General features: G+C 34.3%; 2 protein-coding genes across 24 annotated transcripts; both read left to right on the top strand.

The window, feature by feature from the left end:
* Nucleotides 1-27,457: 27,457 nt before the first annotated feature.
* Nucleotides 27,458-141,259, top strand: FNIP1 (folliculin interacting protein 1). Of its 2 annotated transcripts, XM_031953088.1 has the most exons (18): nt 27,458-27,804; nt 78,717-78,843; nt 96,918-97,049; nt 99,283-99,383; nt 100,984-101,058; nt 102,347-102,438; nt 106,023-106,106; nt 107,158-107,229; nt 109,009-109,144; nt 112,394-112,595; nt 114,913-114,998; nt 124,781-124,927; nt 128,472-128,641; nt 131,255-132,674; nt 133,920-134,088; nt 136,391-136,588; nt 136,696-136,811; nt 138,544-141,259. In XM_031953088.1, exons 1-18 carry the CDS (start codon nt 27,713-27,715, stop codon nt 138,620-138,622), a joined length of 3,498 nt encoding a protein of 1,165 aa, XP_031808948.1. In that variant the 5' UTR covers nt 27,458-27,712; the 3' UTR covers nt 138,623-141,259. The 2 variants fall into 2 exon arrangements, with proteins under 2 accessions (XP_031808948.1, XP_031808949.1); XM_031953089.1 differs by lacking the exon at nt 106,023-106,106 and having other exon boundaries at nt 27,460-27,804.
* A 70,941-nt stretch (nt 141,260-212,200) lies between these two features.
* Nucleotides 212,201-454,246, top strand: RAPGEF6 (Rap guanine nucleotide exchange factor 6). Of its 22 annotated transcripts, none has more exons than XM_031953071.1 (32): nt 212,201-212,289; nt 252,533-252,603; nt 262,986-263,042; nt 263,912-263,995; nt 271,661-271,730; nt 293,550-293,690; nt 326,299-326,430; nt 343,679-343,859; nt 345,742-345,878; nt 348,875-349,033; nt 349,518-349,670; nt 352,511-352,675; nt 353,364-353,471; nt 359,236-359,436; nt 360,737-360,845; nt 370,212-370,455; nt 378,392-378,403; nt 382,353-382,510; nt 390,303-390,317; nt 393,381-393,621; nt 395,311-395,694; nt 399,458-399,669; nt 400,883-401,006; nt 403,250-403,273; nt 409,242-409,462; nt 417,341-417,532; nt 419,255-419,389; nt 421,562-421,672; nt 434,796-434,910; nt 435,701-436,203; nt 441,008-441,328; nt 442,473-446,225. In XM_031953071.1, exons 1-32 carry the CDS (start codon nt 212,221-212,223, stop codon nt 442,496-442,498), a joined length of 4,875 nt encoding a protein of 1,624 aa, XP_031808931.1. In that variant the 5' UTR covers nt 212,201-212,220; the 3' UTR covers nt 442,499-446,225. The 22 variants fall into 22 exon arrangements, with proteins under 22 accessions (XP_031808931.1, XP_031808924.1, XP_031808935.1 ...); XM_031953064.1 differs by having other exon boundaries at nt 434,682-434,910; XM_031953075.1 differs by lacking the exons at nt 441,008-441,328; nt 442,473-446,225 and adding an exon at nt 453,366-454,246 and having other exon boundaries at nt 434,682-434,910.
* The last annotated feature ends 62,864 nt before the right edge of the window (nt 454,247-517,110 follow it).

Raw genomic sequence — 517,110 nt, 5'->3', positions numbered from 1 at the left:
TGAAGAAAAGGTACCCTTCTTTCTGGTCCCTTTCAGTTCTCTCTCCAGATAGCTATCATATCTAGCTTATCTAAGATTCTATTCACCTCCTCAACTTGTTTCTTATTTATTTTTGGTAGGTTTATCTAATTCTGAGAGGGGGAAAGGTCTGCTATTATAGTATTACTGTCTATTTCTACCTGTAATTCATTTAACTTTTACATTGAAAATGTAGAAGCTATAGTATATGGTGCATATATATTCAGTATTGCTATTACTCCATTTTCTATGGGATCTTTTAATCATAAGGTAGTTTTCCTTATCTCTTTTTAATTAAATCTATTTTAGCTTTAATTTAAGGCCATGATAGTTAAACCTGTTCCATTTTAACCTCAGCTGAAACATAATAAATTCTGTCCCAGCTTCTTATTTTAATTGCTTATTTCTCTTTTTTTCCTCTATGCTCTCCAGGTTTTTTTTTATTTTTACAAAACAAAATAAAACAAACCAAAAAAGAACATTAGCATGTGCCCAGAAGAGCATCGAGGAGGATTTAAAATATGTAATAGTGAATTACCAGTTGAAGATAAATAAATAAATAAATAAACATATATATATATATATATATATATATATATATATATATATATATATATACATAGATTTAGTAGAAGAAATTATATTCATGAGTGTCCATCTTTTCTTTACTTCTTTATAAATTGTTCTTTTGTGCTCTGCTGTGCACCTTTTTTTACTTTATTTCCCCCCCTTTCATCCTCCCTACTTCTCCTCAACAAACAATAGTTAAAAAGGATATATTTATATATATATAATGTGTATAGATAAACACATCCAATCACACACACACACACACACACACACACACATACACACCTTTGTTAACCCCTTAAACTCCTTGTTTTGATTCTGCTCCTTAACTCACATTACTCTTTGGAATAGAAAAGGTTTTTTTTTTTTTTTTACTTCAGTGTTCTTCTCTGAAGATTAACCCCAGTTTTCTCTATTCCCATAGCAAGTTTCTATGGTTGGGTTCTTTTTTCTTTGCCAGTTCATTTTTTTTTAATAAGAAGTATTAGTGTAAGCATTTCTAATCATGGGGGGAGGATGTTGCCTCTGCCTTCACTTCAGCTTTCTGCTCTGACCTGGAACCCCAAACCAAAAGCTCCACCCTCCTGAAGTGTCTGCTATGGACAGCATCCCTGCCCCATGGCTTCTGCACTCATCAGGTATGGTTTCTTCTCACCCAGGGCAGTTTTTGTGCAGCACTACCAGGCCTAGTATTTCTAATCAGCTGAGGTTCACTCAGTCTTCCCAGACTTAGGCCCTGACTCCTCAAGCTGTCTGGGTGGTGAAAGTTTCTGTGGTTCCTCCTGAGGCTCTAGCCAAACCCAGCTAGCCCCAAGGCTCCTCACTTGATGTTTCTGCAGAGCTAGCCCAGAGGTATTTGTGCTTCACACAGGTTAATTCAGTCCAGAGTTCTTTCTTTAGATCTTCTTGGGTTATACCAGGAAAACCCTTGTTCTGCCCCAAGTCCTCTTTATTTTTCACCAGTCTATGTTTGTTTTAGGGTACAAATTTGTTCTATTTGTAAGGGGGGGAAAAAGCTTGAAATTTATCAACATAATCTACCATCTTACCAGAATCTTCCTCTCTCTCTCATTTTTAAAGTTCTTTCTTTTAACAACATTTTTGTTATTTTTTAACAACATTTTGTTATTACTGCATCCCTCCTCATAAGTCTAGTTTTACTTTTAACCACTACTTCCCTAATCTGTACCCTTTTAAAAGACTCCTTCCATTATCATCTTCCCTTATCCTCCTATTCTTTCTGTTTGTTGAAGAGGTAGCTTTTTTAACTTTGCTGTCTTTTTCTGAGTTTGAACCTAGATATTCTCTGTCTTGAAAGTAGCTGTTTGTGTTTGGGGATTTTTTCCTTTGCTTACTCATTTTGTTTTTTATAGCTTATTATTATAGTCAGGTTGTAGTCCCAAGGTGTGGGGGGAGATGCCTCAATCCTTAAATTTGTCATATTGTTATTTTCTAAGCACTGTCTGGAAGCCTGATCCAAGGTATTTTTCTTTGCTCCTGAACCCTGAGTAGGACTCTCAGCCACACTATAGCCACAAATGTTCTTGCTCCCTGCAGTCCCTCTTACAGCTACAAATTCAGCTTACTCCTCCGCCAAAGAAACAAAGCCAGGGCCTCCACTATCCTGCAAATACCATAGTTAACAGGGTCCCTGCCCCTTTGCTACTGTACCCACCAGGTATGAACTCACTCCTTTTTTGGCAAAAAGGTTTTCCCCCATTTACCTATTTACCTTCTAATTTTAGGTGTCTTGATTTTGTCTAAAAAAATTTTTTTTTAATTATGTTATCAAAATTTTCCATTTTATCTTCTATGATAATTTTTATGCCTTGTTTGGGTCTCGGTTTATTCCTCAGTTGATAGATCTGAAATGCAACTTCTTTTTTGCTTTTCTCATTGTTTGTGATGTCACTCTTAATTTCGGTCATGAAACAATTTACTTCTTTTAGCACACAATGTGAAATATTAGTCTATGTCTAGTTTCTGCTAGAAGGCTTTATAGTTTTCCTATCAGTTTTTGTTGAAAAGGTCGTTCTTATCCTAGTAGCTGAGGTTTGGGAATTTATCAAACACTAGACAACTAAGTTTATTTGCTTTGTGTATTGTATTCCATGGATTAACCTCTCTACTTTTTAACCAATATCAAATGTTTTGAAGATATCTGCTTTATAATATAATTTGAGATCTGATAACTCTAGGTCTCCATTTTCCCCAATTTTTTTTCTTTTTTTTTTTTTTTGTGATTATTGAACTTTTGTCCCTCCAGCTGAATTTTACTATTTTTTTTTCCTAGCTCTCTAAATTAATTTTTGGTAGTTTGATTAATATATCAATGAATAAGTAAGACAATTAGATAATGTTGACTTTTTCTATTACATTGGTCCTACCCATTTATGAACAAGTAATATTTCCCTACTTGTTTAGTTCTGTTTTATAGTTGTATTCATATAATTCCTAATTTGTCTTGGCAGGTAGATCTATTAAATGTTTGCATATTTCATCTTTTAGAAATATAGATTTAGAATAAGAAGAGACTTTGGAGGTCATAAAATCCAACTCCTTTATTTTACAAGTCAGGAAATTGAGGCCAGGACAAATTGGTTGACTAGTCCAAGGTTACAAGAGTATTAAATGGCAGGACCAAGATACTTGGTCTTCTTGGTTTTAAATCTAGCCCTCCTTCCACCAGCCACTGGCAAAAGGTCTTCATTTCTGCAGTAGTAAGAAAAGAAGAACATGGCATAGTGGACTGGATTGTCTTCATGGATAAATAAAGAGACTTTTTAACAAATTGCCTCTTTTCTTCCTACGTCATTTTATCCTCTACTCAGCTGCCCAAGTTATTTTTTCTAAAACATAGATCTGACCATGTCACAACCATGCTCAGTGAGCTCCTGTGGCTCTCTATTCTCCAAGATCAAATGTAAATTCCTTTGATTGCCTTCAAAGGTCTTTATAAACTGACAGTTTCCTACCTTTCTAAATTTCGCACATCTTATTAATAACATTGGCCTACTTGCAATTCCTCAACACAATAATATTCCACCTCCTATTGCATTAGTTGTCCCCTATACCTGAAATATTCTGACCCTTTACCTCCCCCTGAATTTTCTTAACTTCCCTGAAGATTCAGCTGAGATCACACCTTCTGCAGGAGGGTATGTCTACATACGTACCTACATACATAACATTGTATACTAAAATAAGGTCAAAATGGGTTCATGATCTAGACATAAAGAATGATATTGGGAAATTAGAAGAATTTAGGATAATTTACCTCTCAAATCTGTGGAGCAGGAAGGATTTTGTGACCAAAGAAGAACTGGAACTCATTATTGAACACCAAATAGGAACTATGCCCAAAGAGTTATCAAACCTTTTTCCCCAGTCTGCTCAACTACTTTTAGAGTGCCTTTCCTCTAACTCTTAAAAAAAAAAAAAAGTACTATAGAGCTTAGTTGTTTCCATGCAGTTCTTTCACTCCTCCCCATCCCCCTTTATAATGTAAATTCCTTGGGGTCAGAGCCAAGATGGTGGAGAGTAGACACTGCTGTATCTGACCTCTCAAACCAACAGCAGATTAAGCCTCTAAACTGGTTTTGGAGTGACATCAGCATTTTTATATATTACCAACAAAGTCCAGCAGCAAGAGATACAAAGAGAAATTCCATTTAAAATAATTGTCGACAGTATAAAATATTTGGAAATCTATCTGCCAAGGGAAAGTCAGGAACTATATGAACACAACTACAAAATACATTCCACACAAATAAAATCAGATCTAATCAGCTGGAAAAATATCAAATGCTCATGGGTAGGCTGAGCAAATATAATAAAAATGACAATATTACCTACATCAATCTACTTATTTAGTACCATGCCAATCAAACTCCAAAGAAATTATTTTACAGACCTGGAAAAAATAACAACAGTTCATCTGGAAGAATAAAAGGTCAAGAATTTCAAGGGAATTAATGAAAGAAAAATGCCAGTGAAAGTGGCCTAGCTGTGACAGACCTAAAAGTATATTATAAAACAGGGATCATCAAAACCATTTGGTACTGGCTCAAGAAATAGAATAGTTGATCAGTGGAATAAGGTAAATACAAAGGACAAAATAGTCAGTGACTATAGCAATATAGGGTTTGACAAACCCAAAGACCCCAGCTTTCAGGATAAGAACTGACAAAATTTGACAAATTTGACAAAAACTGCTGGGAAAATTAAAAACTACTATGGCAGAAACTAGGCAATGAACCACATCTAACACTGTATACTAAAATAAGGTCAAAATGGATTCATGATCTAGACATAAAGAATGATATTATTGGGAAATTAGAAGAACTTAGGATAATTTGCCTCTCAGATCTGTGGAGCAGGAAGGATTTTGTGATCAAAGAAGAACTGGAACTCATTATTGAACACCAAATAGTAACTATGCCCAAAGAGTTATCAAACCTTTTGACCCAGCTGTATTTCTACTGGGCTTATATACCAAGGAGACCTTAAAGGAGGGAAAGGGATCCACATGTACTTTTTGTAATGGCAAGAAACTGGAAACTGAGTGGATGCCCATCAATTGGAGAATGGCTGAATAAGTTATGGTACATGAATGTTATGGAATATTATTGTTCTGTAAGATACGATCAGCAGGATGATTTCAGAGAGGTCTGGAGAGAGTCAAATGAACTAATGCTAAGTGAAAGAGCAGAACCAGGATTTCATTATACTAGGCAACAATAAGATTATATGATGATCAATTCTGATGGATGTGGTTCTTCTCAACAATGAGGTAATACAGGCCAGTTCCAATGATGTTGTGATGAAGAGAGCCATCTATACCCAGAGAGAGGAGTGTAGGAACTAAGTGTGGCTCACAACATAACATCTTCACTTTTTTTGTTGTTTGCTTGCATTTTATTTTCTTTTTCATTTTTTTCCTGTTTGATTTAATTTTTCTTGTACAGCAAGATAATTGTATAATTATTTATGCATGTATGATTTAGCATGTATTTCCACCATGTTTAACATATATTTGGATTATTTGCCAACTAGGGAAAGGGGTGGGAGAAGGGGAGAAAAAATTGGAATACAGGGTTTTGCAAGGGTTAATGTTGAAAAATTATCCATGCAGATGTTTTGAAAATAAAACGATTTAATAAAAAAAAACTCCTGCCTCAGACCCTTGCTACCTGTGTGACTCTGAGCACTGAGAACAGCAACAAAAAACCCAGTTGTTTCCATGCTGCAAAAAACATAAACAATGAAAAAACCTAAAATCAACCTAGCAATACTTCATTTGCTCACTATTATTTATGACATTATTTTTTATTTTATAATTTTTAAAAACATAAATTGAATGAAATAAATTATGATTTCAAAGACATTTAACATAACATAATAATCTTATACAATCTTATTTTTGATTTTTCTCTTTAAAATTTTGGGAAAAGGTTCACAATATTTAGCATACTACCAGACAGAAATATTATTAAATTTGGTTCTACATCACTTATTTCTGTATTTTAATTAATAAAAGAATAAAATAAAAATGCTCACATACAAATTTATGGTAAGGTAATTTTACAAGCTCTCTGTCTGAGAGATGGAAATTCATTTTTTATTTGTGTATACTCAACTAGTGGATAAAATGAATAGCTATAAGGTAAAATGTTGCTTTTCTACTAGCTAATGGCAAATGTTGTATTAAATGAGAAATATATCCAAATTCTATTACTAAGAAAAAAAGAATGTAAGTTCCTTGAGAGCAAGGTCTCTTTCTTTTTTAATATTGCTAGGACCTGGCTTAATAGAAAATGCTTAATAAATGCTTGTTGACTTGACTTTTTGATTAAACTCAATGACCTAATTTAATATATTTGAACATGTTAGTATTCATTCAAAAGAATCTAATGATTCCTTTTTTTGTAAATTAAGAAATTATTTCCCAATGTGCATTTTTAAAGTTTGGATGTTCACACTTGGGATATGCTCAAAGTAGGATCTAAATTAGTATGAATCAGTTTTGTATTAATAAAAATTGTAACCTATAAGAACAAAAAAAAAGTAGCTTGAGTCAGAATACAACTTATTGTAATCAGTTTATATATGCTAAACACTGCCAAAACAAACATAAAGTGCCCTTAAATATAGTTTCATTAAACAAGGACATCATAAAAAGTAAATAAGGTAGATAATGTGCTACATGTTGCTATTTGATCTCTCCAAGTTTTGCAGCCACAACTATTTCTAGGCCTGAAAATACTGTTGGAATTAGAGAACTGTAAATATTTAAGTAAATAATCTTCACCATCTACTTTTTTCTGGGCAACATGCACAAGTTTATCAAGTAATTTATTCTCATTTTTAGAATAGAATTATATCAATATTACAAGCACATTATATTCAGAATATGAGAATAAAAATTTCAAGGTCTCTAACATCAGGAAGCTTATATTTTTAATCTGAGTAGTATCACACTTATATAACTGTACTTTCTGGTTTGGTTTTAGGATTGATTCAACCGTGGTACCAGGTAGCACCCAGGCAGTTTAATCAGGATAGGACAATCTTACATGTCCCATTTGTGACATTTTACTCATGGACAATAGGATAATGTTATATTGTTCTATAGCTGAAGATGTAGAAGCCAGGGCATGACAACCCAGCTAATTCACTTGATTATTAATAATGTATTTTATGTATTTAACATCTACTGGTCATCCTGCCATCTAGGGGAGGGGGTGGGGGGGTAAGAGGTGAAAAATTGGAACAAGAGATTCGGCAATTGTTAATGCTGTAGAGTTACCCATGCATATAACCTGTAAATAAAAGGCTATTAAATAAAAAAAAAAAGAAGAAGAAGAAAAAAGAAAAGAGTCACTTCCGGAAAAAAATAATGTATTTTAACTTTTCATCATTTTTGTTTCTTTAAGAATTATGCAGATAAATGTATATATTTTAAAACCTGAACAAAATTTCTACCTTCTCCCAGTGACTTAAATTCTGTTCTTACTTGGATAAAATGGAAGAAAGTATTCCAAATATTTTTTATTTTAAATGCTTTAATTAGCATTTTCTCTAAGGCAGAAAACAATTTATTATTACTATTAATTATATATATATATATATATGTGTGTGTGTGTGTGTATATATATATATATATATTGCTGAGGCAATTGGGGTTAAGTGACTTACCCAGGGTCACACAGCTAGGAAGTGTTAAGTGTCTGAGACCAGATTTCAATTCACATCATCCTGACTTCAGGGCTGGTGCTCAATCCACTGAGCCACCTAGCTGCCCCTAGTAATTTATATTTTGGGGAAAGGTTCCCCAAAGAATTTGTTTCTTCCCATGGCTCTGTTCATCAGCATTGACTTTGATTTGGTGTGTTCTGAACCTCAGGTCTGTAAGTCTTTTTTATGTTTCAACAATAATATTTCAAAATAACTGGTTTTCTTTGTACTTCTGTGCATTCTAATGCTATACTTTTAATAATATTATTCCAGGAAGAAGTCCATTGGCTTCGAGAGGTTCCTCAAACTTTTTAAATAGGGGGCCAGTTCACTGTCCCTCAGACTGTTGGAGGGCCAGACTGCAGTAAAAACAAAAACTTTGTTTTGTGGGCCTTTAAATAAAGAAACTTCATAGCCCTGGGGGAGGGGGATAAACATCCTCAGCTGCTGCATCTGGCCCTAGGTGGTAGTTTGAGGACCCCTGCTGGGCTTGAAGTCTAACCAAACAAAATGGCTAAGAAATCCTGCTTTAAAGTAGTTAATATAATATCAACAACAGTGTAAGGTTTACACTAACCTACAAAAGATAACTGCTTAATTTAGTAAGAAAATATACTGTACTTCTGTGTACTGTAATTCAATTACTGTCATTCAAATCCATTTTCCCAATTTTTTCATATGATTAGATGGAAATGCCTTATCATCTAACAAATGATGCAAAAATGAAGCTATTATTTTTATTATGCTAAAGATTTTTAAAAGCAACATACGAATGTTTGAAAAAGGCAGGGATGTTCTTATCATTGCTATTAATATCTATAAATATCCATGAAGTAATTTTCCCAAGGTATAAGGCTACCCAACCTCAACACATTAAGAGATTTCTTCCTGTGGGAACTTAGAACTCTTCTGTGCTGATGACGTAGTAGAGTTACTTAGTCAAGACAACATAGTCACATTTTCATTTGTGAATCATCACCAATGCAGTTTTTCATTTCACTGCTTCCTTGACTTCCAATTATGAAATTTTTTCAGGCAGAGGTTCACGCTGTAGGGCCCCGTGGCCGCAGGGTGACGCGGGTACCGGCTTGTTAGAGAGAGAGCTAGAATGACCCAGCGTGGGTTACCCCAACCCGAGCAAAGGATATTTGGGAACTTGTAGCTGCGGGGACGAGCCCTACGGCGTGAACCTCTGCCCGCTGGATCCTTTAGCAACAGATGACACTGCACTTTAGAGTTCTACTGCCTGCACACAAAAGAGAAGATGAGGAGAGGCGAGCTGGCAAAGAAAATATGGAGTCTTTGATGATGATTATGACTACCTGCAGCACCTAAAGGAACCATCTGGGCCCTCTGAGCTGATTCCCTCATGCTTTCAGAGTGATGTGCAAGAACAAACATCATTGATTGCAACTCCTGGAACTTCACTATTTCCTAAGCTTTTAATTGTGAAAGGGAAAAAAAAATCTATGAGACAACTGTTTGTTTTGTTTGTTTATGGGATGAGGGGAAAAGCTTCAAAACCAGTTTAGATAGTTTTCCATTTTTCAATTGGTTGGTTGTTGATATAGAAACAAAGTTAATTCCCTCTTTTCCTTACAAAGTGCCATTCCAAGGAACAAGATTTTGTGAGAAAATTAATATATTCTTGGTAGTGCTATGCAAGCCTTCGCAAGGTTGGTACTGAGCTATTCTGTAGCTCTTCAGAAACTTTGCTGGTATATGATTAAGTCAGGATATAAGCAGGTAAGTATCTTGTATTAATTTTTGTAATTTGGGAAATCTTCAAGAACAAAACTAAAACCCAACAATTCATAATTTTATTTATAATAGTAACAATTATCACGTATATGGTGATATTTAAGATTTTTGAAGTGCTTTACATTCTGGGAGTTGATTGCTATTGTAATTTTTCCCATTTTACACATGACAAAACTGAGGCAGACAGAGGTTACTTGTCTGAGGTCACATTGAACTTGTGTTCTTCTGACTCCAGGTGCAACAGTTTCTCCACTGTACTTCCTGACATTATACTGCCATTGTAGTTGCTAGTTTCTCTATTAATAAACACATATATGTATACGTGCATTATATATATATATATATATATAAAATCCTATAAATTTAAAAAACCTAGGTGCATTCAACAAATAAAGCTTTGTGTCCTCTTGGTTCAAGTCAGAGCAGCTAGGTGGCGCCATAGTGCCATGTCCTGGCATTAATCCTGGAGTCAGAAATACTCGTCTTCCCGAGTTCAAATTTGGCCTCAGACATTTATCAGCTGTGTGACTCTGGGCAAGTCATTTAACCCTGTTTGCCTCAGTTTCCTCATCTGTGAAATGAACTAGAAAAGGAAATAGCAAATCACTCCAATATCTTTACCAAGAAAATCCCAAATAGGATTGCAAAGAGTCAATCCCCAAAGGTGGGAAGTAAGGATTCAAAGACCAAAAAATGTAGCACATCCTGCCCTCAAGGAACTTACTTTCAAATGGGAGGCTATCATATGTACAGAAATAATTATGGTACAAGTAAAAACTGAGGAGAGAGCCTATCATAACAAATGGGGGAAATCTGGAAAGTTTTCACTCTAATGAAGAAGGTACCTGAGTTAGATTTTGGAGAAGATAAGGATTCTGAGAAGCTGAAATTTTTTTTGAAAAAAATGCATCTCATGCAGAAGTAATAGATGCATGAGATGTAGTATCACATTCAGGAAATAGCTAGTAGTTTAATTTTTCTGGAATGTACATTTTGTGAAGGGAAACAAGCTTGGAAATAATAAGCATGTGATATAAGTTTGAAAAATTAATAGCTATAATCATAGCTAATATTTGTGAGCTTACTATGTGACAGGCACTATGCTAAGCCTTTTACAAATATTTCCTCATTATCAATAACAAATAATAATATCATAATAAACATAATAAAATTGGGAGGCAAGTACTATTATTATCCCTATTTTATAGATAAGGAAATTGAGACAAACAGAGGGTCACATAACTAACAAATGTCTGAGGTAGAATTTGGATGGAACCAAAATGTTGAGAGCCTTAAATGCTAGGCTAAGGAGATTGTATGTTATCCTAGAGTTAATGGGGAACCACTTATGTTTTTGAACAAGGAAATTACATGGTGAAACCTGTATATTATGGAAATTGAATTGATAGCTGTTTGGAGAATCACAATAAAACTTTTTAATGGTTTTATTCCAATAACTTTTGTACCATAAAGATGGCCTTGATTCTCAAAGGCTTTCTCCTAGCAGATTCTTCCATGTTGAAAAATCTTTTAGTATGCTCCCAGCCATAGATTATGTTCCCACCTAGCAAAAAACAGAGAATCTCATAACTGGTAGGCTGTCTGAGAGCTGTAACTAGAAACTATCCTTAGTCATTGGAGAGGATTCTGGAACACAGGTATGATGGCCAAAGGGCAAAAGCTCTTCGTGCTAGATTATCTCGTGCCTTCCAATCCAATCCAACAAGAATTTATAAGCATATATTAAGTGCCTACAATATATAATGCACTGTACTCATCACCTGGAATCATTCTTTGTCTGGACACTTCATTAATATCCAAAATTCCTAGGGAAAAGATTCTTTTTACAATGCAGATCAGCAATTATTCTGGAACTTAAAATATCAAATAGTTTCCAGCAGCACTAAATGTAAAGAATAAATTTTCTTGATTATAAAGGCAATTCTTTATGCACTGTGGCATTATTACCTGCTTAGTCACTAAGGATACAAAACTAAATTAAGATCAGAAAAATCCCTGCCCTTAGAAATTTTCATTCTACTAGGTGTTACAACATGTAATAAAACAAATAAATACAATTTGAAGAAATAGAGAACACAATAAATGGATCAGGAAAAACATCCTTTTGATGAGCTGAATTTAAAATAAGCCAGAGATTAGAAGATGCTTGTTCCAGTCATAGGGGATAGCATGTTCAAAGGCAGAGGGGTAGAAGAGGGAAAGCCATCTTCCAAGAAGGGCAAATAGACTAGTTTAGCTGGAATGTAGATCCTGTGAACAGGAATAATTTGAAATGAGCCTGGAAAGCAGACTGTATTTAGATTGTAAAGGATATTAAATACTAAGGTGAGAGTTTATGTTTTATCCTATATAAAATGAGGAGTCACTGAAGATTTTTTTCAGTTGTGAGCTTAAGAAATAAAACAAGCTTTACCATAACAAAATAGATTTTTTTAAAAAGAGGATTGCACATGAAACTGTACATCTATTATGTACAACTTGCTTTTCCTTTTAAATATATAATGAAGTTATCATGTTGTATTCTTTTTTATCACATTCTCCCATTCCCACCTTGAGATGGCTACCATTAAACACAAGTATGTACATTTCTAAATATCAATTAGAATATTTCTCTGAATGAAGATAGTATTTTCCTTCCTAAGTCCTTTGTAGTTGATTAATCATTTGTAATAGTTAAAATTACTTAGTCATTCACAATTGTTATTAAAGTAATATTGCTGTTAGTATATACAATGTTCTCTTGGTTCTGCTCATTTCTTATTTCATTATTTAATGCAAGTCTTTTCATATTGTTCTAAAATCATTGAGCTCATGATTTCTTATATCACAGTAGTATTCCATCACAATCATATACCAAAACTTATTTAGCCATGCCCCTATTGATGTATAACCCCTCAATTTCCAATTCTTTGCCACAAAAAAGAAAACTGCTACAAATATTTTAGAACATGTAGATTATTTTCCTTTTCCCCTAATCATCTTGAGAAATAGATGGAATTGTTAGATCAAAGAATATATAAAGTTTAATAACTCTTTGAGCACAATTCTAAATTGCTCTCTAATAATCAGTGTCTCAATTTTTCCACATTTATTCCAATTTTGTCACTTCCCACTTCTAACATTTTAGCCAATATGATAGGCATAAAACACCATGTCAAGTTTGTTTTTGTGTTTCTGTAATTAATAGTGATTTAGAGTATTTTTTCAAATGACCACATTGTTCTGATTTCATCGTGAAACTGCTTGTTTGGGGAATGACTTATATTCTTATATATTTGGCAAGTTTTTTATATATGAAATATGAAATCTTTATCTGAGAAATTGTCTACAACATTTTTATTCTGATTTTCTGATTTCCTTCCAATTTTGACATTGGCTTTATTTGTGCAAATCCTTTTAATTTAATGTAATTGAAATTATCTATTTTATACTTCACAATGTTATCTCTTATTTATTCATAAATTGTTCATCTATCCATAAGTCTAAAAAGTAATATGTTCTATGTTCTTCACATTTTTTATAATATCTCCCTTTGTCATGTCCCTTTTCTAAGTCATGTATTCATTTTGACCTTATATTGGTAAATAGTGTACATATTAGTCTATGCCCAATTTCTGTCAAACTGCTTTCCCAACAATTTTTACCAAATAATTCTTAGACCCCAAAAATTAGTCTTTATATTTGTCAAACACAAAGTTACTACAATCATTAGCTGCTTTAAAGTGTAAATCTACTCTTTTCCATTGATATACCTTTCTATTTCTTAGCCCTACCAGATAATTTTGATAATTACTGTTTTGTATATATAATTTAAAATGTGGTATTAACTTCTCCTTTCTTTATAGTTTTTCCTCCATTTATTTCTTTGATACTATTGACCTTTTAGTCTTCCAAATAAATTTTATTATTTTTTTCTAACTCAGTAATATAATGAACATTTCTCTAGTAATTTGATTGTGATATTATTTGTATAAAACTTTTTTTTATAATTTTGTTCATAGAATTTCTGGGTTTGTTTTGGCAGGTGTACTTCCATTATTTTATACTGTCTAGAGTTATTTTAAATGAGGTATCTCTAACTATCTCTTCTCGCAGGATTTTGTTGGTGATATATTGGAATATTGGTTATTTTTGAGGTTCTTTCTTTTTCTTCTCCTATTGCTAGGATTTCCAATGCAATATTGAATAAAATTGGTGACAGTGGACATCCTTGTTTCATACCTGCTTATCCTTTTAAATTAAATCTATGTTAGCTTTAATTCTGAGGTCATAATTGCTATAGCTGCTTTAAAAAAAAAAAAAAAAAAAAAAAAAACCTCAGCTGAAACAAAACAAATTCTACTACAGCCCTTTATTTAACTCTGTGTATCTCTTATTTTAAAATTTGTTTCTTGTAATCAAGATATTGTCAGATTCTGATTTTTAATTTATTCTGCTATTCATTTCCATTTAATGGGTAAGTTTAACCCATTCATTTTCAAAATTATACTTAATATTTGCATATTTCCTTCCATGCTATTTTTCTTTACTATTATTCTTCTCAGCCTCTCATTTTACCAAATCCTTCCTCACAAGTTTTGTTTACTTCTAACCACTACCTCCCTAATATAAACACTTTAAAAGTATTCTTCCTTATCCTCTCCCCTTACTCTCCTATTCCTTATTTTACCCACCCCTCTAAAAGTATCTCCTTTATAAAACCTTTCTCTCCACCCTCCCAATTCTTAATCTACACACCATTCAAAAAGTCCTTCCATTATCCTGTCTCTGCTTGTTTAATTATAAGTTGAAAAGACATTTATACACTTCTAGATATATATGTTGTTCTCTCTTTAACTCATATATGCTGAGAATAAGGTTCCAGCCTTACAATTCTTATATATCCTCTATCTTATATCTTACATATCCTTTATCTGTTCACATCAGTTGTTTTTTTTTCCTAATGAGATGTTAAACGTTCTTCCCTATTTTTTTCATTTTCTTGATTTTCTTTTAGAATTTCTCAGTGTCTTCTCCATCATCTTCCTCTAATCCTTCCCCATCACTGAATGTTCTTAAACAAGGTAGTGACTAGGTCAGATTTTAGCTTTAGAAATATTATTTTGCCAGCATTGAAGAAGATAGATTGGTAAAGAGGGCACTGGAAGCCAGGAGTTCATTTAAGAGACTATACTGATAGTCTAAATGAAAGTCACTGAGGGCCTGAACCAAGATAATCACTAATATATATATATATATATATATATATATATATATATATTGAAAAGAGTCAGATGGGAAACATTGTAGAAGCAGAATTTAGAAAATGATTTGATATGGCAGGTGAGAGGGAGGAAATAGTTAAAGGTGATACTGACGTAACAAACCTGGGTAAATGAAAGTAGCATCTTTAGCAGCAACAGGGAGATTTGCCCATAAGGATAGGAAAAAAAAGAATCCTAACCCTAATTTTTCTGACATATTAAATATTAAAATGCTTATGGGAATTCTTGATGGAGATGGCCAATAGGAAGTTTGTAATTTGAGACTCAAACTCAGGACAGAAATTATAGTTCGATATATAGATCTGAGAGGCATCTACAAAAAGCTAATTGTACCTATTAGATCATCAAGGTGGCCTAAGGGGATTCTTATCATTTGGAGTAAAGAGCAGGACCAGAAGGGACATAGAATATGATACTGAGAAAGAATTATTAGATTGTGTAGGAGAACTTAATGAACATGGTATCAAAGAAGTTGAAGGAGATTAAGTTTTCACAGATGTGCGAGTCATTTGTCAAGTCAACTTTATAAATTTAGCCAACTCCAATGCAATTTATTTGAGACAAATAATTTTGATATGGTTTTGCTACAATGAAAAGAGTGTTGGATTTGGAGTGAAAAAAAAAAACCAACAAAAACAAAAACAAGTTCCAAAACTACCTCAGTCATTTACACTGGGGAATCTGAACAAGACATTTAACCTCTCTCAGCCTCATTTTCCTCATTTGTAAAATGGGGATTGTTGATGTTTTTCTCTTCTTTAAAATAATAATGGTTCTTTCTGGAAGAAAACAGGTTTCTCAGGGAGGTTTTCTGGAGGCAGCCTTAGTCTCAGTTACAAGTAAATAATCACCCAAAAATAGCAGCCAGGTAGTAAAAGTTCAGATCTTTTATTGTGTCCTTCAATATAGCCCGGTTAGCTCAGAGGCCTATCTCTCCGCTTGGTTCTAAGAGCTCTTACAGCTTTGTCCTTTGCTCCTGCCTCTGCTTTCTTCAGCCTCCAGCCAGCACCAAGGTGAAAGTTGTAATGAATCTCTCTTGCCTCGGACAGAGGGCTTGTGGGCTTCCTAGCTTCCTCACAGAGTGCTCCTCTCCAACCCCTGGGAATGTTCCCAAGTAACTCTCTTGAGTGGCTCACTGGAGCTGTATTTATGTTGCTTCTCCGAGAGTGGGATTGTGGGATATTTCCCAGCGTGCTCTCTCGCCCTAAGAGCTTTAAGGGAGGTGTGAATTCAGATATCTCTTTCTAAACCCTGAAATCTCCCAAACATGTGAACTCCAATGAGTACTTAAATATTTCTTGCTTCTATGAGCTCTCTAAAGGTGTGAACACAAGCATCATTTCTATCAGTTGTACTTAGTACCTTGTTTCACATTCTGGCCCAAAATATCTCCTTCTAAGATCAAATCAATCATATTGAACCATGCTAAATTAGATAATTATTGTCTCTATCAACTCTAATGGCTTAACAATTTGTAAAGATTCCAACAGGGGATAATAATAACATCAAGGTCACAGAGTAGTTGTGAAGAACAAATGAGATAATATATATAAAAAGCTGTGCCAATCTCAAAATATTCTATAAAGGTTAGCTTTTATTATCATAATTAATTTTTATAACATCGATCAGTCATTCACATGTGCTTCCTGCCCTATGCTGATATAAAATATCTGTTGTTGACCAGATAAAACTGGCTTCAGCTGATTTTCCCACCTTTGGGTTAGTTCTTGGTTAACTGAGAGATGAACTTTTTCCATTCATGTCTCATCATTCTCTTTTGGTATTTTTTTAATTCTGATTTTCAAGAATTGTTATTACTCCAAGAAAACAGGCAAAAGCTTTTAAAGAGCACACTTCAGTGATAGATATAGCAACTATTGGTATAGTGAAGTCAAGCTTTTAAAGGAACATTCAAATCTACAATGCAACATTCAAATCTACAATGCAACAGGATTAGTCACATTGTAGAAAGTATAGTCAAAATGAAAGATAAAAATCAAAAATTGAGAAACTGTTGGTGCAAAACAACTTGATTTACTTTAAAATAAGCAAAGACTTCTGGAGGGAATGAAATAGGTTGTTATTAGACAGCATAAGATTGTTTTTTAATTCAAACAATAAGGAGATAAGATTTTTTTTTAAAGCAATACCATCCCTCCCAAAAAACTTCAAAATCAAATTAATTGCCAATCAATGCTGTGAAGAAAAAATGCTTTTGAGCAAAACAATACAAAGACTAAAGTACTGAAGATTGGGAAAAGGTAACTTTTACTGATGAAATTCACTTTATCATTCAAAACTTTACAAAAACTATTGTCTGAAGTCCATGTGATCCTGTAAAATCTGTGTATTTTATCATACCAGTGACCACAGATTATAACCTTTTTTATTAAAGCTTTTTTATTTTCAAAACATATGCATGGATAATTCTTCAACATTAAACTTTTGCAAAACCTTGTGTTCCAATTTCTCCCCTTCCTCTACCCCCTCCCCAGATGGCAAGTAGTCCAATATATGTTAAACATAGTAGAAATATATGTTAAATCCAATATATACATACACAGTTACATAATTATCTTGCTGCACAAGAAAAATCAAATCAAACCAGAAAAAAATGAGAAAGAAAATAAAATGCAAGCAAATAACAAAAAGAGTGAAAATGCTATGTTATGAACCATACTCAGTTCCCACAGTCCTCTCTCTGAGTACAGATGGCTCTCTTCATCACAAGAGCATTGGAAGTGGTCTGAATCATCTCATTGTTGAAGAGAACCATGTCCATCAAAATTGATCATGATATAATCACAAATTATAATCTTGATGTCTTTCTTAATTTTCCTGTCTCCTTTATCTTCTCCTTATCAGTTTTGTTACTTCTATTTTACATGTCTTGCATCCCTTTTCTGGATATGCACACAGTCATCAATCTATTCAATCCTTATCATCTCTTACGTTTATTCATGTAATGTAATAGCCTCATAACTGACCTCTTCCATTTTTTTCTCTTTTCTAATCCAAATTCCATACTTGAATATTTTAATGGATCTGTGATTTCATCAATGTAGGTACTTCCTCCATCTGGTACTGAGCACTACATATTTTCTGTGGCATTCTCATTTAGAAGACATCATAAATCTTTTATATCTAGTTTTTATAGTAATTTGTTATATATTTTTCCTTTCACTTCTCTTTCTGTCAAACTTATCTAAAACTAAAAGAGAGCATTGACATTTGTCAGTACTATGTTATTCTCTCTGTTTTCTTATTGTTCAGTTAACATCTTCTTTATAAGTTTAGATTAATAAGGCAATTTGGAACATTTAATATTGATCTAAATTTATTGTCAACAGAGTTTCCTTAGTTACTTCTTTTTATATTGCAAACTTTTGTTTTGTTTTCTGATTTCATGATAGCTACTACTGCTCTTTGTTTACCTGATATATAGAAAATTTTGTTCCAATCCCTTATTTTTCCATGTATGTCTTTGTGGGTTTTGGTTTTGATTTTTCTATGTAAGCAGCAAATTGGAAAGAGGCAATTAATCTGTCAATTTTTGTTTTATTGTGTGGTTTAATCTATTCTCATTTAAAGTTTTGTGAAAGGGAGAGCAAAAACAGAGAAAGAAAATTGTAGACTAATCTGCCTAATGAATATTAATGTGAAAATTTTAAATAAAATACTAGCAAGGAGCTCATACCATTACATCAAAAAATACATACTTTATGACCAGGATTAATCTACACCAGGAACATAGGACTCCAAATTAGAAAACTTACAAACATAATTAAACATATATATAATAAAAACAACAAAATAATTTTTCAATAGTTGCAGAAAAATCTTTTGAAAAATACAGCACTCAGAAACACTAGAAACACTAGAAAACAGAAATAAATGGAACAAAATGATCATAAGCTTAAACTAGAAGCCTTTCCAATAAGATGAAGGGTGAAGCAAGGATGTTCATTATCATCATTATTAAATCATGATCTAGAAATGCTAGCTATAGTAATAAGAAAAGAAAAGGAATTCAAGCAATAATCATAGGCAGAGAGGAAACAAATCTATTTTTACAGATGATATGATGACATACTTAGAGAACTCTAGAAAATTAACTAAAAAAACTAGTAAAACAAATAACAACTTTAGCAAAGGTGTAGGATAGAAAATAAGCCCACATAAATCATTATCATTTCTACATAAAACCAAGAAGGAAGAGATAAAAAGAGGTTTTCCACTTAAAATAAATTTGCAGATGGCATAAAATACTTGCAAATCCACCTACCAAGACACACACAAAACACTCTTAAATATAGATCTAAATAATTGAAGAAATGTTAATTACTTAGGGATAGGCCAAGTTAATATGATAAAAATGATAATAATGTCTAAATTAACTTATTTATTCAGTGCCATACCTATCAAATTACTAAGAACTGCTTTACATAGCAAGAAAAAATAGTAACTAAATTCATCTGGAAAAACTAAAAATCAAGAATATCAAGGGAATCAATGAAAAAAAATTAGGAAAAAAAGAGAGCCTAGATCTCAAACTATACCATAAAACTATCATCATCAAAAAATTTGCTATTCATTGTTGATTACTGATGTTGTTGATCATTGGAACATATTAGGTATAAAATATACAAAAAAGAAATTAACACAGTAACCTAATGTTTTATTAACCCAAAGAGCCTAGCTATTGGGGTAAGAACTCATTATTTAACAAAAACTGTTGGGAAAATTGGAAAGTGTTCTAACAGAAACTAGTCATAGACTAACACTTCACACTATATTCCAAGATAAGTTTAAAATAGGTAAAGGATTTTGATATAAAGGGTGATAGCAAATTAGTGGAACATGGCAGAAATCATTTCTTAGGTTTATGTTAGGGAAAGAGATCATGACCACACAAGAGATAAAGAGTATCACAAGATGTAAAATTAACAAATAAATGAGAAAGATTTTGCACAAAGCCAGTGCAGCCCAAATTAGAAGAAAAGCAGGAAATGGTAGGGGTGGTAGGGGGGATTTGCAGCAAGTTTTTCTGATACAGGTCTCATTTCTCAAATGTAGAGGGATTTGAGACAAATTTGTAATGAACCATTTCTCAATTGATACATGGTTAAAGGATTAAAAATAGGCACAAAAAAATAAAAGCTATCAATTGCTATATAAAAATGGTCAAAGTCATTAACAATTAGAGGAATACAAATTAAAACAACTCTGAGTTGCCACCTCATATTCATTAGATTGGCTTAAATGATAGAAAAAAGATGACAAATGTAGGAGAAGATAGTGGGGAAGTAGCATTAATATTACTATACACTAATATAGTAAAATTGGACAGGTCGATCACACCATTGTGTGATAAAGTGCTGGAGTTAGAAAGACTCATCTTCCTGAATTCAAATTTGACCTCAGACAAGTATTTGCTGAGTAACCCTGGACAAGTCACTTAACCCTGTTTGCTTCAGTTCCCCATCTGTAAAATGATCTGGAGAAGGAAATGATAAACCACTCTAGTATCTTTGTTAAGAAAACCCAAATGGGGTCACAAAGTCAAACAAGACTGAAATAATTGAACAACAATAAATATACTAAAATTAACATACACAAAGATACTATAAGTGGAATTGTATACGCCTTTATTTTGGAAAGCAATTTAGATCTAAGTCTAAAAATGTCAAAAAATTTGACCCATCAATACCACTATTATATCTATATTCAGAGAAACAAGAAAAAAAGGAAAGGACCTATATGTACAAAAGTACTTAGAGCAATTTTTTGTGATGGCAAAGAATTGAAAACTGAGAAAATGTCCATCAGTTGGAGAATAGCTAACCAAATTATGATATATGAATATAATGGAATAATATTGTACTGTAAGAAATGATAAAAGAAATGATTTCAAAAATATCTCTAAAGACTTATGATGAACTGATGAAAAGTGAAGTGAAAGGAATTAGGAAAACAATCATTGCAATATCATAAAAATTGTGAAAGAGTAATTTTGATCAATATAATGATTCACCACAATCCAAAACCACCTCCAAAAATAGAAATGATAGACTGAATGCAGGATGAAACATTCTCTCTCTCTCTCTCTTTCTCTCTTTTTCTGTGTGTGTGTGTGTTTATTTCTCTCTCTGTGAATATGACTGATGTAAAAACATGTTTTACATGACTTCATATGTATAATATATATTATATTTCTTGCTATGTCAGTGGGTAAGAGAAGGAGAGAGGAAAAAAATTTGAGGTGAAAATAATTTTTTTAAATTGTAAGAAAAATAGGAATAAAAATATAACATTTTGTGAGTTTGTTTTAAATTTTCCTCTATATGTCTAATATTGGGGTCTTTTCTGTCCTCTTCCTCTGTAAATGTAGTATTTCATCTCTTCAGTTATTTTTACTAATCTGAATAGAACAACTCAGTTTCTACTACTTCTCTTCCCCTCATCCTCAAGTACCCCTTTGCTCCCATTTGTCACTGCTTTTCCTCTTTTAGAGTTTTGGTTAATTAATTTTTCCTTTCATCTATTTAATTCTTCCATTTTCTTTTCTTAATGAAGTAAAAGACATTTTTTCTGTCTTCTCCCTCATCTTGTATGTTAGAATTTTTTTTTCATTTTCAACACCCTTTTCTAAAAATAGATTTCTTCCCCTCATTGTCTTTATTACTACTGTTCTCTTCTCTTTCATTCTACTCTAGGCTTTATTCTTTGATTCATAGCCCTTATAGGTGATACAGATGATAAAGCACTGGGGGAAGAGCCGGGAGGAAGGGTCAGAAAGACCTAAATTCAAATCTAACCTTAGACATACTATGAGCAAGTCACTTAACCTCTGATTTGCTCAGTTTCCTTAACTGTAAAATGAGGATAATAAGAGTATTAAATAAAGTGCCTGGAATATAGTAGGCTATATAAATACTTATTCTTTTTCCACCCCTCTTGGACTTTTTAAATTCCTTCTTTAGTTTCATGACAGTACTCTTTCCTGTTTCTCTTCCTACCTATCTGACCATTCTTTCTTAGTCTCCTTTGCTGACTATTCATTCAGGTCATACCTACTAAGTAGACTATTCTGTCTGGGCCTCTCCCTTCTTATATTCTCACTTGGTGATCACTATACTAATGATTTTTCAGATCTACTTATCCAGCCCTAACTTATTAACCTCTAGATTCACATCCACAATTACTTATTAAACATCTCAGACTAGATGTAGACATATTAAACTCAACATATCCAAAACTGAGTTCATATTCTTTTTCCCCATACTTTTACTTTTTCCTAACTTTCGTATTATTGTCGAAATTACCACCATCCTCCCAGTCACCTAGGCTTAAAACCTAAGTATCATCCTTGATTCTTCACTATCTCTCAACTTCCCTATCTAATCTGCTGCCAATCTTGGTACTTCCATAATATCATATGACCCATTCTCTCCTTTGATACTGTCACCATCTTGATCCAGATCTTCATTACTCTATGCTTATACTATTGCAATAGTGTAATGATTGGTCTTCCTGCCACAAGTCTTTCCCCATTCCAACCTATTACCCACTTGGCGACCAAAGTGATCTTCCTACAGTATAGGTTTCTCTCTCTCTGTCACACACACACACACACACACACACACACACACACACACTCATAGATAGTCCTCCATGTTTTGTTTCCCTGTCATCTCAGGATCAAATATAAAAGCCTGTTTAATATTCAAAGCACATTAAAATCTGTTCCCACCTCTCCCTCCTGTCTTCTTACTCTTGATATCATACCAACCAAATGCCCTGCTCCCTTCTACCATATATATCCTGTGATCTAATGATACTGAATTCCTTACTGTTCTTTGAACAAAAAATTCTATGTCATGATTCCAGTCAGCTTTAATGGCATATAGTAGGCATTTAAATGCTTTTTTGACTGACATTGGGCAGGTCTTAAATTCTGCTTTCATTTTCTCTCTTGAACCACTGTGAATGATTGAATAGGTGTTCTGTTGTGAATCCACCTGAACATGTTAGGTGTTCTTTAGTTTGCATTTGGGATATTTGGGCTCGTTTATATGATCTGGAGACAATTTTCCCTTCTACCCCATCAATTTATTTACTTGGGCTCAAAGGTTTAAACTATGGGATCATTGGTAATTTCAATCATTTGGTTTATGTTTCCTAAGGTTCACTTTGTCTTCTTCCCTTTTGATGGTGGATCTCCTGGGGGCAGAACCTCCAAGCTTTCTCTGCTTCCTCTCAAGCTAAGGACTTTACTTTTCCGTGGTCTCAGACTCAGATTTCTTTAGAGACACAACAAGTCTCCTTTTCCCTTGGCTTAAAGTAGTCACACACACACACACACACACACACACACACACACACACACACAAAACCCTAACCCTGTTCCCTCTGTCTCTTGGTTCTCTTGAGCACTGCCATTGCTTCAATACATTGCATGGTCACACATGCCCCAGATTAAGTAATTTTCCCAGCTTTTGTGTACCTCTCCTCCTCCAGAGTTGAAATCATTTGTCTTTTTGTTGCCTTAGAAGGAATGGGTTTAGCAGGCAGGGGACTACAGCAGCAGGGAAACTGTTAAGTGAATCCCATAGCTCAAACCTGTGAGTCTGGTTGTGCTGCCCTAAAGATATGTATAGGTTAGAGGGGGAGGGATTATAGGGGCTTAGTCTTCTCTGATCCATTTCTCACATCCTTAGGGTTCTTGATGTCTAGGACCAGGAGACAGTTGCAATTGCGTTATCTCTTGTACATATTTAAAAGTTTAAGAGGTTATGAGTATTGGAGAAAATGTCAGTCCTTTTATCTTGTTGATCATGTAACTTGGACCTTCTCTTCCTACCTCCTAGCAGTTTTTGTGGAAGTGACACCTTTTCTTGAAGAGTGGCCTTTGTTTCCTAATTTGAAATTATCTCTTAACTCACCTCATACCACAACATCTAAAGTAACAATAAACATTTATTAAGCTTACTATGGGGTAATATGTTAAGTAGATGAGAATAAAAAGACAAAAACAAGGTCCTTGACCTCAAGAACCATACTTTCCAATGAGAGAGATAACATGCAAATCACTTCCCTCCTCCCTGAAGTGAGTATATATAAGATAAAATATATACAGTGTAAATGGGAGGCAATCCCACAGGGATGGTCCAAGTGAAGGATTTGCTAGGACCGAGGAAGTTCTTCTGCAGGAATTCTAGATTTGAATTAAGTCAAAGTTAGCAGGTGGAGGTATAACACACACACACACATACACACACACAAACATACACAGTGTAATTTACCCAATCCTGTTTGTTTTTAATCTTGGCAAACATAAAGACATAAATATTGATGTTGAAAGTATCAGTGTCAATTTGTGTTTCTTAAGGTCTTATGGCACAAACTTTTTTTTTTATTTTTTATTTTTTTTTTATTTAATAGCCTTTTATTTACAGGTTATATGTATGGGTAACTTTACAGCATTGACAATTGCCAAACCTCTTGTTTCAGTTTTTCTCCTCTTTCCCCCACCCCCTCCCCCAGATGGCAAGATGACCAGTAGATGTTAAATATATTAAAATATAAATTAGATACACAATAAGTATACATGACCAAACCGTTATTTTGCTGTCGTACAATTAGCCTGTGAAGGAAATAAAAAATGCAGGTGGGCAAAAATATAGGGATTGGGAATTCAATGTAATGGTTTTTAGTCATCTCCCAGAGTTCTTTCTCTGGGCGTAGCTAGTTCGGTTCATTACTGCTCCATTGGAAGTGATTTGGTTGATATGACACAAACTTGTAGTTTTTTCTTTCTATGTTTTATTACATTTAATCAATAGGATTTAAAGTGTTAGTAGCTGGGAGGAAGATATTGGAGGGTAAGGAAAAGAAGACAGAGACTTTATTTAAAAGGCAGAATCACTTTACTGAAGCTGAACAAGATCAAGAGGTTGCAAGTTGCGGTCAATTTAGACCCTCCCCCCCCCCAAAAAAAAAAAAAAAAAAAAAAAAAGATTGCCCTGCACTGTCCTAGTAATTGTGGAGATTAAAATAAAAAAAAATATATCTTGGGAACCTGGAGACCTACTTCCTGAAAAACACTATTTTCTTCTCACTTTTTCTACACATTATACACATAGTACATGATATTTATATAATAGTTTATATAAAATTATCATACATAAAGTTTATATATAACATAGTACATATATATGAATAAAGTGTATGTAACTTTACATGTTACTTGATGGTAAACTACTTGAAGGGAGTGTTCTTCATATAACTAGAATTTAATAAACTTGTGATTTGAATTTCAGTAGACTGAGATTTAGTGCCACTTTTGTAGTCTCTATACCATACCACCTGTTCTTCAGCCATCAGAATCTTGGACTCTGCCCCTGGATCCCTGGATTCTGATAAAAAACCTTTGGCCTTATCTTGTCTTGGACCAGGTTTTCCCGACACTTTTTCCTGCAATCTCTCTCTGTATGACATTGCATTTTCACTCCTGTTTTCCAGAACACTTTTATATGTTGTCTTCCCCCAATATATGTAAACTACTATAATGCATTTGGAATGATTGGAATTGGCAGGGAAATAATCGGTATATAGGGTCTTGTTTGCTTGTATTTGTAAGCTAGAGGATTTATAGCATGTGGATGAGAATTACACAGGATGAAAAAGCATATGTGGGTATATACACACATATAGCACATTGCTATACTAACTATATACAATATAGTACTATATAGGTATATACTATATGTAGTATATATATTATACTCTATACTCTAAGATGCTTTAGGGATACAGAGAAGGCAAAAATGCCTTCCTTTAGAAATCTGAGACATGTTCCCAAATCATTCTAATACAACATATAATTGTCTAAGTATAATGAATGAAATATACTACGGATGGTGGTTTTGAAATATGGACTGGAAAAATCACACTAAGTTACCTTTAGCCTAGGTGTCTGGAGAGGACATGACAGTAGATTTGGGATTTTTTGGTATTCTTAGTCCTTGGTTACCAAATCCTATCAGTTTAATCTATGATATATCCATCCCTTTCTTTAATAATAATTTAATATTAAATTATTTAATATTTAAAATTTAATAAATGTTAAAACATTAAAAATCAGTATTTATTTAATGATATTAATAACTTACATCATGCTTACTATATACCAGGTACTTTACAGATATGATCTCATTTGATTCTCACAACATTCCTGCTGCTATAGGTGCTGCTATTACCCTCATTTTACAGATAAAAAAACTGAGGCAAAGAGACTTAGCTAGCACCACAAAGATAATGTTTTTGAGCTGCACTTTAATTCAGGTCTAATTCCAGACCCAGTACTTTATCCAATTCAGGCCTAGTACAAGCTTTAGTTAAGCCTTTCTTAGATTAGTGTTGCGCTCTAATTTGCTCTTCTGCCTTCAATCTTCTTCCCAGTTAATCTTTCTATGTATACTGTCTTTTCCCATATGTGTGTGTGTGTGTATATACATGTTATGCGTAGATAGATCCATTAGATAGCCCAACTATATCTGCCAGATTAATCCTATTAATCCTCCTGGATCTAATGTCACTTCTCTGCCTAAAAAAATCTTCCGACGGTTCCTCTCCCATCTAGGAATACGCGAATACTCTGGTCTCCCATCTGATTATCGCGCCAGCTTTATTTCCCGTTACTGCCCACGCTCTCCACGATCCAGCCAGACTCTCCATCTCGATCCCCAAAGACTTCCTAATCCCGGTTCCCTACACCCAGAAAACCTTTCTCCTCCCCCCGCCCCAGTTTTGCCTTGGAATTGTTGCATCCCTGAATTCTCTCCGGAAAAAAAAAAGGCACCTTTTCCAGGAAGTTTCCCCCTGGTCGGCCTCGATCTTTCCCCTAGCGCTCACGTAACATCTTGCTTTGTCCCCCTCTCCGCGAAGTGAACAAGGCATATGACCCAGTGTCTGCACACGTGCACGCTAGAACTCGAGCGAGCTCCACTAGGGCAAAGGGGATGCGTCCACACTTCCCCCTCCCCCTCCCCCTCCCCCCACGGGTCTAAGTAAATCCGGGCGGAATTTAGCGGAGGAGCCGCAAAGCCCGGGGTTGCTTTTTGTTTAAATTTGGGGTCGCCCCTTCTCTCTGCGGACTAACGGGAGGAAGTAGGTTTGAGGGTATGAAAGCTAAGGGGGGTGTGGAGGCTCTGTGGTAAGGCTGCACACATGCGTGTTTACTCTCCCTCCCTGGCCATTTCGCTCCTTCCCCTCCCGCCTGGGCTGTCTCCCCCCAGAAGCCTCCGGCGGCACCTTTAGCGCCTGCACGCTTGCCCCGCCAGGCTTCAGGACAGGCGCTTTCCTCCCCCGCGGCTGCGCAGAGCGCGCAAGCTCGGGAGACGAAGCCTGAAGGATTCCCGCAGATCTCGAGGCGCGCCCCGCCCCAACTTCACGCGCGGCCCCGAAGGCGCGCGCCCGGATGCCCTTCCCCCCACTCCCTTCGCGCGTACCCGGCCACCCCCTTGGCTGCCATGTGAGGGGTCCCGCCAGCCAATGACAGCTCTCGTCAGGCGGGCTCGCCCCGCCCCTCTCCCCTCCGCCTCCTGTGGCAGTTTGAAGTGACTAATTTCTGTCATATGACTGTGACACCAATGGGGGCGGCGGCCGCTGGGCGGAACTAGATGCTCCGCGGCTGCTCTCCCTGCTCTCCGAAGGGGCCCAGGTCCCCGCAGCCCCCTTCCCCGTACACATCTTGCCACTCGTGAGGCCGCTCGGAAAGGGCCAGTGCCCCGTGGTCCCGCAGCTCTGAGCTTGGCGCGGCCAGATCTGACCCAGCCAAGATGCCCCCGACCCTCTTCCAGAAGCTGTTCAACAAAAGGAGCGGGCTGGGCTCTCCCGGCCGGGACACCCGGGACCCCGACTGTGTGTGCAGGTAAGGGCGGCGTCCCCGGCTTGCTCGTCCCTGCCCCCCCTCGCCCCCCCCGTGTGTCCTCCCCGTCCTCGGCGTGGGAGCGCAAAGTTGAACACCCGTGACTGTCCCGCCTCTGGCCCTCTGCCGCTTCCCTCCCGGAGCCGGAACTTGGTCTGCTCCGGTCGGTCGCTTTGTCCCCGCGGGGACGCGAGGCTGTGGGGGTCCCCCTCCCCCTTTCAACTTAGGCATTCGCTGAGGTAGGTTGTCCGGGTGGGTGGCCGGGAGGGAGGATGCTCTGCCCGCGGGTCAGCCCTCTGGCCCCACCCCCACCGCCACCTCCGCCTCCACCCCCACGGCCCAGTCCCCGATGGTTTGTTTAGGTCCCCCACCCCCTCCACGAGGTGCCTGCAATGGCTGAGGTACTGGGCAGTGGTATTTTCATCACCTTCCTGTTTGCAAAAAAAGTTGAATGATTGCCGAAGCAGAAGGAGTCTTGCAGTTACTTCTACAACAAGCCCTGCTTCCTTTGAACCTGCCTGTTTACATCTATACTCCTTTCGGTGTAGGAAGTTCTCTCTCCTTCTCCCTCACTCTTCCCTTGCTTGCTAACTGGTGTTTTCCTATTAAAGATTTGGAAAACACCAGTTTTCCACCTATTAAAGATTTGGGGTAAATTTCAATAAAATTAAGGAGGGAGTGATCAAAGAGGAAGCGGGGAGGTGAGAGATGGAACCCAGATACTCTTCTCTTGTCTTGCTTGGAAATCGAAGTTGCGAGGATGTTATTTTGACTGAGCGACCTTAACGTTATAGAAGGAGAAATGTAAAATGCATAAGTTGCCAATAGCAGTCTAAGGTTACTACCAATTCTGTCATGATCTAACCACAACAGAATTGAATCTAGTAATCCAAACACAATACTGTTAAAAAGAATTTTTGCTTCAGAACTCGCTGATCAAGAAGTTCTGTAAAGCTGGTTGAGAAAGCCAGTTTTTAAAAAAACCCAACCACCCAACTTTAGAATGGTTAGTACTAGTTTAGAACAGGGGAAGGGCATAAGGAGGAAGAGAATAAATGTTTATTAAGCACCTAGTATGTGTTAAGCGCTTTATAAATATTATCTGTCTTAGAAATGAGTTTTTATTCTGAGCAAAAAATAAAGGACAATTTTATATATCTTAACGTTTAGGAATATTAATAGGTAGCATTTGTTGTGTCGCATTTTAAGAAAATAGAGTTCTAAACATCTTGAAAGTATGTATCGACATAATACAATTTTCTGTCATTGTTTTTCCCATTTGCCAACAAATCTCTTGCCTTACTCAAAGTTACTCTTAAAAGTTTCTATAGTACTTTCCCTTTAAAATAAAACAAAAAGTATTAAAAAAAAATTTACACTTGCAACATCCATTGACACAAAGTTGAAAATGGGAAGCAGGCTAAAAAGTAATCTAGATGGACATATTAGTATCAGGCAACTGTCACAAACCTTTTTTTATATAGATGCTTTAAAAATCACATTTATGTATGAAAAAACACCTGCATGATATTTAGCAATGGCTAATAAATGTCTATTTAATTTAATCGAATCATAATGTTGGTACAGATTTTTATTTAGGACCTATTGCTCAAAGTTTTTTATGGCTGCTAAGAATTCTTACCCCCCCCCCCCATTTTCTTTCAAGAATTCTTTTTCCCATATAATCTGAATTTTCTTACTATATTGAAATTTTTAAAAGCATGAGCTTCAGTTAAGGCTCAGATTGTAACTTTCAGCCAAAAGCTACAGGCACTTCTATCTCAAGTTCATTTTTTTTCCTGAGCTATTTTCAGGCTTAACCATAGCAAACTCACTGGAGGTAAGATAAGACATTATAAAAGTTATATAAAATTTTACAAAACCAAAACTTCATGATGCCTTCTGTGAGCACCTTATCTAAAGTGATCTCTACCTTTTATTATACTGTTCCAAATGCTGTTTTATAATAGATGTTTCTTTGAGGTTCTCAAATGACTGCCAGGCCGGCCACAGGGAGATCCCGCTTATATTTCAGCATTTTTCTTTACCTAAATCATATATTCACCAAAAACCTGAAGGAAATCTCCATTACCAGCCCAAAAGTTTTCTTCTCTAGCCCATTGGACCATGTATAATACACCTACAATGGGGGGAAGGGGGAAGAAACAACTTTTATCCACTTAACATGATTAAAAAACAGTCTCAGTGAAGTATCTGCCAGAGTCATAGTCCTACCATTGAAACTAAGGACCAAGCTCCATTCCATCGAGTAAGACCTTGGCTATCTTCTATACTAGGATGTAATACTTCCTTACCTCTGGTGCATCAAAATGCTTGTTGACTGTTGACTAACCTCTGCCTCTTAGAATCTCTATTTCCTTTAGAATTTAGCTTAAGCACTATCTTCTATATGAACTCTTTCCTTATCTCCCCAGTTGCTAGTGCCTTTTTCTTCAAAATTACTTTATGTGTATGTTTATATATGTAAATATCTTTTCTATACTAAGTTCCTTAAGAGAGGAACAGTTTCACTTGTGTCTTTGTATCTCTCTCCTAGCTTAATCTCTGGCATTAGTAGCCACCTAATAAATGGTTGTTGATTGTTTGAGGTCTCTTATAGGCTGTCCTGATCAAGAGCCTGATTTTCTTCCCCACAGTACCAGCCTTTGGCTGGTCTCTGTTTGAAATCTCTCCTTTAGTCTTTTTGTTCCTTCCTCACTTCATTCTTTTCTATCACTCTCCCCTCAGATTTTGTTTTGTTTAGTGTACCTGTGATGTTACCTAACCTTTAAATCATAAATTATTCTCTAATTTTCCTTCTTTTCCCAGATGTTAATGGGCATCTTGCTGGGTAAAGATCATGTATATTTCAATTAAGGTAATGTGTCTTTTATTCCCCAGTCCAAAGTTTGTGTCCTTGTCAGTGACCATACCATAGGTGTCTAGGAACAGTCTGGCTACTTCTGTGAAATTCAAGTTTACTCCTGTAGAGATACTAGTTATATCATTTACTTGATTTTCATGGTTCTAATAGCTACTTTGGGTTACATTTCTTATCTCCTATCTACCTCTGTCCAGTGATAAACAACTTTGTATTGTGAACAAAACTTTATATGTGGGTAAGTGTTCAATAAATAAATTTAAAGTGTTAAGTAGATGAAAAATAATTCTGCTCAAAAATCTTCAGTGGTCTACTGAGCAAATAAACTCCTTGATAACCTTCTATAGGGCTTAGCACAGTACTTTTGTAGATTAGTAAATGCTTAATACTACCAAATAAGTGAATGTTAGCCCTTCCAAAATAAAAATATGTTTTAAGTCTTCTTAGTAGATAAGAGAAATGTGAGAAACTCAAATGGTGTGGAAACAAGGGCAATGGGGAAGGTAATTTAGGGTCAAGAAGGACTTTCGGCAGCTCAAATTGAATCACATAAGATACATTTCTGTTCAGCTTTATGCGTATAAGGCCAGCTCTTCATCCCAGCTTGCCAGTCAGTTTTATCATAAATACTTGTGGCATCACAAAAAGATCTTTGTGAAGAGATGTGGAGGCTTATGTGCTTGGAATTATGTGTGTTATATGTGTGTGTGTGTGTGTGTGTATTTAATAAAATCACTGAAGGGACTAGAAATTGAATTAGAATTATAAAATTATTGAGAAGTTAAAGATATAAATAAACACATTCACATGGCGACTTCCTGAACCTCACACTTAGTCTGTGTAAATGTATCTTTGTCTTTATAATACTAATATTTTGTAAATTGTAGCTACTTGGTTTTTTTAATTTAATACCATAAAGAATTGGACATAATTTTTAGAAGAAAGATAAAGTATTTTTTTTAAGAATTTGGAAAATGACTATGGTGATTTCTAGTTATGATCTTCATTTCTGGAAACTGCCAATTTCCAGAAGAAATAGGATTTGAGTACACTACATCTGTAGGATATATATAAAGGGGCATAAAGAAACTTAAAAATTAAATTCTTCAGTTTAAAATCTTAACTGAAAAGAAAAAAGAAAATATGCTAAATTTTTAGCAAAAAAGAATTGTCTTCCAAAATTGAATATAAATACAAATTATCTTACATGTAAACATATCATAATTCATTATTTATGCAAAAGATCATTTGCATTTTTATCATAACGCATTGTCCTTATTTCATCATACAGATTGTAGTTTTTTTAAGAACCGACAATTTTCTTTTGAAATAAATATTTCTTTAATTGCTTCAACAACAATGGGTAGGAAAATTACACATTAAAAAAAGAAGAAAATGATATTGTTACAAAAATATTGACTTTTAGAAGGGTAGTTGTTGTTTCTTCTTATGCCCCATGTTCAGGCGCCATATGTTGTGATACCAGAGCCACCTGCCAATGGCTGCTGGAGGTCTAACTCAGACCTGTGTAGAATAGATTTCTTCATGTGAGAAGATGATGATAATGATACAAGGAGAGTGAGAGGCAGTTGCGTTGTCTGACCTCTCTCCTCTTCCCTATGCTTCCAATTTATTTCATTCCTAGTCCACAAGCAAGACATGTGTCAGTAAAGGCTGCCCTGCAAAGCTTTCAGATATTATGATCCACAGCTGTGGAGGCTCTAGGAGAATTGATCTGCCCCTTCACTTAGGCATACTTAACAGGTGGTATTTATTGACTGTCAAATATTTATTAAATATCCAGTGTAGAATAAACATCCACATCTAGATTTCAGATCCCTACTCTGAGACATTGCTATTATAAACGTGATATTAAGAAGTTTTCCTAATCTGTGGTTAATTAACTTGTTTCTAAAAATATTTTGATAACTATGTTTCAATATAATCTTCCTTTATAATCTTATCTATTTTATTTTATTCATTTATTGTGAAAAGAGGTTCATAGGTTTAATCCAGATTACTAAAAGGGATCCATGACACAAAAAGGTTAAAAATCCCTACTTTACAATAATGCCTAATTCCATAAAGAAAACACTGCCTCAGTATTCCATGGTCACACATTATAAGTATCTAAGAATACTTTAATATAAGTCTTCTTTAATATAAGCAAGAGAGAATTTTTCAATATAGTTCTTGGATCTCTAACATGTTTAGCTAGTTTGAAGTAATAAAAAAAGACACATTCTAGGCTATCTGCTTTATTGTGAGAGAGAAGCACTGAGTCTCTTTGTAAAAAGGAGACATCATGGTTTTCTGTTGACTGAAATGAGTGAAGTACTTTGTAATATTTATTAAGAATGTTGAATTTGGGGCAGCTAGGTGGTGCAGTGATTAGAGCACCAGCCCTGAAGTCAGGAGGACCTGAGTTCAAATCTGGCCTCAAACACTTAATACTTCCTAGCTGTGTGACTGTAGGCAAGTCACTTAACCCCAATTGCCCCAACCATGAACAATGAATATTCCTCTAGTTATTTAAGTCCACCTTTGTTTATGTAAAAATTAATTTATTATTTCACTTAAATATTTTGAGTTTTCTTTGGTGGATTGGCTTCTTAGATATTTTAATAGATTCTGAATTCCTTTGAATAGGATTTTTATTTTTACTATTTCTAAGGGATTTTGACTATTAACATTTAGAGTGTTAATAATTTATATGAATTTATTTTGTATTTTGTGGAAATGATTGATCATCAGTTTTCTGATTCTCTTAAGATTTTCTAAATCATCATATTACTTATAAATAGGAATAATTTTGTTTCCTTGTTTCTCTTTTTTTAACATTATTTCTACTTCATTGGTAATGAATTCACCCTTTTCATTTTTGATAATGATATTTTGGTTTTTTTCTTTATTTAAAAAAATCAAATTCATCAATGGTTTATTTTATTGTTTTCTGCCCCCCCCCAAAAAAAACAGCTTCCAGTTTTATATATTAGTTCAATTTTATTATGATATCTTTTGAGATTTAGGACTTCCAATATGGTATATAGTTGTGGACTTAAAATTTTTTTCTATTTTTTTTTTTTTTACAATTGAATGTCCAGTTCATTGATCTGCTTTTTTTCTTTCATTAATGTAAGTGTTTAGTAATATAAAATTTCCCCTAAGTTCTGCTTTGCTGCATTCCATAAATATTGGTATGTTGTCTCATTGTTGTCATTTTCTTTTATGGAGTTATTGTTTCTATAATTTATTCTTTAATCTACTTATTCTTTAGGATTATATTATTTAGTTTCCAGTTAATTTTGTTTTATCTTTCCAAGGCCTTCATTGACAGTAATTTTTATTGCATGATTTGAAAAGGATGACTTTAGTATTTTTGCTTTTCTGTGTTTGATTATGAAGTTTTTATATCTTTTTACATGGTCAATTTTTGTGTAGATGCCATGTACCATGAGGGCAAAAATAAAGGTATATTCTTTTCTGTTCCCATTCAACTTTCTACAGATGTCTATCATAACTAACTTTTCTAAAAATTCCATTCACCTCCTTAACTTCTTTATTTTTTTTTTAAATCTAGTCCTAAAAGAATAAAGTTGAGAATCCCTTACTAGTTTAGTTTATTATTTCCTCCTGTAACTCATTTAACTTCTTTAAAATTTTGGATGATCTTTTTAGTGCAAGATACAGTTTCTTTCTCTCTTTTACTTAAATTTATTTTTGCTTTGTCTGAGATCATGATTGCTTTTTTCACTTCAACTGAAGCATAATAGAGTCTGCTCTAGCCCCTTAACTTTTACTCAGTATATGTATGTTTATGTTTCTTGTAAACAGTATAAAGTAGTATTCTGATTTTTGATCCACTCTGCTCTTTGTTTGCATTTTATGGGTGAGTTCATACCATTCACATTCATAGTAATGATTAGTAACTATGTATTTCTTTGTATTCCATTCATTCCCCCACCTCATTCTCTCCCTTCCTTCCTCCTTCCCTTTTTTTTTTTCTCTGTGTGCATATATCTCTGCTCATCTCTCCTTGTTCATCTTGTCCCACCTCACAAGTGTTTTGCTTCTGATCACAGCCTCCCCCATCCTTCTTTTACCCCTCTCCTTTTCTACTTCCTTATAGAGTAAGATACATTTCTATACCCAGATCATTATGTTATTCTATTCTGTCTTTGAATCAGTTCTGAAAAGATTAAGTTTCAAGTGTTTTCTGACATGTCCCCCATCTTTCCTTCTACTGTAATAGTCCTTTGTACCTCTTCATGTGAGATAACCTACCTCATTGTTTCCCCTTTCCTTCTTCTCACAATGCAGTCCTCTTTCTCACTTCTTAATTTTGTTTGTTTATTTGGGGGGGAGGGAGATATTATCCCATCATAATCAATTTATACCGATGTCTGCTCTTTATGTATATTCCTTCTGACTGCCCTAATGATAAAAGTTCTTTATAGAATTACAAGTATCATCTTCTTATTCAGGAATATAAACAGTTTAACCTTATTGAATCCCTTGTTTTCTTTTTATGATTTACCTTTTTGTGCTTCTCTTGAGTCTTATATTTGACATTAATATTTTCTGTTCAGCTCTGGCATTTTCATCAGGAATGTTTGAGAGTCCATCATGATATTAAATGTCTGTTTTTCTCCCTGAGGATTATATTCAATTTTCCAAGCCCTCTGATTCTTTAATGTAGAAGCTGCTAAATCTTGCGTAATCCTTACTGTGGTTCCACAATATCTGCATAGTTTCTTTCTATCTGCCTGAAGTATTTTCTTCTTGAATTAGAATCTCTGGAACTTGACTGTAATATTCCTGGAAATTTTCATTTTGGGATCTCTTTCAAGAGATTATTAGTAGATTCTTTCAACTTATATTTTATCCTCTGGTTCCTAGATATGAGAGTAGTGTTCCTTGATAATTTCTTGAAATAGGATCCCCAGAGTATGTCTCTCTATCTGTCTCTCTCTCATTATGACTTTTAGGTAGTCTTAATAATTCTTAAATGATATCTCCTCGACCTATTTTCTAGGTCAGTTTTTTTTTTTCAGTGATACGGTTCACATTTACTTCTATTTTTCCCCCATTCTTTTGATTCTGTTTTATTGTTAATTGATGTCTCATGGAGTCATTAGCTTCTACTAGCCTAACTCCAATTTTTAAGGAATTATTTTCTTTATTGAGCTTCTTTTTCCAATTGGCCAGTTCCACTTTGTAATGAGTTGATTTTTTTCAGTGAATTTTTGTACATTTTTTCCCAATTTTTTAGTGCTACCTTTGCCAAGCTTTGACTCTCCCTTCCCGTGATTCGCTTGTCTTTTTCCATTCTTTTCTTTTACCTCTCTTATTTGATTTTTAAAATCAAAATTTTAAATTTTAAAATTTGAGCTCTTCCCAGGAGTTCTTTTTAGGGCTGCAATCAAGTCACATTTTTCTTTGAAGCTTTATATATAGACATTTTGACATTATTGTCTTCTTTTTGAATTTATGTTTTGATCTTCCCTGTTCCATTTTTGCTTTTGCTCATTTTTCCAGACTATTTCATGACTTTTAACTTTATGTTAAAATTGATTTCTGCTCCTGTGATGTCCAGAGATTGTGCTAGGGACATGGGACCTTGTTGCTTGCTTGCATCAGGATCAGCATGCCTCACTTGTGGTTTATTTACACCAGGGCTACAGAGTCTCATCAGAGGAAATTGGACCTTGCTTCTGGCTTACCTAGATGCTACCTGTTCTGGACTGTGACTCCCATTTATTGCAGTGAATCACAACTTCTCTGTCAACTTTCTAAGTTGTTTTTTCTTGTTCTTTTGTTGGTTCTTCTGCTCTAGAATTCATTTTGAGGTATTATTTAATAGCTTTTTGAAGATGAATTGGGGAGCATTCACACAAGTTCCTGCCTTACGCTGCCATCTTGGTTCCTTTTTCTTACTATTATTACAAATATGTTTAAAATTATTTCAAGTAATGGTGGAGAGAAGGGGCATTCCTCATGTACACTGTGGACCATTACCTGCTCTTCTTGATGTTGCTTAAACAAATGGTTTATCCTTTTGCCTGCCTTTGTATAGGCTTGTTCCCCACATCTGATATGTACTACCTGTTTATCTGTACCTGTTGAGCATCCCTATTTTCCTTTGAAGCTCAACTCAGATGCTACCTTTTTTATGAGACCTTTCTAATTCCATCAGCTACTAATGTTCCTCTCCCACCAATTACTTTGTTAAAATTATGCTTGTTTTATATGTATTGATAAAATACTTGGTACTTCCCTAACAACATGTAAAATCCTTGAGAGCAGGGGCTGTTTTTGGATTTTATTTTGTATCTCTAGCTTTTGCCAAGAGTACCTAGCCCAGGGCAGATATTGAGTAAATGATTATTAATTTATTTGATCCTTATTTTATTTCTGTGTATTTTTAAGGAAAGATTTTAATATTTCTCCACTGAAAGTAATGTTGGTTTTTGGTTGTTAATGTATGGGTTTTTTAAATCAACTTTATAAAGGTTCTGCCTATTTTTTAATTTTTTTTTGCATTAAACAATGCTCTATTTTGTCAAAACCTTTTTTTTAGGCATCTATTGATATAATAGGAATTTTGGAGATGATTAATTATGGTGATTGTTAATAAATGATCCTTGTAATCATGATATAACCTTGGTATAACTTCAACTTAGAGTATTTTAATGACTATTTTTGTAACTTTTCTGTTAACTTTGCCTTCTTTTTCCATCATATATCATTCTGTTTTAGAAAGGAATGAGATTATACAACATAATTAACTAAACATATCATCTAAATCTTATATACAATATTCCAGACCTATAGTCTTCCACTTTACAAAGAAGGCATGGAGATGTAATCTCATTATGTTTTCTTCGGATCAAGTTTAGTATGGACTTGTTTTATGGGGGCTTTTTGGCTTACTTGCTATTTATTTAGTATGAAATGTCAAACCTATAGGAAGTTAATTCAGAAGTTTTAGCAGAATTGCCACTATTTTACAGTGAAGATTTTTCTGACCTAGGCAGCCAATTGCTGAAGTGAATTAGGTTTCCATTTTTTTTTTTTGTTTTTTTAAAAAAGCAGCAATTTAAATACATTGGTATGTATAGATTCTGTCTTTTTGTCAATACCTCCTTTATGTTGAGATTTGTCAATGAAACCTCTCAGTCAAAGTGTATGGATATTTCAGTCTCTTTCCTTGAATAATTCCAAATTGATTTCCAGCAAGGGTATACAAATTCACAGTTCCATCAGCTTTACCTATCTTCCACAGTCCTTTGACAAGGAACAAAAAATAAAGAAGTTTCTTTCATTTGGTTAATTGCTGGAAAACATGTAAGTGACATAGTAAATACAAGCACTGAGCAGGAAGACCTAAATTAAAATATGGTCTCAGACATTTACCAATTGTATGACCTATATGACCCTGGGCAAATCATTTAATCTGTTTACCTCAGTTTCCTCATCCATAATATATGGATAGTAATAGCTTCCACCTCCTAGGGTTGTTTCAAGGATTAAATGAGATTTTAATTATAAAGCACTTAGTGCTATGCCTGGTACATAGTAAGCACTACATAAAAGTTATTTTTATGAATTTGAAATTCTGGTATATGAATGCAAGATAATATTATTATGCTCTAAGAAGTGCTAAGGACAGCTAAGTGGTGCAGTGGTTAGAGCGGGTGGAGTATCAGTCCTGGAGTCAAGAATACTCATCTTTCTGAGTTCAAATCCAGCCTTGCTAACTGTGTGACCTTGGGCAAATTGCTTAACCTGAAAGGAACAGTTTCCTCATTTATAAAATGACTTTGAGATGGAAATGCCCAATTACTACAATATCTTTTCCAAGAAAACCCCAATTGGGTTTGCAAAGAGTTAGACACTATTGAACCACAACCATAAAATTATAAAAGAAATGATGTCAGAATTCTGGGTATTAACTGTGATTCTGTGAGTAAAGTTTAGCACAACCAGAAAAATAATTTATACACAGATAATAATATTGTAAAGAAAAATAATTTTGAAATTCTTAGGAATTTTGATCAATGCAGTGATCAAACATACCTCTAGAGGACCAATGAAATATATTGCCAACTTCCTGTAAGAAAAGTGATAGAATCAGAGTACAGAAAGAGACATACATTTTTCAAAATGTATTTGAAAATTAGAAACATGGCTGATGCATTTATTCATTTTGTCTTACTCATCAATAAGCAAGAAGTCAGGCATATATTGAATACTAACATGTGCCAATCCCTTGCTAGACACTTGGAAATCCATAAAAAAAAAGCAAAAGACAATCTCTGCTCCCAAGAACCTAGATATCAGTCTATGAGGAGACTACCCTCCTATGAGACTTAAAAGGAACAACAAGGAAGTCTATATCACTAGATCACAAAATATCAAGGGGAGGGGAGGAGAATTTTAAAGCATAAGAAAACTTGAAAGATAGGAAAGGGCTAGATTATAAAAGCCTTAAATGCCAAACAAGATTTTGTAGTAAATTCTGGAAGTAATATATTAGATTACTTACTCTCTATAGGAAGGGAGAGGGAGGGAGGGAGGTAGAAAATTAAGGAACATGAGGTTTTGCAAGGGTGAATATTAAAAACTATTTTGCATGTGTTTTGAAAAATAAAAAGTTATTATTAAAAAAATAAAAACTATTCATATCTTTAAAAAAAAATCCTGGAGGTGATAGGGAACCACTAGAGTTTATTGAATAAGGGAGAATAACATGGTTAAACATTTGTTTTGGGAAAGTGACTTTGGTAGCCAAGTGTAACTTTTTTCTCTGCTTTATCTGTACTAGGTCTGGAGTTTTGGGGGTTTTTTCTCATAAAAGGAATTTAGTAGAGTTCTCATTATTAAGGATTATTATTAATCAAGAATTATTACATTTTTTATATTTTAATTATCATTTAATTATTGTTAAATAAGTAATAATTATTAAGAATAATTTCCATAACTTAAGCTACTGTTCCTTAAACATTTAATAGCATTCACTTGTAAATATGTCTGGACTTTATTTTCCTTTCATTTATGGCTTGTTTAATTTTTTTTTTCTTTTTGAGATTATATATTTTTTTATATCCTTAGTTCTTTTATTAATTTAAGTATTTTATATTTTTGTAAGTAAACATCATTTTGGCTACATTTTCAATTTTTAGTTATAGTCTCAGATGGTAGATGGTAGATGTTCAGGAAGACAATTGATTCTAAAGTTCTTTTTTTTATTATATTTTATTATATTTTTATTATAGCTTCTAACGTTCTTAAAAGATACTTTGAAACTGTCTTTTTATCACTTTTTCTGACCACCTTGTGAGCACTTGCCCTGTGTGAATTCTCCATAAAATAAATTTTTTAGCAAGCATACATTTAGCATTTGAACAATGTGCCTAGCCCAACAGACTTGTGCTCTCTAGAGTTGGAATGCTTGGCAGTTTACTTTGAAAAAGGATATTATCTTGCCAGGTGATATTCAGAACCTTCTTAAGACGATTCAAATGTAAGCAAAGAAACCCTATGTGGAAAAACAAAAATGACATAAGCAGCATTCCATTATACAGTGCTATTGATCTGTTAAGTCTATTGCTGTTCAATTTCTCTTTCTTTTTATATATAATGATTAAACTCAGATAACCAGTTAATATCTATGTGATAGAAATCACTGCTTTTCTGGGTATTAATAAATACCATTTTTATACATCATATTTCTTTGATGGCAACACCTGATTTTAATATAAATAAACCATTGGTTTGGAAATAAAATAGGTTGGCACAGGTTAGCCTTATCCTGGTTTGATAATCACTGTCAGATATTATTGGTACCAATTCTAAAATTTAGATAGCTAGCATTTTAAGGTATGAGTTGAAAGGAGAGGATAGATATGACAAGTTGTGAAAGGAGATAAATGAAACTTTGATCTGATTTTAGAGTTAAAATAGAAGAAAGAACCAAAATAACTTTGTGTAATCTTCAACTTAAGTTCTTTAAAGACTATAGTGGGTTTTTTTTTTTTGTTGTTTTTTTTTTTTTTTGTTTTTTTGCTGAGGCAATTGGGATTAAGTGACTTGTCCAGAGTCATTCAACCAGGAAGTGTTAAGTATCTGAAGCCAAATTTGAACCCGGGTCCTTCTGACTTCAGGGGTGGTGCTCTATCCACTACACCAACTACCTGCCCCAGATTATAGTGTTCTATGAAACTATATCATTGCATCAGAAGAGGTTTTGAAAGTATTAGTATTCCTTCTGGGGGAAATGATGTTAAAAAATGGAAAGAAATAGTATTGTTGGATTTCAGTTAATGTACTAGCATTATACTTTGGTGAACATAGATAAGAGAATATAAACCCATTGCTCTAAAGGAGTTGGGAAGTGGCCTGGGTTTCTTTGTTCTAATTAGTACCTCCTAAAGTAAGACTGATCTAAGGCATAGCATGATGGGTTTAGAGCCAGAAAGATCTGTGTTCAAAATGCTTATTTTAATTCTGTCCTCTTCATGTGACCTTGGGGAAATAGCTGAAACTCCTGGTGCAATTAACTACTTCCTAGGGTTATTCTATTAAGTTACAGATAATAAAATCTGTAAACTTCTAAGATCCTAAAGCCATCATATAGACTTTTCTTACAAAATAAAACATCAGATCATATTGATTTGCTGGCTGTTTTGGGGATAGTTCTAAATTAATTGAATGATAGTAGTTGCTTATGTTTTATTTAAAAATTTGCCTGTTGCTAATAACTAATAGTGTGATGTGGCCAAATTACTGAAGTTCTTTGAGATCTCACTTTCCTGATTTTTGGAAATTAGAGGAGTGACTTAGATAATCTCACATTTTCTAGAATTCTGTAGCTAGTATGTATAAATAAATATTCTTTTATAAAAAGATAAAAAAATTTTTTAGCAAACCTCTTTTACTTTATCTAAACCATTTCAAGCATCTTTGCAAAACAAAACAAAAAGCCAAAAGGAGTCATAGAGTCAGACACAGCTGAAAACTATTGAACAAGAAAAAGAAGTTATTTTCATTTGAATCTATTCTGTATTTTGTCATTAAATGATCTTATATGAAAAAAGTTGATATGATAGCTTCAGCATTTCAAAATTTAAATAGAACAGATCTCATGCATCTAAATTTAGTAGATAATCCCTAGGGAATAGTTTGTGACACAAAAAGATTAGGTAACTTGTCCAGGGTCACGTTTACATAATGATTTAAGGTTTATATTGTGCTTTTTTCACAACAATGGAAAAGTTAAATGACTTGATCTAGAAAGAGCCAGAGCTAGTACTGATATTCTTTAAATTTATAGCATATTCCTTTATCTGGCAGCATTAGAAATTATGTTATCTGAGTATCCTAATAAACATTGTTACTGTTGTTACACTTAAGTTTGTAGCAATTTTTATTAAAACATAATGGCATAATACTGAACTAGTCACAAGTCCTAAAGCAACTTTGCTCATTTCAATAATAATATTTTAAGTCACTGATCTCAAAATTTGTTTATTTTATCTTTTTGTAGTATGAATTTATTTTATTTTTTTAATTTAATTTTGTTTTATTCTCAGTTCCCAATTTTCCCCTTTTCAACCAATCACTGAGAAGGAAAAAAAAAACAACAACATTACCAATATGTAGAGCTACACAAAATACGTTTCCTCATTGCTGTATTTCCTACTCACCCTTATTTTCTATTCTATCTTCAGAGAAAAAGAAAGAAATAGTAGAAAATATGCTTGAGGAATGGACTGATTTATACAAAAAGTATTTTTAGCAGCTCTTTTTGTGATGGCAAAGAATTGGAAATTAAAGGGGTATTTATCAATTGGGGAGCGATTGAACAAATTGTGGTATATGATTATAATGAACTGTTACCATGCTGTTAAGAAATGACTAGCAGGCTGATTTCAGAAAAACTTGAAAAGACTTACATGAACTCATGCAGAAATGAAGAGAGCAGAATCAGGAGAATACGATATATATATATATAGTAATAGGATGAAGTAATTTACCCAGATCATACAGCTAATGTCTTAGTGTCTAAGGTCAAATTTGAACTCAGGTTTTCCTGACTCCAAGCTTAACACTCTTTATCTACTTTGCCACATTATTGCTCATGTTATTATGATAGGTGACCAGGTAATCATGAAGAAATCTCTTATATTAATATACTTGTGGTGGAAAATGCCATCTGCATCCAGAAAGAGAGAGAGAGAGAACTATGAAGTTTGAATGTGGATCAAAATACAGTATTGTTACTTTTTCTCCTTTCTTTTCTCAGTTTTTTGCTTTTAGCCTGATTTTTCTTGTATAATATGACAAATATGGAAATATGTTTTAAAGTATTGTATATATATAATCTATATCAAATTGCTTGCTGTCTTGAAGAGGCAGTAGGTAATGGAGAGAGGTAAGAAAAAAAGTTGGAACACAAAAATCTTACAAAAATAATGTTAAAAACGATGCTTATATGTATTTGAAAAAATTAAATACTATTAAGAAAAAAAAATGTCCTGGTTTTAATTATTTCATTGTGTTTACTTATTTTACCTTTTATTATATAAGGAGATTTCATTTTTAGATAGCATAACAATGTATAGGTTATATACAACTTGAGGAATTCATATTGGAAGAAATATATTTTGTCATTAATTAATGTGTCTAAAACGACTTTGCAGTTTTCAGTAGTGTTTTTGGTACTTCTACTCTACAGCAGCCTTCAGAATTTTCCTTTGAAAAGTTTTTAAGGTAATAACTGCATTTTACAAGTCCTTAAGAGTATGTTTGGAATTCATTTGCCTATTAGTTAGATATTCACTTAATTTTGTAGTGATTGATATTGAGATTGGGTTTGGAATAGTATTGTGATACAGTGGAAAGAGCATTGGCTTTAGTCAGAAGAAGTCATATCAGTTCTTATTTAGGTGATTTTTGGGTAAAGGACCTAACCAATCATTAAACATTTATTAAATAGTTACTATGTGCCAGGAACTATGCTAGGTGATAGAGACAAAAGCAAAAAATGGAGTTTGTGTTCTTTTAAGAGAAACAACATTTACATATATACATAAGTACAAAATAAATACAAAGTAATTTTGGGAGGAGGAAAGACACTAGTATCTTGGAAAAGGTGAAAAGGCATTGTAGAATGTAATCTGTGAGCTGAATTTTGAAAGCAATAAGGAATTCTCAGGGATTCTCATTGAGGAAGGAGTCTATTCCAGCCATGGGAGACACCCCCCCCCCAACCTCCTAAGTATAAAGGAATAGATATAAAAGATGAAATTCTATGTATGGGGAACAAAAAGATCAATTTAACTTGAGCATAGTGTATATGAAAGGGAATAATATATACTAAGGCTGGAAAAGTTAATTTCTCTGGGCCTTAATTTCCTTATCTGTGAAATATATGATGTAGAAACCTTTCATGCTAAAAACATTTCTTATTTTCATCCTTATCTTGGTAGAGGGCATGTTGCTTTGAAAAAAAAATATTTTTATTTACTTGTCAAATTTAATTTTACCATTATTAAATAATAAAATAGCTCAAAAAATAGCTTCAAAAATAGCTCCTCAAGTACAAGGATTATCTTTTATCTTTCATTGTATATTTATTGTTTAACATGATGCCTGGCACTTAATAAATGTTTATTGACTTGACCACTGGGACTTTTTAAAGAATTTGTTTAATCCCCTCATAAATTTTGCTTTGAATTTCAAAAGTGTGATTGCAAGATGAGATAATATTGGTCTATTTCTATACTGGTAAACTGTGAACTTTATAGCAAAAGTCAATAATATTTGAAGGTGGAATCAAGATGCTCCAAATTCCTTCAAATAATGACTCAGAAAAATTTTGGAGCATCAAAACACCCAAAAAGACAGAATAGAACATTTTCCAGCAGAAGACAACTTAGAAGGTCAGCAGAAAAGATCTGTGACACCAGAGTGGGAGCCTAGTTGTGCAGTGCTGGTGTAGGCTGTACCAGCCCAGCTCTGGCCTTAGTCAGCAGGCCTGGCCCCACAACAGTAAAACAGGAACTGGTCTTCAGACCATTCAATCAGTGGCAGTACTGATGGCTTCCAGATCTCTCAGTCCAGAGACACCAAGGAGGACTTGGAAAGACAGCAGAAGGGATCTGGGGCAACAGAGTGGGAGTCCATTGTACAATCTCAGTGTAGGCCATACCAGCGCATCCTCAGTTCTAGCCTCTGAGACAGCAAAAGAAGATTCTTTTCCTTTAGTACACCAGATCTTATAGCTACAGTAAGGTGGTGATATTCCTAACAGTTTCAGAGCAGAAAAGAGGACTTGTGGTCATGTCTCTAGAAGAAGATCTCTGAAAACAATTGCACAAAACTCTGAAGCACTCTTGGGACAGTGTACTTTCCACTCTGGAAACAGAATCCTACTTTAACAAATAATTAAAAGTTGAGTAGGCTAGAAAAATGAGCAGACAACGGAAAAAGTTTCTCAACATAGTTTACTGTGGTGACAAGGAAGATCAAAACACACAATCAGAAGATAACAGAATCAAAGTTCTTACACCCAAAGCCTCCAAGAAAAAGAAGAATTGGTCTCAAGTTGAATTCAAAAGGAATTTTGAAAATCAACAGAAAAAAATAGGAAAAGAATTGAAGATGGTACAAAAAGAAATGTAGAAAATCAATGAGGAGGAAAATGCCCTAAAAAAGCAAAATCGACCAAATGGGAAAGCGAAGTACAAAAATTCACTGAGGAAAATAATCAATAAAAATTAGAATTGAACAGATGGAAGCTTATGATTTATGGTTAATCAAGATACAAGAAAGCAAAACCAAAAATTTAAAAACAGGGGAAAAAGTGAAATATCTAATTGGAAAAAACAGCTGACCTGGAAAACAGATCTAGGAGAGATAATTTTAATTTTTTTTTATTTAATAGCTTTTTATTTACAGGTTATATGTATGGGTAACTTTACAGCATTGACAATTGCCAAACTTCTTGTTCCAATTTTTCCCCTCTTTCCCCCACTCCCTCCCCCAGGATGGCAAGATGACCAGTAGATGTTAAATATATTAAAATATAGATAATTTTAAATTATTGATATTTTAAAAATCATTGGTCAACCTGAAAATGATTAAAAATAGCCTGTGCATCATCTTTCAAGAAATTATCAAGGAAAACTGCCCTGATACTCTGGAACCAGAGAATAAAATGGAAAGTGAAAGAATATACTGATCACCTCCAGAAAGAGATCTCAAAATGAAAACTCCCAGGAACATTATAGCCAAATTATGGAACTCTCAGGTCATCCAGAAAGAAACAATAGAAGTACAGTGGAGCCACGGTCAGGATAGCACAAAATCTAACTGTTTTTATATTACAGCACCAGAGGGCTTGGAATATGATATTCTAGAAAGCAATGGAACTAGTATTACAACCAAAAATCACCTGTTCAACAAAACTGAATGTAGTTCTTCTGGGGAAAATATGGTAATTCAATGAAATAGAGGATTTTCAAGCATTCATGATGAAAAGACCAGAACTCCATAGAAAATTTGTTTTTCAAATACAGGATTTAGAAGAAGCATAAGGAAATAATCAGGAAGGGGATACCATAAGGGATTTCATAAAGTTTACCTGTTTATTTATATTCCTCATGGGAAGATGATAATTGTAAGTCATTAGAACTTTTTCATTATTCTGGTAGTTAGAAGGAATATATATATATACACATGTGTGTGTGTGTATAGATGGAAGGCACAGGTGTGGATTGAATATGAAGCAATAATATCTAAAAAAAAATTAAGGTTTGAGAGAGGAATGTTCTGGGAGAAAGGAAAAGGGAGAAGTGGAATGGTATAAATTATCTGCCACAAAAAAAAGACAAGAAAAAACTTTTACAGTGGAAGGGAAGATGGAGAGTAGAGGGTGAGTAAGTGAACTTTATTCTTATCAGAATTGGCTCAAAGAGGAAATAACATACACAATCAGTATGGATTTAAAAATCTATCTTAGGGGCAGCTAGGTGGTGTAGTGGATAGAGCGCTAGCTAGCCCTGAAGTCTGGAGGAACCAAGTTCAAATGTGGCCTCAGATACTTAACACTTCCTGGCTTAACCCCAATTGCCTCAGCCAAAAAAAAAAAAAAAAAAAAAAATCTATCTTGCCCTCTAGAAAAGAAGGAGGGGAATAGGTATGGGCATGGTGGAAGGTGATAAAAGAGATATTGGGGAGGGGAGTGGTCAGTAGCAAAACATTTTTTCAGGTTGGAAAGAGAGAAGGAATTGTATAATTTGGGGGGATACAGTTAACAATCACATTGTAAGAAGAATTTTGCTGCAAATTTCTCTGATAAAGCTTCATTTCTCAAACAGAGGGAACTGAGTCAAATTTATAAAAAATAAGAGCCATGCATGCTTCAGTTGAAAAATAATCAAAAGATATGATCTGTACCTAAAGGCTATAAATTTATGTTTATCCTTTGACCAAATATTACCACTTTTAGGCATGAATCCCAAAAGAGATTTTTAAAAAAGGAAAATGACCTATATGTACAAAAATATTTATAGCAGCTTTCTTCTCAGAGCAAACAATTGGAAATTGAGGGGATAACCATCAGCTGAGAAATGACTGAGTAAATTGTGGTATATGATTATGATAGAATGTTATTTTTTTTATGGGAAATGATGGGCAGATACTAAAAACAAACAAACAAAAAAAAAAAAAACAAACCTAGAAAGTCCTCCATGAACTCAAGGGAAGTAAAATGTACTGTATACGAAGTAATAGCAATATTCTGGGATGATCAGCTGTAAGTGACATGCTATTCTCAGGAGTACAATGGTCCATGACTATTTTGAATGACTTGTGATGAAAAATCTTATCTGTACTCAGAAGAGGAACTGATTGTGTTGAATTTTTTTTAATAATAATTGAAATATTCTAAATATATATGTTTATGTTTGCATGTATTCTAACCTTGTATTATGGGATATGTTTCACCAGTTTGAAGTATTTTATTCACTTCATGTGTTGTTAATTTGTTAATTTTTCAATGTACTTCAGGCCAAAACTGATTACTACTTCCTTAATTCATTTTTTTCAATTCAATAAACATGTATTAAATACCTACTATGTGCCAGACACTGTGCTAAGTGCTGTTTAATCAATTAATACTTCATTTACTAGGATGAAAAATGTTAAAGGGGATGATTAAACTCCCTAAATATTCATATTTAATCTTTACTTGAGATAGTAAACTTCATGAACAAGCACAGATCTTGTTATATACCACTATCATCTGCTTGTTAGCAAAAATATATAAAATCACTCTTAATTAAAAATGTCAGACTTTTAGATAACCAAGAGTTAACATACTACTCATAATATGCAAAGCATCATTTGAATATTAGTGCTTTGGTAGCAACATTTCTTAACATAGATAATAGATATTTCATATATTCAAATTATACTTCTCTAATTTCTCCATATTACAATATTTCATTACATTCTTATATTGCAACTTATTTTTATCTTGGACATTGGAGTTATACTCAGCAGTGGGATATTTGGGTCAAAAAGTATTAACATTTTAGTTACTTTTCTTAGCATAAATATACGCTGCCTTTCAGAATAGTTGTATCAATCCTTAGCTCCAACAAGAAGGAATTACTGTGTCTGTCTTTCTGCCGTCCCTTTTGCCCTGGCTGATTCCAATTTTTTGTAATTTCACCAATTTGCTGAGTGTAAGGCAAAATCTCTGAGTTGTTTTGATTTATACCTAATTAATAATTTGGAGCATTCATTTAATTTTTAGCTTTTTGTCATCTTTTAAGAACTGTTGGTTTTATCTTTGACCACTTATCTAAATAGTCAGTAAGCATTTTAAGTGCTTACTGTATTCCAGGATTGTGCTAAGCATGGTGAACACTAAGAAAGACAAAATTACATTCTCTTTCCTCAAATGGTTCACATTCTAATAAAGAAGACAGCATCAAACTACCATGTACGACAGAGGATATATACAGAGTAGGTTTAAAGTAATTTCATGTGGAAGGTATTAGGAAGAGGATGAGGGGATGGGACAAAGATGGGACTGGAAAAGTCCTGCAGAAGGTAGAATTTTTACTGAATCTTCAGAAGCCATGTGGCAATAGCCAATAAAAAGACAGTATAGAAGATGGAGTTCTTTTGCGGGGATTTGCAAGAAGGCAAGGTTTTGCTGGATAGTAAGAGGGGAATAAAGTATAAGAAGTCTGGAAAGTAGGAAAGAGCAAGGTTGTGAAGAGCTCTAAATGCCAAACAGAATATTTTATATTTGATTGTGGAGGTAATTTGGAGTAAGATAATAGACAATTCATTGGGGATTAGCTTTTGGTTACATATTAATGTTAATTCCTGGTATATCTTGCATATTAATGGGATAGCAGTCCCTGTTTTATAATGAATAGCCTCCTTATCCTAGTGTTGCAGTGATTCTGTTCATTCAAAAATTTTTCAATTTCTTATAAGCAAAATTCTTTTATGACTTAACTATTCTTTTTTGGTTCTTTCTTTCCTTTTTGTCCCTCAGCTGTGAAAGGTACTGAATCTGATTGTCTTGTAATTTTTTTATAACCTAACCTTCATGATTCAAGTCTAAATTAGGGCCATTTCCTACAGTAGTTGGAATAAGGACTCAGAATTAGAGAAATTTTTTAAATGAGGAGACTTAATAAGTTTCTTTGACGCATTTAAATTCCTAAATTTGGCAGCAAATGCCTCTCCAAATGAATGATATGTAGTAACCTAACATCTATATTCAAGAAAGGGAAAGGAATAGTCTACACACAAGATTTTTATATCCAACAAAGATTTGTTTAAGGATGTTTTGTATAGTCTTCTGAAAATGGAAGGGAAATGCTGTGATCCTCCAAACCTTATCCATATTGGGATAATGTGATGTTCTGGCAAGTCATCCAAAGATTACTTTCCTGCATTCACCTTTGTATAGGAAAAGTACCACCTCTGATACATGTATTCAACATATTTTTTCCTTTTCTGAGATTTCTAGGGTGGCAATTGATGAGGAGCAAGATATTATCTGCTGGACAATTACAACGGTGTAGATATATCCTTGTTTATTGATGTCAGGATATTTTACTTAAATTGTCATAAAGAATTAGTAAAGAAACTAATTTTAGATAGGAACTTCAGGAAAATAGTAGACTACAAAATAAACTGATAAAAAAGCAAGTGTTTCCATGAGGCCAAAATCCATAAGGAAATAAGAGAAAAGTCCCATTCAGAGTAGTTAAAATATGCATCAAGTTACTGGGAATCAAATATAAAAAGCACACTCAATTCTGATATTAATTTAGTTATAAAATTCTCCTGAAGGAATAGCACAGGCCAATTTAAATAATTAGATATTTGATATTTATGATTTGGTCATGTCATAATTAAAATGACAATACTATCAATCAAATTACTAATTTGTACATACAGAGTACATTTGTATATACAGAGTACAATACAATACATACATTGTATGTACAAATGTACATACATACAGTACTATGTACTAATTTGTACATACAGTACATACAGAATAATTTGAAGAGCATAAATACAAATATACATAAAGGAGTAAAATACAAGGTAGTGTGAGAAGGACACTAGCAGTTGGATGAATTTGGATGAAAAACTTTGTGTAGGAAGTAATGTTCAAGTTTCAATTTGAAGAATGAGGAATTTGGTAATGAAGGGAGCCAAATTGAAGGTGATGGCTATTACAGAAACACAAATAAGGGAGCTATAGGTCCTTGGAGGAGCAAAGAGTAGACTAGTTTAGTAAGAAAAGTACCCAATTGAAGCTGAAAAAATAGGTTTGGGCCAGGTTATAATAGGTTTTAAAAGATGAACACAGGAGTTTATATTCTATACTAGTGGCAAGAGGGAGCCACTGAAGTTTATTTAAAAAGATGTCACATGGTTAGATTTACCCTTAAGGAAATCATTTCAGCAACATGGAGAATTGGACTAAAATGGGGAGAGACTTGAGTCAGGAAGCCCAAATAAGAGATTGTAATAATCTAGGTTAGAGATGATGAAGGTCTTACCTAAGGTGGTAGCTTTATAAGTGGAATAAAAGGATTAGATACAAGAGATGTTGTTTAAAAAAAAAAAAGGCAAGTTTGGAAGAAGGAAGAGTTTATGAAAACAGTTGTGTTTTAGAAATGCTGTCTCTAAGATATCCAGTAGACAATTAATGATGCAGGATTCCCAGGGAAGAGACTGGAACTGAATATATAGTTCTAGAACTCCTCAATATAGAAATGATAATTAAACTTGTGGGAGCAAGAGAATGTGGAATGAGAGTAAGAAGTTTATTATAGAGCCTTTGGAATGAGCCAGAGAAAAGGATTAAGAACGAATGATTTCAAAGGTAGGAAGGGAATCAAGTATCATGAGAGCAGAGAGGAGAGTTTTTAAAAGAAGATCCACATAGTCAGATACAGCAAACAACTCAAGAAGGTTGAAAGCTGAAAAAAAGATAATCAGATAGGACAATTAAGAAATCATTAGATCAGCTACATAGTGCAATAGATAGAACACTAACTCTGAAGTCAGGATGACCTGAGTTCAAATGTGGCTTCAGACACTTAATACTTCTTCTCTGTGTGACCCTAGATAAGTCATTTAACCCCATTTGCCTCTCAAAACAAAAGAAAATAAGTTTAAAAATTTTTTTTAAGTAAAATAAAAATGTAATTTTTTTTCCATCCAGTTTCATAGATCCTTTGAAATCTTTCCTCAGGCTCTTCCATGAACCCTATGTAAAACAAAACAAAACAAAATAAAAAAAACCTTTTTTACACAAAACCCTTCTTATATTTTTCAAAATTATTAGTGCTCACTTCTACCTCAAAATAATTTTAAATTTATTTTTGTACATTTTTGAATCTCTCTGGTTGAATCTAAGCTTCTTTAGAGCAATGACTACTTCATCTTCTATATTTTGTCTCTTTGTGTTTGATAGGTCCATAATAAATGTTTGTTTAATTTAACTGCATTTAATTTTTTTTTTTTTTTTTTTTTTTGCTGAGGCAATTGGAGTTAAGATCTAGGAAGTATTAAGTGTCTTGAGGCCAGATTTGAACTCAGATTCTCCTTACTTCAGAGCTGGTGCTCTATCCACTGCATCACCTAGCTGCCCTAACTGCATTTTTAAATTTTATATTCCATTAGTGACATAATTGCATATTTTTAATTTTAAAAATTAATTCTTTTTGTTTTTATGTCAATCATTTCTGATAATTAGAAACTACATTTCTGAAAGCATGCATATCATTTTGCATTCATATCTTCTATTTTAAGCTGAGTTTGATTCTGACCTGTTTAATGTTTCAGGTTTAAGATTAGTACAAAATAAGATAATCATAGACCATTTAACAATTAACCGAAAGAAATTTACTTAATAATAGTATGGAAAGAATATTCAAGTTTAATAGTATGTGTGTTCAACAGAGAGAAACTTCTGATTCATGTGTTGACTTTTATACTTAGACCATTAGGAGGATGTGTCAGAGATTTGAGCCTTAATTCCCTGGATCATTTAAGTTTAAAAAAGGCTTTCAGTACCTTGCAAGAAAGACTCTTCTATGCTTTTATGGTGTAGAGATTTCTACCATATGCCATGCTTTGGTGACCAGGCTCAAAGATGTTCTAGACGATGTACCAGTGATATTAGAAGCATAACTGAGGAACTTTGACTCTTAGGGATATAGGGAACCTCATATAGATAGCACCAGAAGAACCAGTTAGAACAAGTGAATAGACAGCAAAAAGTCAAAGCAATGTGGTATTCCCCTAAAGTAGTGACCAAATGAAGAAATGAAGACAGGCTTTGCCTCCCCACTTTGGAAGGAGGTTCAGGTTCTCTATCTTTTTTTTTTTTTTTTTTTTTGCTAGGTCATTTAGGGTTGAGTGACTTGCCCAGGGACAAACAGCTAGGAAGTGTTAAGTGTCTGAGGCCAGATTTGAACTGACTTCAGGGCCAGTATTCTATCCACTGCACCACCTAGCTGCCCCTCAGATCCTCTATCTTAATGACCAGGTCCACATGGTAGGTAAAGTCAAGTTTATATATCTTCCCAGATCTCCTCAGATAAAATAATTGACATTGAGCAGGAGTAGCACTAGGAACATCAAGACCAAAGAACACATCATGTATTAAGGTCTTCTATCTGTAAAATGGTAGGCAAGAGGTTATTATCTTTTTGCATGTAATCTGTCCCAGGGTCAGGATCAATACTGGGAACTGTGCCACCTTTCAATGCTCTGAAGTCTATCAGCCAGGATCTCTTTCTTTCTAGAATCTTTTTGAAAAGAGAGAGGAAAAGAATACCAGAATTTTGTGTCTGTAGAGGCTTCTGCTGAGTGATTGCCTCCCTTATTCCATGGAGTCTTAGGTAAACAGTTTTTACTCACTGCTGCCGCCAAAAAAAAGTAAGCCATCTCCCAACAACATCACTCCTTGGACTGCCAAGTCTTCTGTGGGTAAGGACTTATCCAGTGAAGACCACTAGTAACAATGAGACCCTTAGTTATTTTCAGATTACAATAAAGAAAGGGCTATGTTGGACCTGCCTTTGCTGCTGCCTATGCCAGTATCTAATTTACTGTGACTGGGGTCTGTGCCACTGAATGAATGGACGAATGAGTGAAAAAACATGTGTTACTTACTAGATCCTAAGAACTTTGGTTTCCCTCCACTACCATTGGGGCCAAATATTACCCCAAACACATAATGCCAAAAGTTGACTGCCACCCACTCCTGCTGCCTTTCTATAAAAGAAGAAAATTATAGTTCACAAAAACAAGAGCAGAATCTGTCTCCTTTTGATTTTTTTTTATATTGACATAGCATGCCCCATCCTCACCCTTTGTCAAATTAACTTCTTGCTGAGTTGAAATAGTTCTGCTATAATATGACATTTTCTTCCTAAAAATCACGTGAAATCAAACAATAAAAACCATAGGGCTTATGAGAAAAATGGGATTAAGACTATAATGATTCATAAACTTCATTAGTGAAATATATATACATACATATGTACATATATATCATATATATATACACACACATACAAACACACACACACATACCCCTCTAATAAAATAGAAGCAGTTACATGTTAAATGTTTAATAAATAAATAGGAGCAGTGTCTGTAGCTTAGAACTGCTGTACATGCCTGTACTCCATTTCTTTCAAAACTCTGGACAGGCAAAATTGAGACAGAAGATGTCTCAACAGGTCAGGGCCAAGATATTAACCCTGTTAGAAGGTAGGGGAGGAGGTGGGGATGAACCAACCCCCTCTGCCCACGACTCTCCCTGCACCAGAAGATATACAAAAATCTGGAAATTTGCCTGAGAAAAGACCTGAAGTTTAATGACAGAATTGATCAACAGAAGTTTTGCAGCTTGTGAGTTACTGTGAAGTGGTAGGTTGTTTTTTTTTTTCTTATGGAAAAAAACTACATACAGGGAAATATAAAATTCATGTTATGCTCAAATAAAACTTACATAATATCAGTTGCATTGGAATGAATTTGCATTTTTAAACACGTAATGTAGTATTTACTACATTAGTACTGACTGTCCATAGTACTACATTTATAGTTAATATAACCTAAGAGAGGATTTTCTAGAAGAGCCTGTAATATCCTCTTTTTCTCATATTATTTGTACTTGCCTTAGCTCACTCAGTGGAAAAAAAACTGAAAAAAGATAGCATGTTGAATAGAATTGCATATTTAAATAACCTTTAATTTTATTTTTGTAGGTATATTCTTCATTAAGTCTTTTTTCCTTTTCGCATTTTAGTAGATCTTCCAGTTACTATAACCAAAAATTGCATTACTCTAAAGATAACCTAGTCTCCCCAAGCTTGGGTAAGCTGGTCTTCAGAAGGTAGATGGAGTTGGTGAAACTTTTCAAATTGTTGAAAGTAGTTGCTCTGAGAGCTTGTATTTCACTTGTCTAGAGGGGTGTTCCAGCTCAGAAGCTGATTGTTAAAATTTTAATATAAGCATTTATGACTCAGAAATGGGCAAATGCTGCAAATCCAGACTTGAAATATTGTTTTGCTGATTGTCTCGCCTTAAAAAAAAGTTGGAGAAAATGTTAATCAAAATTAATGTTAAAAGTGTGTCACAAGTAAGTTTTTTTCCCCCAAAGAGCTAATTATTAAGCATTTCACATCCCTGCCTACATACCATTTGAGAATGCACCATAATGAGGCTATAGAATGGGTCTTTCATGAAGGACATAATGGATATTATGCTATATATATAGACTAGCAACTAGTGTACCATTATTTGAATTCTGTACTATATTTTCAGAAAAACTCCAATAAAACCTTATGTTCAGGCCCCATTGTAACCTTAAGACATTTTAAAGTCTGTGCCAGCAGATTACATATTCTAGCAAGCCCTCCCATCCTAGAAAGCCTTCAGGTGTATAGATCATTTCATGTTTGTTGCCCAAGAATCCATTTAAGTTCAGAGAATCTGATAATCAGTAGGTTGACAGAAGAGGAAATTTTTGAAGATTGTTAATTTATAGCTAAAGTTTTGTATCTATGGCGAAAATCCCCATACTGATAAAAATCAGAGGCTTAAAATATTGAGGTATTTATCTTATGGGAAAAATGAAGGTAAAGTATATATATGCAATAGTTTTTATTATTAAGCATTAATATCCATAATCCTGTTTTTTATTTTTTGCTGAGGCAATTGGGGTTAAGTAACTTGCCCAAGGTCACACAGCTAGGAAATGTTGAGTGTCTGAGGCCAGATTTGAACTCAGGTCCTCCTGACTTCAGGGCTGGTGCTTTATCCACTGTGCCACTTAGCTGCCCCGATCCTGTTTTTTAAAAAAAATATCTAAAAATGGTTAATTATTAGTAACATAGATAATGAATGGAAGTCAAGCTAATGACATCATAATCTAATTTATTTGCAATTTTTTAGTTAAAGAATAATGCTTAAAATATAACTTGTTTACATTTGCTTTATAATTTTCAAAATATCTTACTTTCAAAAGACATTATATAGTACTCATCTAAGTTTTTTTATCCTTACTTTATACATAAGAAAAATCAGTCTTCTGAAGCAGAAATGACTCCCCAAAGTCACTACTAAGAAATGGAGGTAAATCTCATATTTTTCTTTGATTGAACATATATACCATTTTTTTGTGATATAAAATGACATAAAAATGTAGCTAAGTATTTGTTAACCTTAAAGTTTCTGCTTCTTATACTCTAAATTTTGGGGTTCCAATTATATTACAGTCTCAGAGAAGAAGTAGAACGAATACAAAACATTTGTAAGAACAAAGATTTGTAGTAGGATGTGTTTAGGTCCAAATGAAGTTTTTTCAAAGAAATATGTTCTTTGTTGACATAGAAACAGGAAGGGCCAGGCCATTATTGGCTTTGAAGTTGTCCTTCAATTTGCTCCTCTCATTTGGGTCCTGTGATTAAATGAGTCAACATATAATTAAGGTACATGAATGAGAGATCTATTTAAAATGTTGTTCACAGATTTTTGAATGGTAAGTATTTGTAATATTACTGTTAAGATTGTTGCCTCAATATGAAGTACCAATCTACTCTCTTACTGCTAAAATGTTAACATTTTGCCTTTCTTTTTTGGATAAAGCCCTCTCTGCTGTGTGCACATACTCACATTCTTTTTGAAAAGGGATTTTCCTAAACTCTCACTGGCCGGAAATGCAGCATTTATGACCTTATCTCATTTCACCAGAGTTTTGACCTGCTTTGTTTCTAACTTGAGCTAATGTGCTTCTCTAAACATTCTGGTGGCTCTTGATCCTAGTTTTACCGTATTTGTTCTAGACTTAATGCTGACCTGATCACTTAGTGTCCTGCAGATCACAAATCCCAAACTCAGGGATTCAGGTGCTAAGGACTATAGAAGTATATTGCCATTGCCCAGTTTCTTAAAAAATTTCTGTAGTTGATTTTTGATTTGTGTTGTGTTTATTTTTGTTTTTATGAACAGTAGAGAAAGATTCAAATATGATTCCTATATTGTCCTTGAGAATACTCACTAATATGGGTGGGAATTATTTGAAATGAGAAATTAAAAATTAGTACCAGAATACTTCTTTCAGCCTTTTAGTTTTGGTATTCCCTTGTCTAGAAAGGATAATGAGTTCTTAAAATTCATTACTCTTATCTGCATGAATCCAAAAGTGAAGAATTCCTTGCCTATCTTTCCAGGTTTCTTATACTTTAATTCTTTGATCCATTGACACCAAATCTCCTTGCTATTCCATGAACAAGATCCTCCATCTCATGACTCCAAACATTTTCTCTGTGTCCCCCATGCTCTTTCCCTTATCATCTCTTGGCTTCCCTGGCCAAGTCTTTAAATCCCAAATAAAACCCTATCTTCAATAGGAAGCTTTACCCAATCTCCTTTACTTCTCAATCATTTATTTTTTATCATGTAGGATAAAATTAATTGCTTCTTGTCTTCCCATTATATTGTGAACTTCTCGAAGGCAAACTGTCTTATGCCTCTATTTCCCCAGTGCAGTAAATGTTTTTTGACTGACTGATAGATTGTGTATAAATGCATTTTTATTGTGGAAAAGGAAGCCATAGCTGTGTATTAGATTATATGAATGCAAATATACTTTATAAGAGTAATATTTGCCAGTATAATTTTTAAAATTATTAATTTACAATGGAAGCATTATATATATATATATATATATATATATATATATATATATATATATATGATACAGTACTATTATTTAGGCCAGAAAGACACAGGATCTAGTTCTATTTCTGATATTTATTAGGCACATCCTGACTTAAGTCACTTAATCTTTTTGTGCTTGAGGTTTTAACAGACTTAATTACTGGGATTAACTACTAGGCAAACTGATTGTCATGGAATTCTCTATCTTGCAGAAATCACAATGCCATATGTAATAATTGCGTATTTATTTACTATGGAAAATCTTAAGTATATGATGTATCACTTCTAAAAATAAAAACATTGGTGGTAGTGGATATAGGATATAGATATAGGATCAGAATATCAGTTTTATTTATAAAGAATATTGATGTGTGTATATATAAAATCTGTTTTGAAACTTTGTATGATTGATTTAAACAAGTTGTTAATGTTAACTAAGTGGAATTTATAGGACAATGGTTATCTAGTTTAGCATAGTGATTAATAGTTCTCTAGTTCAGTATGATTGAATTAATCTTACAACAAATAATGGTTCCCTAATGATATAATGATTGGCTTATACTCAGTATGATGAATGGATTTAATTGTAATAGAGTATTTAAGAAGGTCCGAGTCAGACTTAGAGAGGGACCGAGGGGACTAGAACAGATTCAGAGAAGACAGAGGACTGGAGGCTGGAGATCAGGGTCTGAGAGCCAAGGAGAGACATTCATTCCATCTCACACCATCGTGGTGGCTTTCCTCCTTCACATCTTCACTGAAAGCAAGACTCCCAGGGGACTGGAACAGACTCAGGGAAGACAGAGGACTGGAGGCTGGAGCACAAGCTCCCAGACTCAGGGAGACTTAAAGACAGAGACCATTGTGGAAGTCCTCCTGCCTTCCCCACAGAAACCAAGATACATCCTGTCCAGAAAGCTGGCCCGGGAGACAAGACTGTGAAAAAGACAATAAAGACTTTTGGAATTTATCTCTGGCTATTCTTGTGGTGATTTCTCAGCTGAAATGAAGGCTGGTCCAGAGACCTCCAAAAAACTAACACTACATTTAAATATATCTATAAATATATATACATACATACATATGTAGTTCAGCCACTGTCATATTGTAATCAGACTGTGAAAATACAAATTAAACAAATTGGTACAAGTTTAATATTTCTTTTGGTCAAAGCTAACATAATTCTTAAATAATTTAAACTTTCAGCATTAAATTACCTGAACATAGTTGAATTATAGACAGATTTTTTTTCTTTGAAGGTTAAGTAAATTGCAGTACTAATTATCATGTTTAATACAAAAGGTTCTTTGGCCTGGTAAAGACTGAAAAAATTTATCTGATTAAATACTAATCTGAATATATTTTATATTTAATTGCTTAAAAGAAAGATTATTCAGCTCCCTGGTTTCTCAGAGTGCACAATAAAATAACTGTTTGCCAGAAAAAAAATGCTCTGTTGTCTTGCAGTACCAGTTGGTATTACGTAGGTTTGTTTGGTGTCTCATGTCTTATTTATAGTAGATTGCAATTGGAAACTGGATACAAAACAAACACCAGTGTTCCACTGTAGCTTAAGTATGCGTTAGACTCTTTCTTTGATCATATTTATTTTTACTTCAACATATCTTACTTTAAATTGTTGGTATAGCTTTGTAAGGAAACTCGAAGCCTTTATACACTTGATGTATTTAGTTTTCTTTTTACAGCAGTTTATATAGTATGCTTTTTTATATACTTAGTTCTACATAAAAGAAATGGTACCATTATTTAGAAGTTGCAAATAAATGTTAGTTGTTTAATGAAACCAAAGAAAACTTTGTTAGTACTGTATATTTGAATGTGGAAGTTACCAAGAATCTTATCTTTCTTTCAAGGAAGGAAACTTTAAGGCAAGGACACTGAACAAGATAGTGTTCTTTCAAATAAATATTGGCTAGATGAAATTTAATGAAGAGTAAAGAATTTATAAGCATCAAAAGTAACATTGTTGTAGATGTCCATCTTTTCTTCTAGATATCAGCACTATCTAGACAAAACTTTCTCTTAAAATTTTTTTTTGATAATAGGTTTGTATCTTCAAAATATACACAAAGATAATTTTTAACATTCACCCTTGTAAAATTTTGTATTCCAAATTTTTCTCCCTCCTTTCCCCCTACTCCTCTCCTCTAAACAGCAAGTAATCCAATATAGGTTAAACATAGACATATCTTTTTCAACAGACAAACTTTTGTTAAAATGCCTTCATTTGATATTTAAAAAGACCTTTTTTTCAAATAATTGTACACTTATCTGAATCTTAAAAAAAAATCTGTAATATAAAACAATGTACCTTTTGAATTACAAAAAATAATTGATTTTTGACTGTTAATTTGCCTAGTGTCATTTAATGACTCTGTTTTTACTTATCTTTAATTTTGGCTTAAATGTATATAATGGAAACTACATCTTAAAGTTTTGTTTTGCTTTGTTTTTGCTTTGGGTAGAGTGCTTAATCTATTTCTACCCTAAATAGAGCAATGTATTATTAACAAAAGTGTTATTACACTAAAAAGGAACCTTATTTATTAAGTAATATAATTATTGTTACCTAACCATCTTTTTAGTATTTTTTAATTTACCCATATTTAGTAGTCATATCTTGTTTTGAGTATAACCTTTTGACCTTTTATCAGAATCCTAGTCTCATATTTCATCTATTTATAGGACAACTTGAATGAGATGTGAAACTTAGCTCCAAAATCAAGCTCATTATTCCTTTTCTATCTTTTTTTTAATTAAGGACTGTTTAATTTCCTCCCCTCTTCCCCATAGTGGTGGGGGGGGGAGGGAAGGAGAGAAAGGGGGACAGAAACACCTAATAAATATGCATAATCAAGCAAAACAAATACCAATTAAGTTTGCGCCTTGAGAACATCACTTTGCTTTTATTAGATGAGTTGAATTCTTTTTCATTAGTCTTCAGGAATCAAGGCTAATCATTGCATTGATCTTCTAAAGTCTTTCAAAATGTTTTGTTTTTACAATGTTTCTATTATATTCTATTGTATTATTTTCCTTTTGTCACTCATATCTCTCTGTGTCAATTCATGTAAGTTTTTCCAGGTTTTTCTGAAACTATCCCTTTCATCATTTCTTATAGTACAATTATGATCCACTAAATGTACAATTTATTTAGCTATTTCTCAATTGATGGATACCCACTCAGTTTCCAGTTCTTTGCAACTACAAAAAGTTGAGGTTGTTTGTGTGTGTGTGTGTGTGTGTGTGTGTGTATTGCCTTTATCTCTTTCTTTGATCTCTTTGAGGTAAAAGCATAGCAATGCCATTATTGGGTAAAAAGAGTGGGCTTGTTTAGTAACTTTTTTGTAAATAGTTCCAAATTGCTTTTCAGAATGTTTGAACCAATTCATGATTCCATTGGTAGTGCATCAGTATGTCTATTTCCCCACAGAAATTTTTTGTTATTTTTGTTGTTTTCTTTTTTGTTGATTTTGTTTGAAGGACAACATCAGAGTTGTATTTAATTTGAATTTCTCTGATTATAGTGATTTTGAGCATTTTTTTCACGTCATTATTGATAGATTCGATTTCTTCCTTTGAAAACTTACTATTCATAACCTTTGACTACTTAACAGTTGGGAAATGGCTTTTATTATAGTTATCGCTTCACATCACGACTTTTCCCCATCATGGTTCTGATAAATCATGACTTGGCATAAGAAGTTAAATATGAATCTTTTGGAAGTTTTGTGGAAATCATAGACAACCTACAAAGGACAATAGATGACACAGAGTTCTAAGTTTAGAAACTCTAAAATGGATGTATAGTATTGCACAATACCAATATATTTTATTTTTAATGCTATAATAATTCAGACTTTTTAGTATGAAGATAGAGCCAAAAATCATATGCAGATTTTCCATATTGTAGGAATACTGCACTCATAACCCCAGGATGTAGACGGCAAGACAGCATAAATTTGAATTAGATCCTTATATGTCTTGGAAGTGAGACTTTTTTTCAAGAAATTTGCTTTTAAAGATTTTTTCCCCCAGATATCTGTTTCCCTTCTAATTTTAGTTGTTATATATTAATTCAACATATATCTTCTTCTTTAAGCCTAATTTTAGTCAACAGAAATCTACCTTCTCTCCCTCCTATATGCCTCTACTTCTCAATGAATATGAAAGAAACAAAACTTTTTAATGTATATGCATGGTCAAGCAAAACAAAATTCTCACTTTGACTATATCAGGAAAAAAAATCTGTCTGTACTGACTCTTATCTCCTCTGTCAGGAAATAAGTATCATGTTTTGTTTTGCGTTTTCTAGAATCATGGTTAATTATTGTGATGCTCAGTTTCTTACTCTTTATAAAAAAAAAAAAAAAGATGGTGGTAAGTGAAGGAATAGGGTTTACACTATTGCTCTAATCTAGGAACAGTATCTGTTATTCTGGTTCTTTGTTAAAAGATTTTGATAGTGCCCTTGAGACTTAATTGTATTGTCTAAGGTTCAGGATGTTGACTTACCTTCCTTGTTCCAAAAGTATTAGAGTCAGGCCATAAGTCAGATAGTTGCTCTTCATCTGACCAGACTGGTATGTTAGTATGGCTAATGAGAGGCAGATAAACCACTCCATTGAGTCAATTCTGTATCTTTGTATTGTATCCTTTGAATGATATGAACTATGTGAATTTCCTTTATAAACCAGCTACTAGATGATCTATGAGTATTACATTTTATTCCATGTTTGACCCTGAAGTACCAGATCTGAATCAAGCATAGGTTACCAGAAAGTTAAAGAAAGAAAAATAGTAGATGAAAATGTATATTGTTTAGATTATTATACAGAATTAGCGAGCAGCACACCAAACTATGCCATCATATCTTTCCATACATATTCCATTCATTATACATATCTTTAATATTAATAATAGTTCCTTGATGATGCTACTTGGCCAAAAATCATAGAACATTATAATCCCAGAAACCTCAAAATTTGTAGGTGACCCAAATGGCAAAAGAAAAATGTGTAGTGGACTTAAGTAGGCTGTTGTATATTTCTAGCAGTGACTTGGATATAGGAAGTATAGCAAAGGATATCATTAAGGACATGTATGACCAAAAAGGTTATTGCTCAGATAGAATTGGCAAAGGGTAACAGATGTACAGCATAAGAGCTGCATCAATATATAGACGTTCCAAACAGTGACAAGTCATCTAGTATATTGCATTCATTTTCTATAGAGGATCCATACAAACACATGAGTGAATATGGGATGAGAGAGTATGAAGAGGCTGATCCAGGGAAGGGCAGTGACTATGTTGGGAGCACAGATACCTTAAGCACCTTCATCAAATCATTCTGGGTTTCTCTGAATCAGCTTTTTGTCATTTCTTATGACACAATCATATTTTATTGTATTCATGTATCAGAATTTGTTCAGGCATTTTTCAATTGACAATCACACATTTTTCTCCTGGGTTTTTTTTTTTTTTTTTTTTTTTTTGCTACAATACAAATTACTGCGATTTGTATATTTTTAAAATATGTGGGTCTTTTCCATTTGCCTTTGAACTTAATTGGTTTATAAGCCTACTAGCAGAATGCTGGATCATAAAGTATGCAACTTTAGTGCCTTTTTGAATATAGTTTCAAATACTTAATTAGAATGGTTAGACTAGTTCACAGGTCCTCCAACAGTACATTGGTATAACTTTTCTCTTAAGCCCTTCTAACAATTTAATTTTTTCTTTTTGTTAGTTTGCCAATCTTATAGATGTAAGATAGACTCTAGTTATTTTAATTTGCATTTCTCTAACAATTTTGAGTACTTTTTCATATTATTGTTAATAACTTGGATTTCTTTGCTTGAGAATTGCCTATTCATATGTTGGGGAATAAGTCTTTTTACATATTCAAATAAATTGTGCGTGTGTGCGTGTGTGTGTGTGTGTGTGTGTATACATATATTTTGTATGTAAGACCTTTATCAAAAAAAAGTTCAAAAACATTTCTCTTTTCATTTGACTTTTTCCCTCCTAATTTTAAAAGTATTGGCTTTTTTTTTTTTGTTCAAATCCTTGTCCATTTTCTGTAATAAAATTTTTCTGTTTTATTTCCTATTATCCTTATTACCTTTTGTTTGGTTAAGAACTCTCCCCAAGCCATTCTTATAAAAAACATCTCCTATTCTTCTATAATTTGTTTCTTATATAAATTTTGATATCTATGCCATGTATATCTTTCAGAGCTTATTGTACAATATGATGTGAGAATATTTCCCAGTTTCCTCAGAGCTTTTTGTGAAAAAATGAATAAACCCAGTACTTTATTTTGAAGGGTTTGTTGAAAATTGTACCATTGTATATATTCTTATTGCTGTTGTTTGTCCTTGGTTCTTGAAGAAGGCCATGACAACAGGAAGGTGATGCTATGATTTGCGAATGAATTGGATTTAAGTGAGGGAGGGCTGTGCAAAGAAATCAGCCTCACTTTCTTCTTCAGAGTTATCTGGGTTCTTGGCAACTGGAGCTGGCCCACCATAGTACATGGTTGCATCTGAAGTATATATACTTAATCTATTCCATTGATCAACTTAAAAAATTAAAGAGAAACTATTTAGTATACTGCAGTTTAAGACCCAATATTTGAAATTCTCTGTCTTATATGGATGTGGTTTCTGGCACCCTTAAACAAAACAATGGTAATAATATCAATGAAGTATATCTGTATGTACAAAAGAAATGCAAAGCATCTGAAGAGGGACTCCAAAAGGGGAAGAAACTAAAAATGAGCTGATCTTTGAAGGAAATAGGAAGCTTAAGAGGGAGAAAGCATCAGCAACTTGAGGGATCATAGAAAACTTTAAAGAGGAGGCAGCATTTGAAGGAAGATGAGGATTTTACATATGGAGCTGAAAAAGGGACATTTCCCAAGCGTGAAAGCAGCTTCCAAGTTTGTACATGTAGAAGGCAAAACTGAGGTTTTTTCCATTACATTGAATTCCCAATCCCTATATTTATGCACACCTGCATTTTTGATTTCCTTCACAAGCTAATTGTACAATATTTCAGAGTCTGATTCTTTTTCTACAGCAAAATAACGTTTTGGTCAGGTATACTTATTGTGTATCTAATTTATAATTTAATATATTTACCATCTACTGGTCATCCTGCCATCTAGGGGAGGTTTGGCAATTGTTAATGCTGTAAAGTTACCCATGTATATATCCTGTAAATAAAAGGCTATTAAATAAAAAAAAATAAAATAAAAATAAAAAAATAAAACATAAAAAAAAAGACCCAATATTTGTAAGTCTCTTTTCATTCCCACCTTTTTTCATTGTTTCCCTTTAGATTAATTTTGTACCTCCAGACAAATTTTAGAATAATTTTATGTAGTTTTACAAAGGAATCATTTGGTAATTTGATGATACTTCAACCTATAAATTAATTGATGTAGTATTTTAATTATATTTTTTATATTATTATTGTCCAAAAATAAGCAATTAATTTCTCCCCAGTTTATTAAGACTTTATTTCTGTAAAGAGTGTTTTGTATTTGTTTTTATATGATTTTGTACATGCCTTGATAAGTAGATCTCCCAATATTTTATATATTCTATAACAAGTTTAAATGGAGTTTATTTTTCTACATCTACTGAATTTTGTTGGGAATATACAGAAAGGCTAGTTTTTTGGATTTTATTACATTCTGTTCCTTTTCTGAATTTGTGTTTCTATTAATTCTTAGCTGACTCTGTCATATCTAAATAAAACATCATACTTGCTAAAAAGCAATAGTTTAATTGCTTTTTTGGCCTATACTTCCATCTTCAGAGTTTTTTTTTCTTTTTATTGCTATAGCTAACTTTTCTAGAATATATCAAATAACAATGATGAAACTGGTCATCCTTCCTTTGTCCCTTAGTTCAAGGATTGGTAAACTATAGTTTATAGGCCAAATCTGGTCTGACAGCTGTTGTTGTACAACCTAGGAGCAAAAAAATGGTTTTTACATTTTAAAATACCTAATTTTATATTTATTAAATGTCTTAATTATTCTTAGCTCATGGGCCATACAAAAAACCTCTAATCTATTTTAAATTATAAAAACAATTCTTAGTTTGCAGCCTAAACAACAACAATTAAAAAAAAACCCTGCAACTTTGTCTTAGCTTATTGAAAAGACCTCCAGTGTTTCTTCATTACAAATAATGCCAGAGATCTAGGCTTTAGATAGATACTGTTTGCCATTATTAAGGAAAACATCCATTTTTGGATTTATAGTATTCTTCTTTTTGCTTCATAGTATTCTCAATATAAAAGGATATTGCATTTCCTTATCTAATGATATATTGTGATTGTTATTAATATTTTCTGTGATGTTTATGATTTTCCTAATAGTCAGCTAACCCTTCATTTCTTGTATAAACTTAACCTAATAAAAATAAATCTTTTAAATACACTGCTGCAGCTTCTTTGTTAAGAATTTACTCTGTAATTTTACCTTTATGTTTATTTAGTGACGTTAATTCATAGTTTTCTTAATCTAACTTATCCTCCCCTAAGTTGAGGTATTAGTACCAAATTTTGACTGATAGAAAGATTTTTGTAGAATGCCATCTTTTACACCTTTTTGCAAATAAGTCTTTCAGTATTTGATAGAACTCATTTGTAAATCCATTTTCTCCTGGATTTTGTTTTATTTGTTTATAACTTGCTCACTTCCCTTTTATGGATTCTTTAGGTTTAAAGTATTTTTAATTTATATTTGAATTCTTTTTTATTGTTTTATTATACCTTTATTTACAAGATATATGCATGGGTAATTTTTCAGCATTGACAGTTGCAAAACCTTTGTTCCAATTTTTCCCCTCCTTCCCTGCCACCCTCTCCCCCAGATGGCAGGTAGACCAATACATGGTAAATATGTTAAAGTATATGTTAAATATACATGTTCATACAATTATTTTGCTGCACAAAAAGAATCGGACTTTGAAATAGTATACAATTAACCTGTGAAGGAAATCAAAAATGCAGGCGGACAAAAATAGAGGGATTGGGAATTCTATGTAGTGGTTCACACTCATTCCCAGAGTTCTTTCGCTGGGTGTAGTTGATTCAATTCATGTTGAAAAGGACCATGTCCATCAGAATTGATCATCATATAGTATTGTTGTTGAAGTATGTAATGATCTCCTGGTCCTGTTCATTTCACTCAACATTAGTTCATGTAAGTCTCTCCAGGCCTTTCTGAGATCATCCTGCTGATCATTTCTTACAGAACAATATATTTGAATTCTTTCATAAAATAAATCTTGGTTATATTTTTGTTGTATTATAATTAGTAAATAATATGTTTGATATTTCCACTTTTCTACATTTGTTTATGAGGCTTTTATGATGTCAGACATTGTTGAATTTTACAAAAGTGGTTTTCATTGTGATTGCTTGGTAGTTAAAACTTTTTCTGACTGCTTGCAGTGCTTATTTTTCAGGATCTCCAGATTTGGATTGTGACATTACTGTGAGTTTATATCTGGGAGCTTCTTTCAGGATATTTTAGATGGATTTTTTTATTTTTATTTTTACTTTGCCCTCTACTTCTGGTAGAATTGGAGAATTTTCTTTTATGATTTATTAAAATATGGCATCTAAGTCATTTGTTTGGTTATGATTTTTCAGAAAGTGTGATGAGTCTTAAATATGCCTCTTTTTTTTTCCAGAGACCTTAGATTTTTTTCCCCAGTTTTTTTTTTTTAACATTTTCTAATATATTTGCCTCATTAAACCTTTGAATTCTGCTTTGAATTAGCTATATTCTGGTGCGGTTTTTTTTTCAGTTGAGTTTCTTATATGTGTGGGCCCTCGTAGACCCTACTATAGAAATCTTGGAGTTATTCTCTCTCTCTCTTTTTTTTTTAATGGTTTTTTTTATATGGGCTTATTTTTTTAAAGTACCAACCGTGGGATAAGCATTATTGAAATTAATTATCTCACACACAAAAATTTTTAAAAATAAGAACTGGCCAATATTTTGGCACACTAAGAAAATATATTAAAATAAATTGGAGTTATTCTCAGGTCTTCATCTTTCCCTCCCCATAGTCAGTCATTTTTAAGGCTTCTACAATCACTTCTTCTGTCTCATCTGCCTACTTTTCTACCTAACTAGTAAGGTCTTTATCACCTCTCCTTTAGATTATTGCAGAAGGTTCCTAACTTGTCTCCTTGCCTCAAATCTATCCCCTTTTAATTCCACACTTCTTATAGCTACCAAATCATAATCTCTAAAAACAGGTTTGATGTTATCATTGTCTTGCTCAGTAAGTTCCAGTGATTCCCTTTTATCTTCAGGATTAAATATAAACTATTTTATTTCACTTTAAATACCTTCATAGTTTTGTTCCCACTTACTTTTTCAAACTTATTACATATTACTCACCTTCATTTACTTTACAGTCCAGCCAAATTGACCTTGTTATCTCTCACATAGCAACCAATCTCTTATCTTCATTCTTTTGTACAGGAAGTCCCCCGTACCTAGAACATATTCCCTTCATACCTTTAGCTTTTAGAAGCTCTGGTTTCCTTCAAAGCTCAGTTAATTTGACATCTATGTCAGACTTTTCTTGATTTCCCCAGAAGCTAGTGCCTTCTTAAGCCCCCAAATTACCTTGCATTTACTATGTTTGTATTTTTCATTTTCCATATTTATCTCTTTCCCATCAATCCTCCTTTCTTCATCTCCCCCCCCCCACCGAAAAAAACAAAAAACTAACATATGCTCCTTCTGCACAAGGACTATCTAATTTTTGTCTTTTTATCCACATTGTCTAGTATAGTGCTTGATATATATAGTAAACTATTAATAATGTTTATGGGTATATTGAGTGATTTCTTTAAAAATATTATTTACCCATTTGAGAACTTTTTTTCTGATATTTTGAATGGTTTCTTTTTCTCTTTGCTTCTGATAGTTTTCTTGTTGCAGTTGCTCTACAGCATTTAAAATTTTATTTTTATTATAACAAACACCTTGCTCATTTTAAAATTTCAGTTGCTTTTATTTTGTCATGGTTTTTAAAACATTGGTCTTTCCTTTGATGTTTGATGTTTGCTGGTTGGTATGTGTGTGTATTGTATGTGTGCGTGTGTGTGTGTGTGTGAGAGAGAGAGAGAGAGAGAGAGAGAGAGAGAGAGAGAGAGAGATACTTATAACTTCTAGTTCCTTTCTACCTTTACACTCCGCCCTTATGGATTGATTTACTCAAGTAAAACATTCTATCCTTGCTGAAACTGAGCAAGATTTTCATCTAAATGTGTTCTGAAAACTTTCTGCGATTTCCTTATTGAACCAAACAAGCAATATATTATTATAGCTTTTACTGCACTTTTCAAACTTGTAAGCTTTATTTAGTAATGAAATTTGTTTGTATGAATGCAGCACAAACTGGTATTAATTGTCTATCTCTTCACAGATCCAGGTGGCATACAGTGCCATTTAGGGTCACATGATGGCTTTGTGCTTGTTTTTCTGCTTTTCTGAGGGCTCTGCTTATCAGCAAAGTTGAACGTTAGTATCTTTCAATTTCCAAGAATTTAAGAATCAAAGGGTAAGAGAATCAGAGTGGAGTACGCTTTTTATTCCTCCTCTTTCCTGATTAGTTTGAATTCTCTACAGATTTGGGTTTTAAAATGCATACACAGTTACCAGGGCATTTTTAATAGATACAATCTATGTCATATTCACTTGAAAAAAGATGGCAAATAAAACTGATATGTATAGTCTTTGATGATTACCTAACACCTTGCAGATGAATTAAATTTATCTTTTCAGTAATAAATTTGAAGAGACAGTAGTATTGAAAAATAGATAGTGATAACTTACCTGAAAAAAACTTGAACTTTACAAGGAAACAAAAGAATCATATATTGGTTATAATATTGTGAGGGATAATAAGAGAATTTTGTATAAAAACATAAATTTTGCCTTAGTTAAGCGATCTTTTTTTCCCCCAAAGATTTCCCATCCCCCAGTCCCATCCTGTTGCTAGGATTAAGCGTTTTACATTGCAGCATGGAGAGTCTTTTGTTTGAGTTAAATTCAGACTTCTCAGTATGTCACCTGACAGTCTTGTGGTTTGGATGAATGTGGTTCATTGCTATTATTAACCTGGGCTGGCAGCCACGCATAACTGGAGTTTTTAGGGATTTCAGAAAGTAAAACTGCTGTAGGGACAAAGATGCTACTAAAGTACAACCTAGCTATGGAAATAAATTTGACATTGAAAAAAAGTCAGTAAAATAGTACAGTATTAGTAATAATGATAATAACTACTGCTTATAAAAGTATCTATAAAAAGGAAGTATTTTATTTCAGTTCCTGATAAGATATACATGGATTTGTGACATTTTGATGGCTGGAAAATGTATGAAATAAATTATTTCAAGCTAGGGATTTTGATGATATCCTTTCATGGAATGATTCACATTATGCTGGTGATAATTTTGTTTTGTTTAAATTTTATTACATTTTAGTATTGCAGACTCTTCTTTACTATGTTCCTAAGTTTAGAATTATTCTCTGTCAGCAGATATATATGTATATATAATATCTATACATACAGACATATGTATATGTATTAACAAAGAATTCTTCTGAAACAAAATAAATATTTTATAAAGACTTTTTATTATTTTTAATTATATTATGGATAGCCTACGTGTATTTGAGATTATTTTGAGTTTAATGTCTTTAATGCACATATTTTAGTTTCTTAGTTCTATATTATATGTTATTTTAATAGCATTCTAGTTTTTCAGATTAGATTAAAGATAGTTCTCAACATTCATTTTAAAATTTTGAGTTTCAAATTTTTTGCTCTCTCTCCCCTCGCAATCTAATACAGGATATTATTAACTAAACTTCATCTTGTCATTTATATATCTCTTATACTAATGAAAAATCTAGATGGATTGTCCCAGAACATTTTTTTGGTCTAGATTTTCAACACTATATGGAACTCTTAAGTATGAAAAATTTTTCCAACAATAGATTGACAATTAGTATGATAGAATCATAAATTTAGAACTGGCAGGGATCTTAAAAGTCTTTTGGTCTAATCCACATACTTTATATATATAAAGAATTAAGTTCAGAGAAAACAAGTAACTTGACCAAAGAGTTTGAATTTGGGCCCTCTGACTATTTAATAGTCTCAGACTTCAAGTCTTTCAGTAGCAGCTTTATAAGGTAAGAGAGAATGACAAAATGAAAAGAGCACTCATTGAATCCTCCACACAACTGCAAAAGTGATTTTGCTGAAGCATGGATCTGTCACTTTCCTATTCAATAAAGTCTACTAGCTCCTTATTACCAGTAGGATCTACTAATTACCAGTAGGATTGCCAATAGCCAAATTCCTCATTTCAAAGTCATTCATAACTTGGCTCCAAACTACCTTGCCAACTTTATAATACATTACACCCCCTTCATATATTCTGTAGTATATAGCCGATCTGTTCTTGTTTTCTGTTTCTTACATACAACCATCACTCTCTCACATCTCTGTTTTTTTATATGAGCTGTCATCATATCTGGAACATATTCTCTCTTTTTGGACTCTGATCATCAACTTGAAATCTTTTCTGATTCTTCTCTCCCTAGCTACTAGTACTTCTGCTCTCCTCCCTACCCAGTTAACTTGTATTTGTTTTGTGTATACTTACATACATGTTTTCTCCCTCAATAGAACATAAATTCTTTGAAGGCAAAAACTTTCATCTCTATATTTGAATCCCCAGTGCCTAACATAGTACCTATATTATAGCAAGCTTTAATAAATGTTTCTGGATTGATAATTAATTTTAAATTATAATGATTAAAGAATAAGTACATAATTGTCATGATTTGTTTGAAAATAAATCAAGTATTTACATTTACTAAGTGCCTACCTTATGTCAGGCACTCTGCTAGAAGATGCTGATCTTTCAAGCACAGAGAATGAAATAATCCTACTTGTAAGGAATCTACATTCTAGTGAGGAAAACAAGTATGCATAAGAATGTGTGTGAGATAAATATAAGGTAAATAAATCCAAATATGTACAAAATAGCTAAAATTCAAGATACTTTGAGAAGACTAACCCCAATTGCCTCAGCAAAAAAAGAAAAGAATTCAGTCTTCAGATAATTTTATTATACTTTGAAACAAATATTTTGCCCTTTTTAGTTATGTTCTTTATATTTGCAGAATTGTTTCATGTAATTGTTTCTCTCTTTTGTTAAGCTGCTTTATCCATAGGTACTTTAATATTCAAGTTGTCACTCCTATTGGGAGGTTGAAGTAAAATATATAAAATACTTTCAACCCTTAAAAGCATTATTTAAATGTTAATAATTGTTATCATTTGAGAGGTTGAGACAAGGAGATCAACCTCCAAGCTATTGCAGTAATCCAGGTTAAGGTGATAAGGACCTCATTCCTATGGGTGTACCTCAAACTGTGTTCTGGGCATGCTTTTTTTTTTTTTTTTTTGATACTCATCCTTGATGACCTCATTAGCTCACAGATATATATTTATTATTTCTATGCTGATGAATGCATAGCATATGTTTTCAGCCCTAATTTTTCTCCTGACTCTATCTGCTTCACTATACTGTACATTTCATATGAGGTATCCTATAGACACATGACATCTAATTGGTTCAGTGGATAAGAGGCCTAGAATCAGGTAGACCTGATTTCAAATGCAGTCTGTAGACACTTATTAGCTAGTGTGGCCCTAGGCAAGTTGCCCTAAGGCAAAATGTTTGCCTTAATTCACTAAATATGGAAATGAGAAATCACTCAAATATCTTTTTCAAGAAAACCCCTTGGACAGCATTAATATGCTATGATCCATGAGCTATGAATAGTTGAATACAATTGAACAACAGTATAGTAATTTCAACTCAATTTGTCCAAAACTGAACTAGTTATCTGTACTACTGACAGAAGTTTTTACTTTTTATGCGTGTCATGGACCTCTTTGCAAGTCTGGTAAATTCTGTACCCTTTCTCACAATAATATTTTGAAATGCATAAAATAAAAAAGTATCACAAAGGAAATCAGTTATTTTGAAATAGTTATCAAAGATGTTTTAAACAAGTTAAACTTTAATGTGAAAACAAGTTAAAGTTAAACTTTAAATGAGTTAAAATCTATTGAACTAGATGGTGGAGAGAAAGTGGTACAGGTTCAAAAGTTGTTATATAGATATAAATTTTGACATTTTCATTTAATATGGGAAATGAAGAGAACCAGAAATGACAATGAAGTTGTCATTATTGGGGACTAGAAGAATAGTGATGATGCCCTTAATATGGCAGTTTATAGAATGTAGAAAATAATGAATTTTGTTTTAGATTCTTGAGTCTGAGATACCTATGGAATATCCAGGTGGGAGTAATTTAAAAGTAGTTGGTTATAAAGAAGTAGATCTGATGCAGGAAGATTTCAGAAAGGCCTGGAGAGACTTACATGAACTGATGCTGAGTGAAATGAGTAAGACCAGGAGATCATTATATACTTCAATAACAATACTATATGATGATCAATTCTGATGGACGTGGCCCTCTTCAACAATGAGATGAAACAAATCAGTTCTATTTGTTCAATAATGAAGAGAACCAGCTACATCCAGCGAAAGAACTCTGGGAAATGAGTGTGAACCACTACCTGGCATTTCCAATCCCTCTGTTTTTGTCTGCTTGCATTTTTGATTTCCTTCTCAGGTTAATTTAACATTATTTCAAAGTTCGATTCTTCTTGTACAGCAAAATAACTATGGATATGTATACATATATTGTATTTAACATATATACTTTAACATATTTAACATGTTTTGGTCTACCTGCCATCTGGGGGAGGGAGTGAAGGGAATGAGGGGAAAAGTTGGAACAGAGGGTTCTCATTTTGTACCTCTCTATCAGCGTGCTTGTCAATATGATGGTTTAGTCATTTTTTAGTCCATGCCCCCTCATGCAGCATGATTCTCAGACTTGCTGAGTAAGTTTTTCTTGGCTTTAAGGCTTCTAGAATATTATATTCGAAGTTCTCTGCCCCTTTATAATATTGGCTGCTAAATTGTGTATAAATAATCCTGGCTGTAATTCTTTCTTTCCAGCTGTTTGCACTAATTTTTCTAAGAGCTAGAAGCTCTAAATTTTGGATATTTTATACCTCAGGTCTTTCATTTGGAGTTTCTTTTAGAAGATGACTGCCAAATTCTTAATAATTTCTACTTTATTCTCTGGTTCTAAGAAATTTGATCAAGTTTTATTTGAATGTGATATTTAGATTCTTTTTAGTTATGACATTCAGATAATCTAATGATTCTTAAATTTTTTCCTCTTTAAATGTTCTAGATCAGTTTTTGTTTTGTGATAATCTTACATTTTCTCCAATTTTTTAGTCTTTTTTAAACTTTGTTTTAGTATTTCTTATTTTATCATGAAGTCATTTGCTTCTGTTTGATTCGTTCTAATTTTCAGGACTTTTGATTTTGGGGCAGTTTTTGGTTTTTGTTTTTTTTTTTTTTTTTTTAAATTTAATAGCCTTTTATTTACAGGATTTATACATGGGTAACTTTACAGCATTAACAATTGCCAAACCTCTTGTTCCAATTTTTCACCTCTTACCACCCCCCCTCCCCTAGATGGCAGGATGACCAGTAGATGTTAAATATATTAAAATATAACTTAGATACACAATAAGTATACATGACCAAAACATTATTTTGCTGTACAAAAAGAATCAGACTCTGAATTATTGTACAATTAGCTTGTGAAGGAAATCAAAAATGCAGGTGTGCATAAATATAGGGATTGGGAATTCAATGTAATGGTTTTTAGTCATCTCCCAGAGTTCTTTTTCTGGGCATAGCTAGTTCAGTTCATTACTGCTCCATTAGAAATGATTTGGTTGATCTCGTTGCTGAGGATGGCCTGATCCATCAGAACTGGTCATCATCTAGTATTGTTGTTGAAGTATATAATGATCTCCTGGTCCTGCTCATTTCACTCAGCATCAGTTCGTGTAAGTCTCTCCAGGCCTTTCTGAAATCATCCTGTTGGTCATTTCTTACAGAACAGTAATATTCCATAATTTTCATATACCACAATTTATTCAGCCATTCTCCAACTGATGGACATCCATTCAGTTTCCAGTTTCTAGCCACTACAAAAAGGGCTGCCACAAACATTCGTGCACATACAGGTCCCTTTCCCTTCTTTATAATCTCTTTGGGATATAATCCCAGTAGTAACACTGCTGGATCAAAGGGTATGCACAGTTTGATAACTTTTTGAGCATAGTTCCAAGCTACTCTCCAAAATGTTTGGACCCGTTCACAACTCCACCAACAATGCATCAATGTCCCAGTTTTCCCGCATCTTGGGGCAGTTTTTGTAACAATCCCTTGTACCAAGCTATTGATTCCTTTTCCAGTTATTTCTTCCAAAATTCTTAGGTTTTTTTTTTTTTTCATTTTTTTTCCTTTAAGTGCTCCTATTATATAAATATGCTTTTAAACTTTACTTCATCTCTTTTAGGAATTCTAGTTGGTGGGAAACATTTTACATCCAAGGGTTGTGATAAAGGCCTCATTTCTAAAATATATAGAGAATTGACTCAAATTTATAGGAATACAAGCCATTCTCCAGTTGATAAATGATCAAAGGATATGAACAGACAATTTTCAGATGAAGAAATTAAAACCATTTCTAGTCATATGAAAATCACTATTGACCAGAGAAATGCAAATTAACTCTTGAGGTATCGTTACACACCTCTCAGATTGGCTAAAATATCAGAAAGAAACAACGACAAATATTGGAGGGGGTGTGGGAAAACTGGGACACTAATACATTGTTGGTGGAGTTGTGACATGATCCAACCATTCTGGAGAGCAATTTGGAACTATGCTCAAAAGGCTGTCAAACTGCATACTCTTTGATCCAGCAGTGTTACTACTGGGCTTATATCCCAAGGAGATCTTAAAGGATGGAAAGGGACCTACATATGCAAAAATGTGGCAGCCCTTTTTGTTGTGGCAAGAAACTGGAAACTGAGTGGATACCCATTAGTTGGGGAATGGTTAAATAAGTTATGGTATGTAAATGTCATGGGATATTATTGTTCTATAAGAAACGATTAGCAGGATGATTTCAGAAAGGCCTGGAGAGAGGCTTACGTGAACTGATAAATAAATGAATAAATAAATAAATAAAATGTAAAGTGAGTAGAGCCATGAGAACATTATACATAGCAACAGCAAGAATTATACAATGATCAATTCTGATGGATGGGGCTCTTTTTAACAATGAAGTGATTCAGGCCATTTTTAATGGATAAGTAATGGGGACAGAATTATCTACACCCAGAGAGAGGACTGTGGGGAGTAAGGGTGGATAACATCATAATATTTTCACTTTTTTGTTGTGTTGTTTGCTGGCTTTTTGTTTTCTTTCTCATTGTTTTCTCTTTTTTAATCTGATTTTTCTTATACAGCATGATAATTGTGGAAATAATGAATAGAATTGCACGTTTTTAAAAAAAAAAACAATTCTGAGGTACTAACTCATGGCTATCAGATTGGCTAATATGACAAAAAAAGGAAACTGACAAATATTGGACAGGATATGGAAAAAGTGAGATACTAATGCATTATTGATAGAGTTGTGAAATGATCCAATCATTCTGGAGAACAATTTGGAATTGTACCCAGTGGCCAACCAAACTGTGCATACCCTACATATATTACCACTACTAGGTCTGTATTCCAGAGAGATCATAAAAAGGAAAAAATGCTTACATGTGAAAAAATATTTATAGGAGCCCTTTTTGCAGTGGCAAAATATTAGAGATTGAGGGGCTGCACATCAGTTGGGGAATAGCTGACTAAATTGTGGTATATGAATATAATGGAATGTTACTGTGAAATAAGAAATAATTAAAAAGGAAGAGTTCAGACAAAGCTGGAAGGACTTGTAAAAATTGATTCAAAGTAAAATGAGCAGAACCAGGTAAACATTGTACACAATATCAGCAACCTTGTGTGATAATCAAGTATAAATAACTCTGCTCGTCAGCAGCGCAGCGATTCAAGACAAGTACAAAGAACCCAAAGGAAAATGCTGTCCACATCCAGATAAAGAAATCTGGATGCAGAGTTGAATGCAGATTGAAGCATTTTTTTTTTCACTTTATTCTTTTTTGTGTGTTTTTTCCTTTTGCTCTGTTTCTTCTTTCTGTACTGTGACTAATATGGAAATTTGTTCTACATGATAGTATATGTATAACATATCAAATTGCCTACTATTTTAAGAAGAAGAGAGGGAGAAAAATTTGGAACTCAAAATCCTTAAAAAAAAAAAATGCTAAAAACTGTCGACAGGTAACGAGGAAAAAAAAATGCTACTAAAAAAAGGAAATAAAATTTCCCCTCCCCTCAAAAAAGGGAATGCTAGTTGAATTTGTGTCTGTATTGTATTTTTTTCCTTCAAGCTTTACTTTACAGATGTTTTGTAGTTATTCTCTTCTTCTAGGTTTGTGGCTTGAGTGCCCCAATCACCTTAACAGCTTTTTTTCATGAAAGAGATTCACAATGCATTGTGTTCAGAATTTTTTTTAATGTATTATTCAGTTTTTCTGATTTTTACCCCCCCAAAAAAGATTTGTTTATGGGATGGCTCTCTAGGAGAAGGGTTAGGTAAAATTGGATGATTGAATTTTGGTGACTAAAAAAATCTAAAGATGCCAGTACAATTACATCTAGAAGGAAGCAGAGAAATAGGACAGTTTTGAAAGCCATGTCTCATTTATTATATAATTATCAAAATAAGTTCTATATGACAGTGATTCACTATTTCATATAGTCTTCTTTTTCTGTTCTACTTTGTGCAAATGCTCATTTTATTTGGTATTTAAATTCAGAATTAATGTTTTTAAAAGAAATATAGTTGATTTTATCAATGGAAGAGACATTAAGGAAGCATAACTATCTGCTTTGCATCTGTAGTAGTCCTTTCTATATGATTTGCAGCTAAAATCTTCTTTTATTTCTCCCTATCAAAATGTAAATTCCTTGAATACCATGTTACTTTTCTATTGTATTCTGAGTATTTAAGACAGTGCTTTATATATATTGAATACTTAATAAATGCTTTTTCTTTCATTTCTTCTTGCTTGTAGTCTGCAAATATAGTCTCCCTAAATTTTCATCTCTTCTCTAGGTTAAACATCTTCATTACTTCAGTTCTTGATAGATTGTTATAAGTAATAACAGATTGTCATAGTTATATTTATAATTGTAATAATAATAATTATAGATGATTTTAATGAATGTAGTTTTAGTGATACTTCATTATACATTTTGCGCAAGTGTTATGTTAATAGTATTGATTGATTCCTTCATAGTTATATTTGGTTTTAAGCTCATGATAGATAATACATAATAATAGCTACCATTTACACTGCACTTTAAAGTTTGCAAAGTGATTTATAAATAGCTCATTTTATCTTTACAACTATCCCAGGAAATAGGTGCTTTCATTATTCCCATTTTATAGATGAGAGAACTGGTAGAGAAAGCAAATGACTAGGATCATGTAGTAGTAGCAGCAGCAGTAGTAGCAGTTATAGTAGTAGTAGTTATAGTAGTTGTAGTTGTTGGTGTTACAGTAGTAGTAGTTATAGTTGTAGTAGTAGAGTGGTATTAGTAATAGTAGTATTAGTGAATAAATTTGTGAATAAATGAATAGTAAATAAAATTTGAAGTCATGTTTTACTGCTTCTGAATCCAGTGCTTTAGCTACTTTACTACATACCTGTAATCTAAAACTTGTATACCAATTGCTTGCTTTTTCAATGATAAGGGAAAAGGGGAAGGGAAAGAATTTGGAACTCCAAATTAAAAAAAAAAACAAAATGTTAAAAAAAATTTTCATGTAATTAGAAAACAAAATAGTTTTAAACATTAAAAAAAATTATTTATGCAATTATTAAATGTATTCTTGTTAAAATGGTACTAATCTTGCACTAAACTATGTAGCTGAAGAGAGACACTTTTTATAAATAGCCAAAGAATTTGAGTTGTCTAATTTAGAATTCATTTTGAAAATAGTTTTATAGAGTACTTGATAAAATATAAGACCTGATGGATTTCTATTTTTCATTGAAGTTGGCCTTTGTCGGAGTTTGATCCAAGCCAGATTCGACTAATCGTGTATCAAGATTGTGAAAGAAGAGGGAGGAATGTCTTGTTCGACTCTAGTACTAAAAGAAAAACTGAGGATGTATCTGTGTCGGTGAGCATGTTAATTATTTAATTGTTAAATATAGGATAGCCATTATAGTACAGATCACTGAAATGTGATGGTACTTATGCTTTGTTTTAAAATTTAAAATTTAAAAATGCAAAATTCTGTATGCTAGAACTTAAAACCAGTGGTAAAACACTTTGGGATATTAAATTAATGTGTATTATCTGCATGGTAGAACGTAAAATCAGTGGTAACATACTGCGGGACATTAATTTTAATTAAATTAAAATTTTTAAAGTTAACATCCTATTTTCTCCTTTATCTCTCTTTTTGTGTTTTTTTGGGGGGGTGATAGGTTTAAGTGACTTGTCCAAGGTAACAGATATTATGTGTCTGAAGCTGGATTTAAACTCACTTCCTTCTGTCTCCTGGACTTGTGTGCTATCCACTTTGCCCCACCTAGTTGCTTCTCTCCTTTATCTTTCAAAAATTTTCTCATTTATAGTCAAGTCATTCTATAAGTATTTATTAAATACTCGTTATGTGCTAAGCACCATGATAATTACTAAGGATGTGAAGAAAAGCTCAGTCTAATGGAGGAAACAACATACAAACAAATATGTACAAATAAGCTGCATATGAGATAAATAATAAAAATCAATAGAAAAAGCCCTACAATTAGGAGGGATTAGGGGAAAAGCTTCCTATTGAAGATGGGATTTTACCTGGAACTGGAAAGAAGCTAAGGAAGCCAGAAAGGAGATGAGAAGGCAGACCATTGAAAGCATACAGGACAGTCTGAGAAAATGCCTGAAACTGTTCCATGGAATAGTCAGGAACCCAGTGTCACTGAACCAAAGATTATATGGTGAAGTATAATGTCTAGGCAGGAGAGAACATCTTTTTAAATTTCTTTTTCTTGTTATTATTGGAACACCTAGGTTATTGGAAATATCAAAGGTGATAATGTCATTTGATGAGGGTCGTCTAGCTGTGCACATAATATGGAATGAAACTAGTTACCATTTATATAAGGCTTTAAGGTTTATAAAGCTGTGTGAGGATGTGTATGTAGATTTTCATTTTATCTTCTCAACAATCCTCTTAAGAAGGTGCTATTTTTTATGCCCATTTTATAGATAAATTGAGTCTAAGAGGGATTAAATGGCTTGCCCACAAATATTAAATACCTAAGGCAAAATAAGGAACCCTCCTGACTCCAAATCCTAACACATTTTTCATTACACCACCTAGCTTCGTCTATTCAAATATCCAGTAGTTTTCCAAATGAAAATATTTTAAAAAAAAATTCTACTTTGTCTGTTTTATATACCAGTGTGATGTTTGATTTGGAAGGGCTGGCCCTTGAATTCTATCTTTTGAAAATAATTTTCCCCCTAAATTTTAAATAAGTATTGTTCTTAATATTAAGTGGAAAACTAAGTGTCATAATTTATTTTTCTTGTCACATTTTTCCATCCCTCCTATACTAAAACAAAAGACTAAACAATTTGACTCATAGAAAGTAGTAGTAATAGGAGGTCTTAAGAATTTTTTATGACAATCTTAAATGTGACTCATAAAAGCTTTTAATTATTATACCTACTTTCTCTTTCACATGTGTGATATTTATATAAAAACAACTAAGTACTATTCTAAATTGTAAGTTCATCTGTGTCAAATACAGCATCTTATTTACTTCTCTTCTGAGTTTTTAAGACATATTAGGCAGCTAAAAAATGCTTTCTGAATGGGTAAATGAATATAATAAGTTGAGAAGATAATTGCACTGAACAATACCACATATAAAATACCAGTTTATTCTGAAGCCATGCTACCTTGTGAATGAACAGAATAATTTTTAAATGACTGAGCCAGGACTAGATTCTTCATCTCCTAGAGATAGTGATTTTTAAAAATACAGCTTTGTCTTTACCACAGAGAGTATTTTGTTTGCATTATAAATGAGAATTATCATTAATAGGTCCACAAATTATGAAAAATCAATCTCAAGAAACATAAAAAAGCATGGAAGATGATTCTTGGAATAAAAGGAACACCTTTTGCACTTTGTGTAAATAATGAAATTCTATGAAGAGTGACATTTTATTGAAATGTAGCTAAAGCTTTCAGGATTTATTTAAACCAGAGAGTAGTCTCTGAATAGCATTGCAGCAGCTCTCTTGATTAAGCAGACAAATTTTTTAAAAGAAATGCCTTTAGTATTTAAGCTGAAAGAAGGCTATTATAAAAATTCATTATTTTAATGAACTTGTGAAATAATGATATTTGTATGTTTTTGATGTATTTTTAAGTTTTTATATTGTAACCTATATCTTTTAAATTTTGTATTGTAGTATATGTTAAGTTTTTCCATTATTGTAGGGACAGTTAAAAAAAGTATTCACAGAATATAAAATTTTTCAGAACTTAGTACCTTTTGAAGCTAGACTTTAAAAATGCTTCCAATTACATTTGTGTCTCATGTGATTTGATTGTTGTGAACTTATAAGTGAAATTTTAATAAAGGAACTTGCCACATTTGATACTGAAAATGTTGAGTTGTTGTTTCTCTGAAAACTATCATAACTAAATAGATTTAGTGTAGTATCATCACATGATGCTTTACAATTCCCAAGACATTGTTTTTGTGTCAAACATAAAATGCAAAGCTAGTTTGTGAGTTTCTTGTGTAATCATGTGATCATTCATGTGTTCTATCCATTGTATGCTATATGCAAGCACACAAAGCTTTGCAAATTTATCATAAAAATTCAGCAAATATCCATATTTCAAGACAACCACTCTATCTTTTAAAAATTGAACATTTTCAGTGTGAGGCAAGCTTAAATTTGTAGGTCTTGATTCACATTATCTAAAACATGAAATGTTTTAATGTTTCATGTTTAATACATGAAAGTCTCTTTCTTAAGTCTGAAAAATGTACGATGCTGTTTCCTTATATTCCAGAGGGCAAATGAACTAGGATTATAACCAGGAATCATCTACCCAGCCAAACTGAGTATACTCCTTCAGGAGGGAAAAAAATTTTATATATATATAATTTAATGAAACAGAGGAATTTTAAGTTTTCCTAATGAAAAGACCAGAACTGAATAATTTGACTTTCAAATACAAAATTGAAGAGAGATATGAAAAGGTAAACATGAAAGAGAAATTATAAGGAATTTAATAAGGTTAAACTGTTTACATTTCAACATGGTAAAATGGTATTTGTATATCCAAGAACTTTATTATTATTAAGCAGAAGTCTACATAGACAGAGGGCAAGGGAATGAATTGATTATGATGGGATGATTTTTTTATAAAATCAAGGCATGAGAAAGAGGAATACTCTGAAAGGAAGAAGAAAGGAGAGATAAGATGTCATAAATTACCTGATTAAAAAAAGCTCAAAAGGGAAAAAAACAGAGGTGGGGAATAGCAGGTAATACTCAAATCTTACTTTCATTGGAATTGGCTCAATGAGTGAAAAACAAAGATATTCAGATGAGTTAAAAATTTTTATCTTTTTCTATTGGAAAATAAGAAGAGAGGGACAAAAAGGACATAGTAGGAGGGGAGGAGAAAAGAGACAGAAGAGGAAAGTAGAACAGAATGGAGGGAAATTTACAGTTAGGAATCAAAATAATCAATGTGTGAATGGGATGAACTGATTTGTAAAGTGGAAGCAAATATAGATCAAAACCCCAAATCTAACAATATTGTCTTGTCTGTTTTGAAGCAGAGATACCCACAGAGGAAAGAGAATGGAATGGTGGACCAGTGGTTGGGTTGGGGGGGGGGGGGGTAAGACAAAATCAAAAGCAGGGGTAACAGTCATGATTTCAAACAAAGCAGAAGTAAAGATAGACCTACTCAAAAGAGATAAACAGGGAAGTTGGTTGACTGTTGTCCTTCATTCTCTAAGTAGACCAAAATAGCATTAAGCTCTAGTGTCTCAATATGGCTGATTAAATCAATATGAACTTTTCAGAAGACTCTATTGCAGGTTGGACACATATAGTCAGAATGAATATTTTGAGTAGAAAATGGCTCTAAATTTGCACATTTCATGTTTAGAGGTTTTTGGGTTTTTTTTTGTTTTTTTGTTTTTTTCTGAGCCTCTGCTATTCTACTTTTCTCACAGAACATAGCACTTTCTTTGATGTGGGCACACCATGTCCTTCACTGTCCTATTACTGTCTTCTGTGTCTCACAAATTATTCCAAAGTCTTCAGAGAGACTTTGAAGGTATCCTTATATTGCATCCTCTGACCTCCATGTTAACACTTGCCTTGTGTCAGTTTTCCAGTTCTGAAGATGACCTGGCAGTATCCCAGGCACTGAGATCCTTTCTTAAGCTTAACTGCCATGTATATAGAGAGCACAACTCCAGTGGGTGGGTCACATTATTTAAATGCCAAATGCCTTTGTCTAAAAAAACAGGAAAATTTCACCTTAAACAATGAAGTAATATCAATATTAAATATATGCATCCAAATTCATAAAGGAAAAGTTAAATAAATTATGGGAAGAAATAGATAGTAAAACTATACTAGTAGGAAACCTCAACTTTCCCCTCTTGGAACAAGAAAAATTCAATCATAAAAAATTTAGAAAGAAATTAAGTAGATAAATAGAATTTTAGAAAAGTTAGATATGAGAGACCTTTAGAGAAAATTGAATGGAAAGAGAAAAGAATACACCATTTCCTTAGCTGTACAGGGTATCTTCAGAAAAATTAACATTTTATGAGGGACTAAAAACCTTACAATCAAATGCAGAAAAGCAGAAATATTAAATCTGTCCTTTGCAAATCATAATATAATAATTACATCAATAAAGGGTCATGTAAACAAATTAAAAATTAATTGTAAACTTAATGAATTGACTAATATGAAGATATGTTTTGCATAACTGCACATATATAACTGAAATCAAATTATTTGCCTTCTCAATGAAGTGGGGAGACAAGGGAGGAAGGGAGACAAAATAATGAAACTGAAAAACAATTTTAATTTTAAAAAATTAAAAAAATATAGTTTGAAAATTGTTTTACATGTAGTTGGGGGAAAATATTAAATTATAAAGAAAAAAGAAACTAAATGAATTCATCTTAAAGAATGAGTGTGTCACAAAACCAATCAGAAAGTCAATAATTTAAAGAGAATGACAATAATTTAGTATGTTGAGACAACATACTAAAATTTATAAGATGTAGCCAAAGTAGTACTTATAGGAAAATTTATATCTCTAAATTTTTATATCATTAATAATAGAGAAAGAACAGATCAGTGTTTTCGACATGGAATTAAACTAACTAGAAAAGAAAAATTAAAAATCCCCAATTAAACATTAATTTGTAAAACCTGAAAATAAAAGGAGAGATTAATAAAACTGAAAATTAGAAAACTATTGTACCTAGGAGCTGGTTTTTATGTAAAAAAACACACACACACACACAAAATAAAATAGATAAACCATTGGTTAATTTGTGAATTCACCATCAAGTAAGAGGAAACTAAAACAATTATTAGAAACTATTTTGCCCCATTACATGCCAATAAATTTTACAATCTAAATGAAATGGATAGATATTTACAGAAATATACCTTGCCAGATTTACAGAGAACAAAAGAATGCTTAAAATAACCCTCTCAGGAAAAAAAAAAATTGAACAAGCCATAAATGAGCTCCCAAGGAAGAAATCCCCAGGACCAGATGGATTCACAAGTGAATTCTATAAAACATTTAAAGAACAATTGATTCCAAACACTATATAAACTATTATGAAAAATAGTCAAAGAAAGAGTTCTGCTAAATTTCATTTGAGACACAAATCTGGCGCTAATAGTTAAAACACGAAGACTAAAAAAACTACAGAAAAAGACTAAAGAAAATGACAAACCAATTTCCCTAATAAATATTGATGCAAAAATGTTTATAAAATACTAGCCAGGAGATTACAGCAACATATCACAAAAATAATACACTCTGGTGGGATTTATGCCAGGACTCCAAGATTGGTCAATATTAGGAAAACTATCAATATAATTAACCATATTAATAACCAAACTCATAAAAATCAGGATTATTTCAGCAGTTGCAGAAAAATCTTTTGATAAAATACAACACTCATTCCTTTTTAAAAAAAAAAGGCATAAATGGATCTTTCCTCAAAAGTAATATTTATCTATCTAAATTGTATCTCTCTAACATCATCAGCAAACATTATTTATAATGGGTATAAGCTAGAGGTCTTCCCAATAAGATCAGGGATAAAGCAAGGATGGCCATTATTATCACTATTATTCAATATTGTATTAGAGATACTAATTATAGCTAACTGCCTCCAGAGAAAGAACTAATATTCTGAAGACAGAAGAAAGCATTCTGTTTTTTACTTTTTTTTGCATTTTCTTCCACAAAATGACTCATGTGGAAAATATGTTTTATATGATAATACATGTATAATCTAAATCAGATTACATACCAGCTTAGGGAGAGAGGGAAGAAAGGGAGATAACTTATAATAATAAAAATATAATACTACTTAAATTAATTTACTTATTCAATACCATACCAATGAAACTGCCAAAAATATTTTTCAGAGCTAGGAGAATTAACAGTATTTATCTGGCAAAATTAATATTCAAGAATATTAAAGGATTCAATGGAAAAAAATATGAAAGGAGGATGGCCTAGCCCTATCAGATCTCAAACTGCATTACAAACCAATAATCATCAAAACAAACTGGTACTGACTAAGAAATAGAGTGGTGGACCCAGTGGAACTAATTACAGTAGTAAAATACCATAATAATTAGTGTCTGATAAATGCAAAGATCCAAACTTTTGTGGTAAGGACTCACCATTTCAGAAACATTGCTGGGAAAACTGGAAAGCAGAAACGTGGAATAGACCAATACCTTACACCACATCCAAGATAATATTCAAATGGGTATATGATTTAGACATAAAGGATGATATAAACAAATTAAAGGAGCATGCATTATCTTACTTGCCAGATCTGTAGTCAGAGAAAGAATCTATGACTAAATATGAAGTTTCCTATTATGGAAACATTATGGAAAGTAAATGGATAATTTTGATTACATTAAATTGAAAAGGTTTTGCACAGATAAAACCAGTATAGCCAAAATAAGAAGGAATGCAAAAAGCTGGGGAGGAAGAGGAAAATTTGAAGCAAGTTTTTCTGATAGAAGCTTGATTTCTCAACTATAGAGAGCTAAGTCAAATTTATAAGTTATTCCCAATGAATGAATAATGGTCAAACAATAGAAACAGGGAGTTTTCAGATAAAGTAATCAAAGCTATCTATATATTCATATGAAAAAGATTCTCTAAATAAATCACTATTGATTTAAAGAAATGTAAATTAAAACAACTCTGAGATACCAACTCACATCTGTAAGATAAGTGTTGAAACAGATGTGGGAAAATTGAGACACTAATGCACTATTGGTAGAGATGTGAATTGGTTCAGTGATTCTGAAAAACAAATTGGGACTATGATCAAGGGACTATAAAACCATGTATATCTTTTGGTCTGGCAATAAAAAAAATATATATGTACAACAACATTTTTAGCAGCTCTTTTTGGGGTGTCAGTGAATTGGAGACTGAAAGGTTGCCCATCTATTGGAAAATGGGTGAATAAATTGTAATCTATAATTGGGTTAGAATATTGTTGTGTTATAAGAAATGACAAGCTATGCATTTTGTTTTCTTTGTCAGTTTTTTTTCCTTCTTGCTCCAATCTTTCTTGTGCTGCAAGTTAACTATATAAATATCCATACATATATTGGATTTAACATATATTTTAACATATTTAACATGTATTAGATTACCTGCCATCTAGGCGAGGGGATGGGGGGAAGGAAGGGAAAATTTGAAGCAGAGGTTTTGCAAGAGTCAATGTTGAAAAATTACCCATACATATGTTTTGTAAGTAAAAAGCTTTAAATAAATGAATATTATGGATGAATGAATGAATGAAATGACAAGCTATATAGTTCCAGAAAAACTGGGGAAGACTTATATGAACTGATACAAAGTGAAGTGAGCAGAACTAGGAGAGCACTGAATACAGTAAAGCAAAATTGTTTGAGATCAACTTTGAATGACTTGGCTATTCTCAGCAATACAGTGATCCAAGTCATTGTCAAAGAATCTATGCTGCAAAACATGGTCTGCCTCCAGAGAAAAAATTGATGTCTGAATGCATATTGAAGAATCCTTTTTTTTTACTTTATTTTACTTGGTTTGGAGTTTTTCCTTTCTCTTTTGTGGTAATTTTTTATTTTCTGATCTGTGTTTTCTTTCACAACATAGCTAATATGGAAATGTTTTGTATTACTACACATGTATAATCTATATCAAATTGTTTTCCTTCTCAAGGAGGAAAAAAAGAAGAGAGGAAGAGAACTTGAAACTCAAAATTTAAAAAACAACAATAACAGCACGTTTAAAATTATTTTTATACACATTGAAAAAATGAAATATTAAAAAAAATTTAAATGCTTGTTCCTTCCATCTCTCCTCTGATTATAAGCTGTTTCCCTATCCATAGAACAACAATTTTATCAACAGTGATTCCTTACTCCAATAACTAGGATCTTTATGTTTATCAAATACTACACTACTGTTCATTTGTGTTTATGTTATATACTTATTTTGTTCCATTGGTTCATCTCTCTTGTTTCTTAACCAGTACAAAATTGTTTCAGTATGTTGTAGTACAGTTTGGACTTTGGTTCTGCTAGCCCCACTTCCTTCTTAATGGTTTTTATTATTTTCCTTTGGATTTGTATCCTCTAGATTAATTTCGTTATTTTATAGCTTTGTAAAAGTTATACTTTGTAGTTTGGTTGGTATGATACTGAATAAATAATTAGGTAATATTGTCATTGTTATTGTGTTGGTTCAGTATATTTGTGAGCAATTGATATTTTCCAATCATTTAAGTCTGCCTTTATTTGTGTAAAAAAAAAAAAAAAGGTTTTATAGTTGTATTCATATAGTTCTTGTAAGTTAATCTTGGTAGACAAATGCCCCAATTTTTTTTTATAGTTGCTTAAATAGCATTTTCTTTTCTAACTCTCCCTGCTCGGTTTTAATAGTAATATACAGAAGTGTTAATGATTTTATTTGGATTTCTATTATTTCTCTTTTCTAAAATTTTATTTATTTCAAATAAATTTTAATTGGCTCTCTAAGGTTTTCCAAGTATATCATCATATCATCTGCTAAAATTGGTTGTTTTTATTCTTCTTTGTTTATGCTTATATCCTCAATTTCTTTTTTCTTGTCTTATAACTATTGCTATTATTTTTAGCACCATATTAAATAATAGTAGTGGCAGTCCATGTCCTTAATTTACTCTTGATCTTACTGGAAAGACCTTTTTAAGTTCATTCTTACTAGAAAGACCTTTTAAGTTCATTCTCCTAACTTATAATACTATTTATTTGTAGGCTTTGCATATATATAAAACATATCATATTAAAGAAGGATCCATATATCCCTCTGATTTTTATTGTTTCACATAGAAATGGGTGTTTTGTTTAAAAAAAAAAACCGTTTTCCCACATCTATTGATATAATTACACATTTTTAAAAATTTCTATTATTCCTATGACTGATTATGTTTATAATTCTCCTATTAATAAAGCAACAGTGGATTCCTGGTAAATCCAACCTGATCATAATGTATAATTTAGTGATATGTTGATAATCTCTTTGCTAATATTTTATCTAAAATTGTTATATCAGTGTTCAGAAGAGATTGATTTATAGTTTTCTTTCTCTCTTGTGATTCTTCCAACTTAAATTATCAAGAGTATATTTGTACCATAAAGGAATTTGATAAGATCTCTTCTTAGGGTTTTTCTGCAAAAGTTTGTCTGATATTGATGGAAATTGTTCTTTGAATGTTTGATAGAATTCACGTGTAAATTCATTTATTCCCAGGATTTTTTCCTTTGAAATTTCATTCATGGTTTGTTCAATTTCTTTTTCTAAAATTATTATAATATTAATCTGTTTCTATTTTAATCTGGGTGTTTTTTATTTTGGTTATATTCATACATTTCATGTAAGTTGCCAGTTATACTGGAATCTGTTGGGCAAATAGTTTCTCAAATAAACCTTTATTTCTTCCTTGGTTATGAAGTCTCTTCATTTTTAATGTTTTTATTTTACTTTTAATCAAATTAGTTAATTGTTTGTTTTTTTATCCTCCTTCCCTCTCCCTCCCTCCCCCCCCAAAAAAAACCAGTTTCTAGTCTTAATTATTAATTTATTTTGTTTATATTACTTATTTAACTTCCACAGAGTTACAGATATAGTAAATAGCCAAGCCAAGATTCAGAATTTTTCCTCGGCCTCTAAAGTCAGCATTCTTTCTTTTGTATCATTCTTCTTTTTCATCTGACTTTTGTTATTGATTTTGATATTTTTTACTTAGAAATCACTGTTCTGATCATGCACAGACATCTGATTCTGGAATGATTCCTACAATAATAGATAATCATTACCTCTCAAAATATAATCACTTTTTTTTATGATTTTGTTTGAAGTTTGCAATTGGTGGTATTGTTGTTTTGTTTTGGCTTTTTTTTTTTTGCAGAAAATTTCATATAGGTATTGAATTTTTCTACAGTTTATTTAAAATAGTATTAGCTAGCATTTATATAGTTTGAAAGCTCTTTTATAAACATTATTCCATTTGATTCTCACATCAGCTGTAGAAGATAGATGCTATTATTATTACCCCTGTTTTACAGAGGAGGAAACTGAAGCAAATAAAGCATGTGTCTTATGGTTAGTAAGCATCTGAGGTACATTTGAACTCAGGTTTTCCTAACTCAAACTTCAATGCCTAGCTGTTAACAGTATGATAATGGCTACCTATCTATAAGGTGTATTGTCTCAATATCATCGTCTCTGATTGTTTCATTGACTTGTACTTTGAGTCCTTTATGTCAGATAATTTTCATACCTTTTCTGTTTGGTTGTTCTCTATTATTTTCCTTTATTAATAAAAGAAACGATTTGGTTGTCCAGTTAATTTCCCAGGGATCTTTAGTTTTAAAAAGATACATAACTAAAGATAAAAGCATGGAGAAATAATAGTCTGACTGGAAAAACATAACATAATACTATAAAAAGAATGTCAGGAGTGCCATAGTATGGAGGCTGATGGGAAAAGCTAAGGACAATGAAATGATGCCATTCTGTTGGCAATGGTATTGGGGAGGAAGAGGACTCAGAGACAATACTATTGCTTAAAGTAGAAAGGATGACAGAGAGACAGAATTGTTCAATTCTTACCTTATTTTTCTTTTTTCTTTCTGGGGAACTGACGTTTAGAGAGGGAAAAAAAAAAACAATAGAGATGTTTGCTAGGGGTGTGATATCCAAAATAAGGCAGGAAGTAAAGTCCTAGGAAGAAGGCACCTAGCTTTCCTTTAGTGACTTGATCCAAATGGACTAAATGATCAAGTATTTGAGTTTTATAAATTTGTACAGCTTCTGTCACTGATATTTGAAAGACCAAGAAGAAAAGAATCATAGAATCATAGACTTGGACTAGAAGAAACCTTAACATGTAAATGACAAGAAAAGTGAGATTCAGCTAGATTACTTGTCTTAAGTAGGTGTCAGGTTGGGGTTAAGATTAAGTGACTTGACCAGAGTCACATAGCTAGAAAGTGTCTGAGGCTGAATTTTAACTCAGGTCCTCCTCACTACAGGACCAGTGCTCTGTCTACTGCACCATCTAACTGCCCTCACATTTTGCTTTTCTACAAGAACTGTGAAGGACAGGAGAAAAATAAATGCCTCTACTTCTAAAAGAAAAAAAAGTGGGGCAAAGACAAAAGAATGTTCATACTATATATTTAAGATTGACTTTAATTTTTGCTTAATAAATTCTCATTGATTTTTGGAGAAATTCTAGAATCTTTTATTAGAAAGATGTCTCTGTCGACCTGTTTGTGACTTTGTATGGACACAAGGGATGGAAAGGGAGGAGTAATATACAATGAAGTTAAAAGATATGTTGTGGCCAGTTTATAAGAAGTTTTAAATGCTTTTAAAAAATTTGATGCTAGAGGCAACAAGGAATTAGAGAAATGATTTGAGTAGAGTGACAGGGTCAAGAGTTGTACTTAAGGAAAATCACTCTGATAACAGAGTAAAAGATGGACTGAAGTAGGCCAAGACTTTAGGTAGGGAACCTCATTAGGAGATCAATAATAGTCTAGACAAGAGATGAGGGCCTGAATTTATGTAGTAATAACTATATGAAGAAAGAAAGGATTGTCAGATGCGATGGAGTTAGAAACAGCGAAATTTGGCAAGTGATTGGATATGTAGGGTGGGGAGTTGAGGATAATGATGAGATTATAAACCTGGAAGATGAGAAAAATGACAGTGACTTAACAGAAATGGGAAGGTCTGAAATTTGGTTCAAGCTCGAAATTTCCTTTTTCTTCATCGTCTTATTGAAATTATCAAACTATGACAGAAAAATATTAAGCTCACCAAAAATTAATGTGTTTCTATTTGGGTCTTTAAAATTTTTAAGTTAAACTTTTTCTTTAAGAATTTAGAGACTATAAGACAGAACCAAGATGGGGAGATGGGGGAAGGAAGTAACTCAGTTGGATTCTCTCAACATTCCTCTCTAAACAACTTTAAAATAGTGCCTCAAATCAAATTATGGAGTGGCAGAATTAACAGTAAGTTGGGGTACAACTGTACAAACATTAGCTACCTCCACTTCCCATATCAAACATGGGTGAAACTTCTTACTTTGTAATAATCCAACATATAATAACATACATATCAGAAACCTCTAAAATTTTTCTTTTATTGCAAAAATATTTATTTTGGGTTTCTGTTTTTCAGGTATGCCAAATAAGATAATCTGTTTTAAGATTCAACTTTTCTCCTCCAATTCCTACTTCCTTCTTTGATTAGCCTTCACTTGTAGCACCCAAATTCAGAAAACATAATTTCATTTCTCTCAGCCCTCTTAAGCTAATTTAGTTCAGTCTATTCCTTTTTCAGGGAATTCTTTTCTCATATTTCTTCTCCCTTATTCTTTTACAGACATTTTTCTAGGTGCAACTTAAAATCCACAGAATACTTAACATTTCTTTGAAAGATGTTAATATTGTACCACCTTTATTTCCAACTTGCTTACCATTCTAGATTATCTTGTTTATTTATTTGATCAATTTGCACATTAAAATTTTTTCTCAGTTTTGGATTTCTCTTCAAGAAGGAATATAATTTTCTCTTCTTCATTGAGGAACAATTTTTTTCCATGATAAAGTAAAGTACATTTGTTTTTGCAGATTAGATGTACATGGAATATATCTCAATTTTCCTTTTTTTTTTTTTAATGAAATCTTCCACCCTTTTTCATTTCTTATCATCATTGAATAGTTTCTGTTATTTGAATTGGTATTTGATGCTTTATAAATGACTTTTTTTCTTGATCATAAAGCTTTGAAACTTGGTGGCTGCATTTTTGCTTGAGCATTTAGGGTCAGCATTCTATGAATTCTGTTAATTTTCAATTTTCACTGTGGTAAATTCTCTCCAGTAAATTTTAAGTGATTTCATGAAATTCAGATTATTTGCATTTTGACATTTTTCTGCATTGTAATTCTCAGACACTCTTGAGAACTTACTTACAGTTCTATTTCTTTGATTTGCAGGGATTAGAGATCTTTTCTAGTTTTTCTATTTTTTTTTTAATCACGGGATCTTTTTTTGTTTATTTTCCTTTATGCATTTTTTTGTTCTTCCTGAGCCAGTCTACTCCTTAGAGAATCCATTATTTCCCTGAGATTTTTCCGTCTTTTCAACTTTGTCAATTCTTGTTTTCCAATTTTTATTTCAATGACTTTACTTCTACTATGAGAGGTTCTATACTTTCTATTATACCTTCTTTGTTCTTAGACCATTCTGTAGGTTGTTTGACACATTTTTTTCTCTAGAGTTAAAATTGTTTGAATTTTTGTTCACTTTTCACCTCATAATATTTACTAATTATTTTGGAGATTTTTTTAATGCTTATTACTTTATTTTTTTGTTATAGTCTCAGGAATCTTTCCCCTGTTTTATTTGGTGTATCCATCATTATTTTTAAGTGTGGTACATGAGAGCTAAGATTAGGAACAGTCAATTTCTCTTTGATTTTGCCCAAAGTCATCTCAGAAATCTTTATTAAAACAATGTACTTACAGGCAGACTGAAAATTCATTTTAGAATAAAAAATAATAATAATACAAAGTAGTGAAATCTTTAAAGAGCACAGTTTTCAAAAGTCTAAGATGAACCCTTTTTTTGGGGGGGGGGGTGTGAAAACAACAAAAATATTTGTTGTTTTTGAGTGTAGTACTTGTCATAAACATATCCGCTTTTAAAAATGGAAGCCAAAGTTCAAATTAAAGTCAACAAAAATGAGACCTTTATGGTAAATTTGTTCCAATTGATAGTGAAAGCAACTAGGGATTATTTATCATGGTGTGCAAAGATCAAATGTCAATTGATACATGTTAAATCATGTTTCAAGTGTCATTTGTTATTGTCACCATCAATCAAATACATTCATAATACAGAAAAATTATGCCATTGCCCTGCTTATTAAATTTCAGATGTGAAATATATAAATCTAAAGTTGACCTTTGTGTGAAAATTAAATGTACCATGGTATCATTCTTCATTCATTTCTGCCTTCAAAAATAAGCAGCTTTTAAAAATTTGAAATAACTTGAAATATTCAACCATTAAATTCAAAATTTTATCTAATCTTTAAAATAACATCCCTTTTGAAGAGATAATACACTAGAGCAATTTTAGAAGCTTAAATCAGTAAAAAGCAAAAATTCAGAAAATACAGAGTATGGTACTTATTAATAGAATTTTTAAGTGTAGTAACTGATATAAAACAGCTTTTTGCTTTTGCTTTGTTATGAGTGCTTTAGCTGCAGATAACATGAAGTTTAGTAAGTTGAAACAACATCTTAAAAATGTATATGACAGTGCATTAGCAAGACAGAATATTTTTGGGAAAAAAAATAGATAGTAATAGTAAGTATCAATTTTTAAAGCCATGACTTTGACATGAAAAGGTTTGCTCATATTGTATAGAGTTGCTTAGAGAATTGCTAAATATAAAAAGCCATCTTTAGTAGGAAAAAGAGATATTGGCCACTACTGATATGATCAAAACAGCCATGAAATTAAAAAATACTTGCTCCTTGGAAGGAAACTATAGTAAATCTGGAAAGTATGTTAAAATCAGAGACATCACCCTAATGAAAAAAGTCCACATAGTCAAAGCTATGGATTTTCTAGTAACAACATATGGCTGTGGGAATTGAGGAAAAATAAAAAATAATAATAATAAATAAAATAATAAAAAATAAGGAAAGCTTAGTGCTGCTAAATTTACATTCTTGAATTGTGACACTGGAGAAGACTTTTGAGAGATTCTTGGATAGAAAGGAAATTAAATCAGTCATTTCTTAAAAACATAATTCATTTAAAGAAAATTTCACTAGATCAAATACTGAAGCTTAAATACTTTGACCTCATAATGAAAAGGTAGAATTCATTGGAAAACACCCTGATGTTGGGAAAGATTAAAAGGAAAAGGAAAAGAGGATGGCAAAAAATGAGATGGGTAGTATTATGGAAACAATATCATAGTTATATGACTATGAATTGAATAGACTGAAAAATAGTGGAAGGGGGGGGGAGCAGTGGATAGAACATTGACCTGGGAATCAGCAGGCCCTAAGACACTTAACTATGTGACCCTGGAGAAGTGATTTAATCCCAAGTGCCTTGCAGCAATCAATCAATAAGTAAATGAATGAATGAATATAAAAATAAAATAATAATAAAAAAGTCAGGCCAAGCTTGCTATGTATGGTCCATGTGATCATGAAGAGTCAGGCATGACTTGAACTACTGGAAAACATTAACAGCATAAGCAATGCTTGGAGAATTTTATGCAAAGTTGCTTTAATTGGCTCTACTTACACATGATAAGTGGGAAGGGGAATTGTCTGTGTAGCTTAAGACATTTCAGAAACAAAAGTTTTCCCATTTCATTTTGTTGGTAGGTGAAGCAGTAGTTGTGGGTAAACATGGTACATGGTCAATTGATTTCAAATGTATAATGTACTATTGAAACTAGTAGAAAGAAAGATATTTTACATTGAGGTAATGCCACATCAAAAGGACTTTTCTTATTTTATTTTATTTTTTTTATTATAGCTTTTTATTTATAAGACATATGCATGGGTAATTTTTCAGCATTGACAATTCCAAAACCTATCAAAAGGACTTTTCAATGAGCATTATATAATATGGAAGAGTTATACTGAACCTTATTAATAGACCACTCAATATCAGTGTATATAAGTAGCAGGTATATAAGAACTAGTTTAAAATGTGTCTTCTCATGCAACTTGGGCACATTGCATTCTTTATTTGAATCAAGAAATGTAAGAAATGTGTTTAGTTGTTTACTTGTTTTTCAGTAGTGTCTAATTCTTTGTGATCCTATTTGGAATTTTCTTGGCAAAGATACTGAAGTAGTTTGCCATTTCCTTCTCTGGCTCATTTTACAGATGAGCAACGAAAGCAAACCAGGTTAAATGACTTTCACGGGCCACACAGTTGTTAAGTGTCAGAGACAGACAGACAGACAGAGATATAGCTCGCTAGCTAGCTAGATAGATAAATAAATAGCAAGCATCAAGCAGAAGTAGGATAATGAAATCTTTTTGGATTTTAATGTTAATTTATTTTATTGTAAGTAATAATTGTTTTATTGTTTTGTTCATTATTTTTTCACTTATGTCCAACTCTTCCTGATCCCATTTTGGGTTTTCTTGGCAGAAATACTGGAGTAGTTTGTCATTTCTTTTTCCAGCTGATTTTAAAGATGAGGAAACTGGAGCAGAAAGAATTAATCAACTTGCCAAGGATTATACAATTAATGACTAAGACAAAATTTGACTCCTAGAAAATGAGTTTTCCTGATTCCAGGCCTGGCACTCTATCCTTTGCATCACCTGGGTACCCAATATAAGAATTATGAATGAACAACTTTATTCAATTTTTTTTTTGTTACAAGAGTAAACCAACTTTATAAACAGCTCCTTTTAAAGGAAGTTACTACAAATAACATTGTGGATATAACTGGCAACTTCCTTTTTAAATTACAAAATAGATTTACTTGCTAAAATATTTGAAAGAGTGTTTGAGCTAAAAAAAAATTTTGACAATTTGATGGTAATATAGGTGAAACAAATTTATTTCATAGCTATTTTCTCTTGATATTTGTGTGTGTCTATTAAGAGGACAATTTTGTACCTATCGTAAAGATCAAATGAGATAACATTTGAAATGAGATTTGCAAACTTTAAAGTACTATGTAAATAGTATCTGTTATTTATAACATCTTCATTGGATGGAATTTTCTTTATAATTAATATAAAGAAAAATATTGAGAGTTTGATAGTAATTCTTAATAGTAGTGCTGAAAAACATGCCTGTCATATATTTATATTTTTTAGTTTTATGTATTATAAATTTAAGTTATCCAGCATTTTATCAGTTAAATATTTACATGATAGGTTGTTTTTCTTACATATTTAAGATTTGCATTTTAGTTAGAAGAGTAATAAATTCTTAATTTTGCATGAATAAAATAAATTACTTGCACAAATTGTTTTATGAAAAGTATGGAGTCACTTATAATTTTTTATAAAGAATAAATGAGAATGTTCTAGCTGTGTGGCCCTGGGCAAGTCACTTAAACCCAATTGCCTCAGCAAAAAGAGAGAGAGAGAGAGAGAATATAAAAGGCGAGATTTAAATCCCCCAGATTTAAAAATAATTGAATTTGTAGTATCTTGGCAGGTTATACAAAGTATCATTTTCTCAGAAATATAATTTTAAGCAAAAACATGTATATTTTACAAGTATCTAATATGAATTTTGCACAACTTCATGAATTTTATGGTGCAGATAACTGTAATGGTAATAATGTATTTCAGAAACTTTGCAGTGATGCTCAAGTAAAAGTCTTTGGAAAATGCTGCCAGTTGAAACCTGGAGGAGACAGTTCTTCTTCCCTGGATAGTTCTATCAATTCTTCAGATACAAAAGAGCAGTGTCCTAAATATCAGGTGAGAACACTCTGCCCTATCCTCATTTTACTCTGTTGTCATATTATTGGGTTACCAGGATATTTCGTTCTTTAAAACATCTTTTAATTATTGAAGTTTTAATTATTTGATTATTGAGCTCTCAGCTAAGGAAACTTCCTTCAACAATGCAGATTATCATCTCCTCTGCAACTTAAAATCTTAAAGAGTTTTCTAGAGTTTTGAGAGAGTAAAGGACTTAAATAGGTTACACAGCCTGTATGTTTCGAAGGTAGGATTCAAATCTAGGCCTTCCTGGCTGTGTACAAGGCCAGTATTCCATCCTCTGTTCTATACTGCCTCTGTATTGAAATGTGATGATCTATAAAATTGTAATGTGTTTCAGTTGTATCAGTAAAATAAAGTTTCTTAATTTCCTAACATAAATGCAAAAAAAGACAAGTTGTATTTCTATACATGAAAAATATATTGAAATTCATTTTAATATGTGCTGCTATGTAGAGGCTATGAATATATTGATAAGTTTTTTCCCCCAGAAGTTGTCAGAAAAATGACCAAAGGATATGAACAATTTATCAAAAACAAAGAATGAAAGAAAAGAAGGAAGAAAGAAAAAAGGAAAGAAACAAACTCATATTTTAAGTTTTTTAACAATACTCAGCTTAATCATGTGAGCTACTTCTTCATAATCATCAAACTTGAAAAAATAAAGTGAAAAAAATGTTAGTGAGATTGCAGTAAAGTAGGTATATTCATTCATTATTGATAAAATCACAAATTGTTGGAATTCCTATAGTAATTAGAATATATTATTTTTAATCCCATAATCATACCCTTTGATTCAATAATGCCACTGTTGATAAAAATATCTTGTGAGTATTAGAAAGAAGAAAGCTATCTTTTAAAGAGATTTATGGCAGTGTTATTTATAAATTCATACATGCTAGGAACAACTTTTAAAAATGAAGAACAGTAGGCAAATTAGTAATAAGTGTGGTATATTAGTGACAGGATTATCTTCAATTTTTGTACAAGTAATATAAAAAAATCTTGAAAGAATTTAATAAAACAAAGGGAGGGAGTAAGCAGAGCCTGAAAAAGAATATACATTGAACACAATTGTAAAATAATGTATTAAAGCTCTTTGCAAATTTTAAAGTCCTATATAAGTGAAAGTAAATATTCATTTTTATTATTTCTAATATTTTATTATTATCATAAACCAGTAAGTCCATAGTAACAAATGGATAAAGAAGAAATATTATGAGGACTCAGTTGAATTGAATAAGTAATTACTATCAATTTGTATATTGAAATTCTTTTACCAAGCTAAAAGAGTTGCAAAGTAAATTCATTTGGCTTTATTGATGCTAAATGTATAACATCATCAGAAAGAGGGAAGTAATTTATTTCATCTCATATTGAATTAGAGAATGCTATTTGAAACTTGGAAACACAAAAAAATTGTATAGGTACAGATACAGGGATAGGGTGGGCTGGGAACAAGTTATATAGATTTGGTGATAGACATTAGAACTTGTTGTTTTCAAGATGTGGGAACGCCGTTCTCATGTACTTCTTAATAATTCTCATAAATCCAAAAGCAGAAAGTGTTTGGTTGTTGTTTTTTTTTTTTTTAAATACAATTGTTTTGACTAAGCTTAACTCTTTTTACATTTTAGCTTTTGCCTTTCCTTTTAAAAGTGTTAAATATTATTATGCCAGTGTAATAGGAGCCATGGAGTGTATGCAGAGCTGTCCTGTATGCTTCTGGCTAGCCAATTCCCCTAGAAACCACTGATTTGGTGGATCTTTAGAAGAGATTATCTTGCCCTTCATCCCTCTTTTCTCTTCCCGATTGCAAATCATGTAGATTAATCAAGTTTCTTCCATGAGGAATTAGGGTGGGGCTAGCAGCAAGGCAGTTGTCCACATATGGTAGTCATGTAGCAGGAAGTTCAGTGTCCCTCTGCTTTCCCTCTACAGTCTTTCCCATAGTTCTGACAGGATAGCTGGAAAGAAAAGCCAATGACCAAGGGTGGATCATTCCCTTTAAATATCCACTGAGTCAGCAGCTCTTCCTGCTTAACATTGCTTTGTCATCCCTAGAGAATCCTTTAGCACTATGGCCTGCCCAGAGCAGGAAAGTCAACTCTGTACATGCTCAATGATCCCAGTTACACTGATGTGAGTATTTTAATAGTCACATAAATATTCTTTTTTTAAAAAAAATACTTTTTTTTTGCTTTTTTAGGGTTCTCGGTGTTCTTCTGATGCCAATATGCTTGGAGAGATGATGTTTGGCTCAGTGGCCATGAGTTATAAGGGTTCTACCCTAAAAATTCATCAAATTCGGTAAGACTACATCAAATTTTACTTGTCTTTAGGGAAATATAAATAATTTATATGATTACTAGTAATAGACTATTTCAGGCACTTTGGAACTAGGTTGTTATTAATCTTCAGAAATCTTTGTTTAGCTTTATTTGGGGTTGATTCTTTGCTTTCAGTGGCAGAAGCTCTGAACCTACCAATTTAGAAAGACTTTAAGTTCAAGTATGATCCTAGTTTACAGCCTGTGCCTGTTATCTTAGGTTCAGCTTTACTGAATTTAGAGAAGCTTAGCAGCAGTACTTTGGCCACTGGGTGACAAATTATTTAGCCAAGCAACTAATGTAACCAATAAAAATACAAAAGGAATTTCTGCCCATTATAGCCACTTCTATAATGGCAGAGTGAATAAATTAGCCAAAGAATATTAAGAGTCACTGGTTTTTAGAATATCTACAAATAATGTATGTTATAGTATTGCTATTTTAAATGTAATTTTTTTTTTGTCCAGTAATTTCACGTAGTATTGGAGGAGTTAGGCTCGATCAGTATTTCTATCCATGTTCTTACCTTTATCACCTCTCATCTGGATTTTTATAATAGCCTACTATTTCCTTGACTCTCATCTTTCTTCCTACAATCTATTCTTCACTCATCTGCCAAAATTTTTCTTAAGCGGGTCTGACCTGTTCAGAAACCTTCAGTAGCTCCCTGTTAACTCTAAAATAACATGCAGACTAATTTGTATGCCTTTTAAGGCCAATCATAACCTAACCAGACTGCCTTTCTAGATCTGTTTCACTTTACTCTCATTATCTTGATCCAAACTCTATATTTTCTTCTGTGCTTTTAAACAGTAAACTCCCATGTGGAATACTCTTTCTCTTCATTTCTACACTTATGAATCTGTATCTTCCTTCAAAATCAGTTCAAGTTTCTATTTCCTTTATTGAAAGTTTTTTCTGCTTCCTGGCCCAGTCACAACTAATAGTTCTAGACCACTTCATTTAAATTGCTCCTCTGCCTCATTATTTCCTGCTATATATTATAATATACTTGTACATTTTTTATAACTTCTATTCAGTAAAATATGACATACCTGTTTTTCTTTTTTATACCCAGGTCCCATCATAATGTCTTGCACATAGTTCATACTTAGTAAATGTTTTTTGTTGATGGTGGTGATGATGGTTGATATCACACGGAATATTAAAATAATCATTTTAAAGCTAAATTTTATAATCCAGTGAAGATATTTTTTTTTCCATTTCGTTTATTCCATTTTACAGACTAGGACCATTAGAGAGATTAGAAGATTTACCTAGTAAAATGTTAGAGGTAAGATTTAAGTCTAGGTATCTCCTGATTCAAGGTCTAAGCTTATTTCTGCTATCTTGAGCTTCTTTATAAAGACTTAGATTAGAAGGTGTCTTAATTTGCCAAGGAATTCTCCTCTGGTGAATGTAGACAAAGATTACATAGATTGAGTATAACCAGTAGTGATTTGTATTTGTGGAGGAATAATTGATTTCATCACATTTGTCAATATGGAGTAAGCATAATCAGATATCTGATACTGTTATAGTTTGCCTTTGGTACTTATTTTCTCTTTTTTTCCTCATAGTTCTCCTCCCCAGCTTATGCTTAGCAAAGTTTTTACTGCACGTACTGGAAGTAGCATCTACGGAAGTCTAAACACGTGAGTATATATAGATTCAGTAAGAAACCAAGATGAAGAATGTAAGAAATGATCTGAGATATCTACAGAACCAGGAATGAGTATTAACAATATTATTCAGAATCAGCAATATTTAGTCAGATTTCTTTGTTTTTTTCCTATATGTACTTGAAGAGAAATTAAGGTAATAAAGACCAGATTTTCTCTAGTTGAGTCTCGTTGGGGCAAAAGATGTTGGTTATGTCTTCCTGACTTAGTGAAAGGAAAATCTGGAAGTATACAAAATATACATTATTGAAATATATGTTTATTGCTATACATGCCACATGTACAAAGATAAACAGATCAGGACTAAGCTCATGATTCGAGTCTGTGAAGTTGGAACTCTGGGGTCATCTGGTATGATACCCATGGTTGATAAATGAAGAAGATGAGTTTCAGAGGTAAAGTTACTTGCCCTGTGTCACACAGGTGGTAAGTAGCCAGGCTCAGATTCAAATTCAGATTTTCTAGCTTCATATTCATTAAATTCATGCTAATTACTCTCACATGCCAAATTCATTTTTTGTGTTTTACTTTGCCATATTACTATTATCAGTATTGGCTTCTATGTGTGTTCCCCTTCCACCTTTAAGCTTTTTTCTACTATTGACCTTCACTACCCCAGTATTGAGGACTTGAGTGTTAATTTTAAAAGCCTTTATTTTCAGATTTTGTGTTCCTTAGTCCAAGTTCAAGATAACTATATAGCTATATCTTTTAGGTGAAGGAAAAGACAAAAGAGTCCTTTAATATTTATTTTTCATAACTAAAGGACAAAATTTCTCATACCATAAGGTTTTTTTAAGTAGAAATTGTTGAGGTCCTTCTGATAATTACTTAGTAAATCGAAGTAGAAATGAGTGAACTAAAGTTAAATGATTTGATGTTTGGCTCGATGTTGAAATTTTCTTTCCTGAGAATGACCTTCAAAAGCCTTAGCAGAAAGGAAGGAATAGGAAATTAGCTCAAATAAGAACTTCAACCATATGAAGTATTTTTTGGCCAATATCCCAGTGATTTAGTTTTGAAGAGTTTTTAAGACAGGAAGATTAGGCAGATTTTAAAGACCGATTTTAGACAGATTTTCATCTTCATTTCTTGCCTAATGATTAGAAAACATTTCAAAACCATTTTTTATTGTGATTGTTCCTTGGATTTATGAGGATGTTGACTCTTTTCTCCCTAATTGAAGAGTAACGTATCTGTAATGTGTTTTGAAATTTTTCTTAAGAGAATAAAGTTGATCAACTTATTTCCCTCTCCTCAGGCTCCAAGACAGTCTTGAATTCATTAATCAGGACAATAATACATTAAAGGCAGATAATAATACGATTATCAATGGGCTTCTTGGAAACATAGGTAACTAATTTCTTTGTATTATTTGTAGATTCTTTAATCTTTTTGACAAAAGTAGTTCTGAAGTAATTCTAAATTATAACAGTTGTATTATAAAATAGAATGCTTCCAAATGTTAAAAATACTTTTCAGTATAACAGTGTACAGCATTGTTATCCTTTCTATGTTGGAAAATTAAATACTTAATTGATATTTTTTTCTCAAGTGTTTAAAAAAATAGCATATAACATTGTGTACTTATTAAAATGTACTTTACTACAGGCATATAGGCAAAATATCTTAAAGGACTTAATTCTTTCATGATTTCCTAAACAAATAACTATCTCTTACTCATTTCCACTAAAAGTGACTAAATTACTGAAAGACATAAAAATAATTGTCCAATAATAGCATTAATAATGGTAATTATAGTAATAACAATAGCATTTATATAGTGCTTTAAAATTTGCAAAGTGCTTTTACAAATATTTCTCTATCCTCACAAACCCCCTTGGTAGGTAGGTGCTATTATCCCCATTTTAAAGATGATAAATAGACTTAAAAGAAATTAAGTGACTTGTTCAGAGTCACATAGCTTATAAGCAGTTTGAAACTGGATTTGAACTCAGGTTTTCCTGACTGCAAATTTCTGCATCCTATCTACTGTATCTTTCCATATTAATGGATGGTTGATATAGATGGTTTGATATATGAAAAATCCATTTTCATGTTACTAAAAAAAAATTCTTAGTAATACCAAATACACTTTGTTTTGTTTTTGTTACCCTGGCTCTTTTTTGTTAAATATTTCTCTAAGTAATAACAGCATAACTTCTTTTGTGGGACATTTTATTTAATTTGAAAATAATTTCAATTATGCTTGGTGCTCATTGCAGTTCTAGTATTTTTAAGAGCACTATTGCTGCGAGGAATATAAAACCAGAAGAATGTGAATAAATACTTTTCTGATTTTTCTATTTGAAAATATTTCATTTTAAAAAATTACATTGTACTAAAAGAATAGAATTATATATTTTGCCTAATTTTCCTAAGTAGAACAGTACATTTTTTCCTCAATTCCCTAACTTTTCAACATTATTTACTTAATATAACTTTATAAAAATTAGAATTTGCTCTTTTAATTTAGCAGTTACTTTATGATGAAACAGATTTTACTTTTGAACTTAATGGGTTTTTATTAAGTAAAATGAATATTAATAATGAGAGCTTTTATGTGTATAATCCATTCAGATTTTCCAAAATGTTTTGCATATATTATCTTATCATAATAACTTTTTGAGGCAGGTGATGTTAATATTCCTATTCTATAGATGACAAAGCTGAGTCTTAGTAAACTTTTGTAATTTGTCCAAAGTCACACAGCTAGTAAATATCTGAGGGTGGATTTGAAAAAGAGTCTTCTGATTTCTAGAGAATTTTATACCTTTGAAAACTGAAGGATTCATTAATTTCCATCTGTACAGTTTACTTTGCACAGAATTCTTCTTGATGTAAAAATACTATTTATCCATTTAGCACTACATTCAACAACAGTGTTTCCAAAAAAGGAATGTATTTCTTCTTTTACTATAGTTTGTTTCTTGTTGAAAGTATGTCATTGAAATATTTTGCTGGAAACATAAAAATAACATCTCAGAAGAGGAGCAATTTTCTAACCATTACAATGGTGATTTTGGACTTCTTTAGCAAAGCATTTTTAATGTCCATTTGAAAACAAAGGAAATAGTTCTTCAATGTAGAGTAAATTCAGAGTTCTTTAACAAATTAAAAAAAAAAAACACCACCACCAAAACCCTGTAGATTATATTATGATTTTAATTTGAAAATTTGTGGAGATTTTTCCTTATTCTTTACAGTTTTCTTGGAGTACACTAAAATCAATTTATTAAATTACTCCACAGAATGTGGAAGAAAGTTTTGTCAAACCCCATTCTAAGGTTGGAGTGATTTTTTAAAAAACATTTTTTTTTTTAATTTTAAATTTAAATACAAAATAGGGGGGGAAATCACCATATGTACAGCAGCACATAAGAAAGAAGTAAAAATATAAAGCAATAAATTTCCATTTCAAGAAAGCCTATATAATAAATACTATACATTATGTTCAGAGCTGTATTTTTTTTCTTTGTTTCCTACTAGATTTTCTTTTGTTCTCTACTGTGAACTTTTACTTTATTTTTTTCCCTCCATTTCCCCCCCAAGAAGCATGGATATACACTCACTCTCTCTCTCTCTCTCTCTCTCTCTCTCTCTCTCTCTCTCTCTCTCTCTTTCTCTCTCTCATGCATTCATGCCCACTCATACATAGATAACTATAATCACATACACACATATATACATTCATATAAATAAAAATCTATGTAAAACTTTGTGTGTTTATCTGTCATCTGTTTCTCTGAACATAGATAACATCTTCCTTTATTAGTTCAAGTCTTTCCTTATTTTTTTTTAACTCCAATTCATCATTTCCTGTACCCTAACATTTCAACCTCATAGTGTCTAGTTATTTTATGTAGTCTAAAATAATATTGATTAATATGGCTGACCTCAAAGTGTAGTTTTCCTGTTTTTCTCTTTTGATTAAATCTATTTTAGCTTTAACTTTGAGATCATGATTGCTATCTCTAATCTCTTTATTTCCTATCCCTCTTGACTCCTTTGAGAACCGTCCCTCTTTAATCCATTCCTGATGAGAATAAGGTTCCAGAACTATGAGCCATCGTTGCCCATATAATTCCTGTGTTTCCTAAACAGTTTTACTCTTCAAATCACATCATATTCAGTTCTGCCCCAATCTTTCTTTCCAGCTACCTAGTTATTAATTACAGTCATAGACATGCAAATTACATTTCCACGTGCAAAATGTAAAAGTTTGTCCTTATTGAGTCTCTTGTAATTAGTCTTTGATTTGGAGAGATTTTAAAGATAGAGAAATTAGAGGCAGCTAACTGTTGGCCCAGGGACTTGTTAGCTTATAAAATGACCTTTATTCAACCTCTAGAGAAATTCTTTGGTTATAATTCAAAAACTTCCTGCCATCATTACAACCAAGAACTCTTTTATTCTCCTACAGTTTATTATGGCTGTACTGTTCCCTTGGATAACTAGGAATCTGACTTCATGAAGTGCATTTGTAATCCTGATCTTTACAATCTCCATCTCCCTGTTTTGAATTTTATTTCCATTTCTTCTTTTGTTTCTAATTATAATTTAGCATGGGTAAACTCTATGTTTTAAAGTTTGTGTTTGTTACTATTTCTTTTCTGTACTTGTTATGTGATATATTCTGTTTTCCTTGACATCCATATGATGCTTTCTTCTTTTTCTAAAAGTGGAGTCGCTGTACATATTTTCCACTGATACTGTGAAATTTTTATTATTTAAACAAACCATAACCAACCAAAAGCATCTCAATTTAACAAGGGTACTTACTACAGCTTGAATTTCAATTCTTTTTTATGTAAAATTTGTTTTCCTCCATATCTGTTAGTCTGCTCCTATGTTGCTTTATCTTCCTTTTGAAACCAGGTGCCATTCAGCTTTACTAACTTCATTCTTTCATATGTATTTTACATTTTGCCATGTAGGTCTTTCACAGCTTTGCAGCCCTAGGCGGGCATTCTCTGAGCAAGGCCCGCTCCGCCTGATCAGGAGCGCCTCTTTCTTTGCAGGTTTGCAATGTGCTGTGTGGGTAGACTAGTTGGTGTGACCAAGCTACTAGAATTTTATAGTTTAGCTTTGGAAATAAGACACCAGTTGAAAGTTGATTTCGCGTATATAAGGAAAAAATACCATTAGGATAATAAGATCCATTCCCTAATTATGGAATTTGATTTTACTACTCCTGGAATTCATATTTTCTTTGGGAATGAGTATTTTGGAAATAATTTTTTCATAAATTACAGTATGTTTTCCAGTATTTCTTTGAGCTTTGGAAATGCCAAACCCAATTTCACTTAGCTCTTTACTGCTTGATATGAAAAAATAATAGAAATTAATAGAAAGTATAAATTCTTATGTGCCACTCAAGTTTCCTCTGAAGAGGTCTTATTTCCATGGCCAAATAGCTTTTGTCTCAAAGTTCACCAATCTCAAAAAATAAATAAATAAATCACACTCTTCATTTTCTGGAAAAATTTCTATCCACACTTTGATATGAGAAATTTTATTTTTATAACACTCGGTTGAACAAGTACCATTCTAAGAATACACATCTCTGTCTTTATATCACAGAACAAATGATAATTGAAAAAGCATAGAATATATGCTTGTACTCGTCTTAGGCAATTATTACTGCAGCAATAATTGGCTAAGACGAGTACAAGCATATATTCTATGCTTTTTCAATTATCTGAGAACTGCTGTTCTCAGTTTCCCAAATATATTTTTGTGTGTAATATAAGATTACATTTGCCAGCATGAAGACTTTGTGAGACTGGAATAAATTTACCTGCTATTTTTATTCACAAAAAAGTATGAATTTGGCCTTTGTTTTTTTCTTACTAAAGCGTATTTAGTATGTGCTATAGATGATCTTCAAATAAATATCTGGACTTGTTCAGCTTAGCAGCACTTGGTGTTGGGGGTGTGCCATGCTGTCAAAAAATAAAAGATAAATGAATGCAATGACATGAGCATGTTTTAGTTTTGATAATTAAAAGGACAGCCACCAGTCTGAATAAAAGTTGATTTTATGCTTGACAGACTTGCCTTTCTTTACAGTTCACAGCAATCCAATGGACATGCCTGGAAGAGAACAAAATGAAGACAGGGACAGTGGCATAGCACGCTCTGGTAATGCATTACATTAGTTTAATAAAGGGGCATAGATGTTTGGTATTGTATCCTTGCTATTTGATGTAGTTTTTCAAACTCGGCTCTTTAGAATTTGTATATAAAAAAGAATAAAGGTAGAAATTATTTTTAAATAGTATTTTATTTTTCCAAATACATGCCTAGATGGTTTTCAACATTAACCTTTGCAAAACCTTGTGTTCCAAATTTTTCTCCTCTTTACCTTTACCCACTCCTCAAATAGCAGGCAATCTGATGGAGATTAAACATGTGCAATTTTTCTTTTTTTTTTTAATAGCTTTTTATTTACGTAATTTTACAGCATTGACAATTGCCAAACCTTTTGTTCCAATTTTTCCTCTCTTTCGCCCCACCCTCTCCCCAAGATGGCAGGATGACCAGTAGATGTTAAATATATTAAAATATAAATTAGATACACAATAAGTATACATGACCAAACTGTTATTTTGCTGTACAAAAAGAATCAGACTCTGAAATATTGTACAGTTAGCCTGTGAAGGAAATCAAAAATGCAGGCAGGCAAAAATATAGGGATTGGGAATTCAATGTAATGGTTCTTAGTCATCTTCCAGAGTTCTTTCACTGGGTGTAGCTGGTTCAGTTCATTACTGCTCCATTGGAATTGATTTGGTTCATCTCATTGCTGAAGATGGCCAGGTCCATCAGAATTGATCATCATATAGTATTGTTGTTGAAGTATATAATGATCTCCTGGTCCTGCTCATTTCACTCAGCATCAGTTCGTGTAAGTTTCTCCAGGCCTTTCTGAAATCATCCTGTGGTCATTTCTTACCGAACAATAATATACCACAATTTATTCAGCCATTCTCCAATTGATGGGCCATCTACTCAGTTTCCTGTTTCTGGCCACTAAAAAGAGGGCTTCCTATGTGCAATTTTTCTAAACATATTTCCATATTCATCATGCTACACACACACACAATCAGATCTAAAAGAAAAAACACCACAAGAAAGGAAAAACAACAATAACAACAAATAGATGGACAACAACAACAAAAAAGGTGAAAATATTATACTTTGGTTTCCCAGTCTCCATAGTTCTCTCTCTTGATGGGGTTGGCACTTTATCTTAAATGTATTAGAATTACCTTGAATTACCTAATTGTTGAAAAGAGCCAAGTCCATCATAATTGATCATCACATAATCTTTTTGTTATTGTTTACAATGTTCTCTTAGTTCTGCTTATTTCACTCAGCATTAGATCATATAAGTCTTTACAGGAAAGACAGAAATTATTTAACTATATTTACTCAATAATACATATTTGATAAGTAGCTTTTCATATTTTTCATGTCAGTGCTTAGTAGAAAGGTGAGTCCAACTGAACCAGACTCAGACAATTATTAACTTATTAATAACCTATGCAATGTAGTTTTAAAAATGTTTAGTTGAAAAAAATAAAAAAATGTAAAAAATAAGGTCATAGTCAAATCTCTAATTTTTAATTATGTCAGTGGTGTACTAATTATTTAACACTTTTAACTTTTCTTACTTAAAGCCCTGAAACTTAAAACCTGCTTTATGATTTTTTTTTTGCCTCTCAGTAATGCATTTTTAAAAATAATATTGTGTTCCAACTGAAAGGTCAAAAGTTGAAGGTTTGATAAAGTCAATATTTTGTGCTTCCCTTTTATTATTCCACTCATCAATTAAGATGAAATTTTTTAAATTCATGAACTATTAAATTTCAAATCATGGATTAAAATGATTCTTTTTTGTTTTTATTGTCCTAACAGCTTCTCTTAGCAGTTTGCTTATTACTCCATTTCCCTCTCCAAACTCTTCACTTACTAGAAGTTGTGCTAGCAGTTACCAACGACGCTGGCGTCGCAGTCAGACAACCAGTTTGGAAAATGGTGTCTTTCCTAGATGGTGAGTGAATTAACAAATAAAGGGAAAAAATGTTCATATCCCATGGCTTTTTAATCAATCTCACTTAAGTTTTCCTATCTTTGTCTTTATCTTTTAAAACACATAGTTGTCAGTGTATATATGCAGTTCTAGTTTTACTGACTCACTTTGCAGAGGTCTTTCCATATTTTCTTTAGTGTTATAATTTTAATATTTTTTATAATTTTATTTGAAAAATTATATTTTATTACTATACCATAACTTATTTAGCTATCCTCAACTATATAACATGTATATTTCATTTCTTAACAGTAAAACTAAGTAGTAAAAGAGTAAAACTAAATAAGGATATGTTAACAACTCTTTATACTTAAAAATTAATTTCTGTATGCAGTATTCCCATAACATATTGATAGTGCCTACTGTATGGTTTCATTCTTCATTCATTTCTGTTATCTATTTGTTTTTCTTTGATCATACTTGTGGTCAATATATATTCCATTCCTCTTAATTCTGTTTTCTGTGCTACTTAAATATTTCCAAATTTCTTAATATTCCTTATTTAGCATTGTAATGACTTTTTACAAATATTCTTTTGAATTGATATATCATAATCAATTCAGCCATTTACCAATTGTTGGACTTATAAGTTGTTTCCAGTACTTTTAGGGTATATTCCCCAAAATAGGTTAATTAAGTCATAGGATATAATTGTTTTTGTAACTTGTCTATTACTGCATAACTCTTCAAAGAGATTCTATTAATGTCATCAGTAATATACATGTGCCCATTCCATAATCCTAGTAGTTTATATTTTTAACTATTTTAACCAGTTTTGGTAGTCACAAAGTAGAAGCTTGAAGTTGTTTCAGTTTGTATTTACCTGATAATTAGTAAGATTGAAATGTTTTAAAATAATTATTTAAATACGTATATGCTCATTTGTGAATTGCTTTTTCATGTATTTTGACTATTTGTTCAGTGGTAAACTTGGTATTGCCCTTGAATGTTTGTATCAGTTCCCTATAAAATTTAGGTGTTAAGATTTTATGTTCCATTTGTGACCAGTAGTTTCCCCATATGATTTTTTTCCTAATTACATTATTTTTGTAGTATAGAATTTTCTTATTTTATGCATTCAAATCCTTTTATTAAAAAATCAAATTCTTATCCTCTGTTATTTCTTGATTAGTAATCAATTGTCTGTTTTCTGTATGCTCAGGAAGTTTGAGCATAATCTCCTCAAAGAGCTACCACATTTATTTAGGTCCCTCATATCTTTTTCCTTAGACCAGAGTTGTCAAACTAATTGCCCATGGACCATAAAACTCCCAAGTATAGCTTAAATGAGATTAAAATGGATTGGAAACTGTTTAGCAAAATCAATAAAATATAATAAAGCATAGATATTATTGATTTGTGGTCTTCTAAGTTAGTACATAGCCAGCAGGGATCCATTGCTATTCAAGTATAATGCCACTGATCTAAATTATCACAGTGGCCTACCAGTTGTCCTTTAATTCTCTTCTCATTCCAGTCCATAATGCTGTCATAAGCAATTCTATTTAAGTGCAGATCTGATCGTGTTACTCTCCTCATCAGTAAATTCCATTGGCTCTCTATTATCACTAAAATAAAATATAAATTCCTCTGTTTAACTCTCAAAGTTCTTTACAATCTGGTCCCAATCTGTAGATTCATAGTGATTGAAATAGTACTCCTGTTATCCAACCAAACTGACTCTCTCTTTGTTCTTCAGACATGATTCATCTCTCTCTCTCTAAGCATTGGTTATTTCCCTTGTGTAAATGCACTCATTTCCTCTTTTCTGCCTCATAGAAGCCTTGTATTATAAGAGAGTGAGGTAGAATAATTTAGAACACAAAATTTTACAAAAATGTTTGTTGAAAACTATCTTTACATGTATTTGGAAAAATAAAATACTATTAAAAAATTTTTTAAGTAAATGAAGATTATTTACATTAGAGAAGAAAGAACACTCCTTATCTTCTTTCGAAATGTAGTTGGAACACCAGGTTTCCTGATGCTCCTCAACTGCTAACACCCTCCCTAACTGATCTACATTGTGTATCGTTATTTTATTTATAGTTATCTTTATTATTCTCTTTGCTTATCCTGTATATCTTTATATATGCCCTTACTGTCTTCCCAGTTAGAATGTGTACTCCTTTTGGTTAGGAACTGTTTCATTTATTTTATTTGTATTCCTAACATAGTATAATGGCTGTCCTTTAAAACTTATTGAATAGTTGCTTTTATTGCAAACTGGATATTTGGTATGAGTTAAAGTTAATTTTTTTTTCTTTTTTCATATTACTGTCCAATTTTCCAATTTTCTAACATTTAAGTGATAAATCTTTATCCTAGATTTTTAGTTTCTTACTTTCTATTTTTAACTATTACTTTCTCTATGTTTTCTTTATATGTTTTTTTAGTTCTGTTTCTGAGATTTTTCAGCAAAGTTCCTGACAACATCATTGGTGTTTAGTAAAGACTTTTTGATTAGTTACTGGTCTGTTTCATGGATTTTTTTTTTAATTTTGGCTCAATATAAAAAATATATATAACAAAAATTTAAACATCTTCAAGGGCAAATTCTACTGTCACTTGTTTTTCTTTCTCCAAACTGACTCCAAGATGCCTTTTGTATTCTGTTTTAACTTTTGTTATGATTAAATTCATCTTTACTTAGGAAACTTGGTATTTTCATTAGCATCATAATTAAATATTTTAATTAAATTTAGGGAATAGTATAATTTTTATTGAATTAATTAGACTTCTTATGAATTTCTCTCAAAGTATTTAGCTCCTCTATTCTGTCACAGTGTTATAGTTCTCCTTGTAAAAAGGTCATATAAGATATAAATTGTTATTTTTAGATGCAGAGATATCCATAATATATGACAACTGATATGTAATTGGCAGGGAAAAAATAATAAAAATAAACTAAGTCTAAGCTTTACTAAGAATTTGTTTTGCCAGATGGAAATGAACCACAAATTAATTTTAAAAGTTTTAAACCAAGGTATATGGTTTTTGAATGAGCTCCAAATTAGCTAAAATCCATTTTATCTAAAATTTAAGTAAAATTTTACATAAAATTTATCCAGGTTATAACAACTAATATGAAAGTTTAAAAGAAAAAAATAGAAAAGGAGTTCCTCACAAACCTTTTTAATTGTAGTTCATTATTTAATTGCCAAGAAAATTCACTTGACATTTAAAGTAATTACATAAACTTTTTTATAGGTCTATAGAAGAAAGCTTTAATCTGTCAGATGAAAGCTGTGGCCCAAATCCTGGAATTGTTAGGAAAAAGAAGATTGCAATTGGTGTAATTTTTTCACTTTCCAAAGATGAAGATGAAAATAGTAAATTTAATGAATTCTTTTTTTCACACTTTCCTCTTTTTGAAAGCCACATGAACAAATTGAAGAGTGCAATAGAGCAAGTAAGTAGTTTTCACATTAGTTTTACATCTGTTTGTCCTTTTTTAATTTCTGACTTGTGTTAGGAAGATGTTTCTTTATTCATTCAACTGGAGATTTACTGAATGCCTGTCACATTATGAAATAGGAGCTATGAATATTTCTAAGACTCAGTCCTGGCTTTTTTTTTTTAATGTTATTTTAAAAAAGTTTTAAAATTTTGTTTTAATTGAATTCCAAATTCTTTCCCTCCAACAGCCACCCCTTCCATTGTACATATCATTCAAAACATAAACATCATTTGCTATTTTCAAACCCTCCCTCAAAAAAGGCAAGAAAAATAAAGTGAAAATAATGTTTTAGTCTTCACTCCAAGTTCATTAGAGAAGGATAGCGTAATTCATCATGAGTCCTTTAGAATTGTGGCACATTGTACTGTTCAGAGTAGCTAAGTCTTTCTTTGTTGATCATCATTACAAAAATGTTATTTACTATATATTATATACACCTTATTCTGCTCACTTGCTTCTGTTGCATCAGCTCATATAAATCTTCCCAAGTTTTTTTTTTCTTCTGAAACTCTCTTGCTCATCCTTTCTGAGAACATAATAGTACTCTATCACAATCATATACTGCAAGTTGTTCAGACATCTCCCAATTGATGGGCATCTCCTCAATTTCCAATTCTTTGCTACCTCAAAAAGAACTTCTCTAAGTTCTGCTTTCTAAGGAACTTGTAATATAGGTGGGCTGTGATATAGACATAAATGTAAAATCAGAGTCAGGGAGATCTGAACTAGAATTAACATTCTAGTTAATGATAACTCAAAACAGAAACAAAGCATTTCCAATAGAAATATGGGATTGAGGAGGAAAAGATTCAGAAAAGGCTTTTTGGAAGAAATATAATTTGTACTGGACCTTAAAGAATGTCTCCTTTTGCTAGGTAGAAGAAACACTCTGTAAACTAAATCACAAAAATTTGGGGAAATATATTACATATTCAGAAATAAAAGTCAACAAACATTATTAAGAACCTCCTTTGTGCCGGGTATCATGTAAAGTATTTCAGTATACAAAGAAAAGCAAAAAAAGATTTCCAGCTTTCAAGGAACTTCAGTCAAACAGAGTAGGAATATGAAAATTACTATGAAGAAACAAGAGGTTTGAGTAGTAAGGTGGAAATGATCTTAGCAAGAAACATTGAGATTCAGGAAGTCTTGGGAAAGCATCATGCAAAAAAGTGGAAATCAATGTGGGATAATAGTGAATTTTATATTTTATTCTAGAGATATTTGAGAACTGTTGCTATTAAATAGGGAAATAGAATAGTGCTTTAGGAAAATCATGAAAGATGAATAGAGAATGTACTAGAGTAGGGATAAATATAACACAAGGAGACCAACCAGAAAGCAGTTACAGTAATCAAGGAGTAAAGAGATGAGTGCCTGTACTAAGATGGTGGCAGTGTGAGAGGAGTGAAGATGTTGTAAAGGTAGAATCAACAGGACTTGGACACCTGATTGCATATAAGAAATAAAAAAGAATGAGGAGTTGAGGATGCAGGCCTTGATGACAGGAGGAAAGGATAGTGTCCTTGACAGTAATAGAGAAGTTAGGAAGAAGGAAGAAGTTTTGAGGGAAGATAATGAGTTCAGTTTTGCACATTTTGAGTTTAAGATGTCTACAGGACATCCAGTTCCAGAAGTCCAATAAGTAACTAGGCATGTGAATCTGGATGTCCAGATAAATAGATCTAAGAATTATTTACATAATTCTTATCCACAAGAGCTGAAGTGATTACTCCAGTTTTTGACTCTGCTCTGGGTACATGAATGGGAATAATAAGAGATCTTAGAAAGGTTGGAGTTATATCACATGTTGTTGACAGAAACCTCATCTCTAAAGTGTTAGAAGCCAATGTGAGCTGTTTCTTTTTAGTTACAGGCACTAAATGAGTTTAATTAGCAAAGTAATTTTATAAAGCCCAGAAAGTTTCACAACTAATTCCTTTATCTTGGCATTGTATGCTTTAACAGTTTTAGTGAAAGATTCAAAGTATGAAAACTTTGAAAACACTTTTGTAGACATTAAGTGATAAAATACAGAGTAAAAATATAAAGTCTGTAGTATAAAGAGTATAAAATACATGTGCCTCCTCTATCTTTCCCTAGATAGGAAAATTGGTAGTCTGTTCAAAGTTTTCCAAGAATAGTTATGTTTGACTTCTTAGTTATATAGATAGATGAGAAAAGAAATGTGTGACTTTGTTTTCCATTTCCTCTCCCTGTTTTAACCATGGTTACTATAAAAATTATATGTTTAATGATTATTTTCAAGGCTATGAAAATGAGCCGAAGATCAGCTGATGCCAGTCAACGGAGTTTGGCATATAATCGTATTGTTGATGCCCTAAATGAATTCAGGTAAGTATTGTTTTTTTGACCTTTTATGGTATGGCGCTTTGTCTAATTGTACACACGCTATTTTCTGTCCCTGTTACTTTTACATACTCATCTTGATATAAGTATTTTTGAAACTAGTGAACCCAGTATTCAAAATTAAAATGAAGTCTGCTAGATCAGTGGAATACTAGTTGTGCATGGAGTACAGTCATAATAGTGCTTAGCACAGTGACTGGCACATAGGAGGTGCTTAGCAGATATTTATTGAATGAATGATCAAATGAATGAATTTGGGAGTCACCAAATCATCTGAGTTTGAATCTTGGGCTGTCTTAGAAAACAACATATCAGGAAGTGTCTTACTTTTTTTTTGTTAATTACCAAATAATTAAATCTTCAGCAGAGAAGATCTATCAGGGATATAATAGGGTTTTTTCCCCTTTATGTCCCGGAAGACACTTAGAAACTAACATTTCTTTTTAGGAATAGAAGAGTTTTAATCTCCACAATAATCTTCCATGTATTATATTCTTGCTCTGTTAGCTATCACAACTAAATATTGTCCTTTTCCTTTGAACACATTGTTCCCTTTTCCTGTCTGTGCCCAGCTAATCCTTCGCCTGGGATTGCTACTATATTCACTTTATCTGTTTCTGTTCACATACTCCTGAGTGGGAACCATGACAAATGAGTTCAATATAAATTCATGTCTAATTTTAACTAGATTCTTACTAATATACAGTTATCTTTTGTTCTTTCTTGATGCTTTACTCTTTTCTCAAATCTCCTTCCCTAAGGACCCTTCTCTGAGCAGCAGAACTCATCCTATTTTGCTTAGAAAACTCAAAGCTCATTGTGAATTCCCTTATCTCCCCAACTACACACATCAAAATCCTTCTACCTCTTCATCCATATTTTCCCTCTTAACGACATCCAGTGCAGAATATGTGACCTTTTTCCTTGTGAAAATTAATCCTGCTATTCACATCCTTGCCCTTGATCTCATTTCTTACTGGTTTACTACCCCAAAGAGGAGAATTGCTCCTCCAAGAGATTTTCCCTTTGATATCTTTTATCTTAAATATCTTCCTCTTTTTGTACTAGCTTCTGTTCTGCTGCCTAAAAGCATGCCCCAAATTTTCCCTCCCTTAAAAAACCTTTAGTTTTCCCTGCTATCTTCTGAAACTATCATATCTCTTAGCATATTCACTGGCAAGGTTGGTTATTTATACTTAATAATTCTGCTTTCTCTCCATTCACATACTTTTCAACCTTTCACAATCTGGTTTTTAACTCTCACTATTAAACTGAAATTGCTTTCTCAAAAAAGAATCAGAAATGTAAAAAAAAAAAAGTCTTGAAAACCTTCAAACATTATGTAAATGTTATCTCTTATTATTTCTATTAAACATCCCATTTGACTTGTTATAGCCTTTGACCCTGTTGACTACCTACTCCTTCTTGGATTCTCTCATTCCTTTTGTTTCTGTGGCATTGCTTCATCTTGTTTGATGGGTCATTATCCATTTCCTGCCAGAGTACTATTCTGGACTCCTATTTATTCCCGTAGCTCACAGTTTTATCCCTTCACACCAATTCAATTATTAATTCTGTGAAGATGATTTCTAAATCTATATTACCTAGCCGAAGTCTAGTCCCAAATACACCTAGAAGTCCCATTTTCCTTGAGTAATAATGTAATATGTACATAGTTAAGTAAACATAATTATAAGGTTGTTTGAGGAAGAAGGGACTAATAACTGGAAAGATTGGGAAAGGTTTCTCAGTCTCAGCATGTGCAAATTAGAACTCACTACCTTTTACTCCTGTTAGCTTGATCCTCCCCTAGACTTCTTTATCACAAGTTATCCAGATCCATAACCCATAATTTTTTAGTTTCTCCTCTCTGTCTCACCATACCTCACTATACCTCTTTTATATACACCATTCTATCCAGGCTGGTTATCATTAAATTTTAATGGCCATATAATTTGAAATGATAAAATTTTAAAAAATTTTAAGGTCTGTATTCTAGCTCCAATTTGGCTTTCCAACAAAATTTCATATTAATCCCTTTAATGCATTCTTCATTCAAGCCAAACTTTTGTTTATGTTTTATAAATTCAATAGACCTTCTCCCCCTCTCTGTGTCTTCACATAGTTTTCAATGTTATCCCCATATTTTATGTGTGCTTTTTATGAGAGAATTGGTTTGACGTGTCCATTTCAAATAAATGAATTTTATTTTTCGGATATAATCTGAATCAAAGGCAATAAATATCTTTTATTTTTATTTTTATTTTTATACCTTTTTATTGACAGAATCCATGCCAGGGCAATCTATGCCTGAAGTGAAATCCTTTCTCATCTCTACCTATCAGAATCCTTTTCTTAGAATGATAGTATCATTAGTAGAGTTGGAATGTACCTCAGAAGCCTCATTTTAAAAATAAGGAAACTCAACTCAAGTATCACATCTTCTCTCTAATTTTTCCCTTTACTCCCAGTGGTGCTCTCTTCTTTCTCCTACTTTGTAGTTGGTTTTTGTAGTTGATTTTCTTGGGGTACATGTTGTATATATCTAGGAATGTATAAGTTTTTTTAAAAGCATGAAGTATTTCATTTTGTGTTTTTTCCCCCAACATTTATTATGTATCCTTAGTGTTTAACAGAAACTTTTAATAAGTGCAATTTAATTTCTTTTAATTTAATTCAGTTTAATTCAAGAATTTCATTCAGAAATTTGTCTCTTGAAGTTCAAAATGTTAAGGGTTTTTTTAAGCCTAATAAAAAGAGGCTATAATGAGAGAATTTTTGGATGGAATAAAAATTCCTTTCAGTTAGATAGTACAATAGAAGGACTATGATTTAGAGTCAAAGAACCTGAAATCAGATTTGATCTCTAATACTAAAACATTTATAGTATTATGTTAGGCAGTGTTAGATAGTGCTTAGAGTGCTAGGCTTAGATTCGAGAAGGATTGGGTTTAAATCCCACACTAATACTTACTATTATAGAACCCATCATGCAGCCTCTAAGTAACAGATGAATTACAGTGCAGATCTGTGATCTGTTTTAGGAGTTTGAGCTGAATGGAGTTTCAACATTGAATTTCTCTGGGGTGACAAAAATCATTGTTCCTTCACATACTTTCTTTGTCTACAAATAGCTTCTTTTCTGCTTTCTATGTGGTTCTAAGTCATGAATTCTACATAATTTATTAAGTAAAATGTTGATTTTTTTTTATTTTACCTTTTTTAAAAAATGTAACTTGGCTTCCTATTAAATATTTATTTGTTAGGCTCAAGATATTAAAATAATTATATTCTTTAGGTACTGAGAAAAGGTTTTGGGAATAATCCAATTTAAGATTATATGATTGCTGTCTTTTAATTGTGGTTCATTTATGCTTTAGTCTATAATTTTAATACTTAGAATAGAATCTATTCTATTCTAAAATTCTAGAATAGAATTCTAGAATAGAATAGAACTACAAAAACACAGCTATTCTGACTAGTTCTTGAGAGGTGTAAAATAATATAGATAATCTTTCTTTTTCTTTTCTTTCCCATCTTTCACCTAATAAAAAGTTATTTCTATGCCATTTATTTTGCACAGCCTGTATCCTGTAGGTACAGGTGTGTTATCCACTCAGTGTTTATGTTTCATTTTGTTAACTTTCCTGAGAACACAGCTAAAGAATTAGAGGTGAAAACTTCAAACATGCAGGTAGAATTTTCAGAGAAATAGATTTCTGCTATGTGTATGGGGAAATACTGAATTTTGCATGTCATGGTATCACTTCTCTGATATCATGGCTGTCTTTCAAGAATGAAGGACAAACAACAAAAAGAACAATGGAGGAATATCCAAGGAGAGCTCTCCAGAAGCAGAGTGGGTTATTTTCTTAAAGGTATTGAGTTTTCTATTACTTCAAAGTGAAAAGGGATGTTCTAGAGGGAATTCCTGTTTGGATATGGGTTGGACTTGATGACTTTTGAAATCTGTTTCAACTTAGAGATTCAATGATTCCAGAACTCTTTTTAATTGATTGGAATCCTAAATTTTGTTAATTTATTTATTCATCTTTGATACCATATGCTTTTAAAATAGAGCTTCTAAAATAGTGTTCCTACACATTTGTAAAGCCTATTCTCACAGAATTTTCAGCTTGTCTGACAGATAAATGGCATGAGCATAAGTTTTCTTGATATTTTAAGTTTCCCCAAATTCTCTTAGGATATCTATCCTAGTTAAAGATATTTATTGCCTATTGTTGTTCTGTAAGAAATGACCATCAGGATGAATACAGAGAGGCTTGGAGAGACTTACATGAACTGATGCTAAGTGAAATGAGCAGAACCAGGAGATCATTATATACTTCCAACAGTGATACTGTATGAGGATGTATTCTGATGGAAATGGATTTCTTTGACAAAGAGATCTAACTCAGTTTCAGTTGATCAAGGATGGACAGAAGCAGCTACACCCAAAGAAAGAACACTGGGAAATGAATGTAAACTGTTTGCATTTTTGTTTTTCTTCCTGGGTTATTTCTACCTTCTGAATTCAATTCTTCCTGTGCAACAAGAGAACTGTTCAATTCTGCACACATATTTTGTATCTAGGATATACTGTGACATATTTAACATGTATAGGACTGCTTGCCATCTGGGGAGGGGGTGGAGGAGGGAGGGGAAAAGTCGGAACAGAAGTGAGTGCAAGGGATAATGTTGTAAAAAATTGCCCTGGCATGGGTTGTCAATAAAAAGGTATAAAAATAAAAATAAAAGATATTTATTGCCTTTGATTCAGATTATATCTGAAAAATAAAATTCATTTATTTGAAATGGACACATGTCAAACCAATTCTCTCATAAAAAGCACACATAAAATATGGGGATAACATTGAAAACTATGTAATTACAGTGATTTGGATAGTTTATAGAAGTTTTGTTGTATATAATTGCACATAAATTAATTTATATGCTAAAATTTTGAAACAAAAATGTGATATAACAACTTGACATTCTAATGTGACTTAGCAGTGACTTACAAATTATGTCTTTCATTAATGTAGCATTTTTGAGGCAGGGAAATCATTCTTAATGCATTTAAAGTTTAACCTGTTCATGCTTTAATCACAATGTCTTTTCCTGAACTTATAAATCTTCTAATCTTATGTGAAAAGGATGTGAACTGAAGAGTCAGAGTTTTTATTTCAAAATGTTGCAGTCCTTTTTGTCTCACTTAAAATTTCTTTGTAGAAATAGGATGAAATATGTCATTCCAGAAATAGTTAGAATTCCCCTTATTTGCTTAAAAGAATGAATCCAAGCCAGTTAATTCTGTTTCTATTTCTTGTTTACAACAGCAGAGTAGTAAATCTTTGCCCTTGGTTTCAGGACCATTATTTACATATCTGGAATTGAGGGTTCCCTTTACTTGCAGTCACATGATTATTGGCTTGCTGCCAAGAGAATCTGCTTGGCTGGGAGGAAACACTATCAGTTACAGATGCAGCCAGAGTTACCAGAATAGTAAATAATGTCACAAGACTCATTTATTCCTCTCCACAAAAACATGGTTTGTAATATCTTGAGTTTAAGATGGAAGCAAGGTTTTATTTTTTTCTCCTTAGCTAACCAGAGGCAAATATTTGGCCATATTTTATTGTTGTAATAGAGCATATGGGTCTACTTACGAACTTTGTGGTTGGCTGCACCTCATAATGTGAAGCCTAAAGACATAGCACTTTTACCTCTTGCCTTAAATGATACTTAATTTTTTAAACTATTCTCTCTGAGGCTTTAGAAAGTGTGGTCCCTTAACTGAATATCCTATATACTTTTATAGACTCTTATTGTTTTAATTCATCTCAGTTCAGCAAACATGAAAGGTACTCTTTGAGTGTCCACCTTCAGGAAGCTTACAATCAAATCCAGGGGTGTGCAGCATATAAAGTTGTATGATTTTAGAATGCAATAAATACAAAAAAGAAATATTCTGTGAAAATTTTTAGGAAAAGATTGAATATTTGGGGGAATAGAAACCATAGAACACTTCTTGTAAAAGATAGTACATGAGCTAATTATTGAAGGAAGGAAAAAGTTTCAACAAGGAGAGAGAGAGAGAGGTGCATTCCTATTCTGGGAGCTGAATTGTTGGGAGAATGGTCAGTAGTGCAATTTCACTATAATTCTAAATATATGAACAAAAGTAGTCTGAAAGGTTATTAGTTGAACCTGTTAAAAGCCTTAAATGCCAAACTAAGGATTTGAGGGGTTTTTTAATCCATAGTTAGTAAGGGAGCTATGGGAAGTAATGGTAGTAATCATGTAGTAAATTAAAAATATTAATTTTACTTTTGCATAAAAGATGGATTAAAAAAAGAAAAAAACTAGAGGTGAAGAGACCAGTTGAGACTATTACAGTAGTCTAGACAAGATATAATGATGAATTGATATTGAGTGATGATAGTATAACTGAAGAAGAATATGTTTAGATTATTATACCTAGAAGATACAGTGTGGAAATAGATTCAATAGGACTTGAAAACTGATTTTTTAAAATGTGGGACTTGAGAGATTGAAAAGAAGCCAAGATGACATCAAAGTTTGTTCTTGAAAAACTATTTCATGATTTTAGTAGAAATAGAAATTCAGCATAAAGGATAGGTTTTAGGAGGAAGGTGATGAATTCCGTTTTTAATATGTTAAGTTTTATGTGCCAGAATGACAATAAGATAAAGCTGTCCAGCAAGCACACACAAATGCATACACACACACACACACACACACACACACACACACACACACACACACCAAAAGGAAAGAAAATATAGCAAGAGCAGAAGTCAGAGGTACCTTTGTGGCACACCTGCATTTAAGAGAGAAGGAAAAGTAGATAAATCAGTAAAAAACAGTTAAGTTTTCAAATGAATAAGAAAACTAGAAAGAGGAATACCACAGACCTCCCTATCAGAAACTCTCCCTATCAAAGAAAGAGAATTTAACAATATCAGAGGCTGTTAAAAGGTCAAGGAAGAATGAGAACTAAAAAATGGCCATTTGACCTAACAATTAAAGGATCATTGTTGAGAGCAGTTTCAGAAGAGAATTGGCTGGAAGCCAAATTGCAGAGGGTTGAAAAGTGAGTAGTTGGTGAGTCAGTAGATCTAGCAAGGGTAAATAAATACCTTAAAAAATAATAAAGAAAAAAAAAGGAAAGATTAGCAATTAAAAGAGGAAATAGAGCACCAACATTTAAGGAGATAATAAGGTTGAAGAGAAATTATTTTTTTGTTTTGTTTTTAGAGCAAAGAGATTTGGCCATATTAGTAGGCATGGGAAGAGTCTTAAGAAAAGGAATCTTTGTCAATAAAATATAGAAAATAGAATTTGATTAATAGATTAAGTACCAGAAGAAATAGAAAGGGATAGAAATTAAGGGCACAAGTGAAAGAAAGAGCCTTGGCAATAAGAAGCAGCATCTTATCTTCTGGATAGAAATAAAGACTAAATGGAAATGGAAGACAGTAGATTTTATTTTATTTTTAAACTCACTTTTTATTTTTCCAAATACATGCAAAGATAATTTTGAACATTCACCTCTGCAAAATCTTGTGTTCCAAATTTTTCTCCCTTTCTCTCCTCTATCTTCTCCTGTAGACAACAATCAATCTAAGTTAAACTTGTGTAATTCTTCTTAACATATTTTCATATTTGTCATGCTGCACAAGAAAAATTGGGTCAGAAGGTAAAAGGAAAAAAAAAAAAAACAAGCAAACAGCAACTAAAAAGTGAAAATCCTGTGCTTTGATCCACATTGTTTCCATGGTTCTCTCTCTAAATGAGGATGGATCTTTCCATTACAAGACTATTGGAATTGCCTTGACTTACCTCGTTGTTGAAAAAAGTCAAGTCCATCACAGTTGATCATCATATAATCTTGTTACCATGTACAATATCCTCCTGGTTCTGCTCACTTCATTTAGCATCAGTTCATTCAAGTCTTTCCAGGCTTTACTGAAATCAGTCCACTCATCATTTCTTATAGAAATAATAATATTCTATTATGTTCACATACTATAACTCATTCAGCCATTTTCCAGCTGATGGGCATCCATTCAGTTTCCAGTTCCTTGCCATTACAAAAAGGGTTGCTACAAACATTTTTGCACATGTAGATCCTTTTCCCCGTTTTTTAATGATCTCTTTGAGTTACAGACCCAGTAGTGAGACTGCTGGATCAAAGGGTATGTGCGGTTTGATAACCCTTTGGGCATAGTTCCAAATTGGAGAGAGTAGATTTTAAAATAAAATGAAATTCCTTTACCATATATTGAGGTTTGTGTGTCCTAGAGGAATAAATTTTGGCAAGACTCATACAAAACATGCAAGTCATTTTCTCTGAAACATGTCCTCAGGGCACCTCTGTGTCCTTTCTTGAGACTCTAGCCCACAGACCAATCCTTGACTTTTAGTTCAGTCAGCAGACATACATTAAATACCTATTATGTTCAAAACAATTATGCTTATGGCCTAGGCATGATGAATGTTATTGTTGTTGATGTTTGTCCTTCATTCTCAAAGAGGCCCATGACATCACGAAGGTGATCCCTTGACATGCAAGAGAATTGGATTTAAGTGAGAGATAGCTGTGCCAGGTCACCTGCCTCACTGTCCCTTCCAGAGCCATCTGAGTCCAGTGGCAAGCTGTAGACCCACATGAGTGGAGATGGCTCTAAATGAAATGGAACTTTTAAAACTAAGGTCTTCAACAGATCTTAGTTTGACTGAGGGCCCACCCATTCAGTGATTAAAGCTAGATAGCTATTGAGGCAAAAAATCTCTTCTTTTACCTAGTCCAAAAAAAAAAAAATCTAAATAAATGTATCTAGGAGGGGAAGGCCCTCTGGCCAAAGCAAAAATGACTGCTATTTTCATTCAATCTGAGTCACCTAAACAGTGACCAAAGAGTGATCTGTCAAGGATATGACATTCTCTGGCACCATTAGTGGAGAACATCTATATAATTAAACGTAAGACAAGATAAATCATGGTAAAAGAAGCATTATCAACAGAGTATATTAAGAAGAGATTTGTGTAGAAGATAGAACCAAGAAGCATCTTATATAAAAAAAAAAAAACCTTATAAAGGAATAAAGTATAATCTAATTTAACTGGATAATAGAATTGATGAAGGGAAATATTATCAGGTAAGGCTGAAAAAAAAATGAGTGGCACCAGATCGTGACAACTTGAGTATTGAGATACAGTAGTGTTTGAATTTTAATCACTAAGAGTATTTGGGAGCCACTGAAATGTTCAGAGCAAAAAAATGACAAATTTAACAAATCTTTCTTAGTTTGAAATATCTTCAGGACTGCAAGATGACTAAGATAATGGGATTGAAATTCAGGAGTGAAATTAAGCTTATCAGATAAATTTGGAAGTTAACTGTGCCAAAATGACATGTGAATAGAGGAGGAATTCACCAAAGGATATAATGTAGAGAGATCAGAGAAATTCGAGATTAAGTGCCTGCTGTAAAATACTGTCAGAGGTACAAGGAGAGAGAGATTATTATTGGATGGGGAAAGAAGGAACAGGGAATATTAGACATAATTTTGAGGTCTACACCTAAGCAAGATTAATCTCTTAAATTTTTTGAAGTGAATTTATAGTTTGTGAGATTATAGTTTTATATTTTAGGAGTTAAGATACAAGAAAATAAAATGTCTTTTTTGGACATATATTTGTAAGAATTTTTAATTTCTCTATCTAAAATTTTTTTTTAGAACAACAATTTGCAATCTTTACACAATGCCCCGGATTGGAGAACCTGTCTGGCTCACAATGATGTCTGGAATCTCTGAAAAGAATCAACTTTGCCATCGTTTCATGAAAGAATTCACTTTTCTAATGGAAAATGCTTCCAAAAACCAGTATGTCCAATTTTTTTTTTCAACATAAATATTCAACCTAAGAATACTTATGTATTCATTTATTGACTTTTTTTTAAACTAACATCCCAATTTATTTGTTAAGATGTCCAGTTTTTTTAAACTATTAAAACTCTTTTTAATGAAGTCGACATTTTACTATTGAGCAGATATGAAGACTGTAAAATATGAGTAATAAAAGTACAAGAAAATCAAACATAATCTTTATGATTAATATAATTTCTTTTTATTTTGTTTAGTTTGTGCCTCTGATGATCTTTGAGAGTTCCTGTGGCCAAAAAATTCATCACCTTTCAGCCAGTCTGCTGAGTAGCCTCTTCAAATTTAGCTAGCCAGTTACTTGGCCAAGACGTTCATTTTATTTCTGAACCTATATCTAAGACATTTCTTACTCTTACAGCATACCTATCAGAGTTAGTATAATCCTCAAGAAGTCATTCCCATGCCACAATATGGGGTAGAACTTGAATGGAAGAATAGAGTGTATATATAATAAATTAGAATTCTCCATATATTACCATAAATTTTGTTGTTTGGGGTCACAAAAAAAATAAGACCTATTACCACAAGTTCTATCCACAGTATTATTCATGAAAAATATTAGAACAAGAAAATTACTTAGGTCTTAGGGATTGGAACCTTTCTGATATGTCCAGTTCAACAAAAATTCAAGTGTTTATCATGTGCAAAGGCATAAATAGGTGCTAGGGAATACAAAAGTAAAAATAGCTGTTTTATTCAAAGATTGTGTTCTAAATATAATATATTCTGTTTTCATATAGTCTTTCTTTTTTAATACTTTTCACAAATCCCAGAGCCTAAATGAATGGCTGAGAAATGATATCTCCTTTGTAGGTATAAGAAATGATTTTGTTCAAATAGTTTGTATCATTTTGCAACTCAGAAAAGTACATTTCCATTAATTAGACAGTTCATTCATTAATGACAATGTCATTTGAGCACCTGAGAAAAAGTCATGAAATTATTTTTTCTGGAGTAAAATGCTAATTATGGAGAAGAGGGATTATTATTGCAATAATTACATCTGTTAATTTTCAACTTCTTTTTAAGGATTGTTTTCTACTCACCCAAGGAATAAAAAGTTAACCCATAAATTTTTTTCCTGTTATTCTCTGGACCAAATGATGTGCATATTTCCTTCCTTCTTTTGTCTGTTTCTTTTTAAACCAAAATATGAAATTTTCTTCCTCTTGCTTCAATCCTTTCTTAAGATTTCTGTAATCTCATGTAACATATAGTCCTTTAGATGACTAATGATTAGATGTCTTATTACTGAGTGTAATATAAATATTACCGATAATAATGGGAAGGCATTTATTAACATGCATCACAGTACATGTTCAGTTGAATGGATGATCTTTTTTCAGTAAATATGAGAATTTTCCTATCAACTGTTATTTTAATTAGAGTTAAAAGTATTTCTCAAGTTTTTCTAGTGTTTTATCCCCATCAGAAAGTTTCTAAATAAAAACTGCAATTCTATTTTTTTCATAAAATTTGTTTCAATATGTCCTACAAACCCATAGCAATTCACAATTGAATTCTCCACAATGCAAGCTCCCCCAAATAATAAATAAATTTATTTGATTAAATAAATATTTAATATTTATTTCAGACTTTAGAACAAAGAACAAAAAAATGTGTCCTAGGTACATTTACAACCTGTTGGTGGTGATACAGAACAGTATCAATTACAAAAGGGAATTAGAATCAATTTGATTTTTCATTATCACATTTCCCTTAGCACCTTATCTTCAGCAGTGATTCCCTTCATCATACATTTTAAACTTTAAGCCTACAAAAGATTTGCTAAAAGAAATCTTTACTTTCTGAATAAGGCATATGTTTGTCTTTAATAACATTTAATAACACTGCATACTCAGTGTACTTTCAAAATCACTTGACCATAAACATGTATTTTAGGTATAATGTGAAGTTGGATTAACTGGCTTATAAAAGCATTAAAATGAAAAGAAATCATTTTTTTCTATGATTTTATCTATTATCTTGAGTGAAAGAAAACACATTGCTTCTCTCACTTACCCCACCCCACCCCACCCCCCAAAAAGTAAAGAAATCCATTAGCACCATATTTGATGTATTTGTTTGGAAGCAATATTTATTCATCCTACCAGAGATGATAAAGTTGGATTTAAACACTTCTGAGTCTTAAATAATAAAGATATAAACTTCTAATTTATTAGGATAGACCATTGGACTTGGAGTCAGGAAGACCTGAGTTCAAATACAGCCTCAGATACTTACTAGCTTGGGCAAACCACTTAATCTCTGTTTGCCTTAATCCACCAGAGAAGGAAATGGCAAACCATTCAAATGTCTTCCCCCCCACCTCAAAAAAAAAAAAAATCCTATGGACAGTGTGTTCCATGGAGTTGGACACAACTAAATGATACAGCAACATTAAATGTTATTTTAGATCTGAGTTATCTGTCTCTAAAAGTACCATTTATCTACTTCTCTATCCTGTGTAGAGAAAGCAAAGACACTGAAGAACCTCCTCTTCCTCCACCCTCAGAAAAAAGTCACCCAAGCCCATGGTGCAGGCTACCCTGAACAAGGTGGAGGTGGAAGAGTTTTTTTATTTTTAAAGAATAGAAGCAAGTATAACATACCTATTCTTCACTAAGTAGCAATTATTTAACTCTTTTGGCACCTAACATTTCATGGATGTCATTTCCTCCCCAAGGTAGGTAAACTGACAGACCAACTCAGCAGCACAATATAGCCATACTCATTAGCAAAATTAATTAAAAGTAGCAGAATTAATCAGTAAAAATGTATTAAACATCTGCTGTATGCCAAATGCTGTCCCAGTTTCTGGGTATGCAAATACAAAAAAATGAAACACAATCCTTACAAGGAACTTACATTCTGATATATGAGACAAGTACCTATGTCAGTATGTACAACATAGAGATGAATAAATATGGCATAGTTAAACACAAAGAACTTAAACGACAGGCATTTACAGAGACTCACAGAAAAGGCTTCAGGTAGGAAATTGAGTTTGTGCTGTTTTTTTAAAAGAAGCACAGCCTTCTTTGAAAAGGTGGAGATAAAGATAAAAAGGGAGTACATCTAGATATGTAGTTCAGCCCATTGTAAAAGTACAGAAATAGAAAACGCAATGTTGTATGTGAGGAATAGAGAAAAGGCCACTTTGGTGGATCACATAGAATGATAGAAAGAACAATATACATTGAAGTTGGAAAGAACATTTGGGCCAGGTTGTAAAGGGCTTCAAAGCTCAATAGAATATATTTTATCCTAAAGATACTCTGTATTTCAATATTTCTTGAAAATAGTTGCATCCCCATAATATATTTTAAGGTAATCTTTAACAGGACTATTGTATTTGAAGGATCTCTGAGGTAGCTAATTCTGTATGATCTTTATTGATAATCCTTTCTTTACAACCATTATTTTACATTCCATTATCATATGTTTGAAGGATAGAGATTAATATAATGATGTTGCCTTTCAGATTCTTACCAGCTCTCCTTACAGCTGTTTTGACCAATCATCTTGCCTGGGTCCCAACAGTCATGCCTAATGGACAACCACCTATAAAAATATTTTTAGAAAAACATTCCTCCCAGAGTGTGGACATGCTGGCAAAGACTCATCCCTATAACCCATTGTGGGCACAATTAGGTATGTCTTCAGAGAATCTTGATACAATGTCATAAGTATATGTACATTTTTTTGGTCATTTCATAGTAGAAACATTTGACTCAACATTTATATTGTTTTTATAGTGTGCAAAGCATTGTGTTACATAGTGGGCATGTAAAAACAAAACCAAAAAAAGGCATAGTACCTGCTTTCTAATAGAAAGGATATGACCTGTACATGTGACTTGTATACCTTCTTATATAAGGTAGAATGTGATAGGAATCAGGGAAGTGTTTCATTGAGAAGATAGCTCTTAAACTGAGCCTTGGAAGAGAAAAGAAAAAAGATTTCAACAGAAAGATAGGAGGTACAAATGCATTACAAACATGGCAGATGGTTTACACAAATGCATAGATATGGGAAGTGGTATCAGGGAACAGTTAGTTCAGTTTGGCTTATTGTGGAATGTCAGAAGTGGACTGGTGTGAACTGAGAGTAGAGAAATAGTCATGCTTTAAAACCAGAAAGGAATAGATCCTTCATTTTATAGATTAAAAAAATCTAGTTATTATACTAATTTGTCTAGATTATACAGCTAGCAAGTAGCAGAGTCCTGATCCAAGTCTTTTAGCTCCAGATGCACTCTTCTTTCTGCTGTACTGCATACTAGATTAGGGGGCAGATTATGAAGGGTGAGGTATGAAGTTTGTATTTTATCCTATAAAAAATGGAATAAAGGTTTTTGAGCAAGATAAGACATATACATTAGGAAGAAAATTTTTGTAGATGGTGGGAGAAAGTAATAAGGATTTGAATTAAGGTGGTGGTACTGTGAATGAAGAGGAAAGAGATGAATGCAAGGGGCAGTGAAGATTTAGAATCACAAAGTGGTAAGTGATTTGTAGTTAGAAAGAGGAAAGAGTTAAATGTGACTTTAAAGTTTTAGAAGAGTGATGGCATCAATAGAAATAGGGTTGTTAGTAGAAAAAGTAAGGTTTGTGGCAGGGAGTTTGGCACATGTTGAATTTTCTTAAATTCTTTTTTAAGAATGGTTTCTTAATCATTTGAGTCCAAATAAAGATATTTATGTGGAATTGAAAATAAGGGAACTAGAGCTTGGGGTAGACATCTCCGAAACATTAATAACAAAATAAAAGCGCTATTCTAAGTCTGCATCCTTCTCTCTACCCTTTTCCATCTGTCCCCCCCTCCTCCCTTAAAGGAAAAACGCTTTAAGTTCCTTGCTGCTACTGCCCCGTTTTGGTTCTATCAACTATTATCCCGTGTATCCCCCCACAGTGCCTCTTATTTGGTAGGCATTTAAAATAGAGGGATAGAGAGGTCTGTCTATGTTTATATGTGTATATTAGATATATGTGTATGTATACATGTGTGTATTTTTTCTGTTATAAATTCTTAAAATAACTTACATTGATCCCTTGACATGCTTGTGACATGAAACTTTAGTAGCTGTCTCTATTGTCTATTTAGTAACTCAACTTGAAAGCCTGAGCTGGCTAGATGGCCACATAAAAGGGTAAGAATAGAGAGGGAGGAAGTAAAACATTCACTGATAATTGTAGGTAATCATCAGAGGGTGGTGGTCTCAAAGGACTCAGTGCTCTAATGAAGGCTTTCTCAAGGTGCTCTCTTTAGTGAATATAGCTGCAAAATATCTTACTGTCTTTCATCCATATAATTGTGTTTGTCTGCCTTCTTTTTAAAATCCGGCATTTTCATTAGTAAAAGGAAAAAAAAGGTATTTTCATCATTTTAGCAAAGTAATTTATAAATATGCAAAAGCCAGAAAACCCACAAAAAAGAAGAGAGAATGCTAATCAAGACATTCACCAATACATTTCATTTTATTCCAGTAAGGGTCCTTTTCCTTTTCAAATATGTTAACTTGCAGAAACCTTATATGCCAGAATTAAATGCATAGTATTGTGTCTTTTTTTTTTTTTAATGTAGTCTGTAGTCTAATATGATCTATGTTACCTATGCAACACAACTGTGGAAAGCTGATCAAGAGGCCCAAATGCTCTACTTATTTACTTTAGTAGTATGATTTTCATGCTTACCTAGATTTATCATGGAACCAAAACTTAAAAGAGCCAAACTATCTGAACTTCAGTTGCCACCTTTCATTTCTACCTCTTTAATTAACATGCCTTCCTATCTCTGCCCCATTCAAACATGAGGAACTAGGTAAGAGCCCTATGATTGTAGAGTGACTACACTGGGAGGAAAAATGAGGACCTGTAGCTTTCTGTTTGTCAGGGACCTGCTCTCATGAAAAAGATAGGAAGTAGAGATAGGAATTTATGAGTCAATGAAAATCTTGAGAGATTGTAAGCCAACCAGATAAAGGGAATTAGCTTCATTCTTACCTTTTTTGTTACTTTAGAGTCGAAGCAGCTGTGTGGCTTATCTTCCAGGGCTCTGTCATCCTTGGTCTTCTCCATGTAATTAAGACCAGTTTGCTAAATTTTGGTTTATGCTGTGTGCCAGCATAGAGAACCTCTCATTTGCTATTTTTAAAAGCTTCTGCTAAATGAAAAGTCAAAAGTTTGACTTAAGTACTGTGCTGACACTGCTATAGGCATACTGTGAAAATAGAGGAATTTTTATTAACTGTTTCTTTCATTGCAGGAGACTTATATGGTGCAATTGGCTCTCCAGTAAGATTAGCAAGGACGGTAGTAGTTGGCAAAAGACAAGACATGGTCCAGAGACTGCTTTATTTTCTTACCTATTTCATAAGATGCTCTGAACTTCAAGAGACTCATCTATTAGAAAATGGAGAAGATGAAGCCATAGTCATGTCAGGAACGATTATTACCACAACCTTAGAAAAAGGGGAAGTCGAGGAATCTGAATATGTGCTTATTACAATGCACAGAAACAAAAGCAGTTTACCCTTTAGAGATTCAGAAGAAACGGGAACTCCACATTGTGACTGTAAATATTGCAAATGTCCATTTGTTGTACAAAATGTAGAGAGTGTTTCACAACAAGAGAGAAATGTTCAAGGCACTTCTCAGCAGCTGCTGGAAACTTCTTCAGATGAGTGCAGGATAATTCCTCCTTCTAGCTGCCAAGAAAATGCTGTTGACATTAAGCAGTGCAGAGATAAATTGCGAACTTGCCTTGACACCAAGTTAGAGACTGTAGTTTGCACAGGATCTGCTCCAGTAGACAAATGTGTGTTGGCAGACTCAGGACTAGAGCCAGCAATAGAAACCTGGAGAAGTGAGGAATCATTGGACTCAGACAGTCAGTCAAGCAAAGGGATGAGATCAACAGGCATAGCTGTGGAAAAGAAACCTCCAGATAAGCTCATGCCTACCACATTTTCTTGTGATGCTTCACAGACAAAGGTCACATTCCTAATTGGCGATTCCATGTCACCTGATTCAGACACAGAAATCAGAAGTCAGGCCGTTGTAGATCAGATCATAAGGCATCACATCAAACCAACAAAGGAAAAAAGGATAACTGTTGTTGAGCATCATGATTCTAAGCTTGTGGTTGAGGACCAAATCAGGGATCCTGGAGTACATGAAGTATTTCCCAGAGTTGCCAGTGCACTTCCAAATTGGAGTCATTCAAATCTGGAAAACATGAGCTTATTTGATGAATATTTTAATGATGACTCAATTGAAACCAGGACTATTGATGATGTTCCAGTTAAAACAAGCACAGATATTTTAGAACACCAGAGCAATATGTTAGATTTTTCTAAAAGACTGTGTACCAAGAATAACAAACAACCAAGTGAATTTTGTGCATTTATGGAATCTGTGCACCAGGATTCATGTAAAACCTGCTTTCCTAAGCAGGAGCAAAGAGATACAAAGTCTATTCATGTCCCCCATGGGGACAAAGAGAACTCAGAGAGAAAAATTGCTGTAGGAACTGAATGGGACATTCCAAGAAATGAAAGTTCAGATAGTGCTCTTGGTGACAGTGAGAGTGAAGATGCTGGTCATGATATGACCAGACAGAGTAGTAACTATTTTGGAGGAGATCGAGAAGACTGGGCAGAAGAGGATGAAATACCCTTTCCTGGGTAAGTGAGGAACCTTTAATGTCAAAATCCTATGCAGATATGCATAATGTCTTCTCTTGAAAAGAATGAGGTCATGTCATCTAAAAGCTTTTAGCTGCAGGTATTTATGGAGTGAGAAATATCTAGAACATATTCTCCTTGCAAGTGTTGTAAAGTCATTCATGGGAAGCAGCTCTTAAAATCTGACTCTTTTGTCCCCCTAAAAAAAGCTTCTTGGGAGTGGCAGAGTAAGGAAATAGCATTGTACCGAGCTTATTATGCATTAAGAATCACTGAATAGAACAAGAATATGACTAGAGAATGAAGTAGATGATCATGAAACATTTAGTATTTTTATAGAACTTTTACAGTTTACAAAACATTTTTCTCAAAACAATGCTATGATATTAGGTGGGTTGGGGTATTTTTAGGCCCCATTTTAAAGATAGAGTAATTGAGGCTCATTCACATAGGTGAAGAGGCAGAGCCGGAACTTAACTTCAGGTCTAGATCTATCTAGTACTTTCCCCACTGCCTCTCAACCTGCCAGGAAGGAGATTGTTGGTTTATGACTAAAAATAGGTGTGACTGAGACCAGCAGCTAAAAAGGCTGCTTCAGGTCAGAGACAAAACAAAGATTGGAAAGAGAACCAAGCAGCTGTTCGAAGTCTGAATTTTTAGCTTCCTGATATTGGCCATTCCATTCAATTGAGTATGTTAGAAATGTGTGACAACTGCCAATAAAGTGAAGTTTGTGTGGGACAGTATGAAACAATGGAAAGAGCAGTGGATTTAAGACAGAAATCTGGGTTTGAATTTTGGCTCTGCCTTTTTATCATCCATGGGACTTCTTTGAATCTTTTATCTAATACAAAGGGATGTAGTAACACTTTTACTATAATTGTGAAGATCAAATGGAGATAATGAATGTAAGACATTCTTTCAAACCTTAAATACTACTATACGTATGTAAGTTGCTATTACTATATTCATTGAGACTCGTATTAATGTTTGCCAATTATATATTAAAGCAGTCTGAACTCTTTTCCCTTATGGCTATTGTGAGTTCATACATTATATTTGGAAAGTGGTGATTATTTTGCTTTAATGAACACACACACACACCCCGACATACATACACACAGACAATGGAAAATTGATAGTGTTAGAAAACAAGTACTAAGTAAAACTTTCGTTTTTGTTTAATTGTAAAATGTATGTAATGTATTCCTAATTAGACATGCCTGTTTTGGACCTTTCTTTCAGGTCAAAATTAATTGAAGTGAGCTCTGTCAAGCCCAGCATTGCCAATTTTGGAAGGTCCTTGCTAGGTAGCTACTGTTCATCTTATGTACCTGATTTTGTTTTGCAAGGAATAGGAAATGATGAGAAACTTCGGCAGTGTTTAGTGTCAGACCTGTCCCATGCTGTGCAGGTAACATATTATATTCAAAATATGAATATGTAAATAAAGCAAATGTTATTTTTCAGTCATATTATCCAACAGAAGCAAAAATTATGTGAAAGGTTTTACCTCAGGTGAGATTTCTATAGAATATTTGAAATTATGAACTTTTTAGATATGCAGTAAAATTTGAATGGAGAAAAACTGGCTAGCAAAGTTAATAAGAGAATGAGAATGAATGGGCTAGATTTTACCAATTATTCACCAGAAAACTGGACTTTTGGTTACAGATTAAAGATTACTAATTGTCTTCTATTCTACTTTAAGAAAAGAACAACACTGAAAAAGGGCAGAAACCCTTTTGCTAAGTCCAGAACTATTTTTAATGCACAATGATATACCTTAAAAAATGTATATATACAAATCTGTGCTAGGATGTTTAAATGTTATTGGTATGTTTTAATCCTTAAAGTAATTTAATCAGTCATATCATTCAAAAATTTGTTGTGTTCTTTCTACTGGGCTAGTCTTAGTAGTAAAGGAAAAATTTTGAAAGCAGTAATGTCAAATGCAAATAAAAACAGATCCCTATGGGTTTCATGTTGGCTTAGAAAACCACAGATTGCCATTATCCATATTGTATTGTATTTTTGTTTATTTTGTTAAACATTTTTCAGTTACATCTTAGTTTGGATCCTTTTCCAGCCATGGACTTGTGAGTTTGACACTTCTGATACTAATTCATCCCCGGTGCTGGCTTAATAAAACTTATGGAATCTCTTCAGAAAAACTTAGTGGATCAAAATTTTCTTCAGAAGAAAAGAATTCTTCCTTGTACCATGAATAATAATGTTAGTCTTTTAGCACTCTGTTTTTTGCAATAACAATAAACAAAAGTTTGATAGAGAGCTCCCTCTTCTGGTTCCTAAATAAATTTAACATTCAGATACCATTTTCAAAGTAGCACAGCCTACTACATATTCTTTTGGTAAATTAAATTAGATCTTTTTTTAATTGAATACACAGTCATGTGCTTAAGACTATATTCAAAAGTTATTAGGAAGTACTTTGAAAAAAGATTGAGGGCAACACTGGTGTGAGGAAAGAAATTTTTATTACATATAAATATTCCTACATGGCTCAAAGTTTTGAATTAAAACTTGAGAATTTAGGCTTTTAGTATAAATTTGTTTCTCCACACTTAATTTCTTTTCTTGGTCTAAGTCATTATTTATCCAGAATCAATTTGCTTCTGCTTATCAGAAATGTCTTTTCTGGAATTTGACATTTTTAAAATATTAACTACATATCTTTTAAATATTAAACTTTGAGGATAATTTTTAAACAGTTAATCATATTAAAACAAAATTATGTTTCACAAAAACAGATCATATGTAATTATAATATTGATATTTTTTGTTTTGGGTATCAGTTTCTAAGAGGTTTAGTGAATTAATTTATCAAGGTTCTCAGCTTTTTCCTGGAGATGTTCTGTCTGGTGAAAATCTCTTATTTCATTGGGATATTTTAATAATATTTATCCTTCTGTTTCCATTAAAAATGTAGGAATTCTAGATCACAGGGAAGTTTACATCAAAATTTATTCTCACTTATGTATTTATTCTCAGTTTTTCTCTCACACACCATACCCAGGTATTTGCCCCCGTTAAGTTGAAATAAATAAACTGTAGTACATTAAAACTCAGGTTTTTTTTAAATGTCCAGAAGATCACATAATAAAAATTTAATATCATTGTAAAAATATCCAAAATCTCCACTACTATTATTTTTGTCTTGAATGAGTCCTGTTGCTGAAAATGTGCCAGAACATGCTGTCAGCAGCCTTCATGAAGGGATTTCTAGAGAATGTAGGAAAGATGCATTTCTTCTTGGTCTTAAATATAGTGCCTTCCTAGCAAAGCAGTTAATTTGGAGTATTTGTCCCAAAGGATTTTGGTTGTCTTTGTTATTAGTCATCTTTTATTTTGTTGTATTTTCATGATATCAAATATGCTTTCATATAGTGGCTTTACAGAGAACCATCATTATTTTCTATTTAACAGTGAAAGTTAAATTTTTAAAATTTCCTGTGTACTTTTGATTAAAGGATGGAATTATTGAAAGATCCCATAAAGACTTTTTATAATAGACTTGTCAGAAAATTTAGCACATGAAACCACTATTGAAGAAACCTTTTTTTAGTGTAAAGATCCTTTAATAGTAGCTGAATGAATATAGCTGATTTCTTTTTCTATGGAGTTTCTCTTCCATTCATTTCACTATAATCATTATGGGGTGTCTTATCTTTTTATGAATTTTTGTTTATTTCTAGCATCCAGTGTTGGATGAACCCATAGCAGAAGCTGTTTGTATTATTGCAGACATGGATAAATGGACTGTACAAGTAGCCAGTAGCCAGAGACGAATAACAGATAATAAGCTGGGAAAGGAAGTTTTAGTTTCTAGTCTTGTCTCCAATTTGCTTCATTCCACTCTACAGCTTTACAAGCATAACTTGTCTCCAAATTTTGTAAGTATACTTAGCATTAATAATGACATTTTTGAGTTTGCTAGATATAAGAGTTTGGAAATTTTTTTCATGCTTTGTTTACTCTTTCTCTTTGAATATAATTATAGTGCGTCATGCACTTGGAAGATCGGCTGCAGGAACTCTACTTCAAAAGCAAAATGCTATCTGAGTATCTGAAGGGACAGATGCGAGTCCATGTCAAGGAGCTGGGACTGGTGCTAGGGTATGTTCACAGAGTTCAACACTGACTTAGTAGGTTTGCTTTTTGCCTTCATTTCTTCTTAGGAAGAATTTTTTATTTGTCGGTAAGATAAGCACTTTAATTGGGGGAGGAAAGTAGTGCAGTAATTGGAGAGTAGTCAGGACCTTTTATTTCTTTGATTTAGGGAATTCTTACTTGCCTTAGCAATGCTGATCTGAAAATGAGCTACAACTTGGAGGCACTGAATGGTGAAATGACCTGTTACTCAGGCAGTATGTGTCAGACGCCTTGATTCTGAAACTTCCTTCTCTATGTACTTTACTGACTTTCAAGAAAAGTGCTTAGATAGGGATAGGACCTGGACTTGATCTTTCATTGATACAGGGAATGACAGATGAGGAAATGGCTAACTTCAATGCCGATCAGCACCCTACATGTAAAGGGTGGTCTCAGAGAGTTGCCTAGAGAGCGTTGAAAGGTTGAGTGCTTATTTAGCTAGTGTCAAACAGCCATTATGTGTCAGAGGTAAGACATGAATTAAGGCTTTTCTTGCTTCTAAGAGCAACTCTCCATCTGCTCTGTTATACTACTTTTCCATGTGTTCAGTTCAATATATAGCTGAATCCTTGTTTGATTAATCATTCTCTCTGAACTTTATTGCTCTGAACTTTATTGTAGGAAAGTCCCTACCACTTTCTTTTTTTTCTATGGAGTTGTTTTTAACCATACTTGAATATTATGCTTTGGGATCAGTAAGCCTTATTGCCTAGATCAGAGGTCCTCAAACTATGGCCCGTGGGCCAGATGCGGCAGCTGAGGACATTTATCCCCCTCACCCAGGGCTATGAAGTTTCTTTATTTAAAGGCCCACAAAACAAATTTTTGTTTTTACTATAGTCCAGCCCCAACAGTCTGAGGGACAGTGAACTGGCCCGCTATTTAAAAAGTTTGAGGACCCCTGGTCTAGAATGTAAAGTTATATGCCTAATGGCCTCAGCTGCCCTGAAAGTCAGTGGCCCTCTTGTCTTCATTCTAGGTTGAAAACATGATTAGGAATTAATAAATAGCTTCAAGAATAACATTTTACTTTCTGAGGTTTCATAAGAGATCATTTTTTGCCACAGACACATACTTCTGTCCATTCCTTATGCTGAAGTACATGTGTTAGGCTTCTAGAAGATTTTTACTTGCAGAATTCAAAACAAAAATGGTTTCTTAGACTTCAAAATGAATAAACTAGAAGTCAATGATCAATTATCACCAAATTGTTTTATCCTTCTAATTCTGTCGTCCCTCTGATTTCATTTCCCTTTTTGTTAACATATTTTCATAGTCTGAGATCCTGATATCTCTTACAATATACTATTTCTTATCCTAATACATCAGGTCTCAGTTCAGAAGTATTATGGTTTGTAGACAATTTCTGAGTCAGTTTGTTGAATGCAGTTTTTTCATCATGTGTATAGATGTATACAGTAGACCCAACTAATTCTTTTGCTGAGGCAATTGGGGTTAAGTGACTTGCCCAGGGTCACACAGCCAGGAAGTATTAATTGTATGAAACCAGATTTGAACTCAAGTCCTCCTGACTTGAGGGCTGTCCTCTATCCATTGCTCCACCTAGCTACCATACATACATACATACATACATGTATATATGTATACAGTACTCCTGTACATAGAGTATAACAAAATAATACAGCATTATTCTTGGATTTTAAGGGGAAACTATAATATTTTTTCTTTGTTTTAGGATTGAATCCAGTGATCTTCCTCTTCTGGCAGCTGTAGCAAGTACTCACTCTCCATATGTTGCCCAGATACTCCTTTGAAATGTCTGCAAGCTAAGATATTAATAAAGTTAAGCAGAAGCAAAGGAGGCAGGCACAAGTTATATACTTGTACCAACTTCTTCCTGAGATATCAAAAGTGACTGATCCACTGATGGAGCTGACTGGGACTTCTGCAAGCATCTTATGACTTTTTTGACTTACTTATTTGTTTTAAAAATTGAACATGAAACGGAATTAAATAATAGGAAAAAAAGGAGTCTGTTAAAAAGTACAGATTAAAAAGTATAGATATCAGATGATAACTGCAATGTGTCTACAACTTAAACAGATTGAAATATGAGGGTGAAGCAGCTGTCTTGTAATTCATTGCTATTATTCACTAGCACACATGTCAAAAGTTCATTTTTAAATCTAAATTCTTGTGGTACACCGATTTGAAGCATCTTGTGAATTTTCTTTATGGAGAATAGCTGTTCTCAAAATATTTGTTTATGACATAGAACTCAGAAAAACATATGGATCTGTGTATATCATATGCACAAATGTACATATAAACATCTCTTGGTTTCCTAAAAGAGCTGAGGGAAGAAAAGAAAATTGGCAAATGCAACCTTTATTTCTTGTGTTTTAACCAATTTTAATTGTTGGTAAAGTTGGCATCTTGTTTTACAGTGATACTTTTGTTTTACGCTTTAAAAAAGAGGTGATGCCAACATTTTTCATTTAAGACTTAAGAGTATGAGTTTCCAAATAGCAAGAATATATAACAATACCATTTTATTTTGTTGGTAAGTAAAGGCTCTTTCTGCTTATCTAAATCCACAAATAGTGAGAAAATGGTAGGAAGAAAGATCAAATACACCAAAGCATTGGCAAAAGTAAAGTTGTAATCTTTTAAAAATGCTCAGGTGAAAAAGATTTTCTCTTTCAATATTTTAATTTCTATTCTATTATAATGGTACTCATCCACTGCTCTTAGTCATTCTGGATTTCCCAAGATTTCAATTATTCAATTGTCATGTTTCTGTATATATTGTAGATGTGTTAAGTATAAGAAAAGCTAATATGGAACCAAATTCTTGTATGTAATGTAAATAGAGTAGATGGGTGGATAAAATTTCCAACATGCTCTACTACCTCAGTTTAATTGAATACTACATTGCAGTCTTTTCTTTGCTTGTCTAACCTAAGCATTGTCAGAGTTGTGGATGAAGCTAGTTTCTGTTTTTCTCTACAAGATTCACTATAGTTAAGTGCTTATTTAAACAAACGAGTCATCCTGGTTCACCACATCAGTTGTCATTTAATGAGTCCATTCATGCTTTTCATATCCATCTTGCTTTCTAATTCGAAAAATATGGTATTGTTGTGGTTGGCAAAGTGCTTTTATCTTAAGTTTATTTAGCACACTTTGCCTTGGATCTTTTATGTATAATAGAGATATTCAGTTGAACTAAGAAAATAATCTGTTTTGATGACAATTAGAGTGCATAACTGATTGCTAGACTAGGTACTTACCTAGATACTATGACTGGAAACCCTCTCCTTTTGAATTTGAGAACCCTTGGATATCATAGTTGCTAAAATGACATTGGAGCAAATTTTTTTTTTCCTTTTGGCTCCTTTTCTTATGACATCTATTAACTGAATTCTTTTCCTCATTGCATGTTGGTAATTTTGACTGGACAAAAACTATTTTGCTGGAATTCAGAATATGGAAAAGAAATGCAAATGTGGATTTGGTACATATTTTCCTTCTTTTGGTGACAGTTTTTATTATACCACTAAAAGACACACCAAATAGATAAGGTTTGTTTCTGAATTCATAAGAAAAATGAACCTATCCATATGCATTGGCTCTCAGGAATTTTGAGTGCTTGGGAAATTTGATATTGAAGTAAGAAATGGTTGGCCCCCATTTTTTCTACTACTCCTTGAAAAGGGAAGTTTTGCTGGAGATAAAGGCTTTCAATCCTTCAAAGAATTTCTTGGTCCCCTTAAATATCTAAATATAGTAACTGAACTCTCTAAAAATACTATTACCTAGTCCTAAGTCTTTCCTTACCAAAGACTGAAGAGATAAAATTTTTTGCTTATTGAAGAATGTCAGATACTTCCTTTTTTGCTTGCAATGTGACCACTTTGATGAATGTGGAAAAGATTTTTTAAAGCCTGTCAGTAATTTTATGGTACATATGAAACATGGTACTTACAGAAACCTGTTTGTTGTAACAACAAATGAAAAAGGGATCTTTAACATATAGTATTATTGACTTAATTTTTTTTCTTTTTGTATATAATCTTTTTTGATTTTTAAATATTCTCCTCCTTTATGAAGATGTCTTAATTTTAGAGATGAAAATGTTAAGTGCACTAAACATGTACTGAAACAGATTTATTTTTGTTCCAATCAACAAACACTGGGATACTCAATACAAAAAGTGAATAAAACCCGGATTTTACACATTGCATACTTTTCTCTGTTCTGGTGTTTTATGACAATTTTCTGTTTTATCTAAATTATTTAGATAGTGGTTTGTGTAAAATACTGGGTCAAATGTACATACTGATTGTTTCTTGTTTTGTATATAATTCTCAACTGTGCACTTGTATTATAATAACCATTCCCAATTTCAGGGGAAATTTGTGCAATAAATACATATGTCAATTCATTTACTGATATTGTCTCTTTCATGTATATCATACAATGATTTTAAAATCCCATTATCTCTTGGTGTTTCTATATTATTTTGGGTGCTGTGATTTAAAAAGGATATTGTTTAAACTAATTTTTGAAGCTGAGTCTTAAAACAAAAGGAAATTTTTATAATGAAAACATGATAACAAAGAAAACACCCCCTCTAGCCATATCTCAATATTTATATAGTATCTGTGACCTATATACACATCAATTTATATTTGATGAATAAAGTATTTTCCTTTCTTTAAAAAATCACATTTCACAATTTTTTAATACATACATAATTTCCTTGCTAACATTTTAGAAAGGAAAATATTGCTAGTTTTGAAATTTTTTCATGGAACTCATCATTAGGAGCAAAGTTTAGAAAATACTAAATTAAAGGAACCTGATTGCAGGACTACAGTTTAAGATATAAATTTAATATGTTGGCGCTTCTTCAAATACATTGTGCTAAGTACAACTTGATTCAAAAGCTCTTTAAAATAGAAAGGGGAAGGATGAGGTAGAAATCTGTCAATTTATATCTTATAACCTAAATAAAGTAATTCTTCATACAAATAGAGAAAAGAAAAAAAATGGACATTTTGAAATTCACAAGAGAAAATCCAAGAAGCCAGCAATAAAACTGATAACCTCAAAATATCTATATGTAAATGTACCAAACACTAATAAGTACTTCAGTAAGCTGAAGTAGAAATTCCATTGTAAGAAGAAAAATTTGAGACATCATGGAATGGAATGGGCAGAGTAAATTAGAAATAATCTCAGGGAGAATGCAATAGCAGTTATGAGGACTCAGTAAAGAAACTTGTAGAAGGTAAGACTGGGGCTAAGGCTTATGAAAGACCAAGAGGTAGAAATAAGGAGATACAAGGGATAGACAATAAAAAGACAGTTGGGAGATGCAGTGTCATGTAGGAAGAAAAGCAAAGAGGTATCACTGAATCATAGAAAACATGGAATAGAGTTTAAGCGTAGCAGACTAGGAAAGGAGCAGGTTGTGAAGGATTTTAAAAGCCAAACAGAGGATTTTATACTTGATCCTGGAGATAATAGAGAACCATTGGAGATTATTGAAGGAGCAGGCAGTGGGAACATTCTCAAACTTGTGCTTTTGGAAGATCACTGGCAGATGAGTTGAGTGAAAGATGGTTTGGAGTTGGTAGAGATTTGAGGAAGTGACATGAATCAAAAGGTTGTACTCAACCAGAGATGATGAAGTCCTACACCAAGGGATAGCAGTGTCATAGAAGGAAGGGGACATTGTCATCCAGGAAAACAATAGACATGATGTCTATAGCAATATTGAGTAGAATAAAATAAAAGTAACATGTTGAACTAGATGATCTCTAAGATATTTTCTGTCTATGAAATCAAGTAATTTTATTCTTTCTTGATTTTCTTAAATAGAATTCAACAAGAATTACCCCTTAGAAAAAGGTATGGATGCTAGCAGTCCTGAGGTTGCCTAAAACCTGGTTACTACTATAATCATAGGCACATGGTGCCACTACCTTTCTACCTTCTTCAATAACTGACCTCTGAGCCAAACAAAGGACAGAGAGAGATCCATGGAAGCTGGGAAGGGTCATATGGTCATCTGTGGGGTCAGTCTCATCTTTGAATCCTCATTTTAAGATATGAAATCTTTATGTGATAAACTGTCTACAAAATTTTTTCCCAATTTTCTGCTTTTCTTCTAATCTTGACATTTGTTTTACTTGTACAAAACATTTTTAACTTAATCAAAATTATCCCTTTTACATCTAACTTTGTTTTCTCTTTTTGATTCATATATTGTCCATCCACCCATAAGTCTGGTAAGTAATATGTTCCATCTTCTTCCGATTTTCTTGTAAAATCCTTCTTTACATATAGGTCATTTACATATAGGCTATAAATTGCATGCCTGTTTCATTGTTTTTCATATCCTTTGACCATTTATCAATTGGAGAATAGCTGGAATTCTTATGAATTTGAGTCATTCTCTATATATTTTATAAATGAGACCTTTATCAGAACCTTTGAATGTAAAAATGTTTTCCCAGTTTGTTGCTTCCCTTCTGATCTTGTCTGAATTAGTTTTGTTTGTACAAAAACTTTTTAACTTAATATAACCAAATTATCTATTTTTGTTCAATAATGATTTCCATTTCTTCTTTGGCTACATTTTCCTCCCTTCTCCACAAAGCTGAGGTTAACTATACTTTGCTCTTCTAATTTGCTTATAACATCACTATGTCTAAATCATGAATCCATTTCTATCTTATCTTGGTATAGGGTGTTAGGTGTGGGTCAATGCCTAGTTTCTACCATAGTAGTTTCCAATTTTCCCAGCAGTTTTTGTCAAATTGAAGTTTTTGTCCCAAAAGCTGGGGTTTTTGGGTTTATCAAACACTAGATTACTATAGTCTTGGACTATTTTGTCCTGTGAACCTAACTTATTCACTGATTGACTACTTTACTTCTTAGTCAGTACTAAATGGTTTTGATGACCCACTGCTTTGATGTATCAGATAGTTTTGATAATTACTGCCTTTTAATATAGTTTAACATCTGATATTGCTAATCCTCTTTCCTTTACACTTTGTTTCCCATTATTTTTTTATGTGATTTTGGAGAGTAATTCCACCTAAATGATGTATTTGGGTCATAGCACCGAATGTTGAGATTGATGTAGGCACCAAATGTTGTTTAGTCATGTGAAGAATTCACAGTTGCCATTCTCTTTGGTAGAAGGTAGGTTTATTTAGAAGAGGTTCCAGACGAAATGAAGAGATACTATAGACACCAGGAGTAGTAAATATGAAATAGAGTTGGGAGAGCATGTAATTAATGTTCTCCCAAGGAAAGGGAGCAATACCCAGTGAAAGAACTCTGGGAGATGACATGAGCCATTACACAGAATTCCTAATCCCTATATTTTTGTCTGCCTGCATTTTTGATTTCCTTCACAGGCTAATGGTACACTATTTCAGAGTACGATTCTTTTTGCATAGCAAAATAACGGTTTAGATATGTATACTTATTTTGTATTTAATTTATACTTTAACATATTTAACATGTATTGGCCAACCTGCCATCTAGGGCAGAGGGTGGGGGAAAGAAGGGGAAAAAATTGAAACAAAAGGTTTGGCAATTGTCAATATTGTAAAATTGCCCATACATATAACTTGTAAATAAAAAGCTATTAAAAAAAAAAGATCTAGGTCCCAAAACCAAGATATTTTATAAAATACAAGCAACCAGAAATTATATTCCTTTTGACAGAGTACCCACATATAAAGAGAAGAAGAGAAGGGGTAGAAGAGGGAGGAAGAAGAAATGATGATAATAATAATACCAGCATTGTAAAATTTGAATTGACGGATTGAATTGGGATTATTCCCAAAGGAACCTATTATTACTCAGATTGTTTTTCATTCTTGGTTCTCAAAGAGGAACAATGATATAGTGAAGATGATGTCTTTGAATTGCATATGAATTGGATTTAAGTGAGGCAGAGCTGCAAAGTCTCAGACTTTGAGAGGCTCCAAAGAGAAGTGAAAGAGAAGAGACTGATTACCAACCTGAAGAGCTACAGAGCCATTGTGCTGACTTCATTTTTATACCTCTGATACCTGAATAGTATATCAGCATCATGCCAGGAATCTGAATTGCTTCCATTTGAATTATCTTTAGAAGATTCTGAAGATTACTTGGTGGGATAAGAGACCAGACACTGAGGTCCTTTACCAAGCTAAACTTCCAAGTAAAATAAACTGAGAATTTTGGGGGGGAAATGATGGGGATAAACCCTGAAACTGTCCAGGGTCTTCTCTGGAGGAGGCCCATCCTCAGGGAGCCTAGTTGGATGGTCTCATTTAGTTGGAGATCAGGCTAGGGACATGGTTGCACCCTCTATTGAGTTGAAGATTATTCCACAACCACTCCCAGTAGCTAAGACTCCCAAGATAAGTAATCTCTTTTTAATTAGAGGTCTAGGCCCCGGGGCATTGTCAAAATTGAGGGAATCTCATTCTATTTTGAATTGAAGCCCAAGCCTCAGCTAATAAAAGACAACTCTGAACCCCAAATCTTTGCAGAAGTCCTAAACAGGATTATGCTTGCCAAGAAAGCTCTCTTCTTGGCAAGTTGCCCTGCCAGGACTTTTGCCCACTGTGAAGATATTCTCAGTGTTAACAGGACCTTTTACCCACCAAAGAAGTCTGTCTTCCTAGCAAGCTGGCTTCTCAGTGCCAATAAATCCCTTTTTGCCACACAGATTTTGGGTTTGCGAATTCTTTTCACATAGGACCTGTGCCTCTGACCAGAGGGGATTTCCCATCCCAATTCTCACACCTCTTCACTATTACTGATCTCATCATTCACGTCTCATCACAAGCATTCCAACTCTGCTGCAGAGAGCACAGCTCTGGTGGACTGGCCACATGTTCTGAATGCCACATGTACATTTTGCCTAAAAGACTCTATTTTGGAGAACTCAGAGAGGCAAGCACTCACAAGGAGGTCAGAAGAGCTTTGAAATGGATTGTGTGACACAGGAGGCACTGGCACATCAGTGCTTGGAATGTAATCCAAGAAAGCCTTTATGAGAAATGCTGTCCCTCAAAAGAAATGTAAAATGTGCACGTGTAGAGACATTTCCACTCCAAATGTTCATATGGACTATTTATGCCAAACCTGTGGTGGAGTCTTCTGAGCTCATATGGGTCTGATCAGCCACAATTGGATGCGCTGTTCCTTGACCTCATCATAGTCATTTGGGGCCTCTTTGAGCGCAAAGGATAACATCCAGCCAACAAAGTTGTTTGCAGAATCTGACTGACCCCCAGTTTCCTGTTCTCCAAAGGATATAAAATGTCCCACCCTGACTAGACCTGCAGATTTGGTGGATTTCTAAAGACCTGGTGAGATATCCTTCGATATCTGCTATCCTGACACCTAAATCCATTTCTATGAAGAATGAGCTGGGGCAGAGGTTGGAAGGGACGGGGCGGAAGGAGGATGGAGAGATGTGAGCTTCTAGAGAAGTCACTGTATTCTTATTCCATATCCTTGTTGTGTCAAGATAAAATAAACCTCCTTTTGTTTACTTTTCAATGAGTTTTGAGTGCCTCATTTCAAATCAACATCAAACATAAATTTAAAAAGTACTTGTCTCCAACACCAGGATAGAATATTGTGCAGCTATTACCTCCCTATTTTTAAAGTCTGTCCCCCAATTAATGCAACCCAAGTTCTCATTAGCTTTTTTGGATGCCACATCATACTGTTCATTCATATTGAGATTGCCATCCACTAAAATCCCTAGATGTTTTCCAGAATACCTGTTATCTAACCATGTCTCTTCTACCTTCTACTTGTGACCTGATTTTTTAAATCAATATGTATCTCTACCAAATTTCAGCCTTGTAAGCTATTTAGCCCAAGGCTGTAACCCAGAGATCAACAAATTATCTCTTAGGGTGAAATTTAGCTGTCTACCTGTTTTTGCACAGCCTGCAAGTTAAGAAAAGTTTCCTCCCCCATTTCAATAAAGTTTTATTTCTTTTAAATATAGAAAAAACTATTCCCAGCTTGTGTGTACAAAAACAGGCAGTGGATCAAATATAGCTCTCTGATCATAATATACCAACTTTTGTTCTAGATTGTCCAGATCCATTTGAATCCTGAACTGTCATCCAATTAGCCATCCCTCTCAACTCTGTGTGTTCTGCAAATCTGATGCTCATATTGAAGCGGGTTGGGGGGTCTCTTTAAGAAACTATTTCCTATTGATCTGTGATTCCTTTCAGATTTCCAGCCCCTCCTGGCTGAGGCATATCCTCCCCAGACAAGTTGTCTTTCCAGGATGCCAGAGCCTTTGAAAAAGCATGCCTTTGAATTCCAATAGGAGATCTGGGCTTGTCCCAGCCCCCATTCTGACTTGCTTGAGCCACCCACCCCCACTGGTTTTGATCTACTCTGATTGTCCCAGCCCCTATTCTGACTTGCTTGGGTTGCCCAGACCCCACTGGTTCTGATCTGCTCGGGCTTCCCAATCCCCACCAAGGCACCCAATATAATGAGCTTCTATCAACTAAAGTCTTTGCAGATGGATCTTGGTAGCTCCCTTTATTGCCAGGACTTTCTGTCCATTGAGAACTACATTCTCAATGCAAAACTCCATTTTTCATAGATCAGTCCCTTGGTAAACTAAATTCTATCTAACAATAAACTTTCATTTTGCAACTAATATTTGGGAATGAGTGAATTCTTTCACTCTTAGAACCTGTAGCCTATTTAATGGGGATTCTTAATAACTCTCTTATAGCTACTAACCTCTAGACCACCAGGAATCTAGATCACTCTAAACCTCATCAATATCATTTATGTCTTCAAGTCACTGATAAAAATGTTAAATAGTACAGATCTTGTGGTAATTCCACTGATAACAAGCCATGGAGACATCGAACCATTAACAAGTGTTTGCATTTGGCATCCAACTGGTTCTGAATCTATATGATTATATTTTTGTCTAATCCAAAAGGCGCTATCTTCTTCATAACAACAATAATAATATATTGTTTAATCATTTTTCAATTGTGTCCTATTCTTCATGACCCCTTTTGAGGTTTTCTTGGCAAAGATACTAGAGTGGTTTGCCATTTCCTTCTCCAACTCATTTTACAAATGAATTAGCGGGCAGAGTTAAATGACTTTGTCCAGAATCACACAGTAAGCATCTGAGGCTGGATCTGAACTCAGGAAAACGTACTTGTCTCCAGTCCTAGCACTCTTCCATGTACTGCTAAAATCTAGGTCAGGGATTCTTAACCTAAGATCTAGAGATTTGTAAAGAGGGTCCATGAACTTCAAAGGAGACAAAAATTACATCCATATAATTGATTTAATTTCGATATAATTGATTTCCTCTGTAATCCTATTGTCAAGATACTAAGAGACACCCTGTTTTCCAGAACTAAGTACCCTAAGTTTGGCATAACAACAATCCTTTGCACTCACCCTCTAGCAAAATGTATTGCTTTGAATAGTACCAGATGTTATCCCCATTTCCCAGGGACCTGAGAGCCAGAAGCCACTAATGTACTGCAGCAGAATTCAGTCAATCATACTTCCTGATGCTTGTGGTTGTGTAACTGCTAAGTGAACTGAAACAGATGCTGCACTCCTGTTCCTGCCATGCTAACTTTGGTTTTGTACCCCTTTGAACAATCACAAGGCTTAATAGCTCTTAAGACTTGAGACAATCAACTTGGAAATCGTCTACAATACCCAAGAACAACTATATTGTTCCAAGAAATAAAAACCATGAGAATGATTTACTTAAGATTTAGGAGTGATTGTATTGGTGATGAGGTGTGAGAATTGAGGGCAAGAGATCCCCTCTGATGGATGTCTCAGATTCCTTGCGAAAGAATTCACCAACCTGAAGTTTGTGGCAAAAGGGGGATTTATTTACACTAAGAAGACAGCTTGCTAAGAAGACAGCTTTCTTAGTGGGCAAAGAATTCTGTTAGGATGATTTTGCAAAGGTGGGTTTAACAAACCCTTAGTTAAATTGGGTTAGTCTTGGCCTGCGACCTGGAGAGTAGTTTGAGCCACTCAATTGAGGCTCCAGGCTGAAATTTCCAGTTGAATGGGAGTTGTCAGGGAAAGGTGTGCCCCTCCCAGGGTTTGAGAGTCAGGAATTCTCCCCAAAGGGGACACGGTTTTACATGGGGGGGAGGGGGAGGGAGAGCAAGAGCTAAAGCAGACACAATTTACATCATTGGGTTTTGCCTTTTTGTGGTTTTCAGCTTAGAAACCTCGACCGTATCCCAGCAAATCAAGTCCTCCTTATTTACCAGAGGACTTTGGTTTGCAAATCCATTTCTCTCATTATGAAATTTAAGTTTCTGTTTGATTCCTGCCTCTCCTGTTGATAGTCTGCTTGGTTTGGCTCTGTTCACCCACAGCTAGAGATTGGTTCCAGTCTGGTTAACATTATCCATTTTAAAACATTCTGAGACATGACCAGATTGTCAGAGGAGTCCAGGTTTAGAATACCTAATGAAGGTAAATCATAGCCATAGAATTCCTCTAATGAAAGAGTTTAAAAATACTAGCTAAAATGAAATGAGGCTAGTGTGGCTTGATCTACTCTGAATTATCATTTCTTTTTCTAGATATTCGTAAACCATCTCTTCAATAATCTGTTTTTAAAATATCCCCAGGAATCAAAGTCAATATTCTTGGCTTATAGCCTGAACATTCAGTTCACTTCCCTCTTTTTTTTTTTTTTTTTTTTTTGGAAAATAGGAACAAAAGGTGCAATTGTAGCGCCTCTCAATGTTTTCCATGATCTTTCAAATATCATTGGCATCCAGCCATTTTATCTGTCAATTTTTTCAAAATTGAAAGATAGAGATTATCTTGGCCAGATCTGATTCATGCAACTAGGACCTTTCTTACCATTTCCTCATTTATTTTGGGAATCAATTCTCTGGCAGTCATTGTTTCCTCTTTCCTTCCTGGATAAAAGACTTCCTTTTCGTTGTGCTGCCAATTCCTGGTTCTAATGTATTTCTGATACTTATCTCACAACACAGGATCTAGTGGTGGTTTGGTCTTGCTGGAGTAGGCCAAGTATTTTCTGTGTATCTCTGACACCTAATGGGCATTTGTGGAAGTGTTACTATTTGGAAAGTAGAAAATTAAATTCAGAATTGTTAATATTTTCCATGTCTAGTTATCCATTTGTGTTCATCAACAATCACTTACTGAGTGACAATTGGATAGAAACCTAACCTTGGAATCAAGAAAATCAGAGTTCAAGTGTCGACACATATTGTCAAATAATTTCACACATATTGTCTGTGTGACATTGGATAAGTCATTTCACTCTTCCAGGATCTAGACAATTCTCTGAGACCATAAATCGCAAAGAAGAAGCCAACTTGAATTCCAACAGGGAATCTCTTCATCTGAGAATTTCTGGTTCCAATGAAATCACAGGTTTAGTCCCTTCCTCCTATGTGCCAGGTCCTAGGCACACTGAGGTTATAGGGCTTCGTGTAATGAAAAGCATCTCTGAAGTTAGAACCATGCCTTCTCTTGTTTTGTTAGTGGCATATAATACTGAGTTAAACGATACAATTATACTTCTCAGGACTAGATTCCTATAAACTCAGATTCTGTCTTTATTGAAAAAATTAAGAGGGAAAATCCTTGGGCTATGTATGTCTGCACACAAATTAATGTGGATTTTTTTTACCTTTGTTGCTGGGCTATTTGCTATGTTGTAGATACAGCTCACTAATACTTCTAATAGCAAAGGTTTTAGATTCCTTTAAACAGGATGCATTCATTAACTACAGCAGTATCACATTAAAAATACAATCACAGGGGAACTAGTATAATCTTTAATAGTAAAGTAAAAGTTTCCAGAATAGCCACTCATTCTTCATGTAGCTAATTATAAGTACCTGGGTTTTTAAAGGCTGATTCTCCCTAGTCTCAACTGCAAATAATTGTATTTTACCTATATTATTGATCGTAATTAGCCCTCAACCAGGTGATATTAATTAGCTCTCACGAGGGAATATTTGCTGAAAAGAAAGAGCAATAACTTTTCTTCTTTCAGCCAAGGACACAATCTTCTCTATTCTCCCCTTCATTTTGGGGAGAGTGGATTCCAATGAGAACAGCTGCTACAAAACATTTGTCCCACCAAGGTAACTTGCATATGTGGCACAGCTTCCCAATTTGCTCCCTTACTAGTAAAGAAAACATCCTATCCTGGATAAAGTACATTGTTCTGCAGGGTTGTACAGATGCCTATGAACTCCAATGTAGGAGGCCAGATTACCAGATGAGGAGATAAAGGGCCCTTTTCTTCCTTTCTGTAGGCATTTTATCTTCCTCACTCAAAAATGAAGCCAGAAACAGGCATTGATCTGGCTCATTTTAGTGCATTTTGTATGTACAGTTAGCTTTCCATAGGCAACCAATTAAAAGGCCTTTTCTTCACCAGAAAGTAATCAGACACAAAACAGTTGGAATGTGCTCTGAAATGCAGAACCACACCACTGTCTTCCTTCCTTATCATTATCATGAAGTGCCAGAGATAGGCTGACTCTCAGTCTCTACCTAGAGACTATTATTAAGTAGAACATTCTGCACATGCTTTTTAAATACTGTGAATTTCTCAGTCTTGTATCTATCTGCTTCCAAATCATGTTTCAAATTTTGCAGTCAGTTCTAGATTCCTTTAAAAAAAAAAAAAAAGATTCATTTGCAAAGTAGAAAAAAAAATGAATTCTCTATTGCATAGTTTTGTAAGCAGATGGTAAGAGATAAAACTTTCAGGTTATAAGCAATTTCTTTTGGCCGAATAACAATTCCAAATTGTGTGTGTGGGGGGGTAGTTGTTATTTATTTTTATATAAATACTAAGTTCTATCTAAAAAGAACTATTCTAGTTGTTTTAGGTGACTTACCTCCTAATTTGCTAAACAAATAACTAAATTCTGCCAGATCATTTGGAAAAAACCCACTGTGGTCAGATAAATCAAACTCTTTCCTATAAGGTATAGAACTATTTTTATTAATTTAGGTTTTATACTATCACTAAACATTTCTGTTTACGAGAGGTCCAAAAACAAACAGTTACCACTTACCTTTAAAAATTCTCACAGGAGGGCAGAACCAAGATGGTGGGGAAAAGGCAGGGTCTAGCCTGAGTTGCTCCAAATAGCTTTAAATAATAATTCTAAACAAATGTTAGATCATCAGAACCCACAAAAAGATGAAGTGAAGCAAATGTCCACCAAACACAATTTGGAAAATCAGCAGGAAAGGTCTTTTGCACGAGGATGAGAGTGGAGCGCAGGGCCAGTGCAGGTAGAACCTGAATGACCCAACTCCAGCAAACCAGAAGTCCTTGGGAGCCTTTGGATCAGTGGCAGCAATGGTGGTTTCCAAGGCCTTGGAAGACATTGAATCAGTAGCAGCTTGCTGAGGTCTCAGCCCACATCTAATAAGGAAGTCAAACAGCTGTTCATGGGGAATGTTAGGGGGTCTCTTTGCTAGCATTGAGGCAGGACTCTGTTGCTTTGCGCATACTCAGATACATGCCATAATGCTGGCTCACAGTCCCAGGGCAAGGAGGAGCACTAGTATACTAGAACTTAAAGTCACAGGAGAGTAGGGACCCTCCCTTCAATATCAGAGCAGAAAAGAGTGCTTCTGGTCACTCACAGAGCAGTGCAGAGGCCAGGAGAATAGAAAACGCCCTTCTCCTTGGATCATACCACCTTGGAAGAACTGAAACTTATAGGTACCTGGAGGGATCTCTGAAAGCAGCTGCACAAAACCCCTGAAGCTTGGGACATTGCACCTTCCCTCTGGAAACATAACCTTATTTTAACAAAGAGTTAAAAAGTCAAGTAATACATTGAGGAAATGAGCAAGCAAAAGAAAAAGATCTTGACCATAGGAAGTTACTATAGTGACAAGAAGATCAAAATACAGACTCAGAAAAAGATAACAAAGTCAAAGCTCCTATATCCAAAGTCTTAAAGAAAAATAATAATTGGTCTCATGCCATGGAAAAGCTCAATAAGATTTTTGAAACTCAAGTAAGAAAGGTAGAGGAAAAATTGGGAAGAGATGTGAGAATGATGGAAAAGGAAATACAAAAAGCCAATAAGGAGAAGAAAGCCTTCAAAAGCAAAATTGGCCAAATGGAAAAGCTCACTGAGGAAAATAACTCTTAAAAATTAAAATTGAGCAATTTAATATAAGAAATTGCATAATTTATAAGAAATAAAAACCTAAACAATTAAAAATTAGAAAACATTGTAAAATATCTCACTGGAAAAACAAGCAACTTAAAAAATAGATCCAGGAGAGATCTTAATTTTACTAAATTACTGGACTACCTGAAAGTCAGGATCAGAAAGAGAGCTTAGACATCATCTTTCAAGAAATTATCAATTGCACAGGAATTATTTCCTGATAATTCTAAAACCAGAGGGTAAAATGGAAATTGAATGAATCTATCAATCACCTCCTGAAAGAGATCCCAAAATGAAAACTTACAGAAATATTATAAGCAAATTTTAGAACTTCCAGATCAAGGAGAACATATTGCAAGCATCCTGGAAAAAAAAAATTCAAGTATGGTGAAGCAACAGTCAGGATAGCACAAGATTTTGCAAATTCTACATTAAAGAATCAGAAATCATAGAATATGATATTCCAAGGAGCAATGGAGTAGGATTACAACCAAAAATCATCCACCCAGCAATTCAATAAAATAGAGGACTTTTAAGCATTTGTAATGAAAAGACAATCACTGAATAAAAAATATGACTTTCAAATACAGGATTCAGGAGAAGTATAAAGGCGTAATCAAGAAAAGAAAATCTTAAAGTACTTAATAAGGCTAATATGTTTCTATTCCTACATGGGAAGATGGAATTTGTAACTCATATGAATTTTTTTATTATGGTAGTTAAGAGAATAAAGAGAGAGTAGGGACAGGTGCAAGTTGAAATGAAGGGATAATATCTAAAAAGAACAAAATTAAGGAATGAGAGAGGTGTGTACTGGGACAAAAGGAAAGGGAAAAATGGAATGGAAGCCATAAAAGAGGCAAGAAAAAGTAGAGGGGAACAGAGGAAGGAGGGGAGAGTGAGTTAACCTTACTCTCATCAGAATTAGCTTAAAGAAGGAATAATAATAATAATAATATAGAGAGAGAGAGAGAGAGAGAGAAAGAGAGAGAGAGAGAGAGACAGACAGAGAGAGAGAGACAGAGAGAGAGAGAGAGAGAGAAAGAGAAAGAGAGAGAGTATTGAATATAGAAATCTATCTTAATCCTGCAGGAAAGTAGGAGGGGAAAAGGGATGTGAGAACAGTGGAGGGTGATAGAAGGGAGAAGATATTATGGAAAGGGGTAGTCAGAAGCAAAACACTTTTGAGGGAAGATAGGAGTAAAAGGAGAAAGAAGGAATAAACAGGGTTGTGGGGGGCGGGGGGAATACAGTTAGCAACAGTAATTGTGAAAAGAATTTTGAAACAACTTTCTCTGATGAAAGCCTTACTTCAGAAACACAGTGAACTGAATCAAACTTTTTTAAAAAGGAGCCATTCCCTAGTTAATAAATGATCAAAAGATGCGAATTGTTTTCAGATAAAGTAATCAAGTTATTTATAGTCAGATAAAAGAAGATACTAACTACTGATTAGAGAAATGCAAATTAATACAATTCTGAGGTGTTACCTCATACATATTAGATTGGTTAATAGGTCAGAAAAGGAAAATGACAAATGTTGAAGGGCATGGGGGGGGAGGGAGGAATGAGACATTGTTGGTAGAATTGTATATTGATTCAACCATTCTGTAGAGCTATTTGTAACTATTCCCAAAGGACTATAAATCCTCGCATACACTTTGACCGGACAATACCTTTACTAGATATGTATCCCAAAAGAGATTTTTTTAAAAGGAAAATTTCTAGGTACAAAATATTTATCAAAGCTCTTTTCCCAGGGCAAAGAATTGGAAATCGAAGCAATTTAATCAATTGGGGAATGGTTAAATAAATTGTGGTATGTGAGTATGATAGAATACTATTATACTTTAAGAAATGATGAGCAAGATGCTCTCCTAAAAACCTGTAAAGACTTTCATGAGCTCATACAAAGTGAAAAGTAGTGTATACAAAGTAATAGAAATATTATAAGATAATCAGCTGTGAGTGACTTTGCTATTCTCAGAAATACAATGATCCAAGATAACTCTGAAGGACTTAAGATGAAAATGCTATCCATGCTCAGGAAAAGAACTGATTGTGTCTTAATATAGATCGAAGCATACTTTTAAAAAAATTTATTTTTCTTGAGATTTTTTGGGAGGAGGGGATCTATGTTTTCTTTCACAATATGACTTTTATGGAAATGTTTTGTATAATGTTACATGTGCCTTTTCAATGGGGTCAGGGAGAGTGGGTGGATAGGGAGGAAAAGAGAGAATCTGGAACTCAAAGTTTCAAAAACAAATGTCAAAAATGGTTTCTACATATAATTGGGGAAAATATGATTCAAAAAAATTTTTAATTTATCACAAGTGACCATTTTTGAATTACAATTTGTAATATTCTTAACATATAAAAATGCATAGTTAAGGCTGAGAAAGGCAACAGTCTCAGAATAATAGTAATTTAAAATGTTGGTTCACTTTAGGATATTTTCCTAAAACCATCCAGTCCTTCAGCCAGATCACAAAGGATTCTCCTTCCCACCTTATCAAAGATGAAATAGCAGGGAGGAGCCAAGATGGCGGAGAGGACACACACCGTTTTCTGAGCTCTTCCCAAGACCCTCAGACTAACTAGCAAATCCAGCCTCTGAATTAGCTCTGGACTAAGTTCTGTTGAACCAACAAATATTGGAAGTGTAACAAATTACCAGCAGAAGATAATTTTGAACATTGCCAGAAAAGGTCTGTTTTAATCAGGTATGGAGGGAGGCGGGCCAAGTGCAAGCAGGTCAAGCACAGATGCCAATGTAGGCTGTGCAGACCAAGGACGATATGGGCTCCATGTGGCAGAAAATTTACAGGGAAGAATCTACAGTAGTCGTAGATACTCTGCCCTGCCTGCAAGCCAGGAGATCAGCAGAGAAGCTATAAAACACACAACACAAACACAAAAGGTAAATAGTGAATTCCAAAATGCAAGAATTTCACGGGATCTGGCCACCCAGCACTGGGAGCTAGTCAGCATGGACTCAAGCATAGCCATAGCCACTTGCAGAGGAAACTTGGACAAATTCCCTTCCCCTAAAAACAGACTTCAACTTAAAAAAAAAAAGAGCAAAAAAAAGCAAAAAGAACTCTGACCATAGACAGTTTTTATGGTGAAAGAGAACAGATTTGAAACCCTGAGATCACTAAAAGCAAATTGTCTCCACATGAAGCCCCAAAGAATGATATAAATTGGTCTCCATATCATATACAAGGGTCTTTTGGAAGAAATTTAAAAAGATCTTTAAAAAGAATTAGAAGAAAAATTGGAAAAAGAAATGAGAACTTTGCAAGAGGGTTTGGAAAAGGAAACAGAAATTGTCTGAAGAAAACTCCTTACAAAATAGATTTTGTAGAATGGAAACATCATATAACATCTTACAAAACAGATTTGACTACTGGAAAATGGAAATGGAAAAAGAAAACAATTCCCTGAAAAACAGAATTTGTGAAATGGAAAAAAAAAATTCACAGAACAAAACAACTCATCTAAAAATTCAGTTGGTCAAATACAAAAGAACTAAAAAAGGTAAATGAAGAAAATAATTCACTACAGATCAGAACTGAACAAATGGAAATGAATGGCTCAATGAGATTCAGAAATCAGTCATTCAAAACCAAAAAATGAAAAAATAGAAGAAAATGTAAAATACCTACTTGGGGAAACAACTGACCTGGAAAATAGATCTAGGAGAGACAATTGAAGGATTATTGGAATTCCTGAAAACCATGATGAAACATTATCTTATAAGAAATCATCACAGAGAACTGCTCCAGTGTCCTAGAATAAGAAGGTTAAATAGTCATTGAGAGAATTCACTTGGTTACCCCCTGAAAAAGATCCCAAAATGAAAACTCCAAGAAATATCGTGGCTAAATTTCAGAACTATTGGACCAAGGAAAAAATATTACAAATAGCCAGAAAGAAGCAATTCAAATAGCAAGGAACCACTAAAAGGATTACCCAGGACCTAGCAGCTTCTACTTTAAAGGATTAAAGGGCCTGGAATCTGATATTCTGAAAGGTGAAAGAACTTGGAATGCTGCCAAGAATGAACTACCTCTACTAAATTGAGCATTTCCTTTCAGGGAAGAAGATGGACATTCAATGAAACAGGTGAGTTCCATTTATTTCTATTGAAAAGACAAGAGCTAAACAAAGAATTTGACCTCCAAATATAGAACTCAAGAGAAGCATAAAAAAACTAAAAAAGAAAAGAACTCTTGAGAACTATATCTCTGTTATGAGTGTACATAGAGAGTGCATGTATAATTTGATTGTATTGTTATAATATTAAAAAAAAAAAACTAGAAGTGGAAAGGGGATTGTACTGGAAAAAGGGGAAAGTGGAGGTAAAACGAGGAAATTTTTTCTCACAAAGAGGCTAAGAAAACCCTATTATAATTGAGAGAAAGAAGGGAGGGGGGATGAACATTATGTGAATCTTATTCTAATCAGATTTGGCTCAGAAAGAATACTAGACATATTTGGTTTCACAGACAAACTTCTCTCACCTTATAGGGAAGTTAGAGGGGAAAAGGAAAAGGAAAGGGGGAGGCTAATAGAAGGGAAAAGAGAAATAGTAGGGAAAAGGTATAACAAAGGACTATAAAGGGGAAGAGCTCTTTGAGGCAAGTAGTGCTCATAAACAAAATACTGAGGAGGAGGAAAAGGGGGAAAGGAAAGAGAAAAGCATAATCTGGGGTAAAGAAGATGGCGGGAAATATAGAATTATTTTAACTGTGAATGTGCTCCCGTAAAATGGAAGCAGGTAGCAGACTGGATTAAAATCCTGAACCCTATAATATGTTGTTTACAAGAAACACATTTAAAGCAGAGAGATACATACAAAGTAAAGGTAAAAGGCTAGAGCAGAATCTATTATGCTTCAGGTAAAGTTAAAAAAAAAAAAAAGCAGGGATAGTCATCATGATCTCAGATCAAGAAAAAGCAAAAATATATCTAATTAAAAGAGATAAGGAAGGAAACTACATCTTGCTAAAGAGTACCATAGATAATGAAACAATATCAATACTAAACATATATGTACCAAGTGGTATAGCATGGAAATTCCTAAAGGAGAAGGTAAGAGAGCTGCAAGAAGAAATAGACAACAAAACTATATTAATGGGAGATCTCAACCTTGCACTCTCAAAACTAGATAAATTGAACCACAAAATAAATAAGAATTAAGTTAAGGAAGTAAATAGAATACTAGAAAAGAAAGGTATGATAGATCTTTGGAGAAAACTGAATGGAGACAGAAAGGAATATTGTTGTTGGCCAGAACTCTGAAACAAGGGTTCTTACAAGGTGTTAAGTCAGTGGAATTGATAAATACAATGGTTATCTAGTTTAGAGTGTTGCTTAATAGTTTTCTAGTTCAGTACATGTACTTAGTACTTAATATAGTTCTACAAGATTCACACCTATGATAATGTAATTATAAGAGAACATAAAAGCTTGGACAAACTCAGCCAGAGTCAGAGCCTGAGAAGACAAACCGACTGGAGGCAGGAGCTCAAGCCTTCGGACTCGGGGAATTTCACTTCCATCTTCATCAGCCTCATTGTGGCTGGCCTCCTGTACTTCCCCTACTGAGACCAAGGCCAGTCTTAAAGGCTCTCCAGAAAGCTGGCCAGGGCCCCAGGCAAAGAAAATAGATTGCGAAGGAGATAGTAAAGGATTTGGACTTTAACACCTGGCTATTCTCTCAGTGACTACTGAACTGAAAAGCTGCTCCCAAGACCTCCAGAAAACCAAACAAGAACATTACAGAATACACTTTTTCTTGGCATTTAATGGAACCTATACAAAAAATGACCATGTATTATGGTATAAAGACCTCAAACTCAAATACAGAAAGGTGGAAATAGTAAATGCATTGTTTTTCAGATCACAATGCAATAAAAATTACATTCAATAAAAGGCCAGGGGAAAATAGAACAAAAATCAATTGAAAATTAAATAATCTAATCCTAAAGAATGAATGGGTGAAACAACAAATCATAGATACAATAATTTTATCCAAGAGAATGGCAATAAAGAAATAACATGCCAGAATTTATGGGATGCAGCTAAAACGGTAATAAGGGGAAATTTTATATCTCTAGACATGTACTTGCATAAAATAGAGAAGGGGAAGATCAATGAATTGGGCTTGAAACTAAAAAAGCTAAAAAAAAGAACAAATTAAAAACCTCCAATCAAATACCAAAGTTGAAATTCTAAAAATAAAGGTGGAGATTAATAAAATTGAAAATAAAAAATTATTGAATTATGAAGTAACCAACAAAATAGATAAACCTTTAGTTAATTTGATTAGAAAAAGGAAAGAGGAAAATCAAACTGTTAGTCTCAAAAATGAAAAGGGAAAAGTTTCTACCAATGAAGAAGAAATTAGAGAAATAATTAGAAGTTATCTTGCCCAACTTTATGCCAATAAATTTGATAACCCAAGTGAAATGGAGGAATTCTTACAAAAATATAGATTGCTCAGATTAACAGAAGAAGAAATAAATTACTTAAATAGTCCCATTTTAGAAAAAAGAAATAGAACAAGCTATTAATCCATTTCCTAAGAAAAAATCTCCATGACCAGATGGATTTACATGTGAATTCTACCACATATTTAAAGAACAATTAATACTATATAAACTATTTGAAAAAATAAGGAAAGAAGGACTCTTATCAAATTCCTTTTTTGACAAAGACATGGTACTGATACCTAAACCAGATAGGATGAAAACAGAGAAAGAAAATTATAGATCAATTTCCCTAATGAATATAGATGCAAAAATATTAAATAAAATATTAGCAAAAAGATTATAGAAAGTTATCCCCAGGATAATACACCATGACCAAGTAGGATTTATACCAGGAATGCAGTAAATTCACACTGGTTCAATATTAGGAAAACTATTAGCATAATTGACTATATCAATAACCAAACTAACAAAAACCATATAATTATAGATGCAGAAAAAGTATTTGATAAAATCTAACACTCATTCCTATTAAAAACACTAGAGATTATAGGAATAAATGGACTTTTCCTTAAAATAATAAGTAGCATTTATTTAAAACCATCAGCAAGCATCATATGTAATGAGGATAAACTAGAACCATTAAGATCAGGGGTGAAACAAGGTTGCCCACTATCACCATCATTATTCAGTATTGTATTAACAGTGCTAGCTTTGGCAATAAGAGAAGAAAAAGAAATGAAAGGAATTAGAGTAGGTAATTTTTTTGCAGATGATATGATGGTATATGTAGAGAACCTTAGAGAATCAACTAAAAAACTATTAGAAACAATCCACAATTTTAGCAAAGTTGCAAGATACAAAATAAAATCACATAAATCATCAGCACTTTTTTTTTCTTCTGAGACAATTGAGACAATTAAGTGACTTGCCTAGGGTCACACAGCTAGGAAGTGTTAAGTGTTAAGTGTTAAGTGAGACCAGATTTGAACTCAGGTCAGGAGGACCTGACTTTAGGACTGGTGCTCTATCCACTGAGCCACCTAGCTGCCCCCCAATCACCAGCATTTTTATACATCACCAACAAAGTCCACCAGCAAAGATACAAATAACTGTCAATAGTATAAAATATTTGGGAATCTATGTGCCAAGGAAAAGTCAGAAGCTATATGAACACAACTACAAAACACTTTCCACACAAATAAAGTCAAACCTAAACAATTGAAAAAATATCAAATGCTCTTGGATAGATCGAGCAAATGTAATAAAAATGACAATACTGATAAAAGGCCTCATTTCTAAAATATATAGAGAATTGACCCAAATTTATAAGAATTCAAGCCATTCTCCAATTGATAAATGGTCAAAGGATATGAACAGACAATTTTCAAATGAAGAAATTGTAACTTTGTCTACTCATATGAAAAGGTGCTCTAAATCACTATTCATCAGAGAAATGCAAATTAAGACAACTCTGAAATGCTACTACACACCTGTCAGATTGGCTAAAATGACAGGAAAAGATAATGACAAATGTTGGAGGAGATGTAGGAAAACTGGGACACTAATACGTTGTTGATGGAATTACGAATGGATTCAACCATTCTGGAGAGCAATTTGGAACTATGCTTAATAAGTTATCAAACTGTGCAGAGCCTTTGATCCAGCAGTGTTTTCTACTGGGTTTATATCCCAAAGAGATCTTAAAGGAGAGAAAGGGAGCCACATATGCAAAAATGTTCAAGGCAGCCCTTTTTGTAGTGGCAAGAAATTGGAAACTTAGTGGCTTAACTATCAGTTGGAGAATGGTTGAATAAGTTATGGTATATGAATGTTCTGTAAGAAATGACCACCAGCATGATTTCAGAGAGACCTGAAGAGACTTACATGAACTGATGCTAAATGAAATGAGCAGAACCAGGAGACCACTATACATGGCAACAAGAAAACTATATGATGATCAATTCTCATTGGCATGGTTCTCTTTAACAATGAGATGTTTCCAACCAGTTCAGTAATCTTCTGATCAAAAGAACCATCTACACCCAGAGAGAGGAATGCAGGAACTGAGTGTGGTTCACAACATAACATTCTCATTCTTTTTGTTGTTGTTTGCTTGCATTTTATTTTTTTCATATTTTTTTCTGGTTTGGTTTGATTTTTCTTGTATAGCAAGATAAGTGTATGAATATGTATATACATATTGGATTTAACATATATTTCTACCATGTTTAACATATATTGGCGTACTTGCCATCTAAGGAAGGGGAATGGGAAAAAGGGGAGAAAACTGGAACACAAGGTTTTGCAAATGCTAATGTTGCAGAATTTTCCATGCATATGTTCTGAGAAATGAAAAGCTTTAATTTAAAAAAATCACTAAAAAAGGATGAAAATAAAATATACTTCCATTAACTGAAATAATGAAATTTTTTTTTTCTTCGTCTGATGATGCTCCTAACTCAGTTCAGGCAGGGTTTGGAAAGAGGTTACTTCTCTTAAGTGATCAATCAAAAGCCTCTCTGCCATTGTCAGCCACTGCCTTTATCTTCAGGAAGAATAGAGTTTTTCCTTGATTTTTTTTATTAGAAACATTGTTAAATGATTAATTTGTTTTGTTCATATATTGAATTGTTGATTGATGATCACTGCCTATGGGAGGGGGTGGAGGGAAGGAAGGGAAAAATCGGAACAGAAGTGAGTGCAAGGGATAATGTTGTAAAAAAAACATGCGTATGTACTGTCAATAAAAAGTTATAATAAAAAATACTTTAAAAAAAATCTTGAAGCTACTCCATATTTTGACATAACTTTTATTGTTGGGTCAAGACAATTGGGATTAAATGACTTGCCCAGGATCACACTGCTAGGAAGTATGAAGTGTCTGAGGCTGGATTTGAACTACGGTTCTCTTGACTCCAGGGGTGGTGCTTTTGCTTTATCTACTGTGCTGCCCCAGCTATTGCATTTTTTGTTCCCAGTACTGTACTTTAGGACCATCAAAACAAAATGCAATTAAGTTTGTTTTGAACTATTCATTATCAAGTCTCAATCACTTAAAGTACATAATAATGTATTGTAAACAGATTCTGCTGTGGTTGATACAAATTCTTTTACAACAATAAATAGCATTACTGAATAAGGAAGTGATTGGACTAAATACTGTTACTTAACCACCAGGTTCATAGAATTCCTGAAAAATTAGCATCTGTTCAAACCAATTAACAATCTGTTCAAGTCTGTTCAAGCACACTACTGTTAAGCTAACAATCTCCAATACTTCAGTAGTAACTGGAGAATAGTGGTTCTTATTTAGTGCTATGTGGAAGAATCTTCACAATCTTGTGACAATTTCAGAACTTCTAAGGCTGGGTTTCTATGACCCTTCTTTAGAAGCAAATTCCTGAAGAATATGAAAGGTGTGCTGATAAGACTGTCCAGAACACCTAAGACTTCCTTCCTGGGATTGGAAAGAAGAAAAGTAAAGAATGATTTTCCCTTGGTATGTTCTCTTCTAGTAAGAGGTCAGAATTCCATAATTCTCCTAAAAAGGCAAGTGAAAACATTTCTGGAAGGTGTTTTGAGACTAGATGGATAGAAAGACAGAAGACAGACAGATAGACAGACAGATAGATAGATAGATAGATAGATAAAGGTTTTAGGCTCAGAACTGGCCTGTTGTGTTTGTCTTGGATCTTTTATTAGTAAAGGAGCCCTGGGATTAGATCCTCAGACTTTGAATTGTTTTTGTTCATTCCTTTTAGAAATGGGTAAAGCAGCATCAGTCATATTTCTTCATTACAAATGTAAACATTCCTTCCCTGGAAAAGGAAGCTTAAAGCAAATCTGTCAGGAAAGGAAGGATGGAGAAGATCAAGTGAAAGTGTTGAAATGTAAGGGGTTTTTGTATAGTAAGGATGATTCTAAATATGAAATTTTCAGCCTTCAGGCTGATAAGGAGAGCTAGCCTAAAGTGCTGAGAAGCTTGATTTTGTAGTGAAAAGATTAATAAAATCAGTTTAAAAAAAACAACCAAACAGAAAAACCATAATTCTTGAGTTCAGACATAATTAAATCAACAACTACCCTACGATGTCCAAATGGCATTCAAGCTGTCAAAGGCTGAAGATTCTACTTTTTGAGTTTGACTACTTCCCAACAGACTCATCAGCTGAACAGCCCTTTCCCAACCTAAAATCCTCTGAAATCAATTAGCACTGAGAGGTTGTCATTCATTAAAGAGCTGACAGAAACCTGTCTTTTTTTTTTTTTTTTTTTAAACATAAAGTTAGATTAGAGTCACAGATTATTTACAGAAATTAATTTTGTCTTAGAGCCAAGAGTATCTGCATATATCTTGGGTGTTTGTATTTCAACCCAGGAATACTTTAGAAGCTATAATTACAGGCAGAGAGGTGAAAAAATATTTTTAAAAACCCAAGCATATTAGAAAAGTGCCTTTAGTTCAATGCTGGTCTTGGGAGAACTATCCAATGGTTAGCCTTCAATTTAAAGAAAATGTTCAATAAAATTCAGTCACCATCATATTGACTAATTTTTTTTTTTTGGGGGGGGGGGGGCAAATAACAATCCAAAAGCATCTGAATGCATTGGCCTTTAGGTTAAAGTACTTCCTACCATTTAGGTGACTTAGTATTGGAACTATTCAAGGCGGTTGTGAAACCTTTGCCTGCAGACAGCCTTTAAAACTGGAAAATGCATAAAAGATTTAGGTTAAGTTTGTATCTTGAGGCAAGGGACTAGACAAGATTGCCTTTTAAATCTCAGTTTCAATATTATATTTAAAAAGCATGACTGTCAGTTAAATGAAGGAAAATAATATGCTACTATTTTTAAAACACTATGATGAGGTGTCAAAAGTGGTTTAGTTGCTATTGTTGGCTATAATTTCAAAGACTCATAAATGATGCCTTGTGTATATATGGGCTCCTCCCAAGGTTGAATAAAAACAAAACAAAACAAAACCTTTAATAAGTTTTTTTATTTCTGTGAGGTATGGAAGGAAAGACAAGATGTCCATCTTGCAAATGGATAAGAGACCAAGGGCCAGAGAAGTTTAAAAATCTCCCCCAAAGTCACAAAGACCTTTGTTAACTTTCATACCAGTAATTTTTCCTACCAGACAGTATTTTTCTAACCAAGGTGTCAAGATACTTAGATTTGTTACACAAGTATTCTTAGTTGTATCCTTGTCCCTCTTTGAAAGCAGAGAGAAAAATGAAGGTGCAGTAGGTAAAGAACCAAGCCTAAAGCTAAGAACTGAGTTCAAATCTAGTCTCAGGTAGTTACTAGTTGTGTTATCTTGGTCACAAGCCATTTAGCATTGCTCTGCCTCAATTTCCCCAATTGTAAAATGGAGACAATAATAGGACCTACTTCCCAGAATTGTTGTAAGGAGCAAATGAAATAATGTTTGTAAAGAAATGTTTGTCAGTGCCTATCACATAACAGGTATTTTATCAATGCTATTATTGTTATTATTAGTATTTGGAAATCAAAGTTAGATTATTGAAGATAAGTATAGGGATGGAAAAATGAGTCCTTTCTTTCCCTCATCTGATTTGTCTCAACAAATTTCAGGTATTAAATTATGCTAAATACACTAGAAATTAATATCATGGGATTTAAAAGAGGAGAGGACTTGAGAGATTGACTAGTTCAATAGTAACATAAAGAAATTAAAAGGAAGTGACTTCTAAGGTCACCACTATAAGTAGCAGAACTAATATTTGAACCCAGATCTCCCCACTCCAGATGATAGTATCACTGTTTAATTGGTTTTGTGTGTGTGTGTGTCTGTGTGAAACCAAAAGGGAAATAAATAACATACTTGTTGAAAGATTTTTTTTAAGTCATGGAAAATTCTTATGATGTGTTGCAGTGGGAATAGTAAATCATCACATTTAATCTGAATTCAGTCCATGTTTGCTGAATGAATCAATGAAACAATTACATGCCAGACACTCCACTGATTTCATTGTGGTTTTAGCTCCCTGTAATTAAGTTAGGAATCTTGGTTTATCTTATCACTTTTCTATATAAACTCATCTTTCTTACAGGGTGTCTCCAAACTATGTCCAGTGCACTTGTCATTTGACCAACAGAACAAAGCAGGCAGGCAACAACAACAAAAAAAAGTCAAAGAACTTCCCAATAATAGCACCCTAGGTGAACCTATAATCACCCCTAACAATAATATTAAATGTAACAGGTGGTGCCTTCTAAATATCCAAGTACAAGAGAAGTTACAGTAATGGGTCTTTAAATTCTCACATAATCCTAGAATGAAAAATGACCTCAAAGTTCATATGGTCCACTCCGGGTCAAAATAATGACTTGTCATGCAAAAATGCTCAGGAAGACCTCTCACATAAAGACACAAGGACATAATAGTGCCCTAGATGAAGTCAGGAGGACCTGAGTTCAAACCTTATCTCAAACACTTCCTAGTTGTGTGATTAGTCACTTAATCTCTCTAGGCCTCTCTGTTTCCCTCTCTGTTAAATGAGGAGATTGGATTTGATAATCCCTATTGTATCTTCCAATACTATGTCTGATTATCTGAACACTTTCCTCTTTTCCTCATCTTGACCCCATAATGAACCAATTCAACTCTGTCCTGCTCTCTTCTCTTGGGCCCTGTGCCCCTTATATCTATGATCTTGTTAAGTCTTGGATCATTCCCACCATCCTCTGTCTGTACTCTTAGGCATGTGCTACTAAAAAGAGTAAATCACAAAGCTCTGCTAACCAGATACATTACAAATTTAGGTTAAATAACCATACCTGGGTCCTTCCTGCTGCCAAGCAAAAATTTGCCACCTCCCCCATTAACTCACTATCCTATAGACCATTGAAGTTTTTCTTGGCCTTGTCTTTCTCTAAATAACATGGTTTCCCCTTCCTTCCCTTTCAGCTGAGAATCTTGTGTCATATTTTATTGAAAAAAAATTGAAATAATTTTCCATTAACTCCCTCTTCTCTTCTCCTTTTCATCTCACATCACCCAGATGCCTTCTGCCATTATCTTCTTCACCTTTGCCTCTCTTAAGAAGAGGTGGCCATCAAAGAAGAACTGGAGTTCATCATTGAACACAAAATAGATAATTTTGATTATATTAAGTTAAAAAATTTTTGTACACAAAAAACCAATGCAGACAAGATTAGAAGAAAAGCAATAAACTGGAAAAAAAAAATTATATGCAAGGGTTTTGATAAAGGCCTCATTTCCAAAATATATAGGGAATTGACTCAAATTTATAAGAATCCACACTATTTTCCTATTGATAAATGGTCAAAGGATATGAACAGACCATTTTCAAATGAATATATTGAAACCATTTCAAGCCATATGAAAAAGGTGCTCTAAATCACTGTTCATCAGAGAAATGCAAATTAAGACAACTCTGAGGTACCACTACACACCTCTCACATTGGCTAAAATGACAAGGAAAAATAATGACAAATGTTGGAGGGGATGTGGGAAAAGTGGGACACTGACAGTGGAGTTGGTGGAGATCATACCCTTTGATTTTCTTTGATCTCCCAAAGAGATCATAAAGGAGAAAAAGGGACCCACATGTGCAAAAATGTTTGTGACAATCCTTTTTGTAGTAGCAAGTAACTGGAAATTGAGTGGATGCCCATCAGTTGGAGAATGGCCGAATAAGTTATGTTATATGAATGTTATGGAATATTATTGTTCTGTAAGAAATGACCAACAGGAGGATTTCAGAAGGGCCTGGAGAGGCTTACATGGACTAATGTTAAGTAAAATGAGCAGAACCAGGAGATCATTGTACACGGCAACAAGACTATATGATGATCAATTCTGATGGACTTGGTTCTCTTCAACAATGAGGTGACTGAGGCCAATTCCAAGGATCCTGTGATAATGAGAGCCATCTGAACCCAGGGAGAAGAAGACTGTGGGAACTGAGTGTAGATCACAACATAGTATTTTCACTCCTTTTGTTGTTGTTTGCTTGCATTTTATTTTCTTTTCCATTTTTTTCCTTATTGATCTGATTTTTCTTATGCAGTAAGATAATTATACAAATATATGTACATATATTGGATTTAACATCATTTTAACATGTTTATCACATTGGATTACTTGCTATCTAGGAGAGGGGGTAAGGGAAAGATGGGAAATTTGGAACACAAGGTTTTACAAGGGTCAATGTTGAAAAATTATCCATGCATATGTTTTGAAAATAAAAAGCTTAAAAAAAAAAAAAAAAAAAAAAAAAAAAAGAGGTCGCCATGGTCTTTGCCATGGCTGACTCATCTAGATCACGAGACATCCACTTCCATCCTGTCTTCTTCAGCAAATTTTCTTCTATCATTTCCACTGTCTCACTTATTTTCAATCTCTCCCTGTCTACTGACTATTCCCTACTGATTACTAACATGCCCAATTTCAAAGCACCTTCACTTGATCCATCCATCTCTGCTAATCACCATAACACAGCATTCCTCCTTTTTCTGGCTAAGCTCCTCGAAAATACCATATAGGATAAATGACTCCACTATGAAATGAAGCCACGATTTATCCGTTTTTAGCTATCAGTGCTTTCCTTTATGGGCAGCTAGATGGTGCAGTGGATAGAGTGTGGGGCCTAGAGAAGTAGGAAGACTTGCTGAGTTTAATTCTATCCTCAGGTACTAGTTATGTGATCCTGGGCAAGTCACAAGTTTGTCTGCCTCAGTTCCTCATCTGTAAAATGAGCTGGAGAAGGAAATGACAAACTGCTCCAAAATCTTTGCCAAACGGAGTCACAAAAAGTCAGCTATAACTAAAATGATTCAACAGTAACAAGTGGTTCCTTTTCTAAATGTTTATAATAACACATTCTAGAATTGTGTTAGGAAAATTGAAGTCAAATTTATTGATTTATAGTGTTTACACTTTTTTCTTTTCTCTTTTTTGAAAATTAAGATAACTGCATTTCTTTGTCCTATAGCAGCACCTTTCCGATTCAGTGATAATATTGATAATTGTCCCTCTTTGTTTTTCAGTGGGCATACAACCTACTACTAACCTTTGATCTGTAATACCACTTAAGTACAAAGTAATGTTATAGCCAAGAGCAAATAATGCCCAATATAACATAATATAAATGATCAAATTCCTTCCCTTCTCTCCCTTTTGTCATGCAGCTTGAAAACTGGCTAGAGGGGCTAAATGTTTCCCTGCCTGGTAATGAAGTTTAGTTTCCCTAAGTCTTCCTAAAATCTCAAATATTTAGAGAACATAAGTCCAACCTTTCTGGTGTTTGAATTGTCAGTGTCCACTTGGCAGACAGAAAATTATTTTGATTGGAGCAGGGCCTCCCTGGAAGCAGCATCAAAAGATGGCAAGAATACTGAACATGAAGGCTTCGAACAGTACTTTCCCTAAGCAAGCAGAGAAAAGTTTGAAAAGAAATAGCCAGAGAATTTTCCTACTTCAACTTTTCTGGAAGGATATTTTTAACAGAAATCTTTGGGTAAGAGATCAAAGAAAGAAGAAAAGACTCATTTGTACAAAAAGAAGGAAGGAAGGAAACTAGCTCATTAGGATATCTTTTTTTAAAATTCAGAGAACAGGAAGCAGATCAGAAAAAAGAAAAAACACAGACACAGAACAACTTTAAAAGTTACAAGGTAAAAATTTATTATATACTTGAAAAGGAAATACAAAAAAGAAACCTGAAGTTTCATGTATAATTTTTTCTTTTCATTTTTTTATGAATATGGAAATACTCATTTCTAATACTTTAGTACTTACTCCTAATTTCAGTAAATATATTTTATGAGGATAAGTAGTTATTTCAGGGTCAAGCTGATGTGGAGAAAGAGATTAGGATCATGTGGGATGGGACCAAATACCAGGCACCAAGTTATAAATTATGATGGATTTAATCATAAGGCCTGACTCAAGACTGAACCCAATTAGTTTAGGCTTGTTGTTAGAACAAAATCTGACCCTCATAAATCATTCAAAAAAAAAAAAAAGGTTTACTTAATTCTAACATAGAAAAACTATTCAAGAATATAGTACATTTAACTCTAGTAAATGTAATTTCCCCTACCTCTACCCCAACATACACACACACTTCCTTATGGAAACATATCTGTTCTGTATGGTGACTCATACAGCTTCAGGACAACCACCAAATCTGAAAGGCTAAGATTACTTGTGGGTGGGCCTGTTTATCATCTTAGTTGACCTGAAAGCCAGTTAATATAGCCAAAGGCTACCAGAAAGCTTTGTCAAGGTCATTTGAGGCTTTCTTCGAGGACCAGTCAAGTCCAAGGAAAAGCTTTGTTGCCTTTTAGGGGGAAAAAAAACCAATTAGCCTAACTCACATTGCAGGAAAAGAGAACTATGGAAGATATTGTTCCTATAACATAATCTCTAGGACAAGGTCCCAAGAACCTTTTAAATGACCTGCCAATTAAATGCTTTTAGTTTTTTTTATTGGATAATTCTTCTGGCATAAGCAGTATTGAGGAGAAAAAGAAAAATAGAGAAAGAAAAAAAAAATAAACCTTAGCTCTTCTGAAGGAGTCACCATAAAGAAAACAAGAAAAAGGAGAAAATATTGAGAATGAAGACCAGAAATCCTAGGCTTTTCTTCCCCACTTCAGGAGGACTGTGAGTCTCAGGTTTCAGATGCTAAATCTTTGCAATTTACATTAGGTTTTCTGATGTAAAATGATGAAGATAAGCTAGAACAGTACCAGAAATATTAGGGCCATTAAACTGATAATGTGACCTCTGTCACAGTCAACAATTCTTTATTATGCATCTAGGTCCAAAATAACCAAAATATTATAAGCCTCTATCCTGCAACCTATTTTGAGATCTAAGTTAATACAAAGGCTCTCCTTGAGAGGATCAAATGGAACAATTTCTAAAAGTAGTCCATCCTCATGAGGTAAGTCTTTCTACAAGGTAGAGCCAAAGAACTACAGAGTTATAAAAGTTCTCACCCTTTCTGGAAGAGGGTTGACTTGTTGAGGATACAGCCTCTGGCAAATGGCCAAGAAGACAGTCAAGCACATTGGGATGAAGCTGTTGTTTCAAGAGCCCATCCAAAGTTCAACAATGCCAGCAGCTTGAGGATGGTATGGGAGGTGTAAAACCCAGGAGATGTGATGAATTTCTGATCTTTTTCATAATAAAGTGGGTCTGCTGATCAGAAGCAATGTGGCAAGGATGTCTATGAGAAAGGAAGTTAGGGGCCCCAAGAGCTTTGAAGGTTGCTCCAGTAAATGGCAGACAACTTGTACTGGTATACCATAACCTGAATAGGTATAAATTATAGTAAAGGCAAACTTTTTGCCTGACATGGTGGAAAGAGACCAATACAAGGCAGAACTAAATTTTTCTTACACAGACTGGTCATAGGGTGGAATAAAACATAGGGAACTCAAATTTGTCCAATCTATGTAATTCATTTCCTTTAGAAACAGAACCCCTTTCTTTGCACTTAAATCCCTAGGGGAAGGAAATTATCTGTTACAGAATTCTGGATCTAGAGTCAGGAAGACCTGAGTTCAAATGTGACCTCAGGTACTTAGTTGTTGTATAACCTTACAGGAGTCCCTTAACCTTGGTTTGTTTCTCTTTCCTCAACTGTAATAAGAGAATAATAGCAGCACCTATCTCATAAGGTTGTTGTGAGAATCAAATGACAATACTTGTGAAGGGCTTAGCACATTGCCTCACTTATACAAGAGGCTTAAAAATGCTTGCTTCCTTTCTTTACTTTATCAGGCTAGATATATGTAGTTCCTTATCTCAATCACCTAAGGACAAAGGATAGTTCCCATTTGTCATCTCTTAAGATTTAACTATAAAGAAGTCCTCAGGGAGCTTCCCAAATCTATGTTAAGTCTGCTATGGAAATAGTATCTGCATTGGCTCTTAGCCTTTGGGGTTTTTTGCTCTAGTCATTCATTGAGTTTCTCCTTTCATACTCCCCAGTTCTTTGGTGGTAAAAGTCACCCATCTCCCCACAACCCCTCCCCTCAGTGGAGAAAATCTCATTCTAGTGTGTAATAACAGAATTAAGCCTGGGGTTTTATTACCATCAGTGTGAGTTCCCAAATTTCTTTCTCAGTTCTATTCTCATTGTCTGGTTTTAGGGCACTGATTTAAGCAGCATGTTACAAAAAGTCTGAGTCAAAACTGTACTTCCATTGCGAGCCTGTAGCTTATAGCTTTTAAGACTCCACACCCATCTACAGAGGATCCTTCACTTGCCTAGTCACTACCTCCCTTAATTGCCCCTTGGATTTCATTGTATGGATTGTAAAAGTGAGATTTCTATTTCTAGTTATTGAATATATTGGGCCATATTACTTTCAATATTATTCTGCAAGATAGTCAACTTCAGCAGGATATTCAAAAGCCAGGAAATGCTGGATCCAGAGTTTTCCCTAGCTGCTTCCTTCATTTTGTCATTAACTTAGATGGAAAGCCAAACCAACACATAGTTATTAACAGTGTAGCAGAAAAGTAGTGGCCAGCTTTCAGGGATTTGGTGTATAGCACCGAATTTACTCACCTGGGCCAGAACACTCAAAACATCAGGACTAGTTTGACAAAAATGATGGGGAAATTCAGAAATGCTAAATGAAAATTGAGAACTTCTCAGGATTTACAGCCAAGTAGTTCATCTGTCTCTAAGGCAACATTTAATGCCACCAGAAATAAAATACAAGCGAAGATTATAGAGTTGCAGGACTCTTGTCTCACTAAGAAGGCAAATAAAATTCAGTTTTATGCTGATAGTAATAATTCAAAGTGCTTTAAGGATTCCCTGAGGATTCCATTACTTATGAGCCAAACTTCTCTGGTACATCTCAATTACTCAATACTAATAAAGCCACATTGATTAGCAATAAGGACATGATCCTGGAGAGATGAACTAAACATTTCCAGAGTGTTCTCAACAGACCATCATTAACTAATACTGAAGCCCCTAACTATATAACTCAGGTTGGAGTCAATCCCTCTCTAGACCAACTTCCAACTGGTTTGAATCCCATTAGGCTCCTCTCACATGGCAGAGTCTAATGCTAATTCTATTCCAACTGAGATTTCTAATTGGCAGGACCCCACTCCTCATACAGAAGTTGATGTTAATCTTCCATGGTATAGAACAAGATGAAGTTACCCCCCAGGAGTTTAAAGATGACTATGTTGTCTGTCTTCATAAAGGTAAAGGAAATAGATTGTCTTGTGACAATCATGGCAGGGGGAGGGAGTGGGAGAATTCTTCCTTCTTACTATCCTTTTCAAGATTCTTGCCAAGTCCTCCTTAATAGGTTGGTCCTTCACTTGGAAGATGTTCATCCCCCTATGAGCCAGGATGGCTTCAGAAAGGGCCAAGGAATGGTCAGTATGGGGTTGGCTGCTTGCAGGAATAGAACAGAGATCTGTATACAATGTTTGTCCATCTGAAGAAGATCTTTGAAACTGTCAGTCATGAAGGTTGTGGAAGATTATGGCAAAAATAGATTTCCTAGAAAAAGTCATCAATATCATATGCCAGTTCTATAATGGCATGTTTGCCTGGGTTCTAGATAACAGACACTGCTCTCAGGCTTTCCCAGTCACCAATAGTGAAGCAAGGCTGTATGCTTGCTACCATGCTTTTTAGCATAATGTTTTTAGCAATGTTGTCAGATGCCTTCAATGAGAATGAATTTTTTTCATTCTCATTCATTTTCTCATTTTCATTCTCATTCAATGAGAAAGAATGAAATTTCTTTAGAATGATATTGAGTATATTAAAGGGCAACAAAAGCCCGCCTTGTAAAAAGGGCTTGATAATCTACTACTTTTTTGTCTTAATTTTTTTTCTGAGGCAAGTGGGGTCAAGTGACTTGCCCAGAGTCACATAGCTAGGAAGTGTTAAATGTCTGAGGCCACATTTGAACTCAGGTCCTCATGATTTCAGAGCTGGTGTTCTATCCACTGTGTCACCTAGCTGCCCCTTTGTCTTAATTTTTTAAAGATAAGTTTGAATGTATGTTTTTTCTTTTTTTTTTCTTTTATTTTAACTACATTTAAGGATTCAGTTATAAATACATTCATGTAAAAAAGTTAAAAACCATACTTGACATAGAAAACTTTTTTTTAACATTTCAATTATATATAGCATATTGTTTTTATTTCTTTTTCTCTGATTTTCATGTCTTTTTTTTCAGAATCCTTCTTTAACTAAGATTTTAGTTTAAATATCTTAAGTCTAAGTATTTTTGCATGCTTATGTCTTTTCAAAAGAAACAACATCATTTTTGTTTTAGAAAATAAATACTAACATCAAATTTTTTAAAAAGCAAGAAGATCAGATACTTTACTGATGGTACATTATATAATTTGAAAATGCTACAATCCAAGACTAAAGTGGATTTTTGTTTCTAGATGATTGTGTACTTAATGCAGCCTCTGAAACAGAGATGCAACAAAGTTTGGACTGATTCTCTGCTACTTGTGCTAATTTTGGCTTATCAATTAACACCAAGAAAACACAGATTCTCCAACATCCATATGTGGAACTATTGGTTACAGCCAATGGAGAAATGTTAAATGCTGTGAATAAGTTCACTTACCTTGGCAGTATCCTTGCCAGGGATGTCTACAGAGATGATGGGGTTGACACTCTCATTGTCAAAACTAGCTCAGTGTTAAGTAGGCTAAAAGGAAAGTGTGGGAGAGGAGGTATCAGTGTGCCTACCAAAGTGAAGGTCATGCTGACCTCATTGTTGTGTGCCTATGAAACCTGAATAGTATATTAGCACTATGCCAGAAATCTGAATTGCTTCCATTTCAATTTTCTTTGAAAAATTCTGAAGATCACCTGACAAGATAAGGTTCTAGACTTTGAGGTTCTTTCTCAAGCTAAATTGCCAAGCATTCAAACTCTATTACAAAGAGCAAAATTCTGGTGGGCTGGCCAGTTGTTCTTCAGATGCCAAATGTGTTTACCTAAAAGTCTATTTTATGGAGAACTCATGCAAGGCAGACACTGACATGATGATCAGAAGAAATGATAAAGGGCACTATAAAGTTCTCTCTGAAGAACTTTGGAATTGTTAATGAGATATGGGAGACACTGGGATAGGACCATCCAGCATGGCATGCTTGCATTACTGTGCTCTATGAATGAAGGAAAATTATGGTAGATCAAAAGAAACATGAGATGCACAAATTGAGAGAACTCTCTTTTCCTAATGTTGAACATTAAATGAACAATTTGTGTCCAACATGTAGTAGAGTCTTCCAAACTTATAATGGACTGCTCAGCCATGGTTGAGCACAGGGTACTTTGACTCCAATATAGTAATCTCATTTGGGTCCTTTTCAAGAACAAAGTACAAAGCAATCCTCCTTCCTTTCCTATCAGTTCTACACCCCTTCTCTTAACCATTTCTCCTCCTATTTTCCTGTAGGGTAAGATAGATTTCTATAATTAATTGAATATGGATGTTATTCCCTTTTTGAGTCAATTCTGATGAGAGTAATGTTCAAGTACTCCCCCGCTACTTCAATCACCTTCCCCTCCACTGTAAAAGCTCTTTTGTGGATCTTTTATGTGAAACAATTTATCATATCCTTCAACTCCATCGTCCTTTCCCCAATGAATTCCTCTTTCTTATCCCTTAATTTTAATTTTTAACATATTATCCCATCATATTGAACTTGCATACCTATGTATACCCCTTCTTCCTGCACAAATAATAAGAAAGTTCTTAGGAGTTACAAGTATCCTCTTCTCATAGAAGAATGTAAACGGTTTAACTTTATTGAATTCCTTATGGTTTCTCTTTCCTATTTATCTTTTTGTGCTTCTCTTTATTCTTATATTTAAAAGTCAGATTTTTTAATTCAGCTTTGGTCTTTTCATTAGGAAAGTTTGAGAATCTCCTATTCGTTAAAATTTTTTTTTCACTTGAAGGATTATACTGAGTTTTAATCCTAGAATATCACATTCCAAGTCCTCCAAAACTTTAATGTAGAAATTGCTAACTCATGTGTTGGGTGACTGTGGCTCCACAATATTTGAATTGTTGCTTCCAAACTACTTGTACCTCTTTCCCTGGAAGTTCTATAACTTGCCAAAAACACTTCTAGGAGTTTTCATTTTGGGTTCTCTCTCAGGAGGCGATTAATGGATTCTTTCAAATTCTATTTTATCCTCTGATTGTAAAATATCAGGGCAGTTTTCCTTGATAATATCTTGAAATATGAAGTTTATGCTCTTTTTTTTGGTCATAGTTTTCAAGTAGTCCAATAATTCTTAAATTATCTTTTATTGATATCTATTTTACAGGTCATTGTTTTTCCAATGAGATATTTCACATTTTCATCTGTTTTTTTCAATCTTTTGATTTTATTTTATTGTTTCTTTATGCCTTATGAAATCCTTAGCTTCTACTTGCCCAATTCTAATTTTTAAGGTATTTTTTTTTCTTCATTAAGATTTTATGCCTCCTTTTCCACTTGGCAAATTTTGCTTTTTAAAAAGTTCTCTTCAGTGGATTTTGGGACCTCTTTTATCATTTGGTATATGTAAGATGTTATTTTCTTTAGCATTTTTTGTGTCTCCTTTATAAGTTGTTGACTCTTTTTTCATGATTTTCTTATATCCCTGTTATTCCCCACCCCCCAATTTTTCCTTTACCTCTTTTATTAGATTTTAAAAAATCTTTTTTGAGCTCTTCTAGAAATTCTTTTTGGACTTGAGACCAATTCACATCTTTCTTCTGTTCTTTAAACTTGTGTTCTGGTTTTCCCTGACATATAATAACTTTCCATGGATACGTTCTTTATTGATTATTTGTTCATTTTTCTAGTCTATTTCTTGATTTTTACCTTGATGGAGGGGGAGAGGACACACTCTTCTTTCTGATCTTCTCCCACTACCCTCAGCTAATTACCACAAAAATGTAAAATACCTAATTGAGAAAATAACCAACTAGAAAATAGATCTAGGAGAGATAATCTAAGGATTATTGGACTCCCTGAAAACCATGATGAAAAAAAGAGCCTAGACACTATTTTTCAGGAAATTATCAAAGAAAACTGACCTGATGTCATAGAATCAGAAGATAAAATGCCATTGAAAGAATTCACCGAATGCCTCCAGAAAGAGACCCCAAAATTATAACTTCAAGGAATATCATGGCTAAATTTCAGAACTATTTGACCAAGGAAAAAATATTACAAGCAGCCAGAAAAAAAAAAAAAAAAAACAATTCAAATATTGAGGAGCCACAATAAGAATCACCAAGGATCTAGCAGCTTCTATCTTAAAGGATCAAAGGACCTGGAATCTGATATTCTGAAAGGCAAATGAACTTGGAATGCAGCCAAGAATAAATTACCCTGATAAACTGAGCATTTTCTTTCAGGGAAGAAGATGAACATTAAATGAAACAGGTGAATTCCATTTATTTCTGATGAAAAGCCCAGAGCTAAACAAAAATTCTGACCTCCAAATATGGTACTCAAGAAAAGCATAAAAAGGTAAAAAGAACTCTTGAGAACTGTAATTCTATTATGGGTATACATAAAGAATGTATGTATAATTTGATTTTACTGTTATAAAATAAAAAGGAACAAGAGGTAGAAAAGGGATTCTATTAGAAAAATGGGAAAATGAAGGTAAAATGGGAGAAATTGCAGCTCACGAAGAGGCAAAGGAAACCTATTATATTTGAGGGAAAGAAGGAAGTGGAATGAACATTGTGTAAAAGTTACTCTCATCAGATTTGGCTCAAAGAGAAAAAATTAGACATATTTGATTTAGAAATTTCTCTCACCTTATTGAAAAGCAGGAAGGGAAAGGCAAAAAAGGAAGGGGTAGGTAGAAGGGAAAACAGAAATAGGAGGGGAAAGGTATAAGAAGGGGAATGAACTCTAAAGGGGGAGGGCTGTTTGAGGCAAGTGGTGCTCATAAGTTAAATACTAGAGAAAAAGGAAAGGGGAAATGAAAAGAGAAAAGTATAATCTGGGGATAATAAGAAATACAGGATTGGTAGTTTTAATTGTAAATGTTAATGGGGTGAACTCTCCCATAAAATGGAAATGGATAGGAGAATGGATTAATTTGTTTACAAGATTGTTTACAAAAAACACATAAAAAACACATAAAGCAGAGTGATACATTCAGAGTAAAGTAAAAGTCTGCAGCAGAATCTATTATGCTTCAGCTGAAGTTAAAAAAAGCAGGGGTAGCTATCCTGATCTCAGATCAAGCAAAAGCAAAAATTGATCTAATTAAAAGAGATAAGGAAGGAAAATATATCTTGCTAAAGGGTACCATAGATAATGAAGCAATATAAATACTAAATATATATGCACCAAGTGGTATAGCATGGAAATTCCTAAATGAGAAGGTAAAGAGCTGCAAGAACATATAGACAGCAAAACTATAATAGTGGGAGATCTCAACCTTGCACTCTCACAACTAGATAAATCAAACCACAAAATAAATAAGAAAGAAGTTCAAGAGGTAAATAGAATACTAGAAGAGTTAGGCATGTTAGATCTTTGGAGAAAATTGAATGGAGACAGAAAGAAGTACACTTTCTTAGCAATTCATGGAACCTATAAAAAAAATTGACCACATATTAGGACATAAAGACCACAAATTCAAATGCAGAAAGGCAGAAATAGTAAATGCATTTTTTCAGATCACAATGCAATGAAAATTACATTCAATAAAAAGCCATGGGAAAATAGACCAACATCCTGCCATCTGGGGGAGGGGGTGGGGGAAAGAGGGGAAAAATTGGAACAAGAGGTTTGGCAATTGTCAATGCTGTAAAGTTACCCATACATATAACCTGTAAATAAAAGGCTATTAAAATTTAAAAAAAGAGAGAGAGAGAGAGAATTTAAAATTAAAAAAAAGAAAAAAAAAAAAAAGAAAATAGGCCAAAAAGTAATTGGAAACTAAATAATTTCAGCCTGAAGAATGAATGGGTGAAACAGCAAATAATTTCATCCAAGAGAATGACAATAATGAGACAGTATACCAAAATTTGTGTGATGCAGCCAAAGCAGTAATGAGGGAAAATTTTATATCTCTAGATGCTTACTTGCATAAAATAGAGAAAGAGAAGATCAATAAATTGGGCTTGCAACTTAAAAAGCTAGAAAAAGATCAAATTAAAAATCTCCAATCAAATACCAAACTTGAAATTTTGAAATTAAAAGGAGAGATTAATAAAACTGAAAGAAAAAATATTGAATTAATAAATAAAACTGAGTTGGTTTCATAAAAAAACAACAAAATAGATAAACCTTTAGTTAATTTGATTAAAAAAAAAGAAAGAGGAAAATAAAATTGTTAGTCTTAAAAATGAAAAGGGAGAACTTTCCACCAATGAAAAGAAGTTAAAGCAATAATTAGGAGTTACTTTGCCCAACTTTATGCCAATAAATTGGTTAACCTAAGTGAAATAGAGGAATACCTACAAAAATATAGATTGCTCAGATCTACAGAGGAAGAAATAAATTATTTAAATAGTTCCATTTTAGAAAAAGAAATATGACAAACTATTAATCAACTCCCTAAGAAAAAATCCCCATTACCAGATAGATTTACATATGAATTCTACCAAACATTTAAAGAAAAATGAACTCCAATACTATGTAAACTATTTGAAAAAATAGGGAAAGAAGGACTCCTACCAAATTCCTTTTATGACACAGACATGGTACTGATACCTAAATCAGGTAGAACGAAAACAGAGAATGAGAATTATAGATTAATCTCCCTAATTAATATTGATGCAAAAATCTTAAATAAAATATTAGCAAAGTGATTACAGAAAATCATCCCTAGGATAATACACTATGACCAAGTAGTATTTATATCAGGAATGCAGGGCTGGTTCAATATTAAGAAACTATTAGCATAATTGACTATATCAATAGCCAAATGAACAAAAATCATATGATTATCTCAATAGATGCAGAAAAAGTATTTGAAAAAATCCCAAACTCATTCCTATTAAAAACAATAGAGAGTATAGGAATAAATGGACTTTTTCTTAAAATAGTAGCATTTATTTAAAACCATCAGTATTATATGTAATGGGGATAAACTGGAACCATTCCTAATAAGATCAGGGGTGAACCACGGTTGCCCATTATCACCATTACTATTCAGTATTGTATTAGAAATGCTAGCTTTGGCAATAAGAGAAAAAAAAGAGATTAAAGGAATTAGAGTAGATAATGAGAAAACCAAATTATCACTCTTTGCAGATGATATGATGGTATACTTAAAAAATCCCAAAGAGTCAACTAAAAAGCTATTAGAAAAAAACAGAACTTTAGCAAAGTTGCAGGATACAAAACAAACCCACATTAATCATCAGCACTGTGTCCTGCTTTCTAGAGCCCCAAGTTGGGGTGACAAAATGTACTGGGCTTTCTAGAGCCCCCATACTGGGGTGGTTAAAACATACTGCCTTAGTGGAGGACTGATGAGGCAAGACTCCTGAGTATGGTGGAAATATGGAGTCTGTTTATTCCTAGTTCTTTCACCCTTATACACTCTTATAAAAGCAAAACAACACTGGGCATGCACCAAGTATATACTGTGCACATAGGATCACATAAGCAACTTGCTATTGTATGTAGATTGCCATCTGGTATCACTCTTTGCCACTTGATATCACTCTGCTTCAATCACAATGCAGGTTGTCACTACCTCCTGACTTCTCAGGAACACCAAGAGCCCTTAGAGACGGGGAGATGAACTAGACATTGTTAGCAGGTTCCCTCTGGGTTGAAGTTGAACTCGCCCAGAGTTCCCTCTCTATCTGTGGTCCTCTACATTTCTCCCTTTCTTTTGTTTTTAATTGAAGCATGTATATGCCAGTGGTTAAATCCATCCGCATGGGAGGAATCACACGGGCAAATTGTAATATTACGCAAACAAGTAGTAATACAACAAACAACATGAATAAACAAAATACTATAAAAATTTCCATGAGTCCCAGAAAGAAGGTATAGAAAATAATTATCAATTCACAACCACACATATACCTACTTCAGCAGCCAAGAAATATTCCAAAGCCAATCTATTGTCCATCACTTCAAATATTAAGGAATCCAATGATTCCTGCAGGTTTCGAAGTCCTGCATCAGTCTTATCATGTCTCAGGGAATCCAATGATTACTGCAGGTTTTGAAGTTCTGCATCAGTCTCATTGACAATTATTTTTGATGTTCATGAGTTAATTGCCATATACATAGGGTTAACTGCCAGGCTCTTTCAGTGACGGACATAGTCAACCATGGAACCATCAAATATTTCTTGGGTCTTCTTCATTTTGAGGGTCTTCTCTTTTTCCATCTCTCTCTCTTTCGATGGACAAGGCAGATACGACTCATTGGCACCCACTGGATTCCTTCTTCATCCAACAAACCCTCTCCCCCAAGCAGTTAACCTATATGGTCTCTTCCATTCACTCTCCATATCACCTGGTGATTATCTAAAGATATTGGAGCTGTTCACACTGGACACTGCCCTTCTGATGGGTTACAAAACCTGTCTGCCCTGAAGCCAGTGCATCTCCATCAAAAATAAAAAAAATTAATAATATATAGAGTTTAAGTTTAGAAGTTCTCTAAAGTTATCTGTTGTTCCCCCTTTCTTTTATTTTTGGAGCAGAGTCTTGATGTCTGCTTCTCCTCTCTGCTATTGCCTGTCCTTGAGGATTAAAAGGTATGCCAGTAGTGTGTGAAATCTGATACTGTGCACAAAAATGTGCAAAATGTTTAGAAGTATATGCAGGTCCATTATCTGTTGTTATTGCTTGTGGCACACCCATAATTGCAAAAGCTTGCATAAGAAATTCAGTAATCACTGGGGCTGTCTTTTTTGCTGCTGGTATTACAAAAGTAAATCCTTGAAAAGGTGTCCACTACAACATGGATTTTCCAGATTTCTTTTTTTTACAGCAAATATAGAGGAATTCCAAGGACTTAGAGAAGGTTGTAGATGTTCTTGGTCAAGTTGCTTCTGTACTATAATAAGGCCTGAATTTTTTCACTCGTTAAGGGTCACTATTCCACCCACAATGGTGTATCAGTTTTCCATTGAATAGGAACAGGTGAGAGTGCTGGCAGGCCTTTGACAGCAGCCCTGCTTAAAAAGCTGAAGTACTTAATTGTAATCCTAACTGTTGTAAGATGTTTCTTCCCCACAGATTGATGGAGATTTTTTTTTTAAACTATAAAAGGAGTAAAAACTTCTGTTTTATCTTCAAAGGGGTAGCACTAAGTTCAGCTAGTATTGATCCTCTTATGCCAGACATATATGTGTTTGCTGTAATCTTTAGCCAGTGACTGATATTAGCCACACATTCCCCAGTTTCCCGTATCAGTGTATGGACAGACACTGTTTTATAAACACTCTCAGGAGGTAAAATGAGCATGCTGACTGTGAGTGGAGACAAGGGATCTATGTGGAGAACAGGGACAAGTTTCAACTCTCCAAGGAATATCTCAGTAGTCCCAGAAGCATACAGCTCTATTCTTCCTAATTGTAATTCCTTTTCCCCACAGGCTTGCTTAAAGACTCTCTGGGTGTAATATCAGTTGCCATCATGCCCCAAGTGTTTTTGGCCTGAGGCCCTGGAGCTAAGTCCCACCTCTTGTAATGAGGACTGCTGTATGGGTGATGCTGATGGTGTCATTGCCCTTCCTACTCCTCCTCCTGTCCCTGAAGGCAGAGTTGAGGGAGGAGGGTCAGGAGATGGGGAATACCCTAAGGGTGCATGCTCAGGTATAGGCAGAATTGAAAAGGAGCTTTGAAGCAGAAAAGCAAGCTGATCAGCAAGATACTTAAGGTACTTAATTCCTTTTATGCCCAATAGGCCTTGGTACTTAAGATACTTAACTATTTTCTCACTCATCTAGCCATGCCCTCAAACCTTCTTGATTCAAACCAGTTCCACTTGCTCAGTAATGAAGAGATTCATCTACACCCAGAGAGAGGACTATGGGAACTGAATGTGGTTCACAACATAGCATTTTCATTCTTTCTGTTATTGTTTGTTTGCCTTTTGTTTTCCTTTTCAGGTTTTTTTCTTTCTAGATCCAATTTTTCTTGTGCAGCAAGATAAATGTATAAATATGTATACATATATTGGATTTAACATATATTTTAACATATTTAACATATATTGGACTACCTGCCGTCTAGGGGAGGGGGTAGGGGGAAAGAAGGGGAACATTTGGAACAGAAGGTTTTGCAAGGGTCATTGTTGAAAGATTACCCATGCATATGTTTTGTAAATAAAAAGCTATAATAAAATATAAATAAATGAATAAATAAAAAGATTTTTACCTTGATGTCAAAATTGGTATCTGTTCATGAAATCAAGGGGCCACTGTATCAAGCTTCAGCTGTTTTCAAAACTAATTCTGGAGTTCAGTAAGTTTTCAGGTCTTCTAAGGTGATATGGTTTACATTATTGATCACAAAATAGAAAATTTTGATTACATCAAATTAAAAAGCCTTTGTACAAACAAAACTAATGCAAACAAGATTAGAAGGGAAGCAACAAACTGGGAAAACATCTTCATAGTTAAAGGTTTTGATAAAGGCCTCATTTCCAAAATATATAGAGAATTGACTCTAATTTATAAGAAATCAAACCATTCTCCAATTGATAAATAGTCAAAGGATATGAACAGACAATTTTCAGATGATGAAATTGAAACTATTACCACTCACATGAAAGAGTGTTCCAAATCACTATTAATCAGAGAAATGCAAATTAAGACAACTCTGAGATACCACTACACACCTGTCAGATTGGCTAAGATGACAGGAAAAAATAATGATGAATGTTGGAGGGGATGCGGGAAAACTGGGACACTGATGCATTGTTGATGGAGTTGTGAATGAATCCAACCATTCTGGAGAGCAATCTGGAATTATGCCCCAAAAGTTATCAAACTGAATACCCTTTGACCCAGGAGTGCTACTACTGGGCTTATACCCCAAAGAGATACTAAAGAAGGGAAAGGGACCTGTATGTGCCAAAATGTTTGTGGCAGCCCTGTTTGTAGTGGCTAGAAACTGGAAAATGAATGGATGCCCTCAATTGGAGAATGGCTGGGTGTGAGGGTTTTCCTAGAGGCAGCCTTAGTCTCAGTTGAAATAAATAATTACTCCAGAATCGCAGCCAGCTGGTAAAAATGCAAACGTTTATTTCTCCTTCCAAAATAGCCCGGTTAGTTGAGGCCTATCTCTGCCTGGCTCCAAGAGATCTTGCAGCTTTGTCCTTGGCTTCTGCCTTTGCTTTCTTCAGCCTCCAGCCAGCACCAAGTTGGAAGATGCAATGAATCTCTCCTGCCTCGAAGACAGGGCTTGTAGGTTCCAAGAGCTCTCTCCGACTCCAAGTAAATCTCTCTCGAGCTCCCAGAGTTTCTAGTAACTCCTCAAGTAACTAACTCCAGTCAGTCCCACAAGAAGAAGTAAAGCCAAGCTTCAAAAGCTCCCTATATTTATGTGATCTCCCAAAGGTTAACTCCACCTTCTGGAGGGAGAGGGATTCTGGGTTATCTCCCAGAGTGCTCTCTGGCCCTAAGAACTTCAAGGGAGGTGTGAATTCGGACTAAGCCCTACATGTGTGAACTCCATTGAGTATTTAGATACTTATGAGCTCTCTAAAGGTGTGAACACAAGCATTGTTTCCATCAGTTGTACTTAGTACCTAGTTCAAGTTCTGGCCCAAAATAACTCTTTCTAAGATTAAATCAACTCCAATGGCTTAACACTTTGTAAAGATTCCAACAGCTGGGTAAATTGTATATAGTGGTATATGAATGTTATGGAATATTATTGTTCTGTAAGAAATGACCAACAGGATGAATACAGAGAGGTTTGGAGAGACTTACATGAACTGATGCTAAGTGAAATGAGCAGAACCAGGAGATCATTATGTACTTCAATAACGATACTGTATGAAGATGTATTCTGATGGAAGTGGATTTCTTTGACAAAGAGACCTAATTCAGTTTCAATTGATCAATTATGGACAGAAGCAACTACACCCAAAGAAATACACTGGGAAATGAATGTAAACTGTTTGCATTTTTTTTTTTCTTCCTGGGTTATTTTTACCTTCTGAATCCAATTCTCCCTGTGCAACAAGAGAACTGTTTGGTTCTGCACACATATATTGTATCTAGGATATACTGTGACAAATTTAACATATATAGGACTGCTTGCCATCTAGGGGAGAGGGTGGAGGGAGAGAGGGGAAAAATTGGAACAGAAGTGAGTGCAAGGGATAATGTTGTAAAAAATTACCCTGGCATGGGTTCTGTCAATAAAAAGTTATTATAATTAAAAAAAAAAAAGGTGATTAGGTTTAAAGAGAGCTATGTTTAGTACTCTCCTGACTCATGATAAATGAGCAACCACACTCTCTTCTGCCCTCAAACTGTGATGACAGTCCCTATGCCCCTGCCACTGAAAAGCTCTGGTGTGTTAGTGCTCCTCCTTGCTCTGGGATTATAATTTGGGACTGCAGATAGGCATTTGGACTATGCAACATTGTTCTGTATCCGGTGCCAGCAAAGGTACCCTTGTAATCTCCCTATGACCAGCTGTCTAGTCCCCTTGATGACTCTAAACTGAGAACTCTGGAATCCTCTACTGCTGACTCAGTTACTCCAAGTCCTGCTCCACCAATTATTGCCTTTTGAATGTCCCCTAACTTCCAACTATGTAGTTATAGCCAATTAAAGATACTTGTATTCAGCATGTAGTTAGTAGACTGGAATCAGTTATAGAATGTTTACATATAGTCCAAGTCCATATGAAAAATCCATCAATCAAGTACATGCTCATAAAGATTGGGTTTGATGGTCAATCTCCATTATACTTGCCATGTACTCCTGGTTTTATGCCAATTCAGTTTAAGAGGGGGCCAATCCCCTGTTACAAGTGTAGAAAGTAATTTTTTCATTTGCTTCAGAGAATTCAATCAGTCCATTGAATTGGACCTAAGAGAAGGAGTATCTCAGCTAAACAACAATTTCATTCTTAAAGAGTTCTAAATTTTAGCTCAATGAAAACATTCATTGTTTATAATTTCTTTCTGTGTATATGTTTTTTCCTAATCAGTTCAATAAACCTTAATAATCTATTGTGTACAAATGTACGAAACAGAATGCAAATATGGAAAATAATATTGCCTTTGTTTTCTTGCATCTCAAAGTCTATTGAAAGGTTTGTAACATTTATCTGTATACAGCAGTGTTGGTTGATATGGTAAAGAGGGCTTTTCTACCCGTTTTCCTCCCTTACTCTACTACTGATTCTTTGCCTAGATAGGTTTCCAAGTATGACACTCCTCCTTTGCTTTGGGAAGTTATCTCAAAGGACCTCTCTCTCTCTCTCCCTCTCTCTCTCTTTGTGTCTCTGTCTGTCTCTGTTTTTCTCTCTTGTTCTCACTCTCACTCCAAGACCCTAATCAGAGACAGCATCCTAGTAAAATACCTCAGCATTAAATCATGATATCACAGATATCTTTCCTTCCTCTTTGGAAATGCTCCCCCTTAAATTAACTTCCAATCTCTAATAATTACATCCAGACTAGTTAAAACCTGTGGTTAACAGTGTTCATAAATAAAATCAATATTTAAAACAAAGACCGTTAAACAAACTTTTCCAAGCCCATAAAGAAAGGCATCTGGATTCCAGGATAAAGCCTAAGGGAAGAAAGGAAATAGAAGATTGTGGCTCAGGGATCTAAAGTCTAGAAGGGATTTCAGCAATACATTATTTGTCCTTAAACTTTTTATACTGTATTGGTCCCAGAGCTTCACTTCCAGGATCTGAGCCTTGTTCATTCTGATTTCTGCTCTCCCTATGGAGAAGCTTTATGGCTTCTCACAGCCTTTCTCATGTTCTAGGCACCTTTCATATATGTAGACAATGGTCAGGTTCCTTTTTGAATTTCTCTTCCTAGACTCATTGTACTGCCTTTTAAAAGTTACCTGGAGGTAATCTGTCATCCTGTGGCATTGCTTACTTTTAACTTGCTCAAACTTTATCCAAACTTTAAATAGAGATGACCTGGCATGACATATTTTTAAAATTTTTACATCACTTAGTTTAACATCCCACTAGTCTATGAAAGACCAAATCCTTTACATTGATAAGTAGGATTTACAAGGTAATTTGAAAAGGGGCGAGGGCAGAGAATGAGGGACTTCCCAGAGGCAATGGTGCCTGAGATGAGCTAAACCTTAAATAAAAAGAGGGTTCTGAAAGACAGAAGTGAGGGGGAGCCTTTTCTATGCCTGGGGGTCAACCTAGGCCAAGATATGGATCTCAAGATGGAAACAACTAGTAAAGGTAACAACTAATAAGCTGTCTGGTTGAAACACAGAATGAATGCAGAGGAACAAGACTTGAGACTTAAAAGGTAAGCAGACAGTTTGCAGAGGGCTTTAAATGATTTCTGATTAAGTGATTTCCTTCATTAGTCTCCCTTTGAATATATACACACGCACACATACACACAAACACAGGCAATTAGGCTCTCACACAAGAAATGTGGATAGTCTGGAATTCCCAGTAATATTTCTATGGTTGTTTTCTCTACAGGGTGGCTGATCTGGAATTTTCCTGGCAAGATTCCAGCCATACACTGAAAGAACAAATTGACAGAAGGGTGGTTTTAGGAGTACCAGGGCAGAGGAAATATAAAAATATTTTCCTCTCAATAGCTTTGATTCTGCTTTTCTCTTTCATATAACTATAATATGAATTAAAATTAAAATTGAAACCAGTTATAAGTTTATAATGATTATGGGGGAACTTTTTCCAACATTTGGAAAGCACTTTGTATTTACTTTAGTTATTTTCATTAAATTTCCAGTGCTTAGCACAGTGCTTGATACATTTGTGTGGTTTGGATTTTCAGTCTTTTCACTCATATTTGACCCTTTCTGATCTCATTTGGGTTTTCTTGGCAAAGACACATGAGTGATTTGCCATTTCCTTCTTCAGGTCATTTTACAGATGAGGAACTGAAGCAAACAGTGTTAAGTGATTTTCCTGGGATTACAAAACTACTAAGTATCTGAGGCCAGATTTGAACTAATAAAGATGAGTTTTCTTACTTCCAAACCCAACACTTTATCCCCTGTACCCTACTTGGTACTTAGTAGGTGCTTAATAAATGTTTATTGATTGATTATTGTTTGATCAAATAAGAAAATATATATAAGAAACTTTGAAAACTTTAAAGTTTTATAAATGATAGCTCACCTATTATTATTACTTCAATAGCAAATATTTACTGAGTATCTACAAAGTTGAAGGCATTTAACTTGTTCTGAGCTTCAAAGCTATTGAGATATGGTTATTTGTTCTCTAGAAGTTTTCTGTCTTTCTGGTAAAGCACAGGTAAATATATCCGAGAAATCAAGGATTTATTAAGTACCTACTATGTTCTAGTCACTTAATAAGTCCAGCAAATATAAAAAACAATTAATGAAATAATTTTTGCTCTCAGGAAACTTATATTCTCACAAGGGAGAGAAACACATAAATAAATATATGCAGAAAAAATATAAAGAGAAAAAACCAAATTAGTTTAAATACAAAATATTAGGAGGCACTAGCAGTTAAGTGAATTAATAATGTGAACCGTAATGCTTTTATGTGGATTCTGTAAGGTAGAGATAAAGAAAGAGTGTATAGTATATATGTACACATATATACACACATATACATATATATGTATACACATACACATATATATGATAGCTTAAAGGGATGGTGGTGTCTGGTGATTGGAGAGACTTGAGAAAGTTTGAAGGAAACTGGAGAGAGAGAGAGAGAGAGAGAGAGAGAGAGAGAGAGAGAAAGAAAAGGGAGAGAATGAGGGAGAGAGAGAGGGGATAGCATGATAGAATAATAGAGAAGAGGAGAGAATCAAAGATACATGTCAAAGGATTTGCTTTAGCAAAAACAAGGGCCATGTGAAATAATGGTAAAGGAAGAGATAATGTGGGGGAAAAGTCTGAGTAATATAAGGAGGGAAGGGGAGGGTCAATAAATGTTGATTATTAAATTTTTATTTTGTGCAGGCACTATGCTAACACTTGGAATACAAAGAAAGGAAAAATAATTCCTAGTCTTTAGAGCTCACATTGTATTATGCAAATAGCTATGTACAAACAAGCTTTATACCAAACAAATTAGAATCAACAGAGAGAAGGCATTAGAATAAAAAGGGCTAAGGCAAAGCCAAGATGGTGGAGTAAAGGCATGGACTAAACCATCCTCAACTAAATTTCCCTCCAAACAGTAGTGCCTCAAAACAAATTCGGGAGTATTAAAACCAATAAAAGGCCCACAGGAAACAATATTCTGGCCTAAAACCAAGAAAGTTCACAGAAAAGGAATAAGGGAGGAACACAGTCTAGTGCATGCCATGCCCCAAAAGGCAGTTGCAAGGTCCCGTGTCTCTGTGAAAGCCAGGGTTCATCCTGAGCCCTAGTGCAAACCAGCAGCAAGTCCCCAAGACATGGAGCAAACTAGCAGCAAATATCAGGGATAACAGAATCTACAGCAGCAACTTATAGAGCTTTTAGCCCATAGACAGGAAGGGGCAGGCCAACTGCTCAGACAATAAGGGCACCATTTTTTGACACTAGGGGAAGGACACTATTGCATTGCCCATAGTGGACACCAGTTATGGTCCCAGGGCAAAAAGGAGCAAAAGTAAATTAGAAATCCTGACCTTGGGAAAGTGGGGACCTTGGTCACGGTTTCAAGGCAGAAAAGAGTGCTTGTAGTCACACACAGACACCTACACAGAATGTAGGTGAGAAGATTACTGATCATCCTCCTTTTACATCATACCACCTCAGCACAGCAAACTTAAAGAACCCCAGAATTAGTTCTGAAATCAAAAGAACAAAAACCTGAAGCATGGGACAATACTTTCTCCACTCTGGAAATGGAGACCAATTTTAAAATAAAGTTGAAGGAGAAGAAATAAGTTGGGAAAAATAAGCAAGTCACAAAAAAGAGAATCTGATCAAAACACAAACTCAGAAAGGTATAACAATATCAAAACAGCTAAATGCAAAGCCTCAAAGAAAAAGGTGAATTGGGCTCAGTGCCCCAAAAAAGATTTACTAGAAGAGCTCAAAAATTATTTTTAAAATAAAATAAGAGAGATAAAAGAAAAATTGGGGAAATAAGAAGTGATACAAGAAAAGCATGAAAAAGAGACAATGGCTTGGTAAAGGAAGCACAAAAAATGAAAAAAAATGCAAATATTCAATGAAAAAGAACTTTAAAAAGAAAAATTGGCAAATGGAAAAAAGAGGTACAAAAATTCATTGATTAAAATAATTTCTTAAAAAGTAGAATTTGCCAAATGGAAAATGATGTACAAAAGCTCACTGAAGAAAAGAATATTTAAAATTTAGTGTAAGCTAATGACTTCAGGAGACATTAAGAAAAAATAAAACAAATTTAAAAAAAGAAAAAATAAAATAAAGTGTGAATTATCTCATTGAGAAAACAACTGATATGGAAAAATAGATCAAGGAGAGATAATTTAAAAATTACTGAACTACCTGAATGACCCCCTCCCCTCCACACTCCAAAAAAAAGAGCCTACACATCATATTTCAAGAAGTTATCAAGGAAAATGGGCCATGATATTCTACAACCAGAGGACAAAATAAAAATTGAAAGAATCCACAATTACCTCCTGAAAGACATCCCAAAATGAAGACTCCCAGAAATATTATAACCAAATTCCAAAGCCCTCTGGTCAATGAGAAAAATTATAAGCAGTCAAAAAGAAACTATTCAAATATTGTAGAGCCACAGTCAGGAAAACACAAACTTTAGCAATTTCTACATTAAAGGACTGGAGGACTTGGAAAATGATATTCCAGAGGGCAAAAGACCTAAGATTACAACCAAGAATTATCTACCTGGCAAAACCGAGTATAATCCTTCAGAAGGGAAATAGATATTCAACAAAATACAGAACTTTCAAGTATTCCTGATGAAAAGGTCAGAGTTAAATAGAAAATTTGACTTTCAATTATAAGACTCAAGAAAAGCATAAAAAGGTAAATAGGAAAGAGGAATCATAAAGACTTCAATAAGGTTAAACTATTTACATTATTACATGGGAAAATGTTACATTAAAATGCTAAAAATGTATATAAGTAGTATACATAAATAGAGGGCATGGGTGTGAGTTGAATATGATGGGATAAGTATTTTAAAAGATAAAATTAAGGGAGGAGAAAAGGGAATGCATTAGGAGAGGGAAGAAAGGAAAATTAGAATGGGATAAATTATATGACAAAAAAGGTGCAAAAAAGCTTTTAAAGTAGAAGGGAAGATAGGGAAAGTGGAAGAAAGAGTATATAAACTTTATTCTCCTAGGAATTGGCTCAAAGAAGGAAAAACAGACACACTCAGTTGGATATAGAAATCTATCTTATCATATAGGAAAGTAGGAAGGGAAGGGAATAAATAAATAAATAATATATTTATTATATTATAATAGGGAAGGGAAGGAAAGGGAATAAATAAATAATAAAGTGGGGTGGGGCAAAAGAGAGAGCTGATAGAAGGGAGAGTAGTGTGGGGAAGGTAGAAATTTGAAGCAAAACATTTTTGAGGATGAACAGAAAGAAAGATAAAAAAGGGGGAAATGGGATGGAGAGATCCACAGTTAGTAATCATAATTGTAAATGTGAATGGGATACACTTACCACACAAAAGTAAATAGAATGATTTAGAAACCAGAATCCAATAATATATTGTTTATAAGAAACATACTTAAAGCACAGAGATACATAAAGAGTAAGGGTAGGGGTTTAGATCAGAACCTATTATGCTTCAGCTGCAGTAAAAACAAACAACAATAAAATGAATTATTATCTCAGACAAAGCAAAAGCAAAAATTGATATAATTGAAAGAAATAAGAAAGGAAACTACATCTTGCTAAAAGATACCATAGATGGTGAAGTAAGAGCAATACTAAATATATACCCACCAATCAGTATAGCATCCAAGTTTAAGAATGTTAAGAAGGAAAAGTTAAATGATCTATAAGAGGAAATAGGCGATAAAACAATACTAGTGGGAGACCTTAACTTTCCCCTCTCAAAACTAGATAAATCTAATAAAAAAATAAACAAGAAAGATGTTAAAGAGATGAATAGAATTTCCAAAGAAGTAGCTATGATAGACTTTTTGGGAGAGTTGAATGGGAATAGAAAGGAACATACCTTTTATTTTAAGTGATACCTACACAAAAATTGACCATATATTTGAGCATAAAAACCTCACAACCAAAGGCAGTTAAATAGAGATATTAAATCCATTCTTTTTCAATCATAATGCAATATAAATAATATTCAATAAGAGGCCATGGAAATACAGATTAAAAATTAATTGGAAATTAAATATCTAAACTTAAAAAAATGAGTGGGTCAAAGAACAAAGTAGAGAAAAATAATTTCATTAAGGAGAATGACAACGATGAGACAACATGTCAAAATTTATGGAATGCACCCAAAGCAATACTTGGAGGAAATTTATTTATGTGTATCTTCAGTCAAATACAGAAAGAGCAGATAAATAAATTGGGCATGCAGTTAAAAAAAAAACCCCAACTAGAAAAAGAATAAATTAAAAATCCCCAATTAAATACCAAATTGGAAATCCTGAAAATCAAAGGAGAGATTAATAAAACTGAAAGTAAGAAAATCATTGAACTAATAAATACAATTAGGAGTTGGTTTTATGAAAAAAAAAAAAAAACAAAACCCTACAACAAAACAGATAAACCATTGATTAATATGAAGAGGAAATTAAAACAATTAGTAGGAGCTACTTTTGCCCAATTAAGTGCCAATAAATCTGACAATCTAAATAAAATGGATGGAAATCTACAAAAAAATAAGTTCCTAGATTAACAGAAGAGGAAGTAGATTATTTAAATAATGCTATTTTTAAAAAATTGTAAAAGCCCATTATTACCATTATTACTCAGTACTGTACTAGAAATGGCATCTATAGCAAAAAGAGAGGAAACTAAAATTGAAAGAATTAAACTAGGCAATGAGGAAACAAAACTATCACTCATTGCGGATGATATGATGATACACTTGGAAAATCCCAGAGAATCAATAAAAAAACTAGCCAAAATAATAAACAACTTTAGCAAGCAAATCAAAGAATATAAAGTAAACCCACATGAATCATTAGCATTTCTATATATTATCAACAAAGTCCAGAACTTAACATATTTGTTGAGAGCCAAGCCAAACTACTTTTTTTTCCAACTTCATCATTATGTTCTTTTTTTTTTTTTTCTTTAAATTTTATTTAATAGCCTTTTATTTACAGGTTATATGTATGGGTAACTTTACAGCATTAACAATTGCCAAACCTCTTGTTCCAATTTTTTACCTCTTACCACCCACCTCCGCCCCCAGATGGCAGGATGACCAGTAGATGTTAAATATATTTAAATATAAATTAGATACACAATAAGTATACATGACCAAACTGTTATTTTGCTGCACAAAAAGAATCAGACTCTGAAATATTGTACAATTAGCTTGTGAAGGAAATTAAAAATGCGGGTGGGCATAAATATGGGGATTGGGAATTCAATGTAATGGTTTTTAGTCATCTCCCAGAGTTCTTTCTCTGGGCGTAGCTGGTTCAGTTCATTACTGCTCCACTGGAAATGATTTGATTGATCTCATTGCTGAGGATGGCCTGGTCCATCAGAACTGGTCATCATATAGTATTGTTGTTGCAGTATATAATGATCTCCTGGTCCTGCTCATTTCACTCAGCATCAGTTCGTGTAAGTCTCTCCAGGCCTTTCTGAAATTATCCTGTTGGTCATTTCTTACAGAACAATTATGAATATTAATTCCATAACATTCATATACCACAATTTATTCAGCCATTCTCCAACTGATGGACATCCACTCAGTTTCCAGTTTCTAGCCACTACAAAGAGGGCTGCCACAAACATTCATGCACATACAGGTCTCTTTCCTTCTTTAAGATCTCTTTGGGATATAAGCCCAGTAGTAACACTGCTGGATCAAAGGGTATGCACAGTTTGATAACTTTTTGAGCATAGTTTCAAACTACTCTCCAGAATGGGCGAATTCATTCACAACTCCACCAACAATCAAGCCAAAGCCAAACTACTAAAAATTATTTTACACAGCAAGAAAAAATAATAACAAAATTCATATTGAAGAACAAAGAGTCAAGAATATCAAGAGAATTAAAAGGGAAAAAAATGTGAAGGAAGATCGCCTAGTTGTACTAAAGCAGTAATCATCAGCACAATATATTATTGGTTAAGAAACAGAATGATAAACTAGTGGAGTAGATTAAGTATACAATACAGTAGGGAAATGACCATAGTAATTTTGCATTTAATAAACACAAACATCCAAACTTTTAGGATAAGAACTCCCTATTTGATAAAAATTGCTGAGAAAATTGGAAAGCAGTTTGGTAGAAACTACAGACCAACACCTTATACCATATACCCAAGATATGGTCAAAATGAGTACATAACTTAGAAATAAAGGATGATAGCATAAACAACTCCAGGGGAATGTGGAATAGTTTACTTGTCAGATATAAGGGCAAGGGAAGAATTTATTGCCAAACAATAGATACAACATGTTATGGAATGTAAAATGGATAACTTTGGTCAAATTAAATTAAAAGGTTTGAATAAACAAAAGCAATACAACCAAGATTAAAAGGAAAACAGAAAAGTGTGTGTATGTAGAGGGAGGAAGGAATTTTGTAACAAGTTTTTCTATAAAGACTTCATGTCTCAAATATATAGAGAACAGAGTCAGATTAATAAGAATACAAGTCATTTACCAATTGATAAATGGTCAAAGGATATGAACAGGAAGTTTTCAAATGAAGTAAATAAAGCTATCTCTAGTCACATGGGAAAAATGCTCTAAATCACAATTTTTAATTTAATTTATTTTAATACATTTAATTAATAATAATTTGAATCATGTTGGAAGAGAAAAATAAGAACAAAAGGGAAAACCATGGGAGACACGAAAAAAAAAAAAAAAACCCAGCAAAAAGAAGTGAACATAGGATATGTTGATTTACATTCAATCTCCATAGTTCTTTTTCTGGATTTAGAAATTAAGAGACTATTAGTAACTCTGAAGAGAGCAGTTTAGTTGAATGATGAAGTTGAAAATCAGACTGCAGAGAGTTCAGAAGAAAGGAAGTGGAAATGCTCAATCTAGACAATTTTCTCAAGAAGTTTAAGTTACCAAAGAAAGGAGACATATGGAATGATAGTTATCAGGGCTGATCTGGGAGAGAACTGAGGGGTCAAGAGATTGGAGAACACTGAGGACAAAAAATAATTTGGAGTTGCAAAACAAAGGAAAAAGTAGGAGGACAATAGCTTGTTCTTAAATAAGGCAATTTCAGACTTTGTGAACATTGAGGTGGCTCATTTGTAAGTGATAAAAAAAGTAAGGATATAATCAATTTTGTGTCTTGGCTGAGGTGGAGGAGTAGGTCAGAAATAAGTAATTTGAGGAACTATGAGGTTAGGATATTTAATGGAGAATCAGTATATATATGTTCATGTGTCCTAGGATGAAGGCAGGAGTCAGAAAGGAAAGACTAGAAGCCAGTAACTGACATAAGTGAGGAAAGTAAGTGAGTGTACAATTGGATTGGTTCTGACTCAGGCCAATTGCCTAACCTAAACCTAGTAGTTTAGGTTTGGTGTGGCAATGAAATATGCTCAGAATGAACAAAAAGAAATTTACTCGGCCATATTTAACCACTTACATAACAGGAGGATATCAAACAAGGAAAGGCTTTGAGCATACCTCCAGTTGATTCTGCTGAATGAAGCTCACTTCCTCAAGTCCCAGACTGTGTTCCACACATCAGAGATGGTGTTCCTAGAACTCCCCCCTCCACCCCCCCCACCTCCCCACCCCCGGCCCCGGCTGCTTTGTATTTAGGGGTCCATGAAGTGATGTCAACAGCCTGAGTCTTTATCTCACAAAGACAACCAAGTCTCAAGGATGGTCTTAATGCCTTTTCAGGAAAAACTAGCTCAGTTTGCAGACGAGGAGTTAGGATTTTGATTCTAAAACACAGAAACTGGAGAAAAGGAAGTGGAGATAATATCAAGACATTTTCAAGATAAAGAAAAGGAAAAAAAAAGAAATTAATGTTAAATGATTCAGCTTCAATTTTTTTTCAGGAAATAAGAGGCAAGATGCTCATCTGAGAGAGGGGAAAAGAAAAGGCATTTGAAGCTTGAGGAAGGAAGAAAAGATTTGGAAAAATCATTATGGAGAATGAGGTATGAATGGGACTGATTGGATGAAGCTTTCTCAGTTGATGAGACTAGGCCTAAATCACATAATCCCTATTCCCAGAGCCAGACTCTGGGTTGCAGGAAGTCACATGGTCTCTAAAAGTCTGACCCTCAGGAAATTACAGGAACTGATATGACCCACAAAAAGCAGACAACATTGGTTGGTCAAGGATGGTTACTTCCTTTTAGTCTATCCAGTGAAAAGGCTTGGGTTTTTTCCTATTTAACTGGGTGTTCTACTTCCTGCTACTCAGGTAGAACATATGGTGGGAACTGGGGTACCTCCTGGGTGTGCTGGGCCTCTCCCTGCAGGAACTAAATAAACGCTTTCTCTTTGTACCTGAAGAGGTCTCTGATTAGTTAATTTGGGGAAAGGGGTCTACACCTGTCCCACACAGGTAGAAAGTCAATTAAGGAGGAATAAGAGAAATCCCTTGTAGTAGGGGACTAATGGAAATGGCATACATGAATTTGCCATGTAGCTGTCCAGTTACATTCAGCAGTGAATAGCAGAGTAGGAGCAGAAGCATCAGATGATAGAAGTAATCCAGAGATGAGGATTGGTTAGGGAAAAACAAAACTGGGGCAAAGGGGCAATGAATTCAAGGGGAGAAGATAGTATAGAGCTGAATTGGCTGTACGTATAAGATCAGTACTGAAGTTAGAGCAGGAGCAGTGGCCTAAAAAATAGTGGTGACAGGGACTGGAAGTGTCAGTGAGGGTAAGAAAAGTTAGCAAGAGTAAGGCGTAAGAAACAGAACGATTGGAGGTTATACTCAGATAGAAGAATGTCAGAATTTTTAGTTATGGAAGTGGAACATTTGAGGGTAATAGTGAGATCCAGTATGTGACCCATCCCTACATGTAAATATAATTGAAAGTAATAGGAGTAATATTAAACAAGAACATAGAGGAGCATTCCTTATAATTTCTATATGATGAATCATTATTATTTTGCTGTTCCAACTTTTCAAAAAAGAAGACAAATTCTGAAAGAATAATTGATATTCCCAAGGCTACATATGGGACTTGAAAACCAAAACTATTCATCAGTGTATACATAATACAAAGTGTTTCTCATAATCTTTGGATTTGAAATGATATGAACAAACAATTTTCAGATGAAGAAATTAAAGCCATTTCTAGTCATGTGAAAAAATCACTATTAGAGAAAGGTAAATTAAGACAACTCTGAGATACCACTTCATACCTCTAAGATTGGCAAAGATGACAGAGAAAGAAAATGATAAATGTTGGAGGGATTGTGGGAAAATTGGGACACTAATGCATTATTGGTAGAGTTGTGAGCTGATCCAACCATCCTGGAAAGCAATTTAGAACTATGCCCAAAGGGCTATCAAAATGTGCATGCCCTGTGATCCAGCAGTGTCTCTATTGTTTCCCAAAGATCATAAAAGAGGGAAAAGGACTCACATGCAAGTAAACAACAAAAAAGGCAAAAATACTATGTTGTGATCCACACTCAGTCCCCACAGTCTTCTCTCTCCTCTCTCCATCACAAAAGCATTGAAACTGGTCTGACTCACTTCATTGTTGAAAAGAGCCATGTCCATTGGAACTGATCATCAAATAATCTTGTTGCTGTGTACAATATTCTCGGGGTTCTATTTCACTCAGCATCAGTTCATGTAAGTCTCTCCAGGCCTCTCTGAAACCATCCTATTGATCATTTCTTATAGAACAATAATATACATAACATTCATATACCAAAACTTATTCAGCCATTCTCCAAATCATGGGCATTGACTCAGTTTCCAGTTCCTTGTCACTAGAACAAAAGGGCTCCTGCAAACATTTTTGCACAAAAAAGACCTTTCCCCTTTTCCCCCTTTATGTCTCTTTGGGAGACAGACTCAGTAGACATACTGCATGATATGTATTTTGATAGCCCTTTGGGTATAGTTCCAAATTGCTCTCCAGAATGGTTGGATTCATTCACAACTCTACCAACAATGTATCAGTGTCCCAGTTCTTCCACATCCCCTCCAACATTCATCATTATCTTTTTCCCTGTCATCGTAGTCAAACTGAGAGGTGTATTGTGGCTCCTCACAGTTGTTTTAATTTGCATTTCTCTACGTAATAATGATTTAGAGCATTTTTCATATAACTAGAAATAGTTTTAATTTCTTCATCTGAAAATTGTCTGTTCATAGTCTTTGACCATTTATTAATTGGAGAATGACTTGTATTCTTATAAATGTGAGTCAATTCTCATATATTTTTGAAATGAGGCCTTTATCAGAACCTGGGGATGTAAAATTATTTTCCCAATTTACTGCTTCCCTTCTAATCTTGTCTGCATTGGTTTTGTGTGTATGGAAACTTTTTAACTTAATATAATCAAAATCATCCATTTTAGAGTTCTTCTCTGGCCATAAATTCCTTCCTTCTCCACAGATTTGAGAGGCAGATTGTCCTTTGTTCTTCTAATTTGCTTATTGTGACCACCCAGGTCACTGGTCGCCAGTCTTACCTTATCCCAGGTCTTCAGTTGTCTCTGACCACTGCCTCATTGAACCTTTGTTCAATAGAGCACCTGGACACAGGAGCTTGCGAGCACAAGTCTTTATTGTATGCGATCATATACTGCACTATTCTACTTCCTGGTCCCCACTACTTATATTGGATCTGTGAGGTCACATGCATAATCAATAAGAGAAGGAGATGTGTCCTGTTAATGATGCATCCTCATCACAGCCAGAGTTGCCGCACTCATGGCAGAAGACACATCCGGGTGCCTCAGGCACTAAGGCCTTTTTATTTTCTTGTTGCGTGATGCTCCATTCCTCTTCAGATCCTTACAACTCCCTTTTCTGGTTTAGCGGAACCGCTCATAGCATCAAACTGGCTTTAACATCAACAACAGCTCGCTTAATTAGTGAGCTTACAAGGTGTATAAAAAGAGGACAAAAACAAACAAAAATTAAAATAGCAAGAGCTGGGCCCAACAGGGACCAAAATCAAGAAAAGGTAGAGTTCTATGGTTTCAATTGTATACACCCGTCAACATCCAGCAAAGTAAGGCATAAGGAAGAGGGCGGGTTGTATACCAGAAAAGTCATATTTTTCAGCACTGCCTCACTAATTTTGGCAGGTGGGTCTGTTGGTTTTTTTGCCCAGTAGTTTGGAGGCATTGCCAATAAGTGGAAAGTGGGGCAAAGCTTCCCCCCAACCCACCATATGAATAGCGGGAGGCCACAGGAGAAGCGCCCAAGTCCATTGTCCAGTTTTGTCAGCCTCTAGGCATTGCACATCAACCAGGGAAGTCCAATTCAGCTGTGACACTGGTGCTGTGTTCACCATTTTTGGTATCATGGTCAGGAGGGACAAGGCTATTATCAGCATCTGAAGGGCTGCTGACATCTGGACAATCCTTTGGGGCCATTGTCAGGGATGACATTGTTATCTGGTCCTTCTCTTCTTGATTCCCCAGGTCATGGATGTTTCTGATCAAAATCCATTCCTCAGCTGCTGGAACTGTATCTGCAATGACAATATATTTTATCTGAGGTAGGAAGGGAACTTCTCAGGTCAATTAGAATCAGTCTCAGTACCTACTAGAAAAGTTGGATAAGCTCCATTTAATAGTAAAACTTTTTGTTTGACTGATTTGTGCAATTCTATTTTTTAATAAATTATTTTCTTCAGTTAGCTTTTTTACTTCCTTTTGCATCTGGCCAATTTAATTTTTAAATGAGTTCTTTCGTTTATTGGAGTTTTTCCCCATTTTTTTCCATTTCACCAATTCTACTTCTCAAGTAGTTGTTTTCTTTTTCCATTTCACCAAATGTATTTTTAAAGTTGTTTTCTTCAGAAAATTTGTTTTCTTTTTCAAATTCCCCTGCAAAGCTTTCCCCCATTTTCTTCTCTTTTAAGATCCTTTTTGAATTTTTCTAAGAAAGCCTTTTGAATTGGAGACCAGTTCATATCCCCCTTTGAGGCTTCATCTGGAGGCATTTTGCCTTTGGTGTCCTTGAGGTCTATTCTTCACTGTCTTCATAATAGCTATTGTCAGAGCTCTTTTTGCTTTTTTGCTCATTTTTAATGGTTGAACTCTGCTCCTAGGGCACAGGGGATATTTGGTGACAGGGATTTTATACTACCCTGGGGCCAGTGGCTTTTCCAAGTCTTACCTGTTATTCTGGGGTTCAGGAGCTCAATGTTTGCTTTCTACATTTGCGTTGGAGGTCTGCTGATCCACTGAATTCTGAGCCAGAACAGAGTAGCCAATGCTGCTATATTGGCTAAGAGCCTCCCACTAGATTCCTTTCACTGGGTCTCTCTACACTGCCTTCCCTGCATTGTACCTCCGTTAGACCGAATCCCCACCTCTCCAATTGAGTCATACTTTTCTTCAAGTCCAGAAGATATCTTCTGCTGTAAATTGTTACACTCCAAATATTTGTGGGTTCTATTACTCCAAAATCCATTCAGAGCTGATTCTGAGAGAAGCTCAAAATCCTGCCCCTCCACTGATGTCCTTTTACATGCCTCCCCCAGTGTCTTCCAATATAGTCCCAATAAAGTCAGGGTGGCAGAATTCCCAAATGCCATATAAAAGTCTTAAGCAGTTCCTTTAGTATAGAACTCAGAAACACCCAAATTCTAGTCTTTAAGAAAGGTCTAGACTTAACTGGACTGATGAACTTTTAAAAATTATATTATTATAGCTTTTTATTTTTTAAAACATATGCATGGACAATTCCTCAACATTAATCTTTGCAAAACCTTGTGTTCCAATTTTCTTCCTCTTCTCCCCATCCACTCCCCTAGATGGCAAGTAATCCAATATATGTTAAACATGGTAGAAATATGTTAAATCCAATTATGCATACATATTTATACAATTATTGTGCTGCACAAGAAAATCAAATCAAACCAGGAAAAAAAAGAGAAAATAAAATGCAAGCAAACAACAAAAAGAGTGAAAATACTATGTTGTGAACCACACTCAGTACCCACAAAGAATATTCAGATCTGTCTCTTGTTACAAATATGTTCTTATTTTCTTGAATCTATTGCATTTACCTAAGAGTATATGGCTAGCACTTCTAAGAGCATGGAGAGTATAGGAGACTATAAAAATTTCCATGTCAGGGTCTCTCCTGATTTTCTGATTCCTGTTAAGCTACTTATTGCCCAAATGTGATGTGTTAAAACTGTATCTTTTTCTGGTCATCCTGTCTACTCTTTCACCTTCTAGACTATGTAGTAAGTAAATTTTAGAAGGAAATAAGATTGCAAAGGGGAACCCTAGAAGTCACATACATTTGTATCCCAAAGATACTTCCTGTTACTCCAAAATCCATTCAGAGGTTTGGTCTGGTGTTAATTCTGAGAGAAGCTCAAAGTCCTGGCCCTCCACTGATGTCCTTTCAATTGCCTCCCCCAGTGTCTTCCAACATAATCTCAATGAAATCAGAGTGATAGAAATTGCATCTTATATTAACTAAAATTCACATCCTGGTAATGTGCTGGATCAAGAGAAACCAACTAGGCTCTGTCAAGGTTCTGGCTTATGATATGTAAATTCCAGACAAAATCCAGACCTTCACAGCTCCAGATCAGCAGGATATCAAACAGAAGCTGATAACTTTGAGATAATTTGGATATGTTAATGAACTAATCTCGAGGTGGCACAGATAGGATTTGGTCTATTCCATTCCACTCCTCCAAAAAAACAGCCCATAAACTTTATAAAAATCAGATTGTAAACTCTTTCCCCTCAGCACTCCCCTCATCTTCATTAGGTCCATGTTGCCTAAACTCTAATCCATGGTTACATGAGTGATATTCTCTATCTCTCTCTCCTTCCATCTTCTTCCCCATCAACTGCTTTCCTTCACATTTTATTCCTTGTCCCCATGCCATTCTCTGCCTTTATACCACTTCTCACTGCTTATCTCTGCCTTTCTAGGCTGTTTGCCCCCATACCCTCTTTGTTTAAGTAAAGGATGATTTCCAATCCATTTCCTGCTGCCAATTGTGCTCCTTCCTGGTGAGTAGTCAAAGAACTGGATGCGTCTGCCCTTATTTCATAATTTCATAAATTAATTATCTTTGGTTATTTCATTTGCAAAATGAGGGAGTTGGATACCTTTAAGGGTTAGCCTGGTTTGAAGGCCATGATTCTTTTTTTTTTTATTTTTTTTTATTTTTTTATTTAATAGCCTTTTATTTACAGGATATATACATGGGTAACTTTACAGCATTAACAACTGCCAAACCTCTTGTTCCAATTTTTCACCTCTTACCCTCCCCCATCCCCTCCCCTAGATGGCAGGATGACCAGTAGATGTTAAATGTATTAAAATATAACTTAGATACACAATAAGTATACATGACCAAAACATTATTTTGCTGTACAAAAAGAATCAGACTCTGAATTATTGTACAATTAGCTTGTGAAGGAAATCAAAAATGCATGTGTGCATAAATATAGGGATTGGGAATTTAATGTAATGGTTTTTAGTCATCTCCCAGAGTTATTTTTCTGGGCATAGCTAGTTCAGTTCATTACTGCTCCATTAGGAATGATTTGGTTGATCTCGTTGCTGAGGATGGCCTGATCCATCAGAACTGGTCATCATCTAGTATTGTTGTTGAAGTATATAATGATCTCCTGGTCCTGCTCATTTCACTCAGCATCAGTTCGTGTAAGACTCTCCAGGCCTTTCTGAAATCATCCTGTTGGTCATTTCTTACAGAACAGTAATATTCCATAATTTTCATATACCACAATTTATTCAGCCATTCTCCAACTGATGGACATCCATTCAGTTTCCAGTTTCTAGCCACTACAAAAAGGGCTGGAAGGCCATGATTCTATGATCACCTGAGGCTTACTTTCCTTCCCATTGTCTTTCTTTCACTTGGCTAGTCATTCTGATACAATCCTGATTTAGAGTCACCAAATACTGTGAGCTATATCGGTCCAGTGTTTCAGGTCTACATTTGGAATGAAATTAGACACTTGTTGAACATCTAACAATTAATAGAAAAAATTTTATTTCTCTATAACACAAAAAGAATATTCAGTTGGGCACAGCTTCCCTGCCTTCAGATTGGCCATGCTGTGGATCTGGGCAGAAGTTTGTGTCATTTGAAGCTCTTTGTGAAATGACGTATTCTTAGGTTAACAAACTAGCTTAATTTATGTAGGGCAGATGTTGTTGCTCTATGACATGTGCTACATCTGATTTTTCTGTTCTTGTTCCAGAATTGGTGAACATAGCAGGAGAGCCACAAAATCAAGCTGACTCTAAATTCATGGTACAGAAGCTGAAAGGTAACATGCCATAGTGGTTAGAGAAGCATGAAGTCGGGGATATCAAAGGTCAAATCCTAGCTCTGACACATAAAAGTTGTGTGACCCTTGGCAACTCACTTAATCTCTCCATACCCCAAGAAACACCCTAAGAATGTAAAGTACAAAGTTGGTGCAAATCTGCATTGAAAGAAAGAGTTCTCTATCCGTCAATAAACATTTAACATTTATTAAGTGTTGGGGATACAAAATAAGGCAAAAGGTAGTTTCTGATATCAAGGAACTTATATTACAATGTAATGTGGGAGACAACATACAAATATATATAAATAAGTTCCATTTGGGATAAATAGGAAATAGAGGACAGGTACTAGAATTAAGGAGTTGGAAAAGGCTTCTTGTTAGAAGGCGGGATTGAGGACATATTATCTATGCCAATAACACCAGAGATCTGGTCCAAAATAAAATAGACTAAAACAAAACAAATCTAAGTTAAGCTCTCACTTTTCCTAGATATTCCTCCTCCCATTTCCTTATAGACTCCTTATCTTAGTCCCCACCATGACTTTCTTTTTTCTAGCTTCCAACTTAACCTTCGCTCCTTATAGTTACAACAGCTGATTACCTGGTCTCCTCTTTCAATGAGTAAATGAGATCATCCCATGTAAATTTCTTCTTCAAGGGAGAGCTTTGAACTGTCTAATTACCTGCCTCCCTCAATGACCTTCTCTTCAGCCTCTGATAACTCTTCATTGACTCATTCATTAATGGTTAGCATATTTTCAGCCCTGTTATACTCTACCCCCATCCCAGATTTTGAACCTCTGCTATTATTGTTGAAACAGAGAATCCGACAGGTGAATGAACAGAGTACTGGGCCTGGAGTAATTAGAATGACACATACATTGCCAGAGCCAATTTAGTGAATGGGAAGCACCCAAGGAAAGGGTGGGAGAGGGCAGGTATCAGACTGACTATCAAACTGAAGGTCCACAGAGCTGTCACGCTGACCTCACTATTGTGGGCCCGTAATAGATGGAGTGTCAAGCCTGGAGTTAGGAAGACTCTTCTTTCTGAGTTCAAATCTGGCCTGAGACACCACTTAATGTGATCCTGAGCAAAACACTTGACCCAGTTTTCCTCAGTTTCTTCATCAGCAAAATGTGTAGGAGAAGGAAATGGAAAATGACTCCAGTATCTGCCAAGAAAACCCCAAATGGGGTCATAAAGAGTTAGATATGATTGAACCAATTGAACTACAAAAAAAATTCTAATTCCCCAGTTCTTCAATCTACTGAATTCCCATGATTTATTCCTCCATTCTACTTTACACATACAAAGATAGTCATATCCTTGATCTTGCCTCACTTTTAAATGTATCTTTTCCATGTTCAATATTCTGGTATTTCCTTACCTTATCACAATTTCACCTTTCCCTTACAACCTCAAATCCTGTTTTTCATTTTCATAGTGACCACCTATGTCTGGACCCCCAAGTTCTCTCCTAGGCTATTATCCTTGCACTGACTACAGTCTTCTACCTTCCCCATCATTTTTGGTGAACAAAATCAAGTCAATAAACATTTATTAAGTATTCAGTCATTATGGACTATTATACACTGTGCTAAATAATGGGGATGAAAAGTAAAAATAACCCTTGCTTGCAAGAGAGTCTTGCAAAGCTAATGGGAAGACAACATGCAAACAACTATGTACAAATAACTTTTATACTGGAAGGACTGGAAAATAATCAATTGAGAGAAGTGCAGGGTTGGGGTACGAGGAATGAAAAAAAATTTAAGAAGGAAGATTTATGTTTTCTTTTACAATATGACTTTTAAAAAATATATATATATTATTTAAAAAAACAGAATAAGAAAAAAGAAAAACAGAAAAGAAATATAAAACAAAACAAAACAAAATATTGCTATGTGCTCGACAGAAAATCAGGGAGCATTCAAAATATATAACAACAAATTACCAGTTGAAGAAAGTTTTTTTTCCCCTTTCATTCTGCCACCAGGCTATACCTACATATATCTATATCTATATCTATAAACATATATAGATATATACATATACATACATACATATACACATTGCTTTTCCCTCCCCATCCCACCCCCCAAAACATATCTTTCTTACCCCTGTTGACTTTTTTCTTAACCTCCCTATCCAGATTCCTCCTCTACCTTTTCCTCTCCTCCTTTGCTTCCCCATATGCCTATCCCTATCCCCTTATTTTTTTCTATTCTTTGGAGGGTGCTAAACCCTTCCTAAACATATGTGTATTGTTGCCTATTTAACTCATTCCCAGTGTGAGTACGTTTTCAGAACTGTGAGCCATTCTCCTCCTCTTAATGCCTCTGTTTATTCTTCCTATACATCTCATTTCCAAAACACAATTACCTTAACTTTGCTGCAGTCTTTCTTTTGAGCTCTACTCTATTGTTGATGTTGATCTTAAACACATGGTATACATTTCCCATGTAAAAAACCAAAACAAAACAATTTGTCCAAGTTAAGTTCCTTGAAATTGATCTTTGATTTGGCTCCTATATGTTAAATTTTCTATTAAGTTTAGGTTTGACAGAAAGTCCTGAAAATCTGCAAGTTTGCTGAAGGTCCATTTTTTTCACATTCAATATTATATATAATTTTGCTGGGTATGATAATTTTGGCCACAAGTCTCTTGATTGTCGGTAGATATATTTCAAGACCTGTGGTCTTTTATTGTGGCTGCTGATAAGTTCTGTACAATTTTATTTTATTTTAATTTTTATTTAATAGCCTTTTATTTATAGGTTATATGTATGGGTAACTTTACAGCATTGACAATTGCCAAACCTCTTGTTCCAATTTTTCCCCTCCTACCCCTCACCCCCTCCCCCAGATGGCAGGATGACCAGTAAATGTTAAATATATTAAAATATAAATTAGATACACAAAAAGTATACATGACCAAACCATTATTTTGTTGTACAAAAAGAATGGGTCTGTACAATTCTAATTGTAGTTCCAGTGAATTTGAATTGTTTTTACCTTGTTTCTTGCAAAATTTTCTCTATGATCTGGGGGTTTCTAAATTTGACAATAATATTCCTATGTGTTTTCCTCTTTGAGGTGGTGATCAGAAAAAATTTTGTTTCTATTTCTTCTTTCCCCTCATGTTCTATCACTCCAGGACAAATTTTATTGGATTATTTCTTGCACTGTTGTGTCAAGGTCCTTTTTTTGGTGACAATTTTCAAGCAGTGCAATTATTTTTATATTTTCTCTTCTTGAATTGTTCTCCATATCTATCGTTAATCTTATGTTTCACATTTTGTTCTGTTTTCATTCTTTCTAATCTGTTTTGTTATTTCTTGATCTCTCCTGGTTTCATGATCCCCTTGCCCAATTCTAATTTTCAAAGAGTTATTTTCATCTTCGAGAATCTGTATCTCCTTTTCTAGTTGGTTGATTTTTTTCATAATCTTGTTTTTCTTGGATGGTTTTTATTTTTTTAGTTTTTCCTCAATGTCTCTTTGATTTTTAAATTCCTTTTTGAGTTCTATAAATTCTATGAACTGATGCTAAGTGAAATGAGCAGAACCATGAGATCATTGTACACATTCAGTGAAATGAGCAGAACCATGAGATCATTGTCCACATTACTCTTTGAGGTAGAATTTTTTTTACACTTCAGTGTTCTCTGAAAAATGAACCCTGGTCTTTCCTATAATAAGTTTCTATGGTGGGGTCCTTTCTCCTTTACCAGTTTTTTTTTTTTTTTTTTTTTTTTTTTTTTAAATGAGAGGTATTAGTATAAGCATCTCTAAATCATGGGGTAGGGTAGGGTGTCTTTAGCTTCATTTGAGCTCTCTCCCCTCTGACCTGGAACCCCAATCAAAAAGTCTACCTTCCAGCAAGGGGCTCGGGTATGCTGGTTACTTCCCACCCATGGCCATGTCCCTATACCATTCCTGGGCCTGGCATTCCTAATCAGCAGAGGTTCACTCAATCTTTCTGACCTTGACTCCAATTTCACACACTGTCCAGGAAGTGGAAGTTTCTATAGTTCCTTTTGAGGGTCCAGCCAAACTCAGCTAGCCCCAAGACTCCCTACTTGGTGTTTCTATGGAGCTAGCTAGGAGATATTTGCATTTCACACGGGTTAATTCCCAGCCCAGAGTCTTTCTTCAGATTTTCTTGGATTGTAGCTAGATGATCTTATGTTTGCTGTAAGGCACAAATTTTTTCTATTAGTGGGGGAAGGGGAATCTGGAGATCATAACATGACTTCTGTGTCAATGTTTTGCATAACTTCACATGTGTTTTCTTAATTGAAGCTGGGGGTGGGAATAAGGTAGAGAATCTAGAACTTAAAGTTTTAAAAACATATATAAAAATTGTTTTAAATGTAACTGGGAAAAATAAAAATATTAAATAATAAAAATAGTTTACAAAAAAAAGGTATAGGTGGTAATTATAGGAGAGTTTAGGAGAAGAGATGATGCTTTGGTACAGTATGCTGTATGATGCTTCAATTAATCATTATTGTTATTATTATTGTTGTGGTATGTATAGAAGGGGATATAAAGAAGAGTTCATCCTAGTAGGAGAAAATGATTGTGTAGAAACAACCTCAAAAAATAAATTTCAAAAGGGAATGTAGGGAGATATTGTGGATAGAACATGAAAATGCACAAAATAGTGTGAGACAGTGTGTCTTATTTGATGAATAGCAAGAAGCTTAGTGTCCCTGGATCATAAAGTATGTGGAGGAAAATAATAGGTGAGAGAGCTGCAAAGAATCTTTCTTTTGTGGTGGCAAAGAACTGGCAATTGAGGGGATGCCCCTCAAATGGGGAAAGATAAAACAAGTTGTGACATATGAATAAATTATGAACTATGTTGACTAATGGGGATACAAAAAGAGGCAATTATGTACACTAATATAGGGCAAGTTTATTTGATCAGTATTATATTGATCATTTTCTCCTGATTGTTAAAAACTATATACTTTTAAAATATTTCTCTTGCTACCTATGTTTGTATTTTAAAACTCCTTCTCAGGTCTCTTCAGCTAGACTTATTGGAATTCTTCTACTTCATTAAAAACCATTTTTGTCCCTCCTGAGGGATTATATTCAATATGGTATTCTTGATTTTAAGATTATTATCTTTTGACTTTTGGAAAATTGCATTGCATGCTTTCCTCTCCTTTGTAATTACCAGAATCTTGTGTGATCTTGACTGTGGCTCTTGAGTACTTGAATTCTTTATTTCTCAATGCTTGGAGTATTTTTTTTTTCTTTGACCTAGAAACTCTGAATTTTGGTTATGGCACTCTTGAGAGTTTTCACTTTAGGGTTCCTTAGCACATAACTAGTGGAATCGTTTTAGTTTTACTTAGTCTTCTGGTTCTATTAGATCTGGACAGTTTTTTAAAATTTATGGTTCCTTTAAATTTCATTTTACTTTATTTTCAGTTTCAAATTTTTTTTTCCTTTCCCCTTCCCTCTTCCCCTCCCTTTTGAGAAAGCAAGAAAGAAAAAATAACCTATTACAAATATGGGTAGTCATGAAAACAAATTCCCACACTGATCATGTCCAAAAAAAAAAAAAAAATAAATTAAGTAAAAAGGGATAGAGGGAGGGAAGAAGGAAAGAAACAAGAAAAGAAAATATGCTTTAATCTGCATTATGAGTCTATCAGTTTTCTATTAGGAGGTAAATTGCATCCTTCTTTGGGATTATTGCTGGTCATTGTATTGATCAGAGTTCTTTTTTCTTTTGGAGTGGATTGTATTTATATCACTATTGTTATCATATAAACTGTTCTGATTCTGACCAATTCATCAGTTCATTCAAGTATTCCCAGATTTTTTTGAAACCATCCCTTTTATCATCACATTCACATACCAGAATTTGTTCAGCCATCCCCAAATCTATGAGCATCCTCTCAGCTTCCAATTCTTTGCTACTACAAAAAGGCTACCATAAATGTTTTGTACATATAGATCTTTTCCCTTTTTCTTTGATTTCTTTGGAGGTATATAGCTAGTAGTTTTACTGTTGTATCAAGGGGTATGCAATTTTATAGCTTTTGGGGGCATAGTTCTGTGAAGGGAATTATGATTTTCATATTAATTGATGTATGTAATGAATACACTGATAGCTTAGATTTTTCACAGCTACCATTTTCAAAGCAGATTCTGACTTGGGAATTAGAATCTCACAATGCAGCTTAAAGTTATTAATCAATTCTTGACAACACTTTCACTAACTCGAGATTTTTATGCCTGTGTATGTTAAGTGAAGTGAATCAAAGACTGCAGAACTTGTTCCTATCATAAAACTCTGGTCCTGTGACCTACCAAGTAAGGAACCCCAGGATTTGAAACAATCACTTAGGAATTGTTCCCATAGGACTCAAGCATGTCGGTATTGTCCTGCATTCATGGATTTGTCCTGGAAATGACTGTTTTGTAATCCACCTTCCTCCTTCCTTCCTGCTGATAATTTATGTATATATTCATCTTTTCATTGAGCTTGAAGAGCTTTCTTCCTCAGGAAAACTTCACAGGTCTGAAGACTGATTCCCCACTCTGAAAGTAATTAATTAAAGTGATATTTGTTTCCTTGCACTTCTGTCTTTAGCCTGTTTTGTTGGCTCTGGCTATTGCAAGGTTAGAGACTGTTTCTGTCTGGACTACATTTAAAATTCTGTTAAGAGTTCAAATTGCTTTCCACAACGTTGGAACATTTCACAGCTCTACTAACAGATAAATTTTGGATTCAATATACCCGTTTTCAGATGAAGAAATAGGAAAGGCCTATGACACTATTTTCATTAGTCCTCTAGCAGGGGAAAGTTTAGTAATAATTGGAAGGTCTCCAGTTGAGGAAGCAAGTTGCTCCATTCTTTTAGTAGCAGCTCATTTCCTATTGTCTTCCATAACTGCCTTTCCAGCAGTTGGGTTCCTTCCATTCAGTCTCTTCGCTTGAGTTACATGTGCCAGCCACATCTAAGCACAAACTCTTGGAATCCACTCTCTTTCTTCCAGGTAAAAAAGAAAACAAAGCTGTCTGTCACTAGTCTATCTCCCAGAATCTCACTCAGACAGGTGAAAGTTTTTGCCTGCAGAAATTCTTCTCCAAGAACTTCTTACACAAATCAATAAAAGAATACAAAGGGAATGCAGAGTTTGGAGCGGGAGATAAGAGCTTACAGGATTGGGGCTGGGAATCAGGAAAGACATCACATCCCATAGGAGAGAGTCCTTGAGCAAATCTTTGAAAAAAGTCTTCTAAATTAGAGCTAAGGAGAGACTGTATCTAGAAATGGGGGGCATCTATTCAGAGGCAAACAGATGCAGATTGGCAAGATTTGGCTGGATTTGTGCCATGCTTAGAATAACCTTTAAGTTCTCGCTATCATTTCCATAACATAAAGTTTAAATGAAGGCCTGCGGAAGAGGTCATAGTAGTGGACATTCGGATGTTTATGGAACAAATTTCCAGCGACCTGGAACATATGACCAGCCAAATCTGCATATTGTACTCTAGGTTGTTGAGAGGATTCCTTTTTAGGCAAGGCTTAGACTAGATGGGGTCCCTTTCATCTTCAAAATTCTTAGCTTGAGATATTCGGGAGACGGTCAGGCAGAGAGGTCGCGCGGGCAGCTGGAGATGCTTTGGGAATGCTCAGTCTAAATGTGGGCTAAGATCAGTGAGGCAAATTATAATAGCTCCCAGAAAGCTTCTTCTGATCGCTGAGAAACTCATGGAACGTCTTCCTGCTCCTCTTTTTTCCCCTTCCCTCCTTCCTGCTCCTCTCTTTCTTTCTTTCTTTCCCCTTGTCTCCTTCCCGGCACTCCCCTCCCCCGCGCCTGTTTACTTGTAAAAACCCCCATTTTTAGGAAGCATTTTAGAGTTACAGAATGCCCCGTACACAGGAAAGTAGTTTTAACTATTATCGTCACCACTGACAGCCGAGGACCCCCTACACAGGCCACAAAAGCAAGCCCGGACCCACTCCGCGGGCTCTACGTCTGCATCCTGCCCCGGGCTCGGCTCTCTTTCCCAAGCGCTAGCAGAGCCCCCTGTGTTTGGGTGGCGCAGGGCAGGCAGAGCGCAGCGGGACAGCCGCACACACCGCACGGCCCTGCGCTCGGAACGCGGGGAACGGGCGAAAAGCACCAGGCAGCGACAAAGGACAGAGCCCAGACAAACCGCTCAATTCGAGGCGAGAGGAAGCGCTTATTAGCAGCTTCGAGAGTGGGCGGCGGAACCGCTCGCGAGATCTTCTCAGAGGGAGAGAGAAAGAGAGGATCTTCTCAGAGGGAGAGAGAAAGAGAGGTCCGCAGGGTCTAGCCCCGCCTCGACGGAGCATCGAGTCCCGCCCCAAGAGCTTGCGCTCCGCCTCCAGGTGGATCCCGGCCTTGCGCGTGCGCCGGTGCGGGTCCTCGCGCGGCGCGTGCCCCGGCCGCCTCCTTCGGCGAGGTGGGCGCGCGCGCGCCGCTTCGAGCGACAGTGGGCAGCGGGACGGGATTGTGAAACTATTGGCCGATCCGGCTCGTTTCTTAGCCGAGACTAGCCGCGAGTTGCGAAGGCCCCGGCTCGGCCTGGGCGGGAAGGGACTGGACGCGCCCGTCCCGGGCGCCAGCTCCTCTCAGCTCGCCGCCCCCGCGGAGACGTTTCGGTTTGTGGCCGTCCCGGCACCAGCCGCGCCGCAGTGTCGGGGACCATGAGCCTCCGGGCCCCGCCGCGGGCCCCTCCAGGTTGAGGGGCTGCTGCCGCGTGGGCTGCGGCCCCCCCGCGAACTCCGGGACCCCAAAGCTGGGGCCCCGCGCCCCGCCCCGGAGCCCGCGCGCCCTCTGAAAGAATGCATTCGCCCGTGGACCCCAGTGCCAAGCAGGCTCTGAGGAAAAAGCCCCCCGAAAGGACCCCGGAGGTGAGCTAGCCCAGTCTTCTCGGCCCTCCTCGCGGCTCCCCGGGCCACCGGGGCGGGGCGGGTGGTGGTGGCGGCGAGGAGCGGGGAACTTGGCTGGCATATCCTGACAACTTTTCAGAGGGCAACAAGCTGGGTTCGGCGGGGCCGCGTAGTTGTTGGCGTACTGAGGGGGCGCGCTCTCCCTCCTCACCCGTGCGACCCTGAGGTGCAGAGCCCGTCCTTGCCCCGGCGTCGATGAAAATGATTGAAAAGTAGTGGCCGAGACGTGCCCGTTTTGTCACTACCGGCCCGCCAATCATCAGCTGGTCAGAGCGTCCAGAGTACAGGAGGGCCAGGCGGGAACCTCTTGGGCCATTGTGGCCGTCCGGTCACGGATCCGGGAGAGTATCTTTTTGGAGCTGGCGCTCGTTGGAGGAGGCACCTTGACGTTGCATCTGTTCCAATGAGAGCAAAAGACGTTTCGAACAAAAGGAACCTGCTTCCCTGGTCCCTAGTACTCATTCCCAGGTTGCTACAAAGCGCCGTTCTGAAACTTGATCTCTGAATCTCAGTTTTAGCAGCGTTCCTTTAGTTAGATGGTTTGCGCCTTCTTGATCATTTTCTGTGCCAAACTTGGAATATTCTTGAAATCAAGTCAGTTCAGGAGGCTGTCTTTTGTGATGTGACATTTATTTCTCTTTGAGTGCGGCTGCTCTTTTTACTTCCAGTCAATTCCCCTTTTTTCTATAATGCCTAAATATACTTTAGACAGAAATCTTCTCCAACATTGAAGAGCAGAGTAGGTGAAGTATCATACTCTTCCTAAATGAAATCGGGCAGGCTGTAGTAGACAAGGAATTAATTAAAAATTAAAACCCCTATTAGTATAAAGCATAAGATGAACCTGGAATTAAGTAATTATTTAAATTCCTATCAGTATAAAGCTGAACCTGGCGTTAAGTAATTACTTAAATAAGGATCCTGTAGTGTTTTAAAAGTGAATATTTTTTAAAAATTATTTTAAAAAAGTTTTTGAAGTTGAACACTGACCTCAGTCCATTTTCTGTTAAATTATGTAACTTTTTAAGCTGGTGATGAAACTTTCAAGAGATGAATTGCAGGCATTTGTACCTTTCCTTTGGAAATTTACCATCTACTTGATGCAGATTTCAAGGTTTTCTGTTTTTGATAAGTATCGGAATCAAGTTTGGGGTATTTTAGTTTCAAAGTTTTGTAGGTATCTACTGTATAGACAGTGTATTGATTTTTTGCCATTTTTTGTCTTTTTACAGAATTTGTGTACTTAATTCTTATATTATAGTGGAAAGAACACTTACTTGAGAGGCAGAGGGATTAATATTGAGAACAGTGCCTGGCACATTGTAGGCTCTTAATACTTATTGACTGATCTGGATTCAAATCCTACCCGTATGATTTGGACCAGATCATTTCCTCTCTCTGAGTCCCTTCTGCAAAATGAGGGATTTTGGCTTAGGTCGTCTCCAGGATCTCTTTTAACCAGGGGTCCTCAAACTTTTTACATAGGGAGCTAGTTCACTATCCCTCAGACTGTTGGAGGGCCAGACTGTAGTAAAAACAAAAACTGTGTTTTGTGGACCTTTAAATAAAGAAACTTCATAGTCCTGGGTGAGGGGGAATAATCATCCTCAGCTGCCGCATCTGGCCCGCGGGCCGCAGTTTGAGGACCCCTGCAACTCTTAAGTCTGTGATTATAGAATTTCATTTACTTTAAGGATTGTCCCAGTTACCTAAGTAGAAGTTTTCAGAAATTTCTTTAGCTGAAAAATTCATTACCCTGTTAATCTTCCCTCTGATTAATTAGGCTGAACTACTTTGCCAGGGTACCTAATCTACATGGGGTGGGGTGGGGGGTGGGGGGCGTCTATTAGGCCCATATCTAAATCCTTTCTTAGCTTGAAAATGGCAAAAACATATTCTGATTGGATAGGTTTTGTTTCATTTTATTTTTTTTCTCAATAGCATTTTATTTTTCAAATACACGTAAAGGTAATTTTCAACGTTGATTTTTTGTAAAACTTTAAAACAAAAAACTTTGTAAAACTTTTTAAAAAACTTTGTAAAATTGTTCCAAATTTTTCTTTCTTCTCCCCCACCCCACCCTTCCCCAAGTCAGCAAACAATCTGATATTGGTTAAATATATGCTACTCTTTTAAGCATAATCCATATTTGTCATATTGTGCAAAAAAAGAAAAAAATCAGACCAAAAGGGTGGGGGAAAAACGAGTAAGAAAAAAACAGATAAACAAAACTGTTAAAATACTATACTTTGATCCACATTCAGTCTCCATAGTTCTCTCTCTGGGTGTGAATGGCATTTTCCATCCCAAGTCTGTTAGAATTGCTTTAACATTGTTGAGAAGAGCTATATCACAGTTGATTATCAAACAATCTTATTATGTGCAATGTTCTCCTAGTTCTGCTCAATTCACTCAGCATCAGTTCATGTAAATCTTTCCAGGATTTTCTGAAATCATCCTGCTCATCATTTCTTATAGAATCATATTCCATTACTTTTGTAACTTATTCAGCCATCCTCAACTGATGGGCATCCACTCATTTTCTAGTTCTTTGCCACTACAAAAAGAGCAACTACAAACATTTTTGTACATATAGGTATTTTTCCCTTTTTTATTATCATTTTGGAATATAGACCCAGGAGTGAAGAATATGCATAGTTTTATAGCCCTTGGAGCATAGTTCCAAATTGCTCTCCAGAATGGTTGGATCATTATACCACTCCATCAGCAATGAATTAATATTCTAGTTTTCCCACATTCCTTCCAACATTTGTCATTATCTTTTTCTGCCATTTTAGCCTGATTGGATAGATTTTAACGATAAGGGTTACTTCCATGTCATAGAAATGGATATCTAATGGTGCCAAGAACATGAGAGATGTCACCTGTCATGGCTTTACTACAGATTGGAAAAATAGATTATAAAGAAATTTAAGTCAAGGAAAAGAGGTTATATTTGATGCCAGAGGTAATAAGGAATAGCTGAAGTTTTTACTTATTTAAGTGCTGAGTCAGTACTGTGCTGACCAATGGAGATACAAAAAGAGCCAAATGACAGACCCTGCTTAAAAAGTTTATAATCCAGTGGGGGAAGACAACATGGAAACAAATATCTGCAAAATATTATATATATAAAATAGATAGGAAATAATTAACAGAGGGCTTAATTCTTAATTAATTAATTCATTAGAATTAAAAGTGGTTGGAAAAGGCTTCAAGAAAAGATGGGATTTTAGTTGGAATTTAAAAGGAAGCTAGGCAAGTCACTAAGAAGAGTTGAGAGTTAGACCTATAGAAAATCATCTTGTGTAGAACACATCTAGTTATGTGGAAGATAAGTTGGAAGGGAAAAAAACTTGTCCACTAGTGTAGATTACAATGCAATTCTTACTTTTCAACCTTTGGGACTATAATGATGGTAATTAGCATTTATAAAGGACTTTAAAGTTTATCACTATCTTGTGTGATTCACTGTAAGTGAACTTCTAATATGTTTCTTCATTGTTATTTAGGTAGTTCACTAAGAGACATGCACAATTTTAATTTGTTGGAGATTTTGATTTATTTTTGCTGGACATGCTTTAAATTGGAATGAAATGAAATACTTTTAGATCATCTAACATTTAATAAAAGGAAATTTAATTGGCTGTAGCACAGAACTTAGCAGAAGTTCAGTCCTAGTTCCCTTTATTGCCACATGGAAACATGTCTGGTCACCAGGATGTGTTGACTGTAGTAAGTCATATAGTAGTGGGCTATCTGCAGAGTCTGAGAAGTACTACCACCTTATAGGCTGACCTTTTATGCCACAAGTGACCAGGAAGCTGTGTCAGTGACTCAAACCTTAGCTTTCTGGACTGATCTTCAACATTGGTCAGTCATTTGTAGTAAAGTAGCTAAGAGGTCATTTTACTCTTTTCATTCAGGCATCCTCAATGCCTCATAGTTTCAAGAATAGTTTCAAGAACAGAGACTCTACGTTTAGGGTTGGAAGATATTATTTCTACAACAACCCAAGCTTGATGGCAGTGTCTTAAATGGCCTTAGTGGACATTTCTCACTTAGAGGATGGAAGAATGCTGGAATAGATGTCCCTGGAGGAGAAAATTAGCATTGTAAAAGAAAAGAAAGAAAAAAAAACTAAACAAACAAGCAATATGAATTTCATTTGAAGAAGTACAGGACCTTTCAAGTTCTTAGCTCCACTTTTCTCTCTTACAGTGGTAAATGTTCTTATCACCAGCTTTGTTAAGAAGACTTGTGATTTCTCTCATCTGTGTTGGACACCTATCTTTTCATCCTTTCCAGTGTAACAATAAATATTCTTTTTTTCCCCCTAAAGCCAACTCTTTTAAATTTTTTCCCTTAATATTATTTTGCTTATGATATTCATCTCTTTGTACCATCATCATCTAAATCATTATTTCTCTTTGAAAAGTTTTGTTAGTTGGATTGTTTATATATTGTACAAAGGGTGCAGGGCTACCAGAGTTCATTGAGTGTGAAGCTTGAGTTTCCCTTCCTTGATTTGATTTGTATTCTTTTTTGATTTGAGAGGATCATTCATTTTGTTCCTTTCCTTCAGCCTTTCTTCTGTTTTCCTCTTCTGTTGACTCCTTTTCTTTTACCTTCAAACATGCTCTACTATATTGGGGAAACAAGTAATTCCTTCCTTCTGTCTTTATTTTTCTTATTTCAAATACAACAGCATTTCTGTTTTCCCCATATATAAAGAAAGAAATAGAAATTAGTATAATTCTTAATCACTCTGTCACTTGGTTACTGTTGTGCTTTAAAGTTTTCAGTATTTTGGTTGTGAAGATATTTGTTTGTAATTATGTGCAAATATAAAAACCTTGAGAAGTTAGGGAGAATAGTTAAGTGAGAATCCTTGAGTGGGAAGAGTAGTAGAGAGTTGAGAGGGATAAAGAGTATGGATTGTTGTGAATTTTAATTAACAGGAAAAAAATGATTTTGTTGCACATAGTCATACAGAGATTAAACAATTTGGATATACTCTTAAACCCTTTGCATGAAAAACACCCTGAATTCTCTGAATGCTGAATTCTGTCCCAATTCTGAAACTCAAATAATGAAAACCTTTTTTTCATAAAAACATTCAGTTTCATAACCGAAACAATATCAAGCTGTACTGTATGGTTAATGATGTTGCTTTCTGTTAACTTTTTATTGAAAGAAGATTGACTGGTTATGCTTGTACTTTGGAGCTAAACACATTTGATTTGTATTTAAGAACTAGCTTGGACATTTAAGATTCAGATAAAAATTTCTAGCATGGACATTTTAGATTTAGATAAAAATTTTCAGTTTTCAAGAAATACAAAAAGATCAGGCCAGCACATTGCCTTGAGGCAGTGGTTTTTATCATTGGGTCAAGATTGAAATGAATGTCTCTGGTTAGCTGGGGGTTTGCAAAGGTTATGACTGAAGTAGTCAAGCAAAACTTCAGGGTGGAAGTGTACTTGAATAAAACCTTGAAAGCACTACATGGGCAAATAAATCACTTACATCTCAGTGTTCTTAAGATTTTAAGTTGCCATTCACTTATTTGGTATTAGAGAGAATTCCCTCTACTGAAGTTTCCAGTATAAATGAAATTATGGATCCACCTTTAACAACAGATGGATAGTATTATCTTTTGCTGTAAGTGTCTTTGAATATTAGCAATTAGAATTGATTCAAAATGCTTCAGGAATTGCCTCACTGTTTGGGAATTCTTATAACAGGTTGCAAATAGGACTTTTAGGAACATGGTACTTATAGTTCAGTAGTAGAACTTTACATGTGGTTGTTTTTTTAAGTCTTTGAGAAGTATAATCATTTTAATGTCTATTTATATTTTGAGATCTTTCCTGAGATTTAATTTTTAGAGAACTTCCATTCCTGATCTTTAATTCACATATCATTCAAATAATATGACTACAATTACACATTTTGTAACTTTAGAGAAAAACATACACAAAATATAATGTGTGTGTGTATGGATGTTTATGTATATGTGTAATCTAATCAGTTTGGGTGAGAAATGCCAAAGTGGCTGGATGAGGTGGTTAGGGAGGCCTAGCATAGTGATTTTTAAAGTTTGGGAGTTCTCATTTGCATAAGCATTAGCTTATGATCAGCTAAGTTTGCTGATCAGCTTTTCCCACTAAGTTCAGGATTAATACGATTGAGTCCCAAGTTGGTAGAAGGTGAAAGGGACAGGTTTTCTGAGGAAGGGAAAATTGGTTCAGGTGGAATTTGACATGGTTATAGAGTTCCCAATTGGTAGTGGACTCTTCCATCCTGAATAATATGGAGAGAACCAGCCTTAAAAAAAAAAAAAAAAAAAAAATAGAAATGCCACAATGAAAGAATTGAGATGCCTCAACTTGTCTTGAAGTTAGTCAGTGACTTGGAATAATAGCTTGAAAGCTTTGTTAGAGAATATTGCTTGAGGCAGTTTTGTCATGGCCAGATGGAAGAAAATTTAGGGATGTGGTCAGGTTTAAGAAAGAAATAGTGTGGGAAAAGACAAGGAAGAAAAAGAATCTTGACCATTGAATAAGAAAGGCATGTGAATGAAAAACTATTATACTAAGCCAGAAATGCATATCATCACATTAAAAGAAACATTAGAGTTTTTTATAACTATTTTTGTATTCTTAACCCATCTTTTGTGTTACTGTGACATAGAGGACATTTAAAGTTATAGAATTGTGTTGTGTTCTTGTAGTCATTACTTCATTGTTAGACCTTCATTTTAAATCTTATTTGCAAAATGGACTGAATTTTAGAAATACTTCCTAATAAGGAAAAGTACTTGTACATCTTAAAGGATCCCACACACCTGACTTCTTCCTAGTCTTCTTTGATGCATTACCCTGCCCCAAAACCATGTGTCTTCTCCTGGGCTATCTTGTATCCTCTTCTTTCTCTGGAGTCTTATGGATTCAGTATCATCTCTATGGAGATTACTCCTTGATCTACATTCCCAGCTCCAATTTCTCGTACTTCACTTGCTGCATGACCACCTGCCTATTGGTTATGTCCAACTGAATATTCTGTGGCATCTTAAATTCTAGATATATAACACTCAAGTCATTATTTCTCCCAAACTCACCTGTCCTCCACGTAACTTCTCTGTGGAAGTTTCTACTATTCTTTCAGTCACCAAATTTCAGTCATTCCATATTCTTTCTTCCTTCATTTCCAAAACAATTGAAAGTCTGATTTTACAACACATTTCTTATTGATTCCCATTTTGCTCAGATTACTACCTAAATTCAAACCTCATCATTCTTTGGCTTATTTTTTAATTTTTCCTTATTGATTTGGTTATTTATTCCTTTCAGTCTTTTACTTTTCCAGTCTGTCCTCCATATAGCTATCAAAATAATCATTCTAAAGCAAAAGTCTGACCTTACCAGTCCTTTGCTTATGATCTTTAAGAAGTTTCCTGTTGTCTCTAGAATTAAATAAAAATGTCTTAGTTTTATATTTAAAACTCTTTAACATCTGATTTCAGATTACCGGTCCAAGCTTATTTGGACTGGCATTTTATCCTTTCTTTTTATTCACTCTTTGTGTCCACTACATTGACTTAATTTCTATTAATGGAATCTTTGCAGAGACTTATCCTTTTAAATGGAATGTATTCTCTCCTCATCTTTGATACCTAGAATTCCAATTTTTTTTCAAAATTCAACAGTTATTTATAATTCTAACCTCCTTCAGAGTTCAACAGTTAGTTATATGCACTAGCTTGCTATGGATATAATTTATGTAAGTTCCTAATTAATACTTACTAGATTGAATCTGGCAAGTCTCAAAATATGGTTTCCCAGTTTCCCAAGGATCTCTGATACCCTTTTGGGGATCCGTTAATTCAAATTTTCATAATATTATTAAGATATTTTAATTCCAAATGTGGTAAATATTGGTAGATAAAAGCTCATATAAACAAAGAGATTTTTGGAGATCCTAAATAAATTTTTAAGAATGTAAAAAGATCCTGAATCTTGGGTTAAAAACCATTTGATTATAGAAATGTTAAGGCATGTGACATCTAGTATTATTATGAGACTATCATGAAAATAGTCATGTTTGATTGAGTTAAAGATAAAGATATTAAAGGTTACATCTTGTAAAATCTGTGCTTGAAAGTAAGATATTACTTTTATCAAAGGACAAAATTTGAGATGTTTCAGATGTTTATAGTATATATCCGTAAGTCCAACTAAATTTTAATTTGACAAATGGTGAAACTGATAGCAAATATTAGACCATTTCTCTGACGAATGTATAGAGAAAGATAAAGTTAATTTTAATGCTCAATGTTTATCAACATATATTTTGCTGTTGCTAAGTTTGTAACATTTAAATATTTTATTTGGGGAAAATGTAGACATTTCCTTCCCTGATTGGGCACGGATTATTACTGTGAATTCACTCAGCTAACAGGGCTAGATAGAAATGCCCTAATAAGAGTCTTTTACTAGTATGGTTTGAATTAACTCATAAATTGGCAAAGTTCAACACTTGAAAAAACTTACTGGATATTATCACCACTCTACGGTCTTTCTGGCAAAGCCCAGAATTTTTTGCAACATCTGACTTTGAAGTCTCCCAGATGGAAATCTTTCTGCACTTCTAAAAAAAGATATTGATCTGGCTTTGCACGAACCATAGGCCACCAAAAAACCATCATCCCATTGCCTTGAATGCTTTGTTACTGATATCTGTATTCCATTTTTATAGTAATAAGGGACAGAGTTGCAGCTTTTGCATTCTATTAAGTACATTTGGAATGGCCCACTTGTTAATTTTCATAAATTAAAGTTTAAATTTAAGTGTTTTTTATTTTTTAAGTTAACAAAGATTTATTTTCTCTCTCCTCTTCCTTTGGGGAAAAAAGAATAACATTTTAACAGATATAGTGAAAAAAAATTCATAGAAAAAAAATGCTGATATTGTTCAAAAATGTTATGTCATTCTGCAGCTTAAGTCCATAACCTCTCTGTTAGAGACCATCATCATTGGCCCCTTGGAATTCAAGATTGTGCTTGGTCATCATGGATTTCCTGGAATTGTGGTTGGTCATTACATTGAATAGGAAGAAAACAAAGCATATTAAGCTAAGTTCTGTGTACTGGGTACTCTGCTAAGAGCTTTACAAGTATTATTTCACTTTATCCCCACAAACAACCTTGTAACATAGGTGTTAATATCCTTTTTTTTTTTTTTTTTTAATTGAGGAAACTGAGGCAGAGAGAAGTTAATGTGATTTGCCTCGGGTCAGTAAGTATTCAAGGTTGGAATTGAACTTGGGTTCTTAACTTCGGGCCTTGTCTTCTCTTCACCACAGTTTTCCAAAGCTATTTGTATTCACTGTATTGCTGGGAAAGTTGTTCTTCTTTCCATGCTTCATGTTAAGTCTTCCCAGGTTTCTGTGAAACCATTTCCTTCATATTTTAGGGCACAATGGTATTACATTACACTCCTAATTTGTTTAGCCAATTCCCCAATTCAAGGATACCAGATTAATTTCCAGATCTTGGCCACTACAAATAGATCAACTATAAATATTTTTTTCCATGTAGATCCTTTTCCTTGATTTCTTTGGGCTAAATAAGTGTTAAGGAACTGAGTACATAGCAAATGCCGTAGTGAATTGATTGAACTTGACCTTGTTTTTGTTTGTTGACACTCCATAAGAGAAAATATTGAGGATTCTGTACAGAGTGTCTCTGTAGTGGTTGGTCAGTGAGATACTGTAAAAACTTCCAAAAGACTTTTTATCTTTTATCACATCCTCCTTTGACCTGTTATGGCACCTGCTAACTGGGTTCTGTGTTTGGTTTGTCCTTTTTTTTTTTTTACTACCAACTCTCAGGACTAACATGGACAAATTTCTTCTTATCTTTGGGTCCCAATTTCCCTAATTTATGTAATGAGGGGCTGGATTAGAAGGACTTTGAGGTTCTTCAATCTCAAAAATAAACCCTCATAATCATCAATTTTTAGTTTTATAGACATTGTTCTCTGCCATTTTTGGATTACAGTGCTTAAAAGCAGATAGGAGTATTTACAGCCATAAATTTGACAAAGTTAACATTTTTTAAATGACCATATTTTATCATTTAAAAAAATTTTAACAATGAACACAGTATATATAGAACAATTACTGAAAGATGACAGAGGCCAGATATTTCTCTGTTCTTCCATATTCTTTACTGTTTTTATTTTCCTTTTCTATAAACTCCCTTGAGGAAGTTCTTCAGGTTTCCTTTTCACCTTGTCTTTTGCTGTTATAAAGTTAATAACAAAAATAGTGTCACATTAGGGAGTCTAATGGAAAAATAGTTGAAGTGGGAATTGATTACTTATTCCTGGCACTTGGATTTATCAGTATTTTTGTGGAGTGGTATGTTCTTGTTGATTAAATTTTCTGATGTAATAAAAACTAGTCAGAAAACACTTTTGGTTGAAAATATTTGTAAAATTTGTTATATTTTCTGATTCTAATAAGTAGAGTATAGGTATTACAATGTAATTTTTGGTAGATCAAGAGCAGTAAAAATCAGTATTTAGATTGTCCTTTAGATCAAGATTGTACATTATATACATTAGATTATTGGGCAGAATTTGTTTTGGTCATGCCATAATGTTTGTTTGTTTGTTTTTTTAAAGGTTTACATATGGGGTTGTTGCCCTATCTTAAAAATGAGAATTAAAAATATCCCTTAATTGGATTGATTCTCTTTATTAGGTGTTGCTAACAATAAAGTGTTTTGTATGTGCAGTCATTAAACTGAGAAGCTTAGAAAATAAAACCATAATGAATTCTGTGTAACTTTTGTTTGAGGTAGTCTAAACAGACTGGGACTGTGTGTACTAGTGTAAGGCTTGTCACACCCTAGCTCTCCTGTTGGCTAACCCTTGGTGAAGGTGTGGTGATCAATAAAAGGAAGTGCTGAGTCATCTTCTCCCTCTCCCTACCTTTAGGGTAAGCATAAATGTACCTTGTTTTTAGGTTTTTTGTTGTTGACTTCCCTGCTATTTACTAATTTCTTAGTTTAATGTCATAACTTGATCTTTTGGATTGAAGGAATTGGACTAGCTGACATTTAAATTCCCTGCCTGCTGCAAAATTCTATTACTTTTCTAGATTTTCAGGCAGTTTCTCTTCCATCATTTTGCTTAATTCCAAGTTGATGTAAAAAACTGAGTTCCTTCTGCCTAACAGTGCTGCTCTGTGGTATATACATACTTTTGTACTTAAAAAGGAATTTTTTCAGAATTTTTCAGAATTCCAATTTTCAAGAATTCCAATTCTTGCTCCCTGTTTCCAGGAGGGTGGTAGCCTAATTAGAGATATAAAACACATTACTGAAAAACCTTTTTACAAGATCTACAACAATAATATATTAGTAAAAACTGTATTTTTACCTAATTAGGCATATCAGAAGAAGAGAGTTTGATAGAACAGCTTGCCTGTTTTGTATTATAATAGCTATATTTCAGTAGATCTTAAGCTCTTTTTCTTCCTTTTCTCTCTAGTAACCCTTAATGGGTTTACCCCTTAATGGGTTTGGAGTTCAGCACCAAATGAACAATGTTAACTTTGTCAAATGAATATTTGGATATTAGGATTTGGCACCAAATGTTGTGGTTCAGTCATGTGAAGAATTCACATTGATTATTCTCTTTGGCAAAAGGTAGATATAGAGGAGAATAGATTATAGACAAAATAAAGAGGTAAAATAGGCACTAGGAGTGGTGCCTATATGAAATAGATTTGGGAGAGCATTTTTTTTTTATTAACAGGGAAAGTGGTTTTAACAATTAACAATGGAAAAGACAAATTCCCTAGTGAAACTTACAATTAACCAGGAGAAAGGGAATATACCATGAGGTGGGTGATGCCCTTAACTGGCAGGCTAAATCCATAGAAGGTTTAGCACCCTAAAAGAGTTAGTTAGCTATAAAAAGGGGAAAGACACTATGAGGCATAGAGGAGAGATAGGGAGAAAGGTATCACAAAGCAAAACACTGTGGTGGGTTTAACTCAAAGGGATTCAGCAAAGATGGCATGGGCCGTGGACCAATAGGCCAAATTATAGGGGAAATTTAAAGTGTGGGGTTTGGCATAACTCGGATTTCTGACTGGATACTGCATAGTGGGCCTACCCACAACTTCCACAGAGGATCCTATAAGGTTAAACTGATCCCCATCAGTATCCTTCCCTACTTGCCTCGGGGAATAATTTTATCAGTTGTCAATTTTCTTTTTTCTTTCTCTCCCTCCCTCTCTCCTTCCCCACCTTGTGAGCACTTGTTCTGTGTCAGTTCTTCATAAAATAAGTTTTTTGGCAAGTATACATTTGACATTTAAACAATGTGGCCAACCCAACAGAGTTGTGCTCTCGCAATAGAGTTGGAACATTTGGCAGTTTAGTTTGAGAAAGGACAATGAATGTCTGGTATCTTCTCCTGCCAGGTGATTTTCAGAATCTTCTTAAGACAATTCAAATGGAAGCGATTCATTTTTCCTGGCATGGATTTGGTATACTGTCCAGATTTCATAGGCATACAACAATGAGGTTGGCACAACGGCTCTATAGACTTTTCTATTTGGTAGTCAGTCTAATACCTCTCCTTTCCCACTCTTTCCTTTGGAGCCTCCCAAACACTGAGCTAGCTCTGGCAATGCTTACCAAGCTCATTATCAATGTAGACATCTCTGGAAAGTATATTGCCAAGTAAAGTGAACTTATCCACAGCATTCAAAACTTGAGTATTTACTGTAACTGATGGTTCCACATATGGATGGTGTGGTATTGGCTAGTAGAGAACTTGTGTTTTCTTGGTGTTAATTGTTGGGCCAAAAATAGCACAAGCAGCAGAGAATTGATCAATGCTTTGTTGCATCTCCGCTTCAGAAGCTGCATTGAGTGCACAATCATCTGAAAACAAAAAATCATGCATCAATACTCCCTCCTTTTTAGTTTTGCCGTGTAGCCTTTTCAAGTTCAAGAATTTGTCATCTGTGTGATAGCTGATTTTGATTCCATATTTGTCCTCATTGAAGGCATTTGATAACATGACTAAAAACATTATGCTATGCTTGGGAGCAAACTCCATTGATGACTGGAAAAGCTCAAGAGCATTGTCCATTGTCCAGAATCCGGGCAAGCATGCCATCATGAAATTTATGTACTATACTGATGAAATTGTTTGGGAAATCTAATTTTGACATAATTTTGCATAAGCCCCCACAGCAGACAGTATCAAAGGCCTTGATCAGATCTACAAATGTTATCTACAGACTTTTGTTCTGCTCCTTAAATTTTTCCTGGAGTTTTTGAGCAGTAAACATCATACCAACTGTTCCTTGACTCCTTCTAAAGTAATCTGGCTTTCTGATGGATGACCTTTTTCTAGGTGTAGGATAAGCTGATTAATGAGGACTTTCTTGCCAGCAATGGCTAAGAGAGAGACATCTCTTCTTCTCCCTCCAATTCACTATGATTGTCACAGGACAATCTTATTCCCTTTACCTGAATAAAGATGCACAATGGAGGTACCCTTGAACTCTTGGGGCATAACTTCCTCTTGCCATAAAATTTGGAAAATTTCAGTTAGCTTCTGTATAAGAAATCAACTCCCCATCTTGTTAATCTCAGTTGGAATAGAATCAGCACCTGATGCTTTACCACATGAAAAGTAGAATAATGACATTCCAAACCTCTTCTTCAGTAGGAACTTCAGCTAGGGAGTAATTGATTTCACCTTGTGTGAAGATCGAGTTAGCACCCTGTATATTTTAGAATCAGCCAGAATCAGGAAAAGCAAAAGTCTTGGTCTTTATTTTTGGTCAAAGTGAGAGGAATGGATACAGGAAATTCCACCTCTCTCCTCTTTGTCTCCCACCCAGAAGTCACTCTGGCTTGTCTTACTTCACCCTCTAATCCCTCCTCCAATTCTCTGTGTACACCAACATATCCAGCACAGAATAATGGGGTGGGCCATTTTCCAAGCATATGCTAATAGAGTATTGTCCAATCGGTAGTTAGTCTTAAGTGCTCGGTTGTCCAACCTCAGTGCATGAACTCAAGAGTTTCAGCCCTTTATGTCTCCTGCGTTCTTTTGTTTTAGAACATGGGTGGTCATGCCATCCCTGACTTCTCAGGGAGGTGAGAGCCCCCAAAAGGAGGTGATCATGCCCTCCCTGACATCTCAGGAAGGGAGATGAAAAGCACCAAAGGGAAGTGGGGATTGCTAGTGGGTTTCTGGGCTGAAGAGTCTTATTAGAAACAGGTATGCTCAAACCCATCAGCATGGGAGGTATTACACAAGCACATAGCAATAACGCACAGGCTATTAGTGATGACTCTCCCCACAGCCAGTGCAGGCTCAATGTGGTGTAACAAACATGAATTGTACATGCAAGTAATGATATAACAAACAATATGAATCAATATGGTGTTGTAAAAGATTTCCAGAAGTTCTAGAAGGAGGATATGTAAACAACAGTCACACATATACCTTCTTCAGCAGCCAAGAGATAGTCCAAAACCAATCTAGTGTCCATTGCTTCATGTGTCAGGGAATCCAATGATCTCTGCAAGTTTTTGAAGTCCTGCAACAGTCTTTTATGTGTTAGGAAATCCAATGATTCCAGCAGATTTTGTAGTCCCGCAACAGTCATCATCATTTTTCAGAAAATCCAATGATGCCTGAGGGCTTTCAAGTTCTACAACAGACTTATCATGTCTCAGAGAATCCAATGATTCCTGAGGGTTTTGAAGTCCTACAACAATCTTAACATGTCTCAGAGAATCAAATGATTCCTGAGGATTTTCAAGTCCTACAACAGTCTTATCATATCTCAGAGAATCCAATGATTCCTGAGGGTTTTGAAGTCCAACAATTTTTGGTGTCCATGAGTCAAACGCTATAACTGGCATGTTCTTTCAGTGGTGGGCACAGTCAGCAATGGAACTGTCCGATGTTTTTTGAGTCTTCTTTGTTTCAAGAGTGTGCTCTGTCTCCGATGGACAAGGCAAATACAGCTTGTTGGCACCCATCTGATTCCTTCTCCATCTGTGGAGATACAAGCAAATCCCCTCCCCCAAGCAGTTAACCTATCTGGTCCCTTTCATTAACCATTTTCTGGGTCTCTCCACATCACCTGGCGATTATCTAAAGATAGTGGAGCCACTTGCACTGGACACTGCCCTTCCGGTGGGTTATAAAACCTGTCTGCCGGAGCCAATGCATCTTTGTCAAAAATCAAGAAGTTAATAGTATAAAGAACTAGATTTAGAAGTTCTCTAGGGTTACCTGTGGCTCCCCCTTTCTTTTGTTTTTGGAGGAGCTTCTTAATGCCTCTGTTTCTCCTCTCTACTATTGCCTGTCCTTGAAGATTAAAGGATTTGCCAGTGGTGTGTAAAATCTTATACTGTGCACAAAAGTGTAGAAGTATATGCAGGCTATTATCTGTTTTTATTGCTTGTGGCACACCCACAATTGCAAATGCTTGTATAAAGAATTCATTGACCACTTGGGCTGTCTCTTTTGCTGCTGTATTGCAAAAGTGGATCCTGAAAAAGTGTCTACCACAACATGGATAAAAGATCGATGACCAAAAGATTTATAATGGGTCACATCCATTTGCCAAATTTCATTGGGTCTCAAACCACGAGGGTTCTTCCCTGGAGGCAGTGTAGGAGCATGGAAAGGAAGGCAAGCCATACAGGCTTTTACTATGCTCCTAGCTTCCTCTCTTGTTATTCCAAATTGTAAACGTAAAACTCGAGTAGCCTGATAATCTTTAAAATGAGATTCTTGGGGTTCTTGAAATAAAGGAATATTGGCCAACATAGTTAGAAGGCTATCTGCCTTTGAATTACCATCAAGAATAGGACCTGGAAGTCCACTATGAGAGTGGACATGCAAGATATAAATCTTAGCTGGATGCTTTCTCACTTGCTCTTGAAGTTTCTTAAAGAGCTGATATATATTAGAGGCTACAAATTCTATTTGGGCTGTGGCAATTCTTTGTACCACACCTACTGAATAGGCCAAATCAGATATTATATTTATATCTCCCGGATAATAAGTAAGAGATAGAATGATTGCATACAATTCATTCTGCTGAGTGGACTGAAATTGAGTTCTGACTACTCTCTTTATAGTTAAGTCATGAGAGTATACAGAACAAATATTATGTTTAGATGCATTTGTAAAGATAGTTGGTCCTTTAAGAGGAGCTTCAGAAACCTTTTCTTCAAGAATCCATCACCAATTATGTAATAGTCTGGTTATCTTTAATGGAGACCCGTGTGTAAAATTTGGAGCCATGGCTAATACAATTTGCCACTCTGGGATGGTTTCACAGCACACATTAATTTGTGCATTAATATAAAAGGTGTATATCTTGTCAGGTCTTATCCCAGATAATTGTACTGCTTGCTTAATGGAATTTAATAAAATTCTAGCCACAAACACTGGGTAAGGAGTAAGGCTTTGTTCTGGTAGTGCTGGGAGGTTCACCACCTACTCTATCACACTGTCTCCTTGATGAAGGACTGCTGTGGGTGCCTCTTGTGTAGCAAAAACTGTTATTTCCAAGGGTTTTTGAGTGACTCTTTCAACCACATTGGATAAAGCCAGTTCAACTTCTCTCAAAGCCTCTTGAGCTTCTTTTGTAAGCTGATGTGGTGAACAAATGTCATATAATGGTTGCAATTGATAAGTAGTCAAGTCTAATAGTCAAGTCATTTAAGGTGCTTAGCTTCTGTTCTTAAAGAAAGTTTTTGTACTGTAAGCACCTTAGAGTATGCTTCATGTCCTAAATATTAAAAAGCAGCATGTCTTTGAATTTTTTTCTGGAGCTATGTGCAATTTGTAATTCCTAAGTCTTTTGTAGACGTGTTTCTAACGTTTGTTCCTCAGGTGCACATCCCAATATATCATCCATGTAATGTAATAACATTACTTTTGGAAATGCTTTTCTTACTGGAGTAAGAGCAGCAGCAACATACATTTGACACATAGTAGGGCTGTGTTTCATTCCCTGTGGCAAAACTGTCCATTCATATCTTTTATAGGGCTCAGCTAAGGTAAGGCTGGGCACTGAAAAGGCAAATCTTTTCATATCCTCCTTATCTAGAGGGATAGAATAGAAACAATCCTTAATGTCTATAACCCAATGAGGCCATTCACTAGGCAACTGAGTACGAGATGGAAGTCCAGGCTGAAGAGTTCCCATAATTTCCGTCTGTTCATTTACCTTTCTTAAATCAGTCAACATCCTCCATTTTCTAGATTTCTTTCTTACAACAAATACTGGGGAATTCTAAAGACTTAGAGAAGGTTGTAAGTGTCCTTGGTCAAGCTGCTCCTGTACTATATCTAATAAGGCCTGAATTTTATTGCTACCTAAGGGCCACTGTTTTATCCACACTGGTGTATCAGTTTTCCATTGGATAGGAACAGGTGAAAGTATTGGCAGGCCTTCAACAGCAGTGCTGCCTAAAGAACCAAGGTACTCATTTTAAATCCTAATTGTTATAAAATGTCTCTTCCCCACAGATTGATGGGGATTTTTTCAACTATAAAAGAAGTAAAAACTCCTGTTTCACCTTCACAAGTCCATCTCAAAGGGGTAGCACTAACTTCAGCTGCTTTTGATTCTCCTACGCCAGACATGTAGGTGTCTGCCTTAATCTTTGACCAGTGACTGGGCCAGTTGGCACCTCCAATGACCGTCCGATCTGCACCAATGTCTACCAGTCCTTCTAATGGTAGGCCATTTATATAGATAGTGAGCATAGGTCGGTCAGCTGTATCAGCTGCTGTCCAGTATATTCCTGGATTTTTTTGCTTGGAGTCAGATTCTGGGCGACTATCACCAGATTGTTTATTAGGAGTCTGTATCAGTAAACTTGATGCTACAACTTCTTCTGGGTGATAAGTCACACATTGTCTACCTGTATTAGTGACTGGGATATTATCTATACATCCCCCAGTTTCCCACATAAGTGTATGGATGGACACTGTTTTATACGTACTATCAGAAGGTCAAGCCTACTGTGCCTGGAGGCAAGGGATCCATAGGCTGGAGAGGAACAGATTTCACCTTTCCAGGCGGTATCTCAGTTGTCCCAGTTGCATACAACTCTGTTCTCCCCAGTTGTAATCCCTTTCTCCTATCAGGTTGCTTCCTGGCTGATTGATTGTGTAATCCCTTTCTCCCATCAGATGGCTTCCTGGCTGATTGCTCATGTCTGGGTACTGGACTTCTAGGCACTCTCTGGGTTCATCATTGGCTGCCATCATGCCCCAAGTGTTTTTTGCCTGGGGCCCTGGAGCTGGGCCTCTCATCCCATTTCCCTGAATCACTCTACATTCTGATAGCCTAATGGAAGCCTCTGTTGCATTTTGGACATGGGGTATTGGGTCTTGTTCTTCCATCCTGTTTTCTCATTCTGTCTCTATGCCAACATTCAGCTTTCAGATGCTCTACTTTACCACATTGAAAGCATTGACTAATCTCTCTGAAAGTCCCTTGCCAAAAGAGACCCTGTCTTCCCAGGTTGGGATCTTGGGAAGTCTGCATCATAGCCTGGTTATAAAAGGCATTTATGCCCACTGTGGCACAGCATCTTATGATCTCTAAAGATACATTCTTGTGTAGTCCTAGTATAATTCTTCTACAAACCTCATTAGCATTTTCTTTAGCAAATTGCCTTATCAAAATGTCTCTTACTGCATTTTCACCATTAGTTCGTATGATAGCTGATAGTTCGTATGATAGCTGTCTGCAAACGTCCCACAGAATCAGCAAAGGGTTCATTTGGTCCTTGTGCAGTTTTTGTGAAGGCTTCACTCTTGTCGTTTCTATCGGGGAGAAAAGCCCATCCTTTGATAGCAGCAACAGCAATTTGCTCATATGCTGCTATGGACTAATTAATCTGTACTGAAATTTCTGCATATGAATCTATACCTGTTAGTTGGTCATAGGTGCTTGGAGTATTAACTCCACTTTGACTATTTTGTTGGGCTTTTATCCTACAGAGCTCACTACATTCAGAAAGCCACAAGTTTTGTCCAGGTTCTAAGCATATCCTTGCTATAGATTTCCAGTCACTAGGGGTTAAGACTTCATTAGTCAAATTCTGTAATAACATCCTAACATAAGCTGATGTAGCCCCATAAAGAGTGCAAGCCTTTTTCTCAGGTCTTTTGAGGATTTGTGTATCAAAAGGAGTGTATCTTCTACTTTCTTGACCTCAAGAGTTAAACTGTTGAATCACAGGATACATAATCCCCTAAATTCTGCCCTTCTTCTGTGGCTTTAAGTACTGCCTCTTGCAATGTAGTCATAGGAGGGGGTGATTGCTGGGGGGGAGGTGCTGGTGTTATCACTGCCCCTCCCACTACTCCTCCTCTCTCTATCCCAGAAGGTGGAGTTAATGGGGGCATGTCAATAATATGCTCTGTAGGCAGCATTGAAACTGCTTTGTGAGAAGAAGAATCACCACACCCTTGAACTTCATTTAAGTCCCCATGCCCTCTGGCGATATGGTCATTAAACTGTTCTTTGTCTTCCTCTTCCTCACACTTCCTCACCTGTTTTCTTTTTTCTATAACTTGCAGGATTCTTTAAGGCAAATTGTATTATATTGTTATATATAGAATGTTTCTTTGGAAAGTTGAATCAGAATCATTATCATTATAATATTCACATAGTTGATCTCCTACCAGTTTACAGTTATCTGCTCCTATATCTTCTTCATTGAAGAACCAAGGGGACATACGTTGTAATGTATCCAGGAATCCATCATTCTGCTCCCAAGTCATAATTAAACCCTGTCTCTTTATCAGCCTGAGTATGCTTCCTGTAGACCTCCTTTGGGGTGGGATTGGGAATGGGAGTGAGGGTGGGTAAAGCTTTTCCTAATATCTTCCCCATTTCAGCTAGAAAAGGTTACTAGTTTAGCCCTTAATAAAGTAAGTTCCCTGTTTGTCTGTTAAAAGATTCGCCCAGTTTCCTGGTCTCTGGGGACTTAAGTGAAAGTAGGGTCTTTGGTCCACACGTTGGGCGCCAATTGTGAAGACCCAAGTTGGCACCCTGGATATTTTAGAATCAGCTGGAGTCAGGATAAGCAAAAGTCCTTGGTCTTTATTCTTGGTCGAAGTGAGAGGAATGGACATAGGAAACTCCACCTCTCTCCTCTTTATCTCCCACCCAGAAGTCATTTTGGCTTGTCCTACTCCACCTTTTAATCCCTCCTCCAATTCTCTGTATACACCAACATATCGAGCAAGTACAGAATAGTGGGATGGGCCATTTTCCAAGCATATGCTAATAGAGTATTGTCCAATCGGTAAGTAGCCTTAAGTGCTCAGTTGTCTGACCTCAGTGCATGAACTCAAGAGTTTCAGGCCTTTACAACCTTGAGGTAAACAGTTAATAACTTCATCATTTATTGATGGTGGTCTTTTGAGAACACTATGAAGCTTATCACTCCAGAATCATGTCCTAATGAATAATAATGATTAATGATGGTTGTGGCACCATCAACACTGAGTAGTTGAGATATACTATTTGGTCCATAAACATCTTCAGTGCATCATAAAAATGCTTTGGATTGTTGCTATCAGGATAAAACTGAATTTCATCTGCCTTTGTACTGAGGCAAGAATATCCTGCATCTCTTAAGTTTCGATTGTACTTTTACTTTTGATGGAATTGAATGCTGCCTTCTTAGAGATGGACGAACTATGCTACTGGTACACCCTATGGAGTTTTTGATTTTTACTTAGCAGTTTCTGAATTTCCCCATTATTTTCATCAAACCAGTCTTGATATTTGTGAGTTTCCTGACCCAAATGAACAAATGCAGTGCTATTCACCAATTCACTCTGAAAGCTGCCCACTCTTTTTCTGCTCCATTGCTGTCCAGCTGTTTGTTAGTTCACTTCACTCTCCAACTTGGAAATGAACTGTTCCCTCTCAGAGAAGCACTCTAATCTTTTGACATTAATTCTTCTAGTAGTCTTTTTGCCTTAGGGCCGCCACTTTTGTTGAATGTGAATATTCAAACTGAAGAGAATGTCTGATCAGTCCAACACACTGCACCACACATTGCCTTCATCCTGTCTGTCTCTTCTTACAGTCACGTAGTCTATTAAATGCCAGTGTTTGCTTTGAGGATGCATTCTCGAAATTCTATTACATTTATGTAACCAGAATACAGTGTTGGTGATGAGAAGGTCATTAGATGCACAAGTCTTCAATAGTAAATAATCATTGCTGTTGCTGTTTCCAACTCCATTCCTCCCAAGGACTCCCTGCCATGTCTGGTAATCTCAGCCTAGCATTACAGTCACCCAGAATTATAAGCTTGTTCTTTTTTTGGCATATTGATGATGAGTCTTCAGATCTTCATAAAATTTTTCTTTGACCTCATCAGGATTTGTCATGGTGGGAGCATAGGCCCTGATGATGATGACATGGTGTTTTCCTGCAAGTAACAATTTCATTGTCATGAGCCTATCATTCCCTCCTTTTGGAATGCATACAAACTTGTTAACTAGATTAGTTTTAATTGCAAACCTAGAGCAGCTTCGTGGTGCTTCCTTTTATTGCTGCCATTCCAGAATCATGTGTATCCAGTCCTACTTCAGTAAGCTGACCTTAGTTTACCAGCCTTGTTTCACTCAGGGCTGCTATTTGAATGCCATACCTGTTGAATTCTCTCGCAACAAAAGCTGTTCAACTGTCAATACACAATGCACAATCTATATTTGCACATGTTCCATGTATCGATGGTGAGTGGAATCAACTTTGCAGAAGTTTCTGTATATTTTTTCGTGCTTCAACCGCAGGGTGGAATCCCTGCCTGCCATGGTAACCAGGCTGGAGTTGGATAAGTAGACAATTTTTAGGGCACCTTTTATACTTCCTTCCTCATACCTAGGGGTGAGCTATGTGATCCTTAAAAGGCTGCTCAGACAACCAGGGGACTGCCAAATCTTGCAGCTGCTTCTGGTGAGAAGACATCTCTGTGGGCCTGGGCTGCCTTTGACAGCTCCCAATTTATCCACACCTGCTGTTTCATCACTAGTCCATCACCACAGGGTTTTGAGATGGGTAGAAATGGTAAAATGGTATGGTGATGTCCTTTGATTTGTACATAAATTGGAGTTAAGTGAGGCAGTGTTTCACAGTCATCAGCCTCATCCTTCCATAGTTTTCACTGGCCAGTGCCAGGGCAGAGTCAAGATGAGTGGTTTTGACTCGAGATGCAGTGGATGACCTTAGTGTCTTCAATCAAGCTCTGAGAATACCACAATATCTGCTTTACCTGCCTTCATGGCCATTGGAACAGATTGCTCTCATCTGCTCATTCCACCAAGGGAAATCTTCACATGCTTGGGATAGACACCCCCCTAATTTACTATTGGTAACCCTTTGGTTACCCTTAACCTGGTTTAGCTCATCTGCTGAAATGGTTTACTAGGGTGAGACCACTGTGTATGTTACAGCTTTTTGGAGCCACAGGTGAGAGTTAGATGAATCAGGAGAACACCAAAGGTGGAAAGCAGCCCTCACCCCAGACCTACTAGTCTTCTCTGAACACACCATACATTCCCATTTTATCAGTATTTCAGTATTCTCCCTGTCAACCCCACATAGTAAGTCAGGACCTCATCATTTAAAAAATTTCTTTGAATTTCTTAAAGAAATCTTTTGAAAAGTGGGTTGGGGGTGGGGGGGGGGAATCTAGTAGTGATCTAGTAGACTGATACTGAAATTTTAGAGGCCAAATCCAGAGATATTTATTTTAAGTAGTGTATAGAAGCTGGGAGTAAAATACAGTGGCCTGTGGGAGGGATTATTACAAAGATGAACTGAAGCCAAAATTCATTGACACCATAGGAGTACAAAAATTGGTTACCAGGGCACAATAATGGGGATTAGTATAGGCTCAGTTTGCTCCTTATTGGCGGTCCACTCAGACACTCAGACACAGTCCATTCCTCCTAATAGTTTATTCCCAAACAAATGGAACTCAAAGTCCTTTGGAATATGGGGTGATGATCTTATCTTCTGAAACTACTTCCTGCTGGGAATAGGTATAGAACTGAGTCATTTTATAGGGTTCCAATTTGGAGGGGTACCAATCTTGAAGGCAGGCCAGGAGTTGATTGAAGTAGCATCCATGAGTTCTGAGTCAGATCCCTAAAGCTGCTTGATATAACTGTCTAGTGCTGATCATTTGAAGGTTAATTAACCAAAGTCTAGAAGAAAACAAACCTATAACAAGTAGGGATTAAGGGCAAAAAATGACTGGTTGGAGGGGTCTCCAACTGGAAATATTCCTCTTGTCAGGGCCTTCAGAAATGTTTAGAGAAGGCTCATCTTACAGCTTTTAATTTGACCAAAATGTTATTTGTGGGAGCCTATAAGGTGAGGCCAAGGTGAGAACTAGAGAAAGAGAAAGAACAATTAGAGACAAGCTCTCTTTCTTGGGAAGTGTGGTTATAGGGAAGATAATCAGTGTTCTCTGCTTTCCCTGAAGATAGAGTGTGCCAGAAGAGCAGACTTTTCTGTAAAGGGCCAGTTGGGCTTCATCTTTTTAGTAGAGACTACAAGGGAAGATCTTGTACTCAGTTGATAAAGAATACCCAGAAGTAACAATAGGAATGAGGGTATGTTGGAATCTTCAGAGATCTCTATTTCTAGAGACCTCAACCAAAAGCCCACTTAAGACTGGGATGATGATTAGAAGTAGAGTGTCAAGCACAGATACTAGCCAATATCCACATGAGAGAAGTTGCTTTGCAAAACTGAAATTGTATTTAGCCAAAAACCAATTTTCAGGAAGGGGGATCTCATTAGGCTAACTGAAGTATCCAAGTGTTCCTTAATAGAGATCTGAGAATAATCTGTCAAAAAGTAGGACGTTGAGATAGGAAGATTAGCCGAAATCCCTTTATGAGGCAAGATTCTCTGCTAGTCTTTTCCTAGACAAGTGTCCCTCCTCTGAACAGATTTTAGAAGAGAAGGATTTGATGGCACTTTTTATTTTACTTTATTTTTAAATTTATTTTTTCTTTTTCATGTGTTTCTTTTTTTTATTGAAGCTTTTTATTTTAAAAACATAATGAAAGGATGATTTTTCACGATTAACCCTTGCAATACCTTGTGTTCCAATTTACCCTTCTTCCCCCCACCCCCTCTCCTGATAGCAAGTAATCCAATATATGTGAAAAATGGTAAAATATATGTAAATCCATTACAGACATACATATTTATACAATCATCTTGCTGAACAAGAAGAATCAAATCAAAAAGAAAAAAATAAGAAAATAAAATTCAGGTAAACTACAACAAAAGAAGTGAAAATGCTATAAGGTGATCCACATTCAGTTCCTACAGTCCTCTCTCTGAGTGTAGATGGCGCTCATCATCACAAAATCATTGGAACTGGAATGGCACTTTCAGTAGTCACTTGGGCACAAAATATTAGACCTTATACATATCTGATAGTCCTGCCTAATAGTTTCTTATAATTTGTGACCAGGGAAAATTTTTTTTCACAGGAGAATACAAGGGTATTCTTTGTAACCTGACATAGACCTAAGAGAAGTTTCCACTGGCTTGTAATCCACTGGGATTAGAAGCAGGCCTGAGTGTTTTAAAAAATACCCAAAGTGGGGAAGAGTATTATCTCTTCTTTTTTGCAAGGGCCTGTTAAAGGATGGGATTTAAAAATTGGAGAACTAGGAGAGTAAGAAAGCCAGTGTAATACATTGAACTTCACTAAAGTTCTCTACTTTTAAGTCACTCCGCATGAGAATAGCAGTGGGGTCTCACAAACTGTATTAGATGCATAAATATTCTTACATTTTGAAAGATTTAAAAACATTATACAAACATATTTTTAATAAGATATATATCTAGTAATAGGCAGATGACTAGTCCCAAAATGATGGGAAAAAAGTCATTTGCCTAATGATTACACATACTTGCATCTTGTTTTTAAGCTGACCACTTGCTCTGAATATAGAGATTTGCTATAAGAGACAAAAAAACCAGGGACATGATTGTGATAACAGGACAAAGCATTCTTATCTCTGTCTGACTTCAGGTATGATTCACAAATGAAAACCACATATGCAGATATAATTCCACCCCATAGCCAGACTCAGGAATAGGTTGGGAACATTCCTATAGAAAGGAACACAACTAGGAAATCAAGTTAGAAGGAACCCACTTCAAGGAGAGCTTGAAAAGCTGTCTCCTTCAAACTTTTTGTCCAGATACAAACAATCTCCATTTGTACCTTCTGAATAGCTGTGTGGTATTTCACTGAAATGATGGATTTTCAGACTTACTGGTCCTCATTTATACCTGGATTCAAACTCAAGGAATAATAATAGTCATTCTCCCCTCCTCTCCCCCCCCCCCCCCCTCCCCCCCCCCCGCAAATATTCTCTCAAATAGCCAAGTCCCACATCAGAACATTCAAATTTTAAAAAAGGCTTACAAATCATTGTACATAATTTAAAACTATCTCAGAACTGATATAGTGGCAGGGCATTCTCATACTAGTGGCAGATATTCTCATACAATGCTTTCTTTTCTCATGTAGATAAAAAATTTCCTCAGCTATATAAAAGGTGAAAGACCTTCAGGGTACAGTCAAAAAAACTAGGTGCAAAACGAAAAAAAAAGTCTCCATTTTTTTTTTTTTTTTTTTGTATTCTGCCAACACTATCAGGTATAAATACAATCTTGCTTTAGACCTTTTAAGAAAGCTACTATTTATTATCATATTTGTTAAACAATGAGACCATGATACACTAAATAAATGTTAAATAATTTGCTGAAGATAGATAGATGGAAACTATGACAGAGGTAATCATTTTCAAAGAACTTGCAGTTAACTAAAAATGACCCCAGATATATAGGTATACAAATTTATAATAAATTTATAATAAATAATGACTTTATGACCCCACATTGAGTTATGTGACTCCATATAGGGTTGCAACCTACAGTTTGCTGTAGATAACTTCATCCTAGTATAGATCAAGTAATAAATATAGATGCAGCGAATCTCAAGGAACAGAGATGGTTAGTGGCAGATATATATATATGAGAACTGAGGAGAATTTCTACAGCTGCTATTATCCATGTGTGGATAGGCTGAAGGAGAAGGAATGATGGGCCTTGAAGAGAGGATGACCATGTAGTATCTTCTGGGAAGAATCTTGTTTCTCTGTTTTAAGTGCAAGAAACTGGAAATCTTGTCAGAGGAACAGGTCTGAGAACAAGGGAAATTTATCAACTGTAGAGTAGTATAAGAATTTATAAGAGAAGTAGAAAATAAGAAATTTGAAACTTGAAGTGTAGTAGTTCTTGTCTTTTCACAGGAATTGGGGAAAAAAATGGGAGTTTGCCATAGAGAGAATATGTAGCTTCTTAAACTTTTTCTACTTGTGACTGTTTTTCGCTTGAGAAATTTTTACATAACATCAGGTATATAGGTATATAAAATAGGTATGCAAATCAAAATATTTAATGATAATAAATCAAAATTTTATGATATGGACTTCAATCATGTGATGCCATAAATGGGTTGCAATGCACAGTTTAAGAAGCTGGGATATTTCTCTAGGTCTAATTTTGTCAGCAATAGTATAGCGGTAAAGGGTCATTCTTTGACTTTTTCACCATGCCATAATTTATTGGTACTTTTCTATTCAAATATCTTGACAATAATGTTCTAACATTTGTCTCTATGGATGGTGCTAATTTGCTGCTTTCAGAACTTCTTTATTTTATTCATTTTTTACTTTAATAACCCATTTCCAAGTTCTCCCCTCTTCATTCCATTTTCTACAGAAAGGACTATGTCATTTCTCTACTCAAGAATCTTCCATGTGCATATTTCTCAGATAAAAGACAAAAAATCTTTTAACCTTGTTATTAAGGATCTTTATAATCTTGATGGGATATAACTTCTAGAGGAAGTACAGCAGTGATCTGAGATCTCCTAATCTTAGAGTACTATTGTTCTAACAATTTGTCAATGATTCTAAAGTCTTGGGATAATCCTATAAACATTGCTGATTGTCAGATAATCTTCTGGTCAGGATAACTAAGTTCCTGAGAGTAGTAAATAGGCCATTTGTCTCAAACCCACCTGTAAGGCGGAAAATAGCAAAATAAGTAATATTAAGCTTTGGTCTAACTTTGTCTTATAAATTTATCTTCTTTCTCCTCGTTCTATGCTAAATTCTTGGAAGAGCATAGTAATTAGTGACATGGAACAACCTTGACAAGACATTCATCACGGATAAGAGATTTGCTATTATTTATGTGAAGTAGCTTCAACCATGAGTGAACAAGGCAGAATCAGATCATGACTTTTAAAGTCTTAGGAGAGTTGATGGGAAAATAAAGACCTAGGAAGTTACAAAGTTGTGTATTAAGATGTTGAGATTTTCTTACAGACTGGGAAAACTGAATTCTCATCCAAACTGTCTCAGATGTATGGGTGGATTAACAGTGGACTCAGCTTTACTTCATTCTATTGAAGCAGGGCAGTGTGGGAAAACTGACCTGATTATGATTTGATAATAGGAATTAGATGGGCTCATTTTAGCAATTCCTGAGAATAAGCTGGTTTTGTGTTCATATCAGAAGGAAACTGACTTTTTTTCTGAGTTACATGGGTTACTTATTTAGAAGTAGAATTTGATTTTCATCCCTCTGATTTCAAATCAGGTACTCTTACTGTACTGACATCTCTATAATTGTAAAGGAGCAGAAATTAATTTTTTTAGTGTGTTTAACACAAACTTGAATCACATCTAAATTTCTTGTTTCCCATCCAATTTTTTTCTCCCTTCCCTCAAGCATTTTATGCATAATTTAAAGATCAGTTGATCTGGACAAATGCTGTTTTAAGAGATGAATGTATTGCCTTGTTCTTGTAAACAAGCACATGATTTCTTATATCGCTTCTAAGGCACTTTTGTTTTCTTGTAGGCAACTTCTAGTAAGTATAATTCAGTATTGTTTCACTGAGTATAATAAAGAACTGGCTTGGCTAACTAGGATAACTTTGAATAAAATCTCAAACTATTAGGAAAGTGTGGTTTATTTAGCAGTTTTTTGCTCCAGATCAAGGGATGTTTATATTTCAGAAAGATTTTTAGGCTTTTCTTGATTGTTAATTTGTCTCCTAAACTTAGCAGAGGGAGTTGAGAGTTTTGATAATGAAAAAAAAAAAAAACACAAAAATTTGTGAATAGCCTATAGTTATTTTGTAGCTAATAGCTTATGGCATATAATGATGTTATGCTAATTTTAAGTTGTACTTACACATTTGGTAGAGATAGAATTTTTGGGTTAAATTACATTTTTGTGGTTAAGTAGCACCCTGAAGAGTACTTAAATTGTTGTAGATGTCTGGGTATTTTACTTTATTTTTAGTTTGTTACAAAAAAAAATAAGTTATTTATGCTTTTGGTTTATTTATTGTCATTAAACCTAGAATTGCCCCCCTCCCAGTCCCGCTGTTACTTTTGATATTTGAGTTATACTCATTCCTCATTTATTTATAATTTAGCCATTACAAATCTACCTATGTGTTTCTATATCTATCTATCTATATACATACACACATGTTTTTTTCCCTTCCTTTCAGGCATACTTAATGCTATACATTTAATTATTATTAATATTGTTGTGAGGTAATTGCGGTTATTCTTGCCCAGGATCACAACTATGAATTGTGAAGTGTGTGAGGTCTTATTTGAAATCCTCCTGATTCCAGGGTCTATGCCATATCTACTGTGCCATCTAGCTGCCCAATTTAATTATTTTTAAAAGAAAAGCAGAGGCTCATAGATTTAGAACTGGAGTGTCATTGAGTCCAGGTCTCTTATTTTCAGATGAAGAAATAGGTTCGAAGATGTTGAGGGACTTGTCCAAAGACACATAAATAGAGATGTGGCAGGGGTAGAGTCCATATTAGGACCCAGGTTCCCTTATTCCACATATTTTCCACATATCACATTCCTTCCGCTCTTTTGTGCTGCCTCATTTAGAGCAAATACTAGTGAATAGTAGTCATTTAGTAAATGCTTGCTGATTAATTGAAAATTTCTATTCCAATAAAAGGACTATGACTTAAATTAAAGCCATTTTCAATTAATCTGCAGAATGAGCACTGGTTCTAGAGTCAGGACTTAGCTTTAAATGCCACCTCTGATAACTTACTTTACTGGTGGGAACTTGGACAAATCACTTTACCTTCCAGGGCCTAAATTTCATCATATCTAAAATGAAGGGATTACACTAGAGGGATCTGAAATTACTTTCTGTTTTAGAGCTCTCATAATTATATCCCACTCTACTCCTTTAAAAACTTTGTCTAACCCAGGAGTGTTTCATTTCTTGTCCTTGAACAAAAAAAAAAAAATTTTTTTTAATATTTTGATAACATTTGATTGTTTTCCTTGTAATCTTACATATTTTACTTTGTACATTTTAAAAACATGATTTTTAAGTCCATAGTTTTGCTAGATTGCCAGAGAGGGGTCCATGACCTAAGAAAAGTTAAGACCCTTATAATATTCAAAATTGGTTTATCTAGCTTTTAATTAGGCAGAAATAAATATTAACTAGTACTACTCTACCAACTAGAAGTACTTTTATCTGTTTCACTTTTACCACCAAACTTGGGGGGGGAGGGGCAGTCTACATTTTCCTTCCATTTATTTATTACTCAATGCTTTTTGTGATCCGACTTAACTTTATTACTTTATTGGCCCTCTTAAAGGTCACTGAAATCCACCTCCATCCCCATTATTATATGGAATTTTTGTTTTCTATTTCCTGTCCTTAGTTTTCCTACATCATTTGAATGTAGAAGAAAGAAAGAAAATCATTCTTTTGGTTTCTGAGATTACACATTATCCTAGTTTTCTTCCTTCTATATCTTTCACTGGTTGTTTACTTTCTGAAGTGTTGTTGTTCCTCAAGAATAAATAAAAGAGGCCATGAACAATCTGTAATTTTTCCCTTGGCAGTTTTATTCACTTTATACCTTCACTCATCATCTCTGTTCTGTGAAGGTTACTCCAAATCTTTACTTTTAGTCCTGACATTTCTCTTTTGCTTTAGACTTGTATTTTAGACTTCCTTGTACCAGTTCCTCCGTTTCTTTATTTCTCTTAATATTACCACCAATCACTTAGTGTACCATGTTTAAGTCAAAATTCTTAGCTCCTTATTTAAGACTAATAATCAAAAGTACAAGAAAACTTTACAAACTTTCTTTGAGTGCAGAACAGCTAGTTACTTTTAAACCCTTCTTTTCTAAAAGACTCAGATTATATTCACTTAGCCAAATTACTTTTCATAATTCTTCTGTTGATATTTTCTTGTATTCTTTTCTTACTTTCATTTTATTTGAGATTCTAAATCCTATTGATCCTGCCTATTCAATGTTTTTCAAATTCATTTTTCCCTTTTTATTCTTTCTGCAATATTAATATATTCATACTTGTCACCCACCTGGTCTATTGCAATAGGCCCCAAACTGATCTTCCTAGTTATAGCTTTCTCTATTCCGATTTACACTTTATATTGTTGCCATATGTACAGATCTTATCATGTTTACTTCTCTTCTCAAAACTCTTCAATTTCTTATCTATTGTTTCTGTATTGGGGAAAAAAATCTGTGGTGCAGTAGAAAGCATCTTGAATTTGGAATCAGAAGATTTGAATTTGAATTCTAATCTTGCCACTTATTGCTTTTAAAATTTTGAACCTCAATTTTCTAAAATATAAAATAGGGATAGTAACATTTGAACTTTAACTTTACAAATCCATATATTATATTTTGCTTTCTAATCGGCACATCCTACTTTCTGATTATTTTGGATGACGGATAATTGTTATTTGTCCTCCGTTTTCAAAGAGGACCATGACATCAGAGAGGTGATGCCATGACATGCAAGTGAATTGGATTTAAGTGAGGGAGGGCTGTGCAAAGTCACCAGCCTCACTTTCCCCTACAGAGACATCTAGACTCAGTGGCAAGATCTGGATGACTGGAGGTAACCTGTATGTAATGGGAGACCTTGGCCCTTTTAAGCTAAGGTCTTTAAGCTAAAAGCCTAACTGATCTTAGTTTGACTGAGGCTATACACGTTCATTGATTAATGTAAGGTTAAAAAAAAAAAAAATCAAATGGAGAATGGCCTCTTTTACCTAGTCAAAAAAAGCTTCAATTTCAAAGGATAAAGACCTTGAACAAAACAAGGTTTCCTGAACAAAACAGCAACAAATGCTATTTACATTCACTCTGACACCATTAGAGGAGAGAGAGTGTGGCAAATAAAGACCCAGTGGGGCTTAGCTTGAGACTTTTTGTTGGTCCGTCTTTGATAGCTTGAGTGATTTGAATTTAAGGCATGTTAACCTTTTAAAAATTAAAAAAAATTTTTTTAGTTTTAATTTTAAGTTTTAATTAAAACTTTTTAATTATAAAACATGCATGGGTAATTTTTCAACAATGACCCTTGGAAAATCTTTTGTTCCAGTTTTTCCCCTCCTTTCCCCCACTCCCTCCCCTAGATGGCAAGTAGTTCAATACATGTTAAATATGTTAAAATATATGTTAAATCCAACATATGTATACATATTTATACAGTTCTCTTTCTGCATAAGAAAAATCAGATTTAGAAGGAAGAAAAAAACTGCAAAAGAAAACAAAATGCAAGCAAACAACAACAGAGAGAGTGAGAATGCTATGTTGTGGTCCATACTCAATTCCCACAATCCTCTCTTTGGGTGTGGATGGCTCTCTTCATCACTGAACAAGTAGAACTGGTTTGAATCATCTCATTGTTGAAGAGAGCCATACACATCAGAATTGATCGTTATATAGTCTTGTTGCTATATATAATGATCTCCTGGTTCTGCTCATTTCATTTAACATCAATTCATGTAAGTCTCTTCAGTCTTCTCTGAAATCATCTTGCTGGTCCGTTTCCTACAGAACAACAATATTCCATAATATATACCATAATTTATTCAACCATTCTCCAACTGAATGGTATCCACTCAGTTTCCAGTTTCTTGCCACTACAAAAAGGGCAGGGCATGTTAACCTTAAGAAATAATTCTGAATATTTTGGATGATGGATAATTTATCATACATAGAAAACCTAGACTCAGAATCTCAGTTGTAATGGAACAATAATAAATATTTATTATTTATTTCACTAACATGTAATATTAATATCAATAATTAATTACTGCATAATAATTTAATGTTAAATTGCTAAATAGATATTATTGTTTAATTTATTATTATAATAAAAATAAATAACAAAAAAGAGATTAAATCTCTTTCCTCAAGGAGCTTCATTCAACCCAATGGAAGAAGACATAACACAAAAGAAAACTAGAAAGGAGAAGAAATACCAAGGTATACTCCCTAGGGGGCAGGGTAAATCCTGTTTTGTAGAGTTGGAACTGAGCTGATTTACTGACTGATAGATTCTCGGCCAGAAGGGAATCACTTCTTGTTGGAAAAAGCATCTACTTTGGTATCTGAGGACTTGAGTTCCAATGTAAACCTGATGTTTACCATTTTTATGACCTTAAACAAGTCACTTTACCCCTTTGAACCTCAGTTTTCTTGTCTATAAAGTGAGGAGATTGGGTTAGGTGGCCTCTGAGGTTCCCCTATACTCAAAATTATTTAACATGAAGCCATAGACTTGTGTAATAAAAAGAAAGAAGAATTTCAATAGGTTGAAATGTGGATTCAGAAATGTTAGGGAACATTATTGGTTGGTTATTGGTCCTCCTTTCTTGAAGAGGACCAAAATGACTATGGGGACCATGTAGGCCTGATGAGGTGCAAATGATGAAGCTAGTGGTGTAGAATTGGGGTGGGGAATCCCCTATGTCTGCTCAGGTCCAATGCGAAAGAATTCACAAACTTGAAATCTGTTTGTGGCAAGAAAAGGGAATTTTATTGTTCATTAAGAAACAGATATCTTAGTGGGCAAAACTCCTATTTAGGAATTTGGCAAAGGTGTGTCAACAGACCCCTGGTTTTATGTTGACCTGAGGCTGTTGTTGTCTGAACTAATCAATAAAGAAACATCAGATAGAGATCTCCAATTGAATAAAATCGCTTAAGTGGGAGTTTAAAGGCCTTTTCCCAGAGTCTGTGAACTCCCTGAAGGGGCTCTGGGCCACCCCCAAAAGATTTCAGTTTCAGTGGAGGGTGATTTGACCAAGATCTCTGATTGAATGAAGCCACTTAAATTGGAAAGGGCTTGTCTGGGAAAGGTATGTTTTTCCCAGGGTTTGGGAGTATCCAGACCTCCCCAAAGGTTATCATTTTGTCCCAAAAGATCTGTTTACATCAGGTCTATTACAAATGCACTTTTGGATAGCATGCATAAAGAAGCTGGAAAGGTGAAAAAGGTTTAAAAAAAAAAAAGTTAAAGCCCAAATCTGCAAGACCTTGAATGACAAGATCAGGAGTTTATAGTAGGGAATTTGTAACCATTGAAGAATTTTGAATATTAAAATGATGTGTTTGGACCTAAGTGTTAGGATAATTCCTTTGGAAGCTGTAAGAAGCATGAGTTTAATGAAGAAGAAACTGGAGGCAAAGGAGATCAGTTAGGGATTAATATAATACTTAAGAGGAAAAGTAATGAAGGCCTGAACCAGGTTGGTTTCAAAGTGAATGGTCAGGAGGAGATTAATGCAAAGTATATTGATGTAGAAATGGAAGGATTTGGAAATTGACTTAATGAGAGAGAAAGAGCAGCAAGTCAAAGATATCTATCCTTTGTCCAATCTATACCTATTAAAATACTAATCAACTTTCAAGGTTCATTTCAAGTGGTGTTAACTTTATTCTTTACTATCTCTTTCCCCGAATTGCTCTTCCCTCAGTGGATTTTCATAGCATCACGTTGATACTCATTATGGAGATTAGTTTGGTACTCACATCTCATCAGTACCCTCAGTTGCTTCTGCCCCTCTTGATTAAAAGGCTAGAAGGTGAAGCAAATAATTCATTCCATAGCTTCCCTTTGTGGTGGGGATTGGAAACAAATCCCAGCCACCTCTTCCATTTGCCACTGGCTGCTCTGGTTTTCTGGGCCTCTCTTCTTCCTCCCGTCTTTCTCCCCACCCCTTTTTTTTCTTTAAAAAATTTAAAAAATGTATTTAAAAGTTAAATACAGAAAAGAAAAAAATTGTTATGTGCACAACAGAACATGAGAAAATCAAAATAAAAAAATTTTCATTTCAAAAAAGACAATATAATAAATACTACACATTGGATTCAGAGCTGCTCATCTTTTCTTTCTTTTAAAAATTTTTTTAAAATAGCTTTTTATTTACAAGTTATATGCATGGGTAATTTTACAGTATTGACAATTGCCAAACCTTTTGTTCCAATTTTCCCCTTCCTCCCCACCCCCTCTCCAGATGGCAGGATGATGAATACATGTTAAATATATTAACGTATAAATTAAATACAAAATAAGTATACATGACCAAACCTTTATTTTGCTGTACAAAAAGAATCAGACTCTGAAATATTGTACAATTAGCCTGCAGGCAAAAATATAGGGATTGGGAATTCAATGTAATGGTTCTTAGTCTTCTCCCAGAGTTCTTTCGCTGGGTATAGCTGGTTCAGTTCATTGCTGCTCCATTGGAACTGATTTGGTTCATCTCATTGCTGAAGATGGCCAGGTCCATCAGAATTGATCATCATATAGTATTGTTGTTGAAGTATATAATGATCTCCTGGCCCTGCTCATTTCACTCAGCATCAGTTCATGTAAATCTCTCCAGGCCTTTCTGAAATCATCCTGCTGGTCATTTCTTACCGAACAATAATATCCCATAATATTCATATACCACAATTTATTCAGCCATTCTCCAATTGATGGGCATCTACTCAGTTTCCAGTTTCTGGCCACTACAAAGAGGGCTGCTATAAATATTCATGCACATACAAGGTCCCTTTCCCTTCTTTAAGATCTCTTTGGGGTATAAGTCAGTAGCAACACTGCTAGATCAAAGGGTATGCACAGTTTGATAACTTTTTGAGCATAGTTCCAAATTGCTCTCCAGAATGGTTGGATGTATTCACAATTCCACCAACAATATATTAATGTCCCTGTTTTCCCACATCCCCTCCAACATTCCGCATTATCTTTCCCTGTCATTCTAGCCAGTCTGACAGGTGTGTAGTGGTATCTCAGAGTTGTCTTAATTTGCATTTCTCTGATTAATAATGACTTGGAGCATCTTTTCATATGGCTAGAAATACTTTCAATTTCTTTGTCTGAGAATTGTCTGTTCATATCCTTTGACCATTTATCAATTGGAGAATGCTGCCCATCTTTTCTTTGCTTCCTTGTAAGATTTCTTTTTTCTTCTTCATACTTTATTTTATTCTTTTTTTTCACCTCCCCCCCAGTTGAGTTTGGATATGCACATGCATATACATACATACAGAAATATACACACACATCCATATATGTAGCTATGATCATCTATACATACACACTCATATACATCTATGAAGATCTTATTGTGCTTATGCTTTGTTTCTCTAAAGATGGATAACATCTTCCTTCATAAGTCCATGTCTTTCCATATTTTTCTAAATCTAACAAACTCATCATTTCCTATACTACAGAAATATGCCAACTTATACTATCTAGTTATTTCAAATAGCCTAAAATTATATTAATTCTTTGGCTGATAATTTCCCTATTTCTCTTTTGATGAAATCTATTTTATTTTTTAAATAGATTTCTATTTTAAAAATATATATAAAGATAGTTTTCCACATTCTCCTTCCTTTCCCTCCAACTCCTCCTCTAGACAGCAAGTAATCCAATGTTAGACAAGTAACTTTTTATTTTTTTATCTTAATCTAACTACTGATTGATTGATTTTTATTTTTATTTATTTATTTTTTAAAATAAATTATAATAACTTTTTATTGACAGGGCCCATGCCAGGGTAATTTTTTTTACAACATTATCCCTTGCACTCGCTTCTGTTCAGATTTTTCCCTCCCACCCTCCACTCCCTCCCCTAGATGGCAAGCAGTCCAATATATGTTGAATGTCGGAGTGTAACTTTTATATTTTTATACTTATTTCCACAATTATCATGCTGCACAAGAAAAATCAGATTAGAAAAGAAAAAAAAAAAGACAGAAAGTAAGCAAACAACAAAAAAGGTTGTGATACTATATGATACAAAAAAAAATATTATGTTGTGATTCACATTCAGTCCCCACAGTCTATATGATACAAAAAAAAATACTATGTTGTGATTCACATTCAGTCCCCACAGTCCTCTTTCTAGATTCTGTGGAACAATATTGATCCAAAAAAGACTCTCAGAGTAAGAAAAATCAAAAAGGGGTTTATTATGATCTTGAGTGCAGAGCATAAACCTCAAAACACCAGATTAAATTGAACAGAAGCCCCTCTCCCCCCTTAACCTTTTCTCCCATTGTTTGGGGGAGTCTAGACTTACACCCTAAGCCCGGAAATCTATCCCAGAAAGGAAAGAATACAAGTCAATAATAACAAACTCTTAATTTAAATTTCCCTAGAGAACTGCAGAATTCAGACATCATGACCTTTAAAAGAAGTACTTATGTGCTAATTAAGAGGGGGTGGGAAAGAGAAGGGGACAGACACCTGCAATTTTTTTAGTTATAGCACTGTTATTATAAATTGTCACAGTTAAGTTATTCTTTAAGGCAATAGTCCCATGAGAGTGTCTTTACTCAGTTAATTCCACAAATAAACACAGATGATTCTCCATCACAAGTCTATTGGAATTGGCCTGAATCATATCATTGTTGAAAAGAGACACAGATGAAATCTATTTTAGCTTTAACTTTGAGATCAGTTATTACTGCCCTTGCCTTTTCTTAAAACCGAATACCATTGATCTTTATTATTATGTTTGTGTGTATCTATTATTTCCTATCCCTTCTGACTCTTCTGCTTTCTATTCCACACCTTGCTTTCCTATTACTTGACTTATACTCCCTCTCATCCCTTCCTTGTCCTTTCTGCCCACCTTTTCTCTCCCTCCTTATCCCTTTTCTGTTGAGAGAAAATGATTATGATTTTCATAATTATCAAGGAGAGAGATGTATAGTGAATATACTAATAATTTCGATTTCTCAAAGCTGCCTTTTCTAGCTTGGGAGTCAATCTTACAATGCAACTTGAACTATCAATTCTTGACAACACTCTCCTGTGTACATTAACTAAAGTGAATCAATGACTGTAGAATTTGTTCCTGTCATTGAACTCTGGTCCTGTCCTCCATCAAGTAACAACCTCCTTATTTAGAAACAAGCACTTATGAACTGTTTACACAGGATTGGAGAAACCTATTTTTCTTGCTTTTTTGGGTTTATCATGGGAAACCACTTCGGCCCTGAAAATGATTATATTGTGAATCCATCTTTCCACATGATTTGGGTATAAAATCTCTACCTTTTCTCTCACAGTTGCAGATATTTTACTCAGGAGAACTTCCAGTTTGCAAACTCTGTTCCTCATTCTGAAAGTCACTAATTAAACTTCTGCTTGATTTGTAAAACCTTTTTCTGCTTTGTGAGTCTCTTAACTATTCACAGTTTAGAGACCAAGATAGTAAAATTCTGTTAACACCATTAATCTAGATACCAATCTACACTACACCCCTTCCCCCATTCTATTACCTCACCCTTTTTATTTCTTTATAAATTCAGAAGGCTTTTATTTTATTCCTTTCTAAATATATATATGTTCTCTATTTAATTGTGATCTGATGTGAATAGTGTAAGAAACAAAACACCTTACCACTGACTCACTGATGAATGCAGGAAAGATTTTTAATTTTACATTCTTGCAAGAATGGGTTCCTAGATGGGCACAGTTTTGAAATCCTCAGAGGCACTCTTTTATTCCCAATCCTGAAGCCCAAGTCCTTCCCCTGATTACCCTATTTAATTGGGTGTTAAAGAAGTTACAGAATATGATTATTTTCTCTTCATTACATCTCACATGAATTTCCTATTCTAATTTTTCTCCCTTGATTACAGAAGCCAGTGCCTGCTCTCAGGGAGTTTACATTCTTGTGGGGGAAGATTACTCTTGAAGGAACTGAAGAAGGAGAAGAAGGGAACCAGAGGGTTCCTTTTCAAATCTAAAACCTCCATTTCTACTTCATTCTTTAATTTCCTTGTTCTGCAAAGAACTGTTCAGTTCTGTACACATATATTGTATCTAGGATATACTGTAACCTATTTAACATGTATAGGACTGCTTGCCATCTGAGGGAGGGGGTGGAGGGAAGGAGGGGAAAAGTCAGAACAGAAGTGAGTGCAAGGGATAATGTAAAAAATTACCCTGGCATGGGTTCTGTCAATAAAAAGTTATTAAAAAAAAGAAAAAAAATTTCCTTGTTCTGAGTCCCAGCCTCCCATTTCTTAGACTTCAATTTTCTAATTTAGGTTTCATTTCTTCAATTTTAATAACTGTGGAAACTAAATCCCCATCCATTTTTCATAGTAGGGTTCCTGCTAAAAATCTCTCCTTTATTCTTCCTTTCATCTTCTCTTACCCTTTTATTTCTTTCTGAATTTAGAAAACTTTTATATCCTTTATAACCCATCCTTGATGATTTGGGTTCCACAACTGATGAGGTCTGAGAATTGAGATCCCCTCTGGTTGATGTTGCATAGATCCCTTTGGAAAGAATTTGCAAACCTGAAGTGTGGCAAAAGGGGATTTATTTACACTATAAAGACAGCTTGCTAAAAAGACAGCTTTTTTAGTGGGCAGGGTCCTGTTTGGGAATTAGCAAAGGTGCTTTACACTGAGAAGAAAATATCTTCATCAGTGGGCCAGGTCCAAAAAGGCAAATAGCTCCTGATTAAGAATTTGGTAAAGATTAGGAGTCAGGAATTAGAGTCACTTTTTACTAGCCTTCTGTGGTTTGAAGCTTTTTTGCTCTTTGGATGAATTTGAGAGACTGATTTTCAATTCAATTCAAAATTGAATAAGATTACTTAACTGGGAGTTTGAGCCACTCCATAGAGGACATGGACTATTCCGCAGGCTGAGATTTCCAATTGAATAAGATTACTTATGTTGGGAAGGGTGTGGCCCCTTCCAGGGCCTGGGAGAGTTTGAGACTCAGGAATTCCCCCCAAAGGGGAATGCAGTTTCAGGGCTCCCTCTAAAGGTTAAAAGGGACACAATTTATATCTAGTCCTCTTCCCCTATCTTATTCCTCTGTGTTATTAGCTCTTATATCTCATTCATATAATTATTCTTTTTACCTTTTCCTATAAAGTTATGCTTTTTTAGAATCACATCATACTCAGTTCTATTCCAATCTTATTTGTGAACTTCCTAATTACTAATGACTTCTTAGATGTATAAAACACAGTATTTCCTTGTTGAGTCTCATAATTAGTCTTTATTGTTGATCTTATATGTCAGGTTTTCTATTAAGTCCAGGTCTTTTTGCATCAAAATCTTGAAAATATGGCAATTCATTGAATGTTTATTTTTTTCATTCAGTATTATGCTTAATACCCTTGTGAGAAAAGAGAGGAAACATATTTTTATATAATTCCCTTTTTATTCCAGGGACTGGGTTAAACAGTTCACAAATATTGTCTTATTTGTTTTTTATAAAACCAGTAGAGGTTGGTGCTGTTATTATCCCCATTTTACAGTTGAGGATACTGAAGCTAGTTAAATAAGTTGCCCAGGAGTCATACCAGCTAGTGTTTCAAATTGAATCTGAACTGAGGTTTTCTTGATATTAAACTTGGTGCTCTTCAAAGATCTGTTTCACTTAACTGCATATTTTACAACTATATCTTGTAATATGGATTGTATGGATTGTAATATGGACTTGTATGTTGAGATTGCCAGAAATCTAAAGGCTAAATCTAAAATCTAAATTGATGTGGGGACAGAAAAGGGGAGAAGATGGCCCTCATTGTTCTTTGAAATGCTTCCTGTGTATGAAAACTTAAAATCTCTCTCTCTCTCTCTTTTTTTCTTTCTACAGGATTTAAATACTATTTATTCTTATCTTCATGGGATGGAGATTTTATCAAATCTCAGGGAACGCCTGCTAAGGTAAATGGTAGCCAACAAATACCTCAGAATAAGGAGAAAAATATGAGTCACGAGTAGGAATAAAAAGCTGTTACCTTTTAATAATGTTCATCATAGGATAGATCTTAATGAATCCAGATTAAATATTGTTACACAAAACATTGATCATGTTTTAGTTATGAAATTCACTATTATGACATTTTTAAAAAAGCATCTTTGTCTTGTAGTAGTCATTTGATATTTTTTAAAGTCATAATTGATCTAGTGATGTACCATAAACCTGAAGGATTTAAGCAACTACTCAATGATAGTTGAAGCATCATAGTGGTGATGAAAATGACAGTATGTTTTGATATTGCTTTATGCTTTTGGATGTTATGTGTGTCTGTTGATTTATTTTTCTGTACAAGGATTAAGGTGTTGTATAAGAGAATCATCATTATTCCCATTCCCTTGCATATTTAGGTCTGGATTGCTAAGTAGTGCCTTGAATAAAGTACAGGGCCTGGAATAAAGAAGACCTGAGTTATGAGACTTACTTGTGTAGCCACAAGAATGCTGATAAAAGATATTTCCATCCTATTTTGCTCAAATTCCATGTCCAAATTCAACATAGTTGGGCCTTGATGCTTTAGAAAGTTCCTCCAATTTAATTTTTGTACCTCGAGATCATTCTTGTCCAATATGAGTAGGTGACCATCTTAGGAGCACTTACATAGTCAGTGGAGCTGCCCCATGCTTCACCCAACTAAAGACTTCCTTCCCCCGTTAATATATCATTTTTTGGCCCTCAAGAGCAAAATTCCCATCAGCTAGTGAGATTCTGTATTTTACCATGCCACTTTTCCATATTCAGGTATCAAATCTAATAAAAATCAGGCCCTGGAAGAAAAGGGATCTGAGATCATGAAGAAGATTGAGTTCCATTTTATTAGAAGAGACCATGGACCGTTTAATAAAGTGCCATTGTCTCAGAGCTTTGCCTCATTCTGTTTTATTGTAGGTGGGACCGTTTTAATTCCCACAGCCCTGCTAACCAGAGTTTACAATCTATATGCTGCCTGCCACATACTTCTCCTACATTCAAAGCCAGGCAGGCATCATACCCCTTAACTCATGAAAAAGTTAAGAAATAGCAGAGCCAAGATAGCGGAGAAGACACATGCATCTATCCGCTCTTCCTTACCTTCAGACTACTTTTTTCATGATACAGCCTCGGATTTAGTGCTTGACTGAAAAACCCCACAAATGTTGGGAATACAACACATTACCAACAAGATATCCTTGAAATCACAGGAAAAGGTTGGTTTTGCTCGCAGGTGGGAACAGTTAGACCAGGCGCAGACCTCAGGCAGGCAGCGAGAGCACAGAAGGCAGCTCACGCTGTGCAAACTGGAGGGGGGCGGGGTGTGATCTCAGCCTGCAAAATGGTGGGGAGAACTTTACCACTGTATGAGCTACTTTGCCCTGGCAGCAAGCCAGTAGATCAGCAGAGAAGATATAAACACAGGGGATAAAGACTAATTCCCAAAAGCTAAGATCTCTCCGGACCTGGCCACACCCACCCAGCACCAGGAGTGATTCAGCACATTCTTAGAGTCTCGGAGCACAAACTCAGTGCAGGCATTGCTGTCCCTCTGCTGCTTCACCTCTACTTCCTGTAGTCTGTAGAGGAAGCTTGGTAATACCATACTGCCCAAAAAGCAGGTTGCAGGTTTTTGTTTTGTGTTGTTTTGTTTTGTTTTGTTTGTTTGTTTGTTTGTTTTTTTGTCAAAATGAGTAAAAAGTTAAAACAGACTTTAACTATAGATAGCTTCTATACAGATAGAGAGCACACTTGAAACCCTGAGGAGATTAAAAACAGATTGGCTCTAGATGAAACTCCAATGGGGGATATGATCTGGTCCCCACCACACAAGACTCTCATAGAAGAAATTAAAAAGGCTTTTACAAGAGAGCTAAAAGAAAAATGGGGAAAGGAAAGGGAAGCTTGGCAAGAGGGTCTGGATAAGTCATCCCACTCAGAGAATGGATAAAGAAATCAAATCCCTGAAAAACAGAATTAGTTAATTGGAAAAGGTAAACAATTCCAAGGGAAACAGAATTAGTGAACTGGAAAAAGAAAATAGCTTTCTAAAAAATAAAATTGGCAAAATGGAAAAAAATTCCATAGAACAAAACAACTCATTTAAAAACTCAGTTGGACAATTACAAAAATAAATTAAAAAAGTAAATGAAGAAAATAATTCTTTAAAAATCAGAATTGAACAAATGGAAATGAATGACTTGAGGAGATACCAAGAATCAGTCAAGCAAAACAAAAAAATGAAAAATTAAAAAAATGTTAAATACCTACTTGGGAAAACAACAGGCCTGGAAAATAGATCTAGGAGAGATAATCTGAGAATTATTGGACTTCATGAAAATTATGGTGGAAAAAAGAGCCTACACATAATTTTTGAGGAAATCATCAAAGAGAATTGCCCAGATGTTAAAGAAACAGAGGGTAAAATAGACATTGAAAGAATTCATTGATCACCTACTGAAAGGGATCCCAGAATCAAAACTACAAGAAATATTGTGGCTAAATTCCAGAACTATCAGACCAAGGAAAAAAATACTACAAGCAGCTAGAAAAAAACAATTCAGATACAAAGGAGCCACAATAAGAATTACTCAGGGTCTAGTAGCATCCACATTAAAGGATCAAAGGGCCTGGTATCTGATATTCTGAAAGGCTAAGGAACTTGTATGCAGCGAAGAATAACTTAACCAGCCAAAATGAGCATTTTTTTCCAGGGAAGAGGATGGAAGTTCAATGAAATAGGTGAATTTCATCTATTTCTGATGAAAAAACTGGAACTAAACAAAAAGTTTGATTTTCAAATATAGGACTCAAGAGAAACATAAAAAGGTAAAAAGAAATCTTGGGAACCATATTTCTGTTATGAATATACATAAAGAACACATGCATAATTTGGTTTTACTATTATAATATAAAAAAGAATCTAGAGGTAGAAAGGAAATTGTATCAGAAAAAGGGGAAAGTGAAGGTACAAAAAGAAGATACAAAGGAAACCTATTATATCTGAGGGAAAGAAAGGAGGGGGAAGAACATAGCATGTATCTTACTCTCATCAGAATTGGTTTAAAGAGAAAAATATTAGACATATTCGATTTACAGAGAAACTTCTCCCACTTCATTGATAAGTGGGAGGAGAAAAGTGAAAAGGGAAGGAGTAAGCTAAATAGAAGGGAATACAGAAATTGCGAGGAAAAGGGGATAAGAAAAGGGGAGGAATTATAAGGTGGAGGGGAGGGATCCTAAAAAGGGAGAGCTGTGAGAAGCAAGTGGTGCTTACAAGTTGAATACTGGGGAGGGGGCTAAGGGGAAAGGAAAGGAGAAAAGCATAAGCTGGGATTAACAAGATAGCAGGTAAGAAATGACCAGTAGGACAAATACAGAGAGGGTTGGCGAAACTTACATGAACTGATGCTGAGCGAAATGAGCAGAACCAGGAGATCATTATATATCTCAACAATGATACTGTATGAGGATGTATTCTGATGGAAGTGGATTTCTTCAACAAACAAAGAGAAGATCTAACTTAGTTTCAATTGATCTAGGATGGACAGAAGCAGCTACACCCAAAGAAAGAACACTAGGAAATTAATGTAAACTGCTTGCATTTTTGTTGTTCTTTCTGGGTTATTTATACCTTCTAAATCCTATTCTCCCTGAGCAACAAGAGAACTGTTCGGTTCTGCACAAATACATTGTATCCAAGATCTACTGTAACCTATTTATCATGTATAGGACTGCTTGCCATCTGGGGGAGAGGGTGGAGGGAGGGAGGGGAAAAATCGGAACAGAAGTGAGTGGAAGAGATAATGTAAAAAATTATCCTGACATGGGTTCTGTCAATAAAAAGTTATTTAAAGTACAACAAACAAACAAACAAACAAAAACAAGATAGCAGGAAATACAGAATTAGTCATTTTAACCATAAATGTGAATGGGGCAAACTCCCCCATAAAGCAGAGGCTGATAGCAGACTGGATTAAAAGCCAGAATCCTACAATTTGTTGTTTACACGAAACACACATGAAGCAGGGCAATACATACAGAGTAAAGGTAAAAGGCTGGAGCAGAATCTACTATACTTCAGGTGAAGTCAAAAAAGCAAGGGTAGCCCTCCTGATCTCAGATCAAGCAAAAGCAAAAATTGATCTAATTAAAAGAAATAAGGAAGGGCACTATATTTTGCTAAAGGGTAGCATAGATAATGAAGCAATATCAATACTAAACATATATGCACCAAGTGGTGTAGCATCTAAATTCTTAAAAGAGAAATTAAGAGAGCTGCAAGAAGAAATAGACAGCAAAACTATAATAGTGGGAGATCTCAACCTTGTGCTCTCAGAAATAGATAAATCAAACCACAAAATAATTAAGAAAGAAGTCAAAGAGATAAATAGAATGCTAGATCTTTGGAGAAAGTTAAATAGATACAGAAAGGAGTACACTTTCTTCTCAGCAGTTCATGGAACTTATACAAAAATTGACCATATATTAGGACAAAGACATCAAAATCAAATACAGAAAGGCAGAAATAGTAAATGCATTCTTTTCAGACCATGATGCAATGAAAATTACGTTCAATAAAAAGCCAGGGGAAAATAGACCAAAAAATAATTGGAAGCTAAATAATCTCATCCTAAAGAATGATTGGGTGAAACAGCAAATCATAGACACAATAATTTCACCCAAGAAAATGACAATAATGAGAAGCCATGCCAAAATGTGTGGGATGCAGCCAAAGCAGTAATAAGAGAAAATTTTATATCTCTAGAGGCCTACTTGCATAGAGAAAGAAAAGGTCAATGAATTGGGTTTGCAACTAAAAATGTTAGAAAAGGAACAAATTAAAAACCCTTAGTCAAACACTAAATTTGAAATTCTAAAAATGAAAGGAGAGATTAATAAAATTTGAAGTAAAAAAACTATTGAATTAATAAATAAAATTAAGAGTTGGTTCTACGAAAAAACCAACAAAATAGATAAACCCTTAGTAAATTGATTATAAAAAGGAAGGAGGAAAATCAAATTGTTATTGTTAAAAATGAAAAGGGAGAATTTGCCACTAGTGAAGAGGAAATTAGAGCAATAATTAGGAGTTACTTTGCCCAACTTTATGCCAATCAATTTCATAATTTAAATGAAATGGAAGAATACCTTAAAAATATAGCTTGCCCATATTAACAGAGGAAGAAGTAAATTGGTTAAACAGTTCCATTTTAGAAAAAGAAATAGAACCAGCTATTAATCAACTCCCTAAGAAAAAATCCCCCAGGACCAGATGGATTTACATGTGAATTCTACCAAACATTTAAAGAACAATTAACTCTAATACTACATAAACTATTTGAAAAAATAGGGATTGAAGAAGTCCTACCAAATTCTTTTATGATATAGAAATGGTACTGATATCTAAAGCAGGTAGGTTGAAAACAGAGAAAGAAAATTATAGACCAATCTCCCTAATGAATATTGATACAAAAATTTTAAATAAAATATTAGCAAAAATATTACAGAAAATCATCCCCAGGATAATACACCAAGAACACGTAGGATTTATACCAGGAATGCAGGGCTGGTTCAATATTAGGAAAAACTATTAGCATAATTGTCTATATCAATAACCAAATTAACAAAAACCATATGCTCATCTCAATAGATGCAGAAAAAGCATTTGATAAAATCCAGCAACCATTCCTATTAAAAACACTAGAGAGTATAGAAATAAATGGATTTTTCCTTAAAATAGTCAGTGGCATCTATTTAAAGCCATGAGTAAGCATCATATATAATGGTGATAAAATCGAACCATTCATAATAACATCAGGAGTGAAACAAGGTTGCCCACTATCACCATTACTATTTAATATTGAATCAGAAATGCTAGCTTTGGCAGTAAGAGAGGAAAAAGAGATTACTGGAATTAAAGTAGGTAATGAAGAAACCAAATTATCACTCTTTGCAGATGATAAGATGTTATATTTAGAGACCTGTAGAGAATCAACTAAAAAACTATTAAACATGATCCACAACTTTAGCAAAGTTGCAGGATACAAAATAAATCCACATAAATCATCAGCATTTTTATACATCACTCACAAAATCCAACAGCAAGAAATACAAAGACAAATTACATTTAAAATAACTGTTGATAGTATAAAATATTTAGGAATCTGCCAAGGGAAAGTCAGAAACTATATGAGCAAAACTACAAAACACTTTCCACACAAATAAAGTCAGACCTAAACAAGTGGAAAAATATCCAGTGCTCTTGGATAGGCCAAGTGAATATAATAAAGATGACAATACTACCTAAACTAATCTATTTATTTAGTGCTATACCAATCAGACTCCCAAGAAACTATTTTAATGACCTAGAAAAAATAACAATTCATCTGGAAGAACAAAAAGGTCCAGAATTTCAAGGGAACTAATGAAAAAAAAAATCAAATGAAGGCTGTATCTGATCTAAAACTATATTATAAAGCAGCAGTCACTAAAACATTTGGTATTGGCTAAGAAATAAGACTAGTTGATCAGGTTAGGTTCACAGGATAAAATAATAACTATAGCAATATAGTGTTTGACAAACTCAAAGATCCCAACTTTTGGAATAAGAATTCACTTTTTGACAAAAAGTGCTGGGAAATCTGGAAATTGGTATGGTAGAAACTAGGCATGGACCCACACTTAACACCGTACACCAAGATAAGATCAAAATGGGTTCATGATTTAGGCATAAACAATGAGGTTATAAATAAATTAGAGGAACCTAGGATAGCTTACTTCTCAAGAGTTGTGGAGGAGGAAGGAATTTGTGACCAAAGAAGAACTAGAGATCATTATTGATCACAAAATAGAAAATTTTGATTATATTAAGTTAAAAAGCTTTTGTACAAACAAAACTTATGTAAACAAGATTAGAAGAGGAGCAATAAACTGAGAAAACATTTTTACAATTACATTTTACATTTACAATCTGATAAAGGCCTCATTTCCAAAATATATAGACAATTGACTCTTACAAGAAATCAAGCATTCTCCAATTGATAAATGGTCAAACAATTTTCAGATGATGAAATTGTTCCAAATCATTATTGATCAGAGAAATGCAAATTTAAGACACCTCTGAGATACCACTACACACCTGTCAGATTGCCTAAGATGACAGGAAAAGAATGATGAATGTTGGAGGGGATGCAGGAAAACTGGGACACTGAGGCATTGTTGGTGGAACTGTGAACGAATCCAATCATTCTGGAGAACAATTTGGAACTAAGCTCAAAAAGTTATCAAACTCTGTGTACCCTTTGATCCAGCAGTGTTACTACTGGGCTTATATCCCAAAGAGATATTAAAGGAGGGAAAGGGACCCACATGTGCAAAAATGTTTGTTGCAGCCCTTTTTGTAGTGGCTAGAAATTGGAAATTGAATGGATATCCATTCAATTGGAGAATAGTTGGGTAAATTGTGGTATATGAATGTTATGGAATATTATTGTTCTGTAAGAAATGACCAGCAGGATGAATACAGAGAGGCTTGGAGAGACTTGCATTGCATCATGCTGAGTGAAATGAGCAGAACAAGGAGATCATTATACACTTCAATAACAATACTATATATGAGTATATATTCTGATGGAAGTGGATATCTTCTGCAATGAGAAGATTCAGTTCAGTTCCAATTGCTCAATGATGGACGGAATCGGCTACACCCAGAAAAAAAACACTGGGAATTGTATGTGGACTACTTCCATTTTTGTTTTTCTTCCCAGGTTATTTTTACCTTCTGAATTCGCTTTGTGCAACAAGAGAACTGTACAGATCTGTACACATATATTGTATTTATGATATACATTAACATGTTAAACATGTATGAAATTGCCTGCCATCTAGGGGAGGGGGTGGAGGGAGGGAAGGGAAAAGTTGGAACAGAAGTGTGAATGGAAGGGTCAGTGTTGAAAAATTACCCTTGCTTATATTCTATCAATAAAAAGCTATAATAAAAAAAGAAAAATCACTGCATAAAAATTAAATATAAAAAAGTTAAAAAATTTAAGGCAGTGGTACTTGCCTTATAATATTTGAAAACTCATTAATATATTTTGGTTGGGAGATGGAGTTTGTTATTTCAGGTTGCTTGCTAGTGACATTTGGGGGGTTTATTGGAAGAACTTTTGAAAAGAAATATTTGACTAATATAGAAAGGAGTTTATTGGTATAGATATAAGTGTGTAGTTGGCTCAGCAGAAAGCTGAGTTTGTATCCTGACTCATTTATTAGAACATTTGATGCAGTATTTTAAATTTTACAAAGCATTTTGTATTATCTCAATTTCGCCTCACCAAAACTGTGGCTATTACAGTTATCTCCATTTTACAAATGAGGAAACTAAGAGTGAGAAATGGAGTGGCCTATCAAAAGTTACCCAGTCATTAATAGAAAGATTGTTGAATCTGGAGGGAAGGACCTGGGTTCAGATCTCATTTTTGTTGCTTATTACTTGTGTGACCCTGGCAAATTCCTTTTCTTCTGTGGGTCATAGTTTCTTTATGTATAAATGAAAAGATTAGACTTCTGGGTGGCCTCAGCCAGGGTTTTCTTGTAGTTTATTTATATCTTGCATTGGAATGAAATGAAGCACTAATAGGTCATTCAGTGTTGATAAAAAGTTTACTAGCTTAGAAAAAAATATACCTTAGCTAGGATACAGGATGTGGCCTTCCCTCACCTTTGTGTGGAAACCATCTTGATTTGCAAGACAGGGTGTGGTACCTAAAGGGCCTATACAGGTGGCTGTTTTTATGCCTTAAGTGAATAGGAAACCATATCAGTACAACTTGAACCTCTCAGGAAGCTGTATCAACAGCTAGGTAACTTGAGCCTTAGCCTCTTGTGCCAATCAAATCTTAGGTTCTTTGGCTTTGAGAATAAAGAACTAGAAAGTGTTAACAGGGAGAAGGAAGAGAGGATCCTGGTCTGTCAGAGATTAAATGATCTCTGGTCCTTTCCAGCTCTAGATCTATAATTCTCTGATGTATTGGAAACTGAATTTGAACTCGGCTCTGCCTTACTTTTGAGTCTAATGTATTGTCTACCACGCTTTGGTATCCTGTGCCTTTACTATACAAGTGAGATTAATTGATCAATAGCATTAAACACCTACTATACAACAGATAGTCTGGGGATACAAAGAAAAATTATAATTATCCTTTCATATTGGACCTTTCCCTATCATGGTTTCACTATATCACAAATTGGCATAAGAAATTTTATGGGAGTTTTTGGGGACTTTTGTGAAAGCCTCAAAAAATACATGAAGGCCAGCTTATGACCAAATACTTAACCCAAATTTTACAATAAGATAATATAAACACATTCCATAAAAGAAGAAGAAATTTGGACTACTTCTGTGGCAATGAAGGGAGGGCTAAAACATTTTATATGAATTTTTCAGATTGTGGGGGTGCCATGTCTATTAACACTCAGGATGTGGATGGTATAACTAAAATCACTCTTGCCCTCTTGCAGCTTATATTATTTTGGGAGAGAAACATGTCCATATAAAAGTATATACAGAGTAAATGTGTGTAAAATGAATAAAAAAACAATTATAAGGTAACTAAATACAAGATAATTTGGGGAAAGGGGAATATGAATGATTGCATGTAGAAGGCAGAAATGAGAATTCTCTGAGGCTCTGCTAAGGAGGGAGTAGAGTGCATCCTGTATATAGTGATTGCATTCTGGCTGTGAACCTGAACTGCATCCTAGTTTTGTTTCTTTTATTGTGGTTGTTTTACCTTTGTGTTGGTGCTACTGTCCTCCATTTTGTCTGTTTATTTTTCTTGTTGGCTTTTGGCTGACTGCCCTGTTTTTTTCTTTTCCTGTCTAGCTGATTCTGACTTCCAGAGCTGACCTCCTTTTCCCCTCAGTAACTCTGATATTCTTAAAGGCTTCTTATCCTGGTTTTGGGTGTTTTCTTTAAAATTTAAAAAATTTTTTTTTTTACTGATGGATAGTAGAAATGATTCAGTTGTTGCCATGTGTCGAATCAGGGCCCAATATGGGGAAAAAAACATGAATAGCTTAAAGTAATAATTAATGTTTTAAAAATGTAGAGCCTATACCGTACTTTTGTTCAGTGATAAGTTGATAAGCTTGATTTAATGTTTAAAAGAAAAGTTTAGTACAATATGATTTTAAAAAATATAAATATATCTAAAAGTGCTAGTTAGCTTTTTGTGTCAAAGATGCTCCTTTAAACTATGTAATTTTAATCATAGTTCCTTACAAAAGACTTAATTTATGTTTTTGTTTTCAGGTTTATTTCTGCAAGAGCACGTTATGAAAGATATAATAGCAATCAGATTCTTTTTTGGTAAGTATTATTAATGGGTGAAAGTGGTGTCTTTTATGTTCTGTTATTAGGATTTTTGGTTTGGTATCAGAACAATTTTGTATGAAGAATTAAAATTAATTAATTTGGTTTTGCATGTTTACTTTTAGATCTGTGTTTTGACAAATTGGTACCAGTTGTCAAAGAATAATCCCATAAGCAAATTAAAAAAATTAGTATTTACATGAATATAATTTTTCAACTACCTAATTTATTTAGGGTGTGGGAACTATTTTATAGCATGGTCTCTCTCCAATTTAATGACATTGGCACACCCATTATTTAGACAGTTGATAAATATCATGATTTTAAAATAGTGCCTACATATCCAAATATTAAATATTCGTGTGTTTGTGTGCATAAATATATAAAAAAACTATATTTTGGGTACAGACATACTTAGACCATCATCAGTAGGAAAAAATCTTAGAGTGTATTTTTCTTTTTGTTAGTGTTATAAAATGACATGACTCTTCATATGTATTTTTCTGGTTTCTTTTGTAATTAGGCCAGAGTTAGTATTTACTATATAACAGAATTTTGTTTGTGGAAAACTAAGTAGTCTACATAGAAGTGGAGTTTTGTGACCTTTAAAAGACTTGTATCCAAAGTGTTCTAACCAGATAAATTAATGAACCTTATCATCAGTTAAATGTAATTTTGAAGAGTTTTGACATCTAGATACTGAAGAAATCTTAATAACATATCCCCCCTGACTAGAAATTTAAAATTTCCTTTAAATTTTCATATTGAGAGCATTTATTGATGAAAACCTTTAATGACTTTCATAAAATTTAAATTCATGTAATATTGAGATTAAATAAATGTGACTAAATATTTCTTTTTTATAGCTCTCAAACCATTGCCAGATGTTGGTATATTCTTCTTTCTGGATCTGTATTTATGAATGACTCTGTAATAATTGCTCCTCAAAGGTATGTTATAAGAGTATTGTTATATTAGATCTCGGGTCAAATAAATCTCTAGTACAATAAGACTATTTTACTTGGTTTTATCATGCTCATCCTTTTTTTTTTTTTTAAAGGAGAAAGTTCTTTAGCATCCATCATGAAAAATACTTGACAAGAGTCAAACTAATTTATATTTCTGATAGCATCAGGTTTAAATTAGAGTAAGGAGTAGAGCTTTTTGTAGAGGCAAGGAACTGAAAACTGAGTGGATGCCTACCAGCTGGGGAATGGCTAAATAAGTTATGGTATATGAATGTAATAGAATATTATTGTTATGTAGGAAATAAGCATTTTTTTGGAAAAACCTGAAGACTTACATGAACTGGCACTGACTGAAGTAAGCAGAACCAAGAGAATATTATACCTAGTAACAAGAAGATTGTGTGATGATCAAGAGTGATGGATTTGGCTCTTCATCAGTGAGGTGATTCAGAGCAATTTTAATAGATTTGGATGGAAAGTGCCCTCTGCATTCAGAGAAAGAACTATGGAGACTGAATATGGATCAAAGCATAGTATTTTCACCTTTTTGTTGTTTTTTTCTTCCTCATGATTTTTCCCCTTTTGATCTGATTTTTCTTGTATAGCATGATGAATACGGAAATATGTTTAGAAGAATTAGCATATGTTTAACTTGTATTCAAATTGCTTGCTGTCTTGGGGAGAGGAGAAATGGGAAAGGAAAGAAGAAAATTTTGGAACACAAGGTTTTGCAAAAGTGAATGTTGAAAACTATCTTTGCATGTATTTGGAAAAATAAAATGCCTAGGGGTTTTTAATCTTGGAACTATGAACTTTGTTTTTTAAGGTTTTGATAATTACATTTCAGTATACTTGTTTTTGTATTTTTTTAGTAATCCTATGCATTTTTTTTTTAATGCATTTAAAATATTTTGAAAAGGGATACATGGGTTCCACTATACTGCCAAAGAGTTCAAGATTAAGAAACTTACCTAGAACAAAATGGTTGTTAGGCCAATCTGTATTTTGAGACTCCATTTGTTGAAGTGCTTGCTCTTATATACATATACATATTCATGTACAATACAGATAGATAGATACATACATATATATGCATATACACACAAAACCACATACATATATATGTATATATATGTTTATACACACACACACACACACACACACACACACACACACACACACATATATAACATTATTTCTGCATTAGCCAAATTCAGATACACACTATAGTTTTGGAAACTTAAGATATGAACAGTGTGTGTTTCTTTTTTTTGTAGAGAGATGGTGAATCACAGGTGTGGAAAATTACATTTGTTATCTAGGCAGCAATTATTCTGCTTGTTTCTCATTGTGTTATAATGTTCATGGCTAAACTTCTTGAGAAAACCATTTAGGATTGAGACCTTAACATGTTCCCTTTTTCTCTCTGAACTCTCTTCATTCTAGCTTCTGATCTTATTATTCAACTGAAATTGCTTTCTCGAAAGTCACCAACAATTTTTTTTTTAATTAAAGTTTTTATTTTTCAGAACCTATTCATAGGCAATTCTGCAACATTATTAGCCCTTGCAAAACCTTGTGCTCCAATTTTCTCCTCCCTTCTCCCACCCTTCTCTCTCCTAGATGGCAAGTAGTCCAATATATGTTAAACATGGTAGAAATAGATGTTAAATCCATTATATGCATACATATTTATACAACTATCTTGTTCTAAAAAAAAAAAATCAAATCAAATCAGAAAAAAAAAGATGAAGAAAATAAAATGCAAGCAAACAACAAAAAGAGTGAGAATGCTATGACTAATAATTTCTTAACAACAGAAATTGAATTTCCTTTTTTCAATCCTAATCCACCGTGACTTATTTGTAGAAAATGTCTACAGCATTAGACACAGTTGACCTCATCCTTCAGGATATTCTTTCCTCACTAGGTTTTCATGTTGTTGTTGTTGTTCTTGATGTTTGTTCTTCATTCTCAAAGAGGACCATGACATCAGGGAGGTGATGCCATGACTTGTAAATGAATTAGATTTCAATGAGGGAGGGCTGGGCAAGGTCACCTGTTTTGCCCTCCAGAGCCTTCTGGGTCGAGTGACCAGATGCATGTCAAGATTACTAGAGATAGCCCTGGATACACTGAGAGACCTTAAGGTCTTTTTAAGCTAAGATCTTCAGCAGGTTTCAATTTGACTGAGGCAACACCCATTCAGTTATTAAAGCTAGGTAGCAAATGAGGCAAAGAATCTCCTCTTTCACCTAGTCCAAAAAAATCTAAAAAAAAAAAAAAAAAAAAAAAAAACGATTGAATGAATGAATCTGGGAGGGTAAGAACCCTCAGGATTTCTGGCCAAAGCAGAAATGACTGTTATTTACATTCAATCTGAGTCAGTTGGAACCTAAACAATGACCAAATGAAGCTTGGCCTAGGACTTATTGGTGGCCAATTAGAATCAGATTGGTTTTGATTTTAAGACTTGATCCTTAAGAAAGAAATCTAGTCAGTAAACCCTAAGAATAACTTGGAGGGTTTAGAGGGCAAAAGAGAAAAAAACCGTTTTTAAGAGCATCTGTAGGAAAGGGCATGATACCCTATGTGGACAGAAGGAGGGGAAAAAGGAGGAGAGCCTTCCAAATGACTAGTTCCAGTTTGTGGGCAAGCTTTATTTACAGAGATGGTTGTTTGTCCTTCCTTCTTGAAGAGGACCATAACATCAGGGAGGTAATGCCATGACATGTGTAAATTGCATTTAAGTGGGGGACGGGGGAGGACTGTGCAAGGTCATCTGAATGACATTATTATCTCTTGGATTTCCTTCTTGTCAGACCTGGATTTGTCAGTCTCTTTTGTTGGTTCTTCATATCATGTCCACTAACCATGAATACCCTAAAGATTCTATCTTTGACCTTGTTCTCTTTTTGTTCTATATTATCTTGCATGTGATCTCATCAGCTCCCACAAGTTCATTTATCATCTTAATGCAGATGTTTATCATGTCCCTATATCCCCATGTCTATAGCCAGTCTAGTCTCTCCTGAGCTAAATCATATATTTCCAACTGCCTTTTGACATCTTGAACTGTGTGACCTGTAGACATGTCAATCTCAACATGCCTAAAGCAGAGTTTATTATTGTTAAGAATTCTGCCATCCTTTCAGTCACTTGTTGTCATCCTTCACTCTTTCCTTTCACTTATACACAGTTCTAATCCACTGCCAGATTTTCTCATTTCCGCTTTCATAGTATCCTCTTTTTTTCTTAGTTTCCTCTGTTCATAAAACCTCAAGTCAGGTCCTCTTAGAGTCCTCTTCTTTGGACTAGCTTTCTAATTGATTTTCTGCCTTAAGTTTTTGCCTATTCCATTTGACTTATTTTTCTAAAGTACCAATTTAACCATGTCAAGCCCATGATCTCCAGTGGCAACTCTAAAATGAAATATAAAGTCCATTGTTATTTAAAGGTCTTTATAATTTGGACCCCTTCCTTTTTTCCCAGTCTACTTATGTCTTTTTCCTGGTCTTTGAGCATGATACTATTATTTCATGTCACTTTATCTTTGTCATGGTTACTTTGCAGGAAGATCTCTCTCTCTTTTCAACTTTCATCTCCTGACTTCTCTGGCATCCTCAAGTTTCAAATCCCACCTTCAAGAAATTTGTCCGAATCTATGTTATTATTGCCGATATGTTCTCCTTTCAGATTACCTTCATGAATTCTGTGTTTGTGTAGGTTTGTGTGTATGTGTATATGTATCTGACTATCCTTTAGAATCAGAGTCATTTGCATGTTGTCTCTTATCATTAGAATATATACCATTCAAAGGCATGGATTTGTTTTTGCCTTTCTTTGTATCTCTAGCTCTTACCATAGTGCTTAGTACATGGTAAGTATTTTGACTGACTGATTACACTGTTTTTCTAAAAAATAAGAGAGTTCTTAGAGTATGGGTGGTTATTGGGAGGTGATATTGGTATGAAAAAAATGACACCAATAAAACATTAAAAAATTAACATGCTCTCCATTTGGGGAGAAGAGAAACTAATCTAGAAGATTAACTGCATATGTTAGCTCTGGATCAATATAAAACACTCTCATCTTTGGAACCTCTATTTATAGTATAAAAGGATTGAAGTTTAATGACCTTGTAGGAACCCAGAAGCTTGTATAGGTTGAGTAGCATCAAGCAGAAAGAAGCAAGATTATTAGATGAATAGGTAGATCTTTCTGAGGTAAGTTAGGCAATGATAGTTGAAGAGCTAAACATAGGGAAGATTTCTTAGCATCAGTTTATCAAACCCTAAAGATTTTTTTAAATTTTGGACTATGAGAGTCCTAGAAGTATATTTACTTTTGGTATCATAAATTTCACCTTTAAAAAAAATTACCTTTACAGTAAAGTAGTTTCTAGATCTTGTTGGTGTTAGAACAAAGAGGAGCTGAGTTGGACAGAATCCTGATATTTTAAAAAATATTTTTATTTTCCCAGTTATATGTAAAAATGATTTTTTAACATTTGTTTTTAAATTTTGCAGTTCAATTTTCTCCTGTCTCTCCATACCTCCTATTGAAAAGGCCCATGTGAAGTGCAAAACATTTCCATAAAATCATGTTGCAAAAGAAAAATAAATTTCCCCCTCCCCACCCAAACCCTCAAGAAAACCACTGTTCTTTCTCTGGATTTGGATAGCATTTTTCATCTTAAGTCCTTCAGAGTAGTTTTGGATCATTATATTGCTGAGAATAGTAAAGCCATTCACAGTTGATCATCCCACAGCTTTGCTGTTATTATGTACACAGTAAATTTCACTTTGCTTAATCTTGTGGTAGACTTTCCTTTTTTGATAGTGATCTACTCACTATTTCTTAGAGAACAATAATGTTCCTTTGTAATCACATGCTACAGTTTATTCAGCCATTCCCCAATTGATAAACATCCCCCCAATTTTCAATTCTTAACTCTGAGAAAAGAGCTGCTATAAATATTTTTATAATAGTAGGAAGAACCTTAATATTTAAAGCTAGACATGATATTAGCAATTTTAGAAATGTGCAGTCCAATTTTTGTAAATGGAAAAATGGCAATCTAGGGGGAAAAGGAATTTGCCTCGATGATAGCTACTGTTAAGGCTGGATTAAAATCTCTCTACTTAACTCATCACTGTATATCATGCTCCTGTATACCAAAGCTTTATAAACTGGGTTGTGTCCCTATATGGGATTGCATAACTTAATGTGGAGGTCATGAAATTATGATTTATTATCACTAAATGTTTGATTTGTATACATATTTTATATACCTACATATCCATGGTTTTGTAAAAAAAAATTTTTTTTGGCAAAAAAATTTTGTGAGTAGAAAAAGTTTTAAGCCCTGCTGTATATCATGTAGCTTTAATGTCACTCTTCTGGTAAGTGAGAGAGCAGTGCAGCTCCCACTTCTATAATGCTAGCTTTGTTCAGTGATCCAAATTTTGTTTTGTTTATTTATTTCATGTCCAATTTGTTGCTTATTAGATACTTTTTTTTGGGGGGGGCAGTTGAGGCATTTGAAGTCAAATGACTTGCCCAGGGTCACATAGCTAGGAAGTCTTAAGTATCTGAGGCCAGATTTGAACTCAGGTCTGGGCCTCTATCTTACTAGAAACTTTTAAAGGTAATTAAAGGTAAAGCTTGTGCTATATGTTACATAATAGGAGCAAAACAATAATTGAAACTAATATTTTGAATGAAGTTGTGGTTTGGGGTTTTTTGTGAGTTACGTATGCCATTGTCCTTTCCTGTTGGCATCATTTTTTTTTCTTTTTCTTTTTGGCATCATTTCTAACATTTGATAAGAGGTATTTAGCTGTTCAATTCCTTCATTTTTTGTAAAACTGATAATTCATTACTTAGAGAAAATGAGGATATTAGATGTATCACAAAAAACCTAAAAGTTGAAATGTTCACTTTGTCGGATTTAAAAAAAAAAACTTTAAGAAGCTTTAAAAGCTTTGACAAATGTAAGGAAAAATTGTAATTGTGTCCAAAAAAAGTTAAATGCATATAAAGGATGTCAATTTTTACAAGTTGGTGTTTAATATTGTTGGAAACAAAATTCTGAACTCCAAATAAGGGTGCAGTAGGTGAACAACCTCAGGAAGAGTGAAGCAGTTTAAATTTTTAATGCAGTTCTTCAGAAAGTGAGTGTAAAACTTCAAAATGAGCTTGTACACAATTTTCAGGAGTAAAAGCATATAGTGAGTTTTTTTTTTTCTTTTAATAGTGTTTTATTTTTCCAAATATATGCAAGCATGGTTTCAGTATTCACTTTTAAAACTTGGTATTCCAAGTTTTTCTCCCTCTCCTTCTTTTGTCTCCCTCCTCAAGACAACAAGCAATCAAATGTAGCTTAAACATGCATACTATTATATTCATCATGCTGTTCCAAAAAAAAAAAAAAAAAAATCAGATCAAAAGTGGAAAAAACATGAGAAACAGGAAAAAACAACAAGCAAAAAACACAAACAATAACAACAAAAAGGTGAAAATACTGTTCTTTGATCTATATTTAATTTCTTTCTGTTTTTTTGTGGTTTTTTTTTTTTAGTTTCTTTTAGTTTTCTTTCTGGATGTAGATGGCACTTTCCATCACGAGTGTATTAGAATTGCCTTGAATCACCTCATTGTTGAAAAGAGTCAAGTCCATCACAGTTGATCATCACTTAATCTTGTTATTACTGTGTACAATGTTCTCATGGTTCTGCTTGCTTCAGTCACAATCAGTTCATGTAAATCTTTCTAGACTTTTCTGAAAACAGTCTGCTCATTATTTATTATAGAACAATAATATTCCATTACATTCATATGCCATCACTTATTCAGCCACTCCCTATCTGATGGGCATCTACTCAATTACCATTTCCTCGCCACTTGGGCTGCTACAAACGTTTTTGCACGTATGGGTCCTTTTCCCTCTTTTATGATCTTTTTTTGGGATACAAAGCCAGTGTATGACATACATGGCTAGATCAAAGGGTATGCCTGGTTTGACAGCTCTTTAGGCATAGTTCTGAATTGGTCCACCAATGGATTAGTGTCTCAATTTTGCCACAATTCCTCCAATATTTATCATTATCTTTTCCTATCATCTTTGCCAATCTGAGAGCTATGAATGGTAACTCAGAGTTATCTTAATTTGCATTTCTCTAATCAATAGTGATTTGGAGCATTTTTACGAGGAATGGATTTAATTTAACTGTCTGGAAATTGTCTGTTTATGTCCTTTGACATTTAACATTCTTTTTGTTTGGAAGGCAGCAACCAGGTGTTAGAATAATAGAAAGGATTCACTGAATTGCTGTTTTGTTTAGATCACTTTTCATTGTAGACTTCAGTTTATGACAATTATAAAAAAAACAAAAAACAGCATCAAGTCTAAAAGGAAAGCTATATTGAGCCAACATTTCAATGTAATATCAAAATATTTATGAGCATAGAAAACAGTGTAAATTACAAGTTATAGGAAATACTGAATCTTATATACTTTTCACTTCACTAATAGGAGGCAACTTAAAAAAAAACATGTATTTATCTCATGGTATTCTGATAATTGTAGTCTCTTTACTACACTGTTTTTTCTCACCGTCCCACATTGTTATTCTATTTTTGCAGTTTTGGTGAACAGTTTGGAGGAAGAAGAGGATGTGACTGTATTGTACTAGAGCCTTCAGAAATAATTGTGGTAAGAACTTTAAAGGCTGTAATATATCCTTTAATGTGCTTCAATAAAAACCCTCCTCCTACCCTCTCTGAAAATGTGCATTTTCAACAAAAATTATCTCACAAGGTTAAATGAAAGAACAAATGAAAAAACAGCTATAAAGTCTACATACAAATGGATGTACCAATGAGAGATGTTGTTAGTAGAACATTAGAAATACTTCTTTCATTTGAACTATCTCATCACATACCAAATCTCTTTGAAAATGATACAAATAGCTATGCCCAGAGAAAGAACTCTGGGAGATGACTAAAAACCATTACATTGAATTCCCAATACCTATATTTATGCCCACCTGCATTTTTGATTTCCTTCACAAGCTAAATGTACAATATTTCAAAGTCTAATTCTTTTTGTACAGCAAAATAACGTTTTGGTCATGTATACTTATTGTGTATCTAATTTATATTTTAATGTATTTAACATCTACTGGTCATCCTGCCATCTAGAGGAGGGGGTGGGGGGGTAAGAGGTGAAAAATTGGAACAAGAGGTTTGGCAATTGTTAATGCTGTAAAGTTACCCATACATAACCTGTAAATAAAAGGCTATTAAATTTAAAAAAAAATGATACAAATATTAGATGATGGCATAAATAATAGATATACTAGTTCCCATGCTTATTAAATTATTACTGAGGTAGAAGTTTAAATTTGAAGGCATGGAAATAGGGACCATGAATTTTCAATCAGTGGTTCTTCAATTATTGTTAAATTTCATTAACATTTATTAAATATTAGGCCTCATAGTTATGAGAACAGAGATGTTAGGAAAGAGTTAGAAACTTGAGAGCCATTTAAGGAATTTACAATCTGTTAAATTAAACTCCATAAATGATGGAAAAGAATACTGAACTTAGATGTTTGACTTGATACACATTTACTATCACTATTTCCAAAAGCTAGCAGAATCTTCAGATATTTTAGATGATGTAATGATGATGAATCTGAACTTGAAGCTTAGAAAGCTATTTCTCTTCACTTTTTCTAGAATTCCTTCTCCCTTCCCATCTCTTTATCCAAAGATAAAGTCTAATTTAAGATCCTTCTTAATCCCAACAAACAGGTTATAAATCTGAACGATTAGAAAGATATTGGTATTTTTAACACAAAGAGAAAAATTGGGAAGGAGAAGTTTAGGTGGGGAATTAACAGGTTGAATTTTGGACATATTGAATTTGATTTGCCTTTGGGCCATCCAGTTCAAAAGGTCCAATAAATAGTTTGTGATGCAGAACTGCACCTCAGAAAAGATGCTATGATTGGAGATATATGCACATTTATTGTCTGTCTGCATCTACCTATATATAGATATATTTATACATACATGCACACTCATATAGATAAAAATCTATAAATACATATGCATCTCAGACTTGTTTATATAGAGATCATAATTGAACCCATGAAAGCTGATGAAGTTACAAAGTGAGACAGTAGAGAGAAAAGAAGAGGGCTTAGAGTTGAGCCTTTGGTTATACCTCCAGATAGTGGAGTGACATAGGTAATGTTATTCAGCAAAAAGATGGAAAAATGTTTAGATGTATGAGAAGAAAATCATGAAAGAACAGTATAATAAAAACCTAAAGAAAAGAAAATATCTAGTAGAGAGTGGTCAATAGGGTAAAATTCTGCAAATCAAGAATGAAGAATGGTGAGGATTGAGAAAAGATCATTACATTTTGCAATTAAGAAATTGTTTGTGACCTTTGAGAAAGCAGTTTCAATTTAATGATGACGTTGAAAACCAGAATGTCAAAGGATGAGAAAATGGAAATGATAAAGATAGACAATTTTCCCAAAGAATAGGGTTGGGAAAAGGGAATGAGTTATAGGATAATAGCTAGTGGTGGATAGGATTTGATGAGAGTATTTTTAAGGTCAGCAGGGCTGGGAGGTATGTATAAGGAAGCAGGGAAAGAGCTGGTAGAAATGAAGAGTTTGAAGATTAATGAGAAAGAAAAAAATGATAATGGGAGCAGTGTGCTACAGGAGATGGTATCAAGCATATATGTACTAAAGTTGGTCTTGGGGAAAGGGCCACTTATTTAAAAACTGGAATAAAGCATGAGATTCTTCCATAAATGATCAGTTGAGGTCTTGATCAGAAAATACTGGGGGAAGGGGGTCTTGAAGAGAGGAGATGTGAAACAATTGTTTTTAGTGGTGTAGGAGAGAATTTAGAGAGAAGTAGAATTGCCTTGCTTTAATGAGGCCAAGTTCTAATTGGAAAGCAAACATTTGTAATGGATCCAGTCAGAATTCCCTCCTCTCTCTAGGACTTTTGCCAACCCTATCCTTCAAAGCAGATGTAACTGGAGAATTCAAATGATGAGAACATTCATAAGTTGTAGCTTAAGATGTAAGTAGCAATTTGGGGTATCAAAGAATTGTAGTTTTAGAACTGAATTGATTCATTAAGGGATCAGGGTTATCAAGGGAGGAGAACAGAGCCTATAGAAAGGTGATAGCTCAGGAAAGAACTGAAGGAAGTGTAAGATATTTAGGAGAGCTGTGGGATAAAAGATAAAGAGTTAATTTTAGAGCCAGCAAGAGTTCAATCTGTAACACATCTTGGCTGCAAGACTCTCGACACATCACTTCACCCTGTAGTGTTTTAGACCAGACCATTTTTCAAAGTGGTCTTAAACTTTTTCCTTTTTGCCTGAGAAATTTTTCGTGACCCTGGGTGAATATATAAAATAGGTATACAAATCAAACATTTACTGATAATAAATCATAATTTCACAACTCCCACATTAGTCTCGAGGCCCTATAAGGAAGGTGGGCTTTAGACACCTCTTTAAGATTATATATTTCATGGGGTGGGGAGCCAACTTATTGGTAGAGGGAGTTTCTTTTCACCTCTTGTTTTTTTAGCTGTCTTTTATATGTTTGCTTTTACTCTTAGAACTTATGCTTCTTGAGTCCAAAGACTGTCTTTCTTTTTTGTTTATATTTATTTTCTTGGTATATAGAGCAGTGCCTAGCACATAAGTTCTTAATAAATGCTTTATCTATTTTTATTTATCTGTAAAGTTCTTATCCCTCATATATAGAGGAGATTTCAGAGTTTTTTGATCTTGGAAATGATGGTAAACATCAAAAGTGTATAACTAAGGTGAAATGGATGAGTTGAGTAGGTTGATGAACTGGAAAATTAAGGTATTAGAAGAACTACCTGTATGTTTTAAATCCTAATATGAGGGTAGGAATTGGTGTGAGGAGCAAGACTATGTGAATGTTGTGAAGAGAAGGAAAATATTTTTGGAGTGGCTTCTTAATAATATTGCCCAATTGTGCCATGTCTGAAATGAGATTTTCAGTGTGAAGCCTCTTCTATTATTGTCCTTTAAACTGGAAGAAACCCTCCTTCTTTCCCTTCTCCCAACATTTAGTTTTTTATTGTATCTTTTATGGCACCGACGATCTTTTTGGTACCATACTTGTGTTTTTGTCTCATTCATTCTACTTGACTGTTTTTTAAAAACAGGGATTATACCTTAAGACCTCTTACTCGCTACAGTGCCTCGAATATGTCATATACATACAGTATATTTATTGAATTAACTGGCCTTTTCTTTTTCATTATGAAGAGTAGCATATAGTTGATTCCCTGGTTAGGTTCTTAAAAGTGAAAGATATTCTTACAAATGAGGTGTATAAATTCTCTTTAAAGGTTCATTTATTTATTTATTTATTTTTGCCTTTTATAGATGATGATTATCAAATGTTATACTCAGTTTTTTCAGTGCCAACATTTTAGTTAGCAGTGATGTTACCACAACTTATGTCTCACAGTTCCTGCTTTCCCATATTTAAAATATCATGTAGAAAATTCAGTATGAATCATTTATAGCAATTAGTTACTTGGACTGAGTTTTTTGAAAAAGGAAATTATAATTTATACTTTTAATGTTAAAACCTATAGGTTTTTGTCAGTTACTTGTGACCTGTCTTATCATGTTTACTAATTTATTAGTGTAGAAAGCAATTAATTAAATTCTTCTTTTGTGTATTTTGGTTGCTAAAAAGTAATAAAAATGGCTATTTTGTAATTATATGGATTTTTAAGTCCAGATTTCTACACAATTTTAATTGTGTAGGGAATTTTATTTTGTTACATCTCATGGATGAACAATTTTATAGATTCTAATATTTCTGTATTTTGAGAATCATCTTTCGTGATTGTAGTCATTATGTGATGGAAAATAATTTACAGACAATTGAGTCCTCTGATTTGTACTTATCTGTTTGACTATTGCTGAATCAGTCTTTCTGATTTCTGAGCAATCTGTTTCCTCATCTCCAGAATGAGGATACATTCTCTTGTAGCATCTGTCTTACAAGTTTGTGAGAATCAAATGAGTAGTAAATAAAAATTTTATTCCTAGTGCTATATACATGTCAGGTTATGCTATGGATAGAACCCCGGGGAGGTATAGTCAGAAAAACTGGAATTCAAATGTTCCCTCAGACACTCATTAGCTGTGATTCTGGGCAAATTTCTTTACCTTCATTTTCTCATTGTAAAGTGGGGGTAATAATAACATCTACTTCTCAAGGCTGTCATGAGGATTAAATGAGATAATAATTATAAGGCACTTAGACACTATGGTGTCTGGCACATAGTGGGTATTATATAGATACTAGCTATGGTTGTTGTTAAGAATTTCTCACAAAACATTGTGCTGTGTTCTAGTTAAGTGTTTTTGACCATATCTCTTGTGTTCCAGTTTCCATATTGGAATGAACTTAATCAGCAGTACTTTTGATTTTTTTTTTTTTTTAGAAGGAAGTAATCCAGTACTGAAGCTTGGCAGCTCAAGATTGGGAGTGGGATAAAGGGACAAAGGATTTGAGAGAAGATGGCAATGTAGAGTTGGACTGGTTAACCAGAGGATCAGTTTGGGAAAGGGAAGAGAATATAATCAGTTCAGGAGTAGGTCAGGAATTTGAAATCATAATGAGGAAAAAGAATAGGGTTTGGGGTTATGAAACAGAGGGAGATGTGTTTTGGATACAAAATACTTTTCCTGCCACTTGATATTTTTACAAATGAGGAAAAAGATTAAGAGAAGGTACTCATGGTTGTGTTGTTAGTAAGTGTGAACACTGAATTTATGTAAATTTTGACTTTATTTCCTCATTGTATCAAAGTGCCACTGAAGAGGCTTTCATTTTGCTTTGTTGTCTACAATTAGTTGAAGCACTACATCTGTTTGAAATATAGGTAGCAGTTATTTATCATAAGATGGCTACATCTGTCTGGGTAAGTTGCCATTGCATATAGTGAATGTACATTTGAAAAACCAGGTCTTTAAGCAGGTCTAAACCCCTTCTTACAGATGGGGGTTAGAGATCTGTTGATGGAGATGGAGAAACCTGTAATGTCCAGACTAGCTTTCTGGAGGTCCTCTGGACAGGCCTTAGTCTTGGCAGGATAGTCACCATGAGGATGGTCAGGAATAGAGTCTAAAGTATTTATTGTCTTCACAGTCTGTTCACTCTTGACTGACTGCCTGACCAGTCCCCAGTTCTTTCAGCTCTTAAATACCCTATTACAATTAAATTACATCATTGCAGCATACTGAGTATATGCCAACGAGAGTAATTATATCATTATATCATACTAGATATATGTGAACTAGAGAACCATTATCTCATTAATTCCACTGAGTTAACACCTTGTTGTCAGTATCCTTGTTTCAAGTATACTTCTCCAGAGTTCCGGCCTCTACATCTCCTGCTTCCTTTTGTTTTAGAACACAGGTGGTCATGCCCTCCCTGACTTCTAAGGAAGGGAGGTGAAAAATCAAAAAAGAGGTGATCACGCCCTCTTGACTTCTCAGGAAGGTGAGAACACCAGAACAGATATTGTTAGCATATTTCCTCTGGATTGAAGGATCTTACTTGAAACAGGTATACATCAGTCCATCAGTGTGGGAGGTATACAAGCACATAGGAATATAACACAGGCTAGTAGTGATTTAAGAAACAACATGAATCAACATGAGGAATTATATATGTCCTAGAAGGAGGATATATAAATAACAATCATATATACACTTTCAGCAGCCAAGAGATAGTCCAAAACTAATCTATTGTTCATCACTTCATGTGTCAGGGAATCCAATGATTCCTACAGATTCGGAAGTCCTGCAGCAATCTCATTGACAATTTTTGATGTTCATGAGTCAATTGCCATAACTGCCATGTTCTTTCAGTGACATGTATAGTCAGAGAGGGAACCATCTGATGTTTCTTGGATCTTTTCCTTTGTTTCAAGGGTCTTCTCTTTTTCTGTCTCTCTCTAATTGACAAGGCGGATACAGCTCATTGGCACCCATCTGATTCCTTCTCCATCTGTAGAGATACAAGCAAACCCTCTCCCCTAAGCAGTTAACCTATTTGGTCCCTTCTATTCACCACTTTCTGGATCTCTCCACATCATGTGACGATTATCTAAAGATAGTGGAGCTGCGGTCTTTCTGGTGGGTTATAAAACCTGTCTACCGGAGCCAGCACATCTTTATCAAAAATTAAAAAATTAATAGTGTAAAGAGCTAAATTTAAAAGTTCTCTAGGGTTACCTGTGGCTCTCTCTCTTTTGTTTTTGGGGGAGCATCTTGATGTCTTTACTATTGCCTGTTCTTGAGAATTAAAAGGTATGCCAGTGGTGTGGAAAACCTGATATTTTGCACAAAGTATTCAAAGTGTTTAGAAGTATATGCAGGTCCATTATTTGTTTTTATTGCTTGTGGCACACCCATAATTGCAAAAGCTTGTATAAGGAATTCAATACTACTCAGATAGTCTCTTTTGCTGCTAGTATTGCAAAAATAAATCCTGAAAAGATGTTTACTACAACATAGATAAAAGACAGATGACCAAAAGATCTATAATGGGTCATATCCATTTGCTAAATTTCATTGGGTCTCAAACCATGAGGGTTCTTCCCTGGAGAGAGCATAGGAGCGTGGGAAGGAAAGGCTTTTTATTATGCTCCTAGCTTCCTCTTTTGTTATCCCAAATTGCAAACTTAAAGCTCGAGCAGCCTGATGATATTTAGAATGAGATTTTTGGGCTGCCTGAAATAAAGGAGTATTGACTAACAAGGTTAAAAGGTGATCTGCCTTTGAATTTCCATGAAAAATAGGACATGGAAGTCTACTATGAAAGTGGATATGCAAGATGTAAATCTTAATTGGATGCTTTCTCACTTGCTCTTGAAGTTCCTTAAAGAGCTGATATATATATTAAAAACTACAAATTTTATTTAGGCTGTGGCAATTCTTTGTACCACACCTACTGAATAAGCTGAATCAAATATTATATTTATATCTCCTGGATTATAAGAGCTAAAATGATTGCGTACAATTCATTCTGCTGAGTAGACTGAAAAGGAGTTCCAAAGACACTCTTTGTAGTTAAATCCTGAGAGTATACAGCACAAATGTTATTTGGATGCATCTGTAAAGAGGGTTGATCCTTTAAAAGGAACCTTAGAAACTTTTTCTTCAAAAGTCCATTGTCAATTATGTAATAGCCAGGTCTTTAATAGAGACCCGTGTGTAAAATTTGGAGCTGTGGCCACTAAAATTTGCCACTCTGGGATGGTTTCACAGCATACATTAATTTGTGCATTGTTACAAAAGGTATATATCTTGTCAGGTCTTATCCCAGATAATTGTACTACTTACTTAATGGCCTTTAATAAAATTCTAGCCACAAGCATTGGGTAAGGTGTAAGGCTTTGATCTGGTTGTGCTGGAAGTTCACCCATTCTTATCACACTGTGTCCTTGATGGACTGCTGTGGGTGCCTCTTTTGTAGTAAAAACTAATATTTCCAAGCGTTAAGTAACTCAACCACATTGGATAAAGCCAGTTCAGCTTTTCTCAAAGCCTCTTGAGCTTCTTTTGTAAGCTGGCGTGGTGAGTTTAAAGCAGTGTCTCCCCTTAAAATATCATATAATAGTTGTAATTGATAGGTAGTTAAGCCTAACACTGGGTGCATCTATTGGATATCTCCTACCAATTTCTGAAAGTCATTTAAGGTGTTCAACTTCTCTGTTCTTAAAAGAAAGTTTTTGCAGTGTAAGCACCTTAGGATATACTTCATATCCTAAATATTGAAAAGGAGCATGCCTTTGAATTTTTTCTGGAGCTATATGCAATTTGTAGTTTCTGTGGTCTTTTGTAGACATGCTTCTAACATTTGCTTCTCAGGTGCACACCCCAAAATATCATCCATGTAATGTAATAACATTACTTTTGGAAATGCATTTCTTACTGGAGTAAGAGCAGCAGCAACATACATTTGACACATTGTAGGACTATTTTTCATTCCCTGTGGCAAAACTGTCCATTCATATCTTTTATAAAGCTCAGCTAAATTAATGCTGGGCACTGAAAAGACAAATCTTTTCATATCCTCCTTATCCAGAGGGATAGAATAGAAACAATCCTTAATGTCTCACCTAAAGAGGCTATTCTCTCTCTCTTTTTTTTTTTTTTTTTTTTTTTTTTTTTTTAAATAGCCTTTTATTTACAGGATATATACATGGGTAACTTTACAGCATTAACAATTGCCAAACCTTAAAGAAGCTATTCTCTAGGTAGTTGAGTAGGAGATGGAAGTCCAAGCTGAAGAGTTGCCATAGTTTCCATCTGTTCATTTACTTTTCTTAAATCAGTCAACATCCTCCATTTTCCAGATTTCTTTTTTTTATAACAAATACAGGGGAATTCCAAAGACTTAGAGAAGGTTGTAAGTATCCTTGGTCAAGTTGCTCTTGTACTATATCTAATAAGACCTGAATTTTTTCACTTAAGGGCTACTGTTCCACTCACACTAATGTATCAGTTTTCCATTGATTGGGAACAGGTGAGAGTGCAGGAAGGCCTTCAACAACAACCCTGCCTAATTACTCATTTGTAATCCTAACTGTTGTAAGATGTCTCTTCCCCATAGATTGATGAGGATTTTATTTACTATCCAAGGAGTAACAATTCCTGTTACACTTTCAAGTATACATCTGAAAGGGGTAGTACTAATTTCAGCTGCTATTGATTCTCCTGTGCCAGACATATAGGTGTCGACCTTAATCTTTGTCCAGTGACTGGGCCAATTGACACCTCTAATTGATCTGTACCCCGTCTACCAACCCTTTCAATGGTATGCCATTTTCATAGTGTTGCTGGGAGTCAAAATCTGGATAAATATCACCAAATTGCCTATTAGGAGTCTTTATCAGTAAACCTGATGCTACTACTTCTCCTGGGTGATGTCACAAGTTGTCTACCTGTATTAGTGACTGGGATATTAGCTACACATTCCCCAGTTTCCAAAATCAGTGTATGGATGAACACTGTTTTGTAAATATTCTTGGGAGGTGAAATGTTCAAGATGACTATGTGTGGAGGTAAGGGGTCTATAAGCAGGACAGGGACAGATTTTAGCTTTCCAGGGGATATCTCAGTAGTTCCAGTGGCATACAAACTCTATTCTCCCCAATTGCAATCCCTTTCTCCCATCAGATTGCTTCTCGGCTGATCTATCATGTTGAAGTACTGAACTTTAAAGACTCTCTAGGAGTAACAGCAGTTGCTATCAATCCCTAAATGTTTTTTTTTTGCCTGGGGCTGGGCCCTGCTTCTCGTTTCCTTGAGTCAGTCTATATTCTGATGCCCAATGGAAGTCTCTGTTGCATTTTGGACTTAGGATTTTGGGTCTTGTTCTGCCATCCTGTTTTCTCACTCTGTCTTTATGCCAACATTGAGCTTTCATATGCCCTACTTTACCACATTGAAAGCATTGATGAGTCTCTCAGGAAGTACTTTGCCAAAAGGGACCCTGTCTGCCCATGTTCAGATCTTGAGAAGTCTGCATCATAGCCTGCGTATAAAAGGTATTTGTGCCCATTTTGGCACAGCGTCTTATGATCTTCTCTAAAGGAGCATCCTTATGTAGTCCTAGTGGAATTCTTCTACAAACCTCATTAGCATTTTCCTTAGCAAGTTGTCTTATCATAATTTCTGTTGCTACATTTTCACCAATAGTTTGTATGACAGCTGTTTGCGGATGTCCCATGAAATCAGCAAAGGGTTCATTTGGACCTTGTCCTATTTTTGTGAAGGCTTCACCTCTATCTTGTCTTCCTGGGAAGGTGCCCCATGCTTTGATAGCAGCAGAAGCAATTTGCTCACATACTGGTATAGGGTAATCTGTGCTAAAGTGTCTGCATAATGATCTATACCTGCTAGTTGATCAAAGGTGATTTCTATATTAACTCCAGTTTGTCTGTTTCATTGGGGCTTGTATTTTGCAGAGTTCACTATATTCTGAAAGCCACAACAAGTTTTGTCCAGATTCTAAACATGTCCTTGCTATAGATTTCCAGTCATCAAGGGCTAAAATTTCATAAGCCAAATTAGCCCCATAAAGAGTGCAAGTCTTTTTCAGATCTTTGATAATTTCCAGATTAAAAGGAGTGTATCTTCTTCCTTCTTGACCTGAAGAGTCAAACTCTTCAATCACAGGGTATGATATGCTTTTATTCTCAAATCAGATGTAACCTATCCTTCTTCTTTAGCTTTAACTAGTGCCTTTTGTAATCATGTCATAGGGGGTGGACAAAACTGCTGCATGGGTAATGCTATTGGTGTCACTGCCCCTCTCACTCCTCCTCCTCCCTCAACCCATGAAAGTGAAATTGAGGGGGAGGGTCATGAGTTGGGGAATGCCCTAAGGGCCATGCTGGGCTGGTAGGTAGAATTGAAAGGGAGCTTTGAATGTGAAAAGCACCATACCCCTTCTCATCAGCAAAGTATTTAACATACTTAATTCGTTTTCTGGACAACTCATCATGGTACTTAAGATACTCAACTCTTTTCTCAACCACATGGCCCTGCCCTGCAGAGCAGTAACAAGCAAAATAAATCAGTAAAATGCTAAAAAAAAAAAAAAAAAAAAAAAAAAAAAAGAATTCCTTAGTTCTGCCCAGATGCTGTACTCTCTGGGGCTTCAGACACCAATTCTCTGTTTTTTTCCTCATATTTCCTTGTCTGGCTGCCCAAGTTAAAATCTTTCCTAGTTTTAAAATTTGTGGGATTCCTTAAAACCAATTTTAACTCATTGTATTCAATTAATTCCCCTACTAACTTCATTATATATTGCTTACATACTACTTCAAAGTTACGTTTATGTAATATGAAAGAGGATTCCGTAACACCTTTCTGGAAATGTTAGCAGAATCAGTTTTTTTTTTAATGGTATAGTTTTGAACAACTAAACGTATTATTTGTTTTATATATTGTTTTTGAAATTAAACAATCTTTCCTTTACATAAAAAAAGACTAAAGATTGGGTAACATCAGAAACATATAAGGGTCTTTTAAAATTATAAAGTGCAATAAAAATATGTTATTATTACCATTATTCAGAAGAATAATGACAAGGGGGAAGGGAACACCAACACTTTGCAGACATTATCCTAGCAGCACTGGGAGATAAGTGTTATTATTATCCTCATTTCACAATTGAGGAAACCAAGGCAGACAGATTTTTTTCAAGTGACTTGCCCAGGGTCACACATCCAAGGCAGATATGAACTCCAGTCTTCCTGATTCCAGGTCCAGGCCTCTTCACAGTGCTACCCAGTAGCCTATGGGTAGTGACTATAGCACTGGATTGAAGTTAGAGTAACTGGGTTTGAATCCCAAGCATGGCTGGTTCTTACCTATGGGAACTTGGATAGATTTCTCTACCCTCTTGGGTCAGTTGTTTGTTATCTCTGAAGTGAAGGGATATATTAGATAATTTGAGAACCCTTTCAGGTTGCTAATGAAATAAATATTTTAGTTGTACTTCTAAAATTTTCTACGTTTTTGAAATAAACAAATTTACTTTTTTTAAATTTAAAAAAAAATTCCCAAAAATAGTATTTTCTGTAAGACAGTAATAAGTATCTGAAACTAGCTAAAGTAGATGATTTTCTTGACCACATGGCCTACCCTGCAGATCTCCAAGAGCAGTAACAAGCAAAATAAATCAGTAAAATGCTAAAAAAAAGAATTCTTTAGTTCTGCCCTGGTGCTGTACTCTCTGGGGCTTCAGGCACCAGTTTGATTATGATGATCTTTGAAAACCATTATGTACATAGCTTCAAACTTTATTCTACGTACTAGGGGAGGGAAAAGGACAGGTGAGGTGATGTTCAGCAAGAGAGTAACAAGAATGGAAGTCATATTTTGAGAAGATTGTTTATTTCACTGAGAATAGAAAAGATTATAAAAGAACAGGATGGAGATGAGAGAGCTTGCTGAAGGGTAATGTGGCTGTGGTCATGGAAACGCAGAACCTTATGTGATATACAATAAGAAGAAAGAATCAATAAAAGTTGGTGACTATTTAAGGAGAAGGAGAAACAAGATTTTTGATGTTTTGAATCTAACGGCAAATATGATGGTATAACTTCCTGAAATAAGGAAGCTAGGAGAAACTAGTTTGGGGAAGGTAAAGAACAGTTACTGTTTATACTGTTGATTGGAACAGCTAGTAGTTTTTCTTTATTCATACAATGAGTTATTGGCTGCCTCGGTGTACAATGCTAATTTGTTGTCAGAATAAAGAAAACCATTTCCATCATTTAAATATTTTATAATTAAAAATAAGAGAAAGCTAAAATGTTCTAGTAGATGTTTGAAAGAAAAGCTTAAATTTGGCATGTGATTATTTTTTTGTAAGAAGTAGTGATATTTGGCAGCAAATGTCTCCATCTACTACTCTTGCTTTTATCTGAAACTGGAGAATTAAAAGTGAGCAGAAACTAATTTATTTTTCTTAAGAAATTTTATCATTGGAGGATTTTAAGAAAGGCAAGATTTTAACTCTTCTAATGCCTGAGTAAGCTATTTTATACTATATCAGTTCATCAGAAAAATTAAATTTTTTTCTTCTGTAGAAATTATTGAAGATGAAAAACTTCTTGTAATAAATATCTGATAATTATCCGTTGATAAATACATTTTAATTTTTTAGCCAGGTTTTGTATCATAGTCAAAATGATTTCTTAAATGACTGACCTCTCTTCATATGCAAGAAGGGAGTGACAACCGACAACCATGAGCACCAACTTATGAAAAAGGGATTTTAGTAGGTGGTAGTAAAAGTTGTCTTTGGTAAATATTAATGTAATGACAGTTACTTACGTAGTCAAGTTGTATTATTTGTAGGTATGAACCCTTTTGTATTCTTTGAATTCTTTGTCGACATCTCTTAGTTTTTTCTCATGAAGCTCCATTTTTTGTATGATTGATAAATATGTTCTGCTTTTATAATATCTCTCACTATCCTTTGCTTTTAACATTTCATAGCTAATGAATATGTCCAGCAGAAGTAATAAATTCAGAGGAATTACAAATTTCTGAATTTGAAGGGAGAAGAATTTTTTCATTCACTTAATATCTCAGAATTTTTGAAGAGCCTAATTTTTAAGTTAGAAATAAGTTTTTCATAGTTGATCATTATTAGAGTAGTGTCTATAGTGATCCCCTGGTCCTGGTCATTTCATGCTACTTCAATTCACATAGGTCTTCATAGGTTTTCTTGTAACTATCCCCCTCATCATTTCTTGTAGTAGTATTCTTTCACAATCATATATCACACTTTGTTCAGCTCTTTCACCCAGTTGATAGAATTTCCTCCATTTCCAGTTCTTATCACAAAAAGAACTCCTAAAAATATTTTTTTCCATATAAGTCCTTATTTTTTTTCTTTAATTTTTTTGGGATACAGACCTAGTAGTATTGCTGGATCAGAAGTTATGCAGTTTTATAGTCCTTTGGGCAGAAGTCCAAATTATTTTCCAGAAGAGTTAGAGCAGTTTACAACTCTTCCCAACAATCCCAATTTTTTTCATATCTCCTCCAGCATTTGTTATTTTCTTTTTATGCCATTATACCTAAGATGTGAGATAGTACTTCAGTTTTTTTTTTTACTTTTTTATTTTTAGAAATATTTATTTTAAACTTAAATGCAAAATAGGAAATTTAAATATAAAATAAGAAAAAACAAAAAACCCATTGTCATGTACACAGCCAAACATAAGAGAGGATTCCGTATAAAGCAATAAATATCCATTTCAAGAAAACTTGTATAATGAATATTACAAATTGTTTTCATAGTTGTCCAGCTTTTTTTTTTGCTTCCTTCAAGATTTTTTTTTTATTCCCTGTGCACCTTTTACTTAATTTTCCCTCCTTCCTTTTTCCCCCGCCCCTAAGAAGTCTGCAGTTAAATGTGTATTTATATATGTGTGTGTAAACATATATACACACATCTTTACATTGATATCTATCAACACAAATAAATATGTATATGTGTACATATATATATATATATATATATATATAAAACACTATTCTATCTTGTCATCTTATCATCTATTTCTCTTGAATAGCATCTTTTTTTGTCTCAAGTCTTTCCATGTTTTCTATAAGTTCATCATTTCCTAGACCACAGAAATATTCCAGCTCACTCACATTCTAGCTGAGAGATTGTCTATGATAGTTTTTCTCTATTTCTATTCTCAGGTGCATAGGTCTTGTTTATACAAGAAAATTTTGATTTAAAATAATCAAAATTATCCATTTTACACATCAACAATGCTCTCACCTTATAATATGTTTTGAGAACTGATACTACTGAATCTGCTTGTTTATATATTTTTTCTCCTCATTTCTTTGAATTTTGTTTGAATACTTTTTGTTCTTACTTGAACTTTGATATTATTTTTTCTAATTCAGTAAAATAACTTTTCAAATAATTTAATTAGGGTGGCTTTACCTTTGGTGGAAATCCCGACTTTTTTGCTCTACAAAATATAGTATTCTAAGTGGTAAGACCTTTCAGGTTTATCAGTGCAGTATCTGCCATGTCTTATATAATTCTTATTATAATTCTTATATAATTCTTCATATTATTATTGTTGTTTTTTTTTTCCTTGATGTTTCCAATGTTTTCTCATTAACTTGAGAGTTTTGAGATTTGTCTAAGATGTTTCCTGTAAGTTTTCCTTCTTGGAATGTCTTATTGGTAGTGATTGGTGAATTTTTTCTATTTCTGCTTTGCCTTCTTGTTCTAGAACTTCAGGACAGTTTTCCTTGATAACTTTTTTGGAATATTGTTTCAAGATTTTTTTTTAATCTTAATTTTCAGACAGTCCAACTAATATTACTTCTCTGTTCTCTTAGTTGTTTTGAGATGTTTTCCATTCTTTTGATTTTGTTTTATTATTTGTGTCTTAGAACATCATTGACTTCCCTTTGTCCAATTTTAGTTTTCAGGGAATTATTTTCTTAACTTTTTTGGTTCTCTATTTCTAGTTGGTTGACTTTCTTTTCAAAATTTTCTTGCATTGTTCTTTATTTTTTCTGATTTTTCCTCAATATTGCTTGATTTTTAAAGTCCTTTTTAAGTTCTAAGAAATCTTTCTTTTAATTAAACCTTTTTTATTTTCAAAATATATGCATGACTAATTTTTGACATTCACCCATTAAAACCTTGTGCTCCAAATTTTTTCCCTCCCTTCCCCACTCTCTCCAGGATGGTAAGTAATCCAATATATGTTAAATGTGTGTTATTTTTATATGCATATTTCCACAAATATCATGCTGCATAAGAAAGATCAAAAAGGGAAAAAATTAGGGAAAAAAATGCAAGCAAAACAACAAAAAGAGTAAAAATGCTATGTAGTGACCCACACTCAGTTCCCACAGTCCTCTCTCTGGGTGCAGATGGCTTTCTTCATCAGTAGATCATTGGAACTGGCCTAATCTTGCTGTTGCTGTGTACAATGATCTCCTGGTTCTGCTCATTTCATTTAGCATCAGTTCATATGTCTCTCCAGGCCTCTCTGAAATCATCCTGCTGATCATTTCTTTTAGAACAATGTTTTATTACCTTTATATATCATAACTTGTTTAGCCATTCTCCAACTGATGGGCATCTTCTGAGTTTCAAATTTCTTGCCACTGCAAAAAAAGTTGCCAGAAACATTTTTGCACATGTGGGTTCCTTTCCCTTCTTTATGATTTCTTTGGGATATGAGCCCAGTAGAAACACTGCTCGATCAAAGAGTATGCATAATTTGATAGCCCTTTGAGCATAATTCCAAATTGCTCTCTAGAATAGTTGGATTAGTTCACAATTCCACCAAAAATGTATTAGTGTCCCAGTTTTCCTACATCTCCTGCATTCGTCATTTTAGCCAATCTGAGAGGTGTGTAGTGGTACCTCAGAGTTGTCTTAATTTTCATTTCTCTGATCAATAATGATTTAGAGTATTTTTCATATGACTAGAAATAGTTATAATTTCTTCATCTGAAAATTATTCATATCCTTTGACCATTTATCAATTGAAGAATGGCTTGAATTAAGCAATCTTTTTGTACTTGGGACCATTTGATGTTTCTCATTTAAAAGGGAATGCTTTTCTAGTTCCATTATCTTTCTCTGAATGTGAATCCTGGTTTTCCCTGTCTCCATAGTCATTATCCTTCTCCTTTGCTTCCCATTTTTATTTTTGGCAGCTATCAGTGTGATCAAGTTCTAGTCCTCCAGGAATGGGGAATCGTATCCCAAGCCTCTGGTCCTTCTTACGATTTTTTTTTTCCAGAGGTCTGTCCTGCGGCTTAACTTGGACTCTTTATTCCTAAGCCTGGGCTAGAGCTCTTAGTCAATGCTGTTCTGCAGATGATCCTTACCCGCTGTGATCCTTCGGATGTTTGCAGACTGCAGTTCTTTATTCCTGGAATTAAAACCAGATTGCTCACTTGCAAGTGCCCACAATTAGGAGGGTCCCTGCCCCTTACCACTGCTATCTCCAGATGTGTGCTAGTTCTTCTATCTTGCAGTGGTAACCCAGAGACAAGTCTAATTAGCAGAGCTAATTGTCCCTTGACAATCGAAGATACTTAAGTCTTCTACTCAGCATCTGCACACTCTGAGAGAGGAAAGTTTGTAAATCTGAGGCCACCTCTCATCCCCAGCTGCCCACAGAGCCAATTGTGTTTGTTGATTCTGCATAGTTGGCCTAGAGGTGTTTGCACTTAGGCCAAATCACTGTCCCTGGAGGTCAGGTGTTTACTGGTATCTTTTCAGGTTGTCTTTGGAGAACATGTGTTTTACCCCAACTTTTTTTTTTTTTTTTTTTAATTTCTGTTGCTCTTTATGAGGAAATGTTCAGTCTTTCTGTGGAGGAAATTGAGAGAGCCAAAAGTTTTATGACCTACTCTGCCATCTTTCTTAGGATTGAATTTCTCTAATAAGTGATGTTTCATATGATTATAGACAGCTATTTTTCTTCAGAAAATTTTTTTCATATCTTTTGGCCATGTGTAAATTGGGGAAGGGCTCTTTTATTTTTATAAATTTGCCTTAGTTTAAAACTTTTATTAGAAACTTGCTGTAAATTTTACATGTTGCCTTCTAGAAAAATATAGTTTCTTTGATTATCTCTTTTAATTAGAGATCATGATTGCTACCCCTGCTTTTTTTTTCCTCAGGTGAAGTATTAGTAGATTCTACTCCCTTATTTTACTTTTTATTTTAACTTTGTATATGTCTTAATGTTTCAAACATATTTCCTGTAAACAGTACATTGTTGGATTCTGGTTTCTAATTTTTTGTGCTTTCTGCTTTTATTTTATGGTTGAGTTCATCCTATTCACATTCACAATTATAATTACTAATTGTGTTTTTCCCTCGAACCTGTTTTCTTCTGTTTATCCTACTGTCTTTTTTATACAGTTTTCCTCAAAAGTCTGTTTTGGTTTTGATCACTGCCTCCTTTCCTTTATCCTTCCTATTATTGCAGTCTGTTCTTTTCCCCTTATTTATTTCCTTTATATACCATTACCTTCATAAGATAAATAAGATAGATTACTATAAAACTTTTTTCTTGTGCATCTCGTCTATAATTTTCTCCATTCTTTTCTTCCTTTCTCTTCTCCAGTATCTCCTCCTTTTTCATTGCACAGTTTGTTTTTGAGATCATTTCAACATAATCAGTTCACCCTCATTTACCTCTGTCTACATTGACTCCTTCTAATAATTCTAATAATGATAAAGTTTTTAGGAGTTACATATATCATCTTCCCATGTAGGAATGTAAGCAATCTAGCCTTATTGAATTCCTTACTGTTTCTTTTTCACGTTTACCTTTTTATGCTTCTCTTGAGTCTTATGTTTGAATGTGAATTTTTCTATTCAGCTCTGGTCTTGGCATCAGGAATGCTTGAAAGTTCTCCATTTCATTAATTGTCCACTTTTGTTCTTGTATATTGTACTCGGTTTTACTAGATAGAATTTCCTTGATTGTAATCTCACCTCCTTTGCTTTCTTCTGCCCCTTTAATATAAAAGTTGCTAAATCATATATGATCTTGATACTGGCTCCATGATATTTGAATGGTTTCTTTGTGACTGCTTGCAATATTTTCTCTTTAACCTGGGAGTTCTTGAATTTGGCTGTAATATTTCTGGGAGTTCTCATTTTGGGATATTTTAGTGGACACTTTTGATGTCTATTTTACCCTCTGGTTCTAAGATTTAAAATCCAGGGCAGTTTTCCTTGATAATTTCTTGATTTTTCGCTGGTCATGGCTTTTAAGTAGTTCAGTAATTTTTGAATTGTCTCTCCTCAATCTGTTTTCTAGGTCTCATTGTTTTTTCCAGTGAAATATTTAACATTTTCTTCTTCTTTTTCTTCTTTTTTTCTTTTTTTTTTTGACTTGGTTTTTATTGGTTTTTGATATCTTGTGGAGTTATAATCTTCTACTTGCTGAATTCTAATTTTTTTTAAAAAAAGTTTTTTATTTACTATTTTCCCCCAGTTACATTCAAAACAATTCTTTACATTTTTTTTTTAAGATTTTTGAGTTTTAGTTCCTTTCCCTGAAAAGTCAAGTTGTGAAAGAAAACAAATTCCCCCACCCTAATGAACATAAAAACCCTCAAGAAAATTTAAGGTAAAAATAAGGAGAGAACAGAGAATAATAAAAAATGCTTTGATTTATATTCAGACTCGATCATTTCCTTTTCTGGTTATAGATAGGATTTTTATTCATAAGTCCTTCAGAGTAGATGTGGATGGTTGTACTCCTGAGAATAACAAAGTCATTTACAGCTGGTCATCCCAGAATATTGCTATTACTTTGTATACAGTATATTTCATGTTATTCATGGAAGACTTTCCAAGTTGTTTTTCTTTTTCCTGAGAGCATTCTGCTTATCATTTTTGAAAGAACAATAATAATCTATCAGAAAAACTTGCTTTGAATTTTTTTACAATTACTATTGCTATGAATAATAATTTTAAGACATTATTTTCTTCATTGATCATTTATATTATTTTTTGCATTTGATCACTCATGTTTTTTTAAATATGGTTCATTTGCTTCAGTGAATTTTTATGTCTCTTTTACCATTTGATTAATTTTTTTCAATGTTATTTTCTTTTTTGTGCCTCTTTTACCAAGATGTTAATATTAATTTTCTTTTCATAATTTTCTTGCACCACTTTCATTTCTTTGTATCCCCTTTTCCCAATAACTGGGTTTTTAATGTTTAGCTTTTTTTCCCCTGGATATTATATGTTGAATTTTTCCTTAAGTTCTGTTGTTTTTGTCACAAATACCTAAATCCTTTCAGTTCATTAAATATCCATTTTTTTCCTTTCAGGATTATAGTTAAATTTGTTGGGTAAGTTACACTTGGTCATAACTCCAATTCTTTTTGCTTTATGAAAAATAGTGTTCACAGACCTATAGTAACACAGTAGCTATTAGGTTTTGGTTTTCTGTAATCCTCGTAGCTCCATGATATTTAAGATTTTCTTGTTGCTTCCAATATTTTCTCCTTAATCTGGGTGATTTCATATTTGGTTATAATATATATTTTTTCTCTATTTTTTTTCCAATTATATATATATAAAAATAGTTTTCACCAAGACATTTTGGTAAGATTTTGGGTTCCAAATTTTTTCTCCCTTCCTCTTTTACCTCCCCATTACAGCAAGCAATCTGATATAGATTATACATGTATAATACTTTTAAACATAGTTCCATATTAGTCATATTGTCTAAGAAAAATTAGGACAGAAGGGGGAAAAAAAGCATGAGAAAGAAAAAGCAAATAAACAAAAAGATGGAAACACTATGCTTCGATTCACGTTTAATCTCCACAGTTCTCTCTCTGGATGTTGATGGTATTTTCCATCCAAAGTCTATTGGATCACTGCATTGCTAAGAAGAGTTAAAATTGTCACAATTGATCATCACATAATCTTGCTGTTCCCATATATGTACATTGTTTTTTCCTTGGTTCTGCTTGCTTCAGTTAGTATCAGTTCATGCAAGTCTTTTCAGACCTCTCTGAAATCATCTTGGTGATTTTTTTTTTTTTATAGAACAGTAATCTTATCAGTCTGTCTTTGTGTATGGAGATCATATAGCATATTGACCCATGATACCAATGTTTGATAATTATACTTGGGTCTGAAAAGTTTTAAACTAAGTTATTTTTCAATGAAAAAATTGTGTAGTTTACTGCTTTCTTTAATTTGCATATGACCTTTTGCACACACAGTATCTTTTTTTGTTATTTAGACATTAAAACTTACCCAAAATAAACTAATAAAATAATCATGGTTTAATTCAGATAAGTTTATTCGCTTCATTTTATCTGTAAGTCATTGTATTAGATTCAGTATATGGGGGCATACAGAGTTACACAAGCTGTGCCTTCAAAGACATTAAACTGTAAAAGGACAGACAAACATATAACTCATTTAGGGCAGTTTGTGTTAAGTGTTTTTAGAGGGAAATATGAGGAGATAAAGATTTGGGGTGGATCATTAGGAATGAAGCAGAAGACTATATTGGTAAGGAAGATAATAAAGATATATTTAGAGAAAGGATCTTGGTTCAATGAGGTTTTGGACTAAACATAAGGGGATGGCTATTGATTAAAAGCAAAGACATGGGTGAAAGGGTTATATCTGTGAAAAGCAAAAACAAGAAAGATGAACTAAAGATACAGAAAAACTTTGAGAGTTTAAAGGAAGGCCATTCCAAACATTTACTATTCCAAAAGAGAAAAGGGCAAGATAGTATTAAGGACATAAAACTTGAGCATAGAAAACATCTAGAACAGGGGTAATTGCGTCATTGACTCTAGTGAGTAATAATGACTTAGCAGGTACTTTGGCAATAGAATTAACTGTGAATTTCCCAATGTCAATACAGTTAATTTGACTTTATACTTATTTGTATATTGTGACTTGAATAAATATAAAAATTCAGTAAATTTTTGTTAAATATATAGTTATATAGACAAGGAGGCATTGTGAATGTATTTTTATATTTAGCATTTTATTTTTATTCTAGTGATCTATTAAAAGTAAAACTTGATTATGTTAGTTAAATAAAATGAATGTCAGCAGACAGTGTATAATTATATTCAGTAATTATAATTCTAAAATGTGTGATTCAGTTAGAAAAAGAGAGCAAGACAGTTTTCTGGAAGGAAACTGTGGCCTTTTCCTCATAATGTCACTTCAGAATATATTGAATTCATGAGTGCATAATTATACATTCTCTTTTCTTATGGTAACTGGTTTACCATAAAAGCTTCACAGCAAGCTTTATAAAACTGAGGAGAATTTCAATGATATGGAAAAATTGGGAATTTAACCAAAACTTTGAACATGTATTTCAGGTGGAGAATTCCAAAGATAATGAAGAAGATCTCCAAAGAGAAATTGCTGGAAGGCGATCTCGACGAAGGTTTAGGAAAATTAACCATAAAGGAGAACGTCAGGTTATCACTGACAGTGTGGATCCTAACAGCTGTCTTACTGTAAGTACATTTAAAATCATCAATGTATTCTGATTGTAATTTTTGTAAGATATTAGTGTCTTTTGTTAATGATAAGATGACCTGAAGATTGTAGGCATAAATCTTAATGTTGCCCATATCTTCTCTATTCTCGAAAAACCATCCCTTGCTCAAAAAACCATCCCTTGTTTCTTCCATCCCTGTTAACTTTTGTTCTATATTCTGATCTTTGTAGCTAAACTCTTTGAAGTACCATCTATAATCAGTGATTCCACTTTCTCTCCTCTCATTCTTTTCTTAATTACTTACAGTTTAGCTTGCTGATTTATCGATATTAATGACATTTTAATTGCCAGATTCAATGGCCTTTTCTTGGTCTTCATTCTCTCTAGCTTCTCAGTAGCCTTTGACACTGCTTTCTGGTATAGGTACAAAACAGAGATGTATTTTAAGAAGATATATTTTGTTAGGGCATATAATATATTCACCAATTAATAAAGTACAGGATGTATGCACAAATATATCGTGATTTGGGAGATGGAGCATTAAAAAGTGGAGAAGCAAATGAAGGAATTAGGACTTGAATTGATCCTTGAGGAAAGCTTGGAGTTCCAGTGGAAATGAACATAAGAGCAAATATTCTAGACTTGGGGGAATAGGTTGTGCAAAGATAAAAAGGTGGAAGTCACTGACTCTGAGGAAGAGGGAACTGCTTTTTAGTCTCAATATTATTTTCTAATAGAGCACTTGATATCCATTATCATTTAATATTGACATGGCAGTTTGTGAAATATCATCATTTTATTTATTTATAGTATGTTCAAAATATCAAAATTAAATTCCTGAAGGATTGTCAGCATCTTTCCTAGACTATAATTATCTTTCAAATGAATGGATAGTATAATTTAGGTATATATCCATATTTTACAGGGAATATTTTTATTCAACAAGCATTTATATTATTTAACAAATTGTTTTATTCTTTTCGTATTTTAGTATCTTGGGGTTGATTGACAAGATCGAATATGCCTAATTTTTAACAAACTTATCAAAAATAAATTGATTACATATCTTGAAATTTTTATTAACGTTATATCATTATATACATCGAAAATGATAATGATCTGGGCTCAAAATTGAGGAGGAACTGAATGAACTATATTGCATTTGGGAAATTATATATTACTTTCATTGACTGGTACAAAAAATCTGTCTCAACCAGTATTTTTCTAGTTATAAATGGTAGCTCAGAGCACTACTAGGGACCAGGTCCTCCTCTAACTTATATTTTGTGTGACCTTGGGTAAGTCACTGTTTAACTTCTTATTGCTTGAGACTTTCTCTAGGATAACAAGATCAATGGCTGAACTTCATTTATTGAAGTTTTATCATCTGGGTCTTCCTATAGTGGTGAAAGCTCACTTTTATTCAGATTCTGGAGGGAAAATGGGTATCTTCCTTGGTTCCTTTTGTTTGTCCCAGACTCTTCCCTTTTTACTTCTGTCGTTTGGTAATCTCCTGCCCCTATGTCCTTTCCCTCCCTTGGATTGAAGAGGATGGAACATAAACACTAGTAGACTTTACTGAGAACATCTTTAAGGATGGAATCCAGGGAGTTATCCCCATCATTTACCACATGAGTACTTTCCTGGACTTCATCATCTTTAGAATCTTACTATTTTGCAAAATGAAATCAACTGAAAAATTCACATATTTTCAGGACCATATACCTCTGATTGGAGGGGGAGAGGGGGAAATGGACATCTGGGAGCCCTTCCCTGATCTCCCACCTTTTCAGTAGGATGCTCAGGATATTCTTATCATTGCCTACTCAACTATAGAAACTCATCATTTTGCAAGATGAAATAGAATCAGAAAACCATACCTCATTTATTTCCCACCCTGGCTACATGACTATAGCCTTTTCTCCGTTCCTTTCTGCAATATATCTGAGAAGAGGTCATCCAGTCTCTATTTGAAATCTTTAGTGCCAGACTTTAACTTTGCAATATTTACTCATTGCTATGATTCTATCATTTAGGGATAAGTAGGCATTCTTAAGTTGTAGCCTGTATAATTAGAATAGAATCATCGATGAGATCATAGATTGAAATTATCTTCTTGAAATAGGTATTTTACATTGTTTTCTGAATTTCTCTGATAGACTATAGTACATTTCGCTATATAATAAAAAAAATAAAGACAAAAAGTAAAACCATTTTCTTCAAGGGGATATGTTTTAGATGTAGCATGTTTACATAAGCAAATACAAATTATATTTAAAGTAAAATAGAAGGTAATGGAGGAGGGAGTGAAACATTAATGGTTGAAGAGAGAACCATGTAAGAGATTATTTGAGCATTTAAAGGAAACTGGAGATTCTAAAAAAAAAGATAAAAGCAAAGACATTATTTGCATGAAGGCACTACCATTTCAAAGGCACAGAGATGGAAGGATATATAGGAGGAATAGCAACACCATTTTGGCTGGATTGTAACAAAGCTGGAAAGCTATATTGGGTCAGATTATAAAAAGCATTAAATGCTAGGGAAGTTTGTATTTGATTCTTGAGGTAAGAGGGAGTCACTGGAATTAGTCGGAGTGACATGGTCGAACTTGCACATTAAGCAAAATATTTTGGCACTATGTGGAGGTTGGATTGAAGAGGAGAGACTTGAGGCAGGGGTATCCAATTTGAGATCTGTTGTAGTAGTTCAGGTGCACATTTTGACTAGGGTCATGACTCTGAATTATGGGCTACAAATTCTGCAACAAAAGACACCTGAGAGAGCTCTGAACATGATCAGTTTATTAAGGAAGCTTGTGGTCCCTAAGCAATTGGATCCAAGACCACCTTATTGATCAAGGACTCTTCAGATCATGGGTCATTGCTTTTTATAGCTTTTATAGGAGGTCATTAAAAAGAGAATGAGGAAATACACTTACATGATTGGTAGTTTTCAAAAGTGAGGAGATTGGCTAAGGGACATATCCCTCAACAACTAGTACTTTGTCAGCAGTATTCTGGGACTTTACACAAAGCATAAGATTTTGTCATCAGTATCTTAGGGCATTCTGAAGGCTGTAAGAACATCATGATAAAGGAACAAGGAATCTCATCTGTGGTTTTTCAAACAAGGGCCTCCCATAGGACTGATAGAATTTGGAAGGGAGAGGTAGTGCTAATATAGCAAATTCCTAGTACAAGTTAATATGAATCCTTATTATAAGTCTAATACCATATAATTCTATCCTGTAAATCAATCATTAATTAAGGTGTTGGATTAACTCTTATAATGTATAACATTAGCTAAATCTAACTTGAATATTTAATTAATTCAGTGATACAATCACTGAATGTGTAAATACTGACTAAATTGAGTAGGGGTATCAAACTTATTTTCACGGGGAGGAGGAAATAAGGAAAAGGAGGTAATAGTTGTAGAAATGGGAGTTACAAGACTTGGAGCTAGATATTTGAAATGAAAATTGAGGAATTAAATTTGATACCAAGGTTGTGAATAGAAGAATGGTATTTCTTTTGACAGAAATACAGAACTTGGAAAGAGGCATAGGTTTTAGAGGAAAAATGTATGAATTTGGTTGTGGACATGTTGAATTTGATATGCTTATGAGATATAAATTGGAAGTATTTCATAGACAGTTGTTGATGCATAACTGGAATTCAAGAGAAAGAGGTATAAATCTGGATATGTAGATTTGGGAGTCATTAATATAGAGGAAATTATTGAGCCTATAGGAGTTGTTGAAGTCATTTCAAGAGAAAGTGAGCTCTAAGATAGAGCCTTGTCTTGTACCAATAGTTAATGGGGATTATGGGGACAGATTCAGCAAAGGAGAACCAAGGTGTCATGACAACCCAAGGAATAGGGGTTGTTCAGATTGCCAGGGATTCACTGGATTTTAGTTGGAATTAGGGGAATGTTGGAAAACCATGTTTCTATGAATGCCTCAACATAGAAGGAACATGAAAAGAAGAAATCTTAAAGGGAAATTTGTTAATCAGTAGAATGGGTATTCCATATGGTACCATGGTATGGATGATGATGAGAGAAGAGCATATAGTATCAAGGATAGGGAATTGGGGAATGGATTTCCTTAAAAAATCTGGTTATTTGCTATCTCCGGGTTAAAAAAAGTATGAAGTGAACATTTCCTAACCATAGCAGATAGCTTTTTATTGGGTTTCTTACCCTTAAGAATTCTCAGTGCTAGTGTACACCAGATTATCTTCCAAGTAATAGAAGATTCTGCTTATTAGTAGCTTTTTCTGTAGGTAAGGCTTTGGTATCAAAAGGTCTAGTATTTGGATTTTTAATCTTAGGGTTGGGTTTATGAATAAGAGGTTCTGGCCCTAGAAATGAGAGGTCTGGTATCTTGAGTTCCGTGGTATGGTATTAACATTGCCTATTTTATTTGGTCTTGGTTTTTTTTTTGCCTTTTAAGATTTTTCTTATTTACATTATTTAATCTAGTACATTCTTTTAAATCTCGTTTTTATTCAGCTTCATCAAATGCATTTTCTCATATTGCTCTGAAGTCTTCATATTCATTATTCCAGGGTTAATTGGCTCACCAAGGGTCAGTTAGGTAATAAGTGTCTGAGGTCTGATTTGAACTTAGGAAGAAGAATTTTTCTGACTTCAGGCCTGATATTCTATCCACTATGCCACCTAGCTGTCCTTCTACATCAGTAGTAGCATTATTTATGGTAAGAAAAAGCTGGAAAAATGTTTCCCATCATTAGACACATATTTTCCCCACTTTTTCTTATCACAGATAATGCTATATTCAGGAAGACTTAATAAACACTTAATAAGGACTCCCTATGTGCAAGCATTGTCTTAAGTATTGGTAATACAAAAACAAAAAAAACCAGATACTGCTATATAGGAGTTTTCATTCCACAAAGAGATTATAAATAAATTCATATAAGAGACTTTTAGAAAAGAGAAAATCCTGAAAACTGAAGGGAATCAAGGAAGATTTTACTTAGGAAATATTACAAAAAAGAATGTTTTATGTATGCACATAAACTGTTTTAGAAATACACAGTGCTTCAGCAGGGATACAAGTATGGAGAGGAGATAGAGAGGGTAGGGTAGGTAAGAGGGAGGAATGATTATCAAAGAGGAAATGATCACAAGTTAAATGAACTTCCTGATTTTAAAGAGAGATTTTTAGAAATGGGGTAGGGAGGCATGGTAAAGAGAATAAAAGTAAAGACTTAGATTCTAAAAACATTTCCATGAATATGATAGAATGTTATTGTGATGTAAGAAATAATAAGATATGATTTCAACTACTTCTAGTATATAAATTATAAAGTTGAAAAGTACCTAGAAAACAGTTTATTGTAAGTTATTTTAAGTAACACAATAAATTGAAAGACATAAGATCTGTGCACTTGACCAGTCTTGTTTCCTGAAGACATATGATGAAACATATTTTTCCCACTAGAGAAGTGGTAGTTGTGCGAGTTGTAGAAAAGGAATGTATTTTGAACTTAGTCATTGTGTGAATTTGTTGTGCTTTGACTGCACATTGTTTCAATAGATTTTTTTCTTCTTTCAATTAAAAAGGGTCAAGTTAGTTGGTGAGGGAAGAGTGTTGCCAAAAAAGGAAGGCCATTGAAATATTTTTAAAAATGCACAGAAGGCCACAAAAGGAAACACAAAGAGGACAATTTTGAAAATAGAATTCATTATGTGCTTAAAAAAAAGTCATAATGATTTCATATAGAATCATCTTTTTGTGTTCTATGTATATAGAAATACTCTATTTTTGGTGAAAGTTCAAAATTTAAAAAAAAAGAAGGTAATTTTTTGATTAGTTTGAATAGAGTGGCTGTTGGGAGCCTGCTTATTAGAGGTTGAGGATGGCAAATGAGGAAATAGAAGTAAAGAATGTAGATGACTTGCTTTAGAAAAGAAATTTGCAAAGGAAAAGACAGATGTAACTTGAGGTGATGGCAGGGTTCATTGAAAGGTTGGTTTTTTTTTTTTTTTTTTTTTAATGTTGTATGTTTTTATTGGCAGCAGAAAAAGAACCAGTAGAAATGGAAAGAGAACTGAAATGTTGTGGGACCTGACTTGTTAAATTGGGATAAGGCATATTTGTGATCAATCAGATCAATTGTGGAAAGGTTTGAAAAAGTTGCTGACAGAAAAATAATCTTTGCATCAAGCTTTTGTGATTAAAGTGTCATTTCCAAGATACATAAGAAGAAACCAATGTAAACTTATAAAACAATAGCCATTTTGCTAATTGTTAAATGATCAGGACAAGCAGTTCTTAGGGAAAGAAATCCTAGTTATTTATAGCCATATGAAAAAAATTCTAAATCATTAAAATTAAGAGCTCTACAATTCTGAGTTTCCACCTCATGCCTGTCAATAGCAGTTGACAAAAAAGGGAAATGGCAAATATTGGAGGGTCTCTGGAAAAATGGCACATTTATATACAGTAGGTGGACTTGTGAATTGGTATAGCCATTTAGTAATGATGATTATGATAATAGTGATGATAATAGTAACTAGCATGTATGTATTGTTTTAAGATTTACAAAATATTTTACAAATATCTCATTTTATCTTTATAACAACCCTGGGAGGTAGGTCCTAATATACTCATTTTACAGATGAGAAAACTGAGGCAGACAAATTAAATGACTTGTCACACACCCATTAAATTTCTGAGACAGGATTTGAATAGCTCTTCTTGATTCTAGTTCTACCAACGTCATGAATGATTGTAGGAAAAGGGGAGGGAAGGATTAAAAAATAGAGGGAAAGTGTAGAGTTCAATTGGTTAGTTTTGTTTTGATGTAGTTCCTTTTTGGTATTTCTCTTGAGGTTTCTGAAGAAATATTGAGGAAATTACTATAATCAGTAGTCTAGTTCTGTTTGGGTCTTCACAAAATAAAAACTTGGAAGAAAATCTATATAGCACTTTGGATGATTTGAGGAGAAATTAAATAAATTGACATCTCTTATAGGTACTGACCTTCTCAATATAAAGATCTCACTTTTATGGAACTTAGTTAGGAGTTAGAATTTATGATATAATTCTTTTATCTGTTTTTAGCTTCATAAAAGAAAGTATTTTTAAAAATTAAATAAAAGCTCTGTTGTGTTTTTCCATGTTTTTTTTTTTTTTTTTTTTGACTTGACTCTCTCCATCCTTGAATCTCGTTAAAACCCTTCCTCATAAATATGATATTTAAAGCCAACTGACACAGTGACTGAGTATGCCTTACCATATACCATCATACTTCATATGTATGGCATGGCATTTTTATTTTTAAATAATTATTTTGTTAAACATAAATTTTGGTTGATAAGATTTGATAAAGACAGCTTCAAAGCTTGAATTGAAGAAATTTTAATTTTAGAATACATTCTTTTATCATGTTATTCTTTTTACCGTGTTTTGGTTAGTTTTAAAGGAATGAAACATTTGAAGTACTCGTCTTCAGTCAGATCAATTCTTTCATAGATTTCACCAGGATTCTGCTGCAAGTCACTATAATTTAGATATAGAAATTAAAACTAGCAGTTTGTCAAAAATTTTGTTTTTTCAAATTGTATATATCAGATGGCACTGTTGTATTTGACTTTATACTAAATACTAAAGAAAGGTCTCATTTGAGATTAGAAGTCTGTTTTGAATGAGCATTCTTTGACAGGATAAAAAATTTGAAAACATTTAGAAATTTTACAAAAGAAGAATTTTTAAAAAAGGACAGCAGTTATTAAGAACATTTTTTACTTTCATTTTTCTAGAAACAAAGTCTAGATTCATACATAATTTATCAGTGTCCAAATGACATATGCTTGTGAATGATGACCCTTTCTTAGCTAACACAATATTTGAGGGAAAAAATGGTTATGCAGCTATAATGATTGTAGGGAAAATTGAATCTATGCTGTCTTTTTATTATTCCTTCAGTTTTACTTGCTCTAATTTTAGAAGATTACATCACCTTAGTTGTCATGATGGCTTCTCTTAACTGCCTGCTTTGGCTTACTTTCTCTTTCTCCCTCATTACCTTTTGTCTATACCTCCCTAAGGATAAATCATATTTTTATACTACATCTGGGTCCTACTGATTCTTTTCACTGAGTTTTTCTATAGCAGTTTAGTGATCATTTAGCAGTCATGGGAACTAATGTATTAAAGTATATAGATTAGAGACTGGGAAAAACTAAGGGCAGCTTGTGGCCTTTTCTTAATAGGCTCAAGAAGTTTGGGGGAAAATTAACTTTTGGGCTACATGTTACAAAGGGCTACCACTCAGGATTCATTTAAATGTTTCTGGTTAATCAAGAATTGGAACCAGATCACAATAATACTCATAAAAGAGCATTGAACTAGGTTATGTGTAGGTGGTGCTACATCTTTTTACTGTTGCCTATTACAGTCATTGTTTGCTTGTTAACATTTCAAAAGGTTTTAAGTGACCTACTGGTATAAGTGAACAGTGCAGTTTTTCCAGATTTTTGTTTAAAACCTAAACTCTTAAAAACTAGAGGAAAAAACATCCTTTTATTTTTAGGAGTTTGGTTAGTAAATTCAGCATACAAAAACCCACAACAAACCCAAAACAACTTATACATTTTTATTTTATTTTTTATTTTCTCTTCCTACTTCATTTGCCACTTATTACCCATTAGTGTAGGGTGATACTGTTAGATTAAAAAATAAACCAAAACAGTATATGCATTTTTGAGACAGATATAAAAACCCACTTGCCTCTCTTATTGAACTGTTTTGTTGTTCAGTTGTGTCAGTTTCTTTTGTTACCCTATTAGGAGGTTTTCTTGGTTAAGATACTAATGTAATTTGCCGTTTTGTTCTCTAGTTCATTTTATAAAAAGGAAACTGACTTGTCAGGAGTCACACAATTGCTAAGTATCTGAGGCTGAATTTGAACTCAGATTTTCCTGACTCCAAGGTTGGGACTCTTATCCACTGAACCAGCTGGCTATCCAAGGAACTTGATGATACTAGCAAATATTCTCTCAAACAGTACCCTGCCCCCTTTGCCTGTCTTCAAATATATTTAGGAACAAGTAGTTTTTATACACAAATACATACTGAGTAATAGAATTATTATTATATATCTAATAATTGAGTCATCAATTATGATGATTTTATTAGAGACAGTGGGATGGAATCATGTGATCATTTACTCATGCTTGGAATACAAAGAAACAGGTAAAACATGCCTGCCTTCAAAATGCTTGTGATTTAGCTATGGAAAGCAATGTGTACATAAATACCTGTTTATACAAAACACAGATACAAGAAAGATAGTTTGAAAGGAAGACACTAGGAGCTATGGAGGGTGGAGTCAGGAAGGGCTTCTTGGGTAAGATTGTCTTTGACTTGATCCTTAAAGGAAATTCCACAAGGCAGAGATGAGGAGCAGGTTTACTGTAGGCATGGAAAACCAGTGTAAAGACCTGGAGATAATAAGGCGGCTAGTTTGGCCAGAGAATGTGAAATGGATTGGCAATGTGTAATACAGCTTGATGAGTTTTTAGTGCCATATTCACAATTTCTTATTTGATCTTCAAGAAACTGGGGAACCCTGGAAGTTTTGAGCAAGAATGTGGCATGGTCAAACTTGCACATTAGGAAATTCATTTTGGCAGCTGTATGAAGAATAGATTTAAGTAGGGAGAGATGAAGCAAGGAGGCCAATTTGGAGGATATAGCAATAGTCCAGTTGAGAAGTGATGAAGACTTGAACTAGGTTAGTGACTTTGTGACTGGAAAGAAGGGGAAAGATAAGAGATTTTTTGGAGACAGAAAAAGAGTTTACATCTTATTGAGTATGCGCAGTGAAAGGGAGTGGGAAATAAAATGCACCAACTGGGACCCTTTGGTTAAAGTAGAAAAGTCGAGAAGAGGAGTGAGTTTTGGGGGAAAATTATAAATTCTATTTTGGACATAAGTTCTGTTAGATTTGAAATGCCTGAAGAACATATATTTGGAAATGTATACATAGGTAGTTGATAATGTGGGATTGAAACTTGGCTAAATATATTAGAATTATCTGTATTTTAGTGGTATTTAAACCCATTTTAGATGATGACATCACCAAGAAAGAATATATATAGAGTAAATGGGGCCAAAAAGAGAGCCTTGGGAATATACTCACAATTAAAGGGTCTCACTTGGATAATGAGTCAGCAAAGGAGACCTAGAAGGAACTCAGTAGAACTAAGAGAGGGGAGCATCAGATGAGAGGATATAGGAGGAAGAGTGAATAGTAGTGTCATGCTACAGAGAAGTTAAGGATGAGAATTGAGGAAAAACCATTAAATTTAGTAATTAAAATATCTTTGATGACTTTACTAAGAAATACTTTTAACTGAGAATTACTCAGATTTGAAGTCAAATTGCAAAAAAAATTGAGGAGTGCATGAAAAAGCAGCCTTTTCTAGGAGTTTGGCAGAGAAATAAAGAAGAAAGAATACAATGACTAAAGGCCTTATTTGAGTATCAGAAGAATTTCTGAAGACTGAGAAGAGCTAGGGTGTGTTTGTAGACTTTAGGAAAGGATTTCTTAGTAGGAAAAAATTGCAGATTAGAGCAAAGAAAAGGGAACGTGTGCAGAGAATGAGGAGAGATGCGTTTGACTTTGCTTTTGTGTGATGAACATATCACTGAGGTTTTTTGAGCCCCATTTTACACATCTGTAAGATGAAGATTAAAATACCTGTAGTATCTATTGTGGAGATGAAATAAGATATGAAAAAGTGTTTTGTGAGCTTTAAAGTGTTATGTATCATTACTAATATTAAAATTTTTCAGTTAATACTTTTTTTTGGGGGGAATACTGTTAGTTTAATAACTAGTAATCATAAAGGTAACCTTGATATGCATTTCATTATTAGGTGTCTTCTGATTGATTATAAATAACTTAATCTCTCCAAGGCTCACTTCATCTGCAAAATGAGATTATATAAAATGACTCCTGAGGTTCCTTATTGCTTCAAATTTAGGATTCTCTATAATACTCAAATTGTCCTGTAATTGTATCTTCTTTGTGATTTTTCTCTAATGAAGCAGTTTTGAAATCTATCTATGTCTATCCACCCTGTGTAACTTTATCCATGGTGTCTGATTCTTAGCATATTCTCTTTCCATTCCTTCCATTCTGGTACCATTGTTGTAGAAATGGTAAAGGGCTATAAAAAATTATGGTCAGTTTTAAATTTTACTTTGTTTCATAGATTGTTGTGGCCAAAAAAAAAAAAATCATAAAAACGTGGTCAGCCTACTTGTGATAATTATCTAGACAGACTCAGTCTTTTAGTGGAGTTATATTTAAAGCCTTACTAGAATGAAATAATAACAAATTATGTTCAGTATAGTTTTGTGTTAAATGTTTTATAGTTCTTTCGATACTGACATCAATATCACATTTCTGTGATGTATTACTTCCATGGCAATATTCTTTTAGGAATATCAAGGTTCCATAACAACCTGTTTTCCAGTCATCTCCAATAAACAAGTTATTGTAAATACAATAGATGTTTAAGAAAATCCCTGATTATAAATTCTTTCATGACATATAGAAGTCTAAAAGCTTTATTTCTAGTTCATTGCCAGTATTTTAATTTCCCTTTTTAGAAACTATTTTTAGTTATTTAGTCTCTTTAAAATAAAAGCATATGTATTAGAAATATTAGCTTTAACAATAAGAGAAGAAAAAGGAATTAGACTAGATAATGAGGTAACCAGATTATCACTCCTTGCAGATAATATACGAGAATTCTAGAGAATCAACTAAAAAACTACTAGAAACAATTAAAACTCTGGCAAAGTTGCAGGATCCAAAATAAATTCACTTAAATGATCAGTGTTTTCTATATGTTACTAACAAAGTCCAGCAGCAAGAGATACAAGGAGAAATTCCATTTAAAATTACTGTAAATAATATAAAATATTTGGGAGTCTGTATGCCAAGAAAAAGTCAGGAACTATACAGTGAACTATAAAGTGTTACAAAACACTTTCTATACAAATGAAGTCAGATCTAGTTAATTGGAAAAAATACCAAGGGCTCATGAATAGGCTGAGCTAATACAATAAAAATGACAATTCTACCTAAATAAATTTACTTCTTCAGTGAATACCAGTCAAATTCCCAATAAATCATTTTACAAAGCTAGAAAAATAACAGTTCATCTGGAAGAACAAAAGGTCAAGAATTTCAAGGGAATTAATGAGAAAAAAATGCAAATGAAAGTAGCCTAACCTGTACCAGATCTAAAACTATATTATCAAGCAGTGGTCATCAAAGCCATGATGGTACTGGCTAAGAAATAGAGTATTGTTAATCAGTGGAATAGGTTAAGTTCACAAGACACAATACTCAGTGACTGTAGTAATCTAGTGTTTGATAAACCCAAAGACCTCAGCTTCTGGGATAAGAACTCACTATTTAACAAACTTCTGGGAAAATTGGAAACTAGTATGGCAGAAACTAGGCCCATTTAGCACCCTATATCCAAACCTAACACCCTATACCAAGATAAGGTCAAAATGGGTTCATGATTTAGACGTAAAAAGTGATACTATAAGCAAATTAGAAGAACAAAGGATATCTACCTCTCAGATCTGTAGAGATGGAAGGAATTTGTGGCCAAAGAAGAATTGGAGTAAATCATGGAAAGCAAAATGGAGAGTTGATTATATTAAGTTAAAAAGGTGTTGTGCAAACAAAACCATGGCAGATAAGATTAGAAGGGAAGCAGTAAATTGGAAAAAAGAATATTTTACATCCAAGGGTACTGATAAAGGCCTCATCTCTAAAATATATAGAGAATTGATTCAAATTTATAAGAATACGAGTCATTCTCCAATTGATAAATGGTCAAAAGATACGAACAGATAATTTTCAGATGAGGAAATTAAAACTATTTCCAGATGAAAAAATGTACCTAGCTGTACCTGATCAAAAACTATATTGTAAAGCAGTGGTCACCAAAACCATTTGGTATTGGCTAAGAAAAAGATTAGTTGATAAGTGGAATAGGTTAGATTCATAGGACAAAATAGTCGATAACTATAGCAATTTAGTGTTTGACAAACCCAAAGACCCCAACTTTTGGGGTAAGAATTCACTATTTGACAAAAACTGCTGGGAAAATTGGAAATTAGTGTGGCAGAAACTAGGCATTGACCCACCCTTAACACAGTACACCAAGATAAGATCAAAATGGGTTCATGATCTAGGTATAAAGAATAAAATTTTAAATAAATTAGAAGAACATAGGATAGTTTACCTCTCAGACTTATGGAGGAGGAAGGAATTTGTGACCAAAGAAGAACTAGAGATCATTATTGATCACAAAATAGAAAATTTTGATTATATCATGTTAAAAAGCTTTTGTACAAACAAAACTAATGCAGACAGGATTAGAAGGGGAACAATAAACTGGGAAAACATCTTTACAGTTAAAGGTTCTGATAAAGGCCTCATTTCCAAAATATATAGAGAATTGACTCAAATTTATAAGATATCAAGCCATTGTCCAATTGATAAATGGTCAGACAATTTTCAGATGATGAAATTGAAACTGTTTCTACCCATATGAAAAGGTGTTGCAAATCATTATTGATCAGAGAAATGCAAATTCTGAGATACCATTACACACCTGTCAGATTGTCTAATGTTACAAGAAAAGATAATGGTGAATGTTGGAGGGATTTGGGAAAACTGAGACTCATACATTGTTGGTGGAGTTGTGAACAGATCCAACCATTCTGAAGAGCAATTTGGAACTATACCCAAAAAGGCTACACAATTCTGCATATCCTTTGATCTAGCAGTGTTTCTACTGGGCTTATCTTCCAAAAAGATCATAAATGAGGGAAAGGGACCAAAAATGTTTGCTGCTACAAACATTTTTTGTTTTGTAGTGGGAAGAAATTGGAAACTGAGTGGATGACCATCAGTTGGAGAATGGCTGAATAAGTTATGAAATATGAATGTCATAGAATACTATTGTTCTATAAGAAACGACCAACAGGATGATTTCAGAGAGGCCTGGAGAGACTTACATGAACTGATGATAAGTGGAATGCGCAGAACCAGGAGATCATTTTACACAGCAACAGCAAGATTATATGATGATCATTTCTGATGGTCACGGTTCTCTTCAACAACGAGATGATTCAGGCCAATTCCAGATCACAACATAGCATTTTCACTCTTTTTGTTGTTGTTTGCTTCCATTTTGTTTTCTTTCTCATTTTTCCCCTTTTTGATCTGATTTTTCTTGTGCAGCATGATAATTGTGGAAATATGTAAAGAATAATTGCACATATTTAACATATATTGAATTGTTCGCCATCTAGGGGAAAGAATGGGGAAAAGGGAAGGAGAAAAAATTTGGAACACAAAGCTTTGCAAGGGTGAATGTTGAAAATTATCTATGTATATGTTTTGAAAATAAAAAGCTTTAGTTAAAAAAGGGAAAAAACCCCATATATATATATATCTTTAAAAGCAAAATAAACAGGCCACTACATGGAAATTTGGATTCAAATGGTTGAATGCCCATTAAAGAACTTGCCATTCATTGTTCAAAAATCCAGTTTAGGTGCTTTCTGTAAAATTTCTGGTCTGTTGGAGGCTGTAAGCAGAACATGGGATTAATGGTGGTTGTTATTGTTTTTTTTTTTTTGGCAGAAAATTCACAGGCTATAATGAAATGCCTTAATTATAGGTATTAATTGTAATCTGGAGAAAGAAAAAAAAATCTTGGGTTTGGGAAGAGTGCTCATATGCTCAAGTTGATTTAGATGTAAAAATCTTCTATTTTGATGACTCGACATAGCCTGTTACTGGCCTGTTATTTCATTAATCCTGAGAACCAAATTTCATGTAACCTGGACCACTGCATCAAGATGGAAAGTCTCAAAGGATGTGTGTGTGTGTGTGTGTGTGTGTGTGTGTGTGTGTGTAAGAGACAGAGAGAGAGACTGAGTACATGTGTGCGCTACTTTTCACCTTGTATTTAAAGTCCAACATCTTCAGCCTCGCTTTTTTGCCCCTTGCATACCTTAATGACATATCTGACTTGTTAGGTCTGAAGATCTTGAAATCATCATGATGACAAAAATTCTAATTAGAGTAAGCCATCTGTTCATGGAACAGCATATAGGCAAATTCCTGTCAATAAATAAACATGTATTTGTAAAAATGCATCTAGTTGATGTGCTTAACTACTGTGCAGTTGGGTCAGTACTACACATAGGAGCAGGCCATATATGAGGAACCCCAAAGCCAAAGGCTCTACTGTAGAAATCTCACATTCTATTCCTCTTGGGCAACTCTTGGAATTCCTGACTCCTAAAGGTAAAAACAGCAGCTATAGTGTAATGTTTTGGCTAATATTCAGTGGGAAGTAGGAAGGTAAAATAGAGGGGAAGGGTAAAACAGGGAGGCTAATGTTCTGTGGGTTTTTCAGCTTGAGTTCCATTGTACTCTTAGGAGTAGAGTCTGAGAATTAATTCTGTTTTCTCTGTTATTTATTTGGCAAAGCAATTGCGGTTAAGGGATTTGCCCCAGGGTCACAAAGCCAAGTGTCAAAACTGAGGCTTCATTTGAACTCAGACTGATTCTCTAACCACTGTACTACCTAGCTAGCTTCCCCTTCTCTATAATTATTGAAGACATAGCTATCTTCCTAATCACCAAGGCTTAGAACCTAGGGGTAAAATTCCTCACCATCAAATCTTATTCATTCTGATATGTTTCCTTCTCTCTTTTGACACTGCAACTATCTTGGTGAAGTAAGCCTTTATCACCTTACCTGGTTTATTGTAATAGCACGCTGATTATTTCTGGTGCCACAAGCCTCATCATATCTCTCACACTCCTCTCCCCTAATTCAATAAACTCCATTAATTCTCTGTTGTATCCACGATTAAATGTCAAATCACCTGATCTTTCATAATCTGGTTTCTAGTTTTAATGTTCCAGTCCACTTATGCCTTACTCCTTTCCAAATGTTTTAAAATTCAGGGACCCTTACTTTTTCTTTCCCTCAAAAGACATACCATTTTCACTGACTTTTTCCATACTTGTAATTTTCTCATTCCTCAATTCTGCCTTTTGGCTTTCAAGTCTCCAAGAATATGCTACCTTTTAAACAAAAAAATTTCTAAGCCATTCTTCTCATTCTCCTTAATATTAGTGCTTTTCTTTTGAGATTTTCTTCAATTTATCTGTTACATATCTTTTTTTTTAAAACATAGCTGTTTTGGCATTGTTTTCCCCCTTGGATTGTGGACTTGGTAAGGACTGTCTTTTCATCATCTTTATACACTCAGGTCTTATCCCTGTAGTGCTTAATAAATGCTTGTTGAATTGATAACTTCTGAGAAGGTCCCTGGTGACTTGGAGATAGAGGTAGAAAGTTCAACCCTGCTCATTGATACTGAAATGGAAAAAAAAATTTTTTTTTTTGTTAAAGCTTTTTGTTTTCAAAACATGTGCATAAGTAATTTTCAGCATTCATCATTGTAAAACCTTGTGTTATAATCCCGGCCCCCATTTCTCCTACCCTCTCCTTAAAAGGCAAGTAATTCAATATGTTAAACATGTGCAGTTCTTCTATACATATTCCCACGATTATCATGCTGCACAAGAAAAATCAGATCAAAAAGGGAAAAATGAAAAAAAAAAAAAAAAAAGAAAATGCAATTTGATAAAATCCAACACCCATTCCTATTTAAAACACAAGAGAGTATAGGAATAAATAGTTTTCCCTAAAATAGTCAGTAGCATCTATTTAAAACCATCATGGTAATAATGGTGATAAACTAGAACCATTCCCAGTAAAATCAGGAGTGAAACAAGGTTGTCCACTATCACCATTACTATTCAGTATTGTGTTAGAAATCCTAACTTCAGTAATAAGAGATGAAAAAGAGATTAAAGGAATTAAAAGTAGGTAATGAGGAAACCAAATTATCACTCTTTGCAGATGATATGATGATATACTTAGATAACCCCAGAGATTCTGTTAAAAAGGGATTAGAAATAATCCACGTTAGCAAAGTTGCAGGATACAAAATAAATCCACATAAATGATCAGCATTTTTATACATCATTAACAAAATCCAATAGAAAGAAATGCAAAGAGAAATTCCATTTAAAATAACTTGATAGTATAAAATATTTAGGAATCTATTTGCCAAAGGAAAGTCAGGAACTATATGAGCAAAACTACAAAACACTTTCCACACACATAAAGTTAGATCTAAACAAGTGGAAAAATATCCTGTGCTCTTGGATAGGCCGAGTGAATATAATAAAGATGACAATACTACCTAGACAAAAATTGCTGGGAAAATTGGAAATTAGTATGGTAGAAACTAGGCATTGACCCACACTTACCACCATACACCAAGATGAGATCAAAATGGGTTCATGATCTAGGCATAAAGAATAAAATTTTAAATAAATTAGAAGAACATAGGATAGTTCACCTCTCAGATCTGTGGAGGAGGAAGGAATTTGATCAAAGAAGAACTAGAGATCATTATTGATCACAAAATAATTTTGTGATTTTGATTATATCAAGTTAAAAAGCTTTTGTACAAACAAAACTAATGCAGACAAGATTAGAAGGGGAGCAATAAACTGGGAAAACATCTTTACAGTTAAAGGTTCTGATAAAGGCCTCATTTCTAAAATATATAGAGAATTGACTTAAATTTATAAGATATCAAGCCATTGTCCAGTTGATAAATGGTCAAAGGATATGAACAGACAATTTTCAGATGATGAAATTGAAACGGTTTCTACCCATATGAAAAGGTGTTGCAAATCATTATTTATCAGAGAAATGCAAATTCTGAGATGCTACTACACACCTGTCAGATTGTCTAAGATGACAGGAAAAGATAATGATGAATGTTGGAGGGGACGTGAGGAAACTGTGACATTAATGCATTGTTGGTGGAACTGTGAATAGATCTAACCATTCTGGAGAACAATTTGGAACTAGACTCAAAAATTATCAAACTATGCATACCCTTTGATCTAGCAGTGTTACTACTGGGCTTATATCTTTAAAAGATATTGAAGAAGGGAAAGGGATATGTATGTGCAAAAATGTTTGTGGCAGCCCTTTTTGTAGTGGCTAGAAATTGGCAATTGACTGGATGCCCATCGATTGGAGAATGGCTGAGCAAATTGTGATATATGAATGTTATGGAACATTATTGTTCTGTAAGAAATGACCAGCAGCATGAATAGAGGGAGGCTTGGAAACACTTACATGAACTGATGCTGAGTGAAATGAGCAGAACCATCAGATCATTATACACTTCAACAATAATACTATTATGAGGATAATTTTGATGGAAGTGGTTCTCTTCAACAGTGAGATGAACGAAATCAATTTCAATTGATCAGTAATGAACAGAACCAGCTACACCCAGTGAAAGAAAACTGGGAAATGAATGTGGATCACAATGTAGCATTTACACTCTTTCTGTTATTGTTTGCTTGCATTTTTGTTTTTTCCCCCAGGTTATTTTTACCTGCTTTCTAAATCCGATTTTTCTTGTGTAACAAGACAACTATATAAATATATATACATATGTTGTATTTAACATATACTTTAACATATTTAACATCTATGGGACTACCTGCCATCTAGGGGAGAGGGTGGAGAGAAGGAAGGGAAAAGTTGGAACAGAAGTTTTTGCGAGAGTCAGTGTTGAAAAATTACCCATGCATATGTTTTGTCAATAAAAAGCTATAATTAAAAAAGAAATAAAGTGAACAAAAAAATAAAAAGAAAAAAGAAAATGCAAGTAAACAACAAAAAAAGTGAAAATACTATGTTGTGATCCACACTCAATTTCCACAGTTCTCTCTCTGAGTGCAGATGGCTTTCTCTGTCACAAGATCAGTAATTCAGGAACTAGCCTGAATTACCTCAGTGTTGAAAATAGCCACAGCCATGAGAATTGATTATTATATAATTTTGTTGCTGTGAACAATGTTTTTCTGATTACATTCACTTTACTAAGCATCAGTTCATGTAAGTCTCCTTGCTGATCATTTCTTATAAAACAATAATATTCCATTACATATATATCTCATAGCTTACTCAGCCATTCTCCAACTGATGGCATCCTCTTCAAATGATGGCATCTACTCCATTGGGAAAAAAATATTGTAGACATGCAAAATATTTCAAATTTAAAAAAAAAGTTTTAAGTTTTATTTGTTTTCACTTTGAAATTTGAACATATTTTCATGCTGTTTTCAAGTGTGCATTTTTTTTTGTTATGTCCTTTACTTTATTGTAATTGTTATTTGCTATTTCCATTGATCCTTTGGGGATCATTTATTAGTTGTACAAATAACTATTAATATTTCAGATGCCCAATATTGTCACATATATTAATTTCTTAATAAAAATGCTATTCTTTGGTGGAAATACACAGGACTTGAAATTCAGTAGATGTGGGTAAGATTGATCTCTGCCACCAGCTTATATAACTTTCATCATGTTCCTATCTCTAGTGCTCAGTTTCCTATTTTGTCAATTTACCCCTGTAAAATAAGTGGTTTGAAGGAAATATGTGAGGTTTCTTCTAGACTTAATAGTATATGGCCCTATGATTTAAGGCTTATTAAAAACATGTATTTATTTATTTATGCTGTGTCTACAATTTTAATATGAAAATTATTCCAGAGAAGGAAGAAAATTTTCTTAAGGTGGCTAGACAATATACATGTTTCCCAAATAATACAGAGCACAGCAAATCTTTTTTCTTTCCCCCATTCTTTGTTCTCTTTCCCTTTTCTTCTGATATTTTCTAGAAAAATAAAAAAATTAGATATAGGAAAGGTACTTATTTATTTTCTTTAGAAGATTAATCCTTCATCCTCTTTCCAAACTGTTAGGTTAAGCAACTGTTTGATGAAGGTACCTGTGGAATGTAGTGTGAAAAGGAGGTTGGTGGACACATATCCTAGTACATAGAATTAGCTTACTTTGTTTCTGTTAGCAGCTGTGTTAGCCTGGAAGATTGTGGGCGTTGGTCTGCCATGAAATGGCTGTTACTGTGAGCTGATTGGTAGAAAAGAGGAATAGATGATGTCATCTTCACTTACAGGCAAAGCTAGAAGGAAATAGATTCTCTTCTTTTCTTCCTTCCTCCCAAATATTGAGGTTTTGTCTATAGTAATTATAAAATACACACACATGCACGTGGTTGTGGTTTGAGTCCTTTGTGCATTAAAGTAGCTTTTGAAATATTATAAGATGAACATCTCACTAGCTGAGCTATAAGGTTCTTATGTAAGTGTATAGTCAGCACATATATAACTAAGAGAGAAGCTTCTTTTAGTCTTTTACTTTCATTTTTGGGTTAACCTTAGATTTGTCTGATATTTGTAAGACTGAAATGAAATATGACTACTTTTTTTGAGTCTTTAATAAAATCAGGAAGCTTTATTTCGTCCACTAAGATTACTGACCACTGTCACCTAATATATTTTTCTTTAATTCAAGGAAATAATTCAGGTAAAAAAATTACATTTATTAGATTTTCTTTTCAGGACACTTGAAATCATTTTTAGTTTATAACTTGCTTGAAACTAGAACTGAACTACTTATAATTAGAAGCTAGATTGTATTTATTTGCTCTTGTGAGATTACATTAGTCTTAATGACAGTTTTGTCTGTTCAGGTCTACATCTCAGTATTTTTAAAAAGTAAGTAATTCTTCAGTATCGTGAAATCTCAGATTCAGATCTCATATTTTTAGTAGCTTATTTCTTTGTTACTTGAGACTAATAGTTAAAATTTTCCTAAGCTTAAGTCTGGATAGTTACACCCTTATTTAGATCAACAATACCTCACTCACCAGAGGTATTAGGAAAGCTCACTCTTTGGGTAACTGATAATTATCATCAGAGATGTTTTTTTTTTGTTGGGGATGGTTCTTTTAACCCAATAATCCTAGTCTTTAAGGTTCTGTTTTATAGCCCTTCCCTCCTCAAGTTGCTCCCTACCTCCGAAACAAATTTTTGCTATATAGAAGTAAATTGTAGATTATTTTTATATTATCATTATTCCAATAATTTTGTTGCTTTAGAGGTTTATTTCTTGCTATTAATGTATATTTTTGCCCCTGGAAAATACATTTTGTTTTGGCTACTGAGAGGAGATACTACTACTTAAGTGCATAAGTATGAGATTGAAGTAGTTGGAATAGTGAATATCCATCACGTGTTGTAGAAGTAATGATGACAACTAGAAGAATTATCTAGTAAAGTGTAGGGGGAGGTAGTAATAATGATGTTGGCAGGGTAGAATTAAGGGATTTTCCATATATCTTATAAAATAAAGACATTTTGAGAAGACATTTCCATTTTGTCAGAACACATATGTGTTCAGACATTAGATTTCTTTTTTTTTTTTTTTTTTTTTTTTTTTTTTTTTTTTTTTTTGGTGTTTATAGCTAAATTTTTTCTAAGAACAAAGCCCTTTTTTTTCTTTCAAGTAGCTTAAAGGCTATTTCTTTAGAGGAACTATACATGGCCCCAGCTAAATTATTGTACTACTGAATCTTCTTGGTTTTAATTTTTGCAAGATCACATTTTCTTCCTACTTGTAAGTTAAATTACCCCTACTTAGCTAGCTGTTACTGCATAATGATATCTGGATTTTTTTTTCATTGTAGATGACTTAGACTCGGATTCCACTTTTAAAATTCATCCTTTCCATACATTAAAGTCTTCTTGAAGATTATTCTTATTCTCTTCTGAATATTTATTTCTTAAGTAGCTATGAAGCAGAAGCTCCGGAAATGAGTGTTACAAAGACAAACATGACAGCTGGGTGAGAGCAAGGCTGTCTCAGATGCTTAGAAAGCAAGACTGAATTGCTGCAGCTCATTCTCTTTTCCCTTGGGATTACGGAAGTGTGTTAAATTTGAATACTAGGATTAGAAAGCACTATTCCCCAATGTACCCAGTTGTGGATTCATTATGAATTAAAGCGAATAAAAATTATAAAAGAATAAAGGTTATGCATTGTGAGCAATATATTTCATCCTGCAGGTTAGATCACACAAATGAGAAATCTTTGAAGAAAATAAATAGCATACTGATTTATTTCATGAAAGGGAGGGGCATATGTATGTGTATGTTAGGGTGGAGGTTTCAGTAAAATTGCCCTGTGTGCTACATCTGCAGATACAGTAGCCAATTGATCTAATGCAGTTTCTGAAGGCTTTCTATACAGGTGATGTCATCCTTTTAGCTCCATTCCCCTCCCACTTTCTTTCCTCCTTATTAGATATTTCATCTTACTGCGGAGCATAGAATCGATAGGAGCTTCTCCACAGGGAGCCTCTGGAAAGCAGACACAGATAGCAGGAATTAAGGCACTAACATTCAGTCTTGCTGTGGCAGAAGATGTAATATTTGTATTGCATTATATAAATGTTTTAATTGAAAAAACGGATCTTAGATTAACCATATATCTAGTTGGTACTTTAGGATTGGAAATAGCACTGCGGAGTTGTAAATCGTGCATCGAAAAAGAGAAAAGAAAAAGAATTTGGATTACAAAGATTCAGAAGCAACACAGAATAAACCTGTTAGAGTATTTCATTAGTTGGATTTTTCTTCCTTTTTTGGTTGGTAAGAAAAAAAAAGAAATTAAAGGATATGGAGTTTTGGTTTGATTAAGATGCAGAAGAATCATTGTAATATTTGATTTATGCAATGAAATAGGTAGAAGGAAAGGAAGCATGAAGATATTCTCTTGTTACTGATGCTACATTTTTGGGAACAAATGCTGGAAAGTATCAGAGGCTCAGGTTTGGTCTATGTTGTATTACTTGTTTAATTTGATCCAGAATTAACTGTTGGTGTTACTACTGTGTAGGTATGTGCTAAGTGACTGAAGAAGCATGTGGCAATCTGAATGCTCAGAGCCTGAAGCACAAAAACATCTTGATTTACATTTGTATGCTTGTTAAAAGGAACATTTTCATAGGAATTGAGGCAATTGGTTTAGTTCTAGGCTCAAAGGTACTGAAATCCAGTTAAGCCAAGTAATTTTTGGAATTCACTGTGGAAAAGAATCCTAAGAAGTTTTCTTTCTACATTGCTACATTGGTTTATGATTTGTGAAGAGAAAACAGAAGGGATTTTTTGCCAGTATTTTTTTCCCTGTGCCTTCGGGGTTTGTTTTTTTTTTTTGTTTTGTTTTTTGAAAGGAAACTTTATTTTCCAGTCCAGGAAATGGCTTTTCTTGTTCGCTGTTATGCCAATTGTCTTCAGCCCTGGGCCTCCAAAGTAAGTGATTATCATTATTTTCCTTGAGCTGGATGAACCATAGTAATATTTTTGTTTCGTAAACCTAAGCATGAGCAATATGTAGGTTTATATTGTGAATGAGCTCTTAATATTTCTGATAGCATTTACATGAGTTTTAAACTTTTAGAATATAGAACCTCACTCCTCTTATTATTCAAATAAATACCTTAATTGTCTTTTATTCAGAATATTAAAAAAAACCACAAACCCTATAAACTTTCGGCTGAGCTTAAGCCAAAATTTAGAAAATAACTGCTTAATAATGTGTTAAGCTTAAATACACTGAATCCAAGGTTTATATTGTAGAAACCAGATATTATCAAAATAAGGTATTCATATAATGGTTGCTTATTGCTTTAGTTTTTATTTGGATAAATGATGTTCTCCTACCAGCTTATCAAGATCTTTTTTAGTGAAACTATCATATTTCTGATTTCACTTTGACTTGGCAGAATTGAAATTAACTTGCATGTAGAACTCATAAATTCAACATTTTTAGTTGTGATAAAATTATGAATATGTATTTTCAAATAAATCATAATTTAGTTGTGCTCTTTCTTTGAAGTAGAAATGATTGTTGGTAATCAAATATTCTGAGCAATATGATCTTTATGTAATAAAAAATTCTGCAATAATATTCCTAAATATTATTCACTTAGTATTATGGACCCCTTTAGTATTCTGACATTGGACTTCTCTTTATACACAAGTTGTTTATATGGCTGCTTACAGCTTATTAAAAATCCTCTTACTTTCTAAAGAAAAGTTTAACTGTTCTTCAGAAAGTTATATCAGTGGATCCAACTAAAATACTTTTATTTAGTGTGGATTTTTCTGTATGGGTATGTTTTGAACAAGATATTAGATACAATGGTAGTGATTGCCACACCTTCTACTTTTTAAATTTTTATTTATTTGGAATAATATGCTGTGTTTTCTGATTCCTGCTGTCAAAAAGCAGACTCATATGATTTAACAAATTCTTCTTTTATTATACCATTGCATAAAGATAAGCTTTCCATGTAAATGTCTTTAACTTAGTTAAGAACAATGGAAACACTTTCTGGGATGATCTAAAAGCTATGCTTTTGCTGAATAAAAACTATCAAGATTTGAACCCATGTTTCCATTGTTAAGTAATAAATGTTCTTTTGAGCATTATTCAGTGAGAAGCATTTTATCACTAAATTAAAGGTACAGAGCTTTCTCTTGGATTTGAGCCTTTTGCTCAAGATAAAACATGGAAATTATTCTGGAGTTACTCAATGGGAGACTGAAAATAAGAAAAAGTATCATCTGATTGAAAAAAAGGGAAAATTTGATGATATTCATTGGATGTTTCAGGTTTTTTTTTTTTTTTTTTTTTAAGATATTTATACAATTGTCATAATGCTTTTTTATTTACATAATTGTAGTACTCTATTAATCTAATTATTTTTTGTTAGGTGATCTGAAGTATCTTTTTCTTTTCTGCCACTTTGCCACTAATTACATATAGGACCAAAGGCCATTTTATATTTTTCTTTGTTTAATGGCTTTCCATGACCAAAGAATTCATAAGTGGTTAGTTTAGAGGGGATGAGTTTATCCTATTACTGGGGCTATATTTGAAGTTTTTTTCAATTTGGTAATACTTGCCAGATTTTTCTATCTCTTATAGCCATTGATAACTTGTGATTATCTCCCCTCCACAAAGAGACAATGGAGTAGGACTTTGTGAAGTCCTTTAATTTTAACTGATAGTACTCTAAATGCCAAGAGTATGTCAAGTGGCCAGTTATTAGATGTGGATTACTAGAGAAACTGAAGCATATTTTATATTCTTAGTTGTAAATGAAGTCAGAAAAAAGAAGTTTGCTAACTAGAAGGATGACTCAGAGGTACTCTTTGAAGAAGTAAAGAAGTTGACAGAGTTGATTTTGTCATGTGCCCAAACCAATAGAAAACTTTTTTTTTTCATGGAGTATTTGGTCATTTCATATTGTAATTCAAAATATTTATTTGTTTAAAAGATTGTCATGAAAATAATTTCAGCATATGTACCAGCTTTGGTTACAAAGGATAGAAGAAATAGAGAAATTCTGTGACAAATTAGATAAGACATTTCAATTAAATCAACATTTTGCCTCATTGCAATCAGAGATTTAAGTGTGCAACTGGGCAAAGGTTAATATTGTGAAAGATAGTTGGGGAAAATAGTTAAAGAAGAAGGAATGAGAGAAATAGTGCTTAGACATAAAAATCTAACTTCTTTCTATATCATGAACACTTTCTTTTGGAAAAAGAATGGTAGTGCTAGACATGGAAAATATCAAATAACATGACAAAAAATGAATTAGGTTTGTATTTTAAGAGACAAGGAAAGCTTCATTAGTGCTGTGGAAATTATCCTTAAATAAATTGTACATATTTAGACCTGACTCTTGTCAGAGCAAAGATCAGATTACAAAAAAAACAAGGAGAAAAAGTAATGGGAAAAACATTTTGTCATTCATTTGAGACAACTAATTTCAGAGACGTTTATATAATTGATTCTGAAAATGAGAAACTGATAACTGATTTTCGTGTTATATAAATGTAGCTGTTATAAATTAATTGCCACAGTGAGAAAATAAAAAGAATTCAAAAAAGTGTCCAAGTCACCAAAAGTTTGACTTAGATGCCAAGTGGAGACAGATGGTGGTCAAAGGCAACATCAGGTCAGAGTATAAATTAGTTGGAATGTAAATAAAATAATATAACAGATGCTGGATGATTATAAGCAATATTGTTCTCATGAAACAGAGGAATGGAGGGTAAAAATTAGTTTAAAGAAAGGTTGGTAAGAGATCCAAAGTAAAATTATTATATGGATGTTTTAAGAGGAAAATAAGATAGCAAACAAAAGAAAAATGGGAAGAGGCTTCAAAAATTAAATATTTCAGTTCTTAGGTTTTTTTCCCCTTTTTTAAATTAAAGCTTTTATTTATAAAACACATGCATGGGTAATTTTTCAACATTGATCCTTATAAAAGCCTTTGTTCTAAATTTTCCCCTCCTTACTCCCATCCCCTCCTCTAGCTGGCAGATAGTCCAATACATGTTAAATATGTTAAAATGTATGTTCAATTCAACATATGTATACATATTTATACAGTTGTCTTGCTGCACAACAAAAATCAGATCAAGAAGGAAGAAAAAAAAAACCTAAGAAAACAAAATGCAAGCAAACAACAACACAGAGAGAATGAGAATGCCATGTTGTGGTCCACATTCAGTTCCCATGGTCCTTTTCTTTGGGTGTAGATGACTCTCTTCATCTCAGTTCTGAGTTTTTTATATTCTTATATGGGAGATAGAAATACCATTAAATAGAACAAACAATAAAAGGAACCAAATTGACCATATTTTTATAGCAAAAATCTGTATGGGACATGATTCAGTTTTATTGACAGACCAATATGCCTTTTCTGAAGGAAAAGGCAATGAAAAATGTAGGGGGAAAAAAACTTCGACTTTATGAATAATGAATGAGAATATCAGCTTAATTCTGAACTATATAGCTGCTAACCAACCAATCATTAAATTCTTTATGTGAATACAATACATGTACAAATATAAGATATATATCCTTATTAAAATATTAGTAGGAAAAATAAAAATTAATTAAAAGTATCAGCAAATATTTATTGAGTTATATAGTGTATATGTACTTGGTATCTAATGATAATCTCTTCTTTGGTCCTAGAACTTAGATTTTAATGGAGGCCCATGTACATAAATATGTAAATATTAGATATAGATAGGGGGTAAATTCACAGGGAAAAGCAATTCCAGATTAAAGGCTTCTTGCAGAAGGTGGCATTGAAGCTTGAAGAAATCCAGAGATACTAAGAAATGAACTTAACGTTAGAAAATTAGAAGTTAGAAGTATTGCAGATTTGGGGAGACATTAGTAAGAAGGTGAATATTTGTCAGCAATAATAAATAGGTCATTATGGCTTATCCATAAATTGTTTAGTGGACAGCAGCGTATATGATTACTGGACAGTTTGTTATGAAGAACTTTAAATGATAAAGAACTTTATATCTGATCCTTGAGTATGTAATAGGGAGCCAGTACTATGTATTGAAGAAGGTGACATGGTTATACTTACACTTTAGAAAAATCACTATGGCAGCTGAATGAGAGATGGATTGGAATAGGATGAGGCTTGAAAGCAAGAATATCAAATTAAAGGAAAATAAAAAAAAAAAAAAATTGCAGCCAGTCCTTTTGAGAAGTAATCAGGGCCTACCTGAACTAATATGGCGGCTGTGTGAATCAAGAAAGGGAGACATACACAAAAGACATTATAGAAGTACCCAAGTTTTGTTCAAAGATTGGGTATGTTGGCTAAGTGCAAATCAGGAGCAGGAGTAAAGGATGACACGGTACAAACCTGTGTAACTGGGAAGGTGATGGTGTTCTCTAAGGAATTTGGGAAGAAGAATGGATTTAGGAAGAAAGATGACAAGTACTGTTTGGGACATTGAGAGTTGAGAGTATAGACAGGGGTCTTCAAACTATGGCCGCGGGCCAGATGCAGTAGTTGAGGACGATTATCCCCCTCACCCAGGGCTATGAAGTTTCTTTATTTAAAGGCCCATAAAACAAAGTTTTTGTTTTTACTATAGTCCGGCCCTCCAACAGTCCGAGGGACAGTGAAGTGGCTTCCTATTTAAAAAGTTTGAGGACCCCTGGTATGGAATATCCAATTTAATATTTCAGTTGTATTACAGGACTTGAATTTGAGAGAAACTAGGGCTGAGCATGTATACATATACATGTACATATAAATTTGCATTTACATTGGCATATCTATATACAAACTTGTGCATATTATATATTATATGAAAAAAAAAAACTCTGTCTAGAAATAATAATTGAATCCATGGAGGTTGATGAGAGATACAGCTAAGCAGCTAGATAACACAGTGGGATAGGATATGGGTTCTGGAGATCCCATTTGTAAAGCAATTAGCAAAGTAAAATGAGATATTATTTGTAAAGCATCTGGCCTGTAGTATGCTTATTTCCTTCCTTCATATTTGACATATTATATAGAGAAAAAAGAAAATGTCCTAGGGCACAGCCTTTGATGACATCCACAGTTAATGAAGATAACATGAATAAAGAACCAACAAAGGAGCCTGAGAAGGTTCAGACAGACAGGTAGGAAGAAAATTATGAGAAAGTAGAATCTCAAGATGCCTAGAGGAAAAAAGAGAAGACAGGGCGACAAAGTATCAGATTCTTGAAAAATGGTCAGGAAGAATGAGTATTGAGGAAAGGCCATTAGATTTGGCCATTAATAGGTCATTGGTAATTTTGGAGAGAACAATTTGAGTTGAATGATTTAGTCAGAAACCAGACCGCAGAGAATTTAGAAGTAGCGATAGAAGGAACTTTATTGAGGATCTTTTTTTTTTTTTTTTTTAAGATGAAGGCTTTAGGGTTAGAACTTTTCTCAGTAGCTTCATGTTGTTTAAAAAAAACTATTGAGGATCTGTTCAAACAGTTTTGGTTCACATAGGTTATATTTATAGCTATTTACTATATTAGAAATAAAAAATAATTTTGAATTTGTAGACCCTCTAAAAGGGTTTCATAGACCCCAACAATTCTTTGGATTACTCTTTGAGGACCACTACTTTAGGGGCATATTTGTAGGAATTAAGACAGGTATCAGTAAACAGGGAGAGATTGGAGATGAGAGTAAACTCAATATAGTGAAATCCTGGCTTTTTTCCAACAAGGTGTCTACATTCATACATTAAAAATAATTCTAGTGTCCTTAAAATATATAACAATAAAAACAGCTCTGTTTGGAAACCCTTCATTCATAAAAACCAGGGCATAAAAGGATATCTGTGTTCATCAATAATAAACACTTTGATGTAGGAGATCCACCAGAGAGTGGATTGAAGACTGTTTTCATTTGGATGATGATGTCCTTTTTATGGATGATAATTATGCTGCTTTTGTTCAAGTCAAGATCTTTTTCTCCATTCAAAAGAATTTGACTTGAACATCTAGCTAGGAAAGACCAAGTCCATGAAGAACATGTATTACTTAGATTGTGACATAATCTTTTCTCTCAGTGTGTTCCTAGGACAAAGAGTGCAAATCAGTAACTAGTTGGGTTCAGAATTAAACAGGAAGAGGAAAGCAGGCTGGATTGCCTTTGGGACTATACAGAGCATCTTCCCCCAGAGACAAAGGTTCAGTTTTAAAATACCAATATTCGGTAGGAGTTGCTGAATATCATAGAGATGTCTTCAAAGAAATGATAAAGAAGAAAAAAAAGGGCTGATCACATGTGATCTTAAATTGTAGCTAGACTGGCAGAATATTCTACTGATATCTTTGTTATATCATGTTATTATCTTTTTAATTTACTGGGCTTCTAGACTATTGAAATTCTAGGCCACATACAAATTGTAGTTTAGGCACATGTTACAATATTATTCGTATTCATTTTTTTACCCTAAATACAAACATTTACACTTACAACAATGGCATATCATCTTACTGTCATCTATTATTATAGTCTGTCAGGACCCTTTTGGATTCCTCTACTACCCTTCAGTATATTAGCTGTCCTCCCATCTTCGTGCCATTTGTAGACTTATAATCAGTATTATAGTCATATATTTTTTTTGACCATGTATATGTTACGATGTAGGTTATACAGTTGTTCTGGGTTTCTCTTAATCTGTTTATCTAATAATATTTGGTCATATTTATATGCCTTAATTTAACTATTGCCCAGTCAGTACACATCCATGTTTCCAATTCTTTGTCAATAGATTAGCATTTGTGAAATGCTTCCTACATGCCAATTTTTGCTAAAACCAAAAAGTGTTGTTATGAATATTTTTATACACATGGATCCTTTTCCTTTTTTTTTTTTTAATTTTTTTTTAAAATTTTTTGGGTGAAAGCCTAGTTGATATCTTCAAAGGCATTCACAGTTTAATGATGTTTTGGTGCTAGCTCTAAATTGTTTTCTAGAGTAGTTGAATCAGTTCACAGCTTCACCATAGAGCATTAATAAAATACCCTTTCTAAAAACAATCATTTTCTCCTTTTTTGGTCATCTTTGCCAATGTGATAGATGTGAAGTGGAACTTCAGAGTTGTTTTTATTCTTATTTCTTTTAATATTAACAGCTTGGAGCATTTTTTTCCCTCACATAGTTCCTCATAGCTTTTCTTCTTTAGAAAAACTTATTCATATTCATATTTTGATCATTTTTCTCTGCAGAATGGCTTATTATAGCTATCAGTTTCCTATATCTTCACTGTCAGACCTTTATCAGAGAAATATTCTATAAAGATTTTTCCTAGTTAACTTTCTTTTCTAAGCAACTATATTGATTAAAAAATTTAAAAAATTAATGGCATATAATTTTTTCATTTACAAGATGATTTTAACATTCATTTTTGTAAGATTTTGAGTTCCAATTTTTTCTCCCTCCCTCCATTACTTTCCCTCCTTTCCAAGACAGCAAGCAAACTAATAAACTTCATTTTGTGTCAACTTTAAATTTTTATGTAATCAAATTATCCATTTTATTATGATCCTCTCTATTTCTTGTTTGATCAAGAACTTTTTCTATCCATAGAAAAGAATGTCTTCTTTCCTCAGATTTTTCTATGGGTTGACCTTACATGTGATCATATATCCCATTTGAACTACCACCATTTCCCTATGTACTTATATTTGAAACCAAGATGTCATTTTGACTCCTCATTTTGTTTACTCCAATCTGTTGCCAAGCGCTTATTTCTGCATTTACAACATCTCTTTTATAAATCCCCTTTTCTGTCCTGAAAATATCTACCATCTTGGTGGGAGTCCTCATCACTTTACACCTGGACGAATAATACCCTGCTGGTTGACCTCTCAGCCTTATGTAGCTCTCTAATCTAGTCCATCTGCCAATCAAGAGGCCAATTCAAAATGCAGTTGTAATCATGTCACTTCCTCCCTGCCCCTTCTTTCCCAATTCAGTAAACTCCACTGATTCCATATTATCTTCAGGACCAAATATAAAATCCTTTAGGGTTTTGTTGTTGTTTGGTTATCTATCCTTCCTTCCCTTCCAGTCTTGTTAACATCTGACTTGCTTCAACATACACTGTAATTCAATGATACTGCCTTCAAATAAGATACTTTGCCAATTTAAGATATTTTCATTGGATGTCTTTCCATATCTAGAATAATGTCATTTCTCAGCTATATCATGTCTTTTCATTGCCTTTTCTGAACCTCCTCAATGTTGGCACTTTGTCTCCGAGGTTCTCTCCAATTATTGTGTGTGTGTTTGTGTGTTTCTATATTAACATAATTATAATTATTTACTTGGTTCTCTCATTAGACAGATAGCTTTAGACAGGGACTGTTTTTCCCTTTCTTGTTTTCCCAATGTTGGAAACATAATCTTGTTTATTGACTGTAATTTGACTTTTTATATCTAGGTCATATATTCATTTGGAATTTAATTTGGCATTTAGTGTGAGAAGTCTGTCATTCCTAGCAATTTCTATCAGGTAAAGACTCCTTTCTTACCCTGGCATTTGGAATCTTATTTATTGAAGGACACTATGTGCTATTACCTAATTTCTTGTTTTGATCAACTATTTTATGCCATGACACAGTGCTATTATTTGTTCAATCAGTATTCTTTTCATATTGAATGAAAATGAAAAAAAAAAATCCTTCTCTTACACAAAAAGCTTATACTTATATTCTACTAAAATCCAGAAATATTTTTGTTGCAATGGAAGCAAGCATTTTATCTGTATGTCTATTGGACCACCAAATAGTTTCATTTGGATAGATAGCATTTGAAGTGAATTTGGAATCTTTTTTTTTTTCTTCCCACCAGTTTTTCCTCCTTTATCAAGGTTCTTTCTTTCCCCAAATACTACAGAGATAGGATCTTTACTAAAAGAGGAGGGTGACAGATTTTCTATGTTAGTTGTATGAACTTCTTATTTGAAAAACCTTCTGTGTCCTTAGAACTCTAGAAGTGTCTTATAATTAGTAAATATTTTTATAAATATTAAAATTTTGAGGTGAACCTAAAATGCCTAAATGTATACCTAAACTGAAAAGTTATTCCATGTAGGAGTATTAATATCAAGAACATTTTAAAAGATATGGATTTGAATATTATTTTCTTTTTTTTTCAGCTTCCTGCAGACCTTAACAAGTTGCACCTTACTGAAAACCCTCATCCACAGGTGACCCATGTCCCTTCTAGCCAGTCTGGATGTAGCATTGCCAGTGACTCAGGGAGCAGCAGTTTATCTGATATCTACCAGGTAATGCTTTAAGAACAGCTATCTTAGGTTTTGTTATAGTAATTGAAATAATTATCTTTATCACTTTTATAAACAATAAATAACTAAATATTAGAGTATCCAAACAGTTTAGTTCTACAATATTCTATTCTTACAGATATTGTAAGAATTTATTAGCTGCTTTCTTGTGGAAGAATTGAACAGTGGGGGGAAGGGGGGAAATCTGGCAATTCTATAATAAAAGATTTTGTAATTGTTTGGATTAATTGGTGGATTAATTACACTCTGAATCTTGCATTTTGTGAATGTTTAATTCTTAAATTTCGTGACATTGCATAGATAAATAATGTATAGATTGTATAGATATTATTCATAAAATAATAATGTATATCTTGCCAGTTTTTAAAAATTTTCAGTCATATTTAATTTTCCAAATACATATAAAGTTTTCAATATTTGTTTTTATAAGACTTTGTGTTCCAAATTTTTTCCCTCCCTCTCTTAACACCCTTCCCCTTAAGATAGCAAGTTCTTTGAAACAGTTCCATATTTGTCATGTTGTACAATAAAACTCAGACCAAAAGAGAAAAAAAAAAACCATAAAAAAGAAAAAACCAAACAAGAAAACAAATCAGCAAAAAGTGAAAGTACTGGTTCTAGCCATATTCTGTCTCCATAGTTTTCTCTTCAGATGTTAGTGGTATTTTCCATCCCAAGTCCATTAAAATTTCCTGAATCACCTTATTGTTGAAAAGTATTTTACTTTGTGCAATGTTCTCTTGGTTCTTCACTCAGCATCAGTTCATATAAGTCTTTTCAGACTTTTTCAGAAAGATCAGCCTGCTCATCATTTTTTAAAGAACAATAGTATTCCATTCCATTCAACCATTCTCAAATTGATGAACATCTATTCAATTTCTACTTCTTTGGCACTGCAAAAAGGGCTTTTACAAACATTTTTGCACATGTGGGTCCTTTTCCGTCTTTTGTGATCTCTTTGAGATTTAAACCCAGTAGAGAGACTGCTGTATCAGAGGGTATGTATGCACTTTTACAGGCCTTTGGGCATAATTCCAAATTGGCCCCTAGGATGGTTGTACCAGTTCACAACTCCATCAGCAATTCATTAGTGTCCCAGTTTTCCTGTTATTCCCTTCAACATTTATCATTATCTTTTCCTCTTATCTTAGCCCATGTGAGAGGTGTAAAGCAAAAATCTCAGTATTATCTTAATTTCTTTAATCAGTAGTGATCCCCCCCCCCAATATCTCTAGAAATGGCTTTAATTTCTTTACCTGAAAATTATTCATATCCTTTGACTATTTATTAATTGGGGAATGACTTGTATTATTATAAATTTGAGTCAGTTGTTTATGTATTTTAGAAATGAGACCTTTATCAGAAACACTAGCTGTAAAACTTTTTTTTCCCCAGCTTCTGTTTCCCTTCTAACCTTTTGCCAGACCTGTTTTTTTAATAGCTGATATTTATGGAAATAAATATGTGTGTAAGTATTCATTTTATCAATTCATTATCAAAACATTATTTGAGTAAACTAAGTGACATATTAGAAAATATAAAACTATAAAATAAAAAATGTTTAAAATGCAAACATTTACAATTTGAAATATATTATTTGCTTATTTATGCTGTTATGGCTTTTAGTTTTCATTTATTGTCTTTATATTAATTTTGTTTTGTAAATAATTTTATCTACAAAGAATTTTTAATTTGTGGTAAGATTAACACAGTTCCAATCAACAAGCATTTATGGAATGCTTTCTGTAGTGTTTTGTTGAGCTTAATTAAATGTATAGAAAAGTTTCTCATTGAATATTTGACTTTTTTTTTTTATTTGCTTATAAATTTTACATTTTATACCTTGGAGATATTGTGGATTGAGTAACAGACTACAGCAGTAAAGCAGATAATCACAAAACAAATCACACTAATTTTTTGTTTACCAGTGCATATAACAATTAAGATTTTACTCTTAGTCTTTTTTATTAAGTGTGCAATAGTATTATTTCTAAAAAATATACATACTTTGTAAATTTTAAAAATTATTGCTAAAAAAATGTTATCTTCTTTAGTGAATAATAATCTTTTTGCTGAAGAAGGGTTGTAGTTGCTGAAGATAGGGAGGCTGTGACAGTTTCTTAAAATAAGAGAATAATGAAATTTGCTACAGCAGTTGACTCTTCACTTGAATACTTAAAGGTCATTGTAGGTTATTAACTCCTCTATATCTCTGGGAATAAGGGCATTTGAGGAGAGGGAGAGAGAAGAATGGCTGATCAGTGGAGCAATCAGAAATAACATTGATTGGTGGTGTTCACTGTCTTATATGGATATAATTTGTCATATCCAGACCAATTATAATAGTAACTTCAAATATTGGTGATCATTGATCACTATAATGGCTATAATGAGGATAAAAGAGTTTGAAATATTGCAAGAATTTCCAAAATGTGGCATAGAGACATATGAGCACATGTGTGAAAATATTTGTTTAATGGCAGGGTTGCCACAAATCTTCAATTTGTAAAATTGTTGTATGGAGTGCAATAAAATGAGGTATGTATACTTGTATACATTTAGCCCCTTAGCTGCCTCATCAATTTTTTATATGCAAATTGAGGAAGTTAATTATCATTAAAGTCCTTTGCAGCTCTCTAAATTCTGTGATCTTAGGAACTTACCATTTAACTTGGCTTGTTAAAATTGGTATACTATACTTATCTAGAAAGAATTTTCAAACCATGCTATTCTAAAGGCTAGGAAATACAGATTATATCATGGTAAACTATACTGGTATTACTTTTATGTTTCAGACAGTAACCTCTTAAGATTAGTTAAGGATCAGAATTGTTAGGTAGCCTAAATCTCTTCTTTCTCTTCCATTCCTCCACACCTGATATGCTAGTTGGTTGTATACTAAACTGAATTTCTTTGGCATAAAACTGTTAAATAGAGAGAACCTCTTATAAAGATAATCAGCTTTTAAAAATTCATTCTTCTTTCTGTCATCTAATGAGTGTTATGGTGGATAGTGAAACAGGTCAGAGAAAAGCCAAACTATCTTTCTTTGTGAAATAAATAGAAGACAATAGCTTTAAATAATGCTAATAATGGTATATTGTGCTTTATTTTGTATATATTTTTGAGGCAATTGGGATCATATGACTTGGCCAACATCACATAGCTAGTGTCTTTGAACTCAGGCCTTCCTGACTCCAAGACTGGTGCTCTATCCATTGCACCATCTAGCTGTCCCTCTTATATTATGTGCTTTAAAAATGATTGATACAATAATATTGAAGATTTCCTATAGACCTCAGAAAAAAATAGCAAAGAGAAAATGACATGTTCTTGTGCTAACTTGTCTTTCCAAACTTAAAATAGGTTGTTGATTTGTATAGATTTTACTATGAAATGCTGTTCCCTTTATTTTCAGCCCCATTCTACTTCAGAATGCTAAAATAGGAAAAGACCATCTGCTGTATTTTTAGGTGATGGATCATCAGAAAATTGCCATGGCCTATGTAACTCATTCTGATGATGCTCTAAAAAACCCTCTTTGGTAGAGGAGAAATTATAGTTAATGTGTCTTTTTACCTTATTCTGTTTACTGAGGGTTTAATGACTCATTCCTGTGGCTTTCTGTAGAGCATTTAAAAATATACCCAAATTATATGGAATTATTTTATTAATTATCTTTTAAGTGTTGATCTTCTTTTCCATGTGTATGACTTAGCGTCACTTTCCTTTTTAAAAATATTATTAGTATGAAAGAATGGTAAGAAATTTCTTTCTCTTTAAAATATTATACTTATATTGCTAATTGTCCTAAAATAGCTTATTTGCATATTTTTATAATTTAATGAATACACTTGGAATTTGTTTTGACAGGATTTAAAACAAAAATTGAAAAAATTGAATTGTATCTTAAATAAACTTCCTTGCTAGGGTAGTGTCATAGGATGATGATCTTCAAACTTAGGGAGCCAGGATTGAAAATATATGATGATGTTTATGTAGCTAACATGTTCTACAATTGTGTGATTGAAATCATAAGAATAATACCAGTTTGGGGAGAAGAAAACTTTCATTAAAGGCTAAAGTAAATACTCTTCCTTTTGATATTTGAATTAATCTTCGAATAATGAGTGAAAGTTAGATGAGCAATGGAGAGTGAGGACATGCAAGGTAGACACAAAAAGCACCTAGAAACTACTGTTTTTTTAGCATCTTAATTTTGCCACCTCAGAATAATGAGTTTAAAAGTAAGAAATGACATCTTTGGTCAGTACCCCAGACCATTCAACACAATGTGCTGTTTCTGCCAGTTGCACCAGATGGTGATATATAGTGATTAATCTTGTGGTCCTTTTCTTTACCTTAGAAATATAACAGTTATTCCCTTTCTGTCTTCCTATTTGGGTCCATTCTTTTCTATTTTCTTTTCTTCCTCTAGAATTAAACTTTAAACAGAATAGAAATTCAGTGAAGGTATTGGTTACTATTTTATTAATAAACACATGAGGACAAAGTGAGAATATTCTGATTGTAGTTAAATTATTTTGGTTCGCCACCAGCTTAGGAGACTTGTACAACTGTATAACTTTTTTGGGAAATAAGATTTTTTTTGCTTGTTTTTTGCTATGGAGAAAATAATACTGATATTTTATTACATTGTATATTGATTATTTTTTATTAAAAGAAATGTTAAATTGATTTTTGCATAGAACTTTCCTTAAGAAGATCTCAGAGTACTTTCATATCTCTTAAGAGTTAAACAATATTTATTGAAAATTAGTTTTATTTTTAATTTTAATAGCATGTGAAGAATACAGTAAAATTGCCAGTATTACTAGTGTTATAGAAAAACTAAAAGTTCATTTATATACTTCAGATAACAATGAATTGTGGCTTCCTTATGTTGTCCTTATATCAAGAGATAATAATCCTGATATGTTCCTGATGTGATTGTTACACTATATGTGAAATTTTGTATTTATCTTTCAGTGCTTTATTTTAGAAGAGACATTTGCTGGCTGGAGCTTATTTAAATGTGGTGAAGAGTCTTGAAATCTTACTGTATAAAAATATTAGTTAAAAGACTTGTGGAAATTAATCTATAGAAAAGAGAAAAAAATGGAGGGGATAAAAAAGGGAACATGATGACAATTAAAAGTGATCTCATATTTGTTACAGGAGCCACCTGCTAGTGGCTGCTGAGGATCTAATTCTGACCAGCAGAATAGATCCCTTCATGTGAGAGGATGATAATGATACAAGGAGACAGGCAATTGCATTCCCTGACCTCTCTCCTCTTCCCTTTTACCTCCAATTTATTTCATTCCAATTCACAAACAACATCTGTGTCATTAAAGGCTGATATGCATTTCCTTCAGGTGTGTTATGATTCACAACTGTGGGGGCTTTCTGGAGAATCAACCTGCCCCTTCATACTTAGGCGTGGTCCTTAACAATATTGATCAGGGACAAAATTTATTTTCCTAGGGTACTAGTGGGCAGAGCTAGTCTAAGTGGTTAAAATTAGGGAGACACCAATTTTGGTTCAATATAAAGCAGTTTTTAGGATCTGTTCAAGAATGAAATAGGCTATTTTAGAAGGTAACTTGCTCTATCACTGGTAGTATTTAAATCTAGCATGGAGAACCATTTGTGAGGATATTATATAGCCACTATATGGATCTCAACTCATTTGTGATGACTAAGTTCACCATGAAGCAATGAAACTAGCTCTGGTCCATTAAGTGCTTAGAATGCCCCTCCACTCTCTCCCCCCTCCCTCCCCCCCATTATATCTGAGCTTCAAGTTCAGATCATGAAAACAAAATGTTTAACATGGAAAGAATATTCAGCAAAGATACAACACTGATTCATTTGTTTCAGCCTTCCCTCTACTTTGTTGTTCAGGTCAGTCCTTGTGGAGACCAACTCCTACTTTCTCACTGGTTGGATTTTGTACTTGGAAAATTCTGTTAACTTCCTGAACTTTAATCCCTAAAGTCAATTAAATCTTCATGTTGGGAGTACCTTTTAAGGAAAAACTAATCTAATCTACTTGACAGATAGGGGTCCTAACCTTTGGACCAACTCTTGGTAGCATTGTCCCAAAGGTCTTCTAGAACACCTTCTATATTACCTTAGTGGCTTTCAGACTATTCCTGTTTTGAACCCCATTAGAGAAGTGAACTTGTAGATTTAGTAAATGGGCACTATCAGGATATACAGGGGGAAAGTGTTTTCTTCCAAAATGGAAAAGTCCAATAAGCTTCCTGGACTTCCTCTTTAGAATATAAAAAACAGAAGGCCATGTTTTTGTGCTCTACTGTGTTCCCAATCATGGATTCTTCCTGTACAGTGTGTTTCTCAGAACTTGATTGAATGACCTCTACCCTGGACTTTCTTTGAGGTCATTAACTATTTGGCCTTTTATCCTTCATGAGGACTTCATCTGATTTAGGGCCTCATGTCACTGCTGAAAATCATTGCCTTTAGGACACTTTTTCAGTAGCTCCAATGGGTAATAATGAATTTAATAGTTAAGTCAAAAATATTCAAACTCTTTAATATATGCCATAATGTTAAGAATTAAAGAGATTTAAAAAAGAAAAACATCTTCCCTCAAAGAACTTAATATTCACATTGTTAGGGGGTCCTGACATTGTCCTTTTGAGTTGCCATATTTCCCAAAAACTCTGGACCCAGAAGACACAAGAAACACTGAACATGCCAAGGACAACCAGTACTCCACCCCCAAATTGTTGTTTATATTCCATGCAAGCTTGACCCCCGGTGTATCCTTGGAAATAATTTGCATAGAGAATAATGTAGGTTGAAGCAGTGATACATCTTTGATAGTTAAGAATGATAAAAAGAAGGCCAAGAACAGACCCTTGAGGATGATGCACATTAAGGAGTTGAGTAGAGGTTAAGGATCCAAGAAAGGGGAAGAAAAAAAAAGAACAGTTAAAAGAGGCAGAGAACATTGGTGGCTTGGTGGTTCTTCATTCTTGAAGGGACAAAAATGACATCACTGTTAAGAGTTGAGCTACAACGTGTGTGTCTATGGCTGATCAGACAATATGGTCTCAGAATGCTTCTGCCACAAGTTGAACATAAATAATCCCTATTTGAGGTGGCTTCTTTAACTTTGCTCATCTCACTGATGATGATGACATGGTGTTTTCCTGCAAGTAACAATTTCATTGTCATTAGCCTGTCATTCCCTCCTTTTGGAATGTATATAAACTTGTCCTTTTATTGCTGCCACTCCAGAAAAATGTATATCCAGCTCCTACTTCAGTAAGCTGAAGTTTACCAGCCTTGTTTCACTTAGGGCTCCTATTTGGATGCCATACCGGTTAAATTCTCTCGCAACAAAAACTGTTCATCTTTCAGGTCTACTGGATTGTGTCAATACACAATGCACAATCTATATGTGCACACATTCCATGTATTGATGGTGAGTGGAATCAACTTTGCAGAAGTTTTTGTACATTTTTTCATGCTTCAACTGCAGGGTGGAATCCCTGCCTGCCATGGTAATCAAATAATAAATAGACAATTTTTAGGGCATCTTTTATACTTCTTTCCTCATACCTAGAGGTGAGCTATGTGATCCTTAAAAGGCTGCTCAGACAACCAGGGGACTGCCAAATCTTGCAGCTGCTTCTGGTGAGAAGACATCTCTGTGGGCCTGGGCTGCCTGTGACAGCTCCCAATGTATCCACACCTGCTGTTTCATCACTAGTCCATCACCACAGGAGTTTGAGATGGGTAGAAATGGTAAAATGGTATGGTGATGTCTTTTGATTTGTGCATAAATTGGAGTTAAGTGAGGCAGTGTTTCACAAAGTCATCAGCCTCATCCTTCCATAGTTTTCACTGTCCAGTGCCAGGGCAGAGTCAAGATGACTGGTTTTGACTCGAGATGCAGTGAATGACCTTAGTGTCTTCAGTCAAGCTCTAAGAATACCACAATACCTGCTTTACTTGCCTTCATGGCCATTGGAACAGATTGCTCTCATCTGCCCATTCCACCAAGGGAAATCTTCACATGCTTGGGATAGACACCCCCCTAACTTACTATAGGGTTTGAGACCCTCTGGTTACCCTCAACCTGGTTTAGCTCATCTGCTGAAATGGTTTACTAGGGTGAGACCACTGTGTATGTTACAGCTCTTTGGAGCCACAGGTGAGAGTTAGATGAATCAGGAGAACACCAAAGGTGGAAAGCAACCCTTACCCTAGAGCTACTAGTCTTCTCTGAACATACCATATACACCAGAGAGGCTTAAGGATAACAACCCAAGAATATGTGATGGCTCTAAAGTGAAAAGAAGGACTAAGAGATCCTGTAGATGGTGGTGAGCTGGCATTAGAGGATACACAACAAATTTTAAAGGCCATTGGATCTGACCAATTTAGAAGATCATTGATGATCTTTAATTGATCCTTTTGTTTTTATTGTTAACTAAAGTGAAATAGTGATAGTCTGGACATGAGGGCACTCTGACCCAGAAAGTTATAGGGATGGTGAAATTAGTTCTAAGTGAGTTGACTTGGAATAATGAAGCCTTTATTAATTTAAACAGTGAGAATAGAGAAAAAGTAGCTATCATGGAGGTAGAATTGATAAGTCTTGCTTTTACTTCCCTCCCTTACCTTTTAGTATTTTTTTCCCCAGTTATACTTATCTTTTCCATTTACTATTTTTTTTTTTTTTGAGGCAATTGGGGTTAAGTGACTTGCTCAGGATCATACAACTAGGAAGTGTTATATGTCTAAGGCCAGGTTTGAACTCAAGTCCTCCTGACTTCAAGGCTGATGCTCTATCTACTGTGCCACCTAGCTGTCTAGTTCTTTAAAACAAAACAAAATTACCGAGTATTCATAATTACTGTTTTGATGATTTTGCTTAATTGCTCTTCTTTGTTACAAGGGAGAGTTTTAATTAATTCCAGGGAGATGGCAAAGGGAAGTGTCATATCTAGAAATGATAGTGATGTAAAAACACAGAGGGAAATGAAATAATGGCTGGATGGTAGAAAAGTTAAAATAGCAAAAAGATTTTTTTAAATTTGTGAATTCTAGAACATATTTGTAGGCAGAATAAAAGGATCTAGGATAGAAATATACACGCACACGCACACACACACATACACACATACACAAGAAAAGAGAGTGAGAAAGGAAAAGGAGAAGATAAAGGATGCAATTAGAAAGAACCCTGAATTTTGGAGTTGACTTGTTGTTCAGTCATTCAGTTGTGTCCAATTCTTTGTGCTTTCCCTGGATCATAGCATTACTAGATCCCTTCCACTAAAGAAAGATCTCCCAAAGTCTTTCCAAGGTCATTTTTGTTGCTTCCATGTTAGTTTCCACCCCCTCCCTTGCCATTGTCTTCTCTTTTTCCCATCATTCCTTCCCAACAGTAGGATCTTTTCTAATTAGTCCTTCTTATTATGTGGTCAAATTCTTGAAGCTTTGCCTTATTTGCTCTTTTTGCTGTCAAAAGGTCTCTCAAAAGTTGTCTTTAACATCATAGTTCTAAAGTGTTAATTCTGTAGCACTCAACTTTCTTTGTAGTCCAGCTTCATTGCCACGCATTGCTACTAGAAATACCAAAGCTTTTAATATATGGATTTTTGTCAGCAACATGTCTGCTTTTTAGCATGCTATTTACGTGGTTCACAGCTTTCTTTGTAAGAGCAATGTCTTTTAGTTTTTTCATCTGCTGTGATTTTTAAACCCAAGAATATAAAATTTGGTACAACCTGCCCCTTTTTTCTCTATTTGCCAGGAAGCAAGTGGGACCAATTGCCATGATCTTAGTTTATGTTAAGCTTCAAGCCAGCTTTTACACTGTTACCTTTTCTGCCATGGTATCATTTATATATCTGAAATTGTTCTGTTTTTTCCCAGCAACATTAATTCCTGTTTTTGTTTAATCTGACTTAGCGTTTTTAAAAATATATTCTGCATGTAAACTAGATAAAATAAGTCAGTGATATACAATTTTGTACTTCTTTTCCAACTCCATGTTCTGTTCTAACTCTTAATTGTAGATGAGCATTTACTGAAGTCACCAATAATTGATTAGACAATTACAATGTGCCAGGCAAACTATATACAAGATAAATTGGAAATAATTTACAGAAGGAAGGCATTATCTTCTAAGAGGATTAGAAAAGACTTTTTGGTAGAAAGTAAGGTTTTATTTGGAATTTGAACAAACCAGAGAGATCAGGACATAAAGATGGAGAACAGAGTTTTTATAGTCTATAGATAGACTATAGATAGTAAAAATAAATGGAGGCAAAAGATGAACATTTTGTGTGAGGAATGGGAAGAATGCCAGTAACTGGGTCATAAGAATGTGTGGAGAGAAGAAAATTGGAAAAATGAGAAGGATGCAGGTTATGAAGGATTTTATATTTGATTCTTAAAATGATAAAGAACCACGAGAATTTATTTTATGGGGGTGAGGATGGGCAAGCAGAGGAAAAGTGACATAATCAGACCTGTGGTTTAGGACAATCAATAAGTTTAGTAGATGTAGTTGTGGGTTAAATATTAGCTTTTTGTTTAGGCTAGGGATGGAAGCACGATTTCATAAATAAAATCTAAGATGAAACTCCACAGAGCTGTCTCTCTAGAGCCCTGAGACTAAGTGACCTCCTTAGATCACTGGGGCTGGTATGTCAGAAGAGAAACTTGGATCTGGTTGTGAAGGTTATACTCTATCCACCATGTCATGTTGTTTCCCAGCTGTTATCATTATTTTATTTTAAGGATTGGAGAGCAAATACACTAAATAGACTGCTGCAAAATGCAGGACTAATAGAAAGAACCATTTTGGCCCCAAAGTTTATGAAGGAATTTTGAACTCTGATGTGTGAAATAATTCTGTGAAGTCTTACAATGGGTGTTTTTTTGTTGTTCAGTAGTGACATGAATCCTAATTTCTGATCTGTGGGATTTCTAGTAATGTTGTCCAAAAGTGGAGTTTGATTAAGCAGTCTTTTGTATATGAAATCTCATTCTGGGTTGTCTTTTTGTCCCTTAAAATACTATGCATTTTCTACTGTTGGATTCAAGGAGAATAGAAGTTAGGGGGCCCAGGGAAGGCCCATTTATGCCCTGTCCCAGGTTGTCTTCTGGTTCTTGATATTGTTATGGGACTTCTGTATTGAGAAACCTCTTGCCACTTTATATTGAAGTACAGTTACCACGTTTATTACCTGGTTGCTTGACATGACTGGGTTCCAGGAGAGAAAATGAAAAAAAACAAAATATTCAATGTTCACAACCCAAATTTGGACATTTTTTTCTCAGTACTTTTGTATTAAACCATGGCCTTTGAGACCTCTTAGTGTTTTTATCCGTGGAAAGTTGGTCTTTGCAGTCCATGGACTCATTGTATGTTGATGGGGTATTTTGTGGGGAGGAAGAGAGAATAGGAAATAAGGTACAAACTGGGTCATCTTCAGGATAAAATAGATCTAAATTTTTGAAAACAGCTTGAACTTGGACAGAGCAATTACTGTGTTTGTTAAATCCTATACTTTGCCTCATCACTCTTCACATTTCGTATGCTTTGAACTCTTTAGCAATCAGTCCCTTCATTTTACACCTTGAATATTGGTGTATCTCCCAGTATCTTTTGTAGGAAACCAGTCTCTGGATTTCATCTTTGCCCATCTCTCCAAACAGACCAACATTCTGGAGACAAACTCCTAGTATGCTAGTATTGGCCTTTACCCGATCCAACCATAAAGTTCTGAAAGCTATGATTTCCCAGAATAATTACTTATTAGAATGTATGGTCTTTGAGGGCAGTAACTGATTTCTACTTTTCTTTGTATCCCTGAATTTAGTACAGCAACTGGCATATACCATGCACTTAAATGCTTGTTATTTACTGATACTACTTTTCCTGAATTCAACCTTTAATTTTTCCTGTTACTCTATTTCACTGTAAAAATAACATCTTTTATTATTATAAAATATAAAATTATCTTTTTCCAGTAATAACTTTCACATTAAAAAAAATCGCCAATGATTTATATATTGTCATTTAATTCTAATCAAAATAAGCAAATATATTTTATATATAACATTATTTGTACATATACACACATACATTTAAATAAAGTTGCAGAAATCAGTATATCCTGGCTCTCATTTATTCCATTCGATATCTTTGATATTCCATTTGAAAAAATTAATTCAGTTATCTTAGGTCAATGTATGGTATTTGTCTCTCTTCATCCCTGTTTCATTTTAAAACCAATTCATTCTACAAATTAGAATTTACAAAGGTAAGTTTTAACAAATCCTTCAGAACCCCATCTTTGGTTAATAAAATCAGTTTATAGGAAGTCAACATTTAAAAAAAGAAGTCATTCTTCAACTTCATAGCAAATTCCAGTTTATAGTAATATTGGCTACAAATATACTTTTGATATCGTAGATGTTTATGTAAGCCAATTCTCATTTCCTGCAGATAGATCTGTTGAATATTTTTTTCTCAGCAAGTTCTCACATATATCATAATGATGAGATCGTGGGTATAATTAGGTGGTGTTGGTAGAGAAAGCCTGAAATACTGATAGGGTTATATAATATTCTCTGAGGCAACCAGGGGAGAGTATTGATAAGGTTCAGCACAGCCTTAAAGTCCCATTCCCTGTGGAGGTCTTGAGTAACCTTACCTTATTGTATCCCATCAAAAAGCCAAGTTATGATGTCAGAGACCATCTTTGCTGAATTCCTATTGGCATCCCTGGCGATCTGCCCCGTGATGCTTTCTTCTCATTCCCTCCCCCTGACTCAGTGTTTTTCTCCTTACCCCATTTTTCTCTCATGCTCTGAGATGGCTTTATCCTTGTTATATCTAACTAAGTCTTTTAAGAAGCTAAATCCCTTATAAGTTTAGCCTGCCAGTCAGTGGCTTACTCTGACCTCATGGTGTATTCCCTTTCTACTAGTTAATTGTGAGCTCCATTAGGGAACTTGTTTCTTTTCCCTTGTTAATTATTAAAACCACTTTCTTTGCTAACTATATGTTCTCTCAAGTCTATTTCGTATTTACTACTCTTGGTGTCTGTTTTACCTCTTCATTTTATCCATAACCTCTTCTCATACTTTTTGGCAAGGAGAAAGCCCTTGTGAATTTGTCACATGTGCTTTGCACCTTGTATTTTGAACTAGGGATAGGTACATTAACTCCATCATTTGATGCTGAATCTCATTAGGATGAAGCATCCTTAGCCCTGTTTGACTTCAGGTATCAGTCACAAATGGTGACAATACATGTCATACTGATCCCACCCCATTAGCAGACTTCAGAATAGGTGGGGAGCATTTTTGTAGAAAGGATTACAATCGGGAAATCAAGATGTAAGGATCTAACCTTAAGGAAACTCAAAAATCATCCTTTAAAACTCCTTCTTAAATCCTTCTTTACTGTCAAAAAGATGAAAAAAAAATATGTAAAAATGCCACTTGTAGGGGGCCAAGTGTATTTTAAACAAGTAATCTTACAACAAGGTGTTAACTCAGTGAAATTGAGATAATGATTCTCTAGTTTACATGTACTTAGTACTTAGTATAGTTCTACAAGTTGACACCTATGATGATATATATAAGAGCCAAGAGATCTGGGAGGGAAGACAAACTCCAGGAAAGACAGAGAAGACAGAGGACTAGGCGGCAGGAACTCATTTGAAGACAAAGACCCTGGTGATGGCTATCCTGTCTCCTTCACTTCTCCACTATGACCAAGGCCCACCTGAAGGTCCCCCAGAAAGCTATCCTGGCCCCAGGTGAAGGAGATAATAAAGACTTTGGACTTTATTCCTGACTATTCTTGTGGTGATTATTCTGCTGAGACCAATGATGATCCGAAGGCCCTCCAGAAAGCTAGCCCGGACATTACAACCACTATATGGAATTTAGTAAATATTTTGTTGCATAAATGTTTTGAAGCCCCCCCTACCAAAAACAAACAAACAAACAAACAAAACCTCCTCCTTAACCAGAGGCAAATAAACCTCTACCTATACTTTCTGAGTTTTGTGGCATTTCTCTAGTAGGTTTACTAATTTAATAGTCTTTTCATCCACACCTGAATTCAAACTCAAAAGAAATAATATTAGTTATAATCTTAAGAAATTTTTTCTCAAATAGCCAAGTCATCTCACATCAGAAGTTTCAGATCTAAAAAAAAAAAATTAGCATATCATTGTGCATATGTAACCTATACTATCTCATGACTTATAGAGGCAGGCATTCTCATGCCATGCTTTCTTTTCACATACTTTTCATAAAGTACAGAAAAAAGAAGAAAATAATTATGGAAAGAGCCATCAGCCTAAAATATTGCTTTAGGTATTAGACTGGATTAATTGGATATCCTCAAAATAGTAGGATAATCTGCCTGCAGGCAGATGGAAACCATGGCATTTTGAAATAACTTTTCAGAGAACTTGCAGTTAACCAAAAATGAAAATATTTAACAAATTTCTGTATGAAGTTCCTTACATTTCAAGCAGTAGAGCTCTTGATATATAGCATCTTAATCCAAGTAGTTGTTCAGCATTACACAAATGATTTTGCTTTAAGATAAAACAACCAGACTTGAGATGTGAGGCTGGCCCTTTAAATAATGGAAGCAATTTAAGAGTGAGGAAATTTCACTTAAATAGTACTTAAATTTTCACTTCAATAACAAGAGGATCTTAAACTTGAGAACCTTATAGCACATGTCCCGCAGAGCTGACAGAATTTAAAAATATAGCTCACACTGATTTTACAAATAGTACAATGTAAAATTAAGAAGTCAACATAATATCTTAAATGTATTTCATCTAATTAGAGAAGATACAAACGTGATAACGAGCCGCCTGGACCTCCCCAAGTCATGTGGAGACAGTCTCCTATTAAGAGAGGGGTGAGGAAAACTGCTCAGATCTCCCATCTAGGGAGAACTGGAGGAAAAACTCTACCCCCTAATACATACACAGAGTCCTGTGGGGAGGATTTTAGGACCCTGAGGATTAGGGACACGGAGTCCTCATCTAGAGAGAAATGAATACTGACACCAAGACATAGGGGTGGGGAGTCTACCTTTCATCAGAGAGGCTGACATGGTATTCTGTTTTATAAGTTTTATAAGCTGTGTTTTATAAGGCTAAGGCTGGGCTAGGACCAATTTCACAAGCCTTTTTAAGGGAGAGGAACAAATGTAGGATGGCGTGTCACCCTTTTCAGGTTGGCAGTCTGGAGGCTAAGCTATTATCTCTTGAAAACTCAACTTTTAAGAAAATACTGGTAAACAGAAAGCAGACTGTCAAAGAGACTCAGAAAGCACAGAGGCCTACCTAGGGATACAACACAGAAAGCGTGCATAAATAGCCAGATTTTACCATTCCTATTTTCAGATACCCCTAGAAAATCAAAATCCTACACTCAAGTTGCTTCACCCACTCACCCAGCTTCCTTGGAGAGAAGTGGAGTAAGCATTTACAGGCAGTGTTCTGGAAATAGGACATGACTTATTTCTGGGCGTCTCCTACTTAAGGTCCATCCCTGGCCACCCAGTAAGCAAAATGGTAAAGCGTGCACTCTTGAGATATTGCTAGATTCTCGGTTACACTATGCCTTAATTGAAGAGGAGGACAAAAAGGGAAAGAATATATTAGGGTGTGCATTTCCTTTGTCCTAATGTGAGAGATGTCTTACAAGTTTCTAACAAGGAAATCCCTTGAATTTTGATGAGAAGGCCGTGGGTTTCGAGGACCAAATGATGATGAGGATTGCCATGAGGCATGGGGGAGAGGGAAGATGAGAAGACACTAGGAGGCCATAGTGGGCTAACCCCAATAGGGATTCAGCGAAGATAGCACAGGCCATGGGTAGATTATATAAGGGAAATTTAACTGGGTAGCTTTCTGATTGGGTATAGTAAGGTGGGATTACTCCACAGGGGATGGGATTGTAAGGCTAAGCTGATCCCCGTCAGTGCCTTCCCTACTTGCCTCAGAGAGAATTATGATTTTATCAGTACTTCAGGCTTTTCTATGCCAACCCCACTTTGTTACCCAGGATCTCATCAATATGATACTATAATGGAAGAATTCAAGGTGGACAGATTTAATTTCTGCAATCTTGCAGGGAGTACAAATAGAAATGATTTGCCAGTTGTAAAAACAGGTACATACCAACTAATTGGCCTCATCTAAATTTAGGTTTCTTTTGTTTCCTATTGTGTGTCTTCAGAGATTACTGAAATCCATGAATTTTGTTTGTTTTTCTTTTTCTTCCCTCTATGGTCCTTCCTTCAGATTGCACAAAAGTTAATATTATGGGAAACCAGAGAGAAAGGTCTCTGGTATGGTGGTAGATATATATGACACTATTATTTTTATCTGAAATTTTATAGAAAAGTCAACAAATCATTTAAAAAAAGATGAACAAAATTTTGCTTAGAGTTGTATATTTATGTTTATGTTTACGTATATATAGACAAAAGTTCATGTTAAATTTGAACACAAAATATATTAGAATTTCATTTAGTTTATCCTTATATTACTACTGGCTATTTAAGAAGTTTTAATGAACTAAGATGTTTATTTAGTTTGTCAAGGAAAAGCTTTATGGAGAATTATAATTGTTCATAAAAAAGTTTTTTTCCCCACTTGTATTAGAGATCCCTTTAATCAAACACCAGATTTCAGATTTTTTGCTTAGAGGAGCATCTAATTAGAAAATAGCTTATTTTTTACTATCCACATCCAGAGAAAGAACTGGTAGGAATCTGAATGCAGATGTAAGCATACTATTTTCTCTCTGTGTATATATACATGCACGTGTATGTATGTATACATGCGTGTGTGTTCCTTTTGCAAACTGTAATTGTTTTGCAATTGTTTCTTTTATAATATAAGTGATATGGAAATAAGTTTTACATGATTGGACATATATAACCTTTATTAAATTGCTTACTATTTTGAAGAGAGGAATGTTGACGAGGAGACAGAAAATTTGGATCTCAAAATTTTATAAAAATTGAATGTTAAAAATTGTTTTTACATGCAGTTGCAAAAAATAAAATGCCAAAAAAAGAAAATACTTTATTTTCATCATTGCAATTTAAGTTAACTTATTCTATTTTGTATAAAATTGTTGTGAAATGAAATAGTTAATTTGATATGGTTTCTTTTTGTAGGCTACAGAAAGTGAGATAGGAGATGTGGATTTGACAGGTCTCCCTGAAGCACCTGTTGATTCTGAGGATGAAGAAGAGGAAGATGAAGATATCGATCGAACAGCTGATCCATTACTAGGAAGAGACCTTGTTCGAGAATGTCTTGAAAAGGAACCTGCAGATAAAACTGATGATGACATTGGTATGATAAATAATCCTAAAATTTAACTTGAAAGAAGTCATCTTAAAGTTTTAAGATTGTTTAGAACTCTTTTCTTTAATGTTTTTATGTAGTCATTAAGTGTTTAAAGTAGTACTGTAGCATAGTGTCTAATTTTCCCCCCTTATACATTATATTGTTTATTGATTACACAAAGATGAACAATCTTATTTTCTAAGAAGTATCACAATATGCCATTGTTATACTAAGGAAAATTATCTCATTTAAATATCCAGATATATTACTTAAATATCATCATATTGATATGAATCAGTTTAAAAATTGCCACAGTTTGAGTATTAAAGGCAGACACATATTGCAGACCTGTGTATTAGAAGATAGGTTGCAACTGATAGTGATTGTGATGTGTGTATTCTTAATGCTTCACAGAAGGCTTTTTTATAGTATACATTGTTAAATTGTAGTCAAAACCCTTAAACTTAGCTAGACTTAGATCATATTATTATCCAAGAAAAACTTGAAGACATAGATAACATTTATATAGCACTTTTAAAGTTTGCAAAGCACATTCTGTATTCCCCCCCCCCCCCCCCCCATTTGAGTCTCATAACTTTTTGTTTAGTACAATGCCTGTATTGTGGATATTATTATAACTTTCATTTTACAGATGAAGAAAAAAGCTTGAAGTGAAAAGAATTGTCCATGGTCATATAGCTAGGGCGTGTTAAGGGTAGTATTTCAACTTAGGGATTTTTTCCCTATCCAAATTTAAATATTTCTGACTTCAAGTCCAAAACTCACTTCACCACGTGCTTCTCTGAAGAAGTTTAAAAAATGAATTTGTGTTATTTAGCCATAGCACAGATTTTGAAGTATAGTCACTTCTCAGTTATCTCTTAAGTAAATTGGCATAGAGTTGACTGGAGCAGATAGTGTTTTACAAGTTACATGTGTAGTTTCTTTGAGTAAGAAACTTAGGTCATTTTTACAAAAATATAATCCTTTATTCTAGTCTAGTGGTTCCCAACCTGTTGACCTTCCTTATAGGCAGTGAAATTCTTAGAAAGGATTTTTTCATTAAATGACTCGGGATCATAAATAATTTTCTGTAGACTGAATAATCTGTCTCCCACATTTACTTACTACTATTTTCAAATATACATGTATATGTGAGTATACACACATACACACATCTATGTCTTCTCTCACCATTACTTATTATTATTTTCAGATACACATGTTTATGCGTGTATACACACATACACACATCTATGTTTGCTGTTGTGATTACTAAACTAGATATTTAAAAACGTTACCAAATTCATAGCAATTTTTGGATTTTTTTTACTCAACAGTTTCTTCTTAGTCGACAATTAGTATTAGTACTTCTGGTATCATCTAAGTCCATCAGTTTTTTTTATTAATGCTTAAAACAGATGTTCAAACTTGATAAGGCAATAAGAGCTAGCTTAGATGACTTTTAAAAGCAGAGAGAAGCATGAATCAGTAATCTTGGAGAGAAGCCAACTCTTCCTTGGGAGGAAAGTGCTTTCTATCAGATTCAAAGGCAGAATGCAATCTCTAGTAGATAAAGGAAGAACTCAGCAGACTCCCAGATTTGGACAGCTCCAAAGTTCAGATGGTTTCGTTATTTGCTTTTCAAGGGTTATGAATTCACAGAACATCTTATATACTTAATATGTTAGTACTGAATAATTTTTTAGTGTGAAATAGAAAGGAATTTCTTGATCATATCATTTAAAAATACTTATTCTCTTGGGTTCCCCTTTTAGCACAAAAAATCAAGAGTTGACCAAGAATTTTAAACTAATATTTAACTTGGGTTACTATTTTTGTTGTATACCCTTATTGTTGTCATATTAATATGTCATTTTCCATATAGAGCAATTACTGGAAATTATGCATCAGCTGCCTGCCTTTGCAAATATGACCATGTCTGTAAGAAGAGAACTTTGCTCAGTTATGATCTTTGAAGTGGTAGACCAAGCTGGAGCTGTCATTCTTGCAGATGGTCAAGAAGTAAGTTGTGACAAATAAATGTTTGTTATATGTTAATGAAATGACTTAAAAGATAACTTTAGCTGAAACCTATCCAGAAGTTTTTGAAAATTTTTACGAAGTTGAAATATATTATTATTTGTAATTATTTTTGTTTGATAGTTTTAAATTTTTATACATTTTGAAAATATCAATTGGGTTTTGAGCATTTTAGTTGCTACACCAAAGAGGTTTTTCATCTTTTCTATTGAATTTTGTTCATAGTTCTATCTTTGGGTTCCAAGGTTACTGTTTCAGTCTTAATCTGAATAAGATCATTATTAAAGCATGGTTCTATGAAAAAAGAAGACACACTTATAAGTTGACCTTAGACAGATTAATTTCTTTGGACCTCAGTTTCCATATCTATGAAGAAATTGGAGTGGATGATGCATAAGGTCCCTTCTAACTGCAATCTAGTATTTTAACATTACTTGGACTGTGACAGAGAGGATAGGTTGGATAGGGGCAAGACTACAGTAAGAAAACCATAGCTAAGAACTCTTTCAGCTTTATCCTTTTTACTATTTTTGGTGGGAATTCCAACTAAACTGTATACTACATGTTGTATATTTTGCACAGGCTACCCTCCCTTCTTAAGTTCCTTCAAGACTTGATTCAAGTTCTACTACTTTTGTGAAAATTCTTTCTTATCTCTCCCCTGCTGTTGTGCATAGTATATCATGGCCCACTCAAATTATGTTTTATATATTTTATATTTATTTTTCCTTGTCCATGTTGTCTTTTGTGTGTGAGGCAGTTGGAGTTAAGCAACTTGCTCAGGGTAACATACAGCTAGTCAAGTTTCTGAGGCTGAATTTGAACTCTTGTCCTCCTGACTCCTGGACCTGTGCTCTGTCTATTGTGTTATGTGCACATTGTCTTTTTTTCAGTAGAATATAAACTCTTGGAAGATAGAGACTGTTTTCTTTTTTGACTTGAAATCTGGTGCCTAGATCATAATAGATATTTAATGAATATTTGTTTTAAGTTTTTGACTGAAAGCATTGATGGATCACATGAAGTTGAGATGAATAGATAATAGGTTGAACTACAAAATTATTATGCAGAAAGTTCCTGACAGTCTGGAATTATAGGCCAAATCTAGCAAGATATAATTAATATGGCTAAATGTTATTTTTAAAAAATCAATTTCTATGAGTAAAATGGTATTCTTATTGTGATCATCTCTTTTAATTAATCTTCTTGAATAAATTTGACTTAACTGGTCCTTTGACTAGTAGTCACCTCATATTTATTGCCAAGTTGCCATTAATATTGAGAGGTAGTTTGGTGTAGTGGCTAGAGAGCTGACTTTGAAGCTTTGAAGTCCCATATCTGACACATACTGACTAATGGCAAGTTATTTAAATGTTTTTAGTAAGTTCTTTTAAGAGAACATAAGGTTATAGAGAAGGTGCCAGCATATGTAGATAGAGGGAATTTCCATCCTTGGAAGTTCATTCTACAAATGAAATCATAGATTAGGCTCTATTCCTATCCTGTAGAATAACCAAACAATAACAAGCATTTCTATATGACAGACTCATTAGAAATATGAATGCAAAATACAGAGTTCTTGCCCTAAGGAACTTATATTCTTGTGGCTATTCAGTGTGTTCACAAATTGATTTTTGGAGGGAAAAAGAGCTAGGAGAATTAATAAAAGCCTTTTGAAGGATGCAAAGGAGATAAATGTCATATCTTCAGAGGGGAAGAAAATAAATACTCCAAGTTTGGAATTTAGCCTGTAATAACAATATAATAACAATAACAAGAAGAAAGGAGATGGAACATCATATCTGGGGAACATCATGCAAACAAGTTTGTTCAGAACAAAGAGTTTATTAATAAGCTTGGAAAGATAGATTTGAACTGGTTTGTGAAAACCTTTGATCCTCACAACAACTCTTTGAGGTTGATGCTGTTGATATTGTTATCTTTTTCTTTTGGTGGTGCCATTGACATTCAGATACTTAAAGTGATTTGTTTAAGGGTCACAGAGGTAGTAAATGGAGGAAAAAGATTTTGAATACAAATTTTACCTAAATCATGCACACATAGGAGTGTGGTCAAATACAGCCCACTTGTGACATATTTATTCAGAATCTTCTGTTTAGGAAATAGCCAACCCAGTCAAGATTGTGTGTTGATCTTAGGAGCCCATAAATATCACAGTCTACACTTTGATAATTAAAAATTAAGAAAAGATGCTTTTGCCCTTTGCAGGAATGCTGATAAATTGTAAAACTCATCCCCACTCCTTTTCCCTATGCTTTGAATGACTTCATGATAAATAGATACAGCTGAACATATATCTTTGTAACCGGATATATTCATCCATCACTTTGGCTATTTCTTTCCATATTTGTTCCTTTCTCACTGTGGGAAAAGTTTTATCTGACCAGATTGACACAAGCATGTAGAACTAGAAATAAAATCTAGGTCTCTATGTTTAATGCAGCTTTCATTAGACTATTTTAAAGTATAGTCTTAAAGGAAAAGGCTGAGTTTTCTGAAGGGCAGACTCTTAATTGAAAACAGTTGTTCAAGTGGAAATAGTTTATAAGTGTTGGAATTATTCCTACTATGTATAAGCAAAAAGTATTTGAATAAAGTCACTAAGTTCAGATCTTCAGACTATGCCTTTACTCTTACATGAGTGATTTTATCTTTTAAATAAATACTCTACAAATATCACTAAAATATAAGTTTTTTCTTGCAGAAATTTTGGGAAAAAGCCAAACCATGTATTTTATATTATTATTTATCACCTGAAATTCAACATAAAGACTACTTTTTCCTACGAGTCTTTTTGAAAAAAAACTATCATTCTTGGGTAATTATTTGAAGGTAGTATCTTTCATTTACTGGTGGAAGGAAATGGATATCTGCATAAGGAAGAATATGTTGGTAAAGTATTTAGTAATATCATTATTATATGTTATTTAAAAGTAATTTTTTGTTTTCTTCTATAGCTTGACTCATGGTATGTCATTTTAAATGGAACTGTAGAAATCAGCTATCCAGATGGAAAAAGTGAAAGTCTGTGTATGGGGAACAGCTTTGGAATTATTCCTACTCTGGATAAGCAGTACATGAATGGAGTTGTCAGAACTAAAGTAGATGACTGTCAAGTAAGTATATCTAAATATGCATGGGTCAGGATGATTGTGATTAGAAGTAATTGGACAGTTTCTTGTTCCCCAAATTGCTAAAAGCAAAACAAACAAAAAACAAACTTTATTTGAGAAATTATGAAGAAGCTATGACTTGTAAAAGGAAAACTAAAATTTATAAAGATTGATTTGGAATGTTTCTATTGATGTGTTTAGTTGGATTATCCTGTTTCCAAGTAAGAAAATAAGAATTTATTACTTACTGGCTTGATTTGGAACTGCTCTCAACCTGTATTTTTCAGGCATTAGATGTTTATTTCTGGTTTTTGGATGACTTTCTAAATTCATTGAACTTTTTATATTGGGATCGTTAATTGCATTTGAACTTTAGTTTTTTGGGTGTTTTTTTTTTTTTTTTTAACTGTTATGCTCTGCTTTGGTAGATGGTGATATGCTTATATACAAAGAGTTTATTAAATGTCTCCATGGTATTCTTGGACAGTTTGTATGTATAGCCCAGGAGGACTATTGGAGAATCTTGAATCATGTAGAAAAAAATACCCATAAAGTTGAAGAAGAAGGAGAAATTGTTATGGTGCAAGAACATAGAGAGCTGGATCGTAGTGGAACTCGAAAAGGGCATATTGTCATCAAGGTAAGTTTTTTAGTGTTTTGTTTTATATCAAAAGATCTAAGAGAGTCATGAATAATGCTTTAATTCTCATATATGAAAGATGAAGAAACCTAATTGATAGGGCTGGTACCTTTAATAGATATGGTCAGATAAGAAAAATGATTTCTAAAGCTACCTAGATAGCCCCATTTTTCTTATTTCCATTCCTGGACTCCTTTCTGTTGTATGTTAAAATTACTCTTCCTAGTCACAGTAAAGAAAAACAGTGTTATGTTAAATTTCTTAACTGCTCTTTATATAAAGCTAACGTATCAAAGAAGGATTGGATAATAAAATAAGATTCTGTAAAATTATTTTGTATTAAAAGATTCCTGGTAAGTAGATTAAAATTTTTCATTTTAATAGTAAAATATTGCCATGTTTTTGCTAATTTAGCATTTAAGTTAAAGAATAAAATTTCAATATTTTGCTTCCTCAAATTAGTAACAAAATACGTTGATAAACCATTAATTCATTACTAATTAATTATTAACAATGATTTTTAATCCCTTACTTGATGAATTATTAGAATAATGTAAATACTTTATAGAAATTAAGCCATATTAAAATGCAAAACAGAATAACCATGGGAAATGATGGGAAAGAATACTATTTGCTTTTGTACTTCTTTCAGCTTTTGAGAAATATCTCTTTTCACAGTTTTTATTAATCTGGCCTTAGCAGAAGATACTTAAGTTCACCATGAGCAAAGTTGTGGAGTCGGTGTAGATAAATACAGAATAGTTAAATGGTAATCTTAGGGATGGTACCAAAAATAGGAGAAATTAAGGTTTTGAATTTTGATGACTGGAAAGATGGTGATGGCATTGTGACAATAATTGGCAAAAGGATGGATTTTGTGGGGAAAGATAGTGAGTTTTGTTTTAGACATATTGAGATTTAGATGCCTACAGGACATCTTGTTTGAGATATCTACCAAATAGTTGGTGACACTGTACTCAGGAAAAAGATGACACACATATATACATAAAATTGTTATATCATGGGAACTAAATAGAAAATAATATAGAGAGAATATAGAACAGGGACAGAGCCTTGGGAGATTGACATTGATGAAGATAGAGTTAGTTGATGACTAAACAAGAAGTTCTTATCTTCTGAAATGATCACCAATACTCCAGAACAATGAGCATTAAGAAGAGACCTTTTGATTTATTATTTAGTAACTTCCGCAGTTACAAGTTACAACTTCCGAAGTTACAAACCGCATCAAAAAGAGTTTAGAAGAAGGTAAGAGATAAGGAAATTGAAGCTGATTACTTTTTCATAGAGTTTAGGTTTAGAAGGGGAGAAGGAAAATATAGGATAATAGCTGACAGCATGAATCAATTATGTGAGTTTTCTTTAAGAATGGAGAACTGGATTTAGCCTTGTTTGTAGGCAGTAAGGAAAGGTCTAGTAGATAGGGAGAGATTAAAGATCACAGAAAAGGAAGACAATGTGAACAGTCTTGTGGAGGTGTACATAGATGGGATGAAAAGTAAATGGCTTGTTCATACAGAAGGGCCACTTCGTCATGAGAGAGTGGAGTGAAGGAAATAGTGGTGATTACTACCAAAGGGATGTTAGATAAGGATAAAGGGGAAAAAAAGAAATCTAGATAAAAAATTCTTTTTTTTTTTTTTTGAAGAATAATGAAATGAGATCTTCAGTAAAGTGATTGGGGAAAGTGCTTTTGTGAGTGCCTGATGAGAAAGAACACTTTGGAATAGCTGCTGTGCTTGTGTAGCTAGAGAATCAAGTAGAAAATAGTAGAATTACTTTGCTATGAGATTAGTGGACCCAGTCAGCATGGTTTTGTGATTTCTTTATTATGTAGAAACTTAATTGGTGCTTAAGATTTGGCAAAGTATAAGAAGAAGATAAGGGAAGAAGGAATTTTTCGTAATAGAGGATAGTGTAGAGTTGAACTAATTTGGCAAACAAGCTCAAAATTGAGAAAAGGTGATGGAGTGTAGCCAGATTGGGGTGATAGCCTGGAATGGTACTGAATATTGTAAGGATTTGGGGTCAAAGAGTTAAGTTTAGAAGTAGTAAAGCATAAAAAGGCATTTCAAACTATTTGGAAATAGAGAGATATTTTGGGGTGGGAAACAGGCCCCTAAAATTGACAATCCCTAAAGTTAACCTAATTCATTTTAACTTCATTTTCTAGAGTGACTTAGGGAGTGATAATATGTTCAATTGGAATACAATTTAGTCCTCTTCCTCCCTTTTCTAGCCTTAAATTAGCCCTTTCTTTCTCTTTTCTCTATTGCAAACTTCCTAAATATGGGTTGTCCTAAAAAAAAAAAAAACACCTTCCTAATAAAGGACTGTTTTACAAATACTGTTTCCTTCTCTTTCCCCCTCCAAGTCTTCCTAAAATAACATAGCCCTTACTTTTTAGCACTATGAGATTTCTATTATGCAAATATTTAGGGCATTTAGAGAATCTGTGAATTTGGAAGTGTGGAAGAAAAGGGAAAACTGAAAAACCAGATTTTTAGAGCATGAAACATTATCTTGACCTGTTGATTTTAGAACTTCTGATAGTTTTAGGACACTATACTTAGATAGGAGAGGAATGTAGATATATGTACATAATTACTTTGTTTATATTGGAGTTCTTTCTGAGTACCATGTAACTTAATTACATTAAGTATTTGGAAATGATTTGTTTCCTTACACATTTTAAGTTCATATTTAATATTGTTACCCTCAAGCTACAAAAGACATCTTATTTGATGTCATAGAACAAATTCCTATGTCTCGTACATTACTTCTATGTGAAACCAACTTGCTTATATCATTTTTTTTAGGCAACACCTGAACGACTCATCATGCATTTAATAGAAGAACATTCAGTTGTGGACCCAACTTATGTAGAAGATTTTCTGCTGACATATAGGACATTTCTTGAAAGTCCCTTAGAAGTTGGAAATAAGCTATTAGAATGGTTTAAACTTGGCAGTTTAAGAGACAAGGTTGGTTTTAGAATAAGAAAATTTAGTGTCAATTTTTCAAGACTGATTCTTAATATATTTGTGATATAAATTAATGTACACTTAGTTGTTGGTCTGAATGAAATAATCTTTATAGTTAATTTTTATGGTATTGGTAGTTTGTAGAAATTGCTGAAAAAAGTGTGAATCATCATTTAGTTTTGAGTTGAAATAATATTACTATTGTGGAGACCATCTTTAAAACTTGGAGACTATAGTATAAGAATATTATAGCAATATAAAGTTGCATGATGGCTAAAGATTGTAGTAACCTCAACTTTATAGAAAGAGTTTTCTGAAGGTCATAATACAGTTTTGTTTTTCCCCAATGGCAAAATGAACTCTGAGAAAAGAACACTTAAACTGACACCAACAATTGAATCCATTTCCAAGAGCTAACGTCACAGAAAAAAACCCCAAACAATCCCTTCAAACAATTGCCCAAAGAAGACTTAAAATATTTCTGAATATGAGAGTTTTATAATCATTTGAAAATAATTTCAGTAAAGACTTAAATGACCTCAGAGTATCTTGTTGCAATGGGGATTTAAAATAATTCAATTTTTGCTTATTTTGGTCAGCTCGAATCTGCTATAATCACTTAAAAAAATTCATTGAGATAAGCCCTTTATCCTAATTATATACCCTGATTTATCCCTTTTTTCTTCAGGTCACACGAGTAGTGCTTTTATGGGTAAATAATCATTTCAATGATTTTGAAGGAGATCCTGCTATGACTGGATTTCTAGAAGAATTCGAAAAAAATCTAGAAGATACAGTAAGACTTGATAAATTTTTATTTTCTAATCTGTTTTCTTTGGAAAAAAGTGACAGTTCAGTTAGTCTTTTTCAGATAACACACACACACACACACACACACACACAGACAGGACTATTGTAACAAGTTTTGTTATATCTGTGTAGTTTATTTCAAGTCAGTGACATTTCAACACTCTTTGATTACCCATGAATACCTCTAGGATCAAAATAAGTGAGGGAGTACAAAGATTGTGCTAAGTTGTTCACATTTTTGACAATTATTCTTAAACAGAGAAAGTGGTAGCTTATGAAAAATTGGTGAATTTTCTGAATCAGTTAATTCTTTGGAAACCATCTCTCTCTCCCCCCCCCCCCCCCCCCCCTTCTTCCTTTCCTTCTCCTTTGTAATCAGCAAGCAAGCATATACTCTCTGTTTATCCTGGCACAGAGTATTATAAAGAATGAAGGGGAAACATCATCTAATCCCTTCATTTTACAAAAATGGAAACTGAATCCCAGAATCACCCATGCTACTTATAAATAACAGTGCCTAGAATGTAATGCATGTCCTCTAAAATGGTAGTACTCTTTCCATTCTGTCATACTGGAAAACACAGATTTAAATCATAAAGAAGTTGTTATCTATTTTATATGATAAAACTTAACTTAAAAATAGGTCATTTAGAGGAAAGCTTGATGAGAGGATGTTGGAGCAATCAAGGGAGAATTAATTTATTCAGTGCAGGGCTTGAACTTGTCTCTACATAGAGGTTTGTAGAGAGAAAATTTATAAGAGCAAAGGCCCAGAGGTGGTAAGAAGGAATGTGCTTTTGTGAATCCTTTCTGAGGTGGAAGATATCTATTGGAGTATAATAGAGAATTAAGGGATGAATGTTTTCTTCCATAGAAACAGCGAGTGTATATTAGATTGTTTAAAAATCATCCCAAAGTGGTTTTTTTTGGTTGTTGTTGTTGTTATTTTAACTAATGATTCTGTGATTGTGGAAGACCACCAGGTGATTTTATTCCAATATTTTATATGTATCAATTGACATTATTCCACTTACAATTTGAAAAATAAAATTACTTTTTATTCTGAACCATAAACACTTAAGTAAAGCATTTCATTATACAACATTCCATTCATTCATTAATCATTTAAAAAAAACTTTTTATGGATATTTTCTGTCTTTTAAATCACCATAGTATCCCAGGTATTCTACTTCTTCCCTTTCTAGAGAGCTATTCCAGATGACAAAGTATATTTTTTTGAAGAGGAAAAAAGGAGGAAAAATCAGCACAACTGATTGATATCTTGAAAAAAAGTTTAAAAATATAAGTAATGTTTAATACCTATGGACTTCCCACTTCCACTAAGGAGTAGAGGTTGGGGGTGTTCCTTGCATATCTCTTCGTCTGAGTCCCACTTGATCTTTTTAATGGTATTACATTTACTTTGGGGGGTGTGTGTGTGTGTGTGTGTGTGTGTGTGTGTATGATCTTTCCATTTACATTGTTGTAGTTACTATGTATATTGTTTTCTTGACTCTTGACTCTATCAATTCATAAAAATCAAAAAATCATTCCCTATTTCTTTATATTCCTCATACATCATTTCTTACATATCCCATTACATTCAAGTAATAGTTTGGTTAGCCATTCCCCAGTTGATGGGTGTGTACTTGTTTCCACTTCTTAGCTATTATAAAAAGTGCTGCTTATTAACATTGTGGAGTATATAGGAACTTTGTTTTTATCAATGGCTTCACTGGGCTAAAAACTTGGTAAATGAAGTTCAGAGTGTAAGGATATTTTAGTCACTTTGGTAGTAGTATTTCAAATTGCTTTTCATAGAATGAGTAAATCATAGAATCCAGTACATAGCTGAACTAATAATGTATTATCACCTATCTTTTTGCAACTCCTCCATTTTTTGTCATTTTTGTCAGTTTGCAGAGAGTGAGGTGAAGCTTTAAGATCATTTTCAATTGAGAATCTCTTATTAGTGATTTAGAACCTTTTTTTAAAAATGTGGTTCTGAATATTGTGCAGTTCTTTTGAGAATTGTTTATATCATTTGATCATTTTAATAAATGATTCTTAATTAGAATGCCTGTTAGTCATATATGCTTATATATCAGACAAATTTGATACAAAGATCCCACCTACCTATCCCTGGCCACTTCTCTTCTTATCCCAGATGCCTTAATGTTTTCTGTGCAGAAGCTTTTCAGTGTGAAGTTCCTGCTTCTGCCACAAACACTATTATGTTCTTTCAATTACTTAAATTTTTTATTTTATTTTATCCACTGGCTCTCTTCCTCTCAACCTTCAACTCTTTTTCTTGTTTAATATTTCCCCTTCTTTCTTCCTCTTCAGCTAGTCCATAAGCTTTTAAATTTCATTTTTGTACTCCTTTCCAAAAAATAATTCTTATTAGATCTTTATTTTTTGATTCATGGTTCCTATAATTATCTGTATACTTTCTTTCTTTTATCTGTATTCTTCATATTATCAAAGCTTCCAAGTATCCATTAGGTTCTTCCCTATAGATAGCTTTCTATTATTGCTTTGTAGGGCCTGACTTATAGATTTCCCTTTCCATTGTGCATCATTTCCAGAACAATACCAGTTATTTATTGTAGATATCAAAGAGGATACTGCTCTGTAGTAGGATCCCTCCCATAACAGGTCCCTGATTATGCAGCTCACTACATTTGCCTGGAAAGCTCGTCCTTGTGTTCATTCTGTCCTCTTTCCCAAGGTACAGTTGCCCCAAGGTGTTCCAGCTCCTCCTTCCCAGAACAAGTAGATTTTTTTCTAGCACCAAATTGCCGAGGTCTCATCTAGTCCTCCTCTCCTTTTACCAGATATCTTTGTTCATTCACAAGAGCATTCATCTGTGGAATCCCCATCCATCTCCAAAGTAGGGCCTCCTTTCCTCTTCCCCACTTGAAATTTTTTCTTCCTCATTATCCTTGAAAGATTATCTCAGATTGTTCTCATTGGTAACCTTTGATTTGAACTCAGAATATCACTCACTCTGCTCTATCCACCTGTTCCCTTCCCCAGCTTTTATATATCCCCTCTTACACAGAGAGAGACACAGATACACTCAAAAGAAGCATTCATCTTTAGGCAATTAAGCATTTATCTATAGGCAAGTTGTCTCTAGGATCTGTATGTACTTAATGCTCCCTGACCACCTCTTAAATGATACTTCTCCCAGATTTCTGCCTTTATTTCTGACTCCTTGTGAACATTTAGAAAGAAGTCTTTTATTGGTCTCTCTGTTATCATTCTGTTGCTTTTACTATTCTTGTCTACTGTATTTATTCCTTCTCCCCACATTTTTTTTACTTGGGGTGTTTAATATGAAAATAATCTCTTTAGATCTGGTTTTCTTTCTAAAAATATTTCAAATGCTTCTTTATCGTTGAATGTCCGTCTTTTGTTTTGTTTGTTCTATGTGATTAAACTCAGATTTCCAGAATGGGTTACCCGGGCTACAGGTTTTTCCATACTCTTAAATCCTTCCCCTCCTCCTTTTTTTTGGTAGGTACAGAATATTCTTACATTATTTCAATCTCCTTTTTGTGTGTGTGTGCGTTTAAAGGTCTTTCTCTTAATGGTGTACAAAATTTGTGTCTGAATTGAATTGCTACTTAAACTACTTTGTGTCTTGGAGTTTTAGCCTTAGTTTGTGGGGGACCAGGTCTGGGGATAGATGGTTGTCTTCCTTCCTTCCTCCCTTCTTCCCTCTCCCTCCCTTCCTTCCTCCCTTCTTCCCTGGTCCTCCTTCCCTTCATTTGTTTGCTTATTAATTAATTACCCTGAAGGCAAAATGTGAGTTTTTTCAATTGGCATTTCATTTTCTGTGTTCGGAAGTTTTGGCTAGTTCTCTCATTTCCTACATGACGTTAGGGTTTTTTGTCCTGTCATGTTCTTTTGGAAGGCTTGAGAGCCTGTATATCTTGTCTTTTTTTGAGATTTGTATGTTTTGCTTAAATGGTGAACTAATGTTATTTTTAGCTTCTCTTGTAGATTATCTTTCATTTCTGTATGTTTGGATTCCTAATCTGTTTTCTTTTTGCTTGGGTAAGTGCAGATTGTTAGTACAAATTCATGTTTTTCTGTTCTCATTATTTCTGCTGTGCAGGACATAAATTCTGCTCTTATAATTCTCATTTCTCTTTAAACCACTCAGGAATAATAGTATATTGTGGTTTTGTGTTTTCCTCAAATTTCATAGGTTCCTTTGTCTCAAGAGTAGGATCATTTTCCTTTATTTTCTTATATTATTTCCTTTAGATGCTTAAACTTTACTACATCTACATATTTCTTTTTGTCATTATTCTTTTTCCGTTTTTATTTATCTATTGATGTTCGAGGTCTTTGAGTTTTCTTCATCCTGAAATCTTACGATACTTTTCACCTTTTATCATTCACACCTTGACTCTCTCCCCTCAGATTTTGATTTTATTAGGGGCTGGATCTTAGAACATTTTGTTCCCCTCCCATACTAGACATTTCATGATTCACCAGACTAAGTCTTTGTTCCAAGTGACCTTGATGGTCATAACTGGTCCCAGTTCTTATGCTGTGTTCTTTCCTTAGGCTTGGTGGATTGCTGCCTAGTTCTCCATAAGAAGAGTGTCATCTCAGGATGACCTACTACTCCTGACTTCCTTTAGTCTCTAGTTTGGTATTAATAGTTCAGAGCCTGTTTTTCTTGGTACCAGACATTCAGAACATTGCAATATTAGTGCTTCTGAATTATGGCCTGTGGTAAAAGCTTTTCTTTTTTATGGGCTACTGCCATTCTGACTGTTGAAGATTAAATAGATTTTTCATAGCCTATAGCTGGATCACTAGAAGGAGGGAGAGGGACCTGGATGCTGGAGCACATAAGGCAGTCATCTCCTTGGGTCTGCTAATATAGTAGGAGAATAATGATGAGCAAGTTTAGGGTGAGTGAATGTTGATTTCCTGGAATTTTATTTTTTTGGGGGAGAGAGGGTTACCTTTTTCAGATACTGGATCATGGAGGCATTTAAAATTGCTTTGTTTTTGCTGAATAATTTCTGTTTTGGAGAGATTTGAGTAATAAGAATCAGAGAATGTTTACTCCATCATATTATTGCTCACAAGATTCAGAGAGCCTCACCTTTATTTGTTATTTTCTCCTTATATTCTTAAGCATATTTGTTTGCCTTTTATTTTATAGGATCCCTAGCATTTGTTAATTCTTTACTATTTTCAAGTATTGTGCTTCACTTTGGGTTATAACCTTTGGAAAATGTAATCTTAGTGGGAAAGCCCTAGCATTCCTCAGTGTATTATCAGTTGTATTAAATTTTCCCTCTTTTTTTTCCTTTTTGATTCTAGATCACCTCTTCAAAGAATTTTAACTATAAAAGAGAGAAGAGGTATAAAATGAGAGTTAGCAGAGATGAATGGATCAAGTAAGGATTTTTCTCTTTTTAGGTTAGCTGAGATAGTGTTTTTGAGGAAGCAAGGAGGCAGCTAGTGGATAGAAAGAGATTGAAGATGAAAGAGTAGTTATAATAAGGTTGGCACTCTTTTAAAGAAGATGAAAAGGAATAGGAATGAGGCTACATGGAAAAAAGGTTTTCCTTGACAAGTAGAAGGGCCACCTCTTCATCTGAAGTGGTGATCTGGTGAGATTATTAATAAATGATTATGGTTGTAAGTATTTTTAACAATGTAGTCTTTTCTTGTTATAAGGGAAAATGTACATAGTTTTTTATTTTTATTTACAGAAAATGAAAGGACATCTCCGTTTATTAAATATTGCTTGTGCTGCCAAGGCTAAATGGAGGCAAATTATTTTTCAGAAGACTTCCCGGGAATCACCACTTTTTTTCAGCCTTACTGGAGGAAGTGAGGGATTTGGCATTTTTGTGGAAGGAGTAGAACCAGGCAGCAAAGCTGCTGAAGTTGGGCTTAAACGTGGTGACCAGGTAAAAAAATTATAAATAATACTGCCAGTAACAAAAATCTTTATAATATATTTTTCTTAGGTATAATAAAGTGATTTGTGAAATTCTCTTTTATCTTAAAAGAAATTTTGTTGTGGTGGCAAAGAACGACATGGAAAATACTTCTGACTCAGATGATCCCTGACATTGTTTGATCTTTTTTGCTATTATCCTTTATCTTGCTATTTCTTCATTCACCATCCTTTTTTTCTTCCTCCCTCCCTCTCTTTCTTTTTTTCTCTCCTTCCTTCTCCCTATTCCTTCTACCCTTAAACAATTTGTTAGTAAAATTTTTATTATCATTTCAAAACTATTGACAGTTTTATGTTTTAAAAAAGAATGTCCAGCCAACTGCTTCAATAGTATGGCAGTACAAATCAATGGTTTTCCGTGTGGCCACATGAAAAAGATGGAATCCTGTGGGACCCATTCATGGATACTTTGATAACAGGACCAATGTTGATTAAAAAAACTTCTACTACTGCTCCTTTGGAGTAAGACAACTAAATTAAATATTTATATTTAGTAATAACAGTAATAGCTAACATTTATAACATAATGCTATGCACATTATTTCCTTTGATCCTAATAATGATCCTGTGCGACAGGAACTCTTATTCCCCTTTTACTTATGAGGAAATGGAAGCTGAGAAATGTTAAGTATCTCCCAGACTCATTTGCTTTGAGGGATCTGAGACAGGATTCCAAGTTTATATTACTTATAAATCTATTATAATTCTTTTAAATGTTAGTTATTTCTTTGAAAATATTTAATAATATGGATAGCTAGGTGGCACAGTGGATAGAGCACCAGTCCTCAAGTCAGGAGGACCTGAGTTGAGATCTGGCTTCAGACACTTAACACTTCCTGGGTGTGTGATCCTGGGCAATTCACTTAACCCCAATTGCCTCAGCCAAAAGAAGAAAAAAAAAAAAAGAAAAATATATAATAATATCTTTTATATCTAATGGATTGTTAAAGCACTTTGCAAGTATTTAATTGATTTTATCCTCACAACACCCTTGAGATGTAAGTACTATTATTTTTTTCATTTTAAGATTAGTAAACTAAGGCAGACAAGTTGTTACAGTTAGTACATTTCTGAGGTTATCTTTGAATTTGAGTCTTCCAAATTCCGTGTTCAGCACTTTTTTCACTGTTACCTTGCTCTCATGTATTAACAGAAATATACAGTAACAAAGTTTATTATGCTTAGTTGTTAGCATTTATTAATGTAGTTTTCTTTTCATTTGGTTACTAATACATTGTTTTTCCTTTAAGATAATGGAAGTTAATGGACAAAATTTTGAGAACATTACATTGGGGAACGCTCTTGAAATATTAAAGAATAATACTCATCTCTCTCTAACTATAAAGACCAACATCTTTGGTGAGTTTTGTTGCATAAAGAACTATTTTGAAAACATTTCTCAATACAGAGAAGAGGATTTTTTTTTTAAAAGCTACTTTTAAAAAAAGAATTTAAAAAGGACAGAACCTCTGTTTGATCTAAACAGAACATTTGTATTAGATAGCAGTGAAAAGGCAGTGCTTTCTGGTTTCTCTGACAAGGAGAATAGTCTTTAGGCTACTACAAAATACCTAGAAAATAATATTAATAGAGGATCAAAAGCCCAAGATAAGAAAGGAATCCCAAGAAAAGTCCTAGATATATGCTTTCCATAGTCAAGCGACCATTCTTAAATGCTCTACTTCTACAGATTCTGAAATGTGCGTTTGTAAATGCTGAACCACTCTGTGATTGATCCCTGAGTGATCTTACAACAGTTCTAAAGAATAAGAGGCATGTAACACAATTTGTGCCAAATAGCTTTATTTTCAGGAAAGGGAAGAGATTATTCTGCACAAAATTTCTAGATTGAATTGTTTTTTAAGGCATGATTTTTTTTTGAACATCTAGAGAAGAAAATGATGATCACTAAGAGTTTACTTTTTTTTCTTTCTTGATACTTAATGGACTGTTATGTCAGAGGAATACTGCTGTATTTTCCTGAGATTTCAGCAAAATATTCAAGTTTTTCATGCTATTTCTATGAGAGTTAGAAAATAGGAAGCTATAGAACCAGTTGATTGACTTAACACAGAAGTGATTATTAATGAATATTAATTTATCATTGTTGAGGGAGTGTCTCTTGTGATGCTTCCCAGGAATCTCTTCTTGGCTTTCATGACATTCTTTTTATAAAATCTCTTTTTCCTTTTGTCCCTGACAAAACCTCCCTATATCCAAGTAGAGAAGATAAATGTACTTTATAGCTTTGATTTCATTTTTAGAGGATGTATAGGAGATATTTCTTTCCTGATATGGGGAAAAAAATAGGGGTAAAATAGCTAGCCTAAGGCTAAAATAAAGCATGCTCTGTGAGCTAAATCATCTTATATCTATGGCTTTGAGTAATGTACTGCTCTTTCTATTGCACCAGAATGTAATCAAGCATATTTTACACATAATCATATACTCAATATGTGTGCATATGTATAATTAAAATTTTCTATGTAGATTATATCATCTTAGGCAATGCCATTTATTTGAAGATGAGTAAACAAAAAATATGCTCTAATATACTTTTAATGTCCTTGTATTTCATCTCACACTAAACTACTTGCATTTAAACAAAAAAGAGCCAGAGTGCATAATCATATTTAAACATATGATAGGATTTGGAGAAATATAAAATTTTATTTAAAGGTTAAAGAATAGTATTATGTTCAGATGATGTCTCCTACTTTGCAAAGCCTATAGCATATATATCTTAAAATTCATAGAATGCCCAAGTTGGAAAGATCATTAGAGTTTATCTAGTGAAATATTCTCAGCATACAGATAGAAAAATAAGATAAATTGTGAAGATCGCGTATTTTTAAATCAGCAGGAGTCAGGAATTCAGGTTAGGGGAAAATCATCAGTCTTTATTCTCAGTGAAGAAGGATCGGAGGTGGAAGAGAATCGGCAATAGCAATGTGTGCAGCTGAGTCAAGAAGCTAGCTAGACCAGCAGTCACACGACCAGCAGCTAGGAGTATCGAACCCAGGCCCAATCTCTCCCAGCTTCTCTTCCTGTCTCTCTCTGCCTCCACCCACCAAAATCATCATTTCCTATACAACACATCAGGACTTGCACGGAGAGTGGGCAGGGACCATTCTTTATCCAATCATGTATATTAATAGAGTATAGCCCAATTACTATTTAGCCTCACGTACTTGGGACCTCAGTGCATCAACTCAAACCTCAGCCCATTACAATAAATGACTTGTCCAGAAACATTTTAACATGTTTTCACTGGCTTAAAGTTTCCCTTAACTCATTTTTCAGTCCTTAATCATCTGACTTCTGATCTCATCACTCACTAAAACTTCTCTCTTCAGTTGTTAATAATGTCTTAATTGCCAGATGTGATGATCTTTTCTGTCTCCTTTCTTCTTAAATTCTCTGATGCATATGACATTAGTGACCATCTTTTCATTGCTAGGTTTTGTGACAGTACTTTTTTTTGGTTCTCCCAATTGTCTAACCACTTTCTGTCTTTCTCTTTGGCCAGTTCATTATCCAAATCACTCACCATAACTGTTGAGTGTATGTTAAGATTCTGGCTTGGGCCTTCTTCTCTTTTCTCCCTACACACTCATTCGTGGTGGCCTCATTAGTATTTATGGGATTAATTATCATCTCTAGTAGATGGTGTGTGTGTGTGTGTATTTTCAGCTCCAGTTTTTCTCCTGTCCACTAGTCTCACATCATGAAATACCTGTTGGAAATCATAATGATTATCCTAAAGAAATTGCAAACTCAGCATGTACAAAATAGAATTCATTTTCTTTCCTGTAAAGCTCTATTCTACTGAACTTGCCTAAATTCTCTTGCAAATGTCACCATTCTTCTGTTTTCCCAGTTTCATTATCCTTAGCATTCACTTTCCTTCAAATGTCTAGCCAATTTCTAGATCTTGCTATTTCTATCTCCATGTCTCTAAGCCATCCAACTGCTCTCTACTCAGACAGCTAGTTGGGTTCTCATTGACCCTCACCCACTAAATCATAATGGCCTCCTAATAGGTCTTCTGCTTCAAGAGTCTCTTTGCTCTATTTTCTCCAAAGCTGCCAAAATGATTTTCCTTATCATCACTTTTATTCTCAACTCTGGTGGTTATTCAACAAATATTTAAGTGCCTACCATATGCTAGATTCCATTGTAAACACTGAGGACATAAAGAAAGCTAGTTATATCCTCATCCGAAGGAGCTCACAGTCCAATGGGGGAGATAGCATGCAAGCAACTATATACAAAGTTACATATACATAGTATATGTATATATACATATACATAGGATAAATTTGAAGTAGTTCATGAAGATAGAGCACTAGAATCAAAGGGGAATCAGGAAAGACTTCCATAGAAGGTGGTATTTTAGCTCTCTATATAAAGATTGCAGAAATATTTATATGATTAGCTTTATTTTTTTAATAATAGCTTTTTATTTTCTTTAAAAAATTTTTTTATTAAAGCTTTTTACTTACAAAACATATGCATGGGTAACTTTTCAACATTGACCCTTGTAAACCTTTGTTCCAACTTTTCTCCTCTTCCCTACGCTCTCCCCTAGCTGGCAGGTAGTCCAGTACATGTTAAATATGTTAAAATATATGTTAAATCCAATACACACACACACATATTTACACACATCTTTATACAGTTATCTTGCTGCACAAGAAAAATCAGATCAAGAAGGAAGAAAAAAAACTAAGAAAACAAAATGCAAGAAACATCAACAGAGAGAATGCTATGTTGTGATTCACACTCAGTTCCCACATTCGTCTCTCTGTGTATACATGTCTCTCTTCATCACTGAACAGGTGGCACTGGTTTGAATCATCTCATTGTTGAAGAGAATCACTATACATCAGAATAGATCATTGTATAGTCTTGTTGAATTTGAAATTTGGTAGGAGTCCTTCATTACCTATTTTTTCAAATCGTTTATATTGTATTGGGGTTAATTGTTCTTTAAATGTTTGGTAGAATTCACATGTCAATCCATCTGGTCCTGGGGATTTTGTCTTAGGGAGTTGATTAATATCTTGTTCTATTTCTTTTTCTAAAATGGGACTATTTAAGTAATTTCCTCTTAATCTGAGCAAACTATATTTTTGTAGATATTTCTCCATTTCACTTAGATTGTCAAATTTATTAGCATAAAGTTGGGCAAAGTAATCCCTAATTATTGCTCTACTTTCCTTTTCATTGGTGGAAAGTTCTCCCTTTTCATTTTTCAGATTAACAATTTGAATTTCCTCTTTCCTTTTTCTAGTCAAATTAACTAAAGGTTTATCTATTTTGTTGGTTTTTTCATAAAACCAACTCTTAAGTTTTATTTATTAATTCAATAGATTTTTTTGGATTAAATTTTATTGATCTCTTTTTATTTTTAGAATTTCATGTTTGATATTTGATTAGAGGGTTTTAATTTGTTCTTTTTCTAGCTTTTTTTAGTTGCAAACCTAATTTATTGATCTTCTCTTTCTCTGTTTTCTGCAAGTAAGCATCTAGAGATATAAAATTTCCCTTTATTACTGCTTTGGCTGCATCCCACAAATTTTGGTATGTGTCTCATTATTGTCATACTCTTGCATGAAAAGATTGATTATGTCTATGCTGTTTCACCCATTCATTCTTTAGAATGAGATTATTTATTTTCCAATTACTTTTTGGTCTATTTTCCCATGACCTTTGATTGAAAGTAATTTTTATTGCATTGTGATCTGAAAAAAATGCATTTACTATTTCTGCCTTTCTGTATTTGATTTTGAGGTTTTTATGTCCTAATATATGGTCAGTTTTTTGTATAAGTTCCATGAACTGCTGAGAAGAAGTATCCTCCTTTCTGTCTCCATTCAATTTTCTCCAAAAATCTATCATACCTAACTTTTCTAGTATTCTTTTGAATACTCTTGAACTTCTTTCTTATTTATTTTGTGGTTTGATTTATCTAGTTCTGAGAGTGCAAGGTTGAGATCTCCCACTATTATAGTTTTGCTGTCTATTTCTTCTTGCAACTCTCTTAACTTCTTCAGAAATTTAGATACTACACGACTTTGTGCATATATGTTTAATATTGATATTGCTTCCTTATCTATGGTACCCTTTAGCAAGATATAGTTTCCTTCCTTATCTCTTTTAATTAGATCAGTTTATGTCTCTGCTTGATCTGAGATCAGATTGGTTGCCCCTGCTTTTTTTACTTCACCTGAAGTACAATAAATTCTGCTCCAGACTTTTACCTATACTTTGTATGTATCGCCCTGCTTTAAATATGTTTCTTGTAAACAAACATATTCTGGGATTCTGGCTTTTAATCCAGTCTGCTATCCACTTCCACTTTATGGGAGAGTTCACCCCATTCACATTTATGGTTAAAACTACCAATTCTGTTTTTCTTGTGATCTTATTAACCCCTAATTATGCTTTTCTCTTTCCTTTTCCCTTTTCCCTCCTCCTCAGTATTTTATTTACGCACACTACTTTCCTCAAGGAGGCCTCCCCTTTAGACACCCTCCCCCTTTCCCCTACTATTTCTGTTTTCCCTTCTATTTAGCCTATCACTTCCATTTTCCCCTTTCCCCTCCCACGTTTCTATAAAGGGAGAGAAGTTTCTCGGTCAAACTAAATATGTCTAATATTCTTTCTTTGAGCCAGATCTGATGAGCGTAAGATTCACACAATGTTCATCACCCTCTATTCTTTCCCTCAATTTGCCTCTTCCTGAGATGTAATTTCCCTCATTTTACCTCCACTTTCCCTTTTTTTGGGGTACATTCCCTTTCTACCTCTAGTTTCTTTTTTTATATTATAACAGTAAAATCAGATTATACATGCACTCTCTTATGTATTCCCCTAATAGAAATACAGTTCTCAAGAGTTCTTGCCTTTTTACTTTTTTATGCTTTTCTTGAGTTCTGTTCTCGAGTTCTGTATTTGGAGGTCATATTTTTTGTTTAGCTCTAGTCTTTTCATCAGAAATAAATGGAATCCACTTGTTTCATTGAATGTCCATCTTCTTCCCTGAAAGAAAATGCTTAGTTTAGCAGGGTAATTTATTCTTGGCTGCATTCCAAGTTTCTTTGTCTTTAATAATATCAGATTTCAGCCCCTTTGATCCTTTAAAGTGGAAGCTGCTATGTCCTAGGTAATCCTTAAATTTTTAATAATCCTTAATATTTTTTTTCCTTGGTCCAATAGTTATGAAATGTAGCCACAATATTCCTTGGGGTTTTAATTTTGGGTTCTATTTCAGGAAGTGTTTGGTGAATTCTTTCAATCTTCTGATTCTGTGACATCTAGGCAGTTTTCTTTGATGATTTCCTGAAAAATAGTGTGTAGGCTCTTTTTTTTATCATAGTTTTCAGGGAGTCCAATAATCCTTAGACTGTCTCTGCTAGATCTATTTTCCAGGTCAGTAGTTTTCCCAATTAGGTATTTCACATTTTTTTTTCTATTTTTTCATTTTTTTTGGCTTTGCTTGACTGATGTTGTCTCACTTAGTCATTCATTTCCATTTGTTCAGTTCTGAATTTTAGTGAATTATTTTTTTATTTACTTTTTTTTTTTTTTTTTACTTCTTTTTGTATTTGTCCAATTGAATTTTTAAATGAGTTGTTTTGTTCTATTGGTTTTTTTTTCATTTTGCAAATTCTGTTTTTTTTAGAGTTATTTTCTTTTCTGTTTCACAAATTGTGTTTTTCTGGGAGTTGTTTTCTTTTTCTATTTTATCAAATCTATCTTTTAATGAGTTATATGCCTTTTCCAAACCCTCTTGCAAAGTTTTCCTTTCCTTTCCCTATTTTTCTTCTAGCTCTTTTTAAAAATCCTTTTAAATTTCTTCTAGGAGAGCCTTGTATAATAGCGACCAGGTTATATCACCTTTTGGGGCTTTATCTCGAGACAGTCTGCTTTTAGTCTTCTCAGAGTGTGAAATCTGTTCTTCTCTTTCACCATAAAAACTCTCTATTGTTAGAATTCTCTTTGCTTTTTTACTCATTTAAAAAAAAAAAAAAAAAGGTAAGGTTTGATTTTAGGGCCGGGGAGGTTTTCCAAGCTTCCTCTAAAAGCAGCTGCGCTGGTTCAGGGCTAACTCACTCTCAGTGCTGGGTGGACATGGCCAAGTCCGGTGAGATTCTGGCTTTTCAGGGTTTACTCTTTACCTTTTGTGTTTGTATTGGGTATTTTCTAACTTCTCTGCTGATCTCCTGGCTTGCAACCAGGGCAGAGTAGCCAACATTGCTGTAGTAGATTCCTCCCCATAGTTTCTCTGCCACCTGGAGTCTGTACTGCTCTTCGGAGTCCACACCACCCCAGGACTCTGTGCTGTCTGCACTGGCATCTGTTCTCAGCCTGTTTGCACTTGACCTGCCTCTTTCCGTTCCCCATTGAAACAGACCTTTTCTGGTGATCTTCAAAATTATCTCCTGCTGGTAATTTGTTACATTCCTAATATTTGTAGGTTCTGCCAGTTCAGACTTATTCAGAGGCTGGCTTTGCTAATTAGTCTGAGGATTGTAGGAGAAGGTCAGAGAGAAACTGGTGTGTCCTCTCTGCCATCTTGACTCCGCCCTTGGACGTCTCTAGCTTTTTATTTTCAAAATATATGGAAAGTTTAGTTTTTAACATTGATTCTTACAAAACCTAGTGTTCCAGTTTTTCCTTCCTCCCTTTCCCCCAACCTCCTCCTCTAGACAGCATGTAATCCTATATATGTTAAACATGTGTAATTCTTCTATACATATTTTCACATTTAGATGATTAGCTTTAAATGAATGTATCATAGTCATATGATCTTTGCAACAATACAAAAGAGAAGGAAAAAAAGAAAGCAGTTAAGCAAAAACTGACCTAAACATCATGTGAATGCAATAATATATAGTTTTCTATATCCCTTTACCTTACTTTAGTCCTCTTTTTTTTTTTTTAAATTTTTTTCTACCTTTTCCTAATATTGGGTATCTCTTAAGATCTAGTAATATGCCTTCTCTATATTCTCATTCTTGACAATCTCATCGTTTTTTATGAGTATGGTTATTACCGATTTCCTAGTGATTTCTAGATTTATGTATGCTGCTTTAATACTTCCCTTAACACCCTTCTCCGGATTCTACGATTTTGTCATTGCACCATCTTTAATCAGTCATGTGTAAAATCCCATCCTCATCTTTTGAAATTTCCTTTTCTTTGCTGCTTCACTTTACAAGCAAGTAATCCCTCACAAAGTCCTTTGAAAAAATACATACCAGTTATGGGTAGCTACTATTGGAAGTAGAGAGCTGTGTGGGGAGAAGTGAGAATATTTTGACTGAACAATTATGCAGAATTTTAAACATCAATCGGAGGAGATTAAAAAGTAATTTGTAAATGCCCTTCTTCAAGAATATTGTAATCAGTTAATAATTAATAACCCTTCTTTTCCAGAACTACTAAAATCATCTTCTTGATACTCAGCATGTTGATAAAAAATGGACAATTCAGAATATCCCAAAGATTTTTCTCTGTCTTTGTTCTTATTCTGAGTTCACTGAGATTGTTTATATAAAGGATTTTAAATTTCATGTCATGGAAATTGTAATTCCTTTGGGAATGGGTATTTTTTCATTCATTTTATTCTTATTTCCAGCACCTGCCACAATGCCTGATACATAGTAGATATTTAATAAATGTTTATTGATGCTTTGGGATTTCTCATCTCTTCTATCCCTTATGTAGTTTAGAATTTTTCACTATACATAATTGGGCAGGATGTAGGGTGTGGGGTGAGGGCTGCCAAGCCCCTTACAGGGTTGCTTTTCTCCTTTGGTGTTCTTCTAGTTCACCTAACTGTTATGTGTGTCTCCAAGGAGTTGTACCATGCACAGTGGTCTCACTCTGGTAAATCATTTCAGCAGATGAGCTGAATCAAATAACCTACAGTGAGTTATGGTGAGGTGTCTACCCCAAGTATGTAAAGATTTCCCCTGGTAGAGTGTATGGATAAGAACAGTTTGTCCAATGGCCATGAAGCAGGTACTCGGGAGAACTTAAAGCTTGGTTAGACATCAAAGATGCCAAGGCCATCCACTGTATCTTGAGTCATCACCCGTTATCTTGACTCTGTTCTGCCACTGGGCAGTGGTGGTTCTAGGGGAAAGAGTGAAGCCAAAGACTTCTTGTAGCTCTCCTCACTTAAATCCAATTTACGCATGAATAAAAAAAAAATGGCATAGTTGGGTTAAATATAACAATTGCATTTTTTATTGTATGACTTTTTATAGACTAGAAGTCTTTGAATAAGAATTAAAAGTCATCCCTTTTCTATTTTAATTGTGTGACTTGATGATTTATCATTAGTACAAATCCATTCTGTAGAAAATGTCTGACTATTTTTGCAATCAGGAAGGCTTCAATTCTAATTCTGACTCAGATTGTAATCAGCTATGTGTGATTTTGACCAATCATTCATTCACTTACTGGCTTTACTCATCTATAAAATGGAGGGTTCTTAGGAAGGTCAAATGAGATAAATAATGAAGGGAAAAGTACTTTGTAAACTTTAATGTGATAGGTTTATTTATGAAGATGATAAAAATGTCAGTGATGATGATGAATATCAAAAAAGCTGTTTTAACAAATACTGGCCTTAGATTTTGCAGTCATTAGAAGAGTTTTTTAGTAGAAAAAGAATCATAATTTTTTAATTTTTTTTTATTTCTACAGTTTTTAAAGAATTAATTAATAGGACAAAGCAAGATAAAAATGGTATTCCTCATATTCCCAAAATTGCTGAGAAGAAAAGTAATCGCTACTCTATCCCTGATATGCCTGGAGATATGGAACATATGTTTCCACAGGAGAAAGGAAATAAAAAAATTAAAGCAAACACTGTTTCAGTTGGAAGAAACAAAATCAGGAAAATTTTAGATAAAACACGATTCAGCATTTTGCCTCCCAAGTTATTCAGGTAAATAATGATATTCAAATTACAATTTGAAGTTCTATAGGAATTTGCATGATGATGATACTTTGAATTTTGTTTAAATCTAGTTTTTATTTCTTAGAAATTCTTTGTGAATATTTTATATATTTTCTATCCTTTGGCATGTTGTATACATTTTAATGTTAATATGTCTCTGACTATTTTTAGTGACTCAGTTTTTATAATAATGTTTCACAGAGCTGATTTTCCATTTTAAAGGTGTACACAGTACCATTAATCTTGAATATATTTTGAATTTTAAAAATATATTGAAGTAAATGAAATATTGGAAAATTTGTCCAATTATATAGCCATATAGATGTTATATTTTCCATTTTCTGAACATGTCACATGGCTACCTACTGTCTCTTTAATGGATCTTGGTTCTTTGTGAATATTCCTAATGTTACTGTAAATCACATTTGATTTTGTGCTATTCTTGAAAATATTATTTCTTATATTTTATATTATTTATTTAATTTCTAGAAATTTCACAGAAATCTTATAGTTTTTATCCAATGTGCTGGCCACCTTTATCTAGATTTTTTAAAAAAACATTCTAGAAGTGCAAAACACTCTGGCTTTTCATCTGTTATTTCTTATTCCATCACCAACCCCTTTGTATATTCTTCAAGAAGTCCCTTAAGCATTTCAAACTAAATATGTCCAAGATAGAATTTACCATCCGTTTCTTTAAATTCATTATTCTTCCCTATTTTTCTTTAACTTTTGAGGATACCACTGCCCTCTTAATTTGTCTACATTTGCAACATTGTCATACTCAACACCTATTTCTTATTTCCATACATATCTGATCAATGACCATAGCCTTTATTTTCCTATTTTCGTAATATTTCTTTGATGTTTTACCTTTTTTACTCAAATAAACCATCACCCCAATTTAAATCATCATTACATCTTATCTAAACTATTTATAATAGCTTTCTAATTGATCTTCCTTCCTCAAGCCTATCCTCATTTCAATCCATTTTTCCAAAGCTGCTAAAGTCTGACTGTGTCACTCCTCCCTTTCCTCAAAGCACAAAGCTCTAGAGGCTCCCCATGATGAATCCAGTATCAGATAAAAGACCTTTCTTTGGAATGCCTGGATAAGTTCTGGTATGCATTTGTGTTGCAGTTTTGTTGTGCTATGTAAGATTGGACACACACATAAATAATTTAGGAAGACTTATGTGAGTGAATATAAAGTGAAGGGGGCAGAAGGGGTAAAATATTCTACACAGTGGCAAAAATACTGTAAGAATAATAAACAGTGATAGATTTAGTTATTCAAATTGATACAGTTATCAGTGAATATTCCAAAGAACTCGTAAGAGAGAGAACTGATGAGTTCAGAGTACAGATTGAAGCAAATTTTTTTCCACTTCATTTTTCTTGACCTTTTCTCCCCATATTTTGGTAAAATGGCAAATATGGAAATTTGGTTTGCATGATTTCATATGTATCACGAGTAGCATATTGATTGCCTTTTCAAAAGGTGGGAAAGAAGGAGAAAGGGGGAGAAATTAGAACTCAAAAATTTAAAAATGAGTGTTTAAAAAATAATTTTAAAAAAAGGCATGACTGAGATAATCACCAGATATAAAGGCTTTTTCTAATTCCTTATTATCTATGCAGCTTTGATCCTCTTTATCCATCCTTTTTTTCTTAAAATTCAATACCTTACTCATTTTATCTGCCCATGCCTTGGGTTCTTTTTCTATTTCTCTTGGTTATCTTTCTTTTTACTGTTCCCTGCATATGGATATTCTGGGGGATTCTTTCTTGACTTTTTTTTTTTTTTTTCAGTGCTTTATTCTTGATCTTTTGGCCCTGTGTGATTTTATCATAATTAAATGAGTGATTCTCTATTCTATAAATAATTTCCACCTGCATTCCATTTCTATACTTCAGATTGCTCATGGGAGAGAGAGTTCTACCTCAAGTTAATCATACTCAAAAGTAAATTAGCTTACCATTTCAAAAGCAACTTCTCTAACTAGTTTTGTTAATGTCACCACTGTTATCCTGCATACTTGAGATCGAAATCATTTTTGGCTTTCTCACAGAATCCATTATCAAAGAATTGGAAGGGACTTCAGAGTTTATTCTATCTAGTTTTTACTTAGATGAATTTCGCACTTTAACATAACTGCTAAGAGGTCATATCATCTCTTTTTGTAGACTCCAGTGTTCAGGAAAGCCAGTACTTTCCAATTCAGTCTATGCTGTGTTGGATAGTTTTTTGTGGAAATTTTTCCTCTTATCAGAGTTTAATTTGCCTCTTTATCAAATTTCTTCATTATTCCTGGCTTTGCCCTCTAGAACAAAACAAAATTAATCCAATCCATCTTCAGCATTCAGCCCTTCTAATGCTTTATGTTCCTCTCCAGTCTTTTTTCCCTCTTGATTGATGTTGACATCATTAAGTCCTAACTTGGTACTAACAGTTTTATCATTTGTGCCTTGTCATTTCTGTGACCAACTCTTATTCTCAGCCTTTATTACTCTTCCTTTGAACTATTGTAGTAGTTTCCTACTTGGTTTTCTTACCTTTAATATTACCTCAATTGCTTGATGAAAATTTGTTTTAATTCTTCTGTTTCTTTTCTTTTAGAATAGATTAGGCACTGAACAATCAATGTCTAAAAAACTGAATCCCACAAAATAAATAGTATAGTTTGGCTTGAGAAAGACAGACTTAATGGAAATTTAACAAGGAAAACAAAAGGAAATTTTCAAAGCAAAAAAAACATAAACCCGGTTTAAGTTGTACTATCTTAACAAGTAGCTTCTAAAAAGAAGAGTTAATTCAGTTAAATTATCTGTCAAAATAATTACTAGTTTTGATCTCAAATACATTTGTTAGCCTCTTTCATCAACCAAATGTCTTTCATGTGAAAGCAGCAGTATCTTACGGGAAGAAAATGTGTTCAAATCCTGGGTAATTATAATCTATATAATCTTATGCAAGATATTTCATCTCTGTCACAGGTTCCTTAGTTTCCTCAGTTGTAAAATGAGCGTGCTGGATTTGTGTTTTTATAATAAACATTAGCTAAAATCTTAACTATATAAGATTTCCTTCACTAGATAAATAAATACCTGACCTTAGCCCATTGGGATGTGTCTTCTCATGAAAATGTACGTACTCTTAACTCCTACGAGAGGGGGCGGGGACAAAGTTATTACCAGTCGTAGATCAGAAGACAAGGTTTTGTTTTTTTTTCTTTTTTCTTTTTCCTTTCTGTTAAATAGTATATATTTTTCAATTATCAAGGATTTTTTCTCCCTTCTATCTCATTTCCCTCACCTCTAAATTTTGAGAGAAAAGGAAAACCAAACCTTCTTACAAATAAGAATAGAAAAATTTTTTAAATGATCATTGACAGTGTTCCAAAAATGTGTTTCATTTTCCATATTATTAATTCATCTGCTTGTCAGGAGAGGTGTTAACATTTTTTATCATTAGCCCTCTGGAATCATGTTTGATCAGAATTCATAATAGAATTGTTTATTTTTACAGTAATGGGGCAGTAATATAGTTATACTCTTAATTCTGTTCACTTAAACCAATCACAATTTATGTACATTTTTCTAGACTTCTCTGAATCCTTTTCCTTTATCATTTCTTTTAGATTTCCTATATATAATATTATTCTATTACGTTCATATCCTATATAAGTTATTCAAACATTTCCCAGTGGTAACTCTAATTTCCAGTTCCTACCACAAAAAGAGCTGCTGTTAATATTTTTATAAAATAGGTCCTGTTTTTTTCTTTTATCTACTTGGGATATATAATAGTTATATTGCTGGGTTAAAGGGTTTGCATAGTTTAGTAACTTATTTGTAAATTTCCAAATTGCTTTCCAGACTGGGAGGAATAAATTACAACTCTACCAAATGCATTAGTATGCCTGTTTTTCCAAAGCTCCATTTGTCATTGTCCTTTTTTCTTAACTTTACAAAACTGATAGGTGAGATAGAACTTAAGTATTTAATCTGTATTCTTTAATTGTTAATGATTTATAGATTTTTCATAAAGATAATAGCTTGAATTTCTTTGAGGACTGTCTCTTCATGTCCTTTGACCATTTATAAATTAGAAATTAGCTTTAATTCTTGTACACGTTAATTTGTTCCATATGTGTGGGTACATGTGGGTATTTATATATATGTATATACATGTGTGTCTTTACACACACATAGAGTTTTTATTTTAAAATTTTTTTCTAATTTGTTTTTGTTTTTTTACTTAGGCAGTTGGGTTAAGTGACTTGCCTAGGGTCACACAGCTAGGAAATTTTAAGTGTCTGAGACCAGATTTGAACTCAGGTCATCCTAACTTCAGGGCTGGTGCTCTATCCACTGCACCACCTCACTGCCCCTATTTTTTTTTTTTCTAATTTGTAAAATTTTTTCCAACATTCTTTTTGAAAATTGTGTTCCAAATTCTCTCCCATCTGCCCCTCCTTCACCTATTGAGAAGGGAAGAAGTTTGATATGTGCAATCATGGAAAACATATTTCTACTGTTGTTATGTTGTGAAAGAAAATACAGACCAAAAAAACAACCCTCAAGAAAAATTAAAAAAAAAATCTTTCAATCAGCTTTCAGATTTCATCATTTCTTTCTTTGGAAGTAGATAACATTCAACCATGTTAGTCCTTTGGAATTATCTTAGATCACTATATTGTTGAGAATAGCTAAGTCACAATTTTCATCAGATAATATTGCTCTTATTAAGGTTCTCTTGGTTCTACTCACTTGACTTTGCATCAATTCATTTAAGTCTTCTCAAGTTTTTCTGAAAGTATCCTTTCATCATTTCATGTAGCACAATCCTACCCCTTCACAATCATATACCAAAACTGGTTTGCCTAAGTCCCCAGTTGATGGATATCTTCTCAGTTTCCAATTCTAGTATGGATAAGTCTTTTTCCTTTTTCTTTGATCGCTTTGGGATACAACCTATTAGTCCTAGCAGTGTAGATATTGCTGAATCAGAACATTTTAATAACTTTTTTAGGCATAGTTCCAAATTACTTTCCAGAACGTTTGAATCAATTCACAATTTCACCAACAATACATTAGTGTCCCATCTTCCTTGCAACCTTGATCACTTTCCTTTTCTGTCATACTAGCCAATTAGGTGTGAGCTGGTACTTAAGAGTTGTTTTGATTTTTTTCATTTTTCTAATCAATAGTGATTTATACATTTTTTATGTATGTATATTTTTGTTTTTTTGTTTTTTGTCTGAAAATTGCCTGTACATATTCTTTGATAATGGTCAAATTTATCAATTGTAGAATGATTTGTCATATTTCGTTTTTAAAAAGGTGTGTGTTATTAACACCATACACCAAGATAAGGTCAAAATGGATTCATGATCTAGCCATAAAGAATGAGGTTATAAATAAATTAGAAGAATATAGGATAATTCACCTCTCAGACCTGTGGAGGAGGAAGGAATTTGTGACCGAAGAAGAACTAGAGATCATTATTGATCACAAAATAGAAAATATTGATTATGTCAAGTTAAAAAGTTTGTACAAACAACTAATGCAGACAAGATTAGAAGGAAAGCAATAAACTGGGAAAATATATTTACAGTCAAAGGTTCTGAAAAAAACCTCATTTCCAAAGTATATAGAGAATTGACTCAAATTTATAAGAAATCAAGCCATTGTTCAATTGATAAATGGTCAAAGGGTATGAACAGACAATTTTCAAATGATGAAATTGAAACTATTTCTGCCTGTATGAATAGGTGTTCCAAATCATTATTGATTAGAGAAATGCAAATTAAGATAACTCTGAGATACCACTACACACCTGTCAGATTGGCTAAGATGATAGGAAAAGATAATGCTGAATATTGAAGGGGTTGGGGGAAACTGTGACACTGATGCATTGTTGGTGGAACTGTGAACAGATCCAACCATTCTGGAGAACAATTTGGAACTATACTCAAAAAGTTATCAAACTTTAATCTAGCAGTGTTACTACTGGCCTTATATCTCAAAGAGATATTAAAGAAGGGAAAGGGACCTATATGTGCACAAATGTTTGTGGCAGCCCTTTTTGTAGTGGCTAGAAACTGGCAATTGACTGGATGCCCATCAATTGGAAAATGGCTGAATAAATTGTAGTATGTGAATGTTATGTAATATTATTGTTCTGTAAGAAATGATCAGCAGGATGATTTCAGAAAGGCCTGGAGAGACTTACATGAACTGATGCTGAGTGAAATGAGCAGAACTAGGAGATCATTATACACTTCGACAACAATATGATGATCAATTTTGATGGATGGGGCTCTCTTCAACAATGAAATGATTCAAACCAGTTCCAGTTGTTCAGTAATGAAGAGAATCAGCTACACCCAGAGAGAGAACCATGGGGACAGTGGACCACAACATAGCATTTCCACTCTTTCTGTTATTGTTTGCTTGCATTTTTGTTTCCTTCTCAGGTTTTTTTTTTTTTTTTTTTTTTTTTACCTTGTTTTGAGATCTGATTTATCTCATGTAGCAAGATAACTGTATAACTTAACATAAAACTGTATAAATATTTAACATATACTTTAACGTATTTAACATGTATTAGACTACCTGTCATCTAGGGGGGGAAGGAGGGGAAAAGTGGGAACAAAAGGTTTTACAAGGGTCAATGTTGAAAAATTACCCATGCATATGTTTTGCAAATAAAAAAGTATAGTAACTTTTTAAAAAGGGGTGTGTATGTGCGTCTGTGTATGTGTACATGTAAAGAGAAAGGGAATCTATGTGTATGTGAGAGAGTAAAGCACTTAAAACTTTACAAAGACTTTTGGAGCTGGGACTTTTTGAATTTGTTGGTGCAAAATCTTTTAACTTAATATTTTCCTTTCATCATCTATATGGTAATTTATTTTTTAAAATTTATTTTATTCTTCTAATTTGTTTATGATGTGACTGTTTATATACACATGTGCATATACATGCATGTGTATGTTATGTACCCATTTGGAACTTATATTGACATATGGTGTAAGGCATTGGTATAATCCCATATTCTGTGACCCAGTTTCTTATACTGTGGATCACAACTCCATAGAAGTCATTTAACTGAATATGGGGGTTATGAAATTATGCTTTTTACCAGTAAATGTTTGATATGTGTACCTCTTTCATATGTCTGTATATCTGAGGTCACAATAATTTCTTCGACAAAAAGACTTGGACTAGTGGATAAAGTTTAAAGTCCTGTGCTGTATAATAGGTGTTCAGTTTCCCATTTTCTCAACAGTTTATGTCAAATATCAAATCCTTACCCTAATAGCTATGACTAGGTATATCAAATACTAGGGTATTTGGGTATATCAAATACTAGGCTTCTAAGTTCCTTTGCTTAGGTGTGTTGTATTTTACTAATATGTTTTACTGATGAATTTTTCTATTGTTTAATTAGCATTGTTTTGATAATTACTATTTTTTGATTTGATATTGCTAGACTTTTCTTCCTTCTCATTTGTTTTCTATTATTTCCCTTCATAATTTTGATCTTTTGTTCTTCCAGTTGAATTTCATTATTTTTTTTTAGCTCTTTAAAGGAAGCCTTTGTTTCCCATTGCCATATTTAACTATTACAAAAATTGTACAAATGTGTAAGTTATAATTTATTCAAAGTAATATTTTAAGGTTCTGAGAACATGCTGCCTTTTAGTAGGAACTGTCCCCCCCCTTTTTTCTTATTACCTCATTAATTTACAATATAATTGCCTTTCCATGTTTATAGTATTGTGCTTTTGTTTTCAGTTGTACCCTTGTGGACCTCTTTCTGTTTTTAGGTATATTTATTATTCAGAGTAAATTTAGTATTAGAACATTGTGTATTCAACAATGTCTTGTTTTTATTCCTGCATTCCCTTTTCAGGAGAATTTTTGGGTAAGAAACGACATAATTCTTTTTAGAGGGGGCCTAACAGCATAGCTTTCTAACTAGCATGGATGCTTTGCCACTAGAATATAATTTCGTTTATCTCATGGCATGGTTTGTATATCTAATTGCAGAATTAAAAGGACCTCAGAGGCTATTTAGTTTGATTGGAACTTGGGAATCCCTTCTTCTAATATCTCCTAAAAATATTCAGATTTTTATTGAAATCAAAATCTATTGATGGGCAAGAACCTCCATTTGGTAACCTTTTTTGAGCTGGCTGCAGTCTGTTCCCATACAGGTCAGGATTTGGCAAGTTTGAGTCAGTGAGGCAGATGACAAAAAACAACATCTCCCAAAACCTCTTACCAGATAATAATAACAGCAGGAATAAATGCAGACATTTAACAAAGATAAACAATAGAGTGATGAGTACATCTCTGCAGAATCCTCAGTTCCCTATGCATTGTTTTTGTTAGCAACAGCAGCCTTCAGTGAGATATCTGTCACTTCTAAAGAGGTATACTTCTTGGTAATGGCTTAGATGGGGTTCTTTATGTCACCAAAGGCATGCCTTAGTGCTGTTGGACAGTCATTGAAGGAAGGAGGGATTTTTCCCCCCTATAATACCTGCATTCTTCTTCATGTTTTCTATGTTATGACTTATGACTTACCTTATGACTCTTGGGCCTTTAATTTCTAATTATGCCACATGTCCTAATAAGTCTCTTAAGCCTAGTCAGTCAATCAGTAAACAGGTCCCCAAGCCTGTAGATCATGTATAGCATTCATTATAAAGGTCATTTTGTTTTTTCCTGACTCACAATTTTAGGACATTTTTGTTTACCTTGACCTTGATTTTATTCCCTTCATACCCATTATTCCCAGTTCTGCCTCTTTGACTAAGCAAAATAAATCTAACTCTTCCAAATGATATATGGTACTGCAAATACTAGAAGATAGTATGTTGACTTTTCTTTATCAGGCCAATTAGTTCCAAAGTTCTTTCACTCATTCCTGGGATGGTTGCTTTTATGGAATGCTTTCAAGTTGTTGGTGCACCCATAACTTACAAATAATATTTAAATGTGGTCAGGCAGTGGGACCACTCCTTTTTTTTCCCTTTTAATTATTTTCTGTATTTTAGATAGACAGGGTAGTAGCATGGATAGAAAGCTGGCTTTAAAACCAGGAAGACCTGGACTTGTCATCCCTCTGACTCATTCTCATGCCCCGAGCGCAAATCACTTGCCTTCTCAGTGTTGGAGGCACCTTTTTTAAAACACTGTTTCAGAGAAGGTACTTATTTTGTATTGTTAAAGAGAGTTTCTTCATCCAGGAGTTCTATCTTCCCCTGGCATCCCAGGTCCAGGATCTTCCGTGTTTTGCCAAAGAAGAAAACATTCTTCATAGTTGAGTCACTTGCCCTTGGTCATATCAGATAAATATTTGAGCCATATAAGATTCAAACTCTACTCTCTCTTTCTACTGTATCATGTTGCATACTTAATACAAGAGGCATCAGATAGATTATGTAAAAGGGACTGACTTTAGATTAGATTAGATTCTTTCCTTGAGTAAAATCCTCTGGATTATGTGGCAAGTGTATGGGGACTAAATAATTACATATCTTTTGATAGTCTAGTCAGTAATCCTATATTCAAATAAATTCACCAATACTTAATTCCTGTTATGTACAAGACATGAAGAGTTCTAAGTAGTGGCTAGAGATCTAGACTTGGAGTCAAAAAGACTTTAGTCTTTACTTGAAGTCCTACCTGTGATATGTTCCAATTGTGTTTTGTTCTATTTGAATTTTCATACCCCTGCACAGATAGGTGGATAAGCTCTAAAGAAGATCCTGATCTGCACTGAAAGGAAAATTTTTTCTCCTTGAACTTATTTATACCAAACAAATCATGATTAGTCAAAAATGTACATTCAAAATACTCTTCTATGTATTGGAAAAGCAAACAAACAAAAAACAAACAAGATGTGGTTTCTGCTCTAATAAAGTTACTGTCTAGAGTGATTATATGGCAAAGGCATAGAATAACTATTAAGAAAATTTAAAACAAGATAGGCAACATCTGAAGACAAAAGCATCATTTCCAGTTAAATTCAAGGAAGTTGCATTTGATTTAGGATTAGCATTTATCTTGAAGGATAGAAATAGAGGGAAAATTATGTCAGAGTTGAAGAGCAAGCTGAACAGTCAATGAGGAATGTATACTTATGAGATTGAGAATTGTACAGTTAATTTGGGGCAAGATGTAAATAGAGAAGTGGAGGTCATACGAAACAGAACTAGAAAGATTGGGTAGCAACAGATTGTGAATAACCTTGAATGCAATATAAAAAAATTTTATCTTAATGGTCAGAAAATTAATTGGAGACAATTGCAATTGCAATTGGGTGGTACCTAATAAGGTAATAATGATAGTAGAGAGAAGGAATAAATTCTTTTAAGTTTTTAAAATTAGTCTCTTCTTCAATCCATCCTTCACAGAGTTGATAAAAATAATTTTCCTAAGGATTTTTGACTTTGTTAGCCCTTATTAAAAAAAAAAAAATTAAGTGTTTTCCTTTTGTCTCAGAGATAATTTTCAAATGCCTTAGCTTGGCATTTGTGTTCATTACCTTCTCGTTTCTACTGACTTTTGCAGTTTTATTTAATATTATAATTATTGGGAACTCTGTGTACTGGAAAATCTTGGAATGCTAAGTGTTTTCTCAACTCAGTATTCTCTCTTCTGGTACAAACTGTCTTCCTGTCAAAAACATACTTGTTCATCTATGTCTTTGAGAATCCAAGATCCTTTTAGGCTCAGATCTGAGCTTCTTCCATAAATCCTTCACTGAATGCCCCTTTTTTGGTCTTGTTCATGAGTAAAGGAAGTTCCTAGTGTGAAAATTCCAACAGTTGGTAATTTTGCTCTAAGATAGACAATATTCTGGGATCTTGTCTGGAAGCAAAAGGAGAGTAAATTTTTTTTTTTTTTTTCTGTGATTACAACTGGTCTATGCTAGAAACTAAACTTGAACCTAGGACTTCTTAGCACCAAAGACATCTATCCACTAGACCATATTTTATCTTCTTTTCTCTTTTCTTGTTACCACATTTGAAACATCTGGATACACACTATAATACTCTTTCCCTTTACTTTTCTCTCTCCTTTAAAACTATAAATTCCTTGAAAGAAGATGTTTGTTCTTTGTCTTTTTGGATCCAGATGGTGCTTGTCTTGAAACAGTGCACCCCTCATAGATGTTAAATTGAAAGTGATTAGAATCATCAACAATTGGCAGTCAGTTATGTATGAGAGTACAGACAAAGGAAAGTCAAAGGTAACATTAAGAGTTTTTTGAACATGGATGAATGTTCGAGGTAAATGTCATATGTGTGAGATTTAGAATGAGTTTTTGTGAAAATTTCTATGATGATGTTCTTTCTATGATGACATCTCTGATGTCAGCTTTCTACTGACATGAGCACATTCAGATAGTTCCTCTGGACATAATATACTTAAATTCTCATATATTAGATAACTAAGATTATGACTTTTTTTCTTATTTTGTTCCTCTCTTCTATTTCATTCTTTACCAGTACCCCTCTTAAGCTTATTGTTATTATGTTGAAATCCCAAAACATGCCATTTTTTTTCCTTAAGAACAAAAAAGGGGCAGAGATTGAATATTGTTACTTCTTTTATGTGTAAATTGAATATTTTAGCGCTAATTTGGACAAAAATATCCCTTAATACTGTTACAATAACTAGATTGTCTTCTTTTTTTTTGTAATCCCCTTGTTATTACAATTAATTTAAGTATTACTGTTTTAAGCTGAATATTATTTGTCCTTATTTTACATATAGAGTAAAAATTATGAGTATTAAATTTCTTGAAATGTATATTGTATGGAAAACTTTTTTTTTTTTTTTTTTTTTTTTTTTTGCAGTGATGGCAATGTGAGCCAGTCACAAGATGACAGTGTCCTTGGAACAAGGCAGTGTAGGCATAGTCTAGCTATAATGCCTATTCCTGGAACTCTTTCCTCAAGTAGCCCTGATCTCCTGCAGCCTACAACTAGCATGTTGGATTTTTCTAATCCAACAGGTAAGTGTTCTCTTCATTTTACATAAGCTCAGTTAATTGTATGCTATATTTGGGAGAATATTATATAGGAACTTTCTAAATGATAGCTTTAATCTTGTTCTCCAAACTGGGTTATGGATTCAAGAGGGAAGACATACTCTGTATGAACAAGAGTGAGCCCTTTCCAGAATATTCTTTCACCCTAAATATTCTTTAAATTGTCATGGATTGTGACAGGGCTGTTATCGGTGATGGTAAGATTACTTGTCTCTACCTAATTTAATTACGGAAGAGAATGTAGGAATAAAATCTAGGGAAATGTTTTTCTTTAGGGTCACAAAATATGTATCCTATGATGAGGTAAAAGGTATGAGTGTATGCATGTGTATCTAAACATACATATATATAATAAATTACCTTTTTACCTTTGAAATAAATTATTCTATCTCACAGATATACAAAATAAATATCTTTAAAACAGCAGTTCCTTGTTCCTAAAGCTAAAGCTTTTGAGTGTGTTGCTTTCAAAATGTTATGAAAATACAGCATTATTTCCATTATTGTATTAAGATTTCAGTGCATACCATTAAGTGGTATTTTTACCTAGAGAATATCTTTTGTTTACTAATTTATTTCTATCTCTATTCAGGATTTGTTTTGTGTTCATCCCTTACTCATCCTTACATATTTTATCATTATTGACTAATCAGTTAATCAGTCAAGGAATTTTAAAAAACTATCATATAATTATATGTGTAATATATATTATATATTAAAAGACTATTTATTATGTACCAGACACTTTTTAAGCACTGAGTATATATACAAAGAGGAAAATGAAATTGTCTTGCCATCAAAAAGAGTTTACATTCTAATGGTGAAGACTACATGTACATATATGTGCATAAAGAAGACACAGATCACCTGTACATGAGGTAGCCTTTGATGGGAAGGATTTAACAGGTGAGGGAATCTGGAAAAGCATTCTATACAGAGTGACATTTGAGTTGATTCTTGAAAGAAGACTGGGATTCCAAGAGACAGATGAGAGAAAGTATTTCAACCATGAGAGGAGTCATTGCAAAAGCATGGGAAATGAGAGGTGATGAAGATGTGAGGAGTAATAAATATGTGACTATGGATGGATTATAGAGCTTGTTGAAGGAAATAATATGTAAGAATCCTGAAGAGGTAGAAAGGTTGTAAAGAACTTTAAATATGAAGTGAAAAGTTTTTTGTTTTGTTCTGCTTATTCTTAAGGTAATTGAGATTACATTGATGATTTCATAGAAGAATAGTTTGGAGTTGAGAAATGAGCCCAACATAGATACTATTGGAATAGCCAGCCCAGCTAGGGATGATGAGGTCCTAACTTAGGTTGACAACTTTGTAAGTAGACAGAAAGTGACATAGAGATATTTTGGAGAAAGAAATGCTATTCAGTTGATGGAAAATGTGGGGTGAGAATGAAGAATTGAGGATGAAACTAAGGTTGAGAACCTGGATAATTAAAAAGATAATGAACTACTTATATTAGAGAAGGTCAGAATTGCACCAGGTTTTGGGAGAAAGGTAACTAATTTTGTTTGAGACCTGTAGGACCAAGTTAGTTGAGGCTAGTGTCCTGAAACTAAAATTAGATTTTATTGGGATGAAAAACTCTTTGAAGAACCAGTTATTTTTAGCACTGAGCATGGTGCTTTGTACAAAATAGGTGCTTTAAAAATACTTATGAATTAGAATTCAATTCATTTCAGCAAGCAATTATTAAATGCCTACTGTATACAAGGTTTGGAGAAAGAAAAGCTTAAAGTTCTAATTTTGGCCTTCAAGTTCTCCACAGCTTGTCCCTTCCTACATCTCCAATCATCTTATTCCTCCTCTCATCCCTGGATTCCCTCCCATATTTTCTGAGATCCAGTAACCCTGGCCTCCTTATTCTTCCATGAGTAAGACTCTCTGTCTCTTGGCTTCAGATTTTTTACTCTTGTCTGTTCTCCATGCCTGGAATGCTCTTCCTCCTCATCTCTTGCCTCTTAACTTTCTTGTCTCCTTCAAGCCTCAGCTAAAATCCCACTTTTTACAAAAAGTCTTTCCTTATCCACCTTAATGCTAGCTTTCTTTTGTCATTTATTTCTAATGATTGTGCAATGATCAACTATGACAGATTTGGTTCTTTTCATCAGTTCTGTGATTCAAGACAATCCCCGTGAACTTTGGATGGAAAATGCCATCCATGTCCAGAGAGAAAACTATGGATATTGAATGTTAAATCAACATAGGCTTTGTTCACTTTTTTCCCCTTTTTCTTCTGTATTTTTTTTTCTTGTGATTTTTACCTATCATTTTGATTTTTCTCTTCCAACATGATTCATAAGGAAATGTGTATAAAAATAAATGTACATATATAACAAAAAAATGTTCTTCCTAGGGAAAATAAAGATTAAAAAATTATTTTTAATGTATCCAATTTATATCTTGCTTATACTTGCTTGGGTGTTGTTTTCCTATTTAATTGTAAGTTCCTTTATAGCAGAGACTGTTTACTTTTCTTTAAAGTCATAGCACTTGGCAAAGTGCTTGGCACATACATAGTATGTGCTAAATAAATGCTTGAGAAAATGGAAGTCCTTGCCCTTGTTATATTTTGCTCAGATACTTAAATATAAAACAATTTGTATGTTTAATTTTTGTATTCTGAACTTTAACACCTTTCCTCCTGCCAAAAAAGCATTCCCATATATATAGCAGTAGTTAAAAAGAGAGGATTTTATATGAAACTGTAAATCTCCATTTCATGCTGCTGGAGACATGGTTGGATATGGTATTTTAAGTCCTTCAGAGTTATTTTCCTAATTTGATTTTTAATTGGGAGTTTTTAATTTGTTCTTTTTCTAGCTTTTTTTAGTTCCATACCCAATTCATTGATCTCCTCTTTCTCTATTTTATTCATATAGCTATTTAGAGTTATAAAATTTCCCCTAAGAACTGCCTATGGCATCCCATAGGGGATGTTGTCTCATTGTCATTTCTTTTAAATGAAATGATCAGTTGTTTCAATGATTTGAATCAATTGTTTCTATAATTTGATGTTCGATCCACTCATTCTTTAGCATTAGATTATTTAATTTCCAATTGGTTTTTAGTCTTTCTTCCTTATAGGGAAAGAAAATTTCTACACCCAACTGAAAAATTAAGTGATTTCCTCTTTTAGCCAAAACTAATGAGATTAAGCTTCTGACAATGCTCATCTTTCCCCTTCTTTCCCTCTGTTGTAATAGGTCCTTTGTGCCTTTTCTTGTGATCTTATTTGTTCCATTTTACCTTCCCTGTGCTTTTTCCACGCCTTAATGTTTTTTTCGTAGATATTATCATATCACATATATCCATACCCTCCATTTATGTATACCCCCACTAAGTCCTCCAATACAGTTCTCAAAAGTTACACATATAATTTCCCATCTAGGGATTAGTTAATAGTTTAACCTTTAAATTACATATATATATATAAAATTTGTTTCCCTTTCTATGTGTCTCTTGAGCCCTGTATTTGAAGATGAAATTTTCTGTTTAGTTATGTTCATTTTTTTTTCTAAGAAAATTATTGAAAATTTCTTACTTCATTGGAGATCCATCTTCTCCCCTGACAGATGATGCTCAGTCTCACTGGCAGTTAATTCTTGATTATAACTTCAGGTTTTTTGCCTTCTAGAATATGGTATTCCAGGCCTTCTGATTATTGTAAAAGCTGCCAGATTTGGGGTAATCCTGACTGTTACTCCTTGATACTTGAATTGTTTTTGTCTGGCATCTTGCAGTATTTCCTTGAGATTATAATTCTGAAAATTTGCAATGATGTTCCTTGGGGTTTTTCTTGTAGGATCTCTTTCTGGAGATCATTGATGAATTCTTTCAATGAGTATTTCCCCTTCTGGTTCAAGTATATATTCAGGCGTGCACTCGCTCTCTCTCTCTCTCTCTTTTGGGGGGGGGGGGGGGGGGGGGTCATGGCCTTCAGGTAGACAAATTTTTAAATTGTCTTTCCTGAATTTGTTTTCCAGGTCACTTTCCAATGAGGTATTTTACAGCTTCTTACAATTTTCACTTTTTTTCATTTGATTGATTTTTAATGTCTCCTAGAATCATTAGCTTCCATTTGCCCCGATCTAGTTTTTAGTATGTGATTTTCTTCGATTAGCTTTTGTTTCTCTTTTTCCATTTGATTAATTCTACTTTTCAAGGTGATGTTTTCTTTGGTGGATATATATATATATATATATTTTTTTTTGCATTTGGCCAGTTATATTTTTAAGTAATTGTTTTCTTAAGTCAATTTTTGTCTTGCCTTTTCCAAATTGTTAATTTTCTTTTGCATGCCTCTTGTTGCTTTTCTCACTTTCTCTTCTACCTCTTTTTGTTTTCCTTTTAAAATCTTTTTTTTTTCCTGTGCAGTTCAGAGCTTTGGCCTTGAGCACAGGGGCCTTTCATACTTAGTGTCTTGCTCACATCAGGGAATATCTGCTCTCTCTCCAGGAAACAGCCCGGTTTTGCTAGCTGGCAATTTGTCTTCTGAGCTAGGTCTGGAGGCTGCCCCACTAGTCTGTACTATTCCTGAGCTAAGACTGAGGCTCTCAGGTGCTGATCTACTGTGATTAAGACCCTCCTGCTTTCTCAGATACCAGCTGAAATGGGCTGAACATCCCCCTTTCACCCCAGTGAGACTGATATTTCTTTAAGTCCTACCAATCTATCTTGAACTGGAGAGTGATTTTATTCTGTTCAAAGTCTTGGTTTCATGTGATTTTCAAGGGAAACTGGGAGAGTTTGAGCAGCTTTCTGACTTCACTCTGACATCTTGACTTTGCCCCTGAAACTCCCCCAAAGTTATTTTCCTTTTCAGTGTTCTAGTTATTTTTCAATTATGCTCTTGATTCTACTTAATTTTTTCTGTATCACTTTATAGTATTCTCTGTAATTTGTCTTTGTACTTCAAATGCCATGATAATATTCTATTACATTCATGTACCATAGTACTTCTCCAGATGATTGGTCAGCATAGATTCTAGCTTTGCTTTTCTTCTTTTTCCTTTTTAATCTTTCTTTCATAAGTGGAATTGTTTTCCCTTGTGGCTATTGGATTAACTTTTGAAATATAAAATTATTCTATGAAGTCAAGAATTTAGCTTCTCTACTTTGCATACAGGGACATTAGCCAAATGGCTGTATTATTAAGAACCCCTGAATCAAAATTTGACTAAATGAAAAAGAATGCTGATTATTAGAGGTACTAGATTTTAATTTCTGTTCTTCTACTTGATATCTTTAGGCAAGTCACTTAAATTCTTTTGGTATCAATTCTTCATCCATAAAATAATGAAATTAAATGAGATGTTGTCCAAAATCTCTTTCAGCTCTAAGTCTGTGACCTTGTGCCAGGCTTATAATCTTACTTCCCATATTCCCCATCTTTCCTTTCTTCTGTCAAGGTGACCTCGATCATATATTATCATAAATATTGCAGGTTAGTGTATTAGTAATTTTTTTCTATATTTCTGTTCTCATAAATTTTTATTAAATAAAAACTTTGTCTTAGTTATCATTATTGTAATGATTACTGAGTCTGTCCTCCCTAGTTAAAAAAAAAAAAAAAACTAACCAAAAAACAACTTGTGAAAATTAAATAAATCTTTGTAATAGAAGAAACATTTTCATTTGTTGATGAAAGTACATTTCATGTAAATAATCACCTTAGAAAATAAGTAAAAATAAGATAGTGATTATTTTGATAATAGTTTTCCTTGATTTGAACATGTATGAATTTATATCTCACATGTATGCACATACCAGTATAAGTGATATCTTGACAAACTTTCTTAGCAAGAAACAATTGAGGAATTGGTATTTAATTCAAATCAAATGAATTAATTAGTATTTAATTTGCTGCTTTTATATAAAGTTGTTGATATACTGAATAGTATAAATTTATACAAAGAGAAGTATGTACAAGAGCACAATTCATAAAATGACTAGAACATTTAAAAGAAAAATAACTTTGAGGGAATTCCAGGGGCGGAGTCAAGTGAAGCCAGGAAGTTGCTTGAGCTTTTCCACTTTTCCTCGAAAACCACATGAAATCAAGCCCCTGAATAGAGTCTCTCCAACTCAAGATAGATTAGAAGGATTTCCAGGATTTGTTGATAAAAGCATTTAGAGTCTCTCCAACTCACGATAGATTGGAAGGATTTCCAGGATTTGTTGATAAAAGTATTTTTCCTTGATTAGATTCCTGATTATGAATGAATGAAAATGTAATAGATTTCCCTAGAATTGCTTTGGAAAAGCGGGTGGTCTTTGGATATATAGACTTGCTCAAAGTAAATAATGATTAGTTTTTGTCAGTCAGCTATAAATAAAACCCATTGAACATGGTTATTATTCATCCTGATTGGTATTTTGCTCTATACATGTGTACATGTATTGTGTACATATATGTATACATTTATGTTATTGTATACATATATTATACATGTATACATATGTATAATATTACATTGCCTCACTAATATCTTTGCGTAATATTTGGTTTTTTATTATAACTTTATTTACAAGCTATATGCATGGGTAATTTTTCAGCATTGACAATTGTAAAACTTTTTGTTCAAATTTTTTCCCCTCCTTTCCCCCACCCCCTCCTCCAGATGGCAGGTTGACCAATACATGTTAAATATGATGAAGTATAAGTTAAATACAATATATGTATACATGTCCATACAGTTATTTTGCTGTACAAAAAGAATTGGACATTGAAATAGTGTACAGTTAACCTGTGAAGGAACTATAAAATGCAGGTGGAGAGGGATTAGGAATTCTTAGTAGTAGTTCCTAGTCATCTCCCAGAGTTCTTTCGCTGGGTGTAGCTGGTTTAATTCATTACTGCTCTATTGCAACTGATTTGTTTCATCCCATTGTTGAAGAGGGTCACGTCCATCAGAATTGATGGACATATAGTATTGTTGTTGCTATTAATGATCTCCTGGTCCTGCTCATTTCATTCAGCATCAGTTCATGTAAGTCTCTCCATGCTTTTCTGAAATCATCCTGTTGGTCATTTCTTACAGAACAATAATATTCCATAATATTCATATACCACAATTTATTCAGCCATTCTCCAATTGATGGGCATCCACTCTGTTTCCAGTTTCTGGCCACTACAAAGAGTCCACAAACATTCTTGCACATACAGGTCCCTTTCCCTTCTTTAAAATCTCATTGGGATATAAGCCCAGTAGTAACAATGCTGGATCAAAGGGTAACTTTGCATAATATTTGTACAGAGATCAGAGATTACTGTCCAAAGGTAACTGTTCAAAAGCATATCTTGGGTAATTTTAAAAATCCATAAAAATTTCAATAAAGCAAAATTCTCTTAGAATATGATTATAGTTAAAAAAAAACAAAAAACAAACCTCCCGCTACATTCCAAAAGAACACTGAAGAAATCCTGTTATTAAACCTTCTGATGATGCAAGTTTACCAGAGTGTTTCAGAAATTGATGCTGTTCTTTCCATGTTTTATTTAAAACATTCAGTTTAGATTATTTAGTAAGATACACATGAGAGCAGATTTGTGAAGTATCTTGTAATATCAGTGAATCTTATTAATGTTCATCAAAGCAGATTATATTTCTTTTTTGTGCTGCATGTTAAACAATTTTTAACTAAAAAAGAAACTATTATTTTGGAATAATTTAATCTGCTTTTTATGATTGGAATTTAAAATAAAATGATTTTGCTTTGTTTTTGCTGCCTGTAGCTGTTGGTTTTTACTGTAAGTATGTTTTGGATTGCAAGCTCTTTGCATGGAATATTTATGTTATACTTTATAGTTACTAAATTGTCTCTTGTGTTTTAAGAGTTATTATTTATGCATTATAATTATCATTTTTACTAAATATTCAAATATGGCATATAATAGTTTTTTAGAAGATAATAATTTTAAAAGATTTGAATCTAAAACTTTCAGATTATGTTTCAAATTATGTCAGATTTTTATAATAGTTTACATTCACATCATTTGTAATAATCCTGAATTGGAAATTAGTAAGGGAAGGAAATTGTAATTCCTCAGATCAGCTCTCCAATAACTAGAAAGTAAGAAGTGTAGTACAGTGTAAGTATTTTGGAGTAACAATCAAAAGAAGTATGCTAGTTGTTCTAGTAAATCACTGTTCTCCTTTTCTCAAATTTTATAAGTTTATATTACATATGAGACAGCTTGATAAAATAGAGTTCCTCAACTGCAAAATGAGGGGGTTGGACAAGATGATCTTTGAGGTCCTTTGAAACTCTCTCTCTAGATGTATCTTTTTATTTTGTATGAGTCTACATCTGGAATTTCTGTTATGTTCCACTTGTTTTTGATCCAGAGCAGGGATAAATTTACTTAAATCTCTGTTGTGTTTTAATGTTTGGCAAGCCAAATTACCTCTATTTCTTTCTCCCTCCTCCTTAAAATCATTTTCTTAAATATTAATTGTCTATTTTTCCATATTATGATGTTTAATTTAAAAATAGTAATAATAAAGCATTTTATAATGATATGTAATTTGCAAAGCACTTTATATGTTTTGATTCATATTTGAGCTTCATAATAATCTTGTGCAGTCAGCATTAAACATATTTCCATTTTATGAAGAAAATAAGGCATGAAGAGGCTTTGTGGCATGCCTAAGGCTATTAATTGTGAAATTGGAGTATGGTTCAGAAGGGTGTAATGAAATAAATCTAAGACATACTGAGAATAAATTTTTCTGGAGTTTAACAAATTTAATCAAAAGGACTCTAAATTGAATGGGGAGAGAGGAGGAAGCATATTAACTATTTCTATCGATATATATGGCATATGTGTGGCATAAGAAAGTCAGTTATGGAGGGAGAAAAGTATAGGGGCAAGAATAGCAATAGAGACAGAAAAATAACAGAATACAGGGAAAAAACCAGAAATAAAGTCCTTGGGTAATAATATTGTTAAAATGTAGAAAAAGTGTAGGTGGAAGAGATGAAGAGAAGCAATTTTGACCTCAGTAGTGTCACCAAGATGTTGCGGAGAGAGATTTTTAATTGGACTAGAAGGACATACTTTATTCAAAAGAAGCATTATAGATTTAAGGGATGGTGTTTAATTAGAGTTGCACTGTACATAATTTTCTTAATGTATAAGGGAAAATTATAGTGTTTTGTGTTTGGGTAAAGATCAACAGAAGTAGAAATGGAAATTTTATTGTCTAAAATATAATTCGAATCATAAGTCATAAATTTTGCTTACAGATATGTTGGTGGTGATTGAGCATGTAAATTATTCAGGTATTTTGCTATGCTTATCCTTTTATTCATAGCAGATGATGGAGGAATCCACAGGCAACCGAAAATGCTAATGCAGTATTAGGCTTTATTAAAAGAATCCCAAAATCAGAGTCAGAAAAAGGTGATATTCCTGTTGAAATCTGGTCACACCAGATTTGAGTATTTTACTCATTTCTAGGCACCACCTTTTAGGACCTAGATTGATAAGTTATATGATGTCCAGAGAAAAGCAGCCAAGATGGTGAAGGGCTTAAGGTCATATTTGTTACATGAGGATTGATTTAAGGATCTGGGGTTGTTTACACTAACAAAAAGACTTAGTAAGACATGATAGCTGTTCTCAAAAATTTAAAGAACTGTCAATCATAAGAGCTTTTGGAGTTATTTTGCTTGGTCCTCAACAGTAGAACCAGAAGCAAAAGAGGGAAATTGCAAAAAGGCCATTTTACATTTCATGTCCAAAAACACTTTTGAAAACATAGTGTTACCGGAAAGGTAATTGATGTAGTGGCTAGAGCACCAGCCCTGAAGTTAGGAGGACCTGAGTTCAAAGGTGACCTCAGACACTTAACACTTTCTAGCTGTGTGACCCTGGGCAAGTCACCTAGCCCTAATTGCCTCAGTAAAAAAAAAAAAAAAGAAGAAGAAGAAGAAAAAAGAAAATATAGTGTTACCCAAAGTTTGGACTACCTTATGAAATATTAAACTCCTCTTTATTAAAAATCTATTTTCAAGCAAAGATAATCACTTCTCATGTGTGAAATGTGTATTTGTTCTTATAGCCTCAGATGTTATTCTTTTTCCAAATGCTTATCCCATAACCTCATTATGATTCTCCTTACTCTTTGCTATATTTACTACAAACTGTTTCACTCACAGCCAGGTAGTCTTTTCTTGATCTGAATAGAAATTAAGCACAGTGAAAGGAAAGAAGCTGATTGTAAGATTTGGTTGCAATACTGGGAATAGATCCTCAAATACTAGATTGGGCATAGTATAGAAAGTATGTGCATTTTTGAATCTTAATAACTTAATCTCTGAATTTTTCAGTCCTGTGTTTGGTATTTATCCAGTGCTGATCAAAATAAGTTGAATTATCAGTAATTTGAAGATATTTGTTTATCATTATAGGCAGTGTTGTGTAATGAATAGAAAACCATCGTCAGAGCCAGGAAAATGAATTCAAATCCTATCTTTGACTTATGGCAAATAAATCACTTCATTTATCAGTACTGTAGGCAACTTTAAATTGTAAAGAAGGTAGTGGTATGTTTGTAGAGGAAATTTCCTTATATGAGACTTTGTACAGGTCTAGTCTGTTTTTTCATTATATTCATGATGTCTTGATTATTGGCAATGATTTCCAAAGTTTGGTGACTTTGCAAAGTAAATGCAAATAGAAATCTCCTAAGTTGGACTAAGAAACTGAAAACATCATGTATGTGTAATTATTCTTTTCCCAACTAGTTAATGAAAACATTTAACAATTTTATGAAAATAATAATCATGTATATTTTTATTCACATAGATATTCCGGATCAAGTTATAAGAGTTTTTAAAGCAGATCAACAAAGCTGTTATATTATCATCAGTAAGGACACCACAGCCAAAGAAGTTGTTTCCCATGCAGTACATGAGTTCAGTTTGATGGGAGCACCAGAGACCTATTCTCTCTGTGAGGTTTCTGTTAGTTCAGAAGGTGTTATAAAGCAGAGAAGACTTCCAGATCAGTTCTCCAAATTAGCAGACAGAATTCAACTAAATGGAAGGTAAATATAGGCATGCTTATTAGAAGGTATGAACTTGAAAGTTAAAGTATTTGTAATAAAATATAATGCTTTCAATTTTACATTAGAAATGAAAGAGAATTATTGTTTTGATTTTATCCAAAATTCAAATTGAATTCTCTTTACCTAATTTTAGACCTCTTTTTGAAAAAGGATAAGTATTTTACTTACTTTTAAAAATATAATTTGTAGTAGTTGTCTGGTTAAAGAATTGTGGATGCTGTTAGTATTAGAGCAAGTTAATGCTCAAAGGGAAATGTGAGGCTCAACTTGGATATGTTTGTTGGCACCTGTTCTAGAAGTCCTTTTCTCTAAGTAGAGACTTTATGCAGAACCCTTATTCATCCTTCATTTGAAGAGGACCAGTAACATCACAAGGGTGATGTCTTGACTTAAGGGTGAATTGGATTTGATGAAGTAGAACTATACAAAGTCATCAGACTCTCAATTAATGGAATTTACTTTAATGTGCATAGGGACTTTTAAAAAAAAAATCTTTATTTTCAAAATATATGCAAAGATATCTTTCAGCACTCATCTCTGCAAAATCTTGTGTTCCATATTTTTCTCCCTCCTTTCTCCTCACCCTCTCCCCTAGACAGCAAGTAGTCCAATATATGTTAAACATGCAATTCTTCTATACATATTTCTACAATTATCATGCTGCACAAAAAAAAAAAAAAAAAAAAAAAAAAAGAAAGAGGAAAGAGGAAAAAAAAACAAGCAAAGAAAAAAAGGTGAAATAGTATGTGGTGATCTACATTGAGGCCCCGTAGTCCTCTTTCTGGATGTTGATGCCTTTTTCCATCACAAGTCTATTGGAATTGACTTGAATCACCTCATCGCTGAAAAAAACCAAGGGATTTTCTTTTTATCAATGGATTATATATTTGTGGTAATGGAAGCTCTGGGTCACAATATGAATATTTCAGTCATTTTATTTATATAATTTCCAATTCCTTTCCAAAATGGATATATTAATTCCCAGCTACACTAATGATGCACTAGCATATTTGTCTTCCCACAACCTCAATTAACTTTCCTTCCCTCTCTCTCTCTCTCTCTCTCTCTCTCTCTCTTTTTTTTTTTTTTTTTTTTTGCAAGAGTATGCAGTAAAACTTCAGAGTGGATTTGATTTGCCTTTCTTTTAGCATTAGTGTTTTGAAAATTCTTTCACATGGCTGTTTTTAGCTTGTGATTCTTCTGTTGAGAATTGTTTATTGAATATTTATTCATGAACTATTCACTTTTTTGGTAGAAAAATAGCCACTCTATTTAATTTAAGATGACCATCAGTATTTTAACTAATTGAATTTTTGTCAGTAGATTGTCAGTATACATACCTAAGGTCAAATGAGAGTGGACATATAAACTATACAAAACATATATTGCAAAAAATATAAAAATAATCTCTTATCAACCAGCTGTATGATCTTCTCAAATATTGATTCACCATTTTATTTGCAAATATGCATTCTAATAGATATTTTGGAGAAAAACATTATAAACTGACCAGATTAATAGACTGAGAAATGATTAAATATGTAAGATGAAATATGTACTATGTGTGTGTATCTCTGTATATTTATATAATCTATATCTATATTTGCTTTGTTTAACTTTTCTCCCTTTTTCCTTCTCTCCCTTCCCCATGTGTTTTTTTTTTTAAAGATACTATCTGAAGAACAACATGGAAACAGAAACCTTATGCTCAGATGAAGATGCTCAGGAATTACTTAGAGAAAGTCAAATAACCTTACTGCAACTTAGTACCATTGAGGTAGCAACCCAGCTGTCAATGAGAGACTTTGAATTATTTCGAAATATTGAACCTACTGAATACATCGATGATCTTTTTAAGTTAAACTCCAAAACTGGGAATACTCACTTGAAAGAATTTGAGGCCATTATAAACCAAGAAACATTCTGGGTTGCAACAGAAATTTTGACAGAATCAAATCAGCTCAAAAGAATGAAAATGATTAAGCATTTTATTAAAATTGCTCTTCACTGTCGAGAATGCAAGAACTTTAATTCTATGTTTGCAGTAATAAGGTAATTTTTAAAAAAATTATGTGTTAATATACAGCTCTGAATAATATTAATAGTGAGGCTGAAGTTACGCTTTAGATTTCTGACATTTGTTCAAAGGAAACTGCCAGAGTATGCGGTAAAACTTCAGGATTATTTTGATTTGCATTTCTTTTAGTAATAATTTTTGGAAATTTTTTCAGATGATTGTTATTAGCTTGTAATTCTTTTGACAATGTTTATTGATGCATGAATTATCAGATATCAAATATTATTAATTTTTCACTATTTTACTTACTACCATAGTTTCTAAGCCTTTTAAAATTATCCCCAAATTTTTCTCTCCAAGACTACTGTGCTCCAGGTCCATGTATCTAACAATCTGCAGCACTTCTCTACCTGTGCTTCAAACTCAACATGTCTAAAATTAAATTCATTGCATTTTCTTTTAAATCTGTCTATATTTGACTTTACTATTTCTCTAGTCTTATCATTTATCCAGTCTCCCATATTCATGAGTTTTATTCTTGCTTATCCTATATTTCTCATATTCATTTAGTTACCAAATCTTGTCCTACCCCTGCTATATTTCCTACGTCTATTTCCTTTTCTGTTCCTTCTGCCACTGTCCAATCACAGGCATTATTACCTACTTAACTCATTTCAATGTTTTTTTTATAGGTTTTCCTGCATCCATACTTTCTGTTCTAGCCCATCATATACATTGATTCTAGAATAATCTTTCTTTTGTATTGATCTTTGTCGTTTTTTACTCTAAAATCTACTTTGACTTGTTATTTCCTACTAAGTAAAGTCCAACCTCATTTGCCTAGCTTTAAGATCTTCCAGAATATTCTCTGTCACTACCTTATCTTTCCAGGAAATGTACTCCTGAGAATATTTTGGTGATGCAAAGTACAATCCATTAATATGAAGCAGACACTTAAGAAAAGAATATATTTTGGGGGGTGGGGGGGAATAGCTAGGTGGCATAGAAGGTGGTACCCTGAGCTTGGAGTCAGAAATACTTTACCTTTGTGATCCTGAAAAATCACTTCATCTAAGGAAGCTTAAGTTTTCTCATCTGTTAAAATGAGGGTAATAATTCCTACCTCCCAAAGTTATTGTGAACAAATAATATGTAAAGTGCCTTGCAAGTGTAAATTGCTGTATTAAGTGCTAGCTTTTGTAAAGCCTAGAGCATCTTGAGTAATGTTTATTTTCAAGCTTTTAAACTTTAACTTTAAACTTTAAAAAGGGATGGATAAAATCACTTTATCTGTGATTTTATTGAAATAGGGAAGTTCTAGATGAGGAAATTCTGACTAGTAAGGTATCTGAGGCCAAATTTGAACTCAGGAAGATGTCTTCCTGATTCCAGGCCCAGCACTGTATCCTAGTTGCCCCTTTGTTTCTTGATTTTACAAATGAAGAAACTATTGAATTCAAGAAGATGAACTGTCTTACCCATGGTCACTTTGAAGGATGTGAACAGTTAGCTTGAGGAAGGTGAAATATTTTCAGACATGACTCTAATATACAAACAAAAGCCTTTTTTTCCCTCTAATGTTAGTTGTTCACTCATTTTCAGTCATACCCAACTCTTCATGATTTTATTTGAGGTTTTCTTGGCAAAGATATTGGATAAGTTTGCCATTTTCCTTTTTCAACATAGTTTATAGATGAGGAAGCTGAAGCTTATTTATTACATTTTGTTACTAGTGTTCAAATGATAAAGCTTATTTGCAGTTTGGAGACCTATCAGATCAGCCAGTCACTAGGTATCTCTAAAACATATCTAAGTTATATTAAATATAGTTAATATGGAGCAGTATAAACATGCTCTTTTCCCTAGAGAATACACAATCTTATTAGAGAGCTGGACTTAACTATAATGACAGATAATTAACTTATTAAAATATGGACATTACTGTCAGGCCAGAACATAATGGAATATTTTGCAAGTATTTTAATCAACTCTTACTTCAATAGAGTTTATTATTTATACATTTATTTATTATATATTAATATGCAAGATATGAATACAATTTTGTATTAACGTGAAATAGTTATACAGTATTTTGTACAGATTTATGTTTTATGCAGTATTTACATTTTGAAGAAATGTGATGTGTATGAGTGATAAAGGACTTTTTCTAGCATCACATAAGTATTTAAGTATCCAAGGATGGATTTAAATTCAGGTCTTCTTACTTCCAAGTCCAGGACTCTTATCTGTTAATAATCTTTGTTAACCACATAGGGCAAATTGGAGAACTGAACTTAAAAACATAGAAAATGATCTCCATGTTTGGAGGCAAAAAGGTTAAGGAATTACTTGTTAGGGAGAGCTTAAAGATTTCTAGAAGAGGATGAATATAGGAACAAGATTCCTTTAAGAAATGCAAGTGACAGGACCTCAGCACAGGGAAAGAATGGGATTAGCCTTTGATGAGCTGGGATACATTTTTCCCCTTTCTTTATTCCTTCATTCGAAGAATAGCCTATCAAGGAACTTTTTATTAAGTGCCTATACATTCATCACTGTTTTAGGCACTTCAGATATAAATAGTAAGGTGAGACAGTTGTTGGCATCAAAGTGTTGTATTGAAGTGATACAACATTTTTACAGACAAGGTATAAATTAAATACAAATTGATTTGGTAACTGACACTTTTGGTGTTATTTCCCAATAATATACTTCACTACAGTACAGTCACTTATAACTAAACTCATAGTCCATTTCCTTCTATGCTCACTTTACCATGTTTTTCCTCTGGATGTTGACATTTTGTATTTCTTCTTTTGACAGCTATTCATGTAATTTGACCATTAAAATCTATTAGAGAATTACTCTTGGTTTTATATGTTTTTTATCAATTATCTACATGTCTTAGCTATCAAACTTATATCAGAGGTACTTCCTGTGAAAATTTTTCTTAATCAACATTTCTCTCTTTCTACATAAATTGGTTTTGTGCAGTTTTTCAATTTCAAACAGCCAAAATTAACCATTTTATCTTTATGAAGTCTTCTATACCTTATTTGTTTGTTTTTTCAGACCATAAATATGAAGGGTACTTTTTTATTTTTAAAAATTTTCCATGATACTGCTTTCTCTAGGACTTGCCTTGGTATATTATAAACCCTTTATTTATTTTTTATTAGTCTACTTTAAATATATACCTCCTCCTATGAAAATTATTTAGATAACTTACTTCCATCATTTCTTTAATGTGAAAACTCCTTCTACAAGTATATATGATTCTATCCCTTTTCATACCACTTGGGTCTTTTTTTTTTTTTTCCTGTAAATCCTAGATAAGTCTACCCAAAGTACTGAAGGCCTTCTTTCCTTTAATACTTGAGAAATATCAGAGTAGGATTTAGGTTGTCTGTTACTTGTTATTGTTACCCCTTCTACCCTTATGTGAACAGTGTACATTCTTGATGTATCTCACATGATATGGATATAGTATTTTATTTCACTTATCAAGCCACAAGCATTATTGATAATAGGCTACAGCCTACAGTGGGTCATCATTTGCAGTTTAGCTACAATATATTAGTGATTTTGAATTAAATGTTAGCACTATGATTAAATCTTTACAATCCTATCATTTTTTTCTTCTAAGTTAAGGCTATAGTTGCATTGTATTAAATATTGTTGTTAAAGGAAGATACCTTGGTTATTGCTAAATCTCATCAAAACTTATCTTCTGTTTTTAAAAATACTACTTATCATTAAAATGTTTACTTTTAATGATTGTTCATTCATCCTTAACAGTGGTTTGAACCTTGCACCTGTTGCAAGACTCAGAGGTACTTGGGAGAAACTGCCAAGCAAATACGAAAAACACTTTCAAGATCTTCAAGATCTTTTTGATCCATCTAGAAACATGGCGAAGTATCGAAATATCCTTAGTAATCAAAGTATGCAACCTCCAATTATTCCACTCTTTCCTATTGTCAAGAAGGATATTACATTTCTGCATGAAGGTATTTCAACCATAAAAATAATCAAATAAAACAATGTTGCCAAATAATATTTTGAGAGTTCTATTTCCAGTGTTCAATAATATAGAGAAACCACATATATAAAGATCCTGGAGGTGTTCCATAATTGAAATAAGTGCTGGTGTAGGTAATAGAAAAGATTCGTTTTTAATATGTGCACATGCAATTTTTTCATTCTAAAATTGGGTTTAAATTGCCCTCAATCTTTTAGCTTCATAGCTCACTAAAATACTAATTTGTTGTCTCTTCCAGTCCAAAAAGTACAAAAAGATATGTCACTTAGGGTTTTCTCCCATTTACTTTGTCATGTAAAGTTTTCATTTTCCAAATGTGAAAGTAGTACTCAGAATTATTTTCTTTGACTCACTTTTGTAAAATGGTGGTCCCATTGATCAAATGTGCTGTCATCAATTTTCTGAAGCATAGACTTTTCTAGTTTTAGTAATTATACTATTTAGAAACTAGGGCATTTAGAAACTAAGCCTAGAATAGAGCTATGAACAGAATTTACTGTACAAATCAGACCACCGGAGACTGGGTTTACAAGGAGCCAATCCATGGGATTCTGAATTTCCTGTATTTTTCAGTTTCACTCTCTACTTCAGTTTCGCTACCTCTACTCCTTTATTCCAGTGGTTTGGTCTAAATTTGTTAACAGACTTGATGGTATTGATCTCAAATTTTCCAGTGCTTAATGATTTTCTTTTATTAAAAGACAATTCTTTGGAAATAACATTCAAGTCTTTGATCAGAAACCTATTTAGCTGTTGCTTTAGAGAGTATAGGACTGAGTGATATAAATGATTAAGAAATATACTTATAAGATGTCCTGGGTACAGGACAATGTCCTGGGTACTGCAATGTTGTAGCTTGAATTCTTGAAAGAACTAATGCAAATGTCTAACTTATCTTTCAGTATTACCTTAAGCAACAAAAGAGTAGATCTCTTCATGAGATAAATAATAGGTATCAACTCTTGAAACCTAGCATATGAAATAAGTAAATTGATTAATCCCTTAGACCCCAGAAGAATAAATTTTGTACTGTTAAACCTTCTGCCTAATAAGAAGTTATTGCATAGGAATAGGTTTAACCTTAATAAGGTTTAAGGTTTTAGAAATTTTTTGTCCTTTAAATGTTATAGAGTATATGTACATAAACCCTTTGCCTTTCTAAAACTGCTTTCATTTTATAGGAAATGATTCCAAGGTAGATGGGTTAGTAAACTTTGAGAAACTAAGAATGATTGCCAAAGAAATTCGTCAAGTTGTCCGAATGACTTCTGCTAATATGGATCCTGCTGTAATGTTCCGACAAAGGTATAGAATTAAATAGAAACATTTTGTTCAATGAATCAAGACTGAGGCACAAAGTTTAGTATAGTTTTTGTTTTAAATAGAATTATCATTAATTTTCAATTCAGATGAACTGCCATAATTTTTTTAAAAATTATTTTTTCTTAGTTCTAAAGCTAAGCTTACTAACATTATCTTGTTTTAACCTGGTGTGTAAATGCCTTAGTCAATATTTGTTTACTTTTTTGTTTCTTCTACATTTAAAATTTTCAAAACTTGGAGGCATTTTTTAAAGTTTTTGTATTATTATTCAGTCTTTATTGTCACTTCTTTAGGATATTTGATGAAACTTAAGGTTATTTGCTGAACAGATTTCATAATCAGTATTGAGCATGTTTGACTATATATTTAACCAAGAGGTTTGATTGCATTATTAGCATAATAATAAATAAACTTTCAAAGACTTTAGAAGTATTTATCAACTTATCAACTACCTTTACTCTTTTCAAATACCTTTCAGTGGTGCTTTTTAAAATTATTTTTAAATTTTTAATCATTTGTAATTAGTAATTTATCCATATATTAAGTTTAAAGGAGCCATTGAATTTTGTTTGATAAGGTTTATATTATTAAATAGGTTAGTTAGTGTACATTTATGGCTTTTAGTCAAGACTCTATTTCTTACTCAGGTTCTGAACATAATAACTGATTTCAAATTGGAACAGAAAGTACCAAAGCCACAAAATTAAATCGGAGGCAGGCATAGCCTTGTTGATTTTTTTTTCTTTTGTTTTCTCCTTTTATTTTTTTAAACATAGATAGCACTTTGTGTTTTTAAAATCAATACACTTATCATTCTGACCTTTCCTCTTATAGAATTGTTGTAAAGAGGACATCACTGAGGAAGGTTACCAAATCCTTGTAGCTTCTTCTTGGATTTTTATCTCATGGCTCTGCATTTTCTCTGCTTGTATATATGCCATGGAGTTTTTAAAGCAGGTGATATGATTGACTCTCTAGTGGTTAAAAAACAGACTACTCTGTGTATAAAGAATAATTCAGCGGGCAGCTAGATGGCGTAGAGGATGGAGCATTGGTTCTGAAATCAGGAGGATCTAAGTTCAAATCTGACCTCAGACACTTAACTCTTCCTAGCTGTGTGACCCGAGGCAAGTCACTTAATCCCCATTGCTTCACCAAAAAATAAAAAAGAAAAAAAGAAATTCAGGAATGGGCCCAAGAGGGAACAGACTTGAGAAGTGCAGAAATTACTGTGTGTAAGACAGTAAAGACAGACTTAATTGAATGCTTGGTGGGGAGAGGGAAGAAGATAAAGAATGTCAAGGGTGTACACATTGTATATTCTAAGGTCCTTCAAAAACAAAGTAAGTTCTTTGATGGATAATTATTTGTGATCTTTTTAGAATTACTTTATTTGGTATTTCCTGTTTTAAGTGTTAACATGTACAATGTCCAAATGATTTTACTTGTTTAAGAGATCAAAACTTTAATCTCCTAAGCCCTTTTATTTAATTTGCAATCAAAGTTTTCAAATTGTGGCTTTAAAAAACTTGATTGCATTGGACATATCTTGAGTTCAAATTTAACCTGTGGACATTTAATTAGCTGTATGATCTGCATCAGTTTCCTCAACTGTAAAGTAAGGATAATCTACCTATATTACAGACTTGCTTAAAGGAACAAATTGGTAATAATCCTAAAAAGTGCCCAAACCCATAACAGACTCAAACTAAATGCTTATTGTTTCTCTCCCTTTCTTTCCTCCCATAACCCTAAGTTTGAAAAATGTATTGAAAAATCCATTAAAATGAGAATTTTAAATTTTAAAATGAAATTCTAAAATCTGTTTATGTAGTTTCTACCCCTGTAACATGTCTCTAAATATTATGCCTGGTATGAATTATAAATGATATACCTTACAGCAAGAAAATGAGGTTTTTAAGTATTATCATATTCAAATACTGTTTTTCCTAACTTTTTAAAAAACATTTGTTGGTCCCCAAATATGTTAAACACTTTGCGTTTCATGTTCTCTACATGTTGTAAATCATCATTCCACCTCATCTCCCCACCCTCATGTTCCATTAAAATAATTTCATTATTAGGAAACAAGTTTTTTTTTTTTTTTCCTGATAAAGTTTCTTCTTCTTTCTGTCTGGATAGTTTCTCTGACTCTCATCTATGATCTTTCTCCTGTGCTTTCCTATTCAAACACGTGCTTGAATGTTTATGGGTCTTGCTTACAGGAAGAAGAGGTGGAGGAGTTTGGGGTAAGTGTAGAGGTGAATGCATTTAAGATAAAAGTTATGCAACCCTTAACATATTGCATCCTTTTCATTAGTGCATGCATATAAAACAGCATGCATTGTATTAACCTTGTATTTTTGCATTTTGGATAAATGCCCTTTCCTTAAAGGACACAAAAGTGGTGGTAACAGAGCTCCTGTTTTACTTTTAAGTTTCTATATCAAGCTCCTACATCTTAAGAGCATCTTTGTTCAGAAGATTTTTAAAGTCTATATTACTATAACATATTTAATGAAAGTAGGTAAATTTCAGAGATTTCTATTTAAAGAAATAAAGAGTAATCAGAATGAAAACCTTTTGGTAAGTGCTTTTTTAAAAACCCTAAACACGGCTTAAAGGGCATCTCACAAATCCTAACATGCTTTTAAATGATTTATTTTAAATTGAATATTTCTGCAGTTATAAGAAACGGGAGACTCATTAATTCAAACATATAGTAGTGGATCACAGCACTAAAGGTTAGGAGTCTGGCATGTGACATAGCCAAAGCTCTTGAGTTCAATAAGATTTATTCAGTTTTCTTGTATAATTGGTTTAATAAAGTTAAATGTTAGTTAATGTAGTAAAAATATTATTAAAGTCCACATTTGTAAAAATTCTCTTACATGGATAGTTGCTTTTTTTGTGAGCAAGGGATTATAGCAAATGATTTCTTTAGTGTGTAGAACGTTGGGTGAGGAAACTCTTAACGAAGGCCAGAAATCACAGAATCACAAAACCGGAGAGTTGATCTGCCATCTAGACAACCTATACATGAAACTCCTTTGACAAATGACATGTATTTGCTTCAAGCCTTTGCTTGAATATCTCCAAAGAAAAGGGAATCCACTTCTCAAAACATTTCATTCCACTTCCAGACAGCTGTAGTATATAAGAAAAATTTATGGACATTAAACTTAAAATAGTCCCTTTGCAACTTCTACTTGTTGTTTCATTATGCCAAGGTTGCCTTTTAATGGGGTGACCCAGTTCCTACAATTGTCCTATATTGTTATTCTGCCTTAGGTTATAACCGTCCCCTCTTAATGTTCCTGAGATAAAGGTTTTATAGACATTCCTTAATGTTTGACAAGATAAAGGTTTTTCCATTTTAGATGTCATTAGAATATCAGTAACCTCTCTCTATTAGGTTATCCCCACCTAGTACCTCCATTATGTCATTGTTCTTGTTATTCCATAAAAAGCTCACTGCCCCGGCATTACAGTTTCTGATTTTTCCCTCTGGAGAGCATATCTTCATAGCAGCCCTTAGGTTACTTTATGACAGTTATAATGTCTTTCCTAAGTCATCTTCAGATTAAAAACATGTCTTGTTCCTTTGGCTGATCATTGTATAAGCTGGACTCAAGGCCCTTCACTATCCTGATTATTTTCCTCTGCTTATTTTTTAGCTGACCGGTATCATTAAACCGTTATTCCCTTAATTTAACATAGTATCTGGGTAAGATCTGATGAAGGTAGAATACAGTGGAATTCTTTCAGCTCCTTATTCCTAAAAGCCATTTTGTAACCCATCCACCTCCAGAGCATATTGCTGACTCGTTGAGTTTGCCATTCAGACAGATCCCTAGGTCTTTTTCAAAACTGTTGCCTAACTGTGACTTCTCCCATTTTTTAGGAAATTGACTTTTTTTGTATCCAAGTATAAGACTGACTATTATGTGTAATGAATTGCATCTTACTTAGTTTTGTCCCAATGATCTTTCATATAAGGGTCTTTTTGGATCTTGTTTCTGTTGTCATATGTTGGACACCCAATTTTGTGTCATCCACAATTTTAATGAGCATTCCATGAATTCATTTCATTTTATCCAACTCACTGATAAAAATGTTAACATCAAAGGGCCAAAATATGGAGCTATTTTGTTGTGTTCTTTTTCCAAAACACAGCCAGGTGATAAAAGTTCAGATCTTTTATTGCATTCTTCAATATAGCTTGGTTAGCTCAGAGGCCTATCTCTCTGCTTGGTTCCAAGAGCTCCCTCCAAATGTCTCCAAATCCAAAGGTTTGTCCTTCAGACTCCAGCCAGCACCAAGATGGAAGATACAATGAATATCTCTTGCCTCGAAGATAGGGTTTGTAGGCTTCCTCCCAGAATGCTCCTCTCCAACCCCTGGGAATGTTCCCAAATAACTCTTTCCAGCTCTAAGAGCTTCCTGTATATATATGATCTCCCAAAGGTTAACTCCTCCTTCTGGAGAGAGAAGGATTCTGGGTTATCTCCCAGAGTGCTCTCTGGCCCTAAGGGAGGTGTGAATTCGGATATCTCTTTCTAAACCCTGAACTCTCCCAAACGTATGAACTCCATTGAGTACTTAGATACTTATGAGCTCTCTAAAGGTGTGAACACAAGCATCGTTTCTATCAGTTGTACTTAGTACCTTGTCTCAAGTTCTGGACCAAAATATCTCCTTCTAAGATCAAATCAATCATATTGTACCATGCCAAATTAGATAATTATTGTCTCTATCAACTCTAATGGCTTAACAGTTTGTAAAGATTCCAACACTATTTCACTAGAGATCTCTTCCTAATCAGTCAACTAGCCAGGAAACTAGCTGAGGATTCAAGTACAAAGATTTAAACATTACTAATTGACATTGAATCATCACTAATTGATATTGAATCATTAAAAGTTATTACTTGTGTTGGACAATCAGCCAATTTTGAATACATCTTACTGTATTAATCTAGTAGTCCATAGTGTTCTGTTTGATCCATAAGAATAATTTGAGATATATTATCAGAAGCTTTGCTAAAACTGAAATTAATTGTATCAGTGGTAATATCCCTCTCATCTGTTGATTTGATGATCCTATCAAAAAAGGAAAATTAGATTAATAGTGTAGCATTACTTGTTCTTGATGAAGCCATATTAGATCTTTATAATCACCATTTCCCATTCTGGATGTTCACAAGCCATTTTATTAAAGATTCTTTTTACATTTTCCCCAGTAATAAAAGACAACCCTATTGGCTTATAGTCTACAAACTATCCTTCCTCCTCTCGCTTTCCCTTCCCTCTCCATCCTCCCTCTTTCTCTCCCTCTCTTTCTCCTTCCCTTTCTCCCTCTTTCTCCCTTCCTCCTTCCCTCCTTTTCCCCTCTATCTCTATCTGTCTCTTGTTATTTTTCTCCTTTCTCCTGCCTCTTCTTCCTACTCCCTTTCCCTTTCTTCCCCCATATCCTCTCCATCTCCCTCAGAAAAAAAAGTCATTGTTCTTCTTTAGTCTTGTACCTCTCTCATTTTCCATGGTCTTTCAGATACTATCTGGGCTATCATATCTGCTTATTCTTTCAGTACCTGAGGCTGTAATTCATCTAGGCCATTGTTTTAACTTCTCTTCCTCCTTTCTTTTTATCCTCCCCCCTTTTTCTCCCCCTTTTCTTATCCTCCTTAGCTCCTTTATCCCCTTTTACTCCTTTTTTACCTTCCCTCCTTCTTCTTTTTCTCTCTCCCTTCATTCCTTTTCACTCCTCATTCCTTTTTTTTCTCCTTTTTCTCTACTTTATGTTTTCTCTTCCTTATTCTAATCCTCTTTTCCTTGTTTCCTTCTTTTGCCCTCTTCTCCTTTCCCTTCCTCTCCACTGTCTTATTTCCCCTCCCTTTTCTTACCCTTCTTTCCTATCCCTTCTTCCTTTCCTTCCCATCTTCCTTCTTCAGATAATATTATTGATCTAAATGTTCTCTTAATTGTCTGCCAACTATAAAATCTTATGAGTCCATGGAAGTAAAGAGGCAGAAATATTGATAAATTTTGTCCTTTTATGTTATCCATATCTGTCTCATCTGAATATACATACTGTAGAAATAGACACTCATATGCTGTCATGGTATGCAAATTAGCATATATTCAATAGTGCATATATGAGCATTGCAGTATATCAAATTGTGTATATCTATAAAGCCATACATATAGAAATATTTATGTCTCTGCAGAAAGGGAGAAGAATCAGATACATGTAAGGATATTTGGATTAGTTTAGGTCTTTAGAGACTCATTTAGCACTATCATTTTACAGAAGAATTTTTTACTTTTGTAATGGCCTTCCATAGATGAATAAGGATAAGAGAAAAGGGTGAAGTTCAAACAGTTGCTAATAACATTTAAAATCCTATTCATATACCTTTTAAGTGACCTCCTTAAAATGCCACTCTGCTTTTTCTAAGCTGAGGCCTTAGCTTAATTTGAAGAATGCTTTCTATCCTGTTTCTAGCATCTGCTTGTTCTTTGGTAAGCTTTTTTTTTCTTTCTGTTGCCCTATCCACACTGGCCCCTTACCATTGACTCAACATACCTATCATGTTTAGCATGCCTTTATATGTTTTTCCCATGTTGTGTTTTGTCCTTTCTGGCGTTCCTTGCAAAGATTAGAGTTAATTGCATTCTGTCCCTGTGCCAAGAACATTGTTCTGACCATAATTTTTTGCCAGTTATCTGTTACATATGAATAGTTCATATTCTTGATCCATTTCTTATTTATTCCATTGGAGCATTATATTAAAATATATTTGTCAACATTATTATCTTTTGCACATCAAAATATTTTCCTAAAATGTCTTTACAAGCATAAGGACTTGATTTGAAATTTTCTTTTTGTTAGCAGGAAGAGTTTTCTGTTATCTTTGTGTAATGAAACTTTTGAGGAATAAAGACATTGTCAGGAGATAATTGATTTTTCCTCTAGTGTAATTATGCAGTTTTGATGGTTGCTAAAATTTATTCTGTGTGGCCACTATTCAGTTGCCCATGCAATGCAAATTCTTTTGGAGTAAATAATTGAATTCAAAAGTTAACCATTGTACAATTTGTATTTCAATAGGAAGAACAAGATTCATAGACATTGAAATTTAACTTTCTTCCTAAATTGTTGTAGGAGGCATTATAGGCAAGAATTACAAAGGGAGAATTACAGTGAATAAGTAAGCTGTTCCACTTTTTGTTGCCATTTTTACTACTACTACTATTACTACTACTACTACTGTTTTTTCTCTCCTAGGACTGTTCTGTCTCATATGATATCGGAAGAATTAAGATAGGTAGAGGGGCAGGATAGGTAGAGGAGGGGTTTGGGGCAGGAGGATAGTCATGTTATTGGAAAATTTTTTGTAGCTAAAGCTCTCCCTCTGCTTCTGGGGACCACTGTACTTTGTATTTAACCCTTACTTAGCATTAATGGGTCCCATATAAATATTGTCATATGTAAATATATATACCATATGTGAATCAAGGGAGAGAGTAAGGTCTAGTTACTGTATTAGCAATTGTGACCATTGATTTTTTTACATGCCATATCCTTCCCTAAGCGGGAGGGATGGGGGAGAGAACCTGTATATATTGTGATTATGGATTTAGAATTAGAAGGTACTTAGAGGTCATTATTTTACAGATGAGGTAAATGAGGCTGAAAGTGGTTCATTGTTTTGCCCCCAATTGCACAGGTAGTATCTGGATCAGGATTTGAATTCGGTCCTTATTCTACCTGACCCTACATACATGACTATGGTGAGTGAGGGCAGGAGCAGATTCAGTGTAATCTTCTAGAGTTTAATTGTATCTTCTAGATTTAGAAGTCTGGGGTAGGGCTTAGGGAGAAAGTAGCTGAAATGGCCTTTCCTGCTTCCTTTTAGCACCTATGCCAAAGTCATAGGATAGACATGGAAACACATTAGGTCATTCATGGCTAGTTTTTACCTCATTTTTTCGAATTCTGCATTTTTGATATAACTTTTTTTTTCAAAATTCAGGACAATCCAGCCATTTTAAGAAATTTGTTGTTTTATTAATGTTCTTCACCCTTTAACTCATTAGTACCAGCATGCAATAGCATTAACTGAAGGATTGAATTAACTTGCCAGCAGTTTAGACTGATTTCTCACTTAGAAAGTTCATTGAAAAGAACTTTTTTTTATCTGTTATCTTTCTATAGGTCATTGAGTCAGGGTAGTACAAATTCAAACATGCTGGATGTTCAGGGAGGAGCTCACAAAAAACGAGCCCGCCGAAGCTCACTGCTGAATGCCAAGAAGCTGTATGAGGATGCTCAGATGGCCAGGAAAGTGAAGCAGTATCTTGCCAACCTTAATGTGGAAACCAATGAGGAAAAATTCCAGATGATGTCTCTGCAATGGGAGCCTGCATATAGTACTTGTGAGTAGCAGGGCATGCCTCTTATGTTTCCGTAGCACCAGAACAAAAGGAAGAACCAATTTTTACTCCCCTGACTTGAACACTAAGATTACTATTCCATGTAAACTATACCAAGATAATTTATTTTTGAAGTACTCTGAAAAGTAGTAAAAGGACTTGGTAGTGATTGAATAGACTTTGTGCCATTAACTAAATTTTAGAGTTAAGAAGGAAAAATGAGCATTAAAAAAATTATTTTTGTCTGGTAGGTCATTATTTTCCTCTTATTCCATACAACTTGATGAATGACTTTTTTAAAAAACATATATAATCATTTTAAACATTTTCATATTAGTCATGTGAAAGAAAAAAAGAAAATCAAAACAAATAGGAAAAACCACAAGAAATAAAAAACAAAAAAATTGTTTTTTAAAACTATGGAAATTGAAGCATATCATTTTAAGGAGGAATACAGCACATAAAAGAAAACATAAAAAGGTGTTGGGGTTAAGTAAGGGAAGACACCTTGTACTTTGTATCAGTGAGAAGTCCAGAGTAATGAAATACTAGATGGGAAATAAAAATGATGACTGGCCTGGACAGTTACCTTAAAAGATGATTTTGGGAGGAGCCATCCCCTCTCCCAGTTAGAAGGAGGAGTCCTAGGGCAGAAGTTACTGATTAACTGTGAGTTCCATGGCTGAAGTTGTCTTCCAAGGGAAAAAAAAAAAGAGACGTAAAAAATATGTACAAAATACCTGCTAAACAAAAAAAAAAGAAAAATGTTCCAGATAACTTTTTCCCAATGTTTGAACAAATTGAATTACATTTGTTAACAGAATCCAGCACAAAAAGGAAACGGTCTTTGCCATGATATGGTGGTAGGTTCCTGCACTTAAAGTCAGGAAGAACTGTATTTAAAATGCTGCTTCAGACACACATTAGCTATATGATCCTGGCCAAGTCACTTTTGTTACAGTTAGTCTTTTGTTTTTCTCATAAATAAAATCTCAAGACAGATAAGAATAAAATATGGATATGACAAAAGTCAGTCAGTATTGAGAAAGAAAAAAAAGAACCTTGATTTAAACCGAAAATATAATATAGAAAATCAAAATTTTCCAAAATTAAAATTAAAAGAAGGACCACTTTGGGTTCAGTGACAACTCTTTTGGAAATTTCCTTAGCCTATACCTTTCTAATTCATAGCATCAGTAATGTTTACCATAGCCTTTATCTATAAACAGTTGAATTAACCTCAGCAGATAAAGCAAAACATTCCAGGATGAATTGCTTTTATAGCAGAAAAATAGTTCTGTTGAGGAACTAGTATTTTGAGTTTTTTTGTTTTGGGAAGGTTTTTTTGTTGTTGTTTAGGGGAGATTTTAATAATTTTTTTAAAAAAACATAAGTGTTTGGGACAAAAACTTACCCAAATTGACTACTACAGAGATCACTCATAGAAAGCAGAATTATTTATTACAAAGAACCTCCAAAATCCCACCCTCTATATGTTGTGATTGGTTACATAAGTCTACTGTTCCCCTAGTTGGTCAGTGGAATGTAGTAGATAAGGTGATGTACAGCTTCTTCAGCCACGTAGTCCAGGCCTTATCTAAAATCACGTGACTCCGGAGAAGCCAAAACAGAGGCTCATAAAGGCTTGATCTAATTTAGAATCTCCAAGTTCTTCACCTTTTCCCACACAGTCCCCCCTTTTATTCATAAATATATTTGTACATATATTTCCTCATGAAGAACTAACATTGTGGTCAAATTCGATTAACATCTCTACGCATTGCTTGTTAATCTCCTCATCTGGATCATCCCCTGCTACTGCCTCCCATCCCTTTTTCTCTAAAATCATCATTTTTAGTGGCATCCTCTGTAAGATTCTTCACAATGATCTTTGAACTATTCTTATTACCAATGAATTATAAAGGGTAAACATAGTGACAACAGAATAATACCACTGATTGCATTGGCAGCTTGGTAAAGTCCACCTTTATGCTTTGGAAAGGCTTGATACCAGAGGGCCTTCCTCCTTGTTGGACTTGTCATTGGGCTGCCCTATTTTTCCTCTGATAAACAGCACACCTGCTGGCCAGTAGCCTGCTATTGTGTACAAGCTGGTAACACAAACTTAGTCAGCACTGCATCACACAGGTCTTGGACACTCCAAAGACTGCCCTGATGTAAATGTTGGAGTATATGTCTCATACCTGATATGGTCAGTACCTCTCTGCCCTCAGGGAGGAGCCAGTGCCCCTCTGTATCCTCCTGAGCACCAAGGCTTTGGATTTCCTGCTTCTCTTCTGGGGTAAAGGAAGGTGGAGACATTTGAGGCAGAAATACCAGTATTAGCACCATCATCTCCCCCCATAGTCACAGATTCCTTTTCTCCAGCCCATTTCACTTCCTCATCCGCAAAGCAGTTTCCCCTTGTCTCAAATGAATCTCTTTGGTGCCCCTGCACATGAATCACTGCAACATTCTTTGGTAACATAAGATTAGTCAAAATTTCAATGGCCAATGCCCTGTGTGCCAATCCCTTACCTTTACTGTTTCCATTCTTTCCCTCAAGTAATTTACAGGATCTAACTTTTTTTCCCTTCACTTATATAATGACCTAAATATTTTACCTCACATTTCACAAATTGTAATTTGTCTTAAGAAATTACCAGTCCCTGTGTTCCTAAATAATTTAACAAATTGATAGTGACTTGGACAAGGTCACTCTGTTTCCTTCCTGCCACAAGAAGATCATCTCCACATTGTAAGACTTTTAGCAATAAGAAATTTATCCCAGAATGTTAACACAATTCTTATATACCCAAGTAGATGTTCCATAAATTGAATATTATATCAATCATTTTGCTTTTTTTTTTTTTTTTTTTTTAATACCCAATACACAGAAAAATCCCAAACTACATATTGTCCATCACAAAAACATTCTCAAAAGGACAGAGGCCAAAACTATTATCCTTGGAGTCCCTTTAAATAATTGGCATCAATACAGTTAATTGAAACTTCTATTTTTACATAAAAGAATCTGAAAAATTCTTAAAAAACATGAATTAAACTTTTTTGAAATAACCCTTTCAAACTATATATCACATTTCTGATCATATTCTTTAAACATGAAAACCATTATATATCTAAAGAAACAAATGTTCAATCAATTAACATCTTGTAAGAGCGGGGTGTCCCTTTAAATCAGTTTGCTTTCTTCAGCCAAAAGTGGCTGCACCTTTCCACTGATGCTCTCCCCCTGCAAAAACACTTCCCGTCTTACAGACGTCTCTTTGTGAATATCCTTTCCAACCAGTTCCTTCTTTTTCCCATTGATTTCTTCTTAAAATCATTTGCTCCCACTAATCAATCCTTCTTAAATCACTTTCATTCTCCTGTCCCATCTCTCTGTCTCTCTCCTCCCAATGCCTACTTGCTCAAACCTTCTCTGATATACTTTAAACACTCCCAAACCAATAATTGCTTTTGTAAATCAATCTCTCTTGTCCCTTGTCTTTAAATTACCTTTAAAAAAAAAAAAAAAACTTTAAACTTCAAGATTCACAATTAAGTTTGAACCAAATTTCATAAAACTCATAATATAGTTTACAAATTACTCAATATTTTTAAAAAGCAATATAACAGTTACATAGGGAGATACAAACATGACCCGCCCCCCAAAGTAAGCTACCGGCATTTTGTTTAATATCCTATATTTTAATTTGAAGTCCAACCAAACAATAAGGCAAAAAAAAAGTTTTTCTCTTCTGTTGTAAAGGCCCCAATATTCGAACAATTCTTAAGATTTTATCCTCTTAATAAATCTAACATGTGCAAGGCAACAGTAGAATAATTTCAAAATTATTTCAATTTCAATTTCAAAATTATAGTACCTCTTTAAAATACAGTAAGTTCCCAAAACTCTTAATCAAATGTTGCAGACAAACAATTATCCAGTTTAGCCTTCTTAAACTTTCTGTTCTCTAATTCCATGAAAGCAAACTTGCTAATAATGATTTTTGTTTCTTCTCCTGGGAAATTTTTTTTTTTTTTTTTTTTTAAGAAATATGCCTAGTTTCCCCACAAGTCCAACAGATCAGAGCTCCCCTGTGTTCAACTATTTACCTCTCTTACTCTATTTTTATTCCTCTCTTCCAATATCTGCAATTTTCTATTTCCAGTCTTAACACACATAGCAATTTAAAGTTATTTTAAAATTAACAAGTACTTTAGTTTGTGAAATTTCCTAAAATCTACCTAGATATTCCATTCAAACTTCTTTTCTTTAGTAAGCTAGGAAAGAGTTAAGCACCAATCCCTGCTTTACCTTGAGAATTTTTTTTTCTGATAACAGGCTCCTTGTTTACAGGAGTGATAGCCACTGTTCTTCTATTTTCTCATAACTTTCCAGACTTTCAATCTATGTTTTTATTTTTCCCCATCTTCTCCTCTTCCCCCTTCTCCCTACAATTTAGCCTGATATTTTTCTAAGCCTGCAACACAGAGGCTGAATTCTTATCTCTTAGGAGCTTGCTAACTTTTAACACAGAACAGAATGCAAAGCAGACAAACATACACACACAGACACAGAGCTTTATTTTCCTTGAATTCTCTATATAACGTCCTGATAAATTCTTGGACTGCTTCTACCACCTTGGACTCGGTCCAGGTTTTGGGGGGAGGTCCTCCCAGAACAAAGCAGCAGTATTTAATCAACTTCTTTTGACTTTTCTCTTTGTACTTTGGGATATTGTCCCAGTTATTTAACCAATTCCCAAGGGGACTATTGGTCGGAATTCCCTGCACCTTATCCACACACACAACTTTGGACTGTGATCAGTACTGGTGTAGGTCACCCTCACACCAACAGTCACCTGAGAGTGCTCTCAAAAGTCCTTTTCTTGGGGTCTGAGCAGTCCTCCAGTTCTTTTAGAGAGCTTTTCTCTTCCTCGGCCAATAGACCCCCAGGCTCCGACTTGCACTTACCTCTCAAGCTATGCGTAGATCTTCTAGACTGTGCTGGCTGTCAGGACTTGTCTGTTGTCTTTTCTTCAATTCTGCTTCCTCTAAGTAACTCTGCCTTGGGTCATTATCTAAGAGGGAGGGAAGCTGCATACCCAGAGCCAGAGACCATGGAGAAAACTGCTCCGTCGGCGCCTATCCCTGTCTGGGGTGCACACAGCCATCTCCCCCAAAGACTCCATCCCGGACGAGCCCCCAGCTATTTGGGACAAAAAGACCTACCCAAATTGACTACTACTGAGATCACTCATAGAAAGCAGAATTGTTTATTAGAATCTCGAGAAGCGGATCCCATCCTTGGTCTGCGAGCAAAATTTCACAGCAGGATAGGGCCAGAGCCTTGAAAATGCTTACAGCTTTTATACATTTTAGACAAAGAACTCCAAAATCCCACCTTCTATATGTTGTGATTGGTCATATAAGTCTATTGTTCCCCTAGTTGGTCAGTGGAATGTAGTAGATAAGGTGATGTACAGCTTCTTCAGCCACATAGTCCAGGCCTTATCTAAAATCACGTGACTCCGGAGAAGCCGAAACTGAGGCCTATAAGGCTTGATCTACTTTAGAATCTGTAAGTTCTTCACCTTTTCCCACACATAAGGAAATAATTCTTAAAGATTATAACATCTGCCATCAAGTTTGTTGTGTGACTAGGTAGGCAGAGTTTTGAGGAATAAGCTTACTACATTAATTTTGCTTTTGTAGCCTGCAGCAACAGCTTGCAGACTTTAAAAAACAAACAAACAAAAAGTTCCAAAAGTCCTGGAGCAAAGAGAATAGCAGAAATGTCTTTTTCTTTGTTTATTTTTTTCAAATGTTTATTTTATTTTGATTTATTTAATATTTTCTCCCAGTTACATTTAAAACAAATTTTTTTACATTTGTTTTAAAATTTTTTGAGTTATAGGTTCTCCCCATCCACAGTTAAAAAAACCACACGTGAAGTCATGCAAAACATTTCCATAAAAATCATCTTGTGTATTCAGATACAGTTTCTTCTCAGTATGGAGAGTATTTTTCATCATACATTTTTCATAGGGTCATGGATCATTCATTGTAATGCTGGGAATAACAGAGTCCTTTATAGATGATCATCCTAGAACACTGTTATTACTTTGCATAAAGTATATTTTTCTTGAGTGAATGGAGGACTTTCCAGGTTTGTTTGGTTTTTTTCTGAGAACATCCTACTCACTATTTCCCATAAAACAATAATAGTTCTTGACAATTATATACCACAATTCATTCAGCCATTCCTCAATTAATGGGCATTCCCTCAGTTTCCAAGTTTTGACCTGAGAAGAAAGCTGCTACAAATATTCTTGTACATATAAGTCATGTCATTTCCTTTTTTTTTTTTTCCTGAATCTCTTTTGATATTCATGCCTAGTAGTGATGTTATCTTCCTCTTCTTAAAAAAAAATTTCCTTGATGGTTTTTGCTTTGAGGGAAATCCTCTTTTTGCCTCTCTTTGTATTCCCAGCAGTTAGTACAGTTTTGATACATTTGTTGTTGTTCTGTCATTTTCAAACATGTCCAACTCTTCATGACCCCATTTGGGCTTTTCTTATAAAAGATACTGGAAGGGTTTGCCATTTCCTTCTCCAGTTGATGAGAAAACTGAGGCAAATAAAGTCATACAGCTAGTAAGTGTTTGAGGCTGGACTTAAGCTAAGGAAAATGTCTTCCTGACCTCAGGCCGAGCACTGTATCCACTGTACCATCCTTTTTAACAAAGGAAAAACCATCATATGTTTCCATCTGAAAGTTCTTACCTTTATTCTACTTCCTCTTTATTGAGAGGAGAAAATTGTAAGTATTTACTTTTTAACCAGTATTGGTTATTGTATTTAATCTAAATTTTTGTATCTTTTAGTGTTATTTTCATTTAAAATTATTGTGGTCATTTTGCATACTTTTTAAATTCTGGCTTCTCGCTTTGTCTCAAGTTTTCCCATGCTCTGAATTCATAAGTCATATAAAGAATAAAATTATATTCATATGCCATAATTTGTTAAAACATTCTTCAGGGGATGGATTTTCAATTTTCTTCAGGTTTTTCCTATTATTAAAAACCAGTATATAGACTTTGAAAACAATTTGCCACTTAATGTCCAGCATAATTCTTATAATCCATATTTTATGCATCATTGAGTGACCCATCAGTGCTGTTGGTTTAGCATTTGAAAGAAGGTAAAAAAAGGAAGATTAGATTATTCTGAAGTTGAATCTTTATTACTATTACTGGAATTATATCTATTGTATCACAATGAAAGACCAGACACCACTAAAAGGATGAATTATTTTCCATGTACTGACTGTAATATTGAAAACGGTGAAACTTTTACATTTCATGTTTTTTCAACTACTTGCAGTTTTTAAATATTGCAGCAAACATTTCACAAAGTACTTAGTGTATGTAATGGTTCCTAGGGAAAAAAAAATGCAAAAATGAAACTTATTTTATATTTTAAAGTTAAACTCCTTTTGAGACAATTAAACTATAAATGTAGCCTTCATTACATTGCCTAACCAATAATACTTTGAAATAATGTTTTTAAATTAAAATCCAAGCTTCTTATAATAAAATGATAACTTAAGGTGCAAATAAGATCTGATTCTAGACCAAAGGGCCCCACGTCACATTATTTTCATAGATTTAGACCACAGTATTGGTATGTGGTAATGCTTCTTCATTCTTAACTTTACTAGCTGTTGTAGAGAAGATTCTTTTTCTAAGTTGGACTTTGTGGCCTTTGAGGTTACTTTAAACTTTGAGATTCTTCAAAAGTAATTATTGTTTTAAGTGAGAGTATAAATCTTGCAGTCTAGAATACAAGATGACTTCCTATTTATACATAACAGTGACCAAGAATTTAAATGAAAGACGATCAACAAAATCATCTGAAATGTCTCCAGTACCTATGAGATCAGTTGGTCAAATCACAAAAGCCCATTTGCATCAGCCAAACAGAGTGAGCCAAGTACTTCAAGTTCCTGCTGTTAATTTGTACCCCATCAGGAAAAAGGGTCCAACAAAAGATCACATTGCCTTCGGTGAGTATAAGTAGTTAACATTTTGAGATCTCTTAAATCTGAGAGGTTAGAGTTTTTGTTTACTTACATGCCATATCTGAATTTTAATTTCAGTTCTAGCATAATATGTAGGTCGGTTTTATTTCTTCCTTCATACTATATCTTGGAAATATTCACTATTCTTATTCAGAAATTGAGGTCTTTGTAAATTTAGAAATAATAGAATATTAAAGAGCTGAATTTGATTAGGTAATACTGGTTTACTGTCATTATACCTGTTACTTCTCTAAATGTGAAGAATAAATTACAGTGTTAACAATTCATACATTGATTAAATTCTTATGCATGCCTGGAACCTTGCTTTTATACATGCTTGCCATTTCATCTACTTTGGTTAAGAGTCAAAAAGATCTTTGTTCACTGAATCCTAATAAAAGCAATTCAAATGAGATTAAAAAAAATTATTTCCCCTTTTCTCAGGACCTTAATTTATTTATTTGTCATATAAGGGGGAAAGGTCGGAGAGACTAAATGACCTGTGGTAACTTCTAGCTCTAAATTCTGTGAAGTTATATGATTGAAATTCAGAAAAATGTGTTTTTTTAAAGAATGGACTATACTCATTATATCTGTAGTTTGACTTATTTCTAATCATATATTGCTTTGCACAGCTGCTTGTGGGGAACATATAGAATAAGGTAGTAAAATCATGTGGCAAGTTTATATGTCAGTGAAGCACAAAATAAATTGATCTTTTTTATATGAATCCTAAAATACTAATCACTTCCTGATTACCTACATCTGAAAAAAAGATTAATAGGGAGGAACCATGCTATAAAGTAGGAAGAATTTTGACTTTGGAATTTGCAAACCTGGGTCAAATTCAAACTCTACCCCTTATATTTGTGTGACCTTAGATTACTTAATCTTTCTGGACCTTTTGATCATCAAGGTCTCACTTTTTTCTAAGTCCTGTGATACACATTAGAGTTTAATACAGAAGACAGATATCCTATCCCATGATATTTCTAGCTCTAATAAATGGACTCTTCACTGCATTCGTAGAGCTGTTCCATATGGAAATTAAATAAGAAAAGCTAGCATTAGACATTCTTTCTGTACCCCCTTAGGAGTAGGGAATATGTTTTTCCCATCCTTTCCCTCTGCTAGTTACCTACTAATTTTCTATAAATTTTTTTTCTATTTAATTTTTTCCTTCATTCAGTATGAATTTTGTGCTCATGCAAGGGGTTGTATTGACAATTCTCTAGCCTCCTTTGTTCATTCATACAATATAACATTACAGGTAGTTTCAGTGCAATTTCCCACGTTTTGCCACTGACATACATATCTTTGACATACTTTCCCTAGAGACAAGAGGAGAAGAACTAGAACCTTGTTGTGGGATCCATTCTTTCTCTTTTAAGGTTACTGAACAATGACAAAATTGTGGATGGTATCTAGTTTGTAAGTGATGGGGTATTGCTCTTAGATTACCAAATTTCCTTGGACTACCATAAAAAGAAAAGTTGTAAAGCTCTGGGCACTGCTGACATAAACTGAATTTTAATTGGAAACCTAGAGATGAAAAGCTCTGTATACTATTAGCAAACCATTCAGTATCCTTTGTCATTTACACATTTCAGTTAAGTATAATAGTCATTCTGTGTCATGGCTTTAGTTATATTTCAAATAAAAATTTGGAAATTTTATTCATGAATCATTCTTTCATTTTTATTTCAGGTACTAGTGCACCACAGAAAATTTTAGGAATGTCTGAAGAAGTAAGTGGTAAGAAACTAGCAGAAGACACTTTATCAATGGCATCATCTTTGCATTCAAGCCCTCCTGCATCTCCTCAAGGGTCACCTCGCAAAGGTAGGGCAGAATCTCATGAAATACATCTCTTGTTAATAAAATTCCAACGTATTTTTCCCTAGAACTGTTCAATTAAAAGAATTGGGGTTCACAGATTTTTAGTGAAGAAGTACAGCTTTTATTATTATTTAAATCTTTTACTTGCTTATATCAATTTTTTGATATAAATTTTTAAAAAAAATTTTAAAAATTTTAAATTTTTTAAAAAAAATATTGTTTCATTACTATAAACTAACAAACAAAAATCCTAACTGTGGGCTTTCACAACTTAATTGAAATAAGAGAATGCAATCCATAGTTCTGGTTATTTTGATACATATAATTTCTTGGTGCTTTTTATCAGTCACATTTTCACATTATTTACTTATAAATACTTCATTGTGAAGAAATAACAATAGTATTTTTCACTAATAAAATTATTTTTAGATCACTATAAAATTAGAAACAAAGTAGTAAGTTGATTTTAGTTGTCTACCACTTTAAAATATTAAATTAATTTACAAAATTTAAAATAGCACCACTTTGATAAATATATTCACAAATGTGTATAAGTTCAATAACTGTTGAATCTGCCGTCTTAAAACACAAAGTTCTTGAATAATTTGGGTTTTTTTTGAGTTATATTTTTGAATAGTCTAAACATAGCTTTGCCATTGTTCAACTTAATAATTGAGGTTTGGTGGTTTCTAATAAATGTTTTATTCATTAGATTGTAAATGGCATTATCTTTCTGTGTGTATGTGTATCACATACCTGTGACTCTTGCACCAGCCCTTTTAGACCTATAATGTTTATATATACTTAGGCAAAATAACAGCCCATGGTTATTGAAAGTCAACTAATAAACATTGTCAAATGAAATTAGGTTAATATGTGCTAAGCACTTTTTCTATGAAATAGGATCATGATACAATGCAATTATTTATTACTATTTTGTTTCATTGTTATCTAAGAGGTACTGGGGACCTTATGCTTAAGTTTTTCCTCAGCTAGTAATAGCCTTGTGACCACTTAGGGACAGTTTTTTGAAGGGAACTTGGTATTAGTGGAGAGGTTATAAACATTTTTTGTTACAAAGAGAGAGACCTTTAATATTGAAACATACAGATTTTTTTTTTTTTTTTTTTTTTTTTTTTTTGCTGAGGCAATTGGGGTTAAGTAATTTGCCTAAGGTCACACAGCTAGGATGTGTTAAGTGTCTGAAACTAGATTTGAACTCAAGTCATCCTGACTTTAGGGGTGGTGCTCTATTTACTGTGCCACCTAGCTGTCCCTATACAGACCTTTTCTAAAAAAACAACCTCATAGCAACATCACTCTGACTGTGACTGACAGCATAGTCATGAGAAATGGAAAATAGAAGAAATTCTTATTTTTCTCCTTATTCCTTGTGGAAAGCCTTACTTTCACCATTATAGTGATCAGAATTTGACTCAATTTATTTCACATGCCTTTCAATAGTCTGTTGTTGAGTATGATTTTATAGATTGGCATGAACACAAAATTAATTTCCAACCAAAGATTGGTTTCATTTTTTATATCCATGTATAGAATTTTGCCCTATTGGGTGTTATAATTGTCTACACAGTAAATAATTATTTGAGAATCTCTTCTCAAATTTTTTCCCAAAACTTTTTAAAAAATAGCTATAAAGACCTATGGTGTTTTATTATTCCCAAGATCTAATTTAAGAGGACTGACACACACACACACTATCTCTCTTTCTTTCTCTTTCTCTCTCTCTCTCTCTCTCTCTCTCTTTGTGTGAAGAGTTTGTGAGGCTTTACTTAAGTGTCCTTGTCAAATTAATTTTGCTGAAGTTTTCAAGGGATACTTCTCTTGTGACATATGATTTCCAATTAATTTTCTGCTAGTTTCCTGAGAATCTTCATTTTTTTTCTAAATTGTTGTATTCGTTTACCTTGCTTTTAGCCACAAGAAAGCACTAATTTTATTTTAGTCAAAGTATTTTTTTATGCATTGTACTGACTTTTAGTAAAATTACACAAGTATTACATTATCTTTAGTACTTTGATACAGTAGATTGCTAACTTTCTTAATTCATCTAGTGTTAAGCTTTAATAAAAATGATAGTGTTTTTATAGATGTCAGACAAATTCAATTGAAAAAAATTAATTGACCAAGTGAGAGTTTTTGCATATTTCCTTCTAGTTGACAATATCAGTTCTGATCATGGCAGCCAGCTACACCTTTATGGGTCCTCCTCATGTCTTACCAGTGAAACCAGCACCAAGACCAGTGGCCCTCGAAACTACGGAATAGGTGGGATTTACTTGCAAAAGAAAATCCTTCAGATTATTAACAGTACAGCCAAAAGAACAGACAGAATCGAGAATGCCACTGAGGAAACTAGAGACAATAAAACAGACAGAATCGAGAATATCACTGAGGAAACTAGAGACAAAAAAACAGACAGAATCCAGAATGCCCCTGAGGAAACTAGAGACAAAAAAGCAACAGACAGGATGGAGAATGCCACAGAGGAAACTAGAAACAGGCCAGATTGTGAGAGCACAACCAGAAAGAGAATAACTTCTGTATTTAGAAGATTTAGGGAAAGGACCCCATCGAGGGAGAGACTAGAGTTAAGGGAAGAGACTGCAGATACCATCCAAGACCCAGAGAGCTCTGGAAAGGAAAAGGCTAATAATGAAGGATATTTCATCAGGGATGAAAAAGAAAGGGACAACTCCAACACAGCTAGCCACTCCAGGGACCCTTTCAACTGGTTTTGTTTGCCGTTGAAGCCTAGAAGAAGGAAGACACTCTAAGATGTGATTTAAAAACATTTATTTATTTTGTTATTTATTTTATCTTAGAGTTGAATTTATTTCATTATTTATTATTTTATTATTAATATGAATGTAAATTCTTAATAGTTTACATTCTTTGTTCATAAAGAAAGTCTAGGCAAAAAGAAATTGCACTTGTGAATATTTTATTATTAGTCCATGTTAGTGCTAAGGTTAGAATTTCTGTAGCAATAAAAAATAAAAATCTGGAATTAAAATGCCATATTTTCACATGCTGTTTTATTAATATATTAAGATAATATTTACTCTGGCAGACTTTTTATATTTTCTGTCCTACATGCAGCAACATAATTGATATAGGATGTGGAAGTTATTTAATCCTAATAATAATTTTCAGAAAACCAAATTCCTTCTTAATAAGTTCCCAAATATCAGTGATATAGTTAGCAAATGATTTCTACTTTTAAATTTGTTCACAATCATATTTCCTTGAGACTAACCAGATGATGATTTATTATTTAAAATTAACTTTTGGGAACCAATTAGAAAAATATTTGCTTTACTTGCTTTTACTCTTGTCCTCCCTCTATTTGAGTATCTTTAATATGTTTAATAGATCTGTTGTTTAATAGATTAAAAATTTCAGGTAATTAAGGAGAACATCCTAAGTAAGATATATCTTCAGAAGAATACAGTGAGTAAGGGGAATGATAGATAATACTTTATATATTTATGTATATTTAATACTATATATATGTATATACACATATATATTTATAAAACTTATAAAATTTTCCTTGAAGTGCTGTAATCTCATTCAGATACTAGGATTGAAAAAAAGATTTTTTCAGGTAGGTCTTAAAGAGGTTGTTTAATTCTTTCTTGTTTAAGAAAAGGGAAAGCCATGGATTAGTTACCAGAAAATCTAGATTCTAATTCTGACAGTGCCATTGGTAATTTCCTCTCTGAGGAAATCTCTCATATAAAACATAAGATTACTTAAGTCATTGTTTCCTCTGATTTCATATATGAATATAAAAAGAACTAAATCAATTTTATTTGAAAATTTCATTTGTCAGTAATTATTTAGAAGTATTAAATAATTTTGATGTGTCTGTAAAATTGTTCCCCAAACTTGGGGAGAAATGAAGAATGACACTGTATGTCCTCATCCTAAAGATAAATTTAAATTGTTATTAGGAAGAATTATAGGCTTGAAGAGGTTTCTTCCTTTGCAATGTTTTGAGGCGCTACTTTTAAAAGTCATTTTGAAAACATTTTCCATTCTTTTCATGTATGATTTACAATGATTATGATGACTTAACCAAACCAACAAAACTGTAATCTGTTGATTTTGAGGTAAAATAACCATGAATGTAGTAACCAAAATAATCCCTGATGGAATAAAAAAGTTAGTAGCTTTCCTTTTTCATGTTTGAATTTGAAAATAATTATCCCAATAGATCAAGTAATTTTATATAAGTTTATTTGATTTAGACTTGTGATTTAAGAACCAGTGATTTAATATTTGCCATAATTGATTTTTGGATACTGAGTTATACAAATTGTGTATTAGTTGTGTCCATGATTATTCTATAATAATAGCAAGTCAGTGCTAGCTACTGTTATATCAATATCATGGATATAGTACTTTGAAAATTTTTTGTTGGAGGGGGGACTACAAGTCTGTCAGATTTTTTAAAAACTAAATCTCATATCATTCAGTATGTAAGAGTGCAATTCTTTGCACAATGAGAGATTGTTGCTGACTCACTTTTTATTAGGCCTGTACTTTGAATTTCTTTTCTACAATTGGAAACATATTTATTCTGATATCATCATACTGTGGCCCATTCCCCTTTGTGAGCATAGCACACATACTTTAGATGATTGGCTATAGATGTTTAGTTTTTAATTGATAACCCTTTTATTATTAAGTTGCTTTTTCTCTCCTTTTTTCTAAAATGATAGCAATTGTACAATAATTAAAGCTCTATCTTCTGTTAAAGTATTAATTTTTATGTGGGTGCACTGAATATCTCCAAATGAATAAGATTGTTTTTTTCATTGAATGAATCCACATAGAAGAATGATCATTTGTCCTAGAAAAACTTTATGGTTTTAACCAGACTTCAACAGAGTATCCTAAATTCACTTCCCCCTTGGGACACTAGATTTGTATAAGAACACATTCTTTTTTTTCTTTAGATTACATATTCATGAGTGGAGGAGTAGATGGTCACTACCTTAGTTTCCTGCTAATTTTAGTCTGCCACATTGTTTTCCTGTCTCCATGCCAGAAATTCACATTGACTTAAGAAAATGGACTAAAAACATGAAAAAATATGGGAGAATAAATAGAATTCAATATTATTTCTTTTGGAAAAATTGAATGACTATTGTTTAGGGTTTGTGGATGTTTTATTTTGGTTTTGGTTGAATGCTTATATGCTCTGATAAATATAAACATTAAGTTTCTTAGCACATGAATTTCTAACTCAAATTTTGTTATAGAATATGCTGGAGTTTTGGCATTGCCCTTTTTATTCCTTGGGTTTCATGACCCTTGATTAATATGTTCTTGGCTTTTCATTGACTGACTTTACCCAACCTTACGCTTCTTTTTGTCATGCTGGTCTAAACAGACACATCTGCTAAGGGAATCTGGGATGGCTAAAGTTTGAGATCATGTAGATGTGACCTGTTCTACTTGACAACACAGGATTTCATTTATTTGTACTAAGGATAGCACAGAATTGATTAATAGGTAAGTGAAACCTCAGATAAATAAGGGATGATAAGAGAACACCTAATTAACTTCAACATGTTCATCATCCGGCCTGGACAAACTACATTGCAAAGTAGAAAGAAAGCAAGTCAATCAAATGACTTTTGTAAATGATAATGTGCCTTCTGTGTGCCAAGCATTGGATATATAAAAACAGAAACAAAAATCTATGCCTTCAAGGAGTTTACATTGTGTAGGGGAAAGAGTGAACAATAGCAAACACAGTAGATAAAAATAGTTTTTAAAAATTTAAATTACACACATATTTAAAATGATAGGTTTAGGATTGGGGTGATAAACTAGCAGCTGGGGAGATTCAGAAATTCAGGGGCAACTAGGTGGCGTAGTGCATAGTCAGGAGGACTATTCAAATCTGGCCTCAGATACTTAGCACTTCCTAGCTATGACCCTGGGCAAGTCACTTAACCCTCAGCCCCCGCCCCCCCCCCCCCCCCCAAAAAAAAAAAAAGACTGGAAAGGTAGACTAGAATCAAATTGTGAAGGGAAAAGTTTATCCTAAAGCCAGAAGGGACACATTGAGCTTTCTTATGACATGGTCAGACAGATCTATGTTTTAGGAACACCATTTTGGCAGTTCTATAGATGAAGGATGGCAGAAGAGAGAGACTTGAGGCCAACTTATGGGAAGAGAAGGAAAAATATGATATTTCCTAGAGGTAGGAATTTTGAGATTGGTTAAGTAACTAAATGTTGGGAGTGTTGGGAATAAAGCAGAGTAAGGAATTGAGAATGGCTCTTAAGATTACTCAGCTGAATCACTGGAAGGGGAGAGAAGGGAACAAGCATATATTAAACACCAATTTTGTGCCAGGCATTGTGTTAAGTGATTTGTGGAAATGGTATCTTGTTTGTTGCTTAGAATAACCAAGTAAGATAGGTTGTATTTATTTCTCATCTTGGAAACCAAGGCAAATGAGTTAAGTGACTTTCCTTCGGTCATAGAGCTAGTCTGAGGCCAAATAATGAGGTATTGTCTGTCTATCTATGAGCTTAGATCTCTAACCACTGTAGATGTTGGGGAAGAAAAAGATAATGAATTCTATTTAGAAGTCAGATTTGAGATGCCTATACTATACACATTTCAGAAGTTACAATAAGTAGTTAAGTGTTTGGAGCTGAAGTTCATAGATAGTATCTAAGAATTGGGGAGTCATCTAAATAGACATCAGAGAGGGAAGGAAGAAGGGAGAAAGGAGTAGAGGGGGCAGAGAGAGGGAGAGGAAGACAGAAGAAACCGGGACAGAGCTTTAAAAGGATGCATTTGTAATAAATGGATGGGAACATATGTGAGGATTCAGCAAAGGATATTGAAGACACTGTAAACAAGAGGGAACAGTGACAAGCCCAAATAGAAAATTTCCAGGAGGAAAGTGTGAAACATAGATGTTAAAATGTTGCAGAGAGGTCAAGAAAGATGAGAACTGAGAAAAGAGAATTGTATCTGGTAATTAAGAAATGATTAGTAACTTTGTTTAGAGCATTTTTAGTTAACTAACAGAAGTCAGGATTAAGAACTGAATTCCAAAAGATTAAGAACTGAATGAGAGGTGGAAATAGAGTTGATGAATAATCCTAGTTTTAGCTAAGATTTTTGACTATGAAAGGGAAAAGAGTTTGAGGACATTGGCTTGAAGGGATAGTGGAATCGTGATTTTTTTTTTTTAGGTTTGTAGGCCTTAAGGAAGAAACATCTAGAGAGGGAGAGACTGAAAATTAGAGAAGGATGTGAACAAAGTGACCTTCTGCTATCGGAAATAAGCTAACCAAATTTTTATTGTTTTGGTTTCTAAACTGGGTAGCTGGTGCCTCGCAAAGCAGATCCAAGAGATTTTAGAGATCAAATAGCAGTTTAATTAATCACTTTCAGAGTAAGGAATAAAATTTGAAAACTGAAATTTCTCCTGGGCGGAGACCACCTCCTATTGCAGGAAAGGTAGAGATTTTATACACAAATCATAAATGGGAAGGGAGGGGAAAGGTAGATTACAATATACTCAATTTCAAGGCCCAAGTGTTTTCCTATGACAAGCCCACAAGAGCAGGATTATCTGAGTTGTCCGGTTCTGTGGGAAAACCAAATTAAGTTTTCATTTCAGATCATCTGGGTCATTACTTGGTGGAGGGGACAGGACCAGAGTTCTGTTATGGGAACAGGTTCTACAATCTTTTATTCACTTAAAATACACAGTAGAGAGTTGTCAAGAATTTATTGATCATTTCAAGCTGCATTGCAAGACTCGACTCCCAAGCCAGAAAAGGCAATTCTGAAAATTTTAAATTATTAGTATATTCATTATACATTATCTCTTTGATAATTGTGAAAAGCATAGTCATTTTTACTCACTGAGAAAGGGATCAAGAGGGAAGAAAAGGATGGGGGGGAGAGAACAAAGAAGGGATGGGGGTGGAGTATAGGTTAAGTAATTGGAAGGCTAGAGGACAGGTAAAGAAAAGTAAAGAAGGATAGGAAACAAGAGATGAACATAAAGATCAGGAGTAGAATTTATTAGGTTAAAGCAGGGACAATAATTAATCTCAGAATTAAAGTTAAAATAGATTTCATCAAAAGAGAAAAATAGAGAAACTATATGTCAGCCATAATAGTATTTTTGATGAGATGTTAATTTGAAATATGATTTTGATTTTATGTAAAAATAAATGAGTTACAAAGCAAATGCCACGATAGATAGCAAGGCAAATTAAGAGAGACATGAATGCAGGGAGGGCAGGCGAATTCTATCAAAATTTTCAGGCAACCGGGAGAGGAGATCAAAGAGAGGTAAGGGGAAGATATTCTTCAGAATGTTTTGACCCCTATTCTTTGACTTTGACCCATAAATCTTTGGCTGGCTTGTTTAGAGCACTGAAGTCTTCCTCTCTATGAGAAGTTTGATTGACATAGAAACATTTTCTTCCCAGTGAGGATGCTATGGGTCACCCTCCACCTTTTTGGTTATTAGGGTGTCCAGTACCCTATGGTTTTGGAGTATCACGAGGGAAAATGAATCAACTTATGTTTAGAGGTTGGTGACAAACTTCCCTGTACACTCCAGGCCTATGGCTAGCGCTGCTGAGAGGTTCTTGACATTTAAGTACAGCATATCAAAGGTGGCTGTGGTACTATTTAGGGATCCGATAACAGATGCCAATAGGGCCACAGTGGACAAGAAAACAAGCCTCTATTGCTGATGGAGGAACATGAGAACTGAAGAGGAACTTAAGTGGAGTGGTTCCCTGAAAATAGTGACAACTTTGGGATAGTGTAGATAACAATACAGAAGCCTTCCCAGAAGGGAAGAAGACTGTGATATAGTGTAGAACTACATATGGACATCCTGTGGAAGGAGACAATTCAAAGTCAAAAGTATCAGAGGATGAATCCCAGAGTGAGTGAAATTCAGAGTGCAGTGCAGGCATGGATGTTTAGCCCTGGAATTATTATGGACCAAAAAAGCCTTTGTGGGATTCCCATGTCAACCCAGAAATAAAATAGATGCCTTTACAGTTGCCTTTTTGTGGGCAAAGATCAGAAGTCTAATGCCTGATTTGTTGGGGCAGGGTGCTGCATTCCTCATGTTACAAGGGGCTTTTGCATTGTCAGGAGATGCTTCAGTTCTATCCAGAGAAATCTTTGAGGGCAGGAAGTGGCCAGAGGAATCAAGTGAAACATTTAGGAAAGCAACCCATGCAGAATTCAGAATAAAGGTAAAATTGGATTGCATGGTATTTTGTGATCTAAGATGAGGGCCCATATGCCACTTTTGCCCTGAATGCAGAGTAGAACTTCATTTTCCAGAGAAACCCTAGAGTGTAATGGATGCTCTAGGTAAGGGTCTGATATATTAAAACTTGATATTAAGTCGATTAGTTCTTGGGTAGTATGTTTTTTCTCATGGGTAGTTTTCCTTCTTAGGGACTACTGTAGGTAGTGTTGTGAGGAGGATAGAAGTAATGATGGGGGCACTGGCTGTTCCCTTTACATAATAAGCTACTATTCTGTGAAGCAGACTAAGACTAAGTGGCTTCTTAGTTTGGGGAGATTCAGGAGTTTTGGGAGCATGCTGCCTCAAAGGACCATTAAAATAGAACCCTCCTTTTGGAGTTAGGGTTAGCCTGGATCCAGGCTTCTAGTGGTATGGTAATGGCAAACAAGGGTTTGGGACCTCAAATAATATGCCCTACAATTACTTAAGTTAAGCATTTCAGAGAAACATCCTATTGGGCCCCTAAGTGGGGGTGAAGCATATATGCCTTTTCATTGGAGTGAAGGGATTAGGAGTAGAATGATCATTTTGGAAAATGCGAGGCCAGAGACTATTATAGTAACAAGAAAGGAATGACTTGGTTCATAGAATGAGTGTAAACCTTCAGCCTATGTCCAGTTTCTCGGGTATAGCTGTCTACATTTGCTGTTGGCTGCTTCTCATCCCAGAGGTCTTGGGAACACTTACCTACCTCAAATGTCAGCTGCTTCAGACCCTGTTTGATTTTCAAGGTCAGATCATCTATAGGGTCTGTAATTAAGGTAGATTATATTTGCCTTTTAAGATGTGACAGGTGGATTTAGGACTCCACTTCCCAGAGTTTGGGTGCAGTGGGGGTGGTGAGCAGAACTCCAAAGGGCCCTTTCCACTGTGGCTGCAAAGAGTGCTTTTGGAGATGGCATTTCCAGTAGATCCAATCACCAGGTTGGATTAGGGTCTGAGCCTCAGTTGAGATTATTAAAGAATGGGATAAATTGGTAAGTCTGATATTTTCTGAGCCAGTTCAATACATTGCTGTTAAAGGGAGCCTTTAGTTGCTGTGCTTCCCATTCACAGATACAGTGGCATTGGGTGTCCTGTTACTATCTTATAAGGACTGAGATTATGGGAACCAGATGATCTGGATCTTAAACTTGGTAAGGCTAAAGGAAGGGCTTTGGGATACCTAGCTCTTCAGAGAACTTATCAAAGGAGGTTTTAAGTATCCCATTCTTGCAACCATCCCTGATGACTCTCCAGTCACAATGGAGGTGCTGAGTGATTGCCCAGGATGAAAGCTGCTTAGCTAATTGAAGCTCCTGTGAAATGGGTATTTCTATCCCTATGTATTTCTTTAGGTACCTCCCCCTTTGGCAGTATGACAGGGAACACTTTCATCTACCGCCAAGACATACAGATCATAACCAAAGCGTGTTTGTAACCATGGGCAGATGGCAATTGAATGAAGTCGATCTGCCAGGTTTCAAAGGGTGCATCTGGGAGAGGAAACTGACTTCAAAGAATTTGGATGCATTGTGCCTGGGGGCAGGTGGGACATATCCCATAGATAGTGACAGCAACCCTGTGAAAGTTCTCCCAACAAGATTTTTGGGCTAATTTCACCAATTAACAGGTTTCTAATGGCTGCGTGAATAAAGATGTTTTATCATAGGAAGGGGGTTCTTAGAGACTACTACATTTCCATTTGGATCAACCCATAATCCTGTCGTCTTATTAAGTTTACATCCCTCGTTCTGAAACTTTTCTTGCTTTGTGATATGCATTCTCTTCTGAGCTGTAGCAATTTTTCTTTAGTTAGACTAAGAGATGGCAGATCATCTGGGGTGAAATGGACATGTTAAGGCTGTACCAATGGGGCAAAGTCTTAAGTTATCTTAGGGACTTCTGCTATAGGAATTCAGGGAGTTAAAGCTGTGATTTTAGCTACTTGGTCAGACAAATCATTTCCTTGGACATGAATGCTGTTTTCTCCGCTATACTCTGGAATTTTAATTACTGCTATAGCCTGGGGAAGCAGTAAGCAGTCTAATAGACAAGACCTTTTTCTGATTTTTTAATGGACAGATGTTAATGTAGATATTAATCCTTTTTCCTTTTCCTAATTCACAAGCTCTTGTTACTGTCTCAAGTTCACTTGTGCTGAATAGAATCAGGTAGTGATGAAGCTTCAGTGACATCTGTGGCAGTGGTGATGCCATTACCAACTAATTCTTCTTCCTTATTTCTGAGGAAGGATCCATCAGTATACCAGTCAAAGTCTGACTTTCTAAGGGGATCTTCCTGGGCAGAAAGCAAGACATCCAGATAAATTATGCAACCATGGTCTAAAGTCTCATTCTCACTTTCCACCTCAAGTAGAAAAGTGGCAGGATTGAGTTTGTTTACATGTTTGATGGTCAGATTAGGCTTGAATAACAAAAGTCACTTCCAGATTGGCTAGTCTGGAGAAGTGCTGAGTAGGGTGTGAATTCAGGCCTGTTTCCACAGCATGATGAACATGTACCATTAAGAGTCAATCAAGACAAAGGTCCTCAAGTGGCAGAGACAAGGATTGCTGTGGGCACTACTTCCCGAAGGCAGCCTGGAAGGCTTTTAGCATCATTGTTCAAAGTAGTATAGACAGTTAGTATATCTCAGTATCACTCAGAATAAAAGTTTTCACTATGTTTCTGTGTGAATACACCAAATATGTTACCTCCTTTCTCGGTGATAAATAAATCAATTAGGAGAGAATAGTTGGGGGGAGGTGTGTTGGAGGGACAGACTTCAAAGAATCAAAGGAGTTTTGAGCTTCTGGGGGAAAAGAAAAAAGGCTCAGTTAAGAGAGAATCCTTTAGGAGTTCATAAAGGAGGCAAGGAAGGCCTAAAAAGTCAGGGATCCAGAGACGACAATAACTTGTCAGACTTGAAGACAGGGGAGCTGATGTTTGGTATGAGGTATAGGAAGCTGAGTGATAGTTTTTAAGATGGGATGAATCTAAGCAAAGGCGGGTGGCAGGGAGGTGATGTCCTAAGAACTTTACAGAGGGGAGGGATAACTGGAGCTTGTCCCTAAATATAGCCTCTTGCTGTTAAACAATTAAGTAGATTGTATGTAGTCCTGAACAGAAATATCTTAGGAAGGGAAACAAAGGAGAAAGGGGACACTTTCAGATAAAAAGGGTGTTAGGGATAAAAGGCATAAGGAAGTAGCTCTTCCTGGGTCAAATGAAATAATGATCTGAAATCTAAATTATTAGTATATTCATTATATGTGTCATCTTGATAATTATGAAAATCATCCTAATTTTTTCCTCAGAGGGCATAGGTCTGAGATATCAAGAGGTTGGCTTTAGTGAGAAGTCCACCTCTTCATTGGAGACTTTACTCCAATAAAGAAAGAGAAAGTGGGGAATGGAGAACAGAAGCAAATTATTGTTGATCTTTGAAAACTTATGAAGAACAAGAAAGGTGCCACAGGAAGGGCAAATTTGGTACGTATGTTCAAAAAAGGAAGAATCATGGGGCTGCAAATGTAGGCTTTATTGCTATTTCTTGGAAAATTCTAGACTATATTATTAAAGGAATCCTGTTGTCTTATTTGTGAGCATTTAGAAAGGGAAATGATGATCACTAATAATTTATAAGAAATCAAAAGAATTGATTAAAAATCAAAATTGTTCACATAGACTTCAGTAAAGAATTTAACAGTATTTGTGGGTAAGAAAATGTAGGGTAGATAATAGCACAGCTAGCTAGCTTCAGAACTGAATAACTAGACGTTAAAAAAAACCCAAAGAGACAATGCTAGCTTTAAAAATTTCAATTTTTTTTATTCTGAACTTTTAAAACATCAATAAAATGGGCATTTCCATATTTTTATATATGTATATATGTGTGTGTACATACACACAAATAGGGATATTACTGGAAACTTCAAATTTGTTGTTAGGTACAACTTACTTTTCATTGCCAACTTTGAGGAGATCACTAGTGGATTTCTTTAGGAATCTGTAATCTAACATTTTCCCCAGTGATTGAGATAAACAAATAGATGCCATGTATATCAAATTGGAATATTCAACGTTTTGAATGACAAGAATAAAAAAGATAACATGAAGATTGAATGCAATAACTTGACATTTAATCAGGAAAAATGCAATTTTCTGAAATTAGGTTTAAAAAAATCTATTTCAAAGATACAGGATGAGGCAGGCATAGTCCAACAATAAGTTCATATAAAAAAGTACTCAGTGTTTTAAAGGCTTCCAAATTTGAGCTATAGCTCAGATACATAATAGTATGTATGTGTTAGCTAGGAAAGCTAATGTAATTTCAGGCTACATTGAGAAAAACCAATGTTTAACATACTGGAGATGAGATAGTCCTATTGGACTTTCACATCAGGAGCATGTAGTGAGTTCTGACTAACACATTTTTAAGACAGTCTTGACAAGTTAAAGAATATCCAAGAAAGGGCTGACTACTAAAATGTAAAAGATGAAGGAAGCAGGATAATAATGATGATGATAGTAACAATAGATAGTTTTGGAATTTTCATAATGCTTTACATACATTATCTTATTTAAATCTTACCGTGGCCATTACATGTATTACTCCCATTTTACAGTTTAGGAAATAGCCTCAGAGCAGTTAGGCAATCAGTCCATGATCAAAATTTCAGAGATGACTTTCAAATCCAGGGCTTCCTGACTCTTTAAATCCAGGACTTTGATCCATTATACCAAGTAATGTTATGATAGTTGTCTTCATGTGATTGAAAGATTTTTGGCAGAGGGATTGAAATTTTCTTTGACTCTAAAGGTAGAACTGGGGGCAATAGATAGCCAAATTTCAACACAATATGAAGAAAAAATTGCCATCAAATAGAGCTTCCCCAAAATGAAATAGGCTATCTCCTACATAGTAAAGAATTCTTCCTATTTGGGGAGATTTTCAAGAGAATATTGAATGGGTTAAGTTATAATTTGGACTAGATGGCCTCTTGTTCTCTTCTATCTCTTGAGATCCTTCATATATTTACAGATTGCTTTATTAAAGGACCTCAGATTGTATTGATTAGATTATGTTGATATATCAATTATACTTAAAGCAAACTTTAAATTTCTAGTGATACAATTTAGTGGCAAACTTATCTGTGAATAGAAAAGGAAATGTTAATAAGTTTGGGGTGATGACAAGAAAGAGAATTCAGAATAAACTTGTAAGGCACATTTTATACCAAAAAAAAAAAAAAGGAAGAAAAAATGGTACATGACCTTTTAAAAATGCAAAAGGAGCAAATGGTAAAATCATTGTATAAGATAGCTTTCTGGTCAAAGGGAGGTCTCGGATATAGAATAGGCATTTGAATTAAATGACCCTTTAAGGGACCTTTTTAGTTCTTGATCTTGTTTTAACAAGGCATATTTTATAATCAGGTGAAAGTTGATAAGGAATAATTATTTTAAGAGAATTTTAGTTTTTAGATATGAAGTGAGATATTTGTAGGTGTAGAGTATTATGGTTTTCTCCTCTTAAGTTTTATTGGAGAACTTAAATGTTTTCTGTAATCCATTGGTTTTATACCATTTCTTATGTCTGCAAGTCACTTTCACTACATATTTGAGACTGTTTCTGATCTGTGAATAGGTAATACCAGCCTAACATATAGATTTTTTCTTTGTATACTATTGATTTTTTTCAATCCCATAACTTTAATGATTGAAGAGGTTATTTTTTTTTAATAAAAGCCTCTGATACCATGAATTTCTATTACTGATATATAATTGAAATCCATTTTTAAGTAATTGAGAATTTCTCCCTTTTCTTCTGTAACATAAAGAAGTAAATGAGAATTCTTAACTGTATTGCTTTTGTTTTTTAAATATTTATTAGTGGAGTTTTGTTGTTGTTTTGTTTCCTAGGCCTGCTTCTAGTGTAAATATTTCTTTTTCCTTATTTAGGTTATACCCATATACCATCAGTAAAATCCGAAAATTTCTCAGACTCGAGCCATAGTGAGATTTCATCAAGGTCCAGCATCGTGAGTAATTGTTCTGTTGACTCAATGTCTGCAGCTTTACAAGAGGATCGGTGCTTACCCCAGTCTTTTAGCAGCGTGGACTCAGTTGGAGCAGCAGAAAAGAAGGATCATCCTTCAGTGGCAACTGACCACAACCAGCACGTGATTGGGTGAGCTGCTTTAACAATGCTGAGTTGATTACAAGTCAGGAGAGAAGGAAGCTGGAGAAAACAATCACCTATTCATCACTATTTTTAAAGAAGCTGATTCAGTGTCCTAGGTTGGTCAGTCAGCTAAATGCTCTTTGAGTTTTATAAGAACAAGAAGGAAAATGAAAGTTCTTCAGTTTTAAATATTTTTTTTAATCCAATATAAACATTCTTACTCTTTGGACAATCAGGTTCTTGAAATTAGAAAAAAATGTTAAAGAAGCACTGAATAATATTGGGTTTGCACCACTAGCTTTATCTGTAAAATCTGGTTGTTTTTTAAAGAACAAATTAATTACATATTAATTAAATTCTGCTTAATAATCTTTAAAAATTTCTAAAGGAGTCAAATCTATGATATTCTCTTTGAATATTATAATCACTGAGATCAATCCAAAATTATATTACATTGACAATTACAAGCCACATTTTTGCATTTAATTTGTAAAATGTTTTAATGATAATTTTTAAGGAATGCTATTTTGACCAACAATACTGTTCTTCAAATTTCTATTTTAATATTCAAGTTAAATACCTTTAAAAGATTTAGGATATCTTTTACTATTTGTAATTTTAGCAATCATACTTTTGTGAGCATATCATTCATAAGTTGTACTTAACATATTTAGCACCTCACAGACATGCAGTGCATTCATTTAAAAAGATTTTTTTTAAATAAGCAAAAAAAAAAGTTTTAAAAAATAGAAAAAAGGAGGCTTATTGTTCACATATCTATTGTTTCTCTCTTTAGATGGACCCTCTCAAAACCTTCAGTAGTCAAAGGTTTAGCTGTTTCATCATCTTTGAGCACTGAGGAGATTTCTCATGAACACATCACCATAGAAGCAGCTGACAGTGGTCGAGGAAGTTGGACTTCATGTTCAAGTAGTTCCCATGACAACTTCCAGAATATTCAGAACCAGAAGAGCTGGGATCTTTTAAACTCTTATCGACACACTCATTTGGATATCCCCATTGCTGAAGTGGAACCCACAAACTGTGAGCCTTATTTGTATCCAGAGGGCTACTCTCAGATAAACAGTCAGCCTAAAGATGCTGCAGAATGGATTCAGTCGAGACAAAGCTGGGCCTCTTCGAGCTCTCTCTCAGACACATATGAGACAAACTATGGGACAGTGAAGAGAAGAGTGATTGAGGATTCCCCCGCAGAGCCAGAGGAGGCTTCGGATTCTCATCCTAGTACTGATGCCACCTATAAAACTGTTACATCCAGTACAGAAAAAGGCTTGATAGGTAAGTTGTGTGTTGTGTTTTTTGTTTTGTTTTTTTTAATCTTCTCAGCACTTTCTATTAAGTAATTTGGAAAATGATATTGGCAGATTTTGACTCCATCCATTTCTCTGGATGTTGACAGACAAGTGTTGTAGCATTTTAGAACTTGGACAACAACGGAGGGAAAGCACATAAAAGCATGGTAAAATCTTCAGGTTGTCTGTCTCATTATAAGAGACACATAAGTTGCAGAATTTGAGACATAATTCTTTTTGGAATAGGCCAGCAAATGCTCTTCAGATAAAATATAGTACATGGCACCTCTTGTTTCTCTGAAAGTTGAAAAGTAGTTTCACAACTGTTGGAACTAAGAGAAGGAGCATTTTGTGATGTCTTTTTTTTTTTTTATTAAAGCTTTTTATTTTCAAAACATATGCATGGATAATATTTCAACATTGACCCTTGCAAAACCTTGTGTTCCACATTTCCCTCCTTCCCCTTTTCCCTTTCCTTAAATGGCAAATAATTCAATATATGTTAAACATGTTAAAAATATGTTAAATCCTATATCCTTTGATATTTTCCCTTTTTTTTCATTTTCATGTTTTTTATCTTCATATGAAATGAGGATTTTTTATATGTGGTAGAAATTTTTTTTTTACTCACTACTACTCTTCCTCTTACATACAAAGATTTTTCAGAGTCCTCTTGGATTAGACTTGAACAGGGAATGAGGAAATAAAAGTTATCAGTGGGAAAAGAAAGGAAAGTAATTTTAAAAAAAAATATGCCAGAAGAACAAGATTATATGATGATCAATTCTGATGGATATGGCTCTCTTCAACAATGAGATGATTAAACCAGTTCCAATTGTTCAGTGATGAAGAAAGCCATTACACACAGAGAGAGGACCTTGGGAACTGAATGTGGTTTATAACATAGCATTTTCACTCTTTTCACTGTTACTTGCATTTTCTTTTCTTCCTCCTCCTCCTCCTTCTCCCTCTCTTCTTCTTCTTCCTCTTTTTCTTCTTCCTTCCTTCTTCTTCTATAAATATGTATGCATATATTGGATTTAACATATATTTCTACCACATTTAACATATATTGAATTACTTGCCATATAGGGGAAGGCATGAGGGAAAGGAGGGAAAATTGGAACACAAAGTTTGGCAAGGGTTATGTTAAATATTAAAGAACTGTCTGTGTATATGTTTTGAAAAATAAAAAGCTTTAATTAAAAAAAAAAATATGCCAAGCACTAAAAGGCAAAACCAGTCCCTGCCCTCAATCATTTCACAGTCTCTTGGAGGAAATAACATGCAAACAACTTCGTACAAACAAGCTGTAGACAAGATAAATTGGAGATAATCTCAGGGGAAAACATTAGCATTAAGGGGAATCATGAAAGGTGACTTTTAAAAAAAGTATGATCTTAGATGAGATTAAGAAAGAAAGAATTCTAAACATTAGAGACAGCCACTGGAAAAAGAGATGGAGTATTTTGTTCAAGGAACACAAGGATGCTCATGTCACTAAGTTGTAGAATGTGGTGGAGGGCAAGAAAGTGTAAGAAGGCTGGAAAGTTAGGAAGGGGCTAGGTTGTAAAGGTTTTTAAATGACAAACAGAACATTTCATATTTGATCCTGGATGTAATAGGGAGCTACTGGAGTTTATTGAATAGAGATCCGTAGGTTTGCTTTAATCTAAGGAACTTCATTTCCCTAAAAACAATTTTATTTCTGTACTAAGACAGAAAGGTAGGTAGCGCCATATTGGATAGAGTGCTGGGTCTGAAGTCAGTTTGATTCATCTTCATGAATTCAAATCTGACCTCAGATACTTACTAGCTGTGTGATACTGGGCAAGTTATGTAACCTTGTTTTCTTCAGTTTCTCATCTGTTAAAAAAAATGATCTGGAGAAGGAAATGGCAAGCCATTCTCGTATCTTTGCCAAGAATTTCCCAAAATGGGGTCACAAAGAGAACTGGGTATGACTGAAACCACTGAACAAAAGCAACAGAATTACCCACATTATTATATATCCACTGTAAAGGCAAGTCCCTCTATGTCACGTAGTAGAAACCTTGGATTTAATGTTGCTATTTCTGGCTTCTTAGGGAAAAATAAACTTGATGAGTAGGCCTAAATCAATTTTTTAACATACCCTCTTAGAATAGCTTATGCAGGGTGCTCTAACATTCATACCTACGCCAGAATTCCATTTTTATCACTCATAACAATTTCTTATTTTGGTATTTGGCTAGCTATTGAAATTTTTTGCATGTCATATCTTTCCATCGCCTTACTTCCCATCCTCATTTTACTCCAGCTGATAAAATATCCCTGAAGGAGGAATTATTTCATTCCCACCCTTTTATAACTGACATTCTTGTTAATGCTTAATTTACTCAAATGATGAATTCTACATAATATTTATAATTGTGTGCTGCATATGCAGTGTAGGTTGGCTTCTGCTAGAAAGATGCAAAGAGAGCAGAAAACACATGGTATTTCCTCCATTCATTCATTAAGGATTTATTGAAGCTTATTATAAACTCACTGTAAAGGGAAGTAAAAGATCATGACATGCTTCCTACTCTCAAGCAGCTTATAATCTTTGAATGAAAATAAGTTATACATAGACTTAAATCTTGCCTTTTCCTGACTTTCTCAATGACTGGGAGCAAATCTTTTTGTGGCTGAGAGTAATCTTCCCTTATCTCAGAGAGAGAACTACTCTTAAACTATGTTCAGCGAATCAGATTAATTTTGCTATAGAGGAACATCCAGAACTTTTCAGTGAAAGTGGTGTTGGCATCTGCTGCAGACTGCTTTTCCGCATCCCCTCAGATCTTGAGATATATAAATTAAAAAAAAGCGAAGTTGGCACTGGATTCAATGTGGTCCCTTTGTGATCTGTCCTATCTTGGCTAAAGTTGCCTTCATGATTTTTAAAACTTGAATACATTGAGATCAGTCAACAGTCATACTAAAAGCGACATATACATAGCAATCTCTCTCTAGACTTTCATCAGGCTCGTTAGTGAACCTATGGCCTGTATTTAACCGAAGATCCTATCCTTGCTGTAGCTAAATAGTCTGCAGCCATCCCATCCTTAAAACTTTTAAGTGACACATATACAAGTACAAAGAATGAAGCAATCTCTATTCTCATAATGCTTATGTTCTATTTCCTAAAAGTATATATTTATTGAGTAGCAGTCAGAGAAAAAATGTCCAGTACTGTGAGGATTTTTTAAAGGGTAAGATGAATTCCAAGCTTTATGAACCGTCTACTTTAGCTTCACTGCATTTACTTCTAGAATTAATTTTTTATAGTTTTTAGAACAATGTTCAACACTTCTAAGATATAAAATTGAACAACTTAATATATTTTCTTAGGATCCATCTATGGAATAATCTCCCTAAAGAACTATCTTGGGCTTAAGATATTTTCTGGAAAGTGTTAGAAATGTGCTTGCCATTGTCAGTCTCAGCAAAGTAATGAAATAATTTAATGAAAGATGCCATGCTATATAGTTGATTTTTAGTATTTGCTTTATTTGATTTAAATGACTTATTTTTATGACTATTATGGGTAAGAATTAGATAGGGGAGAACTGTTAAGATGTAGATATAATTACTGATACTTCTTAGTCCAACTAATCAAGAAATAGAAAATGTTATGTTCTCTTTGATATTTCAGTAATCCTTTATCGTTTCTTTGCTGCTATGTAAATCATTAGTTCTTTTGGTTCTACTAAGTGACTGACTGCCTCACATGCATGAAGAACAGATGCAGTGCCCTTTTTAAAAAATTGGCTTTATACTTAATCCCTGTTTTTTATGTGTTTCTAGTCTGAGAATTTTACCTTCTTTTTTGAAGCTTTGATAAAGAGCATTCAATTTGCAAAGGTCACTCTCATTGTATAGGGGATTATAGAGTTGAGGAAGAAATTTTTAAGTTGATGATGATTATTTTTCTAGTAAAAGTAGGAAATTTTAAATTTGTTTTTCTCCGAACTTTATCAAAAGGCAGGAAGATATTTTTTTGGTGTGAAATAGTTACATAGTAAAGGTACATACCGGGATTCTAATCTACATTGTACTTATCTGAGGCCATTTATATCCATTCACTATATTATTTGAAAGAATAACTAAAAATAGTATATTTTATCTTTGGGGGAGGGGAAAATCTACATTATTTAATAGGAATTTAATACTCCAGTGTTCATATAATTATCTGGTTATATAAGTGCAGAAACAACTAATCTTATGAGAAATACTATTTTGATTTACTGATTTTAGCACACTTCTTTTATGTCTTTTTTTATTAGTCTTGATTCACACAAGTACTCTAAAATAGGTGAAAGTTTCTAGAAGTAAAAATCTTGACAGGATTTAATGAAATTAATAGAGACCAACAACTGAGAGATGATGAACATTACTTTCAGTTTTTCAGTGCCAGAAAGTTTTCTTAAAATATTTCATTATTGGAGAACTTTTTTGAAATTAGGGTCAAAAGCTTGATCCAGGTTTTCAATGAGAGAGTTTTGTCATTGATTATTGTTCATGATTATTCTATATATTATGGTCAAAATCGGTAGAGTTCCTTTTCAGCAGATGTGTAATATAGTTTTGAGCAAAAAGATGGTTTTTAAAAATTGAAATCAGAAATTTGCCACTGTCATTATATATTAAGGTTTTTTTCATTTGCCTTTTTAATCATTTTTTCCATTGTAACATTTTGGGTTTCTTTAAGTTTATTTTTTCAAATCTTATTTTCTCATTAACATTTCCATTATTATTTCTTGTGCCAGTGTACTGTGTCACCTCACCTAAGAAGGACGATAGGTATAGGGAGCCACCTCCCACCCCACCAGGATACATGGGGATTTCTTTAGCGGATATAAAAGAAGGACCACCCCACCACCCACACTTAAAACCTCCAGACTATAGTGTGGCATTACAGAGGTCAAAGATGGTACATAGCAACCTCTCTAGACTTTCATCAGCCTGTCTCGTTAGTGAACCTATGGCCTGTATTTCACCGAAGATCCTATTTCAGCCACAGCGAAATAGTCTGCAACCATCCCATCCTAAACTAGCCGATGTGACTGATGCAGATAGTGAAGCAGATGGTATGTTGATGAACTCCCTTTGATTACTATTAAATAAATTTCTGTGCAATTAAAACAAGTCTCACAGCTATATTATTTTTATACTTTAATTTTTTTATTCATTTATTAATGGTTTTGTATACTATAATTTTGAAATGTATTTTAAAGCTTCTGAAAAATCATGTCCAACTTGTAGCATTTATATATGGAAACAGCAAGCTAACTTCAGGGCTTAAACCAAGTGCTGCACTTTTAAAAATTCATTTTCATACTAAAGTGCTAGTTTAGGGATTAGTCATTTCACAGTTTTTATTACAAAAATGAGACATTGATGTGTTATACTAGTATTGTTATGTTATGAGAACCTTAAAATGTAAATTTTTTATTATTAAAAATTATTTTGCCCAGAAGTTAACAAATCCCTCTGAACTTCACCGTGTTACACAATTGTTTGCATTACTCTATCTAGGTATGACAGTAGATAAAGTGTTGGGCCTTGAATCAGAAAAACCTGAGTTGAATCCAAATTCAGATATTTATTAGCTGCCTGACAAATCACTTAATTGCTGTTTGCTTCAGTTTCCTTGACTGTAGTATGGGTATAATGTCAGCATTTACTTCCCAAGATTGTTGTGAGGAACTAGTGAGTTCATATTTGTAAAGCACTTACAACATAGTGCTCAACACATAGGCACTAGTATTAAAGCTAAGGTTATTTTTAAATATTATTGTTCTGGTTTTTGTTGTTGTTATTCATCATTTGTTTTGTAGTAAGCCATCATAGCTATAATTCATCACCTATAATTCATCAACTTAATTAAACCCCTGCATCTGGCAAATCTCTATTACCTATTGAATAAGCTCTAATTTTGAATTTTTCAAAATATCCAACATTTGAAAATGATTGTTAAGGATTTTTTTTTTTTTTTTTGGTCAGTCTCTTTGTCCAATATAAGTATAATTTAATAAATTAAGAATACTTTTTAAAAAATACTATTTTTTTTATGTTTAAACACAATTGTAGTAATGATGAAACCTGGGCCTTTATTGAAGATTATTAATGTTGGAATCAAAGAAGAGAAGGGTGGCTTATTTTCATTAATGCAGTTGTAGAGGAAAATATATGCTAATTTTTTAACATCAACTTTTTTTTCCTCCTTTTCAGAAAATGAGCAAGTTTCAGCAGTCTAGCCTTTGGGGAAATCATCTTGAAACAAGTTCAAAATAAAGTACTTTGGGAAGATGGACCATAACATTCTGTTAGCCAATGCTAACAGCTTGCTGCTGCTAAGAAGTTTTTAGTGCCTGTGTTATGACCAGTGAGGTGGACCTGGCTGAACTGTGCCTCAATTGCATGTTGTCTCAACAGCCTGTGAAATCTTCATACTTATGTGTGACAGAGTATCCAGTCTGCAAAACTCACTGACACTGTACATTGATATAAGTGTTATAAGTGTCTGTCTACACACTAGGCCTTCATTGGGATAATCAGTTATGAGAACCACTTAAAGTGTGGAAAATCATGTTTAGTGTCATATAGTATTTCTGTGGATTTCCCTGAAAATTATTTTATGGTAGCATTATGGTTTTCCAGCCAAGAATGTTAATTTCATGGACGTATTGGACATATATTATTTTCATGTCCATGTTCATGCAAAAAGTCAAAACTTCTGCCAAAAAACAAGGACTTTGCAGTGGTGTTTGAATAATAATTTATTAATTGAAAATTTGTAGAATTTTTTTTTTATTTGTGTTTGAGTGTTATGCTCTGGTTGGCTAACATGTATGATTAAAAGAAAATAAAAATCAGACTCATTTAAACTATTCTTATGATAACCAAATAAGTGTCCTTTAAAGCAAGTTGTGTTCCCCAAGGAAAAAGCCAAGGAGTATAGATGATTCCATTATTACATACATAATACACTAGAATTGAGGGAAAATATACTCTGAATGGAATGGTAACATTATTTTGTTTATGATGTTGTGAAATCAGCAAAATGTTGCCATCTTGTAGTCCCAATTTGAAAAGTTTTGTGAAGCTGTCTTTTAAAAAAAGAATCAAAGTATATGCTTATTAAATGCCTACTATGTGCTAAACACTGAGCTAGGCCCCTAGAGATACAAATACAATGAATAAAGCAATCATTAACTCTCAAGAAACCTAGGTTGAGGGGAGGGGGAAGGGAGGAATCATTAAAATAAAGTCTTAGAGACCCCCCAGATTATTTAAAATAGAGGTGCTCAAATTCATGAAACTAAGCTCTATGACTAAAATTCTGTAAACTTAGATAGATAGAACTCCACTGTTTCTGAAGGTAAAAAGAAGCATGGCAAATATACTTTAACTGGGAGTATAAAACAAGTAGGTCATAGATTTAAATTAGGTTTGTGACTAACCTCTTTGGATACTTAAAGAGAAGCAGAGGGGAAATGTTATCTACTAAGCCAGTGAGTACTATAAAAATATTTGTGAAATGGATTTGCTGCATTTTTATCTATTTCTGCTAATTTCCAGTTATCATTGGGTTACATTTTATTGGTATGTGTGTATTTATAACAGCAGCCTCATATTCAGCTGGCATATTTTTTAAAATTTAGCCAACCAAAGTATATGCTCATTTATTTTTTGGTGGGAGAAAGGGGAGACCTAAACACAAAGGTGTATAAATGAACATGATTGTTCTTTCCCAGTTTAGCATTCAAAGATCCGTTCCAGTGACTTAATTGGATATGAATGTGTTAATATAGATTTGAACATGTAATTGTACATTTCTGTGACCTCATTTACAAGGTGAGGCTAGATTTTTAACATTTTTTACTAGCTGGGTGAAATGTTTTCTACATCTTAAGTTAAAAGAATTTTTAAAGTTATTTTATATTATTTCACTTTTATAGTGTGCAAGGTAAGTAAAATAATATTCAGAAAGTTACATGAGTACCAAAAAAAATTCCAAAGCCAGTTATGTGCATTACCCAAGTGAACTTTGGGCAGAAATTGGTTCATATTTGAGTGTATGTTGTCAATCGTTTTATCATCTGTGACTTCATGTGTAAATGTTATCCTCAATAGGACTATCTTGCCCTTTTCTATCCCTACCCCTCAAAGTTCCTAGTCAGTACACAGTTCCAATGTAATGACATTTGTCTCTTTCCCTCTGTAGGGCTCACAGTTAATCTTAAGAAAAGCAACAAAAAAATCCATGCCTAAAAAAAAAAAGAAATCATAGCTGATATCTGAAGCTCACATATTCTTTCTCAGAATGAAGTATTCTGCATTAGGTTAGTTGCTGCAGTAAGGATTTGACATAACAGCTTTTTTTGCCCTAATGGGTTAGGAATAACATTAAAACTAATATGGTAAAAAAAAAAAAAAAAAATTACATGCTTTAAAACCATATTGTAGTCATCTGAGTTGTAAAGAATTAATATTTAATCAGGAAGCAGTATATGTGCATTGCCTGAAAAGAGGAATATTTTTTCTTTCACAGACCTTTTTTGCTCCTAAGTTTATGGACCACTTGCCATAGCTAACAAAAAACAAAGCTGTGTTTTTCCTGCAAGTGTCTTGTTTAATTGGAGTGCAATATTCAGTAAGTTATTTTATATACATTCCCCAAGTTAGACTTGGGGTTTGTAAACTCTCTCCTCTTTCTCTACTCCTCTTTTATCTCCTCCTTCCTCCCCCTCTAATTTAGCAGACTTTTTCATGTAATAGAAAATCTGAGTAGACATTTTATCTGGATAAAAGGTGTTTTATGTAAATCAAGATAGTCACATGAAAGAAACCAGGGAAGCAGGTGACTTTCTCTGTGCTTCTGATTCAGAGTGGCTTGCTGCTACCTGGCCCATCTTTGCTTGTAAGGGATTCTGATGATCACATTGATCAGGGACAACAGGTAATATGTTGTGGTTGTGTGGGAATTTAAGAAATAATTACTCCCTTTTTGTTGAGTTTGACTGTAGATATTTTAAGTTAGTTTGTAATTTTTCACTTTCTTGGTTTGTCACAAAGCCATAATGAGAAAAGCCACAGACCTTGTGTGTCTTATATTCTCTGTGGTTTCTTTGGACTTTTTCCAAATTCCTAACATCAGTCAAGGATTGAACATGCCTTTCCCTTGCCTTCTCATGCCACTAGAGCACTGGGTCTGGAGGAAGTGCTTTAAAAATCCCTGATATGTCAAACGGGGCCAAGAAAGCAATTTAATTCCAACCAAATGGTTTAAAAAATTAAGAAAGATAAATGATTCCATAGAGCATCTTAATTTAAGATAATTATCATTAGTATTCATTTTTCTTCTGCACAGTTATTTTCAATAATAGTAGATGCTCTATATTTGGAAAAATGACTGATATAAATGCCCACAAAATTAGTTTTAGCAGAGAGTGTTAAGTTGCAAAATAAATTCAATAATGTGCTGATCTTAAAGCTCAGAATCTTAGAGTAGCAGGATTTAAGGATGAGGCTACCTGGCTTGTGAACATTAACCTAAGGCCTTCTAGTGATTATGTAGATCCCCTTATTTGCAAGATTGATTAAATCTTTGTATAGCATTTCCTCTTAAACCAAGAATGGAGGAAAAACATTCTAATTTCCTTTTATCTTAAAAGCAATTTGATTGCAATGGATTGATAACATTTTTGTTATGATTTTAAGTTTTATTGAATGAGCATTAGAAATAGTTTGAGAAATTCACTAACTTAAACTGATTGGGATACTCTATTTAGAAAAGCTTCCAATATGTTTAAAAATTAAAACTTGAACACCCAGTTCAGCTTTAGTTTAGGTTGTGCTTTTTATGGCTGTCTTTATTTTTGATACATGGAATGCAGTTTAACTTGGTATTATAAATTCTAAATATGTGAGAATATTGGCAAAAAAAAAAAAAAACACTGCACAGTTGAAATAATATTCCAATAGCAACTGTACTGCACAATTCAGTGATTGTAAAGTATTCTGTAACAAGCAATGTTTGTCTCCTATTTTTTGATACCTCTTACACTTATGTCTTTTAGAAAGACAGTGCCTCTGTATGCTTTTTTGTATTTTTACTGAGTGATTGTAAATATTTGTTATATTTTTGGTTAAGAGAATGTTTAAAAGTAATGTTTATTATCGAATCTACTAATATGTTCAAAACAATAAACAATATATATACATTAACATTCACTGGACCTTTTTTGTATAGATAATGTAGATATTAACTTTAAAATCAAATGAAAAGAATTGACTGGTGAACTTCCTTGTGTATTGTTGCTTTCTCTCAGATTCTAAAACCCTTATAAATTGTATTCTTTCCAGATGATATTTAGTGAGTCAATAGTTATCATCTTGTAACCATTGATGTGGTTCTTTCACATTAGATTCAAGGTAGGTTCTCTGTCTCTGTAACTATCCTTTCTCATTCATTTAATCCATTTTTCTTCCTTTTCCAAACTTTTCCCTTTAAGAAAGTAGTGGAAAAAGAGCTAAAAGGATTTCCTTAGGGAAGTGAATTTAATTTTGATAACCAAATTTAATTCAAAGACCATTGCTTTCTTTACCCTTGAAGCAATCGTCTATTGGCATAAGGCAATCAGGGGAAGTACTCTTCTCCCTTGAAATTTAGATTCTTAATATAATTCTCTGGGAGGATTCCTCCAAATGCTGTGATTGAGAAGGAATAGAATGGTTGCTCAACAATTCTGAAATGCTAAGCCAAACAATGTTATATATTGTGATTTTTCTTTCTTTAATAAATGTTGCCTAAAATCATCTTGGAACTAATTAGTGACTCAGAATGGAAATGGAAAGGGCTATGGTGGGAGAAAATAGAAATAACAATATATTTATGTAGGACCTACTCTGCCCCAGGCATTGTGCTATGCTCTTCATAATTATTATTTCATTTAATCGTCATAACAACCCTGGGAGGTGATTGCTGTTATTATCCCTATTTTGCAGATGAAGAAACTGAGGCAAATAGAGCAACTTGCCCAGGATTTGACAGCTGATAAGTTTTAGAAATTGAATTTTAATTCAAGTTTCCCTGGGTCCACATTCAGGATTCTCTTTTCTGTGCTTTCACTTGCTTGTTATGTGAGATGGCTCAAAAAAAGGGAGAGGCTATTAATATATAATGTAAAAACAAAAACCATTGAGAAAATTTTCTGTGATGATTGAAAAGTATCAAGGCAACAAAATTTCTAAATAAGGTTTTACTGATGGCTTTTATCTTTTCTAGTAATTAATTCTCAATTTCATCTCACTCTTCTTTTGTAAATTGTCTTCCCCCGCAAGAAAACCTCCCTTCTTGCCTTTTCCTTTCCTTTTTTCTTTCCCTTCCTTCCCTCCCTCCTTCCTTCTCTCTTTTTCTGTTTCTGTCTGTCTCTTACACACACACACACACACACACACACACACACACACACACACACCCACCAAAGCCACTTGCCTACTGTCTCTGTGGTGTACCACTTCTCCAGTGACAGGAGTATCATCATTGGTTGTCTGAAACTCACGCTTGACTACCTTCATTTTTAATTATTATTTTGTGTTTGTGGTATTATAGATATTATTCTACATACAAATTTTCCCATGTGTCACTGATTTCCCCATATCTCTTGTTCTCTATGGAACAATAGGATTTCATTACATTTATATGCCTCAGTTTGTTCAACCATTCCACAATAAATGAGCACCCAATTTGTTTCCAGATTTGCTCTTATAAAAGGTACTACATATAAAAGGTCCCTATACTTAGGGATAGTATTTATGGGGGAAAATAGAATACAAGCCCTTGGAAGATAGCAACTATTTCATTTTTATCTTCACATCTCCAGTATCTGGCATATTTGGGGCACACGGAAATGCTTATTGGATGAATGGCATTTTTGTCATTGGCTTTCTTGGGATTATATGTCAAAACACACTTTTTTATTGTCCTGTTAAAAATAGAGAAATCTGCTTTCTTCCCAGGTGGAACATGTATTCAAGATGTGACAGAAGCTTCAAACTAGCCTTCTTGCTCTCTTCTTCTACTCTCATCAGCATACTTCTTAATTTCTTTTTACTTTCTGCTGTCAGAGTAGCCTCATCAATATATCTAAGACTATTGATATTTCTTCTATTAGCCTTAATTCCAACTTCTGATTAGGTGACATTTCATGTGATGTACTCTATATATAAGTGAAATAAATATGGTCACATAAGTGAAATAAATATGGTCACAATGTACAGCCTTATCATACTTCTTTTCCAATCTTAAACCAACCGTTTCATGTTTGGTTCTAATTGTTGCATTTTGGCCTGCATATAGTTTCCTCAGGAAACAAATAAGATGACCTGATTACATTTTGTTGTGACTCAGTAAGTCAAAGTTTTTTAGTATAGTCAGTGAAGCAGAAGAAGCTGTTTTTCTAGAATACCCTTGCTTTCTCCATAATCCAGCAAATATTCAAAAACCAGCCTGCTCTTCTGGAAATTCTTGGTTCACATATTGCAGACAGTAGCTTGCAGAATTTTAAGTATAACCTTGGTGGCAGGTGAAATAAGCACAATTGTTCAGTAATTTAAATATTCCTTTACATTACCATTGGGATATAAATCAATCTTTTCCAATCCAGTGGCCACTCTTGTGTTTTCCAAATTTTCTGGCATATTAAGTACAAGTCTAACAGCATAATCTTTTAGGGTTTTAAGTAGCTCAGCTGAAATTCCATCACTTTCACTTAATTTTATTATTAGCAATGCTTCCTAAGATCCACTTGACTTAATTCTCCAAAATGTTTGACTCTAGATCAGTAAATATCACAGTTACTGGTAATGTTAAGATCTTTCTTTTGTGTATTATTGCCATTTCTTCTGCTTCTATTAAATCACTAATAATATTGACTTTTATCATGCCCATTTTTTGCATGAAATTTTATATGATATCTCTAATTTTTTTGGAGAGATTGTCTTTCCCATTTGATTGTTTTCTTTTATTTCTTTGCATTATTTCTTTAAGAAATTTTATTTCTCTTTGTTATTCTTTGAAATTCTTTGCATTCAGTTGGGTATATCTATCCTCCCTTTTTAAAATCTTTTCCTTTCCTTTCCTCATATATTTGTAAAGCTTTATTGGAGAACCATTTTGCTTTCTTACTCCTCTTTTTTTTTCTCTCGAAATTTTTTTGTTATTGCCTCCTGCACAATATTGTAAACCTCTGTTCATAGTTCAAATCCTTAACTCCATTTAATACTTCTACTTTGGAAAGAATGTTATTTAGATCATAACTCTATGATGTGATGCTTTTTCTACTTTGTTCAATTTAAGTCTGAATTTTGCACTAAGAAGCTCATGATCTGAGGCAGTATGAGCTCCAGGCTGTTTTTTTAACTCTATGATTGGATCAATCAATTAGTTTGATTGCTATTTTGACTATCTGATGATATCCATATGTAGTATTACCTTTTGGGTTGTTGTAAAAAAGTATTTGTTATGACCAATGAGTTATCTTGACACAACTCTATTATTCTCCACCATGCTTCATTTTGTACTCCAAGGCCAAACTTGCCTGTTATTCCAATTATCTTTTAATTTCCTAATTTAGTGTTCTAATCCATTATGATGAATGTGACATATTTTTTTATGTTATTTCTAGAAAAGAATGTAGGTCTTCATAGAACTGATCAATTTTGATCTCTTCAGCATCAGTGATTGGACTATAGAACTATATTACTGTGATTTATGTCAAGAAAATCCCATGGACAATAAAATGATAAAAAAGATGACATTGGAAGATAAGCCTCTCAGGTCGAAAGGTTGTCCAAATGAATGCTGTGTTTGTATCCAAAGCAAACCATTCCATATCAGTATTATATGTAGTCTTTTCTGAATGATCTAAATGGGTTTGAATCTAAATTTAAAGAATAGTTCAGGCTTGGGATGGTACTGAAGGGTTCCTAATGTCTTGAAATGAAATTTCCCTTCTACAGTTTTACTTGTATCCCAATGAGCTAGCCATAAATTTCTTTCTTAACCCTTTGTATTAGGAGCCAACAATCAAGGATTTCTCTAGGAGAAGGTATTGTTCTCTGACCACCTGTTGTCAGGAAAATGGGGGTTCTATGACTTCTTTTTCCTATTCACAAAGTGCCTATTCTGGCAAAGTATTTTTGTCAGTATTTAAATATTTGTTTAAGCCAAAATTGACACAATGTATTGATAAAATCTCACTTAGTGTATCAGCCCAAATTTGTATGATTGTGTGGCCTTGGCGAAAATCTCAAGAGATTTGAGGATTTACCTGTCAGACTTGCTGAAGTAGCTGAGATGATAGGTCTTGGCAGCACATTCCTAGGGTTTTGAGCTTGAGAGACTGGATAGATGACATTATCATAGGGAGAGGAAAAGATAATGAATTTCATTTTGGATATTTTGAGCTTAAGGACATCCAAATAAAGAGGTCTTAAAGATAGCTGCAGAGGCAAGATTGGAGGTCAGTAGAGATTAAGGCAGTAAAGGTAGATTTGAGAATTATCAGTAGAGAAATAGTTATTAAGTCCATAGGAGCAGATGAGTTCACCAAATAAAGTACTAGGGAGGCAGAAAAGGGCCCAGGACAGAGCCCTGAGGGTGGATATGATATAGATGAGGAGCCTGTGGCAAATGGTTTGAATTTTTTATATAAAGTATGAGGCGAGAATTTCAGATGTGATATTAAGGGGAGAGAGTTGGAAGAGATTTGAAGAGAGATAAGATTTGGAAAAACCATTGTGGAGAATGGGATAGTAGTGGATCAGAGTAGATTTTCTAACAGTTGAGGTTGGGTAGCATAAATATATAGTGGACTTGGGCAGAGTAGTTGGATGATTAATTTTTTTTTCTAGCTTCATTAAGCATTATATATGTTTGCGATCAAAAGACCAATGGAGAATGATCCAAGCCTGGGGCTTGGCAGGGTATAATCAGTGAAATAAGGGGATGAAAGACTCAAGAGAAGATGATAATGTGGAGTTTAATTGGTCCACCATGAGATCAAATTGAAGAAAAGTAGAGAGAGTGATTACTTCAGGGAAAATGACTGAAAGATTAAGAGTTTGTAGGCCACATTGTGGACAAAAAGTATAGTTTTGTAAGGAGAAGCAGAGGGAAAGATGAAAAGTCAGTAGATTCTGATAGAACTGGGGATTTCAGAATCTTTAAATGTGGTGGCGTATTTGTAGATGATGGCAAGATTAAGGGTATTTCTATTTATGTGTATTGATTAAAGCAGATTGAAAGAGTAGCTTGTGGGAGGTCAGTAGATTGGGGTAATGAATGATTAGAATGTTTGAGTGTCAGTAGGGATTCTGAAGTCCCATAATATGAGAACAGAAATTGAAGAGGAGAGAAAAATTTTGAGTGATGTACCAAATTCATTGAGGAAGGAAGGGGAGTGGTCTAGAGGCCTGTGGATGCAGCTACCAGGATTTTGTTTGGTTGGTAGATATAAATAACATGAACTTCAAAAAGAAAAGGAGCTTACTTAGTGATGGAGGTAGGGGGGAGCAAGAACCATTCCAACTCCTCTCTTCATAGCTTGATAAGATGTCCTTAAAAGTGTCATTGTTCATTGTTCAATGTTGGGACAAACTGCAAGTTTTACTTTGCTCTAATATGGCAAGGATAAAATAACACTTAAAATTTATGGCAAGGTCCTTTTTGTTTCCATATGGAAATACATCTAGTCAAGTCATCAGACTTTGACAATTCTGGTTCAGTTTTTCAGTCATATCTGACTTTGTTGACCCCATTTGGGTTTTTTTATTTAATATTTTATTTCCCCCCAATGACATGTAAAAACAACTTTTGACATTCATTTAAAAATTTTTTTGAGTTTCAAGTTCTTTTCCTTTGAGTTTCAAATTCCCTCAATTTGCAATTCTTTGCCACCATCAACAGAGCTGCTGTAAATATTTTTGAATATGTTATCTTTTTACTTTCTGGTTTTTTATTTTTTTGGGATACAGACATAGAACTGGTATTCTTGGTAAAAAGGTATGCATGATTATAAAGCTCTGTGAGCATAGTTCTAAAGTTCTCTACAGAATGGTATATTATTTTGCCAACAGTGCATTAATGCCTCAATTTTCCCATATGCCCTCTAACATTTGTCATCTTCTTTTTTGTCATATTAGTCAATTTGATAGAGGTTATAGCACAGAGTTGGTTTATTTTGCATTTTTCTAATCAATAGTGATTACTTTTTTCATATGACTATAAATAACTTGGATTACTTTGAAAACTGCCTGCTTCTGGAAAGACTTTCATGAACTGATGCTGAGTGAAGTGAGCAAAACCAGGGGAATATTGTATATAGTAAGAGCAAGATTATGTGATGATCACTTATGAAAGACTTATTTTCAACGATGAGGTGATTCTAAATGTAACTGATATGGAAATGTGTTTAAAATGATTGTAAATGTATAACCTATATCAGATTGCTTGCTATCTTGGGGAGGAGGGAGGAAAAAATTGAAACTCAAAATCTTAAAAAAAATTAATGTTACAAACTACATGGAACTGAAAAAATAAAATACTATTTTAAACTGGAAAAAATTGCCTGCTCATATTCTTTGATCATTTATCAATTGAGTAATGGCTCTTATTTCTATAAAATGTACTCAGTTCTCTATATATTTGAGAAATTACAGAAATTTGCAGTAAATTTTTAAATTACTATGTATCACCCTCCATCCTATTTTCCCCTGGTTTAATTAATAATGAATAAGTCCCCCTCTCCTTCCACTTTGAAAATTCCCAAGTGTTTTGCTTTTTGACTTTTGTCTCCCTTAATCTTCCCTTCAGCAGCCCGTTTCTTTTATCCCCTTTTCCCATTTTCCTGTATACTGAGTTCATTTCTATACCCAACTATATATATTATTCCCTCTTTTGAGCCACTGTTGACACCCTGCTGGATTCAGCTTTCCCTTTCTGGGTCCTGTGTCCTCATGCCACAGCAGTCTTGGGAGCCCTTCCTGTCACAATCCCCTTCCAGAGAAGTGTCTGTAGTCAATGTTCAAATTCTAATTCAGATCTTCTTCCTATTACAGGTCTCTGGAATTGGTCGAAGCCCTTCTCTCAGAGCTGGCTTCCTTCTTCCATACCAGCTTCCTTCCAGTGGCTGATAAAAGACTTCTCAATGTTTGTATTTGTCTCACCTCTGACTCTGGGCTAGCAACCTACCTGTTTGTAATTAATCCAGGGATTTCCCATCCTGCTCATTCTCGATGACTCAGATTCTCTGTGAGGCTGGCCTCTCTTGTTATCAAATGATTAGTTATCAGAAACATGAATTTATCAATCAAAATGACAAAATGACTCCAGCCACATATGAAATTATTTCCTATCCAGACCACCAGGCTTTACCATCTGCCTTGCCACTATGCTCCAAGAAGGGGTATTGCCATCTGTCCCAGCACAGTATCCTACACCATCAGATCTTGCTATCTGCCCTGAATCTTATCTTAAATAACCTGAAGGCTTTACTGTCACCTTGATGAAGGTTGAAGGTACTGATGAAGAGGTTAGGCAGGAATGGGTGGGGTGCCTTCTCTCCAAAGCACGAGTTCTGAGCTAAGGAATTCACTAAACCCAGAGGCTATGGTAAAAAACTTTACTGTTAAAGAGACACCAAGAGGGATTTTCTTGGGCGACATATCATTCTCAAGGAAGAAGTGATCTGCAAAAAGTCATTTTTTGAAGACCCATTTTATGTGTGAGTCTAAGGGAAGTCTCAAGTAAGTGTGAAATCTTGCCAGGGGTTGTGACTTCCCCCAAGAAAGCTTATCTTGCTCTGAGAGGATGCAAGACCATTTGGGTTTTTAGATAAAAGAAGACATTTTTTGTGATTTTTACATAATTTTACAGGGCTCACTCAGGTCATACAGAGTTCACTCTCCTCAACCTGTGCTAAGCCCTCCTGTATCTGTTGTCTTCCTCTATTAGATCCTGAGATTTCTTTCTTTCTTTCTTTCTTTTTCTTTTTTTTTTTTTTTTTAACATTTGTTCCCCAGCACTTGGTAGTGTACTTTGTATATAGATGTTAAATAATTTTTTTTCATTCATTCATTTATTCCAAGTACTTGAAGACACTTTTGGGAGCTTCATTAAGAAGTGATCTGGTGATCCCGTTTTATAGATCGTATTTTTCATAGTCTGAAAATCTTTTGTAAGATTTTTGCAGTGATTGTTCTCTTTACATGTAGTTTAATTATCTTACTTTTTGTAGCAAGGCTATCTCCCATATGTAGTATGAAGAAAGCCTTAAAGCATTTTCTAAATTTGAAAGCAACATAGACCGTGGAGCCATATATTTGTTCATAATCTTTGATGTCTGAAATTTCTATCAATATAAATTCATAGCTGTCCTCCAACTTGGAATCTTAGCAAATTGCTGAGGGATACATAGCTAGTATGTAGCCATCCAGAATTCAGGCCATCTTGTTTCTAAGTTTTCCTCTCAACCTACTGCTTCCCCAGGTGATATATTTTTCCATTATTAAGCAAGGTTTAAAAGAGAATTAAAATCATCTAGAAATTCACCAACTCTTTATTTGCATAATAGAATGTTTAGAAAGAAATCTCTGTGTAGCTCTATAGGTACAACTCTGCCTTCCTGAAAATCCTCCAGAGGGAAACCAATAATGGGCTGTTTGCCCAGGAAAACCTGAAAACTTTTTTGTTCAGGCTCTGATCTCAAAGTGGCCACAGGGAGGCAGCAGTGTCTGGCACTTGGAATTCTCTGCCTCCAGGAAAATCATTCTGAACAACTCAGAAACACTGGATGCTTTAGCCTTCCAGAGGCTCACAAAAAGAAATAACCAACAATAAAAGAAAAATTAACTTCCTTGTCATGTTAAGTGGGCAATCTGCATTCTGAATTCCTAGATTAGCAATTCATTTTACAGATGGTTAAGAAACAGAAGAAAAGACACTTGCCTAAGACAATATGGCTAATTTAATGGTAGAACTAGGACTGAAACCCCAAGTCTTTAGTGCTTGGAACAGATCAGACTTCTATCTTTCTTTGTTTCTGTCTCTGTCTCTTTTTTTCATTACGGGACAGATAGATACCAGCAGTGTGGTATAAAGGAAAGAGTCCTGGATTTGGATTCATTGAAATTGGGTTTAAGTCTCTAGGAGAATCCCTTTATGAACTTTTCTTTTCTATAAAATGAAGGGATTGGACTTGATGATCTCAAAGGTCCCTTCTAGTTCTACATTTATGATCCTATGAATATGATGTAGGGGACAAGATGAGGCAGGAATTTATATTCCCCATATTCTTCATGTTATTCAGATAAGAGAACATAACTTGAAGGTGAGCTTCCCTAGTTTTCCTTGGGCTGATAGCAGAAGGAGCATGTCTCTGGAGATAGCATATTTGGGGTCAAATTCTACCTTGATTACCCTGTAAAGAACAAGGACACCGAGTAAATTCTTACTAGATACTTGCTGACTTCTCACTTCTGACATTACTTGTATTATTTTCATCTTCAGGGATCTTCATATTTGCATCTGTACAATGAGGAGTTTGGATTAAATGATCTCAGAGTGGACCTTAGTTATTTAGTCCAGAAGTGTCAACCTTGCATAGAAAGGCATCAAACTATACACAAAGATCCTTGCAGTCACATATTGACTTAACCTTCCCCCATATCAGCAGTACCTATGTTCTCTTGTACTTTTATTTATTTTGTTCAATATTTACCAATTATATTTTTGATTCTGTGATACCTCTGATCTAGTTCAACTCCTTTATTTTATAGAATATATAATATTCTGAACAGAATATATATATTCTGAACCCCAGAAAGGAGAAACAGTTTGCTCCTGGTCATATGGGAACCAAGTACCAAAGTAGGATTTAAACCCAGGTTCTCTGATTCCAAATTCGGTGCTTCTATCCCCTTCTATCTTACCCTACAGCACAGATTATTGTCCCCTGTCATTTGGCACTGAATATGCTGCATTATGAGATGCATCCATTAAGAAATGGTACAGAGGAACTTAAACAGAACCCTGGAGTTCTACTTCCCAAACCCTTCTCCCTTCCTAAGAAAGCATTAAGCCAGCTGAAATTATTTATTGCCTATCTTTTGGGAGACTGGCTGTGCAGCTTACTGGAGAGTATTCTTGCAAATGACTAAATTAGAGTCTGGCAAGTGTTCATTGCCTCTAATGAAATAGTTTACTGCCCCTTCCTGTTTTTCTCCATGTTTCTTGTTTTGTGTAACTTGTCTGGATTGAACTTCTCTTCTCCCCACATACACATCAGTGTCTGTGGATGGAGCTTTCCCCTATAATGCTCCAGAGAGAGGATCTGAAGGGTGATGGTGGCACATCTGGCAGATTTTTCCCTAACCCAGGGTATCTGATCCTAGAGACTGAGTTCCATTGTTAATAGGCATAGGGAGGTGAAAGTAAAAGTGAGTACAGTGTATGGGTGTTGACTCCCTAACTACCTCCTCACAATGGAACAAAGTCTACAACTATGAATCTGTGGATACTTAAAAACTATATTTATCTTTGATATTAAAGCACTTGGAATGCTTCTCTACCAAAATCTCTGCATGCAACACCACTTCCCCTTCCCAGCAAGAGCAAGGAGGCAAGCAGAAGAGAGGAAGGGAATCTAGGGTAGAATTCACTGTTTGAGTCCTTTTTAAAATCTGTATTTCATATTTTAGCATTATTGATTCTGTGTCCTACACAAGAGACTTTTGTATGGATGCTGAGAGGAGGTGTGGCTGACTTTAGAACGCAATATCTAAATTACACACAGGGTGGCACTCCAAGCTAATTTCCAGATGCACCTAGCATTCCGGCTGCAGCTAAGTAAGCCATCCTATAGTGCTTCAATTCATAAATTAAATTGAATAGCTAAACATGCAGGGATTGGATTGAGCATTTTCCTCCTGGTGGGTTTCCCTGGGCTCTTACCTTGGATATGCTTATTCTGAACAATAAATTCATAACTTATGCAGTGGCCCTAGTACCAATTCCAATAGGATTGTATTCTCTTTACCAACTTTTGGTGAAAAAAAACAAAAATTAAGATAAACCATGATGAACAAGATATAGCTTTAAAAGAAATTCTGAGTAGAACCCCACAACAATCCACCTCTTTTTGAATATCCCTTGAAGGGTTCATAGGGAAAGGGGTGGAGGTAGGGAAGGAAAATCCTACCCAGACCAGGGGAAAGAGGGCTGAGTTTGGAATCAAAGAATCTGAATTCAAAATCCCAGTTCTTCTGTGTGACTTTATGGATCTCCAGTGGTTGGTTGATTGTTGTCCTTTGTTCTTAAAGAGGAACAAAATGACATCACTCTGTTGGAGTCAAGTTACAGCGTGTCCAGCTATGGCTGATCACACCCATACATGTTTGGAATGCTCTGCCACAAGTCAGACACACATAGTCCGTGTGAACTTTGGGGCAGATCCTCAAGCTTTACACACCTTACATTTCTTTTTAGCTACTTCAATTCTGCTTTGCTCATAGAGCACGGCAACTTCTCTGACAGGGCATCCCATGCTGGGTGGTCACATGCCAGTGTCTCTACAATTTCAGAATGTCCTTGTACAACTTTTTCTGACCACCTTGTGAGTGCTTGCCCCGTGTGAGTTCTCCATAAAATAGTCTTTTTTTTTTTTGGCAAATATATATTTGACATTAGAACAACGTGGCCAGCCCAAAGGAGTTGCCCTCTCTCCAGCAGAGTTGGAATGCTTGGCAGTTTAGTCTGAGAAAAGACCTCAATATTTGGTACCTTATTCTGCCAGGTGATCTTTAGAAACTTCCTAGAACAATTCAAATGGAAATGATTCGGTTTTCTGGCATGGCACTCAGATACTGTTCAGGTTTCACAGGCATGCAACGATGAGGTCAGCACAAAGGCTGTAGCCCTTCAGTTGGGTGGTCATTCTAATACCCCTCCTCTCCCATACTTTCCATTGGAATCTTCCAAATGCGGAGTTGGCCCTGGCAACGAGTGGATCAACTTCATAATCAGTGTGGACATCCCTGAAAAGCATACTGCCAAGGCGATTGAACCTGTGTGCTCAGTTGATGCAGTCCTCCATGTGGGAGAAGCCGCAGAGCCTGCTTCAGCAGCATGTATCACAGAAGGGCCTTGCTCCCCGAGTTGGGCCGTGTGCTGAGATCCTGCAAGTGTTGTGCTCTACTAACCATGTGATGAAGAGGCAGATGGCTGATTGACACACAGCTGCACTACAATGCCTTCAAAAGTGACTAGTCAGCCGGAGCCTGTTCCTAGGTTTTCCTGCCTGGTTGCGGCTCACTTACAGTAATGTAAGTGCAGAACCCCAGGCCTTTCCCTGTCTGAGGCTGATATGTGGGACCTGGGAATACAGGATTCTGCCCTTTTTTTCCCACTCATTTTTTCCCAGTTTTAGGGGAAGGAGCTTGGAGAGGGTTACCAACTTATGAGCTTCAAAAGATCAGGAGATCCAAGAGCATAGATCATAAAGGGTTTAGCAGGCAACTAACTAGTCCAGCATCAGTGCCCTAAGGAACTACCTGGGGGACCCAGCTCAGCCTTAATTGAGACTCAGTTTCATTCAGCAACTGTGCCATATTTGGATATGCATTTGGTGGAACCAATGCTCTATAGAAACTGAATTACATCTGGGCCCACTCTTCCCAGAGACCAAGGTGAGATAAGGAAGAGGAACCCCAGATGCTGGGGAACAGAATGTTTGCCTATCTCTTCTTGCTACATCTTTACTCATTTGAAAAAGCTGATGTGAGTCAAAAACATTTATTAAGCATTTGCCAGGCATTGTGCTAAGCCGTAAGGATGAATATAGTCCCTGCTTTTGGAGAACTCACAGACTAATTGGAGAGACATTATGCTAACAAGTATGTACAAACAAAATATAGAATACATTTGAAATGATCAACAGAGAGAAGTTAATTTAGTGGAAGTGGATGTTAATCGCTAGTGGATAATAGCAGGAGGAAACAAATTGGAATGGGAATTTAAGTGGATAGTAGTAGAGAAAGCTCCCACCCAACCCTCAAGGATACCACTGAAATTTTGGGGATACCAGTAGCATCCTAAGGGGGAGGTGCAGCCAGCTTTACTCTGGAAGAGTGAAATGAGAGAATTGTTATATGAGATCTGAATAATTTGGGGCCTCCAAATGATCACTTATCTCCGACATAAACTTTTCCTGGTTCTTCTAAGGAATAGAACTTGGGAACCTCAGTGTTTCAGTGACCTTTTCCCATTACAGTTAAACATTTCTAAAGGAAAAGGGTGATTTTGTGTTGTCACTTTAGGGCCTCCACCTAGACGCTGAGCTCCCTGAAAGTAACTAAATTGCCTTTGCCTTTTTTTCCTCTATTCCCTTTAAGCTGGAGAAGAGAATACTAATTATATATATAATAGATTCAGTGAAAAAATAAGACTACGGGCTGTGAAATTCCTCAGGGATTCATCTTAGATACCAGAGGACCTGACTTTGAGCAAGTATGTTCAGTGTGATGAAATGTTTGTTTGAGACTTTGATCTCCCGATGGACATCCCCATTAAAACTTTACTGAGATGGCTGAAAGATATCACTTGGTGGAAAGGGGGAAATACCTCAGAGCTTATTGATACAAATATAAATGTAAATTTAATAATATTCATTAAGATTACATAGCTAGCCAGTATCTGGGAAATGGAGTTGAACATAGATTTCCTTGGCTGTAAGTTCAATCTTTCTTCACTAAACAAGGCTGACTTTGGGAATACCTGCTTTTTTAAAGAGAAAAACGTTTCAGCATTTAGAATGACTTAATTGGCTTAGGCCATTGTAGATTTGAACTGTCCTTGGTTATTAGGCCTATAAAAGGAGGTAAGATTTGCAAGTCAGTTAAAGAAAGATTCAGGAAGAGCTGAAACAGACCTGAAACCTAGTCTCTCCCAATCTCAGCCCCAAGTATGGCAACTCCTACAGATCCTAGATCAATGGGGGAGGGAGTCCTGAAGTTCCAACCCTCAGGAAGAGAATCCTACATAGTTCCTAGCCTGCAGATGAGGCACACGTCCCTAGAAGTAGTAAAAGAGCAAAAGACTAAGCTATGATATTGTGAGAAACTTAACCATATTAAGTTTCCATGGAACAATTAAGTTCCAATTTCTCAGAAATCTTGTGCAAACAAGGAATTGGGGAGTTAGGAAAGCACAGGGGGACTCATCTAATCAGGAAGAATCTTGTGGTTTTGAGAAAATCACAAACTCAAGATAATAGCTGCTACAGCTCAGACTGGGTGAGATCACTGTACTCAATTGCATCCCTACTGTGCTTGATCACTAAGGTAATAGAATATTAAACAACATCCTCCCCCTCCTCTCCCCATAGAAGGAGTTTTCCACCATTTTTGTAGATGGGATATATGATAAAGGAGGGGAGACATGCTTATACATATTTAGGGGAAAACATGCAGTGGACATATCAGGAAGATTGTAACCTGGAAGGGAATCTATCAATCAATTCTTTGAAGGGAGGGGATTGTATAAGACTTCTGTTCTCACTCCTTCCTCTTCCCTAAGAAGAGTAAAGCCTGCTTCTGGCCAGAAATGCTAGAATGATTCATTAAGATTCTTCTTTAATAAACTTTCCTTGATACCTGAATTTCAGTGTCAAGCATATTTCTAACAATAATAGCAGTATTTCCCCCCAGGATTGTGAGGATCAAATAAGTTATTATTTGTTAAGCTCTTACCACAAGATCTAGCACAGGTGCTTAATAAATGCTTGGTTTTTTCCTACTATGAGTTATTTAGATATTGCAGCTCTGATCCTAGGGTAGTTTCCATTCCAGCAACACCAAGATTGTTTCCATTTTGGGAGGACAGGGAGGAGTGATGGAATCTAAACCCTTGGGTAGCATTTTAAGTCTGGAAATCTATATAAGTTCGTGGAGTATAAAGTCATACTTAGTAGACAGATGAAATGAGAGTATCTTGATTTTTATGGATACCTGTAAGTCTTTTGTGTTTTCTGCAATACTTCTATAGGTGAAGTGAAGGCTTCCTTGAAATCAATTGGTACTGTTACTCTGCATACGTCCATGAGATGTGCTGGAGCTTAAGAGTTTTAAATTTTCAGTGTGAATATTTTTATCTTGAAAATCAGCTATATACCAAAAGTTAGAGCTTGACAGTTTTATTGATTATCTAAACTTAAGAAAGTGATTGTGAAAGTGTTAATAATACAAATTAAACTTTTTTTAGTTGTATTTACTTTTTTAATTTTATTTTTTATTATAGCTTTTTATTGACAGAAAATAAGCATGGGTAATTTTTCAACATTGACCCTTGCAAAAACTTCTGTTCCAACTTTTCCCCTTCTTCCCCCCACCCCTCCCCAAGATTGCAGGTAGTCCCATACATGTTAAATATATTAAAGTGTATAATACAGATTAAATTTTAAAAAAAACTATCTTGCCTTTTTAGGGGGCTGGTTGTTAAATATTTAATAGCAAACCCCTGGGTTGGGGGTCCCATCTGTGGAGAGCTAGATTTGGGTTACATTCTGAAACTCTTGAAGGAAACTTGAAAGAATGATGCAGTATGCTCTTAGGAAGGATTAAGTAATAACCCATTTGGCCTTGGGAGTGATTTAGTTGGAAATGATGTATTTCTTCCCTTAGGTTCTCCTGCCCCAGTTTAACTCTACATGACCTATCAATCAGTGATACTGGTTTCTAAGACTTATGAGCAATAGTAATGAGATGCTTAAAGTTGATGCAAGCCCAGAACAAAATCAAGTCCATCATTTGATCTAGTGACGGGTCAGACCTAAAAACACACTTCTGGAAGATCCCCCCCACTCCAGCTCTGCTCAGAAAATTATAGGTTATGCCCCTGTGAAGAATCAGACCGCTCCTCAGCTCCACCTCTAAGACATAAAATAAGCATATCAGTGACATGAAGCGCCTGTTTTCTCTAACTTTTCCCTATAAATTTATCTTCCTACTTTTGGTTCTTTGCTAAGTTCTTTTGGAACTGACTGTTTTAATTGGCATTACAATTATAATAAACTTTACTCCTTGGCTTGGAGATGGATCTGAGCTTGCAAATTCTTTTGAGATACCTCACAATGCTGGTCTGGAACCCCAACATTTTTGGGGTTCCCTTGAATCCCAATAGGAGCAGACAAGTCAAATTTTTAGCTTCTTAGGAAAGAGTGTGACTAAGGACCCTCAGAGTAGGAGTAAAATGAATCAATAAGAATGAAAACAGTCCATGAAAAGCCAAAGCATAAGGTTCTGAGCCAATAAATATATTGCATATTAAGTATGCATTCTGATGGAAGTGGATTTCTTTGACAAAGAGAAGATCTAACTCAGCTTCAATTGATCAATGATGGACAGAAGCAACTACACCCAAAGAAAAAAACACTGGGAAATGAACATAAACTGTTTGCATTTTTGTTTTTCTTCCCGGGTTATTTCTACCTTCTGAATCCAATTCTCCCTGTGCAACAAGAAAACTGTTTGGATCTGCACACATACATTGTATCTAGGATATACTAGGACATATTCAACATATATAGGACTGCTTGCCATCTAGGGGAGGGGGTGGAGGGTGGGAGGGAAAAATCGGAACAGAAGTGAGTGCAAGGGATAATGTTGTAAAAAAAATTACCCTGGCATGGATTCTGTCAATAAAAAGTTAATATAATAAAAAAAAAAAAGAAATTAATCTCTGATGGTGCTTCATCCATTCCCACTGGTACTGGACAGCCCACTAGCTTGGTTCCATGTCCAATCCCACTTCTGAAACCAATTAATGTCAACTGGACCAAACCAGTCTCTAATCTGTGGATTGTTGGAGCCAGAGAAGGCTCCATACAAGGCTGACTTTGGGAATACCTGCTTTTTTAAAGAGAAAAACGTTTCAGCATTTAGAATGACTTAATTGGCTTAGGCCATTGTAGATTTGAACTGTCCTTGGTTATTAGGCCTATAAAAGGAGGTAAGATTTGCAAGTCAGTTAAAGAAAGATTCAGGAAGAGCTGAAACAGACCTGAAACCTAGTCTCTCCCAAAATTGGAGACTGAGGCCTTTATCAGAACCTTTGACTGTAAAAATATTTTCCCAGTTTATTGCTTCCCTTCTAATCTTGTCTGCATTAGTTTTGTTTGTACAAAAACTTTTCAGTTTGGTATAATCGAAATTTTCTATTTTGTGATCAGTAATGATCTCTAGTTCTGCTTTGGTCATAAAGACCTTCCCCTTCCACAGGTCTGAGAGGTAAACTATCCTGTGTTCCTCTAATTTATTAATAATTTCATTCTTTATGCCTAGGTCATGAACCCATTTTGACCTTATCTTGGTGTACGGCGTTAAGTATGGATCAATGCCTAGTTTCTGCCATATTAGTTTCCAATTTTCCCAGCAATTTTTATCAAACAGTAAGTTCTTATCCCAAAAGCTGGGATCTTTGGGTTTGTCAAAGACTAGGTTGCTATATTTGTTGACTGTTTTATCCCTTGAACCTAATCTATTCCACTGATCAACTAATCTATTCCTTAGCCAATACCAAATAGTTTTGGTAACTGCTGCTCTATAATATAATTTTAGATCTGGTACAGCTAAGCCACCATCATTTGATTTTTTTTTCATTAATTCCCTTGAAATTCTTGACCTTTTGTTTTTCCATATGAACTTTGTTGTTATTTTTTCTAGGTCATTAAAATAGTTTTTTGGGAGTCTGATTGGTATAGCGCTAAATAAATAGATTAGTTTAGGTAATATTGTCATCTTTATTATATTTGCTCGCCCTATCCAAGAGCATTTAATATTTTTCCAATTGGTTAGATCAGACTTAATTTGTGTGAAAAGTGGTCTGTAATTTTGCTCATAAAGTTTCTGATTTTCCCTTGGCAGATAGATTCCTAAATATTTTATATTATCAGTAGTTACTTTAAATGGAATTTCTCTTTGTAACTCTGACTGTTGGATTTTGTTAGTGATATATAAGAATGCTGATGACTTATGTGGGTTTATTTTATAACCAGCAACTTTGCTAAAGTTGTGGATTATTTCTAATAACTTTTTAGCAGAATCTCTGGGGTTCTCTAAGTATACCATCATGTCATCGGCAAAGAGTGATAATTTGGCTTCCTCATTGCCTATTCTTATTCCTTTAATCTCTTTCTCAGCTCTTATTGCTATAGCTAGCGTTTCTAATACAATATTAAATAGTAACGGTGATAGTGGGCAACCTTGTTTCACTCCAGATCTTATTGGGAATGGTTGCAGTTTGTCTCCATTACATATGATGCTTACTGATGGTTTTAAATAGATGCTGCTGATTATTTTAAGGAAAAGTCCATTTATTCCTATACTCTCAAGTGTTTTTAATAGGAATGGATGTTGGATTTTATCAAATGCTTTTTCTGCATCTATTGAGATGATCATATGGTTTTTGTTAATTTGGTTATTAACATGGCCAATTATATTGATAGTTTTCCTAATATTGAACCAGCCCTGCATTCCTGGTATAAATCCTACTTGATCATAGTGTATTATCTTGGAGATGATTTTCTGTAGTCTTTTTGCTAATATCTTATTTAAGATTTTAGCATCAATATTCATTAGGGAGATTGGTCTATAATTTTCTTTCTCTGTTTTCAGCCTACCTGGTTTAGGTATCAGTACCATGTCTGTGTCATAGAAGGAATTTGGTAGGACTCCTTCATTCCCTATTTTATCAAATAATTTATATAGCATTGGGGCCAATTGTTCTTTAAATGTTTGGTAAACAATTTTGAGTTTCTATGACCACATGAAATCCTGCCTCTATTTTATACTGCCTCTTATTATCAATATAACCTTAGGGAAGTTGTTTAATTGTTCAAGGTCTCAATTCCCTTACTTGAAAAATTATGGAGTGGGATAAGATAATCTTAAACATCTCTTTCAGCTCCTATGGAGCTAAATCCTATAATTCCTGAGTAGCTCAAAGTCAAAGGAGTGGGGGTGTTTGATAAAAAGAAAAAAAAGGATCATAGATAAGATGGTGGAGTATTGACTGGGTGAGTGGGGGTAGCAAGCTAAGACTTTGGAATTTCTGATCCTGTAGCTCTCTGCAACAGCCATTGTCCAAGACCAAATAATTCCTAACATCCAACTTGAAAGGATATTCACTTTGGCTTTGCCTGGGAAAATTATTCACATGCCCTAATAATTTTTTAAAAACATATCATTTAAGAATCAATCAATAAGTATTTATCTTTGTACCTATATTGTGCTAAGTATTGGGAGAAGTAGAATGAAGCAAATAAAGCAGATAGGGCAAACAGAGTCCTGTCCTGTCCTGTCCTGTCCTGTCCTGAATAATCATTCCCAATTTCCTTTTGAAATTATCCCCTGCAGTTTTCTCAAAGCATTCTCAAAGCATTGCTTGAGTTAGGGTTAAAAGTTGGCTGGCCAATAACTTTAATAATCTAGTATTTGACAAACCCAAAGACCCCAGTTTTGGGGATAAGAATGCATTATTTGACAAAAATTGCTGGGGAAATTGGAAATTAGTATGGCAGAAACTAGGCATTGACCCACACTTAACGCCGTACACCAAGATAAGGTCAAAATGGGTTCATGACCTAGGTATAAAGAATGAGATTATAAATAAATTGGAAGAGCATAGGATAGTTTACCTCTCAGACCTGTGGAAGAGGAAGGAATTTATGACTAAAGAAGAACTAGAGATCACTATTGACTACAAAATAGAAAATTTTGATTATGTCAAATTGAAAAGTTTTTGTACAAACAAAACTAATGCAGACAAGATTAGAAGGGAAACAATAAACTGGGAAAACATTTTTACAGTCAAAGGTTCTGATAAAGGCCTCATTTTCAAAATATATAGAGAATTGACTCTAATTTATAAGAAATCAAGCCATTCTCCAATTGATAAATGGTCAAAGGATATCAACATACAATTCTCAGACAAATAAATTGAAACTATTTCTAGCCATATGAAAATATGCTCCAAATCATTATTAATCAGAGAAATGCAAATTAAGACAACTCTGAGATACCACTATACACCTCTCAGACTGGCTATAATGACAGGGAAAGATAATGCGGAATGTTGGAGGGGATGTAGGAAAACAGGGACACTGATACATTGTTGGTGTATTCACATTGTGAATACATCCAGCCATACTGGAGAGCAATCTGGAACTATGCTCAAAAAGTTATCAAACTGTGCATACCCTTTGATCCAGCAGTGTTTCTACTGGGCTAATACCCCAAAAAGATACTAAAGAAGGGAAAGGGACCTGTATGTGCCAAAATGTTTGTGGCAGCCCTCTTTGTAGTGGCCAGAAGCTGGAAAATGAATGGATGCCCATCAGTTGGAGAATGACTGAACAAATAGTAGTATATGAATGTTATGGAATATTATTGTTCTTAAGAAATGACCAGCAGGATGAATAAATACAGAGAGGCTCGGAGAGACTTACATGAACTGATGCTAAGTGAAATGAGCAGAACCAGGAGATCATTACATACTTCAACAATGATACTGTATGAGGATGTATTCTGATGGAAGTGGATTTCTTCGACAAAGAGATCTAACTCAGTTTCAATTGATCAATGATGGATAGAAGCAGCTACACCCAAAGAAAGAACACTGGGAAATGACTGTAAACTGCTTGCATTTTTGTCTTTCTTCCCAGATTATTTTTACCTTCTGAATCCAATTCTTCCTGTGCAACAAGAGAACTATTCAGTTCTGCACACATATATTGTATCTAGTATACACTGTGACATATTTAACTTGTATAGGACTGCTTGCCATCTGGGGGAGGGGGTGAAGGGAGGGAAGGGAAAAGTCGGAACAGAAGTGAGTGCAAAGGATAATGTTGTAAAAAAAATTACCCAGGCATGGGTTCTGTCAATAAAAAGGTATTTAAAAAACGTTGGCTGGCTTTGTATCATATAAGAAAAGTGATTCTTGGACTCTCTCTGCTTTGATGTCTTTGCTTTTGAGTTCAACTTTGTAATCTTTGGAAAATTATTATAAATAATGGTGATTTTCAAAGTATGAAAATGCAGGATGACCCTTCCCCATTCCCCAAGCATCTTTAATAGTGCTCTAATCCTCCCTCTTCCCCCCTCTTTCTTTCCTTTTCTCTCCTTTTTCCCTCTTTTTTCTCTCATTCTCCCTCCCTCTTTCCCTGTCCGTTATCATCCTCTTTCTTTTTCTTTCCTCTCTTCCTCTTCTGCCCTTTCTTAGCTCAGATGTGATTTGTGTTGGTAAAATAGATATGGAAATCTGTTTTTCAGGTTGATATTGGGATCGTATACTGTCTAGTCTCCAGTCACCCACATTTACAACCTCAGTGTTATTCTGGACTCTTCCTCACCTTATATATCCAATGAATTGTTGTCTTGTTGATTTTTCCTCTACAACATATCTCAAACCTGTTTCTTTCTCTTTGCCTTTGTCATGCCACTGGACTTCAAGGCTTTGGAAGAGAGAGTAAGGCTGACAAGTTTGTGCAACTTTTTCTGATTTAAATCCAATTCACTCACAGGACGTAACTGTGATGTCCTTGTTCCTCTTTGAAAATGAAAGACACACAATGACAAGAACAACACAGCTGCCACCCTAGTGTAGGCATTCATCATCTCTTGTCTAGACTATTGTAATAGCCTTCTGATTGGTCACTTTATCTCAAGTATCTTCCCACCATATAATTTCAAAAGTGATATTCCTAAAGCACAAGTTTTACCATGTTGTTCCCCTATTTTATAAACTCTAGTGTTTCCCTTTAGAATAAAACTCAACAGTTTTCAAATCTTCTTTTGCTAGTTTCTTCTTCTTTGTCGTCTTCTTCTTCTTCTTCTTCTTCTTCTTCCTCCTCCTCCTCCTCCTCCTCCTCCTCCTCCTCCTCCTCCTCCTCCTCCTCCTCCTCCTCCTCCTCCTCTTCCTCCTCCTCCTCCTCCTCTTCTTTTTCTCATATTCTATGGTCAAAATGACTTCCTTAATATTCCTCACACATACAACATTTCTTCCCATCACCTTACACTGTACCTTCTATCTCCATAGTACAGCACAAGCTGTCCTCCATACCTGGAATCTGGAGAAGGAAATGGCAAGCTGCTTCAGTATCTTTGAATAATTTCAGAATTTCAAAATCTTTGAAGAAAATCCCAAAAGGGGTCATGAAGAATCAGACATGACTGAAAAATGACTAAACAACAATGTGTGCATTCTCTCCTTATGCTCTCCTTCTATAATCCATAGCTTCTTTCAGAGTTTAGTTAATATGCTATCTCCTACTTGAAGCTTATCTAGACTCCCTAGCCACTAATACATTTTTTTCCAAATTACCTGGATTCTATACACACAGAGAGATATACATACATATATTTATTTTGTATATATATATATATATGTATCAATAATTGTATGTGCACGTATTGTCTTCCCCAGTAGAATAAAAGCTCCTCAAGAACAGGGCTATTTGATTTTTGTCTTTGTATCTCTAGTGCCTAAGACAGAATTTAGTACATAATGTATTTAGGAAATGCTTGTTGTTTGATTGATAGTCAATTTACAAATAAGGAAACTGAAATCTTGAGAGATTCAATGTTTTGTTCCAGGGCACCCAGGTAATAGTAACAAATTTCAATTCTGAACTGTTATCCTTTGACTCCAAGTTTAGGGATTTATTCATTATGTTACATACCCTCAACCCTTCCTAAGGGTTCTATCGAGTTGACTCTAAAAATTATAGAAGATTCCAGGCAGCTAGGTGATACACTGGTTGGAGCACTGGGTCTAGAGACAGGAAGACTCATCCTCCTGATTTTAAATCTGGTCTCAGACACTTATAACCTCTTTGAATCTGAGCAAGTCACTTAACCCTGTATCTATAAAATGAACTAGAGAAGGATATAGCAAAATAGACTAGTATCTGCCAAGAAAACCCCAAATGGGTTCATGAAGAGTCAGATACGACTGAACAAGAATGATGGAAAAGACCAGAATGGTTCCTGACAAGAAGAGAGAGCTGATACTCAGAGAGATTGAAAAGAATGGAGAGGGAGACCCCCTCCCAACAGCAGATGGTGCCCAACAGCAGATGGTAAACATGGGGGAAGAACATCTAATCCAGTTTCCAGAAGCTTGGATGTGGTCTGGCCTTAGAATTGTAAAATTGTTTTAAGCCTAGACACACATATTTGCATGCCATTCTAATTCGCTACCTGTTACTTTAGAATATAAGGACAAGGCATTGTTTTTTCCTGTGAAAAGCAAGAGTCCAACCCATTTACCTAAAGGCATTAGATGGGTATTCTTGTCAGGCAGGGGAATGTTGGATAATTTAATGGATTGATTAATGAATGATTTAATGTTTGCAATCAGTCAAGATCCTTCTAGGCAGCATAGAAAGACCAGAAAGTTTGATATGAGTGCAGAGATAGTGGAACCGAATAATGCATAGGGTGCCAGATAAATTCTGAATGGGAGAACATATTTATTTGAGTCATTAAAAATAAAACAAATAGTCAAATTCTACCAAAATAAAACAGAGCAACAAAAATCTCAAAGCAACCCAAAACTTTTGACTTAGGGAATATTATGTCCAGTCAAATAGTAGGTGATTTGGCTTTGACAATTTATTATAATGATTGATTCTGCTTGGGCCTCCCATTTTCCACTTTCCAAAACTAGAGCATTTAGGTAGCACAATGGTTAGAATGCTGCCCCTGAAGTCAAGAAAACTCATCTTCCTGAGTTCAAATCTGGCCTCAGACACTTACTAGCTGTGTGACCATGGGCAAGTCACATACCCACATTTGCCTCAGCTTCTTCATGTATAAAATGTTCTGGAGAACAGAATGGCAAGCCACTCCAGGATCCTTGCCAACAAAAACCCAATAAGGTCACCAAGAGTTGGACATGACTGATATGACAAAACAACAACAAAGAAATGAATATTTCCATCTCCAAGGATTGCCTTGTACCTGATTGGAGTCTAAGTCCTAGAAAAAGACTATTAATTTTTCAGGATTCTCCTATGAAACATTGGTTACTTTGAGGTAGCATGTATTTTCCTTCCTTGGCTAAAAACTTTCCACTGTAGTCACACTGAATGAAAAGGACAGTAAGACCTTCAGCTGAAAAGGAAAAAGGTTTGTCTTAGTTCCCTCATAATTCTCCAGATCCAGGCCCTCGATAAGGCCTCAATATTATTACTCACGTTATTCCAATCTTTCCTCCAACTCTATGTGTTTACTTGGTTCTTTTTAGGAAATTATACCAGTCATGATGGGCGTATGAAATCAAAGAAAGAAATGCAGAGCAAAAATGATAACTTCTAGAGAAGTATAAATAGTTTTTCACCTTGAGACCTTTTCACCATGAAATTAGGAAACATAGTCTTTGTGAAATTAGAGCTACCTGCAAATAGGCTACTGTTAAGCATGTGATTGGTAGTCAGGATAATACCCATTCTGACCAGATTCTATGGGTCTAATTTTTGGACTGTTGTCCAGTATAGTATATGTAACCTCTGATAGAAGTAGATTATCCTGAGCCACTGACAAATAGAACACTGGGAATTCCAATCTTATCTAGGGTTGCTGGACCAAGTGGTCTATCTGATCTACTTTCTGCCACTTGTGTCTACAATAGAAATCACAGAACCTCAGAGTTTGTAAGGAACCCCAAAGTCCTCTGTTCCTAAATCCTACTTGGAACAAGAATCTTTTGCACATCACATTTAAAAAATAGTCCATCTAATTTTGCAATCTTCAGTGAGCAAGAGCTCACAAGTTCTCTAGGCAGATTGTGTTTGGAAATATCCCTTTCTTTCAAGCGGGGATGCTATAGTTAAGGTAATCCAGCAATTTTGTGGCAGAGATGAGACTAGAGGGCTTGGTACATAAGTTCTTAATGAGTATTTGTCAAACTATATAGAACATGGGTCTCCCAACTCTCAGTTTGGTTTTCTTAACACTCCCACACTGCCTTCCCTATGGTCCTGTCATTATATATGGGGGAACAGAATACAAATGGGGGTCACACACATTTCAGTTCATTTCTGTATATTCATCAGAGAAATAGAATCACTGTCAAGACAACAACTTTAATCCTTGATCTGGAAATGGGAAGCCAAAATCACTGAATTTCCAATGCAGATCTAAGTGCATTAAACATTAATGAGTAGCAATAGAAGTGAGAGGGGTAATCATAGCTGTTTCAAAGCACACAACATACTTTACTCTCCCTCTCAAACATCTGTTTCAGAAAGGAAGCAGAGAGTATCAGATAATTGCATTTCTCTTTTTTCCCTTAGATCTATCAGTTAAGCACCATCAACTTTATTATGGATTCAAACTGATTTATTCATCAACAACACTTGGGTGGAGGTAGAAACATGGCAGAATGGCAGTGGAGGGATTGTAGTATTACCTAGAGTTTTGCTGTGTGGAGTTTTGAATGCCAATATCTGGCTGAATATGGATGTTGGGTGGCTTTAGAGAGTCCCGCTGCATTAGTCTTCAATATTAATGGTACTGGAAGCTACACAAAGCTGTACTAGAGAGATGGAAAGCTGTTCTTGACTTTTCTGAATTAGCTAAATGAGTGACTATGAGAACAATAACTATGCATTCCTGTTGCTAAGGCATATTCAATTGAATGGAAGAGGGGGAGAATGTTGTGGTAGGTTGCAAAGGATGGTCTAATCCTTTATATATACACATTGAGAAACAAGGAGTTTTATTTTCCACATTCTGGAATCTACTCTATGAAGATTTATTAAAGGTGATGGTAGGCCCTAGAAAAGATGGGGTGCCATGGCAATGGGACCCTGAGATAGTTATATGATATAGTGCTGAGAGATGGAAGATAGTAAGGAAAGCAAGGATGACTGTTACCATTAAGAGAAAATACAACTTATCTTTACTTCAACATGCATTTATTAAGTACCTAAAATATATAGACATCTGGGAATACAAATGAAAAGAAAAATCAATCAACCAATCAAAAAGCATTTATTGTATGCATACTATGCTCCAGAGTATATGGTAGGCACTGACATTACAAGGCAGCTATGAAATAGTCTTTGCCTTTAAGAAGCTTACAAAATATAGGAAGAAGACATATTCCTGGATGTATAATAAATATAAATATATATATATATATATGTGTGTGTGTGTGTGTGTGTATACATACACACACACACACACACACACACACATATATAAATATTTAAAAATAAAAACTACTTGTATCAAATGGGGAAGGCACTAGCAGTTGGAGTATCAGGAGTGGTTTTATGTACTTGAGCTGGGCTTTGGAGGAAACAAGCAATTTTAAAAGAGAGCATTCCATTAATGGCTAGTTCTGTACACAGATTGTAGATAGAGCATTATGGGTGAGGAACAATAAGATGACCAGATTGACTGGATTGTATGTATGTGAAGGAGAATGTAATAAAACTAGAAAGATAAATTGGAACCACTTTATAAAGGGCATTAAATACCAAATAGGGGAGTATATATTTGATCCTAAATGTAAGAGGGAGTCAATGGAGTTGAATAAGCAGGTCTGCTCTTTAGGAAAAATAATTTTGGCAGCTAAGTGGACGATGGTTTAGAGAAGGGAGAGACTTGAGGTGGGGAGACCAAATAATGGCTATTGCAATGATAATATAAGCTTCAATACTCTTTCCCACCAAAATCGTAGATACTTATTGTATTTTTAAGAGACAATGAAATCTTGGAGTTATACTTTTAACTGGTTATTTTAAAAAGAGTCTGTGAGAAGACTGAGTGTTCACTTTTGGTTCCAGAGAAACTGTTAACTTTGATGGCTGAAGAAAGGATAGGAAAAAAGAGAACTTACATCTGAAAGGACTGAATTTAACCCTTATCTTATGAAGAAACATGAATAGAATTCTTGAAAAGAGAATTTAATTAGTATCTTGAGAGAAATGAATGGCAGGAGATTATATTCAGAACAGAGGGAAAGTCAGCAATTGTAGTAATGGCCAGATATGAATTCTGCTGCAGTTTTTCTCATAGCTAGCATGTTTTAAGTAATTATGTCTTTGTTTTATTGTTTGTTACACTGCTAATAGTATAGTTGGTAACTTTGATATTTTCTTAAGCTTAGGAAATTTGGATAAAGAGCAATACGCAAACACGCAGGGGAAAAGAGCTACAGTTAAATAAATATTTGAAAAACTGGAGTGGAGACCGAAAACTAATTGATTAGTTAATGAAAGAGATGTTTCAATTTTAGCAATTAATTTAGAAATATCAGAACATATTTCATGATTACCTTAGAACCTTAAGAGAAAATGAATAAGGAAATCAGATAAGTAGCAGGTGGAGAGAGGGGTTATCATTCCACTTTAGTATATCCATGAAATATTAGTAGAATGATAGCTGTATGAGTAGAGAAGAGAGGATAAATATAAAAGATACTGTGGAAATAAAATTGATAAGCCTTCACAGATGATTGGATAATGAGGGCGAAAGAGAAGGAAGAGTCAAAGATGATTTTGAGGTTTTAAATCTAGGGCATTTGAGAAAACATTGGTGTCCTTAATAGAAATGGGGAAGTTTGGAGGTTGGGCAAGTTTATAGGAAAAGTTGTGTTTGGAAGATGAGCTTCCCTTTTAGTGTTCCAACACAGCAGCCATATAACCATGCATCTGTCAAGCTGGGTTACTCCATTCCACACCGATCTAGCAGAGCAAGTGAGAAAGATGTTTTTCTATGCCTTAATCTCTTTCAATGCAATCTTTTCACTCCATTCCTTAACCCCACCTCCCACTCCATGAATCCAGATGCATTTTGTTCCTCATTCTATTTAAGCTTAGGAATTTAGGAAGTTGATAGATAAAGAGCAATAAGTGCTTACTCAGGGGAAAAGCGCTTCAGGTAATTAAATAAACAATATTTGACAAACTGGAGTGGGGATTCATAACTAATTGATTAATGAAAAAGATGTTTCAGTTTTGGCAATTAATTTGGAAATATTAGAAATAATATTGGAAAACTGGTAATCTCCATTGTTGCTATAAATCAGTTATTTGCTGAAGTTTTGATCCTCATGACTCTCTGGGGAAAGTTGTAAAGCTGAGATCTTCACAGATCATTGTTATTTTTACCTGACAGATTGGTTCATTGTGGGAGATTCTCTTATAGCTCATCCTAGCTCCCCCCTCCCTTCATCATCAATCCTCCTCCAAGATTAGAGTGGAAGAGGAACCTTAGCCATAGCTCTAATTACTCTAAAGGCTTACCTTCTTTGGAACCCCTATTTGGAACCCTGGTTATAGTGTTATTGGAAAAAAAGTGTCCTTTAGTCATTGGGGAAGCACATGGTTTAGCTTTATGTGAAATTCTCTCTTTGCCTTTGGGAGGTTTGTTATTGTCTAGTTATTGCAGTTATGTCTGACTCTTTGTGACTGCATTTGGGGTTTTCTTGGCAAAGATAATAGAGTGATTTGTCATTTCATTCCTCGGTTCATTTTACATATAAGGAAACTAAGATAAATGAGGTTAAGTGACTTTCCTAAGGTCACACAGTTATTAAGTGTCTGTGGCCAGATTTGAATTTCAGAAGACTTCCTTATTCCAAACATGGCACTCTATCCATTGTGTCACTCAACTACTCCCATAAGAAACATAGAGGACTGGAAAATCATCTTGAGAGATCCCCTAGTGGTCTCTTTGGCCATGATATGGAATCTTAGTAGGTCTATCTTCTGAAATTAAAAAAAAAAATCTTCAGAGCTACCCAATCCCAAATTCTTCTTTGACAGAAAACTATACCATCAGACTTCCAAAGAGATTACACCATGAATTAAAGAAACTTCTCTGAGAAGGATCTAGAATTTAATCTCATCCTTGCTATGATTTTGAGATGTGGTTATTGTGATTGTGAACCCATTTCATCCTTTCATGGTAGGGTCAGAAATTTATACCCCAGGGTCTGTGACTTAGCAAGGTAAGGGGGGCATCAGATCACCTGGTATATGGATACAACTTTTTTCTTCCCAAGGTTCACAAGGTGTGTGGTTCAGTTGACTATAGTAACTATAACTATAGTTGTTACTATAGTAACAGTGACTAATATTTCTCTGTTATTTTAGATTTTCAAAGCAATCTACATGCATAATCTCATTTGATCTTTTCAAAACCCAATGACACAGATGCTATTATTATTCCCATTTTGCTGAGAAACTGATTCAGACAGGTTAAATTATTTGTCCTGTGTCAAATCATTTGATACAGCTAGTGAATATCCAAGGCAGGATTCAAACTTGGTGATAGGATCAGAAATCTCAACCTGGAAGCATCTCAGAAGGCAAACCTTCTCATTTTATATCTGAGGAAACTGAGGACTGATAGGGTTAAATGACTTGCCTAACTGTGGAGGGCCAGCAACAAGCAAATTTCCTAAAAAGCAATGCAGGGGTTAACATACTATCTGTGCAGCTGCGGATTGATTTACAGCAAGCTCACCACTCCTTCATGACCAAGGCTGAGAATGGAATGAGCTGACCTGATAAGTACCAAGAAGTGCTGCTGGCACGAGTATGTGATCCATCTGGGAATCTTCTATGTGGACATGGAGGCATCAGGAAGGCATGTCTAATATAAACATAAGATAGCCTTGGCAAGAAATGCCTGTCAGGAACCCTACATCACTAACTAGAAAATTTTATAATTGTGTTGCCATTAATGGATAGGTCCTATTAGTTTTTGCTTAATTTTAGTGCCTAGATAGAATGTAATCATGAATGTAAACTAATTAATTTAGAAACATCTGGCACTATTGCTACCATAGTACATAAACCCTGGCTCTCAGATCAATAAATGGACTTTATTGATGAAGCTCTTACCTGTCCCATGTCATACTTTCTCTTTGAAAAGATCCTTCAGCTGATCTCACCTAATATAATGTAGGTAGTAAGTACCAAAGGTGGGGTATGAATCCAGATCCTCTAGCTAGTGTTCTTACCATTCACTTTCTTTGTTCTAAGTCTGACACTTTCCACTACGCCATATTTTCAATTCAGTCCTTTGATAATCAGAACCAAAGGAAGGTGAGCATCTTATTCCTGGCTGATTCCATTTCTCTTTTTGTCTGGGAAAGAGTTTGACTTCAGAGATCTTATGCAGGTCAGCACTTGGGCAGCTTCCTTGATTGTCTCAGCACCAACCTCATCTGGGATTTACTCTTTTGCACTAATATTTGGTTAGGACATAGAGTATAAAGTGACTCTTGCTCCTTCTTACCCTACTCAAACCCAATATGGGACCCTAAAACCAGAGCTATGGTCCCTGGAGTGTCCCTTGGCAGATTATAGGGAGAGTTACAGATAACTGACAAATGTTGATTTAATAGCATGGCTGTTCCATTTTCAGTAGCCGTAAACCCAGCATCCTCTAGAATTTTCCACTCATGTTATAATGTGATGAGTGAGTAGCAGTAAATCACACGTGCACAGCATACAACCAACCAGACACAAATGGACACAACCAGGCAAACACCCAATTATGAATTCACTAATCAATTGTGAAGTATTTATTAAATAGATGTGCTGGGTGATGGAGATATAAAAATAAAAGTGAATCATTTCCTGTCCCCAAGTTGTTTATATTTTATGGGAATAACAACCTGCTTAGCTACACAAAATTTCACACACTACATTACATTGTTCACACACTCACAGTTATACGCATCTTAGAATATTTCAGTGGTTTTCACCAAACAACCCCTACCTTTATTCCTGATCTTTTCTCCTTACAGTCAATAAACTTATTTGAAAATGTACTTTGTTGACATCCAAAGAAGGGGGAAAATATTTATAGCAGTTCTTTTTGTGGTAGCCAGGAATCAGAAATCCAAGGGATGTCCATCCGCTTCATAATGGCTAAACAAGCTGTGGTGTATAATTGTGATGGAATATTATTGTGCTATAAGAAATGACAAGCATGATGATTTCAGAAAAATCTGGAAAGACTTACATGAACTGAGGCATGGTGAAATGATCAAAACTCGGAGAATATTGTACACAGTATCAGCAATAATGTTCAAGAAGAACTGTGAATGACGTGATCCTTCTAGGCAAAACAATGATCCAGGACAATCTCAAAAGACTAATGGTGACGCATACTAACTGCCTCTACAAAAAGAACTGAATACAGACTGAAGTATGCCATTTTTACTTTCTTTCTTTCAGTTTTTTCTTTTATTTGAATTTTCTTATACAAAATGATTGATTATGGAAATGTTTTTCATAATTGCACTTGTATAGCATATATGTATCTCAGGGAGGTGGGAGGGGAAGAAAGGAGTGATGATGGCATAGAATTTGGAACTTGAAACTTTAAATGTCTATCTGAATGGCATCCCCTTCTACCCTTCTGCCATAAGGCAGGAACTCTATATAATAATCTTTCCCCTGAAACCTTTATTATTGATTTTCTCTTAGACAACTTCCTTTTAGTGATCTTTTTATTTGCACATGTATAATCATTGGGTATTATTTTTTATAGTTTTGCTTATAAAAAATAATCAATTCACATCAATTCTATAGTCAGTGATTCTTGCAAAAGGCCCCACAATTGAATGCTCTGCTCTTGGAATTGAAATATTTCCCATATCCAACCTTAAAATAATAACAATAACAATAATTGTTTAATTGTTTCAGTTGTGTCTGACTCTTTGTGATTCCATTTGGGGGTTTTCTTGGCAAAGATACTGGATTGGTTTGTCGTTTTCTTCTCTAATCCATTTTGCAGATGAGGAAACTGAGGCAAACAGGGTTAAATGTCTAAGTCACACAACTTCTAAGGTTTTGATGTTGGATTTGAACTTATGAAAATAAGGATTCCTTATTCCCAAATCCTGTGCTCTATTTATTGTGATACCTTGCTGAACCAATAATAATGATAATTAATATTTATATAGTACTTTTAAGATTTGCAAAGTGCTTTACAAATATCATCTCATTTTATCCTCACAACAACACTGGGAAGTAGGTGCTATAAATATAATAACTGAGGCACAGGGTGGGTAAATGACTTGCCCAGGATCACACAGCTAATAAGCATCTGGAATCACATTTGAATTCAGAATTTTCTGAGTCCAAGTCCAATGTGCTACATAACTGCTTTCTATATACCAAGCCCTGGCTATCACAACTGTATATTAATCCTTTTTTTCTAGGATCTCTTTCTTATTCCCACCAGAGCTGTCCTATTACTATCACTCAGCTGAACTTTCGTAACAGCTTCTTAAGAAGTCTTGTCTCCCTACTCTGCTCCTTCCAGTCCATCCTTCAAACTACTTCCAGAATGATCTTCTTTATATAAAGATATTGTCATATTACTTACTCCTTCACTGATATTCTATTGCCTGCCAAATTGCTTAGGAAAAGGTCCTCCAGAATTTGGTACTATCAGATCTTTCTGTCTGAATCTCTTACAGCTCTCTATAATCCCCTCCACATTTCATTTCTTAACTGGCCTGACCTCTTTCTGTGTGTTTGAATGCTATAATATTATCCATACTTTAAAGTCTCCCTCAGATGTCACCTCCCCCATCAACCTTCCCTTGATATTACTGATCCCTTCCGATCTTCTAGGGCCCTACTGGACACATTGCTCATACTTTTCGAACAAGTAAATGAATAAATTAAACCTTACTATGTGTTAGGGCATTAAAGTCATAAAACCCTCCTAAGTCAGGCAACTTAAAGAGCTTGCTTGCCAGTAGAAGGCTATCACACATGTATTGGGAGTAATGGACTGGGAGAAATATTTTGGCTTGGAAAGTCACTGAGATAGTAAGTGGAGTCTTTGAGAAGTAGGTTGACCTGCTTCTTCTAGTAACAATGACAATTATGTTTCCAGAGCTGAAAGAGGTAAGATACTCAGAGGATGGTCTCTCTTATGGGAGTACTGCAGAAGATGGATGGATATTATGATTTAATATTAAAATTGTAATATTATTTTAATATTAATTAATATTTTATTAATATTAATTTATTATTTATTAATATTTTATTATTAAAGTTATCTCTCTATGTATCTGATCATCTTTATAAGATGATCAGATAAGCTTCGTGAGGGAAGGGACCAAGGTTTCTTTAATCTTTGTATCTCTAAGTGTCTAAAACTGTCCACAATTGGCCCTTAAAATATGTTCCTATTGAATTGAATTGAATATCCCACCTTTTGTCCTGCTTCCACTTCAGAGATGAGGAAATGATTGACTAATCCTAGAGTCTAGACCAAGAGCAGCGCCCCCCCCCCAAAAAAAAAGCAGACCTTTTATTTCTAGTTGAAGGAGAAAGTCTGTTGGATTTGGTCAGAGGACTTGCTTTTGACCTACTTTGGGTAAGTCACTTAAATTAACAGTTTTAATTTTCCCATCTATAAGACAAGATGCTTGAACTAGATGATTTTCAACATCAAATTCAAATTATGATCTCCTTTGAGAATAGATTGCAGAAGCAAGGACTGTATGGGGTAAAAGGACATCCCACTTAAAAGATGAGTAAAGTTCAAATCAAGCTCTGTTGTCCTGATAGTCTGAGCTCATGCTTCAGTGGGGCCCTCTGGGGCTACTGCCTGTCTATCAGGTTGAGACCTCCAGCTGAATCCAGATTGCCTTTTTGAGTGGGGTTAATTACAATGTGGCCAGGGTTAATTTTGGGCTAATTAGGCAGTGACTGTAAGGCAGATCTCATTTGGAGTGCCAGGCAGGGCCAACCTCTCAGCCCACTGGCCCTGGCCCTCTCACTGTCACAGATAGAGATGATAGTCCAAAAGATAGCACTGTCCTTCTGTGTCCCTGAATCCTGAGATTCGAGGCTTACACTGTGACTCTCCTCTATGGAGTTATTTTCCTTAGCACTTTGTAGTTTATAAAGTAATGAAAATGGGCTTTAGAATTTGCAAACTGCAAATGAACCTCTCTTCTTCCTTGAGAGAAAGACCTCAATGTGTCCTGGGGTTTCTCCCAAGCAGGCCACACCTCATGGGGAGAAAGGAGTAGCAACAAACAAGCTATGTCCACAGTTTAGTAGACAGGGTGTTCATCTGTAAATTAAGGATGATTTTTGCATTTCTTAAGATCGTTGTGAGATTTGTAAACTTTGCAGTTTGGTCATTTCAATCCTATCTGACTCTTTGTAACCTCATTTGAGGTTTTCTTGGCAAAGTTACTGGAGTGGTTTACCAATTCCCCCTCCAGTTTATTTAACAAATGAGGAAACTGAGGTAAACAGGGTAAAGTGACTTGCCCAGAGTCACATTGCTAGACTGAGGCCTAATTTGAATTCAGGTTTTCTTGACTCCAGGACTGGAGCTCTATCTATTGCCTTTTATGAACTTTAGTGATCTGTAGAAAAGTGAATTATTATTTACTTATTGAAAATAGAAGCCAAGAGATGAATATCATACTATTAGGTTCAATTAATGCATCTCATTTGTGTTGTTACCGAAAAAAAAGGAGAATGATAACAGCAGATTACATTTCTATAGTGCTTTGAGATTTTTCAGAATATTTTACATACATCATCCCATTTTGTCCTCAAAACAACCCTGTAAAAATATTATTATCCTCATTTAATAGATGAGGAAACTAAGTATAATCACACAGTGAGTCAGAGGTAGGATTTGAACTCAGGTTTTTCCCATTCCAAGACCAATGCTCTTTTCACTATTTCTTACTGAGAAATAGTGGCATGGCATGGGTTTGCTCAAACCTGCTGGAAAGGTAGCAGCTGATCCTCATAGCAGATACTTAATGAATAGCTAATGAGTTGAAAAGAACTAGAGAAAGTGGCATAAAACAGAATTTCTCCTTGCACAGAAATGAATGATGCCAGCTCTGGGACTCAGAAGAAAGCAGAGAAGGCTCTCAATTGATGTTCAAAGAATTGTTGATGACCAACCATGTCTTTATTGGTTCCCTCTTCTCTCCTATGGTCAGACCTTTACTTGACTACATTAGGGAGAGAGAAAAGAAGCTGTCTTATATACTGTCCTTAGGAAACTTACAATTCAGAGGAAGAGAAACAGACCTGAGCTTTCCTTTTAGGAAGTACCAAAGCAGACCTGAGCCATACCCTTGAAGGTCTTAGTTGAAGTGGAAAGAACAACGTAATGTACTCAAGTTTCTGCCCCTAAGCAGCTGCTTAGCAAGACTAGAGAATGATACATAGACATGGGACATGGAAGGGAAGGAGGAAAAGAGGAAGGAAGAGAGAAAGAGGTGGTGAGAAAAGAAGGGAATGTGGGATGGAGAAAGGAAGAAAGGGAGAAAAAAAGAAAGAAGAAAAGAGGAAGAGAAGGACAAATGAAAGAGCAAAAGAAGGAAAAGAGGGAGAAAAGGGGGAGAGGAAGGCAACAGAAAGAGGAGGGGGGAAAGAGAAGAAAGAAGGAAGGAAGGAAAAGATTTAAGGAGGGAAAGAGGAAAGAAGAAGGGAGAGGGAAATGAATAAAACAAAGGAGAGAAAAGGAGACAACTGTGATGGACTTTGCCCTTTTTAACAATGAGGTGATTCAAGGCAGTTCCAATAGACTTGGGTGGAAAGTGTCATCCAAAGTGCATCCAGAGAGATGAATGTGGATCGAGGGATCTCTTTCTTAAATTTTCATCTTTTGTTGTTGTTTCTTTTTTTGTGTGTTTCTTCCCCTTTTGATCTGATTTTTCTTGCACAGCATGATGAATATAGAAGAATGTCACATGTTTAACCTATATTGGATTGTTTGCTGTCTGGAATGAGGAAGTAGGAAAGGGAGGGAGAAAAACCTCATTTGGAACATGAGGTTTTGCAAAGCTTAATGTTGAAAGCTATCTTTGCATGTATTTGGAAAAATAAAAAGCTATTATAGAAAAAAGAAAATACATGATAGAGTGGGGATGAAAAGGGGGGGCAATCTGTTGGAGAAGACAGGATGGAATGGGATCACTTGAACAAGTAGAGAGGTTGGCCTTGACAAGGGGAAAGACCACTTCATCATGTGAAATGGATAAAGAGAGAGATAATGATAGAAAGCATCTGAGTGACAGGAGATAAATAAGAAGAGAGAAAAGGAAGCTTATGGTAAATGGCCTCAATTTTTTTCTGTTAAAAAAAATGAGACAAGTATCTCAGGTGTGAGGGGAGAGGGAGGGAGAGCCATGAGAGATTTGAGGGGGGGATGAAAAAATTGGGAAAAACCACTATGGATCTATGATTTTCTGTATTATCATATTCATAATTTCTTATAGCATATTAATATATATATATTCATGTGTCATGACTTGAGTTATAGGAATTTAACTGGTTTTCAATTCTCACTACTATAAATATGTTGATTTACATTAAAACTCTTTCCTTTAATCATTGCACTCCTTGGGATCTAGAAGTAGGATCTTTGGATCAAAATGGAAGGACATTTTATTTGCTTTCTTAGCATAATTTCAAATTGCTTTTATAGCATGGTTGGGTCAATTCACAATTCCATCAAGAATGTTCTCCTTTTTCCACAAGCTCTCCAATATTGACTATTGGCATCTTTTACAATTTGATAGAAACAAAATGAAACAAGAGATGTTTTTGTCCATTTCTCTTATTATAATCTGGTACATTTTTTCATATGGTTGTTAATAATTTTCAATTCTTTTGACTTCTTATTTATTAGGGAATGGCTTTTGATTTTTATTTCTATTATTTAACCATATCTTATATTTGCCATTTCCTTTTCCACCTTATTTTACAAATGAAGAACTGAGGCAAACAGCATAAGGACATGCCCATGATCACAGAGCTAACAGGTATCTGAGACTGGATTTGAACTCAGGGAACTGAGTATTCCTGACTTCAGCCCTAGCAGTGTGTCCACTGCATCATCTAGCTTCTCTTTAAAGGATTACCTGGACATGAAAAATCAATTGACCTAACTGAGCCAATGTGTGTCAGAGGATGGATTCTAATTCCGTCTTCCTGTCTGCTATGTCACACTACTTCTTATAAAAATTAGTAGGCTCATGAGTTTAGAATTGGACATGATTTTGGAAGCCAGTTAATCCAATTCTAGCATTTTGCTAATTAGGTAACTAGAGAACAGAGAGGTAAAGTTGTTTATAAGTTCCCTGAGAGTAAAGATTGTTTAATCCTTCATAATAATGTCCCACACTGATATATTGTTGGTGGAGATGTGAACAAATCCAACCATTCTAGAGAACAATTTGGAACTATGCTCAAAAAGTTATCAAATCGTGCATGCATTTTGACCTAGCAGTGTTTCTATTGGGCTTATATCCCAAAGAGATCTTAAAGGAGGGAAAGGGATCCACATGTGCAAAAATGTTTGTGGCAGCCCTCTTTGTAGTGGCCAGAAACTGGAAACTGAATGGATGCCCATCAATTGGAGAATGGCTGAATAAATTGTGGTATATGAATATTATGGAATATTATTGTTCTATAAGAAATGACCAAAAGATGATTTCAGAGAGGCCTGGAGAGACTTACATGAACTGATGCTGAGTGAAATGAACAGAACCAGGAGATCATTATACACGGCACCAACAAGACCATATGATGATCAATTCTGATGGATGTGGCTCTCTTCAATAATCAGATGATTCAAACCAGTTCCAATTGTTCAGTAATGAAGAGAGCCATTTATACCCATATACCCAGAGGATTATGGGAATTGAGTGTGGACCACAACATAGCATTTTTACTCTTTCTGTAGTGTTTGCTTGCATTTTGTTTTCCTTCTCAGGATTTTTTTCTTTCTAGATCTGATTTTTCTTGTGCAGCAAGATAAATGCATAAATTTGTATATATCATTTAACATATATTTTAACATATTTAACATGTGTTGGATCACCTGCCATCTACTGGAGGGGGTGGGAGGAAGGAGGGGATAATTTGGAACAGAAGGCTTTGCAAGAGTCAGTGTTGAAAAATTACCTATGCATATGTTTTGTAAATAAAAACCTATAATAAAAAATTAAAAAAAAACATAATAATGTCCTAAATCCCAAGCACGGTATCTGACACAAGTTGGTGCTTAATAAATACTTGTTGATGGATTGGTTACTCAAAGTTACATAGATAAGAAGTTGATTGAGCTAGGATTAGAACTCAGGACTTCTGATTCCAAATCTGCTCTTAACCTATGTTTTAAACATTGTCTTAAACTGTTTCCAAGTTATACTGGGGTGATGACAAATTTTCAGTGTTGTCTCTTTTAAGCAATTATGGCTCTGAATCTTATCTTAGAATGATCAATTGATCAGCCACTAGATAAATAGATAAAGCATTCATCAAACATTTATTTTACTTAGCCAGGTAATTTGATATAAATGCTAGCAAGCAAAATGTCTCCTGTTTTCCAGAAGAAGAAAAGGTAGAAAATAATACATAAAAGGGAAGTTTTGTGTGTGTGTGTATGTGTGTGTATTCCAAACAATATGGAGAAGTCTAGGAAATGAAATGACAGCTTCAATCTGGACAAGATGAACCCAAATTGGTCTATGAAAGCTTAAGATGGTGCCAGAGGTAAATCATTTGATCTAAATTTGATCAATTTGATCTAAAACGGACCTTAAAGATCATTTGGTCCAACCTCATCATTTAACAAGAAAGGGAAACTAAGGCCCAGGGACTTGCCCAAATTCACACAGATTATACATGACAGAGAACCTATTCACTCTCATGCCAAATCCATCCTTTTCTTCACAGCACTCACATGTTCTTACTTGCAGATGTGAACATTTCTTCTGCTTGCCCAGCACACAAGAAACAAAAGCAAAGATCTATTTAGAGGCAATAAAAAACAGAGGAAAGAATGCATGACTTGGAAATAGGAGACCTCAAGTCAATCCCTGGCTAGGACACTGACTGGTTGTGTCATTCTTAGCTCCTTCAAGCCTCAGCTGTACAGTAATGATACCAATAGTACCAAGCTGCCAGAATTCTTGTGGAGAAAAGTCTCAGAAATTTTAAAGTGCTAGATAAATACCAGTTATTATTTTAAGGAAGGAGGAGTTTTCTCAGCAGATCTACAATGAAGTAAATATCTTAGCCAAGGGTGCAAATGTTGGTGCTGAAAGCCCCTGCCTTGCACTGGACTACGGGGTTGTTATGAGGAGCTGATGAGACAATTTATGTGAAAAAAATGAAGTCCTGCACAGGGGTGAGACATTATTAGGATGACAAATGGGGAACTGACCTAAATGTGCCTGGCAGGCTGCCAAATAAAGTCTGGTTATTTCCTGATTCTTTCCAATAGCTCCCTTCACACCCTGAAAACACAATGATGCTCAGTGATGCTGGACAGATCACAGAAGAAGAAGCACTGGTCCTCGGCAAACTATCTCATAGACTTATGTTTCTCACAAGTGTTTTAAGTGAGGAGATTCACCACTTATTATTGGGGTGAGGGGGAAGGACAGCAATTAATACTCAGTACTAAGGGTGGCCTGTTAGTGTTTCTCTAAGTCATTCCTGCTTAAGATTTGGCAGGAATTCTCATCCTGGAGCTTCTTAAGTATCTTGTTAAGGGCTGCCCTCCTTTTTTCTCCATTAATGAGTTTTCTTGTTGTTGTTTTTTTCTTCTCACATCTAGTAATAAATGGAAACTGCCAGTACTAAGTTTTCTGACCGGTCAGAAGATTATTCTGCAAAAATTATGGGGTCAGAAGGAGGACAGACTTCAGCTTTGTACTGAGTTACAAGTACCTGGAGTCAAGTGTTCTCTTAGCTTTCTCTGACATTATGATGGTTGTAATAATGACTGGGACAATAGAATTTAATGATGAATACCTGAAATTTACATATTGCTTTAATATTTGCAAAGTATTTTCTATAGATTATATATCTATAAACTTCTTAAACTTTTCCCACCCATAATGCTTTTTGCCCAAGAAATTGATATGTGACTCTGAGTATATAGGTATATAAACCAAACATTTACTGATAATAAATCATAAAGAAATTTATTTTAAGGCAATTTTGGCATGCATATACTTTTATCATTTACTAGAGATGAAAATAAATATTTTTACATAAAGAATTAAATCTTATACCACTACACACCTGTCAGATTGGCTAAGATGACAGGAAAAATTAATGATGATTGTTGGAGGGGATGCGGGAAAACTGGGACATTGATGCATTGTTGGTGGAGTTGTGAACGAATCCAACCATTTTGGAGAGTAGTTTGGAACTATGCTCAAAAAGTTATCAAACTGTGCATACCCTTTGATCCAGCAGTGTTACTACTGGGATTATATCCAAAAGAGATCATAAAGAAGGGAAAGGGACCTGTATGTGCACGAATGTTTGTGGCAGCCCTTTTTGTAGTGGCTAAAAACTGGAAACTGAATGGATGTCCATCAGTTGGAGAATGGCTGAATAAATTGTGGTATATGAATATTATGGAATATTACTGTTCTGTAAGAAATGACCAACAGGATGATTTCAGAAAGGCCTGGAGAGACTTACACGAACTGATGCTGAGTGAAATGAGCAGGACCAGGAAATCATTATATACTTCAACAAAAATACTATATGATGACCAGTTCTGATGGACCAGGCCATCCTCAGCAACGAGATCAACCAAATCATTTCCAATGGAGCAGTAATGAACTGAACCAGCTATGCCCAGAAAAAGAACTCTGGGAGATGACTAAAAACCATTACATTGAATTCCCAATCCCTATATTTATGCACACCTGCATTTTTGATTTCCTTCACAAGCTAATTGTACAATATTTCAGAGTCTGATTCTTTTTGTACAGCAAAATAACGTTTTGGTCATGTATACTTATTGTGTATCTAATTTATATTTTAATATATTTAACATCTACTGGTCATCCTGCCATCTAGGGAGGGTGGAAGTAAGAGGTAAAAAATTGGAACAAGAGGTTTGGCAATTGTTAATGCTGTAAAGTTACCCATGCATATATCCTGTAAATAAAAGGCTATTTAATAAAAACCAAAAAGAAAGAATTAAATCTTAGCAGAATATTTGATACTTTTTAATATTGCCAAATTTTTCAGGACTCCTCCAAATTCAGTTGCACAATCCCATATGGGTTTGTAATCCCCTATTGAAGCTTTGGATTATGTCACTTGTCCTCCTAACAATTATGTGAGATAGGGACTAACTGCTATTATTATTAAACTCACTTTCCAAATGAAGAAAATAAAACTCAAGGAATCTAAATGACTTGCCTATGGCCACATAGCAAATAAATATCAGAGGCAAGATTTGAATTCATGCCTCAGAATTCATCACTCTATCCACCAGTCTATCATAAGGTAACTTCTGATAAGTTTATTGATAATAGAGTTATTACCAGCTCCTCCCATCAACCCTATAGTCCAATGAAAGACTGATAAATCTAATCGAATTGATGGTATAGGATTGAATTGTGTTTTTTTGGAATATAAGCTATTTTAGATTAGGGGTTTTGTGCCTTTTTACCATGTGCCCCTCTGTTTCTTTCAGGGGGTGTTTGATTGATACCCTCTGAAGTTAGGAATTTATATTTGAACAGTGGTCAAAACCTCAAGCCAAATAACCTGTGGTCTCAAGAGTAGAATTTCAGGGCCTAGGGAGCTGGATAGAGAAATACTTAGGAGGAATCTTCTTTTACTGAATCCTTACAACTCCTTCTGGCATTGATGAATTAGAACCTGAGTTAACAAGTTCCTTGATGAGGGCACAATACACACTAAAGGCAAGTATGTTTCATTCACCCCTCTAGCATGCTCTTGGGCAGAAAGCCTGTCACTATATGTATTTTCCTGAAACATACTCTGGTTAGAAGCCAGACAGCCTGCTTGAAAGGGTCCCTAACCACCTGGCAGCAGCCTGTGTGTGGGAGGTTTTCTAATGGATCTGAGCATTTTGGGTACATTTTATGGTCTGTGCATTTTTGAAGGTGAAATGAAGGGGGCCTGGGTCATCTGGAAATGATATCCTTCAGAGAGAAACTGCCATCTGCCCATCACAAACAAATATGTCCCAGGAAAGTCTGTCTTGTTTTCTTAAAAACTGAGTATAAAGTATCTTGAGCCATTTTCAGGGATATCTGAAAAATTCCTGATGTCCTCAGAAATCCCATCCTGACCTTGGCTGGATTTTGAAAGACCTAAACACCTAAATTTCAAAGATTAAGAGAGGAAATACACTCATGGATGTTCTTAGATTTAGCCCTTAAAGGTAAATGAAAGGACATCAGAGCTTAGACTAAAAAAGCAAAGATCTTTTAGAGGTGTGGTTTTTGAAGCTGTCAAGTCTTTCTGATGATACAATTCTCTGCCATTTGGTTATATAATAGAAATTTTAATCTGAAATAACATAGTCTTAGCTAAAGACTGCCCATAAACTTGAAATCGTAATGTCTCTCTTGTCCAACCCACATCTCCCCCAAATATTCTCTTTTCCATCTTAAACAGTTGCTGTTTTCTTCTTGAGACCCTTCTAGATCCATGGCCTCTCTTTCCATCCTGTCCCATCTCATCAGTGTTTTGTTTCTGACCATCCACTCCCATAATCTGCCCTTGCTTCTACCAACCCACCTCCCTTCTCTTACTCTTTTCTCAGAAGAGGAGATTCTTTGCCTCACTTACAACTTATCCTTAATCACTGATTTGGTATTGCCTTGGTCAAACTGTGGAAGATCTTAAAAAGACCATTTTCAGTAGTCTTGATCTACATCTTGCCACTGGACCCAGATGTCTCAGGAGGGGAAAGTAAGGCAGGTGACCTTGCATGGTCCTCCCTCACTTAAATCCAATTTTCTTGCATGTCATGGCATCACCTCCCTGATGTCATGGTGTTCTTTGAGAATAAAGGACAAACAATATCCCTTTCTCCTACTATTTCTGCCTTCCTTTCTGTCCATCTTTTCTTTTCTTTACCCTTTCTCCTCCTAGTTCCTTATAAGGTAAGATAAATGTAATCTTCAGACAATGCTTGTCCCCCTCCTTTTCTTCTACTTAATAGGTCTTTTGTGGCTCTTAATGTTATCTAATTTATTCTCTTTTCCCAGTACAATACTTTTTCCAATGCTTAATGTTTTTCCTATCCCAATAAGATCAGGGTTGAAACAAGGATGCTCATTATCATCACTATTATTCAATATAGCATTAGAAATGTTAGCTATTGCAATAAGAGAAGAAAAAGAAATAGAAGAAATTAGAATACTCACTGAGGCAACAAAACTATCATTATAGGTGATAGGATGACATACTTAGAAAACCCTAGAAAATCAACTAAAAAACTACTTAAAATAATTAACAACTTCAGCAAAGTTGCAAAGAATATAAGATAAACCCATATAAATCACCAGCAAAATCCAGCAGCAAAAGATAGAGAAATTCTATTAAATAATATAATATTAATAATATTTAAAAATTAAATATTAAATTCTATTTAAAATACCAACTGTAGGTGATATAAAAGACTTGGGAATCTATCTGCCAAGACAAACCCAGGAATTATATGAACACAATTGGAAAAATATCAACTGCTCAAAAGTAGGCAATATAATAAAATGACAATTCTATGTAAACTACTTTACTTATTCAATGCCAGACAAATCAAATTATCAAAAATGATTTGAAAAAGATAGAAAAAGTAGCATTAAAATTAATCTGGAAGAACAAAAGGGCGTATTGATATTCTATCAAAGGAATTCATGAAAAAAATACAAAGGAAGGTAGTCTAGCAATATCAAATCTAAAATTATATTATAAAGCAGTAGTTGACAAAACTATCTGGTATTGGGTAAGAAATAGAGCAGTGCATTAGTGGAATAAATTAGATATGCAAGATACAGTAATCAATCACCAAGAGTAACCCACTATTCAATTAATCCAAAGACCCTAACCTTTGAAATAAAAATTCACTATTTGACAAAAATTTCTGGGGAAAATGGAAAACAATAATATACAAACTAGGTATGAACCAACATCTCACACCATAGACCAAGAAAAGGTCAAAATAGATTTAGAGCAAAATAAAAGCCTATCTTACAAAATATAAAATAGATAATTTTGATTATATTGAATTAAAAAGCTTTGTATGAACAAAACTAAAGCAATCAAGATCAGAAGGAAAGCAGAAAGCTGGGAAACAATCTTTACAGCAAGTATCTCTATTAAAAGCCTCATTTCTCAAATATATAGAAAACTGAGTCAAATTTATAAGAATATAAGGTATCGTCCAATTGATAAATGGTTGAAGGACATGAACAGAAAGTTTTCAGATGAAGAAATAAAGCTATTTCTAGCCATGTGAAGAATGTCTTTAGTCACTTTTGATTAGAAAAAGGCAAATTAAAATAACTCTGAGGTACAATCTCGTACCTGTCAGATTGGCTAATATGACAAAAAAGGAAAATGATTACACGTTGAAGAGGATGTGGGAAAATTGGGACACTAATGCACTGTTGGTGGAATTATGAATGATCCAACCATTCTGGAGAGCAATTTGGAACTATGTCCAAAGGACAAGCTGTATATATCCTTTGATCCAATAATACCACTTCTAGGTCTGTATTCTAAAGACATTTCCAAAAAGAGAAAAGAACCCCTGGGTGCAAAAAATATTTATAGCAGCTCCTTTTGTGGTGGCAAAATATCGGAAATTGAAGGAATACCCATTAATTGGGGAATAGCTGAATGAGCTGTCATATATGAATGTAATAGAATACTATTGTGCAATAAGAAATAATGACCAGGAAGATTTCAAAATAACCTGGAAAGGCTTGTATAAACTCATGCAAAGTAAAATGAGCAGAATCAGGAAAACATAGTATATAGTATCAGCAACATTGTGTGAGGATCAAATATGAATGTCTCAGCTCTTCTCACAACCGAATGATCTAAGACAAGTAAAAGGAAAATGCTATCCACATCCTGATAAAGAACTTATGGATTCAATGTAGACTGAAGCACATTTTTTCACTTATTTTATTCTTTTTTGCATTATTTTATTTTGATCTGTTTCTTTCTTTCTTTCTTTCTTTTTTTAACAATTGTGACTACTATGGAAATATGTTTTACATGATGTAGCACACATATAACCTATATCAAATTGTCTGACATTTTGGGAAGAGGGGAGAAAAGGGAAGGAGGAAGAAAATGTGGAACCAGAATCTTATAAAAATGAAAGCTAAAAATTATCTTGACATGTAATTGTGAAAAAAAATACTGTTTAAAAATATAAAAGTGCAACATCTTCTGATTAATTTGTAAGAACATTAGATTTGATTGATAGAGAAGATAGAAATTTACTAATTAAATTTCAGCAAAAATTTGTTCAATTGGGAGTGCTATTTACTAACAAATGAATATTATGAGGTAGTAAGTAGAGATAGTGGTACTTCTTTCATTTGGATCTTTGTATTTTTGTGAAGTATCATTTTCAGCTATGAGAGCCATGAAAAACATTATTAAATTTAACTGAACTCAGAATCAGATCTTTGAATTTCTGTATACAAATTTTGAAATCAGGATTTTAGAAATAAGTAAGCATACTCAATCACATTTCTCTCACTAAATAGTAATAATAACACAGTAATAACATTCTTGTAGGGTAAGGCAGCTAGTTCTTACTTAGCCTTTTTTTATTTGAGATTTTTTTCAGCTTTCTCTTAGTCCTTTTTTGTTTTGCCTTTTCTAGTGTAAAGATCATCCTTCTAGGCAGAAAAAAGAAGCAAAGTAAAAGTTGAATAATTTTGCCTTTTTTCTGCTATTATTTTTTATTGGTCTAATCCTCAGCCTTATCCTTTTTTTTCTCTTCTTTTCTTCCTAAAAACAAAAGCATCTCTCATTTTTGCTTTCCTAGTATTCCTCATGAACCTTGGCTTATTTTTGCATACTCCTAACACTATTAATTTCCTTTGTTTGCTCAGTAGGTTTTAAAAATATATTAATAACTTTTGTTTTTATCCACCATCATTTCTGAATTTATTTCCCTACATTCTTTCAAAACCAATCTACAATCACCCATAAAAAAGATTTTAAAAGAAAGTGAAAATTTACTATTACCAACCAAAATCAGCAACTGAATCTGACAATACATGCAATATTTCACACATGTAGTTCCTTAACTCTGAAATGATGGAAGGGAGGAATATTTCTGCAACCATTCTTTGGGCCTAAACTTGGCCCACTATAGCATTCCTTATACAATCATGAAAGCTCCTTCTTTCATTTCTTTTCTACATCTTTTACTTTAGATTATTTCTTCCTTACCTCTTCAGTAAAATTATTTCTATTTGTGACTTCAATAATTCATTCTAGAAAGTTTTTTTTTTTTTTTTTTTTTTTTTTTACCTTTTCTGGACTCATTTTCCCTATAGCATGTTGGATTGTGGGATCCCAACAATTCTTTTTCTGAATTCTTTGATGTCTTCCTCCCCCAAAACAAAGGTGCATATACCTGAATTTCTTATTCCTTTCCCCCTCTATCAGAATTCAAGAAGAAATGGCCTTATACTCTTCTCCCTACTTCCAAGACTTCCACCATTTCTACATCACTGACCAGTACTTCCTAGTTTGTTGAAAGAACTGCTCCCTCACTGATTCTTTCTCCTTGTGAAGGATAACATTATGAAAGCATACCAAGATTGGATTTGCTGTTCCATTTTTGACAAAGAGAATATTCCCACAGATGTCTGGGTAATTGAAGTCTCCCATCATCTATATCTATATATCCATAGCATATCTCTATGCCAGGTTTGCAATCTATTTTCCAAACTATTTTCTCCTTTTGTTCCCATGGCTTGTAGGAAACACTGATGGGTAATTTCATTTTTGCTTCTTCCTGATAATCTTCTTCCAAATATTCTCTACTCAGTTTCTCCTCTTTATTTCTTGGATTTCCCTCTATGAGAATATACAATATTACTTCCATGCTCCCAACTCATTATTTTTTCTTTCTTTTGAATAAATTATATTTTCCCAAATCCATATCTCAGAAATGGGTCTTATCCCATGAAGTCTCAGTGTTTCTTTTTGTTCCCCATGGTTTCCTAATGTGGTAAACTTTACTCCCCGCCCTTTTTTTTTGGAAAAAAAACCTCTTTTTTGGACAGGGTCTTTCTATTTTGCCTACAGCGAAAGTGCAGAAGCCACTCACAGACCCAATCTTCTTATTGATTTGTCCTGAAACTTTGACCTGCTACGTTTCTTGGAGATGGGATTTGGGCTGATTTGCCCCTACTTAGGCAGCCTGATTTTCAGAATTTTCCCAGGAATTTTAGTTGGAGGTTCAATTGGATTTTATTTTGATGATTTTTTTCCCTAATAATACTGACTTCAGTCTATCATTCTCGTAATGTTCTCCCTTTTCTGGATTCCTCAATTTCATTCAAATCCTAGATGAAATCCCACCTTCTACAGGAAGCATATGCTGATCCTCCTCAAATCTGAAGTCTTTTTGCCTTTGATGTTGATGTCCAACTTATCCTTTATATAACTTGTTTGTACATAGTTGTTGCGTGTCTCCCCCATTAGCCTCTGAATTCTTTTAGAGAAGAAACAGTTTTTTTTTGCCTTTCAATATTGAGCACCATGCCTGGTACACAACAGGCACTTAATAAATGCTTATTTACTAACTGAAGATCACACAGGTGAAGGTAACAAAAAGAGCAGAGGACCTCAGGATGGTTGATGACCAACAGATGGCACCAGAGAGCAGCAGCAGAGATTTCAGCTTAGCCCTCCTGCAAGGTGGAAAGAACAGAGCAGAAAATCTTAGTTTAACCAATTATTTGATGACTAAACTGAGGACATCAGCGCCTCTATTTAGACGAGTAAGGGTAGAGCCTGGGACTGGAATTTCCCTGTTCATCTCTGTTTCCTACTCACGTGCCTCCGGAGTTTTGTGTATCTAGTGATTTTCTTTATGTGCTCCTTCCCTCCTTTCCTGGGAATTTATCAATCCCACCAGTGGGAATGTAGGAGAAGAATCTTTCTTCTTAGTTGTTTTCCCAAGTAAGTTCTTCGTTCCAGTAGTTATTTATTTTTTAAAGTTTTTAAATAAAATGTCATCTTGTTTGGTTTGTAATAAAATCACATAGGTGAGCTGTGGTTTTGAATGGCTGCTGACACGCGCCAGAGGTTGAGGAGATCCTGGGAGGGAGTAGCTTTCGGGAAGCTGCCTCGGGAGGCTGCCCCCAGGACTGCGACCTATTCCTGAATGTCTCCTTGCCTAGTATGGGGTAAACTAGTAGATTATTCTAAAGTCACTCATTAAAATCAGTCCTTTCTGGTCTGTGCCAAGTGGGTGTAGAACCTACTTCCATCTTAATATTCCTCACTCTCATTCAGTGCCCTTCCCATTGTTTTGAGGAGGGGTGGGTGAGGTCCCTAGAAGCTCATTGCTTCATAGAGGATCCACAGAAACAGACTCTCTGTATAGGTGCTGTTGCTAAGTCATTCTCCTTCCTAATGTGGCTGCAGCCTCATTTGCCTGATTTATGTCTAATACTCTGCTTGGCTAATGTCTTTTCTCAGCAGTTTAATAATGAGCCATGAACCTGTCTCCCCAGGCTTGGATTTGCAAGGTCTAAATCTCTAAGGAACATTTTGATTTTATGAATTTTCTGAAATAACTGGCTCGTCTGAAATCTGTCCTGGCCTATATATATTTATGTATTTCCTAAAGAGGCTAGTTTGGATTTATTTTGCTCTCTGATGAAGCTGCGACTAGCTTTAAGGAAGGTGACCTTCTCTCACATATTCCTGCCATGTGAGGGCTGAGGGGAAAAATAAGAAAATAGAGTGCAAGGGTAGATGGGATTCATCTCTGTATGGTCTAGTGGGGTCTGTGAAGGGAGGGCATTTCACTTTAGAGATTCCCTGGGAAATGAGTGACTGCAAAGAAGCAATCAGATCTAGAAGAAAGCAGCTTAGGCTTTTTCTTGGAGCTAAGCAACGAAGGCAGCCTGAGATCCTGCATTCAGGAGTCCTGGGGTAGCAGTAATGTTATTATCAGTTATCAAACTGAAGATGGGAAGGGAAAAGGGATGCAGTGAGAAATGGATTTCCACAACAACTATAATAATGTAAATGAAGAGAACCTCCAGGATCAATTATAAAATGCTTTGTGTGGCTTTTAAAGCCTTTCATAACTTGACCCCTCCATCCCTCCTCATCCCCCTTTACTCTTCATTCCAGTAGCACTGGCCTCCTTACTCTTCCTGGAACACTGTCTCCTGAATCCTGCTTTTTCACTGGCTGTCCAGACTGACATTTCACTCTCTTTTCTACCTTCATCTCTGCCTCCTGCCTTTGTTCCAGTCTGCAAAACTTTATTTACTTCAAAAAGTCTTTCCTGATCCTCTTTAATCTCAAGGCCTACCCTCTGAGTCTAGCCTCAATTTATCCTGCATATATATGTATGATTATGTACTTACACATATGTTTATATGTATATATGCACACACCTACATGTATGTGTACAGACATAGATACATACACAAATAGTTATTTACATGTTGTCCCTTCCAATAGAATGTACGCTTTGTAAAAGCAAGGAATTTTACCTTTCTTTGTATCCCTAGCATTTAACAAAGTACCTGACACAAAGTAGGCCTGATAGCATTTGATTGTTGACTTGACTAAAAAGTAGCCAGACTCGGATCAACTGTTCTAACTAATTTCAGTCCCTGGGAAGAGACAATGAGTTAGATTTTTTTTATTTTTGAGAAGGGAAGGCTAAATGGGGAAAAGATTACAATGTAAAAATGATATTTTACATATCAGAAGGAATTGAAAAAGAAAATGGTTTCCCTATTTTTGTAAAGCTGAAACCCCCAAAGATGTCCCTTGACATTTTCAAGCTGCAGTTTGAAATGAAGATAAATATATCTTGGGCAGTGTGACACAGTGGAAAGGACTTGGGGTTAAGAGTCAAAGTGATAGGATGGAGTTGCTAGAGTGCAATGGAGTGCTAGAGCACTACCATTGCCCATATGAGCTGGGGCAAGTCTCTTCACCTGTGTAGAGCTCAGTTTCCTGCTCTGCTAAATGAGAGGGTGGCAGATCTAGTTACTCAACCAGTTCTTAATAACTAACATCTACTAAATTTCGACTTGATTATTTCTTGTAGAGAGAAGAAAATTAGTCTTAATTCTGCTTTTTCCAATTCATGTCTATCTATGTATGAATATATCTAAGTAAGCATGCATGCATGCATGTCTGTATTTGTTTACCTTAAATACAAGGTGTCCCAAAGTCTTGTGCAGCTCAACCCTTTAATGACATATAATTATATATAAACATACCTACATATATGTGTATATGTATATGTGTGCACATGTAGGATCATAGAATAGAATAAGCCTCAAGGATCCTGCATGTAAATTAGGATTTCCTAATGTAAATATACTATTTCAATTACTCTGAGCTGTGTAAACAAACTTGATAGTGCAAGTGCACATCTACTTATGTAACCAACTTTCTTTTGGACATGTGCATTTATTTGTTCTGTGCCTTGGCAAGTTGCCTCTTTTGCTACCCAATAAAAAGTGGCCCGCCTGGCAAGGAAAGGAATTGAAACTAGAGGTAATTAGGGTGAGTATAGTAGAAAAAGTATAATGGCTTGAGAACCAAAGTTCAGGGGAGGTCCAATCCCATCTCCAGCATTTACTGGGTGGTACTCCTCAAATTCATTATGTGTAAAATGAAAGACAGGGCCTCTAAGATACCTTCTTGCTTCAAATCTATCTTCCAATGAGCCTTGACTGCCAAAGTATTTAGTGTCTTCGTTATTTTCAATCCTCCATCAATTATTATTTTAATTTAATTTTGACCTGTGTGATGATGAGCTATTTCCCAGGTTTTTCCTTTTCTCTCTTATTTTAAAAGAGGATGTCTAATAACACCTGCTCATTAGTAAATACTGTAGCAATAATGAAATTAAAAAAAAAATAAAATGAAGAGGTTGGATCAATGACTTCTAGGTTTCTCCTAAGAAAATAATCAGAATATAATTTGAGTTTCCAGCCAAGCCTGGGATTTTTTGCGTGAGATTCTTCTGAAAGGTAGAGAGAAGGGTGATGCAATACCATGTATCTATGTGAGGAGGCAACTGTTATAAGAGCTTTATAAAGGAGATTTCTTCCCGTCTGCCAGCAAGCTAAGAGCTATCTTCCTTTGTTTAAGGGATAATTGCTAGGTAGGAGCTTTCAATCTGAACTAATCCTATCCCCTATCCTTCAATAATCAATATTTATGTATAATTCTAGTTTCTCATTCCTCTCAAGGATTGGAGGAAAAAATGCTTACATTTGTGGCTCTTTGCACACTCCCTTCAAGGTAAGAATTACTGTTCCCTTTGGCAGGAGATGATGAACAAGATTCCAGATATACCTATTAATGCCTCTCCTCAAGTTTCCTGTCTATCCATTTAGACATTCCATTTGCACATCTCTATCTATTGATATATCTTTCCTTATCATAAACACATATTATACTCTGATCTGAAGACAACTCAATAATGAAAATATGAATTTATTTCAACAATAATTCAGGGAGCTATTACTTGTTTGATGCAAAAGCTTTGCCACCAGAGACCTATAGTTAATGAATTCCTTTTGTGCTGTGATGTACTGGTGAATGTTTAACAACCAGGTCTCTGAGATGGTGATGGTGAAAAATGTATGCATACATTCATAAGTTTATTGTTAACCTTATACTTTAACATATTTAACATGTATTGGTCTGTAATGGGCTGAGGCTTGAGTTGATGCACTGAGGTCCCAAGTATGTGAGGCTAAATAGTAATTGGACTATACTCTATATTAATATACATGATTGGATAAAGAATGGTCCCTGCGCACTCTCTGCGCAAGTCCTGATGTGTTGTATAGGAAATGACTATTTTGGGGGGTGGAGACAGAGAGACAGGAAGAGAAGCTAGGAGAGATTGGCCTGGGTTCGATTCTCCTGGCTGCTGGTCGTGTGGCTGCTGGTCTAGCTAGCTTCTTGACTCAGCTGCACACATTGCTATTGCCCATTCTCTTCCACCAACGATCTTTCTTCACTGAGAATAAAGACTGACGACTTTCCCCTAACCTGAATTCCTGACTCCGGCTGATTTTAAAATACGTGGTCTTCACATTGGTCAACCTGCCATCTGGGGGAAGGGGTGGGAGGAAGGAGGGATAAAGTTGGAACGAAAGGATTTGCAATTGTCAATGCTGAAAAATTACCCATGCATGTATCTTATAAATAAAAAGCTATAATAAACAAAAAAAAGTTTATTGTTAACCTATGTTTAACATGTATTGGTCTACCTGCCCTCTAGGGGTGGGGGTGGAGAAAAGAAAGGGAAAAGTTGGAACAGACGTGTTTGCAAGAGTCAATGTTGAAAAATTACCCATGCATATATTCTGATAATAAAAAGCTATAATAAAAAAAGTTTGTTGTTAATCTTATTGATATAAAGGATAAATAAAAATAAAATATACAATACTCTTTATTGTTAATTCTACATAGCTAATTGATATTCACAGAATGCTTTCATTGATTTTTGCCAAATTCCTATTAACTATGGCCAATCTAGGGTTGTAATTCAATCATGATTTGACAAAAATAGTTGCAGCCCGATGCAATAACTCTTTTCCCAGTACATTTATTGTCATTGAATCGGACATATACTCTGCCATTATATTGTTCTTCATCCTTGTACAAGTTATACTAATTAAAGTGAAAACTCTTTCAACTTCAGCACTACTTATCGTAATAGTTGCTAGCAGGGAAATGTTGTCTGATTCTACATTATTATCTATACAATCCTGAAAATTGTGCCAATCAATTTCATGTTTTAGTTTATTGGGAACATCTCTGATATGCAAGGAAAGGTTGACATGTGGTGAGAATGAGATATAATTTTAGAAATGACTGGTTGAAATCAATCTCTGTGTGGCTGCTCTGTACCAAGGGTAATAAGTCTGAGGAGCTCCCTCTCCCCACCCTGGTGTTCTTTCCAATATCTAGCTCCAAAGCAGAGACTGAGACTGTGGCATTGTATTGCTCCATTCTAGTCCCTTCTCTTATAGAATCATAAGATTATAGAACTAAAAATAGAGTCCTTGCTCTCCCTTACCTGGCTGTTCTCCTTCACTCTCCCTGAGTAAATCATGGTTTCTCTTGAGATGGTGGCCAGTTTTTTGACTGTTGTAAAAAGCATTGTTAGTGCTAAGAAGAGTAAATTTTTGTGCATGGCAAAAGATGTATTCATCTGTTTTATTTATTCATTGTTATGAATTGCAATCACAGACAGTTTAATGGTAAAGTTGCCATAAAAACTGCAGAAGACACATTTCTTTGGGCAGTAGTTTTGTTTTAGTAAATTGCAAAGTAATGACTTACTATTCCACCCTTAGGATAATTTCTGACTCTCAGGGGGATGATATAATCAACAAGATGGACTCTGGCCTTCATTTCTCTGGAGCACATGATAAATACTGCCCCTTCCCCCCTCCCTACAGGTCCTAGCACAAGGTAAAATAAATGTGAATTGTGAGGATCTTCCCTCCCCTTCCATAATACAAGGAGAACATTGTGGACACCATCCTGGAATGAGTTTTCTCAGTGTTGTGTGCTAGGGAAGGGAGAAGGCAGGGATTTGCTTAGATGAAAAATCTGGAAAGTAATGGGGATGGGAACTAAGGGATAGAAGCTCTATCTTGAAGAATGGGGTGGGAGTGAATATCCATGTACTGGATGAGACTCTTAGAAATATACAAGGGGTTGTTGTTATTCAGTCCTTTCATTCAAGTCTGACTCCTTGTAATCCCATCTGGGTTTTTTTGTGGGAGAGGGGCAAAGACACTACAGTAGTTTGCCATTTCCTTCTCCAGCTCATTTTATAGATTAGGAAACTAAGTCAAACTGGATTAAATATCTTGCCCAGGGTAACACAGCTAATAAGTGTCTGTGGCCAGACTTGACCTCAAGAAGAGGAGTCTCCCTGACTCCAAATATAGCACTTTATCCACAGCACCACTGAGCTGCCCACCTAGCTGGGGATACAAGGCGAAAATAAAACTGTATCGGACCTACAGGTGCTTAAAATCTATGGGAAGGTTCAATCAAATGCATAGTTTAGTGGACAGAGAACTATTCTTGAAGTTAGAAAAATCTGAAAAAAATGCTACTTCTGGGCAAGTCATTTTCCTATTTTTTAAATAGGACTCAGTTTCCTATTTTTAAAAATGGGAATGTTGGATTCACTGGCACCCAAGGCCACATGTCCAGTTTTAAATTGTTATCCTATGGATAAACATTGATTAAGCCCCTATTTTATTTGAAGAGCTTTGCAAAGCAGTTGGGAGACAAATAGAAGTGATGTTATCCCTGCTCTCATGAAACTCACACATGGAGGAGGAAATATGTTAGAATTCTTACAAGGTGCTAATATCAATGGAATTGATAGAGACAATGGTTGTTTAGCAGGGTGCTTAACAGCTCTCTAGATGTACTTGGTACTTACTACAGTTCCACAAGATTCACACCTTTAAGAGAGCATGTATAAGCTAGGAGCTTCAACCAGGACTGACTGGGAGATTCACAAGCCAGGATTCAGTTGAGGAGATTCATAAGCCAGAGAAGGCAAATTGGGCAGGACGAAGGAAGACAGAGAAGAGGTGGCAGGCTGTCCTGTGGAGAGCACTGAAACCAAGATCGGGAAGGCCTCCAGAAAACTAGCCGAGCCCCAAGTGAAGGAGACAAGACTTTGAGGGAGACAATAAAGGATTTGGACTTTAGCTCCTGGCTACATTAGGGGTGATTATTACTTTGAGATGAAATGAAGGCTGCTCCCAGAAGTCCCCCAAGAAACCTGCTCCCAGAGAACATTATATTTCAGAGAAGAATATTACAGAAATACATGATACACAAAGATCATACATGATTTGGTAAGTAGCTGCCAACAGCTAGGGGCATCAGGAAAGGCACTTTGAAGGATATGGCCCTTGGCTTGAGCTCACAAGGGAGTTGAGGCTATCAAGAGGCAGAGATGAGGAAAGAACATTCCAGGCATGGGTGACATATAGCTTGTACTATAGCAAGGTGGGTGAGAGATAAAAATATCACATGGCAAAGTTGAAGTTTAGGGTAAGAGTAGCGGGGATAATGTCCAGTCATCCTTGGAAGGCAGATTGGTATCAGATTCTAAAGGATTTTAAGTTTCAAACAGGAATTTGTATTTTATGCTAGAGGAAATGGAGATCCATTGAAGCTTCTTGGGCAAAGCCAGAATAACAATAATAACAATATGGTAACTCTATGGAGGATGACTTGGATACAGAGTAATTAAGAAATTCTTATAATAGACCAGGGAAGAAGTGACTAAGTATGAGTTAAACAGAGAGGAAGGTAGCAAGTGATGCAGTGGATAGATGGGAATCAGGAAGACTCATCTTTGAAATTTCAAATCTGGCCTTAGACACTTACTAAATGACCCTAGGCACACTTACCTCTGTTTGCCTAACTTTTCTCATCAGTAAGATGACTAGAGAAAGAAATGACAAGCCACTAAAATCCCAAATGGGATCCTGAAGAGTTGGAAATAATGAAACGACTGAATAACAACAAAACCAAAACAGAGAGGAAAGATATAAGAGATACTGAGAGTGTGGAATCAAAAAGACTGGACAATTGATAGGTTATGGAGGGTGCAATGAAGGAGAATGAATAGTGCTAAATTGCTTTTTACAGAAATAGAGAAGTAAAGAGGAAAACATGGCCTTAAGAGGGAAAATAATGAAATTTGTTTTGAGTATCATTTGTGTCAGAAAATGTGCATCTCATTTTTCACCTCTACATAAAATACCTCACTGACAAAGGTGGGATGCATGATTCATCAATCTCTTGAAGTCAGACCATAGAGTCTATTGAATTAAATCCCCTTATTTTACAGATGAGGAAATTGTGGCTCAAAGAGGGCCTTGCCCAGAATTACACAGATTATGTCAGTTGTCTCCAATAGGATTTGAATACCTAACTCCAAATCCTGTGCCCTTTATACTATTCTACACCATTCCTTTTTCATTGTATTGGACTAAACTCTTAAGTCTTCCATAGTTGTTTTCCTTTACAACATTGTTGTATAAATTATTCTCTTAGTTCTGCTCATTTCACTCTGACTTAACTCATACAAGCTCTCCTAGGTTTTGACATTTCTTAGGATGTAATTATATTCCATCACATTCATATATCATAATTTGTTCAGCCATTTCCCCAAATGTTGAACACATACCTTATTTTCAATTCTCTGCCACAATAAAAAGTGTTGTTATAAATATTTTGATATTTTTAGAACATTTTCCTGTGTCTTTGATCTCTTGAATCAAATAGTGATGTTATTCTGGGATACACTGGGAGAGGACCATCCAGCATGATGTGCCCTTATCAGAGAAAGTGCTGTATTCTATGAGCAAAGCAGAATTGAATTAGCCCAGAGGAAATGTGAGATGTGCAAAGTTAGAGAGTCCACCCCAAATATTCATAAGGACTATTTGTGTCTGACTATTAATGTGGCAGAACATTCTGAGCTTGTATTAGTCTGATCAGTCACAGTTGGACACATGAAGTTGACTCTAGCTGAGTGATGTCATTTTGGTCATCTTCAAGAATGAAGGGCAACCAACCAACCAATTGCTGGATTAAAGGGTAAGCATAGTTTTGTTGTTGTTGAGTTGTTTTTCATTTGTGTTTGATTCTTTGTGACCCCATTTGGGATTTTGTTGGCAAAAATATTGGAGGGTTTGCCATTTCTTTCTCTAGTTTCTTTTATAAATGAGGAAACTGAAACAAACAGTGACTTGCCCAAGATAATACCTCTAATTAGTGTCTGAGATCTGATTTGAATTCAGGTCTTCCTGACTCTAGACCTTGCACCACCTAACTGACCCCTGCACAATGAGATAAACCCATTTCCAGGAAGTTTGGACCACTTCACAGTTTCCATCAAACCTGCCTTTGTGTGCTTAATCTTTCTAAAGCCCCTGTAACATTTGTATCTTCTTTATTTTTATCTTTGCCAACCTGATAGATGTAAGATGAAGCCTCAGAATTGTTTTGATTTGAATTTCTCTTATTTATGATTTGAAACATTTTTTCATATTGTTATTAATAGCTTGCTTGCCTTTTTTGTTTTTTGAGGACTTCCTATCTAATATCCTTTGGCTACACTGGGTAATGGATTATATGTGTATCAATTCTCCATTTATTTTAGGTATTAGATGCTTACTTACAAATTTTTTTCCCTAGTTAGTTTCTCTATCACTTTTAACTGTCCTGCAGTGACTTTTTCAAATTTTTTTTATTTTGTAATTGGAATTACTCCTGCTTTTCAAACCAGATAACTCTTCTTCTTGGTGATTCATGAATCTTGGTGATTCATATGGAGAAAAATGATATTGCCAGAAAATATTTCTGAGGATTTTGAAGAACTGAAATTTATTGCCATTATTTTGGAAGCCAAGAAGACCTGGCTTCAAGTCTTGCCTCTGACACATATTGGCTGTATAATTCAAGGCAAGTTATTCAATCTCTCAGTGCTCAAGGCTCTGGGACTATAAATTGTTGAAGAGTTTCTAGTCTGTACTGGTAGAAGGAACTCCTTCATTTGAAATTCCTTACTCTGATGAAATCATAGGTTCATTAAAAGACCTTTACAATCTTCCCCCCAGTCTTCTCCACAGAAGATTATTTACTGAGATGGTAACCAAGGCTTCAATAGATAGAGTCCCAAGTTCAAGTTTGACTTGAAGTCTAGCTCTGTGACCTTGGGCAAGTAATTTAATCCTGTTTGTTTCAGTTTCCTCATTGATAAAATGAACTAGTGAAGAAAATGGAAAACCACTTCAGGATCTTTGCCAAAAGAAAAGAACAAAAACTGATGTAGGGTCACAAAGAGTTGGACATGACTGAAATGACTGAACAACAACAAAAAACAAAGCTTCAGGGATCTGAAAGTAAATATGAATCTTTGAATTTAAAACATAGAATTAATATTTAGTAAGTTAATTTGATCCTCACAAGAACCCTGGGAGATAGGTGCTATTTTTTTAATCTCCATTTTGCAGTTGAAGAAACTGAGGCAGACTAAGGCTGAGTGACTTGCCCAGAATCATGCAGCTATTATAATCACATTCAGAAATTGCCTAAACAGTCACAAACATTTAGTTTCAAATTATCAGTTTCCAGTTTTCATCAGGCAGTGATCTAGCATGCTTAAAACCAGGTGATTCAATAAGTGACTAAAAAGTCCCAGGTAAAAAGAATGAGTGTCCTGTTTATTTGGGGCAGGACTCTATTAGATCATTCTAGAGAGCAGGAGCTCCCCACCTTAAGCACAGTTGGTTCTCCAACAAGGATTAATTCCCAAATCTTCAACAAACAGTCTGGACTAGATTCAAGCCTGTCAGCTTTTCATGGTATTACCCTCAGGAATAAAATCTGGCATCATACAAATTGATTCTCCTATCTAAAACCTCGAAATACCAGAAGGCTACTTCATGTCAACAGAGATAAGTAATAATCAAATTCATCTGGAAAGGCAAGAATATGAAAAAGAACCATGAAAAAAAAAAAGTTAAGGCAGATACTCCCTTCCATTCAATGTTAAAGTGACTTAAAAAGCATAATTACAAAAATGGCCTACTATTAGAAAATAGAAAATCAGTGAAATCATAGAGATCTAAAAACAGAGCCAAATATATTAAAAATACATTATATGAAGCAATATACATGCTATATGTATGTTGTGTATTATATATGTTGTCACACATGAAGTATATATTACATGTATAATATTACTGTGTATTCTATATAGTATATACATGTGTATATGTATATATACAATAAATTAATGTTTGATAAACTGATACCTAAAAAGCACTATGGGATAGAATTCTTTTATTCAATAAAAAATGCTTAGAAAATTGGATGACTACATGGTGAAAAATGGTTTTAGATCCATGCCTCATAACATATGCTATGATAGACTCTAACTAGATCTAACTAGATAGAGATATTTTTAAAAATCATAAAAAAGAGAAGAAAAATGATTTATACATTTGTTTTCATTATGGGGAGAAAGAACATTTTTTACAATCAAAGAAATGGAAAAAAATATCCATAATGGTTAAATAAATTATAGTACTTTAGGGGCATCTAAGTGGCACAATGGATAGAGCATCAGCCCTGAAGTTAGGAGAATCTGAGTTTAAATCTGCCCTCAGACACTTAACATTTCCTAGCTGTGTGACCCTGGACAAGTCACTTAACTCAATTACCTCAGCAAAAAAAAAATCATAGTACTTTAATATGGTAGAATATTATAGCACCAAAAATTATGGAAGGAGATATGGAAAAACTTACAAGAATAGATGCCAAGTTAGTTAAGTAAAACAAGAACTATATATGTTTTATAGTATATATATCTAGATGGATCAAGGATTGTTGTTTTTGTTGTTTTCTCCCTTACTTGCCAGCCACAGTCAGACTGGGGCTACTCCTTGTCTTTCTGTTTTTTAATTTCTCTGCTCTGATAATTCAGCCCCACCTAATCAACCTGAAAAAGATATGTGTGGTTCTAGGGAATTTTCAGGGGATCTGGGATTTTGTTTTTCAGAGAAATGCACATATCATCAGGGAATATCCTGCGAAGTCACTTTGCATTATCCTAGTTGACATTTGTGGACACCAGATTGGACTAGTTTAGAAATGGAAAGATTCAAATTTGGTCCTGACTTTGGGGTGAACTTTTGTGTAAAGTCAGAAAGTAAGGGTGAGATTGAGGTAGAGGGAAGTGCATGGTGAATGAAGACTTTGGAGTGGAAGAAACAGGGGTCATAGGGTGAAAAAACCAATGTTTTAGATGAGGTCCCTGGGAGTTAAATGACTTGTCCAAGGGGACAAATATTAAAAACAGTAGTTAACCCCAAGATCTCTGAGTCCAGAGCTTGTACTCGCCTCTTTTGTTTGGACCTATCACCAGGGAATAGAGTCAACATCTCTTGCCATGACCCATTGAGACTGGCTTGTTAATTTTTTTTTTTTTCTAAAATAGGGTTATTTAAGTATTTTATTTCCTCTTCTGTTAATATGGGAAATTTGTACTTTTATAAATATTCACCCATTTCAACTAGATTGTCAGATTTGTTGATATACAATTGGGAAAAATAGCTCCAAATTATTGTTTTAATTTCTTCATTAGTTGTAATTTTTGATACTGATATTGATCATTTAATTTTTTTCTCTTCTTTTTCTAATTAAATTAACAAAAGGTTTATCTATTTATTGATTTTTTTCATAAAGCCAACTCTTAGTTTTATTATTTCAATAGTTTTCTTCCAATTTTATTAATTTCTCCTTTGATTTTCAGAAATTCGAATTTAATATTCAATTGGGGCTTTTTAATTTGTTCTTTTTCTATCTTTTTTAGTTGGATGCCCAATTCACTGTTCTCCTCTTTCTCTATTTTAGTCATGTAAGCATTTAGAGATATAAAATTTCCCCTAAGAACTCCTTGGGCTGCATCCCATAAGTTTTGGTAAGTTGTCTTAATATTGTCATTCCCTTGGATGAAATTATTGTTTTTATAACTTGTTATTTGATTCACTCATTCTTTAGAATTAGATTGTTTAATTTCCAGTTAGTTTTTTGTCTATCTTTCCATGACTCTTTATTGCATGATGATCTGAAAAGGATGCATTTAATATTTCTGCTTTTCTGCATTTGATTGTGAGATTTTTATGCGCTAATACATAGTCATTTTTTTGTGTGGGTGTTATGTACTGCTGAGGAAAAAGTAAGCTCTTTCTCTCCCCATTCCCTATCCCCTATTCCCAGATGTCTATCTCATTTAAGTTTTCTAAGATTCTATTCACCTCCTTAATTTCTTTCTTGTCTGTTTTGTGGCTGGATTTATCTAATTTTGAGAGAGGGAGATTGAGGTCCTTCACTAGTATAGTTTTGATTAACTTTTCCTCTGGGAATCTGGATGCTATACCACTCAGTGCACATATGTTTAATATTGATATTACTTTATTGAATGACCCACTGAGATGGATCCTACAACAGATACCTTCTTCTGCAAGGAAACAGCTTCTTCTGCAAGCTGTATTTGATTATCAGGAGCTATGACAGGAACTACAGGAGGAAGCTCTGAAGTTAAAAACATAACATTAGGGACCAAATCTGAAAAATGCATGATGGAAGATGAAGTTTGACTAGTCAGAATACAATCTATGGATGGCATTATGACCATGAGATTGAACACCAGAGGAGAGGACTGTAAACTTCCTCAGGCAGGTATGAGAGCCAAAGCTGCAGTTTGGAGAGGTATCTGCATCATATCACATAGGCAGGAGTATGGGTCTGGACTAGAAAAGGCAGGCAATTACAATATAATGGGAAGGAGGAGGAAGAGAGTGAGCATGAGAGAGAGAGAGGGAAAGAGGGAAGAAGGGACAAAAGGAGACATATGAAGGCAGTCAGCCAAAGACAGTCAGACATAGATATAGAGACAGAGACAGACAGAGACAGATAGAGATTGACAGAAAGATAGAAGGATACAGATACCGAGACAGACAGGAAGAGACAAAGAGACAGAAAGACAGAGACACAAACAAAGAAACTGAGACAGAGACAGACAGAAAGAAAGAGATGGGGAGAAGGGAGAGAGAGGGAGAGAGAGAGGATGGATGCAGGGAAGGAGAGAGAGAAGAAGAAAGACAGATGGATAGAGAGAAAGAAAGAGAGGGAAAGAGACAGAATTCCAGACAGGGATAGATAGACACACACACACACACATAAGAAAGACACAGAGGCAGAGACAAAGGGACAGCAAGAAATGTCCCTGGAGATGCTTTGTAATGCAAGGTTTAAGACTAAAATCAGAGCTTTGCAGACTGGGCTCCAGAGGCAAGACTCCAAACTTTATAACTAAATACTCAGGTCCATAGAATGGACTGACTTTGCTATCAATGACCACTCTTTGGATAAAGGTTAGTTAAATCCCTTCTCAGTGTCTGTCACTGGCAGGTATTTCATACATAAATTTTCCTCTTTTTTGAACTGTTTTCATCTTTTGATTTTTGTAAACTATAAATTATGACTGGTTCTAAATGATTTGTAACCAGGGTTGTGTTATCCACTCACTCCCAATACAGGCCCAACAAACCTTTAGGTTTAATCTACTTTATTATTATTATCATCACTGTCTTAAATTTAGACTATCAACAACAAAATCAAGCCCTGATTTGTAACATTTATATATTCCTATGGTATAAATTTTCACACTAAAAATTTAACAATTAGCTCTCCGGAGGTGTTCTAGCTGGTTCCAGCATATTATTGTTTGTAATTCATATTTATTAATCATTTGTATATTGGAAAAAGTATAATAGGGGACTCTAATAGCAACTAAACAGGTCAGAGGTTTAAATATTCATCCAGAATGCTGGGATTTTAAATTTCATTAATAATTTTTATAAACCACCTGAATTGTGATCATACATTCTCTGGCTAATGAAGTACATTCATGTGGTTTAAGCATCTCAGAGAAGCTTCAAGCTCTGAAGCAAGGGATTAGGGCAGACATTGACCAAATGAAAGTCAGACCTCCTCCTCATCTAGTGGGAGTAAAAAAATGTATTTTGGAAGGAATTTTTCCTGCTTCCATTTCTATGATGAAGAGAAAACTCTGGAAGAGAATACATCTTTTCACTCTGCTTTCCACCTTAAACATCTAAACCTTGACAGAGAGTAATACCTACTAGTTACCCAAGAAAAAACCAATGCCTGTTGGGAACACTGTCTATTTTGTATTAAGATAAATAAATGAAATTATATAGGTCTACAGGGCAAAATTAGAAGATAATATATTTCAATCTGGAAGGTACCTCATAGGTCATTTAGTCCACACAATTTGTTTTAAATGTAAATGTACAGGACATATATAAAACTGCTCTTCCTTATTCTAATCAATCATGTATGCTGATTTAACCCTGGGGATGCTTTGGGGATAATGAAGTCTGATACTTCTGGTCATGTGTCTCAGTGCTAAAGCTAGCTCACCTGGTTGTCCACATTCAGGAAAAGCAACTTTGTATATGCCTTGTTTAAACCTGGTTACATATGACTGAAATAACTGAGGAAGAAAGTGGCAGGCTGGGAATTGAGTCTTATACTTGGAGTGAGTGAGAAATGCTGTGACTTGCTCATGGAAAGTCATACACCTACTATGAATCAGGTCTCAACTAGGGTTTTCCCTAATTCTGTTGACAATATCCTGCTGCCTTTTTTGTAGTTCTGTATTTATTTTGAAATATTGGTCAGGAGTTCATGAATTAGCATCGACATAACTTACCTCTTGTTAAAATATATATATATGAAACTTAAAATTTCAAAGAAAGTTATTTTTCTCAACAAACTTTCTCCCCCTATAATCTAAAACCAGGGAAATTATTTTCCTTTTATCTATTACATTTTCTGTCTAAACTTTCCATTTCCCTTTTTTCTCCAGAAACCCCCCCCACAAAAATCCCATTAAAATCTGTAAAAGAAAATGTTTTGTCAAGATTCAAATTTTTAATAAAATGATTACTACAGAGTCATCTGTGACACTAAGGTAACTAAAATATAAGAGACAAAATGCACTTAAATCCAGGTAGATTTTTCAGTGTTCAATATTGAGGCCATTAAAAAACTTCTTTCTTCACTAAAACCTTCTGGATCAGACTCTACATTGACATGTTTTCCAAAGTTAGTCAAATACAAAGTACTAAATACAGAAAGATCTTAAAATCATTTCTAAATCAGGCAGAGAAGTAGATGAACATCAGATATCAGGTGTTTGAATAATTGTAGAAATCTTAGATTCATGGATTGCCTATAGAAGTTCTGTGATCTTAGAAGGGAGATTTCTGTAGCTTACTAGCCTGCTTACTCTGAATGCAAGGGATATGCTAGGAAATGTTTAATAATGAGCTCTATGGGGAAAAATATTCATGACACTTTTAAATTTACTCCATCATTTTCTTAAGTCTAGACAATCAACAAGAAAAAAAATTAAACTGACATTTGTACTGTTTACATTGAAGTTGTTCTCTAGCTTGGAAAGATTAACCTGCCAATTAAATTTTCCCCAGGAACAATTATAACTAATTATGATTATTTCTTAGTGACTAATCCAATGGTCTCCTTTGAGAATCAGTTCATACTAAGCTTCCTCATTTTTTATAATCCTTAAATAGAAGATAGTTGATCATTTGGACCATCCTGACTACCCATTCTGTTTGGCATGATTTTCAAAGATTGTAGCAAAGAATTAAAATTACCATGGAGAACACAGGGCCAACTACATGCCAGGAGTTATTGGTATAGGACCATGTGTCAAAATGCGATCAAATTCAGCCATATTTGACTCTAGTATCTTGAGTATTTGGAATGAATTAAACTTTGTGAACTGAAGCTGACTGCAAAATTCCATGAAAAAAGTCATCATGTGGGTGATGTTTGTATAAAAGGAAGAAGTTTTTTTCAGAATCAGGGAAGGAGAACATCTGGATTTGACAGTTTAAAGCAAGTATGAATCAAACGGAGGATCAGTTGTGGGAGAGAAAGGAAATATTGAGAAGAATTCTTTCTTCTATGGGCATCATAAAAAAAGACCTAAGTTGAGAGAAATCTAAGAAAAGGTGGGCTCTTTCTCCAATTTACCCTCCTGATGCATGTCTTTCACAGACATAATATTATCTGCTATCTTATTACCCAAATATTTCTAGGAAGCTGAATTTTGTCTTAACCACAAAGAGACCAGATTGGGAGAGATAGATGTAAATATAAGGTGAGACAGAAAATCCAATCTCTGCAAAGGTTTTAGGAATTTTTTCTAAATGTGGGCTCAAAAGAAATCGTGATTGAGCTCAGAACTTTTCATCAAAAATAAACTCTCTAAAGTCAGAGAGGAACCAAATGGATTTCTAAAAGGATCTAATTATTATAACTTTAATTAATAGGTATGAAATTTTGTTCTTATGAAGAAATATCTCTAATCTAGGCCTCACCTTAAGCTAAAGGTGTTGCAAGTTGTGTAAAATCAGGCTTTTTCTAGATTTGTAAAAACTGGAAATCAGTTCCAAAATGTACTCAGCAGAGGGAAAATGTATGGTTCCCTTCAAAATTTCTGGACTCTGCTGCTTATGACCTTTCAGATAAGTGACTGATGATAGCTGCTTGGAAGAAGACCTAGAGTATTTAGAGAAAAAATTTCAAGGGGAAATTTCCAAAGCCATAAGAGAAAATAATGTAGGTTAATAGCATGCCCATCTCTAATAGGTACATGCTACTTTTAATTATATGATATAGGCAGTGTAAGAATTTTAATTTTCCTAAGAGAATTAGGAACTAGGAAATCGTATCCTCTTTATGAAGCCACAATGAGATCTTGCTACAACTGAAACTTCTCTTTGAAAGAGAAAAAATATACTGACCCTGGCCAGGAATTCTTAAGCTGGAGTCTTTGAAATTTTTTACAAAATATTTTAGTAAGTATATTTCAGTATAACTGGCTTTCTTTGTAATACCATGTATTTTATTTTATAAATTTCTAATAGAACAATAGTATTCCATTACAATTCAGGTTATCATTACATAATCTATTGTGGCCAAGAATCCCATGGAAGAAATGGAGTAATCCTCACAGCCAATTAAAAGGTCAGAAAAAAGTACTGGGGTATAATTTCAAAAATGACGAAATTATATCAATCCAAATTTAAGACAAACCATTTAACATCATAGTAATACAAGTTTATTCTTCATCTATTGATGCCAAATATGCCAAAGCTGATCAGTTCTATGAAGAACCACATCTTCTAGAAATAAATCCAAGAAAGATGCCATATTCATCATAGGGGATTGGAATGCTAAATTAGGAAATAAAAAGGTAATTGAAATAACTGCAAATTTGGCCTTGGAGTACAAAGTGAAATGAAACAGACTAACAGAGTTTTGTCAAGATATCTCATTGGTCATAGCAAACATTCATTTTCAATAATCCAAAAAGTAAGTCTACAATATGGACATCACCAGATGATCAATATAGAAATCAGATTGATTATATATTTTGAAATCAAATTGGAGAAACTTTAGCTATTTGATTAAAATAACACAGAGCTGATACTGATTGTGGCTCAGATTATGAAGTTTTTATTGTAAAGTTCAGATATAAATTGAAGAAAGTAGGAAAAAACCAACAGATCATAGAGGGATTACCTAAGCAAAATCTCTTATAAATATAAATATAGACAATGAATAGATTTAAAGGATTATATCTGATAGAGTGTTTGGAGAATAGAGATTTGCAAGGAGGTGACAGCAACTCAAAAGAAAAAAAAAAAGAGCAAGAAAGCAAAATGGCTGCCTAATGAGGCTTTAAAAATAGAAAATGAAAGGAAAGTGAAAAGTAAAAGAGAAATGGAAAAATTAGAAAAAACACATTAGAATGGGAAAGATAAGAGATTTCTTCAAGAAAATCAGAGCTATCAGGGGAAAATGTATAGAAAAAAAGCCTTGATAAAAGATAAAAATGATAGGGACTTAACAGGAACAGAAGAGATTACGAGTAGGTGTTAGGATACTAAAAGAAAAGTCTAAACACTTCCAATAGCCATTATAGTGTGGTTACTGATCTATGCCAGACCTCCTGGAGAATGAAGTAAGTAGACTTTGGAAGCATTGCTAGTAATAAAGCTAGTGGAGGTGATGGAATTCTGTAGCTATTTGAAATTCTAAAAAATTATGCTGTTAAAGTGCTGTACTCAGCAATTTACTAATAAATTTGGAAAACCTAAGAATGACCACTGGGTTGGAAATGATCAGTTTATGTTCCAGTCCTAAAGAAGGATAATGCCAAAGAACGTTCAAATTACTGAACAATTGTGCTAATTTCACAAGCCAACAAGGTTATTCTTAAGATTCTGCAAGTTAATCTTCAGCAATATGTGAACCAAGAATTACAGAAGAGAAGATGGGTTTTTGAGGAGGTAGAGGAACTAGTGACCAAATTGCCAATATTTGCTGGAAAGAGTTCCAGAAAAAATAATCTACTTTTGCTTCATTGACTACATTAAGGTCTTTGTGTGCATCACCACAAAATGTGGTTAGTCTTGAAAAAGATGAGAGTACCAGATTATTTTACTTTTCTCCTGAGGAACCTGATTGCAGGCCAAGAACCAAAAGTTAGTACCAAACATGGGACAGCTAATTAGTTTAAGATTGGAAAAGGAGTACAACAAGGCTGTATATTCTCACCTTATTTATTTTGCTTTTATATAGAATACATTATGTAAAATGTCAAACTGAGTGAATCAAAAGTTGGAATTAAGATTTCCAAGAGAAATATCAATAGTCTTAGATGTTCAGATGATACCATGATGGCAGAAAGTGAAGAGGAATGAAACCTCTTGATGAGGATGAAAGAAGAATGTATAAAAGTTGCTTTGAAGCTTAACATAAAAAAAAATCACTAAGATCTTAGCAACTAGCCTTATTTCTGGTTAATAGAGAAAGAAGAAATGGAAGTAGTGTCAGATTTTATATTGTTGGGCTTAAAGTGAAGCTGTGAAATTAGAAGATGCTCCTTGGAAGGAAAACTATGGTAAATCTAAAAAATATATTTTAAAAAACAGTCATTACCTTGTCGACAAAGATCCATATAGTCAAAGCAATGGTTTTTCCAGTAGCAATGTATGGCTGTGAGAGTTGGACTATCAGAAAAGCTGAATGCTGCAGAATCGAAACTTTTAAATTATGGTATTAGAGAATACTTTTGAGAGTCTCTTGGAGAACAAGAAGATCAAATTAGTTAATACTTTAAAAATTAATTTAGGCTTTTCACTGGAAGGTCAAATACCAAAGCAAAGCTTAAATATCTTGTTCACATAATGAAAAGACAAGACTCATTGGAAAAAACCTTCATGTTGTGAAAGATTGAAGGCAAAAGGAAAAAGGGATGACACAAGATGAGATAGGATAGATAGTCATGTTACTAATGAATATAAACTTGAACAGATTGTGAGAAAGAGTGGAGGATAGAAAGTCCTGGCATGCTATGCTATGCTATAGTTATAAAGAGCTGGACATAATTGAACAACTGAACAATAGCAACATTCCATCACAATTAAATACCACAATGTGTTCAGCCATTCCACAACTGATGGCCATTAATTTCTAATTATTTTTTTTAACCACAAAGAGACAATATATACATACATACATATATGCATATATCTTTTATATTAAAGAAATTAATATATTTATAAAGGAATATATGACATAATTACACTATAACATATACATTTATATATTTATAAAGACAATTAGATCCTCTTTTAAAAATATCTTGAGGATATAGACCTAGGAACCAGATTGATGAGGCAAAAGGATATACACCATTTTACAACCCTTTGGGAATACTTCCAAAGTGCTCTCCAGAATGGTTGGATCATTTCGCATTTTCTGTGCATTAATGTCCCAATTTTTCCACAGCTCCTCTGCGATTATGCCGTGATTATGAGGCCAAACCAAACTGATACCATCACAACTGCCTCAATGAAAAGTATGAGCTGAAATAGGAACAAATGAGCCTGAAGTAGCAACCAGTAACCAGTCAGGGGAAATAAGGTTCTTCCACAGATCATGGGCTTGCTCTGAAGGATCATGTATCTTTGGATGGCGGGTTGCTGATTTCTCGTGAGGTGAGGATAAAGGTATTCTTAAGGGTTGTGATCTGCTAGAGGAAATAGCTTAGTTGATAATTCTTCATGGATGTAATATGTATGTACGCCAACATATTATGTCTTATGTAATATATACATATTATGTATTATGTACTATGAGATTTATTAGGTAAAGATATCCTTGTATTGAATATTGTTTATTATTGTTTAGTTGAATATTGTTTAGTAATATTGATATTAATGTATTTAGTAATATTTACTTAATATGTATATTATTATATGATAGAGGACTATGTATGCTCTATATACATAAATATGTATTTAGACATGATATGTATAGGGGATTATATATATATACATGATTATATGATAGGGGATTATATACATGCATATATAATCCCCTATCATATAAGCATGTAATATACATATCATGTCTAAATAAATATATATATATAATCCCCTATCATATAAGCATGTAATATAAGCATATACATATATATATATATATATAATATATGTATGTCATAACATTAATGTTATGTTGGTCATTTTTCCTTTTTCTGTCATATTACCCAATATGATAGGTATGAGGTAATACCTCAGAATTATTTTACTTTGCATTTCTCTAATTGTGATATAAAGTGATTTAAAGAATTTTTGGATAACTTCGATTTCTTCTGATAACTGTTTATATTCATTTACCATTTATTAATTGAGGAATGACTTGGTTTACTATTAATTTGACTCATTTCTCTATATATTTGAGAAAGAAGGCCTTTAACAGAGAAATTAATTGCAAAATACCCTCACCCCTCCCCTTTCCCCCATAGTTTCATTTTCCTTCTAATTTTGACTGCATTGGTTTTGTTTGTGAAAAAAAAAAACTTATGAATTTAATGTAATCAAAAATTTCCATTTTATGTCCCATAATTCAATCATTATTTCTTGTTGGATCATATGCATTTTATTTCCCATGATTCTCAATTGTATGGTCATAAATTCTTTCCTTATCTATAGATAATTACAGGATCAATATTCCATTCTCCCTTAATTTGTTTATGATATTATTCTTTATGCTTAAATCATATATCTATTTTGACCTTATATGGTGTGACATATTGGTCCCTACTACTTTCTGCTAAACTGCTTTCTAAATTTTTCCTGTTTTGTCAAATAGTGAGCTCTTTTCCAAAAGTTTGGCTCTTTGCATTTATCGAACACTAGATTACTATGATCATTTGCTACTATGTATTGTGTATCTAATCTATTCCACTGATTTACGACTTTATTTTTTAGCTAGTACCAGATTGTTTTGATAATTATTAATTTGTAATATAGTTTTAAATTTAATCTTGCTAGACTCCTTTTCCTAATAACCAATAGGAAAAAGAGAGAAAAAATATCAGTAAAACTGATCACTAACATCAGAAAATGTGTACTGTTACATTTATGGAGCTCCTAGCACTACAAAAGAGAAAAGAGTATCTTCTTACCTTTTTTGATTAATGTTTGTTATTTTTAATTTTGCAACATTCACTTTTGATTATTTTATGATTTTTATTTGTATTGCAGTCATTGTGTATATTGTTTTCTTGGCTCTGCTTATTTCAATCTGTATCAATTCATGGACTTCTTTTCATGTTTCTCTTTATTCATTATATTTATCATTTCTTATGACATAATATTCCATTCTATTAATATACAACAATGTGTTTAGTTGTTCCCTAACACGAGGCATTTACTTTGTTTCTAATTTTTTGTTACCACAAAAAATTCTGCTGTGAATATTTTGGGGTATATGGGGGACTTTTTTTTGGTCATTGGCTCGATGTTCAAAACTAGTGTCAGAATCTCTGGGCCAAAGAGTATAGATGTTTTAATTATTTTATATTTATAAAGCCAAAGTGATTTTCAAAATGCTTGTACTGACTCACATAGCTTCGCCAGATGATTAGTACAGATTATGGGTACAACCCATCACAATCCCTTCAA

This window comes from Sarcophilus harrisii, chromosome 2, assembly GCF_902635505.1.
Source record: "Sarcophilus harrisii chromosome 2, mSarHar1.11, whole genome shotgun sequence".
Lineage (NCBI taxonomy): Eukaryota > Metazoa > Chordata > Mammalia > Dasyuromorphia > Dasyuridae > Sarcophilus > Sarcophilus harrisii.
This window is presented reverse-complemented; position numbering and strand designations above follow the sequence as displayed.

Bases quoted from the DNA above. Each gene is read 5' to 3' on its own strand.
- RAPGEF6 (XM_031953064.1), top strand. From the start codon at position 212,221: ATGCATTCGCCCGTGGACCCCAGTGCCAAGCAGGCTCTGAGGAAAAAG. The intron at 263,996-271,660 runs GTATGTTATAAG...CTATTTTTGCAG, and splicing joins GTAATAATTGCTCCTCAAAG to TTTTGGTGAACAGTTTGGAG. The intron at 359,437-360,736 runs GTAAAAAAATTA...TTTTCCTTTAAG, and splicing joins GGCTTAAACGTGGTGACCAG to ATAATGGAAGTTAATGGACA.
- FNIP1 (XM_031953088.1), top strand. From the start codon at position 27,713: ATGCCCCCGACCCTCTTCCAGAAGCTGTTCAACAAAAGGAGCGGGCTG. The intron at 102,439-106,022 runs GTAACTAATTTC...TTTGCCATGTAG, and splicing joins TGGGCTTCTTGGAAACATAG to GTCTTTCACAGCTTTGCAGC. The intron at 124,928-128,471 runs GTATGTCCAATT...GTTGCCTTTCAG, and splicing joins GAAAATGCTTCCAAAAACCA to ATTCTTACCAGCTCTCCTTA.